This window comes from Diplotaxodon limnothrissa, linkage group LG14 (assembly GCF_057381915.1).
Source record: "Diplotaxodon limnothrissa isolate DT_005_m linkage group LG14, D_limnothrissa_male_GT1.1, whole genome shotgun sequence".
In the NCBI taxonomy this organism is placed as follows: Eukaryota; Metazoa; Chordata; class Actinopteri; order Cichliformes; family Cichlidae; genus Diplotaxodon; species Diplotaxodon limnothrissa.
Genome location: NC_140609.1, coordinates 8,465,830 through 9,042,545, shown reverse-complemented (window position 1 = coordinate 9,042,545; position 576,716 = coordinate 8,465,830). Strand labels below are relative to the sequence as shown.

The 576,716-nt window shown below is 41.2% G+C and overlaps 5 protein-coding genes, 1 non-coding gene and 1 pseudogene across 9 annotated transcripts; 4 read left to right on the top strand and 3 right to left on the bottom strand.

Annotated features, from left to right (window-relative positions):
• Nucleotides 1-109,776: 109,776 nt before the first annotated feature.
• LOC146618336 (calsyntenin-2-like) lies at nt 109,777-355,591 on the top strand. The gene is made up of 17 exons (XM_085371494.1): nt 109,777-109,828; nt 109,946-110,107; nt 176,580-176,775; nt 200,331-200,539; nt 224,869-225,018; nt 264,305-264,490; nt 266,240-266,497; nt 267,186-267,307; nt 305,900-306,062; nt 321,509-321,675; nt 324,661-324,809; nt 338,820-339,031; nt 344,002-344,172; nt 344,266-344,411; nt 346,682-346,805; nt 354,869-355,053; nt 355,379-355,591. Exons 1-17 carry the CDS (start codon nt 109,777-109,779, stop codon nt 355,589-355,591), a joined length of 2,865 nt encoding a protein of 954 aa, XP_085227620.1.
• LOC146618338 (zinc finger BED domain-containing protein 4-like) lies at nt 129,404-130,171 on the top strand (annotated as a pseudogene).
• LOC146618337 (E3 SUMO-protein ligase ZBED1-like) lies at nt 276,240-278,682 on the top strand. Its single transcript, XM_085370571.1, has 3 exons — nt 276,240-277,579; nt 277,756-278,008; nt 278,168-278,682. Exons 1-3 carry the CDS (start codon nt 276,462-276,464, stop codon nt 278,582-278,584), a joined length of 1,788 nt encoding a protein of 595 aa, XP_085226697.1. The 5' UTR covers nt 276,240-276,461; the 3' UTR covers nt 278,585-278,682.
• A 21,855-nt stretch (nt 355,592-377,446) lies between the features above and the next one.
• Nucleotides 377,447-438,837, bottom strand: LOC146618335 (SPRY domain-containing SOCS box protein 4-like). 3 transcript variants are annotated; one of them, XM_085370420.1, is made up of 4 exons: nt 438,518-438,837; nt 407,783-407,896; nt 394,768-395,636; nt 377,447-378,888 (listed from the first exon to the last, which is right to left on the bottom strand). In XM_085370420.1, exons 3-4 carry the CDS (start codon nt 395,474-395,476, stop codon nt 378,761-378,763), a joined length of 837 nt encoding a protein of 278 aa, XP_085226546.1. In that variant the 5' UTR covers nt 395,477-395,636; nt 407,783-407,896; nt 438,518-438,837; the 3' UTR covers nt 377,447-378,760. The 3 variants fall into 3 exon arrangements, with proteins under 3 accessions (XP_085226546.1, XP_085226548.1, XP_085226547.1); XM_085370422.1 differs by lacking the exon at nt 407,783-407,896; XM_085370421.1 differs by lacking the exons at nt 407,783-407,896; nt 438,518-438,837 and adding an exon at nt 403,727-404,439.
• An 11,085-nt stretch (nt 438,838-449,922) lies between these two features.
• On the bottom strand, nt 449,923-462,224 carry LOC146618334 (solute carrier family 25 member 36-A-like). 2 transcript variants are annotated; one of them, XM_085370445.1, is made up of 7 exons: nt 461,799-462,224; nt 459,137-459,301; nt 457,672-457,749; nt 455,180-455,280; nt 451,732-451,798; nt 450,214-450,503; nt 449,923-450,121 (listed from the first exon to the last, which is right to left on the bottom strand). In XM_085370445.1, exons 1-7 carry the CDS (start codon nt 461,837-461,839, stop codon nt 449,928-449,930), a joined length of 936 nt encoding a protein of 311 aa, XP_085226571.1. In that variant the 5' UTR covers nt 461,840-462,224; the 3' UTR covers nt 449,923-449,927. The 2 variants fall into 2 exon arrangements, with proteins under 2 accessions (XP_085226571.1, XP_085226570.1); XM_085370444.1 differs by lacking the exon at nt 461,799-462,224 and having other exon boundaries at nt 459,137-460,028.
• A 403-nt stretch (nt 462,225-462,627) lies between these two features.
• trnak-uuu (transfer RNA lysine (anticodon UUU)) lies at nt 462,628-462,700 on the bottom strand. The gene has a single exon. It is a non-coding gene; the product is annotated as a tRNA-Lys (tRNA).
• A 15,288-nt stretch (nt 462,701-477,988) lies between these two features.
• Nucleotides 477,989-505,713, top strand: pxylp1 (2-phosphoxylose phosphatase 1). The gene is made up of 6 exons (XM_085371114.1): nt 477,989-478,053; nt 482,537-482,695; nt 495,508-495,696; nt 497,112-497,238; nt 504,209-504,348; nt 504,459-505,713. The coding sequence occupies exons 2-6, from the start codon at nt 482,614-482,616 to the stop codon at nt 505,484-505,486; spliced, it is 1,566 nt and encodes a 521-aa protein (XP_085227240.1). The 5' UTR covers nt 477,989-478,053; nt 482,537-482,613; the 3' UTR covers nt 505,487-505,713.
• Nucleotides 505,714-576,716: the final 71,003 nt, after the last annotated feature.

Here is a 576,716-nt window from a genome sequence, read left to right as displayed (position 1 = left end):
CAGGGCCAGTATACAAACTTGTTTCCCAGATAACTTTGAAGCGCCGCCGCTCCTGTCATTTTGTGTTTAGCCACCGTTTCATTCCAGGAAGGCGACTTCCTTTAAGCACCGTCACCCTCGAGTCATCCAGTCAGACTCGGCATGCAAGCGTGTGTTTCTTACTTAGTTGTCAATAATCAGAGCTTGAAGTGTTAACACCCCCTTTGCATATGTGTGTGTGCATGCAATCTGAGCGAGAGTGATGGATTGAAGCCAACATGTTGACAGCTGCCAAGTATGCAAAAATAGGCAAGGAGGTGATGTCGTTTACAAAGGAATTATTGCGTTCGCTAGATACACGCTGCGGCTCAATCGATTTCCCCAGGACCGACCGTGTCCCAGCTCAACAGGGAGAATCTCCTGGCAGCGAGGCAGAAAGAGCTATACAGTTTTTTGCCAGGGCTGCCCGGAGCCTTGCTTTTGTGTAATTCCAAGTAATATGAACTCTGAATTTAGATAGCTCATTACCAGCACACTGTATTTTAATTCAGCTGCCCACTGTGTGACTCATTGTTGGGGGAACCTTTTTGCTGCTTTGTTATATCCAGATAAACACACTGTAGGTCCCCCCCCCCACCCCACCCCCCATCAGTGAGCGTGTAAGCAGCTAAGAGTGTAATATTCAGCCAGTGAAAGAGGCTCCGTGCTAACCAGCTGGCTGCTCGGACATCTGCTAGAGAAGTTGCAGGATTAATCAATGCAGGTATTATAATTTATGCCATTCCTTATAGAGCTTCTGCATGCGCAACTGTGTGTGTGTGAGCTAGTGCTTTTATGTGTGTGTGTGTGTGTAGAGGGGATAAAGACAAGCCAAGAGGATAGGCATTTGAGGATCCCATTAGCAAATAAAAAAGGGGGGTGTCAAAAAAATAGAGGCAGATTTATGTTCACTCCAGTGGAGGAGAGGAAGTGCATTATAGGGAGCACTCTATAAATCCTCCAACGAGGCTGTGACACAGTGTGCGGCACAAATCCTGTCCAGTTTGCCACGGCCACGGGGAGGCAAGCCTCAGTGACACGGGGGAACTTCACAGATTTCTTTTTTTTCTCTTTTCCACAAACACTTTCTTTCTTTTCCTATTTTTTTTTTCTTTTCTCAGAGCTCTATGCCATTTGTGAAGTAGGAGAGCTTAAGCGGCTGCAGTGATGGAAGAATGCCAGGCCGCTGATCCCGGCACAGTTCCACAAGCATTAGAGACAAAAGACAGAGTCGGAGTGGATAAGTTTAAGGAGAAGGTCGAGAGGCTTTCTGTGATCCCATGAGTGCCGCGGCTAGATTCGCAGGGAGTCTTGTGACTACGGAATAACACAGTTCCTTACAGCATATTGAACTTTGCTCATTAGCGAACAGATGCTGTTTTTATTGCTAATGAGAAATCAAGCCTTTGTTCTCTGCCTCAGTGCTAAGGATGGCATGAATATGGGGTAGTGTCGATTGGCTATTTGTTGCTTCCTTTCAAACTTTCATATAAAGCCACAAATGGGAACTTGGTGTCTGTTATCAGATCTTAGTGTATGCTGCTTGTCCGGGGTATTCCACAGTGGCCTTTACACTTATATTCGCCTACATCTTCACGCTATATACAGAATCTTTTTGTTCAGCCTCTTCTGCTTTTGCTCCATTGTTTTTTGAGACGTGGAACGGAAGGTGGGAGGGGCTTTTTGGGAGTCATGGTCTATGTGAGTATGTAGTTCAGTGGCTGACTGAACTGGGTAAAACATACAGTGAGTAGGTGTCTCATCTCTCTCTCTCTTCTTTCCTTACTTCTTTCCTTTTGGTTGTTTTGAGTGGTCACAGCTGACCATACTTGGCAGCAAATAGGCAGCCAGGGCCTATTGATTTGCCCTACAGACAGACAGAGAGTGAGACACACACACACACACACACACACACACACACACACACACACACACACACACACACACACACACACACACACACACACACACACACACACACAGAGGAAGGCACACAGAGAGGAGACGAGGCCAGAGTAGATTTTGCAGAATTAAGTTAGATGCTGCAGTGTCTTTTTTGAGATGCATTTGGAAGGAGCAAAGAAATCAGCTTGAAAGGGAAAGAAAAAAAAGGATGGATGGATTCAAGAAGCAGAAAGAGGAATGCAGAAATGAATTATTACCGTATTTAGATTTTTTTTCCTATGGACCTTCACGAAAGTTGTGCAAACACTTCTTTGAAGCTTTTCACCATTTCATGTGATCTTCAATCTGCAGATGGCCTGTTATGATGCATTACACACTACTTGGAATGCATTGGTTTACCTTTTCTCTTAGAAGATAAAGTAATCTGTTCCAGTACTCATTACCAAGTGAAAATATAAGAAAAAAATAAAAGAAATTTAACTACAAAGTGACATATTCCACTATATTCTTGTCCTTTCATCCAAAGATCTGCATATATCTACTCTTTAAAAGCTCCACCCCAATGCCTTTTCACCCTGTCTTCTTCATGACCTCAACTCAGGCTAGTGTTGCTCACAAGTGCATGAAGAAGACAAGTAGAAACATTTCCCCCATCTTCCACTTTAATAAACCGTTGATGTGTTTGCTGCATTTAGTCACAATGATGTGTTGCATTACTTTGCTTTACTTTGTTAAACAAAAATTAAAGGTAATTCTTTTTTTTTCTTTGTCAACACTAATTTTGGAATGGTAGAGTGATGGTGTGCTGATTAGCATTTTTGCCTCAGAGCAAGAGGTTTCTAGGTTTGACTCCACCTGCTGGCCGTAGCCTTTGTAGGTGGCACTTGCATGTTCTCTGCATGCTTATGTGGGTTTAATCTGGGTACTGTGGATTCCTCCCACAGTCCAAAGACATGCATTAGTTAGATTAACTGACAATTCTAAATTGTCTGTAGCTATAAGTGAGCTTGCCCTGTGATAGGCTGGTGACCTGTCCTGGGTGCTCCCCACCTTTCACCCTGTGACTCCTGCATGTGCCCTGCTAGGCACTTAAGGGACTTTTTATGTCTGTTAACATAGGGACCATTTAAAGGAACATTTAAGCAACTCTACCTTTGCTGAACAATGGTGACTGTGGTCATATGGGGACAAAATTGAATCTTCTTGCTTCTAAATGGGCTTTCATATTGTCTTTCTAGACACTGGCTAGAAAGCTGATGTTATCTTTAGGCATTGGCTGTCTTAGCTTTCAACGAATTATGTCATTTATTTAAAAAAAAAACAACTAATACTGGAAAACACTGTTGTAGTCCAACACACCTACATTACAGGTCTAACCTTTGGTATAAAAGTGCCAATTAATTACCATTAATATACATTATGGACATTCTCTATTACACCGTTATCACTTAGCTGCTACTACTTTGAAAAAGAAAAATCCACTTGAGACACAACAAATGCTTTTAATGAATCCCAGGCACTGGTTTGTAAATGCTTGATTTAAATACATAATATTTCCATAACAGTACAACTCCTACAACTGTCAGTCACTGTAAAGCAGGACCCGTGTTCTCATAAAATAGAAGGAAAAGGAATGAAGAAAACACATTGCATTAAGAAAACTTGTAACTTAAAAAAAATTAACAGTTTAATAACACTTGCAAGTGAAGTACCGCTGTTCAGTTGTGTTTCGCTATGATGGCTTTTTTTGTCACCTGGAAGAGTAAAAAACAGTGGAGTCACATGAAGAGGTCGAACATTTTGATATGATCCTGTTCTCACTTCAAGCGCCTTTAAAGCTATAGAGCTTAAGTGCAATTCTGGAGCCTTGCTCTCTCCATTGCTGTTAATTTAACAATGTCAATTATCAGTGAGTTTTAAATGTGTGAGCTTTGTTTTCAACAATAACAGAAACTGCATCAGGCTGCCGTCTTTTAACTGATTTATTAGTAGATTTTGTGTGTCTTGATGTCTACCAGATGGTGACTTTCAACTCACATTGACTTTAAAGTACTTATGACACACAGCTGCATGTCTGAATGTGTGCGTGTATGTCTCTCCTTACTGCTACACTTAATCCCCACTTCTTTTGGATTATGAAGTTTAAGTTATTCTAAGTGTCTAGCCAGACCCTCACCAAACTCTCCTGTTGTTTTTGCTCTCATGGACTACAGTGCATACAATAGTCACTTAAGCCTGTTCAGCTATCTTAATGAGGACCTTCACTGACGTAATGGTTTCCCTAGCCCCTTACCCTAACCCTAACCATCAAAAATGAATGCCTAACCCTAACCCTTACCCTAACCATAACCTAATTGTAACCCTAACACTAAAACCACATTTTGAGCCTCAAAAAGGCCTTCACACTTGTGAGCACCGGTGTGTGTGTCCTCACAAGTGACTGTTGGTTCTCACAAGTATAGTAGAATGCAGATTTCGGTCCTCACAAAGATAGCTAGACAGGAACACACACACACACTTACGCTCAAGAGCTCTACAATATATTCAAGGAGGTCCTTCTGCCACCTTCAGTCCTCCTTTCATCTATTTGGTCCTGTTTTCCAATCACTTACCTCTAGCCCAATCTCGCCAGTGGACTCTCTTCTATTTTTCAGAGAGGAATGATGACACATCCTGAGACACACACACAGAGACACATGCACGCACTGATGAGTAGCAAAGGGTTACACAGACAGATAGTGCCCGACCTGTCCCTCTCCACCAGCTGGGTCTGGCTGACCTCGGAGGAAATGATCAGAGGGAGAAGGCAGAGAGAATTATAGGATGAGTGAGAGGAAAGGGTCAGAGAAAGTTGCAGATCTTTGTCTTTGTGACTCATAAATCTTCACACTTGACAAGTGGAGCACTCTGAGTGGAGAGCGGACTTCAAGAAACGATGCGGAAAAATAGCAAGAGCCTCTGAGGAGCTTAGAGATAAGTCTCTACACTTATTTTTGACTTTTACTCTGTGATACACATCACCTATCTTAAATATATATCCAAAACATTAATTTCCTATTTGTATTTGCATAGTGCTGTAGGCTACCTTGAGGTGATGTATGTAAATTTTCCAACCAGCCACCATCAGTCCAACAGATGGTGACATGCTCATTTTTCTTTTAACTCTTTTCCCCATAAAGACGACATTTGACGACCTCGCCTGTGTCCTTAATGATGAGTTCTGACACCTCAGTATACGCCATTAATGATGCTGTTTGACAACCATTAGAATAGTTGCTGGGTTTTTCCAAGGACAGCTGCATAGGCAGAAATCACCCTCACTAACACTGATGCAAGCCCAGTCATTTTGTTCTATAAGCAGGCCTGGAATGTGACAGAAACCAATGACAAAAACAGCTTCAGGTGATCAAAATATTGTGACTAATGCTGGTATTAATAGACAGAAACATTTACATTCCCGGTTTACCCTTAAATAAACGGCCTTTGTAGGTTAAAAGTAACAGTTTCAGAATTGGTGTTGGTATACAACAGTGGCCCTGAATTTGCTTGGTAGCAGCTTGATAGCTTCAAGGGTTACTTTATGAGCGACAAAATGACAGTAAAGAAGATTCTAAATGAAGCTGAATGAATGGAAGTCCTCTAAAAGAACAAACCGGTGGGGATAATGCATGCTTTTCAATGATCAGTGTGCGTACCATGTAAAAATTGCTGGTCAAAAGCTAAGCAAAGTGGCTAGGTCACCTGGTAAACTTCTTGGACATGCAAATGGAGACTGCCACACTGTTGCTTTGCTGCATATTATTATACATTGACCGTACATACTAGTTTTCCATGACTATATGTTGCACAGGATTGTACAGTTGCATATGACTCACCACTTTTAAGCTTAGTATATCTTCATACAGAGACAAGTTAATTACTTAACCCACTGAAGTCTTAAGAATGCAGACAAATACAATAACAGAAAAGCCGCAGTACATACTGGTCAAGAGGAAGGAAAGTATGTATTGTTCATGCTCAGAGTGCTGTTAGAACATTTTGTCCTGCTCTATTAAATGTAAAGTTAGGCTAAATATTTAATATTTTGAGAACTACTGGGAAAATTTTTTTGGCCTTGATCAGTTAGTTACCAGAGACTCTAAGATCTTATTGATTCTCCCCAAACAGAAGCTCTAATAAATCAAACATTTTTTACTGTCTTTTGTTTTGAAGAAAAATTATATAACACGATCACTATAAACGCTTTGAGTGAAGCAGAGTTCCCAAATTTGGAACTTTTACTTTAAGAATGAAGGGCTCCTTTATTAAACTGTTAAATAAGACAGAAAAAGGTCTGGTTGGTGCTGATCTGGTGCTTGCTTCAACACACAGATGTGTTGTAGGAGCGGGAGGAAGGTTGTTTGAGTTTCACTGCTAAGAGGGCTCCATATTCAGGTCAGCCCTGCATGAGTGTTAGCTGATTCTTTCAGCAGGGCAAGCAGCAACACATGCTCCTCATTGTCAGTCTACACAGACACGCACCACACACAATCCTCATTAGAAGCCATCAGTATTTGCTCTTGGTTTGCTGAGGTTGATGATCTTCCACTGGTATTGGGCTGGAGCTGCCGGTACACACATATTAATTAAGCAGTAATTGTTGTTTTCTCCGTTAGTCCACAATCCCTCAAAGCGCCCCGCACAAACACGAGCATGCAGCGCATAAGCGGGGTAGCGTGCAAGGAAGTCCCTGTGTGATTTTTCCTTGATGATTGCTTTAAGTGATCATCAGTTGCTGCCTGTTCTTCTATCTGTGCTCAATTTCAATTAATCTGTCCATTTCCCCCATGAAGGCAACAGTTGTCATCCAATATGCTAGCCACTTACAGGCCTGAGCAGACGCTGGCCGGGTTTATACGTATACAACCCAAAAATTCATGTACACACACACACACACACACACACACACACACACACACACACACACACACACACACACGCAAACACATAGGCCCTCACAACTGCTTTCCTGCGGCAGTGCATAAATAAAACAGCTTTTCTTTGTCTTTATACTTGTGGATGCGTGGACTCCTGAGGCTCGGGGCCTTTTTGGCAGTTAAACCTTACATCTGCAGGGGGTCTACAGATATGCCTGCCCTGATAAAACACATGTTATTTAGTGCTGCTTCTTATAAGTTAAAGTGCCAGTGCCCCTGGTGTTAATCCAGTCTGCCAGCAGATGCTCCAGAGTCTGTCACCCTTCTGCAGCGGTTATGATTGGTAGTGACTGGATATGAGGTCTGCCTAGCCTAAACCTGTTTCCCTACATTACCCCTGTTCTGGCATTATCAAAGCGTTGTCACCTTTTTTTTATTATTATTTGCTGAAATAGGAGTCATCATGAATTTCTAACACACAGAGAGATGGATGCCAAACATCTAGTCTTGCTATTATCAAGCCTATGTATATTTAATACGGGCTGATGCATCACAGATCAGTATAAACGCTTCGAGAGCAGCCTCGGTGCTGTTGTTTGGATGGGAGAAAGTGTTGTTTTCATTTTCCTTTTAGAAATATCCCACCCTCCCAGAGAACTGCACGACAGCACACGAGTTATAAACAAGCAGATGTGGAGCGAGTGCTGGCGCTGTCCTTGGTGCTGAAATGAGCCAATGACACTCAGAGAGAAACTGCATTAACGGAGCCATCCATTGTGCTGAAAGCAGACTTGCCGGAAGATTTTTTTGTGTGTGTGCGTATCTCCATTAGCTCATTTGCATACACCGGCATGCAGAAAGATTGGAGGGATAGAGGAATGTGAGAACACACCGGGGACCTGACAGTCTGTCACAGTGAGGATAAGGCTGAGCGGTGATTGATGAGTGACAGATGGACGGGTGAAAATGGCCAGGAAATGTGCAGCATCTAAATGTTAATGCTAAGCAGTGCTCTTTGTTTTTTTAACACGTAGCCGTTACATAGGGAGCTGCGGCATGACGATGATGCGTGTCTAGGCGATGAGTTATTATTCGCGAGGGTCCGCAACTTTCTCCAGTATCGGGGACCACAGAGCCAAGAACCATAAAGCATCTAAAAATAGAGTTCCAACAGTCTGAAGTGCACTGATTTGTTGCCAGTGATTCTCACACACAGTCTGCTTGACATATTTTCAACCTGCTATAGAAATCTAGGCACAATGATCCATGAAATCCCACATCCTTGTGATGAGTTTGTGGGGAGGTGTGTGTATCTGCGCGTGTTAAAAAATATGAAAGGCCTCGCCTCGAAACTTCAAAGTTGTCCATGCACGCTAAAATCCCTCTTTCCAAGAAATCTGTAACAACTGTGTTTACTCACATGATTGCATAGGAACACACACGCGCACACACAACTTGCACAGGTGGAGCGTTTGAACAGGTGGGGCAAGAATTATGTAGAAGGGCTGTCACGGATGCAGCGATTTTATCCCTCTGCTGTAACTGGGCCACTGATGCACACGTCCATGCACACATATACAGACACACACTTTGAGCGCCTTCTCTTCCCTCTGTTGAGTTGCGTTCCCTCTGGCTGTTGCACAACCTCAGTAATTGCATGGTCAAATGTGTGTATATGTGTGTGTGTGTTTACCTGCGTCTAGATCAAATCCTGAGGGACGTGAACTCTGTTGGGTTGTTTCATTTTTTAACGGGACACTCGGGGCCTCATCACCAAGGTGCTCCTGTCTCACTCCCTGGGAAAAAAAAAGAAAATAGGAGGAAAAGGGGAGAGCGAGCACAGCACTGAGGGTACCTGTCAGCTCTTATAGGAGCTCAACACGCACCAAAAAAATCACACAATTTGAAGCTCCACATCCTCACATGTTTATTGTGATTTAGACCAGCTGTCAGGCCGTGGCGGCTGTTTTGGCTCATATCTGTGTCCTGTATCTCTTCATCCTGTGCTCCAGCCCCCACTTGCAGACAGCAGCCAGGCTGTAGCAGCTCCCCTCCTGGTTACCAGGAGGAGGATCTGGGTCAATGTGTACCACCTCCTCCCATCGCTTTGCTTTCTCTCACTCCGCCTTGTTCCTCTTCTGTTCTATCTGCCTCCATCTTACCCTCACGTGTGCCTCTTCCTTGTCTGTCTTTGTCTGATCTCTGAGTCACTAATATCAGACATTCGACATCTCCTCTTTTTGTTTTATGTCTTTCTTTCTTTCTTTTTTGTTTTTTAATCTATAGTCTTCATCAGTTTCCATGCTCCCGCTGGGTTTTTTCCTGGTGTAGCATTAGCGTGGTGGTAATTACCGGCGGCGAGGCTTAGCCAGGTCTTATCACACTGTTCTCTCCTTCCCTCAGGATTCGTCTATCCCCTCTCTCTTTCACATTCAGTTCCTGCCTCGTTTACCGAGGACCCCACTGAGATCCCACTTTTGGAAGGGCGTTGGGTTAAGGACAGTTAGAAGCTCAAATTTTAATCCGACTTTTGTTCTAGTTTTTGTTGACTTGATTAGACTGTGCTTTATCAAGGCTAAACATACCCAGGGGAGACTGAGAAAAAGAAGCAAAGCAATAATATTAGAGCCCCACTGATAAAGTGGTATATTTCAGCTGTGACGGTATTGGCGTTTTTTGGCATACTCGTAGTACAATATAAAAAACAAAATTATGCAGAAAAAACACATGCTTGGGGCCATTGAGATATAAAGTCATCACAAAAAAGAAAAGAAAAAAGGAATAATTTTGCAATCACGGCACATTTGCCAATTTTCTGACAAATTAAAGGAAAAAAAGAAGTAAGTGTCAGAGTAAATTCTAAATTGGCCATAGGAGTGAATGTGAGCATTAATTGTTTTTTGCATCTGTTAGCATTGTGATAGACTGGCAACCCCTCCCGGGCATATCCCGCATCTTCTTGGTGGCACCTATTTAAGTCCCACCTGAATTGCATAAGATAAAGACCAAACAGTTGATCAAAATGATTAATGTAGACAATGCAGTTCTGGAAGAGACTGTTTTTAAGGTTTTCCCTTAAATTCTTATCTAAAAAAACGAATCCTCCCCATAAAACAGTATTCATTAACCTATAATTCAAACATTCGTGTCCTGGGTTTGAACTCTTGAGGATTTGCATGTTCTCACTCTGCCTGTGCTTGTTAGATTAACTGGAGATTCCAAATTGGCTGTAGGTGTGGATGTGAGTGTGACTGGTTATCTGTTACTCTGAGTTAACTAGAAAACTGTCCAGGATGTATCAAGCTGCTTGCAGGACTGGCTGCAACCTGGAATGAATTTTAAATATGTTTTTTTTTTTTTTTAACACACAGGAACATGGCAGCATTCACAAACATGCATGCAGTATGTTGAATTCAGATCTTCAGATCTTATTTTCATACCCATTTAAAACCATGAGTGGACTCCTTTTCCCCCTTTGTCATACATAATAAAGAAGGTGCTACATTCGTTCATGGGGCACTCAAAAATGCTTCACAGGACACACACACACACTCTTTTCCAAGCCCTTGTTCCCCCCCCCCCCCCCCCCCCCCCCCCCAACTCTCCTTCGCTCTCACTGCCCTCTATTTGAATATCTTGTCACTTGGATACACTGCGTGTTAACATGGATGCCTGCATGTGTGCGAAGGTCACTTATTTTTCTAGCCAGCACAACATTATTAAATCATGAGTCCACCCACCGCTCTTGCTTGTTTACTGTTTAGCTCTCAGGTTTTGTTGGCTGTGTGTGTGTATGTGTGTGTATGTGTGTTTTGGTGTGCGTTACTGATGTGTGCTGGAAAGACAGGTGTTTTTTGGTGTGGTCATGCATGTGCATAAGTGTGTGTGTGTGTGGGACCGGACCCCCTTGAGTTCTCATTATGGTGAGAGTGGATGGCCGAACCCAGGCTTAACATCTGTCTCTGAGAGTGGAGGGGCCCCACATCGAGCCAGCGAACGCCCTGAGAGAAGAGGCTGCTTTTACCTGAATACCAAAGCCACAGCGCCGCACCTCGCTCTGCTGTTAGCTACTGATCTTTAATTCAACTGTTAAATGCCGGTCTCCATTACTGATAGCACATCACGCTGCAGAGAGCATTTTCCCTATCTAATATTGTTACTCAGTTTATATTTTCCATCAGGTGACAGGTTGCTAGGACACTGTCATTAATATTAAAACAACCCTGCGATGGGAAACAAATGTAGCGCTGAGCTGTATGAATGTTTAAACAATCGTTTATATCACATTTATAATACATTGGTAAGCAGATGTTGTTAATGTCAACAGCTGGTCTTCTACTCTGTCACATAAGTAGAAAAAAGAATAGCAAAGCACAGGTCTGACTGTAAGTTGATAAATGCTGTGCATTTATAGGCAAAGTAAAAATTATATCATACTGTACTCATACATTTTTTATATCTAATCTTTGTATACTGCTTGTTTTATAAACAGATTTTATTTTATGTAAAACTGGTCTGTTCCACATTAGGCTTCTTTAATCTGTAACTTAACAGAAACGCTGGGTTGGATCTAAATGTCGGAAGTGATTAAACCCAATAACATGAAGGTGTTTAACAACCTGTCGTCATGTTTGTCCTCCTGAGTAAAGACAAAGAGAAAGTAAACACAGTGACACCTGCCAGAGGATAGGGATACATTTCAACATTGTAAGTTAAACAAGGACTACAAGCTGGTAAAACTTGTGGTCTTAACACTGGAGGAACACAAATTACTTCTCACGGAAGCGTTAATATTTCAATCAACCACATTAAAACAATATGACAATGCTGAGCTGGAAAATGTCTTATTTTGAAAATTAAACTAGATTTCCCTTTTTATTCTTTTGTACATAAAGTAAAATAAGATCCCAGTGTTTTCTTCTTCTTTTATTTATCAACAGAGCGAAAATCTATTATTTATTCAGCTCGCTTATTATACATTATTGGTAGCTGGGAAGGGGAGCAGAATATAATATTTTTTGCTCTGTTGTTCCTAACGATTAATAATTACTTATGAAGGTGGTGAAGCTGACATTCCAAGTTATGATATGAAATAATAAACTTATTATTAAAATGCATCCCAAGCTGCACTTAGGTGGAAACCTAGATATTACATCTATACGTGACTGTTCAACATCTAATGGTTGAAGGTGGTTGGAACGAGCTAAACTCCTGAGTTTGTTTTTTTAGGTTAATTCTCAAAACTACAATATTAAATCAACATGGCAAAACAAGCAAGTGAATAGTCAGTCCATAATTATTGATTCAAATTTGAATGTTTGATTTCAACATGATGCGTTAGAAATGCACCCTTGTCTTTCTGATCCGTGGTGCTCCTTGCTGGACTTTGTAAACAAGGATTCCCTTTGATAAATAAAAAAGATAATGATGAAACAAGCCCAGGCAATGAATAATAAAAGAGATTTTGGATTCAATCCAATTCAATTTTATTTATATAGCAACAACAGTTGCTTCAAAGCACTTTATATTGTAAGGTAAAGACTCTACAATAATAGAGTAAATCCCCCAAGTATTTCGGGGTCTTGTTCATGAGTGATGGGAGAAGGGAACAAGAGATCGACAGATGGATTGGTGCTGTACTGGTCCGTCGTGGTGAAGGGAGAGCTGAGTGTAAGCTGCAGAGTTTAAGCCAACCAGTAAACTGAGAGCCGAAGTTTTCAGTTTAGTGAGAGCCGAAGCCAGCCACCCTTCCCCCGAAGGATGGCTGGCCTCTCCCTTAGAGATAGGGTGAGGAGTTTTGCTCCCATCCAGGAGGGGCTCAGGAAAGAGCCGCTGCTTCTCCACGTTGAAAGGAGCCATTTGAGGTGGTTCGGGCATCTGAAAGCATTCCTCCTGGGCGCCTCCTGGGTACCTGTTCCAGGCATGTCCCACATGGAGGATGCCCCGGAGCAGACCCAGGACATGCTGGAGGGATTATATCTCTCAGGTGCCATGGGAATGCCTTGATGTTCCCCCGGATAGTCTAGAGGAGGTGGGCGGGGAGAGGGAGGTCTTAGCTTCTCTACTTAGGCTGCTGGCCCCACACGTAGAAGATGGATGGATGGATGGATGGATGATATGCAAAGCAGCGCATAAACACATTGTGACTGAAATGGGTGAGTAAGAAACCCTCAGTGCATCATGGGAATCACCCAGCAGCCTAGGCCTATTGCAGGGTCACCTGATGCAGCACTATATGCCTTATCAAAATGGAATCTTTAAGCCTAATCTTAAAAGTAAAGAGATCGTCTGTCTCCTGAATCCAATCTGGGAGTTGGTTCCACAGAAGAAGGTTCTGCCTCCCATTCTACTTTTAAAGATCCTAGGAACCATAAGTAAGCCAGCAGTCTGAGGGGGAAGTGTTTGATTGGGGTGATACGGTGCTATGAGGTCTTTAAGAATAGATAGGGCCTGATTATTCAATACCTTGTATGTAAGAAGAAGGATTTTAAATTAAATTCTGGATTTAACGGGAAATGAAGAGAAGTCACTATGGGAGAAATGTACTTTCTGTTTCAAGTCCCTGTCACTAATACTGCTGCAGCATTTTGTATGAACTGAAGGCTTTTCAGGGAGCTTTTAGGACAGCCTGATAATAATGAATTGCAGTTCTGCAGTCTAGAAGTAATAAATGCATGAACTAGTTTTTTAGCATCACTCAGAGACAGGATGTTTGCAAGATGCAAGAATGTGAGAAAGCAGTCCTACATATTTGTTTAATATACCTGCTGAAAGACCCTGGTTTAACATAGGAGATGAAAAAAAGCTGCATCCTTAGTGTCTCCCTGTTCCTTAGTGGAAAGCAACCCACTAAGGGACAGGGAGAATATGCAAAAAAGTCCCAGTTGACCTGGAGATTTAACCCTACAACAGCTTGACTGTGAGGCAACAGTGTCTGGCCTTCCCGGATTCCAATCCAATTAACTTGCCAGAGACTGATCCACGGAGTGGGACGCCACAACACTGCTTGAATTGAACCCGCAACAGGTGCCCTTGTGCCTACATGCCTTTCTTTACTGGGCCTCATGGGTTCCATGTCCATAGCGCAGTGGTGCAGAGCTGTTTTAGTAGAACGTAACCATATAATGCAACCAACTTGCATTATATGCTCTATGCTGTCGGTAGATCATAACCTCTTAACAAAGGATTGTAATTCTAGCCATTAGGTGGGATTTTTTAAAACAAGTTACAGCCATTTTCCATATCAAACTTAGGATCCATTATCATTTAAAAACTGGCGGCTCTTGCAATTATCCCGTTACCTTGTGAATCAGTAACAAGATCTAATTACTGATATGAATGCATTAGTTCTGTCATCTACTTTGCAGGCGTTTAGACACCAGCTGGTGTTTACTGCATTTCCTGAAGAATATCAAACGCACCTGGTGGATATGTTCCCTAGGGCGATCGTGGCTCAAGAGTTGGGAGTTCGCCTTGTAATCGGAAGGTTGCCGGTTCGAGCCCCGGCTCGGACAGTCTCGGTCGTTGTGTCCTTGGGCAAGACACTTCACCCGTTGCCTACTGGTGGTGGTCAGAGGGCCCGGTGGCGCCAGTGTCCGGCAGCCTCGCCTCTGTCAGTGCGCCCCAGGGCGGCTGTGGCTACAATGTAGCTTGCCATCACCTGTGTGTGAATGGGTGGATGACTGGATATGTAAAGCGCTTTGGGGTCCTTAGGGACTAGTAAAGCGCTATATAAATACAGGCCATTTACCATTTACATTCGACATGTGTAACAGTCAGAAAAATAAGCTGAAAAACAATGTTAATAATCGCCCTGAAATTTGCTCTTGAAAGCAGAAAATGATCTACCCGAGCCATCACCACATCAGATTCTCCTGAGTCATAGAATACATTCTGGAGATATGAAACAATCCATCTCTGCCTCATAACGGTGAAGAAATGTCAACTAATCTAATCTCCCTCCACATCTAAAAACAACAACAACAACAAAATAATCACACTTTTATGTTCATGGAATACAGTGTGAGTGAGTCTTTTTCTCACTCACACACATACTGATGCACACATACACTTAAATATCAGTGACTCCTCTCCTTTTAAGCTTTGCTGTGGGTCCAGAAACAAATAGATTATATCTAGCTGTGTGGCATTTCCCAGGTGGTATTTTCAAGAACTCGAGTGTTGGCCACCTGATGCTCGAGAACATATGAAATGGCTTTTTGTGTATGTGTGTGTGAGAGAGTGAGAGAGAGACATGCGGTGCTGTTATTCCGTGCCCTTTCTGAGCGGTGTCGAGTCTCTTTCCATCTGTTTGAATAGTGACAGTTCTCCCCCACTGCCCACACCCAAGAGAGCCGAACACCTGTAGAGAGGCACGCGCACACACGTTTGCATATAGACACATCTTAGCTGTTGACTCTCTCCTCCACCTCTGAGATGGCCCCTTCTTCTTTTTTTTCCCCACTTCTTTTTATTTACCCAACTCCAGTTTGTACCCTTCACTTTGCATGTGTATATGCTGATGTTTGTTGTGGTGCTCCACTGTGTAGCAAATGACTTGTCCCCGGCTGGGTGGGTAATTTTCCAGTGGCATTGGTGCTTTCATCCATGCAGTCTCTCGGTGTGCTGTGTTTATGAATTGACATCGTAATCACTCCTTTGCCACTTTCTCTCCATTTCCCGCACCTCGGGAGGGGAGGCAGGAGGGTCTCAGGTTTATATGCAGATGCTGAAAAAAAGAAAAGGAAAAAAGAAGATGGAAATCTGTGACAGAGTGTTTCAGAGGCCGGTAACAGCGTGGAATAGGTGAGCGACTGACTGACAGGATGAAATTGAAATAGGAAGAAAGTCCAGGAGAAAGAGACGGGGGGGGGGGAAAGCATGACTCGCAATGAAGTTGAGAAAATTGGATGGAGATTTTTGTCAAATCACATTTGACGATTCTATCTGTTGAATTTTTATATAGATAAATGTCTGCATTTTAATGTCTAGAATGAAAGGAAGAACCAGTTTCCTCTGTTGACATTTACCATCTGTAGCTGTCGGTGCTTGACAGCACAATGGCTGATTTGCGGGAAAACACTGAGGACCTTTTTAATCAAAGCGTGAGCTGAACAAGTTTTGAATATGTGTGTCAGAACTGCCACGATGAACAAGAAAGTTAGTATTTGGTACTCACCTTTATGCAGTCAGCGATCATAAATAACGCTTGTTCTACATCCATCTGCTTGTGCAAGTACAGGCTGATTTAAATACAGGAGCAGTTGCACTGTGCTGTACATGGTTAGTCACTTTGAAGGTAACTTTTTCCTAGATGAATGCAGCAGCCGGAGTAGATTAAAAGGAAAAATCATGACAGACAACAGTATCAAGCAACTTTGATGCTGTGTTTCGAGTTATTATTAATCTCTGGCTCTCTTCCACAGTCTTTTTTTGGTCCCATCTTTAGGACAGACAGGCCTCCCCGAGCTTGGCCCTGTGCAGGTTTCTTCCTGTTAAAGAGAGGAAAAGATGGTATTTGGCAAGCAATTATAAGAATCAGCAAAAATTCGCCCTACTGGCGTTTTTCCTAGGCCTGTAACACACTTGATACATTTACAGTTAAAGAAAACATATTTAACCTCCTAGGACCTGGTGTCTACATTTGTAGACAACACATTTTGGGTAGACCAAAATACTAAATTTTGCTCTACAAGGGCCTGATATCCACTTACGAGGACATTATGCTGCCACTGTTCTAGTGAAATTTAAAACGAATGTCCTCTTATGTGGATCTCATTTTTATCAGAAAAAAAAAAGTCAGGTAATTTTTTGCTTTTACATTCATCAGGTCCCAATCAGCCCCAGTAGCAAAGAGAAATTGAAAATGCATGCCATAAAAGAGAATACGAGTCTTGGGAGGTTAATAACTAACAATTTGAGCCATTAGAAATGCAAAAGGAGGGCGTAACTAATAAGAAAAAACAAAATACCTCATCCTGTATGTGTTTGTGTGTGTCGGTATATCATTGTTAGCTATTTACACTGATTGTCAAGCATACCTTTTTTGTTATTTTCGAATGCTGATCTATCTATAAATAATAATCCTAAATAGCTTAATTACTACTAAATAGGATTTTGAGCAGCATTTAAAACTATGACTTTCAGTACTTTGCTACAAGTCAGACACTTTAACTCTCACATTAATATCAATAATAGTTTTTTTAGTTGTACACACAGAAATGAGGATAGAAATGACTGAAAAGGTGATATTTGCAGACTTTTATGTCCATCATGGTTCTTTGGATGAAGCCTGCAAATGTCCCAAAAAATGTATGTTTACCATATTTTAAAAGGCACGCCAGCTAGGAAATAAAAATGATCTCATGCAAATAGGCTACAATCATTATAGTATGATAATAATGTGGTCTCAGTATTAAAATGAGGCTGCAAGCTCAAACTTTATAAGGAACCAAACAATTCAGACACTTTGGACGATACGAGACACATACGAAGATTTAGCGTCTGTGTCTTCATTAGGATTAACGAATTAAGTTCATTCAGTGCAGACCGACAGCATCTGAGTGTTGAATAAGGATGCATTCATCCTCCTCCAGCTGAAAGACTTGCACAGCATCAGTCATATTGGGGTTTGTTTGTCTCATTCACATTTCTACCTGTACATAACGCCCTCTATAAAACACAGCTTATTTGTTCCCGCGGTCGCGTTGCATCTGCACACACTGTCAAACAAAATCTGAGATATTCTATTGAAATAAGCACTTTGAATCAGAGTGGGTAAATCTGTATGAGCTTATGCTGAAGGTGAAGAAGCAACACAAAAAATTAAGAATGTCTTGTTTTCTTAAAACCTTGATAGAATGTGAAGTAGGGGATGGTTGTTTTCCTCTGATCGCCACTACTTTGAAAGCATGCTTTCCATCCCCTGTGGGAAGGCAGCTGGATTACCTTTGTTTTCAAGTGCTCCGTGCCACTCCTAGCTGCTGCAACTGAGCCTTCAGTAACAACCCCGGCTGGCTTTGTTGGGTCTTCTTACATTCAAACTCCTTTTTTTTGGTCTGTCCTGTATTCTCTCAAGTCTCTGAAGCTGCATGATGAAATATAGAGGTACAGTTAGCAGCGTCAAGACACTGAGGCAATAGGAAAGGGATTAAAACCTTCACCCTGTGACACTGTTGAGAGCAGATGCCTTTTGATGTGAAAGCAATTGGCTCATCCAGTGCCATGTAGCAGAAAGGAATAAAAACCTAATCATACTTATAATGTCTGACAGCCAGATATGCAAACACACACAGTTTAACATGTGTGCATGGGAAAATTTCAGTTTCTCTCCTCTGATCTTTCTAACACTCTCTTTACGTCTGTCTCTCCGACTCAGCTGCCTTTTTTTCTGACTTGCTTCTTATAGGCACAGTGCTTCATTGTTTACAGCAGAATAGATCTCTTTATTTGAGGGATTAAAGCGATTACGATCCCCATTTTTTTACAGGCACGGATCGTGATTGAGTCTTTTTTTTAACCTTTCCCCACTTTTGTCCCAATGTCACGGGCAAAGCGGCAGAGAATTCAAGGTCTTATTGAACAAATTCAGTTAATAAAATACCAACCAGGAGGAGAAAGATGGTAGTTAATAGCAGAGGGGATTTGAGCTGGTAGCAAGAGATTAGGGTGCAGTGTTTTACTGGGCCAATTCTCTTGGAGTCATTCGCTGTCCCCTCCGTTCCCATCTCCTGGGTTTATGGACAGGAAGGTGTTCATAAAGTTACATGGGTGAATGGATGCAGGATGGAAGGAGTGTCATCCTCATATGTGTGTACTTAGATGCTGGTTTTCCAGCATCTACTGAGCCTGGCTTGATATTTCCATTCTCTGTATGTATATATATGCCTGTATGAAGCTCCCCAGATTTGTACTCCTATTTTTTAACAAAACTGATTTGAAAAAAATGGTTGCTTATTGCACATTTGGCATTTATGGTGACTTGATGAAGGTAAATTCAATACTCTACCACCTCCTTGGGGAAATATCAGCCGCTGTGTTCACAAGCTGCTCACTATCTCTGTTCTTTTGTGGTGAGCAGGTGGTGGGCAGTTAATTGAGCTTTTGTGCTGGAAATTACTTACTGCTACTGAAAGCACCAAAGCAAAGTAAAACAAGCCAAACAAGCTGAAACCTTCCATAATGCATTGTAAACATGATGGGAGCTACAGGTTCAAGTTTGTCTGTCACTGAAGGTGAACTATTTCGTGATGTTGCACCACTTTAAAATAGCCATTAGGGTCGATAATTAGTCAAAAAGCATGGCTGTGCCCGCTTAGAGTTTCAGCAGACTTGGAGACACTGGCTATTTGGAGACATGGAACCGTTTAACGAGATTAATAAAGATTCCAGAAAGTTGATTCTGTACATGTGGATGTAGCGTTTTCAGTGGAAGAGCTCTACGGTGAAGAGAGTCAACAGTTAGCTGGATGACTGAACATTCAACAACTGAGCATACAGATAGTGAAGGGAAATCTCTACTCTGTTTTATCCATTCGCAAGAAGCACAGTTGCACGAGCTTAAAATTTGCTTTAGCCTTCTTTGCATTAAAGTTGAACGTTATATTGATAAATGAATACGTGTCTTAGCTGTGTTTGCTGTCATTCTTTGATGTTGGTCTTAGAGTTGCATGCTATAATTTTTTTTTCTTTGCAGCAAGACTTTGCAAAATTCAGCTCAACTCCGTGCATGGTTTATCGCTCCTTTTGAGCCAGTGCACCACCATTACCAGCACTGGCTGCCAGGGGCAACGGGCCGGCTCGGCGGGATTGGAATACAGCCGTGTATTTGTGTGTGTGCTTGTGTGTATGTGTGTGTGTGGGTGGATGGCAGGCAATCTGTCGCTTGTTTACACTTTATATATCACTCTCTGGGTGCTGTAAATCTCTATCGGGCTCTGTCCATGACCATCTCCCTCCTGGTTGGATTACATCTGCTTTTCTCTGTCTTTCTCTCCCCTTGTCTCGCCGAGTGTGCATCAAACTATAAATCACCGCGTGACGCACTGTAGTGTCTCGAGGTGATGCGGTTCTGCGAGCAGGCCCTGAATCACCTTCTCGCCCTGCAAATTTTGAGGTCCGCAAGGGTGAATATTGATCCTCCTAATGGAAGGCGTGATGCTCCTATCAGTGTTGTGATGTCACAGGGTCGGACAAAGAATTGCACAATCGTTCCCTCCCCGGCTGCCTGGAGACATCACCTATATTATTGATTTATCACTCAGGTGTCACTTCTGCCACCGTAAATCTGTCTGCTGACCGGAAAAAAAAAATGAAATTAAGGCAGAGAGAGTGGAAGACTTTTGAGCCAGGTTCTAAATATCCCGTGCCTTCTTAACAAGCACACTTCACAGGTCACTGAGAGGCCAGGGCTCTTATCATGAAAAGCCTGCTTCGCTTACGGATCACCATCTTGCCAAATGACAGTGATGGCTCCAACAGGAAAATCAATGCCTTTCCACCCCCGTCATATGTGAGTCCTCTAAAAGCATTTTTTATCCTGCTTTTCAGCTGCATTTAATGATCTTTCAACCACTGACTCCTGTCACCCTCTCCATCTTAACATGTGGGATGAGGCCTGAGTGGTTACATGTTCCCCTCGTCCCCCCTTGCCAGCAAAAATGACCCGCTCGCTGGAACCTGATCTTTGGCCCTTCATGGGCAGACAATTGGAATTTATTTTCATGGTGATGGATAAAATAGATTGTTTGATAATTGATTCACATTTTTATACTTTAAGGTGTTGCTGTAATGCCATGAAAATATTAAAGACTAATGAATATTTAGCCCCCTCCAACCTGTTTGACAAACTATTGATTGAGGCACTTGGATAGGTCTTGAAAATATTATGCTCAATTTGTCAAGACTTTCCAGTTGTGAAAGAAGGCAGGGGAAGTTTAAGAGTGTCTGGCGGTAGGCCCAGGCAACTGGCTATGGGCTGTTTGTCAGAGTTGTCTGATTCAGCTGTTGATGGGGGTATTATTTGCAGTTGGAGTAAGGATGAGTTGCAGCAGATTGTGTGGAATATGAGGGATTTTCTCAGCTCCTGGATCACGGGTTGGGCTAAGAGATAAAATAATCCCTTGACAAGTGCAATATGAACGAAATCCTCGATGGAGAAAATCCCATGTTTACTTGGACATGCAGTTACACCATCTCCATTTCTGCTAAGGGTATGTTTTTTCATGGACTGGACGTGGTGTCTTTTTTTAATACTTCTCCAGTCACTCAATTTGCAGGTTTGAATATAAAAAGTCACACGCAAAGACAAATACTGTACACATGCACTTGTATTGCTGTCCTTTTAAAGATTGTAATATTCATTCCTCTATTCTGAATATGATTTCTTAGCACAAGGTTGGCATCTAACTAAATGTTTGAAATAACAACGTAGAAATAGCAATAAAAGTATTTTGGGAGAAAGCAGAACTACATTGTGCTTATATAAAAAGTAGTAGTAGCAGTAGGAAAGCTCAGTTGGAGATTAAAGCAACATTTCTTTGCTGCCATACAACAATAATGTCACTCTTCTCGAACAAAATGCACCTGTTCTCTGAAGATCGGTGGGTGATTTTACTTAACCTGTTATTCAACTGTGTCCATTGATGTTCAGTTGAATAAAGACCGGGGCTCAAAGCGGGCCATTTTAGTATTGTGCACTGTTTTCTTCTCATTAGACTAAAGGTTTACTTTGACAGCTGAATAAAAGTGGCTGTTTCTCAAAAGGTTGTTTCAGCTTATTTGGAAATTAAGGCCAGTTAATGTGGCTTTATAGGTTCAGTTGCTATAGCAGCCTCTCCCGTTATAGCAGCTGAGTAAATGTGTAGACATGTTTAGTGAAATCATAAGCTGTTTGTTGACCAGATGTTAACTGTGGGATCAATTTGTCTAGTCTGTGATCTGCTACCTTTCCACAGCTGTAATTTCTAACTATTGTAAAAGAAGACCTTTAGTTGCAGTATACATGCCTTTACTGTATGTAGGCGTTAACTAGCCTTTACTGTGCAAACAAACTGTGCGCTTATGAGGAGATGGAGTTGTAAACTTGCAGTCTTTATTTCCTTTTCTGGGGCAGTGAACACGGTACACAAGATTTGCACAGCTGTTACACTGAAACTTGGGCCTATTTACAGAATTTATGGCTGATTATAGTAACTTAATCACCCTGCCAGCATGCATTTCACAGTGGCTTGGGGTACTTGCTGGCAGCGTTACTTCTCACAGAGTCAGAGCAGAGACAGACAAAGTTATTCATTTTCCAGAACAAAGGCCACCTTTCTACAGGGAGGGTTCCTGTGGGTACCCGACCCAGTGCCTGATTCTGCCATAGTGCCACTGTGTTCATTCACAGATACTGTCAGTCAGTGTTCCTCAAAAATGTTCATAATGTGGCACTAAAAATGCTAGAAGCTTGTTTTAAAGTTGCTTACTTTCTCAACTGTGCACATCTTGCTTGGAAAGGGGTCAACACCTGACAGGAACTTTTGCTAGAACATGCTGAACCGCTCTGAATAAATTCCACCAGTTTGCAACCACAGCTCCAGTACAAGAAACAGGCCAAAACTGTATGAATGTTCTCACAAACATTTTCCATCCGAACTAAAGTTCAACATCAAACTTCTGTTTTGTTTTATTTTTTGTTTTGTTGTTATTTTTATCTTTAGCAGGAATATGTATGATGCCGCTACAGCCACTTTGGAGTCATTTTATTCATTAAAAGTTGTGAGTAAATCTAGCAGTTCCTTATTCTTTGTAACTAGGGTTGTAAAAACACTTTAGGGTGAATTTCAGAGGTCAATAAAGCTCCTGTTTCAACAGCCTGGCAGTATTAAACAGTCAGCACACATGTTAATGTTAGCTGTTTAACTTTTAGCAGTTATCCACTAGCCACATTAGCCTCTTGTTATCATTAACATAGTGGCTAGCGGACATTAGCTTAGGTAAAAGATGAATAATTTTTGTATTATGGCTAAACGTCTGAATAAATTATGAAGATTTACTTTTCTGCTTTTACAATAATTTATTAAAATGTGTTTCTTATTTTGTCGGCTGTGAGGGCACCTTTAAAATGCTTTGATCGGTTTAGTCTTTCACAATGAGCACTTTTTTTACTGTCTTTGTTATAATGAAATGAAATTCTCTAAGTAATTTATATAATGAATGCCTTATTTTCAAATGTATATTTTTTAAAATTGAACTTAAAATTGGGAAAATTAGTTGAACATTAACAAGTTAACTTTAGTTCTGTTGTTGCTAAATGTTCGGCATGGTCAAGTTTAAAATTCCAGTATTGTGACAACCCTGTTTGTAACATTGTATCTATCTGCAACTAGCTCCTCTCGTCTTTTTTTTTTTAAATTTCTGTATTTCCATTGAAAATAATAAAAACTTAGCTTGTCATTTACCAACTCTCCCAAACAGCAGGTCCTGCGAGGTCACTGCTGTGTTGTTTATATGACTGCAGCTCCTGTGACCGTGGCAGCAGTGACGTGATGAGGATTGTGAGGGCATCTGGGGAATGGCAGCCGTGCGCTCTGTTTAAATGCTGCAGTGCCCCGGGGATGGACGCTCACGCTCAAAGTGTCCATGTCTGGCAGGACTAGCTGTGTTGTTATTTGATGACTAAAAATAAAAAAAAATCCTCTGACCTTGGTTGGTCGCTGATGATGGAGTGAAGACAAGAGATGATGAGAAACATAGTGAATGTGTGTGTGTGTTTGACAGCAGAGAGTTACAGGAACTGAGGGAGGATGAGAGAAGTTTGTAGGAGTATTCAAAGTAGCAAGACGAAAACAGATGGAGAGGTCATTCAAGGGAAGTAGGGTAGAAATATGATAAGGGTATAGCAATATTGTACATCACAGATTTTGACGACCTCTTCAATTTGCAGCTCAAACTTATTTAGATAATTTGAAAATACATACTTTGATCTCTAAAAGAAAAGAGAGAGATGAATTTTAAACTGGATATGTCATATCTCACGCAGGGGGAAAGAAAGTCTGTAATGTGACTGTGCACGGTTTAAAAATGGGGTGCAAAAGATTACATTTCTCTTTCTCTTTCTCTTTGATCCTTAATTATAAGCTTAACAGGAAATCACACATTTTGTCATCATCATTACAGTAAATATAACAGCATGTGAAAGTGTTTTTCTGCACCTAGCAACTTCTATAAGCTCACTGTCTTTTTCTAAGAAAAAGATAAATTTAATGTGGTGAAAACAAATGAGAAACCTGTCTAGTTCATCAAGCCCTGCAAGTAAAATCTATTAACATCTTGGTTTACACTGCAGCCTTTATGACCTTCAAATGATTATGTATAAAATAAAATCATATAAAAATATAATACAGCAAATGCTGATTAATGTAATTTTTTACATTGAAACACAGCTCGAGAGATTACAGGGAGTAGTAAATAACAGTGTCTCGGTTTAGCCTTGCTCTTTCAGTTTACATACATGGTGATTGTGGGATTTTTGAATTTTTTTAAACGCAACAATACCACACACAGAAAATACAACACTATCAACAGAATGAATTTTGAATTTCCATGGATCGACTATTTTCAGTGCAAAAATGTGTTTGACATGAGTTTAGCTAACAGTGTAGGGTAAGGATTACAGGTGCAAATACCATAACCCTACATAAATGCCACAGCAAAGGGAAAACTCACAAAAACTGCAGTTAAATTTTATTGAACCTTACAGTTTGCATTATTAGGAGTGGGACTGCTTTGACGACAGACTCAGGTTACTATAGCTAGCACCTGTCTATAGCTACTATATAATTAGTCAGTATTAAACTTGGATGTACCCCTGGGTTACCAAAATTAAGCCAATGTAAAAAAGTGTTAAACTCACATTCTACCTGAAGGTCACCAGGTTGCAAAGCAGTAGTTGCAAAAAGTCGTAGAGAGGCCTATGATTAGATGTCTTTCTGACTTGACCTCTGTAAATGCTTTCCTGGTTTGACTGTCAGGTCTGCTTCTTCTTGTGACCTGTTTTGAAACCAAGACTGTGATGAGAAAACATAAAAAACTAACAGATGACACTACAGTATGTTTCTTCTTTTTGGAGCATTTTAATGTCATTAAAAGAGACATGGTTTACTGCGGGATTAACCTTTATGGTAAATGGACTGATTCTTATATAGCGCTTTTCTACTCTCCCAGATTACTCAAAGCACTGTATACAACATGCCTCATTCACACAAGCACTTCTAAACACAAGTGCAACTAATCTACATTCACACTCCGATGAACACATCGGAGGGCAACTTGGGGTTAGCCGAAGGATATTTGACATGCAGACTGGGGAAGCCAGGGATCGAACCACCAACCTTCCAATCAGTAGCTGATCTGCTCTACCACCTGAGCCATAGCCACCCCTATCCAAGAACTCAGTTTTATTTATATGCTACAGAGCACTAATTAGTTAGTGTCTGTATCTCTATGATGAACCTATAGAGTGTATAGATGCACCTCTCTGACTAGGTTGGCTAACAATAACTGCTAACATAGCACTCCACTCTCTTATCCATATATGGCTGGTTCTCACTAATAAACAAAAACAAAAACCTGTAGGCACCTATAGTGACTATGATGTCTTTTATATACAGTGGACGGAGACAGCACTTCTTATAATGACACTCTTAGTTGTCATTAAATATAAATAGCATAACTGTAATTGTCCAGCATGAACTTAATTGTGAGATGAAGTAATGAAATTTATCACTAATGCATTTTAACCTACTGTACATTTAGCTGCTAGCTACTTGTCCTGCCATGTAGAGATGAAAGAGATGCTCATTCAGGGAGCTGCAGAACTGTTGATATCTTATTCACATACACATTCAAATGCTGATACTTCTGCTCTACAATTGCACGGTGGGGTTGTACGGCCTGTACTTGTCTTCCCAGAAAGGACAGGAAGCATAGATGGAAGGGTACAAACGCTGTTTAAAGGCTGACTGACAGCACTGTAGGAAATACACAAAAGACAGCAAGAGAATCTAAGTAAAATATGGAGCATTGGGAGCCAACTCTATGGCAGAAAGGGGATAGTGGTGAAATCTGTACAATACAAGGACGAACAGATCAGCATTGAATGTGCTCTTTTCAACTTCTTTCATGCTAGAAACTGCAGACTATTACATATAGCAGCCCTTTCTTGGCTCTCTCGCCTATTTGTGGTTAATACAGCCCTCAAAGTCAAATGGAACTGGGTTACTGTGAGTTGGAGAGACTGTAATGATGTCATCTGTCTCCTGTCATCAGTGACAGGAAAAAATATTTGCCGTGGTGCTGTTTACGAAGGCTGTACAGATGTTGGTTAAAGTTTTATGGCTCTTGATTAACATCAGAAAGATTCATTGGAGCCACTGCATCCTTTTCCTCTAGTGGTGTTTGTGGGTTTGCGTGCAGACTCAGCGCTGATAGATGCCTGATCGTGTTTGTGAAAGGCTCAACAATGATATGTCGTAGATTGAACCAACAAGGCTCATGTCATTTTTAATAATGTACACCAGACACCTCATGGGAACAATGCAGCAGTACATGTTTGGGTTTTGGCGACACTTTAGCTGCCGTCCTGCCTGTCCCTCTCCACGCTCAGCCAATCATTTCCCCTCCAGGAGCACATTATTACAACATGTCAGCTGCGTGCTATTATTATTATTTTTTTTGCCTCATTTTGACATCTTTGCAATGTGAAAAACAATCTTTCTTTAAAGATGAAACAACTGTCAGAGCAGGGAAACATCTACACTGAGCTGAGTCAAAGGGGGGATTTTACACTCCAAAGTAAGAACATTTAAAATGATTGGAGGCTAAATGGAGAATTTCTGTCTCTGGGCAGTCTTTTTATGTGATGAGCCTAATGCGGTATTAAAAGTTCAGGAAGCAGTTTAGAAGGAAATGACAGTTTCTCTGATGACGTTCCTACAAAACATGAAAGCAGACCATTATCCTGTTTATTACCTCTGTGAATAAACGCAGTCTGAAAAATGCTAAACTGCATTATTGTCCTTGAACTGAGGCAGATTTCTCTGCTAATGGAGTGGACTCATCAAATACTTTTAAACAAGGGTCCTGTCCTTGCCCTTACTCATCTCTTGGGAGGGACATACCAGCAGATATGCGCTGAAGCTAATGGGCTAGCCTCCACTGCGCTAACGACCGCTAGGCTAATTGGCTGGCTGCAAGTGTTAATGTGAGACAATGCAATTCTCCTCCTTTTCCCTCAATTGAACCGGCAAAGACAGCCGCCGCCCTTTTGTAATGGAATTAATGGGGGAAAAATAGAAAACGGCCTGGTTTGAGAATTAAGGAAATGTGATATGTGGTCTAGAGTAATTAGGGCCTACAGAGTGAAGAGTGTGAGCACTTAGCACTTAACTATTCCCATGTCGAGCAGCCGTAATTACGATGGGATTTCTGCCTCTTTTTCCTCCCTGTGATGAAAAGGTTTTATTGTTCCGCTTCTTTATAAAAAAAAAGATGGGAAAGGAGGGATCAGCATCGGTTGATGAAAGGAATCTCTCTGAAATGTGCTGCCACCGCAAAAACAAAAAAAAAAAAAAAGGAAAAGAAGAGCTTCATCTCATCTCAGTGCAGCACCATCACTCTCCCACTTTTTATTTTTGCCTTTCTTCCTCTCTTCTGCTGCCTTTAACTTCCGGAGATATTACAGTAGAGCTGCATGAGCCGTAGAGTAAATTCACAGGAAGCTTTATAAAGATTTTTTTTCCTTTTTTGTCAGTGCAATGTGATCTCCTGGGATGCTCTCCACAATGGGTGTCAGCGCTGCCTTAGAATGAGGCAGCTGCACGTCGCTGTGTTGTTTTGCTGAGCTTTTAAGAAATGTTTGTGTGAGTCTAAAGCTGCTCTGCATTTATGTGCACTGCTTTTGGCTGACAGCCTGTATGGGATGTGGCATTTCACACTGCGGTCCCTGTTCCAGAAGGAACATCGTCATCTGGGCCTATTCTCCATAGGCAGGAAGTCAGGAAGAACTTTGCAGAAGCTTGGTAATGCAGTCTAGATTAGAGGCGGGCCGATCGAGTCAAATATCGACAGTATCGACATAGAAGCTGGCATCGGTATCAGAATCAATACTTTGTTTCGCTCCTCTAAATTTAGTGCATTTCTCCCAATTATCAGAAAGTAGACATATCTGTGCAAACACCGCTCCTCTCATGTAGGCATACTGTGCTCCTCCACTCTATGCTGTGTTGATATCATTGATTAATTGACGATTGATCATGTTTTTTTAAAACTTATAATTCATGACTACATTCTACGTAAGCTGCCTTTGTAACCTGAAAGTATCTGTAATATTAGCCCTGTATTTATTTACTTGGTATCAGATCAATACCAAAAATTGCAGTATCACACACAAACTAATCCACACTACGAGCTAGACCAAAGCTCCGGTGATTGATGGAGTACAAAAACCCTTCATGAGTGCAGGGGGAAAAAAGACAGCAGCAGTCAGCCAGGTGGTACCAGCAGGCTACTCGGCAGCTGGACCAGAGCAGTGTTTATAGAGTATATTATAGGGGCAAGCATCATTACACAGAATCCATAATGGAGTCCATCACCTGAAATGACAACTCTTTAATATGGAACTATTACAGCTACTGGCTTCACTGACTTGCAGCATCCTTTCGTCCGTGCATGCATTTTACATGTGTGCTGAATCATATTTTCGCCGGGCCCGCAGCAGCCGAACGCATTGCGTCATCGACCCAGCGCATCCGCACACGCAAAGTTATCAGAGTTAGGCGCCACTGCTACAAAGCGCTAATGAAAGGCACAGGGCACAAGTCCCTGTGAACCTGCACAGTTGAAAAGGATCTTTAGCATTTCAAACAAAGAATGGAAGAAGGCTAGGGAGTTAGTTTGTGCCTTTGTGTGTGTGTGTGTGTGTGTGTGTGTGTGTGTGTGTGTGTGTGTGTGTGTGTGTGTGTGTGTGTGTGTGTGTGTGTGTGTGTGTGAGACCAAGACAGAGGCTTTTTGTTATGGAAAATAGGGTATAAATAATCCAAATATGATGAGGAAGATGATTAACACAACAAAACTTAAAGGGTTCATGGGTCCATTTGTTCAGCGTAGATGGTTAATGAGAGGAGACCTAATCTCTGCTGAAGAATTGCAGAATAAGATGGATACATACATGTGTGCATATTTTTTTTTATCATATGTGAGCCAATAAAGTCTCATTTAATAACGTGTCTGTATTTTGACCTAAAGCTTTGAAAACAGCTTTGTCTGCTTGCATCCCCTAATGAAGCACAATGCTGCATTGCAGCAAATCTTAGGTGAACACGAGGAAACGATGCTAATGTTGTTTTCACCCTCTTCAACATCAAATTCCCGAATTATTTCCTGTGCAGTCATACAGTTTTTACACCCCTTTTTGTTTTTTCTGGTGACAAAGTTAGTTTTACTTGCAAAAATAAGGCCGCCTTTCAGTGAATGTGTGTGTGTGTTTGATGGTGGCCTTGTATTCCCGTGATTCACATTCTGCTTGTACAATTTTGCTCAATTATCAACATTTCACCTTTCTAAAAGCCTTATTGGTGTGAACCATGAATAATTATAACCCTTCCATATATAGAGTTATTTGCATCGTCACCCTCTGGTTTTTTGAAAGAAAAAAAATGCTAAACAGCTGAGTGTTGATGACTTTGGTGGTTCTGGAATTAGAATTAATGGCTTTTTTAGTTAAGTGACTTGTGCTCCACTTTGCGATTAGTTTTCCCCTTTCAGGTTTGTGTGGTTTTATTAAAGCTGCAGGCTGTGGTTGTTCTTTATTGAAATGGTCCGTGATATAATGTGACAATTTAAATTGGACATTTAAATCTGTGCTTGGAGTGACATCCATCTCCACTCAGTCAGAACAAAGACACAGTACGCTACCCCCATGGAACAAGTTGTAAGACGCCTTATCTGTACTAATTAAGCACTTTAAAATTATACTTCTGAAACGCTCTGTGAAGCTGAGCCGGCGCCACCGGGAGCAGTCACAGCGCTCCTCTATAGTTGCTTAACTTCTCTTTACCATCCACCAGCCATTACCTGTGGCTGCAGGAGATCAATCTTAAGTGATCTGAGCCCTGACTGCCACGATAAAACCTTTCTTGGTATAAGAGATATGACTTTGACCCTCCATTTATAGCGGATGTCTGTTCTATTCAACACTCTGTCTTACTTCTCATCTTTTCATCGCGACTGAAAAGAGAGGAGGACGGGGCTGTATTTATCTCCCCTGGGGACAGATGAGGGCTTTTGTGCCTGGGTTGGAGAAACCCAGTGGAACTGAGGGATACGCCTCCCCAGTGGTTTATCAGATCACATACGTCCTCTGCATTACGTACTGTTCTGGAAGCAACCAGCAGCCCGTTTTAATTCTCCCCTGCCTGACCGGTAATTGTTTGATTAGTAATGGCTGGGGGGAAGCAGGAAAAGATGGATGGGGCTGTTAAGCTGGAGAAGTGGAGAAATGTGTCCTATGGGCCTTTAATGTAGGTGTTTCTGCCGTACAAAAAAATCATTGAAGGGTGTTTTTAATGTGAGTCAATTTGATGTAATTCTGGAAAAGCACTTCAAAAGACAGCATTGGCTTTATTGGAAAAGAAACCTTGTTTTTTTAGTTCATGGCCCTTTTTTCTTACTTTGTTTAATACTCAACAAGGAGCCACAGACAGGGAGTGACATGGGCTCTAACTTAAATCACTTGAACACTGAGCCATTTGATACATATTGCTCCCAGAGGAGCAACTGTGCTGCACCACAGAGGTAAACATATCTGTTTTTAAGGATGCACATACTGCATAGCCCACATGTCAGCACCATCAGGTTTACTAGCTGCTTAACCCTTTCCAGCTCTTTGTGGAAAGACTGGACAATTTGACAGCATGGTAAAAATCGTGGTTTTATTTCTATTCAAAATATCAGTTATCAGTAATCACTCATTCAGTAAATCTGTACATCCTGTTCTTATGTTGGGCTCCAAAGTGACTTTACAGTTAAAAAAAGGTTACTAATTAAAATAAAAGATTTGTGATGTATAAAAGCATGTAATGTCAAACTGACAAATTTATAATGTAAATATAACTTATTAACATTTACATTAAAAAACAGCATCTTCAGAATAAAATGTTCAAACCCATACATCATCAACACTATATCAATCTGGGAGCCAACTAACTAGTATTGTCTTGCCTTTAGGGAGCAGAGGCCAATTTTTCCAGAGCTTTAGGTAAAAAGAAATGCAGATAATTTACTGAGAAGTAGTTGCTACACACCTCCCTTTTCCCGACATCAGAGAGTAAACCTTTTCTTATTTTCTTTCTTCCTAATCATTTTCCTTATATCTGCTTTGAGGCTGCTGGATTGTGGCTGGCTCTGAGCTCTGGATAGCTTTAGCTTTAGCCACTTATCCTTTGTTAGTTTCTTTCAAAAATCCATTTGAAGCTGGATGACGATGATTAAGGTGCCTGTTTAGGTTTGTTGTCACAAAAGTCTCCCTGGTTGTTCCCCCGTGTTTTGTTTTGGTGAACTTTGTGTTTTCAGCCACGGTGAAGAGCTTCCATGCTAACACCATATTAGCATATGTATGTAAGTGTGTGTCCACAACTATTTGCCTGCATCACTATTTGTGTATTTTGCATGCGTGAAATGGAATATATGGGAAGCTGACCAGATGGTCTCTGGTGAGGCTGAGAATGCTGGAGATCAGCCGTTTCTGGTCCCTGGGCAGTCAATCGATGCATTTCTAATCGCGACTGAAGGGAACGGATCCCATTACTTAGTTTTTATGCCAAATTCCCAAACTCAGTGTTTCCCACTCAATCAGAGGCACTTTAGATTAACAGCTGCACAAGTTTTGGTATCTGCCAGTATAAAATAATGATCAGGGATAATTAAACAGGCTGTAACTTTGCTCATCACTTCAATACAGCTCATCAAAACAACATGTGTTTGTTATGTGGCCATCCTCTGCTGCTCACCTGCTGACTAGTTTATCCGAACTCTGTAGCATATTTTTCAGTCAAGTTTCACCTGGGTGGCTGCCGATGCACTGCTACTGCAACAGTGCTCCTCTCAGGTCCATTACACGCACTGAACTGTGGACACGCGTTCAAAAGCACACACCTCAGCACACACGCACGACGTTGAGATGCTTTAAAAGTCTCCCGAGAATTGGCTGTGATTATTGTGGTTACTGTGATTGCTGTCATTGTCTCCCATCACGGCCATTATCAGCGGAGCATTTCCCCGTGTGCTCCTTTCAGCTCAGCACTCTGTTTACCCTAATGTGAGCTGGGGGAAAATAGCAGAGTGGCGTCTTCCATAAACACCTTGTTATCTCTCAGTCCTTCTCTAATTTTCTCCCCATTCTATCACTCCCGCTCATTTTCCCCCCGTCTTTCGATGGGCTGTGTGGGGCCGTGGCTCTCCGGCTTGAAATGGAAGAAAACGGCGGTGTTGTGTAATGCGTGTTTGTTTTCAGGGCTCATTGCTGTTTGTTAGTCAGCATCCAGGGTTGTGCTAATGTTTGCTTTTGCTCGAGTTGTGCAGTTGTTCTGTGTGTGTGTTTTTTTCTCCCACCACCACCTCGTTAATAAAAAATGGCTGCAACCTATTTACACTTAAAGAGGTGCCAAAAAAACCGAGAGTGGGATGTAAAGAATTTCTGCCCACACATTTCTGCCCTTTGGGTCTGATTTCCTTTTATTATCCATCTTCTTTTGCTCTCCCTCTCATCTGTGTGAGGCAGCCTTAGTCAAAGCACTCAGTCAATTCTGCACAAATGGGATTCTTACAATCCAAATAGAGAAGATTGAAATCTGGCAGCATGTATTTGAAGGGTTTTAAACGTGTCACCCAGTTAATGCTTCCTCAAACAGGAAAAAAAACCCCAGAGGGATTCCAAGTCATATTAAAACTTGATTTCCTGGAGTACAGTCTCTGGCTGCTCTCTCAGGTATAGGCGATTACCTCCACTACTCTGGTTAAATGCATGCAACTGTGACCTGGATCAAAAAGTTTTTATGAGCACTAAAGCCTGGGTGACTCCTGAGTGATGCTTACTGATGGATCAGAGAAAGAACCAATCACAGGTGCCTTTTTTGTGCGAGCCTGAATCCAATCTTTGCATACAACGGAAGATGTACTAACCCTGCTGCAAGCTACGTGAGTGGGTGGACTTGTTTCACATGGTCAAGGTGTGTGTGTGTGTGTATTTGACTCAGTGACATTTCATCAGCCAGTCACGTTATCCCCCTGTCAGTCCTCGAGACACGAGCATCAGAAAGAGCTGGAGAATGTGTGAATGTTTCTTTGCGCGAGGTGTGAATGTGAGGTGCCACTTGTAATGCCCGGCTTCTTTGTCTTGTCGTGTCGTCTCTTTGTGTTTGTCTGCTGCTGTTCACCCGTGTGCACGTTCAAACACGCACAGACACACACGCAAACTTCACTTCTCTCCAACCTTTCTTGCCCAGGGCTTTTATCAGCAATTCATTTCCCAGTATCTCAACCATCAATCATTCCAGCTTGTCCACAAATGCAGCCATCACTCCTAAAGACGATGAGAGGGAACGATGTATACAGAAGTAGACGCCGGCTCCGACAGGCAAAAAGAGAGCGGGGCGGGGGTGGCTTTTTAATTAAGATTGCAATCGACTGGGACTCTTAAGAGATGAAAATTTGCCTCATTTTTGGGTGTGTTTGATCCTGAGCTGACGGTACTTTGGCAGGCCCCGGGTCCCCGTTTGTCCTTTAAATTCAGCGTGACTTACAGCGAGGGCCTTTATTTCGAAGGTTCACACTAAAGGCTAATCCATCCTCTTTTTACTGACTCCTGCTCAGGCTTCGTTCTGCGTTCACTCATGGTGTCCATCGCTGCACGTGTTAACTGCCCACTTCTGCTTCTTCTCTTCCCAACAAATCAAAAAAAGTAAAGAGCTTCCTACAGTATCACACAGTTTCAATGAGTGACCCAGCAGTTTTTCTGACAGGGCAGGTGAACCTCAAATGAAAAAAAGCTGCAGCAGTTTGTTTTTTTCCTGAAGTTTAGTCAGCAATGTCCACTGAAAACAGGGTCACAGAGCACACACACTGTGCGTCTAATTTGAGTATAAACTGCATTCTGGGAGCCTAGAGCACACTCTGGCCCTGAACTGCATTTCTTGTGTGCTGCTCAGAGCACCACCCTTGCAGAGCATTGAGAGTGCTCCTTTGACACGGATGAAGGAGGAGGAGGAGAAGCAGCAATCCGGTGTTTAAAGTGAATAGGTTCCAGCTACCCTGGTGAGCTGCTTTTAAGCCAGTTGCTGAGAGCAAAAAGTAGTCTTTCTTTGAGATGTAACTCAAAACGCATATTGTTTGTCCATGGTGTATGTTTAGCTGTTGCGGTGAGGGGGGATGGAAGTGTGTGTGTCTTAATCTTCAGATTTCTTCCCAGACAAGCGAGCCTCCACCATCCTCTGTTTAAAAGGGGTCACGGGCACAGATGAGAGGCCAGCCAGCTGACAGTATGTGAAATGAATGTCATCAGTTTGTTCTTTTTCATCACAAACACAGATCTGAAACAGATGGTCTCCTGCGTTGGGTTACAAAGGTTGGAAATCCCTGAGAGAATGAAGTTTGATTTAATGCGCTGCTTGCACTTTATGGATTATCTTTATCTTACACATTTTGGTTTGGAAACAATTGCCGTGCTGTCGTTGCTTTATATTGCACAATAATGAGAGCCACCATTATAGCTCACAGAGGTCATAGTGTGAACAGCACATTAACAGAGTATAGTGGGATGTAGTATAAGTAAAATATGAGTCAGAACTAAAGGCCGGTCCATGTAAATATTGTCGGGCAAAAAAGGTCGGGGACCGCTGCTCTAAAGTATACTGTTTTGCCCAATGTATTCAGTCGCACATCCAAATCAGTGAATTCAGGTTTTTCAATCACTTTCATGGCCACAGGTGAATATAATCAAGCACATAGGCATGCAGACTGCTTCTACAAACATTTGTGAAATGGATCGCTCTCAGGATAGTCCAGTGGTGAATTTTCTTTACTACTAAATATTCCACAGTCAGCTGTAAGTGGTATTATAACAAAGTGGAAGCGATTGGGAACGACAGTAATACAGCTACTAAGATGCAGGCTATGTAAACAGTGAATTACTAATGCAGTTACACGCTGGTTAAAAAGCTCAAACCAAGTCAACAACATCCCAGGTGAAAAATGTTTTTCAGTTTTATTATGTGTCAACATTGTGCAGCTCCTGAAGACTAACAAGTTACTTTAATGTAAGTTTTTAAGCCACTTTTCATACTTAAAATTTCCACTGGAAATACTTATGCTGTGTCACTACTGTTGCACAATAATGCTGGCACCGTGTTTCCATCGATTCAGACTTCAACTTAGAAAGTCTACCATTAGTGACAGGGCCTCATTGGAAAAGAAGGATGGAAACTGCCCTTCATTTACTTACACTTAGGAATGCTGCTACAGCACCTGCAAGCTGCAAACAACAATAAAATGTTGTTCAGTCTTTTTTTGTATATTGTCAGAAATTTCAGCAAATTGTCTTGAAATATTGTGATGTAATTGATATCACCTACCCCTGCTGAGAACGTGTCTGAAGCAGACCACCTCCTGCTGTGTGCTTGTGTTAGAATGGACAGCTGTGGAAAAATGAACTTCTGCACTGAAAGCAAAGTCAACACATTGTAACAAGCCACAATGTCACATACCAGGGTTTCCACCAGTGTAATACACACATGACGGCATCCCAGATCTACTGTAACCTGAGTCCCTGGTGGGATTAAATCACTAGGAAGATCTGAAAGTTGTAGTCTGCAGATAACACATAATCAAGAATGATTACGTTAGCTAATGTATCTTATGAGCTAACTATTCCCAGTAGCTATTATAAACATTATACAGCAGTTCAAATGCAGTTTAAAGATGTAAAAATGAAACAGAGAAAATGTTATGACTTCATAAAATTTAATTATTCTGAAAGCTGACAACTTAATAGCACCACCTTACAATAAACCACAGCCTTTATGGTGGTTTTAGACTTCAATCATTTCGTCAAACTTGAATTAAGTCACAAAGAAGAATCGTTCTCTTGTCCTACCTGGCTCGATTTGGCTAATTTGCTATGACAGCTTTAAATGACATTATTGTCGTCTGCCTCACATTTTCCAATTGTTTCAAAGAGTTTTTTCATCTCCTTTTTTTCCCATCCACACATGGTTTGACAATGCTTTGACAGCTTTGGAACCCAGTGTGTTTGTGCATCGTTATCAGTTTTATCCCAGTAGGTGTTAAGACAGAGAGAGGTGGTCCACTGAAGTAAGATTACATTGCAAGCATAAATCGCCTGCTGGCTGCATGATGAGGTCACATTTCAAAGGAAGCCAGGACATTTGAATACACCTTTGTGCGAGTGCTGTCCTTCAGCTGGCGTTGGTGTCAGCCCGCGTAATGACAAAGGGAGGCTCACTTTCATCTGGCTCCATTTGTTCCTGCTCCCTCATTCTTTGCATTATTACCGCAACGGCCTGTTGTTCCCCTTCATCTCCCTCTATGCTTGATTTGTTTGGTCTTGGAGATCTGTGGATTTCATGTCTTTGTTCCCACTGTTGGGAGACATTACGTTTTGATGAGAGTAGATGCTGCATCTCTGTGAATGTACTCTGCAAAACAAATAATGTTCATTGGGAATTTCTCCTGGAGTTTAAGTTAAAAATGGAACACAACTTCAAACTTGAGCAACAAGGTCTACTTTTGCAGTAGTTAGAGCCAAACTTCTCTGCCCGTCTTTGGTGCATCACTCTTGCTATTTATACACTTTCCAGAGATCACCTGTTGATTCATCTAGGCATCCTGTGATAGTGTGTTAAATGGTAAATGGCCTGTATTTGTATAGCGCTTTACTAGTCCCTAAGGACCCCAAAGTGCTTTACACATCCAGTCATCCACCCATTCACACACTGGTGATGGCAAGGTACATCGTAGCCACAGCCACCCTGGGGCGCACTGACAGAGGCGAGGCTGCCGGACACTGGCGCCACCGGGCCCTCTGACCACCACCAGTAGGCAACGGGTAAGTGTCTTGCCCAAGGACACAACAACCGAGACTGTCCAAGCCGGGGCTCGAACCGGCAACCTTCCGATTACAAGGCAAACTCTTGAGCCACGATCGCTCCATAAACTTGTACAGTGAACAGTAAAAGGCTGATGGAGTATTGTTCAAGTTCATACATTCCCAGTGCGTGCACCAAGCCTGGATCAGTGGGAGGGTTACGTCAGGAGGGGTTTATGGATCCATTTGCTTTGGGAAGCCCTTCAGAAATAAGGGAGCAGCTGAAAATTTTTTTCATTTTCTATTAATTTAAAACTTGCACTGTCTCATTTGAGGTCAAGTCTTACAGTTGTAGTGATAATTTGTTAGTCTTGTCAAACTCCAGGGAGTTCATCTTCAATTAAAACCTAACACATCATAAATCAGTATCAGTGTTAAGTTCAAATGTCACATCTTTTCACATTACAATCAAAATAAAAGAAAATACTTTTTTAAAAACATAATTTATTACTTCCAGACAGTGTGGAGAGAGCTTGGGGAAAACCCCATGTTAGCTCACAGTGACAGCACTTATGTAGCTCAAGTGAAAATAAACTCAATTTCACACTTTCCAAGACTATAAACAAATAAGAGGTACTGTTATCAAAAATTTGTTACCCTCACACAGGCCTGTGGGTTTGCAGCCAGAATTTTTAGATTCATGACTAATTTAAATCCTGGCTCACAGAAGCGTTCAGTGATATGTTAAAAACATTTTTGTCTAGTCATCGTCAGACCAACAACCAGCGTTTGCCGCAAACGTTTCTGGTTTGTGGTGCCGTGCTCTCTATTTTAAGCTGAACATAAAAGGGTTTCAAGGTCTCTGGGTAAATTCCCAGATGACTAAACATGCAACTATTTTGCTAGTAATACCTAAAATGAATAAAGAAAATCAACAGCCTTTTTATGCAAGATTTATGCAAGGTTATATTGGTTGGGTCTGATTATTTGGGGGGGGGGGGGATTACGCCCCTGTCCACTACACAAGACGTGTGTTAGACACACTAATAACAAATCAGCAGCAGTGTCTCTGTACAACTTGTAGGTCACATAAGATTATAAAAATAAAATGTCAAAAAGACACAGAAGGAGGATTTTGGTGTCATTCTATTACTGTATCTAAATCGCTACAAACTAGATTCTGATATGCCAGCAAAACTCTTTGGTAAGATAGTTTAGCTGTGTGGTGGTTAATGCAAGCACGGTTTAAAAGCATGCTAGCAAGGTCAAAGCATAAAGGTGGACCTTTTTTCTCATGAATTTGAAAAAATGAGGCATGAACTGAACCGTAAATGTAAAAGATTCTTACACGCCAACCAAAAATGTGCACACGTCAACATGAATTACTCTTAATCACTGATGGCACAGTCTGTCATCTGTTATTTTCACACATCTTTTTATTTTTTTGTTTTCAACTTAAACTCTACAGCTACTGTGGCTCAGTCTCCCTGCAGGGATCATTCACATTCAATTTAATTACTGAGTGTAGTTGCACATCTTGCTTGTAAACAGCTACAGAATTATTTTTTTTGCACACATGTAATTTTCCATCTTATTTCACTTCTTGTTAGGGTGTTATGACCCGTTGTCCAACATATCATTTAAAGTCTAACAAAAACACTACCCTCAATTCCACCCACCGCCTTGCACCCGAGCAGTATCAATAAAGCATAACGCAACTGCTTTATTCAATCAAGGGTCGAGCCAATCAAAAACATTGCAAACAGCACCAGTAAACCTCTTTATTACCTACTCCAGGTTTTTCGGCTACATCAAAGAAACCTCCCCAGATATGTGCTCTGGTTTTTTTTTCCTTTTTTTTTTCTGGAATCAATCTTGTGAGGGGCAGATAATTATGATAGTAGGCACAGGAGCCAACGCTTTTCCACCATGGCAATTAACAAGGCTTGTTAACATCAAAGGCAGAAAAAGACCAGAGGCTGACTTTCAAACAGAAAGTGTACTGAACTCACAGGAGGATCAGCTTTATGCTCCGAATGTGTGTATTTAAATGCATTTCATCTGAGCTCAGAAAATAGAGAGATTTTTTGGGGAGCATTTATGAGGAATGATTGGAGACTGAAAAATGAGATGTAAATCTGTCAACATTACAGATGTGCTCGCTTTAAAAAATATATAAATTTTCTGTGCAGTAATTGGTTTAATGTCTCTCCATACAGTTATTTAACAGAAAATAATAGCCCGCCTGTCAGTTTATACCTAATCAGTTTTTCAGTAATTATTCTGTCCATGCTGTGGTTAAATCTGCACATCACTTCATTAATATTGCACCAAACAAGCTTTATTTCTGAAACCCAGATCAATGAATTCAAAGAGAACAGAGCGAGAACAACTAAAATTACATCTCTGAGCTTTCTCGGATCATATTTGTTATCAAGCTCTGGTTGTTTTCATATTCCCCATGAGCAAATCTGCCTCCTCTCCAAGTAAATTTGACACAGGGACACAGAAAAGCCTCTTTTCCTGGAACCTCAATCACTCATGGATTCGTCAAAAAGTTTGCGCTCCCAGACACATTTTCATCTGGCTTCAACTTTCTCAGACGGAGGAAATGGGTAAATGTAATCCCTTTTCTGATGGGCGAACAAGCTAATCTGCTTACTTCCTCCATTGTGGATTGACTCTGTGATGGCAGAGAGGCAGGTGATAAAAGAAAAGTACAGAAAGAGAGGTTTATTTGACTTTCTCCACTTCACTCTTCCCCGCGATCCTTCTCCTGGGAGACTGACTGTAGTGGCTGGATTATCCTCATGTCTCCTATTCACCATCTCTCCCCATGCAGTATCTCTATCCCCCCATCTTTGTCTCCTTTTGCCACAGAGGGCACTGATCCCCTGTTTCTGGAAGTTTCTACGTTTGTTTCAATGTAGCTGCTTTTGTTTTGATGCCTTATCTTTCACAAGAGTGCAGCGAAGGGGAACACGACCTTGCCAATGGTTTTCTAGCCTGCCAGGCTGTGGGTGGGAGATAGAGATGTTGTGTACACAATCATCAAGTCTGAGTCTGAAATATGAAGTAGTGACTGTACAGAGAACTTTTAATATAAAATTTAAATATTAGAAAAAGATAACCTGGGTAAATACAAACTGTGTTTTTTAAATTACTTCATTTATTTCATTTAAGGGAAACCTGGCCCTGTATGAGAAAGTAATTCCCCCCTAAACAATAACTGGTTGTGCAACCCTTGACAGCAAGAACAGAAATGTATGCGATTAAAGACAACGACTCTTTCACATCGTTGTCTTTTTCTCATCTTTGTGAAATTGTTGCAATTTAGCCATGAACAGCCTGATTAAGGTCAACAGGAAAGTCCAGACTTTGACTTGTTCAGTCTAAAACCTTCTTCTTCTTTTTTTGATATATTCAGAGGTGAACTTGCTGATTAGGTGTTTCAGATCATTGTCCTGGATTGTCTTCACCGAAGTGCTCTCGAGCTTCAGAGCACAAAGCCACGGGAGAGAGCAGAGGACCCAGGCCATCACACTACCACCACCATGATTGTTGCTATAATTTTGTATGAAATGCTGTTAGTTTTTGTCAGATATAACGGGACTGAAACTTTCTAAAAAAGTTCCCCTTTTGTCTCGTTCACAGAATATTTTCCCAAAAGTCTTGAGGATCATCAAGATTTTTGTTGTAATGTGAGACAAGCATTCGTGTTCTTTTTGGCCAGAAAGTCATAAAAAACATAATAATATATAGCTTTTTAAAACTCACTCTGTATTTCAGTTTGAGACCAACAATAGAAAAGACATTTTGGCCAACAACATTCATGACTAGAAAGACTTCTATTCTTCCACTTCAGAGTTTGAAAACAGTTCAGAAATTTTCTAACTACATGAGGCTGGCTCCAAAGACAAGTCAGTCTCCATAGACTCATATGTTTAAACGTCCAACGTTATAACATTAAAAACAAAATACTTACAGCCAGGCCTTTGTAGATAGCTTCCCCCACCATAACAACTCTGAGTGTGATGAAGATTTTGTAACTCATGCTGTAGTTGGGGACATGGCCACACCGATCAGCATTTGCTGAGCCTCACCTCAATGACTCTGAATCATTACACTGGAGCTCTCCATCACGTGTGTGCTGTTGGTACCTTTTGGAGTATTTTAATGAAGCATCTGACTAATGCTATAATGTGCTGAGTGGTATAGAAGATAGCAGTGCTTAAGCTTTTGTGAGTAAAATTCTAGTGTTTTAATAATGTGTTATTTAGCACGCATTAGCCATTACAAGTTATGGAGGGAGCATGCTAACTAAACTTTCCAGAGCACTTTAGCTTATCATTCCACATTTCAATAACTTGTGGCTCCACAAAAACAACACTGTATTGGGAAAAAGGGCCGGTGATGAAACTTCAGAGTACAGTGTTCACAACTAATGGTGATGTCATCTACTGCCTATTGTTTGCATAGGTCAACATGTTGCATTGGTCAATCCCTAAAGTTAGGTCACATGAGCATATGTCCTTCATAAGTTCTCTTTTAAATCCATGATGCATTTAATAATTGTTAGCCCCTCCCCCACCCCTGGGACCCTGAAATGGTAAGCGGAAGAAAAGCGGAAAGAGAATGGATGGATGTAGTCATTTTAGGTAATTATGATCTCAGTATTGTCTGAAATAACAGTTATTAATATGTGGCTGTTAGTGATAGTGTCATTGCCATCTAACGTGCCAGTGCAGCTTGTGCAAAGAAAAGATTACCAGTTTATGACTTTTTACTTTTCAAGGTTAGGGGAAACAAATTGTTTGTTGCATATTTATATATTGATCAGATATGGAGCAACATTAGCATTCATTTGGAGTCATGTTTCTAACCACCTGATGAATGAAAGTCCAATATTCGCTCGCCTTTTATCTCTGTTTTTCATCTCCACGGCTCCTTAGAGAAATATCGGTCTCATTAACTGATAAGTGATCCACTTTGTTCACATGCTATTTTATAACTTTGTCTGTTTACTGCTAGGCAGGTAGTGAGCAATAAGGTTGGGAGTTGTTTTTTTAATTTTTTTTTAAGACAGGAAAAAATGCAGCTAAAGACACTCTGAGTGATGACAACTTTAAGTGGAGACCAAATATCAAATTAGCGAGCCACAAAACTATAACAAAGAGCAGAAAGATGCAATAAAGCTTTAAAGAGCCACAGGAAAGCGCACATGTGGGAGATAATTTTTTAATTTGTCTTTTTAATTTGAAGTTATTTAGTGACTCTAGTTTAAAAAAAAAAGATTGTCACTTGTCACACGTTAAGAGTTTCAATATTTCACTTGATATGATGACAGAACTTTTAACAGATATTTTTAATTGCTGCTTGCTAAGCAAAGCGTGTCATTTAATACAATAATAAGGCATTAAAACTGTAGTTTCAGAGTCAGTAGCAGTAGACATGGCCGTGATAAGACCCACACCACAGCCATTTACAATGTCTATAATTTCCCTCTGCACTGCACAAGCTCTCATTTATTCAGAAGCCCATTCAGCAGTATCAGGTTTGAAGATGGAGTGAAGCTCAATAAACTGCATATAATTTCATTCCTGCCTCAAGGACACGAAACATGAGGTCAGAGAGAGACGGGGAGGAGGGGGGAGGCCTCGTCCAGCGCAGCAGACGGATGAACTGCGAAAAACATAATAACAATATGTGGAAAGATAAAGGCAAAAGTCCGACTTAAGGGTCTGTGACACTTTATTGTGCGAATCTTTCATATTCTTTTTCAGTTTTCATAAAAATCTAATGAAAGCAGGGCTGTAATTTTGAGGAATGGTGAGGACCATGACAGTCAAGATAAATGAGCTGTGGTCTAGCTTATCAGATTGAACAAACCATCAATCTAATGCAGGGTTTAAAATGATAACACTGGACTATTTTTGGATGTGTTTTATGAAGGCTGAACGTCAGATGACTGCAGTTCTGTGCGCCCGTGTGTGTAGATCTGTTTAGAGGAAAGCGCTGCCATTTGTGAAAGAGTACATTTCAAATATCGGAGCCTATCCGCCTGTTGCAGGTTTCAGCCCACAATTATCCCGTTGAGGACATGCTTCAAACAATCCATAACATTTCCCATTATGTTGCTTGCACTTATGAATACGTAATGCTGGTACAGGTGATTGTAAAGTGCCCCAGCCCTGCTTTAGTAAACACCATTCCCTGCAGCACAAATGAGAGGCAATGTCACCTGCCTCCGGGAAAGTGAAATAGACTCTACTTCAGCTAATGATAAAACCAGCATTACTCTATGGGTGGCTTATTTATAATTTCTATTACGTAGTATTATGAGGCAGTACACTGAGTATTTCTCATATGAAAGCTAATCACAGCGCCATCACATCGTTTGCTGTGAACTTGTCATTTAGATACAAAGGCTGATGGAGAGAAAATGAGATGAAAAAGTAAGGAAACAGATTAACAAGATTAAAGGAGGATGCCAATTATGGCTGTGTGTAAAAAAGTGGATGTCTTTGCTGGGGACAGACGAGCTGAAATTTGCCTTCACTAAAGGAGTTTTTCTAAAAAGGATACCAGACGTATGCAGAGGCAAACAACAAGAAGAGGCTTGGGAACATAAAGGAGTAGAAACTACGTGACAAACACTGAGGGAATAGACACGGTTTAAAAAACGTGTCCACATCCTGTAGTGTAATCAGCATTTAGGAAATGATACTGGTATATGGGGAATCTAAATTACAGTTTGTATTCTAAAATCATGTCACATTTGACCTGTGACCTCTGTTTTAATATCTGCCTTTCTTTCAAGTTGATACCTAAATGTGTTATATCTTTAAAGAAAGTATTGTTAGAGAAAGAGAATGAGCTGCCTAGGTAGTGAGAAATACAGTGTCATACCACACACTCTGATAAAAGCTGAGTTGTCAGCGACAGATCCCCCTTACTAATCTCATTACCTGGTGCCCAGGGGACACCTGGCAAGGCTCACATCAATGAGCCCTGCTAGTACCTTTGACAAACCAGCGCTAAGTGATGCCCAGAGCGATGAAAACGGACTGCGCTACACTCTACGGAGAGGAGGGTAGTAACAAACAGGTGATTCACTCAAGGGTGGGGAAGAGAACGAAGGAGGGAAGCAGAAATATCGGACGCCCCATGAGGAACAAAACTTCAAAATAAAACAAAGACAAAGGGAACGCAGGAGGCACAGAATAAAAAAATAACACAAAGCGAGAAGAAGAAGTAAGGATTTATAACCGAAATCACAGATCATTACAGACACCACGACAAAGGGATCGCTGTTTCTGGCAGTGTAGAAAGAGTGAAATGTTTTGGTAGGAGGCCACAGCGACACGTGAGAAGATTGCTTCAAAAGAAATTCCACTAAAGCTAAAGCTATTTCCACTTGTTTTGCTATCAATAATAACATAACAGTAGAAAAAATGTGTAATAAAAACACACACAAACACACTAATGAATCTTACATTAAGCCCCCCCCCCCAAAAAAAAAACAAAACAAAATGAAAACAAAACAAAAAGAACCCTTAATAAATCAAATGTTACAGACTTGACAAAGATGATATCAAACCATCAACCAAAAATTAATAACATATATTGAAAAACAAACAAAAGGTGTTTATTTCAGCTTTTTAGAGGATGCAGATGTAATGGATTGTCAGTCAAACTAGCTGCTTGTTGTGAGTTTCCTCTGCTTGGCCTGTTTTCTGGAGGAGAGTTGGTTTTGATTTGTTTTCAGCAGATTTATATTGTGTTTGTGTTTGTGGGTGTATATATGTGTGTGTTACCAGCAGTCCAGGATGGTAGAGATGGAGTCTGTCCAAAAGGCTGAATGAAAAGTGAACTTTCAAAATAAAAGCAAGGATAATGTCCACTGGTTAAATAATGGTGGATGATGTCATTCTCTCACATTTATTTATAATTTTTAAATTAAACAAAAATATATATTAAAATGTGTCACTGATGTAGGCAAAGACTGTTATATTACTATTTGATTATCATATACGTATATAAAGAGGAGTGTAGTAAAGTTAGTAGTACAGTTTGGAATTTGTAAATATCGATTTTGTCATATTTTGTGACTTTTTTGTTTTTTTACTGGTGAAAATTACACTGAGATGGTTGCAGTAAGGCACCGCAGATAGCCCTCCCTGAGCCTGACTCTGCAGGAGGTTTCTTCCTGTTAAAAGGAAGTTTTTCCTTCCCACTTTCGCCAACTGCTTGTTCATATGGGGCCATCTGATTGTTTGGGTTTTCTCTGTATTATTGTAGGCTTTTCACCTTACAATATAAAGCAGCTTTAGGTGACTGGTTGTAAGTTAGCGCTATGTAAATAAAATCAAATTAAATTGAACTGAAAAAATGGAATTGCAGTAAAAGCTTTTTTACACATCTTTTTTCTGCTACTTTTACTCTGTGCTGAGACTCAAAGGAACAGCCCAACAGTACATGAGTCATGTTGAAGCAAAAAAGCTGTGTAGGATTCCCAGGCAGCAGTGGCATTAGTCACAATAAAATATTACAATCATCCAATTTAGTGTTGTTTATTTTATTTGTTTTAGTGACACACGATTTAATTTAGTGATTCAGCTATTCAGTCTGATGTGCATCAGCAGTTGCTGAACACTGATGATGTATGATGGTTTTGAAAAGCTGGAGCTGCTGGCTCTAACACGGACTTTGTATTCAGCAGCCAACTTACCCTTTGGCTACACCGACTGTGGACTGTTCACGAAATAGAGGCTGCAGCATCACACTTTCACTAAAATTAGTGAAAATAGCTACACAGGGTTTGAGAACAGTGGATTAGTAATGCAAAGGTGCTGTGGACATCTGCAAATATGCACAAAGTTTTTTCAATGCACGATGTAGGTCTGTACACACGACCTAGATAAGCTAATACTGGTAGTTTAAATATACTACCAGTATATATGAAAAATAAACTTTGCACAGTGCACTGCAGTCTGTAGATGTTTACACACAAGTCTTACACACACTTTTTTCACCATGCTGTGCTTTGTCCAAAAGCTGACATTCCCAAAATGAAAGCACAGATTACTTGTTTCCCCTGTGATTTACGCAGCCCTACACAGAATGCACATTGCAGGTAACCTCTGAAAACTTGCATTGTGCTGCACATTGGTTCTGAGATCGTGCCACGGGCTTCAACAGGTAACTTTAAGACTTGAGTTCAAGCTTAAACTAGCGATATAAATGAAAGCACCTTCCTTATAAAGTAAAAAAGAGGCAATCAAAAAGGTGATTTTGATGATAGGCCAGATTCTTTTCGTGCGAGGGGGTGCTCATGAACCCAGAGTTTGTCACCCTTGCTTATAGCCATGAGGATAACAAAAAAGCCTTTCCATCATTCAATAAGTGTCAGGATGAGCAGTGACAAAGTGACAGGTGAAGGTGCATTTGCTTCTGGTTGAATATCAGTCTAAATATGGAGTGACTCAGGGTGAGACTGCACCTAGAACGCTGTAAACAAGTGAGCCAAAAATACCAGCAGCCTTAAACGACCATGAGGGAAGGAAAGCGAGAGGAAAGGACATGGGCTTTTTTAACACTGCTCTCTGTCATATTTTCTCTTCATCTCCAAACATTATGCAGTTGTCTGGTGCTCTGCCAGCTCAAACAGATATTCACTTCAAAATATGAGAATGTCTTTTGGGACGCCGGTGCAGCAGCCAAAGCGTGTGAATGGATCCAGAGCTGTAAGCTGATTTTTTTGGTTTGTTTTTTTTCTCTGCGTGTGTGTGAGCACATGTGCTTATGAAGGAATATATGAATAAAATCCACATGGGAAGGGTGTCTGGATTCACTTACTGTGTAGGTCCTCAAGGTCAGACAGACACACACGCACACACACACAGATATGTGGAGATAAATAGGGAAATGGCTTCTGGGACACATTTGCGTCTCCCGTCTCATAATAAACACCCTGAAAACTTTAAGGGCCTTTCTTGTTAATGCTGCCCATTACTTTCCCTCCGCTGGCGTGAATGGGATTTCTGTCAGCATCGCACTTTGCCGTGCGGAGCATTTTGGGCTAAGTAGTCCAAATAACATGGCTCTAAAAGCCTTGACAACGGCTTTTACAGCTTGCCTTTTACCTTTAGAAGCCTCTCCTTTCCGGCCCACTTTAGTCTCTATTTCCTCCCCACTTTCTGCCTTTTAACCGTGTTAGAGGGTCTGTCTCCCATCGGGCTTTGCGGCGTTATCAAAGTCGACCACCTGCAGTTCGTTAATCATGCCGGTGTAGGTGTGAAATGGAGTGTTCACACTCGGCTATGTGGCTCACTCTCTGCTGAAGTCTTTTTTTTAAAAATTTGGTCACGGTCAGCCATTTTGGAAAGTCCAGTTGATGTTTACTCATCTCAGAAGAACTCATAAACTTATCTAGTCCAATCCAATCTAGTCCTTATCGATTAGGATGGCAATCACTTCCAGTTTGTGTGTTGGATGACAAACTTTTCTACAGATTCAATTGAAGCAGTTACCAGAACAACAGGTTAGCATGCAAAAGCCTTAATTTAGCTATAGTCAGTGAGCAGTGGTGCCTCTAGCTATTTAAAAGCAAACAAGGGAGAGATAAATCCAATTCTAGCTGAAGAAAAAAAAAAAGCACTGTTATTTCGGTGTTGCAGTTATTTTAAAGTACTCTTGCTGTATTGTCACTCCTGAGCCCTGTTTTCTGTGCTTTTATTTCAAACATGTAATCACAAATCTAAGCCTCGGCTCCAAAAGTTGTGCCTGCGGTGATTGGAATGAGAGGGTAAACACGCTGTCAATAGGACTAATTTAACACACGCCAAGACGACTGGCCTCAGAAAGCACTGCCAATTGTGCCCAGTTAGGAAAATAACAAGTTCAATTTGTTTTTAACCCCCAGCTGGCACCACTGTTTATGGCTAAGAGGCCAACACCAAGCTTCAGCTTATTATTTAGTCAGGTCATCAGTCTAAACGCTAATTAGAATTGTCTCCCTGCCGGCTTTTTTTTTAGCATGTGCCCATAAGTGTGTTTGTGCTCCATCTCCTTGAATGTCAGAAACTTAATTGTACATATTTGGACATGAGCATAAATCGCCCTCTTTTTTAGATAAGAATAAAGCAAGTGCAGCTGGCCAGGAGAGATAAAACTTAATTTACCACAAGGGAGGCAACTCATGCCTCCGTACAAACCTTCTTCTTCTTTTTTTATAGTGGATTAAATTACAAACCTATTAAGATCTTAGTTAGCATTCTGTGTGTGTGTGTGTGTGTGTGTGTGTGTGTGTGTGTGTGTGTGTGTCAGACTGATGTAAAAACATACAAAGCGCTTCTCAGTATGTAATTATATAGAGTACAATATGCTGTCTTTCTAAATAACTTCACTGTAGGTTCTAATGACCATTAATAAGCATATCATATTATCAACTATTTAAGGTTACCGGTCCCTTTGCCCTTAGTTGTGTGGTTCTGGCGAACTGCCATCATGGGTGGTATGTGCAGGGCTACAGGGATCAGAGGTAAATGCAACTCACATGGTAACTGTGAGATTCCAGACTGCTATAAGCCGAAGCGTGTAGTCAAATGTTTATAGTTATATATTTATTTGCATTATTGTCATACTGTTTATTAACTGTACTGTAGAAAGTGAAAAATGTTGCAGCGTATGATTAATGCCATTTTTTTTTTATAAATGAAAACAAGTTGCAAAGCTATCTCAAAGAAAAGATATTCAAACCCATCATGCAGATGTATGTTCCTACTTTGAGTCTTTGAGTTTGGTGAGTTAGTTCACTTGTGTACTCATGTATTCATTCTAATGCCTTATGTCTCCTTGTTTCACCCGTTTCCTGATTTACTTTGCTAATTAGTTGGGGTTTTTTTTAGTTTTGCTTTGGGTTTTACATCTGCTCGGGGTTGCCATGATTCCTGCCAGCTATGCATTGTTTCCCTCCTATTTGCATTTTCTTAATCAGCCTCCTGTGCACAAACAGTCCTGTCTACCCTGTTTTATTTGTTTGATTGTCTGCTGTTTCACCTTTCCTCTGTTGTCTCATCTCTCGTTTCCCTCATGTTTTGGTCATCCTAATTCTGATCTTATTAATTTTTTATTTTTTATTTTGCTTGTTTGTTTTGAATTAAACTCCTGTATTTTTGGATAAGTTGTCTTTTCACATTGCAATTTTGTATTAGCTCTTAATAAAGGCGGCTTTTCATTTTACTCTTTGTCTGCATTTGGGTCTGGCTTTAAACGAAATCACATCACAACCCTACATATCTGAAAAAAAGGAAAACCAATAAGTGCACTTACTGTCATGAATTGTTCATTCTCTCTTCTGCTCTCTCCGTTACCGTGTATCAGTGAATGTATATATGTAGCAGAAGTTGGGGGGCTGAATAAGGTGAAGATAATCTCAGTCGGCAACAAGTCCTGACATTATTAACATTTGAAATTCTGGTAAAACCACAGCCAGCCTAAATCCTTTTAGACAGCTGGAAAAATAGTCCCGACAAGAGAAGTAGTACTGATAACGTTAATGGCTACACTCACTAAACAAGCACAGGGGGAAAGAGGTTTGACCTATCTTGCCTTTTAGTGAGAAAATATCTCTCCTGGCTCTCTATTCATATTGATAAGGAGATCCTGGATATGCTTAATTAACTCCATACAATCTTTTATTTTGACAACAATCAAATACAAAGCATGGGAAAACATTGTATTCACTGGATGTCTTTGTGCTTGGATGCTTGTGTCTGTTCATTGCTCTGTGCGCGTGTTCATCTGTGCACGTGTAGGCTCGGATCACGTTTTGCATCTTGCAGTCTCGCAGTATACCTTTTTTTGTAGTTATAGGGAGTCGACATGGCTTGCGGCAGTAAGCTGTGTGTTGATATTGGCTGTGATTGGGATTTCTCAGCACGGCCACGAGAGTGTCAACACATTGGCATGCTGCACTCTATCAAGGCTCGGCGAGGTTAAGAGTGCAGCAGACGAGTTGAGAATCACTTCAGATGAGGAAAACAAGCTTGCACACAAGGTTTCTCAAAAGTGTGCATAAAGCTGTATCTCAGAGTTAGCTGATTATAGCTCACAATAACAATTAAAATGTGTACACACACACCCATATGGTTCTGCTGTAATTAGAAGCACATTTCTTCTGTTTTAATCAGTTTCCTATCAGATGTTCTGTGCTATATGAGTATAAAAGATCCTCTTGACACGTAGATAGGCAGATTTAAATGTTTGCATTTTAACACATATTACAGATTTAATAAAAATGCATACTGCTTGTTCGCAACTATCTTAAAAGAGGCCTACATTTTTCTTATTTGTGTACAAGACTAACAGATGGGCTTTTATAGTCTTGGCTCTGTAAATGACAACTCTACGAACACAGAAGCCCCACCCTGCTATTCAACCTTTTGTTTGCATGGGCAGCTAATCAGAAGAAAGCTGATTTAAAGGTAGCTAAAACAGCTTGTTTCAGACTGCAAAAGCCAGTCAAGGACTTCGAACTATGAGTGATGCAAAGTTACTCTAGTGAATCTAGAGCTAACTCATTGGGCTAGCGAAGATCACTTTAGTTTTAGAAACACTGGGAACAGGTGTCCAGGTGAAGAATGTCACAGGAAAGAACATCATCAGATATGAAATCATCAGCGGTGACAAAATACAGCCATTTCTAAAGCAGAAGTACAGATACTTGTGCTAATAAATACTCTGAGTAATTTTAGAGCCTGTGTTTTTTTCTCTTTTACTCAAGAAAACAATTTGAATCAGTGTTTTAACTTTTACCAAAGTAAGAAAGTAAAAAGTAGGTCTTTGAAAGGAAATTTCTACCAGCTATGTTTATACTGCAGTTAAAAAAACACAAACTGTATATGGGAATACAAACTTTCCTAAACAGAAAAATGAGTCCAGTCATGGGTTAAAGTGGGATTCTGCAGGTGAGAGAAACCTAAGTTCTGTTGTAGTGGCTCAGTGTGGGGAAAACCCACAATAATTTGTATTGAGAGCTTCAGCTCTCTCCTTCCTCTCATGTCCTATCGTCCTTCTTTCTCCATCTCTGAATGTAGATATACCTTTCATTCTTTTCTCTGTCTGTGAAGTACAGCAGCTCGACCTTTATGCAAAAGAAACTGTTTGAGTGATTGCTAATGTTTGTTTAGCTGACACAAATGTTGCATTTGAAATTACAAAAAAAGAAAACAACCAAAAACCATTGATCCCTGTATGCTCACCCTTTTCTGTATTGACAGCTGAATTCAGCAGCACTGTGACAATAACTTAAAATAGGTCGTTCCGGACTATTTTATCTGCTGATTGTGGTGCTATAAATGATGCACAAATTGGGTTTTTTTACTCTTTTTGCTCTTTGTAAGCCCCGATGACGGACACACCAATGTAACTGTCTTTTATTTGTTTTTTTGTCTTCCATTAAGGATCAAATTTGTTTGATGGTGGTACAACGGTGTTGTACAGCTACATTTATAACTCAAAGCTAGAGCGCTCACTCTCTACAACCCATCCTGCTGTGTATAAGAGAAAATCACTCTTTCCCAAGTCTGAAGATATGGCTCGATGCCATAGATGCTAATAAAGTTACAATGTAAGTAAAGGTCAAACTGTTGATCTCATTACCCTTCATAAGGAAAATGACAGTGATGGCTGGCCTCAGTGGCCTGGTGAGAATCAAAGCAGCGAGGTAACACTGTGAACCGCAGCGGCTTCGCCTGTTAATAGGACCTTAAATCACTTTATGATCTACATTATTTAACAACATTCATCTTTTGATGCAGTCATCCATAAGCTGATAATAATTTGCATCGCGCCCTTCATGTTTCATGTCCTTGACGCTGAACGGTAAAGACTAGTCTGTTACTGACTGTAGGGTCTCAAGTCTAACTGACATTCTCCTCAGCTCATAGGACAGTCAGTCAATATTATCATCATTTCACTGTTGTAGCTGTGAATTTTATCAGCAGCTCATCTAGGTGAATATAAATGTCACCCCTTTTGCTATGCCTTCTTAGCAGTGCACTCTTAAGAACAGTTATCTTGGTTCATCCTCCCACTGGGAACTGTAATTCCTTCTGCAAACATTTATAATTATCACCTCAGCTTTCCCATCAAGTCTAGAAAACATACACGCGTGCACGGGTGGATCACAACACTCCTGGTGCACCCATTTATCTAGCATCTCATTGCTAAGCTGCAATATTGCTCTGACATGAAGTCCACGATTGCCTGAGCGTGAAGGGGAGGGGTGGGAGAAAGCGTGAGGGGAACGAGGGGAAAACAGCAGCTCTAATACGGCAACTGATAAGAAGAGTAAGCGAATGCAACCTAGGTGAAACCCTTAACCTGGATCTCCCTATCTTCATTTCCTTTTTTTCGTTCTCATTTCCCTCTACTTATACATCTCCGTCTGGAATTGCAAATCAGCCCATACAGTATGTTTTTTTACAGGTGAGGTGGGAGATAAGGAGTGTTGGGCATATCAGCAATCTGAGCATGTTGTTCATTTCAATTTATTTAATTCATTCTTGGCATTTATTTATCTCCCTGTCACTGCTGGAATGTGTGTTTTCTTGTTAATGTACATGTGAATGTGAGAGGTTTTTTCTTGTAAAAATGATAAAGACGGATGGCTTGTTTTTTTTTTTTTGTTTTTTTTTTTTAAATGACATCAGAAACAGCAGTATGCGACATTACGTGATGGCAGAGCTTCAGTTCATCCTTTGTCATTTTTTTTTTTTTTTTTTTTTTTTTTTTTTTTTAATAAATAGGACAGGGGGAATGAATGAGAGAAAGAGGGGGAGAGAAAGAAAGAAAACCAAAGGGGAGAAGAGACGGTGAGAAGGGGGGGGGGGGAAGAGAGAGAAAAAAAAAAAAAAAAGAACTCCTGGGTCACCTGTAAAGACGGATGGCTTGTTTTTGTTGTGTGATCTGGCTCAGATTGCGCTGAATTCAAGTGTGCAGCCAAGGGACAGGTGGACACAGAAAATTCAGTTTGCTTCCACAAACACTTGTGTGTTTCTTAGAGGTTCTCCGTGAGGTGTGCTGCTGCGTGACTGTGAATTAAAGATAGGGAGCATTGAGACGACACGAGAAACCTGCTGTTTGGCTTGTGTCAGTAGGCATTGATAGATGAGCCCGGAGTTGCTGCCTGGAAGATGGACTCTAGAAGATCACAGAGCCATTCACCCTAAGGAGATAGACATGGAGACAAGTCTTGCTCACTGAGCACAGAGATCGTGGTGAAAACAAGATAAGACATGAAAGAACACACTTAAGAGGGCACAAAGGATGTCAGTCAGTATAGGTGGAACTTAGTTTCATTAGTGGACACTGTAAGAAAAAAGAAACCTTGGAAAAGTGCCTTTTAGTAAAATGTGTTAAATAGGACTTTATTTCATTTGGTACACTGTAGAAAGTCATGTGCAAAAGTCCTGAGCTACCTCTCTTTTCTTTAGAATTTTGCTAGGAAAATGGTAAATGGATGCTGCAATTTATTGAAACGTGCAAACATACATGGAAAAAACAGTATATGAGGTAAAAACAGAGTTTGTACAAGTCAAATGAGTTTGAAAGTCACTATTTGGTTTGACCAGCTTTATTCTGCAACACAACCTGAACTCTCTTAGGCAGCTTTCTTGTAAGTAGTCTTCAGGAAGAGTTTTCAATGCTTTCTGAAGGACATTCAAAGCTCTGCTCTTTGTTTTGTTTTCTGCTTCAGTAATGTTGAGGAGTGGCAAATCCCTCACTGATGGTGTTCCACTGTATGTTTTTCTATCCAGGTATGCTTTTACTGCATTGGCAGTGTTTTTTGGAGCACGGTCATGCTACCAGTCAATTGCTTTCCAGATGTTATTGCACGGTTATTCCAAATTCAACTGTACTTTTCTGTGTTCATAATTCCATCAATTTTGACAAATTCCCCAAACCATGACAGAGCCTCCACTTTGTTTTACAGTTGGTTGTAGACCTTCAGTGTTGTACCTGTCTCCTGATCTCCTCCTTATATATATTGACAAAGATTTGAACTAAAAACTTCACATTTGGATTTATCACACCACAAGATCTGTTGCCACTGATTTCTAGTCCAGTTTTATGTAATTTGTTATACATATAATGGAAGCTCAAGCTTCAGACAGGTTTATATTGCCTAGTTTCAGACAGCTTTTTCTAGTCTTGGGCTTTTTATGACGTCAGTGTGATTCTGGAGCCAACCCAGCACACGCTTATATTCACAGCATTAGTTGCCTATGGACAATTTTGGATCACTATTAAGGGTAACATCTCTTTAAACTGAGGGTTGAAGCCAGTTTGCATTTGTATATGCAAACTGCAAACTCCATGTCGTTGCCTCAGCCGGCTGACAGGTTTTAAAAGGTGCAGTCCTGCTGTGAGGTGAGAGTAAGTAATATTTTAACTGCCAGTAACACAAAGCTTCTGTATTAAAGTCCAAGAATAAGAAATGAAATAATAAATAATCATCACAGTTTTCCTTTAAAATATTATTTAGGTTGTTTCAGCCAGACAAAGTAACTAGTATTAGATGTCAGATTGTGCTGGTAGTATGTGAAATTAATGTTTTAGGTGACACAATATTTGGAAAAATAGAACCCAATACTGTAACAACAAGCACTCAGTGGTCTGCAAAGTCAAGTTCATTTATTGCACATAGGAATAAGCAAGGCTTTTTTGATCTTCTCTGGGTGCCCAAGCTGCAAGTGTTCTCTGTTTCCAAGCTTTAAACACACACACGCAGCTTAAGCCTCTTTGGCAGCACCCAGCATGCTACGTCCACTCAATGCCGGCTCTGACACAAGGCTGAGCAGTGCCAAGCCACTTGGCCCTCAACAGGTGGTGTAAATCTGGGCATCCGTAGATAGCTGCGACCTCCACATTATCACCAACGGTAACTGCCAAATGACACCACCCTTCCCCCAATCGTGTCCTGACTCACACCAATAGTGAAAGGTCATGTATCATTGTCCTTGTTATGTCAGTAACACTTAAAACCTGCAGGAAACCAAACTGGCACACAGGTTTTCACACTTGATCCCGCCTCACATCTGGTGCTAACACAACTTTATAAACTGATACCTACATACTTTCCTTTCTTAATTTGCATTTAACATGCACTGGAACACACGGTGACATCAGAAAGAGAGAGACTTGGCCTCTACAGAGATAAATGATGGGTGTAATCAGTGGCTATTGTTAGCAGAATTATGTTGTCTAAGGAGATAGTTCTCTTGACAATAAGTATAATCTGAATCCGCAGTTTCAGCCCATCAGTGTAATAAGGTGCTTGCAAACGGATCCCTTTGGCAATAACCTCACATCCACCCACGGACAAAAGCACATGCTATACAGGGAGTGCAGAATTATTAGGCAAGTTGTATTTTTGAGGAATAATTTTATTATTGAACAACAACCATGTTCTCAATGAACCCAAAAAACTCATTAATATCAAAGCTGAATGTTTTTGGAAGTAGTTTTTAGTTTGTTTTTAGTTTTAGCTATTTTAGGGGGATATCTGTGTGTGCAGGTGACTATTACTGTGCATAATTATTAGGCAATTTCAATTATTTATTTTTACCAGTGACACCAATATAACATCTCCACATTCACAAATATACATTTCTGACATTCAAAAACAAAACAAAAACAAATCAGCGACCAATATAGCCACCTTTCTTTGCAAGGACACTCAAAAGCCTGCCATCCATGGATTCTGTCAGTGTTTTGATCTGTTCACCATCAACATTGCGTGCAGCAGCAACCACAGCCTCCCAGACACTGTTCAGAGAGGTGTACTGTTTTCCCTCCTTGTAAATCTCACATTTGATGATGGACCACAGGTTCTCAATGGGGTTCAGATCAGGTGAACAAGGAGGCCATGTCATTAGTTTTTCTTCTTTTATACCCTTTCTTGCCAGCCACGCTGTGGAGTACTTGGACGCGTGTGATGGAGCATTGTCCTGCATGAAAATCATGTTTTTCTTGAAGGATGCAGACTTCTTCCTGTACCACTGCTTGAAGAAGGTGTCTTCCAGAAACTGGTGTCTTCCAGAAACTGGCAGTAGGACTGGGAGTTGAGCTTGACTCCATCCTCAACTCGAAAAGGCCCCACAAGCTCATCTTTGATGATACCAGCCCAAACCAGTACTCCACCTCCACCTTGCTGGCGTCTGAGTCGGACTGGAGCTCTCTGCCCTTTACCAATCCAGCCACGGGCCCATCCATCTGGCCCATCAAGACTCACTCTCATTTCATCAGTCCATAAAACCTTAGAAAAATCAGTCTTGAGATATTTCTTGGCCCAGTCTTGACGTTTCAGCTTGTGTGTCTTGTTCAGTGGTGGTCGTCTTTCAGCCTTTCTTACCTTGGCCATGTCTCTGAGTATTGCACACCTTGTGCTTTTGGGCGCTCCAGTGATGTTGCAGCTCTGAAATATGGCCAAACTGGTGGCAAGTGGCATCTTGGCAGCTGCACGCTTGACTTTTCTCAGTTCATGGGCAGTTATTTTGCGCCTTGGTTTTTCCACACGCTTCTTGTGACCCTGTTGATTATTTTGAATGAAACGCTTGATTGTTCGATGATCACGCTTCAGAAGCTTTGCAATTTTGAGACCGCTGCATCCCTCTGCAAGATATCTCTTTTTTTTTTTTTTTTTTTTTTTTTTTTTAAATGACATCAGAAACAGCAGTATGCGACATTACGTGATGGCAGAGCTTCAGTTCATCCTTTGTCATTTTTTTTTTTTTTTTTTTTTTTTTAATAAATAGGACAGGGGGAATGAATGAGAGAAAGAGGGGGAGAGAAAGAAAGAAAACCAAAGGGGAGAAGAGATGGTGAGAAGGGGGGGGGAAGAGAGAGAAAAAAAAAAAAAAAAAAGAACTCCTGGGTCACCTGTATGGAGAAAAAAAAAAAAAAACAAACAAAAAAAACAAACAGAGGAGACAGCAAACAACAAAGAGCAACATAATAATAGAGAAAACAAAGCACCATCACAATAAACTAGCTAGCCATAGATATCAATATTTACTAAATAATAAACGATATTGTGCAGCACGCAAGATAGACAGCGCACAGTGTGCTTTGAGGTAGCAGCCAAGAAAGCTTTAGTCCGCGTCTGTGAATACCCATGTGTGCATACCTGTGTGGATCAGCATGCTTGCATTCCAAAGGTTTCTCCATGTAATGATCTGCTAGGGAGTGTGGGGGGGCCACAGCCCCGTCCTCCAGGGTGTGAAGCGGGTATGGAGGAGATCAAAACTCCAGATATCCAGAGGCCCCCAGAACACAAGAGACCATGGAAGACCAACAGAGGGGCAGCCGCGCCACTGTTCCAGTAAGAGCTGAGGAGAGTCCCAGATGAGGGCTCGCCCAGCAGCCGCGGAGCAGAAGTCAGGGGGAGTTGCAGTGACGCGCCTGTGAGCTCCGCCGGCCCCCAGCTGCGCCTGAGTGACCGAGCCCCAGGCCGAGAGGCCGGGGGCACCCCACCTCCAAAGGGGGCCCGAGCGAGCCCCAGGCCCCAGGCCCCGACAAGCGGCCGCCAAGGAGTGAGCCGGTGTGTACCCTCTGCAAGATATCTCACTATTTTTGACTTTTCTGAGCCTGTCAAGTCCTTCTTTTGACCCATTTTGCCAAAGGAAAGGACGTTGCCTAATAATTACGCACACCTGATATAGGGTGTTGATGTCATTAGACCACACCCCTTCTCATTACAGAGATGCACATGCTGTTGCATGCTGGGGGAGCAGGCTGAGGGTCGCAGATGCCAACAGACTTAATAAACTGATCCGTAAGGCCAGCAATGTTGTGGGGATGGAGCTGGACTCCCTCAAGGTGGTGTCGGAGAGGCGGATGCTGTCCAAGATAAAGACAATGTTGGATAACACCTCCCACCCACTCCATGAGATGTTGGTCAGTCACAGGAGCTCGTTCAGTGAGAGACTGAGATTACCGAAAAGCACCACTGAACGACACAGGAAATCATTCCTGCCTGTGGCCATCTCCCTGTACAACGCATCCACTTAACACACTGTTTGCTGCTACAACTACACATGTTTCTTTTCCAAATATTTATTTATAAGTGACTTATGTATGTATGTATGTATATATATGTATATATTGTACTATTCTTAGTTAGCGTATTGTCTGTCTTGTCTTAATGTTGGTTTAAAATGGAGCACTGTAACAAAAAATAATTTCCCCCAGGGATCAATAAAGTATTCTGATTCTGATTCTGATTCTGATCACCTAATATGCTTAATTGGTAGTAGGCTTTCGAGCCTATACAGCTTGGAGTAAGACAACATGCATGAAGAGGATGATGTGGACAAAATACTCACTTGCCTAATAATTCTGCACTCCCTGCAGATGGTGAGAAACTCAGAGTTTTTTAACTCAGTGTCTACGTTGTTGTCTTTGTTTTTCTGTCTCAATGTTTTCCTCAAATCAGATTTGTCTCATTTAATGTAGCGAGCATTAATCACACAGACAGATGATTGTATATTTGTTTTTTAATCTAGAATTAGTGAACATACAATTAGCTCCAGAAAAATTTAGACAGAAATAACTTTTTTCAAATTTTGGTTCAGTACATTACCGATTTCAAGCCCTTCATTTCAATCATTTCAATCAGTGAAATTTATGCTTAATTGGGTTGTAATCAGGTGAATGACTTGGACATTTATAAATACATTCTTTACATACTTTTCTTAGCTTTAATAAACTCCTGGGTTGCTTTGGCTGCATGTTTTTGGTCATTGTCCATCTGTATAGTGAAACGCCGCCCAATCAATTTGACTGCATTTAGCTGGATTTGAGCAGACAGTATGTCTCTGAAAACCTCAGACTTTATTCAGCTCCTTCTGTCCTGTGTCACATCAGTAAACACTAGTGTCCAAGCCATCACACTGCCTCTGCCATCATTCTGGTAGATGTAGATCTTGGTTTCATCTGTCCAAAGAATGTTTTTTCAGGCTTTTTTTAAACATATTTTTTAGTCCAATCTAGCCTTTTTGTTCTTGAGGCTTATGAGTGTCTTGCACCTTGCAGTGAACCCTCTGTATTTCCTTTAATGCTCTTTATGGTAGACTTGGTTATCAATATGCCTACCTCCTGGAGAGTGTTGTTCACTTGGTTGGCTGCTGTGAAGGGGTTTCTCATCACCATGGAAATGATTCTGTGATCATCTACCACGTTGTCTTCCGTGGACATCTAGGTCTGCCTTCACCACTACTTTCTTTCTTTCTCAGGATGTACCAAAGTGTCGATTTTGCCACTTCTAATATTGTAGCTGTAATTCCAATCAAAGTTCTTGGAAAGTGTGCACCATTCAGCAGGCTGTATTATTTGTCAGATAATTCCATTAAATGTCTCTAAGGTTACACACATGGTTGAGAGATTCAACTCAAGAGTTCAAGTCATCAGAAGTAAGGTGAAACAGACACCTACTGCCTACAGCTGCTTCTACTGGTACGTCTGTCAGCCCCATACCAGATTTTTAGCCTGCTAGGTCAGAGGTGGCATTTATAAAGTGCCATGTGAGCACAGTGTCACCAGAGTGTAGCAGCAGCTGGAGCTGTCTGACTGAAGTGGCTCGCAGCTCTGCTTTTAGGCATCCATCTCTAGCCCTCTCAGTTTTCCTCTTTCTCTCCACACTACTTGACAATTCCCCCGCCCACCCCCAAATCAATTCTAAATCCAATTAGTCATTGCATTAGACTGTGAGGAAAAGCACCACTGCGCACTGTAGCCTGACAAGTGTTTGGCTTCAGCTGCTGTTTGTTTTCCATGTGAGAGCTATTGATCAGAGGGTATGAGGGCACTGGGCGAGTGGTTTGGGTGGAAGGTGGAGAACCTGGTAGAGATAAGTGTTATTGTAAAGGAAAATGTGAAACACTTGTCTGTTTCTGAATTGGAAAGGGAGGACATAAAAGGTGTGGTGTGCAGGGGAAAAGTTCTGCTGGTGTGGGAGGGGGAAGATCAGATGAAAGTGTGACTGAGGCCAACATCTGGCAACAGCTGGGGGCGGGGGTGAGAGCGGGAGATAAAGAGCGAGGGGTGGCATGAAGGACGGATTTTTGCAGGGTTGAAAACAGAGACAGATTAAGGGAAGGAGAGTGGCACAGGGTGAGCGTTATTGCCTGAGGTTGAACGCGTCAAAACAAAAATGATGATGCTGGGCAAGGCCGGCAGGCTACCTGGGTATCTGGCAGCTTCCTCAGCCAGGGGCTCCCACTCTGAGGTGCCAACATGAAAAGGAGAGAAGGGGATGGATAGAGAGTGGATGGCGAGAGGCAGGCAGGGAGAGGGAAGGCTGATTTTAAAGGAGGATAAACAAAGAGGACAGATCAAAGGGCCGAGCAGACTCACAGTTTCACCCAAATCGTCGTGAAATCCCTCATGATGCTTTGGAGGCTCTCAGAGCCGAGCAAAGCCGAAACAGGAGTTTTGAGCATTACACCACAAAACACTTACAGCATGCTGCTCTGGGCAACAGCCCAGAAGGGATAATAATACAATGACACAATATGATGGTATTTAATACTCCAAGGGAAATTAAATTCAAGCCACACAACACGGGGGTGCACATCCATAAACGACTGCAGTGGAGGATATAGTGACCAATTAACATCCACAATTAAATGAGCAGAGCATATCACATCTATTGTTATCTGCGGAGAGTTTATCCATACATGCATATACTTATTTTGAACTGGGTCTCCAAAGAGAGATGGCATGTTTGCATATCAGATATCCAAAGGAATCCTTACACAAGAAATGCAGTGAGCAAAAACAATAAGCTGCTGCTTTATTTTATTACTCTTTTTTTGAGGTGAAGATATGAGATTTGAGAGTCTAGATATTGTCAAAAGTAACCTCTTCTATTTTTTTCCCCATATTGTCTCAGCCCACCCTTCATGTTTGTGCCGTGATTTCACTTGCAATTCCAATATTTCATCTAATATTTCCAAGGCAGAGAGCAGTGTTGCTGAATTATTTAGGGGTACTTGAAATCTGGAAAGGTTTCACACACACACATACAGTACTAGCAACTTCCAAAATATAGACTATGCTGTCGATTTATGGCTCTGGGTGTTGATTTCTTGCTATTGAGGAGTTCAAGAATGGCCATTCTTGAACTCTGACCTAGGATGGAGAGAGGATGGAGAGAGGTAGATCAATCAGGAGAACTGACCCCCACACAGGCGCAAGTTCACAGTTACCTATAAATCAGGTCGACACAGACGGTGCTGTTGGTCAGTTACTAGGGTGAGCATTGTCATGGATATGTGACATTTCTATAATGCGTCCTGTGGGGATTTAATTTGTAGCTCCTCAGTGCGCTGTCAGCAGCTTGTGCGTGCATTGTTGGATGTGCTCACAGGCAGCTGGAGCTTTTGTACGCTGGCCTTTATGCACCATTTGTGTGAATCAGCTCTCCCCACATATGTTTCCATCATCTCAATTCTGAGCCCATTCTGCTCCGCCCTGACTGGACCAATATCCATTCTTCTATGAGTCATCACCATCAGAGGTGTAGGTGGTATTGGGACCACTGTATTTTTAAAAAGTGAGGACTGATGGAAAGATACGAGCAAGAAAAGAAGACCAGGAATTGTGAAAAGAAAGAAAGAGCAGTACTACAGCGCCAATCTGCGGCTTTAATCAAATGTTAACATAACAAATGTTCTTCCTAATAAAGAATTAAGCGTTTGTACATTATGCACTCTGTATATGCATTAGCAATGCGGACAGGCAGACAAAGAGTTCAATCAACATGCGTTGGCCTGATTACTTCCCTTCAATCAAATAGTATTCACTGAGATCACCAAGCACTGCCATGATGGAGGTCACGTGGAAAGGAAATTGAGACTGCACACCAAGGAGGATTAGGACAAGAAAAGATCTCCACAGGTGTGAAAGTAGTAGGCCTACACTTAGCTGCTCATGGCTGTGTGAACTGAAATAACTGGAAAAGTTTGGACTTTAAATTTCTGTTATTATTCATATTTTCTATTTGACTTTTAGTTTGTACTTTTAGCAGGTATTTCCTGGTTTGTTTCCTTATGTTTCTCGGTTTTTGTTATCTAGTTTCTGTTGATGGCTAAAGTTTGTTTGTATTCGCTTGCTTGTTTCAGTTATACTGCCTTTCCCGTGTCCCATCGTCTTACCGTCAAGTCTCAGTTTTTGTGCTAGGTGTCCCCATCTTTTGTTGCTTCCTGTTTTGTTTTGGCAGCTTCATTCTCTTGTGTGTTTTTTCTAGTTTGTTTTCCAGTTGTGTTTTTACCCTGGTGTTTCCCATATCAGTGATTACCTCCTGTGTCTGTTTAAAGCCTGAGTTTACTTTCTTTTTCACATCATACTGTTGTCTGCCTATGCATTGCCCTTTATCTTGGCTTGATTTTTTTATCTTCTCTGGATTTCTTCAACCTCAATAAAGTCTCGCTTTTCGTTTAACTTAAGCCTTGGCAGAAGAGCAGTGGAAGCTACAAGCTAAGAGTAAATGGCTAATAGCATGGCTGTAGTTTTGGAGGCAGAGCGGGTCTCCAGTCTGCATGCCAAGTATCATTCGCTAAGATATTCACCACAATGCATCCATCCATCCACACAAGTTGCATAAAAAGCACTTTGAGTGATCAGTTAGAGTAGAAAAGCACTTTATAAGAACCAATCTATTTACCAAACATAAATCTACATCATGAATAGGGATGGGTATCGTTTAGGTTTTATCCGATACCGGTGCCAAATCGGTACTTTTGAAACGGTGCCGGTGCTCAAACGGTGCTCAAACCGGTGCTTAAAGAATGGAGAACACAAAATTGGTGCAAAAACCTCTCATGCTCAGCTGTTTTTTGTAAAAAGATAACAATGTTAGCCTTTTCTGCAGCTGTGGGGCATATATGGTATCACTCTTGGCTGGAAGCAGTGCTTAAACAATGGAAAAAACACAAACTTTGTCCAAAAACCTCTCATGTTTAACTGTTTCCCACTTTTTCTTTGGTCATTTTAGCCTTTTTGGCCAGGGTGAAGGGAGTATCTGCCGCATGTAGCTATGATGATGTTTGCTAGTTCACCTTACGTGCATTAATGTAATAACGTGGTTAGCCTACTCAACGTAAATTACACACGAACAACATTAAGCTACTCACGCAGAGAAGAACGGCTGCTGCTGCTGCATCATCATCCTCATCATTTCTGCTACACTGGCAGGGCTAGGGGCCAGGACTCTCCTCTTCGTGTTTTTGGGGGATGTTGCATAACAGGCAACCCACCCGCAGTAGATGCGCTCGGTGTGAGGTCTCGCAGCAAGCTATCAAATACGGCACATTTCTGGGCTTTAAAAAAAAAGGCTATGCGTCGCCAGGTGTTTCATCGGATTTGAGGTGTTACCTCCTTTGACAGTATCACAGTATCAGCTTAAAGCACTTGTTGCAGGCTGCTGAGTTTGCATATTTTGCTGTGAAGTACAGCCAGACTTTTGACCGCTTCGCCTTGTGCATTTTTAATCTGTAGCTCTGCTCTAAAAGAACGTATGTACCTGGACCCGCCTACTATCCTCGGAAACGTAAAATGATTGGCTAGAAGTGTATCACAGCTCAGGAAAAAAAAGCACTGAAATAAAGCACCGAAATGTGCGCTGCTTTTCGGTCTGGTTACTACCGTTTATGTCAGAACCGGTACATCATGGCACCGGACACCGGTATCAATCCCTAATCATGAATCATGTGATAAAATTGTCCACATATTTTAAGCATGTTTTGGTTTCTGTCACTTGCACAGCTGTTTTGTCATGTTATTGTCTTTAAAAAAAAAAAACACCTTCACGTGTTTTTTGGTCTCTATGTTTCATTCAGCTTCCATTGTGTTTTGTGCACTCTTGCTACATTTTTCTATTTGCTCGTGTTTTCTTAGATTGGAGTGCATTAGACCTCTCAGGGCCACCATATAATAGAAGCGTAATAGATATAACAGAGCAGCACTCACCTTTTAGCAAAGTAAGAGAGCAGCACATTTCAAAATCTGGTGTCTATTTTCAGAAATCAAGACCTAGTTACTCCAAAAAAGAATCTACAGACCTTATTTTGAGCAGTTTGATCAGGCAACTATTTTCTTTTGACCAAAATCCCAACAGCTAGCTAACATTACGGATATGCTAAGGGTAATAGCATCAATGTTACTATCCTGTCACAGCTACCAACCTCTTGTAGATTTTTGTTTGTTTGTACTCTTCTCACTGGGCTGTACTTGGCACATGTTGTCTTTAGGATTTGTGATGTTTCGATGATCTTTTGTGAGGCTTCAGTTCAGCAGCACCCAAATGAAAATATGTTGACAGGTCTTCGCTTGTCTGCAATCTTCATTCAACGGTGATCAAATAGTCTGATGAATCAGATTAACAGGTATTTCAGGGTATTAGAAACTTAATAAATTATAAGCAAGTATCATTTTCCTCAGCTGTGTCATTAATTATTGAACATGAATTCTTTTGTTATCGCAAGTGGGCTCAAGTTGCAGACATTTCTAATCATGAGGTTTGGAGAAAGGCTCAACGGTGCACAGTCTAAAATCTTAGCAGGCAGTAGAAACTATATATAAAATGCATCTACTGATTTCTGTCTAGTTCTCATTTTGAGTCATCTTTAAAAAAAAAAAAAAAAAAGGAAAGGAAAGGAAAGAAACATCCTAACTCTGTGGGTAAAAAAAAAAGGCTCTCCCAATCTGGATCTACAGTACGACCACACTGCATTAGCACTCTGGCTGATACCTTACTATTGACTCACACCAGTGCGGTGTGTGTGTGTGCGCGCGCATGCTAAGCCTCTTTCAAGGCATCTGATCAGCTCTCCAGAGCTGAGCTGATGCCTACCTCGATCAATACCTGGCCTCCAATACCATCCTTCATATATTCAGCAATGTCTGAGGCATGGCCCTTTCTTTCTCTTTGTACTTTCACCCTTTATCCTCCATCCTGTAAAACAGCTTAATTTCATAAAAGGAGCCGAGCATCATGATAACCTGTATTATCAGCCGACTCACCAGGTATTCATTGGGAGGCTCTCACTTTGCTTTTATTTCTTTTATTTTTCTCACTCTTCTGTCTCCCTATGTATTATTTTACTTCTGTCTCCCTCGCCTCTTCCATTCTCTCCCGCTTCGTCTCTGTACCTACCTATTACTGATGAGTCGATTTCACGAGTCATTGATGCGGAGAGGGTACAGTAGAATATGGTGCGAGTGTGAATAACAATAGCTGTCTATGCCCCATAAGAGAAACAATAATTACATGGACTGGCACGGGGATCGCATGCCTCATAAGAGCACAAATGGTCATTTCAGCTGAAAAGTGTCCCTGTTGTTAGGGGAGATTTTAGCTAATTATGTTAGGAAATGGGCATAGACGTGTTTTATTAGCATTTTTGTAGTGCAATCAATGATTTGTCTGAATACTTCTATCTCAAGTTGTGGTGTTTTCTCCCCCTTTTTCCAGTTTCTGTGCGTAGCTACAGAAATGAGTGAAACCCTCAGATAGTCATAACAAAAAAGAGCACATTCACATTAATTATATTCTTGATTCTCCAGCAAAATCAAATCAGAGCATCTTTATAATACCCCACTGGCTTCGTTTCCCTCATTTGTGCTGCATAAATCAATATTTGGGTCTGTAATTGAAGTGGGAGAAATGTAAGTACATGTGGCAGGAAGAGAAGCACTTTAACAGTGTATGTGGCAGAACACATCTCTGCTCCGTTCAAGGCTTACTGGTGAATTGAAATGAGCATTGGGATCAGTTTGGCTACTGTCTGTTGCTATAGAAATGTAAATCAATTAATCTTGCGGCACAACAACATAAATCATCTGCACAGTATAAGAAGAAATTGCTAACAAACTTATGGTTTGTCTTAAGACAACAGTAAAGATTTACCTAGAATTCCATTTCGGTGTTCCAGATTATGCTCTGAAAGGAATCTGTGCAGCAGATTAATTCAACAGGCAAAAATTCAAAAACAGCATTCAAAGCATTTTTTAGCAGGTATCAGAGATACAATTAGGCTACTGGCTCATTGTGGAATTGCACTTTAAAAGGTTTTCCAGTTCCGACGAAGGCCTTTGTGACAGTGTGTACACACTGTCCGCTTTTTGTTTGTCTGCTTTAGCTATTTGGGCTGCAAAGTGGGGCTATTACACATCCATTGTCCAGGTAGAAAGGCTGTCAAAAAGGATGCTTGTAGAACCCTTTCCCTGTCCTTTTTCTTATTTCCCCCCCCCCCCAAATGTTTTCTCTCTCGTCCACGGCTCGATGGCGCAGCACCGAGAGGAAGGTCGGAGATGTTGCGGGACTGATGGCTCCCGTCCTTTGTGTTCAGCAAATAATCTTAATTTTGGTTTCTTTTTTCCAGCAGCTTCAAATATCCAAATAGCAGTGAAAGCAACAGATGCATTCTTGCCTGCTGGCGCTCATGTAAACATTTGTTCACATGATGCTGAGGGTGAATGGAGATTGAGTGCGGTGCCTTTTCACCGGGGACTCACTCTGCCAGTCTCTGTTTTTATCTCAAAGCTCCACTCTCCTCATCCCTGCTGTGCTACTTGAAGCCTGTGTACAATCTGCTTCTCTTTTGTTTCCTTTCCAACATTTTCCATCTGTCCCTCAGGTTAGTTATTCTTTTGTGTGTGTGTGTGTGTGTGTGTGGGGGGGGGGGGGGGGGGGGGGGGGGCATTTGAATTTGCCTCAATTTTCTTCTTTAAATATTTGACATTTTTTGGCACACTTTGGACCTCCTGTTGCAACTCATCATCACCTCACCTTTGTCCATATGATCCCCTGTTAGTGTGTGTGTGCTTTGGATCTGGGGCGGAAGCGTGTCACAGGAAATTTTTCTGGTGACATTTAAAGAGGCTTGTGTGTTATTACTGGCTGATTGTCATGCATTTCTATCCACGGCCCGGGAGCACACATTCAACACACATAGAGCTAAAATTTTTGCAGATATGCATGCTAAATCCCTGAGGAATCTGCATTGTTCTTTTTCTTTTATCTCATTATTTGCCCAACGAGATATCAGAAGCTTGAAATATATTGATTTTGCTGCCTTCTTTCTTACTTTCTCACTTACACACGCACCACTTTGCCACGAGCTGAGTAGTCTATACTTAAGTCAACATATAGAGTGAAGTTTAACCAAGCACGACTCCCCTAGGCCTCCGCCCGTGCGCATTGAATTAACAGCAAGCTCGAGAGACCTGGGAAAACACAGCGCACATACAGAACAAGGGGCAGAAGAGAGGGACACGGAACTGCTCATTTTATTCCTCATCTATAAATCCACCGCCGCAGACTCATGTGAACACTGAACTTTCCGTGAATCATCCAATTCTCATTCATTAAGAGACTCAAGATTGCCAAAGACTGTAACTATCCTCTGCTGAAAGACCACAAAGATGGAATGACGCTCTCCCGTCGCTGTTATTTCCCCCCCACGCTAACTGTAATCTTCGCTGCAAGCTGATTTTTAATAGGCTGATGGCAGACAAATAATTGTTTTGAGGGGAGCTGAGCTCAGACCTAATTCAATCTTCTCGCCACCCAAATCCCCACCCAAACACGCTAATGCACATTAATGAGATTTCATAGCTCTTAATGGGAGACAATGTGTCTGTGCAGGTTTTATCCTGTGTGCGTTAGCCTATGTTTTTGACGAATGTGAGCGTATGTGTTGTCTGTTTGGTCTAAATCTGTTTTCATTAGCTGTTGCATGAGCTCAAGTATGCTTATCCATCTGCTGCAGGGGATACATATGCAGCAAACAGCATGCATGCATAGAGTACACACCCTATGGGTGTTATTTAGCAAACTAGGCAAACATTAGAATGCCTTAAGGACCAATATTTTTTGTTTTAACTTCAGCTCATCTCAGCCCATGGAAATATCTGTCGTATATGTTCTTTTCTATTGAATTGTATTTTGTCCTTTTAGGAAAAGGTCCAAAATACGTTAAAGGACTAAAAACATGAATAAGGGTGTATTTGCAGAAAACGCTCAACACAGGATTTTGTGTCAGCCCCTTAATTTAATGGAGACATTACTATGGAATTGCTCATTGTATACAGATTTTGTCAAACTGTAGCATCCACTAACAGGACCAGTATTTTTTTCACAACTATAAATTCGCCACGGTGCTCTGTAGTGTGAGCATGACTTCTTGGGTTTGTTATTCGCAATATGCTGAACTGGTTCTTATGTAGCACTTTTCTACTCTATCGAGCAATCAAAGTGCTTCACACAACATGTCTCATTCACACAAGCACTGTTCTCTACATCTAAGTGCTTTCCTATGATGATGCATCAAGAGCAACTCAGGGTTCAGTGTCTTACCCAAGGATACTTTGGCATGAAGACTGGAACGGCTAGCGATTAAACCACCAGCCTTCTAATTAGGAGCTCAGTGGTGGTTAAGACTGTTGCCCTATATCGTGACCTTATATCGTCAAACCCTAAACAGGGTTAAACAGAAGATAAGGGATGGAAAATCTGCGATGTAGTTGTACCTAGCTACAAGCTAAATGCTAACTGTATAACATAGTATATAATATGCAAATAGTATAGTAACTTATCTGTAGTAACTTATCAGATGTAATGAAACCACAAAACCACACAGAGTTTGTTTTGATGTCTTTTTCAAAATCTCAGGTTGTTATTTGGTATGTGCTTAACACTATTTTTTTATGCCTATTTATAAATCATTCAGTACAAAAAGACTTGCAGTTGAAGAGCACTCCACACACTGTGGCAAATTTAGCTAATCTAGAGATAATTTGGATACTATGCATTACAAGCTAGTGACAATCTCCAAGCTTCACAGTCTTTACAAAGACTGTTTATGAAACAATAACCTGTCATGATATATAGTGGAAATAAATGTAAACTTTAACTTAAAGACAGGTTTAGGTCTGTTATTGCTTACGTCCACAGCTGCTGTTTCTTTTTCCTCTTTATTTTTGTGTTGAAGAGTTACCATCTGGCTACTCATCTCTTGATGTAGGCACCTCAGGTTTTATTTCATGGATAAAAAGGGCAGTTGGCACAGTTCCCAAACTGTTACATGGCCCTCAACACATCAAACAGTTCACCCTTCCCCGGCTGTCTCAGCATGCTGCTACGTTGTATCTCCATGGTTCTTCCACAATAAATTAATCGGACACCCTGACCGCAATGTGTGATGTCACTGTAATATCCACCAAACCAAATTAAAAAATGAATATAATAATAATTCAACACTATCCAAGCAGTGATCTAGGTTACTTTATATCATGTTCACAGGAATTGCTATTATTGTATACTAGTCATCATTAGGTATTGGGTAAATGGACTGATGGACTACTTATATAGCGCTTTTCTACTCCCCCAGAGAACTCAAAGCGCTGTATAACATGCCACGTTTTCAGTGCTTCCTAGCTAACATTCACACACATAACACATCCATCATACTTAAATGGATGCATCAGAGAGGAACTTGGGTTTCCCATGAATACTGGAGAACCAGGGAACGAACCACTAACCTTCCCATCACTAGATGACCTTCTCTGCCTCCTGTGCTACAGCCACCTTATCAGGTAGATGTAAATATCCAATAAATGTTTTTGTAACTTTTGTTGTGTGGCCCATGTCATTGTTCATGTTTAGATTAGTTTCATGATCAATAGGTTGCAGCTTTTTTTTGTAATTAATGTGGCCGTAAAAATAAAAGTAGTTTTTGTTCAGCAGGAATCTGAAACTCGAATGATAAATCCAACTAAAATGGCGTTATTTTCCTTTGGCCAGTTCTGTTCACTGTTCATTGTTACAGTTTTACTCATTCTGGGCACCGATGAAAGGATGTGGCCTTGGGTGCGTTTACTGACAGCTGAGGGAGAATTCTCCGAGAATGTCTGAATTCTCTCACATCAACCATCGTATTAAGCAAAAGAGAAAGAAGCATATACCACACACACACACACAACGTCCCATGTTCTGATGTTCGGTCTCCTTTTGGTCTATGTCCAAATTCGTCTGTGCATCAAACCTTACCTTACCCGCCTCTCTGATGGTCTACCTTAGTGCGGCTGCAGCCTTGTTTTTTCAAGATTAAGCCCAGATCTAACCCATAACAGTGGCACTGATGCTTAGCCAGCTAGCGCTTGTTGCCCATTGCTACAGGGCTAATCTCACATATGCTACACAGGACACGGACACGAATTACACACCATACCAAATCACTGTTGGTCTAACTGAGCCATTAAGATAAGATAAGATAAGATAAGATAGAACTTTATTAATCCCTCGGGTGGGTTCCTCTGGGAAATTCGATTTCCAAAAAAGCACAGCACCGACAGAAGTTACAGAGTTATACACACACATATATATATAAATACAGAGACAATATAAATAAAATATACGAAGGGGATAAATAGAATAAATAGGAATAAAAATAAAAATACAAGTGAATTGCACATTTCAAGTATTGAGTCTATTGCACTGTTGACTATTTACAAAAGTATTGCACAAAAGGTATTGCACAGTGAGGTGAAGAGGCACTACAGCTTAGTTGTTCCCTCCTTTGTCCTCCTGTTTCCCCTCCCTCTCCCCTCCAGAGAGGAGTTAAACAGTTTGATGGCATGTGGGACAAAGGAGTTTTTAAGTCTGTTAGTTATTGTCTTTGGGAGAAGCAACCTGTCACTGAACAGACTCTTCTGGTTGTTAATGGCCGTGTGCAGAGGATGCCTGGCATTGTCCATAATGTCCATCAGTTTCTTTAATGTCCTTTTCTCTGCCACTGTCACCAGAGTGTCCAGCTTCATGCCGACCACAGAGCTAGCCCTCCTGATCAGTTTCTCCAGCCTGGATGAGTCCTTCTTTGCTGTGCTGCTCCCCCAGCACACCACAGCATAGAAAAGTACTCCAGCAACCACCGACTGGTAAAACATTAGGCTGTGCTGATAGCGAAAGCATAAACCAGACTCACCTCAGAACCATTAAACGGGGTGCACGTGTGTGTGTGTGTGTGTGTGTATCTGGAACATAGGTAATGCTCTTCTGACTCCTTTGCTGAGTCCATAGCTTCATCATCATTAGGCTGCTGCAGTGATAAGACAAAGTGATAGAAGGAAGAAGGCACAAAGACAGACAGAGAAAGAGGCAGAGAAAAGGGTTTTGCAGTAGAGGTATCGGGGGATTACTTTCACAACTGCCAGCTACCTATTAGAATTTCTTACCAGGTCTAAACACACACACACACACACACACACACACACACACACACACACACACACACACACTCCTTTTTAAAATAACACTTTATCAAAAGCCATGTTAATGGTTATTCTCCAAAAAATGGATTTTTTTTTGTTATATACTCAAATATTGTTTGATTTGTTATCATCATCATCAAAGGGGGAAAAAACAACTCATTTTCGGGCTTAGAGATGGCAAATAAGACTCAAAACCCAAAGATGCTTTTTTTCCATTCTTTATGCTGTTCCAAAGGTTTCTCCTTTAATGCTCCTTTTTTTAATCTTCTTGCATTGCCCTTATCTGATCCGCCTTCATTAACAGCGGAGCATCGTTAGGGTTCCTCGAAACGTTAATCTCGTTAAGAACAATCAAAGAAGCCTGAATCTGAGGCAGCCTCCACGCAACGAACAGAGAACAATGGTGCAGTTGTCTCTCTTTGAACTCTTTTCATCTCTTTTTGTAAGTTTCATTTCTTTTCATTTGCTTTATATTTTACATTTCAGACATTTAGCTAATGGTTTTCTTCAGAGCATCACACTGGATGAGCCAGAAAGCTGGGGATCAGTGTCCTGCTAATCTTGTCCTGCTCTAATCTTTAACTCTGTTGCTGGTACCGTAAATGCTGAAACATTTGGGTGCATGACATCTTGGAAGCTAAGAGGGGAAAAAAGGTGTGTTGTGAAAGATTTTCTGTACCTTTATTAGCAATTCATCATGGTTACTTTTAGGCTTGATTCTGACCTCCACACTGCTTACATTCTAATAGTCCTCGTGTGTGATCTTTTACCCCTTCTCTTCTGCCCTTCTTCTTTTATCTTTGCAGAAACAGGCACTGACATCATGCTGATGTTTAGACATTCCATCATAAGCTGATTGGTTATGGCGCTTGACAGTGATTGGATTTTAATTGATTAGTTACAACCTAATTGACTGATTGGCGCCAGTTTAATGAAAATCAGAACAGTTGAAGTCAACTTCGACTCAGCCTTCATGTGTACCACTAGAAGAGACATCCCCATGGCAGCAAGTTGAATAAGATGCCTGTTACTCTAACAAGCAACATCTTTGAGCCCCTTTCTCAAGGATGCTTGAATTAGATGAGGTGTGTTTGATCTAGGTTTCCCCTAAAAGTTTCCTACCACTTGGACAAGCTTGGACACTCTTGGAAACCTCCAGACGTAAAGATATAGATTCCAACCAGAAGATGTTTTACAGAAACTTGTCATAGGTTTTAAGGTGAAATGTTTAATGCAATTTCTATGATTTTTACCTGATTTAGCATTAAAAAGAGCAAATCCTATATTACTCCAGGAGTGCTCTCTTACCTTTTCAGTTCAACATTACTTATCAACTTTCATATCTACCTCCCAGTAATTAATGCTACTTTTCTAATACTGAACAAATTTTTTTACCCATTACTTTTTCTCATTGAGATATCTGTGATAGAAAGCTCAGTGAGTTCTTCTCCTTCTGGGACGTATATATAACAAGTAGCTAAACTGCTAATTGCTGTTGCAACCGTGGTTAAATTGTGTGCTATAGCAGCCTGAGATGAATTTCCTGTGTTGAGCATGTCTTGTCAAAACGAAAGTTCATGTGCCAGTCACACCACAAATGCAAGAGTCCCATGTCACAGGGCCAGTCTCCGCAAAGCAGGCTTTATTACTGGGTAACTGCAGGATCATGACTTAGGGTAACATGCATCTGCTAATGAGGGGTTTTCCATTAAATTGTAACACATCACTAGGGCCTGCCATAAGCATCTCAGTGAGTTCTAGCTTCTGCCATTTCATTGGTTGTGTCAAAACAAAAAAAGCCCCCGTGTGATCTAAACAACTTAGTGAAAAAGTGAAAATTCCCTTCAGTCAGAACAGGAACACTGGCTTCACTAAGGAGGAAAATAATTTAGGCTGCTGTGGTTTAGTGAATAACAAAACATCATTACCAAAATGGGTGAAGGTTCATCACAACCTTCAACTCCCTCTGCATAGAGGTCCTATATAAAACCTGCATCAGTGTGATCCACTTGTCAGTTTACCCTGCATTTTACCCTCACTTGATAGAGCCATGGGCTCAGACCCAATTCTGCCTTAGTGCAGAAGGTAATTGTCTACTGAAACCAACAAGGTCACATCATCTGCAAAAAGTACAAACTTAAACCAGAGCTCGGAAATTAAAATTTTCGATTACTTCTAGCCAAGGATACAGAAACAGCTCTCACTCTGGTAATATAGGGACCGGTCTGTCAAAGGCTTAGGAGACATTGGCACCAAAAACTGTTTCCTCATTTATCATCTATGGGTTTCAAAGGTGTATTCATGCATCATACATCATGACTGTGACAGAAGGGTTGTACAGGAATGTATGTATACGTGTGTAACCTGCTCCTGGAGTTGGACATGTAGAAAGAGTGGGCCATATTTTTCTTAGTTTAAAGCCTAATCAATCAGTTTGTTCCCTTTTCTTCCTGTGGTCTCCATGGTGATCAGAATGGGCCTTATGCATCGTCCTCCATGTGAGGTTTCCATAACGATAACATGGAAGCACTTGCTACATTGCTGACAGCAGTGTGACTGGTCTGTAATTAATTTTCACTTTTACCCTTTTTTTCACACAAAGAATCATGGCAAAATGACTTAGACACACAATAACAGTGTGTCTGTAATGAAGGACTGTTTGTCTGGAGCATTGCCAAAGCTGAACATGAAAAATGATTTGGACTTTCCCTCTTTCACCCCTTTATTTTTGTGTTCTTCTGATGAATTGGGCTTTGGTTCTGTGCATCAGTGGGAAAGCGCTGGATGTTTAGCCTGGAAAATAAATGGTTTTTTTGTGTCTGGGTGAACAACAGGAAAGTTATTAGAGCAGCATAGAAATCATCACTGCCGTTTTGTGTTGCATGCATTTTGGTTGTATTCTCATCAGGTTCACATTCGTGAGAGATCAAAGTTTCCAAATTACTGAAATCTGTCGCTGCGGGTTGAGGATTTGGTCCTTAAACCCTCAGTGCTGTGTATTCTACAGTCTGTCTGATAAATAAAGATCTGATCTCTTGGCAGTCATTAAAGTGATCACTATGTGTGAGCGCTGGGGATGTGGGGAGGGAAAGAGCATTGGTCTCTGTGTAGCACAGCAGGAAACCTTCAGCAAAGGGCACAGGCTGCTCACAGCATGCACACTGGTCTGCTTCAGTGTGTGTGTCTGTGAGTCTATGATCTTTGCTCAACAGAGGTTGTGTACAGATCTCACAGTAAACCCCGTGTTGGCAAGAAACACTGAGGAGGCAAACTCAGGGTTGCAGTTCAAACAGAAAGCTTAATCTTTTTCAAGATGTCGACCATGTTCACAATGATGCTGATATATATTTTTTTCTTCACTTTCACCCTGCATCCACACTAAGCTATAGTATTTTAGACTCTGAGAAACAGAGCTTTAAGACAATGTTTCCTGACAGAATTTATCCTCTAAAATGAATCCATTTCAAAATGCTCAAAATCTAGCCTAAAGTGTTATGAAGGGGAAAAATGGTGGGAGACTTCCAATCTTTTACATACAAATCCAACATACTGCCAAAGCATTAAGAAATAACATTGCAACTTATCAGACTTCTGGAAGTTTGGTTTTTAAGCTTAAACATCCTGGCCTGAGTGAAAATGACATTTTTAAGCATATCTGCAAAAGAACATTATTATGTGAATAGCTGATCAGAATTTTACTGTACCTATATTGTGGCCCTGATTGCAATTGCCTGTCCTACGGTCCTTTGAAGCCAGTAGGATGCTTAAAATCAGGCTAAGATTTTTTTTTTCTGTGGAGGAAACACTATACTTGTCTGTAGTAGAGGTGCTAATTTCAGACATGTTATGAACAGGATGCCAAATAGGTGAAAGACAGAAAAAATGCACATTTGCAGGAAGGAGGAAATTAGTTGTTTTTATTGTTTCCTGTATGAAAGATTTCTGTAGAAGTGAGTCAGTAACACATCATTGTAGCTTCCTGAGCAATGCTCAAGTATACGTTTCATAGATCAAACAGCAGTGTCTGTTTACTAAAAACGGTATATTAGTGTATTACATTTTGTTTGACTCAGAAAAGTTCAAGACACTGGAATTAGTTAAATTGCAGCAGTAAAGCAAGCAATCACAACGTGAGTCAGAGTTGGAGGCAGCAGAATGGAGCCAAAATCATTACTCAGACGCTGTTCTTAATTCATTGTAGTAATAACGAAACTGTTTATTGTTTACTGACTGTAAGTATACCTAATTGTTCTTTGGAAATGTGTTGTTATTAGATGACTATTGATTTTCATGACAGGAAATGCAGCGTATCAAACATTCATTCAGTTGAATTGCTCCCATACTATCCAATAGTTTTGTTGCCTAAAGGTCCACTCACACATGCCTAGAGACCAGCTGCTGACCGCCTGGCAACCACCATTTTTCCAGTAGGGAAAGATAATATTTCCTGACCGGTTGTGAATGGTTGCTGGAGGTTGCAGGCAGATGCTGTTAAGCTGATTGATAAAGCTCCAACCACACTGGCCTAGAACCCCGGTAACCACCCATCACTACAGATAAAAGTAAATTTTGGTTCAATTCACTTTTATTTATACAGCGCCAAATCACAACAACAGTCGCCTCAAGGCGCTTTATATTGTAAGGTAGACCCCACAATAATACATACAGAGGAAAATCCAACATTCATATGACCCCCTATGAGCAAGCACTTTGGAAACAGTGGGAAGGAAAAACTCCCTTTTAACAGGAGGAAACCTCCGGCAGATCCAGGCTCAGGGAGGGGCGGCCATCTGGGGTGGGAGGGGGAAGACAGGACAAAAGACATGCTGTGGAATTTCTTGACTGGTTGGTGATTGGGTTGCTGGATTGGTGTTGCTAGGTGAAACTGGTTGCAAGAGGTATATGGTCCTGCACCGAAAACCTGCTGGTGATTGCTTTGTTGCTGAAGACACCAGCTTGACAGCAAACACTCACCAACTGCTCACTAAGCTTGATTGCAATACAAACTAGAAATGGAGAGCGTTCACCTTAAAAGTCAAAGTTGAGCCTTTTGAAACACGTTGGCGGTAAGGTGCAACTTTTACTTTGAAGGTGAGTGGTTGTTTTCAGTTTGCATCACTTGTTCAAGTTTCACTGCAGCTCAGTGATGAGTTACTGAGTATTTGCAGACAAACAGGCGTCTTTGGTGACCGCAGCATCTACTAACAACCAAAGCAATCTCAAGGTTTTAGGTGCAGCAGCCTCTTTATGACCGAGTTCACCGTTTGACAGACCTCTACCGAAAAGGAAACACACATATTTGGCTGTGTGGTTGAGTGGTGTGATTGTGGTGTAAGCTTAAAGGACGTGATCGAATTCTCATTTCATTCCAACACCTAATCTGGTGCGGCACCTCTCCGTGCAGTTAAATACAGTTACACTATGTTCATCTACCTCGAATTTTTCCTGGCTAGCTCCTTTTCTTTCCCCCAAGAGAAGATTTGTGTCTCCTCTATGAGGTACAACTTGACCTTAACCTTCCCTCATTCTTTCCCACACTGCCTCCACCATTTTCCATTTGATGTAAATGCAAATGATTCATCATCCTCCACTGATACAGTATCAGCAGTCCATGACGGGTGGGAAAAAAGTGATTTTATGGAGTAGTTCTCCTTTCCAACAAGTCTAGTACCTCACAGGGACTCTTTTACATAGAACTAGAGTATAATGTAGTGTACCTATGGAGTCCCGAAATGTGTCATTGTCTTGCTAGTTAAGGCTCAAAACGAAAATCCATGTGGATTTTTCAAATACCGAAATAGCAATTGTCATTCCTATCATTTCTCAGTTTTTCCATCTCGTCCCTCTGTTCTCGCTCCCTTCTCCTCTCGTCTTCCAATGTGGGCAGCAGGCATTCAGCCTCTTATCAGTAGAATCAGCCAAGCACAGCCACTTTGGAGCCACAGATAGGCAGGAATTGGCTGACAGTGTGGAACTGCTTCTGAAAAAGAGAGAGAGATATTAAAGATGAGGAGGGGCAAGAAAGGGTGGGGGGTGTTGGGGTGTTGGGGGTAAGGAAAAATGACTAATCATAAGGAAAAGAAAACAATCTGAGGTGTTGATTTTCTTCATAGAAAAATTCCTGGAGATAAGGACTTTTTCTTCCAATCACAACATCCAGTGCAGTCTCTTTTGCACAGCATACACTATCTCCCATGCCATCTTCAAAAACTGGCAAGCTTGCGTTTATGTTTGACTTTCGGAAATCCTTGCAGCTCCAGAACTCAGCAACTTTTTTCCTTCACAGTTTAATTCAAATACTACACATTCTGTCAAGTCCCCCTACATATAAAATATGTGTTAGCCCATTTGAAAGTGAGATCAGACTGCAGCTAATCGGCCTGGAAGCTGATCGTCTCCACCTGTCATGCCTCATCTCCTCTAAGGTAAACACAGTGATGTTTGAAAAGGCGGCTTGCTAGGTGTGAGCAACTAAAATTGTAATTACAGCGAGACAGGTGTCAACAAAATAGAACAGGCTATGCAGACAAAGAGAAGCTTCCTGTCATGTGACGCCACTGAAACTGCTTTTTTTGTTTGAGTATCATGAGGGATTAAAATCATAGGTTTGATTAAAGCATGAAACCTTCAAGGATGGTACAGCCCAGGCAGCCAAGAAGGGTCCAGTTGCACCAAAGAGTGATTGCTCTGATTTTACAAAAACATCACTCCCAAAGGCTAAAACTGATAAATAAATAATACAAATTGATGTGAGAAAAAGAAAACTTTGTACAGTTATGTGTTGTTCTTTGTGAATATGGTTGAATCCTATAAATGTTGGTGCCTTTGAGGGAAATAAATATTAACAGCAAACTGTTGTACACTTTTACAGTGTTTATAGATCTATATGGTTTTTCTTTATTCAAGACAAAACTCAGAAAACTATAAAGGGTTAAGATAAAATTATGAATTTGGAGTATTTTGTGTTTAGACTCTGAAAATTGTGGCTGTATACACAGTATAAAGAATGAGAAACCTGAAGGCTAGGCTGTCCCATGTTACAGCCTCGCACTTCCGGCCTTCTCTGTCTTCGAAGGACCCGGCCCATGTAAACCTCCGAAGGAGGACCGGGACTATGTCCCTATGAATTGGGACATAGCTACAGAATGAAGGTGAGTTGACAGGGAGACACAAATATCTAACACAGGAAGCTAGACACTAGAGGATGGAGAACACAGAGGGAAGATAAGACACATTAGACACGAAAGGAACCTAAATCAACCTAAACAAGGAACAGAGAACTAAGAAAACTCAGAAACGTATGGAAATCATACTCAGGAACTAGCACATTATCTTAAACCTCACTCCAGAAATACCTACCAATTCAAGGCAAGCACAAACTGCTGGTCACTACCTCGGGATCATCGCCTGAATAACATGAACGAAGGTTACACTACTTAAACGTAAAACCACAAATTGTACCTCTATCTAGGCTCCACACAAACTGTTTCCTTTAACCAGTGATTAACTGTTATTCTGGCCACATGGGGAAATGCTTGGAGTGCAGTGTGGATATTGCTGGGGGCGATGCCTGCGGAATATAAAGCGGAGGACAATATGGACACTCTGTCTGTAACAGGCAGTGAGTGAACGCCATGTGATGCTTTAAAAAGCTGGGGGAGAAATTTAGGAGGGGGGGAGTGGTGATAGTGGTGGAGTAATCTGTCCATTTTAATGCATCTCATTATTAGGGAAAAAGAGGCCCTGTGACATAGAGAGGGGTAGAAGAGGAATAAAAGGAGAAGGGGAGGAGATGAGGGGAAGATGTTGGAGTGTAATCAGACTATAATTAAGCTAGTCTTTCATCCACTTTTAGGGGTCTGCATATGCACACAGAGCAACTTACATGGTCGTGTATGGGCTCACGGTATCAGATGCATTAGGCATACTTCTCTGTTTGTCTTTCGTTCTTCTGGGTTGCAGTTTCATGGCTGCAGATCTATAGCATGCTGGCATTTAGGTGACCTTGAAACTCACCTGGCTGTTCATTTGGCATTTATGTGTGTTGCCCACCTGCTTCGCCACAAGCTGCAAGAGATGACACAATAAAATGTTTCATGTATTTAAATAAGGCAGTGATGGTTGTTGTTCTTTTTTGATATTCATTTAGGTTTTTTTTTAATTTAACATTTTTTCTCTGTAATGTGAAGCAGTTGCTGTAACTGGTCACACTGAGAATCCACAGTGCAAACGCTACAAGTCTACACTGCAGACTGTAATTGGCCAGACTGCATGGTTTTGTCCCAAGGGCTAAAATGCAGAAATGCTAAATAATACATTTGCAGAAGTAAATTTCTTGATATTATTCCAAAAGTTGGAGGAGGCCTGAAAAACTAGTGAAAAACAGCAAATAGAGAATGAGGACACTTTCTGTTTCGCCTCTAGCTTTACATTATTTAACACCTGTCCATAAATTTCCAGCAGCACCTTGTGTCTGTGATAATCCATAGTTAGAAGCGCTGCAACCACTGCGCGTCTTTTGTCAAACACACCTCATTTGTGTTGTACCCTAAAGTATTTCACTAGTAGTATACAGTAAAAGACTGCCATGCTAGCATACCAGCACACAGACTTAGAAGTAACAAATAGTCAGTACTTTCTATTATACTAGCTACACGACACTTAATCAGAAATCATAAATGCGAACATAGGATATAATTTGGATGTGTCACACAGTTAAAGTTTTTATTTACCACTTAAATCTATCTAATCAAATTTTAGCAGTCAAAACAAAGGGGTGGGTCATTACCGCCAAAGGTACTGAGGTGTGAATCTTAAAGGTGGGCAGATCAACTCAAATAAAGTATTGATACCAGTGCTTGTATTGGTATTGGATGGATACTAGCATGACTGGACTTGTACTTTTATTCTACCCTCTAAAGTTCAGGATGTAGCCCACTGAATTGTGGTAAATAAATGATCTTTATGGAAATTGGAAACACTCAAATGTGTTCAGAATTTTGCAATATGCTGATGATTCATCTCATAAGTCATGACACACTGCTCTCCCCTACAGCTGGCTTTATAGGTTAAAAGTATCCATATCGGTATCAGCAATACTGGTCCTGTATTTCCTTAGTATCTATTTGATACCAAAATTTACAGTGTTGCACAGCACTAGTGAATCATTTACGAGATATCACATGAGCTTTTGAAATCAGATTACCTTCTGTTCCTATTCCTTATTTGTTTTTCTAACAGTTACATAGTTGTACAGCTCTGGTGTTATACTACCTTGGTAAGTTAAGCCAAATCTTTTACTAGGTAGTAATTATGACAGTCTAGTTCTAACGAATTAGACATCGCAAAGAATACTTTTGATCAATTTTGATCATCAGTTCTTCAGAAATTGATTTTCTGAGAATTTATCTAATAGTTGGAAAGTTTATCTCATTCTAGCAAACCAGAGCTCGTGGAGCAAACTTCCACAGAGTCATTCAGGTAGAATATGTGAGGTCTGTTGGTGTAATGGGTGAGAATTTTTCACCACCTCAATCTGCATATGTTCCGTCAAATACTACATATTCTGCACCACATGCCTAACGATGCTAATCACAGAGTCAACACAAAACATTGTCATTGTTTTTAACACTTGGAGTTTGCATTGTGCATGCACACTCACACACAACATGCACGCGCACGGCATTGAAAAACAGGTCTTACTCACTTTTCTTATTGCAAGGGCTCAAATGCTGCATTAGCATAATTTAACACGGGAAATGTGTGAGTCATGGGGAGGGAAGAGCTTATCATCTAAAAGGTTATCTGCATGTTCACACACACAGGCTCACATGCACGCAGACCATCAGGAAGAGGGCAAGATATTGTGAATGATAAATCAAAGAAAGAGTTGAATGACTAATGATGGAATTTTTTTATCAGATTGTATCAATTTGCAGGTCCTGTGGCTTCCACTGCAATCAGATTATACTTTAAACAATGCAAGCAGTAATAAGGACTCGATTAGATTTTTATTAGTTGCATTTTTCACTTTCAGAGATCTATAGCTGAAGACTTACTTAGTGTCAGCATGACCTCCAAAACCTGCCCTTAGGCCGGTTGTTGGGGCATGGATGACACCGCGCACTCAGGGAACTGACAAATGCATATGTGAAATGCATATATATATTATGTAGTGCATGCTCTTGGCGCCGGATCGACTAAGTGACCAAGCTTCTTTTTTGAGATTGCTCTGCAGAATTACAAGTAGTCAAAAACAGAGGTCTGAATTCAGCAGACATTTGATTTGATCAATTTACAGCAGGCAGAACCTTGAAGAAGAAGCAGCGGCAGGCATCAGATGAAAAAAAGTCTTCCGTCTGGCCTTCCCAGTGAAGTTTAGTAAACATGTGAGAGCACCAGAAAGAAGAGAAGATTAGCTTGTATCAAAATCCTCCCTCCTTCTCTCCAGTTCGCCTCTCTGTCTCTCTCTCTGTCTCTCTCTCTCTGGTCCAGCAGGTTCAGCTGCAGCGAGTGGCCATGAAAAATGGATGAGTGTGTTTCTCTCTCACTCACTCACTCACTCACTCACACACACACACACACACACACACGTATACACTCACACTTCTTTCTTTCCCCTTCACTCATCCCGTCTTTCTCCCTCACTGCAGTCTGATCATGCATGGCTGTAATATATTTATTTTGCCAATAACCCGAATGAAGACCATTTCTTTTCCTTTTTCCTTTTTTGTAATCTTGTTGCAGAGAATAGCAGAAGAGAACGAGCAGAAACAAAGGAAGAAAATAAAATAATAAAAGAATAAGATGGGGCATTACTGCTGCCCAAAAACGTGTGAGCAGGTAAGGCAAAGTAGAGTCGTTGAAGCGCAAAGTCTGCATCTGTTCCATGCCCGAAACCCCCTCCCCGAACACACACACACACACACACACACACACACACACACACACACACACACACACACACACACACACAAACACACACACACACACATACACTTCTAGGAAACGTCACATGTTAGTCAGTGCATCTGCCACCAGTGCCACCTCATGTTTTCCTGCACCTTCTGATTATAGCACTTTGAATTTGGGTTTGTGGGTAGATTTATTCATCTCTAATCTCTCCACATCCTGTGTGTGTCTGTTTGTGTAGGGGTGTGTGAGAGAAAGAGAGAGAGGTGCCTTATACGTTGCCTGAATGTGGTAGCAAAAGCAACAGAGGAAACAGACAAAAAGATTGACCTTTCTCTAATCAACTCTGGTTGTGTGCATATATATGTGTGTGTGTGTGTATATATTTGATATGAGCGTTCAGAAAATCACCGCCACGTTTCTACTCTGCTAGCGTCAAACCAGGAGCACATTGACTGATATTTATCCAGTTTTAAAGATGAGGAGTGCTGAGCTGAAATCGTCAGCTCGCCGCCTTTGATCATTGTATTCACATTAACCTGAACAACCTGAACTGACTGCACATCAGTGCACTAGCTCAGAGATGATTGATTAATGGCAACCAGCGAGTGCAGGCTCAGAAATGGCCGGCCAGAGTTATGGTAAATAATTTGGCAGCGTTCTCTTGCATTCTACTGTGTTGTTTACGCCTGCAAGAAAAACACATACAGGAAAAACACTATTATCATTTCCATTTGATTTTTATGGCCTATTACTAATCTTAGATGGGCTTTCGCCCCGGTACTTCTTTGGCAACCTGCCGTTGTACCCTCTCATATCCCAATTGTCTCCACCTCAAATTGCTTAAGCCCTGTAGTCCTTTAGATGCTAAGAGGCCTTTGAACTGGAGCCAGCATCTTTACACTTCACTCAGTGGCGAGTCTTCAAGCAACTCAAATATTCATAGGGGCCACGTCTCACCTGGCATACTGATGGACACTGCACCCTGTGGATGGGAACAGATGTGTCAAGCGTGGTCCAAGACACGGGCCACAGGTACAGTATATGAACTGTGTTATGGCACTGGCTGTGAAAATGGTTAGAGAGTTGCCAGTAGAATGGGTTATGCCATTTTATTGCAACATGTGATGGATACTACAGCAAGGTGCAAGGACTTTCTTTTATTTCCATGAAGGTCCTCTGTGTGGGTTATACGGCTCTCGACCGATATAGAGGTGACTGTAAATGTTGTTATGGGGGTTGTTCAGAGGTTTGTATGAAAGTTCACGGTTAGGTCACAGCGGGATAATAAGACTGCTGCAGTGATGTAAGTTCTCCTTGTGCTGGTAAACAAAAGCATGCTGGCTAAGAAGAGTGTATTTTCAAAATATAGAATTTGATTATTTAAAATAGCTTAAAGGACAGATGCTCAACACTCAAAAAAATGAAACGTTGACTTTAATTAAAATTATTTTGTCAACAGGTTCCACGAAATTGAATTATGTTAGTTTAAAGCAAAAATCTTTAGTTCATCTAATTTAAAAAAACTACTTAAGATTAACAAGACATATTTAAGACTAACTAAATCAAGTTATGTTGTATGAACATAGATGATATATTTTCAGGTTAGATAGTTTAGTTACTTCAACACATTTCTTATTTGTGGCAGTAAAATGTTAAATTTAAGTTAGATTAATTCAAATATTATATTTTCAGCCACCTTGTGCTTTATTAATTAGTTTTACATAAATCTATTTTGTCAACAGGTTCCACACAAATGAATTAAGTACATCCAACTTATTTTTTAAAATTTATTTTATTGCCAACACATTCAGTGAGCATTTGTGTAAACCCAGTCCAAAATAAAACACAACAGCTCATTAGGGTTAGTAATTAACAGTATGTAGACAGATGCAACATCAAGACTTTAAATTAAATGTCTGTATCTACCAGAAATAGAAGAGAAAAAAAACGCATTGAAGATCACATAACACATTGATAAGATGACACTTGAGTTATGCACATGTGATGCTAGTAAGGTCTGTGAGTGTTTTTTTCTTTTAGTGTCTAAAATGGATAGCAAAGTTGCTATTTGCAATGATTGCTTAGGGTCAGTCCAGTAACACAATGCCAATGAAGTGCTTTCCTTTAACAATGCAAAGTGAAGTGTCCACCTCAACAGCCACAATTTAAAAAAAAAAAAAAATGTAACAACAACAACAACAACAACAATAATAATAATAATAATAATAATAAATAGTCCACTGATATTAGCAATCAAAGAAAATTACATCACCATCCCAAATAAAACTTTAACAAAACATGCCAACATTATGGTCTAACAATAAAACAGCTTGTCAGCGTTCAGTTTTTTTGCAACAGCACAGCAGTAACCATTTAACACTCGCCACTGTCAACATTTATTTTACCAGTGTTTGGGCAAAAAACTTCAGATGGAAACATTTTAACATGGAAACAATTGTTCGTCTTTAAAAGTCCACAAAATATACATTCATCCTGCATTCCCAACTTGGATGATCTGATATCCTCGTGTTGGTGTTGTTCCCAGACCATCATGAAAATGTTGTTCCAGGTTCAACATTGCAAGTGACCAATCACATTGTTGTGACGTTATTCTATTCCAAGCCATTCGTGCATTTATGAAATTCCAATGTTGCAAGGACAATATCCATTCTGCTTACTGTTTATTAAAGGGTTACGGTTAGGGTTAGGGTCAGTTGATCGGCGGACAGAGGCGGTTTCACGCAGCTTAAGTACAGTTTTTTGTTTTACGCCGGTTTTTCCCGAAGTCGCAAAAGTATGACGTCACAACATTCTGATTGGTCACTTGCAATGTTGATCCTGGAACAACATTTTCATGATGATCTGGGAACAACACCAACACGAGGATATCAGATCAACCTCCTAACTTACCCTTATTTTTAGTATGTATTGCAATTACCTTTACAATGCACACAATGTAACACAAACTGAATATGAATATATTTCCACCTCATAACAATATGCCTTGAACGCTAATATACACACCACCCTTCAACATTTCTGGTGCAGTATCATCTCTCAATTAAATCCTTTAAATCTCAATGCTTTTGATTGTCTCTTAGCTTTCAGTCTTGAGGTTAACTGAGATTCAGTGCATATATCCCACCCATTAAGAGTGCACATGCAGAGGCCAGGTCTTCCAGGTCATGCAGGACACACTAGATGGTTATACCCACATCGGCTGGAGGAGTGCTGGCATCAGCTCTTTCGATGGTAAAGATAGCAAGGGTAATTTGTTCCAGCTCCCTCTGAACAGCTGTAGCTTAGACACAAAAACATAGAAAAATGGCATCCAGCTTTAAAAAAAGAAAGAAAGAGGGCCAAAGCTACCCTTTAATGACGTAAACACAATATTAGGAACATGCACCCCAGTGCGCCACTATTTTAGACTACAGATTCAACGATAAATATAAATAGTTTGGGTATACAAGAAGATTTCCCAAAACATTTAAACAGGTTCCATGCAAATTACAACAACAACAACAACATTACAACATGCAACAACATTAGTTATTCAAAATTTGGTTTAATACAGATAAAAAACTAAACTAAAATTACCAACCAATTATTCTTTGAAGAGGATGCTTGGGTCTTCATTCAGGTAAAAAGGTAGTGCCCTGAGGACACACTCCCTCCCCTTTTCAATGGTTTCCTTCTGTAGAGAGTGGCAGAGATACAGGAAGAGAAAACAGATATACTTTAGGATGACAGAAACTCACATTATACGCAAAATGAATGACATATCCACTGCACAGATAGACATGTACACAAGACCAACTAATCATCACATGGACATGAATAGTTAACCTGTTGGGCAGGGTTTCCACCACATTATATATGTCCATAATGGAGGTAAAGACAAACTAATACATCATCTTTTTTGCATTCAAAACACAACATAAAAACATTCACTTCTGGTTTAACCTAAATCAAGGGATCAGATTTTACATATGTTTAGGTAATTTAAATTTTCCAACGTTTTGAGTACCAAACTTTGTCTTGCTTAATATAAATGTAAGTGCACTGTGCAGCTACCATACACTAGCTGTTTAAATTTGAAAATGATCTTATTAGCCATAATATTTTGCTACCAACAGAATAACGCACCTGTGTGGCTGGGGCCAAAGTTTGTCTAATTTTCTTCCCTGCAACGCCTCCTTTTTTTCTTGAAGACTTTTATGAGCTGGTCAGTGTATTGGTCAAGTTGTGTAAAAAGCCTTGGAACATGTGCAGCAGTAGTAATCCTCACATATTCTGCTTCCACCTGAAAATATGTCAACAAACACAACATACTGTACTGTAAATATACATACTATATGTACACATATACAAACTAAAACTAATGTAGTAAGACCTCATTAAAGCTATAATTTTAACACAAACATTTACACAAAATGCTAATGGAGCCATTACAGCTTTTATTGTTATTTATCAAGTTCCAAAAAATATTGATCACAGCTGATCTGAAAAGAATTTCATGCCTCAGGCCCTTGAACTGCAACCATGGTTCAGATGTGGAGAAGAAATAACAGGGGCATGGGATGGGTCACAAAAGAAAACTTAACTTATAAAACAGTTTTGTTTTTAAAAGTATAACAGTTCACATACCACATACAAGCTCAGCAATACCACATACACCACATCAGTATAGGAGGGAGCAGGTAAAGGCAGGATCTGAGATTTATAAAGAAAAAAAAATTAATTCCTTAATTTCAAGAAGCAAATTATTGTTTGAATTACAACTAAATAAAATACTACTCAGAAGAAAAGCAAGAGATTGACACTGCCATGTGCTAACTTTCTATAGAAGCAATTATCACCAGGTCTGTCGACCTCCATTGTCTGTCCACTCATATGTCTTGAATAATTTTATTAAAAAAAGTAAGTGTGTACTTTCACAAACTGTAATTTATAACTACATTGATATGTATAACTCCGCTAGGAAACATGCTGTATTTACAGACCATTTTTACATAATACAGATTACTGATAGAGCAGAACAATGGTGTCACAGTGGCTTTCGCCCTTGACTTTTTGGATTTTAAATGTCACTTTATGCTATCCTTGCTATCCTATTCGATATTTCCGACTCTCGGATTACAGAAAAGGAATCCCAAGAAAGCAAATGGAAAAATAACCCCTTGAAAGAATAACCCCATGAACCCCTGTAGCTAATCCCTTAATAAAACAAAAAACAATAAAAATGTTTCTTACACAGTCCACAAAATAAGCATGTCCAGGACCCAGTAAAACTAATGTAAAACAAGCACACGCAAACGATATAACATGTCTTGTAAGACAAACGCAAAATATAACCATGCTGGACATATAGATACTACACAACATAGTCAAAGAAAAAAGTGGTCTTACCTCTCAAAGAAACAGCAGCTTGGCGCCAAAACAGCCTTTTTCAGTTAAATTTGAAGTCTTGTGCATGAGCAGGCACAAGCCGTGAAACCTTCTTGTTCTGCGCGGTTTCATTACAACTGTTTTTGCATTACTGCCACCTTGTGGATATACAAGGTATATCGATCCTAATTGACTTAACTTAAATGTTATGCGATCAAGTAACACATTAGTATTATGTACGTTGAATAATAGACACAATTACGTAGACTTGATTAGAAAAACATATGTTAACTTAACAAAAACATATATTTTAAGTAAAATGAAAATAAATAATTAATATACACTGAACAATCCACCTCATTCATTTTTTTGAGTGAAGTACCCGCACTGTAACTTGAGAGGTCTGCTGTAATCATGCCGCTGCTTAGTGGTGATCAAAAGAATACTTCCTAAATCTCTTTTAGTGCTGCTGCCATCATCATCTGCAGTCTTAGTTTGTGCAATATTGTATTCAGAAGTTTGCTTTTCTCTTTAAATATGAGGCTGCAGCAGTGTGAGTTAAACTCATTCAATGTTTGTGTTTGCTTGGACAGACAAACATGGACTTTTTTCTTTTCTTATTAAGGGACTGAAACAATCTTTGGAAGGTACCGACTGGATTTGTTTGTCTCGGCCTGCTGGAAGTGTTTTTTAACTGAGTGAGGACTGCTGGATTCTGCCTGTTATCTCTTACAATAGAATTGCAATTTGGAAGTCACATTTAAAAAGCAAGTATGAAAAGAAAGCATGATCACAGCCATCTGTTAGGGTTGGCTGTCAGAAATGCCCGTAGATGTAGATGGTGGTCACCTTCTTCTGACAGTTTTTCCAGAAGAAATAAAAACACTCACAAAATCCTAAATATAGACGTATAAGAGAACCTAACAGGCAAAAAAAAAACCCAATCATGTTGTTTTACTGAGCCATGTACACAGCTGGGCTTCACAAAAGGTTTAAACTGTGTTTTGGCAGACATATACTCATTATTATCCCAGTTTACGGCTATTGTAGTAAAGATGAAGCTGTGTGTATTTATCTCTTTTTTCTTGGCTAAATGTATTCATAACATGATTGGCGATTAGGGTTAAACGCAAATTCATTTTTTAAGCCATTTTTAGCTCAGGGATTCTGATTTGTGTTAAAATAGACTCTTACAAAGCCAGATTTGCTGCTGTTAGTGTAATAGCTGGATGTCTCCAACATAATCTGGATAGCTCTCTGTTAGTCATTAAATACAGTACAACTAAATACAACTAACAAGTCGAGAACTATGAGAACCGCTGGCAAAACAATTGCTAATGACCATTCAAGTTGGTCGAATTGGGTATTCCAAGCAGAAATGCTTTCATTGCTCTCACGAACACATGAGAATTGTTTTTGAGACATTTTTAATTATTTCTGGAAAATATTCATCTTCCTCAGCAGCCCTGGTGTTTGCAAATGGCCAGTGTCAGGTGTTAGCCTCACCAAACCAAAGCCTCACGCTACGGATGGCTGTGCTCTATTATGCAGAGTCTGGATCTAGATTAAAGCAATTTTTCATAACCAAATATCATTTGGGCTGATTACAACACAACAGGTTCCTTTCCCCACATGGTGTTCAGTTCAATTCATCACACACTTCACAACAGAGGCATTCTACACTTGATTACCAGACAGGAGCTATCGTATGTAATACATATGTTCTCAGCGCTTAGTGAATGGAGTCTGGAAACGCTTCTTTGCCGTGCCAAGAGAAAGATGCATTCATGTTCATGTTTCCTTGTGCGGGTCAATGCATTTTAGTGTGTGTTCTTTTTAAGGAGTTCCTACCTAAAGTTATTTATGACTCGTCTTCTGTGCTTTGTCCCATGGAGTGCGGCTCTGAATGGTTTCAGGATTTCACTGGAAGCAAATGAATAGAGGTTGTCAAATTATAAAACATTTAAGCTGTTCAAACTGGCAGTAAAGAACATTCCAATAATCATAGCCATTTAAATTAAATTACTTCTTATTTCTGAGTTGAAAATGGCTCCCTCAAGCCATTGGGATGTAACTGCCTTTGTTGACCTGTCATCGGCTCAGGAAAATAATTGGTACCAGGTTGAGATGGGTGTAACCCAAAGAAAAGGCATTCAAATCAGTGCCATTTAGACTGGGAGCTCGGGGGGTTGCGGTGGGGTTGCGGGGCAGGCAGTTCTCTTTGTATAATCTGAGTGTTGTGAATGTAGCAGAATGAATTTAAATCAGACACAGATAAAATAAAGAAACAAAGAAAAGCAAAATTGGAGAAAATAGAAAGGAACAACATTGGGTGAATAGAATCAACTTTTTGTGATTTCCGTACCTGGATGATTGAGCATCAAGATCATCATTTCATTTCTGTGCCATTTAAAGTCATAATAATGAATTGTTAATTGAATTCTATCTAGAGGTTGTGGCTCCATCGTATAGTGGTTTACACATCGACCTAACAAGTGAAAGATCGCTGGTTTGATCTCAGCAGGAGAAGCAACTCCGCCTGGGGCATCCAATCGTAAAAAAAAACCAAACTCAAACATGTAGAGGCATCTGCTACGGTGAGCAGCTTTGGAAATGATGTTTGACGTTCAAGGAAATCCACAGTTAAAAGGAAATTCTTCAAGTTCAATATATTGTTTTCAAAGTCATTGAGTATCTGTGTTTCTCCTTCCCCATATTAACCATGCTTAATTATTTGGACGTAACACGCAACAATGGGTCATTTTAACAGCTTGCACAAATGACCTGTGGAGGTTGTTTTCTCGAGAAAGATGCTGTCAGAAGTATTCCAGACGAATCTGTTATAAAGTCGTTGAAAAATAAAGACAGAAGTGCAGTTCTGTATCTCCAACTGAGCACCTTAAGGTCAAACAAGAGCAGATTGTTCTTAAAAACCACATTGGGGGACACTAGTAAAGGATCCTGCCACGAGGCCTGGGGACATAAACCTTCATCTGTGCTGTAACAGAATGTGTTTACTTGACAAAGTAAAAAGCATATGTTGTTTTTGCACGAACCGCACTGATAGAATCTGCTGTCCAAAGGGTGACAGTCTCACACATTTCTGTTTCGGTCCATCGGTCTTCAATATCCACCAATTCGTCTGTAGCAGAGGGTCAGAAATGAGTTGTCTCTGTGCTAGCCAGCTGGTCATGTGACAGCTGCAAGCCATATGCAGGAGCACTATTCTGAGTATTGCTAGCTTAGCGTTCAAGCCCCTGTGCTTTCACTCAGTAAACCCTCCACATCCCCAGCACTGCTTCCCTCTGACTATCGTGACTGCCATCATTCTTACTACTAATAACTGTGAAGAAAGCAGTCGCACTGGAAAACAAAGCAGGGAAGTGCAAGTAATCAGACTATTATAGAAGTTTAAACAAGCTCATAGGGCAGACAGGCTGTCTGCTAAGTAGCACAGATCGAAAGCCACCTTCTTCATTCAGGTGTAATTGTTTAATGCATTCAAGGTACAGCTTTTTCTGTGCACTGAGAACTAAGCATTAATGTAGTTGGAGATCCACAAAGACACAGTGCAGCTCCTTTTGACCTTCTCCATACTTCTCCATAAACACTCAAAAATGGCATCTGCAGCACTCTTTTTTGGCTTGGAGCCATACTGCTGAACTGATCATCATCCTTCTCCTTAACTTAGCTTCAACAAATCTTTCTCATATCTTCATGGTATGGCTCATCAGTTTTATCCCTCTGTACCGACTACAGCTCTGCACATCACCTTTGTTTTTCAAAACTGGTACCTCTCTCACTCCCCAGGATTGTATTAAAGAGGCTGGTTAAAAAGTCCAGTCTGTCCCTGAAATCTCCACACCTCCACTAATATGCCATTAGGTCCAATGTGTTTCCACCCTTCATCTCCTTCATAGTTACCCTCCCTTCCTTTACTAAGAGTACCCCCACCCCCAATGGCTGTGTTATCCAGTACTACATTTTAATTAGAAAATTAAATATATTATGGAGAGCGAAAATAATCAGGCAAGCTTTGAAAAATCTTTAGATTAGTATTTTGAATGTTATTTTATATGAATAGTAAATGGCCTAAATGCTGTTAATATTTTCAGATATAATTTGAAAAGCCTGGGCAAGGTTGAGTGGAGGTGATCTGTTGATCTCTTTCAGAGAAACTCAATTAAAAATGCTTTATGCTCCTTTCATTGCTGATTTTAATACCGGTCTTGATTTGTTTACTCCCCCGCATTTCATGTGGTTTATGTTGTTCTTTTTCAATCACTTTTGTGTGCACTAGTATTTCATTAATGTACATTTGCCTGTGGCTTGTCCACCAAGTCCGCTAAGAGTTTCTTTGACTTACTAAAATGTGCCGTCCTCTATAGATTATAGAGCGTCTAAGTGGAAACAATCAATCCTTTCATGCATTGTGTTGTTTGCGTGTGCTTGTGCAATGGTCTTTTGCTTTGTGTGAATGGTTTTCTTTATATGTTTGTGTGTTTACACTATTTAAGTGCGGGTGTGTTCACAAGTCTGGCCTCACGGCTTCTGGAGCACTTCTGGGCATCGAACAGCCTGTGAATGTTTGGACCAAGGTTGTCTGCAGTGAACTGATGTGTTCCTCTTTTGAAACGACTGCTTCTTTTATTTAAAATAGAGTTAAACATAGTTGAAGGTGTATGTATATAAGATGTGTGCATTTTTTGCCTCAATGTGTTTGCATGCCCTCTGTAGAGATGCTTATTGCTCTGCTGGTTACTGATGAATCTCTGGTTCAATGGAAAGTGACTAACACAGTGCAAACCTACAACAGTGGCCCAAATCCATACCCTCATATTTGCTAACAGTCCCATTAGTCACATATTATTGTTGTTGCATTCTTGGCTACCTGTAACTCAGTGTAGTTTTTATACTCTCAGCACACATCAGAAGAGGCACTTAACGCCCATCTTTAATTTACGGTACATTCAAAGCACCTACAATACAATACACACCAAACAGACGTCATGCTTAATCAGTTGCACCCCCACACCCCCATGTTTTTCCACCTGAATTAATTTGCTGCACAAAAGTGCAATATAAATTTCAGGAAAATTACATGCAATATACAGCGTGCGTGTGTTCATGTGTGTGTGTGTGTCGTATTCTCTTCAGTATAATAAACTTAAAATATAAACACTTGATCTTTGGCTGAGTTAAAAAGAGGTTGAGAGGATGTTGTAATGCACAAACACTTTAACAAAGCAACAACAACAGAAAAAACTAAAACAAAACAATTGATTGCTTCAGTATTTAGCAGCATACATAGTGGGTGCTACCCAGGGTGCAGATGTGCATCATAAAATGAAGAGTGCCGGTCGGTGGGAGGAACAGCACAATAATTGGACATGAGTGAGCTTTGTGGTTCATAAGTGGAGACTGTGCGTGTGTGTGTTGAATACCTGCTATTGTGTTTCGGTTGGTCTTTTTGTTTTGTCTGAACTGCATTTAACTTTGTAAAACACTAAAGTGTTCCTGTGCCTTCCATAAGAGCTTCTTTAACACTGTCATTTTTCCTGTTTGCTGCTTCAAATAGCGCACTAGCAGCTTTAAGAGATCCTCTCGCATAAGTGTGGCTTTGCCAACGTATGCCTCCTTTACCAGTCTTCCAGGAGTTTCCTTTTGATAGGGAAGTAGTTTTGATTATGTCAGGTATGTCAGTAGCATACCCAGCAGTCAAGCCTGATTGGATACCGCTTCTGGGATTTTTATTTTGCTTATCGGTGTTTGTTCATTCTGTGCGTATCATCAGGTACATATTTTGGAGATTTGGTGAAGGTTAAAGTGCGCTCAAAGCAATTTTCTCCTTTGTGTACATCGCTGACTTGCAACCTCTTCTGTTCTCACGGTTCACACTCAGGGCTCCATGGTCATGCACTTGAGATCTCTAGGTTTAACCACAAAAAGCACACAGACACAGACACACACAAGAGAAACAAATACACAAGAAGTGTGTAAGGGAAACAATATCCTTTTTTCATCTCTGTGCCATTTGGGCTTGAGAATTCCAGCTTACCCCTGCAGTCCATAAAATGCCTGTCAGGTTAACTGCTGAGTCTACATTAACTGTAGGTGTGAATGTGTGTTTGAATGGTTGTCTGTCTTTCTCTGTTAGCCTTGCAATAGACTGGGCACCTGTCCAGGGTCTACCCTGCCTTTCACCCTATGACAGGTGACAGACTCCAGCCCAACTGTAACTCTGAATTGAATAAATTGAAGAAAATAAATGCATGGCTGAATGGATGATTAAAATACCATTAAAATTACAGGCTGCTGATTTCTTTGACAGTTAAAATTATGAATTCAGAAGAAGGGCAAATACTTATGTCATCAACTATATATATTTCTCTCTCCAGGTAATATTGTAACAAATAAATGTGGACTTGTGTGAAAGCTGATCCTTTAGGTCTGATGGCTAGATGATTAGGTCAGAGCATCTCCAAACCTGTAGCTCTTGTGAGGTGTTCCCGGTCTGCAATGATCAGTATCTGCGCAAGTTGGTCCAGGGAAGGAACAGTGATGAACCAGCAGCAGGGTCATGGGCGACCAAGGCTCACTGATTCAGGTGAGGACTAAAGACTGGCCTATGTAGTCCGATCGGAACAGATGAGCTACTGTTGCTCAAACTGCTGAAAAGGTTGATGCTGGTTCTGATAGAGAGGTGTCAGAATACTCAGTGTCACAGTTTGTTGCGTATGAATCTGGTCCTGGCACCAATATTGGGCACGTGAGCATCAGAACTGGATCACAGTGCACTGGAAGAAGGTGAGCTACTCTGATGAATCACATTTTCTCTTACATCATGTGGATGGCCAGGTGTGTGTGCTAAATATGGAGCACCTGCCACCAGGTTACACTATGGGAAGAAGATAAGCTGGCAGAGGCAAATGTGATACTTTGGGCACAAGTTTGAAGTATTGAGTTGGCCTCTAAATTCTCCAGATCTTAATCCAATCGAGCATCTGTGGGATGTGCTGAACAAACAAGTCCAATCCGCCTCAGAACTTACAGGACTTACAGGATCTGCTGCTAACACCTTGGTGCCAGATACCGCAGCACCCCTTCATGGGTCAAGTGGAGTCCATGCCTCGATGGGTTGTTTTGGCAGTGAAAGGGAGACTAACACATTGTTAGGGTGGTCATAATCATACACCTGATAGCCGCTATCAAGTAATAATAATAACAAAGTCATTTTAATGTGAAACCAGCAGGCTACAATGAGACAGACGCCATTGATTTCCAAATTATGTTGGAAATCATAATTTGGAGGCAGCAAGGTGCAGCAGGTGTTTCATTATCAATTAATAACGTTTCTGTGCAAAGGATGAAAACTTAACTTTAGCTCTAAATACACAGTGTAGAACTTTTATCATCACACTGCCAAAGAAGGGCATTATTGTCTCCTTCTACAGGAGCAAAAAGTAATGTTTCAGATATATCTGTTTTACATATTATGTGATAAGTTGTCCTTCACTCTATGCTGATTTAAACAAGTGTATTGGTGTTGTTTAAGGCAAAAGAGCATATATTGAATATATTTTAGACTTAATTGTCTTCAGAGACAAAAAAATAAAGCTTTTGTGTTTTGTTTACAGTGGAACTGTCTCACCAGACATTTTTTATATATTAGGATTGACAAATTTAGCTCTGCTTGAAGCTGTTCCCCAACAGTATGTCAGTGGGGCTAATGAGCCCTCTTTAATTCTTTTCTGTTTCTGCTCTCTTGAACTTTGTTTTTGGGGAGGAGGAGAAATGATGCATTTTAGCTCTCTTTTCCTGCCCTTAATCCCTCCAGGATCAGGTAAAATGAGCTAGATATCTGCGTGGATGAAGTTTGTGCATGTGTGGGTGCGCGTGTGTGTTTAGCAGAGGTCCAAAAAGAGTCCCAGCAGGGATACTCTTCCTCTCATCTCCTTGCTCAGTTGCCTTCGATTTTTAGAGCAATATGAGAAAGATAGAGAGAGGCAAAGTGGAATGGACTGCCAGGAAGAATCATGAACACGCTCTTAGGAGCACAAGGGACTAAGTGCTGTGGAGAGCTGAGTGTATGTGTATGTGCGGGGGGGGGAACACGTGTCCACGGTATGTAGGCGACTAAGATGAAACAGCCTGACCAGACTGCATGCATTTGAGTGAAGAGGCTGAAAGTAAAAACACAAAAAGAAATGAACAGAAAAAAGGGGAAAAAAACGAAGCCAACTAAATCTATTTGAGAACAGACACAAGAAGAAATTGTTTCCAAGGTCATGCCGCTGTAAGTGTAAATGTTTCCTTCACGCACACACACACGGGGCCACATACACACACGTCTTTAACCAGATTACTGTGCATAGTGCACTTCATGTTCCATAAGACGGTGGCCTTCGTTTCAAAAGCCCAGCCACTTTAAAAGGATTACACTGGGGATACTTTTATTGGCTCAATGTGTTTTCAACCCCCTGTTCACAGCTGGCCTGAGGTGCCATATTAACTGGGCAGAGGAAAAATTCTGCCTGCAACAAAACAGACCTGAGAACTCCCTGCGACTCCTTGTTCTCAGTTCATACATGAGGCCATCTGCAAATACGAGGACACTTACTGAGCTGTGAGAGAGAGTAGAAGTGGTCTGAGTCAGCCTAGGTGTTATATATTTGGTTTGCTTCCTACAGTGTATAGAGCAGTGGTTCTTAACCTTGTTGGAGGTACCGAACCCCACCAGCTTCATATGCGCATTCACTGAACCCCTCTTTAGTGAAAAATAAAATGTGATTTTTTTTACTGGTGCACAAAATGAGCCATGCATGTGTCACGGTGCGGCATGGCACACCATGGAAGGAGTGGGGAAGGAGGACCCAGGCGCGGTGCTCTATGTATAAACAGTGTGTTTATTTACAGAGTGGAACAAAAACAACAATAAATCCCCGTGTTCTCCCAGACTCCCGTGTCGTGTCTCTGCGTGAATAGTTCGTGTCTCTGTGCTCTCCGCTCCCGTGTCAGCACCCCCCGGTGCTCGCTGCTCTTCGTGCCTTCCACGCTCCTCCTGCGGGAAACAATAGACGCAGCCGTCAGGACACAAATAACCGCGGGCATACACTTACACACATTAACTCAATTCAATGGGACGACTAACGTGGAGTCTCAAGGAAATGATCCCGCGTCGGTGGGAGCTCCAACTCTCTCCTAAGTAGCTCCCCCGACGAGGCCTGATCAGCAGCAGGTGTGTGACTTCGGGTGTGGCCAGTCCTTCCGCAGGGCCACACCCCTCAGGCCTGCAGGTGGCTGAGCTCCATCCTCCAAGCATACCCGCAGACACACACACACACACACACTCACATCTACAAGCATGGAGAAGAGCAGCAGCAACACCAAAATACATATAATAATAATAATATAATTCATAACTGCTCAGGGATCCTGGGTTGCTCAGACCCAGGACCCTGACAGCATGTCATGGCGAAGGCTCTGCCGAACCCCTGAGACCGACTCACCGAACCCCTAGGGTTCGATCGAACCCAGGTTAAGAACCACTGGTATAGAGCTTACCACCCAACTTATCTAATGCACGGTTTCTAGAAGTCTAAAACAAAGCAGGCAGAAACGGAGGTTTTTTACACTTAACTGAGCAGAAAATGATCAGTATATTCATGCATTCCTGCTAGTCAATTACATTTTCCTGCCCCTCCCTGAAAAAGTCCACCAAATACTATAAAATAAAAACAGACTGAAAGGAATAAAAATAAAAGTAAGATAAAATAAAAGTATGGAGCTTTTACATGTACGTCTCTTGCAGTCAAGTAAATGTCAAGCTTCTATCTAAAATAATATTACAAATACACACACACACACACACACACACACACACACACACACACACACAGGAAGCGGGTGGATTTATTAGGTGCTGGAGTAAAAAAGAAAGGAAGAAAAGTCATTTCTGTTGGGTGGAGAGCAGCTAAAAAGGAGGACGCAGAGATCAGGGAAGCTGATAGGAAAATGTAATGTATTAAATAACAAAAACACAAAGAATAAACTAGCAGTCAACAGTATATAATCTCCACAGACACAGTAACCTTAAACCAGACGTTTGAGAAACCATTACTGGAATCAGTCGTTTGGGTCTCACTATACAGCAAGCTGCCTTTCACTGGGTCCACCTCATCTGACACCAGTTCCACAAATGCAGCTCCGTTGCTAGTCTCCAGTTTCCTTGACATCCCATGCAATGTGATTTTTAATGCTTCCTCTCCTTTCTTCGCTGTCCTTGACTAAATTGTCCTTCACTGTGCTGTCCTTCACTCTTTTACACCAGGTGACTGTGCAGATGTTGACCATTTCCTCAATTGGGAGATGTGCATATAAAATTTCCAAAAAAAAAAATGTGTAAATAAAATCCAACAAATCCAAAACAAAGTTTACTAATAGAAACCAAACAAGATAAAATATTAACATTTATTTAACCCCGTGACATCAACAATGTCTCTAATCCTTTCAACAGCTTTTTTTTTCCACATAAAGGGAGAGGTCTCACTGATCCCAAATTCAATCTGCAACATGAAAAGGACCACGGGCATACAGGCAGCATTATAAACAACTCTCATCATCTTCTAGTAGAAAAAAAAACAGAAGCGCTGGTCCTAACGTGGCATCTAGGACTACAGAAGCAACTGAGACACAGTAGTCATAGCAACATGTTGATTTCATTTTTTTGTCTTTTATCAACTCTGTCTTTCAAAGTCAATCAATAAAAGCTATTCAGACCATTATTTTTAAGCCTTCTCAATTTATGTGCCTAAATCAGCATTTCCTAACCAGAGACTTTGACCTTATCTCAAAACATATCCAGCTGCCTCTAATTGATTTGAATTGCCATGCTGTTTCCAGACCTGTGTATGGTCCATGGTTACACTTTATTATTTTCCATCAGGTTGGCTCTTTTTTTTTACCTGTTTTTGGTAGAAAGTTGGTCATGACTGAAGCAAACTGGCTCTGTCTTTGTTTATAAATTAGCACATTTTAGTAGATCAGCTGCAGAACCTTCTACTCCTATTGGTGCATTATTGGTAATGCAACCACACGCTAATTTGCCCCCTTAGTAAAGTTAGCCCATGCTCTTGAACTTATTTGAACTGGATAGGGTTCAGGGATTTTCTTCTAGCATGAACTAGACTGAAGCGTGTGATCCGCAGCTCTGAGTGTGCTGTAGTCAGCAGTAGATACCCAATAATGTATGTATTGTAGGTAACTTTAATATACTCTGCAGCAACCCTTTTTTTCATGTGCATTCATTACATTTTGGCAGGAAATTAGTGTACTATGTGTAGATCAGGAATTTACACATTATATATGATGTGTAAATTCCTGATGATTGCATCTGCAATAATCCCGCTGTGGTTAATTTTCCTATTTTTCAGTGACTTATCAAAACCTCTAGTGACAGTGGCAGCTAGTTTGTAATTAAAGTTCCAAACTTACTGCACTGGAGAAAAAGCTCCACTCAGGATAGTTAGCATCTACAAGTCCATGTTGTGATTTCTCCCTTAACCAAACAGAATGATCCCCTTTCTGTTTTCCTGCTTAGTTCTGTCCATTTGGACTGCTCATAGAGCTCTTGATCAGAGTCCTGAGTGAGGATGCCCATAGCATTTCAGAGCAGGGATACTGATCATTTTTCCATGATTTTCAATTTTATGTACTTGGTAATTTCTTTAATCATTCCACTTTGAATGGGTCGATAATAACTCACCTTTTCCTGTAGTGTTGGTAATAAACTTTGCTTTCAACGCTAACGGTCAGGGTAGCTTAGTTATAAAATGAATTTGCAATGGCGTGCACTAGTAGGTTCCATTTGGGTGGAGGTGTGAACCTCTACCTGAGAGTAATAAGCATTTGAACACCTAGCAAATGCTCATTGAGTCTGCCACTGATTTGTGCTGTCTGCAATGGTTCAGGTTGTTCTGCAGAGAAATCAGCAACGTGTTTGCATTAGCACTGTCATGTAACAACAGCTGTGGCAGTGAAATTATGCAATTATACAGCGGAAAGTATGTAATCACAACATGGATTTGAATTGGTTAATGTAACAGTTTCTTTTGATGGAAATCTGAAAGGCACATGTTCTGGAAAAATATAGCATAGTTACAACTTCTTTGTGCACGCAGTACAGACAAGTACAGCTGTGTCTGCTGCTGCTGTGGGTGGTGGGATTAAGACTGGGGATGTTATCTTCCTGAGACAGAATCCATTTCAAAGAAAATGTCAACTATTATATGAAACTGACATATGCAGGATGTTGTGAATTCCTCTACAAAAAACATCTCGACAAAGTTTGTCAAACGATATGACAAACTGAAACTGTTCCTAGCGACTGTTTTCAAAGTAATGTTGAATGTTTGAATATGCCCGTCAGTGTAACATTTTGTAATACGGGCATCTCATTCCTCTGTAATTAGATCACATTTAAATATAGGCCCACACCAAATTTTAAATGTGAAATTATGATATAATTCTGTTGTTTTTACCAACTAATACTTGGAAGTATATACACTAGAATAAGGAGGAAACAAGCCAGGTTTATACAGGGAACAATAATTATACTGCAAGTAAATTTAGACAATGCATGAGTTTTTTAAGTGCCTTCAGAAAACTAACTTCAGAAATTTGCCTAACTTCCAAGTATTTTACATGAAAGCTATGTTTGAGCAGTCGTTGTGAGAGAAAAGCTACGTTAGACTTGACTCATTATAAGGTCACATAGACCTGCAAAGTTTGAGGGGATTTACTTTTTCTTGTGAGTTGGTAAGGGAGAACAGTCCTTGCATTTATATTGGTAAAATAAAAGGACCACTGAATTAGAGAATATTATTCATGTTAAGATAATGAATATTAATTAAAAGTGTAAATAAATAAAGATTGGATTCATCTACTCCATAATCAGCCTACGCCTGAAAAGTACAGGGTATTTATGATGTGAGGTGGGGTAATAAAGTTTGTTTTTATGTAAATTTACCATCAAATTACACACTACCTGAAATTACTTAGGAGTTTGCTTCCTGTAAAAATTTGGCTTAAGAAATTATTGCATATTATATTAAGTAGTGTTTCACTACTACTTGTTCTCCATTAGTTTCTTTCATATCCTGTAAAAATGTCAAATTAAAAGTAGAGATTCTGATGTAAATGCACCATCATAGTCTTTACTGTTTAGTTTATTCTCAGTATGCATGTGATATGTGCACTCAGTACACATCATTTGTGATTCTTGTGACTCTTGCCCCGCAGCAATACTTTGCAGTGTAGGTGTATTTAATGGCATGTTCGGAGTGCATGTGAAATTTGAGAAAAGCAGGAAGCTGTAAATGCCATATCTCGAATTGCACATACAATAATGGAGCGGGGTAATGGCTCTCAAATGACGCACAGAGAGAACATTTGTGACTGTGAAGCCATTTGATAAAGAGGGGTCGTGATAGCTGGGGGTAATGGCACCAGAAGTGCGTATTCAGCTCCTGTGAATCTACCCTGGTCATTTGGATGGATGCTTTTAGTTTTTTTTCTTCCTCTGTGTACCTTAATGCATAACACTCCTTCATCTCTCTCTTTGTTTTTCTCACACTTCCTCAGGGGCAGTCACAGACGTGGGGGTGTTACACAGCAGCAGAGTAACTGTTCAGTGAGCCTTTTTTCTGCGGGTTAATAAGTCCCCACCTAAAAACAGAGCAGCGCACACGGTGATACGGGAGAACGGTGACTTACGACACAGAGACAAACTTCGACAATTTGTATTGTGCATTTCCGCCTCTCTCTTCTCCTCTCTGAGGCTCTTTTTTGGTCTTGCATTTAGACTCCAGAGGGGGATTTTGCACTTCAGCCAAGGTGGATGGAAAACAAGTTTATGATAAAAGCCTGACCTTTGTCTTGGCTCTATCATTTTGCTGCAGGGACAATGTTGAGGGAAGGATGGCAGACAAATGTCAAAAGAAAAATGCCATTGCTCACCGAGGTGGAAATAAAGGCGGACTTTGATATGTGTGGCAGCACTTACCTCCTCTGTGTTTTTTTTTTTTATCTTCTTGTGTAGTGCAGAACTATCAGCGCTCCTTTATGAGTTTTTCTTTTTGTATATGAACCTTTGAGCTTGATTGTTGTTATATTGTTTGTTGTTTTTTGCCTTCTTTTTTTTTTACCATGGTCAAAAGCCTGCTGGGTGTTTTCACACAGCGTTGTGTGAACTTGCTGCTTTGGATTTGTTAGGCTCAAAGGCTGTAGGTACCTGCTGCAATGCCACTGTGCTCTCCAGCATGCCACTGAACCTCCCCTACTGCCCTCCCAAGCAATAACCAACACACACACAGACACACACACATGCACACACTCACGTACCAGACACCAGGCGCTTGGATCATACCCAGAATGCACAACTTGCCAGGACCACAGAAGCAGCAGGCACACAAACATGCACAGGCCTATATACTGCTTTTTACACCTACACATGTACACACAAACACACCTAGGGGCAATGCAGAGCAGACTCTGAATGATTGGGTTATTCTACTCTCAACAAAACCAAAAAAAAAAAAAAAAGCACAGTGTGATCCCGCTTTATCTCACTCAGCCCAGGGCTGCAAACAGCTCATAATCTCAAGGAACTAAATCCAAACAGAACAGCCACAAAAGGCCAAAGAGGGGGCAACAGGTGAATTATTTTCTGGCCGTGTCATGATTTTCAATTACAACCCAAAGGACACACAAGGTCTATGTGTAAGGATTTTATTTTTCTATTGTATGAAACTGTGGAGTTTAGCTTCCATTGTGTCCTCCAGACACTGTTCTAAGATGAGAGGACAGCAGAAGGAGCTCTGTACCAGGTACAGCGCAGGTCAGGGTGTCACTGTCTGAAAGGGACTGCAGAGAGACAGCCTCAATGTGACCCAGGTGTTTTGGCAGGAACACATTTTCTTTTGCTGTATGCTCTGACTGACTAATGAACTTGGAACTTGCTTGCATTCTACTCAAGGAGAAAAAGCAAAACAATAAAAAAAAGCCTTTCTCCCCCATATGGAGAATAAACTGAATTTAAAAAATCCTAGTAATGCTTTTTAATACAGTCCATCCATCCATTTTCTTCCACCTATCCAATATATCCGATACAGGGACGCAGCCGCCATGGTGCAACATGCAGGTTACACCATAGACAGGTCTGCAGGTCTCTTACAGAGAGGCAGACAACTATTCACACACACATTCACATCTATGGTCAATTTAGAATCATCAAATACCCTAGGACTTTGAAATATTTTAAATAATTTGATTGTAAGTGAGTAGTGCTTGATGGTAATTTTGCAGAAAAAAAAGCAATATTTCCTGTCTTACATTGTAAGTACACGGTACTTTTGGGTACATGAATACAAATTTACTCACGCATTACTTAAAATTACTTGCGCACTCCTTAAATTTACTGACTATAATTATTTATTTATTTACCGTTAAACCTCAATTATTACCTCCTTATTCAACTGCCTACCTTTGAGTATTTATAGAAAAATATAATAACAATGTCATTTGAAATGAAATACATATCATTTAGGAGAATTATACCCGTAGTCATGGGTCATATCACATCCAAGTGTTTTTCCGAGTGTTACCCACTATACAAAAAAGGGCCACATTCATGAGTATATGAGACATATTGTGCCATATTTATTGTGCCATATAGAAAGTAAATGCTTACTTTGTACTTTCTTTTCAAGATCCTGTTTACAGATTACTGTCAAGTTTCTTAATCATTACACCATCCATTGATTCAAATTAAATAATCCAACAATGATATTCAATAGAAGCAGAAACCAATTCTTCATAAACTGGTATCTATGTTCCTTTTCCTTTGTTTTATTCAATAAAATACACTAAAGACTCGACCCAAAGCTCAACCCAACATTTTGAGAAAGGCAGTTGACAGTATTTTTTTCTTTCTCGAAAGACTAATCAGAGCCTTACAAATGCACATCAGGGTAGCCTCGCAAGTTACACCAAGACCTTTGCATTTCATTTCTACTAGGCAGTCTAATTGTGTTGAATGCTGGCATGAGGGAACTAAAAGGTTACATTAACTCCTCACGTATTTCAAGATCCTGCTTAGTGAAAGAAGAAGAATAGTGTACTATTTTAGCGGAACAAAAGACGATATCATAGTATATATTTTTTACAGTGTAGTCGCCATGTGAGTGTGACTTTGGATTTCTTGCAGACATCTGCATTACAACCTGTGGGTGTGAATTTACAAAGATGTGGGCATTTAGTAGGCAGGGAGGTACTAAAGGCAGGCTTTGATCCAAGGTGCAATACTAAAAAAACACTGCACCTCTAAAATACCCACAAAGTTTTTTTTAAATGAACTTACACTATATAATACACATTTTCTCAGCTCTCTACCTGTATTACCCGTATAGTCTAACTGATCTTAATTCAAAATCACAGAGCGAGTACTCAGAGCAATGTAATAAAGTCTTCCCCCCCTGCAGATCAGTCCTGTCATCTTGCTCTGTGAAGCACAAAGCCAGCACACTGAGTGCAAAGAAGATTAAAGTTTGCAAAGATCTCCAAGGTTCAAGGAAGCCATGGATCACTGCATTGAAGAAGTGGTAGTGGGTAAAGGGGGAAAAGTGCAATGAGAAACACCCCTTGACAATGGCAGAGCTGGGATGTTTCTTGATAATTTGCAGCAACCCGCTGATGGACATCTCTGAGCCTCTCCGAGCTGGCGTGAGCTCCCCGTTTGCAGTGTAGCTGTAATTGCCTGTTGGTCACAGTAATGGCTAACTGTCTGTGCTACGTTTGCTTTTCATTATGTTGATGTATTCATCATGGCCCCCTTTTGTTGACCTTATCAATCAGAGTTTAATTTCAAACAAATTTCTTTTTAATTACAACGGTTTCTCTTCCTCCCCTGTCCCCCCGAGAGGCTGTTCAGATTGCAGCACCCGCCTGTTAAGGGGTGGCACCTGCCAGCACAGTTACGGTGGCACACCGTTGCTTGGTCAGAGATTAATCAGCCATTATAGCGCCCCTGCCATGCCCAGAGCCTCAAGTCAAATCCACGACACTCAGCTTAATTGGCAGTGAAACGACAGAGGCAGATAGTCCCCCTGACCTGCAGCCAGCAGTAAAGGGCACATGAGCTCCAGCATTCACCTTTCAGCTGTCACACAACCTGATTATATTAGCCCGTACAACTTTGATAACTGGATTGCCTAAACCCTGAGATTAATTTGAAGTACAAAAATGATTCAGTGGCCTTTCACTTCACTCATTTGTGAAAAGACAATGAAAGACAATATTACAAGAAAGTGGTAATTATGGAAATGTTCGAGTAATACATTTGATTAATTTAGTGGCAACAAACCCAGTAAAAAGCAGAGAATATTGAAGAGCTGAAGGCAGTAATGGGTTTCATTAAAACAACTAAAAAAGAAAAATGGTTCCTGCTGCATTAGCTCCTGCTGACCACAAAGCCACAACCCCTGCATATTTTACTGCTCTCAGAGCAGGGCCACACCAGCTACCGCATTACACATGCAACTGGCAAATCTCAGTGCGTGTTTGGTATTTAAGCTGCTTTAGCATGGCAACTGTTGCCGTGCATTGGCAAGCCACTTTGCAACCCATCTCCCATTTCGCTTTATATACATATCACATCACCATATAAAGAAAATGCAGAAAAAATAACCCATCCGATATATTCATATTTTAAAAGAAAGATCAACTGTCCCCTGAGGTCACTGCTGTCTTTAGGTTTTGCATACTTAGTGACAGGAGAGCACATGGTACTACTGGCTGTCATTTCCAAATGTAAAAGTAAGAAGAAAAATAACATTTGGTATTGTGTATTTTGTAAATATTTAATTCAAATTATAAAATGAACATGAGCGGGCTAATGTACCTTGAGATTTTTTTCTCAAGTGTGCAAAAATGTGACAAGATCTCATTTCCACAGTCACTTCCATTGCTTTCTTTAATGTGCCAGAAAAGACATATTGGATGGATATGACAGTTGCCTTGTTAAAATGCTTTTCAATTGTCTTATCATATATTCACTTAAATGAATCCTTTTGGTTATAGTGGCTGATCTAGAGTTTTTTCTCCATTAACAGAATTCACCCACTTGCTTCGATGTGTGTCATGGTTGTGAAAGGTCATGATATTTGAATACCAGCTTAGGTCTGGTTGGGAAAACATGATAATCACACATGAGCAGTGTGCTCTGCTTGTTAACACATGAAACAGAAAATAATTTTGGCTCTGTCGTTAGGTGTAACACGTCTCTTGCATCTCAGTCAATTTCTTCAGCCAAACAGCCACCAGGTCTCACGAGATGCTGGCAAATTGACCTTCTTCCATTCACAAACACAGGTTATCACATGCCATTTACTGAGTGCTTTTAGTAGCCATTCAAGTTGTTTGCTTTTAAAAATTGGGGTCACTCAAAGTGCAGTTTTTTTCACGCGTGGGCATGTTTGTTTGGTCCTTTTTTAAGCACACATCTTATTATAGTCTGTTTGAAGCCTGAAGGCCTCACAGCACCACACAGTTCAATCAGATGTCGAAAAGACCAATCTCACTGGTGTGTCGTTAGTAGATAAAAGCTCAAAGCCTTTTAGCGAAGAGAACAACTGTTCTCTTTCTACCTGCAGAGGGGAAACTGCAGACAACTTTGGCTGAGATTCATGTTCATTTCAGATTGATTAGCAGATTAACCGTGTGTAGTTTTGATACAAGACCCCATTGATGAGTATGTGGCTAATCACTTGGTTTCAAGGCATTAGTGCTTGCAGCCGTGGGTTCGATTGTGTTAATCGGCTGCAATGTTTCCTCTGGGAATCTCTGGGACTGATCGTCCGGCTCATTCAATTCTCCCCCCACCTGCACGCCCTCCCTTCTACCTCTTCTCGACTTCTGATGTCCTGCATTATTTCTAAGGATAAAGAAACATATCATACATTTTGTTTCACTGACTCAGGGTCTTGTCTCAAGTTGTCAGTACATGAACCCCACTCTGCTAAAGTGGTGCCAGCATCATATTTCTTACCAATGAATACACGAGCTGTCATTGGGGGTTAACGCGTAGGTGGTACTCCCATTGAGATACTGTGGCGATTAGTGGAGGTGGAGTCTCTTTTAATGGTCTCATTACTTCTGCTGAAAAACGATTCCATCCCACACACTGAGAGCAGTGAGACTTTAAGATGGATTTAACCCTCAATGCCAATGCAGCTTGGGCACACCGACTGGAAAAACAGTCCACTTTGCACATGCTTGATATGACAAAGGTCACCAGCAGTGTGATATTAATAAACTAATTTGCAATGTTCACACCAATAATCACTGTGTACTGCAGTTTATGAACAGAAAAACTTATTGTTTTAAAGTTTTTGAAAAGGCATTTTCTTAATTCTAACAAGCTAAGACTTGGTTACAGTACACATTTAATGCACCTTTACTACAGTTGCTTGAAGGATGATGATGTACAAAAACTTACAGAAGCCTAGTTGGGAGCAAATGGATAAGCAGAAGAGGATGTACGTATGGATGGATGGATTGGAAGGCATGTGGATGGGCTATTGGTATGTCCAATTAAAACAACAGAGCTACGTGCATCAGTTTAGGAAAAAATGATGGTTGTGCTTAATCATGCTCATTTCTAGCATAGTGGTCACGACATCAGGTAGGGTGACACACGAAGGTCTGCACAGACTACCCAAGTCGAAAAATTATCACAAGCAACATTATGTGACGAGCTGGGAGTGAGCCCAGGTTGGAATGCTTTGTGCTTTCACAGGGGAAAATTTGGATAATGCTGAACAGAACCTTTGGGTCAGCGTGACACTGCTAAGTAGTCATGGTGAGTGGCAGAAACCGAGAATGAAGGATTAAAAGATCAATAGGTCATCTAAACTGTGAGAAGACTGAATTTGAAGCCGATGACAAGCCCCTTCTATTCTCTAGAACCCTCATTAGCTGTCATGCATTGTACTCAAACAGTATTATGCCCTGTATTACACATTTATTGGGGTTGCGCACTCGTACCAAGTTGGAGAATAATATTAGCTTTTTTCTTGTCATCTTTTACAGATTACTTATTTTTGGATTTGCCTGCATGGGATCCTGCTAAAGCAGTTGATTTTGTCTGGTTTATTTCTGCAACAGTGTGCTAATTGTTCTGTAACAGTCCAACAACAGATTGCTTTGGAAAAAAAAGCCTCTCAAGAGTGATATTTTTTTGTATGTCTTGGAGGCACCGTGATAACACATTCAAATAATGTTTCTACTTGATATTCCTGTGCATCATCAACAGCAAGATTTTCATTCCCAACATGACACAGTTTGACATTTAAAGATGAAATCCTGTGGAAAAAAAAAATGTTTTACCCCTAACTGTTGTCACAACCTCATGCATGTTTATCACACCCAAATACACTAACGTGTTCCCATCTCTGTCTCCCTGTAAATGAGACTGATTGTATCAGCGCTGTTAGCCATGCTTTGCGGGTTGACATTCATGAATATGCATCCCTGTGGTGCTAACATGCATTTCCCCAGTCTCATTACCTTTTTTTCTGCTACTCACATTAAGTGAAAATATAATTTCAATACTTGTGCCTAAATATCAAGTTAAGTACTGAAGTGATAGAAACTTGCTCTTTCAACACTTAATTTACATGGATTACATTTAGCTATTTCAGCTATTGCTTTTGGCAAGTTCCATTATGACACTATTATGTTTAGCTAGTAATTTGAACCATTTTTCATCAGTCTATTTTTCAGTTTTCATAATTTCCTTATTTTGGTTACTTTTAGCTAATTGAACCATTATTACATTTACAAAACTATTTCCCTTTTTCCTCTTACCTGTTCCCTTGACTGTTCAAACCATTTAAGCTAACAATTTTGACTTTTGTGGCAGTCACTTTTAGCTAATAGTTTCTAGCACTGTCATATCCACCTCTTGTATATAATTATACCAACCATCTATCATTATGATGATGATAATAATAATATTTAACTAACATTTTTGATGTTAACAAGCTAACTGATAATTGACTCCTGTTGGTTGAAGATCTGCTCCATCTGATAGCTTACAGATTAGCATGATTATAACTTCTGATCACCACTGTTTCAACTTTGATCCTATTTCGATGGTGATTTTTCACCGCGATACAAACACATCAAATTCACATTAGTTGAGTTTCATACAATCTTACCACAAGCACCCAGGCAGCTGTAGAAGTGTCCCCCGGGCTCCGAGTACTCCTGGTTGGGAATCACTGTTTTAGACCGTGTTAATTTGATTTTAAGTGCAGTGAAAGCAGATAATTAAATTGTGTGGAAATGATTAAATGAAAATGTAATTGAAGATGCATTTGTTTCATAACAACAACAAAGTGTTCTTTGTGTACTCACATTAAACGAGCATGATGTCTGGGTGCATTTACTTGTCTTGTTTGGAAACTCCACTTTTTAGCATTGTCAAGTGGCTTTTACTGGCATTCAGTGCATAACTGAAGTGCTCTATAACAATGATTGCTTGATTAGGATTTAGAAAGAGCATGCTTTCTTTGGTTTTCCTTTCACTGAATGAAAAGTAATTATTGTTTATGCACTTCATTCACCATTAAATAAAATATTCTGTTTTTTAAGCACCGCTTCTCAGGGGACCTCAAATTAAAGCTTTTCATCGTCAATTTCAATCCACATACAAAAACATGACATTTCGAAAGTAGACAAAGTGCTGTGTTTTTCGTTTGTTTGTTTTTATGGCCTGGCTAAAAGGCAGCAAAAATGGTTCATATGATCCGCTGTTTTCTTTTGGCTCTTTGTCTCCTTCTTCTTCTTCTTCTTTTGACTTTAGAATAGTAAGCAAATCGCAAGTGGATTGGCACAATGCTCCGCACAATCCAAAGGGCTTTTATTCAGTTATGACCATTAATAAGACCCTGTGTTTTGACTCAGACCACAGTTTTGTGTTGGCAGCACAGTGGTGGTCTTTGGTTGAGTTTTGTCACCATGCTTTGAAACCTGCGGGGAATGTTTGAAGGAAGAAAAGAACAAAAGAAAGAACAGAAGTAGCAGGGGAGATTAGCCAAAATGAAAAGGTCTTATAGAAAAGGAGGCTGCAGGAGCTTTGCCAGTAAAATTTGTACGGCTATTTGCAGCAGCATGTTAGGTGAACTTGTCTGTGGCCACGTTTTGTTTTGTTTTTAAAGGTGACATTAGTTGAAGATTTGCATTTTAGTATGTTAAGGCTGAAGCATAGACTTTTTAGTTTACATATGTTTTCTTTCTGTCTCCACAGTGAATAAACACAAGCCTTGGATTGAGACATCATACCATGGGGTGATCACTGAAAACACTGACATCGTTCTGCTGGATCCTCCCCTGGTGGCCCTGGATAAAGATGCCCCAGTTCCTTATGCAGGTATCATACATTTCAACCAGGTTGTCAACTTGACAAGGATCATAGCAACAGAGCAGACCAAATGGAGGCGGTCGCCAATGACTCAGGTGTTAATCCGCACAGTGAAGCATAGCCGCGGGATATACTTACACTAAGGGTATAAACATATAAAGCTGTCATGTGACATCAATGTGAAGGGGCTTAAATTGGCTTCACTATAACTGCTGCATCACAGCCTTTTTTTAAGAGTTATCCGAGCTCTTTGCTGCCTGCAACTATTAAATCCAATAATTCCCAGTGAACATACATCACATACTCATCTTTCATATTTATTTAGAGTGGAAAGTAGCCCAAATAAGCCCCATGGTGGCGGAGAAGAGTGGGGACGGGAGGGTAAGAAAAAAAGACGAGTCAAACCGGATTAGATTCTTCCCACTTTGTGGCCATTCCAGCTCATCCAAAGGGTGCCAGCTCTTGTGGGAGGACGTTAGCTGGAGGCTGTTGGCGAGCCCAAACAGTCAATCTCCTGCCAGGCTGCTAATGTGGCCAGGGCACTAGCATGGGGCTGTTGTGCGGGGCTGAAGCCCACTCACAGAGACCCTCAAGCTGAGCTGGACGAATGGTTGGACGGAGAGGGGGGCGCGTGTGATTTGTGTGCTTACCAACACATTTTTTTTCATTATTGGCTATTGTGAGTGTGTGCGTATGTGTGTGTGCATGTGCTGGAGCATGGCCTGAGGGGCTCACTGTAATGGCCACCCCACAGGGAAAAAGAGAGAAAATGATTAGACAGTGGGGAGGGTAGCTGGCTGACCAGCGTATGTCCTCTGGCTCTTGAAAGACTGATAGCCACACAAGCAGGAAGTGCACACAGAGAGCAGGCAGAGCACATGAGTATTCCAGGATTGCATAAGTGAGAGTAAAAGAGAGATCTTGCACTTCGATATTAAGAAACAAAAGCTGTAGCATTACCATGATGTTTTTTTGCAGTCCGCCCTCTCTTGTCCTGCTATCTCTGTCAGTTCTACATTGTCTATTGCATCTTATCACCACTTCCCACATTCATCTCCCTCCCTGTGCACTGTTGAGCAACCCCCAGCAAGCCCACAGTGCAGCAGACACTCTTACAGAAGTTTTATCCAAATGCACAGACAAGATTCAGGCCAGAGAGAGTTATCCAGTAATTAGCTGAAGTGAATCTTTCCTTCTTCCAGCAAATTGCCAGTGTGGAGTGGCAGGGCAGGTAGTGGTTAAGGCTCATTAATTAGGCCAGCCAGGTTTCAATTACCATAGATCTAAGACACGGACACGCCACGCCTGACTGACAACAGTCACCCAGATGAATCGACGATTGCAGGAGCAGTGATATATTGACGAGATTGTAAAATCAGCATCTGCTTGAGCACATTTCTACACTTTTGAAAGGTGTTAAAATGTCTCTCTCTCACTCACACACACACAAACACACACACACACACGTATACACACCACAAACATTTATGTGGAAATCGGGATACACACATTTTCTGGGAAGCCCCTCATGGTTGAGATTAATTCAGCAGCAAAATATGACTAAGCTGCCGTACACACCTGTCTTTAACATCACTCCAAACCTGACCAGTAATCCTCCCGGACTGCCGAGCAGGATGCAGCAGTCACCACAGTCACTGGTCTGGAACAACAGGAACTGTGGCAGCACTGTGTCTGTCTAAAAGCTGGCTGAGACTGACATCAGCCATCACTGTGGCGCTACAGCAGATCAGAAGCTTCAAAATCACAGAGACAGAATATCATGACAAGTGAAATGCGCCAGCATAGATACTCATTGCTTTATGCATGGCTGTGTGTGACAAAATGGAGCCGTTTTGCCCTAGGAAACAAGGAGAATAAAAAAGGCACCTGATTCAGACAGCTATATGCTCCAGACATCAAGGCAACACTTCAATATACATTCTCTGCTTTATAACTAAGTTGATTTTATATTCATGAAGTGAGTTAGAATGTGCAGGAAAGAAACCTTGTCTGTAGCATATGCTTCTGTCTACTCTGTCACAACACATAATTTTATTAGTTGACAAGTGCCTACACAAACTCAATCATCAACTTGGATTTTTCCGTTCCAGTGACAGCTCTGCATAGAGCGATGTTGAAACTGTGCTGGAAAAGTGACAAGTACCAAGAGAACATGTCAGCTTGGTAAAACTAGACCTTATTAGGTTACCAAGGAAATCAGAAAGACTGCATCAGGCTGTTATGCAAAACTACAGATTAGTTTTAAAGACTGAGCTCGAGATAAAGCTAGTTGTAGTTCTCTGTAAACTCTGGTGTTGGGTCAGCCTGTCCGGAAACACATCTTCCACATGCTTCAGGCTTAAGTTGTTAATCAGACATCACATCAATGCAACACCAGGTCTCACAAATAATACATAATTTAATCATTACAAAAGGTTTAGTATTCTCCGAACCTGAGGAAGGAAACTGCTCCAACATGTATAGAAGCCGTTACTTCCCTATTTCTGACAGCACAGGCTGTGGCTGCCCTTTAGTAACCCCACTGCTTTCACCAATGCTGGGTGCTGGTGATGTACGTGATAGTATTAGGTACAGTGGGTTCTGAGCTTTCTTTAGCAGGGTGCAATTGTGTGATGACTGTCACCATAACCATTCAGGGTCGCATGGGGACTGGAGTCTTTTAAAAGAAAGAATATTTTGAAAGAAAAATATTCATTTGCTCCATCTCAGCTCTGTGTCTGCGTCTCTCAAATAGGGCCTTAATTTTCCACAATCTCCATGTCTGAAAAGACAGTCATGGGTGTCTAGTTTGAACAGAAGGGAGCTGAGCACACAATCTTGGGTGGCTCTGATACTGAGCACTGGAGCAAAGTAGGTGTTACTGCCAGTCCGAATGGTTTGGCACTGAAACTTGTCAATTTAAATTCATCTTTTAATTTCCATCTGTATACTTAATATGATGTAATTTTGTGCTCCTTTGCCATAAATTAGGAGCTACTGACTGATCTGATTCAGATGCACTATAAAGGAATATTGGCCTGTGACATATATTATGCAACCTCATTTCCATAAAAGTTGGGATGCTGTGTAAAATGTAAATAAAAACAGAATTCAAAGATTAAAAAAATCGAATTAAACCATATTTTATTCACAGTAGAACACAGGGACATTTTGAACGGTTGAAAATTAGAAATTTGACTTTTTGGGGAAAAAATTGCTTATTATCAATTTGATGGCGGACAGGGCCATCTTTACTACTGTGTAGCTTCCCCTCTCCTTAGCAACAGTCTGTTAACATCTGGTAACTATGGAGACCAACTGCTGGACTTTTGGAAGAGAAACATTGCCTAGTTCTGGTCTCATATTTAATTCCAGCTGGTCAACAGTGCAGTCTTCTTTGTCATATTTTCTGTTCCATGATGTATCCAGTGTTTTCAATCATGGAAAAGTCTGGAATGCAGGGAGACCAGTTTAGCATCAGCTGTCTTTTATTATGAAGCAACGCTTCATATGACGCAAACCTGTATAGATCTTTCAGCATTGATGGTGCCTTTCCAGGTGTGCCAGTTTAATTACAGGCACCAATGCACCCCACACCACCAGAGATGCAGGTTTTTAAACCGAGTGCTTATAAAAAGCTGGATGGTCCATCTTTTCTCCCTTTTTGATTTTGATTTTTGCCCACAAAACATTTTTTCCACATTGCCTCGTTCCATTTTAAATGAGCTTGGCCAAGAGAAGACAGCAATTTTTCTGGATGATTCACAAATGGCTTCTTCTTTGCATGGTAGAGCTGTAACTTGAATATGTGGATGGCACGGTGAACTGTGTTCACAGATTTCTGGAAGTGTTCCTGAGCCCATACACAGATTCATGCCTTGGAGAAAGATTAGAACGATTTCTCCAAATTCTCTGAATCTTTATTGATATTGTTGATATTATGTGCTGTAGATGAGATATTCTTTGCAATTTCCATTGAGGAATATTTTGTTCTGAATAATTTTACACAATTTGTAGATGACTTTTTGTAGATGGGTGAACATCTGTCTATCTCTTCTTCAGAGAAACTCTGCTTCTCTAAGACGTTGTTTTTATACCTGACCATGTTACTGATCTGTTGCCAAATAACCTCCAGCTTTTTCTTTTTAGTACCACTCTCTTACTGCCATCAAATTCAAAATCAGCTAGTATTTTTCAGGAACTAGTGAAATGTCCCTTTATACATTTGATATGTCTTCCTAAACAAAATATGAATTTATGGGATTTATAAATCATTGCAGTCTGTTTTACACAGCGCTCCAATCTTTTCTGGGATTGTAATATGTCACTTAAGATAATCAAAGGGCCCTGGAGACTTTACAGATACCTTTCAGTTAGCTAAGACTGTCACATGACAAGTATTGCTCTGGATGCTGCAACCTAGCACTAAATGGCATCTCTGGAAAGTTCGGGACATTTCATATTGACAAGAAAGTATTAAAATAAGACAGTATTAAAACTATTCATCCTTAACTTAAGATGAGAGTCACAAATGAATGTTCTTAGGCAATAATTTCTACTGGACAAATTATTGCAGCAATCACATATACACAAACACATTCCCGTGAATATAACGCGACTGATTAAATTAACTTTGATACAAAATTTGTCTGTCTAGTAGGTATTATTTGTTTAAAATTTGCGATTCTGTTTACGAGGTGTAATCCCAACTAATCTTTCCAGAGAACACCCACTCAACAACCAATATTTTACTTAATTTACTATTTGAACACAATTATTAAGTGGGAGGGGCCACAGGTTTCAGAGTATTTTACCCACTTGGGATTTTACTTTTAACAACTATAATGTTAATGAGCACAGACTCACAGCAGTCTCCTGAATAAATACACACTACAGACATGCCTGTGAGTGCCAGTCTGCAGTTGTTCATTAATTAACGATAGCTTTCTAAGAAGGCATGTGGAGGAAGTTCTGTTTGCTAAAATTTTAATTGTGTGTGTGTGTGTGTGTGTGGGGGGGCAATTATGTTTATAGTTCAGATGCTGAGGCTCTGTTTTATGTAACTTTATGTTAGATTAGCAACGCTGACCCACAAGTGGGTTACGAGGTTGATGTCAATCCCTGAGTGACAAAATGTAGGTATAGTCAAACTGTTGGATGCTGGAATAGCCCTGCTAAGTATGCACGAACATGGTCCTGTTTGGCTTTATATGTTATTTCTAAAATTAATTCTTAATTACTTAATGGAAATCTGTAACTTAAAAAAACACAACAACGAACAAAACTGTTAAAGTAATAAATCACTCATTCAAAAAATAAATAGTGAAATACTGAAATTAGGGTTCACTAGAAAAACTACACAATTAAGCAGTTTATAAAATGAATAGGCAAAGATTCCTAGCAGTGTTAATGACAAAAACTAGCTTCGGTCAAGCAGGATTTAAATTTTTTTACAAGTACAGTGGGTGTTTCAAACTGTTCTGCTCTGCTAAAAGTAAAATTCTCTTGTTGATGTAAAAATGGACTGCATTCTGAAACATTCACTCTGTCAGTGGTAGAAAATATGTGAGAACAGTGCAATAGTCCATCAGGTTATTAAGATGAAGTGGCTGTTTTAGGTGACTTTTTGCAGGCCCAGTGTTCTGAGTAGGCTTCTAAAGTGCCAGGTTTTGCAAGGTTAATGGGCAAAAGCAGTGCTGAGCGCTGGTATTTGACACAGGTTAGCTGGTTGTCAGTCATTCCTCATTTTCTGCTGCCTGCACACACACAGACACCGGCACCCATGTATTTTCTTGAGGCCTAACTTACTATTCATGTGTCAATCCTTCACTTCCACTGGTCCCTGGAGCCTCGCGACTTTTATTTGGGCGGCAAGCAAATGTCTCACCAGTGACCCGCAAAGCGCATACGTGGCTCAATCAGGAGCGCTGGCAGTTGAGACAGGCTCAGAAAACCTTAAAACCTCCCCTCTACACATTCACTTACACATTCAGCTTTCATAAATATATCCCCCACTTTACATTGGCTCTAATGTGCCACACGACACGTGCCTTTTGTCAGACTCTAGAAGAGGTAGGCTTGCTACTTATTCCTGTTTGTGTTCTGCAATCATTCACAGCAAATAAGAAATCAGACTGACAGCAGGTATCAGCCCGATTCCCGCTGTCTCTTCTGATGTCTGCGCAAACAGTGTTTCTGAATTCAAATTTTTCCGCATTACGAAAATATACCTCTCAAGACATTAATAAAAAATAATTATCTCTGACCTTGGGAGAATCCAGCAGCTTCCCATTACTTAAAAAACGGCAGGTGATAGCACATCATCTCTCACCATAAAGCAAGGTAAATAGATTCACATAAACATACAGGGTGGCTAATGTGCTGTGATTAATTAGCCTCTCAGCGTCTGTCTGATTGAGAAACAGATCTCAAGCTAATTATCAAAAGTATCTTGTTAACATGGTAGTAGTAGAGCTCGGCGCAGTGTGTAGGTGGAGAATTAACACTGCTTTGCGTTTATTAACAAGAGAAGAATGAGAAGGGTTTGTTCTAAGGTTGATATATGTTGTGTGACTCAGATGGAAGAAATATGTTGAAGTGAGATAAATGGCTTAATGAACAGAGGATGTAAAGGTTAGGGTACAGTCACTGTTTCTCCTTGTAAAAGATAAGATAATGGCAAGCTAGAAAATGCTTTGAAGTCTCAAAATACGCATGTTGAGAGGTCTTAATATGAAAATACCACTTCTCTTAGCATGCATACTTGCAGCTACTTGACTCAGACAGCGCCTATGATCTGTCACCCAGCACACTGACAGCAGTGTTGTTTTTAATGGTTAATGTTTTAATGGTTAGTTTTGCAGTTTACAGGTTCACAACAACATCACAACAACAGTCGCCTCAAGGCGCTTTATATTGTAAGGTAGATCCTACAATAACACATACAGAGAAAAAACCCAACAATCATATGACTCCCTATGAACAAGCACTTGGGCGACAGTGGGGAGGAAAAACTCCCTTTTAACAGGAAGAAACCTCCGGCAGAGCCAGGCTCAGGGAGGGGCGGGGCCATCCGCTGCGACAGGTTGGGGTAATTGAGGTTCAGTTAGTTACTTTTTCACATTCAGTCGGCTACTATTAAAATAATTCCACATTTTCCTGATTGTTCTCTTGTTCATTTACTTTGTTGACTACAACGAAGCAGTGTTTCTGACTCTTTGGCGCACAGCTGCAACACAGTGATGTTTCCTACAGATGTGCCAGTGTGCATGTTATAGTCAGCTAGTGAAATTGTTATTATTACTATAAATTTTATTGTAATTATTTCAATGAAGAGAGATCATTAGAAGGAACTGAATATGATTTATTGAGGCAAAAAACTCTAGTCCCTTTAAACTCTGCCCATCACGGCAGTGACAGGAATTAAGGCAGGACCCCCTCCTTGTTGGTTTGAAGAAGGCGAGAGAAAGATGATTGGACTACAGCAATAATGTGGGCTTTGAGTGTGGGAAAGTGCAAGTGATGTAATGAACAGAAAAGCAGCTAAACACCTAGGACAGCAGGTAGAGGAGTAAATGCAGAGCTTGAACATTCACATAAGTTTCACTATTATTATTATTATTATTATTATTATCATGTACTTTGCATTTTAAAGACGCATTCTCAAGCTTAACACAAGCTTGAGAATGAAGAACGATGTTGATGCCACAACTCTGAAACTGCAACACAGTGGCTGAGACAACACCAAATGTGGTGTCACTTCTGGCACGTGGCGCCGTTCGCAAGGGTGAGAACACCGAGTATAATGGGCCCATTAGTTCTGCTCTGCAGAGTGAGGAGAGTCCTCTGAGGGAATCATGAGTGGGACTGTATTTTGCAAAAGACATTCAGCTGAGTACCATGACATCTAAATGCAGCGCTGCATCAGACACATTTTAAAGATGCTGAGGGAAATGGCAGAAAGTGCTTTCTTTAATGAGGGGAGATTCACAGGAAAAGGACGTCTCATTTCGCGGAAACTTTTCCTCTCTCGCTATTTCTTTTGCATCGCCTCCACCCGCCGTGTTTAAGCTGAGTTTATTACGTTTTATTGTATCGTTTGTCGGATTGAATAAATGGAAACTAGATGTCATTCTCATCTAAGACCATCACGACTGAGAAATATAGATGTGGAGTTAAAGAAGGAGCTGTCTTGTGATAGAGCCTTTATGCCTTTTAAATTTCATCTCGTGAGCTGAATGGAAATTTAGGGCCAGGGGGCTGCTTTTAATAAGGCAACTTTTTTCCCCCTTTTTTTTATTTTTCAACAGGTGCGGCTGTGTCAGTTCACTTAAAACACTCTACTTCAAAGCTGTGGCTTAAAACGATGATTAAAAGGTAACAGATTGAAATAATTTTGCAGAGCGATGGTCCAAAGACACACACGAAAAAAAGAAGAATCCTCCATCACAAGGCTGCCGGATGCCCTTAATCCATCTCTGCTTTCTGTTCAGGTTCTCCTCCTTCCATGGTTCAGCTCCTCCTTCCTTCTTATTTAGCATTTTTCTTCTCGTATTTCGACCTGAAACAAACACTCGCTTTCCTTTCTTCCTTCCCGTGCGCTCGCACAATTGTCTCATCTTTGCTCGGATGATTTCCACCTGTCAGATTTCATCCAACAACTGAGCTCCTGTGCACAGGATGTTGCATGATTTTCCCCACAGATGACTGCTCTTACATTTTGGACAAATAAAATCTAATTACTTCTATTTGATGTCATTTATGAAGGCTAACAGGAAACAGATGGACCTGACAAAGTGTGGAGTGCTAGTGCAACAAGCCTGTAAAACTTGAGCACAGTGTTATTGTGTGATACAGGTATCCTCGCAAACTTGCTTCGGCTGACTTTTGAGCTGAAGAGAACCGGCAGCATAATGACTATCTTGCTTCTAACATTCAGAGTGCCCTATAGTGTTCAGCTTGAAGACAATGGAACCATCACTCTGCCATTGTTCACATACTCATTTATTAATGAAGTACTGAAATGCAATCTGCTTCTTCACTGAACCACACAGATGAGGGAAATAGTCTTTGTAATGAGATTTTTTTCCGGGCTTTTAGCTTTTTTTTGTCTTTTGATGAGTTACAAAACTGGCAGAGGGGTGTCAGGCAGGTTAGAGTCACTCACTCTTTGTTCGTTCAAAAGGACTCTGGAGAAAAAACCAACCACATTTTAGATATCTTCAATTCCATTAAGCTGAATTTTCAATTGACTTCATCCTTACCTCGCTGTGCAGCTTAGTAACGTAGCCTCTTTCATAAAGACAAATTTGGTGGTATTTATTTAATCAATTTTTTTAGGTTGCTCAATTGAAAACGTCGATTATTACTGCAGTAAGTGTACAGCTGTGATGTATTCTTTAGATCAGTGGTGTCAAACATTTGGCCTGGGGGCCAGATTCATCCTGCCCAGGACTCCAATCCGGTCCACTGGGCCGCTTTTGGAATAAGTAAGGCATAGATTTGGGAGTTTTAACTGTATTTTCAGCTATTTACAGCTCTTCCTATTGATAAAAACCCCCTCCATAAAAAAAAAATTTAATTAACTAACAAAATTTTTTCTTTTTTTCACTATCTACAATAGAAATACATTTTTCTACGGTTTAAAAAAGATAATAGCTAAAACCTGTGTTTTTCTGTGTGATGTTACTATTTTTATTCCTTATCATTTAAGCCAACTAGAGCCTGGACTCCACCGACTGTCAGTTTAAAAGTGATGCACGACAAGCAAATCACTTCGTGTGGACCCATGAATAAGCTTTAACAAAAGCTAAATGCGTGTTATTTAAAAAAAAAAAATATATATATATATATTTTTTTTAAATCCACCCACAGTATTATCATTTGTACCAGGGTGTTAATGTGCTTTCCAAAGGTGTTGGTGGAATATAACGCTGTTTAGTTCGTCTGCGTCTTTGGAGATTGACTTGCTTTTGACCTCAAGTGGTCACTCCAGGAACTGCAGGGTTTGGCTTCATTTTCCAGCTCTGGATGTTTCTGTGCATATAAAGCACATGCATCTTGTGGTTGAAGGTGTGCAAAAAAAAAGAAACCATATTTAAATGTGTGTGCAAATAGCTGTTTGTAATGTACAGTTTCTCAATAACTGCAAGTGCCAATAACTCCAGTCTTTCATTTAACAAGATGTTTATAGATTTATTTAAAAGGTGTCACTGTTGCAGCTGCTGCTCTGAATAAAACACTTTGTATGTGCAGGATACACCTATACACAAATCTAATTTTCATGCAACTGGTACATTTAGCACTGTTATATAACCATATGTTTGCTGCTGGTGTATTTGTTCTCGATTACTAATCAAGCCTCGAGGCTTCCAATTAAAGTGTCAGCAAACTGTCATGAACGCTCCTCTCGGGAGACAAACACAAGGAAGAGAACCAAGAGTCAGCTTCGAGTCGTTGGAGTCTGATAGAAAGAAGGATGTTGTTTCAAAGACTTCTCGCTGAAGTTCAGCTATCGAAGCTGCACTCCATGAGAGTAATCCATGTTTTAGCAGTTTGTCAATATCACAGTCATCACTTGCCAGTACATTACAGCTTTCGCTTCAAAGAGTTTGACAACGCTTTTGATATACAGCTTAAATTTCAAAGTTCATCCTGTCTACCCGTGAATACTTGTTTTTCATTGCGCTCTCTCTGATGTGACTCCCAGTCCTATCTTCACACCATCCCATCACATTTTGAGTCCTCTCTCAGTCTGTTTTCTGAAGAAGACCTCCCCATTTCTTTTGGAAATTTGACATCTCCGCTTTACCGCCCTACTTCACTTGCGCACACACACAGACACCCAGCAGAGACCTTAGTCGCTGTGCGTGTGTCACACAGATTTTGAGGTCATAAAGATGCTCTTTCAGAAAAATAAAACTTCAGGAACAACTCAAGCTCACACTCGTGCATTTTTGAAGAAACTTGGAAAATTCAAGAATTCAACACTGCCACTCCTTGATTTACTTTGCTGCTAATATATTTATCCTTCACTCTTTCACTGCCTAGTTTCATTGAGTGAGTGCAATTTTCCCACAAGGGCAAGAAATTGTATGTCACACTGAATTTAAAAGCAGCGAACTGCTGTTATTAAACAGCACACAGGAGAACAGAGGGAAATGAACATGTGAATCAAATCAAAATCTCCTTTTGATAGAAACATAATAGATAGTCAGAGCTTTAGATTTAATCCTAATCCCCCACCCACATCCATGTAGTTAATTCCTGGATGGCCTTGTAGCTCCGCATTCAAGAGCACAGAGGCTGTTAGGGCATTGCTCCTCAAAATGTCTTGTAGCTTTAATCATCTGCAGGAATGATCACCTGAAAAGGCACCCACTCCTCTCTCCACTATTACTTCATATTGAATAGAAAGCACTTAAAAACATAAATGAGGACTTACACAATCTTAGCTATAAAGACTATGTCCAAATGCATTGGAGGGCAGAACAATTTACAGCTCACTCGTGACTTTGAAGGCACCTCCTTGTTAATTCATTCAGCTAGAAAAATAAACACGTGCACTTCCAAGCTTTACAAAATTTTTATACTGATGCATACAGATTAAATTTTTTCCAGAGCAGAGCCAATGTAAGAAAGATATTTCCATATACTGTTAGTATCAGTGGCAGACGTTTGCTGGAGGTCAGTCAGGACACGGACGCTATAGTCCTCAGAAAACAGGAACAAAGACAAGGTTTCATTATTTAGCATCAGTATCTGTATTTTTGAATAAAAAAATAGGTATATACATTTATATATGCAAGGAAGCTGATTTTGCCAGTGGAATACTAGCTTTCTGCTAACACATGCTGATAGGATGGGATAATACCATTTCTAAATGATAACTATGAAGTGGAGTTAAAGCATGAAAAAAAGTGTATAGTCGTGTATGTGACGTAGGTGGTCATGGTTATCAATGGTGACTGCTCATTTCCAGATGAATTTGAACAATAAAGTCAGTAAAACTCACATAATGTTGATTTACTACAATCAAACCCCATCAAACCAAAAATAAAAAATGGAACTCAAGTATTGTGCACATCTCAAGCCAACCCCCATTTCTTTCTATTTTGTCAGGAAAATGGGAAATGGGTGTAACGATTTATTAAAACATGTGCAATCATATATGGAAATATATGTTATAAGACAAAAAAGCATTTTGGAAAAATTCCCACAAGCTTGAAAGTCGATGTTTTGTTTCACCACCCACTAACGCAGCCTGTGTTTTTCTGGCCAAGTATGCTTTTACTGCATTGGCAGTGTGCTTGGGATCATTGTCACACTGAAAAATGAAGCTGTTGCCAATCAGATATTTCCCAGATGGTTTTGCATGATAGGTCAAAATGTGATGGTACTTCAAAGCATTCAGTTATGTTTCTGCATTCCCCAAAGCAATGGGCTGAAACAAAGCCCCAAACATGACAGAGCCTCCGTGTTTTACTTATGGCTGCATCCTCAGTTTTGAGTTTTTTAACAAGTTTATGTTTTCTTTTGGTTTTGAAAATTATTAATGGCTTGGTTTTTCCTTTGTGTGTTCATAATTTCTTTTGATGGTGTATGTTTGAACTTTGGTTGCTTGTTTGTTTTGTAAGTTATCTTTGGTTTTTGGTTTTGTATGTAGTTTGCTGTTAGTTAAGTTAAGTTCATACATGTATCTGTGTTCCCCATTTCAAAATGGAGAGACTATTTAGAAGAACTAAACATGATTTAATAGGATATAGGAATTAACTAATCTATTTGACCATTTGACATCGATCACCCATCATGTTAGAACGGAATCCCAGCAGCAATAGTCTAGAATGGTGGTGGGGAGGAGGTTGGTTGCACGAATGAGAGGCTGATAGAGAGAATGACAGAGTTCTGGGATTTGAAGCGAAGTCGAAGCTGATTGGTTCATCAAAGGCGAGCAAGAAGATGACTGGTCTAGACCAAGTTTGGCAGCGTGGGAAAGTAAAAGCCTTAATTTAAATGTTTTCTCTTCCTGTTTTATTTTGATAATCTTTTGTCTCCGGTGCTTTGTTTTTAATTTTACTTCCCCAAGTGTCCTTTGTTGTCTCCTCCATTTTGCTTTGGATTGCTTTGCTCTGCTTTCCCTGTTCTTCCAGAATTATTTTTGTGTTTTCCTGGATACTTGTTTTTCCTGGCATCAGTCCCTACTAATCCTTGGAGTATGGAACTTTTTTTTATTTTTGATTTACCAGCATTGAAAGCTCACTTTATGTTTGACTTCTGAGTCTTCCATTTGAGTCTGTAAAACAAAGACACACAGCGTTTCATGACAAACCATTCCTGATGGGACTTCGATGGATCAGCTGAGGGTCCAGATGTATCTTTCAGGTCCTCTGTCAGATCTTTACTGGAGTTTTTTCCTGGTTCTTAGGGAGATGACTTTCAGATAATGCTCATCTGCTGTTGATTGTTTTTTAGGCTTATTTTTCCCTCAACTTTCCCTCCAGTTTCATGACTGCAGATGCTGAGTTTTCAGCTAATAGCCCTTTAGAAATCACCTTGTTGGAACAAAAGTGCTATTTTATGCTTGTCAAACTATGTTATTCTTACCATTTTTTTTGTTTAGTTCACGAAATAGGAACAAAATATCTGTTTTTATGACAGTCTGCCAGTTACAAAGTGCCTAAAGATACAATTGGTTGTCTGTTATATGTAGACGCAATCCTTGTTCATCCCTTGAGCTAATTTTTCTGCTTGTTTATGGTTGAATGATTCATAGATTAGTCCTAAGTGGCTTAAAAAACAAATGAACAAAAACATTCCTCTGAAAACGATCAGGTGCAATGAGTGAAAAAGCAGACAATGACCAAAGAAAATCTTTGAAAGACCTTCAGAAAGCCTAGACAACTAAAAAAAACTTTTAAACTGTTTTTTTTTGTTGTTGTTTACCTGACTACATTTACATTTTTGAGCTACAGCTCTGTGGTGTTCCATTCATTCTAGACACAAGCACCCCCTGAGAAACCACAAATTCAGACAGTGGTAGTTATGTTAGTTCCTATTTAGACATTCATTGCTCAGAGCATATTATCTCTGTATATAGGAGCGACTCACAGTCGGAAGCCCACTTTAGCCTAATAACACTTTGCTTTTTATTTCTTATTAATTTATTTATTTAGATTTTTTTTTTATCTCTGCTCTGCTGTTTTATCTTCTTTTCGCTACATGTCGTCATGGCTAATATCATTTCCAAATGTTCCCTCGCATTTAAATCAAAGACTCAATTAACTGAGTGAAGGCTGGGTGGGTGGGTGGGTGGGAGGGTGGAGAGGCAAAATGACTGGCGGAGAAGGAAAACAGGAAAGGAATGATGATAAATCGTAAAACATCAAGCGGCATCAGTCGGGAGGACACATCACTTACTCAATGTGACTGGAATGGAAAAATAATTTTTTTTTTTTTGTTTTCATATAGAGGGGTGAAAGTAATGCAGGGAATGTAATTTCTGTTTAGGCATTATAATTAATACACAGACAGACGAACACGTAAGATAGTGTAGAACGTGCTGAAGGTCGTCTGGTAGACACAGAAAAGGAGATATTTTAAGTAAACAAAGATTATATGGAAACATGACAGGAAATCATCAGTGGTAATTAATAGGCTCTGCTGACTCGAGATTACAGACAATATCCAGGAAGCTGCACATCAAGGTTATTTACCTGAAAGGAAAATGCCTTAAATGCGTTAAGTTTATATTACGTGAACTGGTTTTATATATACAATCTCCATCTGCCGTGCACACACGCACGCACACACACACACACACACACACACACACTCACTCACTCGTTTTTATATCTTAGTGAGGACATCTAATTGGCATAATCCTTTTCTTAGCCGCTTACCCTAAGCGTAACACTTACCCTAAGCCTAACCATGACCTAACTTTAATCCTGTCACTAAAACCACATTTTGAGCATCAAAAATGCCTTCAAACTCATGGTGATGAGTGACTGTTGGTCCCCACAAGTATAGTAGCATGCCAATTTTCTGTCCTCACAAAGACGTCTAAACATGTACACATACACACACACTTGCAGAAATGACTGCTTCTGGTTGTACACCTGTATAGTTCAACAAGGGTAAATGGTAAATGGCCTGTATTTGTATAGCGTTTTACTAGTCCCTAAGGACCCCAAAGCGCTTTGCACATCCAGTCATGCACCCATTCACACACACATTCACACACTGGTGATGGCAAGCTACATTGTAGCCACAGCCACCCTGGGGCGCACTGACAGAGGCGAGGCTGCCGAACACTGGCGCCAGCGGGCCCTCTGACCACCACCATTTTCCCTCTGAGAAAACACTACCCTGTGACTATTCATAAAGAATATTCATGTGTTGTATTAACCCCGTATCACGATATGTTCATGCGGTGTCTGACTTTGGAAACTTTTATGCGCACACCGCTCCCAATACCTATAAACAAAATCACTGGATTTGTGCCAGGCAGAAAAAAAAAAAACTGTGTTCTTCTAAACAAGGCTGAGTTTTAGAGTTTGGAACAAAATACAGTTATCTGACAGAATGGGAACAAAAAGAGCCTCGGGGGGGAGGAACATTGCTGGCTCCAACCCCGTAATCATAGAGGGTTTTAAAAGGTACAAACAAGATGAGTCGAATTACTATTGAAGGGTCTGGTTGAGATGGGAGTAATTGGGTATGGAAAGAAAAGGAGAGCTCTAGATGAGGGAGGGAATGAAAATAACAAGACAGAGAGCCTAGTTTTTCTTCTCTCTCACTTTCTTTTTCTTTTCTTTTTTTTTTTTTTACCTCTTTTAGTTAGCATAGATATTCTTGTAAGTGGCATGTCGCAGGACCCTGCAGTGAAACGCTCGCAAAATTACTGAAAATTAAGTGTACAAGATTGGCCACCAAAATCCAATCTGCTCCCAGCCTCAGTCATTTTGTAAAGTTGACGATGCCTGGGAACTTGTGACAGTCCAATTAAGGACATTTGCATATCAGGGGGCTTAAATTATTGTCATCCGCTGGAGCATAAAATGGAGGTGCAACTCAGGAGGAGATAGTGGTGATCTGCACTCGTAGACCATGGAGGAGTAAGCGGAGGGGGGAGCTGCTTTCAGTTAGATACATGTGGTATTATTGTACATTCCCAATGCTTTTTTTAGTCTCATCCTATCATTCTCCTCTTATGCTTTCACCTCCTGCTTCTTTGTGGTCCCTCCTTTCTCTTTACAACCTTTCTGTCTCTCCTCCCTCCTCAATCCTCCCTTCTTTTGCTACCTTCTTCCACCAGTCCCTGTACTTATGCTTTCAGCTAATTGAATGAGTTTGCTGATTAGCAGATCTTAAAATTTTATCCTCTTGATAAATGGATAAACTATGTGAGTACAGGCTGTAGTTGTAAAATGCTCCATTACTAAGAATAAAAGTATCTCAAACAGTTTAAAAAAAACAACCTGAAGTTTTTTTCCCAACTCAGTCTTTCCCCATCTTTGCCTGGGGCATGTGTATCGTTATGGTCTTATGTCATGGAGGTACAGCCAACAGGAGATACAGCACAAGTAAAGGTAACTGTCAGGTACAAGACAAGAGAGGCAAGGCCTTACAAGGAATGACTGCAGGCTGTACGCACAGACCGCATAAGACAGTTTTGTTTATCTTTTCCTCTGTCTGTTTCTCTTTGTGTTCGCATCAGTCTGAGCACGTCTCTTTGCTTTTGTGTGTGTGCTTTTTTTCTATTTGTTTCACACGTGGATCAGAATCAAGGTGCAGAGTTTGAGTCACATTTCAATAACTCTACCTGCCTCGCACTTGACTGTGTTAGAGCTGTCATTGCCATTTTGGCGGAGTTATGATAATGTGCTATACATCACACGGATAAATTTAGAGAGGAAACGCTTCCATGAAATGCTTGAGACACCTTCGCTGCGCATGCAGGGGCAACCATAGTCGCCTCCACTCTATAAGTTATTTATATCCGCAATGACTCATGGGCTGCTAAAGTTTGCAGCGTCAAAGGTGAAGTAGAGTGCAAGGTGAAGGGACCACACAGCACTTCCCTTCAGGGTCGACTGATGCTAGCCATTTTCCACCTCATCAAATGCCCATAATGCTGTCAGCCATGTAAAAAAACCTGACCTTTTGTCCCCCCTGACATGTGCTTTTCCTATATTCCTGAGTGTTTTCACTCCATAAGCTTAAATCCATGCATTTCTTAGAGGTATCTCAAAAACAAAGCAAAAAGACAACTTAGCATGCTGCAGCACTGCAGTTTTATGCATTTATGGTAATAAATAGGTAAAATGTTTCAACATGAAACAAGCTACTTTTGGCTGCTTCTTTGTTTACAGGGGGAGGTGCTACAGTGGTTTGATTTGCATATATGCAGATTTTAACACTTGATGCCCTTCCTAACACAACTCCAAAGGGATTTCAGTTTATAGTGTGTTTTTTTAGTCAGAGTGATGAAGGTTCCAGAACCCTAAGAAAGTTGTATTTCTGCATCTACTCATGTATTTTGTGTATATATATGGTTTCATTTATATATTTTTTTGAATAGCTGCAGCCCATAATCCTCAGAAAATGTTGCTATCTTTATGCTATGCACCTCGCATTTTTTTCTCCAGTGGCAATGTTCAGCACCAGCAAGTATCCAAAAACAGCATTTGTTCAAGTGATGTAACAGGATGTGAAGGAGGGATAAAGAAGGATGTAAAGCATCCTTTACAAAGCAATAAAGTCTGTGTCAGGAGCAGGTTGGCAGGAATGGATTAATCAACAATAAAACAGTACTACATAAAAAACAAAAAAAACGCACACACACGCACTCTAATATCTAACCATATTTCACTGGTAAAATAATTAATAGTCGGGATGCAGCGATACCGATGCTGGTATCGGGTATCGGGGCCGATACCATAAAATGTGCGTGTACTCATACTCGCGAAAGTTTGACCGATACCATGAATCGATACCAACTTACTTCATGAATCAGAGGGTGGCCTGTACTTTCTGTTGTAATTTTTTAGATTGGCCGCTAGGGGGACATGTCACTAGGGTTAGGCGAGTGAGACTGGCAGCTCCTGTAACTACGCTAAACAAAATGTCAACAGTGTGGACTTACTTCAAAATTTGTGAAGATGACAGACGCAAGGCCGAGTGCAAACTGTGTACCAGTAAGGTGTCCAGGGGAGGGAAGGAGAGTACATCGTTCAATACAAGCAATTTAATAAAACACCTGAGGACACATCATGCTCTATACACCGAGTTTGCTAAGGCTAACGCAAGACCAGAACAGCCCACTTTAACTCAGGTTTTGGAAAAGTGACGAAAAATGTCAAGAGAAAATCCATGAGCAGTTAAAATAACAGAGGCTCTGACTCATTTTGAATGATCAGCCACTGTCGGTCGTGGAAAACGTAGGATTTTGCCGTCTTCTCAGCATACTCGAGCCACTATATGATGCTGCCAAATCTTTTTGAAGAGGTAAAAAGAGGTAAAAAAAAAACAAAACACGTGCATAACCTCTTGCAGGAGGTGTCAGCCTTAAGTTTCACTACCGACATTTGGACAAGCAGTGTGTCCCCGATGTCGCTCCTCAGTTTAACGGTGCAGTGGATTGATGAGAAGTTTGTTCGTCATCAAGTAACACTACATGCAAAGTCGTTCAGGGGCTCGCACACCAGCCAAACCATCGCAACTGCTTTCGATAGCATGCTTCAAACCTGGGATATACCAAAGATGTCCGTCCACGTAGTGCTCCGGGACAACGCAAGAAATATGATAAAGGCCATGAGTGATGCTGAGCTGCCCAGCCTGCCTTGTCCTGCCCACACTCTCCAGTTGGTTGCTCATGAGGGCCTTCTGTCACAGAAGAGTGTTGCTGATGCGGTGGCAGTTGGCTGCAAAAAAGTTGGACATTTTAAACATTCTGCTCTGGCTAGCTCCCGTCTGGAGGACATTCAATTACAGATCAACCAGCCCGCGAAGCGGCTCCAGCAAGACGTTCAGACCCGCTGGAACAGCACCTTTTATATGATACAGTCATTGATCGAGCAGAAACGGGCTCTGGGAATATTTGTGTCTGATTATGGACTCCCTGATACGCTCACGGCTCACCAGTGGACACTGCTGGAGAAGGTGATATCTGTTCTGGGTCCATTCGAGGAGTTAACTCGAAAAGTCAGCTTTTCAGATGCCACGGCTGCAGACGTCATTCCAGCCATCACTGTGCTCCACAGATTTCTAACAAGGGAGACTGACAAGGACCATGGGATCAAAGCAATGAAGGGAACCTTGGCTGCAGCTGTCAGGACGCGGTTCACTGACGTGGAGGAAAACCCACTCTATAGCATCGCCACGCTACTCGATCCCAGGTGAGTGTTGTGCCTGTGTGTGTGTAACTGTTTGACTGTATGTGAATGTGACTGTGTATGTAACTGTGTGTGTCTGTGACTGTATGTGTGAATATGACTGTGTATGTAACTGTGTTACTGCAAAAAAAATGGTAAGCAACACAATTGTCAGCTAACTTTTTTCTTTCTCCGTTTTAGATATAAAAATCGTTTTTTCTCCAGCACCACAACTGCTGCAAATGCCAAGGAGATGCTAAAACTTGAGCTGCTAAGGTTGGCTGGAGAGGAGAATCATGACCTGAATGAACCACCTTCAAGAAAAGCACGCAGTGACCACCCCACAGCTAGTCTGGACAGCATGTCTGAATAAATTGCAGATGAGCAGGCATCAGCATCGGTAGGCAGAGCTGTGGTAGGTTCTAGTGTAGAGTTAGAGACATATCTTGGAGAGGCTGCAATTTTACGAGAAGACAAACCTCTACAATACTGGATGGTTAATAACGTGCGGTTCCCAAACCTGGCTAGAGTGGCAGGCAGACACCTTTCAGCACCATGCACAAGTGTAGACAGTGAAAGGCTGTTCAGCTCAGTGTCACACATTGTGAATGAAAGCAGAAACAGGCTCACAGCTGATCATGCAGAGATGATTCGTTTCATCAAAAAGAACCTGCCTCTCACTTTCCCAAAAACAGTTTAGTTTGGAGGTCACACCATTGAAGTTTTTTTGTTTGATTAAAATGTGGACACTCTGCAATAGGTGGTTCATTAATGTTATGTGAATCTGAAAGCTGTAGACAGTGCCACATAGTTCACTATTATTTTGTTTGGATATAATATGGACATTGTGCAATAATTTAACAAAAGTGTTTATTTTATTCTGAACAGAAGTGTTTATTTTTCAATCTGAAAGCGGGAAAGAGACCGAAAGAGTTCAGTTATTTTATTTTATTTTTTATTACAATGTGTACTCTGCAATAGGTTCATTAATGTTATGTCTGACTCCAAAATACTTTAGTTATTTTGTTTGTTTGTTTACAGTGTGGACACTGCGATAATTTAATGTAGTATTTATTTTTCACTTGAAATTAAATTTTTTGTTGTCATTTTTATTAATATTTTTTATTGACAGAATGTGTGTGGTAGACGTATCGGTTTTTGTACTCGGTATCGGCAAGTACTCAGATCCAAGGATTGGTATCGTATCAGTTTGAAAAAATTGGTATCGTTGCATCCCTAATTAATAGCTATTTATTTTAATAAAGACATATCTTTGAAAGAATCCAACATAATTTACTGAAGCACAGAATTTGAGTAAACATAATTAAGTGATTAGATTTTTGTGAAACTCCCCAGCAGAGACTTTGAGAGTGCCAACAAGAACAGGAAGTACTATAGTATACACAGCGATCAGGCATAACAGTGACAGGTGAAGTGAACAGCACTGATTATCTGTCCATCATGGCACCTATTAGTGGGTGGGATATATTAGGAAGCTGAGAAATCTTGGGTCTTGCCATTCATGTTTATGTTACTTTGATTGTACCACCTACCTGAACACTGTCACAGGTCATGCACACCCTTACATGGAAACAATACATCCTGATGGCTGTGGCCTCTTTCAGCAAGGTAATGCACCATGCCACAAAGTAAGATGGTTCAAGAATAGTTTGAGGTTTGAGGTGTTGACCTGTCCTCCAAATTATCCAGATCTCAACTTAATCGAGCGTCTGCAACTTGTAGCCAAACTTTGCCTTAGCTTATACCGTCAGTATTGACACCACTGGTTGACAGTAGTAGGATCAATTTTGCTCTTATAATGATGCCATAGTTACTAATTTATGTAGCAAAGTGGCACTGAGCTATTTCTGGCACAGGTACAAATGAGACTTATTGAAGATGCTTCTGAAGTACCGGTAAGTATCAGGTGACAGTGTCAGTACCTCAAAATCAAAGAGCACAAGCTAATGCTATTATTTTCCTACTGTCAGCTGGGAGCCTGTGATGTGCAGAATATAAAATGCAATATTCTTATAGGTGTCTTGTTTGGGTTTGTTGTTTTTTTTGCTTTATATATATAACTATACTCTCATTAAGAAAAACAGATTAGTCTATTGTTTCTCTTCTGGTAAGCAACACATTGAAGTGGCATGCAGCCAACTGTGGGATCAGTGTAGGGACATAAAACATTATTAACCTCGTCATCACTCTTGACTGTCACTCTAAAACTACACCCTCCACTAATGTAATTACAGTCAGGTCAAGTCTTCGGATCACACAGTGGTATCCTAACAAGCTTCAGCTCAAAGGCTTCAACAGTGAGAATACTGACCTGACACTGGGATGATGTAGACCTTCTTTAGCTTTATTAAAAGCTGTCTCTGAATTGTTGCCAGAACAACGTGCATTAACATATGAAGAGAAGCACTCACTTAAAAAGATGGAGTAGAGTTGTGGGGGAAAGAAGCAGTTCAAGGAAGGCCAAATACCAGCTGTCTAAAGCCATGTCCCATTTACTGAGTGTAATCGATACATGTGTAGTAGGCATACTGGATGAGCAGCTGAGGAGACAGGTTAGTACATTGCAAGAGGCAGTAGTGCTCAGTTCGGAAACATGCTGACATTTCATCTATAGGTTACTGAATTATCATCAGTGACACTGAGGAAAGTCCTACACACATCAAGTATGTCTGAAATGGATGGGACTCTTTCAGGTAGGCTGTCCTCAACAAGAACTGTGAAGAGGGACTGCCAGCATGTGCATTCTGACAGTTTGCTTACTGTAAGCCCATTGGCATGCATCCTGTCTGTGTTTGGATTCCCATCTGTAGACTTGGGTAGACTTCAGAGAATGTGAAGGATCATCTTCCAACATTTGAGTGTGAAGGATTTCAGAGAAATAGCAAGCTTATTTGGATAAGGCGAGTATGGCTCAGCTCATAGTAGACTCTCTACAATTTAAAGGGTTCACACACACACATGCAGTCTAGCTTAACCCCCTCTGCCACATTTTATGACATTTGAACACAGGCGCAGACTAAATCCAACAATTTCTGTCACTTTCCAGAAGTGACTGTCCGACAAGCCCGTCCATCTCATTGCAGCAATTGACCAGTTGTACTTAAATGTGAAACTACCATGGCTTTCTGTGCCACTTTATTTATGTGGCACTAATTCACAACAACAGTTATCTCGGGGCGCTTTACATTACCGAGAGAAAGCCAGCGACTCCCAGAGCAGACATGTGGACACAATGGGACGTGAAAAAAGTCTTCCTTTTTAACAGAAGGAAACAGAAGCAGGCTTTGGAAGCAGGGCCATCTGCCTCGACTGGTTGGGGTGAGAGGAAAGTGAAGAGAGAAAAGAGGCTTACTAAAGCTTACTTCTTTTATTCTGTCTCTTTGACTTTTCATGTGTACACCAGAGTGTCACACCATGAATGGCTTTGGGGTGAGGAAGTCAGAAAGTACGCACCAGTATGCTCATTTGTACTATTCATTGCATCTCGTCTATGACGGCAGGCTTTTTGCACTTCACATGTGGCACTCTGGAACAGGTTTTAGCCTCTAAATGTGGTTGATGACACATTGTGGCACTTTCTTTCATTCTAAGCATAATGAACGCTTTAAATTGAGCAGAAACAGCAGAATGTCTAGACGAGCAATTAAAATCAAACCAAACCAAAAAAAAACAAACCCCTAAATAAATTAAAAAATAAAATCACTACAATAAATTGGCTGTGCGCCTTTTATATTGGACTGTGTTGCATCTCGTCTATGACGGCAAATGTCTTGCAGGAAGGTGTTGGCCACATCCTTCCTGCAAGACATTTTCCACTAACAAGACTCTACTAGACTCATACTGTGTCTCAAATCACAGACCTCTTTGCACTTACATTTACTCTTCTAGTTGTATAATTTTGACAGATGAACTGTTGAACAGTTGAGTGTTGCATGCTCTACACTTCTCACCCTTAGTGCTTACTGGCTATGTAGAGAACAGGGTGGAACCAACAACCAGTGCTCAGCCAGGAGTAGGAATATACATCGCCATTGCTGGTGACAGTGTGATGCTTAACAACAGAGATACATTTTAATCTAGTATTACATGTGTTGCTGCGGTGGCTGTTGTTTCGAGGGTTCTTGTGTTAATTCTTTTTCATTACTGTGCAAGGAATTAGTATTCAATGTGAGGTTTGAGGTTGAAAATGGTCACAAAAAGTAACAAGGCCTCACTTTGCCCTGAGAGAGAGTTCACTTTCAAACTTAAGCTAAGTGTACGGTAGTGTACAGCTACTGTCATAAGTTTATATATACTCACTGTGGACATGAATGTCATGGTAATTTGGGGATTTTAAGGATTTCCTTGAACCGTTTGTTTTCTAGAGTGGAGCACAGCATACATCTTTAATGACTTAAAAGAGGAGGAAGAAGAAGAATTTAGTGCAATAGTTTAAATTAATTTAGGTTTTTGTCTAATCCACACAGGCTCAAATATATACAAACCCTCATTTAAATCTTTGAAGTGGTGCTGAATGTTCTTTTCACTTGACAAGGTCAAGGCCCATGAACTTCTCATTAGTGATTTTGATTGTTGGGTAGTTTCTTCTTTGCAGCATCAAAAATTATATGTTTGATAGCACTTATTGGACTTACCAATACTCAGAACAAAGGAAAAGCCCAATGAACTGAATGAGGATCTAAGAAAGAGAATTTTTTATTTATTTGGGAAGGTCTAGTGGAGCCATTTATAAACAACTGCATATTACAAGATCAGTTAAAACAGTTATATGTACAAGTAATATGGATGTGCCACCACTGTGCTGAGGCCTGGAAGAAGATTCGAACACTCAATCTCTGACGAATTAAAGATGTTGAAGTACAAGCCTGGAATGGCCTTCCTTAAGGCGCTGAACTCAACTCAATTGATAATTTGTGGACTATGCTTAAAAGCTAGGTCTGTGGCACAAAACCAGCCAATTTAAATGAACTCTACCAATTGTGCCAAACAGAGCGGTCAAATACCAGCCACAAATGTCGAAGCTTGTTGATGACTACATGTACTAAAGGTGTCTTGCGGAAGTGCAATATTAGTGGGGGTGTATGTCTGCTTTTAGCCATGGGTGGATTTGAGAAAATCCCAAATAAATTCAAATTAAACCAATTTTTCAGTGAAACGATTTAAAGACCAAAATTACCATTACGTTCATGTCCATCATAAAAAGACTTGCTTGACTTAAGTGTGCTAAAAAGACTCCAGTAAAAGTTGAAGTATTGAAGTATTCAGCTTCTTCTCTTTTCATGAAACATTTGAATAACACAAATTTAGTATATTTTAGTTTGTTTTGCAGGTTGTCGATAATACATCAATTTTGAAAACACATTATATATACAAATCCAATATGTAATTAAAATTATGACATAAACTATAAAGTTTAAATCTGCAGAATATCAAGCGTCACTGAGCAGTCCCTACCTTGAAATCCGACCTTAATTCTTCCACTGGTCTTCTGTTTGTCTTCCTCCATCTCTGAGTGAAATGATCTCACACTCTTCTCTCCCTGTGAAATGCAGCAGCAACACACTGTTCAACAAACTACACATAAACAGTTTGTGATGTTTGTCCAATAGAAACATTGAATTTGAAATTACCCGCCGCTTAAATAAACGTCCTTCCCTTCATTCTTCCTCCTCTTCTGTAGAGCTGGAAACAATGGGAAGAGATACTTCAGCTAGATGCTGAAGTATCGCAAACACACCTGACGGTCACCTGCACTCCTTTATTTCCTACGGAGCCCCGCAAAGGACATGGGAGAAAAAAAAATTACGATGAACTTTTGCGAGATCTCGCAAAACTAACTCGGGATCTCGGAAAAGTTGAATTCCAACAATGGCGGCAGCTACTTAGTTGTAATATTACTCTTTCTGGGTCACAAAATAAACTTTTAACATATTTTGAGGCGTGAATGTAGTTGTGTAAACGTCAAATATGTACTCGGTTTACAAGACATCACATATTTGCAAAAGTGCTGCGACGTTTTCGGAGATCTGACACCCACCATGTCGAAGCTAACGGGAGGTCGAGACCTACTACAGCCGGGAGGCTGTGCTCTCCCGGCACATCATGCCTCGACTTCCCGGTCGGCTTTGAGCTGGCGGCCTCCGAAGAATGCAGCTAAAAGTTTTGCGAGCTCTCGCAAAAGTCCGTCTTAATTTTTTTTTCTCCCATGTCCCTTGCGGGGCTCCGTAATTTCCTAAGTATAAATGCTGTAGATAATAAATTTAAGCTAAAAGTAACGAACCTATTTTGAAAATGTAAGCAGTACAAAGTACAGATATTTGTTTAAAAATGTAAGGAGTAATAGTAAAAAGAAAAATGAGTACTCAAGTAAAGTACAGTAACAAAGTATTTATAGTTCATTACTTCCCACCTCTGATGACGAATGTATGCAAACTTCTGACCACATTTGTATACAGTTTATTGCATGCAAGTATAAAGGCTGAAGCTTTCAAATTTCTGCTTAAGTTACTTCTCCGTGTTACCGTGCGAATCCATGCTGCAGCCTTTAGCGGACTCATTTACAGGGGAGGCCACCTCTTGAAAAGTAATCATCAAGTGCCTGAGCATTTTATCTTGTGCATTTAATCACACACTTGGGCTTTACAGGTGCAATCCTCCTCTACCCCTCAGCTATCCCCAAATAAAAAAAAGAAAAAAAAGAAAAGCTCATTTTAAAGGAGCGTCTAGTGGCTCATCAGAGGTGATACCCTGTCTTCACTTCCCTCTAGGCCTGTAAACACATGAGTAATGAATCACTTCCCAGCCATACCCAAGTGGACAACAATTTGTGTCCATCTCTGTCTGGTAACTCCATCTCTTCCACTGCGTGAGACCTACAGGGATTACCGAAAAGAGAACGACTCAAAGTTTAAAAGCTGCTGTGTGCATTGCTGTCAGTGAGGATGAGAGCCATCTTAACACCACGTGTGTGTCAGCCTTGCAACATAACCCTGCCCATCAGCATTATTGTAGTCTATTAGGGTAGCTGCTTAGTTGACAGCTGAACGATTGTGCTTTACTTGTGCTGTTGCCCGGTCGTGTCGTTGTCATGCTCCGAGCTCTTCCCTGTCATTTTCCCCTTGTCTGATCCTTTTTGTGATACTGATGCTTACATACAGTGCGCGGAATATGGGAAAGACCTACTGTAGTACACACCTTCATTGGAGCTGTCAAACCTCATTGCAATGACAAGCCGGTGGGAAGCGTAAGAAGCTGCGCCAAAAAAAGAAAAAAATAATAATAAGGAGCTAAAATGTTGAAGTGAAATGAAAGGCTTGGGCGTTTATCATCATCCACTTGACACACAGGAAAGGCGACAAGCTGTAGGGATAAAAGAGACATGGAAAGTGATAAATGTGGCTGGAGTGTAAACTTTAATGGCCCAACCTTGGATGGGAACAATTTGCCAATATTTAATTAACTGTAATGTGATCAATCAGAGTGTTAAAAGATGAGGCTGTTCCGGTGGGGCACTCTGCCAGCTGCACTCATCCTAGAGCTCATTTAGTCTTGAGAAAGCTCCAGCAAAATGCAGCAATCAACAAAAGCCCCTCTGGATTCTGTCTGGAGGATCCTATTGTCACTGCACCGACAACAGCAGCATGTGTTCCCTGTAAATCAACAGAGAGGCTCTGCTATTCACTCCAGTTTGAGGTCTGCGGCGCTTGGGTTTCTTTTTTTTGCTTGGATTTCTGTATTTATGAGATTAATGTGACATGATATTGAGATTTTTTTTAACTTCTTTTTTTGCCTCTTGATTTTTCACAGATATATTATTAAAAAAAAAAAAACATCAAACAAAGATTTTCAGGATTGGTGCTCAGTTACACATTTGCACATGTGTACAGCCTCTCCCATTGCTGTGTCTTAACTGTGTCATGTCGTTTTGAGAGCAGATACTGCTGAGTCCAGTGTTGGCTGAGTCACTTGTTTTCTTTGTCTCCTTATGTGTTTCTCTCTGTTAGCAGAGAGGACTTAAAATACGAGAGGGTGCCCACCTTAGAAGTAATTAACTCATAAAGTCCATCCAGAAGTAGATCTGGAGCCAGAAATTCCTACATGTGATCTTTAACACTACAAAATATATATACTGCATTGCTTGGAGAGACTTGTGTGTGTGATGTCTCAGACTTCTCTTGTTGTCTTTGTGGTATTGCCGCACTCATATTCAACTTTTAAATGGTAAATGGCCTGTATTTGTATAACGCTTTACTAGTCCCTAAGGACCCCAAAGTGCTTTACACATTCAGTCATCTACCCATTCACACACTGGTGATGGCAAGGTGCATTGTAGCCACAGCCACCCTGGGGCACACTGACAGAGGCGAGGCTGCCGGACACTGGCGCCACCAGGCCCTCTGACCACCACCAGTAGGCAACGGGTGAAGTGTCTTGGCCAAGGACACAACGACCAAGACTGTCCAAGCCGGGGCTCGAACCAGCAACCTTTTGATTACAAGGCGAACTTCCAACTCTTGAGCCACGATCGCCCTTTTAAGCCAAAGGTTACTTGCGATAAAGTGTTCACTGATGATCATTGTTTTTCTGGGGGAACTTAGACTAGGCCACATGTTATACTCTGTTATAGAATTCGTTTCATTCATTTTCATTTGCTTTACTTCACTTGGTTTAAAGGTGTAGTTGATGTCTGGGCTCCTGTGTTTTCATTCCCCAGAAGATTACACCAAGCTTAGTGCAGCAGGGATTGGAGAGATACAATAATGAAATCTCCAGGGGAGCTGGTTCCCATAGGTGAACGCTGGGAGGGAGGAGGAAATGAAATGCTATAAGAACAGATATACGAACAGCAGATCAGCATGCTTGCCTAAATGCATTTATACTCTGAATGATCTGCTACATGAGCCAAATTCTGATTTATTTAGGTTTGAAAATGAAAGGTAGTTAGTCGCAAAGAAACATATTTCAGAGTCTTAGTGAAATCAAACTAGCACAAAAAGAGATCATAATTAAGAGACTCTTTATGCTCCATTAAACATAATACAGTGAAAAGTAAAGGTCATTCTATGATTACAACCAAACCAGACTTAAGATCTCATATCTGTAGTCTGCAATAGACCGTTTAACTAAACATTTCAAAGCTTTCTTCTTTCTTTTTTTCCAGATAATACCATCACCTGTGTTCTGATAAACATATTATTCATTCATGGTGTCAGGAGCTTTAATTTCTCTAATGTTCCAAGGTTGCCCCATGCTTGTGTGCTCATCTAATTTTAAGAGTTTCCTTATCACCTCCAGTTCCGCAATATTTATCAAATAAATAAGTGATTAAACAAATGAAAATCTGAAACCTGGCTAATATCGCTCTGGACCAGTGACAGCGATGCTCACTGTGCTGTCTGTCAGAGATATATTCCATCTATATAACGGCATCTAAAACTGTCAATGAAGATAGACAACAGCCAGGCTAAGTGAAAATGAAGTGCAAATTGATGGCATATATTATCCCTACCTCAATTTTCTACTCGACCTTTACAACTCACCACCAAAAAGGAAAAGGAAAAAAGAAGGTCTTTGTGCATTCTTACTGGTTGAGTCTCTAATCTCTTGCAGAAAACTAGGAAGATGGTGAGGGTAGGATGCTGTGACCGAAAATATATGAATTGGCTAATAAAAGTGTGGCCGATTAAATTAAGACAGTAACTGGATTCCTGCATGAGCACTAAAATAAAGCTGGGTAGAATGAAATAGTCTAGTCAAGATTTAGTTACATCGCTGCTCTTTCCCCCCCTCCTTTTAGAGCTGGAAGCTGGAGCGGGGTTACAGTGACAGGCAGAATTGGAAACTGGGAACACGGCAGTTGGAAAATGGATTGAGACACACGAATTTGTTCACCGCTGAGCAGCCAGGCAGCCAAATAGCATTTTGTTTAGGCTTCATCCTTCAAATCAAGTTCAGTGACTGAACGCAGCGAAGGCAGAACTTGCAAACAAAAGCCATATGGCCTCCATTATTCTCTCTTTAAAATTTCTCTCTTGTGCAATCGCAGCGAGAATCTTCTGTAATCGTTTTCTTGGATTGACAAATTTAAAACGCTATTAAGTCATTATTAGTTTGAGCCTAACCTTGTCTTTTCAAGATAACCTTTCTTTTTCTCTGTCATTAAAAATAAGTTAAATAAATGATTGTTCCCATATAGAAAGTGCTTTGTGCACTGTTCAACTGTCTCTCAGTTCTACAGGAAGTTTGATCTTCTTTTTAGTTTTACAGCTATAGTTGAATTCACACCGGATTCCTTCAGTAACTGTATTATTACCATGGCAGCACTTTATGCTGTGGACCAGGGCACTTTTACTTCAGCTCACGCAAAGGTCTGACTATCACTCATTCCACCTTAATGATCCATTAACTTGTAACACACACTGAGCACACACACACACGCGTTACACCAACACCACCACTATAAGCGATTCATCAGCGCTGATTTATTGAGAGTATGTGTTAATTACAGTGAGCTAATCGATACCTTTCACTAAGCGATGGCTCCAAAGCAGGTACCTTTGCATCTTCGTATGTGACCAAGTGCACATCTCGGTGTATGTGTGTGTGAAATCCCCTGAGGTATAAGTACTTTCCATGATGCACTTTTTTGCACTTTCGATGATGGATGGTTGAGTGTTTTAGCCATCAGCAGTGTTTTACTGGCTGTGAGCGCTCATTCTGCTGAGCTGACCCTATGACAGGCAGCCTGGAGCTGAGCCAGCATCTGGACAGCTGGACTGATGGTAGTTAGAGCAGTCGAGAAAGTGCCTTGAGTATGAAATTAGCTCTGCTAGCTAAAACAAACTATTTACTGTAGAATTAAAAGTATGGCCGCCTTTGTTAACTATGAATATATAAGACTTTGTGAATATACTCTCATACAATTTGAGAATGTAATCAAATTGTTTATCAGAGGGAAAGTGGGATTTTTAGGACAAACAAGCCTAACGTTAGCTGGCATCATGTTAGCTAATAGCTAATAACCAACAGCCATCTATAGACAGGAAGGTAACATGTCTAAACTGCTGAAGATTAGTAATTGTTTTAATATTTGGAATAAGAAGTATTTATATGCCTTTGTGTGCTAGAGCCCCGAGACAAAGTATGAATTAAAATTTGCCTCCACAGCACACCAGTGCCTGTGGTTGCTTTGGTGTACTATGTATGCACCTGGTTCGTAGCTGCATACATAATGCAACATTTGGCATCTATGTATATTTAATAGATTAATTCTAAAAATGATAAATTTGTTGAAAGACAAATATATTTGAGTACAGTATCCCTTTTTTCCTATCAAATAACCTCAAAAAACAGCTGATTGTACCTTTAAATCTTCTTTCCCAGTTCATATTGCAAATGGTTTCATATTCATATTGCTATAAAGTAAAGAATGTCACTGACATTTTGTTGTAGCTGTTGGACCCTTCCTGCTCAAAGTTCTGAAATCAAGCATCTGCTATTGTTGTAATCTGCTAGTGTTCAAAATTTCACTGAACCATTGTAGCAAGGAGGAGCATTGAGACAAACGATGGTCTGAGTCGATCACAGCTTCATTGCTAACACTTTTAACATTACAGACTAACAATGTCTAGGCACTCCATTACAGATATACACCTCGGGCTTTTATTGAAGGGCAGAAAGCAAAGAGGCAACTTAAAGACCTGGTAGTTTGACTTCTTCAAGTGATTGAGATAACATGGCTAAATTGTTTGCTTGTCAACAGTGCAGCTATGACCAACTCTGTTTGTTGCCACCCCAGGTTAATTTAGGTCTAACCGGGTACTTCAGTGAATTTAGTGTTCTCCACAAATAATGGCTGAAACTATAAAAACATGTATTTATCCAGGAATACATTGCTGAAATGAGTGCTCTTTACAGGAATAAGCACCACACAGTTAAAAGGATGAGCAGCTCCACCTTGAGTCATTTGCAAGTGGAAGGCCTTGTTCAACAGCAATAGTGAGTGCAATGAGGGAAAGGCAATCGCTGCTCTTGTCTTGGACAATATGTATAAAACCATGTCAAGCTGATGGTCTTGGGCCACAGAAATAAAAACACAGCAAGGAGAAACATTTGTATAGCATGGCACATGTGAAAAGAATCACAATTTTCAAGAACATTCGCGCCTGTCGTGTTGCAAATGAGTAATCAAAGCGCTGCTGGCTATCATGATGAGACAATAATTAGTCCAACCCTGATAAACCAAAACATTTTTTTTTTTAAAAACATACTTTCTACAACTGTGTTAAACTTTGTCAAGATTTCAATGACCAAAGTTTAAAAGACATCAAAATGTGCACCGCTAACTCAGTTTCCCCAAAATCGCATAATGGTGTTTGTCATCCTAGAGGAAACCCTTTTGTTGATCATTGCGCATTATGCCCTCTAAAATACAAAGGGTTTTTTTTTGTATGAGTTTATTCTTATTTGGGATGATTGAAATAGACATGCTTAAACGCTGTGGCTTTTACAAAGATTGGGAAACCACCAACTGTGCACCATAGCTGTCATGGATGGAGGAGCATGTGTATGCGCCGGGGAGAGGATAAAAACAATAAAGCAAAGAAGAATGGAGGGTCGCCTGGGGAGTTGTGCTAAAGCACTAATAACGCTGTTAGGAATTTTGGTAATTTTCTGGATGAAAAGCATCATTTAGCTGCAGACAAATTTGCGTAAGGCTCCATAGTAATTAGAATCTGGGGATATGATTATAGAAGGGCGTCAGCATGAGCAATGACAGGCTTTGAATCCAGCAAGTCTAGATGAAAGAAGGAAAAGAACCGCAATAATAACAACAACAAAAGGGAAATTAATGTAAACACATTAGCAGAGTATTATACTAAGAGTCCATGCTTATTGAGAATTTTTAATTATCATTCAAAGAGCTGGGACTGTTATTGCTAAATGCTGTTTCACTCGTCATTTTATTACGTGCCTATCTGTGATCAATCACGCCTCAAAGTCGAGAGCAGATTTGGAAGTCTGAAGTTAAAGTTTGATGTGAGAGGGGAAACATAAAGCTCTGTGACTTTCCAGTTAAAACAGTATCAAAAGAAAAAAATCAAGAATCAAAAGACATATTTCTTGACCATCCATGTGTTGAATTGTGCAATCACACTACAAATAAAACAACTTTTTTTTGTACTGGAGCCTAAACCATAGGAAGAGAAAAGAGTGCTGAGCAGGAACTCCAAATCAGGTTTTGAAGCAGTGAGATTGTCAGGTTTTTTCTTTGTTTTGTGTGTGTGTGTTGGGGAAATATTCACCTAAATGTGTATGTTTGTGCTGTATCAGTTTACAGAGATCTGTGTAAAAGTAAAGAGCTGTATGGTGAGATTATGGTGCCTGTCAAAACAGTCCGTTGGCAGTGGAATACAAATTTCTCCTCTCCGTAGTGGACTGCCAGTCACAAATCTTTCAAAGGCAGCATTTAGTGACGTATTTGTTATTCACTAAGCTTCATGTCTAAAGGTCGTCTAGCTCAGTGCTCCTTGCTGTAGAAATCAAATTCTAGCTTGATCTACAGCCTGCTGAATGCCCGCACAAAGGCTTTTATTTTCCTTCATTTTGTGCCTTTGACTAAGTCTCATAATATTTTGGGAATGATTGACAATGATAAGCAGATTAGACGTAGATGAAAGAGAAAACACTGTGCTTTCAGACAACAGAAGGATTATTGCGATTGTGTGAGATATGAAGATGAACCCTTGAACCCTTTCCATAAAGCCTCTTTAACTCTCCTTACCTCACTACACTTCAACTTTGCTCTCCACCTTCCCACCCCCACCTTGTTGCATTGAACCTGTCTTTATGGGGAATATGACATAACGGGCTGACGGGGCCTGTCCCGTTTCAAAGACTTCTGCAAATGCAGCAGCTGCTTTGGCAAAAAGGCTTCAAGGACACTTTCTTTAAAGGCAAAACATATCAAAAGAAAAAATAACGGCATATTTACTTGGTGTTTTTGTTCAGGCGTTAATCATCACCTGTAAACACAGAAGCCATGCTTCTGTGTTTACAGGGTCAAACTGCATTTAATCCTAAAGGGCAGCAACTGAATGCACTGAATTGGATGTAGTGTGCAAAACACGCATCTACTGTAACCTCTCAGTGCATGTGAATGCCACACTAAAAATGATATGGCCATCGTTACATAGCATCTATACTACATGTGTTGGAATCAGCTTACTTCTAGCCCATTTTAAGTCTACAGAAAATTGTTTCCATGCATTGAGAGATTGCGAAAGACTGTAGTTGCTAGTCAAGCATTTGGTGGTATGTTTGACACTTTATATAATATTATGCACACACACACCCAGTCAGTTAGTGTGAACACAGTGTCTACTTACTATTAAACAACTACTGCAAGAAGGTAGGAATAGTATAAGGCATAAGAGCTCGATTTTTAAAGTTGGGATGTTTGTTGCAAAGAATCAAATGAACCAAGTCTTTATCATCCAATAGATAAGATCAAGTAATTGCTTTTAAGTGTAGTATGGGTTGCACTCTGTTACGACACTGGTTGTTAATTGCTGGTTTAATGAGCAGTGCAACCATGTCTGACTGCGTGGTCAATGTTATGCTAATCTGTGTGTTTCTGTGCAAGTACTGTGGTTAGTGTAGTTCACATTCAAGTTGTGTCAGACGAGCTAAAAGCTGATTTTCACAGATATGGAGATGTTTGCTGTTGAATTTAAAAGAATGTGTCTCATTTGACATTCTCCTTCCATTAATTTAATTTTACTGATGAAATCCTCAACCGTTGTACGTGTGTTGTGTTGTGCGCAAACCGTGCAACAATCAAATATGAATTGTTTTTGCATGAGACGTCTGATAAGTGCAGGGGGTGGAGGGGTTGCTGGCAAATGGCAGTGATGATACGGGCTGTGAGGGATGAATTGGGATCTGTATTGTAGGCTGTCTGTGCAGCATGCATTCAAAATGCCACATGTACTGATGTCATTATAAACAATATAGACTAATTAACACATACTTCCCATGACTTGTGATAGATTAATCAAAATGGGAGCACTTAAAACATCGTTGCATCCATATGCTACTGTTGATTACAACCCTCATCACTTCATCACTATACATAGTACCAACATTGTAAAAATGAGTGCAGCCATTTCTCACTCATGTTACATATTTAACCATCTGCAGAATTCAGTACTTCATATTTTTATTTTTATTTTTTCCATTTTAAATATAGTGGGGCGCACAGTTGGGGGAAGGCATAGTAACTGTTGTTTCCATATAGAAGGTCTTGAATCATCAAGCACCATCTTATGTTAAAGACCTCATAGCGCCGTATCACCCCAATAATTCAATTTCAATTCAATTTGATTTCTATAGCGCCAAATTACAACAACAACAGTCGCCTCAGATTGGTTTACTTGTGGTCTCTCTCTGCTTTCTTCTCTTTCCTCTCACACCAAACCGGTCACAGCAGACAGCTGCCCTTCGCTAAGCCTGGTCCTGCCACAGGCTTCTTCCTGTTAAAAGGGAGTTTGTCCTTCCCACTGTCGCTAAAGTGCTTGCTCACAGGGGGTTGATTGTTAGGGTTAATTTCTAATATTTTAGCGTCTTATCTTACTTGAATCACTGGCTTCTTCTAGAACAGTCTTTTTAATAGTGACATAACTTCTGTACGATGTAAGACGGTAGCTCTGGCCTGTTTTCCATGAATTCATGAAGTTTCTTGAAGACGTTTCACCTCTCATCCATGAAGCTTCTTCAGTTCGCCGTATGCTTCTGCTGCAAGTTTTTGAAGAGTGGCATGTCAGGTTCACTGACCAGGCCAGCTACTTCGACTATGGTATTTGTTGTGCTTTATTTCTGTTGCATCAAACTTGTAGATTTGCATTCTGTAAATGTTTTGCGAGCGTCACAGACTCTGTGACACAGACTGTGTCATATTACTTATGCTCTTATTTACAATTTTGTTTAGAAATTTAGAAAAATAATGTAGGATTAAGATGCTGTTTTTTAACTAGAACCTCTAGAACTGAAGTTTCTGCTTTATTTTTTTTCTAAGTGATTATAATATTTGAATTTTTGTGGCCATTCAATGCATATATTTTCCCTGACTACAGACGTCACTGTAGCTTGCAGACTAAACACCAAAAGTAATTTATCATTATCAGTCCTGCTAATTTCCTAAACTTCATGAAAAACAGTCTATCTTTGTAGCCACTTGTGGTATTTTGTGCTTGCTCTGTGATTGTGATTGTTGTCAGCTCAGCCAAGAAATTCTTTTTTTCCCTCTTTTTCCCCCGGCCTTTCATTTACACTGACTGCATGAACAATAAAGCCCAAATGAAATGCCTCACCTGAGTAATGGCTTAAGGTTTTCACAAAAGCACAGCTCGATAAGTTTTAGCGCAAAGCTGAGTTATAGAAATACGTTGAGACTGTGATGTATAACAAGCATATTGTATGCGCGCTTTGTCTGTGAATGCAGTCATTTTGTTACCCATTCACTGCATTTGAATGCTTTTTTTGTTATATTTAGCTGGAATCACTCAGTGTCTCCAACCATAATGTCAGTAGATGCTTTAATTTTACTTCCTAAAGTTGGAATTCAGGATAGAAGTGGATTGTGGAATTCTCTGCTGTACACAATTACATTACATTAAACCCAGGTAGACAGAGAGCCGGAATTTCTCTGTTAAGACACGTGTTGTGTGTGTGTTCACAAATGTACAGTATGAATGAGAGTGTGTGAGACAGAGATAAATAGAGAAGAGCGGAGGTGTCAAAGATAGAGACGGGGATAGAGATAGCTGTGGAAATCCTGAAGCCCTCTCATCTTTCTTAATGATACATTTGTGATGAGACGTTTGCAATGATGACATCTCTCATTGTAATTTGAAGTGCCTGCGCCCGTATCAGAGTCGTACAAGACAGGATGTGAAATTGGGGTCTCAGAACGGGATATTTTATTAGCTGCTGGATATTTCCATTTACTCTGTTTGATTTGCGATAAGTGACTGTTCCTGGGGAAGAAATCGGTAGTAATTTCACAGTTTGTGCTCACTTTCTCTCTTTTTTCTCTTTGTGCCCCCCCCCCCCCCCCCCGCTCAACCCTCTCACCCTTATGGACTCCCCTCACACACCTCTCTGAGACTCCCACATGCAGCCTCAAGCCACGATGGTGATGAACAATGCAAATGAATTGATTCCAGTATAAATGAACTCATGATAGCAATCCCATGCTAAGTGGCTGCTGCTTAATTTCATATTGATAAATGAACTGCCACAGCCAGTGCTCAGAACAATGGTTTCTAATTAGAGCGACACTAATTGCAGACACATTGATTGGCTTATGAGGATCCAGTTGGATCAGTTAAAGAGCTGTTCCTGAAGAAAACACTTCAGAGTTTGTTGCTAGAGACTCTAAACCTCCAGGAGCACCATTTCAGAAAACTCCTTAAAAGCACATAAATTTATCTCTATTAGTCTGCAAAATATGTCACAGGAACAGCAAAAATGTGTTTTGAAGCAGCAGAAAAGGGACAAATACACTGTGTTACATAAATATAAAATAGTTTTACACAGCATACATGTTTAGTAGCTTTTACAACACAACTCTTTTAACCTTTAGGGACATGAAGGCATTTTGACAGCTTGGAAATAAGAAATAAAGTATACACTCGTACCTTAGCCCTTTCTGTGTGGTCTTTAAATCATAAAAATGTACAATAACAGCAATATACTGACAGCAGGCGTGCCAATATGTTACTGTTGTTTTACGGTCCTTTTTATTGGTGTACTTTTCTAGTAAGTGTTAGTGTTAGCATCAGTCTTATTACGTTGCCATAATGATACCAGTCTCTGAATTTCAGTGCATTGCTGTATTTCCTTAAACTATTTCCTCAACTGGCAGGCAGTTTGCTGCTAATTTTCCTACAGTTTGCTTGTTGTAAACTAAAGATTCATGTCAGTGTCATGTTGGCTAAATATTAACCTACAGAGGACACCTTTAGGTTGAGCAGACAGGAGACAAAGTTAAAGAGGAACGGTTGTGAAGGTTTGACATGTACAGAGGAGGCTCCAGTGGACAAAGGATGTTGAATATGGCCAAGTAAGAGGGAAGTAGGAAGATCCCAGAGAAGCTTTATAGTGAATTAGGAAGGGTAGGCCTTTGGGGTGACAGAAGAGGATCCTGGGAATAAGGTGAAATGGAGGCAGATTTTGTGGTAACCACTTAAGGGAGCAACCGAAAGACTATGTTAGAAACCTCTGATGTGGATCTAAAGTTCAGAGTTTATCTGGCCTCTAAGGCTCATCTTGGATTTAGTTCAGAGCAATGACTTTCCTGGTGCTACAACAAACACAAAGTTCCTGGACAAAAATAAATAAATAAATAAATCAGGGCTGTGTCTGAAGTCATTCGGTTAAACTCTAAACATATTGTTTACCTTCTGCTATCTTACTGAAGTGTCGGGAGTCTGAGTATGTACTGCTGTGTAGCATGTTAAACACTTCTTTTTGCCGAAATTCCCACAGCACAATCTAAAATTTAAAATGTGCAAATTGGAAATGCACATTAAAAGTACTAACATTTATGGATTTATCACTTATTTTTTTCATATGGGTATGAATTTATGAATATCTAGTTCCAGTTATGATTGAACTAGGAATGTTGCAGTGGGATCCATAATCTGTGCAATGAATATTTATACTGAATTACATAGTGCACCTGTTATACAGCAGGTATGAGCAGGCAGGAACCAACCAGTGAATGGCTTTTGATACTTCAGAAGACTTTTGTTTTATCATTGTTGCTTTTTTGATTAATTTGACAAGGACATGCATAAAGCAACTCACATCCAAGAAATGAATGAATACTGATTGCATCTCTAGCATTATGTGTAGCATTATATTGTCTCAAAAACCATTTATATAATGGGAAGAAAAACCAAAACAGAAAACTTAGTGGAGATCGAAGACACTACATTAATATTCCGGAGCGGGATTACTTTTGGAAATCTTTGTTCTAAAAAAAAAAATAATAACAAACCTGAAGTCCAAATATGTTATAGTAAGAGCTTGAATAATTTTATAAGAAACACTCAAATTGTTCTTTTTCTGTCCTTATATGTCCCATTTCCCAGTGATGTTACTGTAAATAACAAACATGGCTGACCTTTAGCTTGCACATGGACCTTTTCCTGTCATGTCTGAAGTGTAATCCCTGCTGAATGATGACAGTGTTGTAATGGTGGCTTCTACAGTAGAGTCTGTTGCCTCTAACAGGGCAGTGCAGCTGAGATCAAATCATTTGGTCTGATCCAGTAGAATGAAATGGAGTTAGAGAAGGTCAGCCTGTGGCGCCATGTTTCTCACTCTGCTCTAATGTAATAAGAGCACACTGTGAGAGACATGGATTAGACTGTAATCCACCTGCTTTTCTCTCTCCCTCTCTTTCTGATTTGTTTGCATTATGCATCCCCTTTTTATTCTTTCTTCTTCTCTTTCTCACACTCGTCTCCTGCACCATCTCTCTTCCAAAGCCAATTTATTTCAGCCTAACCTCACTGGGTTATTGGAATTCCTCTTCTCTCTCTGTCTTCTTCCTTCTCCCTTCTGCTCATCTGCCTACTAACGCTGTCAGTCAGTCTTTGGTTGTGAATATGTCAAGTGTTTGATCAGTTTCAATGTTTTCATCACTTTCAACCAAAGTTTTTATTAGAAATGGGACTAAATCAGTCAGTATAAGGATCCCAATAATGTTCAGCTTGTCTATGTTTTATTTTTTGGGGGAGACTGCCCTTGAATGCATTGTCTGAACTTTTCTATGTTATGTGACTTTTTTTAATGTAAATTTTTAAAAATAAAATACCACCTTTTTACATTATTGGACTCATGAACAATAACCATATGACTGTACCCGCCACTAACACATGACCCTACGCTGTGTCACTGCATCATTCTATGTTTGGCACTGATCACCACCTGCACTCATATATATATCTTTCAACGTAGCACTCTTAATTCTTATTCTCATGTATATATCTCATGTATATCTCATGCACATATCTTTCCACGTAGCACTTTTAATTCTTATCCCTACTTTTATTTTTTTCCATGTCTATTTAAGTGCTATTTATGACAGCATGTTTGCACTGAAGAACCGCAGCAATTTCCTAATGTTGTAAACCTGCTCAACATTTGGCAATAAACCCCATTCTGATTCTGATTCTGATTCTGATTATACATTTCTGTTCAGTTTTGTGAGACAGACTCTAAGAATTGCTGTTTTTTTTTTCTGTGTAAGATATACTGATTTGATCATTTATATATTTGATTGTAAAACTTTATATAAAGATGAGCAACATAAAGAGTCCAGGTGATTGCGTGTGGATATTATGCAATGAGAATAGGTTCATGAACAGACAATCATTATTTGATTCCAGTGTAACACATGACGAGTACTGACAATGGATAATTAATTATAACAGTACTGTTTAACACTTTGATATAAGCTGTAGGGCTGGTCATTAGCATGAGTGTTAAAGACCAAACGGGATGTTTAACTGTACATATTTATATATGTAGTTAAAGGCACATCTGCACTGAAAAATGCTGGAATATGGCATTATGGAAGCTCCATTTGTCCCAGCGTAAAGTAAAAATATTATACGAAAAGAAACCACATTTTGTTCCCTTTAGGATAATATAACATTGGAGATCTCTTAACTCTTGCACTGTGAGCTTTCATTTGTCCATCACTCTGGATTAATATTAAGTAATTACAGAACTAATGATGAGCCTCAGCTGTACCTTCAACACAGTAGTGTGGGAGTTAGCTCATTAGCTTGGTTAGCTAGTTTGCATCTTAATCGCAGTACAAAGGTCCACTCACTGGGTGATGCCTTTCTGTGTGGAATTTGCAGTGCAGTGACATTAGGTTAATCTGTGAATGTGGCTGAATGGCCTCTACACCATCTGTCTCATTTTAATGTCGATGACAAGCATGGTAAAATAAAATCTAGCTAAACATGCATGTTAGCATTGTCTGCTTAAAATGACTAACAACTGTAGTATCCTCCAAGGATCCTTCAGATTTAGTCAGTAAAAACCATAAAACCTACCTTCTGCTTCCAGCAGTTTTTGTCATTTTGCGCACAGCTTAAAGTGCTAAAGCAGATTATCCCAGCAATGTTAAAAAAAAAAAAAAACCACTATAAATGCTGTAATGTGAGAGAATGGTTATTTGACGAAGTGTCATGTTGTATTTGCTCAGTCCAAATGTGATTTCATTTTGTGATTTTTATCTCAAGACATCAAATCTATAATTTACCAAATATGTCACACAGCAGGCAGCCCCATATCCATCACATCACAGATCAACAACCCAAACTAGCAATAATCAGTAAAACCTGATTAATGATATGTAATATCAGTCTGATATACTGCCTTTAACAGAGATTAAAATGTACTTACTCTTCAGAGAAAACATAAAAACTCACTTTGCTTAGCTCAAATGATTCCTGTCCACACTTCATTTACTGCCCTTGGGAAAAGACTATGACAGCAACCCACCCCAAACTTCTAAATGCTCAACCCTACCTCTTTCTTAGTTAAGAGAAGCGTGTGTGTCTTTTGGGGGTGCGAAACAGTCCATTACTTGCTGCCCCCCATTCCTCCAACCTTCCTCGTACCGAGACAGAAAACTGTCATCATCATGTTCCGTCAGTTCGATCAAAGCTGAACACAGTCAGCGGAAAGCAGATTTCGTTGTTTAAACAGTCTTTGGGGAGAATTGGACAGGAATGTGATTGTGGTGACAGCAGGAAAACTGGTGGGAATAATGATGTGTGTGTGTGGGGAGTGTAGGGAGAGTGACGCAAACACGATGTGCATCACTGTGAGATGATATATCAGGAAATGTCTGAAAAATAATGATTGTTATAGTCAAACTTTTTTACTTTATTTTCATCTATCTTGGAGTGGGAGGCTCTAGTTGGCCTTTGTGTCAATATGTAAAGACATCATTCATCTACACTGAGTGCATTTACAATAACTTCTTAGTATGTACAGCATAGCTCACATTTTTATATTCATGTGTTGTATGTCCATTCTGCAGTGGTTGCTAGGTAGCATCATGACATCATAACATGTCACGTGTAGTTCAAGTTTTGGGAATATAAATGAGATGCTGTTTTTGTGAAATTGAAATGTTACAAAATTTTGCAAGGTGTTGTAGGTTGTTTTAACCCACTGGTAGATAGTTGCTAGGCAACATGATGATGTCTTAATATCTGATATCAATGAGAATTTGCACGGGTCTAGGATGAACCTGTGTGCCAAGTTTGATTGCTCAACTCCTGATCATGTAGGAGTTTGCAGGCAAACAGATGGATGGATTTTGTGTATTAGAGTAAGATCCGATATTTTAGAATTTAGTTTTTATGGTAGTGAGTTTGTTTCTGCTCTTTAGAGTGATAAAAAACAGATCTTCTTAATGGTGATCTTAATGGTGGATTTAAATGACAGAGAAAGATGCCACTCAAAATACTGAATATTTTCAATAGGTCCTGGCAGCTGCATTAACACAATCTAAAGAGTGAATTTCTCTGAATCTTGCAGCCTTCTCAGAAGGGAAATGGAAAGAAAGTGATTCCATTACTCCCATGGTCAGTGTTTTCGCAGTTTTTGAAGTAAAGTTTGTAGTCATCTGAGTCTTTTGTCCTTAGCAGAGATGGGCAGTAACGCGTTACTTTTTTCGAGTAACAGAGAAACTGCCGGATCCTTCCACTGACCTCTGCGGCACACCTGCACCAGGGCAAGCCTCCACCTGCCCCACTCCTGCTATACAGGTGAAAATAGAGCAACAGAACTGCTGAGTCTTTGATTTTATTTCTTTTCTGCTGTGTTTTACGTGTATCTATTTGAAAGAGTGAGTGTAAACACAAAAAACTATTTTATTTTACATGCTGGAATATGCAGAAAATAGGTTTAAATATTAAACATTTTTCTTCCAGTCAGAGACTGTTGCATATAATTTAATGATTGCTTGATGCATAAAGTTAAAAGATTAAAACTAATAAAACAAGTTTTAAAAAGAGACTTCTTCATTTGATTATTTTTTATATGATGGATTATGCAGAAAAAGTAGAATTGGGCTGAAAGATCTATCGCTTTATTACCTATTTAGGGGATAAATCATGTTTTAAAAAGTAACTAAGTAACTAATTACTTTTGAATATAAGTATTCAGTAAAGTAACGGGATTACTTTTTTGGGGAAGTAATCAGTAATTAGTTACTGATTACTTTTTTCAAGTAACTTGACCAACAATGGTCCTTAGTGTATTCCAGTAGTGTTTAGATAAAGGGTAGTCCTGGTATTAGGGTGTGGTATTAGCCCTGATTCATATCACTCACACTAAAATCACAGAGTTACACGTACAGCTGTCTGAAGCTGTATGGCCGTCTTTGGCATGTCACTCACACTGCCATAAGCCACACAAACTCTGAGTACCCGAAAGCAGACGCTGAATCTGAATACAAGTTTCAAAGGTTTATTCAACACCAGAACGCAGAGGCGGCTCTGGGTCCCTGACACATACTCCTTTGAGTTTGTTCACTCTCAGTCTCACCTTGTCACATATGAACCCTTGTAAAGGATATCTTGGCATCACATTTACGGTGTGTCATTTTTCAAGGTGCAAGGGCAATGCTATTTTACTCAAAGCACAATCTCTTTCTGGTCCTGTTTTCTTTTTTGCTTTGTTTTTTAAGCCTAATCAGCAAGTGCAAGTGAAAGTAAAAGGCAAGTGAAAGCAATCTGAATAAACCGAATCTCCTAAATGGTGCACAAACTTCAGCCTCCTGACAGTTTTTGACATGATAGGATGATAACATGTGGTTTCTCAAGGCATTTTCAGTATCTTCAAAGACTATTAAGTTAAAGATGCTTCAATTTCTACATACTACAATTTTGGTAGAATTTGTCTCAAAAAAATCAGAGTAAAACCGAGTAGTAGCAAAAGAAAAATGCAGTAAAATACTGAAGTCTGGAGGATGTAATAGTTCCTTTCAATGCAGAGGGAATACATCTATTCACCCATCTAAACAAGCAACTCTCAAACTCTAAGCACTTTGTATGTTTGTGTATGTGCTCAAGTTTAGTTCTTGTTTGTTTAAAGCTGCAAGGGCACATACCAATTCCCAGATTCCTTTCTAACAGTGGCAGGCACATCCTCCTGCGTATATATATGTGTGTGTGTGTGTGTGTGTGTGTGTGTGTGTGTGTGTGTGTGTGTGTGTGTGTGTGTGTGTGTGTGTGAGTGAGTGAAAGACAGAGCGATAGTTATGAAAACTTCTACAAGCAGACATACTCACATGGGTAACTACCTGAATATGCATGTCTGCTTCTCCTCTTTACGCACTTTCCTGCACGTACACACAATCAATAAAACTGAAACACAGCTCCCCTTGACAGGTACTGCTGTTGTTTCACTGGATTTGCATTGACACGCCACAGTTTATACATCTCCAGGTGGATACGTGCCTTCTGCTGTGTGATTTCCCATTCAGTTTGTGTGGAGGGATTATTCTTGCATGTATGAGTCTGGCCTTGTCATATGTGTGCTGGATCGAGGCAAATCCCACGTTTCCGAGCAGGGATAGTCAGTGTCAGTCCTCGCTGACATGCTGACATTTACCGCAACGCCGACGTCTTTGTGCTGCTCTCATCACCGTGACAGCGGGCTCACAGATCACCAAGAATCCCTGCGCAGTATCAATTTGCTCAGGCAGATCGCAGCAAATGCATGCAAGGTGTACACACAACCGCACACAGAGCTGTGGAGTAGAGGCACGACACACACACACTAGTGGGGTGGATACTGAAGGGCAAAAGGTCCAAACCCCATATTAGCTGTGGTGATAATAACCTCGAAGTAAAAGGATTGAAAATTACTGCAAGTGACAGACTGGCCTGTGATTTACATCTCTGTGGCTATTTTGGTGGAAAATAAAGGCTCAAGATTTAAATATGGCTGCCATGAAGCACATTGAGATGCATTAAGGGTTACTCATTATCCTTTTCAATATTGATCAGACATCAAAAGATCGTCCAACAAGCATGCAGCTAAGACTTCATCTACTGTCTATCATCTGCTGTAGGCAGGGAATAATACATTATTAATCCCCTCTTGGCACATGAGCTGTTGTTGTCATTAATAGTTTAGAAGGCCTCATGACTGACTCTAATGAATCAATGTTCAGACTTATTAATATTAATTAAGGGTAACATGTTCATATGAAATTATTCAGTGTTTCTCAGTGTAATATCACACATTTTAAAACTAAAGCATGTTTAAATGCCTTCAGTGTAATCCCCCTGTTCGGGAGAAGTACTATTTCAAAGATTAACCGTTACTGCATGATTGCATGCATATATTTGCATCAGATTGTGTGTGTTTTTTCTCTCATGCAGTTTTTGTATTTAAAGAGTTTATTTTTGCGTCAGCCACCTGCGATAGAAGCACAACTTTCACTGCATGACCTCTGCCTTCTTTATCTAAACTTACAGAGGTGAACGGAGTCAAGAACAAAAGATCTCCAGTCTCTGAAATCTGAGTCCATTATTGCCTGTTCTAGTAAAATGTGATCAATTTACCTTGGAATAATTTCACAGTCTCTTCTTCCTCTTTCCAGCTTACAGTTTAGGTTATTTGTGAAGTTTGGGGAAAAATTGAAGTATTATTTGCATTAGTCTTTCTTCAGTAACAGAAGTGCAGCATGTTTAGTTTTAAAAAGGGCATTTGCACAATTTTAGCTCTTTGACATTTACTGGCACTGTTTAAACAAGTTACCGATTTTGAACTTCTAATCACATAAATGCTTTAATCAAAGAGCAGCTTTTTAATAATGGATTGCATTTATATAGCGCTTTGAGGCCCCCTCAAAGCGCTGTACAATGCCACTATTCATTCACACACTGGTGGAGGCAAACTACAGTTGTAGCCACAGCTGCCCTGTGGCAGACTGACAGAAGCGAGGCTGCCATATCGCGCCATCGGCCCCTCTGGCTAACACCAGTAGGCGGTAGGTGAAGTGTCTTGCCCAAGGACACAACGACCGAGACTGTCCGAGGCGGGGCTCAAACCAGCAACCTTCCGGTTACAAGACGAACTGCCAACTCTTTGAGCCACGATCGCCCAGCTTAGACATGCCTCTTTTGTACATTCAAACCCCGACTCCAGCAGCTGTATGTATAATATAGCAGTTGTCAGTAGGTAAATGTCAGGTACCAAAACATAATTCAATCAGATAATATTTTTATTTGCTTTAGAGATCATTTATTTCCTTAGTTGTAAATACTGGCTTTTCCATGACAGATAACTTTAATTTTGTAGCTAATAGAGACGGACGGTGAATTTCGGTAAAAGCAGTCTTGGCCTCACTACCACCGTTTGCTTTGGAGAAGCTGTAGTCAGCAAGAAGGCTGAAAGGGCAGCTCATTAGGATCTTCATATGCAAAGGACGGGCTTATTTATGGAAGCTTTGTGGCTTCTATTTGCAATTGATTGCATGATTGTGTTCAGAGCTGAAATCTAATCTCAACACTACTGGCTGTGATCTCATTATGATTTAGCTTTTCATTTACATGTGTTTTTAACATATGTATTTAAACTTGAGTGGTGCATTGAACTGAAAGTCTTGGTCTGGGTTTAAGTTATATGTCGACTGCTATAGAAGCTCTCAAACATCGGTCATTCAGCAAAGTCATGCTAAGTTGTTAGGTGATGGCTGATGTTCACAAATTGGGATCAACTACTCCCCAGGACACAAGCGGCTTTATAAAACAGTAGGCTTATGATTTGATAAAGGCTCATCACTGATTAGTGCAATTGCCTTAATCCTCTAAACATTCTTCCATCAATAAGTGCCTTATTTTCAACAGATTTATGCCTGAAGTGGAGCTGCCGAGTAGCCTGTATTTAAAACATTTTCATTTTCAAGGATGAAGTGAGACAGAGAGGTCTGTGGAGGTGCTGTTCTGGGAGGGTTAATCTTTAATTTATTTGGTTCAGACTGTCCAGACCACAGCTAACAGTTCTTTTCCTCTTATCGAAGAATCCCAGATCAACTTGAAAGAACGCCGAGTTCACACTGTAAGGCTCTTCATCACCATGTGTCATAAAAATGAGAAGAAGACTATAAACTCCTAACAAATTGCCTAAGATTTATAAAGTTCATCTGAAGAAGCAAATAAAATCTGGGATCTTATGCTGTATGGACTATATACACCTTCAGATAAAAAGAGGAGGATTTTATTATGCAGTTGGTATGCATGGTATTAATAAAGCAAAGCATGCCCTTCCTTTTTTTTATATTTGCAGCACATAAAGAGGAAATGAGAAATATGCCAAAAAGTCTCGATATTCCCTGAGCAGGAAAAACATTTTTATAAAAAATGTGTGAGGGTAGCAAATGGTGTCCATTACGACCCAACCACCTCGGTTATTAGATGAAACATCAGGTTAAATTCTCTGCTACTTAAACACTGCAGTGAATTTAATTACTAAATTATCTCTGAGGAGAGGAACTGTTTTTTGCAACTAATAGCATGAAATTGGACTATGATCATTATATATTGTAAAAGAAGGGATTCTGCTTAGGGGAAATATTATCGTAATTTCCATGTATTTAGTTCCTGGACTCTAGAATATCTTTGTATGATGCACAGTTCAAAATGAAACTCATTTATCTCATACTGGGCCTCATTTTGTCCACTCTGAAACAAGCAGCTTTAGCTCCTCTCCCTTTAAGCCAGCTTTGTTCTGACTGGCTGCTTCTCACAAACAGCAGGTAGGTGGAGCTTCTGTGGTCTACGCCAAAGCGCCAAATTAAGAATAGCCGCTTTTATTGATCAGACAGGGCTATGAACTCACAAGGACTACTTGTACTTTTACACACAATGATCTTACCTTGAGCAGCCTGACAGTAGGCAGGTGGAGGTCTGCCATTGCAACACCTTGATTCTTTTAAGAACTGTCTTCCAATTCTTTTTCAGCCATCCTCTTGCTGCTGTGCTGTGATTATAGTCCTGTTGCATGGCCCAGTTTTGGCAAATTTCAGCTTTGCCAGTCTGACTCTAGAATACTGTTATACAGTGCCTGAGCCCTCTGCCTGCAAAACAAGCTTAAATCATTACCCCTCCACCACCATGCTTCATAGTTACTATGAGGTGATTGTGCTGATGTGCCAATTTTCACCGAACAGTATGCATAGAGTCTCGTGAAAGCTTTCTTTTTCACTTGACTGTACAGTGCTGGTGTAAAACTAATACAGCATATAGCAACAGTAAAATATAGTGGTGGTAATGTGATGGTCTGGGGCTGCTTTGCCACTTCAGGACGTGGGCGACTTGCTGTAGTTGATTGAATCATGGATTCTGCTGTCTACCAGAAAATCCTGAAGGAGAATGTCCAGCCATCAGTTCGTCCCCTAAAGCTTAACTGCACTTGTGTTATCCAGCAGGTCAGTGATCCAAAACATATCACCAAGTCCACCTCTGAATGGCTCAACAAAACATGAGCATAACATAAAGGTTTTTTAGTAGCATAGTCAGTCCAAATTTTAAATGAAATGCTTTGTCCAAGAAACCCCTCCAATGTGGCTGAATTTAAAGATTTCTGCAGAGGACTAATTATTAGGTTCAAGAGGCAGCTACTTTTTCATATAGGGCCAGGTAACTTTGGATAACCTGCTTTACGTAATAAGTGAAAATAGCATTTAAAAGCTTACTCTTTGTGTAATATTAAAATTTGCTTGATTATCTGAAGTAAGTGTGACAAACATGCAAAAACTAAGAAACTGGAAAAAGGGGCAAATTTCACAGCACTGTATATGCTGGGAAATAAGAAATAGCACAATCGCTTATATATTAGTATATGTAACACAACATGCTATGCTCATACTGTTAATTAAAGGTGTTATGTAGTGTTTTTATGCAGTGCACTCAACATGTGAGTGTTGGGATACAGTTAAATGTGCAAGAAGAATCAGCATATCATCACTAAAGGCAGGTAAGAGCTTTGCTACAATGTAAAACTTCAACTTAAATGTTTCATGAGGAAAGAAGTGCATTTAACACATAATGTGGAGGAGGTGAGAAATAGTGAATGTAAACAAGTTTGGTTTGGCAGAGAACTCCACAGGTTACCTTTAAATGATCTGTGACATGCACAACATAATTCATTACAATAGTTTCTGAATAAAGCGAACAATTATTATATATTATATGTTAGATATTGTAGTGATTAGGGCCTTAAGTGGCCAATTAGCACTTGAGTTTATCACGCTGAATGATGCTTTAGTTGACATTATCACCATCTGTAGTGGCTTGGGGCCTGTGGCTCAGCTTTAGCTATGGCTGTTTCCAGAACAGCTGACAGCATCTATTCTGTAGTTAATGTGGCATAGTGAGGAGCTGCAATAAAGATAATGTAAGGGTTGTAAAAGTGCTAAAGCTAATTACAGCTTCTGGTAGAAGCACGCCAGGTGAGTGGAGCTGGTCGAGATGAGGGACAGACAGGAAGAACGATGGAGTTGTTTTTTTTAAAGCAAGCTGTGGCCGGCATAAAAAGACTCTCAAGGTTAAAAGTGTCGTGTGCCAAGTATCACAGGAGTGAATTTGTGCATTTTCCTCACTAATATTGATTAGCCTCGGATATAGCATGACACTGTCAAGGAGAAAGATCAGGCCGGGCTGTGCTATTTTATTAGCATCCTTCTCATGCTCCATCACACCATGTAATACACTCCAGCACTCTGTTGGGACCTGCTTCACAATCCTGTTGCGGCAGGAATGATTATTTGAAATATATTTCTCAAAATATTCCCACGCACTCTCAATTAGACTTTGTCTTTGTAACTTTTATGTTTACGGATGGGTTTTTTTGTGTGTGTGTGTGTGTGTGTGTTTTAAACTGAAGCATTTATATTATCCTTTACCCCCTTACCAACTTCATCCTCTGTTAACCCTCAAATTTCTGTCAAACTTTAACTTTATAAGATTCTGGCTTTAAAAAAATAATTACAAGTAGGCCACGCCTTCATACCAGATGGATTTTAAAATAATAAAACTATAAGTCAAGCTTACAATTGCTATGACGGCTACGTCTGCAAAGAACATTTAGTAACATGGTTGCATGTGAGTCATTAGGCTTCTGAAAGAACAACAGGCTGGTACTCAAAACAGTGATTTTATATTTTATTCATTTATTGTCTTGTCTATTGTGCTGCTAAACATTTCATACTGGGCTCTGAGCACTTCCATAATGCGGGCGAGCCATGCCACCACTTCCTGTGTATACACGCAAACATCCACTAACAGACTCCAGAAGCTGTGGCTCAGACCTGGACAGTAACCCTGGGGAATTCCTCACAGAGTCACTTCAGAGTTTTAGGACAGCTGATGTAAATCGCTCTCTTGGTGTGATTCAGCAGCATCGTAAACAGAGACGATAACTGCCTGATGATTATTTTAAGGCTTTAACTGTTACTCTGGGCTTCATCTTGAACCTCAGTGAGAATTATGTGCTGTGCCTTTAAAGTTATCTTGGCTGAGTCGCCACAGTTTGTCAATACGATGAGCTGATCAATCTCTTTTAGAATACCTTACAAGTCTTATGCAAATCAGCAATTTTCTCTTTTTGATTGATTAGACTCCAGGTTTCTAACTCCTGGCTTCAATTGGCTTTTTTTCAGATGTCATTATCCAAGTGATTCACAGAGTTATTAATGATCAGTTCACTGTGGACAAAAACACCCGAAAAACTTGCTATGACTACGTTTTAATGTATTTGTATATGGAGGACAGTATAATGTTATTCATTAATGATAATATTTTTTTTATTTATTTATTTTTTACAATTAACATGCAGATCTTATCAACAAATTAAGAGTTAAAGTCTGTTTTACCAGCAGTTCTTGTATGTATAATTACATAAAAACTTAGACAAGGGTTTTGTTACAGACACCTCTTACACCTTAAACCTTATTACCTTAAATCAATGTTCTTGTCATAAGTTAAACGTCGACTTATTAACAGGTGACTAAGTGTTACAAGGCAGTTGTTGTCTTTATTAGATGTTGATGTTGAATATGGATATGGTGACTGAATGTGCCAGCACTCAGCCCTAAGCATCCCAAAATCAATTTCATCCTTGTTTGGACGTGATTGGTTGATTGATTTTTAACACTGTGCTCTATAATAGTCCAGATAAAGGCGCCCATTAAGCACTGTTATCTCTCAATAAGTATATTAATACATCTATTAAATTTAGCAAATCATTATTATTACTTAAGATCTGGTGCTTGCAGATAAGTCAGCTGTTAATAAGTCGATGTTTAACATCTAGTAAATGTATAATGAAGAATGTGTTGATGTTAAAGAATCCACACAAATCAGCAGAGGTTTATATGATAGGAGGTTAAACAGTTATTAACGCATAATATCAATGTCAATGAACATCATATAAGTATTTAAAGGAATCATATGACTGTGTGAGTTTACTCTTCACATCCATGACAGATAAATAAGGGAGCAATCTCATTCCCAACGCGTAACATAACCAACAATTTGTCACATCCCGAGGCGTCCCATGGGTACGGAAAAGGTAACCTTCCGCGTCCCTATGATACGCGCCCGATTGTGGATGTAATCCAATAGAATGACGCTCCAACTGGTAACACACGTTCCAGCCATGTATTTGAGCCCTAACCCTAATCCTAACCTTAACCACAACCTTAATGGTGTTAGATAGTGTTTTCGAAAGCGATTAAAATAAAATGAATATATATGTGCAGATTGAGTCCAAACGGTTCTCATGTTTCCACCTTTTTCTGAACACGTAACACAGGAACGTGTTGGGTGGCCGAAAGCGTAACATCCTGACGATTTGTCACATACCGTAATATGTTGGGAGTGAGAACATGTTGGCATCTTTCAGTGTGTGTCATTGATGGTGGTATCCTTTAATGCTGAATAATAATCAGTGGATATTTAAATGGAAGGAATGAGAGATGATGGATGAGACAGATTCATACACATCAACTAAATAAAAGGTGGCACTCTTATTTTTTTTAATGTTGTTTGAACATCATAAGTTAAAAGACAAAGAAAGAAAATTGCTCTTGAAGTTCAGTTTGCACTCAGCTTCCCACCCTTGGTTGGCCGGCAACAGCACACAGAAAGTATATCCACTGTATCTGGCCTTTTCCTGCTACCTTGATCTAAGGGTGGTTATTGAAATGTCATTACTGTAATTCTGCAATTTTAAAGGAACATTTATTAGGGTTTTATGATGGAAAGAACACATTGTTAAATTACCTCTTATTTGGACCATCAGTCCATTTCTCAGCCCAGACCTGTGTAATCTGTGTAATTTTGTGATATACTGAGCTGATTGGAGATAATGCCACACTATGGGAATAAAGATAGGTCAATGAGCCACCCTTAGCGTAAGGATTTAATGGCCCGCTAAGGGCTGAAAGCTGGAAAGCTGCCTCTTTAATGTGTGATCATTATGTGAAAGAACAGAATTACAGTACCAGCAGTAATAATATCATATTGTTCATGTCAAGTAACTGAAAACTCATATATATTACGGTCATACATTATTGCCATTATTCATAGACTGATTTGTCTTGAAGAAAAAACAGTGTCAAGATCCAAAGAAAAGCCTGTAACAACAGATTCTTCTCAAATATTTCAGCAAATATCTACAGATGTACTTTGAAGGCCAGTTAAGTACTTGTTTGGGCTTTTTTCCCCCTCATTCATCGTTACATTGGAAATTAACCTTCTTGTAAAGTGTATCAGCAGCATGAGAAGTGACACTGCGGGAAATGTGACCCGTCCTCATTTATCAGGAGAAAACATTTTAATCATAAAGCCGCTAAAAGCTGTAAGGAGATGTGTTGCCAGGTTTAATCACGTTTCACTCTCACTGGCTGTGCTTTGAAGAAGGAGTGCAGTTTGACTCGAGTGTCCCACGGGCCTTTCTTGAGTGATCCGCTGAGGTCCTCTTGCCAAGGATAGGAAGCTAGGAAGCAGACAGGAAAGAGAGTGATAGACATCTAATTTGGCAGTGAGGTGGAAATGACAACTAGCTTTGATGCCCATCAGCATGCAACAGGTATTTAAGTACAGCAGCATCTTTTTGTTGAAACCGTGGTACGTTAAGTACGCATCGAAACAGGGTTGGAATGTATCCGGTTTCCTTAAAACGATTAATCGGATAATTATTAAAAATGTTTACACAACCTATAATTTAGTGCTTTCTTTTTTAGTTAGTAAGCTAGACCACAGTTTTGTCAGGGCCTCTGTGTTTGGTTTTATTCATAATTAATTGAGAAGATACAACAGTTTGACGGTTGATCCAAAAAGATGGTTCCACTTACATAAGCAATGAACTCATTTAATGCTCCGGTCAAGCCACATCCAGTCAGGTGTCCTTTTTCTAACAAAGCTGTGTAAATAAAGGATAAGAACACAATATCAGAGCAGAATACACAAGCTTTAATTCTCCAGCAAGGTGAAGCAAGAGAAGGACAGAATGGCATGAAGGGCAAATGAGGGAATGGGGGAACGCAGCACCATGGACAAATGGCACAGATGACAGACATTTAATAAGAAGCTGAATTTGAGAAATGGCAGCAGGAATAAATGAGAGAGCGAATGAGAGAAATAAATGATAGGAGGGATAGAGGCCATGTTTGCCAGCCAATCACTGAGTGTTTTCACTCTGTGCAGGTTTTCAGGAGTGTGCAGAGACAGAAGCACACACTGGACAATAGAGATAGAGTGGGCATTCGCGTGCACACACATGCACAGACATCGACATTTTTAGTTAGAAAAAGAGACAGGTATAGGAACAGCAAGAGACCAGCCCCTCTCTCTCACACACACACATGCAGAGTTCTAGAAAAACAGGTGCAGACAGCAAGAAATCCCATCTATAGGGTATTTTTGTGGTGCGTATTGTTGCTCCCATAATCTCTTATCTTTCATGCTTACTTGCTCTAACACCTCTCTCTCACACACACAGACACACACACGCACACACACAGACACATATATATACAGTTTGTGGCAGGGACTACCCTGCTTTCACACTCCCAGGTTCCTAGGCCAATTTGAACTGTAGCAGTGAGCGATGGTGACCTTGGTGGAAAAAGTCATTTTTCACAGCTTGTGCAAATGCAAACTTCTCTCCAATGAGAGCTCAGGTAATATTTTGCCTCTTGGAACGATTACTTTGTGTTTAGGGAAAATAGAAATATATCATACTTTTACTAGAGTTTCTTTGAAAGGTTTAACTGCTGGAAATATTTAAACTGAAGCTTCTGAAAAGCTGAGCTAAGAGCTGAGTTTTAGAGTTTCCCAGTGGGTAACTTTTCAGGACGGAGGGAGGGAGCAACTATTCCCAAACTGCTCACTTTAACTAATTTAATTCCAGGTAAATTTTACATGTAATGTTGCTGCATATGAAAAATGTAAAACATTAAAATTAAATGGAATCAGGTCAAATGAAAGATACTTGTTTGGTATATATCCAGTTTATATTGGAGCATTTCATTTCATTTATTTATTTATTTCACACTTGGTACAACAATTCAAACAAACCAACCACACTTGCTATCAAAAAGCACTACAACCATGTGTGAAAAGGAGCAGGAAGAAGAAAATATTCTTATTTATTATTATCTTATCCCTGCCCCTGCATAATTTCCTCGTTTATCATATGAAAAAAATAAACCTTTGATTTGTATTTCAGTTTCATTTTACTCACTTATTGCTTCATGTTTCTAAGGACCAACATGTGCCATTTAAAAAAAAAAAATCTGTTAAATGCCACTGTGGTGACAGTTTTAACTGATTTAAAAACAGCAGCTTTGACGAATGCCGTGATGAAAATGTTTCATTTGTTTCACACTCTTTCCCCGAACCACGTGCTGATCACAGTAACTGTTCACACTGCGGAAGGCAAAGTGAAGACATTAAACCATAATACAACATTCAACTCACACAGCATTCATTCTAGCACAATAAGCCAAAATGTGTTTAAAAATATTCAGTTCAGTGCCACTTCATTTATATAGCACCAAACCACAAAAATATCAAGAACTCAAGGTTCTTTATAATGTAAGGTTAAGGCCCTACAATGAACAAGCACTTGGCAACAGTGGGAAGAAAAAACTCCCTTCCAACAGGAAGATACATCTAGCAGTACCAGGCTTTAGGGAGGTGCGGCTGTGGAAGAGAACTGGAGATTAACTACTACTTATTAACTGCAGAGTTGTGTATAAACACACAGTGAGTGAAAAACAAATGTTCAGTGCAACATGGGAAACCCCCCCCCCCCCCCCCAGCAGCCTACGCCGATTGCAGTGCAACTAAGGGAGGGTTCACCCGATCAAGCCCAAAATTAGTTGACATTATTGGCAGGCTAAAGTTATAAATTAGCCTATTTAGCTGTTTTGGCATTGATGCAAAGACTGCTTCCTTGTTAGCTTCTATAGCCACTATATAAGTATTAAAGAAGCATATAACAGCACATTAGAAGTGGAAAAGAGTAGTCTAAAGTCGGGACTGGTGTATAGAAAACTAATGAATCACAGTGAGGAGAGCTATAATTTCCATGTGTGAACACACTGTCTACAGTGATGAAATTTTTTATAGTTATAAACCATTTCTCAGATATTTAGTGCTTGGAGGGGGGCTGGAATGATTTCTGCCATTTTTCTGAGCTCTGTGTGTGTGGTTTAGAAAATCATGTGAAACATTTGCCAGGAAATCAGCGTCTAATGTAAGTTACTAAGTTGCATTATAGGAAACGTAGGTGTGTGTTTGGGTTGTTTTACTTGTTGTCTTTGTTGCCGTTTTGCATCTTTACACAACTTATCATGTACACAGTGGTATTTGAAATGGACTGTTAGCACAGGGGGAAGCGTAGCCACATCCATGTGTGGGAAGAGCCAATCTGGTCTCAAAAGCACAGTGCTTTAATGAAATGAAACAGAGGCTTTAAAGAGGGCATTCAAGTGTTGTGAACGCTGGAAAAGCAGAAATCATGTCTCTACTGTAGCTGTCAGAATAGCTCATCTGTCACATCTGTCTTGCTGTTTGATGTAAATGCCAAGATTGTGGTGCCTTTTGTAGATCTCCGAGGCACAAGTATAAAAATAATCTTCTAGGAGTTTTCTCCAGGGACGTCACACCAACACAGTAACAACATTTTCTCTGCAGCTGTTATCAGACACACTGTACACTTCCCCCCCAAAGGTAAACACTGCCAGCAGTGATGGTGGACGTGTCATGTGAGCCCGCTGCGTTTCATAGTCGTCAGCGTTCCACAGCAAGTCGTCCGTCCTGCACTCCATTCCCGCTCGCTAACACAGCCTAACACAGTCATTACCACAGAATGCACTAAAAGAAGATATGTTCCTGCCTCGTGGACCCTTTGGCTGCGGGAGCTTTTAAACAGGATGATGCAACTGATGGCAATTTACATATAAAATACACCAGAGATATGGGCAGCAGCATCAATATTTTCATCTGGTTTCCCTCTCAAATTCCCTAATAGAGCATAAACAAGATTAGAATACATTTTGTGTTTTGGTCAGTTGGGACACGATGCCTCTGCCATAAACGATATCGCAACTGATTTTCTGATAAACCAATTCTCTGTAGCATTTACAAACATCCAGACTTTTGGTTCCTGCCTCATTTCAGCCCCAAATGCGCCGGTCGAAGCCTTATGCCTTGTTGGCTTTGGTCCAGCTTTCGTTAAATCACGGGCAGAGTAAGGAAAGCTGAGTGGAGCCACATCCATTGTGTGGTTGGACCGGAGCCTATAACACTCAGTGGTGATGATGGTGAACAGCTGGGCCTGACTGCCGGAGCCGTCGGTACACGACGAGATGATCGATAGCTCGATGGCAGGATTTCAGCCTGTATTTGGGCAGAGTGGAGTGACATAATGGAGAGTCAGAGTAGTTATTTTTGGAACTGGGACTTTTTAATCTTCCTCTGGGCTCTGTGGAGGGCAGTGGGTGATGCCTTTTGGTAAGCTTAGAAATAATATTTGGAATGGCTTTAAAATGAACAGATGCATTAAAATGCCAGGTGATCCCTGCAGTGGTCATTCTCTGATTCGGGTTCATTTCAGCTTATTATTATGATATAAACATGAACTTCTGACACTATCAAATCTTTCATTCGAATATATAAAAAAGTTTAAATCCCTGTTTTTGTTGTAAAACAATGAAGCTGATGCCGACAGAAATAGATACATATAAATGGATTTTCCCAGTGGAAGTTTTTGTGTGACTTTGTATCTCAAGTTGTGTCTTTGAAAAGCCTTGTTTTCCTCATAACATACGATTACTTTACCCAGTTTAAAGTTTGCTATATAGAAAACCTTTTTAGCAGTAAAAATCAATAAAATGCATACCTCTTATTGCCATATATTTCTGTTAATCGAACACTATGTGGACGCTGCTGTGAGACAACATTTGCAGAGGTAAATTGTCAGGTTCTTATTTAATGCACGACTTAATCTACCTTACACAACATGTCTTTTTCACACACACACATTTACTTTTCTACATCTAAGTGCTTTCTATCTATTGATTCACACTCCGATAAACATCTGGGTTCAGTATCTTGCCCAAGGATACTTTGACTGGAGCATTCAGAGATGGAACCACCAACCTCTCAATTAGTTGACAGCCTGTTCTACCAAGTGAGCCACAGCCATCACATTAGATCACTACTAATGGGATGGGATGGCACAGATCCTCATCTGTGTGTTTGTGTGCGTGCGTTTCTGTTCTCGTGTTTCAAATTGCTGAGGGTCATCTGTTTTTGTTACTCACCGTTCTCTTGTACTCATGCAGACATGACTGGTATATAAAAATAAACGAGAAGGACTCATAAAAACCTTCTTTGTATCTTTGAACTGATTACATTTGTAAAGTTATTATTTTTTAATTATTGTTTTAATTAAGGTCAGTAACCCTCTGGTAGCAATCAGTTGTGGAATCAGGGAATAGTGACTGGAGGTTGCCAAGGGGTCACCAACTGTTCTTTATGCTTGTGTGAGTGAAGCCAGAATGTAATTAAATCCTTCTGTTTGCTGTGGGCATCCAATCAGAAGAAAGATAGCAAACAGAAATGTAAGCAGAGCCTTCCAGGCAACAGGACTGGCTAACTGTTCTCTTAGTTTAGTAAAATGAAAAGCTGAACAGTGCAAATGGCTTAGATGCATCAATAATCCAGTTAGTGCGAGAGTTAAACTGATATCTGAAACGAGCTTCTCATAATCCCTGCCTGAGCCTTAGTGGATCATTCTGACATTAATTTCGGGCCTATAAATCTCAATAAAGCACTGCATGCTACACTGGTGAAAAACAAATAAAACTGAAATACTGTAAACGTCGAAACAAAGCCAGGGTGTTGTTGCGTTGTATTAAAAAACACATGAAAAACGTTTGTGGGCTCGGTTGCATTTCTGCTGTGAAGAAAACTTGGCACGTAATCAGGTTTGCATGTACTCTAAATATTCTATTGTGTGGTTGTTCTTTGATTTTGTTTGGCTTTGCTGACCTTAGATCTAATAAACTCTATCCATGATCAAAGAGAGTGTCAGCGATGTGATGGTCTTTGCTTCATCATGTTGCTCGACTGTGGAGAGAACATCCTCTGAGGCATTAATGGGGGTCATAAACTCTGATACGGATATTTGAACACATTGAACTTTAACTGGCCTTGCTCAGACAAGGACACATGCTCTCCCTCGAGGGCATTTCCATGAACAGAATTGGAAAATAGAAACTATTGATTTCTCTTTGTGTTTAATGTGATTGCCTTGGCTTTGTTTTGTTAATGTTTAGCGGGTTTTTTCTCTTTGGTTGCTTTTGTGGTTTTTTACCTCCTCTCACCATTTTTGGAAGGCCAATCATATTTCAGTATTCAGCGTAGAGGAAAGAGTTGTGTCAAAGAACTTGCGTTTTACATGTAGAAAGGCCTTACAAAGTCATTCTATGACACAAAATACTGGAATTGATCTTAATTAAAGCCTTATATTGATTCATTTTATGGCATTATCTTTTTTTCCCCTCAATTAGCACTTGGTGGATACAGTTTCCAATGTGAGCCATGCCTTAAATCAGCAACAGGAAATAGAATAAAGTTGTTTTTTCAAAAAATTGCCCAATGTCAATTTTTAGATCACTGTCGGGAAATTTCACCTTTCCTGGCCGTCACTGACTGAAAGCAGTGAATATTCTGTGGGTGGATGTAAGCTGCCAGCTGATTAAAGTGAAGTGTTTGTGTTTACTGTAATGATTTAGCTGGTGCTGCATCGGATGCCAGTCTGTTATTGATGGTTTGACTCCTGCACGGCAGTGCTTTGGCCCTGCTCCAAGTTGAAGTAATTGACACGTTGCCCCCTGGGGTTTGTGATTAACTTTACTGACATATAAGGCGAGGTGGGTGTGTGTCATTGCACACACTTGGCAGCGCTAACAGACCTTTGAAGCTGCTATGACAAAGTAGCCTTGAGTTATTAAAATTTTTTTGGTGCTGTCCAATGAAATGCCTGGAGAGATGAAACCGAAAACCCCATGCTGATTCACCCAAAAATCTGACCTAACCGGACTCATACTGCGATACTTCTACAGCACTTTTAGATGCTTCTAGAGGGTTAGGGTTTTTACCCACTTCTAAACATCTAAATCTGTGCATTTATCATAGAAAGTTCTTCTCAGTGTTGGGGTAGTCCAAAAACTCTATAAAGTATTACACTGATGAAGTAACTAAGGTAATTTTGGCTTGTGTTTAAAGAGCACTACATTAAAAGCCAAAGCTTGTGTGACGAGCTCAGTTAATTTAATTCATATGTGCACTAGGCAGGGAGGGACTGTGAAGTATGCAGAGGAAACTCATAAACCATTAAACAGCGATTTTACTCTAACCATAACCTAAAGATAAAGTGATACCAATAAGTTCTTATCGCAGGGCATCAAATATTGCTGTTCTGTCAAAGATATGAGATATGACTAGATCCTTTGGCTTTGGTGGCTTGTTGTAGAGGAGAGGAAGCTGTTCTCTGTGAAAAAACTGAATTATAAAATTGGAGGAGTGGTGCAAGCTTGGGGAGAGTCACAAGTTTGTCAGTGAAGAAATTGTCATTTGTGTGTTTGTGATTTGTGTTTTACACTTCATTTACACTCACGGATTTGTGTCATTGTCACTTACTTTCTGAATTCACTCGCTTGTTGGGTTCAGGCACTTGAAACTACTTGGTTATATTTTTGAAACGCTCCGAGTTTGGGTTCGAACGCAGTCATATCTCTCCTGGTTGAGCAGGCAGCCTACATTGCTGGTGACTGCCCATTTGGAAAAGAAATAGAAAAAACTTGCATAAGATGTGGCCTACTTCATATAGTGAATCATAAGGCTTATATGATTTACTCATGAAAGTGGCCACTTTCTCATTACTTTCATATATTGTTTTAGTAAGTATCCAAAACATTTATATAATATAATTTCATTTATATAATTTTTCAAGGGATCTTATATCTGTTTTCACTCTTGTATGCTTTTCATACAAATTTCACACAAGACAGATACAAACTTTATAAGATTTATAAAGTTTGTATCTATTCCATATGGGTGGCGTCAGAGTCCGCCACAATATTAACTCTTCACATTGAATCTCGGTGCTTATTTAGTTTGTTTAAATGTGACATAAACTGGTGACAAGTCAGGAGTAAAACACACACGTCATAATTGCCATAATTGCATGCATCAATGTTCTGATATTTATACTATCCTTGGTCTCAGGCAAAGATTTGTTCACATGAGCCACAAATTCCATACGCATGGTGCATATATCTCATGCACAATGCATTTCATGTCACACCAAATCTGACTGTTGATTCTCCTGCTGGATCACAGCTTACTGGGGATTTATGCTTCAGCGGGAAATGTACGCCTTAACCACAAACCCCACTGAAAACTTAAACTGTAACCAATGCGAAACGTGATGTGCAGCTCCCTACATATGCAACTACATGTCAAGAATTTGAATTTATCACTGAGAGAATCATCATCATCTTAATATAAACAATAATAATCATAGCATCAATCACAAATGTCAGTAAATTCCTGGAGGGACAATGCAGAAGCTATCAGAACGGATGTGTTCGAATGTACAAAGAAGGACCAGAGGGACAAATGTGCTGAAAGAAAACTGACTACAACCAAGAGCAGGGGGCCAGGGTTGAGAAGCAACCACACGGTAATTAACACATACTGCACAAGCATGAGCATAAATGCTGACAGCGACTTCAGCCGTTTAGGTGGATAACATCGTAGGTTCTACAAAGGTTCAAGGCTTAGTGTTTTCCACATTCACTACTAAATCCAGTTTGCACTTTAATTTGACCTATTGTACTTAACCTAGATTTTCTTGGTGTAGGTTGTGCTGTTTTTTGAAATGTTGACCCAGTTCCTTAAAAAAAAAAAAAAACAACACTTTTTCATGTACAGTATTTCCTTTTTCTTCCTACCAAACTACACCCACCAATTGAATCACCGTGCAGAAAAGGAAATTCCCACGTACCTGTGATGAGAAACCTGGACCTGTGAGTGGATGTAAACTTTGATGAGTGAGCTGTAATCTTTGGAAGCTACATGCTTGCTTTGGTTGGCAGATTGCACTTACTGGAAAGGTCACGGGCAGCCCACCGTGCAGTTTTCTGTGTTCACTGTACTAATACAGAACGCTGTTCTGCACATCAGGAGCAGGGATAGTGCAGATACATACCGTCTACATGCTTATGAACAACAACAGCATGAGCTGATTTCAGGGGGGGCACCCATTGCTTCCTTGACATGAGTGTCTGAGTGTAGAAGGTTCAATCCTCCACTGTTCACTCTCTCACACATGCCTACACACACATTCACAGACACACACACACACACACGGTGGGTGTTCACTCTGATAGAAGACAGTGGGATGTCATTAACACTGTGTGAGGGGCCTTTAATGTAATTAACAGAGAGGAGAGGAGAGAAGGGAGGTGGCAGTGGGGGTGGCACCCACGAGGTCGAGCAAATCAACTCGCACCCCTTCTGCAACAGTCGAACACACGCAAGCCCACTTCCTCCCCGCTTTAAACCCCTGTTGAGAAAGCTGTAGTTTAATTAAAAATCCCCGTTCCGACAAACACTCAGAGGCGCTCACTGTACAGAAACACCACTTCAGTTTTCATGCACCGCAGTCAGAACATGTGGACTTGATTAGTATTAATTCTTATCTCAGAAATGGACAGCTTCTCAATTGTGTTTTTTTTCCTCTGCTAGCTAATTTCATGAAGAGCATAATTACAGCATTTTCAATTTCGTCCCTCAGCAGAGTTATGAGGCTCGTGCTCTATCTCTGCACTGCAGCTGAGAGGGGCCGGAGTGTGTGCTTGTGGGTGTGTTGATTGCATTTTTTTTTTAGGGTGGGGGCTGAAGTAAGCAGGAGAATTAGTAGGTTGCAGAGGTGACTAATACACCAGATAATTTGATCCCACGTCAGAATTGGAAAAGCAGCTGAAATCATGACAACTGTGTAAACCTCATAAAACACAGCAACTCTTCTGCAAACAGGGCCGGTTTACTAACAGCAACAAGGGGAAATATTAAGTGAACGCAAACATTTCAGTGCCAGCGAAATGATTCCTCTTCCAGAATGTGCTCGGTAGCAGTATGAGATCCAGAAATCTGATTTACTTGCTGTCTATCTGGTGTTTGTTCCAACAGTAGGAGGATGAAAGGCATGTCGGCTCTGATTAGAGCCGCCGAGCTGGCACTGTTTGAGTGAACGTGTGTGTACTCATGCCTGTGCTTTGGTCATTCTCCAGTAGGGAAATCGGAGCTGCCCTAAGGCAGCAGTGGCCATGTTCCCATCCTTCTCAGTTCCTCCTTTCATCTATCTCTATATCTTTCTCTTCCTCGTCTTCCTCTCAGCAGTGTGACTGCTTCCTCGCCTGATATCTCCACTTTTACTCCTCGCTCAAATGCTCGGTAAACAGCTGCCGCGCATATCTCTGCACTCGTGAGCGAAAGCACCTTTTCGGCTTGTGTATATATTAAGATACAGGCAGCTCATCAAGAATGCTTTGTCAGCTTTGATAATAACTTGGGGCCCCAAGGCGTCGAGGCCCCTGATATTTTGTCACACTCCTCCAGCTCTGCAAACACAAGCCAATATTGCCGGTAAAGCAGCTCTGCCTTCAGTGATAATGAGCTCTCCGTCCTCTAAGATAGTGCAGAGTGGACCGGTGCCAGATTCCCTTGAGGTGTTTGAGCACTGGACGACTTCTGACACCAACAGGACAGCAGCTTAGGTCCAGAGTGCACTTTCTACTAACTAATAGACAACCCTTAATTCAGAGTTGATTAAATGAAAATGTAATGATGTCCAAGGGGAAACGCAGTAATCACAGCAGCAGAGAATGAGGTAGCAAAGAAGAGGGGGGCAAATCAGGCATAGTCGAGTAAGTTAGTTTCAAAGTTTTACAGTGTGTAAAGCATAAAAGCATATAGTGATTAAAAATGCTGCAGGCCTACTATATGGAGTGCTGAAGATCATAAAAGCAATTTATTATGCTAAACAGTGGTGATTAGCCAGAAAATAAACTAATAAAGAAACAGCACTGCACTCACATTATCCATTAGTTTGCATCCATTAGTTTTAAATGTCCCCCACCTCACCCCCCTTCAAGAAGACAGAGTTCCTTCTGATCGTAAATCTACCTCTTAAAAGTCTAATGTGACACCGAGATGCATATTTAGCTAACAGTTTAGCGCAGTAATTAGCGTTTGGGAGCGCTATGCCTCTGCCAAGTTCCATCCGCCCAACATCTGTTCCTCACCTGCCTCCGGGGGCCAGTGCTCTTCCACCTCGTCCCCTCTCCCCCATCCCGCTCCACCGCCCATCTTTGCCTCGCTGTAGGTGGCAAAACACTTATCAGGTCTGGAGTGAAGTGATAGATAGAAAGGAAAAGAATGGCAAAAAAATGACAGGTCTGTTGGCAGCTGGAACCACTCACAGTGTTCTTTTGAGACTTAAGAGGGAGCCCCCCACCCCACTCCACCCGCCCCCACACACACACACCTCCTGCGGTCACCTTGACCCTTCTCCCTGCCTCTCCCCTTCAGCTACAATTAAATCACGATGGAGCACGTCAGGCCACCCAGCCTCGACGGTGGGCGTGCGCACCATCAGCATATCTTCAGCATATTCGCCCTGATGGGAAGCTTCTGCACTTGCCTGTGTATTGGATTTATTTCTCGCTCCAGCAGTGATGGATTTTCCATTTTCCTGTTTTGTGTGGTGGTGGCGCACTGTCGAGAGAAGCCTCACGTCAAGACTGTTGCATCTTCTGTCACTCGCCGTCTCACACCGTTTGCTCGGTGCCATTTTATGATTTTTCTCTTGCCGGCAAGCCGTGCTTCTCCATGACATGGGGGCCCATTTAAGTCTGATAAGTCATTGTTCAGACAATACAGAAAAGGGAAGGGGGGGGGGGGGGGTGTCCTTTACAGTAACCAAACAATGTTGACACCTCCCAACCCTTTCAATTCTCTTACTTTCTGCCCTTTTTTTTCCCCTCCGTCTGCTCTTTCTTCATCTTTCTTCGCCTATAGCTTGTCTGCAGGCAAATTGTCATCTCAGAGCCCCTGCCCCTAACTGGAAGGGAGGGGGCGGGAGAGTTGGGTGTGGGCGGGGTGAGGTGGCAGGGATTATGACAGAAGCAGGATGAAGGGGGGCAGAAAATAAAGTTGCTCTTATCAGAATTTGCCAGGAGCAATGTGCACACAAAGCTGCTTGGGAATCCAATTTAGTCCTCGCTGTTAGTTGTTAGTGATATCAGCGCAATTAGCCGTCACAGGTCAGAGTGTGAGACCAGCACGTTAAGTGATTTCCTGAAATCCCACCAGTGGAAGCACAAGAGGATGTCAGTTCTCGAAGTTAAGAAGAAAAAGAAAGCGTTCCGACCCCACAAATGGACCGCTTCTTTATACGCTCCTGCTAATAAATGTCAGCCTTCTCTCGCCTCTTTTGTTTTGCTCATGTCAGCTGCTCACTCTGGATTTAAATGGATTTTCTTGCTCTATATCTCGCTACAAGGGTGACTTTGAGCTGTTTTAGTTTTGCTTGAGCCTCTGTGTAACTCAATTGTGCTTAATGTTGCTTTTGGGTGCACTACTAAGAATGGCTCCATGTTGGGTGGAGAAACGGTGGGAATGTCCTTGGTGTTTCTCACAAGAGCAATTAGACACTAAGTACGAAGGGGCATTGGCGGGATTGCGAGTTTGATCTATTTATAAATGCTCCAGTGTGACTTTCTGATGCTTTTTGCTTTGCCTGTATGTTTCGTTGTGCACCTGTGAAGGAGCAATAGGAATAACCCAAGGTGACCAAGAAGTAAACGTTAGGGTTTGTTTTGTCCAGCTTTTATTCAGCCACAATACACTTTAGATCAAATAAAGTTTAAATTAAAGAATTTCTTTTAAGCGAGGTGTTAAACCTTACCATGGAATTAACTGTACTTCTTACACTTTAAATAACGTTCTCACATCATTTGAGCAACACTTACAATATTAAGAAAACGTAACAAAGCTACATCAGGAATATTGCTGTACAACACAAAGGAACCTGTAAAACGCAGTCGTAAAGCACTTTCTGTGTCTGTTTAAGGACAGGTATGTTACTTAACCCTCTGAGGTCTAAGTCATCTAGATACCACAAACTTCTTGTTGTTTCACAGCAAGTAGGTGAAACAGCAAGTAGGTTTGAATCTGCTATCTGACTGGAGCTTTTTTCTGTGGAGTGTATGTTCAGTGTCAGTTGTATGGTTCTTTTTGTTTAAGGGGGACAGCCAATCACAAGTAAGTTGGCTTAAAGAGAAAGAAGCCTAAGCTTGTTTCAGACTGTGACTGAATAGAGAGCGGAACAAGCAATATAAAATAAATCTGTATTTTTATTAACTATAAATCTGTATAAACTCTACTAGAGATCAAGAATCCAAATATAGAGTTGAAAATAACATAACGGCTTTAAACTTTGCTAAATTTCTAAATTAAGACAGTGAGGTTCTAATGTAGAGTCTTACAAATGAGCCTGTGATTGTTAGTGTAGAGCATTTTAACTTTATTCATGAACTTTCTCAGGCAGGAGTGGGCTAGACCTTTTTTTATATAATTCCCAAATAAAAATCATGAGGTTTTAGTAATCTACTTGCTTTACATTTTTATTATTCTTTCCAGTATGTCACCACGTATGTATTCTCTGCACTGGTATCTTTCTCAAGGATGATGCTGAGAGCATGTGTGAAACAGTTACAACTGTTATTTCTCCTCCACTGCAGATAGGGCAGCACAGAGCAGATATGAATATCGCAACAATATCTCTTACAGTGGCTGCTGGTGGAAATAAATAGCTCAGCAATATTCCCAGAAAGCATGTGTTTCTTCTGTGCAATACAATTAAGAGTTGGACCCACAGGAACATCCATAAATGTTAAATTAAGTCAGCATTTCTTTCCTACAATGTTAGCGTAATCTGATTGTGAAAATGAGTTAGTTGGCAGGTAGGTTGTTCCAAGCATCTTGGAGAACCTGCCACACACTGGCTTCATAATGTCAATATCAAGGCTCTGTGGGGGTCGGCCATCTGTAGCGGGGCTCCTTCTGAAGTTTAGGGTCATGTCACGCTGCAGACTGAATCTGGGACCAGTCAGGTGCTCTCTGGTGGGTTTGCATGATGGATAAGAACATTTCAGGCATCTAGTAAAGGCAAACTTTTTTCTTGAACTTCCTCTCCCCAAAAAAGCTTTTTGTTTGCTTAATTTACACACAGAATTCTGTCTAGCTGGTTTCTGTGTGACAGACACTGATTAAATCTGACCTCATCTTTCCTTTTCCTTCTCTCTTCTCTACCACCCTGCTCTCTAGGAGAGATCTGTGCATTCATCATACACGGGCTGGACGCACCGTTCGAGGCAGTGGTGCTGAACGGTACGTCCGGTGAGGGCCAGCTGAGGGCACGGGGCCTGGTGGACTGCGAGTTACAGAAGGAATACACCTTCATCATTCAAGCTCATGACTGCGGGTCGGGCCCTGGGGGCATCGAGGGCAAGAAGTCCCACAAGTGAGTAAAACAGACAATGGGGTTTGAATAAAGCAGGCTTTGCGAAGGTGGACAGAATGCACTGACACGAAAATACCACCAACTGCAAGGCCTAGACAATTAAATAAACAAAACCCGAGTTAATAATGCATGTCAAGTGCTTGGGCTACATTGTGTAAGGCTACAAAGTAGAAAAGAATGAATTATTCATGAAGACAATGTCTAAACTCACATTATCAGCTATCCTAGAGGACGGTGGAGCTTTGGAAAGACTAACGAAGACAACTAGTCGGCTTTATATAACTGTGAATATATATATACAGTGGAACCCTGGCTTACGAAGACCCCATTTAACGAAAAAGCTATTAAGGCACATAATATTTCTGCCCGTGGTACGGCAAAATGCCCGCAAAACAAAATAGATAAAATAGAAAAAAAAATTCAATTAAATTCCATAATGTTATATACATGTACACGTATGCTTTCTTCAACCTCCGCCACCTCCTCCTCCACCAAGAACTTAGTCTTCAGCCAGTATTGCCTCACTCAAAAAGCAATGGAAAAAGGGGCTTCGACTTACGAAAATTTTGACTTACGAAAGACCCTCTGGAACGAAATAATTCCATAAGTCGGGGTGCCACTGTATGTATGTATATATATATATATATATATATATAAAAAATATATATATATAAAAAAAAAAAAAAACACCCAGCACGCCCCTGCGGGCGGTTTATCCTTCAAGCTCGGGTCCTCTACCAGAGGCCTGGGAGCTTGAGGGTCCTGCGCAGTATCTTAGCTGTTCCCAGGACTGCGCTCTTCTGGACAGAGATCTCCGATGTTATTCCCGGGATCTGCTGGAGCCACTCGCCTAGCTTGGGAGTCACCGCACCTAGTGCTCCGATTACCACGGGGACCACCGTTACCTTCACCCTCCACATCCTCTCCAGCTCTTCTCTGAGCCCTTGGTATTTCTCCAGCTTCTCGTGTTCCTTCTTCCTGATATTGCTGTCATTCGGAACCGCTACATCGATCACTACGGCCGTCTTCTTCTGTTTGTCTACCACCACTATGTCCGGTTGGTTAGCCACCACCATTTTGTCCGTCTGTATCTGGAAGTCCCACAGGATCTTAGCTCGGTCATTCTCCACCACCCTTGGGGGCATCTCCCATTTTGACCTCGGGACTTCCAGGTTATACTCGGCACAGATGTTCCTGTACACTATGCCGGCCACTTGGTTATGGCGTTCCATGTATGCCTTGCCTGCTAGCATCTTGCACCCTGCTGTTATGTGCTGGATTGTCTCTGGGGCATCTTTACACAGCCTGCACCTGGGGTCTTGCCTGGTGTGATAGACCCCAGCCTCTATGGATCTTGTGCTCAGAGCTTGTTCTTGTGCTGCCATGATTAGTGCCTCTGTGCTGTCTTTCAGTCCAGCTTTGTCCAGCCACTGGTAGGATTTCTGGATATCAGCCACCTCCTCTATCTGCCGGTGGTACATACCGTGCAGGGGCCTGTCCTTCCATGATGGTTCCTCGTCTCCCTCCTCTTTCTTGGGTTTCTGCTGCCTGAGGTATTCACTGAGCACTCGGTCAGTTGGGGCCATCTTCCCAATGTATTCTTGGATGTTCCTTGTCTCATCCTGGACTGTGGTGCTGACACTCACCAGTCCCCGGCCCCCTTCCTTCCGCTTAGCGTACAGCCTCAGGGTGCTGGACTTGGGGTGAAACCCTCCATGCATGGTCAGGAGCTTTCTTGTCTTTATGTCAGTGGCTTCTATCTCCTCCTTTGGCCAGCCTATTACCCCAGCAGGGTACCTGATCACGGGCAGGGCGTATGTGTTGATGGCCCGGATCTTGTTCTTACCATTCAGCTGACTCCTCAGGACTTGCCTGACCCTCTGCAGGTACTTGGTGGTTGCAGCCTTTCTAGCGGCCTCTTCATGGTTCCCATTTGCCTGCGGGATCCCCAGGTACTTGTAACTGTCCTCTATGTCTGCAATGTTGCCTTCTGGTAGTTCAATCCCCTCAGTTCTGACTACCTTCCCTCTCTTTGTTACCATCCGACTACACTTCTCCAGTCCGAACGACATTCCAATGTCATTGCTGTATAGCCTGGTAGTGTGGATCAGTGAATCGATGTCTCGTTCACTCTTGGCATACAGCTTGATGTCATCCATGTACAGGAGGTGGCTGACAACTGCTCCGTTCCGTAGTCGGTATCCGTAGCCAGTCTTGTTAATGATCTCACTGAGGGGGTTCAGGCCTATGCAGAACAGCAGTGGGGACAGAGCATCTCCTTGGTAGATCCCGCACTTGATGGTAACTTGTGCTATGGGCTTGGAGTTGGCCTCTAGTGTTGTACGCCACATCCCCATTGAGTTCCTGATGAAGGCTCTTAGGGTCCCATTGATCTTGTACAATTCTAGGCATTCCAGTATCCAGCTGTGGGGCATTGAGTCATAGGCCTTCTTGTAATCAATCCAGGCAGTGCACAGGTTGGTCAGTCTGGTCTTGCAGTCTCGGCTGATTGTTCTGTCTACCAGTAGCTGGTGTTTTGCGCCTCTGGTATTCTTGCCAATTCCTTTCTGTGTCCCGCTCATGTATTGACCCATGTGCCTGTTCATCTTAGCCGATATGATGCCTGACAGGAGCTTCCATGTAGTACTGAGGCAGGTTATTGGTCGGTAGTTGGAGGGGACCGGTCCCTTCTTGGGGTCCTTGGGGATCAGGACCGTCCGGCCTTCAGTTAGCCATTCCGGGTGTCTCTCGTTAACTAGCAGCTGGTTCATTTGTGCTGCCAGACGCTCGTGGAGTGCAGTCAGCTTCTTCAGCCAGTAGGCGTGAACCATGTCGGGCCCTGGTGCTGTCCAACTCTTCATACTGGAGACCCTTTCTTGGATATCTGCCACTGTGATGGTTACTGGACCCTGTTCAGGGAGGTCGCTGTGGTCTGCCCTCAGATCCTCTAGCCACTGAGCATTGCCGTTATGGGTTGCATCCTTCTCCCATATGCTCTTCCAGTATTGCTCCGTCTCCAGCCTTGGTGGTGCTGTTCTCTTATTGTTCCCTTGCCACTGAGAGTACACCTTTGCTGGTTCTGTGGAGAACAGCTGGTTTATTCTCCTGCCTTCTATCTCTCTGGTGTACCTCCTCAAGCGGCTGGCCAAGGCTGTGAGTCTTTGCTTGGCAGTTTCCAAGGCCTCAGGTATGGACAGCTTGCTGTATTTCTTAGGCACCTTATTCGTCGCACCTTTCTGCAACTCCGTTAGTTGGCTAACCTCCCTCCGTGCTACTTTGATCTTGCCCTCTAGCCTCCTTCTCCATGGAGGGTACTGCCCCTTGTGGCTGTTCAACTTGTAGTCAAGCATCTCACTGATGCCGTATTGTAGATCAGCTTGTTAGTGTCGGTAATCGTGGTTGTAGGTATTGTCCGTAGTGCTGCATTAACATCATCTAGCAGACCTTCTGAGGGTACTTCACGTAATCTTGGTAACCGGCTACGGGGGATCCAGGTTTCAAGCTTGGCCATGATCCTATTTTTCAGGTCAGTTCCTCTCGCACTCAACGATCCTTCTCCTATCGCACTTGGGGCTATGTACCCAATCTCGGGTGGGGGTGATGATATCTCCCCCCTGACCTGGCGTCCTGACTCCTCCTTGCCGTAGCATTTGTGTTGTACCTCGTCAATCTCTAGCTGTGAGAGCAGTCCCTTCTTTCGAATGTTGGAACACTGAGCTACTAGTTGTTTCGCCGTCATTGTGGATGTTGGGTATCGAAGAATCCATAGGTCCCTCATCCTATTCATGTAGCCCCTTCCGCCGGGGTTACTTGCGTAGTAGCATTCCAACAACGCCCTGTTTTCGTCCCTTGCCCACCGATGCCTTCTTGTTCCAGTAGCCCACTTTTCGTCAGGGTGCCCTGGTTCCTCAACACCTGACGCGGACCTTGTTGATCCGGGCGACGTCCGAGCCGGCATGCCTTCATATTTATCTGTCTCGCTCATGTCTGCGGTAGGCTTGCTTAGCATAGGGGGTCTAGCCTTAGGACCCTTACTGGATACAGACGCCCCAGGCAGGAATCGAACTTGCGATCCTCTGTTCCAAAGGCGTGTAGTCTAACCACTACGCTATCCAGCTGCTATATATATATATATATATATATATATATATGTGTGTGTGTTTGTATGTGTGTCTGTGTGTGTGTGTGACAACCACAATGTGCGTCCACATGTTTTGGATGGTCCAAAAATGAGACTATCGGCAGTAAGTTCCTACTTTATTCTCAAAATGCTAAGGAGCACCTCTGCAGCTTATGTCAGTATCAGCTCTGCCCTTCAGCAAGATGGATACAGCTCTGTACCTTCATGTCTTGAGGCCCATATACACAGAAAGACAGTTATTTACATATGTTTGGTTCTATTTAATCAAGTATTCTAGAAAATTATTGCAGTTTAAGTTTATTTGAATGTGTATTTTGTAAATTTACCAGATGGTTTAGGGGCATCAGCTTAGTAAATATGTTCTATGACTTGTGTCTTTTATGCATCAGTAAAGCAGCCCGCCCCCCTTCTTCAGTGGGGTGTTATTATTCATTGTAATTAGTAATGAAAAAAAAGAGAGCATCACAGACTATGTAGAAGACATCGAGTCTTTCAGTGAAAAGGTGCTAATGTAAAAGCTGATATACGCTTTTTAAATTGCACTTTAGATTGTGACCCAAACTGTGACCGCCTAAGCCTAATCAAATAGCCCATTTTTGTTGCATAAAAAAAGCCAATTAGTGCATGAAAGTAAACAGCCACTAAAAGACCAATTAAAAAGCTCTTTGGAACAAAAATAAAATCTAAAATATGGGACTCAAACTTGTGTGATCATTGAAGTGAACAGCCCCAAAGCCTCGTTCTGTGAAGTTTTGTTTTGTTTTACCCACACTACAGCACCAGATTCAGACCTGAAAATGATTTTTTTTACAGAATGAGTCAAGTAAGCAAAATACTTCAATGATGCCAATGCAGCTATCATTACAAGAGCATTATGTAGTTATATTTATGAGGCCACTGTCATTGCTAATCATCAAAAGTCCATGGGTTGTATATCAGTTATAGAATTAAAGAAAAAGTACCTTGAGAAAATAAAATGATACTGTCAAGGGATTCATTATTTTAAAATGTATTGTGCTACATATTTTTTTTAGGGGTGATGTAGATGTCTCAAAAACTCAAGTTCATGAATGAGATTGATAGACTTGGTGTTAAGGGAATACATTTGATGTTAGATTCTGTCTCTCTGCTTCTTCATCATGTACTCAGCCTGATCATCCTCACCGTATGTTCCTTTTTAACACCAGTTTATGTGTGTGTGGTAAACAGTGCGTGGAGTTGTGTTTGTGTAGCTTGTTTAAACTATGAAAATATATATTTAAAAAAACAAAGCTGCACCAAATCTACAAAAGAACCTGCTTGTTTTTCTTGACTGTGACCTGATTCCTCATGATAGACGATTGTTTGCATCTTCACCACTGAGTGCATCCCTCTTTACACATCTGATTGATGCTCGGTGCTTGCGTCATTTTTAGGAGGCTATTAACTGCAAAGAAGGTGGCGTCGCCTGCAGTCTCCCTCTCAGACTGCCTACAGCGCCAACAACCTCCAGCTAGAAGTCAGGGCAAGACTGTATGCAGTCTGAGGCAAAGCACAGGGTGAAAAGTGCTCAAATAACATGCTTATTAAATTTGTTTTTCTGAGCACAAAATAGGCATCAAATATAACTTTTTAAATCAAATTTTCTTTTCAAGTGTCGTTCTACTTGGAACAAAATGACGTTTCCTGCCAGCACAACAGTGCAGGTTATAAGAGAAAAAAAATACAGTCAAAATTAAAGGGGATAAGTAAACCAAATTAGAGCAGACAAGGGAAAAAGCAAAGTGTGGAAATATATGGAGTTCAGAGACATTTGAAATGTCAAGAAAAATGGGGCAAAAATAAGAACTCAGAAAAATTAAATTAGGTAAAAAACTTACAAGTAGATATCTAGTCCACTTAAAACTAACTCCCTAGACATGGTGTTTATATTCATTACAGAAAATAAATAACCTTTATGTAGGACTCATTGATTATAATTCTGGCTTTAGACTGCTCTGCTAGAGATTTGTAACATAATATTAAGTGAAGCTGAAGGAAAAAAAAGCTTGATATCTGTTTTTTAAGTCTGTCTCACACCTTTGTGAGCATTTATACTCGTGCTCTGGTCTATTTGCCAGTATGTGGCAAGTAAATTGCCAGAACACGTGTTGGAATTGAATTTTACTTTAAACAACAGCAACTACACCCAGAGAGGAACAGATATGCAGAAAAATACATTGCAACTAAATGTATCTGGGATTGAGCTGGGAAGACTGCATGCACTGGCAGAAGTCTGGCTATTGTGTTTGCAATGTAGGCAAACCTGACATATTTTCAACCGACAACACATTTCACATTTTCACATTGTTTCAAGGTAGAATTCTTGCACAAAATAATATGTCATGGTATTTTTTACACCCTTTAATTACATATTAGTCCAATGGCACTCAACATATTTCTTTAGCTCTTCCTCCTCCAGCCTTCACTTGGTCTCAGCTTGATTCCAGAATGCTTTGAAAGCAACACCCACTTCATCTCTCCAAATACTGGTTGACTATACTTTAAAGAGTTGACCTGATAAAAACAATTTGTCACACTTGTTGGCTTTCCTGAAAGCAGCTTCTGCCTGAAATTGCTCTCAGTCCAGACACCTCCCTTTGTCCACTGTATAATGCACATCTCTCCTCACAGTCTCTCCACTCAGCTCCCACTCTCACCTCAGCCAACAACGCAGTCCAGCACAGAAATCTATCATTGTGTCGGTGCATTTACTGTTATTGTTGATCATTGTTATGAATAGCTCTAACATTCATTCAATGAAATTAATGAACAATGAATAAAAAAATTAAATGTTTTAATTTAAAATACCAGTATATGCCTCATATTTGTGACTCCCGTAGCCTACAGTCATGGACAGATTACGAGAGGATGAGGCACATCTACCCTTCTACACTAAAAACAACTACAAACAACACAATGTAATATGAACGTTACTGTAATTTTATTGCACAAAAAGACAAAAATGGATGATGGTGAGGTGCAAAACACAGGCTATAAGACAGTATTCTAAGTACTGAAGAACCAAAATGGATGTTAAAAGTGTACACCCACTCCAGAAAGGCATTCAAAGCCTGATTTTCAAACATCTCTTTGTCTTTGTTTTGGATCTTTGTCTGATAGTTTTGCATTTCTGGGTGATTGTTTTGTATGTCTGCAGTTGGTTTGAGTCTTGGTGTGGTTATTTTGCATCTTTGTGTGGTTATTTTGCATCTCTGCACAGTTGTTTCACATCTCTCTGTGTTTTTTTGTATCTTTGTGTGATTGTTTTGGATCTTCTCTCACCCCAACCAGTCGCAGCCAACCGGTCTCACCCCCAACCGGTCGCAGCAGATGGCTCCTCCCCTCCCTGAGCCTGGTTCTGCCGGAGGTTTCTTCCTGTTAAAAGGGAGTTTTTCCTCACCACTGTCGCCAAAGTGCTTGCTCATAGAGGGTCATATGATTGTTGGGTTTTTCTCTGTATCTATGAAGCGCCTTGAGGTGACTTTTGTTGTGATTTGGCGCTATATAAATAAAATTGAATTGAATTGAATCTTTGTGTGGTTGTTTTGCATCTCTGCAGTTGTTTTGCTTCTTTGTGTGGTTGTTTTGCATCTTTGTGTGGTTATTTTGCATCTCTCTGTAGTTGTTTTGTATCTCTTTGTGGTTGTTTTGCATCTTTGTGTGGTTATTTTGCATCTCTGCACAGTTGTTTCACATCTCTCTGTGTTTTTTTGTATCTTTGTGTGATTGTTTTGGATCTTCTCTCACCCCAACCAGTCGCAGCCAACCGGTCTCACCCCCAACCGGTCGCAGCAGATGGCTCCTCCCCTCCCTGAGCCTGGTTCTGCCGGAGGTTTCTTCCTGTTAAAAGGGAGTTTTTCCTCACCACTGTCGCCAAAGTGCTTGCTCATAGAGGGTCATATGATTGTTGGGTTTTTCTCTGTATCTATGAAGCGCCTTGAGGTGACTTTTGTTGTGATTTGGCGCTATATAAATAAAATTGAATTGAATTGAATCTTTGTGTGGTTGTTTTGCATCTCTGCAGTTGTTTTGCTTCTTTGTGTGGTTGTTTTGCATCTTTGTGTGGTTATTTTGCATCTCTCTGTAGTTGTTTTGTATCTCTTTGTGGTTGTTTTGCATCTTTGAATGGTTGCTTTGCATGCCTGTGCGGTGGCTGTGTAGCTGTGTGGTTGTTTTCATCTCTGTGTGCTTATTTTGCATTCCCGTCTCTGCCTTCACGCTGTTGATAATGTTTTACATCCCTCCTAAGCTCCCAGGCATTCTGTTATGTCACACTATTACTTTCTATCAACATAACTCACTGCCTGCTGTGACGTAGAAACAGTTTGGTTGGTACAGACAAGCTGATGCTGAAGGGGAAATGAATTTGGGAACACTTTAAATGGCCTGTCCTTTTGCTGGCAACTCTCAAAGGATGAGGCTGGCCTTTCACTGCACTGCTCACTTGCTTGCTCCGATTTACAAAGAAGCTAGCAGGGAAGAAGACGAATCTCTGCCTAAGGCTGTGCTTAAATTACACATGACACATCAACAGCACAGAGAGAAGGCAGTCAAGAAAATTAGCCGCTAAAGAGGACAGGGGAGGGGATCAGGAGTGACACAGGATGAGTTCAAACTCATCTTTCTACCCTCTATATATTCCTGCTCTGCTAACCACTGGCTGCTGCCCTACTTCTCCCTGTAGTATTTTTTCCCCTGGCTGGCTACAGCTCAGCCAGCGCTTGCTGTCAGACGCTGTCCTTCTTTCCGTCAGGCCTTCTCTCTTTGTTAAAGGCTGCCGTGTTTGAATATTTTGTTCCACTGCCTCTGCATTCACAAATGGATGCTCTCTCTGCTCTGGCTATACAAATCTGTCTCCCAGTGTGAGTTTTTTGCACACAAATGAGATGTTTCTTTCTTTTTCAAAATGCCATGTCAAACTTTGAATACATGTATCCTACAGAGCCAATAAAAATGCTACATTCCGACGCATTTGACGACTTTGTCAAAAACCACCGAAACAGACATTTTTATAAACAACGACATTAATGACTCAAGTCAAAGCACCATTTTAAAGGATTCCCCAGAATTACTCTTCTTGCCACTGCCCTCAGATATATTTTACTTGGCTACTGCATTAGTCACTTGTCAGCAAAGTGCAAAGCTTGAATGAATTCACCTTAAACTCCTTGAGGCAGTTTCTGCTCAGGTCAGCTTTAAATGAAACACAAATTACACTATAGGGCTGACCTCTGTCAAATCTGAGCTGTGAAGTGTTCTCAGCCTTTGTTGCAAGGTGCCATAAATGTAATAAATGTCCATTTTGTGTCAATTGATTTAACACAATAATGATTCAGCTCAGGTGTTCTGCCCTCGCACTTAACTAGGCAGACAGACAACCATCATCCCATGTAGAAAAACCACACCGTTGTTCCTTTCTGGTGGATTTATTTGATTGGATGCATAGCATGGCTTTGTCGAAATACATGAATGGACGAATGGTAAAACTGTAAACAAACACAAAATATCCCATGTGAGCTAATATAAGCAAACATTCTTACAATTAGAAGATGCTATGACCTGTTACTATGCAAAGCAAAGCAGAACGAAACAAGCTAACAAGCTAACGTTAGCGGTTAGCTAGCGCTAATTAGCGTTTAGGCTAATGACTAATAAAGCACATCATTGAGTCAATTTGCTTTCTCAAAATATCACAAACAACACACGGCAGTTAGTGCTAACATAAAACACAACAATACTGCCAACTTACAGACTGTGCTGGCTTAAGAGGTAGCATAGGCAGGCACAGGAGTAGCAAACTGTCCTTCTCCCGTTAGACAGGAAGTAATGAGAAGTAGCACTTCCGGTAGAATGTCAAAATAAAATGAACAGTGTGCCAGAAACGAATAAAGATTGCATGAACTTGTATAACACTACATAACATGAGTGGTGACTCTTAAGGAGCCAGAACATCAGGCATTAATGAAAAAGTCAAGCAGTGCTGATTTTTGAGAAAAAAAATGCATCTCATAAGCAGGAATGACTTAACCACACAGAAATGTCATTAACAAAGAAATCATTATGATGCATCTGCTGAGGCCACGTCGTAGCCGTAGGGCGGCTCATGTGGTAGAGCACGTTGTCAAGTAACTGCAGAGTTTGCAGTTTGATCTCCGGCACGTCCACATGGAAAAGTGTCCTTGGGCGAAACACGGGCGCCCAAGTTACACCTCCTATGACATGCCAGTTGTTTCATGGCAGTTTGGCTGTCATTTGTTGTGTGTGTGTGTGTGTGTGTGTGTGTGTGTGTGTGTGTGTGTGTGTGTGTGTGTGTGTGAATGAGAAACACATTAAAAAGCACTTTGTAGAACTGCTACACTAAAAGTGCAGCTGGTTACTTGACCAGCATGTAATGTAGGTGCTTTGGAGGCCGCAGGCTTTCAACTCTGACATAACATGCAGGAAAAAATCTCCAAACTTTATTCTGTATTACAGAACCAACATTTTGCAGACCAAGTTTTAGCAATTTGCTTTTTCAGACAGAAGTTTCCAAGGATAGAGTGCTTAGTGATCAAACTAGCAATTTTGGTAAGAAACTACAGTCATAAACTATAAAGGTGCAATGCACAGACACACATATATGCTAAATGGTGCCTAGTGATAGAATATGAGAACGTCACTCAACGTGATGTGTTGGCTGATGTGTTCCACGTAGCAAACCATATTTTTTAGACAACGCTGTTGAAAACACCAGGACCTCAAAGAATGTGAAAGTTGAAAAAGCAGAAACTATCCACAGAAACCAAAACATGTATGTAAACTTTATAAACGTAGTCGGGCATTTTAACAAAGGAGTTCATGGAGACTCCCTTTTGCTGTCAGACTCGTGGCCATTAGAGCAAATGCAAGAAGGAGTTAGATGCAATTTTCAACATCTGAGGTTGCAGCTTGACTGTGACCCAAATTTTCTTTCTCTCCTTTCTCTCCATACCCAATGTTTCTTGTATCATTGAAGGTTTTGTGTGGTTTTATGTTCTGACAAAAGAAATATGGTTATTATTCTAGATCTCTGCCGAGTAGAACTAAACAGCTGTAAAGTCAGCGTTTATTTAAACCCCCAGATTTATTGTTTTAGGGCTGATCGTTCCAACTTTTTAATCAGGAAGGGATCAAAAGTTACATCTGAGATCTACCCGTAAAATCACAGTATGAAAAACAATGTTACGTTTCTTTTCTGGTTATTGAATAGCTTTTTTGTGCCTCTAAAAATGATTGAAATTAAGCAGCCTATGTGGGGAACCTACTTTTCAGTTAAACCTCTGACAATTCCTGCTCAAGGGGCCATAACGTATACATTTTTTTCTATAATCGTTAAGGGTAACTCATTATATGATTTTTTCTTTTGCCGGTGCTCCTGTGAAACATTAAATAGAAAGCTCAGAAGTCACAGTTGTAGCTACAGATGTAAGCACTGAGCCTTTGGGATGGGCACACTTGAAATCCAACCAAGTTATAGCAATAATAAGCAACAGAAGACTAGAAGTTTGTCTATAAGGAGTATAGCTCGCCTTTTCCCGCTCCCCTCTCTTGACACAAAGTTGTGCCATTTCTACAGAGTAATTAGGCGTAGGGGATGTTTCACTGCCTTACAAAGCAAGTCATATTCATAATTCCTCCCAGGACTCACACCTAACCATGACACGTGTATTTAACACTGGCCCAGGGGTTAAGAGCCTGGAGGCTGTCAAGAAGGGTAATACATTCACAAGGTTAGGTGTTCCTGGACGTGTGTGTTCATTTGTGTATGTGTTCAAAAGAAACTCTAGACTCAATGTAGACACACATATGTTTTTTCGTGTCCCTAAATAGCCACACATTCGCACACTGTGCTCGGCAGTACGGTAGTTATTAAAGTCATCATTAGAAGCCTGCATGTTCTAACCTCGCCGCGTTTATGAAAAGCTAATTATCCAACTGAACAGCCAGCTGAAGGACAGCCACGCACGCCCACACACACAGACACACTCTCAAACCCCAAATGCTGAGACAAATTCACACTCATATACCTACATTTACATACAAATAAGGCAAACAGTGTAACTGGGGATAGATAGGCTGATTTTGCATCTCATAACCGACTCACAGATACTCTCCTAAAAGCACCTTTCAACATTAAAAAAAAAAGAAAAAAAGGGAAGAAAGTCACTTCCTCATGTGTGAAGAAGTGTGCCAAACGCTGTGCCTCGTTAGCATAAGCTGTCATGATAAATTTCTGCAGTGAGAAAACCAGGGGACTCCTCGCAGATACTGCCCTGTCAGTGCGTCGGCTCTTTATTCTACCAAGAATCTTAACTTCTCACTTGTCACACTTGATGCTAATATGAGTTAAACCTCATTCTGTCAAAACCTGTTAGTTGACGTGACTATTATTCCCAACAAGCCAAGAAAAAAAAAAGAAAGAAAGAGAATACACATCTCGTGTAGAAATATGTTGTTTATCCTCAGCTCACAGATTGTAATGGGGGAATATATGCTACACGTTTCAATTATGAATTTGCACCGGCAGGAAGTGCGCCATCTGTGTTTGCCTGCATCGCTTACCAGACAAAAGAAAGTGAAACCCGTTCCTATCCACGATGCAAGCCACAGTCAGGTGTTAATACACATCCACTGACACTGAGGTGCTCGTCAGCAGAGTTAAGCAACAGGACATTCAAATCAAATCAAATCAAATCACTTTTATTGTCACATCACATGTGCAGGTACATTGGTACAGCACATGTGAGTGAAATTCTTGTGTGCGAGCTTCACAAGCGTCAGAGTTGTGCAAAATACAATAATGTAAACAAGCAAAATACAAGAATGGCTACATCTGAAACTAATAAATATATGTACAATATATAATAGTATATGCATTTCTGGATGTGTATACTAAATATTTTTCTACGTGTGTGTGTGTGTGTGTACACATATTTTACAAATTAAATAGAGTAAACAATAAATAGAATATATAAAATAAATAAAATAAAATATACAGAGTGAGACATGTGCAAAACAGTGGCATTACTGTACAGTATGGAGTGCATAATGTTAAAGTTCCAGTAGTGAAGCTGAGGTGTCTATGACGTGTTCAGCAGTCTGATGGCCTGATGGAAGAAGCTGTCTCTCAGTCTGCTGGTACGGGACCGGATGCTGCAGAACCTCCTTCCTGATGAAAGTAGTCTGAACAGTTTATGGCTGGGGTGACTGGAGTCCTTGATGATCCTCCCCGCTTTCCTCAGGCAGCGCTTCCTGTAGATGTCTTGGAGGGAGGGAAGCTCACCTCCAATTATCCGTTCAGAGCACCGCACTACTCGCTGGAGAGCTTTGCAGTTGTAGGCGGTGCTGTTGCCATACCAGGTGGTGATGCATCCAGTGAGGATGCTCTCAATGGCACAGTGATAGAAGGTCCTGAGGATGCGGGGGCTCATGCCGAATCTTTTCAGTCTCCTGAGAAAGAAGAGGCGCTGCTGTGCCTTCTTCACTGTTTTGTTTGTGTGTACTGACCACGTAAGATCCTCAGCCAGATGTACACCAAGGAACCGGAAGCTGCTCACTCTCTCCACAGCAGCGCCGCTGATGGTGATGGGGGTGTGTACTTCTCTGCACCTCCGGAAGTCCACTATCAACTCCTTTGTCTTTGCGACGTTGAGGGTGAGATGGTTGTCTTGACACCAGTGGGTCAGGGCGCTGACCTCCTCCCTGTAAGCTGTCTCATCACTGTTGGTGATAAGACCCACCACTGTAGTGTCATCCGCAAACTTCACAATGATGTTGGAGTTGTTAGTGGCCGTGCAGTCGTAGGTGTAGAGTGAGTATAGGAGAGGGCTCAGTACACACCCCTGTGGAGCACCAGTGTTCAGTGTGACGGGGGATGAGGTGATGCTGCCCAGTCTGACCACTTGGCGTCTGTCAGACAGGAAGCTAAGGATCCAGCTGCAGAGGGAGCTGCTCAGTCCTAGATCCTGCAGTTTCCTGTCCAGCTTCGAGGGAACGATGGTATTGAATGCTGAGCTGTAATCTACAAACAGCATTCTCACATACGTGTCTCTCTTCTCCAGGTGTGACAGGGCAGTGTGTAGTGTCAGGGCTATGGCATCATCAGTGGACCTGTTGTGGTGGTATGCGAACTATAGAGGGTCCAGTGAGTCGGGTAGTGCAGAGCAGATGAAGTCCCTGACCAGCTTCTCAAAGCATTTGCTTACGATGGGGGTCAGGGCTACAGGTCGCCAGTCGTTCAATGAGGAGATGGTGGAGGATTTGGGTACAGCGACGGTGGCCATTTTGAAGCAGGCTGGGACTACAGACAGAGAGAGGGAAAGGTTGAAGATGTGCGTGAACACTCCAGCCAGCTGAGCCGCGCATGACTTGAGGACGCGGCCGGGAATCCCGTCTGGACCAGTAGCTTTGCGTGCGTTCACCTTCCTGAAGCACCTCCGCACATCCTCCTCAGACACAGTGTGCGCACTGACGTCATCCGCGGTGCGCACACTGTCCGGTCTCATGGTGTTCGCTGCGTCGAATCTAGCGTAGAATACGTTTAGATCCTCACACAGAGAGGCCGTGGTCTGCGGTGTGCTGGTTTTCCCTCTAAAGTCTGTGATCGTGTTTAGTCCCTGCCACATACTCCGAGGGTTGTCAAACTGTTGCTCCACCCTGTCCCTGTACTCACGTTTGGCTGCTTTGATCGTCTTCTGGAGTTGGTAATGTGCGTGTTTGTAGTCCGATGTGTTCGCGGAGGCAAAGGCGGTGCTCCGTGCCGCCATTCAGTCATAACTATTTTACTTTTTAATGTATTATATAGTTTTATTAAAATATGTTATTATTATATATTTGTAATGTAATATTTTTGCACTACTTTGAGATTTTGTGAGACCCAGATTTGGACCAAATGCTTAAAACATTGTTTTCAATTCATGGGCTTTAGATTAGTGAGAAAGAAGAGACGTGCATAATATGTAGTCTTCTATTTTAAATAGATTATTAACAGCTATAGTGGAAACTACTAAAAAAAAACCCACAATGTTATATAAATTCTATAAACTTTTATCAAGAAAAGAAGAAACATCAACAGGTATAATAAAGATGAAACAGAGAGAAGTGCTGGGAACACAACAAACAAAGAATGCAAACAGACGTTCTCTGAGATTCATTAAACTACCAGTTTTAGAAGACGTAACTTGGAAAACAAACCTGAGATACTTCTTGAGCACAGAAATGACGTTTAATTATAGCACAAGTTCATAATCTCATTGCTGGATACATTGGGAAAAAAACAATGCATATTACCTGTATGTTTTTTTTATATGAAGCTATTTTGTAATATGTGTGATAGATAGATAGATAGATAGATAGATAGATAGATAGATAGATAGATAGATAGATAGATAGATAGATAGATAGATAGATAGATAGATAGATAGATAGATAGATAGATAGATAGAAAATAGTAATGGCAGATATCTGGTGTATCTCAGTCTATCAGTCTACTTTTTTAATGTTGTGGCTTAGGTGTTTTTACATGTGGGACATAAAACTGTTTATGACTTTGGCTTAGGTTGTAGTTCCAGTGACGACTCTATAAAGATTCCAGCTCTCTGGTTGTCTCTTTAAGCCATCATAGCCATCAGTCACAGGTTGGATCAATAGTATCACATGTGAAGTCAGGAGGATTGGCTCACGAAGCTGAAAACGGAACTGGATTACCTTGCAGCGAAATCACCTCCTATTGAGATTACGCCGGCCTCCGTGGAGTCTCTTGTGGCTGCTTCCGAGGAGGATTCTTGTCGATATGGAAATGTGATTTCCTTGCATAGTGCTGAAGTTACTATCCTGTGTTGTGTTGTGCATTGATCCCACTGGCATAGTTGGGGTTGTTTATTCCCATTCCGGTCTTGCACGAGGAATCTGACGATTCAGCCTCTCGACTAATTCTTGTCAAAGATTAATTGAGTCCTTTCCCTTTGTGTTGGATGTTGACTTGTGTGTGTATTGGAAGCGTTCAATACTATCAGTCTGTTTGAGTGCCAGTGTTTATAAATAATGAGCGCAGATGAATATGTAATAAGCTTTGAACAATGCTAACCTGACATTAACATGCATCACCTGCCTTTAACATGCAGCTGGTATCTGATTGTGTCGGCGTATGGTTTAACTGGGTTGAAATCCCACCTGGCACTTAAATACATCTCAACTGCTTGGGATGCTTTTCATTTTCTGAGATACTTACATCATTGAAAAGAGACCGACTACTTCCTTTTATTAGATATACAGTGTTCTATGTAAATGAGACAGCATTCAGGCAACTGGGGTTATTAAGCAAAACAAAGTTACACAACTGTGTATTTTATGCATGCTGCGTTCAGTTCTAGAAGACTGATTAGATGCTGTTAGAAGCACTTTAAACTCTCTGGTCATTTACTACTTTTGATGTAGCTGTTTGAATGAAGAAAGTTAACAACAGGAGCATACTAATATTGTATTTTGATTAATTTTGAGGGAACATAGAGGAAGACTGATGCCCTCCGTCATGTTGCTATTCAGGAATACTATTTCAGTCAGCACCATTACTGAAAAAAAGACTGAGATTTCCATGTGCAGTAATTTATATTTGGCAGCTTGGCTTTGTTCTGAGACCTACCTACCTTCCATGCGTGTACGTGGAATGCATAAGGTGGGGAGTGCTCACCTCTCTGTCCTTGTATGTGCATACATGGAGAGCTGGAGGCAGAGAGAACAACACCAAGACCCCAGCACAGAACGGCGTAGGCATCAAAGACGACTGTTATATTTAAGTCAGATACAGATCGAAAGGAGGAGCTGTGGTGGGGGTGGGTTGCATAGCAGCTAGCAGGTGCAAATCAGCTGTGGGCAGGTGAAAGCAGCTTAAGTAGCATGAGCTACATGAAAGAGCCAGTTGTAGGAGCAGAAAGGGGATCAGCTGCTGTGAGCTGATATTTTTTGCAGATGTTCACAACATAACTAGTAACTCAAATATCAGAGATGGAATGAACTTTGTTGATTCAGTCTTTTCAGAAAATACCCCCAAAATATCATAAGTCTGTTCAAGTGTTAAATATATAACATCCATTATGAACATGTCTCAAAGGAGGAAAGTAAAGTAGAATCTTAGAGACTTCAGAGTGGGGAGGTCATGGTGCTGTGAGCCATCAACAAAATGTTGGCTTTGACAACAGGTCTATGCACAGATTGGTTTCTTTCAACAAGTTCTCATCCCTAGATGTCAAATACTGCCATTCTGTCAGATACCAGACATGTTTACCCTTAGCCTTGATCCACCAACCACAGCAAAATAAGAAGCGAAGAGATTATTTATTTATTTTTATAATAAAGAAGAAGGAAATACCCACTAGCACAGCAAAATAGGTGTATACTGAGTTAAACTACTTTCAACTTTGCAATGAAAACAGGCAAGCAGTGGAAACAGTGACTGGGCTGAAAATATACAAGAGGCTTACCTATGCAACCAGAGCCTTGAATATTTCCTATGAAGGCAAGGTGTCACCTACAAACCTACTAACAATCTTTGTTTGCTGATGGAGATTAAGGCCCAAGCTTCTCAGACATGAGATCATTTTCATGCAGTACTTAGTGCTTAGATGTTTTTCCATTTCTTATCCACTTGTTAAGTTTAGATAAAACCAAAACTACATAACCTATTTAGGCACCAAAAATATACTTGGTTAGGTTTAGGAAGAGACTGTTATTTAGTTGACATGATACTGGAAAAAAACTCTGATAGCTACCTATTGCAGTTAAAAGTGGCTTCAAGGCATATTCACAACTTCAATGAAATATACAGTACGCTAATCACTGTATATACTTCTGGGATCTCCCTTATTAACTAAGGGGTGGCAAAAGCAGGTCGATCTTAATTTGATTTAGCACAGTTTTTATGCCTGATGCAAGCATCCCATTTGTCTGGTGTTGGAAGCAGCACAAGTTCACTAACTTTTGCCCCTTTAAGGCTCTCTTTGTGTGTCCTACCATTCTCAACCCAGTGACCTTTCACATGCATGTCAGATGTGTTAACCAGACTGTTTACTTTTTCCCAATTGCAAAAACGTCATTAGGTTAAGTTCATTTTTATCTACATTGTACTAAATCACAGCAACAGTCACTTCAAAGCCTTTATATTGTAAGGTAAAGACCCTACAATAATACAAACCCCAAACAGTCAAGCACTTGGCGATAGTGGGAAGGTAAAACTCCCTTTTAACAGGAAGAAACCACCAGCAGAACCAGGCTCAGGGGGGGATGGTCATCTGTTGCGATTCCATGTGCTTTTCTGTTCTGTTGTACTTGTTATCTAAACAGTCAGATGACCTGTTGGAATGACAAACTGGGAAAGTGGAATTATTGCACTAGTGCTTTGTCAGCATTAAGGGAAACTGAAGGATGTCAAAATGCATTTTAGAGTAATAGGATTTACAAGTACAGTTGTTACTGTGTGTGTGTCCTTGTATAGCCGGCCACATCTAGCAGTGTAAATGTTTTACAAACAGTGTGATCAGGCACTGTGTATAAATGAGTTCCTCTGAGTTCCTCTTGTCACTTATAAATGCTCAGTGACAAGAGGAACTCAAATGTAGTTTCCCCACTCAGTGGGATTATATAGTTTGTTTAACCTGTGACTTTTCTTTTCAACTAACTATCCCCCATGGTGCAACTTTTTTAATCCTCTTTGTTTAAAGGTGGTGTGATCATTCACCCATAGGGGCATTTAACCCCCCACTGTCTTTCTGTGTCACTCTGACTCATTGTGGACCCCTCCTTGTGAGTTGGAGCCTGTCACAGGGAGGGATAGCAGCCTTGGGCTTTGCTTGGCAATCTTCCAGCACTATGACAACACACACACATACACGCACGCGTGCATAGAGACACACACAAGTAAGACTTGCCCCAGAGAGCCAGGCGTCTGTTTGAGACAGATGTGAAGCATCAGCAGAGATACACAGGCACCCAGACATTTTTGCAGTTATAGCAGTTAGTTATATATCATGCATTTGTGTGAACGAATTCATAATCACACACACATATGTACACACACACATACACACACAGATGAGTCTTTCTGTACAAACCCCAAAGGAGTAGAGCATATGTTTCCTCTTTCACCACTGGGGAGAGTGGCACAGTGAGGGGAGGGGGTGTTTATGAGCAAGTGTCATTAATATGACAAAACAAGGCTGGCAGAGGGATTTACGGCACATTCTGGTGCCACCATCATCTGTCAGTGCTTTTTCTACTGCTGTTAGCATCACTATTAACACTGGGCTAATCCCGCTTGGTCTGCAACATTGTTTAGGTGAGTGACACATGACAAAATCACATTTTAAATTAATGACAGGACGCTATGTTTCCCAGGAGACCACTGAAACATCTCATGAAGAATTAAACAAAAAAGTGCCCATAAATGTCTGTCAATCCAACGCTTTGCATTGTGCTTGGTGATGTAAGGCTTGGCAATAGAAGCTCATTCCATGAAGCTCTCTACACAGTGTTCTTGAGCTAATCTGCAGGCGACATGTAGGCTTGTTGCGCCTGACTTTGCAGAAAGTTGTTGACCTCTTGGCATTCTTTAAATTCCATTCTTTCACAAATGTTTGTAGAAGCATGGAAAGATACTTGATTTTATAAACCTTTGATTGGAGCTTCTAAATTCAATCATTTGGATGTGTGAGTGAAGACAATACAGTGTAAATAGATGCATATTGACACCAGTTACTCAAAACACGATTGGAGCAGAAACTAAAAGTTTAAAAAAAGAAATTCTCAAAATTAGTTTGTACTTCAGCGAACTTGCTTAAGTAAATGTACTTAACAGTAGTTACTGTCTCTGCCCTTTTGCCACGTCTTTTTTAATAGCTTTTCTTCATGAGTTGTTTAGGCCTTTCTGTGTTCTGTTAAATAATTCAAGCATGTGAATAGAAGCTCAAAAACAAATCATAGCCTGTGTTTGTGGACTTGTGACAGGGTGCGATAAGGCAGTATAAAAATCAATTCTGCCTGCGCTCTGCCTGCGCTCTCCCTCCCCGCTGGCTTTGTCTTTGTTGTCCAGTCTCTGTCTTCAACCAACCACCGTTGGAGAAATATCTACTGCTTCTTTGAATAGGATAATTTCACCGTCATTACATACCCAGCTCGAGTCCCATAAGCCACATCTCCACCCCTTTGTGGCTTAAAGCAAAGTATTACTTGGGCTTTGCTGTTCTGAAGCCATTCCAAAAGCAAATTATTGTAGCACATTGCCATCCATCATCAACTGTCAGTCAATGAACTGAAGGACTGATCATGCAATCTGTCGCTTTTCTGGAGAATATTGATGAAGACATTTTGAGGTGATGAATGGTGAGGAGTTTACATGATGTGTGACTATCCATGAATAACTGTTGATAAATCATTTATGGAATAATTAATTAGTGCAGTTTGATGCGCTTGATGGAGATTCTGCATAGCAAGCAAGAATCTGGCAGATGAAGTGATCTGGGGGTTCGCTTTATCTTATTTTGGCACCAAAACACAATCAAAACAGTGCTTTAGGTCAGACTACATTGTGTATTACACAAAGCACAATGCGACTAGTGGTTACTGAGCTAATCCATCACCTGCTGATGCGAACTCTGCCCTGAACTATCCAAATTTAGCAATTATCTAGGAAGCTGTAATTAGTCCTTTATGCATGGCTGTGGAAGACGTATTTAGCCTTGTAAGCCATTTCCCATTTTTGGGTGGACTGAGGCTGAAAACAATAAATACACACAGCCTCTCCCCATTCATAAAGTTCTTTTACTGTGTGTTCTTTCACGCTTCCTTTTATTTTCTTTTTGGGGATAAAAATGCCACATTGAAAATAAAGACAACAAACCTTAATTAAATGTTGTTATTCTGAAAGTTGCTATAAAAAAATTGGCTGCACGAGTTTTGATTGGGTTAATATTTCATGAACGTGAATATTTGAGTTCATTAATGTGCAGGTGATGATTCCTTGTTATCTACTATTTTGAAATGTCTTTAAAGGAGTGCTATGGTGATTTTTTTCCTTCATCTTTAATAGTTGAGGGAGTCATGAAGAGCATGAGATATCCTGCCTTCTCTACGATGCATCATGGGCAGGGGTGTCCAACTCCAGGCCTCAAGGGCCGGTGTCCTGCAAGTTTTTAACTGTACTAATTCTGTACAGTTCATATAAGTTTAAATCAAGCTTGGTAAAGCTTGAGCCTAACCAAACATGACACATGTTCTAAGAAAACAAGATGTGGAGTAGATATATTTATATACAATTAATTTACTTTCTCCTTCAGCCCTGTTTCCAAAATGGGGATGCTTTAAAGTAAATAAAAATAAGAATGCAGTTATGTGCAAACAAATAAACCGAATAACTCAATACAAATTTAGAAAGTACAGCATATTGTACTGCTGTATTGTTTAAATAAAGGATGCCAAAGACATTTTTAAAGAATGGTTTCAGGTTTCAGAATGAGCATGTTTACCACTGCATTGCATCACCTCGACTTTCAACACTGTAACCATTTGGGAACTGAGGAAAGCAGCTGCTGTAGTTTTAAAAGAAAAATGTTTTCCCATGCTTGCTTGATATCGAAGTTTAGATGCACAACAATTTGAGACTTCTTTGTTCTAATGTTATTTTGAAAATATGCCATTTTTTCAATGGGTCACAGCTCTGAACTGTTGGAGGCCATTTTAGCACTAGGAATGTTTATTCGTGCAGAATGTGATTAACTGTTATCTTGTTGAAATAACAAGTCCTGTGCAGTCCTGTGGAAAACTAAGCACACCCCTACTGCTTCCATAGGGATGTGGACAATAAACAGCCAGTTGCTGTATATCAAATGCACTTGATTAACTGATTATCAGCAATTGTAAGAACTGCTACAAAAGCAGGAGTTTGGACAGTTTGCTGGTCTGGAGCAGCATTCAGGTGTGTATTAACACAATGCCAAAATGTTTCAAGGAGTGGACATGCTGGTAAATTCACCCAAAGGACAGACCATGACCTAAGAGCAAGTGAACAAAACTCCAGAGCCTCTTGAGTCTGAGCTTCATGTCAGACACATTTAGCATGTTAAACGTTGATGTTCATGGCAGGACTATTTGAAAATAGTGATCAAGTACAGTTTGTTTGGAAGTGTTACAAGAAGAAAGCCAATTCTCTCTGAAAACAACATGGCAGCGTGGCTTATGTTGGGAAAGTTAGATTGGAACAAACTACAAGGCTTCTGGAATTATGTTCTTTGGACAGAGGAGACCAAAGTGGAGCTGTTTAGTCAAACTGCACAGCACCACATCCGGCAAACACAGATAACAGTTTAAAAACCTCATACCAACTGTGAAGCACTGTGATGCATGTTGGTGGAGGGGTGATGATTTGGTTTGTTCTGTTGCTAGACCACCTGGGCACCTCACAGTCATGGAGTTAGTCAAGAATTTCTCTGTGTACCAAGTATTCTAGGGTCAAATGTCAGGCCATCGGTCTGACAGCTAAAGCTTGAGGGAAATTTGATGAAACAGGACAATGAGGCCAAGCACACAACCAATAAAACATTTAAAAAAAAAAGAAAAGAACCAAGGGGTTGCAATGGCCAAATGTAAGTCCAGATCTCAACCTACTTACAATGTTGTTGTGGAACTTAGCAGAGCTCTGCGTGCTAACCCTCAATGAGCTAAAGTAATTTGTAAACAAGAGCGGACCAAAATTCATCCACAGCAATGTGAGAGACTGATAAATTCAGTCAAACAACAAATACATCACATTATTGCTCCTGAAAGGGGTTTTAAGCTACTGAGTACTGTACTTAGTGTTTCATAGGATTGCATGGAGTGGAAACTTTCATTTTCACTTGACTGTATATCCTTCAGTATTATTGTTACCCTGACAGATGTTTAAATTAGATATGTTCTTTAGTTTTAATATCGCCTCCAGAGAAAACCTCACAAGGCAGCATTTCTGTGTTTGGCTTTGCAGTTTTAACTTGCATTTTTAGATGCAGCACCAAACCAGTTTGTACACTGTGTCTGAACTTCAGAAGTGTTCCTGAGTCGGCACAGTAATTTCCAATACTTCTAGGATGCTTTCTTTATACCCAGTCAACATAATAATTAACCACAAGGAATGAGGTTAATTAACTCGGTTTAATTTAGTATGTGTTTTTCAAAGGAAACAATATCATTTCTCAGTTTCACTTTTGCCTTTATACTAAGGCGTTTAAATGTTTACAGATCTTTTACATCGTTGGTTTATTGAAAATCTGGCTTGTAATTAGAAAAATCATTTGTGTTCACTTCTTCACAGCGACTGACATGATTATCTACTGTTCTCCCCTGCTGTTTACAGGGCAGTGGTGCACATTCAGGTCAACGATGTCAATGAGTTTGCCCCAGTGTTTCGGGAGCCCCAGTATCAAGCAGCAGTGACAGAGGGCAAGATTTATGACAATATCCTGCAAGTGGAGGCTACTGATCAGGACTGCTCCCCACAATACAGCCAGATCTGCAACTACCAGATCACCACTACTAACACACCCTTCGCCATCGATCGTAACGGTGAGTAGAAGTTGGGGTGGAATATTAAACGCATTCGGGAGTTTTTGTAATAGTTGTCACAAAGAAGCTACGCTGTTACCGGTCATATTCAGTGCGCTGTAAGTTTTATTTTGAAACACTTTCCTTGAAACTTTTGTGTGCCCATTTTCTCTCAATGTTCTGCTTCACCTATTTCACTGATTTCCCACAAGTCCAAAAAGATCTTCCAAATCAAGTTTAAAGTTTGTTGCCTTCCCTTGGCTCTTCATCTGATATACAAAAGATGTAAAAACACATTTCTCACATAACGCCACAACACGCATGATCTGAAAATCCCATCCATCCGTACTCACTATAGAGCCATGGGAGAAGTGAACACACATACCTGCATACGCTCTAGTAGAAAAACTTAATACTCTGACAGATATCTCTCCCTGGGGGTAAAATGCACTCTTTAGTCTTTCCAAGGACAAAGTCAAGCTTTGCTCAGAGAGCCATCACTCTCCACAAATCAGATCACAGAAGTCTGTGCACACACAAACATTATATAGACAAACACACACACACGGAGACAAAGAAAAATCTAAGGACACGTTCACATACCCCCGCAAATTTACTTAACTTTGCTGAGTTGCTACTTGTACTTTGCTACATAGGTAGCTATTAATCATTATTTTCTAAACAAAAGTTAAATGTTATCATGAGCCACAAACTCAAATACGAAAATGCCCACAAAATCTATTGTGAAATGTGGTTCCACTGTTTTTGTGTGTACTGACCTTCTGTCTTATTACCATTACAATTGTTCAATTTTAAATTGTGAATGTAATAATAGAACTTCATACTTAGAATGCAACATATTACATGAGCATACACTTTAACACTGGACTTACTGTGTCATATACTTTTTAGACAGGCAACTCAAATACGGCTGCTGCATTAGTGCCACCGAGACGGTACATAAACTCTTTTGCCTAAAATACAGAGATGAAAGGCACATTACTGTTTCAATTTTTACTACTGCCAGCAGAGAGTTCCTGACTGTTGAGGTGCTGCAGTAAAAAGGCTGACTGAGTGAGGTGTGGGCCAAACTTCTCCGTGAATGATACAGGAGCGAGGCTGCAGCCTGTGCACGCTCTCTCCATTTCAAGGGGTCTTGCTTAGCTATTGACCGCTGAGGAAAAAGGCTTTGAGAGCTCTTGAACTCAAGAGTACCTGAGGGAGAGGAGAAGATGGTGGGAGAAAAGTGGAGGTTGCCTGTGAGAGAGAGAGTAAGTGGTGAGACTGGGTCGGGGACATAAGCACACTACAAAGTGTAGCAGGAAAAATCTAAACAAGCAAGGAAAAAACTAGTGATGTTGTAATTTTTAAATAGACCGAAAATCCCATAAAAACACGGGGTATTCATTTTCCTAAGCTTAAAACAACCTCTTCCTTTGTACTGTAGATGCTTAAAAAAGTAAAGTAATCACTAAACTTGCATTAAAGAAAGGGACTTGCTTGGTGGGGGTGCTTCGCCTCTGTTACCACTGAGACAATGAAATGCAATGCAGGCGGAACTAGAGAGATGACAAACTATAGGTTTTTGAAGCCACAAAACACTTCAGAGTGAACCTTTACCACTCTGCTGCTGCAACACTGATTTAGGGAAACAGTAAATACAGTATTCATGCTGTATTGCTGCACCAGGGGGGATATTGCACTACATTCCATGCTTGCTAACATGCTAATATTAGCAAGCAGGTTAATGGTATTTTGATAAGATCCCATTAAATATGGTTAAATATGGGAGGGTTAATTTAGTACAGTAACACTAATTACTTGCTTTTCAGTTATCCTCACCCCAGGTGGATTGAAAGAAAAAAAGATATGCTTTTTTTCCTGCACACTACAGTCAGATGATTTGTGTGCAGGAGAAGGAAAATGGTGGAGCAGAGACTTTTACTGCACTATTATTTTTTATTGCACAAAAGGACAAGAACTTGATGGCGAAGTGCAAACTCTGTCCAGGACAGAAACAACTGTGTTACAATGCCAACAAAGCCTCAGCTCTTTGCAGGCATCTCCACAAACAGCTTTAGCATAAGTCTGGGTTCTTGGGTAGCTTTTTGTTGGCATGCTGAGTGCTGTCCTTAGCGGGTAACAAAAACAGTGATGAGCAGTCAGCCCATGTTTCTACCTGTTCAATCACTTTCAATATTGCTTTTAAGTCTCTTAAGACAACTTGTGTTGTTGGCTTTGTTTTCACAGTAAACACTAAAACAATACATATGTGTGGCTTCATTATGATATATACGCATACATATATATATATATACGCATACATATATATATATATACACATATATATATATATACATACACATACATATATATATATATATACACATACATATATATATATATATATATATATACACATACATATATATATATATACACATACATATATATATATATATATACACATACATATATATATATATATATACATACATACATATATATATATATACACATACATACATATATATATATATATACATACATACACATATATATATATATACATACATATATATATATATATATATATATATATATATATATATACATATATATATATATATATATATATATATATATATATATATATATATATATATATATATATATATATATATATATATATATATATATATATATATATATATATATATATATATATATGTATATATATAAACCCAGCACGCCCCTGCGGGCAGTTTATCCTTCAAGCTCGGGTCCTCTACCAGAGGCCTGGGAGCTTGAGGGTCCTACGCAGTATCTTAGCTGTTCCCAGGACTGCGCTCTGCGGATCTGCTGGAGCCACTCGCCTAGCTTGGGAGTCACCGCACCTAGTGCTCCGATTACCACGGGGACCACCATTACCTTCACCCTCCAAATCCTCTCGAGCTCTTCTCTGAGCCCTTGGTATTTCTCCAGCTTCTCGTGTTCCTTCTTCCTGATGTTGCTGTCATTCGGAACCGCTACATCGATCACTACAGCCGTCTTCTTCTGTTTGTCTACCACCACTATGTCCGGTTGGTTAGCCACCACCATTTTGTCCGTCTGTATCTGGAAGTCCCACAGGATCTTAGCTCGGTCATTCTCCACCACCCTTGGGGGCATCTCCCAATTTTGACCTCGGGACTTCCAGGTTATACTCGGCACAGATGTTCCTGTACACCAGGGGTCACCAACACGGTGCCCGCGGGCACCAGGTCGCCCGCAAGGACCACATGAGTCGCCCGCGGGCCTGTTCTAAAAATAGCTCACCATAACAACTTACCAGTAAGCTGCATCTATTTTTATTTTTTCTTGCTATTTTTTTTAATCACAATTGCATTGGCGTTAATTTGTTAGAGATAATATATAAAAAAAAATGTTTATTATTAAATATTAGATCATGATCTAATATTTAGTGCTAGCTGGTCTCCACGGAAACAGTTGCCGTGAAGACCAGCAAAGGCAAAGGTGAGGAGATGAGGAAAACATGGCGGAAAAAAGGAAGAAAACATATAATTTTCACAGTGAATGGGAGGAAGAGTTCTTTTTTACCACTGTGAAAGATTCATGCGTGTGTCTCATTTGCGGGGCAACTGTGGCAACGGCAAAGCGGCACAACGTGGAGAGACATTTCCGAACGTGTCACACAAGCTACCATGCTAACTACCCAAAGGGCAGCACACTGCGAGCGGAAAAGGCCCGCGAATTAAAGGCAGGTTTGAGCAAACAGCAGTCTTTTTTCACGAGACCGGTGAAAAACTCTCAAAAAGCAACCGAAGCCTCATTTAGAGCTACACATTTCATGATTAAGAAAAAGAAGGCATTTTTAGACGGGGAGTATTTCAAAGAAGCAATGATGATAATTGCAAAAACTGTGCTTAAAGACGAGAAATATGGAAACGATGTAATCTCCACTCTCTCTGATGTCCAGCTGGGGGCAACTACAATTGTTAGAAGAGTGTCGGCTATGTCCGGGAACTTGGCCGATCAGTTGGATCAGGATCTGGCAAAGTGCAGTTGGTTTAGCATCCAGTGTGACGAGTCCGTCGACAGCAGCAGTACAGCACAGCTGATGGTCTTTATCCGGATGGTATTTGATGGTTTCTCCACAAAAGAAGAACTTCTGACACTACTGCCGCTAAAGACAACAACGAAGGGAGTTGACATCTATAACGCGGTGAAGGAGTTTTTCGCGAAGAAAAAGGTACCGTTGGAAAAGCTGGTATCAGTGACTACCGACGGGGCTCCTGCTATGATCGGCCGACATACGGGATTCATCGCTCACTGTAAAGGTGACACAGAGTTCCCAAACTTCATGCATTACCACTGCATCATTCACCAGCAGGCGTTATGCGCAAAGGTGATCGGCTTCGAGCACGTCATGACTCCCGTCGTGAAGATCATAAACAGCATCCGCTCCAGAGCTAAACAGCACAGAACATTCAAGGTGCTATTGGAGGAGCTGTCAGCTGAATATGGTGACCTGCTACTACATACGGAAATCCGATGGCTCAGCAGGGGACGGATTTTGCTTCGTTTTTTGTCACTTTTGGGTGAAATCAAGGAGTTCATGCAATCCAAAGGGGAAGACACATCTCTGCTGGAGGACACTGAGTAGACACTTGACCTTGCGTTTTTAACAGACATTACTGGGAAACTGAACCATTTGAACTGTGAGCTGCAAGGCAAAGGTAAGACTGTTGCTGACATGATTAGTGCTTTAAATGGATTTAAAGCCCAGATGAACATTTTCTCTGTGCATTTACAGAGAAAAAAGGTGCTGCACTTTCCCTCTGTGCAGATGGTGCTTAAAGACAATGCTTCTGCATCTGAGACTTTTGACAAAGTTGCAGAAAAGTACACTCAAGTCATAAACCGACTTGGTCAAGAGTTTGAGAACAGGTTTTGTGACCTTGATCAGCTTGAGCCATGTGTCTCATTTGTTTCCAATCCTTTCATGAATGTGGACACAACATGCATTGCTGAGCAACTAAGTTCAATGTTCAGCTTGGATGCTGGACAGGTGGAAATCGAAATTGTAACATTGCAAAATGACGTCCACCTCAAAGCCTATCTGGGTGCACCAAACTTTTGGTGCCTTGTTGACACAGAAAAGTACAGTGGTGTGTGCACAGCAGCTATGAAGGTTGCCAGCCTGTTTGGTTCAACCTATCTTTGTGAATCAGCGTTTTCTGACATGAACTTCATCAAGAACAAACACAGAACACGCCTCTCCGATGCACATCTGCAAGACTCACTCAGAGTTGCAGTGTCAAGTTATACCCCAGATTACAACACACTGGTGAACAGCATGCAATGCCAGGTTTCCCACTAACAGACAAAGAAAGCCATATTAGATGTTCTCAGTGGCAACATTACAGTGTCATGTCAAAGTTGAATTTAATTATTGAAAAACAAATGTGTTTGTTAAGTGTAACATGTGACAATTTGCTTTAAAATGCTGCCAATTTGGTGAAAAGTTCTGTAAAATTTGAAAGTTGATTTTTTGTATGTTACATACATACAAAAATAATGTATGTAACAGTGCATGATTTGTTAAAATTTGTTAGTGGTAAGTGAAAATGTTGTAGAAGTGATCACTTCAAAATGTAAATACTTGCAGAGATATATAGAAATAAAGCGTTGCATATTGATATTTATGTTTCCTACCTTGTTTCCTAATTGCATTCTTTATAATTATGGTGAAAAATAATTAACATAATTAGTGTCCGTACATAGATGAATATCATTAATTATTAATGATAACACATAATTAAGTTAAACTGAGGAAATTTGTTATTTGAGAAGTGTGTGTCAAACTGGTAGCCCTTCACATTAATCGGTACCCAAGAAGTAGCTCTCACTTTCAAAAAGGTTGGTGACCCCTGCTGTACACTATGCCGGCCACTTGGTTATGGCGTTCCATGTATGCCTTGCCTGCTAGCATCTTGCACCCTGCTGTTATGTGCTGGATTGTCTCTGGGGCATCTTTACACAGCCTGCACCTGGGGTCTTGCCTGGTGTGATAGACCCCATATTTATATATATATATATATATATATATGGGGTATATATATATATATATATATGGGGTATATATATATATATATATATATATATATATATATATATATATATATATAGAGAGAGAGAGAGAGAGAGAGAGAGAGAGAGACAATCCAGCACATAACAGCAGGGTGCAAGATGCTAGCAGGCAAGGCATACATGGAACGCCATAACCAAGTGGCCGGCATAGTGTACAGGAACATCTGTGCCGAGTATAACCTGGAAGTCCCGAGGTCAAAATGGGAGATGCCCCCAAGGGTGGTGGAGAATGACCGAGCTAAGATCCTGTGGGACTTCCAGATACAGACGGACAAAATGGTGGTGGCTAACCAACCGGACATAGTGGTGGTAGACAAACAGAAGAAGACGGCCGTAGTGATCGATGTAGCGGTTCCGAATGACAGCAATATCAGGAAGAAGGAACACGAGAAGCTGGAGAAATACCAAGGGCTCAGAGAAGAGCTCGAGAGGATGTGGAGGGTGAAGGTAACGGTGGTCCCCGTGGTAATCGGAGCACTAGGTGCGGTGACTCCCAAGATAGGCGAGTGGCTCCAGCAGATCCCGGGAACAACATCGGAGATCTCTGTCCAGAAGAGCGCAGTCCTGGGAACAGCTAAGATACTGCGCAGGACCCTCAAGCTCCCAGGCCTCTGGTAGAGGATCCGAGCTTGAAGGATAAACCGCCCGCAGGGGCGTGCTGGGTGTTTTATATATATATATATATATATATATATATATATATATATATATATATATATATATATATATGTGTTGGTGTGTTGAAAGTACACTATATTGAGGTATATATTCCTTACTGGTTATTATGAGACGATGCATTTCAGGTCATTTTACAGACTAATGAGAAAGTATTTAACAAGGGGTAATTTAACAACTACTGTAACAAATGACTTTTTTTTTATATCAAGTAATGTGTCATACGTTACTTTTTTGGAGTAATGAGACAACACTGATAGCTACTGTATAGCCCTATAATCGACATCATAAACTACACCATAGCCTGATCGCCACCTTTGAAGAAATGGAACTACATGGTGCAGTCATGTAGATTTCAGCAGACCTCTGATAGCTCTGTATAGTAATAATACGCTTTGTAAACAGTTTCGTCTGTCCTGTCTTGTTCCTGAAAAATTTGATTTCTTTGGCTTTGAGTCCAGCCTGAACACCTCCTTTCACTTGTGATGGCAGGGAAATGCAAATATTGTCCACTGTGTTAATGGGTCTGCACAAAATCATCGCAGTTTATTAGCTTGGTGACAAGTTTCATCTACAATCTGTAAACGTGCAACACCTGTTAATTATTCCAAAGTAACATACTAATAAAATACTAGAATTTCACACACTGAAAATAAAGGCCAGACTTTTTGCATGAGCTATATAATTATTGCATGCCAAATAATTTGTCACACCACATGCTGTCATGTTTCGGCTGTGTGGCAGGCAGGAGAGGACCCAAACGCAAACTCACGGGGACAGAACTTGAACTCAAAAGCACAGCTTTAATTGCTGGAAAAATAGAACACAGGTAATACAAAACTAAACTGGGAAAGCTAATCATAAAGTATACCAGGAGACACGGGGAGAATCACACACAGCATGAGGGAGACAAGGCCACAAAAACAAAATGTCCATCAAAAGCATAGGAGCACAGGGAACAGTTCACAACTCCTCAGGGGGCCGGCCCGGAGGCTGACGGCACAGGAGTTCATAGTCAAACAGTTCCGGGGGCCGTCCATGCGGACGGCAACGGCGGCGACATGGAAACGGTTCAGGGGCCGACCGTGCGGACGGCAACGGTGTAGAAACAGTTCAGGGGGCCGACCTCGACGGTGGTGACGTCCAGCTGGTGGCCCGGAAAGTGGCCGGCGATCCCGAGGTGCCGAGGCCGGACCAGGCGTGGCAGAAGCAGAGGCCGAGGCCGGACCAGACGAGGATGAAGACTCGGATGGAGTGGACCAGGCGACTGCGTGGGCGGAGACACGGAGGCCGCAGCTGGCGTGGATGAGGCTGCTGGTGGAGCAGCTGGTGGCTGAACGGGCACCTCGGACCCTCCAGCGGACGAGGAAGGTTGCTGGACGGGCCCCTCGGGCCCTCCAGCTGACGAGGCATGAGGCTGGACGGGCTCCTCGGGCCCTCCAGCTGACGAGGCATGAGGGGCTCCTCGGGCCCTCCAGCTGAAGCAGTGGCAGGACCAGTAGGTGCAGAGACTACTGGCTGAACGGAAGGCTGAGCGGGTGATGGAACAAATGACTGAGCTAAACACTGGGGAGCTGGCTGAGCTTCACAGTGGGCTAAGGGCTGAGCTAACGGAAACACAGGAAAATGAACTATGGACTGGGCTGCTAATAGAGCTAATGACTGAGCTATAGACTGAAAAGCATGCAGTAGTGATGGTGGTGATGGTTGTGGACTGTACTCTCCTGAGCCTCTGGAACACAGGGAGGACTGCTGGGCGGGGTTGACCGAGTCTTCAGCAGAAACAAGAACGGGTGCAGGCACCTGACGGACACTAGCCGCTCCCACCCGAGGAGTAGGTACGGGTGCAGAGACGGGCTGTATCCTGGCTGCCCTCACCCTGGGGACCGGCATGGGTGCAGAGGTGGACTGGTTCACAGCCCCCCTCACCCTGGAAGCCGGGACAGGCAACGGCTGGGCAACTGCCCTTCTCACCCGAGGAGCTGGTACGGGTGCAGAAACTGACAGAGCCTCAGCCAGCCTGGAAACCAGAGCAGGGACCAACTGGACCTCAGCCTCCCTCACCCGAGGAACTGGTACGGGTGCAGGGGTACGCTGGGCCCGAGCTGCCCCGGGAGCAGGAACACGAGCTGGCAAAGGAGCGGGCTCAGAAAAAACAGTCTTAGAATTGGCAGGCTTAGGGTTAATATGTACTGGGTCGACAAAAACAGACCTATCAAAAATGAACTTAGCATTTTTCCCCACCATGTTCTTCAGTCTTTGTTTTAGCAGGTTTTGACGTCCTTGGGTTAACGGTCTTAGAGTGAGCTGACTTGGGGATGACTGAACCAGACTTGACAAAACCTGAACTGACAGAACCTGAACTGAGTGTTTTAGACCTGGTGACATTGCTCACAGTTTTTCCTTTAAAAGCATTTACAGCCTTTGGCGAGTGATTATTGTCTTTGATTTCTTCTGTTCAGAGGGAGCTTTGGTGCAAGCGGGGCAACAGGCGGAGGCTTTTGGCAACTTCGGGGACCTCCAAAAGCCAGCCGAGTTCCGTGGAATATGTGCTCAAAATCCGGAGCGCGCCACGGCTTCCAGCGGAGCTCCTCCTCCAGCTGGGCGAGGGCTGCCTCCTGGCGCTCATACAGCTGAGAGCGGTTTGCTGGGTCCATGTAATGGTCGTAGTCTTCTGTCATGTTTCGGCTGTGTGGCAGGCAGGAGAGGACCCAAACGCAAACTCACGGGGACAGAACTTGAACTCAAAAGCACAGCTTTAATTGCTGGAAAAATAGAACACAGGTAATACAAAACTAAACTGGGAAAGCTAATCATAAAGTATACCAGGAGACACGGGGAGAATCACACACAGCATGGGGGAGACTACGACACTGACAAAGCGAAACACAGGGCTTAAATACACAGAGGGATAACGAGGGAATGAGACACAGAAGGAGACCACAGCTGGGAGTAATCAGGCTGGACGAGACAAGGGAAGCAAAACTAGAAACACTCACATGAGACATGGACCTTCAAAGTAAAACAGGAAACACACTGACTGAACTCTAAACATGCAAACTTAACAGCAACTGAGAAGACAGACTATAGGGACCAGAAACATGGTACATAGAGGTCACAGTAGACACAACATTGAACACAGGGAAGCCATATTACAAAGCCAAAGAACTAAACCTATGATAACCATAACTGAAATCTAGGGAAACAAGAAACAGTACAACAAAGGACTCAAAACATACTCCATAATATAAAAAACACGAGATTTCTTCAAAATAAAACAGGAAACATGAGAGGCAGACATGACAACATAAGACAACAGACATGAAACACATGAAGGGCAAGGGAGACTTCACAGGGGTTGAAAACACAAGGGGGAGCTAATAAGCAAATGAACATAGGAAACCTAATAAGCTTAAACATACACTATGAACATCAAAATGAACTAAAACTCAAAACACTGGGTCATAAGACCCAGGATCGTGACACATGTATGTTCAAGTGTTCCAGTCCAGTGACTCAAATTAGCTGAGGTGAAGCCCACCAGCAGCTGCCAACACCAGGTACTTGTGCAGTCATCCCCTTGTCAAAGCACCCTAAATCAGGGCTGCCCAATCCCAGTCCTCGAGAGCTACTATCCTGCAGCTTTTAGATGCATCCCTACTCCAACACAGCTGAATCAAATGGTTTGATTACCTCTTCAGCATGCCATCATGTTTGGCAAAGGCCTGATAACAAGCCATTCATTTGATTCGGGTGTGTGGGAACAAGGATGCATCTAAAAGCTGCAGGACGGTAGCTCTCGAGGACCGGGATTGGGCACCCCTGCCCTGAATTCTTCTTAGAATAAGTCGAATTTTGAATTTTAGCCCTCATCCTACATACATACACATCCTACATAATTTACATACAGGGACTACTGAGTTGCATCCCTGGGGACCCCAAAAATAATTTACAATGAGAAGCAATTATCATAGCAAATAATAATAGCAAAACTTATTATGTCTTAGAGCATTATCAGTTATGCAATGAACATTGCATATTTTCTAACATCAAAATCTTTGGGTCAGCTCTTGTTTCACCACAGCAGACTGATACAGTGTCCACATCACTGCATCTGTCAGGATCCGGATCATCACACCTGGATCATCACACCTGAATCAAATGATTAGTTCATTACCAGGGCTCTGGAGAACTTCAAAACATGTTGAGTAGGTAATGTAGCCATTTAAATCAGCTGTGTTGGATCAAAGACACATCTAAAACCTTCAGGACACTGGCTCTCGAGGCCTGGAGTTCCCTACCCCTGGTGTAGACTCTGTGATTAAAAATATCCAGCTTCATTTTGGGCATTTAATGTAATATTTAGTTAAAACTCCAACGTAAGAAAACTGGAAAGTCTTGAAATGCAAAAATGTTTTTATGTATTTTGTATTTTTATGTTATTTATCGAAGAAGAGAGGATTAATGTGAGTGGTGTCCTGTAAACAAAGACAAATGGGCCTTAGCAGTGTTAGATAAGAAAAGCTTGGTGGTAAAACTAGATGGTAATTACAAAAGGGGCGATGGCATGAATTCACAAAGACAGGTGCAGAGACGGTTTGCTTGTGTGCGTGTGTGTGTTTTTGTGGATTTGATAGAGAGGCAAATGGGGCAGGTGAGCTGGAGGGTAAAGCAGTCATTTACTAGCTGACCACCCTCACCAGCAGTCACAGCACGCACAGCCTGCTGACATGGATAAGTTGATGTTGTAATTGAAGGAGCAGGAATAACAACCTCTGTCGTGCAGAAAGGCGGGAGTGCATGCACACTATGTATGTGTGTTTGCGAAAAAAGAGAGAGCAGAGCACAACAGATGAGGCAGCAAACAGTGAAATGGGATGAGGCTGCAAAACAGTGAGACAATGATGTTCGCTAGGAGGGAATGGGAAGGTTGGGCAGGGCAGAGGGAGGAGGGAGGAGGGAAGGAATTCTAAACAAGCAGAAAGGAAGACAGAATGGGTGACGAGGAGGACGGGAAGGCGAACAATGCCCTCCTAATATGAATTACAGCTAATCCTCCTACTCACATACTTGTATTCAAATATACCACATTATCAACATTCAGCTCCTTCTGCACCTCTCTCCACACAATGGAAAAAGCTCAAGAAGCATCCAGGCTGTTATACAAGTAACTCATTCTAGCTCCATTTCAACTCACAGCCAATAAGAGCCAATTTCCATGCACTTTACACTCCGCAAGTGCTCTCCATCAGGGACCCCCTCCCTGTCCAGCTCTAGTGGGGTGTAGAGCATTGTCATCTGTCTTTAGTGGAAGACTCATCAAATATTAACAGGCACATTAGGACTACACAAGGTCCCTTCATCCCCTTTGCTCAGCATGAGAAAAGATGCCAGCTTGGAAAATGGGTTGTGGTTACCAACGAGTCAGGAGATTCTCAGTAACTGGTTGTGGTCTAGATGTTGAATGTCCAATGGAGGCAAGCCAATTATCTGTCCCTTCTAAGGTGTTGAGTGGAGCATTACAAAAAGCCTTGTTTTGTACATTAGCATATATAATATCAGTTTACAGAAATCCGACAGGCTGCAATGGCTTACAAAGCTGAATCGTGTGGGTTGGATTGATTGACTAACACAAAGAAGGTGCGAATTCTGCTCACGTCACTTGGACTTGTCATGATGGAGTTCAAACCAGACAAAAATCAAATAAGCTTTCAAATTTGACTTTGGCAGCAGTGATTTATCTCTTCCTCTTTGAAACAAACCTAGAAGTAGTCAAAGGAGCTTTCAAAGAAAAGCGTCTGGACTTCTTTAAGTTGCTTGAAGACGTTTCACCTCTCATCCGAGAAGCTTCTTCAGTTCTAAGGTCAAATGGTGGAGAGTCCCAGATATAAACCTAGTGGGAGTATCCCCCCACAGAGGGACAAAAGGACCCCCTGATGATCCTCTAATCGCCTGAGCCAACGTGTGAAACTGGGTGTGGGTCCCAATCAGCCAGAGTTTCGGGTGAGTTCATTGTGAAACCTGGCCCCACCTTATCATGCGAATTCCTGAGATCAGAAGAGCCACCTCCACAGCCACCTCCACAGGACAAGACTCAGCAGTCCATCTGCATCTTAAGGATAAAGGACACTCTTTCGAGGATGCCAATGTTCACATTTTGGACAGAGAAGACAGATGGTTTGAAAGAGGAGTGAAAGAAGCCATCTATGTCCACTGTGAGCGACCATCTTTGAACAGAGGCGGGGGTTTACGACACCAACTCTCTGCCATCTATAATCCAGTTTTGAGATCCCTTCCCAGACGCCTTAACGCCCACTCACATGTTTGTTGAGGATGGGGATATACCCGAATCACAGGGTAACTCTAGGCGTTGTTCAACAAAAGGGAAAGACAGAGATACAATATTGTGACACACAGTACCAAACTGATATTCATGGAAATATTTAGATTAATGATCCTCTCTGATTTCTCTCTGCAGAACCAGAGATATTGATCCTCATTCAGTATTATAAACCTACAAATGTTCTTACCTGTGCACAAAAAGAATCCACACAAACATTTTTCCTTGAATGTGCTGTAAAAGCAAAAAAAAAAAAACTCCAATGAGGAAATGAGACAACATGTTTCCTAGGAGGAAAAAAAACAGTACCTAAGGGAATCTTATGTCCCCTGAGACACAGGCTTTAATTCAGATTTTTAAAACATACAGTTGATGAGAAAAAAAATGAATAAGAGACTAGAAGAAAAGGGAAGAAGCAGGTGGAGGGTAAGGCACAGCTGATCCGATGGCAAAGATGAATTCAATGTGCTGTATTTACTGAAGAAGCTGAGTCTAAACATTCAAAAATAAAGTACAAACAATGTTCTCTATGAATGTCTCCTGTTTCATTTGGTCTTTATGTTGGTGAAGCCAGGTAGCGAAAGGATTACTTTTTAAAGCTGTAGCTGTAGCTCAGGTGGCAGAGCAGGTCAGCCACTAATCAGAAGGTCGGTGGTTCGATCCCAGGCTGCATCCTGGCTGCATGCCAAATATCCTTGGGCAAGATACTAACCCCGTGTTTGCCTACTGGTGGTGGTCAGAGGGCCCGGTGGCGCCTGTGTCCGGCAGCCTCGCCTCTGTCAGTGCGCCCCAGGGCAGCTGTGGCTACAATGTAGCTTGCTATCGCCTGTGTGTGAATGGGTGGATGACTGAATGTAGTGTAAAGCGCTTTGGGGTCCTATGGACTAGAAAAGCGCTATACAAATGCAGGCCATTTACCATTTAAAGGGGAGTGTGTTTCTCAAATTTATTACTTTACAGTTAAAACTTGGCATTCTTTACATGTGATTCTGTCGAAGCACCCATCGCGCATTTTGAGTGAACGATAGGCTAATTGCTAACTGCAACAGCAATACGTCGTTCAAGTGGAACAGCGAAGTGCAAGTACGAAAGGGATTGGGCATTGTAGGCATTCTGGGCTCTGCCAATCAGAGCCAGCAGATTTCGTTACGCGGGCATTTTGCTGTAACACGGGCAGAAATAATGCCGTTAAGTGCCTTCGTAACTTGAATTTTTCGTTAAATGGGGTATTCGTAAGTCGGGGTTCCACTGTACTTGATTTTATCTTTCTGGCTGAGGTTGTTTTGAAAAAACTGTAAATAATTACCTAAGTAAAATTCTCAAGGAAATATTGATGAATCTGAGTTTTGTGCATGCATACACAGCTGAAGCACTGATGTGATGTTTTTGTTGTGCTAGTTGTACTTTTGTGCCATATATTGATTTTCCTGGTCAAGAGATATTATAACTTGCCAACAAGGTTTGTGAGTCCTTTTAAATGACCATGATTTGTGTATAATTACTCATTACAATGTGCTTTGGCGATAAAAGTCTTATACGCTATTTGACTAAATTCAGAGCTGCACTTTTCATTAATAAACACATTAATAGTTGTGCAGACTGAAAAAAGTGTAATTTAAAGTAGTAACTTGTAGAATTTCCAGCTGCACCTTCAATCAGACATTCAGGCTTTAAACGAGTCTGCAGAACCTTTTTAGTACATTTCTTGTAATGCTTTGGGATTCCGCTGGGTTATGGTCAGGCCTCATGTACTCATTTCAACATATGAATTTTCTTATATAATACTTATTCAGTGATTTACGTGTGTGCTGTTGGTCGCTGTTCTGCTGCATTACCCAACCTCTCTTAAGCTGCGATAACGTTGCTCCTTAATCATGACGCTCCCTCCACCGTGCTTCACAGCTGTGGAGTTGGTCTCTTTCAAAAAGCACCTAAAAAATCCCCCTTTTTGTGCATTTGGTCAACTCTTGTTTTTATGTTTGGGCATGTGGTTGTGAAGAACTTTGTGATGTTTGTCTTGAAAGGTGGTATTGTCACGGTTCTGGGTCCGTTGGACTAAAACTCAAAACACTGGGTCATAAGACCCAGGATCGTGACACATGTATGTTCAAGTGTTCCAGTCCAGTGACTCAAATTGGCTGAGGTGAAGCCCACCAGCAGCTGCCAACACCAGGTACTTGTGCAGTCATCCCCTTGTCAAAGCACCCTAAATCAGGGCTGCCCAATCCCAGTTGCCGTCCGCACGGTCGGCCCCCAGAACTGCTTCCTCGCCGCCGTTGCCGTCCGCACGGTCGGCCTCCAGAACTGTTTGCCCGCCGTTGCCGTGTGCACGGTCGGCCTCCAGAACTGTTCGCACGTCGCCACCGTTGCCGTGTGCGCGGTCGGCCCCCTGGACTTTTTGTAGACTCTTGGTGAGCTCTGGTTTCGTTTTGTTTTTGATATGCTTTCCTGCGTTTTTTGGACTCTGGTGCTCCTTGTTTTTTTGTTTGGGCTCTGTCCCTCCATCCTGGACCCCCTCCGCCCGCCCTGGCCTGGTGCTTTGTTGTGCTTTTTTTTGTTTGGGGCTGTCGGGAGTCAGCCCTTAGAGGGGGGGTACTGTCACGGTTCTGGGTCCGTTGGACCCAGTATTTTGAGTTCATTATGTTTTGGTACTTTTGCATCATGGATTTTCCTTTGTTTCTCTGGTACTTGGTGTTTCAGTTATCTTGGTGTTTTTCTATATTATGATTTATGATCTGATACTGTTGTGATTGTGATTATCATTTAGTAGCCTTTGGTCAGTGTCAAGTCTGTCTCTGTCTAGTCTGTGTCTTAGTAAAGTGTGTTTTGTTTCCTGTTTTACTTTGAAGGTTCTTGTTCCTGTCTGATGTTAGTATGTGCAGCTTTGTTCCCCCTGTCTCGTTAGCCCTGATCTCTCCCAGCTGTGTCTCCCTCCTGTTGCCAATTCCCCCGTTACTACCCTGTGTATATAAGCCCTGTGTTTTCCCATGCTCAGTGTCGTGTCGTACCATCAGATTATGCCTGTGTGTTCTTGGTCTCAGTGTTCCGGCCTCACTTCATGTTTGTATTCCTGCCAGCAATAAAGCTGAGGTTTTTGGAGTTACATTCCATTTTCCGAGTCCTGCATTTGGATCCTCATCTCTGCCTGCCCGCACACAGAGCCCTGACAGAACGACACGACCAGTAATGGATCCAGCGGACTCACCGTGGAAGCGCAGCTCCCGTTTTGACGGGACCCGGCTAGCGCTTGGAGGGCCTCCGTGCTGCCGTTCCTCGCTGGCAGCCTACCCTTCGGCCCACTCGTCTGCTTCCTCCCCGCAGACGCCCAGGTCTCGCAGAAAACGCTCCAGCCGGTCCCGGGAGGATTACTACGAGCCTGCAAGCAATCAGCTCACGCCTGCACAAGCCTTTTACAAGATGTTAGGGATTATTATCGTGCCACCTGACTCACCCAGCATTTCCACATCACAGCAGGAGCAGCCACAGCAGAGTCCTCCCTCGTCACATTCCGCCAGCGCCGCTCCCTCTTCAACAGGGAGGCAGCGAACACGCAGCCAGCACTCACAGCTCCAGCAGGAGCCTGGGACTCAGCTCAAACAACCGCCTAGGGTGAGTGACAGAGTCTCCCTTCATTCGCCTTTTTTGTCAAGGGATAGACAGACTGTTTACCCCAAAGCTGCGAACGCCAGCTACATGAACACTACAGCTCGTGTTTCTCCGGTTCGGGAAAATAAAAGTTTTCGTTTTAAGAATGACTATTTTCCCATTGGTTCAGAAGACTGTGCGCCTGATGTTTTTTTCAGATCCAGGAGTTAAGACTGTTCCGTCTGGATCAGTTTATTCTGGAGCTATGTTTATTCAGTCAGCTGCCCGTCCGCTTTCAGCTCAGTCCCCTGCTCAGCAGCCGTCTGTAGCTCAGTCTCCAGTGTCCCCTGCTCAGCAGCCGTCTGTAGCTCAGTCTCCAGTGTCCCCTGCTCAGCAGCCGTCTGTAGCTCAGTCTCCAGTGTCCCCTGCTCAGCAGCCGTCTGTAGCTCAGTCTCCAGTGTCCCCTGCTCAGCAGCCACCTGTAGCTCAGTCTCCAGTGTCCCCTGCTCAGCAGCCACCTGTAGCTCAGTCTCCAGTGTCCCCTGCTCAGCAGCCACCTGTAGCTCAGTGTCCTGTGTTTCCTGCTCAGAAGCCGCCTGTAGCCCAGTCACCAACTCCACCACCACCACTTTCGCCTCAAGCTCAGTTAGCCGCCCGGCCTCAAGCTCAGTTAGCCACCCGGCCTCAAGCTCAGTTAGCCGCCCGGCCTCAAGCTCAGTTAGCCGCCCGGCCTCAAGCTCAGTTAGCCGCCCGGCCTCAAGCTCAGTTAGCCGCCCGGCCTCAAGCTCAGTTAGCCGCCCGGCCTCAAGCTCAGTCTCCAATTCCACCACCGTCGTCATCCCAACCATTGTTTCAGTCACCCTCAGTTCAGCCTCCTGTTCAGCAGCCACTAGCCCTGCACCCTGTGTCACTTGCTACCCCGGTACAACAAGCTCAGTCAAATCAATCTAAAAGGAACTGTGTTTCATCAGTTTGTTCTAAGCAGAGCAACAAACCTCATGATAATGTAATCATTCCTAAAAAGCTGGCCAGTTCAGAGACTGTGACGCGCTCCAGGGCCTCCCCAGAGGCTGAGTTTCAGCCCTCAGCCTACTCTGGACCCCTGGAGGCTAGGAACCCAGCTGAGGACTGCACCCGGCTGTCACTGCCTGAGCAGAGTCAATGCTCTGGGCGGCTGAAGTCTGCTATGTGTTTGCCAGAGGCCCGTGCGCCTGCTGGTTCTGTTCTGTCCCTGCCAGAGGCCCGTGCGCCTGCTGGTTCTGATCTGTCCCTGCCAAAGGCCCGTGCGCCTGCTGGTTCTGATCTGTCCCTGCCAGAGGCTCGTGGGCCTGCTGGTTCTGTTCTGTTCCTGCCAGAGGTCCTCGCACCTGCTGGTTTTGTCCTGCGTGTTCCAGGGGCCCCTGTGCCCACTGGTCCTGAGACTGTTCTCGCTGGAGGGCCCGAGGAGCCCGTCCAGCCTCCTTCCTCGTCAGCTGGGGGGCCCGAGGAGCCCGTCCAGCCACCAGCTGCTCCACCAGCAGCCTCATCCACGCTTGCAGCAGCAGTTTCATCCATGCCGCCGCCTGCTGCAGCGCCTCCGTCTCCAGCTTCCACGCCGCCGCTAGCTGCAGCCTCCGTGTCTTCATCCACGCCAGCTGCAGCCTCCGTGTCTTCATCCACGCCAGCTGCAGCCTCCGTGTCTTCATCTACGCCAGCTGCAGCCTCCGTGTCTTCATCCACGTCAGCTGCAGCCTCCGTATCTCCACCCATGCCGTCGCCTGGCTCGGCCTCTGCTGCATCCTCGCCGTCACCTGGCTTGGACTCTGCTGCATCCTCGCCGTCGCCTGGTCCGGCTTCAGCATCACCCACACCTGGTCCGGCTCCGGCTTCATCTTCGCCTGGTCCAGCTCCAGCTTCATCTTCGCCTGGTCCAGCTCCGGCTTCAGCTTCGCCTGGTCCAGCTCCGGCTTCAGCTTCGGCTTCAGCTTCGCCTTTTTCAGCTTCATTCGCTTCGCCGGGTCCAGCCTCCGCATCCGCTTCAGCGTCGTCTGGTCCAGCCTCCGCGTCCTCATCCTCGTCTGGTCCGGCCTCCGCGTCCTCATCCTCGTCTGGTCCGGCCTCCGCGTCCTCATCCTTGTCTGGTCCAGCTCCCGCATCACCAGCTTCGTTTGGCCCCGCCTCTGCATCAGCCTCACCTGGTTCAGCCTCCGCATTCGCTTCAGCGTCGCCTGGCCCAGCTTCGGCTTCAGCCTCTGCCTCATCTGATCCAACCTCCGCTTCGCCTGGGGCTGCAGGGGCCACGCAGCCTTCGGGTCCCCTCCTACCACCTCCACATTGTCGGTCATCTGCCAGGCCGCTTGTTGGGCATCATCACCACCGTGGCCGCCCTCCGGACTTCTGTTGCCGCCACTGCCTTCCGTGTGGCCGGCCTCCAGGCTTGCATTCCCGCCGCCGTTGCCGTCCGCACGGTCGGCCCCCAGAACTGCTTCCTCGCCGCCGTTGCCGTCCGCACGGTCGGCCTCCAGAACTGTTTGCCCGCCGTTGCCGTGTGCACGGTCGGCCTCCAGAACTGTTCGCACGTCGCCACCGTTGCCGTGTGCGCGGTCGGCCCCCTGGACTTCTTGTAGACTCTTGGTGAGCTCTGGTTTCGTTTTGTTTTTGATATGCTTTCCTGCGTTTTTTGGACTCTGGTGCTCCTTGTTTTTTTGTTTGGGCTCTGTCCCTCCATCCTGGACCCCCTCCGCCCGCCCTGGCCTGGTGCTTTGTTGTGCTTTTTTTTTGTTTGGGGCTGTCGGGAGTCAGCCCTTAGAGGGGGGGTACTGTCACGGTTCTGGGTCCGTTGGACCCAGTATTTTGAGTTCATTATGTTTTGGTACTTTTGCATCATGGATTTTCCTTTGTTTCTCTGGTACTTGGTGTTTCAGTTATCTTGGTGTTTTTCTATATTATGATTTATGATCTGATACTGTTGTGATTGTGATTATCATTTAGTAGCCTTTGGTCAGTGTCAAGTCTGTCTCTGTCTAGTCTGTGTCTTAGTAAAGTGTGTTTTGTTTCCTGTTTTACTTTGAAGGTTCTTGTTCCTGTCTGATGTTAGTATGTGCAGCTTTGTTCCCCCTGTCTCATTAGCCCTGATCTCTCCCAGCTGTGTCTCCCTCCTGTTGCCAATTCCCCCGTTACTACCCTGTGTATATAAGCCCTGTGTTTTCCCATGCTCAGTGTCGCGTCGTACCATCAGATTATGCCTGTGTGTTCTTGGTCTCAGTGTTCCGGCCTCACTTCATGTTTGTATTCCTGCCAGCAATAAAGCTGAGGTTTTTGGAGTTACATTCCATTTTCCGAGTCCTGCATTTGGATCCTCATCTCTGCCTGCCCGCACACAGAGCCCTGACAGGTATACAAATAAAATACAACATTTTTTACTTACAATGAGGTTTTAATGTCTATCTGGTGTATTTTATCCTGCTAACATTGTCCCAAAGCTTCTGTAGATACATCCAGGTGGTCTTTTCCGAACCAAATGCAATCTGCAGTGTTTCTTTCACAATAGAGTCCTTCATATCTTCCCATCTTATTCAGTGTTTTTCTTAAAATGACCATGACCAAAGATTTAAACAGGTGGCAAGTTTACATTTTTGCATGTGTTTTGCTGTTACTCTGTGAATTTTTGGCTCTTTAAGGATTGCCTGCTGTTTTCTTACTGTGATCTTTGCTGTGAACAGTCATGTTCCTACTGAATATGCTCCAGTTTCTCTTACTTTGCAGTGATGAAGATGTAGTACTTTAGAAATGTGTTTTTGCATCTGTATAACGCTTCTTCCCATATGGAAAAGAAATAGTAAAAACTTATATGATTTACTCATGAAAGCGGCCACTTTCTCATTACTTTCGTATGTTTTGGATACTTACTAAAACAATATATGAGTTTCATTATATATTTTTTCAAGGGATCTTGAAAAACTCTTGTATGTTTTTCATAGAAGTTTCATACAAGTAGACCTTATACACTTTCATTTATAGTAAGCAGCAGTAACTGCAACCCACTCTTCCCATCTCATCTGAGCTGGAGACATGTTTGTAAAATATTTTGGTCTATTATGTTAGTAGAGGCTAAATGTAGCCTAGAGGCATTAAACCTAAGCAAAGAAACACGGTACAGAGGTCTGCAAAGGTCATTTTTGTCCACACTCCAGATTTTTTTCTCTTTCATTTCAAACATGTGGTATTTAAATTCAGCTGAAAATACCTCAGAATCATTTCTCTTAAGGCAGTTTATTGCATCTTGTACTCTACTCCTACTTTTTTTTTTTTACATATTATCATAATATTGGGCTTCTCTTTAGTTACTTCCTGTTTTATTTTGAACTCACTAACTGGATTTTATTTTTTGTGTCTGTCTTCCTGCTCATTTTCCCATGAGGGAAACAGGTGTTCCTTCTAAGGTGTTGAGTATGCAATCATTATTCCCTTTGAATCCCTGCCAGACTGTGGCATATTCTTGTTTAATTAAGCTTTCCCAGCATTCCTAGCATTCACTTTTAACTGTATCATGTGTGACCTTTTGGGATTTGTTTAATGGTGAGTACATTTATAATAAAATGCAGGTGTACATAACATATTTGATCATTTCTAAATTTCATTCAACTTTCCTAGTTTTTGTGCGCACAAGCCCGGATAACCTTATGTAATCTAGTAAAGTGTGCACTTTTTAAGCCTAAAGTGACAAACCTTTGTGATAATTTCTATTTCTATTGATTGCCAGTAGGTATCCAGATCCACATTTCATTCTATTTGACAATACAAAAAAAATCTCTAAAACTGATAAGGGCTTTGATATGATTCATATCAGAAGTTGATTAACCAACAAGGATTTTTACAACAATAGTAATCTCATTGTTGAAGGATGATAATAACATGAAAGGACTAATTGTGGTAATGGCAAGACAGGGGCAACATTGTCTCTGAATCAGAAGGCAGCATGGATTTAATGAAAATGTGTTCTTAATTTTAAAAAAACATTAGCTCTAATCAAACACTTTGAGAGACGGAGGCTACCTGTCATCTCTGCCGTGATCTCATTTGTTACAGTGATTATATTAAGGCATCAAAGTTAATTTGACAATGACATATTGGGATGGTTTAAAATTAAATACTCATTGCTCCTTTAAGCAAACAAACTGCACAAGGGAAAAGAAGACAGCAACAGATACACGTTGTGTGTTATCTAAAAAGTCTAAAATGTCATTAAGATATACAGCGTCGTGCAGTAGACACCAATTCAAGTGGAACTGCTGCTTCTCATTTTCCACAAGGGAGAGCATAGGCAAGTATATATACTTAACTTACGATACTATGGTTTATGCTAAAATGTCAAAGTGGGTATTTTTCAAGGCACCAGACTAGAGAAGAGATCCATTCTAAATAAATGTAAAAGTCTAGTGATGAGTACAGAAACATAGCTATAACATATTTCTTATGACTGCAGTAAAATGAAACTCATTTAGCTGTAAAAGATCACATACCCATTTTATGACTCTATAAAATCTGACTTCCAGCCACTGATGATTTAGAAACTCCAGACTCAGATTTGTGTTTGTGGTATGTATTACATAAAATGGTTCACAAAAAATGTGCAGGCTGTTTTCTGTAATATGTAATAACTTCCCAAATGCTTCCACTGAGCATTTTATATTTACTTGGTGTCATGATCTGCGGGCTGCAGATCGTGTGGAGCTGAGTGTGGAACAAAATGCAGATGACGCAGAGAGACAGGAATGAGTTAATGTAAATCGAGCGTTGCTGGAACATGAGAGTACAAAAGAAATACCAAGACATAACAAATAACCTAAACTGGGAAAGGAAACTAAGGAAACATGGGACTAGTGGGACATGAAAACAAATGAGCAGAGACTCCGACGAGAGACAAGGGGAGACTGAGACAATATATACACAAGGGGAAGATTAGGGAGAGTGGAGACAGTTGGGAAACACAGCAAGAAGAAATTAGATGTAACAAGGTAAGGGAAGCAAACTGAACCTAATTCATAAGAGACAACAGACTACCAAAATAAAACAGGAAGCCCAAGGGACATAGAGAACTCAAAACAATGAATCATTTAGAAAAATCAACAGTTTAAAAACCAAAACACAGGCTCAAGACCTACATGACACTTGGATGTTTTGAACTTGCAGCCTTTTTCCAGGTTAAAGGTTTTAATTATTAGATCCCAGATCTAATAATTAAAATTGAGATGTTGATCGGTTTTTTTTTTATTTAAAACATATTATATATGTGTATATTTAAATATATTGTTTATTTTTCTTTTAGATGCATGAAACGTATTAAGATTTTCCTAATATTTGTTATGTGTAGTTCTGCTGGGATCAGCTAGTTATTGTTTTTAGCATTCCAACTGCTTTGGTCGACACGCTGTGCAACATTAACACACACTTATACTTATTTTCATTTATCAGCTGTTAAACGTGCCAGTAGCAGTAGATCTGCTAACAGTTAATAGTGGTTGGGTTGGATTAGCCCACATATATGACGATTTAAGGTGCTAAACAATTCAGATATTTATGTTAGTTTACTTCAATGTAAAAGACTAACCTTAAATATGTATGTAATAACACAGCAATTTCACTTGTATAAACATAAAATCAAATCAAGACATGTAGCATCAATGGCTGAAAAACAATGGTGCTTTTAGCTAGAGAGCCAGCTAGCACTAGCATCAGCATCAGTACTCATATTTAACTGTCTGGCAGTTTATTGTGATCCCTGGTCAAGTTTGTAGTAAAGCAGCCACTGTGGATGAAAACTGAGTTTTGCCATTAAGAGTAGTCAACTGTGTCTTTAACCTCATTTTTTTTATATTAACATACTTAAGTACTCAAGAGTCATGACTAATCCAGAGCATGCATGGAAAACAACCCTACTCGGCCCTGTGTGCATGTACCATTAAATATTTTCCTGCTGTGTTAGCATGCTTTTGATTTTTAATTATAGCTGTTCCTCAAACCAAAAATTCTGGATGTCTTCCATTTTTCTACCAACTCAGCCAATGGGAGCTATGTTTAGTCTCAAAATGTTTCTGGCCCATGAGAAGAGAAATGTGATTCAACCACAGTTAATTTCATTTACAGCTGCCTTTTTTGTCTAATGTGAAATTAGGATAAATGTGTGTTTATTGTCCAGGCCATAAACCATTTGATCCACCCAAATGGATCAAATCTACAGCTGCCTTATATTTTCCCTAATTGCCTAAATCAATTTCAGGTGTTTTGCTGGTTGGGAAGTGTAAATTAAATTGAACAATTTAACAGAGAATCTAACTGCACAGGATGAGTTCTTTTGTAGAAAATTGGACACAGCGATTGCAACTTTCTAACTTCATCACTGCCACACAAACCAGACAATAGTTTACTAACTGAATGATGGTTATTTTATTTTTTTTATTATTCTTAAAACATTTAATTTTGGCAAACCACTAAACACAAAATGTGTTCATTATGAGACACAATAGGGAAGCTGGATTTACTCAACAATACGCTATAATGAGTTGCTTTAAAAAGCTATTTTGGATTAATTTGACCTCGACCTTTTCTTCCCTACCAGGTAACATCCGGAACACGGAGAAACTGAGCTATGATCGCCAGCAGCAGTACGAGATCCAGGTGACAGCCTGGGACTGCGGCCAGAAGAGAGCCTTGCACAGCGTTCCTGTCCGCATTGACGTCAAGCCGGTCTGCAAACCTGGCTGGCAAGGTTGGTCCTTGTTATATCTGCCTGTCTGTGTTTGTGTGCACAGATTTCAGGCAGGTCTGACTGTGCGGTGTTTATACACCCAGAAACACAGATGCGGTTGTTTGTGTGTGATTATAGTCTGTGCAGTCTGTGTGTGGCTTCATTCTATTGATGTTCACAGATGTGCTTATTTGTAAGTGATTACTCATAGTGTGTGTTCCTACTTACCTCTAAATGCGTTGCTTAAGTCAGCATGCTTCATTTTTCTCCATTTGTGCTTATCATAATGTCTACATTTCTCATCTTTCTTTACCTACAGTATGTTTCTATATTCTTCTCTCTCACTTTCCTTTTCTAAGCCTCTTTCTGTCTCTCTTTCCCTCCCTGAGGAATTGGCCTGTCAAGCGTAGCTGGTGTGATCAACAACACTTTACTAAAAGCACTGTGACTCAACCTATACCGCCCCTAGCGCATCAGAAGATGGTCTTGGCAGCTTTAACAAGGCCCAGAGTAATGCAAAGGCAAGCGTCTGAGTGCTGCCACAACAACACAAACAGTGCTTAAGATAACTTTAGATGCAATTTACGCTTGTCAGAGAGGGCGGCAGCACGTGATGAAAGATGGCCACATGCTGTTTTCAGCTTCACATGTAACCATGCGCAATCTGTGTTGTTCTGTCATTAACAAGGTGATTCATGTGCTCTTTGGCATCCAGCCATTTATCCCACAGAACGCAAAGATAGCAGGCTGGTGATAAACAGCAGTAAATGAGGACCCTGGCAGCAGCTCAGTGGCAGCCACTGAACCCTGACGAAACTGCTAAGTTGCTTGGCTCATATTCAATCTTGTTTCAGTCCTCCAACTTGTATGTTTTTTTAAAGCTTCTGGACAAGTGTTTATGTTTCTGATGTGACTCAGGAATTTCACAGAAAAAAAGAATCTTATAATTCTGTTTCCAACAACACTAGGACACTGTTTGAAATATGAATATAAGAAACATCAATATTAAATGTTTAAGAGCAAAGAAGAGGAAGAGTTGAAAATTAAGATAACTTTTGTACAAGATCCAAAATCCATGCTGAAGAGATCATCTTCTGGTCTTCAGAGGCCACTGCAGTAATAATTGACATGATTCAGTTAAATTGTTTTTCTAACACAACAACATCTGCATCAAGGCACTTTGTATTGTGAGGTAAATACAGAAAATCCCAACAATCTAACAACCCCCTATGAGCAAGCACTTGGTGACAGTTAGAAGGGAAAACCCCTTTTTACAGGAAGAAACCTCCAAAAAACCAGGATCAGGGAGGCGCAGCCATCTGCCACAACTGTTTGAGGGAGAGGAGTTTAGATAAGCGTGATAAATCGAAATTTCAGCTGCTTTTTGGTGTTGTCTGAGGAAAAAGAAAACCATAGAGGAAATCACTGGCTTACCATCGGTGCACAGTTCAGAAGCTAGGATCCATGCATGCACAGCATTGCATTAGTACTCTTGGCATATATAACTTCATATCTGCATGACATATAAAGGTTTTGGACTATATTCTAACACCTAGACGGCAGCTTTTTCTGGTAAGCTCCTGCTTATTTCAATAAGACAACGCCAAACCAGCAGGTATTAAAACATCACTCTTACTCTAGTAAAAGAGACCAGGTAATAAACTGGCCTCCCTGCAGGCGCGAGCTATCACACACACATTTGGCAAAAAATAGACCCAGAAGGGTCGAACTGTTAAAACTCTGCAGTATATCGAGTAAGGATGGGGAAACATCTTGCTTTCAGAACTACAATTGTTCACCTCGGTTTCCAAACATTTATACAGTGGTGTTAAAAGAAGAGGTGATGCAACACAGTGGTAATAATGCCCCTCTCCAAGCCTTTTTGAAACATAGTCCTGGCGTGAAATTCAAGAGGAGCATTTATTTTTTCAAAAACACAAGGCAATTTCTCAGTTTCAACATTTGTCGTTGTACACTTTTAAATTAAATATAGAAAATAAAATATTCAACAGTCGTTTTTGTCTCCACAGTTTCCCAAGCAAGGTGGAAAAATTAAGATGGGAAAAGGGGGAAGCAATCAAATTTAACATTAGTACTATTTAGTATAAATAATTTCTTAACATGGATCAATTCAAACTCCACCAGAGTAGGAGGCTTAATTTTAAGATTCACGGGAATCAAAAACCAAAGAATGAGGGAAAGAAAAGTGTAAAAAATGTCACCCTTTATTTTACAATTCAAATTATTACATAAATATATTATATTAAAATGTATTTTAAAACAATTGCTCACTTTGTTGTGTTTTAATGGTAAAGGTTTAATTTAGAAGTAATCACGATGGCACTTTGAATATTTCGTATTTCACAATGTACAGTTGAACTATCAAGATGCCACAACACAATAGGTCACACATAAGAAAAAATTGGTCATTATGATATAAATACACATTCATAGACTCACATATTCACATATATACATAACTAATAACAAAATTAAAAGCCCAAGCTTAATGTTGTATACACCTCCTGCTGCCAGCACAGCTCTGAACCATCAGTGACAACATTTACAGTTGATCCTTTGGCTGCTGTCGGTACTGAAGTACTTAATTCTAGACGAGGCTTGCTTCATGCATTGGATGGATGGATGCTGATGAACTGAGACTGGGACAGTTTGAAGGCCAAATTATCATAGTGTGCTCTTTTATTGTAGTGCTCATGCTGTGCCTGTGTATTTTTTTTATTTTATTTTTTCCCTTCTGGGAGAGACCACTGCCATCAGGGAGGGCAGCTGCCATTGGGTAGATGTTTAGTTGAAACAAAGTAACCTACTGCTAAACCTTAGACTACCCCGGACAAAATCTAATCCAGCTGAAAATTACATATTAATAAAATGGTCTGTTTTTTATTCACTTTGCCAATCAGGAACTGATCGGTCTTTAGGTTTTGGTGGGTGTGTGCACAAGTTCAGTGCCTTTGCCTGGCACGCTTACAGTCACGCAGCCACACACAGAGCACTTTGAGCTGTTATGGACATACAAGGTAACCTTTACGTTCTCTGTGATAATGCTGTCTTTACACTCTGCTTTTGTGTGAGCATTTTTTCAAGTTAAGATTTGAACTCCGAAATTATGGTGAAAAGATCACACACACAAATCTACACAGAGACACTGTTCCTTCATGAAAGGGCACTTGTCGCTATGAGAGTTGTTTGTCAGCAGGGAAAAAAGCAAAGGATGGAGAGAAAAGTAAATGCCACGGCCATAGATCAGGGGATATTTAATAGGCCTAGTGGTTGTTGTATTAAACACAGGCTACTGCAGGAATGTCAAAGGTGCGCTTGTACACATACACACACAGACACACAGACACACACAAAATTTGCTTTCTTGCAGTTAAAAAACTGTAATCTGTCTGTTCAAGTTAGCCATGGTCTCTGGCTCTGGACAGCAGGGCTCAGTTGTGTGTCTCTACCAATCTCAGGTCTTCAGTTGTTCTTGGAAACTTCTTTACTGAAGGGTACTGCCTGTGTGCGCGCGCACACACACACACACACACACACACACACACACACACACACACAGACTCACATTTACAGAGGTGTGTGTAGTATTTTCAGCCACATCATACAGCTGTTTTCAGCTGTCCACCAATTAGTAGATCATAAGGTTTGTAATCAGCCAAAGGCAGGTCTAAAAGAGAGTGGTTATTTGGCTTTTGGCAATCCAGCAGACGAAAACATGTCTCCATATAAATCATTATATTAGTATGTAACAACAAAGATGTCCTAGAGATTTACCCATATCAACTTCAAATGAGACGCTTTGTCAAAACCTGTTTCTACGAACTCCTGCTGGCTGAAAAAGATCTAAATCATACCCCCCCCCCCCCCCCCCCCCCCCCCCCCCCCCCCAAAAAAAAAGACAAAAATCATGGAGGTAGTTGCGTCTGATGCTGATGGACCTTTTTATTGTTAAAGCTTCAGTGTTTTACCTACTTCAAATTTACCTTGCCTATGGGTATAAATAAAGTTACCTTGACCTACTGTCCTGTTTTTGTTTAATTAATTGGTTAATAACAAAGAGACATGCATATCTGACAGCCTAATAAGATACTAGAATTTCATGCATCAAAACTGAAGCAAAAACTTTTTCACGCAGCAGATCATATTATTTATTGAGAGTAATAATTATAGGTGAGATCTAGCGGACTTCTGAAACCTGTCAATTAAGCTAGCCAAGCACCTGACTATAGTAAAGTATGGATGAGTGTGCCAGGCGATGATTTTTAAGAATACTTTTTTGCACTTCAGGCTTAATTGTTTCAGCTCTGAAAGTTGCCACTTGGTTTAAATATGAAAAAACAGCAAGAGTCATCTGGTGTTTTACACATCAAACATCTGTGTCCAAAGTAACCTTTTCCAGATCTTAATGGATGAAGATACACAGGCAAATTAACTGGACATGAATCATGGTTCAGAGTGCCATCTAGTTCCCTCAGCATGTAAACCTGCAATCAGTGCTCTGATCAGAGCCCACGAATCTGTCCTGTACCTGCATCTCTTCCTGGTGAACATTATGTTTCATTTGTTGCAGGTTCTTGGAAGGATGCCGATGTCTGTCCCTCTCAATTCCAATATGCTCTGTAACTATCTCACCGGTGCATCACTTCTTCATCGTTTTTTTTAGCACACTGTTCTATAGCCGGAGACTACACCGCCTCTGCTTTTTTCCCTCCACCAGTGAAAAGCTATTTAAAACTTCTCAAAGTATAATAGTCCATCTCATATCTTGTCTATTAATCTCCCTTCTCCCTCTGCCCACATACAAAGACAAACATGTGAATACACACACACACACACAAAGACATACACGAAAAACTAATAATGGATGGAGCGGCTGTTGAGCCTCTTCTCTAAATTCGAAGGGTTGGCTATCAGCTTTATTTGGTGTGATACAGTTTGTCTCTAACACAATAACAGGCACATTGACAGAAAGCTTTATGTGGTCAGTCTTAAAGCCAGGAGGCCCCAGACTAGAGACCGAGCACTTTGAGTTTTTTTGTTTTCTGAGACTGTTTGTTTTCTCAGTGTTTGTGTCCTTGGATGGTGGTCAAACACAGAGACAGTCACCAACACAACTAAATTGACTTTACGGAGGTACACTCTTCAAAGTTTCACAAAGGATTCTTGAAGTTATTTGTAACTGTAGTGTATGACATCATTGCTTATTAATCTACAGTTTGGTGTTACAAAAGACACAGTATATATTGATCAGCACATTATGGATAAGCATGAAAAGGAAATTTGTACCATATAATGTGATTTAATTGAAAAATTTAAGCAAAATTTAAATGTGTGTGTTTTGCCTATTTTCCTCCTCCTTAGTTGTCTTACAGGCTCCTGGTAGGCAGTGCTACTGGGAAGACCTGGCAAGTCTCCCTGGAGCATTTAAAGAGCCGCCTGTCTCAGTGTTTGCAATCTTCCTCGCTTTACCCATGTCATTTATTTGTTTGGCCTCAGCCTGATTATTTTAGGTTCTACTACATCTCACCATATGCCTAACATGGAAACACTTATCTAACTGCTGACACACTGATAACACTGACTAACACTTATCCTAAAATTAATCATGCTTTTTTTGGTTTATAAATTCCTACGTCTGTCGTATTATTTGTCGTGGATCATGGAACTATGACAAAACTTGCAGCTCAATACTGATAAACTTGTAGGGCAGTGTACTTACAATGGCAACGCTAACATGGTGATGTTGAGAAAGTGTATGCACCTATTCATCATGTGTGAGAGTTAGCTTGAGTACTGACATTGACTAGAAAGAAAGACCTTATGTCTCCCGACTTGAATTTGAAAATCCTGCTCCTCACATACAAGCAGTAGCGGTTTTTGATACGGGCGACACGGGCGGTTGCCCGGGGTGCCATCCTGGTGGGGAGCGGCATCACAGGCATCGGCAAAAAAAAAAAATTGCTCGTACTCATGCTGCCCCGACATCAGCCAGCACATATTGGGAATGGCATAGGCACCGATCGGTTTTCTATCGCCCATTTACTGGGAGTAAGGGCGCCCTCCGTTTGCGAGGTGCGCCCGCTGCTTGCGGCACAGGGAGGAGAGGACGGGGCGGCGGGGGATTCTCTGGCTGGCTGGAGCAGCATCTAATAACCAACTCGCAAAATAAAACTAAATAAAAATAAACCAACAAACATGAAAACACCAGACATAATGATACAGACCGAATTTTTCGAAATTCTATATGCGAAAAGTGAGCGCGAGAGCCCTCGGTGCGCCTGCTCGGTGCTGAAGTCAAAGTAAACTTTATTGTCATCTCCGATACAGTCCGGTATATAGTGAGATGAGAGAACGAGGCTCCAGTTACAGCAGTGCAAGTAAACAAACAACATATATAAGAAGAGTAAGAAAATAAATATACACTTTAGGACTCGGGGTAAAGGGATCAATAACAATTTAAAATTTACAATTTACAGTTTGATGATTTAAAGTCTCACACACAACCTGTCGAAAGGGGAGGGGGGCCAGCTGCTTCCAAATAGAGCACATTTCAATCATAATGTTGTAAATCCAAGCCCATCATGTATTCATGTTTTGAATCCTGGGTTGTGTGAAATCCCAGAAATAAACCGTAGACAAAGTGAATCTGTGAACTAAGGTGCAGGTCTGTTAGGTTATGTTGTGGTGATCCTGATCCTCGAGTTGGGGGATTTGTGTTCATACTGGAGTGCAAAATTGAAACCAATGGAAGATGGACAAGAAAAGTTCAAAGCCAGGTGCTCAGTTTATAAAAATTAGAAAAGAAGAAGAGGAGAAACGAGAAAAAGATACAGGTAAGCAGATGTGTCATTGGATAATGGCAGGTCATGTATCCTGAAACAATCAGAATCAGAATACGTATGTTACTTATGGAAATTATGTGGTTACAGTTGCTCCAAGAAGAAATGGTAAAAATAGTAACAGTAACAGACTGAACTCCAAAGAATATATTATGTTACAGATTTTAATATTAATTAGTCGTTGTAAATTGATTTGTCCTGTTCTCATTGTATGACGAATTATGATGGCTGTTGGTAGCCGTTTGCATACTATGCATACTCTCTCTCTCTTCATATGTGTGTGTGTGTGTGTGTGTGTGTGTGTTTCTCTGGTGAATTTCAGTATGGTTCTGACAAGTTTTATGTTAATGTGCAATCCTTAATATGTTTTTTGTGTGTGGGGGGCAGAGGGAGTGTTCGCCGAGGGCGCCAAACAGGCTAGGACCGCCACTGCATACAAGGTCTTAAATTATGAGGCCCATCAAGCTTCATAGTACTGGATCACCCCAATAGAGCACTTTTGGGAGCTCTCAGACTGCTGGTTTACTTGTGGTTCCTAGAGTATTTAAAAGTAGAATGGGAGGCAGAGCCTTCAGCTTTCAGGCCCATTTTTTGTGGAACCAGCTCCCAGTTTGGAATCAGGAGACAGACACTATCTCTACTTTCAAGATACTTTCAAGTTTTCTTCCTGTTAAAAGGGAGTTTTTCCTTCCCACTGTCGGCAAGTACTTGCTCATAGGGGGTGTTCTGATTGTTGGAGTTTTCTCTTTATTGTTGTGAAGTCTTTACGTTACAATTTAAAGCACTTTGACACAACTATTGTTGTGATTTGGTGCTATGTAAATAAAATTGAGTTGTGCTATCATTTGTGAATAAATAAATAGTGTAGCTGAGGCTAAAGTGAATGTTAGCTTTGCAAGGAATGAAATGTGTGCTATCATCACTAACAACAGGAAAAACAGCTTCCAAAACCAATTCTGTCATCTATGCACTCCACAGCAGAGATTGTAGTCACAAGCACACAACTGCACAACCAGCAACAAGCACAGGCCTTGACTGGCAGATGTCGCACTGCTCAAAACAAAAATCTGCATATGCATGTCTTTCCGTTGTCTTTTGAGCTTTTTGAGCCTTAAATATTTGTGTGTCCATGTTTGTGAATGTGCAATATGCTCACTGCGCAGTTTCATTTTTTTCTTTTTGTCTTTCTTTCATAACCACCTACAGCCCCAAACTCCAACTAACCCCAGAGGCAATTAGTGTGTACTTGGACTCCATGTCTGCTTTCCACACTGGAATAATTAGAGCAATATAGCATAGATGTTTATGTTTTAAAAGTTTACATGTCGCAATCATTTTCTTCCTAATGAGAGTCATGGATGGCACCATTATGACATGAGCACACACTTATTTTGAAAGAGGTGGCATTTCTTATTCAACTTTGAATTGAACAGTAACCTTTTATCATATCACTCTAGTTTTTACACAAATTATTCAACTGTTTAACAAGCAGACAACATGCAGGTTTTACAGAAATATAGTTATGAATCTATGAACTAAAAATATCCCTTACTGAGATTGTTTGATGTCTCCATTTCAGCAGAAGATATAAGTGAAGAAAAAGTCATTGACATACAATGTACTGATGGTCCTGGCCATAAAACTGTAGCGTGAGGCGAGATAATTATGAATTTTATATCTTTTGAGCATGCAGTGTAAGAGATGTGACTAGTTATTAAAAATGCATGCACCATACGTCAATACTACTCAGTTTTAATGGTTTTTGTAATGAGGATTGGAGTAATGTTCGCAGTTTGTCTTCCTTAAAATGAATAGAATTGACCAATTCCATAAAAGGTGAGGTAGACCTGTTGGATAAAATGACATTTATCTAATGGAGAAAAAAAACAAAGATCTGATGATGATTATGATAAGAGGCTCTGGTTTGGCAGATTGTCTGTAAAAAAGGGTTGCATCGGAAAAAGATGAAAACTCGGTCTTAATAGATGCCTGTATGTAGCAGCTTTCAAGAGGATTAAGACGTCGAGACATTAAGTGTGCAGAGATTGATGTTGTGATTTTTTTCACACACATTAGGCAACAATTGTTCCTCATTTTTGTCAGAATATATAAATGTCACTGTGACATAAATACACATTTATTAATGAATGAAAAATGTTCAAATATGCACTTAATTTGCAGTCATGAAGTAGTTTGAATTGTGGTGTGTTATTGCTTAGTTTTCACGTGACTGTGTATCCACCATAATTCAGTAGCTTGTAGATCAGTCTTAGCAGTGATAACTTGAAGTAACTTTTTTCAATATGACTTTATCAGTGTCTCACTTGGTTGTGGAGGAATTCAGGCCCGCTCTCCTTCACAACATTGCTTCAGTTTGTTGAAGGCCTGGGAATTCATTTGTGCACAGCTCTCTTACGGGTGCTCGAAAGTAGTCGGGTTTAGGTCTAGACTTTTAGTGGGCTATTACAACACCTTGATTCTTTCCTTTTTCAGTTGTAGATTTGGGATCATTGTCTTGTTTTATCACTATGTTTCAGTAACGCTTTACCTATTAGACATTTGACGCTGGAATACTTTGATACACAGAAGAATTTATGGTGGACTCTATGGAGGTTGTTGCCCTGATGTGCTTTGTTTTTGCCAAATCCGGTGCTGTGCAGTCCAGCCAAACATCTCCACTTTGGTCTCATCTGTCCAAGGGGACATTGTTCAGGAAGTCCATGCTGCCATGTTCTTTCGGGAAAGAGGAGATTTTATTCTGGCAGCTCTTACAAACTAAAATGTACTCTCATGAAATTTAACATATAACGTGCTAACTGAGACCTGTAGAGTCTGATATGTAGCTCTTGGGTTTTTTGCAATTTCCATGATTATTGGACAGTCTTACTATGGGGTAAATTTGGCTGGGATGTCTACTCGTTGGAAGACTTTGGATATGTATTGACAAACACCTGAATGCTCCAGATCAGCAAACTGGACATGATTAACGTTATGAAATAACCAAAACTATAAACTCTTCCTATCCTTTGTTAAATAGTTTTATTTACTCTAAAACTGGTAAAAAATAAATAAATAAATAGTTGCAGTTGCAAGGGTCCTCCTGGTAAAGGTTACTGTAAATGTGGTGGTAACTGTCTACTGAACCTGCTAACTCATGGCAGAGGGTTTTCTGAGAGCAACAGAGGCTTTCAGGCAAATTCTCTCTTTGAGGAAAGAAGCTGAATTTTCTGGCTAACTCTTCAGTGTGTGTGTGTGCGTGTGTGTGTGCGTGCGTGTGTGCGTGCGTGTGTGCGTGCGTGTGTGTGTGCGTGTGTGTGTGCGCGTGTGTGTGTGTGTGTGTGTGTGTGTCTTGGGAGCCAACAGTACTGATCTGTGATAAAAGAAGGAAGAGGATGAATTAAAGAGAGGAAAAAGAAAAAGAAATTACTCTGCATTTCCTTTTCCCATTTCCTTTACCACCTCCTCTCTTGCTTCCTCTCTAATCTCACACTGAGGCTGTGTGACTGCTGCTGTAGCACTTTTCATCCCCTCACTTGTATTAGCTAGTTTCCCCATATTAAATTCATTGTTTCCTCGTTTCTCCCTGTCCTTAATGTCTGTGTCTCATACTTTTTTCTTTTGTGGGTTTTGATGCTTTTCCCCTTTCCCCTGCTCCCATGAGGTTCAACCCTCATGTTCATGTTTCTTTCATTATTGCTCCCTTTCTTCTCTGATCCCCTGCTAGTCATAGCAGTTCGTGCACATCACTGTTTTCAGGCTGTTGTCTTTTGCCACTTTTCATTTTTATTGCATCACATCATAACAAATTTGTGCGCATTGTCGCAGGGATCATCTCACCCAAAGTCTTTTCATTCTTCTGTCTGGCTTTAGTTAGAAACGATGAATGAATAATGGTACGGGTAAAATCCATAGCTTTGCTTTTTTTGTATCTTAAGAGACGCCGGTGGTAGGATGAAAATAATGTTATGAATGCAGCTTTTTTTAAAAACTACTGATGTGAGTACTGCCATTGTTGAAGTTGTAAAAAAAACAACCAAAAACTATAAATTTATACTAAAAAGTCACATCTTGTTCTAAAAAGAAAAAATATACTTTCATATACAAAAGTAGCCTAATTTTCCTGTTACTGGTAACATCTGTTGCACATATAAAAACATGCAACAGTCGGGAGAATATGTAGGGTCACATTGTTAGTTGAAGCGTCCTCGATTCAGTTTCATGAGCAAACAAGTATCTTGACCTTTACCTGTTGCAAGTCTTAAAAACAATACTATCCACGTGTGCTTTTTACTTTAGGGAAGTCTAACAAATGTAGGTAAAAAAGACTATTCCTAAACAGAGTCAGATGGAACTCCAGTATATGTGACAATATGACAATATATAAATTGCTGGAAACCATTCTGAAGCCTGAGTTTTTACTCTGCAGTGATCACTTGATATGATTAGTTTTGACTTGATCTACATTATAACAGTATACCAAAAGGGAAATGAAAATTTAAAATATTGACTGCCATGAATTAAACTGTGTTTGGTTGCAACTGCAATACATGATAATCTTTATGTTCCTTTAATCATAAATTATTTAGTTGGACAAAGTCTTGACATAAATACATATCAGTGTTTTTATTTCCTCAGTCCCAGTCTCTCTGCCAGCAGAGACCGGAGCTTCCTTTATAGAAAGAAAGTGTACTTTATTGGTCCCCGTGGGGAAAATCCCTCTCTGCATTTAACCCATTCACTCAGTGAAGCAGTGGGCAGCCACTGGGCGCCCGGGGAGCAGTGTGTAGGGACGGTACTTTGCTCAAGGGTACCTCAGGGTAGTTGTTCAGGGGAATCGAACCCCCGACCTTCCGATCATGGGGCCACCACTCTACCTACTGAGCTATCCCTGCCACCTTACTGTCAAGATGACAAAGCTGGAAAAGGGGAGAGAAAGGGGATAAAACAAAATGGAGTGACTGGATGTCTGAGGGAGAAAAACAGAAGAAGAGTTCAGGGGAAGGATAAGGGAGACATGTCTCTGTGTCTAAGGAAAAGGTTTGGAACATTAAGTCCTTGGGTCTTGTCTAGCGGGGGCTCCAGTTATGTAGATGTATTTTGCTACACACTACAGCCATGTTGCATTCTCACCCTCTCCCGCACCTACAAGCTTTAGATGTGACTAAAGAGCAATACAATGGGAAAATCTCACTGTAGGGAGAAATGACCCTGGGGCAGACATGCTGCAGGGATTACAGTGTATGCCAGGTTTGGATTCCTTTGGGGTCCCCCATGAGGGTTAGAGGACATGGGATGCCTTGAGTAATCTGTTCAGTCTTCTGATATGATGAGCAGGACAAAAACAAAGATGGTATAAAGAGAACAATTTGTAGAGTCCAAAAAGGAACTTTTGGATGATTTTTACTGAATAGTTTTAGTGTCTTCACTTTAAACACACAGGATTAAATTGTCATTTTCACTCAATCCTCAGAGGGGGCAAAAGAATTAGTTACTCTAGACATGAAATTGGAGTCTTTTAGGAGGCTTTCCCACAGAATTCTGCAGAATGAGAACTGGTGTAATTTCATTAAATTCCATTAAAAGCTTTATAAGATTATTATAATAGAAATATGTTTCTTACAGTGCAGACCTTTAATTTCACACTCATATCTGCAGCACCAGACACTTAGTAATGACAAATTTAGCAGATTAATCATGTTCAAAAACAACAGATGACAGATGATAACTGGTGCCAGAGCAGTGAAAGCATACAGTGGGGCAAAAAAGTATTTAGTCAGCCACCGATTGTGCAAGTTCCCCCACTTAAAATGATGACAGAGGTCAGTAATTTGCACCAGAGGTACACTTCAACTGTGAGAGACAGAATGTGAAAAAAAAATCCATGAATTCACATGGTAGGATTTGTAAAGAATTTATTCGTAAATAAGGGTGGAAAATAAGTATTTGGTCACCTCAAACAAGGAAAATCTCTGGCTCTCACAGACCTGTAACGTCTTCTGTAAGAAGCTTTTCTGTCCCCCACTCGTTACCTGTATGAATGGCACCTGTTTGAACTCATCATCTGTATAAAAGACACCTGTCCACAGCCTCAAACAGTCAGACTCCAAACTCCGCCATGGCCAAGACCAAAGAGCTTTCGAAGGACACCAGGAAAAGTATTGTAGACCTGCACCAGACTGGGAAGAGTGAATCTACAATAGGCAAGCAGCTTGGTGTGAAAAAATCAACTGTGGGAGCAATCATCAGAAAATGGAAGACATACAAGACCACTGATAATCTCCCTCGATCTGGGGCTCCACGCAAGATCTCATCCCGTGGGGTCAAAATGATCATGAGAACGGTGAGCAAAGATCCCAGAACCACACGGGGGGACCTGGTGAATGACCTGCAGAGAGCTGGGACCAAAGTAACAAAGGTCACCATCAGTAACACACTACAACGGCAGGGAATCAAATCCCGCAGTGCCAGACGTGTTCCGCTGCTGAAGCCAGTGCATGTCCAGGCCCGTCTGAAGTTTGCCAGAGAGCACATGGATGATACAGCAGAGGATTGGGAGAATGTCATGTGGTCAGATGAAACCAAAGTAGAACTTTTTGGTATAAACTCAACTCGTCGTGTTTGGAGGAAGAAGAATACTGAGTTGCATCCCAAGAACACCATACCTACTGTGAAGCATGGGGGTGGAAACATCATGCTATGGGGCTGTTTTTCTGCCAAGGGGACAGGACGACTGATCCGTGTTAAGGACAGAATGAATGGGGCCATGTATCGTGAGATTTTGAGCCAAAACCTCCTTCCATCAGTGAGAACTTTGACGATGAAACGAGGCTGGGTCTTCCAACATGACAATGATCCAAAACACACCGCCCGGGCAACAAAGGAGTGGCTCCGTAAGAAGCATTTGAAAGTCCTGGAGTGGCCTAGCCAGTCTCCAGACCTCAACCCCATAGAAAATCTGTGGCGGGAATTGAAAGTCCGTGTTGCTCGGCGACAGCCCCAAAACATCACTGCTCTCGAGAAGATCTGCATGGAGGAATGGGCCAAAATACCAGCTACTGTGTGTGCAAACCTGGTAAAGACCTATAGTAAACGTTTGACCTCTGTTATTGCCAACAAAGGTTATGTTACAAAGTATTGAGTTGTATTTTTGTTATTGACCAAATACTTATTTTCCACCCTAATTTACGAATAAATTCTTTACAAATCCTACCATGTGGATTCATGGATTTTTTTTTCACATTCTGTCTCTCACAGTTGAAGTGTACCTCTGGTACAAATTACTGACCTCTGTCATCATTTTAGGTGGGTATTTAGTCAGTTAGGTGGCTGACTAAATACTTTTTTGCCCCACTGTATCTAGCATGCCAGTCTCCCATCAGTCTTCCCTGAAGACCAGAGGTTCATCCATAATGGGCATGCACAAAGAACCAGAAGAACCTGCTGGATTCAGAGCTGGCACAACTCCAGCAATCTGTACACTATGCAGATACTTGGTTATGGCGTTCCATGTATGCCTTGCCTGCTACCATCTTGCACCCTGCTGTTATGTGCTGGATTGTCTCTGGGGCATCTTTACACAGCCTGCACCTGGGGTCTTGCCTGGTGTGGTAGACCCCAGCCTCTATGGATCTTGTGCTCAGAGCTTGTTCCTGTGCTGCCGTGATTAGTGCCTCTGTGCTGTCTTTCACTCCAACTTTGTCCAAGCATTGGTAGGATTTCTGGATGTCAGCCACTGTGGGTCATCGAGCTAATAAACTTGTGTATAACAGAAAGTTTTATGTTGAATCCTTTTTTATTCCCAGCTACATCACATTGGCAAGTTGATTATTACAGCTGCAAAACAAATCACACAAACAAGGCTTCTGCTGCCACAGCCTAATTAGATTTATATGTTGGAATCACAGATTTCATTTGCACATTTTAACAGTAATTTTTCAGTTTGAATTTGTTGTGTGATGCAAGCGTCATGCCACTCAGTGACTGTGTCAGGTTTTGCTGCATTCCCATTGGTTGGTTAGTAAGTAAGTAATTATAATTTTCTTTCTTGACATTAGCTTTGCGTTGCAGCACCCTGGTAATGATAAACCTGTCTTTCAGTGCAACCATCATTTTGAAGACATGACTAGGGATGTGTATCGAAAACCGGTTCTTGTTGAGAACCGGTTCCCACTGTTTCAATTCCTTGGAATTGTTTGCCATTTTTCCAAACAATTCCCTTATCGATTCCAGTCGCCCCGAATGACGTCACCACGTTGTGGAGCTTTATTTACCCGCCAGGAAACACGGCGCCTAAGCGGCTCAAATGCTCAAAAGTTTGGTCATACTTTACGAGAACGGATGACAACAGGGCAACTTGCAATACTTGCAAAGTAGATATTTCATTTAAGGGAGGAAACACTACGAATATGCAAAAGCATTTGCTCACAAAACACACGATGACCTTAAATGAATGTCGTGTTTTTAATTCCGCTCCGGACTCGTGAATCTCAACCCAGCAGCAGCGGTAACGTTTGCACGTCCTCTCCCGTTAATATGGCAGGTAAATAATCAACTAACAGTGCATATTATGTTAGCGCGATCTGCCTTATTACAAAACCTGCCATTACTGTGCATTTAGGTGACCGTGATGAGAGAGACAGAGTCTGGCTGGCTCAGATGCTGGCAGTTCTCACTGCAGTCTACCGGTAGCGTCTCCTTTCAGGCCAGGATAGACGAATGTCACCGAGCAGTGACTGAGTTTGTGGTCAAAGGCTTGCACCCATTTGCCACAGCAGATGCCCCCGATTTCACTTTGGTAAGTGAATGTGTTTAATTGTAGGCAAGGACATTACTGGATATTCTTGTGTAATTGCTACAGAATAATTTATGTTACACTTTGTTATTGCTACAGGAGAATATTTATTTTATTATTTTACATTTACATTTTTTTTCCTGGGGACCCTGTGACACCCCATTGAAGAGCCATAGGCTGTGGATCTCTTAAGATCTCACTGTTGGGTTTGTAAGGCCATGTTACTCCTAAATTTCTATCTTGTTCAAAGAGAAGATATAAAACAAAGTTCTAAGCTAATCGAACTTAGTGTTCTCTTTTTTTAAAAATAAGAATCGATAAGAGAATCGATAAGGAATCGAATCGTTAAACAGAATCGAAAATGGAATCGGAATCGTTAAAATCTTATCAATACCCATCCCTAGACATGACCAAACAAAGCATCAAAAACAATTTTCATAGATCATTTTGTTTTCTTCTGGTACACTCCAAAATAATATATCTGGCTTTACACTGATAATGTGAGGCAATGAATGAACTTCCTATCATGGAACACTGAGAAAGGAAAAATCATTCCAGTCACTGGTGTGTTTTTTGCATTTTGACCTTGTTTTTCTACTTTTTTCTTAGCCTCCAACATTTTGTGAGCTGCACATTTTTCAACTGCAAGTCTTGCACTCTGGTGAAACAAGTAAGAGCTCTCTATGCACTTGAGAACAAAAAGTATCTTGTATGGCACACAAAGAGCATGCATGAAAGCATTAAAATGAATCCTTTGGGGGAAAGAGAGAGACCTAACGACAGCGAGGAAACAAGAGAAATCAGAAAGATGAAGTGGAGAGAGATGGAGGAGGACTGAGGTGGAGAGGAAAAGGAAAGGGAAGAAAAGGGAGGAAAAGAGGAGCAGAGTGCTCTTTTATATGTAAATTGGCTCTCTCACTGATGGCTGGGACGAGTAATGATGACCTCTTCCAATACTTGAACATGGAGTCAGCATTTTTACATGTGCGCACGAACACACACACACACACACACACACACACACACACAGTATTCACATAACCATTCGCCTACACATCTGCACATCTCCATACACATTTAAAAGCATGCAAGTTACTCACAACACGCATACACACATGCACAGGAAAACTCACTCTTCCACACCCTCAAGAGACAGGGAACAGTGTGAAAGTGTGATGATGCATCATTTTCTTTAGCACCTCTATCCATCTTTCCTTCCCCACCGTGTCTTTTTCCCTGCTTTTCACACCCTTTATTTCAGGCAGGATGATGTGTATTTGTGTGTGTACAGCAATTTCAGTGCCTGAATATTCATATGTGGTTCTACTATGAGAGATTATCTATCAATATTATATCCATATCTGCTGACAAATCTCTTAATATTCAAGTGGGAAGACAAGGAATAAGACAATGAAAATAGTCTGCGGTTACACGTGTGTTTGTAAGAATTCAGCCTTAACAGCAGCTCACTGTACTGTTAATTCTGGGCAGTGTTTACTTTTAAGAGAATTGTGTAGTATTTTGTATGTATTCAACTTGTTTTCTTTGTTGTTTTAAAACATACATACAAGTTTGTAGTGCAGTAAAAATCAGATAAGAGTAGTTTGACAGACTTTGATAGGCAATGATTTGTAAATAAATGGACATGAATAACTTTAATAAATAATATTATACTGCAGTATAGTTATCACTAAATGGGCAGCTTATTGTCTTTCTCTTGTCAATTCTTTCTTTAAAGATATAACACAGCTTGGGATCAACTTGGAAAAAAGGTCAATGTGACATGTAAAAGTGAGGTCAGAGGTCAAATGTGACATGATATTTGGATGCAAACTATAATGGCAGACAGACCTACCCCATACCTGCCACTCGGAAAGAGTGACCACACATCCAAACACTGCGAAAAACTTGATCTTCTTGGTGAAGGTGACAATGACTGGTTCTTCTGATGTTGGCTTTCTTTCAGCTCAAATCTATCTGGGTATTCTCCTCTGACCTTTAGCTTCAACAAGACATTTTTGCCCAGAAAACTCCTGCTCATCTTTTTCAGATCATTCCTATAAACTCTAGAGAAGGTTGTGGTGGTGCACGTTGTGGTGTGACCAGACATGTCGCCATCTTTCATATTTTCAGTGTGCCTTATAATCCGGTGCGCCTTATCTACTGTATTTTCCGCACTATAAGGTGCACTTAAAATCTTTTAATTTTCTCAAAAATTGACAGTGCGCCTTATAATTTGGTGTCCTTATGTATGAATTCTGGTTGTGCTTACTGACCTCTAACTGATTTTATGTTGTACACGACGCTCAAAAATCTGTCAAAAAATGTTTTAGTACGACTTTGGTAAGCTACGAAGCCGCACCGCTTGATGGATCGTTGGAGCATTAAGTCTACCGTAGTCAGGAGCCTCGCGGACTCGTAGTAATCTGGGTCCAAAACTCCGTCCACTTCAGGTCCCAAAGTCAAACGAACACTGCACCATCACTGAGAGTTAAAAATTGTCTAAATTCTTTCATCTTTAATAAAATGTTCAGTGTTGCTGCTTTACCAGGTGTAACAATTAAGTTTGACATCCAGGTATCCATGAAAACAGAATTTATTAAATTTAACGGCGTTAGAACTTAGCAGGAAGTTAGCTCGCTAGTTTCCACCTAAACATGATATAGCACGTTCTGACTGAGAGATTTCTGAAAAAATTAAAACATGCAGCTCTGCTATCACTTCCAACATAAATGAAGACAGAAAACTAAACAGCTGTGATGTTTGAAGGGTTACTGGAGTTGGGCTAACTGGTATATAATGATGCATGATCGCTAGCAACACAGCTGTGTTAGCATAAACACAGGGAAGCTGGAGGATGAATGCTAACTTTTTTCCACTCGATAAAAGTTAACATGAGGGTTTTTCATGATGGTTAGGGACAAATGCAATCGCATGGCAGGATGCTGTAAACCGACCAAACTTCAGTCAGGAGAATAATCCATCCACAATACAAGGTTAGTCATTTATATACTGCAACAACATGGGAATAGTACAGCTGCGACAGAATTACGGAGCGGTACGGAAGTAGAGGAAGCAAGAAGAATGAGTTGAGTAAAGTTTGACTTATCTGACTTTCTTGTTTTGGTTAATGCGTCTTATAATCTGGTGTCTATGAAAACAGACCCATTCATCGACAGTGCGCCTTATGGTACGAAAAATACAAAACTTAACAAATTTGCTCAGCATGATTAGCAGCCTAACCTTGCACATTTGCTTCATAAACGTAACAACAGTAGACTGTGCGCCACTCCTCAGTGACAGCAACACTACTTTTACGATTTGATGCCAGTAAATATTTAGATCGTGATCATACAGAAACATATCCCTTGTTTCACACGCAAGATGCAAAAACAAGATTGTTGACTTGAGCGCACACACACACAAAAAGCTCCTTTTTCATGATCCAAACCTCAGCGAGTTTGTACTTTAGCACTGATGAACCAGCTTCACATGGTTGTTTTCATGTCTTCCCCGCTTCCTCTGCCTCTCGTCTTCCTTTCACATTCACAAAGAGAGGAACTCTTGGGCCCTCTGTGTGAGTTCTGCTCAGCGCACTGCAGGCGAGCGCACAACTCAATAGAGACCAGATAGCTTCCTATTAAACCCGCTCTGCTTTTAAGACAGCTGAGCATTAGTGCAGAGCTGTGTGTTATTGTGCCTGTGCATGCACGTCACATTGCGCGAGAGCTTTTCGTGTGATTCTTTAGATGTATGTCTTTGCACGATGTGCGCTCCTGCTCTTTGGTTTATTTATTTATTTATTTATTTATGGGTTTTTTTTTGTTTGTTTTATTTGTTTTTTTTAGCTCCTACTGCACCTGTCAGTGGTAGCAGCAGTAATCTCATACAGATACGGCTAAAATAGTTTAGTTTTAGTTTGCGTCTGTGAAATTAAAAATACATTAAAAATGTCTTTTTCTCCCCTTGGCTTTTAAATCTTTACACACGAAATATCCTCGTGACTCTGCTCTGCAGTAATAAAACAAGTTGACTCAGTAAATCCAGTTGTGAGATCCCACCTCTGGCAATTTGTTCAAACCCTTTCTGACTTTCCTCTTCACCTAGCTTTATTGCATCTGTTTTCCCCAACGCAGAGCTGCAAACCATTGAGAAGCTGGATTCACCAGGGGAATATTTAGATGCTACCTACTCAAATCCTGCAGTTTCCTATAGCAACTGAAAAAAATAACATATCAGTATTGAAGACTGACAGCACTTCATAATGTCCGTGGAATAAGCAGAATAATACTTTGTCACAGCTACACTCAAAAAAATAACTCTTTAAATGAACATAAAAAAATCATGGAAAGAATTTCCACGTGATTAAATTGCTTTATTTTAGCATTATGCAATTCTGTTACTCCAACTTAATGCACTCAAGTTGGACCAACTTAATTAAAGATTGATGAATCAACGTATTTACTGCATTTTGATCCAATATATTTTAATAGTGTTGATCCAACTTAAAGAGTTTTGTTCTTTAAGTTGGATCAATTCAACTCAATTGAATTGATCCAACTTAAACCTACTCAATTCAGTAGGTTTTCTCCAACTAATTTACTAAATTTGGTCCCAGCTTAAGTTAATTGAGTTGAACCAACTCATACAAATTAAGTTATTCCAACACAAGTCTTTAATGCTAATAGAAAGCAATTTAATCACGTGGAAATTCTTTCCATGATTATTTTAAGTTAATTTAAAGAGTAATTTTTTGGAGCATTTAACAAAGTCTAGAGCCTGGTTAACATACATTTCACTATTACATCTAAAAGGTAAATAAAAAATTTGTCATACACATCTTTTTGTTTTCTCCAATTTATTGAATTTATAGCAAATTTCACATAATGTATAAAGAATACATGAAATGCAAGTACAAGTTACATAACAGAAAAAAAAGTAGTGGACAAAGTGGAAAGTTAACCTGTTAAAACAATTTTTTAACAACAATGAATGGCTGAATCAGGTGATTTTCCGATGACCAATACAACTACTTTGAAGGTCAACAGATGCACTTTCAAAAAAGAAAATATCTGCAATTATTTTAGGTTCATGGTCCAGATACATGGTGTAGCTGTTGTAATGGAAACATTTCTCAACGAGAAAATAGTCTTTTGAGAACCTGTACTTTGTGTGCTGTTGGATAGTTTGTGTGCATCTAATTCCATAAGAATCTTCTGCAGGACCTCAAAGGTGTACCTGAGTTCCAGAGGGTAGCTCAGGTTCAGTGAATAGACCAGACCAAGCAACATTGTCACTGCAAAAACTACACTGCCCAACTCACCCATCACTTCCACCCCCTCTAGAACAATCACAACATCCTGAGGGTCATCGCCAGGCTCCGCACCCTCTGACCGAATGACACAGATTCCAAAGACTGTCTCTGCTATGGCAGTGGCGATGCTTTTTATCAACTTCCTGTGACAATAAAACAAACAAAAAAAAGATAATGATTTCTCACTAATGTCCATTGCAAACAGTTTTAAAAGTAAATATCTGTTTTACATTAATGTAAAATACCTAAAAGCTTTACTCATTCAAGCCTTATAATAATGTAAATGTAATCAAAAATGACTGCCCGATATTTTTCCTGACTCAAGAGAAGTTCATTCAATACCTCAACAATGTCCTGTCTTTCAAAATCTTGAGTTGTGATAGGGGTGACTGTGGCACAGGAGGTAGAGCAAGTTGTCTACTGGTTTAATCCCTGGCTTCTCTAATCTGATACTAAAACTATCAATGGGTAACATACTGAACCCCAAGTTGCTCCTGATACATCCATTGAAGTGTAAATGTTACATAAAAATCTTGTATGAATGTGTGTATGAATGAGGTTATTATAATGATATTATAATAATGATAGTATAAAACACTCAAGAATGGTGTGTGTAGTATCCAGTGAGAAACTTAAAGCTCTTACTTTTCCTATTTTAAAAGGTATTTTTTACAGCCACCGGTAATTTATAGGAAAACCCCATCCCCTGAAACTTTTTGTATGTAGTTCAAGCTTATCTTTGATCATCTCCTTAGTTAAGGATACAGGCAAGTTAACATACCAGGTAATCCTTCACCAGCTTCTCAGGATCTTCATTCAGGTACATGCAAAGACCTTTGGCGATGTATTCTCTTCTGATTTCAACAGCATCAGTCTTTATACACAGAGGGGGGGAAACAAATATATAGGGAAATCCATCTCAACGACCTAGCAGTGGGATTAAAGAACTATTAGTTGAATTACCAGGAATTTGTGAGAAATACAGAGGCTATTGTTTTACAGTCTTAATCTTTTCAAATAGTATTTATGCATTTTAGACAAGTCTGTCATTTTAATATTGTTTTGTAAATTGTGTATTAATTTAATCATGCCATACCCCCAATTCAAGAAAGTTTAGATGATGTGTACATAAAATCAGAATGCAATGTTTTCTTGGTCTCAAAACTATATGTCACTTACAAATGAATATATTACATTTTTAACATGGGAATGTGATAATTTTTAAGAAAAATATTAGCTCACTATGAATTTGATGAACTGGCCTGCCAGCTCTCCAGACCTTTCACCACCTGATAAGATTAAACATTTATTATCTTTACAGGAGGGAACTGCAAGTCTCCAAGTTTATTAAGTAGAAAAATATTTAATTTCAAAAAAATTAAAAAACAGGAAAACATATCTGTTCATGTTTTGTCTTTCCTCCTCAGTGTACTAAAAACACATAAATTGTTAAATAAACCACTGTCCATCAGTTGCAACTTACAAACTTACAAATTTCAACAACCCACATGTAAAATGTAAATTTATCACAACAGTCTCTGTGGTAGAGCCAAACTAGCTTATGTGCAGAGGTTAAGTTATAAACAATATCTATATTTGGAGTAGCTAAGTCTTTCATATTAGGCTATCATGCTAGCATGACATTGTGCTATATTCTTGCACTAACGTGTTAGCTACGTAGCTAGAATGGCATAAACAAACAGATATTTTAATAAAAAAACAAAAAAAAAAGTGAATAAATAGAACTGAAAAGAATCGACAAACTAATGATACCTTTGTGCAAAAAGTATTTTCATCAAGATGGATGAAGATAGATTCACTCTTACCTTTCCAAGATGACCGCGAAGCAAACCATGTGCTTTCCTGCCTCTTGTTGTTTAGAATCTCACGTGATCTTGTGATATCGCGAGTCTTTAAGGCAGCTAACCACTCTTGTTAGATTTTATCATGTCATATCAACAAGAATAAATTTAAGAGGCGCTAAGTTGGTAAATTTCATGTAGATCTTATATGATTTTATTACGTTCACCTTAGAAACATAAATTCATTGTGTTCAAATTACATGTTAGAGTCTTGTAAATGCAATAACCACCAAATTTCACTTTTTTGAGTGTATTCTGTTGGAACCTCCTGTATTTCATTGTACAGAGATATAACCAGTGTTGGGTAAGTTACTTTAAATTAGTAACTTAGTTACATTACTAGTTACTTCTATCAAAAGTAACTCAGTTACTTCAAGTTACTCATTACTTTCAGAGTAACTAGTTACTAGGGAAAGTAACTTTGGTTTTACTCCGAATTCTCTTGTTAATGTGTTGCTTCCGTAACTGGATACCCAGCAAGATTGCCAGTCTTCTAGCTTGCTTACTTGCCACAAGTGCACTGTGCCACCTACCAATAGAAAGGAAAAAATAATGTGCACATTTCCACGAGAGAAATCCCACACCTGATTCTATCCTAGCCTGCTTTTTACATCCAACACAAAAACTGCAGTCGTGGTGCTTTCGATTGTACTCAGAACTCGGAAATTCTGCCTTCTGAATAGGAAGATGTAGGTAACACCAGACTGCAGATGAGCTGCATACAGGGCTGGACTGGGACAAGAAAATCGTCCCGGGCATTTTGACTAGAGACCGGCCCACCATTATAGGAAAAATCATAAAGCCTTTGAATGAAAATAAACACTGTTGTGACAGTGATGTACACTGTTTTGATGGTATACATGCATCAATCTATCAATCGTTTGTTGTAAGATTCAGATAATTGTTTTTTAAAAGTGAGACATTTTAAATGAGAATAAGAAAGTATTTCCTTGTGCCCCCCTTTCCCTTTTAATGCCCTACATGGACCCCTGGCAACACTTTGCTAGAGCCGCCCCTGCACAGTTACCAGCTGTCAGCTACTTAGAAAAGAATCCTGGTGTTATTTGTCTCTCAGAAACAGTTCATAACTTCCCTTCAAATCATTCATGTCACCTAAAAGGTAAACCTGTTTCTCCATCACCTGTTCAGCTCTGATGATTCAGTAAGGACATCTCCTGGTTTCATCTTCATGTTTCCCTCTCACCACATAACCAAACCGACATCATGACCAGCAGGTTTACAGCTGTGGCTCCAGCAAACATCAGCTGATACTAGAAAGTAATATTAATTAAATTCTAACAACAGCTGATCAAGCTTAAAAGTGCTGCTGTTGTTTACCGCGACATCCGCTGGTTTCCTCTTTTTGGCACAAAGTGGGCGATAAATAAACAAGAGAGAAAAGCCGATCAGCTGATCATTGATCAGTTTCATGATTGAAGTAGAAACGGGAGAGGGAGAGGATGAAAGAAGAAGAGGCAGCTGTGCAGCAAAGACACAGAATAACTCCAGCTTTGTGTCTTTTTCATTGTAGCTGAATTACGGGACAAACTGTTCCTTTTCACCTCAATAAGAAACGCGTAATATTTTCTCTGAATACGAGATGATTCCGTTTTTTACTGGACGGTTGGCAACTCTAATAATTAACCTTATGAACAAAATAAAGTTCAACATCAGTAACATCACAGCACCCACCCAGCTGTATAGAAACTCCATCATGCTAGCTAGCACGCACTACGAAAAAGTCAGCATAACGAAAATAAACTCCACCTAAACTTGGTTCATATCTGACCCAGATGGACTGCAGGTTTTAACTTCTTACCTGAAGTTTAGTTCACCTGACACTCTCGGACCAGCGGCCACTTCGGGTCTCTCCTCTTGCCTCCCTTTTCCTTCATCCACCTGCTGGCTTCCACCACTTGCTAATGTTATTGAATCTGTGGAAGCTATCTAAATCCCAGTAACGAGTAACGCGTTCCCGGTTTTGGCATAATAACTAGTTACCGTGCTCGTTACCACAATAATAACGTAGTTACTGTAACGCGTTACTTAATAACGCGTTAGTCCCAACACTGGATATAACACTGGCAGATGTTTCTCTGATTAATAGTTGTGCAACCAGTCAGACTTCCAAATAAACTCTTAAATAACATCCAGCTGTTAGTCTACAGCAGCGATTCTCAGAGTGTGGTGCTCAGTCCCCTGATGGGCTGTAAGGACACCTTAGATGGGCCATGAAGTCATTTACAAAAAGCAAATATGTTTATTTTGTTTTGTAGGGTTTAAAATAAAGCACTGATACTTACCTGGTTCAGGGTCATTGTGGCTGGAGCCTATCACAGCTGTCATAGGGAGAGAGGCAGGGTACACCCTGAATAGGTTGCTAGTCTATCACAGAGACAGATAACCATTCATGCTTACACCTACCTGTACAGCCAATTTAAATCACCAATTAATAACCTGACACATGCGTGTAACTGTGGGAGGAAGCCGGAGTACCTGGAGAGAACTTTAGAAGGCATAGGGGTAAAATGTCCACACAGAAAGACACCAGTCGCTGTGAGGTGATGGAGCTAACCACTGCACCACCGTGCAATGTATTATTATTAAGCCTGAAAACTTTCTTATATCACTTGTCAATAGTAGGAAAGAGCTGAAACTGAGCTGGTGCCAGATGTAATGATGTTCAGGAGAATCAACCTCAACAACAGTCATGAGATGAAAATGTTTCAGTGAAAACATAAAGAAGCAACTACTTCATCTTCTGCTCGTCTGATAAACAGAGTTTTGATCAAAGGTTTGGGCGCACCGCAGAAGACTTTCTGATTTCCTAATTGGCCACAGCAGTCTTAGGTTTAGGAATGTCAGGGCAACAGTATGTGATCGCTCAGCTGCATGACGGTCATTAAAAAAAGGCTGCTTTAAGATCATCAGTAGTTCATTAGTCAGTTTTTCTCTCCCCCACATTATGATTCAGCTTTCACTTAAATATTCTATACATTACATCTACAGTTCAAGTTATTGAAAGCAACTTTATTAAACATTTTATTAAAGTTACTTTTAATATTTCCATTTTTTAAAATGTAGTTTTAGTCTAAGTTGGTTTGTGAATCAAAGTTTGTCAAACGAGTGTGAGTGTACTCATGCCTGCCATTCTGTCCAAGCTGCTGACACGTCAACAACATGAAGAAACTGGTCAGGTTATGGCAGTGGTGAAAATGAGCCTGTCATTCTACATCTCCTCGTTCTCATGTTATTGCTCTCACAAGATTTTTAGAAAACTTGACCTGTGACCTCGACCTTGAGGTTGAGGTCACTGAGATTCGAACAGTTTTTTAGTAGTATCAGTGGAATCAATTTGAAACATACTCTCAGAATCTTGAGAGTCCACACCACCCTCTCACCTGCAGGGCAGAGTGACAACAATACCCCATCAGCCTTTTGCACTAAGGTGTAAAAATTAAAATTAAAATGCACTAAAGAACAAAACACAAAGATCCAAAGCGTATGTGAACCACAGTCTTTTGGCTCTTACCGTGGCAGATGCACAAAGGACTGCTGCCAAAGTACAGCTTTTGTGTAACATAGACAGCATCTGACAAATTAGCATTACATGACACCCGAGGATGTGCTTTGCAGCAGCACATTCAGTGGCAACAATAGAATCAAAATATACACATTCTCAAGATCATTGCAGTCAAAGGAGTACTCAGCTGTTAGTATTCAGATGCTGAGGACAAATTAAAGTCCTTCAAACTATTACTTGTAATAATCTCTAGAACTTTTCAATATGCTTCAAGTATAAATATATCATTTCAACTCATGCAGCAGAAGTGCCCCTTTTATTATTACCGAGTAAGTAATAATACTACATCATACACTGAACAAAAATATAAACGCAACACTTTTGTTTTTGCTCCCATTCCCCATGGGATGGACGTAGAGACCTAAAATTCATTCCAGATACACAATATAACCATCCCTCCCAAACAGTGGTCACAAATCAGTCCAAATGTGTGGTAGTGGGCACATCTGCTATATTGAGATAATCCATCCCACCTCACAGGTGTGCCACATCAGGATGCTGATCTGACATCATGAGTAGTGCACAGGTGTACCTCAGACTGCCCACAACAAAAGGCCACCCTGGAATGTGCAGTTTTGACTCACAGCAAAATTCCACAGATGCCACAAGCAATGAGGGAGCGTGCAATTGGCATGCTGACAGCAGGAATGTCAACCAGATCTGTCGCCCGTGCATTGAATGTTCATTTCTCAACCATAAGCCGTCTCCACAGGCGTTTCAGAGAACATGGCAGCACATCCAACCGGCCTCACAACCGCAGACCTCGTGTAACCACACCAGCCCAGGACCTCCACATCCAGCAGGTTCACCTCCAAGATCGTCTGAGACCAGCCACCCAGACAGCTGCTGGAACAATTGGTTTGCACAACCAAACAATTTCTGCACAGACTGTCAGAAACCGTCTCAGGGACGCTCAACTGCATGCCCGTCGTCCTCATCGGGGTCTTGACCTGACTCCAGCTCGTCGCCGTAACAGACTTGTGTGGGCAAATGCTCACATTCGATGGCGTCTGGCACGTTGGAGAGGTGTGCGCTTCACGGATGAATCATGGTTCACATTGTTCAGGGCAGATGGCAGCTGAGAATGTCCCAGTTCTTGCATGGCCAGCATACTCACCGGACATGTCACCCATTGAGCATGTTCGGGATGTGCTTGACCGGCGTATACGACAGCGTGTACCAGTTCCCACGAATATCCAACAACCTCGCACAGCCATTGAAGTGGAGTGGACCAACATTCCACAGGCCACAATTGACAATCTGATAGACTCCATGCAACGATGTGTTGCACTGCATGAGGCAAATGGTGGTCACACCAGATACTGACCGGTTCTGGGTCCCCAGACCCCCAATAGTGCAAAAAACTGCACATTCCAGGGTGGCCTTTTGTTGTGGGCAGTCTGAGGTACACCTGTGCACTACTCATGATGTCAGATCAGCATCCTGATGTGGCACACCTGTGAGGTGGGATGGATTATCTCAATATAGCAGATGTGCCCACTACCACACATTTGGACTGATTTGTGACCACTGTTTGGGAGGGATGGTTATATTGTGTATCTGGAATGAATTTTAGGTCTCTACGTCCATCCCATGGGGAATGGGAGCAAAAACAAAAGTGTTGCGTTTATATTTTTGTTCAGTGTATATTTAAGTCTCTGGGGACATAGCATGAAACATGCCTCACAGATCCAGAGATGTAAAACATGGTGGTCAATATATTTCCTCTGCGATGTGCATAAAGTAGCATCTAGCTGTTCAGTTTCAAGTAGCTAAAAATTCAGCCTAAGTAAATGGACTTGTGCTCATGTCCCTGCTGCAAGAAATGGCCTTTTACAGCTTTGGTTGGTAAGGCTTTTAGTAGAAACGGATTGAATAAAATAGCCCATAGGGTTTGAAAGCAACATAAATTCTGTGCTTTTATGACATGAACTGGAGGAAAAGGCTATACCAGAGCACTTTGGTTTACATCACTATCTTAAAAATAGTGTTTTAGTGACAAAACAAACACATCACAGGTCTAGCACTGTAATTTAGTTCTATTGCAGAGCTAGAAATAACATAAGGCTTCTGCAAGCGTGCTTCGAGTTATTTATTAGAAATTTTAAAATGAGCACATCAGTGCTTAGAATATATGACAGGGATGAGGTTGGTGATAAATGTTCTGTACTCTTCGATATATATATGCATTTATCTTTCAGAAATCAGAAATGTCATGGTCCTGGGCCGTGTTGGCCCAGTATTCTTAGTTCTCTTGTATTTTTGTATTCAGTTCCCTGTTTAGGTTCTGTTTCCTGAGTTGCCCTGTTATGTGGTTCCCTGTGTGCTTTCCCTTTGTGACTCTCACCCCCTGTGTGCCCCTCTATGTATTCATGAGCCCTTGTCCCCTTTCGTGTTTTATTCCATGTTTTCCCCAGCCTGTTATGTCTGTGTTCTCCCCGTGCTCTCTCCTCCTGTCTGAACCTCTGTACTTCCTGTTTTACTTTGACAGTCTCTCGTCAGTATGCGTCATGTTGTGTTCACTCCTGCCCTGTCTCGTTATGATTATCTGTGTCAGCTGTGTTCCCCGTGTGCTCCCACTTCCCTCGTTAACCCTCTGTGTATTTATGTCTGCGTCTCCCTCAGTTCTGTGTCGTAGTCTCCCTCATGCTGCGTGGATTTCCCTGTGTCTCTCTCCAAGTATTAGTTTCTTGTGCCCAGTTTAAGTTTTGTATTTTCCTGTCATCTTGTCAGCAATAAAGCTGCCTTTTGAGTTCATCCCTTGAGTCCGTGAGTTTTGCGATTGGGTCCTCATCCTGCCTGCCACACAGCCGACCTTGACAGAAGACTACGACCAGTAATGGACCCAGCAAACTCCGTTCGGAACCGGCAGCGTGCAAACTCCGCCTTCCCTAACGAGAGGAGAAGGCAGGAGGCTCGGCACGCCCGGGAGCACGAGTCTGCCTTTCATGGGACTCTATGGGCGCTAGGTGGGCCGCGCAGCGTCCAAATGGCAAAGGCTGCTGCTTTTTCCCCACACCGCCCCACGGTAAGAAGAGTTGGAGGAGTCAGCCTATCGCCTGCCACAACTCCTCCGGCATTTTCGACTTCTGGTTCGCCTCTCCGGTCGCCGCCCACGTCCCGCGCAAAGAAGAGGGTTACTCGGCGGTCGGGGAGTGGTTTCGAGCCGACGACAAACGGCCTTACCCCGCTGCAGGCTTTTGCGCTCTACCTGGGACTTCCGCGCTCAGAGCTGCACAAGTTCCCTGTCTCTCCGGCGCAGCCTGGTTCGTCATCGGCTCAGCCAGCCGACATCACCGAAGTGCCTGCGCCCACTGCCTCGGGAACTCACGGCACAGTTCCCGGGAAAACACGACGCTCACGCCGTCGCCACGCTAAAGCTACTGAGCAAGCTCCGGTGGTGAGTGAATCTGACTGCTTTTTCCATGCGAGTTCCAAGCCCGACCGTCTCGGACAGTATTCGTTTTCTGAGTCCGCTGTTTTTCACGTCCGTAACTCACCAGAGAAGAACAAAAAGGTTGAATATGACTGTTTCTAGGCCTCATACTGTTTCTACGTTCGCCTCCGCTTCTATTACGCACGAGACTGACTTCATCACCACTCTAGAGACTGCTGTTCATGCTAAATTAAAGAATCCTGGCACTATAAGCCCCGTGCGCGTCATCCCTGAGGCCATTAACTCTGGGTCTGTTAATTCTGGTCCTGCAGTGCCTACCCTCACGCCGGTGTTTGAGAGCGACTATGTTTCCTGTGCTCCTCCCAGGTCAGCAGCAATTAACTCACAGACAGATTATTTCACCGTAGAGAAGCAAAAGACCGTTTTTGAGCCGCATACTTGTGAACAGCACTGTGAAGTTAACAGTTCTGCGGTCTCTGTACCTGCTGAGTGTGAGACTGTGAGTGGTGTGTCTCCACTCCTGGACTATGCTGCTCCCCAACCTGTATATTTAGAAACGGTCTGTGTGAATGCTCCTGTGTCCATAACGGATCCCTTTGTGCCCGGTATTACAGACTCTGACTCTGCTAAACCTGGATCTTCCTGTGCAATGACTGTTTTAGAGACTGCTACTCCTAAGATGGACAGCTTAAGGCCTACAGAGTCGCTAGGAGTGGCCCGCCATGAATCTCTGTTCGCTAACACTGTTTCTAGCTCCACTAACTCTGTTTTCCCTGTGTCTGTTTCTGCTCCTGAGCTCAGCTCTCCCGCTTCAGTTTCTGTAACCAAGGCAGCGTGGGCCCAGCCTTCCCTAGCTCCCGTATCAGTTCTTCAGGAGAGGGTAGCTGAGGTCCAGCTGGTCCCTGCTTCTGTTCCCAGACTGGCAGAGGCTCCTATCATCCCGGCACCCGTACCTGCTCCTCGGGTGGGGTTGATGGACACCCAGACTTTGCCTGCTCCTGTTCCGGTTCCCCGGGTGAGGTCAGCCGTGACCCTGCCGACTCCTGCACCCGTCTCAGTTCCTCGGGTGGGAGCGACAGAGGTCCAGCTAGCTCCTGCACCTACACCAGCCCCCAGGGTAAAGGCAGCCAGAGCCCAGCTCGTCCCTGCACCCGTATCTGTTCCTCGGGTGGGGATGGCTGGTGTTCGGCCAGGCCCAGCACCCATTCCTGTTCCCCGGAGGAGAGCAGCCCAGAGCCAGACACCTAATCTACCACAAGCGCAACTCCCACTACAACTGGCATTGCTGTCCATAACTCAGTCAGTGGCTCAGTTATTAGCACAGTTTCCTGTTTTGTCACCAGTTCAGTCTTTAGCACAGTTAACGGCTCCATTACCCACTCAGTCATCCGCTCTGTTACCACCTCAGTGTCTTACTCCATTGCCTGTTCAGTTAACGGCTCAGTCATTATTAGCTCTGTCATTACCTCTGTCACCAGCTCAGTTCATAGCACAGCAACCCGCTCAGACACTGCCAACCTCAGCTGGAAGCCTTTGAGCTTTCTCCGCCAGCTGAGGACTGCGTGGTGCTGACAAACTTTGGACAGACTGTTTGCCCTGCACAGCCCCAGCCGTTGCATCCTAAGCAGACTGCGTGCCCTGTGCAGCTACAGTTAGCGTCCGTTCAGCCACCTGTCTCCGCTGGAGGGTCCGAGGGGCCTGTCCAGCCTCACGCCTTGTCAGCTGGAGGGTCCGAGGGGCCCGTTCAGCCTCCTGTCTCCGCTGGAGGGTCCGAGGGGCCCGTTCAGCCTCCTGTCTCCGCTGGAGGGCCCGAGGAGCCTGTCCAGCCGCCACCTGCGACCGCCTCGTCGTCGCCTGGTCCGGCTGCATCTGCCTGTGCTTCTGCTACGCCTGGGCCAGCCTCTGCCTGTGCTTCTGCTACGCCTGGGCCAGCCTCTGCCTGTGCTTCTGCTACGCCTGGGCCAGCCTCTGCCTGTGCTTCTGCTACGCCTGGGCCAGCCTCTGCCTGTGCTTCTGCTACGCCTGGGCCAGCCTCTGCCTCTGCTTCAGCGTCGTCTGGTCCTGCCTCTGCCTCTGCTTCAGCGTCGTCTGGTCCTGCCTCGTCTGGTCCTGCCTCGTCTGGTCCTGCCTCGTCTGGTCCTGCCTCGTCTGGTCCTGTGCCCACCAGGCCATGGCCAGCATGCCTAACACTGGAGAGCCGCCGCTGCATTCCATGCAGCCGGCCCCCTGAACGGCTCCGTCTCCTTCGCCGCCGCCGCTGCCTTCCGCGCGGCCGGCCTCCTGAACTGCTCCGTCTCCTTCGCCGCCGCCGCTGCCTTCCGCGCGGCCGGCCTCCTGAACTGCTCCGTCGTCTCCTTCGCCGCCGCCGTTGCCTTCCGCGCGGCCGGCCCCCTGAACTGTTTCCACGTCTCCACCGTTCCCGTCCGCATGGTCGGCCCCCTGAACTGCACTGTGTTTTGGGTTGTTTTTCTTGGGCTCCGGTGTTTGCTGTGCTCCTTTGTTTTCTGTTCCGTGCCCTCCGTCCTGGGCCCCCGCCGCCCGCCCTGGGTCGTTTTCTGTTTGGTTTTTTGTTTTCCTGTGTTTGGGCTGTCTGGAGCCAGCCCTTAAGGGGGGGGTGATGTCATGGTCCTGGGCCGTGTTGGCCCAGTATTCTTAGTTCTCTTGTATTTTTGTATTCAGTTCCCTGTTTAGGTTCTGTTTCCTGAGTTGCCCTGTTATGTGGTTCCCTGTGTGCTTTCCCTTTGTGACTCTCACCCCCTGTGTGCCCCTCTATGTATTCATGAGCCCTTGTCCCCTTTCGTGTTTTATTCCATGTTTTCCCCAGCCTGTTATGTCTGTGTTCTCCCCGTGCTCTCTCCTCCTGTCTGAACCTCTGTACTTCCTGTTTTACTTTGACAGTCTCTCGTCAGTATGCGTCATGTTGTGTTCACTCCTGCCCTGTCTCGTTATGATTATCTGTGTCAGCTGTGTTCCCCGTGTGCTCCCACTTCCCTCGTTAACCCTCTGTGTATTTATGTCTGCGTCTCCCTCAGTTCTGTGTCGTAGTCTCCCTCATGCTGCGTGGATTTCCCTGTGTCTCCAAGTATTAGTTTCTTGTGCCCAGTTTAAGTTTTGTATTTTCCTGTCATCTTGTCAGCAATAAAGCTGCCTTTTGAGTTCATCCCTTGAGTCCGTGAGTTTTGCGATTGGGTCCTCATCCTGCCTGCCACACAGCCGACCTTGACAAGAAACTTCATTGAGGACAGGTGCCACTGTGAACTATTTCAGAAGGAAGATATTCAAGACACTGATGTATTTCTTTGTTTTGTTCCTGTAAATACATTTCAGTACAGCCCACTGGGTTTTTGGCAAAGGACATTTTCCATTTCATCGCTGCAATGTTTCCTGTTATTAAAGATAAATGCCACTGCCAAATATTTATCAGCGATATGAGATTGTTTGTTTGGGTCTTATCTAAGCCTAAGAAATAAAAAGGAAACTGTTTTTCTTTTGTGTTGAGAGTATATGGCTTTTCATTTTCTTTGCTTTTCTCTTAACAGTTCATATTTCAACTTCACTGCTTCCACACAGTTTCAACACTTTCTGCCTCATGTGTAACCACAGAGGCAGGAGGTGTCTCAGAAGGAAATGTGTCTTTTGGTGTGAAAGAACATCTGCTACTGTACTCGGCACTGTGATTGGTTTCCGTGACACGCTACTCCCACGCTTGCTGTAACTCATTTCATTCCTACCAGTGAGCCACTTCCTCACTATAACTGAGGGCAGTGCACTTTTCAACAGTTGGTCAAACAGTATTATAAATACCATAGTTTATCACCAGGACTAAAGTGTATAAATAGACCTTGCCTTCTTAGTAATCTGACTCGCTGTCATTATTTCAGTTTTTATTCATCTTCTTTTGATTAGAGTTTTGTATGAATAACTTAACTCGGAAAACGCTCCAGTAATTCCAAACTGGGTTTTCTTTTTCACTTTTTGAGCAAATCACTACACTAAAGCAATAGTGGTGGAGCAATAGTGGTCAACAAGAGCTTTACAAGAACCAATAAAAATATTATGAATCGATAGTGAAGATTGTGTGGTTGTCCTGAGCTCAGAAACTGTTTTCCATGATCATTTTTTAGAATATATGCTTCCAGTTATATGAAATATTGTGAGGTAATGACATATCATCATAAAACTAAGAAAAGAATCAGCTGGTTGGTTAAAAAAAAATGGTGTCAATCTTCAGTATGATGAACCTGCTGGCGACATCATAAAAAGCTCACCAGCTCACTTATACAGGAATAGTTGTACAGACTTACCATGAAGTTTATCAGGTTTAGTGAATGCATTCTGGTCACTGCAACCTCCAGACAACTAGACTGCAGGTGGTGAGATTTAACTAAGGACTGAGGAGACTGAAACCACTTTAATCTTTCCTGAGTCTGCACCTTTTTTTAAGTCCTCATGTTTGTCTAGTGCTCTCTAACCCATAACCGTTAATCACCTACTTCCAATCTGAACCAGGTCCTTCCCATATATGCTAACTGTGTCCTCAACCCATTACTCCTCACTGAAAAAAAGGGATTGCCCATCTCTTGGATTTATGTAAGCATCTTGCGTGTATTTAACACAATCGCCTGGTGCTTTAAAGTTAAGTGTAACTATATAGTGTAGAAACTACATGATATGGAGAGAAGGTATATTAAATTGTTCATATCAAGTTCAAGTGAAGTAAGTCAATAATACAGCAATGTTAAATCTTGCATGGGATTTTGGCTTGCGCACTGTGGATCGTGGTTTGAGGAAGGCCTCTACTTTTTTTCGGGATACCGAAAAAAAGGAAAATGGGTGGTTGTTACATTTACAAAAGTCTAACTTGTAATTTGAACAAAATAGTTTCATGTTTCTATGGTGAAAATAATCAAATCATTTAGGATCTGTTTGAAATTCAACCACTTAATTTGATCTCGTTGCGATGACATGATACAGTCTAGTAAGAGCGGTTAGTTGCTGGACTTATGAAATTCACAAGATCACACGAGATTACAAACTGCAGGGAAATCACAGGAGGTATAAGAGGCAAAACACTACATACATATACATACGTATATGGTATTGGTATTTATTGTGGTTTAACCTGTCAAGGACAAAATTGTACTGAAAATTCTGCATCAAACCTTGATAAGCTTTGTTAATCCTGGCTTGGTAGCGTGGTCGTTAGTGCTGTTGCCCCACAGCAAGAAGGTCCTGGGTTCAAATCCACAAGCTGGTTAGTTTGCACTGTGTTATCTCTGGTTTCCTCCCACAGTTAAAAGCCATGCAGTTATTAGAGTTAGGTTAATTGGTGAATGTAAGTGGAAATGGTTGTTTATCTCTATGTGATAGACTGGTGAGCTGTCCAGGGTGTACCCTGCCTCTTAACCTTTCACAGGGTTATGCCCCAGCTCCCCTGCAACCAGGAGAAAGGAAGTTGTTGTAAATCCATTAAATGTTTATGTTAACCAGACTCTAGACTTTGTTGAACAATGTTAATATGAAGACAACATGTAGTATTTAAGTAACCAAGTAGTACTGGGGTAAAAGTTATTGAATAGTGTTGGAATAAAGTGACAAAATTGTGAAGGATTAAAATATTCCAAGAGCTCAACTTACTTCATCCAAACATGTTTCAATCGTGTTTTATCAACACAAAATGCACAGGTTTATTGAATATGAATAGGTTGTGTTGATTTTTAAACCTCAGTTGTTTAAGTTTCTGCCAAATCAAAACATCTGTGTGCAACCAATGTCCACTATTGAATTAAGTAAATCTAACATGCTCTTTTTTCAGTGCTCATTTATCCCTTCCCTCACACGTTTCCATGCATTCTTAACCAAGCTCTGCTCTATTATCCCTGCTCTTGCTCAAATTGTAGAGCTAGGCAAAGGTAAAGCCCCGTTATCACCTTTCATTTGTTCATGGAGTCTGTTTTTACTGAACAGCCTTTTACACCTTCTCACAAACTTAAATCTTAGGTCTACATTCTTAGTCATCCAGGTCATGGTGGTCTCAAACGTTTGAAATAAAGACAACTCTACTTCTTTTTGACTCATGAAGATTTTTCACCTCCCATCCAAGATGTTTCAGATGATGGAGTCCCAGGCATTTAACCCCTTGAAAGGGGTCCTAAGAGCCACTGACCCATCCTGTAATCAAGTCATTAAGAATCACCCAAACTAGGGAGTGATTCAGGGCCATCAAAGGGGCCAAGGAGATGTTGCTCAACCTGCCATCATGTGAGTTATTAAGGTCACATGGGTCAAGGTGTGAGTGGGGGGTTGAAATACCTGAGAAGGGATCTCAAGACTGTGTTATATGTGACTGATAGCTGGTATCATAGGCCTCTGTTCAGTGATGGTTATCTATGTCCACTGTAAACCGTCATTAATGACCCATGCTGCGATTCACACCTTGGCTCATGTGACCCTTAACGACTCACATGACTAGGGTGGGTCTACAGCTGTGAGGAGACAAGGAGGTTAAATACCTGGGACTCTTCATTAGTTTTTAGAACTGAGCCTAGCCTAGTTCAGTTGCGTTCATTGCAAATGCTCAAGAACATCCTAAACTACTGCAGTTATAGTCAGCCAAAGTAAATCTTCAACTAGTAGTTGTAAAAGTAAGTAAAAAAAAAACAAACTTAAGGTTCTTTCAGAAGAAATAATTCCGATTCTGACCAAATCTGACCATCTTACACCTCCATCCATAGTCATGTTTTCTAAAAGTGGAATTATATTAGTCTGTGATCCCAGCACACAAACTAGTGACGAAATACGCTAAAGCTCATGTGCTGAGCTAAGCTCCACAGGTCTAATTATGATATCGCTTTAATGTTTTGATTAGTGAGAAAGCTTCACATTCAACTTGGTCACTGTTCATACAAGTATGTGTGGAAGCTGCCACTGGATGCACCTGCTATTATACAACCACTATATATAAATATATTGAAATGTGCCAACGCTGGTATGTTCACACGCAAACCTTTAAGTATAAAACACAGACATGTACACATTCTGAACAGAACATACAAATCTAGCCTACTGTTTTTAGATAAAGTTCATTAGTTGTTGAGCTGCATGGCAAAGTCACTTGACTGTTTGGCCATTTGTTTTAATAAAATGACCACAGTGTGGTTTTTTTTTTACCAAGAGTAAAAGTTATACAATGGCTACCAAACACTGGAAGACTTTAAACTTTTAAAGACTGGGACCCTCACACATCTAAAAGTTGTCTTAAGGCTTTTAGTTTGAGACTATATACTATAAGATTGTCCAAAGACCGGGGATCTTGAAGGGTTGCAGTTCAGAAAATCAACTTTGAGACTATTTCCCATCATCCCACTGGTGGAAATTTATAAAAAAGGAAACATGAAAAATTAGAACAGAATTAGGGCCACTGTGCTGGTACTAAGATTTAAAACACAGACACAACACAACGTATGCTAATCTAAGTTTACTGTATCACTAGCTGATGTTCCCATCTCACTGTTGGCAAACGTGCAGTTTTTTTGTTTAAATATTAGAAAACGGAAAGATGTTTTTCAGACAAAATAGAGCTTTATTAGTGGACGTCCTTGCTAAAGGTTGATAGTAAAAAAGTGAGAAAAGCAAAAGAAGAATAACAGACAAAGCTCTGCTGACTCTATCTGCTCACACAAAAATAAAGAACTATTTTTCTTCTATTGTTGTTGTGAAGATTGAATGTCTGTCGGCAGTTGTTGCTGCTACCTCTGAAAAAAGAGTGGCATATCAGCAGCTAACCCATCAGATGGTTCAAATCAATAGCTGACTAGCTTTAAAAGCATCAACCCCAAAGTGGACCACAGAAGTAGCAACTCCATACAGGGGTAATCAACAAGTAGGATTAGACAGGCATGTATGCAGTTACTGTGTGCACAATGAAATGTGTGTGTGTGTGTGTGTGTGTGTGTGTTTAAGATAAGATAACCTTTATTAGTCCCACACGTGGGAAATTTGTTTTGTCACAGCAGGAAGTGGACAGTGCAAAAGTTATGAGGCAAAAATTAGAATACAATAAGAATAAATACAGTACACAACTGTACAGAATAGAATAAAATAAAATACTATATACAGTAGAATAAAATAAAATAAATATACAATAAGATAAAAATAGAATACAAATACAAATACTATATACAACTGAGTAAAAATACAACGATGACAGAAAGGATTATTGCACTTAGTATTATTGCATATGTATGGATGTGTGTGCTTGATCAGTTAAAGTCTTTATTATGGAGTCTGACAGCAGTGGGGAGAGAGTAAGAGAAAGAAGGAAAAAAAGGCTAAATTAGCCAAGTCTTTTGTGCTTGTGGCCTTTTCTTAAAATGCTCCTGCATGTGCTTTTGTTCTTGTTTAGCGTGCACTGTTGTTGGTACCTATTTTCATTTCTGCTACAGCCAATCCCATAGAAACAGTGGTGCTGTAGCCCAGAGCAATTGCAGTCTAGAGGAAGTAAATCAACTGCAAAACAGATGCAGCATGTGTATGTGTTTCAGCATGAGCTGGTGAGTGTGAGAGGAAGTGAACATGGCAGATTTAACAGGCTTGTGAGCAACAAAAAGATGCTCCCTTCTTCTTCGGTCAGCTTGGCTTCATGCTTATGCCTCCAGCTCCTGGCTAGTAATCGTGGACAGAGGAGTAGATAGACAGTGGATGGATTCGAGCTCATGTATGCTTGTGAAAAAAGCATGGACTGGGCAGGATGGTTTAGAGCTGGTATCAATAATTCTGAGGTCACATAATTTGTTTTTAAAGTGCCAGTTTCATGAGCGATGATGCGGTGATGCTGGCGTATGACAGAGGAAGCAAAGTAAAAGAAGTAACAGGGATGAGGAAATGTTGGAAATATGTGCTGACAGCATTTATAGATATGCCAAATGCTCTGTTTGAAAGTGAGATAATGAGTGAGAACGGCTCACTGTAAACACAACATTAAACGGGTTACAGAATTCCACAATTCATTCTGTTGTTAAATAGAAGAGACACTGCAGATGAACACAACATCACACCGCAAAGCCTGGAAAAAGAAATTGATTGAAAAAGGGAAAAAAATTTACTGCCACACAAAATAATAGCCTTCCCAGATAGAAAAACACAATTCACAGCTGACATGGCAGACAGTGACAGCATAATGACTATTGCCGCTAATGCAGGTACTGCACTGCACTCCAACAACAATGCAGCAATTTCATTAGTAGGGTACATTCTGCCAGAAGGATATTGAGTTGTGATGCCAGAAATACCAGTGACAGAGAAAAATTGGAATTGGTGTTGTTTTGATGGCAGTCTAACTGGACAAAATGAGGCGCAAAACGTGCAATAACAAAAGCAACGACAGGCTTGTGAAAATCTGATATTATTACAGATAATAATCTGCATCCGCTCACAGGATGAACTCTACAATATAATATATCCTCTCTAAGACTGTCACTCCATCTCTTCTTTTCACCCAGGCTGGAATAAGCGAGTGGACTATGAGCCAGGAACAGGCAGTAAGCAGCTGTTTCCCAGGATGCACCTCGAGACCTGTGGCGGACCTCTGTCCTCGGTGAGGACCACGGTGGAGCTGCAGACCAGCCACATTGGAAAGGGCTGCGACCGGGAGACCTACTCTGAGAAATCTCTACAAAAACTCTGTGGTGGGTTATTTGGGGTTACTGTGTTTTCATAATCACTAGCTATTCTTGTGTGGTCGAAATGAGCAATAATTAAGATAAAAACTTGTGACTATTAAATCGATGGTTGATATGCAGATTTACACAGTATATGGCTCATCAAAGACTGCTGTCTGAGGCAACTAAAAGTTGGGGCAGTAAATTAGAAGTTAGATCCTGCTAAAAGCATTAATGGAGTCCATGCGTTGAGCACCAGGGTCAGACGGCGCCCGAGGTGTGTTTCTGTGCCCTTTTTAAATCAACATCTGAAAGCTCCCAGTCCGTGTTGCTTTCTTATCTCCACTTATGTCCCCGGTAAACCCCTGTGCTAAATGAAGGCACCAGAATGGCAAGTTAAGGCTGTGTCACTAATGATGTGACAGAGCGAGGGCATTAGCCGCCCTAGATGCAGCCGCGCTTTCTCCTCAGTGACTGATGAGCAGTCGAGCCGCCGTGTCAGTGCCCAGAGCGCCAGCAGAGTAGTCGAGCCTATACCCCCACCCACACCGCACTGCCAGCAGGAGGGCTGGAGTCATCATCTTTGACTAACGGCCTTCACAAGCCACATTCCACCTAATCTGAATGCATAACATCCACTCCCTGCCTCCCCTGGCTCCCAGTCCACGCATGGTTTACCACTAAAGAGGCCTTTTCAGGCACCTCATAATCGTTATCTGATAGCAAATAGAATAAATTGTAATAGCTTTTTTAAAGCACAATCAATTTGAGATAATGTACAAAGACATCGGGCAAAGGAAAGGCTGCAGCTGGGTGCTGGAGGAGTCGATGGGTATTTATTTACTGAGGGAATCTAATTACTGGAATCAGAACGTCGACGGCGCCACGAGCACGCAGTGGAGAAAAACAGGGTTTTACAAACGAGTGAAAAACATCAATTAACGTGCTAATGTGTTATTAGCGGAAATGAACAGATGCATGTTCGAGTTTCTTTGCCAGGACAAGGGACACAGTGAGTTGTGACACTTCCTGTTTTGTTTTGTTTTTTTTGGTTGGTTGGTTTTTCTCCTATAACATCATAGCTCCCAGGTCGCTTTGATCCATTTCCGTCAGTAAGCCATTAGAAATGATTCATAAATGTATTTTAAAGGGATGAAATAAATGTTTTACTGTCACACAGGAAAAGCAGAAGATAGATGGGTGAGGGCATGTCGTATGCATGGAGGAGCGAGGTGAGCATGTGTCAGGGGCTGCGTTTGTCAAGGTGACGGCTCGAAAACAAAGACTGGACGGGGCTCAACATATTAGGGTTATTGTGTCAAAGGAATGATGGAGCTGCTTTGAAAGGGAGGAAGAGAAACCAAATGAGCCAGCTCAGTGCAGGACGGTAACGACAGGTCTGTTTTGTCAGAATGTGTAGGGATCGTGTCAGCTGTAAGCCATCTGTGCGACTGGCTGATTCTTACCAAGCCTTTGCTATGTCTTTTTCTCTTTGTGTTACCATAGTGCTTGGTTAGTATTTCCTCTCTGTTTCCATAGAGGTGCATTATAGCAGTGAGCTATGTTCTGAATTTATGAATAGTGGCTCACATTTCTTTTGAAAGTTACATTCCGTAGCTATCTCAGCCCATTGATTCCTTATTAAACCCTGCCAGCTGCATTACTCTTAAGTAATCATAGCCAAGAATAAGGCAATGCACACTGCGTATCTGCCATTATTGTTGTTGACAGATCTACTGTCTCACCTCTTGTTTGTTCCCACGGCAATAACCCCAGGCGCCTCGTCGGGTAGCACTGACCTCCTCCCTGCTCCCGGCACGGCCACCAATTGGACAGCGTCCCTAGTGTCTGACAGCGGGAGGGACAGCGACTTGATCTTCAGGTTTGACGGTCGTCAGGCAGCCAAAATCCCAGACTGGGTGGTACCACAGAATTTGACAGACCAGTTTACCATTGCAACATGGATGAAGCATGGGCCTAGTCCAGGGCTCAGAGCTGAAAAGGAGACCCTACTTTGTAACTCTGACAAGACTGGTGAGTCATTTGTTAACACATTTCATGGAAAAAATATATTTTTTTGACATTTCATTAGGTTATAAGAGATGTCTGGGTAAGCTGTAGTAAGGGGGGATTAGCAGAAATCGTAAATCAGAATTTAATTCAAACACCACAAATGAAGTGCACCTTGATTCTTTGGTGGATCATGTGTTGTGTGGTCAGTTGACAGGAGAATTGTGGTCTGTGAGCAAAGGTATAAGACACTGACTGCAATACCCCAAGTGACAGTGTGCAATAAAGACTCAGAGTCTGATAATATCTGCTTTTGTTCGATGTAAAACCATAAATCACCGCTTAAATCATCCTAATATCACTCCTCTATACAATAGAGCTACACATGTATAGAATATATCTATAGCTCCTCCACAGATCTAAACAGCAACTGTTTGTGAAATACTTATTTCAATGTGATACTGTTTAATAGTGGCACATTGAACAAAATTTGCAGCTCGGTGGACAGCATGCCCTCCCTGCAGGGATTATTTTTGTTGTTGTTTTTTTAAATTCCAGTGAAAGACTATCTGCCTGCAAACTCACCTCCTTTAGAAAAGTGCTGCTGTCCCAGATTTGTGAGAGCCACCTGTCAGGCTTGCTTTACCTGTCAGCTGTGAGTAGGTGGAGTGATTTGGTCCCTGGTGTCTACTCCTCTTTTTACCTCCCACAGAGATGAACCGTCATCACTACTCGCTGTATGTCCATAATTGCCGCCTGGTGTTTCTGCTGAGGAGAGACTTCACCCAGGTAGACACCTTCCGGCCGGCCGAGTTCCACTGGAAACTAGAGCAGGTGAGGCGCTAACGTTGGAATACGTGTGATAGACCAGGAAACTTGTACTCTGAGCTTATCCTCAGCTCACCTTTTTGATGAGGTATGGACCTCTCGCATAGAGAGTTATGAAGCCTCTAGCCTGGATTATACCTCTATTAATCATCCACTGGGATATTTTTTTCTTAGTTTAATCCATGGTGGTCTGTGTCTTGCGTTAAAAATAGAAGGCTCCTGGTAAGACATTGGGATTCACTGGCAGCAGCAAAAAGGTTTAAAAGGGAGTAGGAGCTGTTGGTGATTTACTAACACACATCATATTCACCCAGTGATTTGCAAACAACCATGGTTTTGTGGGTGTAAACTGTAACCAATTAGTGCTTGGCTATACTAGAAATCCCTCTATAAAAAAACAAACAAAAAAAACCACCTAACCTTTAAGTGACCCCATTTAATATAGAGAATCCACATACTAGTTAATATCCATGTAATATCTTAATGAATTTAGGGACTGAATAAATGTTTGGCATCTGCCCTTTCATATGATTCCTTCGAGGAATGGAACATTTCCACACATGAAAATTCCACAATTAGTTAATAATAAAAACAATAGATATGATGGCTAGAGAAATATGAGCTTCCTCCAGGGTTGTGCATGTGTGCATGTGTCTCTGTGTATGTGTGTGCGTTGCGTGAAGACAGAGGCAGCTGTCTGTTGATCGTGGATGCTGTCTCGGAGTCAGACAGGTCATCTCGACTCACAAAACCCCCACGCTCACCCAGTGAGGACATTTGATTCAGGAGGCACACAGCTGAGGCTGGACATCCAGATGCAGCTCCCTGGGCTAATTTAATCAGACAGATCACTGGTCCTTGATTGGAGAGATAGCATGAAACGGGTCATCCATCAGTCTCCTGACAGAGCATGGTGTGCATGAGGCCCCATCTGGAGGAATTTAGACAGAGTCTCTATTGAGTATCTGTCATGGCTATTGGTCTGTTTTTCTCACTCTACATTTTCTCCTTTTGTTTTTAATTTGTTCTGTTCTTTTTTTTCTTTTTTTTTAAAGACATCTGACCAATCTGGATATTTCACAGACCTCACTGCAACAGTAGTATGGCTTCTGCTAATGACATTAACAGTGATGTTCACTGTACTTTCTCAGGCGCTGTTCAGATCAGCAAAGGTTACAGTGGCTACGAGAAAAACTAAGCATGGCTGGAATTCTTTGCCCTCATTCCCTCTTTCTTTTCAACCAATCAAGCAATTATAGTGTATGTAGAGTATTTGTTTATATGTTAAATCAAATAGTTTGAGAGTATCAAAAGTGTTATACTACTGTGATGTCACTAATTATATTTCTGAGCAGTACCTGAAAATTACTGGGAATATTGTTGCATCACCTTTGAGTATGTTAATGTTGTTAACATGGCCAACATTATAAACATTGGTATGTTAGTACTGCCAGTTTGATAGAGGTCGTGTTAGGATTGACATTGAGCTTTAAGGAACACTATTAATCAGCATAACTTCATTATACGTAAAAGTAATTTGTAGCCACTGTAACGTCAACCTTTGGTTTGTGGACTAACATTTCGAAGACTTTAGATTTGATTTGGATGTCAACGTCTTTCAGAGACAGAAACAATGTTGCAAGAGCTAATCTCTCTGAAACCTCCAGGACGCTCTATTCATATGTACTTGTCTATCCCAAGGAAACAACCCCCAAAACATGCAGTTATTTATCATTTATTTTGTTCTCAATTTGATAGTAATTGATAAAATGAATGTGATTCTCTATTAAAGGAGACTTGAAACTAGCAATCAAGACCAGAAAGTTTTTATAAAAGTATCAATCTAGTGAGCAGTAGGACCTTTTTCTCACAGACCTCAGTACAATGGGACTTCGTTTGGAGCTGGCAGAGCTGACTTAGTGGCCTCCTCTTCCTCCTCCTCCTTCTTCAGGTTTTGTACATTTCCATTCTGGCTTCACTTTCCAGTCCTAGAGGCCAGTGTTGTGTAAGTTAACACATAACAAGAGCTTATTCACAGTTCACAAAGAATTAAATGAAGCAGATAATATTCATAGTTCACAATTTAATTAAGGTTAAGCAAGCCTTATGACCGCTGGAATATGTTCCAGGCCCCGGGCAGCCCTGAACTGGATAAGCAGAAAAGGATGGATGGTTTATATGGATCTCTAAACTATTCTATTTTCTTTATAATTACTTCCTATCAACAAATCCATCTTCACATCATTGCATAATGTTACTTCTTGCTACCTCCTAAAATAAAAATATTATTTTTGCTTTTCTATATTTCTTTTAAAAGTACAAGACAAAGCAATGTGAATACATGTTTTAACACCAAATTGGTTGTTCATGTGGCTGATGTTGTTACTTTTTTTTCTTTCTTTTTTTTAGATAAATATAAAAATATTCAAACTAAGAAAAATGAGCTCAGATAGGTACAGTGGTCACAAACTTGACAGAATTGACGTGTTCATCTCCGTATTTGTTTAAAAATTGTGCTCTACAAATGACCAAAATTCAAAGTAAGAACAAAATGTAAATATTAGATGCTAGTGTCACGTCAGTGGTATCTGTCTATTTAGACATAGATTTCATTTCAACTGTCTGACTCTGATATTAAGTGACAATGGAGGTAAATAAAATTTAGTTGCTTACTTGAATGTTGTAAACTCACTTTTACAAAATTCAAGTGCAACTTCTCTTCCATTAACAGTGTCTTGCTGCTTTGGGCAATCTACACTGACACAGTTCACATTTTCATTCTAGCTACTTAGTGTTCAACAGTCTGCCATATGGTCAGTGAGCTTCAGCCTGGCAAAGTCCCTCTTCACAAATCCCAATTGTATTCATTATATAGTATGTATCATACATAATAGCAGTATTGCTTTGAGCTAAGCCACTAAGGTTTAGGCTGTTTATTGTTTACCAAGAAAACAGTCCTAGTTCAGCATACTGTCATTTGCTAAATGGCACTAGTCAGAGTATAGCTGAGGCTAATGTAATAGAAAAATAGCCTCACAGAGCCATTAAGGTAACGCAACCTGCATGCAGAGCGTATCCAGTTTAGAGGCCAGGAAAGAGGCAATTTTCCCTTTGATGTTCTTGCTTGTTTGTGATAATTCTAATTCATAACATGACTCGTTATAAAATATATCATATCACACCTTTCCCCCATAGTTGTTTTAACCATATGCCACAGTTAATGAAATCCCACATGAAGGAAGTTAGTAAATTAGAAGGGAGTTTGACAGTTTTTGGTTGTTTTTGCTGTGGCTTAAAAAGGGTTGAGACAGGTAGTTCTATAGCAGGTCTGAAATGATCTTGATTTATTTCATTAGCACGTCTCACGATAAAAGTTTCCACGGTCTACTCTGGCACCACATAGGCACACAATAGCTGTTAAACTTTCTCGAGCACATTTAGAGTTCTCACTCTTTCGCGCGTCCTCCCGCTCATCCTCCTCCCTCTTGTTAATAGTTGTCTCTGTGAATCCTGGGGGCATGAAAGGAAACTTTCATTAAGTCGCTATCTCCCCTCGCCTTGTCGCTATTTCCTCCTCATCTGCTAATGTCTTTAAAACAAAATGAACTTCTGAATACCTCCAACTTAGAGAACCCTCGAACAGAAGAATTCTCCTCTCCCTGCACTGGTTTATCAAAGAAGAAGTCCAATTAATTTCTCATACAATCCAATCACGCACTGCGAGCTGCTTCATAATAACCGCACCGGGGTGGTGGGGGGAGATGGTTGCAGATATTAGTTTTACCTGCTGAAAAAAATAAAGAGTGTACTATCTGTTAATAACAGGCAGCATGGTTTTATGCACATTGGCCTATTCTGTTCAGTACGCTTAAACTTTGCTCTCTGTGCTGTATGCATTGTTGGGAGATGAAGCCTGAGGTTTTCATTGAAACTTCACTGAAAGGTTTTGCAATGAACGTGTACCAAATGTGTCTTTTGTGCACACTTTCATATTCTTTAAATGCAGATCCGAATAAGAGTGTCTCAAAGAAGGAGGCTGTCAATCTTGAAGATGTTTTCTGCATGAGCCAGTACTGAATGAACCCCTGCAGGTGTTATAACTATGTACAAAATTGGATCGGGTGCGCACGGTCTAAAAAATAGCCTTTGGCGCTCGCAGGTGTCCGGGAAATTCACTGTATAAAAGAGTGCCTCACAGACCCAGACTCCCACTTTAGTTCTTTCACAGTGTATTAACAGCTTGTGAGGTTTTATTGTTCAATTCACCATATTCACCCGGCGCCTACTTTCCTCCTGACATCGGATGCTTTTATAATACTGCACACTGCTGCGTTGTAGTTTCAAGTCTAAACAGAGGGAATTTGACAGGGGATTTGACTGTTATCGTGTTACTGGTTTCTGATTGATCAGCATCTGAAAACACATGAGTAAAGACAAAAATGTTCAGGACACACACACTGTGTCATCTTTAATGATTAAAAAAAAATATATATATATATATATACACAACGACCCGTTACCTGCCATTAAATCATAACAGAAATTGCAGATTACAAGGGTATTTCCAGTCCCTCCGCTTCCTGTTTCAAAGACAGAATTTGTGAGATATGTAAGAATGAATATGACCATATGAAGCCCAAAATGTAACGTTTTAAAGAAGCAGTCAAAGAACAAAAGCCTTCTAATTACCTCTGCCAAGGAAACTGTTGCATGCTTATGTGTGATTTTTTTTCTGTCTGTAAACATGATAGATCTAAAAATTCTGGATGAACCTCTGTAGGGGTGTGCAGTGGGGTCATGTTATCAATCCATTAAACTTTGACTTACATCCACCGGTGTCTTCAGGCTCAACATAATGATTTATTGGTCAAAAATGGACAAAACACTTTAAAACTTACAAACTATGATTTTTGCAAGTGTGGTGTGTATTGTGAACGTACAGAAAGTACTGTATTTAAAACTTTGCTGCCATTTTTTGTCTTTACAACATATAAGAAATGATTTGCGGGGATTCTAAATACTTTGGCCCTTTGACAACATTTGACCTTAAAGGAGAGGTCAAACCTTTATAAAATGTCCATCCATCCATCTATCGTCATCCGCTTTGTCCGGGGTCGGGTCGCGGGGGCAGCAGCCTAAGCAAAGAGGCCCAGACCTCCCTCTCCCCAGCCACCTCCTCCAGCTTGTCCGGGGGAATACCAAGGCGTTCCCAGGCCAGCCGAGGGATATAATCTCTCCAGCGTGTCCTGGGTCTGCCCCGGGGCCTCCTCCCGGTGGGACATGCCTGGAACACCTCACCCAGGAGGCGCCCAGGGGGCATCCTTGTCAGATGCCCGAACCACCTCAGCTGGCTCCTTTCGATGTGGAGCAGCAGCTGCTCTACTCTGAGCCCCTCCCGGATGGCCGAACTTCTCACCCTATCTCTAAGGGAGAGGCCAGCCACCCTTCGGAGGAAGCTCATTTCTGCCGCTTGTATCCGCGATCTCGTTCTTTCGGTCACTACCCACAGCTCGTGGCCATAGGTGAGGGTAGGGACGTAGATCGACCGGTAAATTGAGAGCTTCGCTTTTACACTCAGCTCCCTCTTCACCACGACGGACCGGTGCAACGTCCGCATTACTGCAGCTGCAGCCCCAATCCGTCTGTCGATCTCCGGCTCCCTTCTCCCATCACTCGCGAACAAGACCCCGAGATACTTGAACTCCTCCACTTGGGGCAGGAACTCATCCCCGACCCGGAGTGGGCACTCCACCCTTTTCCGGCTGAGAACCATGGCCTCAGATTTGGAGGTGCTGATCCTCATTCCCGCTGCTTCACACTCGGCTGCGAACCGTTCCAGTGCGAGCTGGAGGCCTTCACCCGATGAAGCCAACAGAACCACATCATCTGCAAAAATCAGAGATGAGATTCTGAGGCCACCAAAGCGAAAGCCCTCCGCCACTTGGCTGCGCCTAGAAATCCTGCCCATAAAAATTATGAACAGAACCGGAGACAAAGGGCAGCCCTGGCGAAGCCCATCACCCACCGGGAACGAGTCCGACTTATTGCCGGCAATGCGAACCAAGCTCTTGCAACGGTTGTAGAGGGATCGAATGGCCCGTAGCAATGGGCCAGACACCCCATATTCCCGCAACACCTCCCACAGGACACCCCGAGGGACATGGTCGAATGCCTTCTCCAAGTCCACAAAACACATGTAGACTGGTTGGGCAAACTCCCATGCACCCTCAAGTATCCTGGAGAGGATAAAGAGCTGGTCCAGTGTTCCGCGACCAGGACGAAAACCGCATTGTTCCTCCTGTATCCGAGGCTCGACTAACAGACGAACTCTCCTTTCCAGAACCCTGGCATAGACTTTCCCAGGGAGGCTGAGGAGTGTGATCCCCCTGTAGTTGGAACACACCCTCCGGTCCCCTTTCTTAAAGATGGGGACCACCACCCCGGTCTGCCAGTCCACAGGTACTGCCCCTGATCTCCACGCAACATTGCAGAGGCGTGTCAACCAGGACAGCCCTACAACGTCCAGAGCCTTCAGGAACTCGGGGCGGACCTCATCAACACCAGGGGCTCTGCCACCAAGGAGTTGTTTAACTGCCTCAGTGACCTCGCCCCCGGAAATTGGCGGGTCATTCCCCTCATCCCCAGACTCTGCTTCCTCCTCGGAAGACGTGTCAGTGGGATTAAGGAGGTCCTTGAAGTATTCCTTCCACCGCCTGACAATTTTCTCAGTCGACGTCAGCAGCGCTCCGCCAGCACTATACACAGTGCAGGTAGAGCACCGCTTTCCCCTCCTGAGACGTCTGACGGTTTGCCAGAATCTCTTCGAGGCAGTCCGAAAGTCTTTTTCCATGGCCTCTCCGAACTCCTCCCACACCCGAGTTTTTGCTTCAGCCACTGCCCGAGCCGCATTCTGCTTGGCCTGTCGATACCTGTCGGCTGCCTCCGGAGTCCCACAGGCTAACCAAGCCCGATAGGACTCCTTCTTCAGCCTGGTGGCTCCCTTCACCTCTGGTGTCCACCATTTGGTTTGGGGATTACCACCACGGCAGGCACCCACCACCTTGCGGCCGCAGCTCAATGCAGCAGCTTCGGCAATGGAGACGCTGAACATGGTCCATTCGGACTCAATGTCCCCAGTCTCCCTCGGAATGCTGTTGAAGCTCTGCCGGAGGTGTGCGTTGAAGATCTCGCGGACTGGGGCCTCTGCTAGACGTTCCCAGCACACCCTCACTACGCGTTTAGGTGCACCAGGTCTGTCCAGCGTCCTCCCCCGCCACCTGATCCAACTCACCACCAGGTGGTGATCAGTTGACAGCTCAGCCCCTCTCTTTACCCGAGTGTCCAGAACATATGGTCGCAGGTCTGCTGATACGATTACAAAATCGATCATCGACCTACGGCCTAGAGCGTCCTGGTGCCACGTGCACTTATGGACACTCTTATGTTCGAACAGGGTGTTCGTTATGGCCAAACTGTGGTTAGCACAGAAGTCCAATAACAGAGCACTGCTCGGGTTCGGGCCCCATGGACTAAGGCCCGGCCACCAGACGCTCGCCCTCGGGCACCCTCCCCGGGCCTGGCTCCAGGGCGGGGCCCCGGTGACCCTATCCCGGGCAGGGTAAGCTGTTCCCTCGGTGTCCTTTTCATAAGGGTCTTATGAATCGCTCTTTGTCTGGTCCCTCACCCAGGGCCAATTTGCCATGGGAGACCCTACCAGGGGGCAAAAGCCCCCAGACAACATAGCCCCTGGGATCCCTGGGACACACAAACCCCTCCACCACGATAAGGTAGCGATTCAAGGAGGGGTTATAAAATGTCCTTTATCTTAAAAATGATGCTTCAGATTTTTTGTTTGTATTGGCAACATGTATGAAGTGAACTAGTATATGGGGATTTTAAATATCACATTATAGTTTCCCCTAAATATCACGTCACATTTGACCTCTGACCTCACTCTTACATTTTACATCTTTCTTTCTTTCAAGTAGACCCCAACATGTGTTATATCTTTAAAGAAAACTATTACCCGTTACCTAATCCTGCATGTCATAAATGGTAATGCATGCACTTTGCACTACAAACTGTATGCAAAGTATGTTTAAAAAGAGCAAAGAAAAAAAAACATGCATAATGGGGCGATCGTGGCTCAAAGAGTTGGCAGTTTGTCTTGTAACCGGAAGGTTGCCGGTTCGAGCCCCAGCTCGGACAGTCTCGGTCGTTGTGTCCTTGGGCAAGACACTTCACCTGCCACCTGCTGGTGATGGGGCCAATGGCGCGATATGGCAGCCTCGCTTCTGTCAGTCTGCCCCAGGGCAGCTGTGGCTACAACTGTAGCTTGCCTCCATCAGAGTGAATGAATAGTGGAATTGTAAAGTGCTTTGAGGGCCCCGAAAAGCACTATATAAATGCAATCCATTATAATGCATATATACCATATGCAAAATAAAATACTATTCCCTTAAAAATAAATACAGAGAGCAAGCTGTTTTGGCAGAGGTTTGCGCTCTTGGAGGGCTTCTTGTAATTTGAATGTTTTCAATGAGAGCAACAGATGTACAGTAGTTCTGTTTTTAGCTCTTATGGATTAATAAAATTGCATTTCTGTAAACACCGCACAGTATTCGCCGTTTTGAATTCACACATCAAATGAGCAGCAGCAGGTAATTTCCACCAGCAGCTGCCAAATAAGCACTGACTGAGTTTCATGTTTAGTGTTGACACAACTGTCTAAATTTCTGTTTTTACCATCAGTGGAGGAAGTCCTGTTGCAAATAGTCATAAAACATTAACTAACATTAACATTAACAACAGCAAAAAAAAGTACTCTGAGCACACAGCTTTTTTCCCTTCTGTTCTCACAACATTCTCAGCTGACATCAACTATGTCAACACTGACATTTACTTACAATCTAATATTAAAAGTAGGGGTGTCAAATTATCGCGTTAATTGCGATTAATTAATTACAATGCTATTTAGCGCGTTATGTTTTTTAATCTCGTTAATCTAATTTTTAATCTCTTGACGTCATTGATTTTGTATGAGAGTTGCTATGTTATAAAATCCGTTTTTATGTGCTGGGCTCCTTGTGCTTGACTTGTTGGGGGTGGAGTCACGTCGTGAGGTCAAGGTGAGAAGTGGTGATTAGCTTACAGTGTGGATATGGAGGCGCATCTGAGAGTTGTTGGCCCAATGAACGGGAAATTTGTATTTCATAAACGCCCCGACGGCACCATTGACAAAGGTAAAGTGGTCTGCCTAGAGTGTAAGAAGGAGTTTGCTTACCACCGAAGCAGCTCAAGTTTGGCCTATCACCTCAACGCAAAGCACCCAGCCGCGAGTGCAGCAACAGCTAGCAGTGAAGACGTTAGCAATATAGCAAGCCAGAGCAAAGCTTTTCGCCAAACAAAACTAGAGAATACCCCTCGTATGAGCAAGTCTGCGACCGACAGGCTGACTAATGTTATTGCCAAGTGGATAGCGATGAACTGTAGGCCGATAAATATAGTAGAGGACGAAGGATTGACAGAGGTGTTGCAAATTGCGTCCAATGACCCGTCATACAAGCCGCCGTGCAGGACTACAGTAACGACCAAAATCAGCAAAATGTACGACGGCGAAAAGAAAAACAAACTTGAGATTTTGGCGGAGGATTCTCCCAACTGTGTTGCTATAACCGGAGATCACTGGACCTCAGCTGGCAACCACAGCTATTTTGGGGTGACTGGACACTTTATTGATAGTGAGTGGAACCTCAACTCATTTGCACTGACCGTCATGAGAACAGAAACCAGGCACTTTGCTGATAAATGCGCCGAACAGTTCCTCAAGGTAGCAAATGACTGGGGTATTGAAAACAAGATATCCACCATTGGCACAGACAGCGCAGCAAACATGCTGGCTGCTATGAGAGCACTTCCATATGAGCACATCGCCTGCAATGCTCACATTCTCCAGAGGACCATCACGGTATGTCTCGATAGCAGTGGTTTTGTCGGTGTACTGGCAAAGTGCCGCAAGATTGTTGGTCATTTTAAACAAAGCCCTGCGAGTACCACAGAACTTAACCAACAACAAGTAGCACTCGGAAAGAAGAGCGATCAACTTATACAGGATGTACCCACCAGGTGGAACTCGACTCTCGCAATGGTCTCACGCCTCCTATGTAACCGAGAGGCTGTCCAGGCTACGTTGGACCAACAGAACCACAGGTTGGTCTTGCCAACCGAAGCTGAGTGGGCGAAACTGCAGAGGCTGGAGCTCCTGCTTGAACCATGCAAGTAAGTTCAAATAAACACCTTCCCATTTTAATTATATAAACTACTGTTACATGTGTAAAATCAAAATTAATGAACATAACAAGGAACTTTTAAGGACAATTAAATTGGAAATCAGTTACACTTTGATTTAAATGAATCCAGCTAGGTTTATTTAGCAAACCTCTCCACCTCTGCAGGTATGTGACAGAGCTGCTGGGTGGTGAGGCCTACGTCTCTTGCTCTGTAGTGCTGCCTGCTTTTCGCCATCTGTACCGTGTCATGGACATTACTGATGATGATCCTGCCTACGTGGTGAAGTTCAAGAATGCCTTCCAGAAGGATCTGGCAGCACGACGAGCTAATGGCAACGAGATATGGTTCGAGGTGGCCACAGCATTGGATCCACGGTTTAAGGATTTGAAATGTCTTCCAAGAGAAAAGAGGGAACAGGTAGGACAATAAGGTTAAGCTGGACTAATGAGTCCAATTCATTATCAAATCAAACTTTTATTTATTATATGGAACACAAAGTTCTTTACAAGATTAAATAAAAAAAAAAAAGCACTTAGTTTTAATCACAATCATTCATTCATTCATTCATTCATTCAGGTGTGGACCATTCTGGAGAATATGCTCCAGGCAGCAGAGCCCAGAAGAGCAGATAGTCTCCAGCCCTCCACAGAGGATGATGGACCAGCTCAGAAGAAGAGGAGGAGCGAACTCCTTCTGGGGTCTGACTCTGACTCAGAAGATGGAATTGAGTCTGGAGAGCTGCAGCGCTACAGAGCAGAACCCAGCATCAGTATTGATGACTGTCCCCTGCAGTGGTGGTATGCTCACTCAGGAGTCTATGAAAAGCTGTCAGTCCTAGCACAAAAGTACCTGGCCTCCCCAGCTACCTCTGTACCCTGTGAGAGACTCTTTAGCCTTGCAGGCCACATAGTGCAAAAGAAAAGGGCAGCCTTGCTTCCAGAAAATGTTACCAGGCTGGTGTGTCTTAGCGACTGGCTGAGGAAGAAGAAATGAGACACATGTGGTCAGCATAGCTGCTGTGTCATTTGTAGCCTACTAGAATAGATTGCTTGATGTTCAGCACTTTTTTTTGTGATGGAAGAATACTTTGATGTGCTAACTTGCAGCACTGCAATGTCAGTTTTATTTTTCATTATCTGAAGCAGAGGAATTTCAGTGCTGTATTGCTCAGAAAAGAGCAACTCTGATGTGCTAACTTGCAGCACTTAATTTATTTGATTTTATTTGTATTTATTTTTCCACTTATTTTACAAAAGAATACAACAGTATGTAAATGGTTGCATCTGTTTAACGTTTGTTAAACAATAAATGACTTTATAAAGTCACTTTCTTTGTTATATCAGTCTTTTGGTCTGCCACAATAAGTTGAGGGCTTTCCTCAGCTATTTTTAGGTGAGATTAAAAAAGAGATTAATTAGATCAATTAATTAAAAATCATAATTAATTAATCTCTATTTTTTTTTAATCTCTTGACAGCACTAATTAAAAGCAGTATTTCAACACTACAATAAACACTTAGGTTTGTGCTCTGAAAGCAGGCTCATGAGCACTTCCAATGCTAAAAACACTAACAAATAAACACACATCTGATGCATACATCAGTGAAAAAGTGTTTCATGGGCAAAAATCACCAAGAAAATAGTAAAAAATTAGTAGCTTTACGTTTTGCTTTTGATACAGTTGCAAAAACCAAAGTAAAAAGCTGGGATTTTTTGATCAAGAAGAAGGTTTGAAGTGTTAGTTGACATTTTTCCGTCTTGCCGCCCTCTACATGAATTGCAGACTATCTCAATGCAAACTGAATTACAATAGAGTTAACATGCTCTCTGTAGATGTGTTTTTGCCTGCAGCTAACATTAGCATTCAACCATATCATAGCCAAGATTACGGTTACAGTGTAAGTGACACAGCGAGGAGCAAAAACACATTTATTTAAATGTGGAAATAAAACACACAGGATGCAGTCAAGCTTACAGTGGAACATTACTTTCTTGCACCTTTTCATGCAGCCTCAGAAATGTTTTGTTTAAGTCAGTGATGTTCTGTAACATTAATGTTAATAAAACTTTAAATACCAGATTTTCACCTGCTCTGCTTTCAGCTGTCAATCAAAGAGTATTAAATTTAGCTGTCGGCGAATGTTTGTCTGTTTCTCTGTGTTGGCCCTGCAACAGACTGGTGACCTGTCCGGGGTCCTATAGTAGCTGGGATAGACTCCAGCCCCTGTGCTACCCTAATAACTATAGGTGGAATCATCTTTATGTTATTTAAAGTATATATGTCATTTGTAAATTTTTTCTCTAAAACCATCCATTTGATATAAGATTTATCAGTGTTACTTTAAAGGACAATAGCCTACTCCCTTAATACCTCAAAAACATTTTAAGCACTAATAGTTTAAAAACTTGCTTCTAATCAGTCCTCTACAGTTAAGAGACTGATTTTAAAATACATTAAGTCTTCCTACAGCAAAAAATAAATAAAGCAAACTGTAAATTAGAGGGTAAGTAACAACCTCATAATAACCTCATAGTATATAATGGGTCAGTACACACTGGTGCTGATGAACTTGTTCAAAATGCCGAACTGCAACCAGTTTGATAAAAAGGAAGGAAAACTGTGCTATTTACATTTTAGTAATATGTAAGTTGCACTAAAGTAACATATCAATGGGCTCCAAAATAGACAGCTCCAAGACATAGACAGCTCACACTTATTTAGCCTTATTCCTTAAGGAAATTTCCTCTATGTTTCAACTCTGGAGGTTTTTTGTTTTTGTTTACAGCTCTTGGTAAAGGAGGTGTGTTTGGCATGACCACATAAAGGTTGAGACAATCCCAGCAAAGTATTGTAATGTATATTGTAACACACAGCACAAACCTCCTAATGATTTAAAGTAAACGGTAAATGGTAAATGGCCTGCATTTCTATAGCGCTTTCTAGTCCCTAAGGACCCCAAAGCGCTTCACACTACATTCAGTCATTCACCCATTCACACACACATTCAAACACAAAGTAAACGATAGCTTTGTGTGTATTATTTCAAACATCTGACTAGTCTGTCCTAAACTAAATGCAACAATTGCTTGTTTATGAATCTCTAGATACCTCGTTGACCAGCTCAAAACGTCCTTGTTTAGGCAAATGTGTGCCTCACAGATCCCATATAACTTGAATAAATGCATTATGCACTCTCATATTTTTGCTAATTCTCAGTCAGAAGATAGCACCACCCGAAGGCATACTCTACTCTATCGTCATTTTACCACTGAATGGTAATAGTAAGAAGACGACAAGATAAAATGAATATCATGCAGAAACAAGTGAGGAGAATTAACTAGCTCACAAGTGAGGGGAGAGCGGGTGAGTGGAGCGGGACTGTCTGTGGTGCTGTGTCTGCTGTACTGGTCTGTTCTGGTGGAGCTGGATCTGGGCTTGACACCGAAGCTGTTGATTTACGGGTCAGTCCACTTTACCAACCTCAGCTATGTTAGCAAGCTCTGCGTAGTCACCGAAAAGACCACATGATGGAAACAAGTCATAAAAATTTGTTTTTTTTAAAGGGTGGCTAGGCTCTCTTAGTGTAGAGCATGTACAGTTTGGCCATTTGGGTACAAGTCAGAGTAGAGTCAGTGCTTCTCCGAAATGAAAGGAGGAAGTTGAGGTCGTTCAGCAATCAGACAAGGATGCCTTCTGGGCACCTCTTTGGTGAAGTGCTCTCAGCATGTCCTACGGGTAGGAGGCCCTGCAGCAGAACCAGGACATGCTGATTACATCTTTCGGCTAGCTTGGGAAAGCTTTGGTGTTCCCCAAGATCAGCTCGTGGAGGTGGCCATGGAGAGGGAGATCTGTGCTCTGCTTAGACAATTTATTAAAAGCAAACAAGTTAACCTTTACACATGTCATTGTTTCATGTTGTGACCCAAAGACACCATCCTGAACAACCACTGATAAATGGGTTCAGTTTCCACATTTGGAGACACTCTGCAGAGTGTGTGAATTTCCCGTGGCTGTGTTTTTAGCCCATTAGGATTTATAAAAGGTAGAATTTTTTTAAGTTGAATATTAACTAGGACCACACCAGTGGTGTCTCATTACTTTCATGCTTCTGTAGAGTTTGATAATACGAACCCACATAGAGAGGTAAATGGAGGCTCTCATTTTTCAGTTAGAATAAAGAGAGCATTGTGTCCTCATTTGACAGGCTGGAGGGATTTTGGCAAGAGGAGAAAATCAATGAGAAGTCACCTCGAGCCTTTCAGCTGGCAAAAAAGAACAAGAAAAACCAACAGGGATAATTGAGATCTAAATGATGTTTCTACCAGGAGTCTAAATTGAATGTGGAAAGGACATCATTACATTCAGCTACCCAATGGAAAACACTTATTTTTTTCAGAAAGCAATCAAGCAAACACTCAGGGGGGACTTTCTCTGATTTCGCAAGTGGACAGTAATGGAAATATAAAATCAGTGACCATTCTTGTTGTGTGGTACATATGTCATGGAGGCTAAGCCAGGGACAGAGCTACAGCAGAAGGAATATTTACACAGAATGGTGTGTTATTTTACACATATAGCGACTGTTTATCAGTGCATGTGTAAAATCAATGGAAGTCTTTTCTGTCCGTCAGTCTTGCCTAACACTTGAAAAAATCTAGCACAGACATCAGACATTGTTAGACTATATTTTACAGCAGCTTCATCAGGTGCACATTCAGTCATATTTTAATTCCTCCTCATCATTTAAATAGTGTAAATAAGCCACTGTTGAAAGGCTTTACTAAAATGTTTTCTGCAGCAGATGTTATCCTCATTAGTTTTGCTTCTTTCACAAAAAAAAAGTTAAAATTTAAAGCTACAAATGCTGTGTTTTAGTCTTCAGCTGAGCATAACAACAAATTTAAAAATTGAATGATCCGAGCCTTAAGGCAACAGTTGCATCACTGCCAGATCATGAAAGTCCATCTTAAGGGTCCTAACCTCAAATGCAGTTTAAGCATTTGTTGTTTTTAGTTTTGCATTGTGCATTTTGGTAAATGATTGTGTGTTCAGTGCATATAAAGTACGTAGAGAAAAAAGGACGAATAGGTCATTTTGTGCGCTGGACCGCGTTTTTTGCCAGGGGCCTATCTCATGACTTAATTTCATCCAGAAAATGATTGCAATTCTGCATTTCCTGTTGCTGTGTACACGTAGTAGAAACAGAAACATAACTTATTAAAGTTTTTTTCCATATATTAAAATTTCAGTACATGTATTCAAATTCAGAATGCACTGATAGAATTCAGCGTGTCTCTCTAACAAATGTATTGTTTTTTCAACATAACTGTGACCAATTCAAAACATATTCTGATCATAATTACTCATAAGAACTCAAAATAATGAAAAGAGGACCCTTAAGATAATGTGCTGTAGCTGCTTCACTGTTTGATTGTTAATAAAAACCTTTCTGGTTCGTTCAGTGCTATTTTGAAAAACCCATGCAATTCAGAAGGCTACTCTTTTTAACACAAGAATAGAATTATGTATCACGGATTTCCAAGGTTTTAAAATGAAATGAGATAAGATAGCCTGTATTGTTGCCACGGTTGGGAAATTCATGTTGTTACAGGAGCAGATTGGACAGAGCAGAAACGAATAATAGCCAGACTTTTGTGTAATTTCTCTAAGTGGTCTGCAAAGTTATTCTTTCTCAACCATTTTTAGAGGATTTTAGTTTTTTTGTTAAGCCACCTAACAGTGACCTGCGGATCATTATAGCTCAACAGATGATCCAGTGTTGCATCTACATATAAAAGAAAACTTGGCTAAGAATCCATTTTAGATTGTATCAGACTGTCGTAAAAACACACAGTTTGTTCCAATTTCTTTAGTTGAATCTTTGAAGAATGCTAAAGATAACACAGTTTGACTGGCATAAAGTAATAGTTTTGAAGCAGCAGGGGTGATTCCCAAAGAGCTGTTGAGCAAAAACTTGGCAAATCTCATCATAGCGTTGAGTGTGTTCTTCAAAAATTTGAGAAAAATGGACAAAAAAAATGGAAGACAAAAGATAAAACAAATTCACAAGATCACATTAGATGTCAAACTGCAGGAAAATTGCTGGAGTTTTAAGAGGCAGACAACTACACCCACACCACATTTATGCTATCACTATTTATTGTGGTTTAACCTGTCAAGGACATAAACGCACAGAATAGTCTGCATCAAGCCTTGTAATCATAGCTTTCCCAGTTTTGTTAAGCCTGGATTGACAACTTGGTGGCGTGATGGTTCGTGCTGTTGCCTCACAGCAAGAAGAGCCTGGGTTCAAATCCACAATCTGGCTTGTTTGCAGTGTGTAATTAGAGTTAGGTTAATTAGTGATTCTAAATTACCCATAAATGTAAATGGTTGTTTGTCTCTATGAAATCATCAACCCCCATGTTGGTTCGTTAAGCAAGACTAACAGTAATTGCCTTGACTAAAAAATAGTTGTTCAAACAACAAGATTTCATTGTGTTTTCCCAAAGTTTTTAACTTGTGTAGAATGAATTAAAACAATTTTCACTCTACATACTTAAATAAATCACTTCAAGTCAATGTAAGTATACTTCGTTGATCCAACGTCATCTGATTACATTAAACCACCAAATGCCAAATGTGTTGGTTTGACATGGTTAAAAATGGTTTGTTGTACTTGGTTAAATCACGTGGAAATATCATATCATTTTTGAGTGTGCTTTCTCTTTTTAGTCTCTGTCCGTACTCCCACTGCAGGCTTTTCAAGGAGTTTTAAAGACAGCCTGATATTAATGAATTGCAATCATCGAGCCTAAAGTAGAAAATTCAGTTTTTTAGCATCACTATGAGACAGGATGGTTCTAATTTCAGAGATATTGAACAAATGGAAGAACATATTTGTATATGTAACATATATTACATATTTGTGTAATATGAGCACTGACAACATATTCCTGAAGACTACTTGAAGAAATTAAGAGAGAGTTTTCCTAAGAGTTGTAGTAACACCAAATATTGACTTTCAAGCTTGTTAGAATTGTACAAACAGTTAAATGCTGTATATGCTGTATTTTCATGTATGTTTTTATAATTTTTTAATATAATATTTAGAAAATCATATCAGGCAGTTGCTATTTTTTACGACTATAAACAAACATTGATATTTGCGCTAGCTGCACCTAAAACAAGAAAGATGAGTAATTGAAACACTGAAAATAAATCAAAGCAGATAATGAGAACATTTAATAGTATAGCATGAGTTTATATCAACAGCTAGTAAACAGTGAGTGCAGATGTGCACTGATTTAACCAGGGCTTAACTGCTGTGCAAAGAGTTTTAAAAGCCTAAATCTTCTTTTATCACAACAGTTTAATATTGCATCAAAAAGGAGGCTGGCCAGTTCACCGATCCACTCTGACTCATTTCCTGTGGACCAGGTGTTCATTATTATTTATTGACCGATATGCTCTTTCCCCCCGTCTTCACAGGGAAAGTATAACTAGCTAAAGCTAACAGGCCACTGTCAGCGTGTGCACTCACATCCATGTGGCACATCAACAATTTCTGAATTTATGCTCAGTCATGGCATTAAAAAGATGCTCACCACTTGGCATGATCATCCCCCACAGTTGCCTCCTAACCGGTCCAGGCTCATTGTCAAAACAAGCCTCTCCTGAGCACAATTTGAATACCGAGCATCTGGCAATTTCAAATTGCTGATGTGCTGCCGTTGACTGCTGTCATCAGAAGCTCCTTGTTAGTAAACTGCAGGCTGTTTTGGGACCACCATACCTGATGAGTTTATGAAATTATGTTGTTTTTTTATTCTTACATCAGGAGGGGAAAAATGTTCTTGCTTGTAAGAAAAGGGTGAACACCTGTCTCACTCAGAAAGGAGATTCTGAGCGAGACACGCATCAGTCATACATGCTGCTGTCCTCACAGGAGTAGACCTGCCATGAGGCGCATAAACCACTTACTACAGGCTCAAAGTGCAGTGCGTGCAGCTGCCTCTTATTCTGCACCAAATTAATGTGCAAATGAGGGTGGTGCAATTTTGTTCCACGAGCTGAGATCTAACAGATGAGTGAAATAAGAGGCATGGTGCATTTTTTAAAATTTTAGCCATTAAGCTGAATAATTTACAGTAACACTAGATTTTAAACTTTTAAAACAAATTACATTAGCCAAAAATCTTTACTCGTCTATTATAGTTTTTTTGTTTTTTTTTTAAATCCTTAAACATCAAGCTCTCGGAGTGTCCCACTTAATAAAGAACAAAGATTTTTTTCTTTTTGCTATTGTTAAATTTTCTGCCTTTATTTTATTTATGAGCTGACATACGTCAGTAATAATCAAAAGGAGGTCAGGGAAAAAAAACATTTAACAACTGTTTGTCTTTTACCTTGGCTGTGCTGCTATTTTACCTTCTTTCTGGGAGACATACATACACTCACAACCAGCCAGCATCTCTCTCCTCATGGGAGGGGTCATGTTGAATGATAGATGACTCCTACTAAAGAGCCCGCTAAATTTAGAGCTCTGCTGCTCCAGTGGGCTCCGAAGAGCTTGATGGGCACACACACACACACACACACACACACACACACACACACACATTCCTGCTATCTCAAACCCATACAGACTTTTGCCTCGTACACTTTCAAACCTGATTCTTGTTTTGCCTGTTCACCTGAGACTACCTGCAGTAGCCCACACACACACCCTCTCCACTCCGAACACATGTTTTTATGTGTGTTTGTTGCGTCATCGTGCTCTGGGGTCAGGACTAAAATCTCACTGTTTACCAAGCTCAGGGCTAAGATCTCACAGCTTTACTCACAAATACTGTGACCGATGTCTGGCTACACCTGGAGAGGTAAGACGGGGGCGGCCGTTACACGCGATGTGCTATGCCACTTCACCTGTAAAAATGCATCAATTGAAGCGTGCAATTCTTCTGTATAAAAAAAAAAATCCTCTGAAATACAGTTGTCACTGCAGTCTCCATTGTTTGCTCCTCACACAGCACACACTCACATTAAAGCAATGGATTTACTTGCAAACAGCAGAAAAGCTGCTCCTGGATTTGTGATATTGATTGGCAGTCATGCAGATGGACTTGTTTGTATTCAGGTGGAGGGTTTTATTGACAGGATGAATCAATAGCAGCGCAAAGATGAAGGGGCAGAGACAGAGGACAGGGAAAGAATAAGGAACGATAAAATGGATAGAAAAGGTAGCACGGCTTGAGAAACACCTCGGGGGACAAAGATCGAAAGAGAAAAACAGGTTAAGAAAAGATAGGAGGAGATAGAGGCAGCCAAGGAAGAAATGTCAGAATTTACCTCCCACTGCGACAGACATGCAAATATTTAGAACACGCTGAAGGGAGAAGCTGGAAGAAATGGACATTAAACAACAGGTATTACTCTGATACCTCACGCACACATGCGCACACACAACATGACGGACAGACGTGAGATCGATGCAGCGGCACAGAGTGCGAGGAGACAAAATATTCAAACTAATAACTTAATAAGTGAAATTGGAGCAGGCAGGTTTTGCCGTTGCAGTCCTCTCAGTGTGATATCACTCATTCATCACCGACGACATTATCACATTCCGCCGAGGCGTCTCTCAACCTGCACTACCACGGTCTGCTTCACAAATGAAATCAGCCTTTATTACAAATGCACTTTTCAAAAACCAGATCCATGTACTTTTCCATCATTTTTATTTCTTTCCCAACCCAGCATCCTTCGGTAATATCGCCTCGCCTTTATGAGAGGGGTAAGTGTTGTAGGTATTAGATAGGTTGAAATGGTGCTGGAGAGGCCACTAAATGACAGAATGGAGTACCAATGGCTTTTCTTACCTCCTTTACACACACACACTAACTCTGTGTACATATGCAAGGTGATACTGCTAGAGATTTCCTATCTGTGGTTTCATTAGAGACAAGTTAATGTCAGCTCCCCCGGAGTCACTGGCATCAAGTGTCAAATTCTTTACAAGAAAATTTATTCTTTTTAAGTCCTTTAACCTCCTAGGACCTGGTGTCCACATATGTGGACATCACATTTTGGGTTATTTAGACCAAAATACTAAATTTTGCTCAACAAGGGCCTGATATCCACTTACGAGGACATTATATTGCCACTGATCTATCGAAATTTTAAACAAATATCCACACATGTGGCTCTCATTTTTCTTAAAAATAAAAATCAGGTAAAAAAAACAAACAAAATCTGGTAATTCTTTGTTTTCACATTCATCAGGTCCCAATCAGCCCAAATATCAAAGAGAAATTAAAAATGCATGCCGTGGGAGAGTTCGGTCTTAGGAGGTTAAGACTTCACATTGAGAAAAAGCCTTAAATCTTCTCTTAAACCAGATCTCAAGTCCTTTTTCATGAATCCGGGACATGTTTCAGTTCAACTGAGATAAATCAATTATGAAATTATTTGCCAAAAGTTCAAGTCATTTAACCAATCCAAGCTGGAAAGCTGAAACTTTACTTAAATTTATTCTGTTCAAGTAAAATCAGACATCATTAAAGAGAGGTTTATTCTTATTTGAACATTTGAATGTTAGCTGTGGGTCATCTGTAGGGTCCTCGCCTAATACTACCAGTAGGGACACTTACACTAGCCAAATGTGGAACTAGTGAAAGAAAGGAGGAGAAAGAAGGAAGGAAAATGTCCTCCACCTGTAAAATCATTCGTGTTCTGGGGTCGGTTTCACTCTTGCCCCTCTAGTGCACCTGTTGTTACTTTTATTAACATCAAAACAGCTGAAACTGATCAAAAAACCCCTCTGCTATTTAACAGACACTTAACTGACTCAATGCTATACTCTACATACTGTGCTGTGCTTTTTTGAGCCATATACAGTGCTACGAGTCTAACAATCCTCGCTTTCTTGCCCATTTAAAATCCAGTTTGGCTAAAGCTTGTGGCTGATCACAAGGATAAAAACAAAACACACTTGGGGAATAGTTTTGTTGTCGTGATAAAAAAAAGGAGGAATTTGGCCAAAATTATCAAAAGAGAACTGTGACAGCAGACACAAGGTCGGCCAAAGATGCAGACCAAGACTTGTAGCTGTGCACAAAAACAACCAAGCAATGATGCAATCAAGAATAATATCTCCACTGGTAGTTCTGATAATTTCACTGCCTGTCATATCTCTGAAAACTGTGCCAGAATAATGTTTCTGGTGCATGACGTGCAAATAAAAATCAAAGTATTTTCCATATGTACGTTTATATTTAACCAAGAAAACAAAAGTCACACGTTTGTCACTATAATGTCGTCACTGTATTTAGAGTGTCAGCTACACACTAGTGAAATTAAGTTGATGTGTTGCTGTAATTTATATCACATTAATTACTACACCCAAAGGTAGTAAGAAGGTAAGATAGATGTGCAAATCATAAAATCGTATGTGTCCTTGCATAAGAAGCAAGTCTGTAGGCCTTTGTATACTTTATGTGACACTTTTATGTCCTCGCTTTGTGAATAGGTGTTTGAGTGTCAGAGAAACTGGAGACCTTTGATGTCATTTTGAGGTAAAAGGGAGCAGAAAGGCCAAATAAAAGAAAATAATAGCACAGTAAAAGCGGTTGGTCTGTGCCATTCATCATATTAATCTGCAAAACACGGGTTCCCTGTATCCACGTCTACTGCAGCAAATCTCTCCCTTTACCCTTCGGACTTTCCTCCCTCTTACTTTCTTTGTTTTTTTCCCACCAATTTGTCTTACTTTCTTGCCAAATGACTCTCAGTAAACTCTCCACCCAGACTTTCTGCCTACCCAAATAGTTTTTAAGAGGGAAAGTTTATGTGCGCTGCGTCCCTTGCCTCCGACTGGCTAAAGCACTTCCTGGATTGAGGGTGGCTGTCAGAACCTGCAGTGAAGATTTATTGTGCACATCCCACCCTGACCTTAAGTGTGGTAGGAGAAAGGGATGTGAAAAAGAGATGAATTGAAGAAGCGATAAGGACAGAGGCAGAGGAGTAAGTGAGCCTGGTAGAAAGCTTGTAAATTTAGCGTAGGAGTATCTGCCGTGTAGGTGTTATCAGTGTTTAGATAATCAAGAGGAGGCGTGTGATGGATGTAGTGTGCCCCCTCCCCTTGAGAGTGTCTCCTTCCACAACTCTGAGAAAGGTCTGTGGCACTGCTGCCTGGTTTGTACTGACAGTTTAAGCCTGTGGGAATATGTTTTCCTTTTTATTTTTTTTCTCTCCTCTTGCTGAAGCTGCTGTTGCTTCAGAGTCTCCTCTCTTTCGCGCCGTGTTACCCAGTTCTTTTCCCTCACCTAGACGTCCACATTTCACTCACACTGTGTTCTCCTCTGTGGCAGTATCCACTAATTGAGCATAGCATTACACCGGGCTCTGCAGATACCCTTGTACACAGTCCACTGGCTATCTCCTATAGGGAACACCTTTTTAAGCTGCTTTAGCTTCCCCGGATTTGCTGTTTATCTGCAAGCTGCTTAACATCCCACCTACACTGCAGCTCCTCCTTTCACGCCTTTCATTGACTTGATCAGTGTCATTGACGACCGCTCGTTTTCAACTATATTCACTGCAACATATGTACATGTGCAGTAGTCATCAAGCGACTCCAGGAAATGGTGACTCACTATGTTCACCAAACAACAAATATGGCGTAATGCATGCATTGATCCTGATTTAGACCTTACAGGAAACAGCTGTGCATGTGCTTGCACGCATCGCTGTTTTACCATCAAAATTAGAAACCAGCAGGGAAAATGTAGAACAACCTAACTCTGTTAAAGATCACTCTGTCTGATAAGTTAGGAGGATGAATATGGATTTATACAAGATGCCCCTCCCTGAGCCTGCCATTGTCAGAGGTCTCTTCCTGTTAGAAAGGTAGAAAGGGTTTAATCATAGTGGACTGTGATTTAGGGATTTGACTGTGATACCATATTACCTTAAGATATTCAGAGATGGCTTTTGTTGTGAACTGCTATCATAAAAATAGATTGTATAGAATATATGGACTTTATATTACTGAACATCTGATGCAGTCTGCCCTGGATCCAAACATACCCGTGACTGCAAATTGTTTTGCTCTAAATGTAGCCTAAAGGAGTGATTAATATGAATGGCTCTCAACCCACAGGGGGGTCCCCAGCTTTCCTCCTTAACAAATCCCATTTAAATCTTAGCACATATTGTACACGAGTCCCTGCTGACAATTTTAGACTTTCCTGCGTTTCTATCTGGTCCGGTTCCAAACTTAAATCAGAGACTTTCCGTCTGATTTCAAATCGAAGTACTGTAGCAACACGCTTAACTGTCGCTGTGTGTTTGCATATCACACAGACTAAAGAATAAAAGTAGGAGATGATAAAACAGAGGGGGGGGGGGGTACCGTAAGGGTAGACACTCGCTAGACTTCATATCATGTCAAATCAAATCAAATCAAATCACTTTTATTGTCACATCACATGTGCAGGCACACTGGCACAGCACATGCGAGTGAAATTCTTGTGTGCGAGCCCCACAAGCAACAGAGATGTGCAAACACAACACAAACGAGCAAAATACAAGAATGGCCAACCTGAAACTAATAAATATATGTACAATATATAATAGTGTATGCATTTCTGGATGTGTATACTAAATATTTTCCTACGTGTGTGTGTGTGTGTGGTGTGTGTGTGTATGCACATTTTTACAAATTAAATAGTTAAAAAAAAAATTTAAAAAAAAATTTAATAATAATAATAATAATAATAATAATAATAATAAAATATATAAAATATACAGAGTTGAATATGTGCAAAACAAGTGGCATTTATATACAGTGTGGCGTGCATAATGTTGAAGTTCCAGTAGTGAAGCTGAGGTGTCTATGACGTGTTCAGCAGTCTGATGGCCTGATGGAAAAAGCTGTCTCTCAGTCTGCTGGTACGGGACCGGATGCTGCAGAACCTCCTTCCTGATGGAAGCAGTCTGAACAGTTTATGGCTGGGGTGACTGGAGTCCTTGATGATCCTCCCCGCTTTCCTCAGGCACCGCTTCCTGTAGATGTCTTGGAGGGAGGGAAGCTCACCTTCAATTATCCGTTCAGAGCACCGCACTACTCGCTGGAGAGCTTTGCGGTTGTAGGCGGTGCTGTTGCCATACCAGGTGGTGATGCATCCAGTGAGGATGCTCTCAATGGCACAGTGATAGAAGGTCCTGAGGATGCGGGGGCTCATGCCGAATCTTTTCAGTCTCCTGAGAAAGAAGAGGCGCTGCTGCGCCTTCTTCACTGTTTTGTTTGTGTGTACTGACCACGTAAGATCCTCAGCCAGATGTACTCCAAGGAACCGGAAGCTGCTCACTCTCTCCACAGCAGCGATGTATAACAGTGATATGAGAATACAATCCATCTCCATCAGTGCTAATACTAAATATAGTCTGTTTGCATCCTGTCAATATCACTTCTCTAATTCTGGATACCAGTACAGATAGTGGTGATTCACAGCTGATGCTGCAGCACAGCTAAGATTTTGGCGTTCATCTGCAGAGATGCCCAAGTATCCTACCGGGGATCCACTGGGGTGAAATGAGGTAAAACCCGCTTTCTGCAACTGAGTATTCTCTGTTTGCTAAGAGACCAAAGCAAAGTGCTCCTGGGACTCTGAGAACCAGAAAATTGTATGTGGGCCAAAGTGTTTCTAAAACTAGCACTAAGAAATGATGTTTTTGTGCAATGTGTTTTTAGACAGCTAGAAAGTCAAAAGAAAAGGACCGTGTGCATGCTGACTGACTCACGTTGTGGGGTTTAGACTGTCGGCTTTGATAGGAGTGTCCTCCCTTAATTCATCTGTCTCACACACATCTATTTTAAGTGATTCTTAATCTTCTCACAGGCACATTCAAATGGGCAGTGTATAAGTGGAGAGTAGCTGTGCACAGCGGTGGGGAAGAACTAAAATGCTCTCGTTTGATGCAGGTATTAAAGCACTCTGCAGTGATTCACTCCTTTTGTTTTCCTTTCGATTATACGACAGGCTGAAATGTCCTCCCACTGGAAACATTCTCTGCTTACGCTGTTTTTTCCATTGTTATTATTCCCATCTGATTAGCTCAGTACTTCGTTCCTCATTTCCCCTGTCTTGTTTCCTGCTTTGAAATAGACTTGTTTTATTCATAAAGAATTATTAAGGAAACATGTGAGCTAATAAGGAGCACCTCTGATAGATAATTAACAGCCATCCCACAAATTAACAGCACCCCTGAGCCACTGACAATCATATTGAGTCATTTGGGGAATTGGGAACCCTCTCGATCTGTGTTTGTCTGTTCACAATTGCCACAAGCATCTAAGCATCTAAATACCTAACGTTCTCAGAGTGGCTTAACCCTTGAGGGCTTTCATGTATTTACAGTGATGCCCTTAAAAGTACATGGATCACTTCTAAACCCTTATCAAGCATGAAATATTGTCCCACACGCTAATATTTCTTCTCCTGCATTTAGAATTAGATTTAGATTTAAATTTGCTCACCCTACCTGAAGGTCTAAAATAAAAAGAGCATGTACAACTCAGTGCAGTCATGTTGCAGGCTATACAGATAACCACTGACAACTTATTTCCAGTATCACCCTGTGCCTAATTTCTCTCCCTCTATCTTTAAATGAACAACTTAAAATCACAGATCTGTTAGGAGAGTGGTGCAGAAAATTATTCTCATGACTCACGGCAAAATGAGCTGCACTGGAGGGGCTAAAGTAATCATAATTAGTGGCCACAAAAAGCTCCTGAAGTACAAAAATGTAATTAGAATGCAGGCACGAAGTAGAGCATCTGTACCTAACGTTACCTCATATTTTTAAACTTTCAGCAAAGGCAGTGTATAAAATCCAAACAGATAAAGCCCAGCATTTGCCTCCTAAGCCATTTAAATGTCAGAAACACTTGTCTTTGAGGGGAACCACCACTGTGAAAATCGTGTTCTGTCAGGCGTGCCTTGTATTGAGAGAACAGACGTGGCTGGTGCAATGTTAATTAAATCTGGAGATATGGCAAAAAGCAGGCAAATTGAGTATTTAATGTTAAATTTAGGCTGATAAAACAAGTTGATGGCTTGATGGCTTGATTATGACAATGTACCAAAGTGTTTTGATTTTCCATGGTACCTCAGTTTTTTTTCTCCATTATTCTAAAAGCTTTTTTCTTTAATGGAAAAAAACACTCAAACTGGCATTTCCAGTAACCTTTCCAAAAGTGTGCGGTAGTTAAAATAATCTTGCTGAAAAAGAAAGAACATCAGACTTCATCAGACACACTATTAAAGGCAGCGCTGGTGCAGCGCTAGGTTGCAAAGTGGCTTGCAACCGTGGCCAGATTAAAGCAGATTAAAAGTCTATATGGGATGGCCCTTTGGATGTGCACGCAGCAGCCGATCCATCAGCTGATCCATCAGCTGATGCATGCTGGGACTGAGATCACCTGATTTGCCGGTATTGTGGGTGAGCTTGACTTCATGGCCCGCAGAACTGAAAAAAAGAGGAAATTTGTTTCGTCTTTGTCCAACCAGCTGACCATACTGCATACTGTATGCATTATATTACGACCTGTAAACCACTTAAGTACAAAGAAGTCCCCGTGTTTTAACCATTTTGCATCTCTGCATGTAGAAATCCAGCACGACATTGACACGATCAGCGTGATCAGTCTTACTGAAATGGCCACGTAGCCTAACAACCTGGTGGTTATTATTGTGCTTTTGTGTGCACATGTGTATGTGTGCCTATTTATGTGGGCAACCCATTATGAGCTCTTGGAGAGGTCATTTGGCTGTTGACTCCCAGTCTCTGCCGGGAGCGGCTGTATAATTGCTACTCTAATTAGTCACTTTTGCCAGCCGGTAATTCATAGTCACCTTCAAGTGCTTCTCCCATATACACAAACACACACACACGCATATACATACACACAATTTGGGGGATGCATACAGTAACATCCTGTGTACACCAAAGAGTTCCATCGCTATCGGTCTCTTTTAATTGTTTCTTCTATTTTTGTAATTATGGGCTCTCAGACACCCGGTTTTGGACGCTTACAACAATTGACATGATAATGTTTTCCATCTTGACACGGAGCTGACGATGATTTATAGCAATTATGTGTTAGCAAACGGCACTTTGCTAATGAATCTGAAGGGTAGGGGTATTTCTGAAGCGTGACAGCTTGGCCTGCACAAGAGCCTTTGCTTTAATGGAGTTGGCATTGACTGAGGTGTGCAGGTTTCTGTGGTATGTAGAAATTTTCTGTACAAAAAAAGAAAATTGTTTGGAGGAGATTCTTTTTCGGTTTTACTGTTTTTTTGTTGTGAGAGAGACAAAATACCAAATTCAACCTCAGATGTCTGTGAGTAGGCTCCTACTTTAATGTTGCCTGATTGTTCTCTAAATATCAGATGCCTCAGGTTCTTGTCACTGCCCTTGTAGATATGAAACCATCATACTTCTGCATAACAGTCTGAATTTGTTTGTCTCTTTGACCCCTATGCTCTTTTTAGATCTACTCCCTTTATTAACAAAGATAAATTCAATATTCTCTTTACTTCTGCTGCTAAATTTTTGCATTTGCACTGCCCATATGTGGATTTTTTACCCTGTCATTGATCCTCCTGTTAAACACAAGGCTACATTATGCTGATGACCTTCTTTCTCTGTCATAATGGGATCATTTCCAGATTTGTTTGGTGCTTCAACATCCAATCCCCCAGCCAGTCAGATCCCTTTATTTTACACCTCTGTTTCCACTTCGCCTGCACTATAGCGTTCTTATTCCTTCCCTGGTCTCCCCTCCCCCCGCACAGCCGTCTGTAAAGTCACCTTCTTTCCAGTGCTCATCAATCTCTGTTGTGCATCTTTCCTCCAGCATGCCTTAAAGGCCCCCCTCCATTGCTCCATTCTTCCACCTATTTTACTTCCTCTTTAAACCGTCTTTCAATATGTGTCCTCAGTCACGTCGCATTAAGTGCTGAAAATAACGTCATGATTAGATTGCATTAAATTTGTTTTTTACCAGAGTTGCCAATTAAATAATCATGTAAAGATAAATGCAAGGAACTTCAGCTTAAACATAATTATTTAAGACAACTAACAGTGAGCTGAGCAGAAATGTCAATTTTGCTTTGGTCATCAACCAAAGCACTGGACAAATGGCCAACAGCTACAGTTGTTTGAGGCAGTTTATCCTGGACTGTTGGAGCAGCGATCAGATGGACTGACAGACATCCCTGCAAGCATGGCAAAGAATGGCTCCCATCAATGGTGGTCTATTTAAAATGGGTAAAACTCGCAAATCCTGCCATCACACAGTTAGCATGACACAGTTGTGCTAATATTGCTAACGTCACTAATTTATCAGTGTTGTAGAGAGTTGCACTTCCAAGTTAAAAAACTGGTTGAGGCATGCTAAGGCTATAGAGGCTGGGCAGCAGAAACAGAGCAGTGGGTATTGGTTCCAGCTCTTCCACTGACCAGTTTTACATTTTCTTCCCATGTGACCTCATGTGGTAGCGAAAGCGATGACATTCTCAAAAGTAAAAGTGGCTCTTCACAGAGTAGTTCAAAGGTCATGATGTATTCTGTTAACAAAGAGTCTGAGATTGGCACTGGTAACATGGTTTGCATTCCCTCTTCTGCCAACAGTCTTCTTTTTTACTTCATGGTGCTAAAATAAGGCTCGAAATATAATGATGTGAAAATAAAACGGTCAGTGTGGGAATTAAGATTCTTTGTTTGTTTTTTAATAAAAGGGGGAAGCTACAACTATTACTTCGCATCGAGAGGTAGCTGAGATTAGCATAAAGGTTGGAGGCATCTTGAGAGAGTACCCCTAAGGCTGTAATTAACAAATAAGCATAAGGATATCCTTATCCATCTTAAGTGTAATGAATGAGTTTCCTTAAGTATTGAGCCTTATTCTTTCTCCATCTAAACATCTGCCAGGATCCACTTGGGTCAAAGTGACTGAAATTTCATCATCAGACAGTGAGTGTGAGGGCCTGTACAGGGATCTGTGTCTCTGGCTGGTTTTTGTACTGACTATGAGTGCACCCCAGACAGAGGACTACAAAGAAGTATCACAGGAATGACTGCTCGCCCATCGTGTCTCCAGCTGTCCATATACACAATAAATAATAAAGCCCCCTTTAAACCCAGAGCCTGTCTGCTCTGAGAAAACAGCAGACCATTTTCTGGGCAGTTTTTGGATGGTTCCAAAAGGTCTGCTGATTAGAGCTGATTGGATTTTTTGAAAACAATAGGTACTCTGGAGTAGGTGCTCCTGAACAACAGCCCGGAAAAAATCTATGCTGATTGGTCTAACACAGAAAGGACAACCACAAGAAAAACAAAAGCAGTAAACTTGCAGAAGCCAAAGAAACAACAGAACAAATGAAAAAGATAACAAATAGAATTCCGAAGTGGATCGATTGGGCAGCGTAGGCTTTGGTTGCGTTTTGCATGGGAGCAAGAGAGACAGACAAATGAGTGGTGGTGGTCAAGTGAGCCAGAAAATAAATGAAGAGATCTAGCAGTTTTGAGCAACAGAAATATAATATCACACTCCTATTTTTTACAGCAGTTGAAATGCAAACATATATCTGCCCACACCTCTTTACATTCCCCATTGCCCCTTCATCCTCTCCACTGCACCTGCCATGTGTGTGCACCACCTGTCACACAGACATAGACTGTGTGACATCGCATAACTGTGATGGAGACGGAGACGTAATCTGGTTGTTGCATTTTTATAAAGTCCTGTAAGTACAAAGCTGTCTGTACATCAGGGGACTACTTTGCCTAATGGTCACAGGTCTTTGGGAAAGATACACAATGGTCTAATAGAAGCTTTTAGCTCCATGAAGAAAAGTTACTCAGAAAGAAAGTTCTGGATACTTCGGATGGAGGAAAAAAAACTGCTGGGTATGAGCTTCAGAAGTGTGAGCAAACTAGCTGTTTCCCCTTTAGCGCACAGACATGAGAGTATAGGACATTTTTGAACTGCTCTTCTGTTATTTGCTGGGTGCCTCGATAATTGTTTCTAAGGTTTTCCTTGTTGCAGCTCTGAGTCACTTTTCCTCCCAAGTTCTCCTCATCTCTCCGTACTTCCCTCCTAAAGTCTTTTCTCATATAGTTTTCATTTCCTCCGCCGTCTCTTCGTCCCGTTCTTTCTTTCATCTGCAGCCTCCCTCCTTCCCGTGCTGTCATCTCTCTGCCCTGCCACCTTCCAATCCTAGATCACCTCATCTCTCTTCATTCTCGACCTTTTTCTATCTCGTTTCTCCATCTCTTGTTTGAAGTTAAAAGGTTGGGTTGGATGACAGATCTCTTTAAGACTTTCAACTCCAAAGGACTTGAGGCAACAACTGCTCAGTCAAGTTCTAATGGAGACATTGGAGAAGAAGAAAAGGAGACAGAGTAAACTGCAGAGAGAAAAAGGAGAGTGAGACGGGGTAGGGGGTGGGGGTGGGGGGCAGATAGCAATTTTGTTTTCTTCTCAAGTGCCCCAAGAGACGGTGAGGGGTCTTTGATGTGTTATGTTTCCGGCCTATACATCACTCTCACTCTCTTTCACGTTCCTTTCTTTGTCCTCTGGTTATTTCACATCTTCTGTCTCCTTTGTTTGTGTGTGTGGTTATTTCATTCATTCATTCCTTCCGTCTGTCAATTTGCATGAGGCAGAGAAACGGGAACGTGGAGGGATTAGGGAATACTCAACTTTTTGCTTTGCTACAAGCTAGGCGAGTCAGGAGTGCTCTCATCAAGTTTAATTTCTGCTTTGAAGTTTTTGGAGTTTGACACGTAACGATGCTGGATTTGTTGGGTGTTGTTACGCGTCATTGCAGACTCTATGGCTCTTTCTCCCTCTGTTCGCACACACAGCAAATGCACACAGAACAATGCTTTTTTGTCCGAGTCCAGCTGGCATCTTCTCATTATTAGCAGTCTACTTTCTCCTGCAAACTCGAATTATTTATTTCTTTGGGAAGATGCCAGGCGCTTGTGCCACCTCCACCAGTTGGATTTCATCATCATCCTGTCTAAATGCAGTTCGTCATACTCCTTGGGTCTTGGTTCAGCACTTAACTGGTAGAGAACAGCTGCTTGTTGAAGCAGACCCAGGTCTTGTCAGTCCTATAAATACAGCTTGTGTATTTTTACGCACCGTTGTTTTAGCTTTATTTAAACCAAGAATGGAAAAACACAGCAAAATCTATAATGAGCGTGACTCAGACACTCACACAAACAAAGCATTAATTCACCGGATGTTTCGGCAGGATGCACCGAGCTTTTTATTGCTTCTTGCAATGAAATTACGTGCTGCAGCTCTCGGACTACACACAGTGGTATCAGATTTCCAATAATGTAAAGTTATGTTGATTTTTTTATTGAGCAAGTTGGAAAAATTGGCGAACAACGATATAAATTGCATTCAGAGCAGCAACACTGTTGTCAGACAGTGAAACAGAAAACCACACTGCACTGGAGTGAAAAAACTAAAATAAAATATAAAAAAAAAAGCAAGGCTGTGTTAACGTGGGCATGTTTTTCATTCTAGTGAGACACTGAGGAGAGATTTTCATAGCATGCTGAAAGATTTCACTTGTTTACTTGCACACATTCCTACCATCCACTGTGGTGATTATGGTATATTAAAATTACCCCAACGTTTTCAGCGGAAGGTAATTCATCAGAAATTCGCCAGCGGAGCACTTTGACAAATGATGATTCTTTGCATTGAAATAAAAACTGAGCCTAATTGATTTGTATTGTCTGCATTCCCATTCGTGGTGTGTTGGTGCACTGATGTTACTGAAATAAGTCCACTGCTGGCTATGCATTTGGTAATTCTATTCATAAGGTAACTAAAAGATATTTTAATAATCTTCCTGCCAAACAAACCTTCTCTATGGGCTGATTCAATATTGTAGGCAGAAACCTTACCCCTACAATAAAATGTGATACACTCAATTAGCCCCCTCCAAAGTCACAAAATTCTTCCTGTAAAGCAAAACCCTTACCTCGTTTAGTTTTTGGCGACGTCACCTTTAAGCTTGTCTCTTTGCACACCTTTGGACCAATTCCGGCACTGACAGGTCACATCAGAAGTGATCCTTGGCATTAACATGGTGCACATTCTGTACATTCATGCAGATCTGCCATTCTGCCACATCCCAAAGACGTTTGCTGGACACAGTTCTGTCTCCCACGAGGGTCCATGAATTCCACTAACGTCACTTTTATGTTCATGAAAGCAGAGATGACTTTGTCTTTGTGACAAAGCATTGTCATGCTGCACGTACCTTTGGGAAGATGTTAGGTTATGACCATTTAGAGATGCACATAATCAGCAGCAGTACTCAGATAAACTGAGGCATTCAATCAACATTTGTCTGGTATTAGCAATGGCAGTGTGTGCCAAGGAAGCATTCCACACTCCATTACACCAGCAGCAGCCTGCAAGTAAAGCAAGAAAGGTCAGAGCCATGAAGCCATGCATTCTGAGCCTATTCTGAGTCTACCATGGGCAGCTTCAGCAGAAATCAGTTTGTCATTTAATTAGTTGTTTTGCAAAGAGTCCTTTTTAGGACCTTGTGCCCACTGTAGCTGTTGTTTTTGGCTAACAGGAGTCAGGTATTATAGCTCATCTGCCAGCATTAACAACCATATCATGGTGAAAGTTACATATTCATCCCCACTCTGCTGTTTGATGTGAACATTAGTTGAAGCTCCTGGCCTGCATCTATATAACTGTATGTAGGACACCTGTGCCGCCCAGCTGGTTGAATTTAAATTGTCTAAGCAGGTGTGCAGGGATTGATAATAAATAGGGATGGGTATCGTTTAGGTTTTATCCGATACCAGTACCAAACCGGTACTTTTGAAACGGTGCCGGTGCTTAAACGGTGCTCAAACCGGTGCTTAAAGAATGGAGAACACAAAATTGGTCCAAAAACCTCTCATGTTCAGCTTTTTTTTTGTAAAGAGATAACAATGTTAGCCTTTTCTGCAGCTATAGGGCATATATGGTATCACTCTTGGCTGGAAGCAGTGCTTAAACAATGGAAAAAACACAAACTTTGTCCAAATACCTCTCATGTTTAGCTGTTTTCCACTTTTTCTTTGGTCATTTTAGCGCTTTTGGCCAGGATGAAGAGAGTATCTGCCATCAAACAAGAAGACAGCCACATGTAACTACGACGGTGTTTGCTAGTTCACCTTACATGCATTAATTTAATAACGTGGTTAGCCTACTCAATGTAAATTACACACGAACAACATTAAGCTACTCACGCAGAGAAGAACGGCTGCTGCTGCCATCATCATCCTCATCATTTCTGCTACACTGGCAGGGCTAGGGGCCAGGACTCTCCTCTTCGGGTTCTTGGGGGATGTTGCTAACTCCGGGTCCGATAACAGGCAACCCACCCGCAGTAGATGTGCCCGGTGTGAGGTCTCGCAGCAAGCTATCAAATACAGCGCATTTCTCGGCTTTTAACAAAATGCTATACGTCGCCAGGTGTTTCATCAGATTCGAGGTGTTACCTCCTTTGCACAGTATCACCTTAAAGCACTTGTTGCAGGCTGCTGAGTTTGCATCTTTTGCTGTGAAGTACAGACAGACTTTGACCGCTTCGCCTTGGGCATTTTTAATCTGTAGCTCTGCTCTAAAAGAACGTACGTATCTGGGCCCGCCTACTACGCTTGCAAAGGTAAAATGATTGGCTAGAATCCAAAGTGTGTGACATTTCAGGAAAAAAAAGCACCGAAATGTTATTGCCATAATGGCACCGGATACCGGTACCCATCCCTAATAATAAAGTGTATATTGGAGGTATTGGAAGCTTTTAACATCCACCAAACCAGGGTTAGGATCAGGTCCACATCTATACCATTATATAGATTTTTTTTATTTTTTTTTACCTGGCCAGATGGAAATCTCACAGAACTGTGAAACTCATAACCTTGTCTTCTTTGCATATCAACCCTAGATTTCCTGAATCCTTTTCCCTTTCACACTGCTTAATCTGATGGGGTCTGATATTTAAGATTAATAAAATGGAAGGTTGCTGTTGATGTTTTAGTCTTGTTTACAGAGGTGTTCTTACATCTAAATTACATCCATACATGATTTATTGAATTCACAGAACCTCTGCCTGCAGTTGTCCAGTTGAATTTTCTTTCTGGTATCTTCTAAAACCTTTTAATTTGGGAAAATACAAATATTTAGTGACTTTGAATGTTTAGAAAGAATCTAAACCATCAGCAGCTACTAAAATATTTTATCAAAATAGTTTTTTGCTTTGTTTTTCTCTGCTTGCCTAATGTCGTCACTTTGTTCACTCCTCCTTTATACCCTTAAGAGGGCTCTCCACCTGACATCACAAGCCGACTCAGTCAGCGTCCTCTTGGGCAAAAAACACCGCGCCATTTTCCCTTTTGAAGGCTGTAAGAGTAAATCACCCACTAGGTGCTCAGAGCTGTCTTTGAAATACTCCACAGCAAAAAGTGAAACGAAGCAGTAGTGTGCATGTGTATATGTCAGAGGGATTAGAGCATGTGTGTGGCAGTGTACATAAGCGACTTTACATCTGGTAGTTGAGATTTAACCAGATTGGAAAAAAAAAACACTTTAAATTCCAACTGATGATGTACAAACCTCCGGGGGATGAATTCAGTATGAGTCTTGCAAACATATGAAATCGAGAAAACCCCACGATGCACAGTGGACCGCTGACATTAGAGCCACAGGGTGTTTGCACACGCTTCTTTATGTCCTCAAATCCTAACTAGCTAATCAACGTCGATGCAGTTAGTTTCAATCGTATATGCAGCACCATCAAAACCACAAACACATTATCCCCCTGCAATTCTGAGCACCGACTCAGCAGATCGACGTGCCGCATATGTGTTAAGCAGCTGTGCAGGATGATCACTGGTCGGCCAGATGTTGCATCTCGCACCTAAATAACAGGGAAAATGGAATGGATTGATTAGAACTCCCATCTGCTGCGCTGGGATGGTGCTAATAAGCAGGCTGCAGAGTGCTCTTTCCTAGAGAGGGAGGTTACCGCCGGCAGAGTGTTCAAAGGCTGTCGCAGGTTGTATCAGAGGGGCCAAGAGAGGAAGAGGTGAAGCACGGCCCGGTGAGTTTTGAGAGGCAAAGCCTAAAGCCGACAAAAGGGGAACGACAGAGAGACAGATAGGCGGGAGAGGGCCGGTGCACTCAATTAAATTGCACAGCAGGACGGGGTAAATGGTCAAACATGCCGAAGAGTGCTGCAGTCAAGCATTTTTCAGAAGAGGTTAAACAGGTGATGTACTAATGCATTTCAGTCAGCGTTTAGTGGAGAGGAAAGCATTTAGTTTTCACTTCCCAAGCCAAGAATTAATGTACAAAGGGCTGTTTTTTTCCCACACTAAATCACAAAGTGGAGGCAAGCTCTAATAGAAAACAAACATCCCTCTTAAATAAGACACTGTACTGCAATATTAATTTATTCGCCCACACAATGTGGTCTCGGGAGGTGAGGGAGGGTTTTGAGTTTACTAATTCTTACTGTAGTTAACGTCTGGTGAAAAATGAAAACCAAACAAAACACACCATAAACATCACCTCTGTCATTTAAAATCCCACGTATCCAACATCAAGTCAGTTATTTCACCATTACTTGATTTACAAGTGTCAGTCAATCTGCTGTGTGCAACATATTTCACGCATTTCCTGTGATGAGAAGCAACTGGCAGCAGAATGAGATCAAAGGATGTTTTTTTCCTTGGTGAACAGGGAGCTTTGTATTCCCTGACAAAGAACAAAGTTAAAATGGTTTTCAGTATTGTGAGTCTATTTTTTGTGCAAGTCGATGACATAAAGGCTGTTCTTTTTTTTTTCTTTGGTTGTCTCCTGTTGACACTAACGCACATCATCAGATGCTGTAACCATCTCTAGCCTGTTGTTCTTGTTTTGAACTGATGTTTTCTGAGTCAGGTCATTAAAAAAATATGCACAATACACAGCAAATGCACAAAGCATAAATATTGTGTCTTAAAATGTTTTCTCATCATAGTAAAAAGAAAGTACACCCTGTTTATATTCTGAGGTTGAAAATGGTAAATATAAGTGCAGACTCTTACTGCTTCCATTCAGAGCGTAAGTAGCAGCCAGGTCCTGTTAATCAAATGTACTTGATTAAGTGCTCATGAGCAAGTGTGAGCACCTCTATAAAAGCGGTTTTGGCAGTTTGTTGGTCTGCAGCATTCAGGTGTGTGTTAACACAAGGACACAAGACATCAGCAATGATCTTAGAGGCACAGTTGTTGCTGCTCATCAACACAGATGATGTCAAACTCAACCAATCCAAGGTCAGACTGTGAATAATATTTAAATTCTAAATAAATAATGATGGCATATAATGTCTTGTGTTGTTAAAAGCATCTAATTTGAGAACCAGCAAAGACTAAATTAATTTTTTATTATGTCCTGATATGTAAAACCTTAGTTGTGACTGAGAGCGTATTTTCTTTTTACCATGACTGCATACAGGGTACAACAACCTGAGCATGCACTGGGCAAATATCAGAAATGATGAAATAAAAGCAGTCCCTGTTTTCATGTTTAATGAAGAAAAGCTTGTTTTGAATAACAGAATGTTTGATGAAGAAAAGTGTGCGTTTGAAGCTTCTTCCGATTTACTTTTATCATTTGGAGATACAAACCTGCATTCATTTATAAATCTACCCTAAACTTGCTGCACTCCTGTAGCCTCACAGCAGCATTCCCACTTCTCTCTTCATGGTTTAAGGTCAGAACTATTTTGTTTCATCTAAACAAAGTCTGTGCTGCCAATATTCATCAAGCTTTTTCTAGCTCTGTGATGAATGATTTCACTCTTGGAAAAAATCCATAGACGCTTTCTTCGTGCAGTATCCTTCACACTGTCACTGTCACTCGTGTCAACAAATAATCCACGTGTCAGCTCCCATGCGCTACCGTGACTATTTTTCAATTCAAAGTTGCATGGGGGGCTAATTGTACATGAAATGATTTTCCCCAAAGGCCACCTTATCCGTTCCTCCTAACAGCTGCTGCTGCTTGTGTTTCTTTTACGTTCAGTAGCCTGCTCATGCTCCTCTACTTGTACTGAGTTTCATGAACGTTCACCTCTCTTCTTGGAGGAGCTTCTTTTTCACGTGGTGCCATATTCTATTAAAAACACCCAAGGCAGAAACCTGAGCAAACAGTAATTGAAACTAGCTCTCATCATGCTGATGGTTTTGCTGATACCTTTACACTTTGTACATCTTAGATGGTGCACTGTTTAAGCTGCTTTACAGATACTGAATACATGCAAGCTGCTTTGGAACCCACTTTCAATCTAGCTCAGGGATGTCAAACTCATTTTTTATTATCATGGGCCACATAAAACCCACTTTGATGTTAAGTGGGCGGGACCAAAGAAACTCACCTTTCTGTCAGTCTAAGTAGGTTTAAGTACACATTAACTAACCATTGTAGAAAACCAAATTCCCTATTATTGTAGAACCTTTCTGTCCTGTAATAGTTCATTTATTTCTTCATTACTTTGGTGTAGTGTAACCAGCCAAGGGTCCAGTGCAAAGTTTATACACTCCTTCACATTTTCCTGTGCCATCCATAGGGCCAGATTGGAGTCTGTGCTGGACCGATTCTTGTCCCCCAGCCTTGTGTTTGGGACTTCTCATCAAGATCCTTTTTTTATGCTGTCTCTGACTGTCATATCTCTTGTCATGCCTGATCTGTTCTATATGTGTGAGTCTTATTGGCAAATATAAATTAGTGCAGAAGGAAAGTCTTTCGGCTGTAGGGGTCCAAAGCCATGATTTTATAAACCTGCTTGTGCAATTAGCCTTAAATAGAAATTACATTTTGTAACAACTTGCTGCAGGTGGACTCCTAGATTCTACTTTGAGATATGTATTTTTAATTGCTGTTTTTTAATAATACATAGGATCAAATGCACTTTTAAATTAATGATTACCATTCCTGTAAAATGCTAGTTATCAAAATGTCTACAAATAAAAAGATATTAAAAAACTCCATTTTAATTTCAGACGGTGTCCTGAAACAGTGGTAATAAGTTCATATTTAATGTAATCACAGCAAGGCAGCAGTGAAGTGTTACTTAAAACAGAAAAATGATTCAGGATACTCGTGACTTTCCTGAATAACCTTTTAATCCAAGCTCCATTTATCTCTCTGGGTTTTCCTCTCAGATATGCGATAAGGAGTGGCATTACTATGTCATCAATGTGGAGTTCCCAGTGGTGACGCTCTATGTGGACGGAGTGACCTATGACCCCTACCTGGTGACGGACGACTGGCTCATCCACCCCTCACAGATTGATGTTCAGCTCACAGTGGGTGCCTGCTGGCAAGGTGAGCAGCCAAAGCTGATGATGATACCAGAGAGCGGTGCAGGTATTCAGTTAATGTTCTTCAACAGAATTCATTCATCTTGAGGGCAATTTTAAAAAAGTGCAACTGAAACGAAAGTTTTAATATGAAGGTCACTGTAATTTGAAGTATTTTGAGAATCCTCCTGCTGCTTCTATACGTGAGAAGGTTCAGGGATAACACTGCTGAAGTATTTGCACTGAGGGAGTCACCGAGTGTGGAACGTGTTCTTTGGCCTTGAATGAACAATGTAATTAAGAAGAGCACTTAGTCTGCCTCTGACAAATGACTGAACGAGTGTGAATGAAGGCGTACAATTAAACTGTCCTCTAAACTGATAGCTGCCACTAATTGCATAAGGGTAGAAGAAAGAGGATTTTTTTTGCATGCTGCTGATTTGATAGCCCAAATGAGAATGCTCAGTGATGCTTAGCCTTACATAAAGATGGCTCTCAATGTGGGGAGCAGCAGCAGGTCATCATGTGTGGCTTTCATTTGCATTCATCCTCCTTTACTCCACCTCCCTCTCCCATTTTTTTTCATTGAACACTGTAGGCCTTCAGGAAGATTAAAGGGGCCTTGAATAGTAGAGGGAGTTCAGAGACTATTTGTGCTTTCCTTGTTGGGGCCAAAGTCTCAGTCGTGTATTGTAAAGGCAGTACTAAAATCTGAACATAAGCCATTAGCGACATAAATAGCCTTTTCAAAGCACAGAGTTAAGTATCCAGTATGTTGATTGCAAACATGCTTGCAAAGTTGCGCTCGTCTGTTGTCTAACTCGCCCGGTTTGGGCTGTAAATGTGTTTTCAGAGCAAAAGAAAAAGAAGGAACGTGAACACTTACTGATGTGCAGTAGCATGTCTTTGCTTATTATAGCTGCTAACTGATGGGCTTTACAGAAACAGTCGGATGCTGATAGAGAGTTCAGGCAGGATATAATATGATGGAGTGTGGTGGCACAATAAATAAAAACAAATTTGTCAGCTCTAAGTGCTCCACTGATATTCTGGAGTATTTAATTCAATGTAATGATTTAATTTCATGGTTCATAAGTCTTAACTGGTCGGTCAGCTGTAGTCAGGATTCTGTCCTGACTACAGCAAATTGATTTAATCTAGAATTATTGTGTTACATACAGTCACCCAAATAAGCCATTCTGGTTGTTGTAACAAGCAGTGGCGTGTCTAGAAAATTTTTGTTGGGGGGGCCAGGTAGGGGCACAGATTTGGAGAAGGGTGGCAGATGTAATTGGCAGATAATGTTTAAAAAAAAATTCTACCAACCATTAACCATAATTCAATAAGCCTATAAACCTAATAACTGAATGCGCTTTTAACTCTTATTAGAATGAGATTTTAACCACTACGGTGCAAAGTTTTTAGATACTGCGTTGATAAAGTACAAGAGATACAATCAGTGCTTTGTCAGTCTTTACTCAGCATTCAAGGACAGCAATATTTGCATAGTATTTTTACTGACATATAGTGCACATATGTTTTGGGCAAAAACATTTTTTAATATTAAAATATGAACATTTGTAACAAACAATTGGCAAATTAGCCAATGCCAATGCAAAACTTTATCTGCCTGTTAAAAAAAGATAATCTTCTCACAAACTGGTGTTTGATTTTGAAACAGGAAAAAAGTGGAGAAACAACTGAAAAGATTAACATTTGAATAAAACCTGAAAGCAAGTAAATACTTTCTATGCTGCCTTATGGTAAACTTTGGTAATATTGATAAAGAACAACACTGGCTGATGATGAAATACAGTCAGCTGGCATGGTGACACTGCCAGTATTAACCTGCAGGGCTGGACTGGGACAGAAAATCGGGCATTTTGACTACACAGCAAATTCAAAAGTGTTAAATGTTTTGGTGTTAATGGTCTTCTTGCAAAAGTAGAGTTAATTTTACTCTAAGCAGAGTCACATTCTTTTAATGTAACTCTGAGGTGTAAAATGATAGTAGTTAAAATCGAGTGTTAAAAATGAGTGTTTCTCTGTCAAATCTGGAGGTGTTAAAATGGAAACATTAACTCTTGACCTCTTAACTCTGAACTCCTACAGGGGCTATGACACCAACAGAGTAAATTCACAGACTCCGCCCCCAGCACGGCTCCAATCGAAGCTGAAGTGAAGCCGTTTCAGAACATTTTGCTCTACATATTTGAGTTGTTTGCCATCCTTGGTAAGTCATTCTTTCAAAGATTGTTTCAATTATTATTATGAGCTTTTACTTCTGTGGCTCTTTGGAGTTGAGACAAAGCTGTGTGAAAGGCATTAGCCATGTTGCTCGCTGATAGCATAATATTCTGTTTTAGCTAGCTGAAAGGTATTGTTTGCCGGCAAATACTACAGCCTTGAAAAACAGCTTGCATGTGAATTTTCAGTCAAACTTTTGGTCAAATACACCTAAAACAATGTGTAGAATGTAAAATGTTGGTATAATGGTGCTACTTGAAGCCTGAAAACGATCGCCCATAAAAAAAATTTTAAAAAAAGCGAGCAAACAGCAGTAGCAGACGTCCTGACTGGATTCTACGTTAGCATAGATCCCTCCAGAGTTTTGTGCACACGGTTTAGGTAAAAATGAAAAAGGTTGAGGTTTTACATTTAGTTCAGTATTACCTGTTGCCTGTGTCTTTGTCTTTTGGGAAAATACTTTACACAAGTAATGGCTCAAAGAGGATTCCTTTTTTTTTTTTTTACTGTGCTGCAATTGTTTACTGGATTATTTGTGCCATTAATTAGTGTCAACTAATTTTTATTCGATCTCCACACAGGATATGCTTGTGAAGATGGAATATGGGGGAGAGCAGAAGTGCGTTGCAGTTCCACAAAGTGATGAATGAAGGACATGCATATTGTATTGAAGAAATAAGTGATGAGAATGCTGTTATTTGCATTTGCCATGTCAGACCTTTTGATAAACACAATTCTAATGAAAGTGAGAACATGTACACTGTTACATCTTTCAGAAAATGTTTTGAAATCTTGGTGCACAGTTCAGAATAAATGTTTTTCAAAAACCATTGCATCTTTTTAGTAAATGTTTATTTCCAAAAGAAATTTCTAGAAGTTCAGAACAGTAAAATTCCCGCTTTTTAGAATGAATTAGAAGATAACTCTTATGTAGTTAAACTAAAATACTCTTTGAGAGTTAATATATAAACTCTTAACACCAAGTGTTAAATTATCAACTCTAGACAGATTTGGTGTTTAGCACTAAATGAGAGTTAACGTACCAACTCTCCAAAAAGAGTTAAATTAACACTCTCTGGTGTGGACCCATATAGACACTTTAATAGTGTTGAAATCAAATCCGACAGTGTTAATTTGGACATGCTGGATTTGCTGTGTACAGACCGGCCCACCAGGTATTAAAGCCATAAAGACTTTGAATGAAAACAAATGCTGTTGTGACAGTGATGTACACTGTCTTGTTGATATATGTATGATTTCTATACATTTTACGTCAGATAAAAACTTTGGTTGTAAAATTTAGATAATTATTTAATAAAAGCTAGATATTTTAAATGAGAATAAGAAAGAAAAGTATTTCTTTGTGCCCACCTTTCCCTGTTAATGCCCTACCTGGCCCCCTGGCAAAAATTTCCTAGATCCACCCCTGCACAGTTACCAGCTGTCAGCTACATAAAAAAGGATCCTGGTGTTATTTGTCTCTCAGAAACAGTTGATAACTTCAACTCATTCATGTCACCTAAAAGTTAAACCTGTTTCTCCATCACCTGTTCAGCTCTGATGATTCAGTAAGGACATCTCCTGGTTTCATCTTCATGTTTCCCTCTCACCACATATCCAAACCGACATCATGACCAGCAGCTTTACAGCTGTGGCTCCAGCAAACATCAGCTGATACTAGAAAGTAATATTAAATAAATTCTAACAACAGCTGATCAAGCTTAAACGTGCTGCTGTTGTTTAGCGCGACATCTGCTGGTTTCCTCTTTCTGGCGCAAAGTGGGCGATAAATAAATGAGAGAGAAAAGCCGATCAGCTGATCATTGATCAGTTTCATGATTGAAGTAGCAACAGGAGAGGCAGGGGGAGAGAATGAGAGAAGAAGAGGCAGCTGTGCAGCGTAACGACAGAATAAATCCAGCTTTGTGTCTTTTTCCATTATAGCTAAAGTTCGGGACAAACTGCATCTCTTCTCAGCTCAATACGAAACACGTAATATTTTCTCTGAATGAGGGACCATTCCATATTTTTAAGGAGCCGTTGGCAACTCTACTAACCTTATGAATAAAATAAAGTTCACTATCAGTAACATCATAGCACCCACCCACCTAAAAACTCCATCAAGCTGGCTAGAACGCAGTACGAGTTATTGCAACTGACGGTAAAAAGTCAGCACAACGAAAATAAACTGCACCTAAACTTGGTTTATATCTGACCCAGATAGACTGCAGGTCATAACTTCTTACCTGAAGTTCAGTTCACCTGACACTCGGACTGGCGGCTGCCTCGGGTCTCTCCTCCTGCCTCACCTTCCCTCATCCACCTGCTGGCCTCTGTGGAAGCCCCGCCATAGCCACCACCAAACAACTGAGTTATTTTTACACATCGACCTGCATCTGGCAAATCCACCACCTCTCATTGTTCATGCCATTACAAAAAAAATAAAAAATAAGTCACCGGGCATATCCCGGTATGCCCGATGGCCAGTCCAGCTATGTTAACCTGCAACCAAATCTGCAGCTCCATACAGCAATGTTACGACTTAGATTATATCTTATAACTCATAACTCTTATGTTAGCTGCCCTCAGCAGCATACTGTCTGAAATATTCCACGGCTGCAATAATTCTTTAAGTGTTATTTTTTCTTTGGTATTCTAATTTCACCGAAGTTTACTAAACTCAACAAACTTAATATTACTTACCGGGACATTTATTCTGTCCTCATTTTCTTTCACCGAAAAATTGTTTCCTGCAGTGCCATCTTTCGTGCTTGGCTCTCCTACCTTTGCTAACGTGATGCGCATAGCGCAGAAGCCGATGGTGCATTCACTTACACTCGGATATCTGAGCTTCACCGTGAAAACATAATCGTACATTTGATATTTGATTGAATTTTGTTTTACCTTTGGGGTGGCACCTGGGGTGGCCAGTCTGGTTGGGGGGGTGGCCAGTCTGGTTGGGGGGGTGGCCTGTGCCCCCCCAGGCCACCCCGCTGGACACGCCATTGGTAACAAGGTCTGTAGTGTTGCTACATGTGCTTCAGACTGATTAAACTCATTAACAGGTGATCATGGTCTGCTTTAAGAGAGCCTGGTAAAACACCAACGTGAAAAATAGTTACTGTGTGTACACACAGTGTGCGTTAACACTCATTCTTTTTGCAAATCAGTTGCAGAATTAACCAAACAACCAGCCTAAGAACAAAAATCAGGCTTCTTAGTTTGTTATTACTTGTTGTTTAGTGTAAATTGCCCAACATTAGTTCGAGATCACCGTGAAGTTAAGATCAGCTGCATTGCTGCCAGTTTACCTGATCTTAGCACCATCTTAGCATTCTGCATGGCTCAGTTGTGACCATTCGGCACATCCATTTGGCAAATGTAATGTAGCTCTCTATTTTAGTTGCTTTAGCCTGCATTGAGCTGCTATGCATCTGCAAGCCACCCCATCCCAGCCCAGCTCTTCCCTTTTATCCCATATCTGAATGAATCAGTGTTATGTTGTCTTGATGCCTGCTCTATTCTGTGTTTGGATCTTGCTGTTGGGGTTCCTCCCTGCAAAAACCGACTCCCGCACATGGAGATACCAATACAAATCCAAACAGCCTGGACTATTATATGCTGGGATGATTGTATTGTATTGTATTGTATTGTATCTTTATTTGTTTCAGACATATAAAACAAAAAACAATATATACACACTACATATATTTTCATTTACAGATACGAATATATATGTAGATATACACACACACACGTATGTGTTCAGATAAACAAAAAATATTCATCCTCATTCTGAGATTTCGGATCTTTCTCTATGAAGACGTTATGTCTGGGTGAGCACTAAGCAGCATCCGCCCCTTCTGCACATGCACACACAAAGGTGTGTGATGGTTGCTGCTGGATGAATGCACGGTTAAACTAGCTTCAACTTCAGTAGAAAAAATAGTTCCTGTTCTGTTGTGGTCTGAAATACTTATACACTTCAGTTGGACAATTTACATAAACTATAATACTTTTGGCTTTCCACTCCTCAACAGTTAATGCATGCTGAACTTTAATCCCTCATCCTTACTGTGAGTGAAAAAGAAAACAAAACTATATGTTAACCATCTTAAAATCAGACTTATTGAAACTACAGACAGCACTGTATTAATGGAGGTATGATTCTTTGTGAGTGGTGGGAGGTTAGTTCTAGTAACAGATTCGTGAATTTCTATGTGCAAAAATACTGCGCAGGTGTTTATAAGGCTATGTTTACAGTTCTGGACTGTCTGATATGATGACAGGATCTTTCCAGGTGGATTTGCATTCACTGAAATGAGTGAGAGGCCTGTGCTGTGAATGAACAGCTAACGTCTAAGTGCAAAACCTTTAATATGCAAAGACAGATATAGATGGTATTAGTCTCATGGTTAAAATCAGTCTTAAACCTAGAATCCATTGGCCATTACTGTGCATAAGACAAAATCTTTCCTGCTAACCTGCTAGTGAAACAACAAAGCTTATTTGGCTGCACATCTGCCTGCCTTTTTTCCACACTCTCCTATTTTCTAATAAAAATGTTTCCCCCCCATCAAACCCTTTGCTTCCACCTTGGAGAGTAAGTGCTGGCTGTGTACTCCTCACACAGTCAATCTATATTTACCCTCTGACCTGACGGAGGGTGTTCATGTTCGGAAGTATGTAACAGCCAGATAGCAAAGAGCAACACGCTCATCCTGCCTCGTTCTCTTCGTTCTTCAAGTGTGTAATCACACACTGTTGGTCTGCCTCTGGAGCTCCCCTCCTCACAGCGGTAAACATGCAGGAAGTAATTTTGATGATTTGCACTGCTGAGCCATAAATATATCTGTATGTAGAGTGTATTGAATAAATACAGGCTCACAGGTGTTGATACTCATACATTATAAGTGTAGAGCTAAACGAGGGAGCCACATCTTTCATATTTACACTTAAGTAATGATCCTGTTTCCAGCTCACCCATGCCTCTCCACCTCATCTGTTGTTTTCGAAACGACGCAAATAAAAAAGAGTGAAGATCTATACGGCTGCACATATCGGGCAAAGAGAGCTGACGCCACATAAAGACCAGTCTCTGTAAAGTGGAATGATCAGTTATTTTATCACTCGTGTCATTCCTGCTCTGAAGCATCTCAGTAATCCCCTCTCCTCTGCTTTTCCGTTTTTATCCTCTGTCTGGGATCCTTTGTCAAGGCTCTGTGTGCTGGCAGGCGGAGAGGAGGATCCAAACGCAGGACTCGAACATAGATTTGAGAATCAAAACCACAGCTTTATTGCTGGCCAGAAAACAAAACATAAACCAAACATGAAAACACAAGCTGGGACACACAGGCACGGTCTGAGGGTGAACAGACGTTAACGACGCGACACTGACATAAAGACACACTGGGTTTAAATACACTGAGGGAGTCATCAAGGAATTAGAGACAGAAGGGGGACACAGCTGGGAGAAATAAGACCTAACGAGACAGGGAGAGCGAAGCCGGAATACTGACATCAGACAGGAACAAGAACCTTCAAAGTAAAACAGGAAACAAAACACACTTTACTAAGACACAGACTAGACAGACTAGACGCTGACCAAAGTCTACTAAATAATAATCATAATCACAACAGTATCAGATCATAATATTAAAAAAAAACACCAAGATAACAGAAACACCAAGTACCAGAGAAACATAAAGGAAAATCCATGATGCAAAAGTACCAAAACATAATGAACTCAAAATACTGGGTCCAACGGACCCAGAACCGTGACAGTACCCCCCCTCTAAGGGCTGGCTCCCGACAGCCCAAAACGAAAAAGCACAGAGCACCAGGCCAGGGCGGGCGGAGGGGGCCCAGGACGGAGGGTTCGAAACAAAAAGGAGCACAAGAGTCCAAACACACAAGAAAGCACATCAAAAACAAAATGAAACAAAAGCTCAAGAGTCCATGAAGAGGTCAGGAGACCGACCGTGCACACGGCAACGGCGGCGACAGGCAAAACAGTTCTGGAGGCCGACCGTGCACACAGCAACGGCGGCAACGGGCAAACAGTTCCGGAGGCCGACCACTTGGAAGGCAGTGGCAGCCACTGAGCAGGTCCGGAGGGCGGCCGCGATGCCAGCGGCGGCGACAAACCTTTTCCGGAGGCCGTCCCCGAAGGCCATGACGCCACCTTAGAGGCCTGGAAAACGGCCGGCAGAGGCGAGGCGGAACGGATCGAGCTGGCTCCGACGGCGGCGTGGCAACCGCAGGACCAGACCAAGGCGAAGGCGGAGCAGAGGCCGGACCAGACGAAGGCGAAGGCGGAGCAGAGGCCGGACCAGACGAAGGCGAAGGCGGAGCAGAGGCCGGACCAGACGAAGGCGGAGCAGAGGCCGGACCAGGCGAAGGCGGAGCAGAGGCCGGACCAGGCGAAGGCGGAGCAGAGGCCGGACCAGGCGAAGGCGGAGCAGAGGCCGGACCAGACGAAGGCGAAGGCGGAGCAGAGGCCGGACCAGGCGAAGACGAAGCTAAAGGCGGAGCAGAGGCCGGACCAGGCGAGGCTGAAGCGGAGGCCGGACCAAGCGTGGATGAAGAAGCGGAGGCCGGACCAGGCGAGGCTGAAGCGGAGGCCGGACCAGGCGAGGCTGAAGCGGAGGCCGGACCAGGCGAGGCTGAAGCGGAGGCCGGACCAAGCGTGGATGAAGAAGCGGAGGCTGGACCAGGCGACGGCGTGGGCGGAGCTGAAGCCGGACCAGGCGTGGATGACGGCAGCGGGACGGCTGCGGAACCTGACGGCAGCGGGACGGCTGCGGAACCTGACGGCAGCGGGACGGCTGCGGAACCTGACGGCAGCGGGACGGCTGCGGAACCTGACGGCAGCGGGACGGCTGCGGAACCTGACGGCAGCGGGACGGCTGCAGGCGGTGATGCAAATGGTGATGATGTGAATGCCGTAGGCGGTGGCGTGAATGCTGCAGGCGGTGATGTAGGAGTCACAGGGGATGTTTCAGCAGATGGTAGCTGAACAAACTTCCCCGGACCGCCAGCAGATGTGAGGATGTGCTGGCTGGGTCCTCCAGGACCCTCAGCTAATGAGGCGTGGTGCTGGGCGGGCTCCTCGGACCCTCCAGCAGACGTGGCTTGAGGCTGGACGGGCTCCTCGGGCCCTCCAGCAGACGTGGCTTGAGGCTGGACGGGCTCCTCGGGCCCTCCAGCAGACGTGGCTTGAGGCTGGCTGGGTTCTCCCGAACCCCCAGCAGACGAGACATGAGGCTGGCTGGGTTCCCCCGAACCCCCAGCAGACGAGACATGAGGCTGGCTGGGTTCCCCCGAACCCCCAGCAGACGAGACATGAGGCTGGCTGGGTTCACCCGAACCCCCAGCAGACGAGACATGAGGCTGGCTGGGTTCCCCCGAACCCCCAGCAGACGAGACATGAGGCTGGCTGGGTTCACCCGAACCCCCAGCAGACGAGACATGAGGCTGGCTGGGTTCACCCGAACCCCCAGCAGACGACACTTGAGGCTGGACGGGCTCCTCAGGCCCTCCAGCAGACGACACTTGAGGCTGGACGGGCTCCTCAGGCCCTCCAGCTGACGACACTTGAGGCTGGACGGGCTCCTCAGGCCCTCCAGCTGGAGCAGATGCAGGGCCAGAGGCAATAGGGACCCCTGACTGAGGGTGGAGATGAGAGGCTGATTTAGCAGAAGACAAAGCTAACGATTCCTGCACTAGCTGCGCTACTGACTGGGCCATGGACCGTAATAAAGTCTGCAAAAAGTCTGATTGAGGTAGCGACTGAGCCATGGATAACTGAACTTGAGGTGATAGTGGTGGTGGTGGAGTTGGTGACTGGGCTACAGGTGGCTGCTGAGCAGGTGACACTGGAAACCGCGCGACAGACGGCTGCGGACCAGGTGACACTGGAAACCGCGCGACAGACGGCTGCGGACCAGGTGACACTGGAAACCGAGCTGCTGATCAGCTAACTGATCAGCTAACTGAGCTGCTGGTGGCTGCTGATCAGCTAACTGAGCTGCTGGTGGCTGCTGATCAGCTAACTGAGCTGCTGGTGGCTGCTGATCAGCTAACTGAGCTGCTGGTGGCTGCTGATCAGCTAACTGAGCTGCTGGTGGCTGCTGATCAGCTAACTGAGCTGCTGGTGGCTGCTGATCAGCTAACTGAGCTGCTGGTGGCTGCTGATCAGCTAACTGAGCTGCTGGTGGCTGCTGATCAGCTAACTGAGCTGCTGGTGGCTGCTGATCAGCTAACTGAGCTGAAGGTGTGGAAATGAAAACTGCACCAGTCCGTACTACAGGAGAGAATAGAAGTGTGGTTGGATGATGATGATGATGGTGAGGGTTGCATTTCTTCTTTAAAGGTGGATCGAACGACTTGGCAATGAACCTTGGTAAAACATACTGCTGACATCAAGAGCACCAAGTGGCAAGGGCCTCCAGGAGAGCAGCAGAATCCTCCTTCCCTGGGCCGCCCATGCCAAACAGTTTAAAACAAAAACTGGCCCTCAGAGCTGTTACTATTGTTTTTAATCCGTTAATGTCCAGAAAGGTTATGGTGAAGGTAGGGGATGACAAGAAGTTGTCTAGAAACACTACCTCTGGAAGCCTCCTGTAGTCATCCACAGCGTGAATTATGCGCCAGCAATAATCCCACAGCTGTGCGAGGTACTTTCCCTCTGAGGCAAAAGGTGAGTCCGCTGGATCCATCTTGTGGTCGCGTCGTTCTGTCAAGGCTCTGTGTGCTGGCAGGCGGAGAGGAGGATCCAAACGCAGGACTCGAACATAGATTTGAGAATCAAAACCACAGCTTTATTGCTGGCCAGAAAACAAAACATAAACCAAACATGAAAACACAAGCTGGAACACACAGGCACGGTCTGAGGGTGAACAGACGTTAACGACGCGACACTGACATAAAGACACACTGGGTTTAAATACACTGAGGGAGTCATCAAGGAATTAGAGACAGAAGGGGGACACAGCTGGGAGAAATAAGACCTAACGAGACAGGGAGAGCGAAGCCGGAATACTGACATCAGACAGGAACAAGAACCTTCAAAGTAAAACAGGAAACAAAACACACTTTACTAAGACACAGACTAGACAGACTAGACGCTGACCAAAGTCTACTAAATAATAATCATAATCACAACAGTATCAGATCATAATATAAAAAAAACACCAAGATAACAGAAACACCAAGTACCAGAGAAACATAAAGGAAAATCCATGATGCAAAAGTACCAAAACATAATGAACTCAAAATACTGGGTCCAACGGACCCAGAACCGTGACATCCTTAATGGTTTCTCTGGCCGCGGCCTAAATTGATAACATCTGTCAGCGTGGGACTAAGTGGAAAGGTGGACATCCTAAGAGAAGGCAGGGGAAGAAAAACGTAACTGAGCATGGGAGTGAGAATAAGGGAAGCGTGAAGTAAAAGGAAACTATGGCTTTGGCATAATTTGGTGTCTGTTAATCCAAATGTGACTTTGTGGTTTTATGAGATAGACTGAAGTCGCCTGACAGCCTGGCACTTGGCAGGGCATCAGCCAGCACGTATAAAGACATGGCTGTGGTTGTGGTAATTTAACTGAACTGGAGTGGAGTAACATGGAGTGACTTGATGTCAGTGTGGCCCTGTCGCTCCACACAGTAAAATGTGAATACACTTACAGGTGATTGGTGTCAGGAATACTAATAATAATAGACTGTATACAGTGATCCAGTAACAACCACTACTTTCCTGTCAAGCTTGTAGTTCTGTACAACACATAACACAGTTTAAAGTGACACGCTTGACACATTTACCTCTTAATGGCCCCGGTGGTTAATTTATGTCAGTTTACAACAGCTGCTGAACATTTTCATCAGCTTGCTTAAGGACAATCATCATAAAAAGATGAGTTGGGGTTAGTATCTTGCCCAAGGATACTTGACATGCAGACTGGAGGAGCCAGGGATTGAACCACCAACCTTCCGATCAGTAGGTGACCAGCTCTACCTCCTGAGCTATAGCCACTCCTAGTGTACACTTGGTAATTACTTGAGGCTAAAAGTATAGAAGCACCTGTCTCAATGAATGAGGCATTAAGGTAAAAAGACAATTTGCTTGATTATTGTCACTTAACATGTTATACTTAGAGGCTTCTAGGAAGTCAAATGTCATACAGACACCATCTTCATTGCCACAGACACCATATATTTCGATTCAGGCTTCAGAACAGCCAGCAGATTTGCTCTTCAAATAAATATGCTACACTATATAAGCTTATATTCTGCTCGTGTGTAGCTGGTTTGACAAGCCTAAGCAATTACAAAAAGGTATATGTCTAAAGCTTGACAAGACAATTGCAGTTCTTTGAGTAGAAAATAGTTTGAAAAGAACATTTTCAAAAGTCTGTTTCCTGCTTGCTTTTTCCAAACTCTTCCATTAACTTTCGAGTAGGTGTATGGGAGCATTTGTCATACAAGCATGACTGGGGACTTGCACCTAAATTCATGAACTGGACAGTAAGCTGAAGAGTTAGGGGGTAAGAATTTTTATATCTACCCCTCTATTTCCCACTTCCTAGTCAAGAAAAAGGCTTCATCTGTTTCTCATCTAAGAAGGCAGGCGAGCAGATGACAAGCAGCTGGGTTGATAAGATCCCCCGGGTAGATCACATCAACTCGTAGGACTCTGTTGTCTGCCCCGTGGGTGATAAGGGAGCTCTGTCTGAGTAGTCACTGTGCACAATGTAGCTGCAGGTCAGCAATCATAGCCTCCCTGACTTGAAGGGCTGGATTCACTGCTCCCCATTTCTGTCATGTTTTCTCACCAGGAGAGCGAGGCATGATAAAGTGTTTCCAGTAGTGGTCAGTTGTGTCTCCATCTGTGCTGACTGAGCCATTCAAGAGCTAAATGCATCACTTAAGACAGTAATAAATGTGCCGTTACAATTAGAAGGTACTGGGCGACCCCCAAAGGAAAGTTTATCATCATAAAAGTATAAAGAGTTTTCAAGAGTGTGGAGGTCTATTGTATTGAAATTGAAATGGAAATAGACATACTCTCCTGCTTCTGGTTTTTCCTCTCTGGCCTATGATGACTTAATAAGAACAAAAAAATTACTTGTAGTTATTAAGACAAAGAAGAAGCGCTAAATGAGCACGAGTCTCCACCAAGGCAGCTCATTCCCTTTCTTTAAAGCTGTAACTCATTTTGGGATCAACTTGAGAGAAAGGCAGATGTGAAATGTAAAAGTGAGGTCAGAGGTCAAATGTGAAACGATATTTGAATGCAAACTATAATGTGATATTTAGAATCCACTACTACCAATACAAACAAAGGCAGTAAAATTTTAATTATAGTTTAAAGATAAAAGCCATTTTATGAAAGCTTGATCCTATTTGACATTGAAGAAGAGGTCCGAGGTCCATCATAGTGATGTGATACAAACAATGGCAGTAAGAAACATAGTTTTAAACAGCTCTGGATATCATTATTATCACTTTGACCTTCAGATCAATGCTTTGACCTTAAAGGAGAGGTCAGAGGTCAAATGTAACATGACCTTTGAAATCTTTAAACATTAGCTACTACATCCTGAAAACACACACCACATAGTTTCTAATTTATGAGGCTTTTTTTTTTTAGCAATAAATCAGTGAGTTGACCTTAAAGACTTTGGTGGATGTCAGCCAAAATGTAACAGATTTAACACCCCCACTAAATTGATCAGAATTCATTCAATCAATTACATAAACGCTGCCAAAAACATAACCTCCTTGGCAGAGGTAAGTATGGCTGGCGTAAGGACAGTATATCCAGGGGGATATGCGACCATCGCAGACAAATGTTATTGTCAGTACTTTGGCCTTTAACATCTATAGCCCAAAGGGCTGCCAATTCCTTCATATTACCCTGCAGATTGTGCCACTGACACCTACCTGCAGCAGTTTCACAGCAGGGATCCGTAGTACTCAACTGCTGCAGTATACCTGCTTTAAAAATTTCAGAGCTAGTTCAGTCATTAGGAAGGAATTGTCAGAAGTGCAGCACCACATATAATGTGTGTAAGGATCCTCCAGAGGTAAAGATTGTTACAACCTATTTACCATCTGTATGAGCTGAGATACTCAAAGATGCCTGGCAGTAAAGTAAAGGCAGTAAAAATAATGTGTTACATCTGGAATCCTACCCAGAGCCCACTGTCTACAGCTGCAGGATTAAGTGTCTACTGGACACAGAGGCTGAGGTTCACAGGTCAGAGCAAAACGAGATCAACTTATAAAGAATCTACTTACAATGCAAAAGTGGAAGAAAGACACTGGCATCCAAGTGACGGGTTAACAGATTAGCTCGAGGCTATTAGATAACTGGACCCAGTCCCTCACTTGCTGTATCTACTGAGTAATTAGATGCAAAGCAAGCGGCAATCATGGAAGAATCTGTGGACATGCCTGATTTTGGCCAAAGCTGTACATATTTTCCCAACATTAAGAAGCAGGTGTGAAAAACATCCTGGATTTGCCAGCAGCAGTCTCTTGAGAGCAGGTGGATCAGGGCACAGAGTCTCTCAGAAGTATGTTGAGAGGCAAGACAGATCAATTAATCACGAGTGGAAGACTTTCTCTTGGTATGCACCCTTCCCATCGGTCACTGCTTCACTTCATCCTCCAAATGTGTTTGATCAATGAGCCAGTTTGGATTTTGTTGTCATATGAGCGGAATGTTCAATACTTTTAGTGCTTCGGTGGATTACCGCCAGAATTAGAGACCAAAAGAGGGAAAAGGAAGAGAGAAATGAAAGGAAGGACAGGAATCCAAAGGTGACGTTTTGATACCCAGAGCTGGTAACCTTTCAGCTAATGAGTGGTTTGGAGACTCATATCGCTGGTATTGGCCTTTATGGAGTTCAGAGGACAGCCTTTAAATGTGTTGACTTTTTCCTTACCTTTATTTAGCCTGGATGGGCTGGCTGAGGAGCACTTGCACTTATACAGCAGTACCCTTCCACTTAATCATAGGTTGGGAGACACAAAACATGATTCTTTGGGCCATTTATAACCATTATTTGACCTAAAGGATCATAAACCAGTGGTTTACTGTAACTAAATGTTTACATGACCTTCTGTAATGATTCCATAAAAAGTGGAAAAATGATTTTCATTTATCTGAACTGTAGTAGTACGCACTGTTTTATCTGTTTGTTGTTGTTTTCTGCAGGTGGGGAGGTGACCAAGCCGCGGTTCACTCAATATTTCCGGGGAAGCCTCTCTGGATTGACCATCCGACCGGGAAAGATTGAGAGTCAGAAAGTCATATCCTGTCTGCAGGCCTGCAAAGAGGGACTGGACATAAACTCCCTCGAGAGTCTGGATAAGAGTATAAAGGTACACGTACACAGAGATAAAGGAGGTGTTTCAAAAAGAGGGACTGCAGTAAAACCTCTCATCTTGGTTTAAAGCGTCGGATAATAGTGCAGATCACATCAGTTCAGTGAAGAGAATGGATATTAAAAGAAACAGAGGATGGGCTTTTTTCAGTGTTTTAGATACCAAAAGCCAAACAATTACTGAATGACTCGCTGAATTCAAGTGTGGTACTGTAACAGGATCCCAGTGTTGCCATAAGTCAGTTCATGGAATCTCCTAGATATTCCTCAGTCAGGAAGTAAAGTGTTTAAGAAATAAACCAACTCAGTCATGAAGTTGCAGACCACATAATGTTACGGGGTTAACACTCCGTAGGTGTTATGTGTATGTGACCCAGTACGTTGGTCAGTATAGCGTAATGTCACAAGGAAAGTGTTGCGTATATACATGTAAGTGGTTCAGCTGTTATCCAGACTAACAGAGGCTACGGTCATCTGTGCGTTCCTGAAGCACACCAGTCAGCTTGTACCGTATTACCTGTGTCTACCCAAACAGTGTCGCCACCTGATTAAGCAACTAATGAAGCAGTGGAGCACAGGGGAAGAGACGAGTCGGGTTCTTGCCTTCCCGGCCCTCAATAAAATCTGCCGCCAGAAGCAGGAAACGTACCTCAACCCCTATTCTTAAGCAAGTGTACATTTCTTATGTACAAAACTGCAAGTTCACGTCTCCCAACGTGCTGCCCATGATCAACTTCATGCAGAGAACTCTAACAGAGATGTACACCCTGGACACAGAGGTCACTTACCAGCACTTCATCTATACCCGACAGCTGGGCAGTTACCTTAGAAACGCCATGACCATGAAGAAGAAAGAAACGTATCAGTAAATGTAATGGCAACCAAACCTGGCTTTCCTGAAAATCTTCAACTACCTTCTTCTTCCCCTTTTTCACTGGCGTAGCTAATTGATCTCACTGTGCTGTGCAAGATAGAGGGCATACAAGATAGATGGGGCTTTGTGTGGACTCAAAGCCATCGCCTGTAAGCACCCTACCACTCTCAGCTCCTTTATTCTTTCTCCCTCTTCAGCTTTTCCCTCTCCAGCAAACTCCAGATCCTTCTATAGAGAACCTTGTGCTGTGGCGCAGCAAAGAGATGCATGCCAGCCTTTTGAAAAGGCATGCTGGGATGAGGTGGAGGATATGAGAGAGAAGAGGAGAGCCTCTCTAGGGCCAATGCAGTTTATCTTTTGAGAGCCATTTAATTTTCTTCTTAGCCACACACTCATCTGGCCCCTGGAAGTCCACGGGAAGCTTAGCCAGGCAGGTGGACAGCTGGCACTGCACAATCAGAGGAGAATAACAGGCAGAGAGGCAGGTAGACACAAAGTATAGACAGAGAACAGAAGATGAGAGGAGACAGAAAGAAGTGTGAATGGGGAAAATGACAGGGCGTGGGGACTGTATAGAGCACCACAGAGAGGAGGAGTAACTTCACCCTGGTGCTGATACCCAGTTTTAGAAAATGGGAACTACTCATTGCAGTTCTGGCAGGAGAACACTGAATCCTTTTTGAAGTAAGAAGGCTTCAAATCGCTACCATCAAACTCTGCAGGAGAGCACACTGCTCTGTAAAACCAGCTCTACTGTGTGTCTCTATGTTTACGATATTTACTAGTTCATGCATATTCCCATTATTATCATACTGCCATGTTTAGTTATGCCAGGTTTTCATTTATTTCAGTACAGTATGGAAGCAGAAGCCTGAAACTACCTTGAAACAGGTGATCCATCACAGTGAACATTGGATGTGTTTGTTTTATGCCGTTGCATGGTAAAGCAGCGCAGCCGTGATGTTCACTTTGATGGATTGCCTGATTCAAACAAGTTGCGAGTCTCTGCAAACTAATGTGTGCACCACTGTACAGTGAAACCTGTAGAACACAGGGACTGCCTGGAAACAAGCAGAAAGGTAGTGACCTTTTATCATTTGCAGAAACGCTGCTGAAATTATTCAGTTTTTACCCCTCAGGCTGATGGAGTATTGCTGTCAACCCGCCGGGCAGGCGCGCAGCGTGGACCCCCAAGTTTGTGAATATGATAACTCATCTCAGATGAGTTCGAATCTCAGTGATGCTGACCTCAAGGATTTTCAAATTTATACCATAGGTGCATCTGCCTGAGGGCTGGGCATGATAGTGCTACCATGAGATTATAAGCACCCTTGCCTCTTGTTGCATCACAAATATCAAACACTATACACTAAAGGTTCAGCAACAAAAAGTTGGTTTTCTGGGTTTCAGCCACAGGAGCCTAAGCAGAGAAATCCAGAGCTCCCTCTCCTCACGCAACCTCCTCCAGTTTACCCAGGAACGCTTATTCATTTGAATCGTGACCCTGAATGGGATAAGTGAAAGAAATACATTTGAAAATGTTGTTTTTTCTAGTCTTTTCTACTCTCAGTATAAGCCACATTCACTTGGTCAAACCCACAAACACATACAATAAACAGAGATGACACACGGCGGCATGTTTATAGGTCGTATCTTGGGCAAACATGCAGACTTGAGGATCTGGATTTTGAATAAAGCATCTCAGATTATTGGATAAGCTGTTCTTCCTTCGAAGCTGCGGCCACCCCTGAAACATCCATATAGTACCGATTCCATTTAATTATTTGATCTTAAGGCCACGACTTGAAATCGTTGGAGTTTAATCACATTACCACACAGCAAAGCGTGAGCCGCGCGGTATGTAAACGGTAAGTTTTGCACAGAGAGTGGAATCTGTACCCCTGCCCCCCCTTCTCCTGCAGCAGGTTAATCTGCCCATGCCCTGCACGCTTTCACTCTGTCAGCTTTCGTATGCACAGGCTAATCTACAGCATCTCAATTAGAGCTGACTGATTTCAGTTTTAAATGGCTCTGTTCCCACGGACATTTTATCATCTGCTGTGTCAGTTCTCGCTCTCCGTCTAACATCTGTGTTTTCTCTCTCCCTAGTTTCACTTTAACCCAGCTCAATCCATCCTGGTAATGGAGGGCGAGGACTTGGAGAACATGAACGCTGCTGTGAGGAAAGTTTCCTACATAAACTCCCGTCAGTTTCCCACACCAGGCATCCGACACCTGCACATCTCCACTACCGTCCAGTGAGTGCACTGCCGCGTTCGTCTTGTTCTTCGCCTTGTTTTTTCTCCTTTATCTTTACTGAAATCTGCTTCGTGTGTGTGTCTCTCTGTCGTTTTTTTCTTCCTACACGACGATCTTTGTTTCCTTTAGTGTTCACACGCTTTCTCTGTTTCTGGGTACCTTTTCTTTAAGATGTTCGCCCACCTCGACACTTCTGTTAAAACAACACGGCAGACATCACACCGCGACTGATATATGATTCCCTTTCCGCGCATTGATCCCCACCCCGCCCTCTGTTTCTCGTTTTCCTCTGCTGTCGCTTCCCCTTTCCTTTAATACACCATTTTCGGTTCACTGTCGCCACCGGGGGCTGATTTTTACATTTTCATGTCATGTATTAATAATTCTTCCTGGATTTTGCCAGAGGAACGAGGGGAAGAGAGATGCAAAAGGAGAGGGTGTGTGTGTGTGCGCGCGTGTGTGTATGTGTGTGCGCGTGTGCGTGTGTGTATGTGTGCGTGCTTGTAGACGCAAGGCACAGAGAAGAGAGGCTGGCTGGTAAAACAGCCTCCCTTGGCGGGTTACCATTAAAATTCATGATTGTTTTAAATATATGTAGACCCCTGCAGCACAGCCCTGGGGTTTCACTCTCCGCCCTCCCGATGGGTTCGATGCACAGCGGCAGGCCCGAGAACTTCAACTAACACAGCAGAAGAGTGTGTGAGTGTGTGGTGATGAAGCAGAGTCGTAGCTGGAGGCGCACCGATTATCAAGGAATACATTATGCTAATAAGGGCTAAGCTTGCATCATTGCTAAATGTTGTTTAAATGAAGTTTTTCCACAGACTGCTGACTAGTCTGCGAGTTGCCGCAGCTGTGTGTGTGTGTGTGTGTGTGTGTGTGTGTGTGTGTGCGTGTGTGTGTGTGTGTGTAAAATAAGGAATAAAACACTACTTGAGGACATGTGTGGCTAATGTTTAAAAATGGGGTCCACTCAAAAGCATGTTTAGGGGATGAGTTTTATTTAAACATCCAGTTTGACGCCAGAAAAAAAAAAAGACCGTAAATCTTGCCTTTCAGCTCTGTTAGTTACACTGAGAGTCTGGAAATTGGCCTCCTGCAAGAAGGCATCAGCGGGTGAACAAACTCCCTTCACTGCTACAGACAGCATGGCTTTACACAAATAAACAGAGATGCTAAATATTTCCTGGCGATGCAATTAAACGTCTTTCTTGCTGACGCCTAATAAGCCAAATTACTGCAGGCACTGAGAATATAATTAGACGAACCACGTTAATCTTGGGTTCCCCTCGTCCTCGGTCTTGTTTTTTGTCACAGAGAGCGGTTCAGACACGGAATCTGTACTAGAACGCGGAATTTTATTGATTCTGCGTTCTAGATGCTGTGGAATCAATAAAAGTGTAAACGTGGCGTCGACGGTGCATTATTCTCGTACCACAAAAACACGAAAATGGAGACGGACGCTTCCCGGACAGGTGCTTTCAGCTGGCTCTGGGGCTCAGATGTGATTGGAGAAGTGCTGCAGATAACAGATTTAATCAGCCAGAGAGAAAACACCTGTGTGTGTGATCGAAGTCCAGGTGTGACTAATGACATTAACACTGGCTGTGAGTCATTAAGGTATCCCACAAGCCTTTGCCAGTGAGACACAACGCACAGCACTGGGACCCCCTTGACACGCACCTGTGCTTTTTCCTGCTAAAACTGGTGAAAATACCGGTCTGGAAAAACATTACTGCACATGCCCACTTGAGATTGGCCGTGGAATGTTCAACGCGAGGGTGAACAATCACGACTCGATACGACATGGCTTGTGTCGTAGCCAGTGTTGGGTAAGTTACTTTAAATTAGTAACTTAGTTACATTACTAGTTACTTCTATCAAAAGTAACTCAGTTACTTCAAGTTACTCATTACTTTCAGAGTAACTAGTTACTAGGGAAAGTAACTTTGGTTTTACTCAGAATTCTCTTGTTAATGTGTTGCTTCCGTAACTGGATACCCAGCAAGATTGCCAGTCTTCTAGCTTGCTTACTTGCCACAAGTGCACTGTGCCACCTACCAATAGAAAGGAAAAAATAATGTGCACATTTCCACGAGAGAAATCCCACACCTGATTCAATCCTAGCCTGCTTTTTACATCCAACACGAAAACTGCAGTCGTGGTGCTTTCGATTGTACTCAGAACTCGGAAATTCTGCCTTCTGAATAGGAAGATGTAGGTAACACCAGACTGCAGATGAGCTGCATACAGGGCTGGACTGGGACAAAAAAATCGTCCCGGGCATTTTGACTAGAGACCGGCCCACCATTATAGGAAAAATCATAAAGCCTTTGAATGAAAATAAACACTGTTGTGACAGTGATGTACACTGTTCTGATGGTATACATGCATCAATCTATCAATCGTTTGTTGTAAGACTCAGATAATTATTTTTTTAAAAGTGAGACATTTTAAATGAGAATAAGAAAGTATTTCCTTGTGCCCCCCTCTCCCTTTTAATGCCCTACATGGACCCCTGGCAACACTTTGCTAGAGCCGCCCCTGCACAGTTACCAGCTGTCAGCTACTTAGAAAAGGATCCTGGTGTTATTTGTCTCTCAGAAACAGTTCATAACTTCCCTTCAACTCATTCATGTCACCTAAAAGTTAAACCTGTTTCTCCATCACCTGTTCAGCTCTGATGATTCAGTAAGGACATCTCCTGGTTTCATCTTCATGTTTCCCTCTCACCAGATAACCAAACCGACATCATGACCAGCAGCTTTACAGCTGTGGCTCCAGCAAACATCAGCTGATACTAGAAATTAATATTAAATAAATTCTAACAACAGCTGATCAAGCTTAAAAGTGCTGCTGTTGTTTACCGCGACATCCGCTGGTTTCCTCTTTCTGGCGCAAAGTGGGCGATAAATAAACAAGAGAGAAAAGCCGATCAGCTGATCATTGATCAGTTTCATGATTGAAGTAGAAACAGGAGAGGCAGGGTGAGAGGATGAGAGAAGAAGAGGCAGCTGTGCAGCGTAACGACAGAATAACTCCAGCTTTGTGTCTTTTTCATTGTAGCTGAAGTTCGGGACAAACTGTTCCTTTTCACCTCAATACGAAACGCGTAATATTTTCTCTGAATACGAGACGATTCCTGAAGTTCAGTTCACTTCGGGTCTCTGCTCCTCTTGCCTCCCTTTTCCTTCATCCACCTGCTGGCTTCCACCACTTGCTAATGTTATTGAATCTGTGGAAGCTCCGCGATAGCCACCACACGAAGTAACGAATAACGAGCCTATTTAAATCCCAGTAACGAGTAACGCGTTCCCGGTTTTGGCATAATAACTAGTTACCGTGCTCGCTACCACAATAATAACGTAGTTACTGTAACGCGTTACTTAATAACGTGTTAGTCCCAACACTGGTCGTAGCCAGTCGTGGTCTGGGATGCAAATGTCCAAAACTTTCGAAATGGAAAAATATATGCAATACGTCCCAGAAAATGAGTTTTAAGAATCATTTTAAGAATTCATACGTAATTTTGTGTTATATATGATATTATAAAAAGTTTGTATAGCCATAATAGCACCCGCGTTTTGTATAAAAAGACATACTACCAGTAATGAAAAGCATTCCCCTATGAAAGATTTAAAAAACACAAAGTTCAAACTATAAAAATTGGTTTAGCAGTATAACACAGAGACAAGTAAGAGACAAGTAAAGACTGAAACAGTGTACCTCAGTGGTTAAGAATAAAGTAAAGAACACCAAAGTGCTCACATGGTGGAGAGGTGGATAGCACCGTTGCCTCACAGCAACACGGTCTTGAGTTTGAACCCACCTTCAGTCTGGCCTTTTTGTGTGGAACTTGCATGTTCTCATTGTGTCAGCGTGGATTCTCTTTGATTTCCTCTCATAGTCCAAAGACATGCAGTTAGTGGGGTTAGTGTGAACGCGAGTATAAATGCTTGTCTATCTCAGCTGGGATGGGCTCCGTGACCCTGAATTGGATAAGTGGACGAAAATGGAAGGGCTATATTAAAGTATTATAAAAAACTCTACATAATGTTTCTTTATAGCTGATTTAAAAGAAGGCAAAGGTCTGCAGGCAGGGCGTTTTACAACAAGTCTCCCAAACAGCAAACACTCTGTGTGTGAACAGTCAGATTTCTCCTGCAGAATCTCAGGCTGCTCACTGAGACAAGAGTTCCAATATGTTTCCTTGAGCCATGAGGGGCTTTAAATGTGAGACATAAAATTTTAAAATGCATTCTAAAACAAATGAGCAGCAAATGTAGAGCCGTTAAACGAGTGTAATACGTACACTTGTCTTAGTTCTTACAAGAAGTCTTGCTGCTGCATTTTGAAACATTTGAAATCTATTAATTGATTCTTGATTTACACCAGTTACAAGACCACTGCAGCATGAATGATCATTTCAGTATTGCTGAAACTCAGTGCTGATCAAACGGTAGTAGCAGGACTGAGAAACCTGCTTTGTATAGTTCTCAAAAGTGAGGCTGAATATCACATAGCACACCCAGATTACAGACGATTAATTTAGCATTAACTATCAAAAGACCAAAGAAAGACTGAAGGATAGGATACAGTTTATCAGAACCAGTGATAACAATGACGGTTTTGACCATTTTGCAATATTAGTTCAACATTTTGTAAGAATATAGTAGTTTGTGGTGTCTGTGGACAATAAAATTGGAAAATGTAAAAGCTGGCAGAGCTGTTGTACATGTACATGTATTTACATAGGGGAATAAAAATGACTGAATCTGTGGGTCAGGTATTGAGTTTTATGATGTGACGTCATGAGCAGAAAGTTGTCCGTTATATTGGATGTGATACAATTGAAAAATGGGACGTAAAAATGTTTTCTCCCGCCTGGCTTGCAGTGTTGCCAACTCTAGCTGTGTGAAATCAAATTCGAAGAAGGTGCTGTTAGATTTGTATTGTTGATTGTCATTTATGCTTAGAAATATTTACTTATATATGCTTAGAGTTTTGTAATTAGTTGTAGATTGGTAGAGGTTTTGATCCTTGATAGTCTGCAAACTTTGTGTGTATTAGACAGCACTTTGGGAGCATGAGAGGTCATACCGTGTCTTATTGTTTTATGGTAGGATTAACGTAGTTGCGTCTGTTCTAGTCTAAGTGCTCTTTGTTTAGATGAACTGCAGGACTTCCTCACCGTGTTATCTAGGATGAACCATCTAGGGTGAGGGGGAGGCTACCCTATTGTCTTCAACGTTCCAGCGGATGGGTTCAAGCTACAAACCTATCAGGTGCTACGCCAAAAACCTCTTCGTCATTGCTGTGGTTGCTACCAAATTGTTACAGTTGGCTGCAGTTTCTTACGTTTGTCTGCAAACACTTGCTAACTACTAGCCATAAGGTGCAACTTTTATTCTGATGGTCAGACCGTCTCCATTTCTGGTCTGTGTTGCACTTCCCACAGTGTCAGCACAGCTTGGACAACTCACTTTCATTTAAAGTACAACCGCAGCAAAATGCTAAAAGCCAAAGCAATCCCAGTGAGGATTTTTCCAAACGATTAGAGAATACATGTTTTTCCTTAGTGATAGGTGGTTGCCATGGTGGTCACTTACTGGTCCGTAGGCTTGTGTGCCTGGGGATTTAGCAATCATTTTCCCAGCGACTGCCATCAACCTCCAGCGACCGGTAATGAAATATACATTTTTCCCTCACAACCACTGGTTAACAAATGGTCATGGACCAGTCTCTAGGCATGTGTGACTGGGCTCTTACACTGTCACTATGAATCTCAGGCATCCAGAATGGTGGTCACATGCCTGCAAAACCTCAAAAAGGAATGCTTATCAGGTTGTTAGTCTTATACTAATCACTGTAGCTATATCTGTGTGGGAGTCATCTTGACTTCTGATGTTTTTAAATGTCAGTAATTACTAGTAGTTATTATAGCATCATTCCAACTATATGAGCTAGTTCTAGAGCTCTGCTACCCTGACTTTAATCTTTATGCTTCTCCGTAACAGCAGGAGCACTCTGAGTGATAGCGATGTGTATATGTTTATATACGAGCAGTCTGATAATAAAACACACACTATAAAGGTTTTCTTCTAGAAGACTCTGACTAACATAACAGGGCTAATAAGCTGCTTTACCACACAAAGCTATAATCAGATCATAAAGTTTAACAGCTATTACGTAGTAGGATGAAAATGGCATGTCATGTTTATATGAGGACTAAATGAGTGGTGTAGTAATCACTGCAAAATGCAAGCTGTAAACTGAAAGTCTGGTTGTTTGCCATGTGACCTCACCTTACCAATAATTTCAGTGTAGGAGCGCATGACATTTTTTACCCGTCAAAACAATCTTGCAAAGAAAGTATCATGAAGCCAGCTGTAAGCTAGTTGTAGCTTTGCTGTGTCGAGTGTCTTTTAAATCAGACAAGTGTCTCCAAGAGATTCCTGTTAGGTTTGAAGTTTGTGGGCTGACACGTTCATAACAAAGCCTACAATTTTTGCTTGGTACCTAGAGGAGTTTAAAAAACAAGGACATGGAACAGACAAAACAGCTGAGCTGTAGTTCAGAAGGTAGAGTAGGTCATCTACTCATTGGATGGCTGGTGTTTCGATCCCTGGCTGCTCCAGTCTGGATGCCTAATATCCTTGGGCAAGATACGCACCCCAAGTTGCTCTCGGGTACATCCATCGGAGTATGAATGTGTGTAAATGTTAGATAGAAAGCACATATTTATAGAAAAAAGTGAATGGGTGAATGAGTCATGTTGTAGGCATGTGTTTAATGTGTAATCTGTGGTCTTTCAGGTTTCCTCCAGCAACAGACACACTGGGCGCTGGTCTCTTTGTTAGGTCTTCAACTGCTCATTTAGAGAAATATCTAATCAGCATATCACACGGCAGCAACTACATGTAGACATGGTCAAGGACACCCTAGGTGACACTCCTTTTCTGCTAAAACAGGAACCAAAGACTACAGTTCACACGGACCAGAACTGGACAATAGAAGATTGGAAAAACGTTGCCTGGTCTGATGAGTCTCAATTTCTGCTGCAACATGAAGACAGTCTTCTTGCTGTGAGGCAACATGGTCAGAATTTGGTATAAACAATATGAAAGCTTGGAGCCATCCTGACTTGTATCAGCGGTTTAGGCTGGTGTGGGGGATATTCATACATTTTGAAGGGCGTTTAAATATCACAGCCTACCTGAATATTGCTGCTGACCACTTGGTCTGTGGTCACAGTGTAACTGTCTACTGATGGCTACTCCCTGCATGGTAATGTGCCATAAATAGACAATCCAGTCCATTCATGGTCAGGTTAAGATTTAATTCAATACTCTATATGGTCTTTTCTGCATTATATTTATGATTTGTTAATTTAAACATGTTTGTTTAAAGTTGACTCTTCTTACAGAAGAACACCTCTATTGACAAAATAAGAAATGTAAGGGGGCTTTGCTCATAACCTTTAGTTCCTGACTGATATTGACTGACCTCAGTTTTTCTCCTAGACTGCTTAATGGTCAGCCTGTGGCTATAAGTCTCTTTGTGAGCCATTGTGAGTTTCCAGCAGTAAATCCTTGTGTACAGTCTAGTTGATAACACGGGCGATTTCACAGACTCGGTTACACTGGGAGGCTGAAACATGGCCAGCTGCCACGACGTGTCCGCGAGTGCTGGAACAAACTCCCGTTTTGACTGATGCGGAAAGTATCGCTCTTCACATAATAAACAGAGATGATAATTGATTCCTCCAAATGCATTTAAATTTGTTTTGTGCTGACACCTAATAACTGCAATTACTCCAAGCATCTTGCAAATAAAAGTATCCAGTGCTAATCTTTGCAACAGCCCTTTTAAGCTCCCTTGTCATATTTCTTTATAATTAAGTTGGCGTGGCTCCAGTTGCTGTTTGCATGTGTGTGTGTGTTTTGCAGGCCCACGCGGCAGCCGACTTCCCGCATCACTGAGTTTGTATCTCCCACTGCTCACAACAATGGCTTGGTGCCCAAGCTGCAAGCAGGCATGCAGACACATAACACCAGCCATAACCGTAGGAAAGAAAGGGAAAGATTACACAATGCCCCGAAACCTGTGTTTGTCCCAAACTGTGGCCTCATGCCCCTGACTACAGAGGATTAGAGACTGCAGTCAGGTTTTTCTCTGCTGTTAGGCTAAGTTTAAGAGGGTTTTTTTCTCTTTTGTTTCAGTCTTTTGTGTCAAGAAAGTGAAAATGAATTTGCTCCATTTTTTAAATGATAGCGCTACATTCAAGACTTTTGAAAATGTATCCGTGTGATTTTGACAATTCAGCTAATATATCAGCTAATAGGTGTGTTACATGTTATATTTGTCATAAATTAAAGAAAAACTCACATATGAGTTTAATTTAGTTCATTTCTGGTTTCTTCTACGTCAACATCCACACACACACTGTTAATTAGCAGGATGTTTTCTTATTCTTATTCAGAATATGGCATAAAACATGTGTGATTGCTCATAATTGATTTCAATTTTGAGCCAATTCACAACAACAATCACCAGTATGAGCTTTATACAGGTCTTTGAAAGGTGAAGACCTTGCAACGTTAGAGAAAGCCAACACATTTTTGTGGCACAACTTCACCTACTTCCAAGGTGCATGGAGAAGACAAAGATCTGATGATGTGAAGATTACTGCAACAGTTAAAGTATTAGGGAACAACTTTAGTGGGCGACCATATCCGTTAATGCCAGAATCTCAGGTTAAACCTCACAAAATTTCAAGAACCACCAAACAGCTAAAACAGTAAATGAGAGGAGGTACACGGATTCTGCACAGACATAAAAACAAAGCACCCGCCGACGGATCAGAATCAGTGAGATGTCGCCTTTCTCACCGACGGCACGGACACGGTCGGGGCTGAAAGCCGACAGCTCGCTGATTCTGATGTTTTGGCGGGTCCACGCTTTGTGTTTACGTCTTTTTTGCGCTGATTCTAAAGCTGTTCGTTTTATCTCTCTCCAAACATTATTGACCGAACCAGCAGCAAAAGAAGATCCAAACTACGCTTCACAAAAACATCGTCATGAATTCCCTCTGACTTTTGCTGTTTTGCTTCCACCACACTTCATGCACTGCTCTCTCTCTCTTCAACAACAGTTTCCCGTCTAAAAATCTGTTTTCTGCATTATTCGCTTGCTTGTTACGCACAAGTCTACCGTTGTTTACAGCGCTGTCGGCCGCTGTTTTTTTCCCTTTTACTTACTTCCGAAAAGAAAGCCTCATTTCTGCCATTCAATAGGCTTCTGAACAAATGTAAACTTTTTAAAATTATGCAAAACGCTTAGCTGTGTCTGTAATAAAACCGCTGTAACTTCAGAGGTAATGTTCATATGTTGATTAATGGTTTTCTTTCGTTTTTGATGTACTGCAGAATATTTTTCTAAAATCCCAGGCCAGGAAAATCACCTTCATGTTTTACTGTGTTTTATCTTCAGCTACTTTGACACAAAGGCCTCTGCTGTGATGCTCACACCTTTGATAAAGTCTTGCGAGTGTCAGCTTTCTTTTTATAGATACAAAAATATGTAAATGTACTGATCTGAATTATAATATTTCTGACTGTCTGAGGCAAAATATATGTATGTATATATATTAGGGGTGCAACGATACACAAAATTCACTGTTCGGTTCGATACTTTGGTGTCACGGTTCGATATTTTTTTGATACAAAAAATGTTCATGCCTTTTTAATTTGTCATTTATTAAAATTATAAATATATATTTTAACTCAAAGGTACAGTTTTTAAATTAAATGTTGCTGAAACAACAAAATAATTAAAAAATAAAATAAATCTATCTGATCGATAAATCACTCATCTTTGGAAAAGAGAGTTTATTACAGAGAAATGTCTCTTTCCAAAATAAAAGCTATACTATACGCTTCTTCTGGGCTATATTCTCAGCAGCATATTAAACATATCAGGTCCCCATGAGGAGAATCATGTGCTAACGGCTGTCTAAATGACTCGGGTAAAGTTTGCAGCATGCGTGCTTGTTGTTTTTGTCTGCTTCCACTTGTCTTTGCACTAGGATGATGTCGGCGTAAATGTGCAGTCATATTCATTTTGTTCCCACTAGTGCTGTCAGCGTTAATCTCGTTGAAATGACGTTAACGCCATAACGCAGCAAATGTAATTGAGCATTGCGTGGAACATCCAACATACTGTTTTACTTTAGTCCATGACGCGCTTACCTTCAGGGTCATACTTCACATGAAAACCAAAATAGTTCCAAAGGCCAGATCTGAATGAGGGTGGGGGAGGTTCAATTTCGGGTAGGGTTGAGGCAGTTGCCATGTTGCAACGAGCTTGGCTTCTGTCTCGCTAGCTTGCCCCCCCCCCCCCCCCACACACACACAAGAGCACACTGCGCTCAGTGGATCTGCACTCGACAGTGCAGCCTAGGCGGAGTAGTCGAACGCAGATCCACTGAGCGCTCAACACAGACAGCATCGTCAGAAGAAAAGTTGATCAAATAAATTAAAAAAATTTGTATTGTTCGATACATATGCGTACCGAACCGAAAGCACTGTATCGAACGGTTCAATATCGATACATGTATTGTTGCACTCCTAATATATATATATATATATATATACATATATGTGTGTGTGTGTGTGTGTGTGTGTGTGTGTAAAATGTGGCTCTTCATGAAATAAGTTAAAGATATAATTTAATTAGCAGTTCTGAAAAGTCATAAAATAGAATTGCTCGGCTTAATAAGCAACTTAAAGGAGTGTGTTAAACAAGAGTACGATGGTTACACAACTACCATACTCATACCTACTACATTTTTCTTAAGAATGACAACTTTACATTTATGTATCTTCATCTCAGAGTGTAAATAATTATTTATTTTGATACATTTGTTTAACCAGTTGGTCCTGATATGATGTTTACAACAGCATGTAAGTGCGGTATTTAATTAGCCATTTCGTGTTCATTAAAAGCTACTTGTAAAGCCAGGCTGATTAATCAAGTTGACATGACAGGCCTATCGTGCACACAGTAAAACCCCTTAAAGGGCATTTTCTGCATCAACATCAACAACATCACTAATACCTGACTTGTGTTATTGTTCTAGCAAATACTTTAAAGAAAACTTTTCACTTTTCTTTGGCAAATCTACCGTCTCCTTTCAGCTTTTCTAATGCTAATCACAAACAATTCTAACCTAGCTGTAGGTGACCCAACATATACAGATTCATCAAGTACATTCAAGCATTGCAGAATCATTTACATGAGAATGTAGCTGAGAAAATAGAGGCTGCATAACAGCTGAAACCGTATAGCCCAGACTTCCAATCTAGGAAAAAAAAAAGTTATGAATTCTCATAGCCCGTTACAGAGCCGCAGCAGGGAGACAAGGCAATGATGTCCCTCCCACTGACAGATGTGTGTGTGCTTGAAAGGCCTTCGGTGAAATGTAAAAACAAAAATCTGGCTTGTTTGCTTGGCTTTCAGTGCTTCTACTACCTCTCCTTCCCCCACAATGCTCAGTCCTCCGCCTCGACACAGCCTCAGCCCGTCCTAGCCTTTTCTCAGTTTAATAACTCATGCGTTCCGTGTGATCTGCAAACTGCGCTGTGTTTATCAAATAATGCAATAGAAGGGCTGCACGTCAGATGCCTGCCCTCATTTGTGTGAACATGTGTGGGTGAATATGGCAGATCTGTGTGTGTGCTGGGTTATTCTCTCTCTCTCTCTCTCTCTGCATGACTGTATTGTGAGCTCTCAGCTATCGAGCTCGAATCCAAGCCTGTGCATTGAATGTTGCCAGTGGACGCTGGGCATTTAAAGGCATGCTATCACACGCAGACAGGCAGCCATGCACGAGTGAAAACGCAGCAGGTCTGTGTCTGCTGCCTAAGCACTGACAGGATGGAGCGGTTTGCCTCTTTAATAACTGCACGCACTGTGGTCTGGGTTTGAACCACACAGCTGTGGTTTGAGCACAGCTGAGAGGGCTTGATGCCATCGACAAGCTTTATTAGTTGCTATAAAGTTCCACAGTTTTACATTGTGATGCTGCATAGGTGTATGTCAGTTTGTCTGAGGGCCAAAATGTTTATAAAATAAGTTTTAAGCACTTTCCTGTCACACTTTGGTGCTGTGTATCAGCTAGATAGTCCTTATAGAGCAGAGGACCTCAACCCGCAGGCCACGGACCTATACCGGTCCGTGAGTCGTTTGGTACCGGGCCACAAGAGTTGAGGTTCGGGTGTGAAATTGATGGTTCTCAGGGTTTTTTTTATCAGTTTTCAACGTTATTTTTTATCGTTTTTATCGTTAGCTCGGTTCCCCTGGGTCTTTTCCCGTGTTTTATGAATAAATATTCTTTTTTTTGGTATAGGTACTGGTTTTATTTTATTGTATTTATCTGCGACACCTTAAAGGCCAGTCCATGAAAATACTGTCGGACATCAACCGGTCCTTGGTGCAAAAAAGGTTGGGGACCGCTGTTATAGAGTATGTGGCTTACTCTCAGTGACCTACTCCTTAGGATTTAAACATCTTGACTGAAATAAGGACAAGTGTCAACATTTAAAAAGGGCAAACTACTGTCACACGCTGCTGATAGGTAACTTTAACATCTACAGAAGACTGTGGTCAGTGGTTCCTATGCAGCACTTTTCTGCTCTGCTACTTTAAAGCACGAATAATTCCCACACATTCATATAAGCACATCTTTCTGTTTAACACTCACAATCATTCACACTCTGATGAACACATCAGGAGCAACTCCAGGTTCAGTATCTTGCTCAAAGTCTCTCTGGCATGTAGACTGGAGCAGCCAGGGATCGAACCACCAACTTTCTAATTAGTAGATGACCTGCGCTACCCCCAGAAAAATTACCCCCCAGTGTCACAGTAGCATTATTATCATGGTATGTGTCCACACGATCTGTCATTTCTACATTTCCATGGACCGTTTGTCAAATCAGCCATTCGTTGGATTCTGGTATAGTTGTACTACCTGCTCCTCATTAGCATAACGATGATGTCTAGGTTACTTTGTGCAAATCGGGGCATCTGGCGTGATGTATGACGCTCTGGAAACTTCTGAAAATCGATTAAAATGATCTGCGTTTAGCTCAAATGAGAGAAGATTGAGCAAATGCTTCAAAAATACATGTCACTGGACTATCTTTGATCCCAAAGAAAGCTTGTGTTTGAGCCCTCAGTGTACAGTGCACACTTGTGTGAGGCTGGAGGAGTGGGACAGCACCCATTAGTCATCATCACCGTCATCATCATCACTGTCCGGTGTCTCATCCGGCCAGCATCAAGTTTGTATTTACAGGAAAATACGGATAATTTTGTTTGAACGTTTGACATGTTTTTTTGTTTTCTTAACCAGAACGTCTCGTCGTTGTGGAGGAATTACATTAAATGACATTAAATTGCGTGGATGGATTGATTGGATTGAAGATAATTGCTCCTTTTAAATAGCAAATTTTAGTCACAGTTGTTAAATATTCAGAAGTGTGATCAAAGGTTTGTGTGGGCTGCAGAACACACATTTACATTTATTATAGCACGAGTATAGCTCCGTATTTCCTGTATTATTTGTGTATTTTTGTACTATTTTCTTATGTTCCAATAAATGCTTATGTACTCTGCCATCAGAGGCCTCAAGATACTTTCCCATAAATTACATGAAACAGAAATTAAAACAGAGCTTTAAAAAGTTCACCAGCAGTTATCCCATACCTGCAAATCTCTGTAACCATGCTCACCACATGGAGTCTTCACTCTGACTTCATCAGCTGTGTGGAGTGTCCAAAACTTTCAAAATCTGATCTGTATCATATAGCGGTCTCTCCACAAAATCTGCTTAACCAAACAGCATCTTCACACTACAGCTAAACGGAGCAATGCAGTAAAACACCACACTAATTCCAGCTTGGGTTCGCACAGTCTCTCTCACTCTTCTGCCTCTCTGCGTCCAGGTGTTTTGGTGAGGACACGTGTATTACCATCCCAGATATTGATGCAGTGGTGATGGTGCTTCAGCCCAGTGAACCCAGGATCACAATCAGCGGAGTGGAGAGACTGAGCCATCCAGCCTCCGACTTCAGAGCATCAGGAGGGATTGTTCTGTTCCAGGACCTCCACATCATCAGCACAGTCACCAGGGCAGACACCGCTGCACATCACACAGGTAAGACACTTATGCCAGTATGGCAAGTGTGGAAAACAATTGACCACGGGCAGCAGCGGGTGGAGAGCCAGTGAGGGGTTACCCGTAAGGCTGAAATCAGGAGGTGGAGGTGGACTAGATCATTTCACACTCGGGGAAGAGGAAAGGAAAACTCTAATCTAGTATCCTGATTGTTTTCTTGCATGTGTGGGCTCATATTAGCATTTTTTAAAGCTACATGTCACTTTCTGATCATTTTAAATAATGCTCTCAACAATAAGTTTACACACCAGAAAGTGCAACTTTGCGTACACTTCACAAAGTGGGATATGCACTCCTTCCCACAGGTAGAAATCTGTCTCAGCTAAATATTTTAGCTTTTTTTTCATATTCATAATATGTTCACTCATTCATGAAGTTCCATAGCCTATTCAGCGCCAACTGTCTTGCAAAACAAACCTTCAGAGAAAGCTGAAACATTTCACGATGCCTCGTGAGATTTTGAACAAGCAGCAACGAGTTCTTCTTTCATCTAGTACATCTGTGCACAATACAAACTCGAGGAAACTAAAGATGGGCTTTTGCTCCCACACTGACAAGTTCTCTAACGTGTACAGGATGCAATAAAACTTCAATAAAACTGCTGCTTTAACTCCATACTACTGACAACATCGCCAAAAAATGTGAATAAAGGTTTATATAAACCTACACATGCATTATGTGACTGTAGCAGAGGTTGAAGTAGTATTCCCGCTGTCTATTCGCAAACTGTTAACTCTTTTGGAAGTCCTACAAATAAATATAAACATCTGAAAGCCACTTAGCAACCCATCTCCAATTTTCATGGAGTCATACCTGTTGTCAACTGCACCTGGTATGTTCTGTGCTGGGGTTTGCTACTACTCCAATTTTTCATGTATGCACACTGGAAGGTGTGAAGGTCCCAAAACAAAGTCAGAAATGGATCAATCAAAACTGGGCACTGGTGTGCAGATCCCTGATCTACAATGAAAGACCTTCAACAACACCTCCCTCACCTAAGCTTGCAGTTTAGAACTGGTACCAAATTGACCAATCCACTGCAGTAGCAATGAATGATTCTTTGCTGGTTTGTTCCTTTGTAACATGATGACGTCAAGCTTGTGGCAGTGTAGCTCTGAGTCACTTACAAGCCCTTTACTTGTCTGTTTCTACGCTGACTCAGAGATAATAAAACATAGTAAAATAGTAGAATTGTAAATCAATTTAAAAAACTGATTTTTTAAGTAGACCACGGCCTTCGTGGTGTATGTCCTTTGAATGTCTCGGTCCTTTGAAAACCGAGAAGGCCGGAAGTGCGAGGCTGTTTAATGCGACGGTCTAGCCTTCAGATTTGCATCACCAGCTATCTCGGTGGACTTTAATAAACTCAGCCGTCTGCTCCTTGCTCCCTAAACTATAACAGCACACTGAAGTAAATTCTCTACCATCTCACACTTCTGTTTAATCAGTTTTCTCCTTGATGTTCATTCAGCTGTGTGAAAACTATAACTTTAATCTCAGCAAAACCGATTTATTAAGGAACAAATAAAACACTGAAAAAAGCCAAACAATAACATTTTTAAGTTATCCAGGTGACTTATATATCATGTTTAACCAGAGTAGCAAAAGACCACAGGGAGTTTGAAAACGATGTGCCGGGAGTTCGCTGTTCTCACCGGCTCTAGTGAGCCTTGAAACCCCGGCTAGCTATCGAGCTGCTGGGTAACAGACGTCTCCAAAAACGTCGGAGCACTTTCGCAAATATGTGATGTCTTGATAAATCAAGCAGATATTTGAAGTTTACACAGCTGCATTCTCGCCTGAAAATATCTTAAAAGTTTATTTTGTGACCCAGAAAGAGTAATATGGTTAAGATCAAAACTAAGTAACTGCCGCCATTGTTGGGAACTGGAATTGGCTGGGCCACGCTATGAATTCTGGGATAGGTTGGGCCACGAAGGATAAATCCGACATGTCCTTCAAATTCAGGAAAATGAGGGACACATTTGTCGGAGAAGCCTTTGAATTGGGGCAGCCTTCATTGCCTGGCTGTGACATAATCAGCCTTCAAATGCGGCCTCCAAAGGATGCGGCCTAGGAATTGGGACACAGCTTATATATCTACATGTACCCTGCCTCCTACTTAACAGGTGGGCCAGCTTTAATGAATCTTAGTGACTAATAACATCTATTTCTTTTTTTAAAGGATTTATTATAAATCCCAGTTCTTTTGATTTTTGTATATATCTTGTTTCATTTCATCATCCTTCTGTGAATGCGATGTTACGTTCTCCGTTTGTGTTTCACGCGTCACGTTCATCGTACATCACTCATACGTAACTTCATGATCACCAGCATCCCAGACTGAATTTTGTTTGACTCACCGCTAAATACGAAATGAAGTTAAAAATGGTCCTTAAATTCCTTAAATTTTTACAGATTCCTAGCAGACAGCAGTTTGGTTTGGTAAAGCTGAAGACGTTTTTGACGACCATTAGGACTGCATGGATCTTCCAACAAACACTGCTAAACTGCATCTAAAAATTCATTTTTCATGTTTTGCAGTAGATTATGATTAGAAATACTTTTTAGACTTTTTAGAAACAAACGAGAGAAAAAAGAAAAAGTACCGTACCAAAAACAAATCAAATTTAACATTGTAAAACTTCTTGCTAGGCCGTAACACTCCCTCAAAGGCTTTTCCAACTAAGGGTCTAAGTGACAGCCTTTTCAAATCACCTTGCCAATATGTTGAGTCAAATGCCCGCACAGTCCTTCCCTGTGCACACAGGTTTGTAGGTATACCCTTTACTATCTTAGCCTATGCAAACGCCCTCCTGCTGAGTAAGCCCTATACCTACCAGAGGACTGATTCGCTAGGTTACGCTGCCTTGCCCGACCGCAAATGAGTATGACATTTAAATCCCGAAGGCTTTGGTCTCATCCACCGAGGCAGGAACCGTCTGGCTCGGCCCCAGGCCCTGCCGTTGGCAGCCAATTAGGAGCAGATAAGCAGAGCGAGAGGAAGGTTTTAGCCCACCATTGTGCGTAATTCGGCACAGGAAGACGAGTAGAAAGCGGTGTCCCTTTCAGGAGTTTTTGGAGTTCTTTCTGCTGGTGAAGGAGATATTCTGGCTGGGGGCGAAGAGATTAGCTGGAAGCCACAGAAAGACATGGAAGAGGGAAAAAAGGAGGATAGATGGGAAGATGTGAGGGAGAGGGCGTCACGATGAAGTTCTATAATGAGCAGATTTTGTATTCTCTCAAGGCTTAAAGGATTCAAGATAAATCACATATTTCTTTTTCGGGGCATGCAATAGGTTTCTTTTGGACCCTGCTAATCACCCCCTCGCCCTCTTCCTTGCTTTGTCTTTCTGTCATTCATTTGTCTTTTTATTAAGCCTGCTCAGCACTGCCTCGTTTCTCTCTCTCATATTTCCGTATCTTTTCCAGGCTTATTCTGATTCTTTTATTCAAAGGCAAGGTCATCACTTCTTTCTTTAACTTGTTTTTGACCCATTTGCTTTAACGGTCATCGTTTTTTCTCTTCTTTTCTGCTTCGATCCAGAGTTTTCTTTAGTTTTAATTTCTTTACTCATTCAGCACTCTTTATCTTCTTTCTATTTTTTGCATTCTCTCTACCTTCTGCTCTTGTTTTTCATCTCAGCCCAGACTAGCTCTAAGGTCAGAATTGACTGCATCACCACACTGTTCAAAATGAGTGTGTGTACTCATATATTACTCTCTAATTTCCAGTCAATTCAGTAACCACAGACTGCATATAAAAGCCAGACATATCCACCTTGACATGATGGCTTTGTTTGGGAAGTCATTCTTAATAATTTTCAGTTTGGCATTATCACTTAGTTTTTAGTGAAACCTGGTGCCAGCCTGTTAACTCAGTTAGTAAACTGCATCAATAATTCATTGGGATTTAAAATAAGATGCAACAAAAGGTAATCAGCATTTTATTTCAGGGGCAGGGTCTTGGATGGACCCACCTTTGGATTCAGCTGCAGATTCCCATAAAAGGAGATCTCAACCTGAAACAATAGGCTAAAATATGGTTAAATAGTTCTATCGTGAACTACAGAGCACTTTGAGGGAAAGAAAATGTAATTCATTCACAAAAAGCATACATACCTTTACTTCTAGGACCCAAATTTTTTTCCCCGTTTTGCTCACTTTCCTACCTTTTCTCGGCTGCATCAGTCTCCCCACAAACACAGACACACAACATACAGTGTCTGTCCTTCTCAACTGGGGAGCTGATAAAAGGGGCATAGCTGGTTTCCTCCCTTGGGAATCTACAGCGAGGGAGAAAGCTGGGTAGCAGCTGAGAGGTGGAGGCTAGTGCTTAGCAGACTGTCAAAGAGCCCCAGCAGCCACCCAGAAATGCTGTGATGGGAGCTGTCTGCAGGAACACGGTACCACAGCAGCTCACAGCGCTGACTGTGTTCAGAGAGTTCATGGGTAATTGGAGCCTGGGAGTGGGAGTAGGAGTAGGTGTTGTGTCCTGTGCTGTTCGAATTATGGTTCTTCAAAGCGTGCACCGTTTTCTTCCACACACATTTTTTGGCATGGCAGCAGCAATTAGACTGCTGAAATGTGACAATTAACGGTACATTCATTCACGCTGGCCGTGTTTGGCACCGCGTATTTGATTATTAGTTTGGATCATTCTGTGAGATTAGAACAAAGGAAGCTGAGCTAAAATAACCACCTGAGAAGCAGGAATGGAAACGAGCTGCAGTGGAGCTCATTAGCAGTAACAGCATATTCGGAACTAAAAATAGAAATTGACCTCAAACACTAAGTTATAATACCAACGCTATCTTCGGCTGGTAAAACACAGGATGGAGTGAGCTGAAAGCAAACTGATGCTGATCTTCTTTAGTTGCCCTCTGGGATGAGCATCAGAGGGGGCAAATTATAGCAAATTGCATGTGTGTGTGTGTCTATGTGTGTAGCACATCGACCTGGAGTGATGGAGGAGATCATTCATAACTTAGACTACTGTGATGTCCTGGTGCTGGGGGAGGAGCTGAGCCCAGAGCACGAATCTCTCCAACTGCAACGAAGCGCTCTGCTTGGAAAACACCTTGATGCAACCAACTCCACCTCTGGCATGTCCATATACGGTAGGTTACTGATGCCTTTTTAGCTGGCTCCTATCTACCACTACTACATATACTAGCTGGACAAACCTGTGCTGTCTCTCTCTCCTTCCACAGGCGTGGACTCCATGTCCAACTATGAGCAGGTGATCCGAGAGGTGCGCTACTACAACTGGCGTCCCGGGCAGCTAACAGAGAGGCGTTTTCGCCTCACCTGTTCAGAGCTCAACGGACGCTACACCAGCAATGAGTTCAGCCTTGAGGTCAGTGTGAATCACAGATAGGATCCTCTTCATACTTATTTTTGGCATCTGTCAAAGTAATCCATATTTAATAAAGAAAAGATTTTAATAAGATGTATTTATATCATATTTGTCCTTTCAGTTCATCCTCTGTCTGATTCAAGCAGTTCTTCTTCTCTCCCTTTAAGATACTGTAGCTTTCTCCTGATTGGCTGCCACTTGCAAACAGAAGGTTTAGAACAGCAGGAGTTGGGTGCCTGAGATAGCCATGTTAATTGTATCCATTACATGGTTTAGATGCCAGGTCTCTCTTGGAAATGAGATTTTTAATCTCAATTAGATTTTTGCCTGGATAAATAAAGGCCTAATTAAAAAAATAAATCCCCACTTTTGTCACTTCACAGATCTGAGAGTTGAAAGGTACTCTTCAAAAGCGAGGACTAAAGGATTACTTGTATACATTACATTCACGTCATTATGTGGAAGTATGAACGTCTAACGAGAGCAGCCATCATTAAAAGTATACATAGAAAATAAGGAAAACCATAATGGATTATTTTAAAATTTGTGTAGTGAATTCACCTGTTGACCATTCTAGAAAAAAACCTTACGGGAGCATTGTTACTGTCCACTAATGTAGAGATTCCCAAAATATGGACCAGGGAATCTCTGCTTTAGTGAAGGTACTGCAGGTGGGTCACAGCGATGACATAAATTCAGTTTGAAATTACGAGTATGTAGAATTACATATTTATATAAAAAGTTAAAACTAGAGTTCATTAATAGGAGGTGGTTAGTTTGTGAATTTACTGCTCTTGTACTGAAGTTTGTGTCCCATCAGCCTTGTATGTGACTGGAAAGCATTAGCAGCTTATAGCCAACAGCCTGTGCTGTTTATGTATTTTGAATAAAATGGAAATGCATCGCTTTCTTGTGTATTTTAATTAGAATGAGAACGGGTAGGCCCCATGAGATTTTCAGGTTTTTAAGTGTGTCGTGGCTCTCTGGGACTTTGGGAATGTGTTGAGTATAGCTGAAACTATCTGTTTAGACGGAAATTGAATCTCCAGTTAGTTTGATAATCACCTGAGAATTTTGTTATACATTATAATCCCTTTTCATATAAACCCTCCATGTTTCCTATCCATGTGGTGGTCAAGGCTCTATTGATCATGGTAGCTGCATCAACATACTATTTTCTGCCACACATTTACGCCTACAATGAAGGGAGAACCTATAAAGTTTGGGTGACCAGTGTAGCCACGTTTGCCATTTTTTAATCGGAATATTAAAGGTTGAAATAAACTAGAATTATCTTTTAAAGCAATATGCCAAACATTAACAAGTTCTTGCAGTCCAGATGTAAGGACTTTCTTCTGTTCTTCATCAAATGACAGTTTAATTTGTTTTTACACAACTGTGTGAAAATTTGCATTCAGTTTTTATGATGTAAAGACAATGACTTGTTCATTAATCAAAAGCAAACTGTATGATTGTTAAAATTAATATTTTAAGTGTATGAAAATTTGTTTTTAATGGGCTGGACTATAATTATTCAGGTTAATGCATTTATACCCAGTGCTTTTAATTTTACTCAGCCCGCCCACTCCCAGACAAGCTTCAAGTATTTCTAAAAGGCAATGTAAGAAGATGTAACTGACAAGCAGCTTGAATAAAACAGATGTACATTATGCTCAAAAATCATTAATATCACTAAGTGCCACTAGAGATCGTGTTGCTTTTTACTACCAAGTGAAGCAAAGTGCTTGAACTGGCAAAGTGACTGAGCTGACTCAGCTGAGGTCTCCACTTTAACTTTCAGGGCGAATTTAAAAAAGAACCTCAACAAGCCTTCCAGCTGTGCCACTTCAGCCTCTTAGTAGCAAAATACCGTCTAAAATACCCAGGCTGTAAAAGACTTAAACATGTCTAAAGAGGCCTCAGTGCAACTTTGAACACCAAAGTCAGAGTAGGCCTCACATTAACACACACACACACACACACCTGTTCTTTGTGCATCTGTCCCTACTCTGAGAAAGGTTTGACTTATTGATCCATCCCTGGTGTTCACACTCAAGTATTGATTTGGTTCTGTCTCCTAAAATATCCAAGCATAAATTTGCTTCCACATTTATTCCATTTTCATTTTCATTTGTCACTGATTATAATATCAGTCGTTAGAGTTGAGGCTTTTTTGGTTGTGCAGGTAAACATTGAATGTTGTAAAATGTTTATTTTGATGGGCATACTTTCTAAAATCCTCACTCCTGCTTCATGTGTCCCCAACCTAGGTGAGCATCCTGCACAGTGGAGAAGCACGGGAACACGTCAATCACGTGGTAGCTCCACCTCCGTACGTGCAGGTGGTCCACCATCCGTCCATGATCCAGGATCTGTACCCCATCCACAGCTCGGGTAAGAAAAAAGCAACTGGGGTGGATTGTTTACAATTTTTTAATGTCACCTTCAGCCAGGATAGATTATGATTATTAATACATTATTGTTGCGATAGACAGGAAGACAGGTTTTATTTTTAATATAAACCAGAGTTATGGTGTCATTAGCATCAGAAACAACCTGTTAAAGCAATTCTAGGCCAGTGAAAAACCTGAAATGGATTAAGGTAAAAAGCAAAAGGTCCAAAGTGAAAGAAACATTTTAGGTCACCAAAAACTGAAACATCTTATTTTATTACATGAAATCTCTGCCTGCCCATGAACTCCTCCTAGATCATCAGGAGTTGAGCAACCATACTTGGCACCTGTTGGGTTTTAACTATGTCAGATGTTAGAAAAACATCAGGTTGCCTAGCAACCACCTACCATTTATGTACCTATAACAACTTATAAAACCACCATTTTGATTTCATAACAGTAACATCTAATTTGTATATAACACATCTGAATTATGCATGTTATATATTAATCCTATCATGTTGCTGGGCAACCACCATCCAAATGACCTGTTTTTACCTTTTATACACCTGTAAGGCCTCATGAAAGCATCCTGTCATTTCGATTTCATGACAGTACCATCTCATTTATATCCACAAAAGCTGCCACCAACTAGCACCAGGCTAACATGACCCATATAAACATCTCCAACCCATATTCTGCTTTTCTTAATGTGATCAAGTATATTGATAAGTATATGTCTGTGAAGGTTCTCAGTCATCCAGGTCATCGTAGTCAAAGGATCTTGCAAAGAAAAGCGTCTGGACTTCTTTAAGTTACTTGAAGACGTTTCACCTCTCATCCGAGAAGCTTCTTCAGTTTTAAGGTCAAATGGTGGGGAGTCCCAGATTTAAACCTGGGACCACTCACATCCTGGGCCATCTGACCTCAGGAATTCGCATGATAAGGTGGGGCCAGGTTTCACAATGAACTCACCCGAAACTCTGGCTGATTGGGACCCACACCCAGTTTCACACCTTGGCTCAGGCGATTAGAGGATCATCAGGGGGTCCTTTTGTCCCTCTGTGGGGGGATACTCCCACTAGGTTTAAATCTGGGACTCCCCACCATTTGACCTTAGAACTGAAGAAGCTTCTCGGATGAGAGGTGAAACGTCTTCAAGTAACTTAAAGAAGTCCAGACGCTTTTCTATTGATAAGTATAAGTTTGCCAACAGCACAGACAGAACAAACAGTACTGTAGTATGGGCATGTACCAGTAAACTAAATTCCATACCGAACAGGACTTGAAAGTAGCTGTAGAAGTAAATGAATCCCTGAAGATTATTGTAGCCAGCTGCTAGTGATGGGTCGTTCGCGAACGAAATGGCTCTTAGAGCCGACTCTTTGACGTGAACGACGCGAGCCGGCTCCTTATCGCGAGCCGTCACGTGGTTTGTTTGTTTTTTTCTTTCTCTCAGCCTCTCTCTCGCACTTTTTTTCCGCTTCACTCTGCACGCGAGCCTTGTGCTTTACGCTGGGCAGAGGGGGGAGGGGCGGTAGTTACACTCAGTAGCACAGGAACAGAGCCAGAGAGAGAGAAAGAGAGGCAGGGACAACAACATTAGAAAGGTATAGTAATCATCCACAACTATTTTCGGTTGCAGATGATAAAGGATTGAGAAAGTTTATTCATGCAGGTCCATATGACAGAGAATATGCATGTTCTTTTAGTTTTCATATTATAATTTATATTTAATTGTGTTGTGGTTTGCAGTGTTTTGTGTTCTTTTCACTTTAAATTTGTGAAAGGAAAAAGCTGAAAATGTAAATAGTTAAAACTTGAAATGTGAATAGTTGATTTTTGTATTAGATGATTTATTTATTACATTTTATGTGGAGTGAATAAATAAAAGTATATTTACGGTGGCCCCTAGAGACAAAGCACATACAAACTTCAAATCACGTACGAACTCTGAAGCATGTACAAACTCCAAAACACGTACAAACTCCAAAACACGTAAAAACTCCAAAACACGTAAAAACACGTACAAACTCCGAAGCATGTAAAAACTCAGAAGCATATAAAAACTCAGAAGCACATAAAAACTCAAAACACGTACAAAAGAACAACAGAAGTGCTCCAGGATGCTGGGCGCAGTGTTGAGCCTTTGTTATCTTGTGGCTACACAAGCCAGCAAGTACCAATGACCGGATTTGGTGTGTGGTAATAACAGGTAAATGAACTTTTTTTTAAATTATTTGAATATATATATGAGTGCCTGTGTATAAATACACAAACAATACACACATGCTTTCAATTGTGTAATTTAAGTGATCTAGTAGCTCTGCTTTGGAAGTTCAGTTCATGCTAGAAATGTGTTTTGGAGTTTGTACGTGTTTTGTCTCTAGGGGCCACCGCATATATTTATATATAAACATATATAAATAAAACCACTTGTTTTTACGTTAGTAATTCCTTTTGTGCATAATTTTATATTATTGTTAATAATAAATTAATTAAAGCAACAAAACAACCTGAAGAGCCGGTTCGGAGCCGAAAGAGCCGGCTCTTTTTAGTGAGCCGAACCGAAAGAGCCGGTTCTCTAAAAAGAGCCGGAAATCCCATCACTACCAGCTGCTATAGGTTAAGCTGTTAGTTACAAAGCCCTCTGCATGCACAAATGCAATGTTTGAACAGACTGTCTTACTACACATTCTGAGTTATCACTCTATTGCAGGTATTAGTACTCTATAGTGAATAGAGGACAGTTGAAGAAAGATTGTGGTTGTTAGGGGTTCATTCTGAAGCTACATAGAGTCTGCTTCAGTAATATTGAGGTTTAACACTCCTGGAACAAAAACTCAAAAGAAATGTGGAGTGGCTAAATGGGTCATGTGGTGAGTACCTGTGAATGCAGGTATGTGGTGGAGATGTTTAAAAGAAAGAAAACCAAACAAAACCAAACAAATCAGCCCGTTTTAACAATGTCTGTCTGTCTTCTACACAAAACGAGAAAAAGGAAGAGCAGACCAGGCAAAGTGGGCGGGGTCATCACAGCACAGTATTTCACCGTAACCATGCAACAAATAGCAGGAAAAGAGAGAAACTCCTCAAACTCCAAATAAATTCAGGGACTCAAACTCAGTCTTTCTATGACAAAGACGAGCATTATCAGCCACTGTAGCTGGCACATGTGGCAGCGCAGGAACTTCAAATAGAGCTCCACACATTGATAGGGAAATTAGTCACTAAGAGACATTTTTAATTAAACTACCCTGCAGAAATAGTTTGGCATTAGTTACCCTGACTCCTGCCCTCATATTGCAGTGTTAATGACTGAAGTATAGCACAGATCCTGGAGGGGGGCACAGAGCGCTGCTTAAATGATCTTACGCACAAAGCGTTCATCGTGTGGGGTTTGCAGTGATAGAAATTAGTATTTCCACAAATCGGGTAATGCAGTGAGTTTTAATCGGAAAAAACGAACATACGAGTGGTGAAAGAAGTCAAAGAAGCAAGAAGGTTCTGAGTAAAGTTCATGAAATATTGTTTGACTGACAGTTGAGAGCAAAAACTTGCATTTTTGACAGTTGTCAAGTCATTTTGAGACATGAAAAAAAAGGAAATCAATAAAGGTAAAGCATTATAAACAAGGCACAGCTACAAAGCTTATGTCACGGTATGGCACACCGTGGAAGGAGTGGGGAAGGAGGACCCAGGCGCGGTGCTCTACGTATAGACAGTGTGTTTATTTACAGAAGGTGATATCAAACAACAATAAATCCCCGTGTTTTTCCCCAGACTCCCGTGTCGTGTCCTCCAAGTGCTCTCTGCTCCCGTGTCTGCACTCCCGGTGCTCGCTGCTCCTTAAGCCTTCCACGCTCCTCCTGCGGGAAACAATAGCGGCAGTAGTCAGGACACTGAACAATGGCAGGCATACACTACACGACCAAAACCTAAACTGGGTAACTAACGTGGAGTCCCAAGCAATGATCCCGCGTCGGTGGGAGCTCCAAGACTCTCTTAAGTAGCTCCCCCGACGAGGCCTGATCAGCAGCAGGTGTGTGGCTTCGGGTGTGGCCAGTCCCCTTGCAGGGCCACACCCTCCAGGCCTGACGCCGCCTATAAACAAGTGCTCAGCCACCCACACACACATATACACAAGCACAGGGAAGGGGGAGCAACACCAAAATACACAACAATAATAATAATAATAATATAATACATGACTGCTCAGGGATCCTGGGTCGCCCAGTCCCAGGACCCTGACAGCTTAAAGTTATAATACAGAAGTAAAAAGTATTAGGAGTCTTGGATTAGTTGCATACATGACTGCTCAGCTTAGAAAATGGGAAAATTCAAATGTGGAAAAAGTGTCGACGTAAACTTGACAAAACACTGCCTCTCAAAGGAAACCATGAGAGACAGAGGGTGAAATGCTGAGACTCAGACTCAGGAGCCTCTGCTGTGCCTGTGAAGAGTTTTTCTGTCAGCCATCCATCCCAGGGTAAACATAGCGAGATCCAAGGGAACGCTCCGTTCCGCTTTCTAGTTTGTTTATCGCAGCGCTCATCAGACTGCTGCTTTCCTACTCTGCGCCTCTCCGTGATTGAGGCCCTCCCAAATGATGCAGCAGGCTTCTTACCCTCCTCCTGAGCACATGAGTGATCTGAAGTTAAAAAAAAAACATGGAGAGGAGGAGAGACATTGGTCTTAATCTAACACATGAGATTTAATTATTCATCACACTCTAATGGATTCTACTTAGAGTCCTGGAGAGTTCAGTGGCCGATGCTGTTAACGGCTCAGAGAGTTGGAGGGTGTGTGTGAAAAGGAGGTCAGGGGAGCGCAGAGGGAGGTGGATGGTGGGCAATCGCCGAGCCATACGTGACAAATAAAATGTTTCAATACATTTTTACACCTGTGACGCGATTTTGTCTAATGTTTCAGACGGCCTGACGTATGTAGAGTATTAGCAAACGGCAAGATGTGTGTCACATGGTGTGCGTACAGACACACAAGTTACATGAAGGTTCAAGAAGATGTGAAGATCAAAGCCCGTGGATTTAATGTGAAAATCTAGGAGCTAGAGCGAATCAAATGATCAATTGAAGAGTCCTCTGTGAGCCTCAACCTCGTTAAGCAAGCGAGCACGCACACACACACATACACACACACACAGGAGGGACTCGTGGGGAGAGGGCAGGCGCAGAGATGTCGTGTTAGTTCAGTAGGCTCGAGATCAGAGTGGATGAAATAAACATTTTAGTTCAAGAGAAATCCCTCAGTCTGTGTTGTGGGTATGGTACTAAAAGGGTCTATGATATATCTTTGCAGTCATGTGCTGCATACAGGCCAGATCTAAATGTGTTTAAAGCTGGTGGGGGGGCAGAGCCACTAAACACATGAGGAGTAGGGGGAGCTGCAGGATGACAACTGAGTTTTTAAATTTGGTCTTTTTGAAGTTTGTTTTCATGTTCTAACAATTCCCTTATAAACACAAAAACCACAATTTTAAACCATATTTAAACAGCAAGCAACTAGCAATGCTTTCTTATGTTTAGTGGCAGCAAAGAGAAACGTTTCATGTGTTGATCATATAGAGGAAAAATTGAATTAAAATTTTAATATTTCATCCACTTTTTCACCCAGTAAGTGACCATATTTAGGCTACAAGGTGTAGCACCAGCTGGTACCCCCACAAACTATTTGGGTGCAGCACAGAGACCTGCTAATTAGTTTGAACAGACTATCAAAATGTTTGCCGAATTTCATGCACCAAAACTGGAGCACAAACTTCTTGCATGGTCTGTAGCGCACAGAAAGTGCACTTATGTCCCATATTATTGAAGTGAAGAGGCATCAGCAGCGCAAACCCAGTTCCGTGACTTGAACTAGCAGGGCTGGCAGAAAGCTGTCCAAACCTGTCAATCGATTGACTTTTTAAGGCTTTTTAAGACTTTTTAAGGCTTAACTACGGAGCCCCGCAGGGGACATGGGAGACATGCGAGATCTCGCAAAACTAACTCGGGATCTCGCAAAACTTTTGCGAGATCTCGCAAAAGTTGAACTCCAACAATGGCGGCAGCTACTTAGTTGTAATATTACTCTTTCTGGGTCACAAAATACACTTTTAAGATATTTTGAGGCGTGAATGTAGTTGTGTAAACGTCAGATATCTGCTCGGTTTACAAGACATCACATATTTGCAAAAGTGCTCCGACGTTTTCGGAGATCTGACACCCACCATCTCGAAGCTAATGGGAGGTCAAGACCTACTACAGCCGGGAGGAACACCGCTTTCCCGGCACATCGTGCCTCGACCTCCCGGTCGGCTTCGAGCTGGCGGCTAAAACTTTTGCGAGATCTCGCAAAACTTTTGCGAGATCCCGAGTTTGTTTTGCGAGATCTCGCAAAACTTTTGCGAGATCTCGCAAAAATCCGTCTTAATTTTTTTTTCTCCCATGTCCCCTGCGGGGCTCCGTACTTAACAAAATCCAAACAGGTTAGTTATAAAAAATGTAACCTGCCATAAAGTTTTCCCTCAGCCTGAACAGTCTTGCTAAAGTCAACAAGACAGTTCAGCCTGTAGACATGATAACTTTATACACAGTTAAAATGGGAGTCTGCTCATATTTGGAGCCTGCCTCTAGTGACCATTTAAAGCACTACAGTTTTTTGTCTCTTACCATTTCTGCTTTCTATCTTTTAGCCCTAGATGTTGCAGTCTGTTTTCACTATGCACTGCTGTACAAAATCTTTGTATTTTGCTAGGAAAATATCGTTTGTTCTGTTCTGATGATCCCACACTGCTTAAATAATGTTAAGGTCCGGGCTCTGGGGAGGCCAGTCCATGACTGATAGTGTCACATTGTGTTTTTTCTAAACAGATGTGCTTTTAGTGCATTGGACATTTGACTTCCTGCTCCAAACAATGGCAGAACCTTCACCATCTTTTTCAGATGGCTGTAGACAGTCAATGTTGGATCGTCCTAATTTGTACATATTGACAGCATTTTGAACCAGAATTTTCAAAGTTGGACTCATCAGACGTGCTGCTACTGATTTTCAGTCCAGTTCTTGTGTAATCTGGCGTATCTCAGCCTTTTCCCTTCCTTAAGAATGGCTTCTTGACAGTCATCCTTCCACTGGGACCATTTCTCACGAGCCTTCAGTGAACAGTAGTTGAATCAGCTGAAAGTCCAGATACATCTCTCAGGTCCTGTGTCAGGTCTTTGTTGGATTTCTTCCTTTTCCATAAGGATATGACTTTCAGATACTGATCATCTGCTGCTGTAGTTTTTAAAGCCTGCCACTTCTTTTGTCCTCTGCTTATCCAGTTTCCTCAAAATTTTTAAAGGACACACTGCACACCATGCCGAGATATGCCACGTTTCCAGCTAATAGCTCTTTGGGAATCACACTGTGAAAACTGTGTTATCTTTGTCAGTTTTCATAGATTCAGCTAAAGAAAAGTGACAAAATGATGTCTTTTTGTAACAAGCTGCTAGTTACGAAGTGTCTAAAGATACGGTTTAGAATGAATGCTTTGCTAAGACGCTCTGGTAGGTGTAGACACAACATTGGTTTATTTATCCTTTGAGTCTGGTGCCTTTTTATGCTTGAATGATTCATATGTCAGTGTTAAGTGGCTTAAAAAAACAAGCCAATATTTCTCTGAAAATGATCAGATGCAAGGACTGAAAAGGCCAACATCCAGAGAAAAACTTTAAAAGACCTACAGAGATCCTGGATAGCTGTTGCCTAAGACCACTAAAAAAATTACAATAACATTTGGCTCCTTTGGGTGGGATGTTGGGTTGCGTACTGATGCAGGCACAGATTAGTAATATGGTGAGATGCTTCTTAAGTGCATTATAAGATGTCTGGAGCTTTCTCATCAAGGACTAGAGTACAGTACCTCTCAAGGTCTGCAGCATTCAGCTGGCTGTTCTGGGTATTTTGTGCCCGTGAAAGTGAAAGAATAAACCGATTCAGTACATGCTGAAGATTTTCTGACCAAACAGAATTATTCTGATTTCAAGTCATTAAATCCCTGATCTCCTTTCATTTGGTTCTCAGGTGTACCGAGTGCTGCCACCGTGGTAATAGTAATGTGTATCGCTGCCCTGGTGGTGGTTGTAGTGTTGGGCATTTACCGCATCCACCTGACCCACCAGCAGGAGGTGAAGTTGGCAGATGCGGCTAAAGAGGCAGACGTGACCTGGGACGAGTCTGCTCTGACGATCACAGTGAACCCAATGGAGGTAGGAGGGAGGGAACTTCAGGAATTAAAAGGATGCTGTCAGGGAGGGAGCATAGGAGCTACCCACAGTGGACCGTGTGTAGTGGGATACTATCCCATTTCTATTTAAGGATAGAAACAAAGGATTAATCCTGTTGTGCCACTATTGATCCAAATACCAATACCAGCAATTGGTATCAATGTTGTCAATATTTGGATCAATCCGCCCATCTCTAATGTCTCCTTTGTATTAAACCAGTCAAAGGAAGAATTACTGACATTTCTTGTTTCTTGCTTACTGTCTGATGATTAAGTTTGTGAAACTTTGCAAATATTTTTTACCACAGAACTTGGAGGGGCCTCAGGCTGCAGAGGAGGAAGCCAGCGAGGAGGAGGAGGAAGACGAAGAGGAGGAGGGGGAGGAGGAAGACGACGACGAGGACGACATCACCAGCGCTGAGTCAGATGACAGCGAGGAGGAAATAGACGTCCAGCTACCCAGGATGCAACGCTCAACCAAGAAAGGCCAAAATTGGGACAAAACAACAATATCCTATTGAAACATACACACGTACATACACCCTCACACACACACACACACACACACTACAACACATCTATACTCAAATCACATGGCTGAAACAAAAAGACTATGATGTTGATGCTCTAAAAATAAGGTAATATCTCCCCCTACTGGAAGACAACATTTAACCACACACAGACGCACACAGTTACACACACACTCACACACACAGTGCAGTGATTTAACCTTAGCCTTGTCACAGAACCTCCTGTTTTATACAGCTGATAAGAGATAATATGACTCTAAAAGTGCTCCTCAATCACATGACTTTCGTTGTTCTTAGACGAAGAGATCACCAAATTTAGTTCATTCCCAGAGAGATGTCCCATGAATTATCTCTCTCCCATTCCAATGCAATCTTTAGTGAACTCGAGCTGTAGGAGAAGCCTTTTGTCAGTGAAACCCTGCATCATGCATTCAGTTTGATGTGTCAAATTCCACAGTAAGATTTCTGATGTCCCATATAAGAATCAAAATGCAAAACATCCTTTATTTAGGAAAAGTCAATTGCAAAAGTAAAGAAACTGACTATTTTTTGGTTTGTATACTTCATGTTATTTATCAGTCTTTATTCTGGCCTATGTGGCAAAGCCAGGTAATTTTACAGAAATAGCATATTTTAAATGGTACTCAAAAACAAATAGAACAAAAAAAAGGGGAAAAAAAGATGATCAATGTGCTGTCACAGACGTCATGTTGAACTAGCCGACAGGGCCTGTGTTCTGGGTTTTTGGGAAAGACAGAGGAGTCTCCTTGTACATTTTTATACGCTCCTTTCTTGTAAATATTGAGTATAGTAGGTGACCCCGACCCACTGAGTCAGCCCCACATTGTCTAACCAGAGACCTTCCTCTCCACCTGTACACAACACACCTCTTCATATGTATGTACACGCCCTGATCCCTTAGCCTGCAGGAGTCTTTCCAGAGCAGAGCCCCAGATCCTCCCTGCGTGTTTTTAGCTCAGTGTTCAGATCATTCTGGCTAATGGCAAACTTGGGTTTGCTCTCACGGATGTGCTACTGCCTTTGAAATAGGTGGGTTATTAAAAGCTGGACTAGGTGAGATTTTTGTATTTAAAAAGAGAGAACAACCTCTCATTAAACAACAGCAGAAACTCAGTGATAGAGTTTTGATTTAAAGTCAAAAATTCCAGCTGTAAAACACACGATCCTTGGTGTGGAAGCTAGCTTAATGGAATGAAATGTTAGCCGCTAGCTAGTGATTTCAAAAAGGGGAAACCTAAGCTAAAAGAATAACAATAGTGTACTTGGACTTATGAGGTGAATATAATACAAATCTAAATAAATTAAACAGTTGTTTCATGTCTGCTGGGTGTGTAGATAGTCAGCAGTTAGCCAACACATTAGCCATATCAATTGTGAATTTCACATCTTGCAGAACTTATCTTGGTACAGCTTTTACTTTGTTACCCATCAAACTACTTTGTAGCTCTAAGGTATTGATCATATTTGGCAGAAATTTCAAACCTTCAGAAGCCTTCAACGGTGACCAGGCCAATAAATAGTCAAGCTCTCACATTATGCATTTAAAGACACTTTATTGTGGCCTAATGGCCTAAACTATAAAACACAGCCTTCCTAACTGGATTGCTAGTGTCTACAGAGACATCAGATACACACTGCAAAAAAATAAATAACAAATTTAAAATAGAAGAGGAACTTCTCCAAACTTCTAACTTTGAAAAAAAAAACCGCAGCATTAATGGAAGAAATTTAGGTCTAGAGACTGATGTCACATTACATAAATCCCACCTCATTAGCCTCGTGCAATGAGGCTCGTGCAACTTTTAAGAGGACAGAGAGTGGAATGCATTTGGCAGTGTCACGTTTGACGCGATCAGAAAACCCAGTCGTGGTTTTTTTTTCCCACTTTGAAATGAAGGGGCATTAATCACTGTAGCCATCCTCAATTTAGCTTGTCTGTAGTGTTTGGCAGCAAGAATCCACAAATGACCAATGAAATGATGTTTGTGTCACAGGAAAGCTTGTGCGCTATATGCCAGAAATCGATAAAGGGTTCGGTTAAAGTCATAAACACTGGAAAATGTCCTCCTCTAACCTAGTGAGCCTTTGCCAGCTGTCCTGTGGGTATAACTGGGAGAACCTGTTGTATGTGTATACTGTAGCTCTACTGTATGTTCATCTAAAGATCTCATATGTTGTTTAAGAGTTTTCCTCATCTACTGTGACACCTGGTCTTGTGACGCCACTTCCCTTCCTGCACACACCCCTCCTCCTCCCCCCTTGACATCTTTGGTGGATTTTGCATCAGCCCTAATGTTGTCCTGACATTTGTTTTAGAAGAGGACGGTGAAATTAACATCGAAACCTTGTATAATGTGTAAAAGTTTCTTTCTTTTTTTTAGTTTTTTTTTTCTCTGGACTCTTTGGTCTGTTTTCCTTTGGAATGGTCACTACAGCACTTTCTGTAAATTGGCCAATAAAAACTTGTTTTGGAATCTAGCTGTGGGGGTCTGTATTTGTGTGACAGTGTGAGTGTTTCTGTGTAGCCAGTAATACATTTTGTGGAACTGCATCCTCTTTGGAGCTCATAATCCTCTTGTGGAAACTGTATGTGAGCAATATCAATTGAATTATGCAAAAAGAACAGTTGTGCACTGTACTAAAAATTAAGTTAAAAACTATTTAAAGGGACTTTTTGTAATCAACTTCTGCACAGTTCAAAAGCTTCATCACCAGGTGGCACGTATGTATGCTGCTGCATTTAAAAATTGTAATCTCTCTTTTTAGCTAGCCCTATTTCCTCTAGATGCTCTGCCTTTTTGCCTAGCCATTAGAAATTACATTGTGTGCTTAATGACTCTTCTGTGAAGGCTTTCCACAAGTTTTAGAGGTGTGTTTATGGGAATTTTCAACCGTTCTTCCAGGAATGCATTTGTGAGGAGTGCAAGAAGGCCTGGCTCGCAGTCTAATTGATCCCAAAGGTGTTCTATCAGGGTTGAGGTCAGGTCTCTGTGCAGGCCAGTCAGGTTCTTCCACAGCAACTCAGCCATCCATCTCTTTATGGACTTTGCTTTGTGCACTGGTGTGCAGCCATATTGGAACAGAAAGGGACCATCCCCAAACTGTTCCCATGAAGTTGGGAGCATAAAATTGTCCAAAATGTCTTGGTATGCTGAAGCATTAAGAATTCCTTTCACTGGAAGTAAAGGGCCGAGCCCAGACCATAATATGTCCTATACCAAACAGTGCAGTCGGACATTTACTGGTCTCGTGGAAACCACCAAACCCAGAATCATTCATCGGATTGCCAGATGGAGAAGCGTGATTCATTATTCCAGAGAACACGTCTCCAGTGCTCTAGATTCCAGTGGTGCCATGTTTCACACCCCTGCAGCCCACGCTTTACATTGTAGTTGGGGATGTAAGGGTTGGCTGCAGCTGCTCAGCAAATGAAACCCATTCCATTAAGCTCTCTGTGCACCATTCTTGAGCTCATCTGAAGGCCACATGAAGTTTGGAGGTTTGTAGCGACTGACTCTGTAGAAAGTTGGCGACCTCTGCCCACTCTGCACCTCAGCATCTGCTGACTCGTGGCCACCAATTCATGGCTGAGTCGCTGTTGTTCCCAATTGCTTCTACTTTGTTATAATACCACTAACAGCTGACTGTGGAATATTTAGTAGTGAGGAAATTTCACAGCTGGACACGGTACCACGCTGGAATTCACTGAGCTCCTGAGAGCGAGCTGCTCTTTCACACATGTTTGTAGAAGCAGTCTGCATGCCTGTGTGCTTGATTTTATACACCTGTGATTGGAACATCTGAATTCAATGATTTTGGATGTGTGAGTGAAGACTTTTGTCCTCAGCACAGCACACAGACATTTTGGACAGTGGGTGTTTCTTTGCATCCTGCTGACAGCTCTAGTTAATTTAGGAAGTTTTCAAGTATAAGAATTTACAATAATTACCTTAAAGCATAAAGCACTCCAGATTAAAAAAAAAATTATTCCAGTTAAATTCACAACAGACCCACAACATCTGAGGAGCAAATGTCTCTAAAGGCATCAGTTTAATTGAACGCAATCAGCCATTTTCTAAACTACTTATCCTCTCCAGGCGGAGCTGCGGCGCTGATCCCTACTGGATTACTTTTTTGTTCTTCAACAAAAGACTCAGGGCTGTGTCAAATTAGAAGTGTGGAAAAGCCAGGAAACATAAGTCGGGCTGTACAAAATGCCACTGACAAGGTCTTTGAGTCATTTTTGCCTCTATGAACACTAATTCTACTCATAGTGCCAGGGGCTGGTTAGAGTAAGCATTACCAAAGCCTGTTATTGGACATGTTTTTGTGTGAGAAATTGGAGTTCAATGACTGAACCACCCAACTGTGCGCTCTATCTAATCTTCACCTAAAGAACAAGCCAGCACTGTTGTCGATGTAACTGTTCAATAAGCAGTTTGTAAACGCAGAGCAAGCTGCAGGGTTGGGTGTTCTCCATGCTGCTGAAATGCTGCCCGGCAAAGACAGTCCATCTGGTCAGACTTCTCTCAATACATTAAAAGTCCTCTGTGGCTATTTGGGTTGTGCTTTTCCTAATTTTGAGATGGCGACATCAAACGTATCCTAGATTAAAAGCATCTTTTCAAGAAGAAGAAGAAGATGAAAATCAGCAGCTAGTGCCACAAAGCAGCTTCTCTTTGTATGACTTGCCACAGCAATTATGAAGGAGGATGTAAGTTAGTAAGGAGTACATCTATGTGTATTACCTCTTTTTCCTGTTCAGCTTAGAGAACTTGCTAAATGTACATATATATTTGCATAAACCAAAACTTGTTTTACTTATTTTCCTCATGGATAGGGTTACTCTGTGTGGTATAAGCATACCCAAGGATAGACAGGCCTTCTGAAGATACACTAAGCGTCCCAAAAACATTGGTGTGTTCCTGAAATAAACTAGATTTCTCTAGAATAGAACTAAAAATATCCGAAATGAGATTCAGACAAGACATTAAATGACCACAAAAAATGTGAAATGGCTCTAAAGAGACACACTGGCTCTAAAGCGATTTAAAAAATGATCTAAATTGAATCCAAACAACCTATAAAGATGCAAAAATAGCCCCCTAACCCTAACCCAGAAAACAATCATTAATTTATGCAAAACAATCAAGATTTCACATAAAAATCATTACAGAGCAACAAGCTGGCCAAATTAAGACAGAAAAAGATACAAAATTACTTCAGAAAGGCATAGAATAGCTCAAATAGATGCCAAATAACCATAATGATACACAATATGACCCTAAACAAACCCAAAATGAGAAAAAAACAGTGTAAGATGCGCATCCCAAAATCACATCTATGAACAATGCAGGAGGACCATGTGCAAGTCCATGCCTAATGATGCATGAGTGCACTGTTAGTACTGTTACAGCTAATGTACATGTACATATTACTGAGATCCAATGCAGTGCAAGAAAGTGAAGAACATAGCTGCTAAGCCCAACCCAGAGACAGCTTGTTCAGCGATTTCATTCACAGTGACTTGTAGCTCTGAGCGGCTTGTTGAATGGTAGTCGAGTATACTTTACTTTGTCACTCTTCCCATGTGAACAGTCTCAAAATCTGCATTTAACATTTACTATGGAACTGGGACACCACTAAGCAAGAGGGAAGATAGCTTCAGGCTGGCTATATTTGCCTCCAAGCATTGATCACTGGTTTTTAAATATTAAGTTTGCTGATTTTTGGCTCGGGTTATTATTTCTGTGGTTTCTTTATGGCATCTTTTATTTGAAAAACAGCATCTGTGCAGTGAGATTATCACTAGAAAGATCAAAATGATCTAATATGTTTGTATATCATAGACCAGTAATGGGCATATCTAGAAGAGGGGCATGGGATTGCACCAACCCAGCCCATTTATGTACACTGAGTATGTCATTGATGTTTGTGATGGGGATATGTGCTAAGCGCTGGAGAGATTGTATATCCAGTTGAATGTCTCCCTCTAGTGGATAAAAACTATATTGCATGACCTTAGCAATTGCAAATGTTCTCCAGTCAAATCAAATCAAATCAAATCAAATCACTTTTTATTGTCACATCACATGTGCAGGCACACTGGCACAGCACATGCGAGTGAAATTCTTGTGTGCGAGCCCCACAAGCAACAGAGATGTGCAAACACAACAACACAAACGAGCAAAATACAAGAATGGCCAACCTGAAACTAATAAATATATGTACAATATATAATAGTGTATGCATTTCTGGATGTGTATACTAAATATTTTCCTACGTGTGTGTGTGTGTGTGTGTGTGTGTGTGTGTGTGTGTGTGTGTGTGTGTGTGTGTATACACATTTTTACAAATTAAATAGTAAAAAAATAAAATAAAATAATAATAATAATAATAATAAAATATATAAAATATACAGAGTTGAATATGTGCAAAACAAGTGGCATTTATATACAGTGTGGAGTGCATAATGTTGAAGTTCCAGTAGTGAAGCTGAGGTGTCTATGACGTGTTCAGCAGTCTGATGGCCTGATGGAAAAAGCTGTCTCTCAGTCTGCTGGTACGGGACCGGATGCTGCAGAACCTCCTTCCTGATGGAAGCAGTCTGAACAGTTTATGGCTGGGGTGACTGGAGTCCTTGATGATCCTCCCCGCTTTCCTCAGGCACCGCTTCCTGTAGATGTCTTGGAGGGAGGGAAGCTCACCTCCAATTATCCGTTCAGAGCACCGCACTACTCGCTGGAGAGCTTTGCAGTTGTAGGCGGTGCTGTTGCCATACCAGGTGGTGATGCATCCAGTGAGGATGCTCTCAATGGCACAGTGATAGAAGGTCCTGAGGATGCGGGGGCTCATGCCGAATCTTTTCAGTCTCCTGAGAAAGAAGAGGCGCTGCTGAGCCTTCTTCACTGTTTTGTTTGTGTGTACTGACCACGTAAGATCCTCAGCCAGATGTACTCCAAGGAACCGGAAGCTGCTCACTCTCTCCACAGCAGCGCCGCTGATGGTGATGGGGGTGTGTACTTCTCTGCACCTCCGGAAGTCCACTATCAACTCCTTTGTCTTTGCGACGTTGAGGGTGAGATGGTTCACACCTGAGCTCACGCAGTCCTGCCACGCTGCTCACACATGTCTTTGTCATGATCATTATCTGTTTTCATATCAGCCTTGAGCCAGTTTGAGATTACCATGGTCTCAGAATACCCAGTGTTACTCAAACTGTACTTTGCACAGCCAAAAATTGGGTTAAATGAAGACCCAAGAGGCCTTCTGCTTGCATAAACTAGCGAGAACTCAGCAGCTCAGTAGGAAAGAATTAAAGTATTTGCAAAACTTATCTTCGAGCACAGCAGAGGGGGAGCCCCAGGCGCTGTCACCTTCACTCCTGACTCACAAAGAGATGTTGCAAAAACTAAACTCTGTCAAGCTGCTTTAATGCACATCTATAATTACTGTCTCTCTAACAGAAACTCTTTTGACCTGACTTCTCAGGACAGCCAGTGGGGAGAGATTTGGACAGATGTTGCCTTTTGCTTGTCATTGCTAGATGGCGGCAGTCGGTGTCAAGGCTGCAAAGTCACGGCTTCCTGTCACTCACTGGAACATCGAGTACGGAGAGGTTGAGGCAGCAGTATATAAATAATGAAGTTCACGATGCCCCAGAAGAAAACAGACTACCTTTATCCCATCATGCATTATTCATTACATTTCTTCCCACTCCAAGGCAGCGAGAATGCATTAATGTTAAGGCTGTAATTGTAACCTCGAAAAACTCCCAAAAAAAAACACCAAAAGAAAATTACAACAGGACTAAGGCTTCTAGAGGAACCAGAGAAACTATGATTTTACACACAGAGTCAAATTTCACAATAATTCTTTTATTAAAAAAAAATTTTCATTTATGTTTTTTAAAAGTGAGCATAAGGTGGATGTGACAACAAAAGGCAGAAAAATGTAAGCCTATAATAAAACACTGTGCTGTGTGATACTTGGAGGTAATAGTAGATGGTGATGAAGCATGCATGGTAACAGCTCGATGCTAGCCCAACAGATACTTTGTGTCCCTCCTCTACGTTCAGTAACTCAAACATATGCTAGAAAAAATCTCTGAACCTTTTATGTTGACCATCATGTCACATTTAAACGATCGAAGCTGACCCAAGTAAGGGCTTTAGAGACAGACACATCCAAAAAACAACAACAACAACAAACAGTTTCATCAAAATACATAAAAAGCTGTTTTGCTGTGTTAACTAATTACTGTGAAAAGTACAAATCCTGTAAACTAGAAGCAATTAAAATAAAAAATAAAGCATTTGCAGTCCTACAAAAAGCAAAATAGTTTTGTCCAAAACTCACAAAGTGATTGGATGAGATTCACCTTCAGGCTGCTGACAAACTGCAAACCAGCAACAGGATGAATGAAACAAAGCTGAAAAGGCTTCAGGCTTCCCTGCACATGTGTGGCAGCAGATTTGTGGCATAATAAGGAAAATGTTGTGGAGAAACTACTGTAATGCAAAGACTAATTTCACCTTTCATTTATTAGAAAAATAAATGACTCCTCCCTCTAGTTTTTACCTACATGTCAAGCTGACAGTTTATGTCAAAATTATCACGGAAGCAGTGAAGCAATGGGAGAATGGTAATAGTAAGAGTTACAACAAAAACATGTGTGTTCTTTAAGGATGATGTTATGGTTAGATCAGCTGAAACTGGCTGGCAGTGAGTCACTTGCAGGCTTACTGTAATTCATGGACTGAATATAAAAAAAATGCAGCTTAAGGCTCTGACAAAGCTCAATGGCCTTAAATCTGCATAGCTTTCTAGTCGCGCATATGTGGCAACTCAGCTAAATTCAAGCTGAGTTCCAAGTCTTAATGAGTACAACACGATATTCATTTTGTAGATGAAGGGTTAGTAACTGTGCAAAAGTCTTAAGCTACTACTCATTTCTGTATATTTTGCTTCCAAGGAGCCATTTTCAGAGGAATCTTTTCTTTTTTTTATTTGTGAAGCTACTTATCATTCAAGCATATTTTTTAAAAAAAGGCCGTAACTGGATGAGCAAGTGTTGTGTCTACACATAACAGAACCCATTTTAAATTGTATCTTTTATCATTATTTGTTCCCTCTTAATAAAATCATAAAAGTAGTATTGTCAGTAACAGTAAATTTTTCACAAGTCTCTACCCTATTGTATTTTTAAAGAAAACCTAAATGGTAACTATGCCCACCTTTAATATACCGACAAACCTCCATCCTGTAAATCCATCCAAGCCGGTGGTGTCTATATCCAGCATGACAGAGCCAGTAGAGCGGTAGTTAAATGACACTGAGGACTGTGATGAGATGTCACTACTTATTTGGAAAATTCAGTTGCTTCTAAGATGTTCGCATATGGCACCTTTAAGGGAAATGTCAACTTGGGCGAACATCGTCTTGTTTTTTGAGTGTGTGTGTGTGTGTGTGTGTGTGTGTGTGTGTGTGTGTGTGTGTGTGTGTGTGTGTGTGTGTGTGTGTGTGTGTGTGTGTACTTGTTTAAATGTCTTTGTGAGGACCAAAAATTGACATGCCACTATATTTGTGGGGACCAACAGTTACTTGTGGGGTTCAAATGTTGGCCCTCACAAATTTGAAGGTATTTTTGAGGCTGAAAATGTGGCTTTAAGAGTTAGGGTTAGGTTATGTTTATGTTTAGGGCAAGGGGTAGGATTAGGCATGTATTTCTAATGGTTAGGGTTAGGCTAACGGGCTAGGGAAATCACTATGTCAATTATTTGATGCCATCACTAAGATGTAAAAACAAGTGAGAGTGTGTGTTTGTACCAAAATCAACAATATCTGCATGTAATCACATTATGGCACAAATGTAACTCCATAAGTTTTTATGTCTTCTTTTAAAAGAGCAACTGGCAAACATGGACCTGAAAAACAGACAAACTTCATCAGCAGAAATCCTTTGCAAGCTGTGTGGGACAGTAAACAGTCAACAAGTGGTTAAACTCAATAATCAGATATGCTTCCTCGGGACATGAGTCTTGTAAGCTCTCCAAAAAAACAGGAGGAAAAGGAAAACCATGTTGGAAAAACAACATCAGCTTTGGCAGAACACAAACCAGCCCACAGCTGGGAACAGAAACTACTTTTCCATGTAAATATCCAACAGCTTAGTACGATCCTCCAAAATATCACCATTCCCTGCCAAAACCTCTTCAACTTACTCCTAGAACACTTTAAAAAAGAACAACTACCGCTCCTATGTTTCAGTTTGAACAATTAACATATACATACACATACATACATTCAAACTGACAAAGCTGCACACCAATGAAGTATGTATACAGTGCACCAATAAGTGTGGTTTAGGTGCCTGAGGCAGGGTCAGCATTCACTGAAACTAGGTTTGTGCTCCAGAGGAAGTTAACTGTGGTGAACTTCTGGCAACAGCTTTCAGAACTGACAGACCGAGTAGCATTTATTTGGATTGCAAAACACTGTGCATTACGTGCAGAGTAGCATTCAACCCCTTGATCTCCACTGCCGCGGGCTTCTGAACTCACTGTGGTGTAAACAGGGTACTTTTTTTTAATAGAACAAGCTGTGGCAGGTTACACAGATGACATATTAGATCACTAACTTGGCAGATAGAGAGAACATGACTGAAGTCATTTCAAATCAGCTTCACATTCCTCGGTTGTCCTCAAAAACAGCAGCAAACAAAAAAGTTCTGTTTTTAGTTATTTCCTGTTTTTGGTTTCCCACCAACTACTGACAGTCTTCAGTAGTACGATCTCTTCTGTGCTCGGCAGCTTGGCATACTACGAAAGAGTGAACTAAAAAGCACCTTTCAAAACACTCAAGGTCACCAAAACAGCTGAGTTCAAAAATACCCATCAAGTCAAAACCATATTTACAATATTTAAAAATCACTAAGAACAGCTGATTGAACAGGTGAGTGTGAGAGACAGACAGAGGCAATTAATGTTGCAAAGACAGAAGGATCAGGACCTTGTAGTTTTACTGATGTGCACGGTGTTATTTTCGATGTGCGAAATGAAAGCATACTATCCAAGGATGACACCCAGACTCTATATCTGAAAGAGAGGAAGAAACTAAGGAGTTGTCAACAGAAAATGAAAAACTATTACATTTAGATAAAGTGAATTTGGTGCCAATGAGGAAAATCTCACTTTTATTGATGTTTTATTAGAGAAGATTGCAATAAAACAAAGATTTGATTTCCTGGAGGTAAACACTGAGGGCAGTGGGTGGGATAGTGGTAGTAGAGTTAGTAGATAGGTAGAGCTGGGTGTCATCAGCATAACCATGGATGTCAGATGTCTATTCATATTAATGTACAGAATTCACCTGCTTGCTGCTACTACTGCACATTCACCCAGTGTATATACTATATGTATGTATGTATATATATATATATATATATAATGTTCTTCCTCTACACCCCCCCCCCCAATTTTTGCACATGTCGAGGAGCGTGTCAGGCTACATTTCACTGTATGTTATACTTGTATAACTATGCATGTGACAAATAAAGAACCTTGAACCTTGAACCTTGAAACTGATATGACCAAGAGGAAGTAGATAGTAGATAGATTACAAATAAAAGAGGGCCCAGGAGAGATCCCTGGGGGACTACAGTATAACTGGAAATTAATTTAGCAATTCTGAGTTGAATGAACTGAGTGTGGCCAGAGAAATGAAATCTGTGGGCCACAAAACAAAAACAAAAAAACCAAAGAAAATAAACAAACATAAACTGAGCTGAAAGAGCTTAAATGCTCTGTTGAGCTGAGTGTGTTATCAATTACAGCAGCTCAAAAGAAGACTAGAAATTACATGTATTTTCCATTGCTGACGAGGACACTGTCTTCTCTCTGTTTCCTCCTGCAAATCAGAAGCTGGTGTATATTCACAGTTTACAAGCACAGAAGCACAATAACTTTCTTCCATAATCATCTTTTAAAAACCTCCACCTTCTTACACTGGATTAGTCATTTGACAAACAATTACAGTCGTTCACACTCCAGCGGCCAGCAGCACCACACCATTTCACAGTCAAGCACGCTCTAATCCACTTTGCTCTAATTACGAGGCCACCATCAGAGAGGTGCCTGGAAAATGAGTTATGCCTCTCATAAATACAGCTAATCAACATATAAAGTAACTTTGTGCTCACCAGGTTAGCTCATAGGTTGAAAGGACGATCTACTTCCTTTTTATTAGTTTACTCTAAATAAGGTCCACAGACATAATCAAAAGAAAGCTCTGAAATTCAAGTTACTATATACGTCATTTCCAACTAGTGCAGAACACAAAATAAGCTTATGGAAGAGGACATTGCATCACCCCCAACCCACCCCCTCTTATTTGGCTTTCCATACATCTGATAAAATCAAGACTTAAATATAAAGTGTGTAGATTACAGTAGATTGGAGATTTCAGTCAAATAAGTTCTGTTTTCTTACCCTTCGCAATTCAAGTGTATAATCCCAGCTACAGCGGCCGCTGTAGGACAAACAACTCTGGTCCCCGGTTCATCTTTAGTGAACGTAGGCTATCAGTCCGATGTTTACCTCAGCTGTCAATGTGCGTTCACATATTTACTCCGGAAGAGGCTGTAAAACTTTGTGAAAGGAGCCGATATGAGCTGAGGAGTCAATGAAACTCACTCATGTCTGATGGCAGTGATACTGAGGTGACTTGCTGAGACTATCCTGAACCTTTCCATCGGTAAGCACTGCTATTTTTGCTGCTGTTAGTCTCTAATGCTGTTAGCATTACTGAAACTCTCATTGAAATGGGTCTAACGTTGTTGGACTTAATGAATAAACTCTGATAACATGTCAGATTGCAATCAAACTCTTTATCAGAGGGAAAAGATGGTTTTTAGGACCTTCAAGCCTAACATTAGCTGGTATAATGTCAGCTCACAACCACCTGTTTTTATCGCATAAAGTAATTGCGACAATGAAACTGTTTTGTGTGTTAGAGGCCTGACTTGATGCTTGAGATGAAGAGGAAGAGGATGAGGTGGAAATGAGGGAGGAGAGAGCAGTTGAGGAGAAGAAAGACATAATGAGAAAGAGATTTTTTTTATTATTTACTTGTGTATGTTTAGGCAATTTTGGGTCATATTTTCATCCTTTTTGATCTAATTAATTACATCTTTGTGTTTGAACATATATTCTGCTTGCAATGGTCTTTTAAGACTGTTGTCCTGGAAATCTAACCTCTGTTGCTCTAGAGGAGCTTGGTCATAAAAGTCTGACAATGTAATGCTGATGTCATCATGGCCGGGCTACATTTATTTAACACAAACCAAGAGCAGTTTGAAAGATGTGGCTATGGTCTAACGATGAGATGTGTTCGTTTGCATCATGGGTCGTTTTAAAGTCGAAACGTACCACAGAAATATTGATCTACAAAAATCTGATAATTTATTATTTAATTTAATGTATATCTGCAGATTCTGTTTGACAGAAGTCACTCAAGGAGCATGAAGTTAGTGAATAAGCGCTTGAACTTTAATCAAAGCCAGAAGTGTTGCAGTGATGGCAAACAACCAAATGGTGGCAGCAGAAATGTAGAAAATACTACATCTCACGGTTTCTCATTAGAGAGAAAAGAGCAGGCCTCTGATTCATGATGCATTTTACGAGTTTTTAATGACTTAACAAGTTAACTAGATTCAAAAGCAACACAACTTAAATTAACAGGACCTTTGCAGCCGCTACGTGTTCAGAATGTGACAGTTGCAACAATCCAGCGTGAAAGGAGCCGTTCTGTTAACAAAAGAAGAAAATAAGGAAAAAAAAGCAGACATCTGGGAGTGTTTACTTTGAAAAAACAAAAATAATAAATGAAGAGAGAGAGGCTTTGTTCCTTTTACTGAAATCAAGCCACAAAGCAAAACCGTATAAGAGCATTAGCGGTCATGATCCTAAATCCCCCGGCTGTTATTGGCTGGGTGCTTATTTACATAAGGTGTAGCGGGCACAGCACTGGAGAAACAGGACAGGCCAGTGGGCACAGATGACACAGTGCAGTGACGTCACAGCGAGTGTGTGTAGAGTTGTGGAGGATTTTTTTTTTTTTTTACTTTTGGCACAGAGTCAGTCACCAAAGAGGCCGCCGCCGTCCTGCTGTGTGCTCCAATCAGATTATGAGGTCCAGTGTTCTGATAAAGGTGCCAATTCACACACGCACAAAATTTAAATACACATATCTGAGCGTCACATCGCCTCTAGGCTGTGGCCACTAATCAAACAGGTGTGTGTACTATACGTGTGCGCCCACGGATCTGTTCTCACTATTTTTAGAAGCACCTCTCGCAGCAAAGGTAGTTTGTTTTTACCTAACAAGCAGCAGGTGACATTTGAAAAGGTTGCGATAGCAGGCAGGAGGCCCGACTGGAACCCTTTGGAAAATATTAGCAACCACACACCAACTTCACACCACCTCCTTTTACACTTTAAGACACTTTTTTTTTTTAAACATTGTTGACTCCTCGACTTCCTCTTGTTCAACCGAAGAAATGCACCGAAGCTGAAAAGAATGGAGGGTGATGCTGATGGCTCACAGGCCACAGACAGAAAAAAAGATGGAGGAGAGATAAGAAGCACCACACTGTTATTATTGGGCCTCACACTGAGTTCTCCTGCTGAGAGTGTGCGCGGCACTCAGATAAGAGTATGACTCATGCATACCTTCACATAAGTACAGACTCCAGAACTTGTGCTACTCAAATTAGAATTCCACGTTCTGTCCGTTTCCTGTGCTTGTTAAGCTGCTGTTTACAAAGTGGAGGCTTTTTTTTTCGCCTTAGAGCGTTTTATTTTTGTACTTCTGCAGCTTTCCTCCATATATACAAGCAAAGGCGGTGGCATTGCCACCATGATCGCTCCACAAATGCTAGGGAGGGGTGCTATCCTGGGTAGCACAGCTTAAAATATGGCCTTTCCTACATTTTTCTCCCCTCATTCTCACTCTCTGCCAACCCTACTGTTACCCATCGTCCTTCAGTCCGACTCGCTCCGCTTCTCATTCACTAATCCTCTCCCTCCTTCCTTCATTTTCTCTTCACTTTCTTCTGGTTATCAGCCCTGTGTTCCAGCTGAAGGAACAGACTGTTCAGGTAGCATTTGAAGAGCATTTTGAGCTCCGGTCTGATAGAAAGACTTAAGAGAGCATCGTCACTGAGGCTGAGCTGAAGCTGCTGCCGCACATGCTGAAGCAGTCACTGAGGTAGCACGAATCCAGCAGAAGAAAATGATCACACATATTCTGGATCATCATGCTGCCATTCCAGTGTGGTCTCAAGCAAAAACTGGTCACCTCGGCCTCCAAGAAAATGTGACAAGTCTTTCAAGAGTTAAAGTAGTCCTGTGTGAATCACAAATTTCGTGCAACCCTAGATCATGCTCACAAATAAAATGGATTTTCCTCAATTAGGAAGTTTGAACATTTCAGATATTCACAGTTTGATTCCAGCTGGGAACCAAAATGCTTAAAATGCAGTCTCACCAGATGGTGGACAATCTTAGTGTTATAAAATCATGTCGGGAAGGTGTAAATTGGTAAAAGATGCACATTATCCTGACCAGGAAAGGTCAGCTCTATTAAAGGCAACAGTGGGGGGTTGTCGGTGGATTGTCTGAGGACAACAGCAGGAATGCCTTTGAGGAAAAGTATGCATTGTTGTAGCACAGAGTTGAACAAAACAACAGAAGCATACCTTTTGTGTTTTAGGTTTTATATAACTGTGCTAGTGACTGTTTGATCAAGGATATTTCCAGCATTGTAAAAGCATTGAGATAAGGATTCGTGAAGCAAAACCAAACCAAGAAAAGATGGATACTAAATAAAATAAACAAAATATAATTTTAAAAAAGTAAAAAGGCAACGATAATCCACTCTATAATACAGCCTACGACCCAAAACATACAGCATAAATTTAACACACTGAAACCAAAATAAATAAAAAAGAAAGGTTGATTTATTTAAAAAAAATAATCACTATGTAAAATATGCTTGATATAAACTCACTCACACAATAAACTTCATTTGACCAGATTCCATTAAAATGTAACATTTTACATTGTACTTATGTAACAGAATTACATGGAAGATTGAAATGTAATCATATTACTTAGAATCAGCTTTTTGGGATTAAACTTTTTTTCCCCCAAAAGTACAAAGCTGCAAAGTAGAACAAGGACCGTCATCCTCAGCTACCAAGTTTGAGTCGGTACACAGAGACTGGACAGGAGAAGCAGCTGAAGACCGTCAAGACAACAACGGGATGCAGTAGGTTTCACAGCAACTAAAGTTTTAAAGTAAAATGCTTACGTATAGCACCTTTGAAGTCAAAAAATATACTACTACTAAACATATAAAAGAATTTTAAAAACATAAAATGTGTCATCAAAAATATCTTTGCAAATATGATTACCTAAACATTCATCTGCAAGAGCCTAGACGCACGGGATTTTTCCTTTATGTGACACATGTGATTTCTGAGCAGGCAGACTTGGATTTGCTAGTGAAAATACGAGTGGACTCATGCAAACATAATTTTGTTCTTCAGAATTTTCAGAGCTACTGGAGCTGAAAGCAGTCAATTGATCTGTCGACAAAGGCAGAGCATAGCAGAAATGTCAGTGATCCACTGGCTGCTGCTTCTTTCAAAACGTCTTCTGGAACAGTAAGGAAACTCTTTTTGTCAATACAAAAAACCTACACCACACGTGTATATACATTCTTGTGCGTGTATATACATACAAATATATACACACACGCATGTACACTACCAGTCAAAAGTTTGGACACACCTTCTCATTTAATGATTTTTCTTTATTTTTACAACTATTTACATTGTAGATTCTCACTGAAGGCATCAAAACTATGAATGAACACATATGGAATTATGTAGTCAACAAAAAAAGCGTGAAATAACTCAAAATATGTTTAATATTTTAGATTCGCCCTTTGCTTTAATTACTGCTTTGCACACTCCTGGCATTCTCCCGATAAGCTTCATAAGGTGGTTACCTGAAATGGTTTTCCAACAGTCTTGAAGGAGTTCTCAGTGATGCTGACCAATTGTTGGCCCTTTTCCCTTCACTCTGTAGTCCATCTCATCCCAAACCATCTCAGTTGGGTTTAGATTAGGTGTGTGTGGGGTCCAGGCCATCTGGTGGAGCTCTCTATCACTCACCTTCTTGGTCAAATAATCCTGGAGGTGTGTTTGGTGTCCAACTAATCGCAAACCCAATGGGATGGCATGTCGCTGCGGGAGGCTTGATGGCTTTTACGACTGCACTTGGGGACACATTCAAAGTTTTAGCAATTTTCCAGACTGACTGACCTTCAGTTATAAAAGTAATGATGGACTGTTGTTTATCTTTACTTAGCTGATTGGTTCTTGCCACAATATGAATTCTAACAGTTGTCAAACAGGGCTGTCAGCTGTGTACCAGCCTGGCTGCTGCACAACACAAAGGCAAGAAATTCCACAAATGAAAGCTGTGAAGTGAAAGCCATTTCATGTGACTACATCATGAAGTTCACTGACAGAAGGCCAAAGGTTTGCAGCACTGTCAACAAAGCAAAGGATGGCTACTTTGAGGAATCTAAAATATGAGACATATTTAGAGTTATTTATCCATTTTTTCTTTGTTACATTATTCCATATATCTTGCTTCATATAGTTAATATTTTCAGTATGTATCTACAATGTAGAAAGTAGTAAAAATAAAGAAAAAAAAAACATTAAATGAGAAGGTATGTCCAAACTGGTAGTGTGTATATTATATATTTATGTCATGATGCATACTCAACCAGGTAAGTAAATCCCAAAATGCTGATTCTGTTCATCTGGACGTGGCGTTTTCAGTGGGAGAAATGTTTCGTCACTCATCCTGACTTCGTCGGTCTCAACTGACTGCAGGTTTCCCCAACCTTCTAAACAGTACATGTGCACAATAACTGAAACCTTCCCTCTGAATGAACAATGGGCTGTGAGGTCAGTTCCTTGATCATTATTATGCAAACTGGCATGACCGTTGATCAACAACCACTGATCAATGCCCATGAGTACCATTCACAGAGAGTTGTAAAATGGCGACAGATGTACCCTTAGGCCCCCTCCTTGATTCAGAGATAGTCTTTCCCTTTTCACATAAATGGCCTCCTTGACTCCGCGCTCAAACCAGTGTTCCTCCCTGTCCAGGATGTGTACATCCTCATCATTGAAAGAGTGTCCTCAGGCCTCTAGGTGTAAACAGACTGCAGAGTCCTGGCTCTTCTGTGTTGTGCCATCCACTTTGCCAAAGGTTGTTTGGTTTCTTTGAGGTGGACCAATTTTTGGCACAACATGTATAGATATAATCTCTCTATATAGATATCTCTATATCTATATCTGGATATATACTGTGACTTTTCATGTGATTAAAGCATCTCGGCCTGCTGTGTTCTTGCTCTTTTAAAGAATCACAGTAAAAACTACTGCAGCCCACGAGTTGCTTTTACTTTATTAATTCTGTGTCCTGTGGACAGGTTTGTGGGGGTGGGGAGCTTGGATAGCGGTCCATCTTTTTGATAACAGACACTTTAAAAATAAAAAAAAAAAAAAACCTCTGAAGCTTAAATTACCAGCAAAATGCTTAGTGTTTGCAGGGTAGTTTAAAGATATGAAACATGCTGAAAAGAATCTTTAACATTCAATCCTAAAACTACACAAAAAAAAAAAAAAAAAAAAGTGATAAAAAGCAGGACGGATAACGCATCTTTCATGTCGGCACTGAACATATACTGGACATAAATGTAGCAGCAGTCCAATTCTTATCATCTGCGGCCATGCAAATCCTCAAGTAGGTCAAAGAAACATCCTTTGCTTTGAGGAATTTAGGCGTGTGAAGATCTCTGTGTGTGATCTAGAGGAGTGAAATAAATGTTAGCTTTTACATAACTTACCAAGCAAAGCAGACAGGATTTTTTTCCCCCTCCATAAATTATGGATCTCTGCCTGTCTCTGTATCAGAGACATCCGACCTCCAACCAACCATCTCCTCAGCTGCTCTCCATACATGCATATGTATAACACAAGCACAGAAAAGGGAGGCAGCAGGGCTTGCGGTTTCAGCGAAGGGAAAAGGATGCTCGGCACTTCCTTTGTCAGAAATGCTTCTCTTGGCCTGAAAGTCATTTTCCCTTCCAGATAAAAGCTCGGGGATGGAAGGTGTGCTTCTGAGCAAAGCAAACGGTGATGTGAGGATTTTTTAAAAAGAACGAAAGAAAAAAAAAAGTATATCGCCTGAGCAGAGCGGTCGGAAAAGAAGATAGGAGGAAAAGGCAGGATGTGATGGTGGAAGCAGAGGCAGAGGCGGCGAGATGAAGAGATGATGAGATGAAGTAAAGCCTCGCTGTCAGGCAGCAGCTGAATATGGATCTGGACGAGAAGAGTCACTCCCAACCTGATCAAACAAGTCATCAGCTTTAACTTTCAGCCTGTTCCAATAATGCTTTAAATGCTTGGCTCCTGCATTATTGAACAGCACTATATGCTACAGCAGGAGAATCGATTGCAGGCAGAAGCTCACGGCTGATCTCGTCTCTGCAGTGACTCACGTTTCATTGCTCACCCTTGTGTTGGCAGAGAGCTTAATGAGCACATTCTTGATAGCCAGGTATTATTAAAGGCTAACTCGACACATTCGTGTCATTACTAAAGCTTTAAATGTTCTCATCCAACAGCTGTCTCGCTGGACATTTCCCTCTCACTGAGGTAGAGATGCCTCTTGTTGCGATTATGATATTATCAACACAGGCTGCTTTCTGCTGCACAACATTAATGGATTTTCTGTTGGCAGTGCCAGGAAAAGAAGCACAGAGCTGAACTTTGATCACACGAGCAGCTTTGTTCTGGTGTTCAAAGGCTGTCCCGGCACGGGGAAATCCAGTTCATAGATGCACCTCATCTCGACTCGACACCAAAACCAGCATCAGGGGGGCTTTGACAGCAGCAAAGGACTTTGTATCACTGCAGACCTTTGGAGTAACTACACTGATTTCAATGCTGTGTGATGTCACTGGTTTTATTGCCAATACACACTTTTAAATGACCAGAATTCACAGCTGCTTGTATATGACTTCACAAAGAGCCAATTAAAGCAGACTTGTCATTTAATGCCACACCAATGACGGTGACCGATGAAAGGAAACTAGGCTACATGCATAAAATCTATGGGGGTAGATGTGGTTAGCAACATACTATACAAATATTATACAGTAAATATGCGTTCAATGTCAGCCTGTGAATTTACAATTATGGATCTCTGAGAATGAGAAAAGAACACTATATTGTGTCCTAACACAAGTTCGGCTGGAGCCAGGTGTTGAAGGTCAAAGTTTACTGGTAACGACTGAACCATATACTGTTGGAAAGAGCAGATGCTCGAGTTTCACGTATTTGCTGATAGGTATAACAACAAGGCATAACAATAGCAGTGGCTGCTGTGATTTAAGACATGCTCGGGATGTATGGGACGAGTTTGGCCATCATATGGACATATGCTGAGCACTTGTGAACATTGTAAGCTTTTCATGTAAAAATTCTTTATTCATTTTACGCACTCTATTAAGTTAGAGTGCGTAAAATCAATGTTTTGTATAAGGTAATTGAAGCGGATGACGGATGTAATAACATAAGTTATCGCTTGCATCATTTTTGTAATATATCAGAAAATCCATCCATGCATCATCTTCTGCTTGTTCAGTTCTTGGACAATCAGACCTATTTATACAGCTGTGTTGAGTACATAAACAGTGGAAGAAATAACACTGATCCATACAGATTTGAGAAAACTTCAAAGAAATATGAAATGGTTAAAATCAGTATTACAAATTGCTAATACAAATTTCAAAGATCTTTCTTGAAGGATGACAAAAGAAGCCGTTTTTAGCAGCCGTCTGCTTTGATTGGCGATCTAACCATACAGCATGTAACAGCTGACGGATGTTTATCAGGATGGATAAGTGAAGTCTCTCACGTCGAGCCCTTCAGCTCCTCCACCCTAAAAATCTCTCTTTGACACCGTCACCAACAGGAGCTAAAAAGCAAAGATGCATGTAAAGGAAGCAAAGAGCCATATTGGTATGAGTAACACCCACAGACAGCTTTCACACGTCCACATCCCAGGAAATAAATAAATAATTGAAGGAATCATTCAGGGATCAGGGATTTTTTGTGTGTGTGGTTTAAAGCGGGTACTAATACATCCAGAAATAACTTCCTACTGTAGGTATTATGTTGATTACATGTGCTCACTAAAGTGCACAGCTTAGGTGTATAATGTTTTTAATCCATTCCCTCCAGTTGGTTTCAGCTTCTGGTTCAACTTTAAATTTAAAACAATCTGGGAGAGAAAAAACAAAAAGCCCACTTCGGTTAGCAAATGTAACGTGACAAAGCAGACCACGGTGACCAAACAGCTGCTCAGTGTTGCAGTTTAGCACATCAGTGTTCTAAGCACTGGTTTAGCTCACTGGATCAAGTGGGTGAAGCATGTGCTACAGCAGGAGCCTGGGTTTAATTTTGCCCCAAACTTGTTTCCTCAACGTGTCACCCCCTCACCCTGTATGTCCCTTCTTTCTCATAAAAATAAAAAATACTGGCAGCCATTAGTGCTACCCCTCAGACACACATGGTTTCAATTTCAAAATCTTATGTGGTCTGGCGCTTAACTTATCGCATTTGCAAGTTTTTCAGAAAACTTACTGACCTTGAGGTCAAGATCAGTCGTATTCAAACTCATCCAAGATTTTTAGCAAATGCTCCTATTGTCACCTCGTTCTCAAGTTAAAGCATTCACAAACCTGGGTCCATCACGCCTACCCACCGGGGTGACCACAATCCCCCATCAGGCTTTTACAGCTGAGGGGGAAAAAGGCCAAAAATAAATCTTTAATGTCAGAGAACAGAGCCAGGCAGTGTCAATTCATCTCAGTTTATTCTTATTCACATTTAAAACATTTTCATGGCAGCACATTCTTCCAACCATACAGGCGAGACATCCTGTCCTGCAGAAAAACAAAATCCCATAAAATTCTTTTTTTTAAAAAGAAAAAAAAGTCTAAGGGTACGTCAGTGATTAAAAACAAAACAAAAAACATCATAAGTCATATGGAGGATAAGCAGCATTTAAAATTTTGGGGGGGAAAAAGCGTTTCCTGATAAATGTGTGTTTGTGTGTTGTAGCAGAGCGGGCCCCTGCTTCACCTTTGGATCAATCCCTATCAGTGTTAGAGGAGCTAGAGAGCCGACCAACGGCGTGTCTGCGGTCCTTTCAGTTCACTAAGCCTGACGGGGGCTTAAAAATCACATTGGAGCGAGGGGTGGAGAGATACTGAACGAAAGAGAGAGAGTACAGCTGGCAGCAGAGAGAAGGACGATTTAAAAATCTGAAACCAGAGCGGGGTTGTTTTCTAGCCTGCGTGTATTACTGCCTGCTTGTCAGAGAGTCGTCTTCTTGCTACAGACCGGGCTCACATTGTTTCTATACACAGGCTGCCTATACGTGATCCATGTGTGCCGTGTACACAGCAGCAGAAATAGAACTGCGTGTGGCTTTGCAGGGATTGTCGAGTCTCCACAGAGCCTGCTGTGTTGTTGGGAATATAAATATCAATATGTTCCCGAGGAAGCCTCCACAGAGTCTGTGCACAGCAGATGTCTGGGTAAACTGTTACCCGAAAACCACAGCATTTCTATCTGAGGACATGTGGTTAGACTCGACATAGGAAAATGGATTGACACGTTCTCTTTTAATCTCTCGCTCCCTTCATTTCATTCATCAGCTCCTATAGTCATCTGTCAGAAGATGGAAACAAGTCAAAAAAAATAAAAAATAAGAGCATAAAACCAGAAGATAAAAACACCCAAAATGGAAAACCCCCAAACTTGTGTAAACAAAACCCTTTGCGGTGGCATCTTAACCACCTGTTCAATGTCATCGCCTGCATCCTCAGCAGATGTCTGATGTTCAGTCCAGAGGCTGGTTACCATAAGAACAAATGGGCCTCAGTTTCTTGCTGTGTGCGTTTAATATGTATGTGCCGTCACTGGTACTGGAGGTAGTTCTTTAGTGTCTGCGGCAAGGGGAGTGTGTCAATGTGATGGATGCGCTCTCTACCCAGAGCCAGTCGAGCTACTCGTCTGCACAGGTCCATGAGGGGGAGGGGCTCCGCTGTTAGAGATAGAAGAGAGCACAGACACGGGTTAGAGTCCAAACGGGCCAAGGAACAACTTCAAAATGCTCCAGGTATAGATGACAAATCATGTCCAGAGTCATTTTAGTCACAGTTTACATTAATTTTTAAGTTTGGGCAATATTTCCTGTGAGGCAGGAAAGCATAAAGAAGCATAAACATGTAGACACATTTCATATCAAGGACAGTAAGACACTTTGCAAAACAAAACCGTAGGTCATGGTAGTAATAAACTACAAACTTTTACACCAACTAGATTTAGGACACTTAATTGACAAAAACTGAAATAGTTGGATGCTTTCAAAGTGACTAAATGACCTTTCAGTCAGAACTAAAACACTGCTGTCAAAATTAACAGCGCCTGCAATAAGAGAAAGAAAAGCCCAGCAATCAGACGACCCAACAAGCAAGCAATTTGGAACAGCGGGAAGGAAGAACCAGGCGCAGGGAGGAGCATTTGCCACTAATGGCTGAACTTTTTTGCATTTTGAACCATGCAAAACTACTCTGGTCGAACCCAAGAACAACAAGCAGGGAGCTAGGAGTGAGCATAGGTCGTCCCTTTCAAGCCTCATTAACCATTGTAAACCAGAGGGAGCAAACCCAGTGATACATGTTAACATTTGTTTCATCGTTTTGTGTCATTATAGAGCAACTGCTGCTGCAGTTAACAGACACTCAGTGACGGGTTGTCAAGTAAACACCAGGAGCTGACATTCTGTGCAGAGTGTAAAATGCTTTGTTTGATTAGGACTTTGTTAAATTATTACTGCAAAACACAAGAACACGAGGAATTTCTTTCTTCTTTTTAATGGACTGATTGCACAAAGATAATACTTAAGGAAAAAGGTTTATGAGTGTGATCATAAGGCAGATGCGACCTTGTGACCTTGCATAAATGCAACTCTGTTGTTCTGAAGTGTAAAACATCAGTCAAACTAATGTTACAGCACTCAAAGTGTAGCAGCCTTTTTTGGGTGGGGGCAATCTCACGACTACTTTAATTACGTTGCATCTTCATACATGCGAATGGAAAGAGAAGCAGCTGTTAACAACATTTAAATATATACACTTGTCATCACTTCCAACAGAGTGTGCCCAGCAGAGCACGCCAACTTCCCTCCCACCAGTTTTAGAGGCAACTGATGTCTGTGCATGTCACACAGACAAGCCTCTTAAACTGCTACCCCTGTACGGATGTCAAGCTGCTCCACCTGGAAGCACCATCTGGTGAAGCAGAATTCCTGCTGCTTGGAGTCCACTTAAACACTGTGTGAAGGACATGAGGAGAGACGTTTACACCTGCATAAAAACCCAGTTACACACACACACACACACACACACACACACCCTCTAGTTGACGGGGGTAAATATTGAAGAAAGACACTTCCGTGAGCCAACCTGACCTGCAGGATCCACTTCAGTTACACACAATCACAACACAACAATTACTCACACACAAACACAGTTGATACTAGATTTTCTTCCCAAAGTAGATGTTTTCAGTAACCACATCCATCAGCACGAATGCTATTTCCATCTGTTCAGTCAGCTAGCTGAAACAATCTAAGGAGGGCCACAGCACACACTTACAGTCTCCATCATCTGCCATAACATTACATGGCCCATATGATCATATACAGCAGCGGTCCCCAACCCCCGGGCCTCGGACCGGTACGTGAGTCGTTTGGTAAAGGGCCGGGAGAGTTGAGGCTCAGGTGTGAAATGTACAGTTTTAAGGGTTTTTATCGGTTTTCAGCGTTTTGTTATCATTTACTCGGTTTTCCTTGGTCTTTTCACGTGTGTTATGAATAAAAAAAAAATTTCGGTACCGGTACTAGTTTTATTTTGTTGTATTTATCCGCGACACCTTAAAGGCCGGTCTATGAAAATATTGTCGGGCATAAACCGGTCCGTGGCGCAAAAAAGGTTGGGGATCGCTGATATACAGTATGATGTGTGAAAACGTGCCAATGATGGGATGCAGTTCTCTTTTATGTAACAAAGTTTTGGCTTTTCCTCGTGTTTCCAACCGTGACAGCATGATCACAGCTGTCAAATATTAAGCTTGTTTATTAAAAAAAAAACAAAAAAAAAAAAAGATAACATTGAGAACATCTGCCAGTGACAGGTTCTTAAGAATTAAGATGGGAATCTACACGAAACACTAAAAACACAGACTGGATCAACCCAGCCGTTGATTCAGCAAACACAGTAAAGTGGTGCAGTTTTATGTCTATGAAACTATGATCAATCCCAAATGTGCAAAGCTGACTGATTATGACACTTAGGGTGGGTGTAATATAATGGGGCCAGTTCCCGTACTTATGAAGTCATAATTTTTTTCAAGCCTTTTTGAGCCCTAAACTAAAAATCAAAATTTCAAACCACTCATATGTACTTCACGGTCCTGTTACTCAAAATATCCACAGTATGAAAATGAAATAAATTCTGAGAGTTGGAACTTGTTCCAGATTTGACTGCTTTTAGATGGAACAACGTCAGATTGACTGTTTCCAGAACCTGCTTACAGTCTGAAGCAATGAAAATACATTTTAAACATCCACAGAAAAGCAACAAGGGCTATGACTGACCGAGCCCTTACTCTCTACAGTTAACAGTATGCAGTATTACCACAAACCGAAACCCTCTGCCAAACTCCTATGATGTGCATACATGAGGACTATTCTGACAAGTGTTCATGGAAATCAAGCACATGGAGCTCATCAAGAGACCTCGGGCATTCCTCTGGGCATGAACTGCTGCCACTGTGGCTTCATGACCGCTGAATGGCAATCACAGCTGAAAGGCAGCAGGAGCTGGTGAGGCTGGACAAGCACACATCAATACTAATTAAAAACCGCCTTCATCATTTTACGTCTTTGTTACAATCAAAGCTGATGGGCTTTCCGTCCTCATGCTTGTCATGTTATTTGTAAATCATGGCGAACATCCCACCAAATCTCTCTGCTGTGGTTTTGCTAAGTGACGTTTTGAAAGCACAGTGAGGGGAAGTGATGAAATCCAGCAGCTGAACAGGCATAAGGAAATCGAGTAGAGCTGTCTGGATTTATGTGAGTGTCGCATGCTTAATGAGAAGTCTTTGTTAAGGGTTCTTTGTGGACATGTGGCAGTGTGGATTTATTTGTAGCCACATCAACAAGCCCATATCACAAAGACGAGTTGAATGAACTCCGACTTAATATAGACAATGTGCAGCGATGTGTGCAATGAGACTGTACAGCCGATAATCCTTCACAGCAGCAAGTGAAATACTTGGCAGGCCAATTGCATCCCTCCAACATCTTATTAGCCTCTCTCTGCAAAGGCAAGTTCATTCTTTAGCGCAGCAGCTTAGCAGATTAGAACTTAAGTCTTTGCAATATAAACCGATGATACAACATCATCTCCATTCAGCCTGCAGCTTGTGACGGGCTGAACTTTGCTCTCGAGAACAAGGAACGCGCTCTTGGTGCACGTGGAGCCTGTGCATATGCATGTTCCCTTGACAGCAATCAATCAGCCTACTAGCAGTAGCCTTAGCATATGGATAGTTTCCATAGTAACCAGCTCCTTGCACCCCCACTATGTGATGTCACTGTACCGGTAAAGACTCAGATGCAAATGTGCTCTGTGCAGTCCACTGTCTGCATCTGACTGTAGCCTGTTAAAATTGAGCCAAATTCAGTTGTTTCAGCTCAGATGGAAATGACTGTATTAAAAAGTAGCTTAATAGCAGCAGATCCCCCAATAAAGACACAGCTGCACACCCCAATTTACAGCTACAATACCACTGCTCTAATTGGACTTCTAGGTTATAGAAGTAGGTTCTATAAAGGGTTGTTCACATTTTCACAAGTGTACTTACACTTAGTTTTAAGCTGATTTTTTTTTATTTTTTAAACAAATGGAAAATTCTGAAGGACGTCTGTCATACTGACATAATATTGGCAATGGATCTACTGCCGCATTGAATAATTCACATTACAGTACAATTAGAACATTCTCCTTGGGACTTGGGGGGAATAAAGAAACCGGTGGTTCCTCCAGTGCTTTGTGGAATTTTCTCACATTACTCCCTAGTGCAGTGGTTAACGCAATCACTTGGGAAGTGAAAGGTCACTGGTTTCAAAGGTCACAGTCCAGAAGGGCATCTGGCCAATTCTGAACATTGGCTGTGGAAAAAACTGGATTTTGACTGCATGTGGTTGCAGACCTGGTCCTGACATTGCTTTGCATTCACTGGAAAAAGCCTCAATAATATTGATCATGTTCCTGCAGCATTAATATAAAAAGGATGAATAAGGATAGGATCGTTAAATGAGGTGAAAAATGTCAGTGACTATAAGATGTCATACAGTGTCCATGTACATGAGTCTATGGTGTTCCCAAGTACACGATGTGTAAACCAGCAGCTTGGTGTTAATGACAGATTTTTTTGCATGTTACTCAAATCAACAGATGTCATGAATCACTGTGCAGCAACAGCTTCAACCATGCATTTTGTATTTGTGGGTTCTCTTACATGCACACACTCTGATACAGTGCAATTACAATTAATGTGAGTATTTGATTATTTGGATAAACTAGTGGAGCATTGTTCTAATGGAGTTTTTTCACCTGTATTGTTAAGGTGCTGGAATATCTATGACCCCTGCAGAGCGCTTCTTCCACACTGCGCTGCAGAAGTAGTGCACAGTGCAAGGGGGAGCGAGTGCTTGGAGACCTTCGTTCAGAGAACCTTTGATGACTTCTGATCACTTGTGTTTAAAAAAAATAAATATAAAAAATACACATACAACATTACACAACACATTTATGTCTCCCCCTGTTACACAGATGAGATCACTATGGCTGAAATAACCAGACAGGTGTCTGTAACAGGGGAATGCATATAAAAAAAATTAAAATATTCCTTTGCAACAACATTTCTTGATGTATTTGATTACACTCAAGCAACCACCCAGCTGCAGTCCAATTAGTTCATATTTTTCTGCTCTGTAGCCACACTGACTACAGTTTTTGCGTGCCTCAGCTGTAATTGCAGCAAGAAGAGTCCATCTTCTTCTTGCACATTTGAAATAGGTTTAAAATTTATTTTTAATGACTTATAATTACATTAAGAATTTCTTTATGAGCCTGTCAGTCAAATGACAGAAAGTCTAAAATCTGCTAAGATTGGGCCTCTGTGTGGGTGCGTGTGTGCATGTCCATGTACATTTGTCATAAATGAGTGTGCATCATGTCAGCATTAGGTTTATATGCTTATGAATATTGATGTGAATTATGAATGCTATAAGTGGTTCCTTAATGTCTTTTTGTACTCCTATAGAGGTCAGCATGTTTAATGTACATTTATCTCAGCCCACACCTACAACAGTTGTTTTCAGAGGTACTACATGTGCATGCATCAGCAAGGAGAGCTGAGCAAAAAGAGAAGAAGAAAAAAAACTTCATTATTTAGAGTGCAATGATGTCATTACATGTGAAAAACCATTATTTGCAGTATTTCACTCATTACTCTCTGACAGTGCTCTCCTGAGGGATGTGGGGTTTCTACAAACTTGCTGGAAGCCAGTCACTGCCGGCACAAGCTGGTCTCCATGGTAAGGGTTGCCTGGGGTGACAAGTGGTCCTGTCAGACACTGATGATGAGCACTAACAGAAGGTAGGCACTGTCCATCAGCTGATAGACTCGACTAACACTGACAAGTGATCCGAGTTTGGATTACAAAACTGCTTCTGTTCAAATCTGCATATGTTCAGTCTCAGTCGAATCAGTCTCAGATTCGACTTCACACCACATCCAGCTGTGACTATGTTCAGACTGTTGGGATATTGGAGCTCATTTTAGAATATCACTGATGAGCAACAATACAATTTAACACAATTACATTTTTTCTTTTTTCTTTCTTTTTTTTTTTTTTAAATTCTCGAGTGCTACTGTACACGTTTTAAAACTTGTGTACCCATTTCCATTTCATCAGTGTACATAGTGATGTTAAAAATATAGTGACATATTTGGACAATATTGCTTATATACAGTCTTACGCTGTGTTACATAAACCATCTGTTCAGGTTGTGCTTCTGTTAAGTATAGGTAGAGCTGGGCGATAGAACGATAACGATATGTATCGCGATATAACTTTTACTCGATAGAGAAATTAAGCTATCGTGATAGACTTCGCCGCTCTTGTCCTCTTAAAAAAAAAAAAAAAAAAAAAGATCAGCCAATCCAAATTAAGTAGCGCAGAGCCGAACCAATCACAGCCGCAGCGTCACGTCGCGTGACTTGTAACGTACAGCACAAGTGCCAAGCCGCACGTGTGTTTGTTTGGGAAGCAGCCAGCGCATAATGGAGGAAATGAGTGTGCCGACTAGAAAAATCAACCGAGCGTGACCGAAGAGAAAACAGATGATGGTTACAACGCCGGAGAGATTGTCGAACGGAAGAGCCATAGAAGCTCCGTAGTTTGAAGGTATTTCGGCTATTTCAAGTCTGACAAAAAACAGAGTAGCGTGCACTGTAAATTGTGCCGAAAGCAAGTCTGGAAATACAATGAACTGGTGCATGCGTCACACTGTGCGCCACGTTATTGTTTCGGTGAAATGAATTTCTACAATACTGTTAATTCTACTCTCTGCAGTGTTTAAATGCTTACATATACACACAGTTACTGTCCGTCCACACATACGACTCGGTTCTGCTTCTATGCCCCAGCTTTGTTTACTTTTTCCCACCGAGGCTTCTAGACTTCTGATTGGCCAATATTTCTGCACGGTTAGGAATCTAGCGCCACCTGCTGCTTTGGCATGTTCATAGCAGCGTTTTCCTTCATTTCTGCCTTTATGTGTGGACGGGATTATTTTTTTAAAACGAAAACGGAAAATCTCCGTTTTCAAAAATACCCGTGTACGTGTGGACGTAGCCTCAGTCTCTGACTGGAAGCGCTAATTCGTCATTCGGCTTTTGTCAGACTAAAGTAACTGTTAAAACTGTTTGAAAAGCTCAGCTATACAACAAGGAGAGTGAGAATTTCCTTTTAGTTCTCAGTTTATTTGATATTGACAAAAGTTAGTCAGTTTTGTCTGTTCTTCTGTAAAACAAACTAAGATTTATTTTTAGAATTAATATTTTGTTTCTAAGTGGAATTGACAATTTAGTAGTCTGTTTCGTTTGTTCTATTTTGAAACTTAAACACTTTAGCGGCTGCCTTTTGTGTAGTTTGCAATATTTGCCTTTATCTGAAAAAGTCTCATGTTCCTTAAGTACATCTACCCTGTTGAACTTATTATGGGAAATAAATATTTAAATAAAAACAAGCTGCTGATTATTTCACATTTTACTTGTGAAATTTAAATCTTACAAATATAGTTATTTGGCTTATATCGTGATAGATATCGTTATCGCCTGAAATGAAAAAAACATATCGTGATGTGAATAAATCTCATATCGCCCAGCTCTAAGTATAGGTAACAGTTTTTATAAGGGATTTTTGGTTTCCATAGCACAATAACTAATTAAAGCTTCACCAAACAAATAACAACTAAAGAATCAATAAAGAGGTGAACTAAAGTGTGAGAATCTCATAACCTCACTTTCCAGAGAATGAACCACTGGACATGCCCACTGTCTTCATGCAGTTGATGAAATCATTATTCCTTACAGCAGAAATAATCAGAATCTGCTGCAGTTTTCAGTAAAGTTTAACTGTTTCGAAATATTATCCAAGACACTGATTTGCATTTTATTTCAATCTATTCTAATAAAATGTGCTTCGGGCACTTCATATATTGTTTCCAAAGAAAACACTGACGCACCGCATTATTGCCATTCAACCCAAAACTGGTTCAGCACCATGCATGTCATCTGACATGCAAACTGACTGTTAGAGTAGGTTTAGCAAAGAATCTTTATCATCCTTTGGAGGCATTTAAGTCAGCTTAAAAGTGGAGCTCTTTGCCAATTCTTTATCTTTCCTCCTGCTTCCAGTCTGCCGTGTGAGTGTCCAAGTGTGCGCTCTCCCTTTCACCTACCGCACTCATGACTTATTTGGAATAGCCAGAGACTCAACTGACAGATTTACGGCACACTAAAGGGGAGATGGAGTATGAAAACATGTGGATAAGGACGACTGAGCACCTGATGCACTAGGTGGACAGAAGAGGCCCGCAGGCTGGCAGGCACCCACACCCACCTAACACTTAAACAAGAACAAAGCGTAGGAAGGGGAGGTGAGCTCAGAGTTGGCAGCACGTCAGTTTGTCTGGCCTCACTCAGGTGTGACGGCTTGTGGGTAACTGTTGATGGTTCCCTTTACTTTCACATGTGCAGCCCACTAATTTTAAGTGCATAGACATCAGCTCACCATAATAGACGACCTAGTTATGTTTTACTTAGAAATTGGGGCTTAGGTAGGTCCATCTTTCTGGCACGTGTTCCAATTTAGTGATCCTTGAATTCCACCCACTTTTCCCTGCCTTCCTTCAATATGACAAATGTACTGAGGTAACAGGCTCCTAGCCATGCTTATCCAATACATTAGCATAAAACTGGTGCGGTTGTCAGACCTACTTTTAAAATGATGGGTGCATGTGTCTATATAAATAGCCCTTAAGGTGCTTAAGCAGCTCTGTTCCCAAAATGAGGGGAAAAGGGAGCCAGAGAGATGTCTTGGAATGGACAGAACAAGATGACCTGTGTGGGCGATGAAGGAAACTGTGGTTTTTAAAAAAACCCCAAAGGGATTTCTCTCTATACGCAATTGGCAATGCAGCTATCTAAATTGAATGGTCCACTCAGAATGCTAAATGAATCAGATATCATTAGTGGAAGAATTTTGTATTGGCTTCTCGCTTCCTTTTACATTGCATCGGCAAACAAACGAGTTCCACGCAATCAACTGCCATGAATTTAGTCTCTGCTCAAGAAATGGAGGCTAACAACAGAATTACTACACAGACCACTAAAATAAGTGATAGCTAAAAGCACATGCAACATTATAGGCAAACAAACAACCAATCTTAAATGGGCTTAGTATAAATGTGTTTAGCTCCAGTGGTCATTCCATACCAGTTCTGCCTGGGAAGCTTTCTAATACGTCTTAGGAAGGCCCTTAGTGTGACAGCTCCTTAGTAGTGAAGCTAAATATTACCAAGATGGGATCTGCCATGTTAATATTATGACATCTCTGGTGTACGGTGAAAGGCAGCTATAATGCGTCATCCATCTTTACATGCAGTCTTGCAAGAGAGACCCAACTGTTTACCCACTACCTCAGTCAAATCTCTAATTGCTGTCAATCATAACCAAATGCATGTAGCAGCAGTTTGAAAGCTCTGTGGTACATAATATAGGATAGAACACCAGTTGAAAAAGGGTGTCATTGAGACCACTGTTTCATTGTTCTACTCAAAGTGCACCCACAAGAGCAGCACTCAGCCAGTCATCAGTGCTGATCACAAGTCCTAAACTGATGTCCTCTTTACTTCAAAGGGTACTTCATTTAAATGCTTAATTTACACCAAAATGGGCAGATAGAATTACCAGGATCACTTTAGCCAGAAAACATGTCTGACTGTTACATCTATTCGATACTAGAAGTGGGACATTTTGATCAACAACACCACATTCTGACTTAATAGCAAGCATAACACTTTGGATTTAAAAAAAAAAAAGACAAAAAAAAAAAAGCAACAACCCACACTTGGTAAGTGCTTGCAAGTCAGTGAATGAGCTCAACCTTAATCTTAGACCTTGCATAAATTAAGTTACAGCTTGCATCTGTGCTGTGAACACTGCTAACAGTGCTGAACGCCAGACAGCAAGGAAGAAGAAACTATGGCTTTTACATGGGGCAATCCTTGACCAACAAACTAGTGAGCAAAGTGACTGATCAACAATTAACCACCCACCTTTGCACACAAAAGAAAAAGTCAGCTAACCCGTTTCCACAGCAACCGACCACTAGAGCAGGGCGATAGGACCAAAAATATTTATCACGATATACATTTGAAAATTTGCGATAACGATATAACTGACGATATAATTGACACTAGACAAAATACTTTACAACTCCACAACTTTATTCGTGAACAAAAAAAAAACAAAAAAACAAAAAAAACAAAAAAACATCAATGTACTTTCACTTAAACAAGCAGCTTTTTTTTATGTGCATTAAAGTTATATAAAAATTTAACAGTGCAAATGCAAATTCCTTGCTGATAGTTTAACCAAAAGGCAGTTGGAAATTGGCCGACATATCCTCAGCATAACCATGTATAATATCTACAAAACGTAAGAGGTTACACACACACACACACACACACACACACTACGGTAATATTATGTTGAAGCACAGTACGTATCACTCCGCGAGGCTCCTGCCTACGTTAGCCTAATGCTCCTCAAGCGGTGCGGCTACGTAGCTTAGCAAAGTCGTACTAAAACATTTGACCGATGTTCGAGCGCCGTGTACCACATAAAATCGTTTCGAGGTCAGTAAACACAACCAGAATTCATACATAAGGCACACGGGATTATAAGGGGCACTGCCGACTTTCAGAAAAATCAAAGGATTGATTTTAAGTGTTCCGTATTTTGCAAAAAACATGGTAATAACGACGGCCCGCTAGCATGCTCTACCAAAAATAGTGCTTTGTTGTGTATCTGACAGACGAAAGCTAAACCAGTTCCACACCACTGAAGTTGCAGCATTTTTACAAACCAATTCTGGTTCATCTGTTTCATTCACCGATCTGCTTTCACCCTTGCCATTCTCTGTCGCCGCCATGCTTTTTCCCGCCATGTGCGTATGAAAACAAAGGCACTGCGCATGCGCGTTTTACCCATATTCTATCGCAATATTTCATTTTCTTATCGTTGCCCAACATTATACTGGTATTACCGTGAATGGTACGATATGGCCCAGCCCTACCTACCACCACAACAAATGGGTGTGTAAATACTGGAATTAAAAGGGGGGGGGGGTATCAGTGTTGAAAGGAAGGGGGAGAAAGACGATGAAACAGGAGGGAGGTAATGAAACACAATGAGAATTGGAGGCAAACACAGTTGATTTACAACCAGGGGTGGACATGCATGTCAGCAGGATGTCTGAACCCCTTCTTATGTGGTGTAAATTGCTGCCATTACACCGACTGTGGTATCATGAGGCCTGGTGTGGTTGATAGAAAGATCAGGCCAAAATCCAGTGACACCATGATAGCCAGTTACAGGTATAAAAGTGATTTAAAAAAGTAAAAATAATAAATAATCAAAATAATAATAATAATAAATAAACAAATAAATCCCGTCTCAGTAGGTGTGGCTTTCAACTGTATCTGGGACTCAAGACCAAAGTTTGGCGTTGAGTCTGTGAGGATGAGAAAACTGCTTTAATGTGGGGTATTAAGGGACAATACAGACAGGAGAAGGGTAAAAGGATACTCATCTCTTTTCGCTTCCTGGGGAGTGGGATGAAGAACAAAGGAGTCCAAGTGGGGGTAGAACGAGGGGAAGAAAGGAATGAAAGAACTACATGACACATGAAAAACCAAGAAAGCGAACAATCAGTGAATCCTCTGTGAGACCCAGGAATAAGGGAGCACTGACATCTCCGAGCATACATATTGACGCTTCTATTCTTCTCTACATCAGAGAGATGTGCTTTGTGTCTAATATCATACACTGATCTCCCATGTGCAATCTGCCACAACACAGGCTCGTCTGAACATTTGAGACTTCCAAACTCAACAGACAAAAACACGATATACCAGGCAGACAAATGGGAGTACGATTGTGTCGATTCATGGATCATTAATCTATAATTTAAAATGTTAAGCAAAATGAAAATGAAAACAAACGGTTTATTTTTGCAAAGACTAATGAAGCTCGTCAATAGAAAACAAACTATAAATGTTCTGAGAGTTAAACTAATGAGAATCACTAACAATTTACTTGCTAAAAGCACATCCATTCCTGACAGACCAGTGCAGACTGCTGTATAGTCACTTCCATGCTATACTGGCACACCTTTTAGCTACATCTTATATGCGATTAGGTCTATGTTGCCGCAAAGAATTTACCCGAGTAGGTATTTTTGGAAACTCATCTTAGCATTTCATGTTTTTAACTTTTACATCCATCGCAAAGATCACCATCATCACTGCTGAATGAGGAGTACCACCTGCAGGACGGCAGCTCCTGATACCAGTCCTTTATCTTTTCTAGTCACAAACGATGCTGTCATGATGCCAGAACTTCAAATAGTATCACGCACAAAAATAGGCAACAATCATGAAAGACAGCAATGAATGAATATCTAATCCCACAGTAATTTTTACTGTTGATTAGAATAGTTTGTTTTTTTGGACAGCCCTAGTCACAGAGTACCCGACAATCAAACGACCTCCAAAAGGCCTGAGCCTTGTGGTGTGGCTTTCACACTTTTCACCCCCCCCCCCCACCCACCCAAAAAAAATAAAAATAAAAGACAAAACAAAACACATTGAGCTCTTATATGTGGGAAACTGTACACCATACAACCACATACCCACATCCTCTTATTAGACCTAACTGAGGGGCCAAGTGGACAGCCGAGCTTATATCCTCAGGACATTCCACTGATCATCGCTGTGACCGAACTCTGAAATCACATTACATTAAAAGAATGATACCACTGGCTGACAGTCGGCTGCTTAAATGTGTCGCCATATATTGACAATAAAAACAATTGACCAAATGTTCTGTAGGACAGAGAGAAGAAATACCTCGACCTTCTAAAGTTCGGGGCTGTGTTGTACTCACTTTTTGAAAACAGCAGTAAATGTTAACACTTCAAAGCAAGATTTCCTTTGGTCTGGGCCGGACATTACAGCAGCTTCACGTTCAGCCGTGGATCCATACATTCAGAACACTCAATGAAATCCCTCTTTTTGATAGCATACAACTTTAAAGTGGATTCTCCGTTTCAACCATGTTACTAGCTGTCCAAGGGCTTATCACTGATATAAAAAGGACTAGCATACAGTGATTTGTGAACTGAAACTAGTCAAAGAAAAGTGCCATGCCTAATCCTTACACAGACCACATTAGTATTTTAACATATTTTTCACACTAGCCAAATCCCACCTTCACACGAAGATGGGAAAATGTTATCATATATACGCAACAAGTGTGATCGTCATGATGTAACGACAGATGTACGGTGGCATGTTTTGTTCACAGAGCCAACTTTAACCTTAAGTTTCTCACCATTCAAGGCTAGACGCTTAACTCAGAAGCACACTGGGAAATCCTCCAGAACTCCCCCTCAACTGTCTGCTGTCCACACATGGCTCACAGCCATGGACACGGCGTCCGTGCCACACTGTTGGCAACGCCCCCAGCCTGTTTTGGGCCTGCGCGCAACATGCAGGCAAGAGCTGGAGGGTTGACTGAGGGCAGGGCTGTTACGCAATCTGAGCCGACTCCAGTCTCTGGGTTAGGGAATGATGACATTTAACAGAAAACACACAAAGCCAGCGCACGCACGCACGCACATTCATTATGTTTAAGTTTGGGACAGCAGTGAAATGGACAGAGCTGGATGTTTGCCTTCTGCGTGTCTGAAAGTTGAAGTCTGTATGAAAGTGCCACAAATGAAGTATGAATAGCACGCTTTAGTACAGAGACATCTTTCAGCTGCTTCCTAGTGGTTAACAAAGCAGCAGTCCCTCCTATTGTGGGCTTTTTGTAGATGGAAATTCATTGAGCATTTCTAACTGCCTCAAACCATATATCCTGAGAGCCAACACATGTTATAAGCACTTGGAAATCATCCACACTATTACCAATGGGTAATCCTCCACATCACTCGTGTATTAAATATTAGATAAACATGCCTTTGCTAGAATTGCTCCCTCCTCTCCCAGTTTCGCTGGACTCCAAGATGCTACAGCACAAATCACACCCTGGGTCACTGAAGCCCTAATGAGCTGCTCTAAATAGAAGTCTTTCCTGATTTGCAGCCATAAACATTACATATCCACAGTGTGGAAAATTTGCCCAACACATCCAACTCTCCGCATTTCTGCAGCGATGCAAATGCAATCAGCAAAACTGGCTCTAGTCGACTCGGTAGAGAGCTACGAGTTATGTGCTTTTCACACCGTGAAAGTTATTACACTTCTATATATCTCTCTCTCTCTAGATCTCTCTCTCTCTCTATATATATATATGAAACTCAAATCTGTGTGTGCATGCTGACTACAAATTAAGTTCAAGTAGGTATCAACACAGCAGTCCACAGACAACCTAAAAAGCTGCATGAGCTCTAGTAAGAGAAGCCCATGCAAAACTTAAACAAGAATTAAGCAGAAAAGTCAAGACATTCAATTTGTGCCAGTCTCACTTTGGAAAGTGCTCCCCTAAATGCATGCTATGTAACATGTTTTGATAAATTATACAGTATTAAAGCTCAACACTGTCAGAAAACAAACAGCAGAAGGTAAAAGCAGATGCTGGAGATTACTGAAGACCGTAAAGGGAATGGAAAGAAATTATATCTTCCCTTCCTATGTCATTTCTGTTGCAACACTTTCTTCATCTCTCCATGTGTTCCCCTCACCCACCAATCAGTCACAGCAAGCAGTTGCTCCTCCCTAAGCCTAGTTCTGCTAGAGCTGTCTTACTTTTAAAAGGGAGTTTTTTCTTCCCAGTCACTTAGTGCTTGCTCTGAGGGAATTTGCATTTAGACGACTCATTGTGAACTTGTTCTACATCCCAAACAAAAAACAAACAAAAAAAACAAAACAAAAAAACAAAACAAAACTGATCTGAACAGTAGAGCATGTGACCAAAAATATTTATCACGATATACATTCGAAAATTTGTGATAACGCTATAACTGACGATATAATTGACACTAGACAAAATACTTTACAACTCCACAACTTTATTAGTGCAAAAAAAAAAAAAACATCAATGTATTTTCACTTAAACAAGCAGCTGTTTTTTTATGTGCATTAAAGTTATATAAAAATTTAACAGTGCAAATGCAAATTCCTTGCTGACAGTTTAACCAAAAAGCATTTCCAGTGGAAATTGGCCGACATATCCTCAGCATAACCATGTATAATATCCACAAAACTTAAGAGGTTATATACACACACACACACACACACACACACACAATACGATAATATTATGTTGAAGCACAGTATGTATCACTCCGTGAGGCTCCTGACTACGGTAGCCGTAATGCTCCAACAATCCATCAAGCGGTGCGGCTTCGTAGCTTAGCAAAGTCGTACTAAAACATTTGACAGATTTTCCAGCGCCGTGTACCACATAAAATCGTTTTGAGGTCAGTAAACACAACCAGAATTCATACATAAGGCACACGGGATTATAAGGGGCACTGTCGACTTTCAGAAAAATCAAAGGATTGATTTTAAGTGTTCCGCATTTTCCAAAAAACAAGGTAATAACGACGGCCCGCTAGCATGCTCTACCAAAAATAGTGCTTTGTTGTGTATCTGACGGACGAAAGCTAAACCAGTTCCACATCACTGAAGTTGCAGCATTTTTACAAACCAATTCTGGTTCATCGGTTTCATTCAACGATCCGCTTTCGCCTTTTTCATTCTCTGTCGCTGCCATGTTTTTTCCGCCATGTGCATATGAAAACAAAGGCACTGTGCATGTGCGTTTTACCCATATTCTATGGCATTTTCTTATCGTTGCCCAACATTATACCGGTATTACCGTGAACGGTATGATATGGCCCAGCCCTACTGAACAGAACCTTTTGTGCCAGCTTGTCAGAAAAATAATTTCAAAGATTAAAGTGCAGAAAACACAGTGTTGTACTTACGATCTAGTCCGTTAACGTAACGAATCGACACTTCACAGTGCCCCCACACAGCGCTGACGATAGGATAGAGTCTCTTGCCCTTCAGCCCCCTGAAAGCCACTCCTAAGTACTGTCCATCTACCATGAAGCTCAGCGTGCCTTCATCCATGTCTAGTATCACTGTCAGACAGTCCGGAAGCACAAACGATTCATCTGGCTCCAGGAAAGAGGGATATGTGGGTGCTGATGTGGAAACAGGCCGGTTCTTCCCATCATGGTAGAGTCTGTTCCGACCCAAGTCCCAGCCCCAGGACTCCGAGTCTGAGCCCACCAAGGCTGTGTAGCCCACCGAGTGTAGAGGCGCTTCAGCAGAGGCCACTCCCACAACAGCGTGGGTGCCTCTCTGTCTGGCTGGCCAGTGAATCCTCCATACATGGAGGCCCCTTGTATATCCCACCTTACCTCGGATACAGTCTGTGCTTTGTGCTACAGGGTGTCTGTGGAACGTCAGCTTGTCATCCTCCTTAACAAAGACATTGAGTGATCGGTCGTCAGGGTTCCAGGCGTGCTGAAGCTGAGTCTCTGGGCTTGCAGGGGGCATGTCCAGCAGCAAGTCCAGCCTAGGTGGCCGACAGAAATCTGGGCCCCGCAGTTCACGTCGAACAGGCCTGTATGATGGCTCTCCACGTACGTCGACTGACTTAATGGTTCCAGAGATCTTTTGGCCCATGGTTGGGAAGGTGCAAGGAAGGAAGGGTAAGAGGGGAGGGAAATGGATGGACCAAGGGTGATAATAAGGGGCCGGTAAGTCCTGACGTTACCTCATGGGCGCAATGGTAATGCAGAGTCTGGTTGGAAAGTACCGTCTTCAACCAGGGGAAACAACACTCCTGAAATGTAAGAAAACACAAAATTAATTTAAAAGAGTTACCCATGACACATTCATTTTCAGCTCCTTATTTTTATTCTTGGACTATTTTGTATAAAGCTACTTTAACAGTGTACATCTGATTGGTGCAGCCAGTTAGTTCATCCACTGTCAGGTACTTCATTCAGCTGCCTTTAAAGAGAGTTCCTCATCCCAGTCAGAAACCAGCTGCACTGCTATGGACTGTAGCTGCCAGTGCTTGTTCTCTTATGCAGATTCTGTGCATGTACGCGAGCCAAACCAGAACTTCAACCATGTATAAAAAAATTAATTAAAAAAAAAAAAAAAAAAAAAAAAAAGGTCATGTGCTGGTCATCAAGGCTGCAAGGCAAAGTGCTGCTGACATTACTGGCAAAGTGCTGCACCGAAAACATCCTAGTGATTGCTTTGTTTGCTAGCAGACTGCCAGGGTTGGCTATAGTATATTATGTTGACCTGCAAACAGTCACTGTCTATAGTATATTATGTTGACCTGCAAACAGTCACTGTCTATTAGTTGGGCAGAGGTAAAACATTAAAAAGTGCAAACAGTAAAATTGGGAAGGTTCACCCTAAAGGTAAGCTGCAGCTCTGATACACAGCTTTTACTTTGACGGTTGCATCTATTTCCAATTTTTGTCACTTCAGTTTCACTACAACTCAACAGTGCTAGTAGACTGTTAGTAGTCAGTCACTTACATTTAAACTACAACCACAATACACTGGCAACCAAAGCATACATGCACAAGGAGGCTGCTGGAGGTATACACATTTTTCCCCAAGTGACAGGTGGTTAACCAGGGGTCACTGAGTGGTGTCTTGGCCTGCATGACCGAGGCCTTATTTTCTGCCATCACCCTTCTGCCACACACAACTGATTTTTTTCCCCCCCTCATGACTAGTGGTTGGCAGATGGCCACCATCCTCTCTGTAAACCTGGGGCCTTATTCTCTGGATCTTAAGTTGTCACACATCCATAGTGGGATACAAGTTAGCGTCATAGCGGCCCATGTCTGCAAAACCTCAATATCAAAAGTTACTTTGGTAATGAAAGTGATTTGACATTTGAGTGACATTTAAGTTACACCATGTGGAACTGTTTATTTGCCACTTGATGCCTTGGCAGTCATTTGTACACCATGTACCGAGTTTGCAGCAGTCTAAACATGTGACTTGTCTGCCTTTACACTATTATCCAAAAAGCTGAGAAGACGACATCTGGTTCATGGACTGACCCATCTACTACATATTTGGGGAGGGAAAAAAATAACTTTAGAAAGTAAAACACATGACACACTCAAAAGCACCTACAACATTTTTGATCAAACAATCTGTGAAGAATCATTTAAGAACTCAGCTTTAACAGAGAAGGAGAGCCGAATTGCTTAAATTTGCTGCTGACTTCCTGTGAAATCACGCAGGATGCATTTGCTTTTAGCCAATTCCTCCTTCACAAAGCACACAATTGTGACGCAATTCATATTTTATAAGCCTGTAAGAGAACGTAGCATGCTGAGCTTTCCCAGCAAGCAAACTGAAAGCCTGAAGCTACTTCTAAACACAGGTGCAGAGTTTCCCTCGAATGACTTAGCTGTTCTAAATATTTTGCACTGGCATTACTCCGTGCGCAATCCCTCCACAGTGTTTTTCACACTCCCCTAGAGTTTCTGAGGAAACAACTCTGCAGGGTTCTTCCAGGGAAAGTACAGAATAATAACTAGTAGTGACCCACCAAGGGAGACAGTCATAGATGTGAGTAAAACAGATGAAGAGATCATGAAACTTTTAACACAGTTAAATGCAGCTTAAATCCATCCATCCATCCATTCATTCATTCGCGTCCACTTATCCTGTTCAGGGTCGCGGGGGGCGCTGGAGCCTATCCCAGCTGTCATAGGGCGAGAGGCGGGGTACACCCTGGACAGGTCGCCAGTCTGTCGCAGATGCCAACACACAGAGACAGACAACCATTCGCACTCACATTCACTCACACATTCACACCTATGGGCAATTTGGATTAACCAATTAACCTATCCCCACTAAGTGCATGTCTTTGGACAGTGGGAGGAAGCCGGAGTACCCGGAGAGAACCCACGCAAACAGCTTAAATCCTTTCAAAGTAATAGTCAACAAATGAAACTAATTTGCTAATCTTTTGATTTTGAACAACTCAGTCTCATTTTTTCCCTATTCTCAGTTTTAAGCCTGATCTTAAAAGTAGAGTATGTCTGTCTCCTGAATCCAAACTGGGAGCTGGTTCCACAGAAAGCTTTCAGAAGCCTGAAAACTGAAGGCTCTGCCTCCCACTCGACTTTTAAATACACCAGGAAGTACTTTGTTAGGATAAGGAAAAGTAAAGTCTTTACAATATGATGGGGCCTCATTATTTAAAATATTGCATGTCACGAGAGGAATTATGAATTTAACAGGGAGCCACTGAAGTAGTAAATGGCCTGTATTTGTATAGCGCTTTACTTAGTCCCCAAGGACCCCAAAAGCGCTTTACACTACATTCAGAGACACACACACACACACACACACACACACACACACACGATGGCAAGCTACATTGTAGCCACAGATGCCCTGGGGAGCACTGACAGAGGCGAGGCTGCCAAACACTGGCACCACCGGGTCCTCTGACCACCACCAGTAGGCAACTGGTGAAGTGTCTTGCCCAAGGACACAACGACTGAGACTGTCCAAGCCGGGGCTCGAACCTGAAAGACATATCCTGGTCAACAATGACTTAAAGATTCCTCACAGCATCACTGGAGACCAGAGTAATGCCATCTCAAGTAAATATCTGGTTTAAAAAACAAAACAAAAACAGCCGAGTACAAAAACCTCAGCTTAGAAGCAGGAAATCGGAGGTCATCCATGCCTGTAGTTTGACTAGTTGATTTGTATCATCTGGATTTGTGGATAGCAATGAAAGCGTATGCAGTGTTTTCTAAGACCACCGATTAAGGAAAGGACTTACACTATAAAAGGCATTTGTCCTAACACTAAACCCTGTGGAACTCCAAAATTAACTTGTGTGTTAGGAATACTCTTCATTTACATTTGGTATTTAGATTCCAATTTGTCAATGTGTGTTCTAATCTCTGTAGTAAAACAGAAGAATGTTATCTGTTGAAATTGAGTGAAACAGTAGTACTGATAAATTAAAACCTTTCATTTTGAGATCCAAACAATGAAAATGCTTACTTTTATGTATTGGTAGGAGGTTGGGGTTGTTTAGTGTCCCTTTCAGGAAGAGATTAATTGTGAGCTGATTTGGACCATATTCATTTAAAAATATATATCTTGCAGCTATTTTTTTTTTTAAAATGCAGCAAAGGCGTTTTTTAAATAAACATTTCAAACTATTTACAGAACAATCAGCTGTTCTGCATCAAATTTGATGCCACACAAATTATTTGTGCCACTCCAAAAAATAATCTGTCCACTATGAGATAAAGGAGAACAACAGCCTGATACCTGCAGGCCTGACAACAGGAGATGTATCACTCCTGTAATATTCAGCAGTCGCCTCATTGTTCTGACACACACACACACACACACAACAAATCTATTGACTACACTACACACCAACTACATAAGATTTGCGCTAAACGTCTCAAATCTCTCACATCTCAAAACACCGCCGTCACTCCTAAAACTTCCCCCCGTTTCTAAACAACTAAATGCCACGTTGCCATGTCATTTTTTGATTGGTCGACATGGTACTTTTTTCGACCAATAGGAAAGGGTGGGGGTGTTTTTGGTTTTGTTCTTGCTCCCAGGCGGAGAGTGCTTTCGAGCCTTTTTTCTTATAAAACGCCGTTTTTACCGTTTCTTCCCGCAGTAAATATAAACAACGATGGTGTTCAGGAAGGAAACCAAACATTGCATATTGTTTTAATGACAACTCTGGTTTTACGTGGCCTATCAACGCAATTTAAAAACTGGTATAAAGTCCACACTTTTTCCGTCAATTGTTCCGTCTGTCCTGTTCATATCTCCAATGGTTGTACATGTTATCATTATCGTGGTTTCACTCCACATCAGCCGCTTTGCTAGCTAAAACACCGGTGTCGGCACATAAGGACGCTGTCATAGCCTGTCAACGACGTTGATTGGCTGCGTATACGAATGTGAATTGCATTATTGGCTGGACTATGGGATAAGGTGGGATCGTTCTAATCCCATACGGGAGCAGCCAGTCACTGACTAACACTGCAAAACAGAATTGTTAAAGTATTAATTTTAATTTCAATTCAGGTTAGATTTTTTTTTTTGTGCGCAATGCAGATTTTCTGTGCGCAGAGACTGTGCCAGCAGTGCACAATTGCACACGTGCGCAGCTTAGAGGGAACATTGCTTGCAACTACCAAATATGCCACATGGAACCAGTTCCAGACAAATGAGGAGTCTATTTAATACGGGGCTGCAACGATTCATCAAGTAACTCAACTACTTTAAAAAAAAAAACCAAAAAAAAAAAAAAAACACCATCCTCAATTCAAATGTTTTGCTTTGATCCTTCATATTATCCACAACTCTGTCACACTCTTTGTAAGTTCAAGCATTTCACCCACAGTACTGAGACCGTGAGCTCAACTGTAGTGAAAGAAAGTTTTTCCAGTGTCCAAAAAAAGCAGCTTTTGTTACTGTAACATAAAACCAACGTACCAACCAACATATATATTTAAAAAACAAACAAAAAAAACAACAACAACATGGTGGCAGAAATGACCAACGAATGCAAACATGAATACTTTGTTTTACACAATGAGAAATCTGCAGTAAAAGTATGAGCAGTTTTAAAAAGACCTGAGTACAAGTAAATACTCGTGCTGTCAGCCCCACACACGGGCAATCCACATTGACTAACACCAATATAGTGCAATCGAGCACACTGAATGAAAGAAGAAAAATTCTGATGGAGAAGCAAAAATAAGACTATGTCTAATGCCGTGATAATTTTGAGAACTATGTCAAATATAATTTTGTTTAAAAGTGTTTCAGCTCTTGATCCAGGAAAAAATAATAAATAAATAAAATGGGTACGGCTCAAACAAACCTAAAAAACAGCCTGTGCCTTTCACTGTACATCAAAGACGAAGAGGACAAGGCAGAAGCAAACTATCAAAAAAGTTAAAGGGTGAGGAAAAAGCTGGATGTGAAGAGGGTTAGTGAAGAGCACCGCGGTGGGAAAAAGAGTTGGAACGTGATGGAAAGAAGAGACAAGAGAACTGATGAGAAGCACCAATGGAGCAGGTGAGTAATGTGAGAGGCCCGATAAGAGAAAGTGTGAGTATGAAGGAAGGAGATGTAGTGTCCTTTCCTGAACTTCTTCAGATTAAGAGTGTTTAGTTTAGTGGAATCATTCTTCAGCAGCAAAAAACAACCCTCAACACCACCTCAGTGATTTTCATCAGCTCTGAGCACACAGAAGACTGGATGTGAGAAGGAGCTGGAATTACTTAAAGTGTAGCTGGACTGTAAACCATGGCACAAACTTCTTATCTCACGCAAGCGAGGCAGTGGCATGGAGAAGGGCGCTGATAGCGTGACAACCACTGTTAGCATATCAAAGATACACAAGCTAGTATTAACGCAAGCAACCCCCACCCAATGCACAGACACAGACTCATGCATATGCGCTTAAGGGCACATTAATGCACTGTAGTATTGCAGGGACTTTGAAGTTGAAAAACGCAAATCCACCAACGCAGTTATCTGCACACTGGCTTTAGAACATGAACTGTGGGCAATCATGACAAGGGTCTAAACACACATGAACAGTCTCCCTCTCACTTGGACAATGATTTGTGTCTGTCATCACAGTATCTGTCATATGGATGAACACATAAGGAAAAGGACAGTTTGCTGATGCTAACTCTTACTGAAAAGCTTGACTTGGAAAATGTTTCTGGAACTCGAAACGCCTCGAATTTTAGAATTTAGAACCATTCTGAAAGAATCACTGATATCTATAACTTTAAAACCGATGTTATATTTCAAATTAACAACTAGAAATCACAGGCAGAAGTTCATGAGACGAGTTAACTGCTTCTCCCACTGAAAACGCTATGTCCAGATGAACACAATCAAATTTGGGGGGTTTAAACTGCTGTGTTTATAGTATAGTATAACCCATCGAAAGACCTGACACAAGAACTGAGAGATACATGTTATTCAGTTGATCTGTTTACTGTTCACTGAAGCCTCATCAAAAACGGCCTCAGTGGAAGAGTGGCTGTTCAGATTTTCCTTTCCTTAAGGACGGAAAACAGGGAGAAAAGGTTGAGGTAGCAACAGTTCCAATGGAGTGATTAATCAAATTTGAAATTTGTGGTTCAAATCATCAACAGCATGTAGAGAGGTGGTCAGGAGAGCGGTACGAGCCATCTGTAAAACACAGTTTAGTCTCCATCAAGGCTTGAGACTGCATTTTAGCCACTGGTGTTGGGGTCGAGTCAAAATTGATGGAATTATGAACACAGACAAGTATCGTCAGATTCTCATCCACTGTGCAACACTGTCTGGAAAGTATTTGATTGATATGGCTTTATTTTTCACCATGACAATCATCCCAAACACATTCCCAATGCAGTGATAGGGAAAGGACACAGTGGAACACCATCAGTCATGGATTGGCCTCCTCAGAGCCCAGACTGCAGCATAAATAGAGCAGTGTGGCATCAGTGAGATAAAACGGAACAAAAAGCAGCCAACATCCAAAGAAGAGCTTTGAATGTCCTTTTAAGACTATTGCTGAAGACTAAATAAGCCACCCACACATAACCACACCTACCCCCCCTTACCCACATGGCCTCAACATGAAACATTCTTTACAATCGCCTCCTCTCGAGGATTTTTGGACCATGAAATGCTGGTGCTCGTTTGTTGCTGTGATACAGGTAGATGACGCAAGACGGCATGTCGGGGGCTAGACAAAAAAAATAAAAAAATAAAAATAAAAATAAAAAAATGGCACACAGTCTGAGAGTTTCTTCTAATGTTTGAAATGAATTCAAACAATGTGTTTGGTTACAATAGGACATGACAGATGACATGGCAAGAGCATCAGACAGTGCCCTGTATTTAAATATTTTCAATATTTGGTTCACTGGTACTCGACAAGTATTGCTACTGTTGTACAAATAACATTTGGATAAAAGTGTAACTAACAGAGTTAAGCACAGCCACCCAGTCCTTATGAGAATGATTAATCTAAGCATGGGACAGCTTAAATATTTTACATTTTCTTTTAAAACTTACATTCTTAACAAACCTCAGTCCTGTTGTTACAAATGTATTCAGTTATTATCTTGGTTTAACATTCCTTTACTCAATCCTCTGCCAAAGTGTTAGTGGCAAATTACCACCTGCTAGATCCCACTTAACAGACGATCTTGGCTTGCTGTGATGTAAGGATCATTCAAACAGTTCTGGGCAGCCTCTCATCCAAAACAGTTCCTTGTGGCTTCAAATACCAATATAGAACCAGTCATAGCATCAGCACTGAGGCTTCACAATACAGGGGGTATTTTCAGGTGAAGTCATTCATGAACACACAAAGATAAATGCTAATTTGTGCCAAATAACACTCTCGGAAACTAAAACTGAAGCACCAACTCCATGGAGGCTTAAAAAATGCTCCAATAGAAAACAATAACACAATATTATAACAATAGGTTATAATATTGTTTAGTATAACAGTCGCAGTGTCCACTTTAGTGACTTGAATTATCAGCGATGAGGCCTAGCTACACCTCCTTGTGTCAGTCAATGAAAAAAAGGGAATATGACCGCTTTATTTTTATACGGACAAACCAAAAAAAAGTGAGTTTAAGTCATGCGAGAACTTCACCGTTTTATTTCATTGACTGAAACTTTTGCAAAATGCTGACAGCCTGAAATCAATGCAGCACAGTCAAGAAGACTTTTAGAAACTGAGTACTGGATGAGCCACACAGCAGCCTTACCAACAGAGAGTCACTTGAGTCAGAGACTGAAGGAGGCACAAATAAGAGGTCAAAAGACAGAAGTAGCCTGTGATTACAGGAAGAGACGTCTTACCATGAAAGCATTTCTACCAACAGTCAGGCGGCTCTCACACTGCAATGTGAACACGCAATCACAGCAGCCAAGCAGAAGAGTGGGAATAGCTGCTCCTCAGTCTCTAGTCCAAAATGAGGTCAGCACACAGTCAACAGCCAGACGAGTGTGGGACAGGGCAGAGACGGACAAGAAGAGTATGTGTGTGTATTTCGGTAAGTCTGCGAGTTCCTGCTTGTGAGGCAAGGATAGGGAAAAAACAGCTTGGCTCCAGTTCCCAGGCCAAGACAGGAAAACAGCTGCTTGAGGGAGGAGGGAAGACAGAGAGAGGGAGGGGGAAGTGTGGGGCTTAGTGTGGAGCACGCTCAACGTCTTTCCTGAGCAGTTTGAAAGAACCCCCCCCCCCAAGTAGAAGAAAGGATGGCGGAAAGAAATGTGGGCGTGCACATACACACCGTGATCCTGCATTTGCTGATTACCAGTTCATTTCCACTGAATTCAGCTTTGCTGCCCAGCTTTTGTTTAGACATTTTATTGAAATATTGCACTCGTGTCTAGACAATAAAGTTGTGAATGTTAGACTATAAAAACTTGTACACACTAGATAACATTTCGAGACATAACATACACACTGCAGCGTCTACTAGATCAAGTGCCAAGGAGTGACTTCCAGGAATCCAGCAGTGAGTTCGATTCAACTGACAACAACAACAGCAACTACTAACATCAAGCAGACTGTGTGAAAGCTCAGAGAAAGTGATTGCTGAAATCTCAACAAACTCACATTTCAACGATTGTCGTCTCCATGTGGAGTCTTTTTTAAATTTTTTATTTTTAAAATTCGCTATATTTTACAACGTAACCATGTATTGTCACTTGGTCCAAGCTGAAAGTAAACAAACCTTGCCTCAGTTAGATTCATAGTACATTCACACTTGTATGTACAGTCTTTATACATCCCACTAACACTATTGCACAATACCGAATGCCAATACTAGCATTTACTTTAGAACCTGGGGCTTACGCATCTCTGACATTTGCTATTCATCATGATGAGAACAGTCAGTCGTCCCGTCACTACATAAAAATACAGATTTCAGGGTCATGTTGCGACAAGTACTGAAGAAATCATCAAATAGAAACTACTGGAGGCATGTGCTGACTGTCAGGTGAGGTTGAAAGTGTTCTAAATGTTTTTACCAAACTTCTTTGTATCTATGAGAGCAGATACCTGTAACCGAGTGCAGAAGCGCCACCCACCTGCTATTCAAACCTTCTGTTTTTTGAGCTGAAGCCAATCAGAAGAAAGTTGGCTTAAAGGTAGCAGAAACAATTCAGACCGTAGATGAAGCGACGGTTCCCAGTAGATAAATAATGACCATTCACTTGCAGAGTTCAAAAATTTAAATATGCGACTGGAAATCAGTATAACACCTGCCCTTAAAGTCAGCACAAACAGTTTTTCCCAGCCTTTTATGATGTGGTTTTATAAGAGCTCAAGCCTATAAGTCAAACCTACACTTCAATGCGGTGTTTAGATATTTACCATGTCTATTTACATTAAGCTAGCTCTTTCCTCATCTTCTCTCGTCTGCTAGGTTCTGACACCATCCCCCGCTCTCTTCCTCTCATCTTTCTCCCCTGAGAGACAAGAAAGCCCTCCTCTCACTTATCCCCCCCCTTCCAAACAGGCATTCCTCACTGCCTGCTTTTAGTCTTCTGCTGAATTCTGCATACATTAACACAATACCACAAGGAAAAAAAAAAAAAAAAAAAAAAAAAAAAAAAAAAAATATTGCACACTCACCACATTCATAACATATTCAACAACATCCACACTTAAGGCTGCCAGTGCTTGCCGTGGAACTACCTTGTTATAGCACGTCCTTTTATATGCATAAGAGTGCAGCAAGAGGTTGATGGTTCATGTAGACACCATGAGGGTGGGCCACAACTCTGTCAACATCCCATTTTGATTTAAGGGTGCAAATTATTATGGAAGGAGTGAACACATCAATCAATTACAAACATAATGAACTGACAGGGGCGCAGACACAGATTGGGGGAAACTGCAGTGAAACTGAAATAAGACAAGTGAGGTTAATGAATAAGTGGAAATAAATGAGCAAGGGTGAAGTGGGTAAGCAAAACAAAAGAACACTGGTGTTTACGGATCCAAAATCAGCATTACAAATTTTCCCCAAATCTATTGCCTTTCTTCCTCAAAGGAAGAGATGGAGGACTTTATAAGATACAGATCAAAGCTTCCTGTTGGCCAAGATAGTGGAGTGGTCAATAATAGGCCCATTTGTCCAAATGTTTTCCTGCCCATCACACAGAGGTGCAGCCACCAGCCGAAGACAACTATCAGTTTGCTGTCTCCCGGTGTCTGTTTACTCAGGAAAAGAATCTGATGGCAACCACGTGTTGGAAGCAGGAGCCAAAGCAAACCCTCTTTGAGAAACTAGGTCTTTGTTTGTGTACACACACACACACACGGTCATCTTGATGTTTTAAGTTCAGATCTCATTGGATACTGACTATTTAACACTTTAATAAGCAAAACACAGAACTGCACATATCTGTGGAATCAGACTGGAAATCTGGCAGCATCACTCTCATGCTTTCATACATGCGTAAACCCTGCTCATGCAGACTGCCCTTTTAACACGGCTCGGAAATAGGTTGTGCACACATTACAAGTTGCGCAAAATAAAGCCAGAGAAATTACTGGCTATTATTTAACACTCGACATCAACTACACCAAACAAGGTCTGGGACTATTCTGGCTGGCTTGATAAAGGGATCTACTGTAAGTACCCCAGTCAATTAATGTATAAAAGAGGGAGAATGACAGGGTAGTTCAAGTCACCAAGTTCACTTTAAAATACTGTGTCCTGATGAGGAAATTGCAGTTGTAGTGGAGAGTCATTCAGGAGCTGAATAGCAACACAGACAGTAGTTTCTGAAATAAACCTAAAATATATATTTGATGAATAATACAAAAACTAAAGGATGATAAAAGTAATTTTACATCTGTTTTTCCCAAGGAGCCATCTAAACGGTCATGATTAAAACCACACCAAAAAAAAAAAAAAAAAAAAAACACACAACAACAGGGGTTTCTTCTTCTTTTAAAGTGGATCACCTCATTCCACAAGTGGTGCCAACTCCCAGTAAAAAGTAACTAAGCTTTGGCTTGAATGTGCTTTTAGAATAGTCACGTTGTTACCACATCTTTATTTCAGTTTTGCCCAATCTCAACCAGTATCAGCACTTTAGATGTGCCCGTTTCCATCATCTCTGCATAAATGTTTTATATACACAGTATTTCAATACTGCTACAATCTACAATCTGAATTTTGATTCTGTAAATCGGCCAATGGAATCTGCAATATATGTTAACGCAAACCTTTGGTTTCAGTGTCATGACCAAGTCTAAATCTCCCAACCACCTTAACTATTCCTTGATCTAGACAGTAACTTCCTTGCAAGTGTGATGTACTTCAGAGAATTAATATAAATATTGTAAAGACAGGCCAGATCTGTGATACACCTTTCAAGTAATCTAATCCTCTGTAACTTCATACGGTGCGCCTCCATCACACTCAAGTGTGCTCAACAATTGAGCCGGTGACGTAGCCTTCCACAGAATGTAACCCTAACCAAAATTCTGAGACGGTAGTGCATATCAGCTGCTTTTGGGTTAGGAGCTGTTGAAAAATTTATCAGCAGCCACCGCAGCTCAGTTTTCCAGTTCCTACAGGTAAGTCCAAACCAGGCTGATTAGGTTTCCACCGCTGGGCTCTGGTTTGGGACGAAGATCACTGAAATATGTCTGTCTTCACGTCAGCAACAATCAGCCGCTTTCTAGCAAGTGATATGCCTTTGTTTGATAATGACAAAGGCTCCCTGTGCCGATGGAGTCACCGTGTATTCAGTCTTTGCTGACAGGAAAGACTTTTTCCCCTAGCTGCCAATAATAAACACAATGCACGGCTTTGACTTGCTTTGAATAGACAAAACGCAGCCTTTAATGAAGGAAGATTAGGGTTGAATGTGAGATTGGAAACTAACCTCTTAATCCATCTGAGTGCAAACTCCTTGACAAAAATGCATCTCTGCCAGGTCAAAAGGGAACAGTGTGGGGTGGTGGGAGTGAGGGTCACACAATGAAGTCTTTGTTATTTCCTGTTGAGATAAAACAGGTTGGATTAGTGTGATGTACAGAACTAAATGTTGTCTTTGTGGTCACTAATTAACAGTCCCTTTACTGTAGCCGAGGAAATGGTGCTATTAATATGATAAACAATAGATGGCAGATCATGTTAATGAGCTCAAACATTAAACACTCAAAAGGACAATTAGAGGCAACAGGCAGGCAGCGTTTTGCATTATACATTCAAGGATCACTAAAGTGCTGCTGGATGATCTCATGAGAAAGGCCGTTTGTTTGGGTCCAGCTCAAATTCAGGCCAACATGAAGGGATCAGAAATAAGAGGACGGTGACAAAGAGATAAGAAAGGAAGAGGAAAGGGGTTCTGGTCTGATGAATATTTATGAGCCGGTGCAATCTTAATGTTCATCAAATTTTAAGTCTGTGCATCTTCAAACATAAAAAAAAAAAAAAAAAAAAAAAAAAAAGGGGATGGTGTTTTAAAAGTATCCTGTGGATACACCAGTTCTCTGGCAGTGCAATGGAGCCATTTCTTTATGAGTGGGTCTCTGGCGTTTTGCATGCCATGTGCGGGCCTGTGTACACGGGTGACGTAATATGCATTCTTGCCAATGGTTTCACACTATTTGAGTGATCAACAGGGGCCAGAATGTGCCAAGAGACGCAGCAATGCGCCAGCAAAGACATTGAAGAGGAGGACTGCAAGCTAGACGCTGATGTAAACAAAGCAGAATCTGAGATGTTCGAAATGGCAAATGTTTAATGAGGAAGAAAATAGAACCCGTGCCTTTGTTAGGCACCGGGAAGAAACGGCAACAGTGACAGGGAAGGTACACAACTTCAGTTTTATTAATCAGTGTATAAAATGGCTTATGGTTTGTCCACAAAAAGGCACAAAAATATTTTGTTCATGACATTCGACAAAAGAAAAGTGGGATGACTTCTCATTCTACAGACTGAAATCAGACTATTTTCAGTCTTACACATTAGATCTTGGTAGTGGGGACAAAAGTTGTAAATTCCCCAGCACGTCCTGCACGTGCCTCATTGCTCAAAACATCTTCGACGCATCCTACTCAGAAAATCCTTTTATATACAGAGGAGCAGCAGCTCTACAATGTTGACATCCTCACCCCATCGTCAAGGGTGAGCCGAGACAACCTTTGGAAGAAGCTCATTTCTGCTTGTATCCTTGATCTTTTTCCAGTCACTACTCACACCTCGTTGCCATGGGTGAATGGAGGAACTTACACACTCGGCTCCCTCTTCGCCTCAATAGACCAGTACACATCCACTGTGCTCTGCTGATCCATCTACTCTCCACCACTCATAAACAAGACCCAGAGGTGCTTGAACTCCTTCACTCGAGGCAGATCAGAGCAGTCAGTGCACCATTTTCCTGCTGACAACGATGTTTCTGTGGTACCAATTCTCATCCCAGTCACATCACACTCTCCTGCCAATCACCCCATTTAATGCTTGAGGTCAACTAAGCCAGCAGAAACCTGACACTCTCTGCCCAGTAAAAATGTATCGACAAAAAACTGCGACAAAGCACAACCTTGGCCATGTCCAATGAAAACTTCCTAAATATTTCTTCAAGGCAAGGCAAGTTTATTTGTATAGCACAATTCAACAACAAGGTGATTCAAAGTGCTTTACAGAGACATTAGAAACAAGAACAAATAAAAAGCATGATTTAAAATTGATTAAAACAAGCAAATAAACTAACTAACTAATTAACAAACAAACAAACAAACAAACAACAGTATATAAAATCAAAACAGATAAAATCAGAACAGTAGATAAAATCAGTAGTTAAATGTAAGTTTTGAAATTTAAGCTTAAAGTGTGGATTTGGTGCTTTATTCAAATGCAGCTGAGAACAGGTGAGTCTTCAACCTGGATTTAAATAAACTGAGTGTTTCAGCTGATCTGAGGCTTTCTGGGAGTTTGTTCCAGATATAAGGAGCATAAAAGCTGAATGCAGCTTCTCCGTGTCTGGTTCTGACTCTGGGAACTGATAAAAGACCGGATCCAGATGACCTGAGGGATCTGGATGGTTCATACTGGGTCAGGAGGTCATTGATGTATTTTGGTCCTAAACCATTCAGAGCTTTATAGGCCAGCATCAGAACTTTAAAGTCTATCCTCTGACGGACAGGCAGCCAGTGTAAGGACCTCAGAGCTGGACTGATGTGGTCCACTTTTTTGGTCTTAGTGAGGACTCGAGCAGCAGAGTTCTGAATGAGCTGTAGTTGTCTGACTGATTTTTTAGGTAGACCTGTAAAGATGCTGTTACAGTAATCAAGCCTACTAAAGATGAATGCATGGACTAGTTTTTCCAGGTCCTGTTGAGACATCAGATCTTTTATCCTTGATATATTCTTGAGGTGATAGTAAGCTGACTTTGTTATTGTCTTAATGTGTTTTTCTAAGTTTAGGTCTGCATCCATCACTACACCCAAATTTCTCGCCTGGTTTGTGGTTTTTAGATGTATAGATTGAAGTTCTCTGGTGACCTGTAATCGTTTTTCTTTGGCGCCAAAGACTATTACCTCAGTTTTGTTTTTGTTTAGCTGGAGAAAATTGTGGCACAACCAGTCATTGATTTCCTCAATGCATTTACCAAGAGCCTGTACAGGGCCTCGGTCTCCTGGTGACATTGTGATATATATTTGTGTGTCATCTGCATAGCTGTGATAGTTTATTTTGTTGTTGTTTATAATCTGTGCCAGTGGGAGCATGTAGATGTTAAACAGAAGGGGTCCCAAGATGGAACCTTGGGGAACTCCACATGTGATACTTGTCTGCTCAGATGTGAAGTTACCTATTGATACAAAGTATTTCCTGTTTTCTACGTATGTTTTGAACCAGTTTAGTACAGTTCCTGAAAGACCTGTCCAGTTCTCCAGTCGTTTGAGTAATATGTTGTGGTCAACTGTATCAAATGCTGCACTGAGATCCAGTAAAACTAGGACTGACATTTTTCCACTGTCTGTATTCAGACATGTCATTAAACACTTTGGTCAGAGCGGTTTCAGTGCTGTGGTTCTGTCTAAAACCTGACTGGAAGGCATCGTAGCAATTATTCTGTTTTAAGAAGTAACTGAGCTGTTGAGAAACTGCTTTTTCAATGATCTTACTTAAAAACGGGAGATTTGAGATCGGCCTGTAGTTGTTCATTTGTGTCTTGTCAAGATTGTCCTTTTTCAGTATAGGTTTGATTACAGCAGTTTTTAGTGATTCTGGAAACACACCTGATAATAAAGAAAAGTTGACGATCTGCAACAGGTCTGACTCTAAAGTCTTTGAGACCTTTTTGAAAAAACTTGTTGGCAGGACATCTAAACAGCAGGAGGAGGAGTTCAGTTGACCTAAGATGTCCTCCTGGGGCCCGTTCTTCGTACGTCGCTCACTACATCCAAGATCAAATGACACATCCAAGACCAAACCATCGCGCTAACCGTGAGCTCGCTAATCCGGTTCCCCGAACACACCTGTTGTTGACGATTAGTACAGCTGGACGCAGTAATGTGACATCACTGAGTGTCGTAAAAGGGGCTACGCATCGATAGTAGAAACATTGATCGGCAACCCTTTGATTGGTCGGCGAAAATGTCGAAGGGGCGCGCTCGGTATTTTCCGGCAGCAGAGCAAGAACTCTTGATTGAGGGATTTCAGGAGTTTCAGAGTTTAATTAAAACGCAAGGGAACACTGCAAAGGCTGCAAAAGCAAGGAGAGAGGGCTGGCAGAAAGTTGCTGACAAATTAAACTCGTAAGTAATTTAATAATAGAAATAATAATGGAGTGGGTTTATATAGCGCTTTTCAAGGCACCCAAAGCGCTTTACAATACCACTATTCAGTCACTTTATTATTTATTTATAGATTTATTATATTACACTATATTATCCAATATTATATTACATTATATTATATTGTTATATTATATCCCCTTTCACATTAGAGCCACAACAGGACCCACTAGAACATGGGAACAGGTAAAAGTGAAACATAAGAATATTCTACAGAATGGTAATATTTATCACTTATATTGCTTTTCGTCTCTTGGAAAGAGACCCTGTAATAGTCTGTTAGTTTGTTTATAACAGCAACCAAGAAAAGGGCAGAGCAAAAAAAGACAGGTGGTGGTCCTGCACCCCCTCGTCAACAAGTTGGTTAAGTGAATAATACCCTCACGGGGATATCGATATCTCTCAATGAGCACACTGTCGCGCTGAGCTAAAGGATCCTGTCTGTCCCGCAATATACGCTGAATTCTGAGAACTCTCCTTATCAATCTTGCACCTTCCGCAATGGGTGGCTCGCGTAAACGGACAGGACATGGCTGCGACAGACTTCCCAAATCCACCTTCGCTTTTATAGCCGTGGTCTCCCATCTTGATTACACGGAGTGATTTACAATTACTACTCTGAAATATGAATTACATCTGTAATAATCACATACATGTAATAGAATGATTAATAGTACATTTCCCTTTTTTAGGAAATGACCTGTATGTATCTGTGTGACATCAATACAAGGATCAAGTACTGCATTATCTTTAGTTACATTGATGTTATTTATTTATGGTGAAACAGTGGTGGAATATCGCTGTTGCTTTCGTATAAATGAAGCGGACATACCTGCGTGGCCGCGATCTAATCCTGTTACATAAAGTAAACCTGCTCCCGAGCAGGTTTACGCTTACGGCTCTGTTGCTATGACAGCAAGTCCCGGATGAGCTTCGGGGAACCGAACGATCCAAGATCACGCGAAATCGTCAACAATCTAATCCAGCTAACCTACTTAGCGAGGTACGAAGAACAGGCCCCTGGTCTTTGCTGTTAATAGGTTGAAACTGTTTCATGGTGTTTAAACAGTTTTTTGGTGGACACAGTACATATCCTGGATCTGCTGTTGATGTACCAATTGCTTGTCTAATTTTTTGGATTTTTTCAGTGAAGAATTTGGCAAAGTCATTGCAGGCCATGGTCGAATGAAGTTCAGCTGCCACTGACACAGGGGGGTTTGTTAGCCTGTCAACTGTAGAAAATAAGACCCGAGCATTATGGCTGTTTTTAGTGATGATGTCAGAGAAGTAGGACCTCCTTGCATTCCTCAGTTGTAAATTATAATTGTGAAGTTTCTCTTTATAAATGTCATAATGAACCTGGAGGTTTGTTTTTCTCCATCTGCGCTCAGCTTTCCTACACTCTCTTTTTTCATTTTTCACCAGTGTGGAGTTTCTCCATGGAGACTTTTTCCTTCCAGAGATAACCTTCACCTTAATGGGAGCAATAGTGTCCATTACATTTAACATGTTAGCATTGAAGCTATTGACGAGCTCATTGACTGACCCTCTGGACAGGTCAGGTGTTAATGGGAAGACCTGGTTAAAAATTGCACTACTGTGTTCAGTTATACACAGTTTTGTGATCACTGTTGTTGATATATTTGTGTGGGCTGAGATTTTACTTTCAAAGAAAACACAGTAATGATCAGACAGGCCCACATCAGACACAGTAACCTTTGAAATGCTCAGGCCTTTGAAGATCAGTAGGTCAAGAGTGTGTCCTCTATTATGTGTGGCCTCTGTTACATGCTGAGTCAGCCCAAAGTTGCCCAGAGTGTTACTCAGGTCTTTAGTCCCTTTGTCCTGAGGGTTGTCCACATGAATGTTAAAATCCCCAGCAATAATTACACAGTCAAAATCAACACAGATCACAGACAGCAGTTCACTGAGGTCATTAAAAAAGTCTGTGCAGTATTTGGGAGGCCTGTAAACATTAAGAAACACAACTTTGGATGGGGCCTTCAGCTGTAAAGCCACATATTCAAAAGACTGAAAACTTCCAGGAGATAGCTGCTTACATTGAAATGATTCATTAAATAAGACAGCAACCCCTCCTCCTCTCCTGCTCGCCCTGACCTCACTGATAAAACTGTAGTTAGGAGGGGTCATCTCGATGAGAACAGCTCCACTGTTACTTTGGTCCAACCAAGTTTCAGTTAAAAACATAAAATCAAGGCTGTGCTCAGTGATTAAATCATTAATTAAAAATGTTTTCCCAGCTAGAGATCTAGTGTTTAATAAAGCCAACTTAAGTGTTTTAGAGGTATTACTTGTCCCCTCGTGTTTGGGAGCAGTCTGTGGCACACAAGGTATGTTTACTATGTTTAAAGATCTTTTAGAGTGCAGCTCTCTGTGTTTTGACCAGGCCACATGTCTCCTGTCACCTAAAAGTACAGAAATTTTAAAACCTTCTAGTAAACAGGGTCCCAGCTTCTCCTGGGAAAAGTCATCACTGCCATAATCCTCACAGCCCGGACCCTTCACACATCACGCATCAGACTGCGGAGACAGGGCATGAAGAGGAACTAAGGGGGGCGAGGCTGGGCAATGTGACTTCGATTGCTCTGTTGAGGGTGGGGCTCGATGGCGAACCTTTGGCCGCTCTGGTGGGGGGTTTATGGGGGACAAAAAGGGATTGGGACGGGGGGTAGATCTGAGCCCAGCATTGACCCGCTCCATCATCTCCTCAGTGAATTTCAGGTGTGGGGAGGAGGGAGAAAGGGAGGGGGAGGAGGGTGATGGCCTGTCAGGGGTTTGGGGGACTGGGGAAGGTCGTGGTCCCTTGTCCTGGTCGTTGGTGTTGTTGAGAGAGTTGGAGGCAAATAGGGACCCCTCTTCTTGCCTTAGATGTCTCTCCTTTCTGAGGCTCTTCCTCAGATGCCATGGATGTCTCTCCTTTCTGAGGCTCTTCCCGGGTGGGGGCAAATGGAGCTCCTCCTCAAGGTTTCTGCTGGGCTTTGTCTGTTCTTGGAGTACTGTTTGTTCCTCTTTATGAGATAACTCCTCGTTTATCTCAGCCTTGGCACCAAGCACAGATGGATGACGTATGGAATAAAACAAGTTGGAGGTGAACAGTTTCACCCCTGACTTGTTAAAATTAAATCCATTTGCTTTGAACAGATGGCTGCGTTCCCAAAAAATATTAAAGTTGTCGATAAAATGCACTGAGTGGTCAGCACATGCTGATATAAGCCATTTATTCAGTGTAAACAACCTGCTGAATCTCTCGTCTCCTCCTCTGACCGGCGGTACAGGTCCACTGATGAATACAGCTGCATTCAGAGAGTTTACAGTATTTAATAATCCAGTAAAGTCCCGTTTCAGAACCTCCGACTGTTGTTTGGACACATCGTTTGACCCTGTATGCAGAACAATGTTTGTCACAGTTGGATATTCATCTGCAATTTGAAGAATTCTCTCCTTCAGGTTGTTGACCATATCGTTAGGAAAGCAGAGGACTTTAGTGTTCTTACCGCACATCCTTTGTACATCCTTTACGGCAGAGTCACCCACAATCAGAGTTTCAGGCCTAGCCTTTAGCTTTCCCTGTGGCCTTTCACTTTTCAACAGATTTTCAGACCTTATTTCGCTGCTTTTAGATGGATGGTTGTCCGATATAGATCCAGGGTGCTTTGATAGTGGAGCAAATCTGTTCTGCAGTTTCACATTCAGTTGTTTTGGAGGTTTGTTGTTAACCTTCCTATTCACGGTTGCCCAGTCCTGTTTCCTCCTGTATACAGGGGTAGAAGAGCTTCTCTGTCTCGTAGGAAGTGAAGGCCAGTCGGTTTCAGAGATTTCAGCTCGCTGTGCCCTGCCTGTGATACGTCCTCCCCCTTCCAGGAGACATGATTTATGTCTTGGTTTTGCACCAAGACAGTCTAAGGGGGGATTATCACTTGAGGATTTATAATAATGCACAGAGTCTACTTTCTTGGTCATGTTATCTGTGCTCCTTAGCTGTGTACTAGCTTGCTCATCGCCATTGTTTTGAATCAAAGGCAAGGTTGTTTCATTTCCACACAGTCCATTTACCTCCACGTTTACTTCTAAGCGATGAATTTTTGTCTCCAGTACTGCAATCTTCTGCAGGAGGCTGTGGTAGTCATCTGTGGAGAGGGAAGGCATCTTGTTGCTAGTTAGCCTAGCGGTTAGCACCTTTCCAGGCTATTGAGGCTGCTCGGTGCCCAGACGCTGTAATCAGGCTTCAGCTGTGTCTAGGCCACAGACACACGGAGCGCTGAGGACAAGGTAACCATAAAATGTTGCTGTTTCTGTTAAGAACACTAGTCCTAATGATCTACAAGTGTCCAGAAGTTATCGCAGGTAAGCTCACACGGAAAAAAGGGAAAAAAAAAATCAGCATAAAAATCAATATAAGAAGCAAAGCATTCAAGAGCAAAGAGATGAAGCGTCCACACTCAAAGGGGAGGAGCCAAAAAATTCAAGATAAATTTTAACTTTTACAGACTCCTAAATGTCATGAATGTGAGCTGTATTACTGAATCAGTGCAGCTCAGAGGATGTCTGACTGGCAGGGAGGTGCACTGCTGTGGCTTTAGCACAACATTCCTCCCCATGGTCATGCACACTGCAGCTTTGCACTGTTCACTTTCTACTGTGACACAAACAAACTTCCCACATGTGGGACTAACAAATGGTTTCTCTCATCTTATCCCACTTGTCAAGTCCTCAATATGCTGGCTCCTCAACCCTTATGAGCACAGCTAGAACAGAGCAGTAATTCTTTCCAATAAGTATTTGAGGGCTTTTATTCATTTAAGAAAAAACTGTCTGAGAAATGTGCAGTTCCTTATAGAGGCCTTAGCTTGTGCATGTAAATGTTGTCACTTACGGTCATCTGAGTCCAGATTCAAGCCTTTCACCAATTATACACGTGCATGAATTACAGATGCCCTCTTAAGCATTACATGTGAAAAAGAGCGATACCCCCTCCTATGAAGTCTAAGCTACTGTGCTCATTAGAAAACCTGCCCAAGTACACATCTTACTTTGTATGTATTCTTTGTGACTGCTTAACTGTAGACGAATTGATGCAAACACTTAAGATCATTTCTCAGACATTTACCTAAAATACTGTCAGCACTGAGGATGATATTACCATGGCAACTCTAGCGTTGTGTCTTTTTCAGCTAAACTGCACTTATAGGAGAGGGGAAAAAAATGATGGATTTAGCACGGTGGCAACAGAGTGCCCCTCTTCTAAACTGTCAGCCCTCAAGAAAAGCAAGCACATCTAACTGATCCGGGCCCCGACAGTGTGTAGTCTGACCAAACAGCAGGACGGCTCACAGAGCTTACACGGTAGCCGCTTTCCAATGCCCCTCACTCGTCGCCACCTGTTTCCTCCCACTCTGCCTCCACACAGCTCCAGTGACAGGCAGCGAGCTGGTGTGGAAACTCAAGTCAAGGTGATATCAGTAACACACAAGCATTCATTGCCATAGCATAACCAGTGAAGGAGCAGCCCGCCCTATCTGAAGGTTTAAGATGATGCACATTTATATTTTCAAATCTGTGTTACTGGAAATTAGGCACAAAAGACTTTTCTTGAAAACGCCATCAAAACCACTTTTCAATCTGGAGTCAAGGTGCCAATATGCTCCGTGACAGACAGACAGACAGACAGGCAGGCAGGCAGGCAGGCACACACACACACACGATGGGAGAGCTACATAGAGGTCAGAAGGGACCACGGCTTCAACATCCTGTCCAATGTTCGGTGATGGCATATGGACTCTTGGATATTGTTCTTTCCAGGTCTCAGGGTTTTGGATGCCTCACAGAAGATGAATCATTCTGTGGTCAATAATGGTTTCAGATTGGAGGTCAAGTTAAGGATTAGAAGTGTTTAGCAGCAAAATAATTTGAACCACGCTGCAACATATTAAATAGCACTTGGAAAAAAAAAAAAAAAAAAAAAAAAAAGTTAGTGGGCATGGACACTGTGGCTGGCTTAAAATATGCTGGCTGATACAGGCTTGGGTCTAGACCTATTACCATTCTTACATTTGTGCTTACATTCGTGCTTGTAATTGCCTACATTTAAGTGCCAACTTCTTGTCATGGACTGACCCAGAAACTGCACCCATTAACCTGAAAACTGCATTAAGTGTTTTTGTTTGTTTTACATTGTTTAATACACCTACAGTTAGCCACAGAGTATGATAACCACTGGCTTTAAGTTTTCTCATCTTCATTCAAAACCATTATTACGGAACTGCTTTTACATGTATTTGTATATTTTTTTCTCTATTAGATCATGGGCATGCAATTATTAGCTGTCAACTAGCCAGGTAACTTACAGCTAATGTGTCCTTACTGTCTAATAACTCCTGCGAGAACCTCTATACCTACGATTTTATTTAAATAACTCAACAGATTTGGACCACCTTGGCCTAAACTGTAGCCATTTTTAAATGGGTGTAACCACTTTTGTGTTCTACTTCTGTTCTTTTAAATGTTCACTTCCTAAAGAACACACTGCCCTCGTACAAGACCCTTAACCACTGACTACACTGGCATCTTTAACTAGGTGCATGAGTGTTGAGCACCTGTCGCCTTGCCAGTGCAACTCTGCTTCAGTCTTTTATCATCTACTAATAATTAACAGGACAATCGGTTTGAGGCAACTGAGGAACAATTCAAATGTAGTTTACAAACACTAGGGAAAGCAATTAAGCATTCTCCAAAACAGGAAAGATGAGGCCAGGAGACATCGCCCATCAGCGAGGAGAGTGGTGATTATGAAGAAGTGCAGCTTTTAACGATTTGACATTTTTAATGATGGTTAGAGGGAAGAGGCAGTGAACCATTTATCAGTAGAAGGCCCTTGGGACACTACAGCCCACGATAGTTTCCAGCTCTGTGTTTCAATTCAAAAACACTTTCATAACCAATCACTTCTACTGTCTGAGCAGCTCATGGGCCAAGACCAAAATAGTGGCCAGTAAAGATAAGCTTTATCTTTATTGTACAAGTTAATGTCTGGTATGAGGATGAACAACCCTGTTAGCTGCTTTGAGGTGCTGAACCACCACCTCCTCGTATGTACCAGACAGATGAGAAACAAATAAACCCAGTGATAAAGCAAGAACATTTGAATATAAAAATTACAACCAACATGACTGGCACCACGAGTTCCTTTCTACAACTGACCTGATTGCAGTTCCAGGGATATTTTTTTTTTTTTTTTTTTTTTTTTTTTTTTTTTTTTTTTTAACTACCACGTTGTAACCAATAAATATGAGAAACTTCATAAAGGTTGTGACATCCGTCTATAAATTTACTGAACTGGAACCAACTACAGTGGGGCAAAAAAGTATTTAGTCAGCCACCGATTGTGCAAGTTCCCCCACTTAAAATGATGACAGAGGTCAGTAATTTGCACCAGAGGTACACTTCAACTGTGAGAGACAGAATGTGAAAAAAAAAAAAATCCATGAATCCACATGGTAGGATTTGTAAAGAATTTATTCGTAAATCAGGGTGGAAAATAAGTATTTGGTCACCTCAAACAAGGAAAATCTCTGGCTCTCACAGACCTGTAACGTCCTCTGTAAGAAGCTTTTCTGTCCCCCACTCGTTACCTGTATGAATGGCACCTGTTTGAACTCATCATCTGTATAAAAGACACCTGTCCACAGCCTCAAACAGTCAGACTCCAAACTCCGCCATGGCCAAGACCAAAGAGCTTTCGAAGGACACCAGGAAAAGTATTGTAGACCTGCACCAGACTGGGAAGAGTGAATCTACAATAGGCAAGCAGCTTGGTGTGAAAAAAATCAACTGTGGGAGCAATCATCAGAAAATGGAAGACATACAAGACCACTGATAATCTCCCTCGATCTGGGGCTCCACGCAAGATCTCATCCCGTGGGGTCAAAATGATCATGAGAACGGTGAGCAAAGATCCCAGAACCACACGGGGGGACCTGGTGAATGACCTGCAGAGAGCTGGGACCAAAGTAACAAAGGTCACCATCAGTAACACACTACAACGGCAGGGAATCACATCCCGCAGTGCCAGACGTGTTCCGCTGCTGAAGCCAGTGCATGTCCAGGCCTGTCTGAAGTTTGCCAGAGAGCACATGGATGATACAGCAGAGGATTGGGAGAATGGTTTCATCTGACCACATGACAAAGTAGAACTTTTTGGTATAAACTCAACTCGTCGTGTTTGGAGGAAGAAGAATACTGAGTTGCATCCCAAGAACACCATACCTACTGTGAAGCATGGGGGTGGAAACATCATGCTATGGGGCTGTTTTTCTGCCAAGGGGACAGGACGACTGATCCGTGTTAAGGACAGAATGAATGGGGCCATGTATCGTGAGATTTTGAGCCAAAACCTCCTTCCATCAGTGAGAACTTTGAAGATGAAACGAGGCTGGGTCTTCCAACATGACAATGATCCCAAACACACCGCCCGGGCAACAAAGGAGTGGCTCCGTAAGAAGCATTTGAAAGTCCTGGAGTGGCCTAGCCAGTCTCCAGACCTCAACCCCATAGAAAATCTGTGGCGGGAGTTGAAAGTCCGTGTTGCTCGGCGACAGCCCCAAAACATCACTGCTCTCGAGAAGATCTGCATGGAGGAATGGGCCAAAATACCAGCTACTGTGTGTGCAAACCTGGTAAAGACCTATAGTAAACGTTTGACCTCTGTTATTGCCAACAAAGGTTATGTTACAAAGTATTGAGTTGTATTTTTGTTATTGACCAAATACTTATTTTCCACCCTGATTTACGAATAAATTCTTTACAAATCCTACCATGTGGATTCATGGATTTTTTTTTTTTTCCACATTCTGTCTCTCACAGTTGAAGTGTACCTCTGGTGCAAATTACTGACCTCTGTTTTAGGTGGGGGAACTTGCACAATCGGTGGCTGACTAAATACTTTATTGCCCCACTGTATATTTAAAAAGGTCATGCGTCTGTTTAATCACACTTAAATTCAATTCTAAATTTCCTGCAGGTTTTGTTCATTTGATAAACCAACATGACTTGAGCTGAGTAAATTAAACGCCACTTTAAATAAAAAAAAAAAAAAAAAAAAAAGGAGCAATGTCATTATAAATGTTTAACCCCAGTGCAAATGATTATCTTTTGGCCAGAGGCTGACTCCTTTGTCACAATTCTCATCTTCTTAGGTGTGCTATAGTATGGCTGGGCAACAAACATACCAGCTCTATGACACATCCATCGCCAGTGCTTTTATTAGGAAGGTTTTTTTTTTTCTTCCTGAGTGATTGAGTTTGATAATTTAGTGGCGAGTCTCCTCACGGTAAATAATTTACTTGTACATAGTACCACGCAGGGGTGCATTATATCTTTCTGTAGCATTCAACTAGAACTGCTCTGGGGATGTTTCCCCATCATGTACAGCGTTGGGCAAACGTCAAGACTCACTCTTCAGTTCTTTATAATTTACTAGGAAATTGGGAAATACGTGAGGCAATTTCTTGAAACTAGAAATTCAAACTGAAAACTGATATCCAGAACACTGGACACACTTTTTTTTTTACAATAAAAAATAAAAAAAAAAATTAGAACAATGCTGGTTCATGCAACTGTATTCAGCTACCACCCGCGTTTATTTCCTGTGCATCTGGTAATTTGGCACAAAACTTTTTATTTTTTATTTTTTTTAATTGCTGATCAAACAGAGTGGGTAAGTTCAGCTGCCACAGTTTCTAATTGCTGGTAAAGTTTCAAAACATCAATCTAAGAATTTATGACAGACATAGAAAGTTTTACTTACAATCGGGCAGGCTGGATAACACCTCCTGCCTTGCTCTCACACTAACATTATTCTTTTATTATTATTATTAGACACAGTCATAGCTCCACTACTTTGGTCCCCCACTTGTCCAGTCTCCTCAAACTTTTTTAAGAAACCACTGCACACCATGCTGAGATATGTTAAGGTTTTGGCCAATAAATCTTTCAGAATCACCTTGTTGATTCAAATCAACAAGGTTTACTGCTCGATTCATAGATTTGGTGGGTAGCTTACCAAACAAAAGAAACATCTGAAAATGATCAGATACATTGACTGGGCTGAAAGTGAGCGAAAAAGCAGCCAATATCCCAAAAAAAAACTCAGACTTCTTCAGAAAGCTTGGCGAACGATTGCTCAAGACCACTTTTATTCATTCATTTTAGAATTTAAAGATAAGTCATCTTGTGAGTCATGTTCAGATTCCTCCTGCTACAAGAGGGAAAAAAACAACGACATTTTAATAGCATAATGAGCTGTGCTCAAAAATGACTTGACAAGCTCTGCATGTAGGCCATGGGATGGTCGTGACGACATTGAGCTTAACTGGAAGGCATGTTAGCAGATCAAAAGTGCCATGTCACTTTGAGCAGTTAAATAAGCTCAATCTTCTATAGTTGAGAGCTTGTGGCCTCATCTACCCTGAAGTCACACATAAGTCATTAGCTACAGTCAAACACGGACTGAATTTACTTGGATAATTAATGGGTTTTTTGCTCAAGGACTTGACTGACGTCCAATTAAAAATGCAAAACAATATTTGGAAGAAAGGGGAAGAAGGAAAAAAAAAAAAAGACACGGGTGTGAAAACTGTCTTCTCCTGTTTGTGTCACTTTCATCTAAGCAATTTCCTCCCCCAGTGTCCCAGAAACACTCAGCCTCAAAGACATTCGTCTGTCCCAAACTCAAGAGAACTCACTACAAAACAAAGCTTTACAATTACCTTCTCTGAACATGTAGATAAACAATAGTGCAATAAATCTACAGGCTAAATTTTCAAACAAAGATTGGCATTTGCCACCATTAAAATATATTCCTCTCTTCATTTAAACCGGACACCTGACCTACTAAACTGTAAACTACTCAAGAAAAAAAAAAAATGTAGAGAAAGTGGAAAGATTAATAGGGTTCTTTAGATGGACCAACTGCTGTGAACAAAGGATGCTGACATCTTGCAGAACAATACAGCAGGCAACAAAGACGTTGAACATCAGTAGAACAACAGGATCCCTAGGGCATAGATGTAGGAGCACAGCTCAATTATTCATGTCAGTGAACTACAGCTAAACAATGGTTAGGCTCTCGGGACGGTTGCAAATACAGGTGGAGGCATGTGTATGTGCAAGACCCATCAACAAAAATAAGATGAGAAACCACCTTTTGGTGTGAGAGTTAAAATTCCTGGATAAAAATAGACCTTTGGGCGCTCAAACTCTGTAAGCACTGCTGATGGCATATCTTTGACGCAATAAGTCCATGTTGCCTTCTTACGACAGATGTATACACTTATTACCCTGTTTTGTTTTGGGGTTTTTTAAAGACATTTGATTAACAAAAGTGCATTTTAAGCTTAAATAAATTAAAAGTGATTTTCCCTTTCACATGTAGGAAAACTCCTAGTAAACCATGTTTAACACAAAAAAACAAAAAAAACAAAAAAACAAACACAACGACAAAAAACAAACCACTCACTTCTGACTCCAAATTTCCGAAACAGAGACCGTCAAAAAGCTAAAGCTGAATTCTCCAAAGAGGACTTCAAACTAAATGGTGATGTCACTTTGTGAACATCCCAAAACATGTGGTTAGAGAAGGTTTTACCTTTGTATGCCAGCAGTGGATTTTAAATGCAGGCTTTCAGACTTGGTTAAACCGCTTGAATTAAAACTAGGCATTGCAGCACCCATTTAAATACATAGTGCCCCATTTTCAGAGGCTCAAAACTAATGCAACAACTGAAAGACAGGCAGTTTCATGGCTCGTTCTCTCATTATTCCATAACAAAAAGCTTCAACGAGAAAAGTTTTTCACTAAAAGTCTTTAATGATGTCCAAAGCTTCTTGGATGCAAGTTAATGAGTCCATTATTAGAATGAAAAACTAAAATAAACCTATCAGAGAAATGTAGCAAAAACTTAAGGAGTAGCCAAATCAGCAATGTGGTACATTCTTAAGAATGAATGCTTTGACCAACACAGCCACTACCATTACAAATTTTAAAGCCGTAAGTATCATCTTGCTATCCGGTCTGAGTGATGACGTGGTGAATCCTGCTTCCGGGTCCAAACTACTCTGCGTTTAATAAGACTTGTGTTTTTTTACATGTTTTAATGCTTTGTATGTTGTTTAATCTCAACAAGCCCCTGAAAACATTCAGTGATCACTGTCGGCCTCTCGGTTTTTATTACCGCTAATCATTTTGAAGCTCGGCTTTTAAAACCTTACGATGTAACTACAGCTCAGCCCATGCAGCAGTATACTGATAACTAACCTCGTATTGTGGATGGATTATCTCAGTTGTTCTCCCGACTGAAGTTCAGTCTGTTTACAGCATCCTGCCATGCGATTGCATTTGTCCCGAACCTTCGGGAACCCTCATGTTAACTTTAATTGAGTGGGGGGGGAGTTAGTGTTTATCCTCCACCTTCACCGTTTATATTATACTACCATAGCTGTGTCGCTAGTGTTACACCCCGGCCTAGGCAACCGGCGTGCAACACAGGAAAAATAAAAATAAAGGAAAAAAAATGCCCCTACGCTCACTGCTCTTAAGGAGGGCGAACCAACAAAAAAAAAGACTAATACGGGCCTCCACAAAAATCCCAAAACGAAAGTATCGACAACTATTTACATCAAAGCAAAATAAGACATTTATTTACATCAAAGCACCAAACTATTTACAACCGGGGGGAAAGATCGCCAACCTGACAAACTGAAACACAGGGCTTAAATACATAGAGGGAGCAATCAGGGAATGGACAACAGGAGGGAAACACAGCTGGGGCAAATCAGAACTGACGAGACAAGGAAGCGTAAACTGAACACACTGAGATAAGACAGACTTTCAAAGTAAAGCAGGAAACACATAACAGTTACGCCTAAAACAAAACACTGACAACACCGAATCGTAACACTAGCGATCATGTAGCACATCATTATATACCAGCTAGCCAAATTTCAGTAAACCTACAAATGTCCCTGCTGTTTACTTTCCTGTCTTCATTTATGTCGGAAGTGATAGCAGAGCTGTACGTCTTAATTTGTTTTATAAATCCCTCAATCACAACATGGTATATTGTATTTAGATGCAAACTAACTTCCTGCTAGGGCTGGGCGATATGAGTTTTTACATATCACGATATGTTTTTTTCATTTCAGGCGATAACGATATCTATCACGATATAAGCCAAATAACTATATTTGTAAGATTTAAATGTGCCGTTGCTCACAAGTAAAATGTGAAATAATCAGCAGCTTGTTTTTATTTAAATATTTATTTCCCATAATAAGTTCAACAGGGTAGATGTACTTAAGGAACATGAGACTTTTTCAGATAAATAAAGGCAAATATTGCAAACTACACAAAAGGCAGCCGCTAAAGCGTTTAAGTTTCAAAATAGAACAAACGAAACAGACTACTAAATTGTCAATTCCACTTAGAAACAAAGTATTAATTCTAAAAATAAATCTTAGTTTGTTTTACAGAAGAACAGACAAAACTGACTAACTTTTGTCAATATCAAATAAACTGAGAACTAAAAGGAAATTCTCAATCTCTCCTTGTTGTATAGCTTAGCTTTTCAAACAGTTTTAACAGTTACTTTAGTCTGACAAAAGCCGAATGACGAATTAGCGCTTCCAGTCAGAGACTGAGGCTACATCCACACGTACACGGGTATTTTTGAAAACAGAGATTTTCCGTTTTCGTTTTAAAAAATAATCCCGTCCACACGTAAAGGCAGAAATGAAGGAAAACGCTGCTATGAACATGCCAAAGCAGCAGGTGGCGCTAGATTCCTAACCGTGCAGAAATGTTGGCCAATCAGAAGTCTAGAAGCCTCGGTGGGAAAAAGTAAACAAAGCTGGGGCATAGAAGCAGAACCGAGTCGTATGTGTGGAGGGACAGTAACTGTGTGTATATGTAAGCATTTAAACACTGCAGAGAGTAGAATTAACAGTAACAGTATTGTAGAAATTCATTTCACCGAAACAATAACGTGGCGCACAGTGTGACGCATGCACCAGTTCATTGTATTTCCAGACTTGCTTTCGGCACAATTTACAGTGCACGCTACTCTGTTTTTTGTCAGACTTGAAATAGCCGAAATACCTTCACCCTACGGAACTTCTATGGCTCTTCCGTTCGACAATCTCTCCGGCATTGGAACCATCATCTGTTTTCTCTTCGGTCACGCTCGGTTGATTTTTTCTAGTCGGTACACTCATTTCCTCCATTACCCGCTGGCTGCTTCCCAAACAAACACACGTGCGGCTTGGCACTTGTGCTGTACGTAACAAGTCACGCGACGTGACGCTGCGGCTGTGATTGGTTCGGCTCTGCACTACTTAATTTGGATTGGCTGTTTTTTTTTTTTTTTAAGAGGACAAGAGCGGCGAGGTCTATCGCGATAGCTTAATTTCTCTATCGAGTAAAAGTTATATCGCGATACATATCGTTATCGTTCTATCGCCCAGCTCTACTTCCTGCCAACTTCTAACTCCGTTAAATTTCATCAAATCGGTTTTCGTGGATGCCTAGATGTTAAACTTAATTGTTACACCTGGTAGAGCAACAACACTGATCATTTTATTACAGACGAAAGGATTTAGACAGTTTTTAACTCTCAGCGATGGCGCAGTGATCGTTGGACTTAGGGACCTGCAGCAGAGTTTGGGCCCAGGCACGGCTAATGACATCAGACTTAAAGACTGGATATCAATGCTAAAGCGACATCAGTTGTTTACATTCTCTAGCAGCCCAAACATGTCTGAGAGCGAGAGCTGCCTATCACTCAATGACTATAAAGAGAGCTAAATTCAGTATTATGAAAGTGGACTGGTTACAAGTGATTGGATGTCTTTCAAAGTACAACCCTTTGCAAAACAGGTAAGAAAATTATTCCCCGTAAAAAATAGAAACACACTAATGAAAACCAAGCTATGAAGCCAAGCAAAGATGATATACTAGCAACCTGAGACCAAAAAGTAAGCAAATGAATCAACCAAGCATTGCCGGAAGACTGGGTATCTCCACCTTATATGACAGGACAAGCATGTGGTGGATGTAATAATAATAATGGATTGGATTTATATAGCGCTTTTCAAGGCACCCAAAGCACTTTACAATGCCACTATTCATTCACTCTCACATTCACACACACTGCTGTAGCCACAGCTGCCCTGGGGCAGACTGACAGAAGCGAGGCTGCCATATTGTGCCATCTGCCCCTCTAGCCAACACCAGTAGGCGGGAGGGTAAAGTGTCTTGCCCAAGGACACAACGACCAGGACAGAGAGCCCGGGGACCTTCCCTTTTGTTTTATCAGTTTTTATATCCAAAAATATAATATAACATAATATATTCAAATAATATATGACAGCTGGGATAAGCTCCAGCGTCCCCTGCGACCCTGAAAAGGATAAGCAGAAGCGAATGGATGGATATATTCAAATGGCTTTTTAACAGAAATAGCAAGGGTGTAACTGCAGGTTTCTCTCAAGAACAATACTGCCAGATTAGACTTTGGACAAATGATAGTCAAAATAAAAATCGTGCCTGAATGATAGGAAGAGAAAAGTATGGAGAAGGGGAGAAACAGCTATTGATCTGAAGCACACCACATCATCTGTCAGACAGGGTGGAGACATTTTACGGCATGGACACGTATGGCTGCCAGTGAAACTGGGCCACTAGTGTTTTTGATGACGTGACAACTGATAGAAGCAGCAGAATCAATTCTGAAGTGTACAAGACTATATTCTCTGCTCAGACTTAGACAGATGCTGCAAAATTGATTGGACAGTGCTTCACATTTCAGGTGGATAATGAGCCAAAAACATACTGCAAAAGCAACCCAAGAGTTTCTCAAGGCAAAGAACTGAAATATTCTTCAATGCCCAAGTTAGCCCCTTGATCTCAACCCAATAGTGCATGCTCTTCAGTTACTGAAAATTAGGGCTGCTTGATTATGGCAAAAATGATAATCACGATTATTTTCACTGAAATTGAGATCACGATTATTTGACGATATTTATTTAACCCTTTAAGATAGAGCTGGGCGATAGAACGATAACGATATCTATCGCGATATAACTTTTACTCGATAGAGAAATTAAGCTATCGCGATAGACCTCGCCGCTCTTGTCCTCTTAAAAAAAAAAAAAAAGAAAAGAAAAAAAAAAAAAAAAAAAAGGTCGGCCGATCCAAATTAAGTAGCGCAGAGCCGAACCAATCACAGCCGCAGCTTCACGTCGCGTGACTTGTTACGTACAGCACAAGTGCCAAGCCGCACGTGTGTTTGTTTGGGAAGCAGCCAGCGGGTAATGGAGGAAATGAGTGTACCGACTAGAAAAATCAACCGAGCGTGACCGAAGAGAAAACAGATGATGGTTCCAATGCCGGAGAGATTGTCGAACGGAAGAGCCATAGAAGTTCCATAGTTTGAAGGTATTTCGGCTATTTCAAGTCTGACAAAAAACAGAGTAGCGTGCACTGTAAATTGTGCCGAAAGCAAGTCTGGAAATACAATAAACTGGTGCATGCGTCACACTGTGCGCCACGTTATTGTTTCGGTGAAATGAATTTCTACAATACTGTTACTGTTAATTCTACTCTCTGCAGTGTTTAAATGCTTACATATACACACAGTTACTGTCCCTCCACACATACGACTCGGTTCTGCTTCTATGCCCCAGCTTTGTTTACTTTTTCCCACCGAGGCTTCTAGACTTCTGATTGGCCAACATTTCTGCACGGTTAGGAATCTAGCGCCGCCTGCTGCTTTGGCATGTTCATAGCAGCGTTTTCCTTCATTTCTGCCTTTACGTGTGAACGGGATTATTTTTTAAAACGAAAACGGAAAATCTCCGTTTTCAAAAATACCCGTGTACGTGTGGACGTAGCCTCAGTCTCTGACTGGAAGCGCTAATTCGTCATTCGGCTTTTGTCAGACTAAAGTAACTGTTAAAACTGTTTGAAAAGCTAAGCTATACAACAAGGAGAGATTGAGAATTTCCTTTTAGTTCTCAGTTTATTTGATATTGACAAAAGTTAGTCAGTTTTGTCTGTTCTTCTGTAAAACAAACTAAGATTTATTTTTAGAATTAATACTTTGTTTCTAAGTGGAATTGACAATTTAGTAGTCTGTTTCGTTTGTTCTATTTTGAAACTTAAACGCTTTAGCGGCTGTCTTTTGTGTAGTTTGCAATATTTGCCTTTATTTATCTGAAAAAGTCTCATGTTCCTTAAGTACATCTACCCTGTTGAACTTATTATGGGAAATAAATATTTAAAAACAAGCTGCTGATTATTTCACATTTTACTTGTGAGCAACGGCACATTTAAATCTTACAAATATAGTTATTTGGCTTATATCGTGATAGATATCGTTATCGCCTGAAATGAAAAAACATATCGTGATATGAAAAAATCTCATATCGCCCAGCTCTACTTTAAGACCTACCATAGAACCAAGTCCACCAGAGCTTATATTATTTTTTTACATGCTGTAGTGCCATTTGTGGGAGCATTTCAAGTTGCTATACATCAATACAACTGTTATAGCCCATATTTTAATAATATGTATGCATTAAGTCCATAGTAATTACATAAATTGCAAAAAAGTGCAATAAACTACAAAAAAAATTGAAAATCGTTTTTGTTTTGTTTACATATATTTCTACTTGGAGAAGTTTAAGAGGTTTATCCCTCAAAACTTTAAATACAATAAAGTTGCAAAAAAATAGTTTCCCACCACAGGAAATTTATTTTGAGTGTCTTCATAGTTTTATTTTGGAGATACAGCAATTTTTATATATTGCAGGAAAAACAAAAAACAATCCTATGATGCAAATTTGCAAAGAAAACAGCATGTGCATCATTTTACTGTGGGAAGTGTTACGAACAGCTGATAGGAACGGCAAAGCGTGTTTCTGGAATATTATGTTTTTGTTCCTGCAAGCGCTTTTTATGCAATTTTTGCAAAGCTATATGTGGAACGAAACCGTGACCGAGGACAAGCTGATGGCATCAGATGTAAGTACAACTCCTCCGGTTTCATATGCAAAACAAATTATTGCGCTAGCTTACACGGTTCAGATTCTACAGGGATTTAAAAATAGTTACGCAAAACGGAGCGTGCTGCTCTGACCGGCTTTAAAGGGTTAACAATAACTTTAAAAAAATAATATAAAATAGTGTGCAACACCACTGAAGTTTTTTTTTTTTTTTTTTTTTAAACTCTCTTTTCAACCAACAGCAGTCACTCTCCTCTCCAAATAACTTCTGCTTAGCTTTCCGAGCTTCCCTCGGGTCCTCTTAATCAGCGGTCTCCACCCTTTTTTGCGCCACGGACTGGTTTATGCCCGACAATATTTTCACAGACGGCCTTTAAGGTGTCGCGGATAAATGAGGGAGGGGCTAATAATCGGCTCAGTCATTTTTAATGATCGTTGAAAGCCCAGATCGTAATCGTGATTAAAATTCGATTAATTGAGCAGCCCTACTGAAAATACATACAGGAGGCAGGGACGCACAAACAACAACTGCAGGTGGCAAAAGAATAAATAAATAACATTGTCCAAATCACTGACTAGGCACCACTAAAGCAGTAAACAAGGTTAGAAACCATGAGGATTAAAAAGACTTACTTTATTGAGAGGGAAAGTCTGAACCACGTTCATCTGAACTCAGTGGCATGTAGAATGTTTTCCTGTCAGAAACTGACTGTTAACACAATAAGTATTTACATGGATAGTTGGACATAAAGGCCACTATCATGAAAGGAGCACAACTGGTGACCGCTCCACAACAATTTATACAGGTTTTGCTACACACTTATCCCATTGCCACAAGATTTACCATAGTCAGTGCACAGCTCCAAATGAAAAAGCCACAAGACTATCGACAAAGTTAAACATTGCATCTGGAGTTGGTTTACTCACACTCTGATAATCATATGCCTATGCTTCAGCATATTGACAAAATGCATCCACCACCCTCCTGTTATCCCTTCAATTCTGTCTCAGTAAGCTGACAGCAGGCTGCTGTAGGGCTGCTCAATTAATCGAATTTTAATCACGATTACGATCTGGGCTTTCAACGATCATTAAAAATGACTGAGCCGATTATTAGCCCCTCCCTCATTTATCCGCGACACCTTAAAGGCCGGTCCGTGAAAATATTGTCGGGCATAAACCAGTCCGTGGCGCAAAAAAGGTTGGAGACCGCTGATTAAGAGGACCCGAGGGAAGCTCGGAAAGCTAAGCAGAAGTTATTTGGAGAGGAGAGTGACTGCCGTTGGTTGAAAAGAGAGTTTAAAAAAAAAAAAAAAAAAAAAAAAACTTCAGTGGTGTTGCACACTATTTTATATTATTTTTAAAAGTCATTGTTAACCCTTTAAAGCCGGTCAGAGCAGCACGCTCCGTTTTGCGTAACTATTTTTAAATCCCTGTAGAACCTGAACCGTGTAAGCTAGCGCAATAATTTGTTTTGCATATGAAACCGGAGGAGTTGTACTTACATCTGATGCCATCAGCTTGTCCTCGGTCACGGTTTCGTTCCACATATAGCTTTGCAAAAATTGCATAAAAAGCGCTTGCAGGAACAAAAACATAATATTCCAGAAACACGCTTTGCCGTTCCTATCAGCTGTTTGTAACACTTCCCACAGTGAAATGATGCACATGCTGTTTTCTTTGCAAATTTGCATCATAGGATTGTTTTTTGTTTTTCCTGCAATATATGAAAATTGCTGTATCTCCAAAATAAAACTATGAAGACACTCAAAATAAATTTCCTGTGGTGGGAAACTATTTTTTTGCAACTTTATTGTATTTAAAGTTTTGAGGGATAAGCCTCTTAAACTTCTCCAAGTAGAAATATATGTAAACAAAACAAAAGCGATTTAATTTTTTTTTGTAGTTTATTGCACTTTTTTGCAATTTATGTAATTACTATGGACTTAATGCATACATATTATTAAAATATGGGCTATAACAGTTGTATTGATGTATAGCAACTTGAAATGCTCCCACAAATGGCACTACAGCATGTAAAAAAAATAATATAAGCTCTGGCGGACTTGGTTCTATAGTAGGTCTTAAAGGGTTAAATAAATATCGTCAAATAATCGTGATCTCAATTTCAGTGAAAATAATCGTGATTATCATTTTTGCCATAATCGAGCAGCCCTAGGCTGCTGTGTACGTCTGCACTTCTTGTACCAACATACACAAACACACCATTGCATAATACGTTATCCGAGGTGAGATGATTCACTGAGGCTGTGTATGTGGACTGTGGCCTTGTGCTGACCCAGCGGTTTGGGTACACTGTTTTGCATGCAGCAGTTAAAGAGAGACAGCACAGACCGCATATACTGCTACAGACAGGTAAGTGGGGTCAATCAGATAAATCTGGTAGTTTTGCATCTCTATATCAATAATGGAATCTTGATTATTTGGAAATCATGCACATATGAAAAGAGATCACAGACAGGAGCACTTTAAATGCAATTCAAATTAACTCATTCACTGCCAGCCATTGGCAGTGAATGAGTTAAACCCATTGACTCATTCACTGCCATTGACGGCTATAGACGTCAATGGCAGTGAATGAGTTAAAAACAGGAGGGATGGAATGAGTTGCCAAGTTTGGGGGCGTTCCTGACCCTAAAGCCCATCTCACAGGGCATTTTACAGCCTTCCTACACCACAGTTGGTTTCCCTTTGCCTGCAAAGGCAAAGAGAGCCAAATGGGGCTTGAATGCCTCAGGAGACTGTAGTCGCAGTGTTAGCAACAAAAGAGCTGCAGTCAACTATTGAAAGTGATCCACAGATCAAGACACATGCAGGCAAACTTAAGATCTTACTGCTTAATAGCAAAATAAATACTTTTTTTGGAAGTAATCAGTTGCAACTAGTGTTACACTGTTGGAAATAGTTTTTTTTTGATGCACATGCCGTTTCTTTGCAGCAAGTTGGGAAAAGAAAAACTATAGCCAGCCGAAGATACAGTCTTTCACACAAGGCCCTTGTGAGAAAACGTCCCAGCGCCATAAACAAACCACAGGAGCCATCTCGCGTTACATTTGTAAAGGCATGATCCCCGTTTATGTAGTTGAGAAGGACAGCTTTCGTGACCTCGTCAAAGTCCATGATCCGAGGTACGTAAGCACTTCAGTAAAGTTGCCTCGCTTGTATGACGCATGCCGGGCCAAAGTAGAGAAGGATGTTTGCAGTGTCGTGCATTATGCCTTGACGACTGACCTATGGATGAGCAGAGATACGCAGCCCTACATGAGCGTAACCATCCATTTCATTAACAAAGACTGCACCCTCTGCGCTCGCTGTTTACAGACTGCGTACTTTCCCGATGACCACAGGTCAGGTGGTATATCGTGATATAAAATAATTCATATCGTGATAAATATGTTTTCCATATCGCCCAGCACTAGCTGAAACTAATGAAAGCTTGGCTCATAGACCGTTTCAAGACAGGAAAATAGAGACTACAGGATGATCATGACATCTCCAAAATAAAACCAGTAAACAAATATCCTAAGTAGCTGAACATTTGGGTGCAGCTCTACAAGAGTAATTTTCATTCATAGGAGTTTGTACTTCTATACACACACTGTGCCCAGCTTCTGTGAAAAGTACAGAAGCGTAGGTGGAAACTTTCTCCAAGAGGAGCTCTTTACACCACATCCTTCTTAGATGCGAAAGATAAACAGCCCTGGTATTTTGTCGCTCCCTCTACACACTCTGCTGAGAAAATCCTTGGTGTGCCTGGAGGGCTGGGTAAAAAAAAAAAAAAAAAAAAAAAACCCTAAATAGCACCAGGTACCACCAGGTGGCACGCAGTATTCTGATGTTCTAGTCATACATTCAGTGCCTGAAGTAAGAATGCAATGAGCAGGGTTTTCTCAATTGTTTTGCATATTAAAGGAAACCTTTTGCTTAAAAGACGAAGAGGCTTTGCATCAATACAGTCTATTATCAGTGTCATGATAGAGACTGGGTGGACACTATTATTCAATAGCAGACAAAGGCCACAAACGACCCATCTGAAAGCCAGTGGTAGTCACAGCTGAACCTGGTGGGAAATGTTGCTGCTTTGCATACAGTCCCTGCTGTTCAATCACCCTTATCAGGACAGGGCAACAAAAGCAATAGGTGGATTTGTTTCTCCACCCCCAACCCCAGCCAACAAGAGTGGCTAAAGCCTTAGGGCAAATCCATCCAGCATTTGCCCTTTGGACTAAAGCCTCTCTGAAAACTGTTATCCTCCATCAGTAACACTTGTTAAGAAAGAAAAAAAAAAAACTCATCTAAACTGCCTTGAAGAGCAACTAAACATGAGTGGGAGCAATTTAAAAGAGCCGTTCAATTTACTGTGAGCCACTCAAGTAAATGGTAAATGGCCTGTATTTTATATAGCGCTTTACTAGTCCCTAAGGACCCCAAAGCGCTTTACATATCCAGTCATCCACCCATTCACACACACATATTCACACACTGGTGATGGCAAGCTACATTGTAACCACAGCCACCCTGGGGCGCACTGACAGAGGCGAGGCTGCCGGACACTGGCGCCACCGGGCCCTCTGACCACCACCAGTAGGCAACGGGTGAAGTGTCTTGCCCAAGGACACAACGACGAGACTGTCCAAGCCGGGGCTCGAACCGGCAACCTTCCGATTACAAGGCGAACTCCCAACTCTTGAGCCACGATCGCCCCAGTAAGTAATTAGATCCTATTACAAGAGTGCAAACACAGGGACACTGCCGGCCTTTTAAAATGACCTGCTGTCCCGTAAAGCCCAGGCTGGGCCCTGCTCAGCACTGGCTTGCTCTTAATGGGATTTCACAACATTAACATTCTACTGAGTCAGCATCAGACACACTGACTACAGCCTTGCTCTGCTGAAACAGCCTGGGCTCTGAGTGTACATCTTTACTACCGAGTGCAAGTCTCTGTTAAAGTGAGCGTGGGATGGAGGGATTAACCGGACAGATAAAAGTGGAATTCTAGAGACAGTATTCAATTTTTGTCTATGGAGGGAAAGTGTCTCCTAACAGTTTCAATCCATTTTTTTCACTTATTAAAAAATTATGAGCATTGCAAGTGCTGCTTGAAAATTGGGTTACACACCCTTCTGTTGCGTTTTTATTTCAGCACAGTGCTCTTTCCTGACAATGTTTGAATTGGAAAGTATCCACATCGGTCATCCCAGGCTCTGTCACGTGTCCCACATTTATATTTTACTTGGGACATCCATACAGATATTCTAACCACCATCAAAGCACATTTTAGCATTCTGTATAAGCTTGTGATAATGACGCCATCTATGATTGCCTGACTAGCACAACTGCTCCCTTACGGCAGAAATTGCGATTACTTTCTTGAATATTGTAATTATTTAAAACAAACGTTCTAATACTATATGAACATTATATAAAAGAAAATTTAAAAAAGAAAATAAACACAAAGACAAAAAAATTAAAAAAATTAAAAAAAGCCCGAGCCTGTGTCCTTGATGGTGATCGAGGACACAGGGTCTTTTAACATTAGACATGAGTTGGACACCAACCATAGAGTCCATCTCACAAAGACAACCACCAGTCTCTGCAAGCCTGCCATCACCACAGGATGTTTACACAAAGGGACTGACTGCCTCAGGGAGACCAGAAAGCTGACGGCTATCCTGTGTATAAGTGGATCATGAGACACTGAGCGATCTGGAGACAAATGCTGGAGTGGGAGACCGATAATCCCTCCACAGCACACTCTCACCTATGGAAACCCTGAGTTAACCAGAAATATACTGGTTAAACTCAAGGTTAACCAGTATATTTCTGGCAACCAACCGAGTCAAGTCCCTTTTGGCAAAGAGTCACATCACAGAAGATTTCCACTTGTTGGTGCAGACTGACTCAAGTGGATTTAAAGCCCCTTTTCCATTAGTACCTACTCAGATAGACTCACCTTGGATCGCCACAACTCTACTCCGATTGCAACGCGTCTGAGAGTCCCGCAACACTACAACAAAGGTGGACGTCTAGGCAAGAATATACCTGCTGCTCGGTGTATGAGCTTTTTATCAGACTCAGTGACCACAGCATTGTTTTTTTGTTGCATTTTCCCTTGTTGCCAGGTTTTTAAAAAAAAAAAGAAAAAAAAAAGTGGTTTTTATGAATAAGTCACTCTCATAATTCATCAAGTGACACCACAGGCATGCAGTCTTAAGACATCACATTTTAGTACCTACTCGGAGCGCTTGGAAGCCCGGGCAAGCAGGTACTAACAAAAGAACCAGGTACTGTGACCTAATGGAAAAACCTGAAAACCATAGCGAACCATGCCGAGTTGATCCAAGTAGGTCCAATAGAAAAGGGGATTTATTCTTGCCACATCCGCGAGTCCACTAGGGTACACTTTGATCCCTGTGAAGTAAACGAGTATCCGTAAGCACAAGGGTTTGTCCAAACCACATTTTATGTTAAAAACTTTAAAATAACAGGGAGAGCTAATCATGGTGTCTCAATGGTAACATCCTAGCAGCAAAGCGAGTTTGTTTAAAAAAAAAAAAAAAAAAAAATTAAAAAAAAAACCCACAACAAATATTAAGAATAGATTTCCTGTCCACATCCTGAACAAAAAAGCAGATAGTCTCATTTTTAGAGACATTGGCAGGACAGGGTTTGTAACAGCCGGAGGAGACAGTAAAGCAAAATTTATGCTCTGTTCAAACTGTATATCAGATAACTGGAGACTCCAACTGCTGCACCAAATGACCTTGCCATTTTTAGGGCTCAGTCTTTCAATGTTTGGATCCAGACAAACCTTAGAAAGTTGTCCAAGTGTAACTCGTGGTTCAGACTGTAGAAATATCAGAAATGCTATGCCGAAGAATTTATGGTCTTTATGTTATATGCAGATTATTGATGGAAAGCAGTAAATAAGAGCCAGAAAGGGTCTACTGCACCACTTCTGCATACGTCACAACGATCTATGGCTTGCATTAGATGTGGATAAATAAATGGCGGTAGTTGGTACCTTGGTGAACAAAAGACACATTCAGTATAGTCTGAAGGTGGAAAATTCATTTATCTATCACAATCTAAGTGGCATAACCTTATGATCAGTTTATCATAAAGATTTTACAAAACTAGTATGTGATGAGCAATTACGTTGCATTCGTGAACCTCATAGCACCAATTGGTGAGATTCCTATATGGGGGAAATGCACATCCAAAGACCCCACTCACTAAAAATCAATCCAGATCACTGATCATTAAGTAAGGTCTACTTGAGCAGGTTAAACTATGTCACAGAGGCGGTTTGTTATCACACACATACCCCACAGTCAGTGGGCTCTAATCAGCCATAAAAATCCAGAAGCTGAAGAAATACCAATTCCCTGCTTTTTAAATGCACGAAGTGGCTACTATCTTTTATATGACTGAAGATGACCCATAATATAAACTAAACATAAATCAGAACTCAACTGCTGACTTCTAACGCCATGTTTACATTTATGCATGGTCAAAGTGAGGTGAGCTGACGTCATGATAGCCACAGGGTCGAAATCCAGATGGCTGGAAGTGGAGTGCAGGGGTCATTAGCCCGTTGTACTGTATGGGAAGCTAGTTAACATTCACACCATGTTCAGTGCCGCCTCTGATGGAGCTGTGGAAAGTGCTTGCCTGTTGAAAGATTCTGGCTTTTGTTTATTACACTGTTGACAACTAAAAACACGATCCAACCAACCACCACAATGGTTTGCCTAGCTGCCACATCAGCCAGCTATGCTCTCCATCTTACCATCTGCTGTGGTCCACCCACACAAATCTCCCATAACACTTGATCTGGACAGTAGCCTGACAATACCCTGGAGGGCAAAGCAGATGGTGTGGTTACAGGCTAGGCGTTTAGCCTTGAATAGCAGGCAGGCTTAAGATTAAATGGCCACTGAATGGAGTCAAACAGCCTAGCTGCTATTGGTTGAAACACACTCTGCTACCTACCTTGTTTGCTCACATGGAAAACAGCCCGTTTCAGGAAAAAGAAGTTCACCAACTAGCGAAATTAAACCAATCAGGCAGCACACATGTGAAAACATCTCAAGACCTCAGGCATTCAGGTGGTGAAAACTGTGCTTAAAAAGTGCCTTTAAGCAGCTTATAAACACAAGGAAAACTAGTTTCATGCATGATCCTTTAAAACGGCAAAGAAATAAATTTAAAAAAATAGTTTGGTGTTGACACATTTTAGTCAACTACAATACAGGTCGATTGACTTAATGCTGCAGCAATGTCATCTTAATGCATTCGGGCACGACTGACTCCCTACGAAGCCATTTAGATAAGTATACCAAGCCTATATACGCCAGCTGAAGCGCCAGTCCTAGCTGCTCAACAAGTTAGCCTTAAACATAACAATGACCGACCTGCTCTCAAAAAGCTTATGCCGAAATACTCAGAAAACACCTTTAAGTTTAGTTATTCTTTGTGTCGTCTGTCATCAAGGAGGGGAGCACGAAAACAAGACCCGAACATTTAGTGAGTTCGGGAGAACGCTCCCGTCTCCGGGCTGTTCGTGAGAAGAAGGTAACGTCGCTTTCTCGAGCCTCAGAAATCAAACAGGCAAAGTTTGAGTTCGAGGAGTTTTCTGCTTCCCGCAATGCAAAGCGACGAGCGTCCTTTACAGACTCTGTAGTTTCTGACTGATAGAAAAAGAAAAACTAACTTACCACACACAGACCTCCGGCAAGCGCATCCAAAGCTGGAGGGTTTCGAGAAAGCCGACCCGACGAAAGAAAAAACTAAACCACCTCTCACGACGCCAAGTTTCCTCTCTCCTCAGTGAAAACGACTGCTCGGAATTAATACGTAGAATAACATGTAATAGTTACGGTAATGACTTTACGCTAAAGACAAACAAAAACCCACACAGACCTAATCCAACACGGTATACGTCCGTGTTGACGAAGTGAAAGGACGCCTTACGAACAGCGAGCGGCTTTCTTTGTTCCTCCTGCCTGCAGCGGCTGTTCCGCGGATATTATCGCCGTTCATGTGTCCCTGACAGCAGCTGATTGGCTGGAGGGTCGGGATCAAGAAAAGGTGACTAGCGTTAAGCTAGCAGCCCAGCAAAGCGTTTCCGGTCACGACGCCCGAAGAGAAACGCTTCACTTAAAAACGGCATTTTTTAAAGCGAATTTGTGTCCAGTCTACAAGCATGGCGTTATAAGAACACGCACCGAACGACGTCGTGGAGTGTTTTTGTGAGCTTTTGTTGCCAAATGCTATTTTTTCCCTGAAGGTGTCTACATGTGTGCTTTTATTTTGTGTGTCGGCTTCTCCGCACTTCCTGTTACACTCTCGCTTTTAGAGCTGAGGCAGGGTGGAGACCACTTCATGCCTTACATAGTTTTACGCTGAGCTTAATCACAACGGCTCAGTGCCTTTGCAGTGTATTAACGTGAACTTGGAGCACTGGTTCTACTTTTTGTTATGAAAAAGTATATAAGAAAATATTTCTATAATTGAGACTATGTCTTGGTGACACACACAATATGTAATCCAACCATTCCATAGAACATTTGCTGATCTTTTTTGTCTTTGATTAATGTTGCATACTTAAATAAATAACTTAAAGCTGACATTGTTTATGGATTTATCTAAAACTGTTGATTTATCCAAAACTAATGGCTCAGCAAGCTTATTTCTCACTTCTAATGCACCTTGCCACAAAAGCCAAACCAGTTCAGGTAATGACGATCACACTGGTTTGTTTGGATTTAGGTGTGGTGTGTGCTCACAGTAACCACTGTGACTCCACCTAATGTCAGTTCATATCAATATTAACTCCCTCTCCATCATCCCAGTCCAATTCCAGCTGTGCTCATCTCACCTGCAACGGTATTAAAAGCGTACGGAAACACGGGCAAGTAAGCCTCTGTGAGTAATAAAGGTTTGGATGAAATGAGGCTCACTGTAGAAAGTAGACCACTGGCTCCCTAAGCAGCTGGCCTCAAATCAATTCCGAAGAGGACCAGAGAATTGAAGCTGATGGGTTTAACACAGCCCAGATCACTCGCCTGTCAGTCAATAAAAATCAGCTGATTTTTTCCCCCCTTGCTCCTCTGCAGTGAGTCATTAAGGGAATAATTCAACATTGTCTGGTAAGCACGCTTCATTTTCTTTCTAGAAAAGTTAGTTGATGGGATCAATAACACCCCTCGTGTCTGTCTATTACATATGAAGCTGGAGTCAGGAGATGGTGTGCTTAACTTAGCCTGAAAGAAGCATGAAAATATCTACCTATCAATCTTCAAGCTGTCACCTTAGACAGTAAAACGCCTGTTACTCATAAAGTCAGAAAGTTGATGTACTTGAGGCAGAAGCAACTTCAACCGAACATGACTCATGCTGCATGCTGTGTGAGTGTGCAAGCAGTGAATTTCTACTCTTGTGTAAGAGCGTATCTATTGTCTATGAAAGAGGCTGTGAGAGTTGTGAAAGTTAGTGTGTGTGTGTGTGTGTGTGTGTGTGTGTGTGTGTGTGTGTGTGTGTGTGTGTGTGTGTGTGTGTGTGTGTGTGTGTGTGTCTCCCTGCTCTTCAGTGCTGACTTCAGAAGAAGCTGCCATGGCTCTTCTCACCAAGCACACACCGAATCCTCTGCGAGTCCTTTGACAGACACTTTACATGGGATGTTTTCATTCACTGCCTTTCATTATGTTGTCTCTGTCTCTCTACCTCCCAACATCTACACCCATCCTAATCTTTTTTGCCTACCATTCCCACTGGTTATCTGTCTCTATCCAGTCCTCATGTGTCACACCTTCATTGTGTCTGAGTTTTTTTAATCCCTCTGTGGACCAGGTTGTGTGGCCGACCGTAATTGGACAGTGTCCCTACAGCCGAAGTGGTGTCACAGAATCATCATGAGGATAGCTGCTTGTGAGAAAATAAATGGAAGTACTTTGCTCTGGTTTGGCTGTATTTCCCTTCACTTTACATTCACATATACAGTGATGTAAGTGTTTGTGTGTTTCAGACAGAAAGAAATGTCTCTAAATTTAACCTTGCCAGTCTGACTTTTAAGTCCACAGTCAACAGGCTGTGGCTGAATTACTGTCTCTGTAATTGTGTAATTGTCTGGGTCTTGCTGCCCACAGGATGAATCTGTACTGTCTATGGTGCTCCAGACACCAAATAAGTAGTTCTTCCTGAAAAATCTAAACAGATAACAACAGGTGTGTGTGTGTGTGTGTGTGTGTGTGTGTGTGTGTGTGTGTGTGTGTATGTGCATGTAAACATTACATTACAGTATTATCATTAAAAAAAACATTTAAAAATACAGGTGGTCTAAGCACTGTATGTACACCTGTATGATATGATACGCTGGCTAGGGCAAACCAAACTCTTGATTTATTAACACTCAAAACTGGTGAATAAGATCATAAAACCATTAGTAAAATATTTATTGAGTTAATCAATCAGTAGTAAACCAAGAATTCAAATACTTTAGTAATCTCAATTGCTTGAAAACTAGAGACCTCTCCCTCTGCTGGCCGTTAAAACACAATACAGGTTTAAAAATGTGTTTCATAGACAGACATATACAGATAGTATAAATATTGGTTAATTCTGAAATGCGAGCACTGGTATCTGTGCAGACACGTTGTCAGCAATCCTCTGCTGTTGACATTGCAGTTAGCTAACTGGAAATGCTTCTGTGCCCCTTATTTTTCCAACTTGGGATTGCAACTCGGAAGTTGATATCAATGGTTATCCCCCTAAAACTCATAATTATGGCCTGAAGTACATGACCAGAATGCAGCCTAAGAACAACCTTACAGCACAGACCCACAAGCATGGCTGGAGATTCTCAGGCCACAGACAGTCGCGCCTAAGATGCAAAAAGCTACACTTAGTGTTAGTTTTGGGTGGCTTTTAAGATCCAGGAACAATATAAGATTTAAGTGCTCGGGGAAGAATAAGAGCTAGAGACAGAGAGCAAATGCATTTCCTTTTTAATCCATGCACGCAATGTGGTGTGCATAATGCCTTGTGCATGTCAGCCATATGCCGGAGTTGTGGTTTTTTTCACTGACAGTATGAGCCGTGGAAGACATCTAAAGCAAGATGAGAGGGGATTGCTTGTCTGAATCTGGAGCCTAGTGCTTCACCCTCATATAAACCTGCAACAGGCAGACAGCTTCCAATTACCAGATTGTAGCATTTCAGGGTTAGAATGAAACAATTAACCAAACTTGCTACTGCTAGCTGCTAACCAAGTTTGCTAGTATTAGCTGCTAACCAAGCTTGCTAGTGTTAGCACAAATCCTTCTTGTCCAAACATGCCCACTTTTACCTTCAAAAAAGAAAAGAAAGAAAAGAAAAAACAGAGACCAAAGCACCTTTGTTGAGGTTGTGGAGTCTAAAACCAGTAGGTAATATCGCAGTGCTTATATCTATGTTTAATGTACAGTCTAAGCTTTGGAAACTCAGTTCTTTAATGATCTGATCGGGTGAGTACAAAAAGTTAAAAAGGTCCTTGTGAGAAGTAAAAATTGGTGAGCAGAGAACTTGGATCTGGCTGAGCTAGCTGCCAGTTCTATATGAAATACGTGCATAAGCTGGTGATAGTGGGGTAAGGGGAGAGCTGCAAAAGGAGGTGTGTTTGGTATTTACAAGTTCTCTTCTTGAATATCGCTTGACAAGTCAAATTTATAACAAGAAGCCTGTTTCAGGACAACTTTGTCAATTATTAGCATTTATTTTACTGGAGACACAGGTTCTAAGTTGCTCCTAGAATACACTATGGGAATGTGTTTTTGTAACTTGACCCACACGAAGGGTCAGCAGTCTAGATATCTTATCCTCTGCTCCATCCATTGTGTAATCTGCCCGAAGCTCCCATCACAGCATCTTTCTGCCTCTTTCTAATCTCCTTTCCTTTCCACTCTAGAGGTAAACAAGGTACCAGTTATAACGCCCTACTGGCTCCATCACTTTCTGTCGTAGCTGTTGCTTTTCAGTGTGTCCCCAGTGCTCAATTTACAAGTGAGCCACAACCAACACCCTGAAGCCCTTTGTACTATTCCAAGAACACTGGCAGATTGTGGAACGTGTTTTAGGAACACACTCGTCCCTTTCAGTCTGACACTAACTAAATACATGTGGTGTGTGAGTCAGGCTGGTCCTGCTAGAGCTAATATGATGATGCGATGCCCGTTGTTTAGCAAAGGGAATTAACTGTGAATTAGGGAAGAATGTTTGTCAGCTGAAAGCTACACCATTGTTCATCCGTTGTTGTGTCTTTTACAGTTCATTTATATTCTGATTTAGTTGGCAAAAAAGTCAATGCAAATTTCACGTGTCAATTAGAATTAAAATTTGGGGTTTTCTTCCCCAGTCTCCAAGCATTTGGACTGAGCAATGGGATGGAAGCAGGCTGTCATCTGCTCCACTGGCTTGACTTTGAGAGTCTTTGAGTGAGAGTTAAATGGGGCAGAGAAGCAGGCGACACTGCCACCTGCTGGAAGGTAATGTGCTTTCAACAATCTGTTGAGACCAAATAAAATGAAATTCAATTAAATTTGACTGATATCAAACAAACAGAACAGAACATGCAGTAAAAGCAAATCAACCACTCACTAAATCACAGATAACAGACCACTGAAACACAGAAATGGCATAAATCTTTCTAGTAGAACATTTTTGCAGGGCCTTTTCTCCCCAGCCATAGTTTCCATATGGACACATTTTAACAGCACAAATACCCATTTTAGTTGTAATCACCTTTTTAGCTTTAACAACACATAAAGAAGATCGCTGTCTTGATTCATGCTCAAAAGGAAATCTCAAAAAGTTGATTCTGCTCATCTGGATGTAGTGTTTTTAGTGGGAAAAATGTTCCGTCACAAATCCAGGTGACTTCTTCTCAGCTGACTGCAGGTGTTCCCAAACAGTACATCTGCATAATGACTGAAACTACCATCACTGACAAACAATGGGCTGTGAGGTCAGTTTCTTGATCATTAATCAGCATGGAGGAGAGGAAGGCGCTCATATCGCTAATGACACAACATTATCATCCTTCCAGCAGAAAAGGTTAGGTGCATGGTTTTGCTAAGTTTTGTCACTGCTCAGTGACAAAAATACTTATGAGCCCCTGAAATGAGACTCACTGTGTATGGTTTACCAAAGATACACAAACAGGGTGTACCTCTAACACCAATTGTCTGTATGATCAGCTTGGTCACCTATAACATCTCAAATTTTCTGGCTTTGACCCTCAACTTGTTGGTAGGCAGCTCTAAACACCACATCAAGAACAGCTTGGATTTTGTTGAGAAGGTGAGAGATGGCATTATGGAGGGAGATGAAACAATGATCTCGTACTATGTTACACCCCAACCTCAGCAACAGGACCACTCTCAGCTCCGACCAAGTGTGTTGGCTCTTGGAACTGTGTCAGAAACGTGGGTGTGCCATGGGTTCCCCAGTTTCACCCATGGTGGCCAACTTGAACAAGGAAGAAGTGGAAAAGAAGGCTCTGTTAAGTCGTTGGTTCAGGTATGACACCTCGGTGAAAATCAAATCTCAGAACTGCTACTACTACAATTCACTGATCACATTAACTCGGTGGACCAACACAAGTTCAGCAGGGAGGATATAAAAAGTGACAGATTAGCCTTCTTAGACTGTGAGATTTCCATCAGTAATGGGTGACATTTAAATGTTGATGTGTACCATAAACCAACGTATACAGATCAGTATGTAAGGTTTGACTCTCATCATCCACTGGAGCATAAACTCGGTGTCATCAGGACGCTACAACACAGACTGAACACCAGTATGGCTCTCTGTGTATGGTTCTTCCACATGATACTGAAGCCCTTGTTTGTTAAATGGATAAATGATTAAATTCCTAATGTCTTGTTTCATCAAACTCCAATCATCCAATCCAATAACTGACACCAAATAAGGGCCAATAGCAGAATAAGCTGTTTGGTATTGGCAGAGGAGATCCGGCAAGTTTTTCATGTGTAAACTCAACTCTACTGAGTTTGTGTCTTTAGCCTGTTTTCCTTCTCTCACCCCAACCTGTCGCAGCGGATGGCCCCGCCCCTCCCTGAGCCTGGTTCTGCCGGAGGTTTCTTCCTGTTAAAAGGGAGTTTTTCTTCCCACTGTCGCCAAAGTGCTTGATCATAGGGGGTCATGGGATTGTTGGGTTTTTCTCTGTATCTATTATTGTAGGATCTACTGTACAATATAAAGCGCCTTGAGGCAACTGTTGTTGTGATTTGGCGCTATATAAATAAAATTGAATTGAATTGAATTGAATTACTACTGCTCAACCCACAAATGCATTTTCCTTACAAAGCATCAAGCATCATTTAATCTGCCTTTTCCTCGTTCTCCCATCACGCCCAGGGACCACCTTCATTTTCCTTGCTCTCTTCACTTCTTTCTTCCTCGGTCATGTCTTCATGTCTTCAAACAGCGACATGCTGTTTTCAGCCTGTTTGGTGCCAAATCACATAAGAGGTCAAACAGATCATCAGGCTACACCAATAATTGTAACAGAATAAAAGTCATTATTTTGATAATTGTGTCCAAACTTATGTTTATGAAAAAAGAAAACAGTATAATATCAGTACACTGGTGCTGTGAGTCTAATAGCAGTATGTTAAATTAGATTTATATGTTATGTAATGACTTGACATTTTGCCCTGCTATTTAATCAGCACAAACTCATTTCTTTCTCTCTCTCTCTCTCTCTCTCTCTCACTCACTCACTCACTCACTCACTCACTCACACACACACACACACACACACACACACAGGAGCTCAGAGCGGGCCTGGAAGTATGCTGGCTTGTGGTGTGAGAATCATCATTTCATACCTCTTAGCCTTAATTGCAGAATGAAATCGTGCAGCCTTTTGAAGCATGCAAGTTACAGTCAGCGTTTTTCTGAGTCTGGTTGGCTACAGAAACATCCACTCAGGACGTGTTTTGCCTGTAATGACATTAACAAGGAGGCAGGCTAAGGTTAGTGAGCTAGCTGTAACTTACCACATTCAGGGGTTTGAATGAATTAACGAACCTTATTACATTTTCTCACAATAATATCATTGAATTTAACAAAAGTCCTTTGCAAAAATAATGATAACACACATTGAAAAAACACAAGTACAAATACAAGTTTCACAATAATGAAAACCACAGTTTATAAACACAGTGGACATATTTGTTTAAAATCAGGGATGTCAAACTCATTTTACACCGTGGGCCACTTTAACCTTAATTCTGGTTGTGCAGGAAGCAGCACAGCGGGCTGGACAGGAGACTTTGGCAAGCTGATTCTGGCCCCTGGGCCATTCATTTTTTAACCTTAAATGCTCTTCTGTGCAGTGTTAGGTCTCTTTCTGCCTTATTCTGTTTATGCTCACGAGCCACATTGTTAGGCCTGTTTAGTTGCTTGTTAATGCAAATATTAAATTAGCCAATCACATGGCAGCAAGTCAATATATTTAGGCATGTAGACAAAGTTGAGATACCCTGCTTAAGTTCAAACTAAGCACTAGAATGGGAAAGAAGACAAATTATTTGTCTTCTTAGTAACCATGGTACTTAGCACCATGGCTGCTGGTGCCAAACAAGATGGTCTGAGTGGCTCAGAAACCACTAATTCTAGGGTTTACAAAGAATGGAAAAAGAGAAAATATCCAGCAAGTGGCAGTTCTCTGGGTGATTACAGAGGTCAAAGGTGAATGACCAGACTGGTTAAAGCTGATAGGAAGGAAACAGCAACTCAAAGAAGCACTTGTTACAACTAAAGTCATCAATAGGAAACTGAGGCTACAAATCACATAGAGCCTGGTGTGATGAGTCTTGATTTTTGTTGCAGCACTTGGTTGTAGGGTCAGAGTTTGCCTCCCTTGTGTCAGTGATTCAGGCTGCTGGTGGATAGTTTCTTGCTGACCATGTCACCCTATTATTACCACAGTGTACACATCTTCTGACGACTGCTTCCAGCCCTGTGATCCACCGTCCACCACAAGTCCAGATCATCTCAAACTGGTTTCTTGACAGTTTCCTTACAGTCACCACATCTCAAACCCAAAAAGCACCTTTGGGCCAATCAACATTGACTGTGTGACGTTGTTTCATTACCTCAATACAAACCAACATCTCTGAGGAATGTTTCCAGCACCTTATTTCATCTCTGCCAAGAATTCGTACACTTCTGAAGGCAATAGGGAGGCCAACCCAACAGTAATATGGTGTACCTAATAAAGTGACCAGTGACTGTACATAATTTTATCTAACCCTGTTGTTGACAGTGTTGTTTACCCGTTAAGTTTTAGGTATTCACTCATCTTTCCATTTATATACATTTTGCAGTATAATATCTTATGTAGCCACCTACAGAAGATAGTGCCTCTTTATTACACCTAAATATTGCCAATATAGTTTCATGTTTTTGCTAATCCTAGGAAGAATACTAATTTGACAGATCCTGACAACACACTATGTTATTGTGATGCATTTTAGAGGCGTGAGCAGGCGAAAGATTTCAATATTTGCTTTAAGGGGAGGAAATAAGATTTTTTAACAAAAATTGTATTTCAGAGTAGTTAAGAAAGATGCTCTGACAGCAGAATACATTTGCACTCCTTCCGGTTTATTGACACTTTGTTTTACAAAAACAGTTATGAGAGAATGCATAGTGAGTCGCACTCACAGCCGACTCATCAAGGACAACATGGAGCAACACAACAAAGAGCGTCAGGAAAAGGCAAAAAATTTCAAGTGATTAACTTAAAAAACAAACAAAAAAAACCAAAACTCAACAACAACACTGTTTGCAGGTCTCCCGCCCACACAATACAACTGAATGACACACATGGGAGTCTGATCTGGGCAAGCGCACGCAAAAGAAACAAAACAAAAACAAAAACCCACACACACACACTCACTGGTACATAATGCAAATGTGTGGGGGTTGAGGAATAACAAGGGAAGATTGGTTCATCTGACAAATAACATGAAGAGATGCTTAGAAATGCACATGTACAGGGTCACATCACCCAAAGTTTAAAAAATAAAATAAAATGTACTCATTGTTAGCACTTTTACGCTCCAGATTTTTAGGAGTCAGGGGGAAAGATGAGGAAAGATTTTCTCTTATTTGAGTGAAATGACCCTTTAATCGGGTTAGGTACAATCAGCTCACACTATCTGTCCAGCCTTCAAAATCCACGTGAGTGAAGCCAGCACCATGATACGCAACTGTCCGATCGCTACTAGCAGCAACAGATCACTCGTGGATTTGCACGACATCAAGAGTGTGTGCTGATGGTACTGTATGCCACACGCACGCACACACTCTGCACTTTAACACAGAGAGTCTAAAGAAGAGTCTAGAGCATCCTTTGTGCGTGCTGTAAAACCAAGAGCTGAGCGGTGAAGTGTTTGGATAAAGACATCTGAAGGGCGAGCCCGTGGTCATAAAGCGAGATGTGCGTTGTTAGCGTAATGGGCTGAATCACCGTTTAACATACCCACTCTACAATGGGAGGATCACAACAGGAGGAAAGTTAACGGGATAAATACAATCACAGCAAAAACAACAAACAAAAACAAAAAAACACTGTATTGTTTGTAATGTTTAAACAAAGATGCCACAAAAAAAAAAAAACCCTCAAAGGTTTCCAAAGAAGACATAAAACACACTGACCCTCTGGTCACACTCACCCAAAAAAAGATTTTTCTAACTGGTTGAAAACGACTGAAAAAAAAACAAAACAACAACAACATTATAGGGAATCAAGAAAAACAAACTTCTTTTTTGTTTTTAAACTGCAGTTAATTAATGTGTGTTTTATGACACAGAATATTCCTGGCCAACCTCCTCCACGTGCTGGCTAAGCTGTACAACAAGTGTTCCAGTGTAAACTCAAGAGGATTGTCCTCGCCTGGAAAACTAGCCTGGATTTTCCAGCTAAGGGAATAAAAATTAGAGTACAATGAGATGAGCACTATGGAGAAAGAAAAGCCGCTATAAACAATAACGTTTTCTGAGAGAAAGGTAACAACTACCAAGTGCTCCAGTAAAGAAAACACACTACACGTCTGCATCTCGACTAAATTGGCCCGACAAATACAATCACGTTAGGTAGTTATTTCATATATTTATCTGCATCTATGCCACAGTCTGTTAAGCTTAGTTACCTCTACTGTTTTTTACTTCACACCATGAACCACAGCAGCATTTAGAGCGGTGGATTATACTGTTGTTTAGTTTGGTGAGATTACAGAATTGAATCATTTGGATGATAACAGAGTCAGTGTGAGGGAAACCAGCAGGTGACTGCATTTACCTTCATGATATGTAAAAACGGTGACTGAGGGCACCTGAAATCAAACAACACCAGTGTATGACTTGACGTTTTGTTGTTCTAGATCAGCCAGAGATGCATCTCCAGCTGCTCAACGGTCTTCACACAAGGCACGTCTTCTTCCATCCACCTCCCTCCACCCCTCTGTGAGCCACAAACCCCCGATTCGTCCTCGCTCTCAGGACCTCTGTGATGCACATCGAGATGAGCTATCGACTTCGGGGCCTTTGTATTCTGGATTTCTGCTGGTTCTCTGAGGGATATGTGGAGGACTATGCACTAGAGCTAAACTGTTTTTAAAAGAAAGTGATCATGAGGATTGGATCTAAGCTTTTTACTTAAGATGGTTCTATGCTCACTTGGTATTACGGAGCTTCATTATTAGTACGGTAATGTTAAGAGATAGAATATACTGGAAGTTAGCTTCTTTCTTCATAAGGAAGAAAGTTTACGTCAGAATGGAGAAAAGGATGGAATAAAAGTGAAAATAGGGGATCTACTTCTTTGCCACTGCTAAACCTCGATGCCCAAACCAACGCAAAGATCTTTCTCACACTCCTTCTTCGTCTATACAACAAAACTCCAGACTTTTTTATGAACGACCGCTCGTGTTGTCTTGTGTCACCAAGACAGCAGTTGAGGTGCTGTCTCTGGAAGCAGGCTGTTAGCTGTGCTAGCTGGTGTGCAGGTGCTCTGGGTCTCCTTTCTCCAAATAGAGGAGGGAGGGGGGTGGGGAGGCTTTAACCGTTCAGGAGGTAGACTACCAGCTCGTAGGTGCACATCATGATGCCCGTGTTGGGTATCTGGCGTACCAGGTGGGTGGTGAGACCGCGGTACAGGGCGCGGAAGCCCTCCTCTTTGGGCACTGTCGTTAGCGTCTGGAAGAAAGAGCGGTACTTGTTGCCTTCTTCGCGTAGTCGCGTGCGAATCACTTCTGCAAATTTGAACAAGAGAGAGGGTGGGTAAGAGAACATAATGGGGGGTGATCAGACATCCAGATGAGAACAGCTAGTAACAGCCTCTCACCATGAGGGTAAGCAATAGATGTGGCACAAGTCTTGGAGGTGGCAGCAGCAAGCATCATCCCCACAAAGTCTGAAGCATCTTTTGTCAAATCCTCCTCCTCGTCCATATTCTGTGGTGCCTTGGCCTCCAGGAGGCGCCGTTTAATGTTTTCATAGATCACAAAGTGGATCACAGTCTCTGAGATGCCGGCGTAGGATGCCGACATCCCTCTGTAGAAGCCCCGAAAGCCGTCTGTCTGATACACCTGACGCACGCACTCGAAAGCGCTCATCCTTCGCTCGCCTCGATTCCTGAAAACACAAGAAAAATGGAGGGATTACAAGCTGTGTAGCATACTGCTTCCTCTCACTGTGGATTTGGAGAAAAAACTGCTCTTCTTCAGAGACTTTAAGGAGGGATGAAGAGATATTGTACAGAAGTTGCATTTACAGAGCACAGTATGTAAAATAATTAACAATTCCAGCAGCCACTCAGCCTCTTATTAGTTACACCTATGATATCAAGCTCAGAATCCTGGATGACTTTCAGAAAACCTGACCTCTGACCTTGATATTGAGGTCGAGATCACTGAGATTCAACCTCAGAGATCCTCAGTAGACACACCTGTGGTATCAATTTGAAAATGCTAGAGTGACTCGTTCTCAAGTCACAAACTTGGGTGTTCACGCCGCCCAGCCATCTGTCCAGCGAGGTGATGACAATGCCACATCAGCTTTTCATGGCTCAGGGGTAACCCCCCCCCCCCCCCCCCAAAAAAAATACAAACAGAACCCCCCCCAAACCCCTAAACGAAAGAAAACTGCACACAGTTACTAAGAATATAAAACATAAAACAGGGAGCTGAGCCACCTGACTTCCACACAAATGAAATTTAACCTTTGTCCGGGTAACATTACTCAACAAAACAAACAAAGCCACCCGTTTACAGAACAAAGCAAGGCTCCTGCAAAGATGGACTCCTCGATCACACTGCAGAAAATACAAAAGCACAGGATTTGTCTCCAGTTCACTGTTTAAATTTACACTGAAAACACATTCGAGTGTGTAAAGTGAAAACTGTTCTATGATCACCGAAGCGCATGCCAATTAACCTTTAGTCAGTTTGGCAACGTTTTGCATAGCAAGCCTCGTGGGAAGGGCACGAAAACACTTAAAGCTAAATGCAGAGCATTGAGTGTGATCTCTTTAAATTCAACCAATATCTAAACAGACAGCTCCTTGTTCTTAGTGTTTCAGAGTCAGATTTACAAGTACTTCTGAAACCTACTGTACATGTAAAATAAAGGAAAGTCAAAGCCTGAAGCTTTATGGTTATGAATGACAGACCACACCCAGCCAGGCGAGCTGCACAAGGTCCAAACAAAAGCAGCGCTCGTTCAGTAGAACTGGTTTAAACTATGAAGGAGGATTCAGAAATAAAGATAGCAACATGTTCTTCAATGACAGCGAATATCTGTGTGGTGACGCATATCAGAGCAACAGACAAAAAAGAAAAAGAAAGCTACATGAACTGTTCACCTTGCATCCAGCTGTAGACGCGTCTTTATGAGCCATACTGGATTGGTTGCGGTGATGGCTGTAAAACCTAAAGAGGGTAAAAAAAACACAACAAGGTTACTCTTCTACAAAATTAAGAAATATGATAAGCTAATTCTCAAGATGCTAACAGTAAAGTAAGAATAAACAGGTTCTTTTAGTAAAAAAAAATAAATTAAATTAAATTAAAAAAATATCAAAGCCACAAAAGCAGGTAGCCCCAAGTAGAGGGGAAACTGCATGTTATAAGATTTGTATGTCATGCTAACAGCTGTAAGAAAGAGAGAAAAACTCCATCTTATCCAATGAGCTAGGTGAGAGTTAGAGAAAGAAGAACCAGACATAAGAAGAAGCACAGATCTGTGGCGAGTACTCACGCAGACCCAAGTAACTCCTCACAGATGCAGCTAGAGACCCCTGGTGGTGCGGGGGTCTCATGCCCTTGCGAGAGGAGAGCTACGGTAGAGTAAAAGCCTAAAACAGACACAGGGCTTGTGTGTTTGCGAAAAGACCCGGCATGCAACCATTCAAGATCCCATTCCCACCATCACCCCGCAGGATTTAACATAATGCACAACGTCATGTGAAATCTCACTCACTCACACACACACACACAAAGACAGCAGAATGGATATGACGGGAGAGAACAGCTGTTCATTGATTGAAATAAACTTACATAAAAATAACAGTTTAATGCAAGAGTACTGCAAAACTACAATGCTGCATGGATACCTGCAGTTCTGAGGGATTAAGGGATAATAGGGACAGTTATGCTCATTTTCAGCTCTACTAGAAAAGCTCTGCATTATCTTTTTATTTTTACTGAGCCTTTCTGCAGCTCCTCAACCATCATATCCAAGTGTGTCAAGCAGAGAATCATCTGCTAACAATTTATTTCAAACCCTAAAACTGAAAACACTCTGCACTGTCTATTATACTTTACGCTCCTATATAGAGCCTCTTAATGTCATCTTTCACCTGCGATTCGGATTTTTACTAGGTTATGCAATCTATATTCCATACATCTTAATATTACTTAATATTTGTATTTAAATGTTAGTGGTAGGGAAGGGAAAAAAAGAATACAGCATAGTATCGCAATCTTTTGCATGGTGATATTATATCGATACATGGAGACCAGATATTGATATTTTATTAAATAAATTAAAATACTGTGGGAATAGTATAAACGAGGAATCATCGAATGCACAACCATCCTGAGGCTGAAAGACTAGCATCTACGCTTACTCTTCCTGCTATCAACAGCAGAAAACTGCTCTAGCCTCTGCTATGTGTGTCACGTAAAGATGAGATGACTGTTAACACCTCGTCACCTGTCACTTCAGCTCAGGCAGCTCTGTTGGTTGCTGCTGGAGGGAAATGTAGTGACGCTGACCTTGACTGGTTTGCTGAAAGGTCTAAGTCATGGTGTGCTACAAGTGGTGTTACTGTGAACTTTGGATTCACCCAGAAACTCAGTGAAGCAGTCTGACTGACCCATATCATACAGGTTTATTATTCCCAAAACAATCAGCCACTTGAGAGCAGATAACCCACCCCTGACATGCAAGGCATCAGAGAATTGTGGAGTGGTATTTAAATCTGACCTCATAACACATTTATTTTAATCAGCATTGCAAAGGGAGCCATACACACACACAGCAACTAGTAAAGAAACACAAGTGATGCCTGTAGGATTTTCCTACAACCCCTATTCCATAGAAGTTGGGACGCAGTAAAATCGAAATAAAACTGAATGCAATGCATTTGAAAATCTCAGAAATATGCACTGATTTCCATGACAGAATCATTCCTGTTTTTACTGAAGTTCTGTCTGTACATCCAGAATGTGCACAGGGATTTCTTTTAGAGCTCTTTTAGTGATTTTATATACTGTAGATGATGAGATATTTAATGTCTGATTAACAGTATGATGAAATTTATAGACACCGTTTCCTGGAAACTGGTGAAAGGCTGTCCCTCTAAAATGCTCTTCATCATCATGCTCCAATCATGTTACTGACCTGTTGCCAGGTAACCTATTTAGTTGCAAAATGTTCCTCCAAATGTTTCTTTTTAGTCCAATTGACTTTTATAGCCTTCTGCTGTCTTCACCCAACTTTCTGGGGCATGTTGCTGCCATCAAATTCAACATGAGCTAATATGTTTGATAAAAAGTAAAATGTCTAGATTTGAACATTTCATGACTTTTTTTTATGTTTTACTGGGAACAGTATTTGGGTTGATGAGATTTACAACTCATTGTATTCTGTTGTCATTTACATTGTACACACGTCACAACTTGTATGGAACTGGATTTTAATCAAATTTGATACAATATTAGTTTTACCACTTTAACTTTCATGTAACATGACTATTTGTGGAAGCTCACCAACACTGAAGAGTCAAGATCAATATGCTCACAACATTAGAAACAACTGCTATTTTAGTTTCTAAAAAGCAGGACACGATGATGCATGTCTGTCTGATGCCTTGGGGACTAGTTGCATAAAACACCTCTAGTTTTCTCCTTCTTCTTCTTTTGACATAGCCATTTACTGCAATGAAAAAGACTTTATAGATTTAAAACTCTATAGTTTTTAAGGAAACGATATGGATGTGCATTTCATATTTGCAGTCTGACCTTTATTGCACCACCAAATTAGTTTAAGAATGAAGAGATTATATTTGTGCTGGATAAAGAAAAAAAAAAAGCACAAAAAACAAAAGCTAATTTAAAAACAAAACAAAAAACAAACAAAAAACACACGTGCCAAAACCTGCAGTTCCCACATTGGCCACTTGAGGCTGGTTCCAAAAGTGAGTCATTCTTCACAGACTCCAGTGTTCAAATGTACAAATAAACTGACTTATGGTTCTGGAAATGTGACATCAACATGTGCAACATGTGCAACATGTGCCAATCAGTGCATGACACTGATTGGCCAGTCAATGGCGTAACTCGATGACTCATGAGAGCCACTCTCTTACAAAAATCAGAAACGCCATTTTTGAAATCCAGCAACGAGGGAAATGGCTACACAAAAACAACACGGTGGTCCCGGAGTCTGAAAAAGCCATACACTGAGCAGCAGGTATTGCATCACTATCCCCTGCTGTCATGTTGTTTGTTGGATAGAAATGACGCCGTGGACTTTCGGGCGCGTTGCTATAACGACCCTATGCATATTAAGTGGTACTCAATTATCATGAAAAAAATGACTGAAACCGAGTACAGTAAAGTTGAGTTGAGTAGAGTAGGTACTAGTAGTCTTTTGTACCACCACTGTGGGGATTCTTTAAGTTTAAGGCAAGGAAGTTAAAATCTTAAATCCATAGAAGAAGACTGTAAGAAAAAGACTTGAGAGTGTTTTATGCAACTAATTTAACTTTGACTTTAAAAAAGACTTTTTTGCAGACATGTAGTTACCTGCTATTCCAGCCGACACCATGTGCACCTGTGTGGAGTCAGGTTCCAACACGCCGTTCAGTTTCTCTTTGGCAGTGGAGTAAGCACCAAAATAGATTGCTCTATTAGTAGAAAAGGAGGACAAAAAAAGGGGGTCAGCATGTGTTAAACTGGAATGAGGCAAAACAAGTTATATATGCCATGTTTTTGTATTTCAGTGCACAACTAATTAGTCTGAGCCACTGCCTCCAGTAGCAATACAGCTCATCAATTACACTGCATTAACAAGTGTACAACTGCCCTCGTGTCTGGTTCAGTTTAATGGGGTTTAAAAATTCATTAGGTGTAAAGCCAAGAGCAGAACTAATATTCTCAGCAAATCAGCCTAGTTGGACAAATAAGGCTTTCAGCAAAAAAAGCATGCCTTCATTTATTTGCAGTAATTATCTTTAGTTGTTTTCACTAATTAAAATGGTCATAATGATCATGTTCACACTTGTGTCTAAATAGGAGCGCTGCTTTTGCTTTTATTCCAGTAATGGCACTACGCTGTGCGCCATCTGGTTCATTTGTACACCGGTTTGTCAAATGTGCTTAGTCAGACTTTTAATGATGTTTGGAGTTCATCCGTCACATTGTAGTGCGAATCTTTGCTTGCTTTTCATTAAATCTCCATCTGTACTCAGGAGTCCTCTTTTCCTTCCTTTCCTCTACCTAACCATTTGTTCATATAACACTAACAAAACACTTAGTGTATGCTTAGCACTGGCACCTGCTTCCGCAGCACTAGCTGCTGCCCACTGCCATTAGTCACCACTTTGCTTCTCTCATTACCAGTCAGAGCGGTTAATGAAATGAAACTATTATGGCAGTTGGTTAGAAGTTTTCCCCAGGCTTAGACTATGTGAACACGTCGCCATGAAGTCAGTGGTGCACAAACTGCTGAGAATGCCATGACAATGAATGGCTCCTTAATGAGTGTGGATCCCTGATTCTTCTTCGTCACCAAGTAACCTCAGCAAACGTTGTAGTAGTTACAGAGCACAACTGTTTTTCACAGGCTATGGAGCTGTAGACTTTTTACCAGATACTTAAATCAACATTTCTTTAAAGCACACAGTATTTTTAGTGCTCTTGATTCTTCAAGGTTGTCAAAAACTATATGAGCTTATGATATCAAACTATGTAACAATATAGACAAAAATATCTACAACAGCAGCAAGGAGTGCAGAAGATGATTAAATACGCCTGCACTCCTGTAGCTTACTGTGTGCACATGGATCAATCTACAATCAGAACATGGCTGTACAAATTTGACCTGCATAGAAATGATGCCAAGAAAGGCCTTTGGTGTCAAAAAGGAACAGAGGCCAATTACTTGGCCACAGTAACAATAAATTTTTTTGGAGTAGATCAATGACACCTGTTCAAAAGAATTACCTCACACCAACTAAAACAAGGTGGTGGAAATTTTCTTGTCTAACAGTCATTAATTCACCCACGAATACGGAATCTTAATAACCAGTAAACATTTGGACACATGTTCCAAAATTGGAAGCTGAACATAGCGGGATAATCATCATCTAGGAATGACTCAGAAAGATGAAATGGAGGATTATGGATGGTCAAAATAATAATGCAGGAAGACAGTGAGAAAAAAGATAAGAATAAAACCATCAGAGCAAACCATTTTATCTGTTCAGCTTGACTCCACAATGTTTTGAAACTGATAACAAATAATGATGATAGAATTAACTATAACTATTAAACTAGTACTTGACTAACAGTCTCTTTCTGCCCCTCATTTGCCGGCTGTGGTTCAGGTGGTAGAACTGGTCGTCTACCATCCCGAGTTGACCCAACTGCATCAGAGTGTGAGTGTTTGTGATGTTAGCTAAAAGTGCTTGGATATAGATAAAAGCACGGTTTGATGTTCCAGGATCAATATGGCAACTGACCAGTCATACTGTTGGGATGTCATAGCTTTGCAATGAACAAGAAATGGCTCTATAATATAATAAATATATTATATGCCAATATATAACCATATTATATAAATATATGCCAATATAATAAATTATATTATCAAGTTAAGTTTGCTGTTAGCTAACTTCTAATGCAAACTGAATGCTCAGACAACGTGATTTAGTTGTAATACTGATCCTGGTCCTATGTTAGGGGCAGGGATAGCTCAGTAGGTAAAGTGGTCGCCCCATGATCGGAAGGTCGGCGGTTCGAATCCACTTAACGGCTACCCTGAGGTACCCCTGAGCAAGGTACCGTCCCTACACACTGCTCCCCGGGCGCCTGCTTAGTGGGCTGCCCACTGCTTCACTGAGTGAATGGGTCAAATGCAGAGAAAAACAAGTAATTTCCCCATGGGGATCAATAAAGTATCCATTATTATTATTATGTTATGATGACGCATTAACAAAACCAACACGGGTATATCAGGTCGTGCTTTTGTACGTAATGCTAACAGTAAGAAAAACACAACGTATCACATAACTTACCTGGAAGGTGCCACACCCACCAAATTTGGCCCCAAGCCTCTGAAGAGAGATCGAGGTCCCTCTTTCTGCAATATCAATCTGAACACACACACACACACACACACACACAGAAATATGTGGATTAGAAGCAACGTATTGCACAAAACTCCAAGGTTATCTGACAGAAAGTCTTTTCCTAAAGATGATGCCAGTCAGACAATCCCAGAGTGCCAGCCCTATTTATAGTCATTACAGTTTTGTTATGCCCCCCTCACCACATCACCAACCCAGACCCTCTGTGTGGAACCTTAACCTAGTTTCAAAGCCCTAAAACAAGCAGGCAATCTAAGAATAGCAAAAACTGTCACTCCAACACTTGGATTGTCGTGTGTAATGAACACCGCAAGGTCTAGGGGGACACACAATAAAACACAATGTCTCAGTTTGTTCCCAAGGATTAGGAGCACTCCACCACTTTAAAGAGTGGCAGCACCCAATGTGCTATGCTGCAGGTTGTTTTCACCCAAATCAACATGAGATTTACAAGTAGTAATAATTAAACTAGAGCCAGAAATTGTGATATGATTTTGCTCATTTCTCAGTCTTTGGCAACAGCTTCCAAAAGCTGAAGAGTTTCAGTCTCCAGTCATGAATCAGGTCTAAATACTGGTGTGCAGTTTCAGCTTTAGTTAGCAGGGGTAGCCAGGTGTTTTCACACAGGCCTGCTGACTGCACCCCTTCATCTACAGCCTGCAACATGTCAACAATGTCTGTACTCAGCGGCAGCTGGAGAACATATAAAACATGAATAAGTTAGGAATACACTACATCCTGCAGAGCAAAGCTGCAGCTGGCAACTCCCATATGACTAAACTGGAAAGGTGGCACTCTGCCATCGAACACACTTTTTTCAGAGTAGCATTCGCTCCTCTTCTAAAGTTGCCATGCTGCTTTTGGGTTGCCACAATGGGTTTGGTTTTTACATCGGATGCTAATGAAACCCTACATTTGGGATTTGTGTCTCATTCTGGGACTGAACCAGGGATCATTAACGTGTTAGTCCAATGTGTAAACCACTACACCCTCTGCCTAAATCTGTATGGTATTGCTGTGACTGTCATAACAGATACTGTGACTGATGATTAGTTTCACAAATAAAATCACAGATAAATAAATGGTAACAGTTGGATTTGCTGTGAAATGTCCTCTTTGACTAAAGCAACTAGTGTGTTCTCCTGTGTGTGCCTCTCCCAAAGGCTGCTATTGAGGAGTTGTATTTCAGGGAGAGAGTGGTTTTGCCAGGGGGGCACTGGCCAGATTAAACCACCTCTCGGGGAGAGTACAGACAACTGAATACACATGTGAACAGCTCCACTCATTTTAGCTCAAATAACTGTAAGCTGCTAATTCAAAGCAATGCTAACATTATGTACAATGTCAAAATATGCTCTGTGTGTATGTGTGTGACATGTTAAAAGATACCCACTTGAGACAGTGCAGGGGGCCTGGTGGAGACACACGGGCCACACTGGCCCCATTGACAGTGCTGAGCTGAACCTCAGACACATAGAGGGTGATGGAGGATGACTGGAGACGGGTCTTCACTACTTCCAGTGGACAAGTCAATATGGCTCCTACGGTGCCCCCACATCTGGTGCAAAAACAGAGAAGGCTGATGTGAGCCAGCAAAGCACAACAGATAAAATCGTCACAAACAGTTCCTGTATTCTTTACCAAAAGATCCGCAAAGCGTTGCCTAAACGAATCACCCGGTGTGGTGAGTGGAATTCTAAAGATCCCAGGCATGTAGACAAGAAAAAGCACAGTGTTGGGATAGAAAGCCAGCCAGGAATGCTTTGTGTTTCTTGGGAAGTAACAGCATGCTCCCATTTAGCACCACACCATATTAAAATTCCTAGATATGTGGATTTTAATAAACTAGGAAACAAATAAAAATACTTCTGTTTTTAGCAGGCTTCAAAGTCAGGTGCAGCCAGCCCCACTTTGTATTCATCATGTCATACATCAGGACAAAGATGTATCATTAGTTTCTCTGAAGCATAAGTAATCGTATATGTTTGGAATACTATAAATTCTTCCTAATCAGCTGCCTCTCCAGCGAGCTTTTCAGTTATACCCCTTGTTCTCCTCTGCAGAATCAATTACATTGCTGTAGTGCCATGTGAACCAGTTCTCCCCTAGCTGCCAGTTCTGATTGGAATGACTCGCAAGCTTATTGGATCTCAAGATCACAGTAGGATCAGCACTGAAGACTGACCTGGTTAGCCTGCCAGAAAGGAAGCTGAGAAGGGAAACTGCCAAGAGTAGCCAGTTTGCAGCAACTAAACATTTAGAATTACAACAAGGGGATTTTGTCAGGCAGATTCAAATATAAAAATAAATCTCTATACTTTCTGATATTAATGGCCACTTGAGTGGCCATTAATATCAGAAAGCTAAGTGCAGAAAACATTGGAACCTTGGTTTAGCTCATCATGGTTAGAAGAGGATTCTTAGAACAGTGTAAATGTAGTAATAAAGCTTGGTTATTTCAACCAATGGCAGCTAATTATGTTTCACAGAAACTAAAGGCTACCTCATTTTATGTGTACAAAGCTAACGCTGCAGTCTTAGATCATGGGGATGTACAAGTTAAATGTATCACTTTTAGTATAATTGTAATGAAACTGAATGTGAAAAGAAAACTAATATATCATTGATGCTCTAAATGATCTTAATGCCTACACCATGTTCATTGCAATATTCGGGGCTCCCATGCATTGCTAATTTTGAATTTTTAAGACAGACTTTTTTTAAGCATGAGGTACAATAGATATGGTGGCTAACATATCTTGTAAACATACTGTTATTATTTATTTTTTTACAGTTTTTACAAATATTCAAACAGCAGGTACAACGTACAGTCAGGTACGAAAAGTAAAACAAACTGCATCGACAAAGCACAAGAATATTATCTACATGAACTCGATAAATAAACCGAGCCTAACAGGACTGTATTGGTCAGGTCCTGTTAGGTTTAGTTTAGGCTAGGCAATAGCAAAAGAATTGTAAACAGCAGTTATCTACACTTAAAGTTAATTTTCAACTGATACCAAAACAGAGAGTGTGTGTGTCTGTGTGTTAGAGAGAGAGAGACACACACACACAGATAAACAGGGAAAGCAAGTCCCCAAAACACAGTTTTTAGCAGAGGTGAAGTAATCAAGAGTCAGATAATTACTGTATATAAAGGGAAAGCAGGACATCAGAGACATCATACGACTACAGCTTAATATGCAAAAACTGACTCCTTTAACAAGATAACACCCACTCAACATGTTCAGGCCTACAAAAGCAGAACTCTTATCAGTGCTTTTCTTAAATATGGTTTAGTATGCCAGTGTAATAAACTGCTGCATGTTGTTAAAGAGAAGCAAAGAGCTCATTTAAGCTGATAAATGATCCCTTTGCCCATTTCTAGTGCTGAAACACTAGTATTGTGTTTCACTGTGTACCAGGTCAGTCAGACGGAAGATGAACGTTTCTGCAAAATTCACGGATCTGCAAAAATACAGGATTGCTGATTCACACCCTTTCGTAACAGTCCCAGGCTGTGATTCAATCATAGTTGAACGTGCTATATACCGAATATGCTTTGGAAAACGAGTTTGATACAAGCCTATAGTTAAGATACGCTGACATAGTTGAGATGTCACTATTTCGAGTGACCTTTACTGGGAGTCTGCCCACATTTGTTTTGCTGCACACAAGGCGCACAGACGTTTAAAGACGCCGGCTTTCTAAAGCCAAAATTTTCCTGGTCGTAGCTATAAATAATATATGATAATACACAACTCTGACGAAGACTTCCGAGTGTTCGTAAAAAGCCATTTCATTCATACATTGAAATGTCATTGAGAAAACTGCGAGTGCGCATACGTGAGGACAAGATTAGCTGACATCTGACAGTGATGCAAAAAGTTATCTCTGGGTTACCTTTACGCAACTACCCAAAGCCAAAATACACAAAACATCAATACGGATATCGCATAATGGACAGCTACAGCGTCTATAGCGATTGCAATTAACTTACAGTGTGTGGCTAGCTAGCCCCGCTCTGACGACAGGAAGACGAGGAATATACTCACCCTCCAGCAAACAGATGAACTAAGGTATCTCTTTGACTCATTGTGGATCATATTCGGGAAGCGTCCACGGGGCACCACACAGGGGGCAACGGGAACGTAAGTGAAGAGACGGGGGAATGTCGACCCCGTCGTAGCAAGCAAATGTTACTCAGCAGGTCTGTGTTGTGGTGGAGGTCAGCTGCGTGCTAAAAGCGAGGGTATGTAACAGCTAACTTAGCTAGCTCGCGCTAGCTGCCACGGCTAGCGGGAGTGCGTTGGTAATGGCAGACGTCAGAGCGACAGGACAGCGTCTTCTCCTTTCTGAACTGCTTCACCGTAAAAGTGTGCGTGTCTTTAATGTTGTCGGGTAATTCCAGTCTTGTGGTAATAAGATCAACTATGGACTACACTCGACCTCCCTCCCGCTGACGTGCTATTGCCTCACTGAGGAGCTCTGCGGGTCACGTCGCAATGTTTATCGTCGAATGGGAAGCCGCAAAACAGAGGAGCCGATTGGCTGAGGGATCCCGCGAGCCCGCCCTGTCACTATTCTTTCACGTGATGTCGTTTGAGGGCAGAGATCGTCACTGGACTCAGAGAAACGAGCTGGGCTGATGTAACGTAGAAGAGACACGAAACGAGGCTGATCTAAAGCTTTTATTTGTATTCGTTCAGGTTACAGTAGGACACCAGGATATAGCACTCATATAAACGAATACAATGGCTGAATACAAGCCACAGCATTTAGTTGGAGAACTACATAATCACGACTCCTAAAATTTATATCATGTAGTTCCAGTTTGGGTTTTGTTTATGCTCAGTGTTTAGTCTCGATATTTAAAACTTCCGCCGCCCGAACAGGGACTTGAACCCTGGACCCTCAGATTAAAAGTCTGATGCTCTACCGACTGAGCTATCCGGGCTCTGGTCATGGTGGCTTCAACGTATTTAATTCTCCATCAAATCTGTAGTTCAACTTCTAAAAGCGAAGCTCCCTAAAAATGCAATAACACCTAGAGTAGTTTTGTAGTTACAAGGATTTATTATTTTCCTGCCTCCCATTTTTTTAACGCAACCATCTATGCAGTCATTTTGTTAGTGTTGTGATCACAGACTGTATATAAAATATGTTAAGTAACCACAATAACCTCAGCAATTGCTTTTTAATGCTGTGTTCCAGATACCTCAGAAGCAGTGTTGGGTGTAACGCGTTACTAAGTAACGCATTACTGTAATTAAATTACTTTTCCACTGAAAAAGTAGAGTAACTGATTACTGTTCATTTTTAGGTATTTTAATTACAGTTACTTACAATGTACTTGTGTTACATTTTAAAATAATTAAACTCACTGAATATCATTATTTAATTTCAATAATTTATCCTCTAAAGGTCAGTTGTCATGACTGAGGACACAACATGTTGATAATTTAGTGGCTTGTCAAATAAAAGGTAGCCATGATCCAAACCTTTTTGGATAAGTGAAATCACGTCACAATGACCTGTTTTGACACTTACTATGCCTATCAAGCATTTACTGCTGGGAAGCAGCTGTTACGTGACACTTCATTGTATCGAACAAGCAAAGAATTCTGAAAAATATAACTTGTCAAGCCGCATTCCAGTAATCATGTTTTTGGTTTAATCATTATGCTTGTAGCAGAGTGCCAGTATGTCATGTGTGTTACATGACAGGTTATTATTTTCACATACACAGATGCTCAGTGCTGCTACCAGTGGTGATTAAATTTAAAAAAACAAACAAACAAACAAAAAACAACAACAACAACAAAACCTACAGTATATCACTATATATATGTGTATATATATATGTGTATATATATATATATATACATGTTTGTTTAAGTTTAGAAACTGTTTCTTTAACATATATTCCTTATGTGACCCCTTAAAGTTAATGTAAGATGCCCCCAAACCCACAAGATAGGCCCCTTCTAGGTGTAGGTAGTTAGACAGGTTCCCATTCAGGAGGGTTTAGAGGCTGCTAAAGGTGGTTTGCGTCTTGCGGCTGTAATGCAGTGGCTATGTAATGCAACTACTAGACTGGATCCTGCAGTCTTTAAAAGAAAGGGCCTTCTGTTGCCACTGATGTATGACATGTTTGATATGATGAATGCAGACGCGGGGAAAATGTTGCTCCACTATGGGCTCATTGGATCTCAATCCAGTTTGGATCCATGTGCAACCCAAATATTTCATACAGAGTTTCTTTGTGCATTTACTATGGGCAACTGTGTGTGTGAGTGTAGGGGGGAAAGAAATAGATAAACTCTCGCCAGAGACTAAAATGAGGTTTTCCAATTTGGGCAGCAGAATAAAATCCATACGCCACTTAATTTCATAATTAGAGTTGAAGCTGAACTTAAGGTCAGATCATGTGCCCAAGTTTCTCGTGTAATCATGTTACTGTCTGACTGTTAAAAGGGAGGGAGGGTGGGAACAAAAGCAGTTAGTTTTCTTACATCTTCTGGACACAGAGGAGCCCTCTATCAGAACTGCACTACTCATATAGCATTTTTGTCATAACTCAGTTGTCATGTACATGACAATATATGACGTAAAACCACAGAAACCTTTGTAGGGCAATTTGCCCTGGCAGCCTTTATGAGATTTTTATTAGTATAAAATCTAAAACCAAATCTTATATGTTGTTAAAAGGGAAAAAACTAAAAAACTATGTGTAGAGCTGATGTTCACTGAGTATTAGCTGAAAAAAAGATTACATTCACTTCTTTTAATCTTATTATTTATCTGCTCTTTAATTTGCAGTTTACGGTACGATCTGATAAGTCAGTATAGCTACAGCCACACTAATGGTTTTGTGAGGCTGCGTCTTATGTCAACTCTCAAAATATATCAAATCAAATCAAATCAAATCACTTTTATTGTCACATCACATGTGCAGGCACACTGGCACAGCACATGCGAGTGAAATTCTTGTGTGCGAGCCCCACAAGCAACAGAGATGTGCAAACACAACAACACAAACGAGCAAAATACAAGAATGGCCAACCTGAAACTAATAAATATATGTACAATATATAATAGTGTATGCATTTCTGGATGTGTATACTAAATATTTTCCTACGTGTGTGTGTGTGTGTGTGTGTGTGTGTGTGTGTGTGTGTGTATACACATTTTTACAAATTAAATAGTAAAAAAAATAAATAAATAAAATAAATAAATAAATAAATAAAATATATAAAATATACAGAGTTGAATATGTGCAAAACAAGTGGCATTTATATACAGTGTGGAGTGCATAATGTTGAAGTTCCAGTAGTGAAGCTGAGGTGTCTATGACGTGTTCAGCAGTCTGATGGCCTGATGGAAAAAGCTGTCTCTCAGTCTGCTGGTACGGGACCGGATGCTGCAGAACCTATATATATAATCAGAGGTGTGGACTCGAGTCACATGACTTGGACTCGAGTCAGACTCGAGTCATTAATTTTATGACTTTAGACTTGACTTGAAAAAATGTTCTAAGACTTGTGACTTGACTTGGACTTTTACACCAATGACCTGGGACTTGAATTGGACTTGAACCGGTTTACTTGAAAAGACTTGATATTTCACCCCAAATATAAAACTTAACATGCATATTATATAAAGATTGAAAATGTGATGTCATTCAGGGGTAAAACCGCAAAGGATTCTGGGAACTCGTGGCAAGAGGTACTAGCGCACGCAGGCTTTCAATTGAAATCAGTCACACAGCGATAAAAAGAAACACAAAAATGTCAAGAAGCTGTTGTATTATTAACTGCAATAGCCGGTCGCATGACAGCCACGGGAAGTCGTCGGGTAAAGAGATCGGTTGTTATCGGATTACGACGTTGAAGAGAAATTGTTCGAGCCATGTTTCCGAAGTAACAAAGACGCGACGGATGGCCTGGATTGCAGCCATTCAAAGATCAAATATAACGTCCCAGAACACTCCAGCTCACAGGTTAGTCTGCTCCAAGCATTTACACGAAGGTCAGTGTTTTTTAGTAGTTAATACGTCATTTTCATAACATAATTAGTGATATAGGTTACAAGCAAGTCTGGCGCTGAACAGAAATTGTCGCGCTATGCTCCTTTATTTATTGTGCATAAATAGTGAATTGTCCTGACACAATATTGCGTTTCGCCTCTGTTATTATGGTACATTGACAAAAACATATACTTTTATTCACAGGATAAAACAGGTTTTTGTATCACTAATTGCCCAGTACGATTACAGCATACAGTATTATTGTCACTGCTACATTTCTGTGATGGGTACCAGAAATTATTTCCACTACTGACTAATTACCGTTGAGCTCAAAGGTCCTATTAATAAACGGTTAACGAATGTGTATTTATGACGACGATTTGTGAGACTGGTAAACTTATGATACGTACGATGGTCTTTCGTTCTACACGGTGCGTTTCAAGGTCCTGTACCCATCCGTCGGTAAACTGTACCTGGGCTTGTTGCAGTGACCTGAAGTTACTAAACTTCATGAGTGTGTGCACTCACTCCAAGAACCGTATAATTATAAATATGCATATAAATATGCTACGATGAGATAGCTGACTTCATCTAACTAGCAAATGTTGTCCAGGCTACGTTGGTGATACAGTTTTTTTTAATATGTATGATATTTTTGTCATGCGATTTTAAAACTGGTCCTACAACCGCATCCAAGAATAACATGCAGCTTATCTCAGAACTGTCGGTGAAAATTATTCTTGGAGCTAGGTTTAATTGAGCTGCATTTTATAGAGGTGCAATTTCACAATTTGTGTATATTTTCTAAGTTCACTATTTTGTCATGTGTTGAGAAAAACACAGATTTTAAAATTACATGGTCTAATATTTACATTTAGCATATAACTGCAACATGCTTTTTTTCGGGGGTTTTTAAAGACTCGAAAGGACTTGAAATTCAAAGTTTAAGACTTGTGACTTGACTCGGACTTTTACACCAGTGACTTGAGACTCGACTCGGACTTGCCTGACATTACTTGAGACTTCACTTGAGACTTGAGGATAAAGACTTGAGACTTACTTGAGACTTGCAAAACAATGACTTGGTCCCACCTCTGTATATAATATATATATATAACACAGGAAGTGACAAGTGACTTATCGAAAGTTGAAGAACTCACAGTCTTAAGTGTGGAATGCTTTACACCTTCATTCACAGTGGTCACACTCGTGGCTATGTAACAGCTATGTTAGAGGAGGATACTTTGTCAGTAGAGACAGCGAGCTTAGTGCTAACTAGCGTGCTAACAGTGGCAAGTTTTTACAGTTGCTGGTGTTACATGTGTTGGAATATAATTATGGTCTTTACTCAAGAAGAACTTAATGTTATGTAAATATATCATTTTCCTGATGTTCTCAAAGTGCGGCAGCTACCATGAATTTGTGATCGGACAAACATTTGTCATTTTATGCAATTTAGAAAAGGGATTTTTATTGTGACATGCATCAGGCAAACTTGCACGTGGTGATCAGCCATGCAAACCCATGCAATGAAGCTCCCAGTGCATAGCTTTTGTGCCGATATTAATGCCAGAGGTGCCTCAGCACTTCACTCTGTAACTTTATGTGGTCTGAAGCTTTGTGGCTGAGTTGCTGTGATTCCCAAACACTTCCATTCTGTAATGAATACCACTTAAAGCTGATCATGGAATATCTAGGAGAGAAGAAATTTCACAAACTGACTTGTCGCAATGCTAGCTTAAATCCAGTGAGCCCTTTACAATGACTCTTTCTTTAACAAAAAATTACAAACTCCATGAGCAAGTGTTTGATTTTGTGACACTGAAAACACTTGAATTCAACGATTATGCAGTGGGGTCCAATTTTTCTTCTCCATATTGTGTATTTTAGTTTTGGTGAAACTAGTGTTGATCTAACCTATGTTGATCTCCCTGAAGCCATCCGGCTATAGTAAGTTGCCCTGCCTCCAGCTCCCTCAATTTCATGATAACTCAGTCTAACCAATACTGTCTGCAACCTATTTAACTATCTACTGTACTGCTCTAATGATACACAGTAAGGTAATTAAACCATGATTCACTCCGCGTGGGTCCTTATTACTACCTTTATGTGATCTGTCCTGCTCCCACAGACTGCTTCTTTATTGGGACATCTTTGCAAGGTTGTGCATTTACTATGTCCATTACTATTTACAAAAGTAAATGCGATTTGCCTCTTAACACGATCTTTTGCATAGTAGGAAGACCTGTCTCCCAAAAGTCTGTCTCTACAGCAGTAAGTTTTGACTCTGCACAAACTCTTCAAACTAGACAGGCCAACCCTTCGCACAAGCCGAGTATAGATTTTTTTCTTTGCTGTCTGTTTGTGAGGAAATGTATTTTCGGTGTGTTTGTGTTGGCTGTCAGTGCAGAGGCAAACAGCGTTCGGTGGGTGTCTTCCTGCTGGTTTGTCTGGAAATAGTCAAATACAAAGTTAGTCTGACCTTTGAGAGCAAACTTTTTTTGTGCCTCTTGGTTAACCTCTGAGCACAAACACGATAACAAGAACAACAAAAACGTCTTGAAAAAAATGACAAATCGCGTGCAAAGCAATCCTGTGGCCAGTCGGTTATTTTATATGCAGACTGGGGATTAAACCTACTGCAATTATCAGGATTTACTCGGTTTCTTAATATTGCTCTTGTGTGTCCCCTTTTGTGATGGTAGCTGATTTTAGCCAACTTAAGCTAACTATTTCGATACATTGAATAATACTTTTCCTGTCCAATCACTATATGACGTTATTTAACTATATGGCATGTTGGCACATGATTGCTTTGGTTCAGCAAAAGTGTTGTTGTCTTTGTTTAAACAACCAGGGGCTCACTTTTAGGGTATATAGGATATCTTTAGCTCTTATATCTATCCAACTGCAGTAATTTAAAGGAAGAGAAAAGGTCACTGCCCCCCTGAGTTGACGCCAGAGGTTCCTGCACCCACTGTATTAGGGAGACAGTGACTGTGTAGCTTGGCGGAGGCCATATTAGGGTGCTCCCTTATAAAGAAAATTGATTTGGGGAAACCCTCTCTGAAGTAATCCCTGGCAAGGTCTGTGCACCATATAAGGAGACTAGTTTATATGCTGTATATAGGAAATACAGGTATTTGTGTATGACTGTGCAGTAATGTGCAGTTCTTTGGCCACCACAAGAGCAATAAATGATGTGTTTACCAGAGGTGGGACCAAGTCATTGTTTTGCAAGTCTCAAGTAAGTCTCAAGTCTTTATCCTCAAGTCTCAAGTGAAGTCTCAAGTAATGTCAGGCAAGTCCGAGTCGAGTCTCAAGTCACTGGTGTAAAAGTCCGAGTCAAGTCACAAGTCTTAAACTTTGAATTTCAAGTCCTTTCGAGTCTTTAAAACCCCCCGAAAAAAAGCATGTTGCAGTTATATGCTAAATGTAAATATTAGACCATGTAATTTTAAAATCTGTGTTTTTCTCAACACATGACAAAATAGTGAACTTAGAAAATATACACAAATTGTGAAATTGCACCTCTATAAAATGCAGCTCAATTAAACCTAGCTCCAAGAATAATTTTCACCGACAGTTCTGAGATAAGCTGCATGTTATTCTTGGATGCGGTTGTAGGACCAGCTTTAAAATCGCATGACAAAAATATCATACATATTAAAAAAAACTGTATCACCAACGTAGCCTGGACAACATTTGCTAGTTAGATGAAGTCAGCTATCTCATCGTAGCATATTTATATGCATATTTATAATTATACGGTTCTTGGAGTGAGTGCATACACTCATGAAGTTTAGTAACTTCAGGTCACTGCAACAAGCCCAGGTACAGTTTACCGACGGATGGGTACAGGACCTTGAAATGCACCGTGTAGAACGAAAGACCATCGTACATATCATAAGTTTACCAGTCTCACAAATCGTCGTCATAAATACACATTCGTTAACCGTTTATTAATAGGACCTTTGAGCTCAACGGTAATTAGTCAGTAGTGGAAATAATTTCTGGTACCCATCACAGAAATGTAGCAGTGACAATAATACTGTATGCTGTAATCGCACTGGGCAATTAGTGATACAAAAACCTGTTTTATCCTGTGAATAAAAGTATATGTTTTTGTCAATGTACCATAATAACAGAGGCGAAACGCAATATTGTGTCAGGACAATTCACTATTTATGCACAATAAATAAAGGAGCATAGCGCGACAATTTCTGTTCAGCGCCAGACTTGCTTGTAACCTATATCACCAATTATGTTATGAAAATGACGTATTAACTACTAAAAAACACTGACCTTCGTGTAAATGCTTGGAGCAGACTAACCTGTGAGCTGGAGTGTTCTGGGACGTTATATTTGATCTTTGAATGGCTGAAATCCAGGCCATCCGTCGCGTCTTTGTTACTTCGGAAACATGGCTCGAACAATTTCTCTTCAACGTCGTAATCCGATAACAACCGATCTCTTTACCTGTCGGCTTCCCGTGGCTGTCATGCGACCGGCTATTGCAGTTAATAATACAACAGCTTCTTGACATTTTTGTGTTTCTTTTTATCGCTGTGTGACTGATTTCAATTGAAAGCCTGCGTGCGCTAGTACCTCTTGCCACGAGTTCCCAGAATCCTTTGCGGTTTTACCCCTGAATGACATCACATTTTCAATCTCTATATAATATGCATGTTAAGTTTTATATTTGGGGTGAAATATCAAGTCTTTTCAAGTAAACCGGTTCAAGTCCAATTCAAGTCCCAGGTCATTGGTGTAAAAGTCCAAGTCAAGTCACAAGTCTTAGAACATTTTTTCAAGTCAAGTCTAAAGTCATAAAATTAATGACTCGAGTCTGACTCGAGTCCAAGTCATGTGACTCGAGTCCACACCTCTGGTGTTTACTACAGAAAATATGTGTATTTTACTCTGAATACTGACTCTTTTTTTGCAGAAGAAGAAGAAAAGCAGACCTTTCACACCACTGCTGTGCTTAAAACACATCGGGAACGCACATGCTCAGTAAACACATGAATGATCAAACAACTGTTTGATCACCTGGGCAGCTCAACTTCTATAATTAAGACAAATGACATACGGACAGACATGCCTTTACCACTTATACAGTTTACCTGCAGTATTTCCAAGAACACAGTTCACAGGGATTATACGGCCTGAAATCGTGTGTTTTGTTTTGTGGAGATAAGATAGATGTTTTCTTTTGTACACGAGTGAAATTTATTAGGGTAATGCCAGTTAAAGTTTAACCATTTCCAGGGCACTGGGTTTATGTGTGGAGCACATGTGACACTCGCATAGTCACTCATTACAGAGATAACCACGCTGTACTCACGTGCTGCCTGGCATCTTTAAGCCCTGATTAAACTCCAGGATGGCTGGCATCTTTTTTTGTTGTTGTTGCTAATTTTATTGTTCCGATTATATCGATTGTAGGAATTCAACCTAGGAAGAGGCTACAATGGAGAAGCCATCCAAATACCCAAACTCCACTTAGCTCACTGCTGATTTATGGGTAGGTAGGTATGTGGTTGAAAAGTTGGCTTGAACAGGAAAGGAAGAAACCGAAACGGTGACTAACATGACAAAGTAGTCTGAAAGCAAAATGCAATCGAAAAAGCAGAAGAAAACCAACAGTTTTCATTGTTTTTAACAATGGGATCCTCTCTGCTACAAAGAAGTGTAGGGATCATGGTTTTCATAGGTCGGCCTCAAAGTTAGCATTGTCCTGGTTTGTTTGACAAAGGGCTAATTGGTTATTCTCTTATGCTTTAAGAAATAAAAAGTTACGACACATACATGCTTTATTCAACAAGATATTTTCCACAAACTTACTCCAAGTTTATGATTTCTGGAGAGTGAATACAGTCAAAGGAGATAAAACACTGAGTATAGTACAGTTATATAACATCAACACCACTAATTCCCTGAATTCAACATCATGACTTTGAATATCCCACGCAATTTCAAGTTTGATTTAAATGGTAAATGGCCTGTATTTGTATAGCGCTTTACTAGTCCCTATGGACTTTGCACTACATTCAGTCATCCACCCATTCACACACACATTCACACACTGGTGGTGGCCAGCTACATTGTAGCCACAGCTGCCCTGGAGCGCACTGACAGAGGCGAGGCTGCTGGACACTGGCGCCACCGGGCCCTCTGACCACCACCAGTAGGCAACGGGTGTCTTGCCCAAGGACACAATGACCAAGACGCATGTTACAAGTTATATACACAAGTTACAAGTTATAACACATTATACAAGTTTCATTGTATAACTGGGATATTTACTTGTGTGTTTTATGTGGTAAAACAAGATGTGAAAATGTCATTCATGTACCTGAAATCACATTCAAAACAACGAATGAGTTTGAGAAAAGGGTACAGGAAGTGCAAAATACTAACTTATTTGTCATGGTCCTGGGTTGTGTCACCCAGTGTTTTGAGTTTCATTGTATTTGGTTTTTCATTGTTTATGTTTTGGTCCATTTAATCATCGTTAGCTCCTAGATCCTCAGTTATAGTTCCTCCTTATTAGATCCTTTTGTGTCTTCACCCCCGGTGCTTTAGTCTCCTTTGTTGGTTCGTGTGTCTAACCTGTCCTGTTTCATGTCTGTGTGGTTCACGTTACCCAGTTCGTGTCATGTCTGCATCTTGTCATGTTCATATGTTAAGTTCTTGTGTTGGCATTACTAGTTAGGATTCAGTTGAGTTTTATTCTAGTTTCGTTTCCTATAACTTCTAATTTATAAGTCTCTCTTTGTGCTCAATGTTTCATCTCCACTTCCCTTTTCCCTCTGGTTGTTCTACAGTGTTCGCTCTCTTCGTCAGTCCACCATGTTAGTCTTAGTCTGTCATGTGTTTCATGTTGTCACGCTCGTGTCATGTCAGCATCTCGTTATGTTTCCTGTTTTATTTTGAAAGTCTTGTTTCTATGTTCATTGTGCTTAGTGTTATTTTTCCCTGTGCTGTCATGATATTCATTTGTGTTAGCTGTTTTCCCATGTGTTTCCACTTCTCCTGATCACCTCCTGTGTGTATTTAGTCTGTGTGTTTTCATTCTGTCTTTGTCGGGTCATCTGTGTTACCTTCCTCCATGTCTTGTCATAGTTGTCATAGTTGATTCATAGTTACCACAGTCCTCATAGTTTTCCCAGTTTAGGTTCTAGTTTAGTTTTCGCCACTGTCCTTGGTGCTTTGTTTTCGGTTTCTTGTAATTTTCCATAATAAAGGCTTGTTTTCCATTTGAAACTCAAGTCAAGCTCCACCTCCCTTTGTGTGACATTTTTTTGATACATGCTCAATCATCCAGGTAAGGAAATCCCAGAAATTCGGTTCAGTTGTCTGGGGCGATTTCAACATCAAATTACTGATAATATATTAATATTGTACTGTTTTTTTTTTAATTGACAGCCATGACAAATGATGTAGTCATATTTAAGTTAAACATATTTAACTTTACTACTGAACATAAATTTATTATGTAAATTTAAAGTAACTATATGTTCAAGGCTTTAGCTAAGCATTAGCTAAAACATTAGCATTAGCATTCATGCTAATGCTGCCCAAATCAGCCGTTCAATTATCATAAAAGTATTCCAGGTGCAATTATGCTCGGCACTCTAACATCAATATGTTAACAAGTAAATAATTTTCAATGCTAACACATAGTTTCAGTGTTTATCGTGTTCACAGTCTTAAGTGTGTGTTTTAACCTGCTAACCTTTTCAAATTTGGTTCTACTAGTGGGACTAGATAAAAGTCCTACTTTTATCTAGTTTAATTGGGGGAAAAAGAAAACAAGAGAGACAGTGTTATATAATCTCCTCCATTCACATAGCAAGGAATGAAACCCGTGATTCACTGAAAATCAATCTGGGATGTCAGGAATTCACACACACTGCAGTCTCTCAGACTCAGTGTGTCTCTTGCCAACCCATATCTCATGATGTTCACACACACACACACACACACACACACACACACACACACACACACACACACACACACACACACACACACACACACACACACATCTGATCCCCAAGCCTGATTTGAATTCTTATAAAATCATATTAGCACAGCCTTAGCATTACTGTAAAAAAAAGACACACTCAAACATAGTACACATTTGCTCAGTTAACTTCTTAAAGGTTTTCACGTGGCAACACAAATGCGCACACATGAGCACAGACATGATATTCTCAATCACCCGCATAATCCCTGTCATCCCCATCCCATGACTTCCATTGGTGCAGAGTAGAGTGGGAAGGAAACTGTTCAAGTTAAGTGGTTGCACGTTCAACAGCTCTGCTCATATGACTGCCGTACCTTCAGATATTACTGCAGAAGAAGCAGGAGGAAGTTACAGACAATGAGCCACTGAGGGCCTGAGAGCTTCCTCCAAGAATGCTGATCCAGTGGCTAACAGTCGTTTCAGCTTGTTCCATGAAAACGTTTTCAAAGGAAAGGGTTATTGAACAATGGTGTAACCGAATTTGGGGTTACTCATCTGTTGTATTAACAAACACACTGAAGTGAGGTCAAGGAAGTGCCTTCTTACATCTACATATTAGCTGTGCAAGGGTCACCTCAGTTTTTTCTCTCCTTGCAATTTTTTTGGTTGCTAGGAGGTTGCTCTGGCAGTTTCTATTTGACTTGTATACAAACTAAGAAGACTGTGAAACATGCAACACAAATTGGAAAAGAAGATGGTTCTGCCTGGTGAATATTCGCCTCTTATGGTTTGTGTTTCTTCAAGTTTTATTACGACTCAGCTACTAGTTAGTGAGTGAGTGCTTGCATATAATTTGGCATCTTCCATGCAAACTATTGGCGATCAGGGTATCCAAAGCAATCACAAGGTGGTTTTTAGCGTGGCAACTCCTTTGTGACTGATTTCGCCTAGCAACTGTGAGCCCCTTGCCGGAACCAGAATAGCAGAATTTTAAATTGTGGTTTGGCTCTAGTTACAAGAAATCCTCATTGAATAGGAGTGAATGGAGCTAAAAACCTGCTTCCAGACAAAAAACAATGCCACTGTATTTTAGTTTCAGAAAGATCAAGAAAGATATTGATTGCAAAATTGGCATTTTGGCTAACTTATGCTAATTGGTTGATTAAGGATTTATGACAAGACATGTCCCTTGATCAGTAAAAAATGACAACTACACTAAACATTAAGAGCAGAAGATTAAAACAATAACAGATCTGTAAGAAACATTGACCACAAGTGAATGCCATAAAGGGGATGTTGACACTGGAATGTCCCTAAAACTTCCACAAAGGTATTTTCCGGCAGCCAAACCACTGCAGATGATCTAAAAATAAAACTTTTGATGAAAAAACTTTTGAATGAAACTTATTGTTCTCTCAACCACGAGATAAAAGTGTGATTATTTTTGACTTTTAATTTAACTTAACTTTATTTAAAGATCTCTAGGATCCCTTTCATTCTTGACTATCTCATGATCACCGCCTAGTAAGACCAAGAGTGGGAGTTCTCCCTTGTCGAGAATGTATTTTTTTATACTCATTTTCTTATATTCTTTATCTTCTGTACAGATATTTGATGAATATAAATTCGATTGCGGCAAAATGTAACTTTTCACTCTTAAAACATATCGATGTATCCACTAAATCCACATCACATTCAGTGATGAACTGACTAGTGTGTTTGTCTTGGTAGACAAAGGCTGAAAACACTGAAATAAACAATGGAGCTGTGAGTTAAGCAGGTAAGCAGACTGAAAATGCGTCCTGAAATAAGATGTTGTTATCAGCAAAAGTCTCAGCGTCTTGCCTCGGCCGAGGCTGAATGCGAGTTAAGTCATTGCAGAATTCGTTAACCACATGAGCAGACAGTGGTGTGCTGCAGGCAGGATGACACTGATTAGTGGCAGCCAGACGGCAGCGCTGCAGGACACTGGCAGCAGTAGTCTAGAAAGAAACGGACCATTAACTTTGAACCAATCGTGTCATTTTTCAAAACTTTTCAGTGGTGACATTTTCATTTAAATCATAAAGGAAGTGTTATGGCACTTTTAGAACGGCATCAAATATGTCTGACTTTGGCAAAATAAAACCAAAACAAAAGAAAACACACAATAAAAATAATGTTTAAATTTTGATATTTCTCAATAGAAGTCTGAAAATAACGCATAACAGTGGAATCTTTGTGCTTTCATTTAGTTTAAACTGTGGCTGCTGTTGTTTCCTACATAAGAAGAATTTAAAGTTTGAGTTAATGTCATTGGTGCTGGTGATTTTATAACGGCTGAAGTAACTTAAATTAATTTCTGAATGTCATTAACTATCTCTGCATGTTGACTTTTGGACCATTCATGCTTATTCTTAGCATGCTTCAGGCTTACCTTTACAAAGTAACCCCTCATATTATAGCCTATGATTAAGGCTGTAATTCCCCTGTAATTAAAAGGAATTTCAATGACCTCAAAGCACATTGTGTGCTGTCAGTCTTGTGTGCTGAACAATAACATTCAACATTTAGTTAAATTATTTATGTTATTTACACTTAATCAGATTATTGTGAGTGTCTTATGTATTATGTTGCTCTCTTTTATTTGATATTACATATTAATTATATTTAACTACAGATACTTAATTGTATGCAAGCTAGAGTAAGGGGGTAACAAATCTGGTTTCTACAGGAAACAAATAAATATGCTGTTAGTAAATTAAGTACTCCATAAGTAATTTTAAGTACTGCATAATTTCTAGGTAATTTTGCACAAAACAAACAATATTTCTCCATTTTACATTATAAGTACACTGTACTTTTCAGCGTGGAGGCTGTATTATGAAGCTTAATTTTGCCTAACTTGCAAGTATGTTTAAGGAAAGGAGTGTCTCTTTTCCTGTGAAATACTTAAAACTACTTTTGAAAGTTACATTTGAACAGTGATTGTGAAAGACAAAGAAATTAAGTTGGACTTGTCTCTATCATTAGAAGGTCACACAGGACTGCAAATTTTAATGATATTTATTTTTTCTTGTGAGCTGTGGGAGGAAACTAGAGTAAACAGAAAGAACCCACGCAGACACAGTGGGAACTATTGATATTCTAGGGCAGGGCTGTCAAACTCATTTAAATACCGGACCACATACATCCCACTTTGATCTTAAAGGACCAGTGAAGCGCTCCCTTCTGTCATTGTAAAGAAGATGAACTGTGCATTTAATGCCAGAGATATCTTTATATTAGAAAGGAAAGAGCAATTTCAACAGCATGTCTGGATTTCCATGTGATAAAGAAATAGTGCTCTAAGCATGACTTTTTGGCCTTAAATTGTAAAAAAAAAAAAAAAGTTCCTCTCTGTGAAAAAACATTTCTATAAATAATTTCTGTAAAATTACAGAAAGATTTTATAGGAGTTCTTCTATAAATCTTTCTGTAATTTTAAATAACTTGAACATTATTGTGATTTATCTACTACTTAATTACTTTGGTGAAGTATATTTACGATAGAGGTCTTTATCTGTTGGGAAACCTGTAAAACCTATTAATATACATGTATATTAATAGGTTTTACATTTAACTGCAGTTAAATGTAAAAACTATTAATATACATGTATTTTTTTTTTCTTTTTTCTTTTTTTGTGTCCCGTTTGGATCTTTAGCCATCAGAATTGTTGTCTTAAGGCCAAGAAAGATGCCAAGCGGATTTATTTTACCAAGTGGATCATCATGGCCTTGCCATATTGGTCCATTTGATTGACCTTTATTATAATTATGAATTTATTTTATTTTCAGTTCCTACAAACGGGACAGACATGACTGGGGGATAGGACAGGGAGAAAGAATGAAAGAAAGAGTCCAGTAGATGGAGCCGTCGCGCTACGCTTTTGACTGACTTTACACATTTGTTAAGTTAGAGAAAGAGTGCTAAATTAAAGCCGGAAACCCAAAAGAGAACTATTTTTGTTTTGTCGTACTTCACTCTTTCATAATTTATATTCACGGTAGTTATTATCCTGCTTAAATTCGCGAATTAGAAAAAAACTGCATATCTAAAAATAAGGCACACAATTGATGCCCTCGTTCATGTGCGAAATGTGGCAGGATATTTGCCATGGTCATTTTTATTTTGAAAATTGCGACAGGAAGTCGTGCTGTACATCATCTCTGACTCGACGCCGGTCTCTTCACACTGTCCACAGTCAGTCGTATCGCGGACACAGAAGCGCTGGATTCAAGTGCTTGACCCTGTTGTCCGTGGCTCTGACAGCGTCAGTTCTTCCAGGTAAGGAAAACAAAAAATAAAATATTCATTTGCTGATGATTGTAGCTGTTCGAAAGTGTGCAACTAGTGTTTCCTTGTTCGTCTTTTTTTGGAGCGAGTCGGATTGTTGATGTGGCAACTTAATGTATTCATGCTTGGTAACACAAAGCTACGCTTTAACATAATAACTTGCCCTTTTTCCAGCGCTTTGAAGCAACAGGTATAGACGAATAAAGTGAAAGGAAGTCGAGTCACAGTAACCCTGATAACACTGGCAACAGTACTGTATTGTCCATAAAGCTGTCAGTCAGCGGGACTGCTGAGGCAACATGAAAGATTAATGAACGCCAGCTAGCTAAATGTTAGCTAACTAGTTAACTAACGCTAACAGACCCTTCTGTCCCGCATCTCTCAAGTACTTCCGTTTTTTTCTGTTAGTTAAAGCGTGACTCTAGATAACTCAATGTTATTTGACTCCTTTATTTTGGATTCTTTGAGTTCCACGTGAAAGCATTGTGCAAAGTAGCACCCCGTTAACTTAAAATAGGCCTCCCTTGTTCATTAAAAAAAAAAAAAAAGATAACAAGCATATGGATTAAATCAGAGGCGGAGGCAGGCATTTGATACACCCGGGGTTTAGCCCTAAAGGGTAGTATGCATGTGGGATGGGGGGGGGGGGGGGGGGGGGTTAGAAATGGCTGAAAGATTTTTTTGAGTTTTGTTAAAAAAAGAATGACTTCATATAGCGAAAAATATATATCACATATGCAGGACACCTTAAACTAGGTTTTTAACTAGGCAGCAAGGCAGAACAGAATCAGGGCTGTATCAAGACACGTGGACTAAACCCCAATTCAACCAGACCCAGAACTGATCCGGAATTAAAGCAGGACTACAACAGTTCAAAATCAGGACTACTTAGGACTTAATCAAGACAGAACCAGAATCAGAACTAGATGATAGTAGCACTAAAAATCATCATAGAGCTGCACTACACTTATTTTTTAATTGTACCAAAGTCCACTATTTAGAAAAGTTTATATAATTATTTAGCCTTGTTGTGCAAACAAGTCTGCATAACTTAATAAATACAGAATTTGAAAAAATAACAAACCTAAAAAGAAACACTAGGTATGAGATACACGAGTACCTATGATACGGTGATACTTTTGGTAAACAACCATTTGACTAACATGTGTTTCTCACCTGCTCTTGTTCCATCTGCTCTGTCCTCATTCTCTCTCCCTTTCCCTCTCTGTTCCTCTCTCTCCCTCTTTGTGCTGACAATCAAGCCAAACACCAACATAATCAAATATACAGTTGAAACCAGATATTTACATACTCTTCAGATAAAATCACAAACACTTTTTTAACTGTAACATCAAATCAGACTAAATGTTTATTTTTTTTAGATTGATAAATATAAAAAACATATTTGTTAACTTTCTATCTGTATTTCTTAATTATAAATGGCACCAAATTGTATTCAAAATTGAGCCACACTTATGGAGCTCCACAATTCTTTTCCTGGTGTTTTGGTTTCCCATTTTAAAGAAACGGGCTCTGTGTTTTGCCTTATATGCATCCACAGCTGTGCCACCAATTTACTCACATGGACTCTACTAACCTATCAGAAGCTTCTTCAGCTCAGAACAGAATCGTCTGGAGTTTTCTTATTAATTAACAATAAACTTAGTGTATATGTACTCCTAAATTTGATGAAAGTGATAAAAATAGACAGCTCGGTCTCTTTATTCTGACATTTAAGTAATTCAAAAGATATTTCAATATTTAGGGGGGCAGCACGGTGGTTAGCACTGTTGCCGCACAGCAAGAAGGTCCTGAGTTCAATTCCAACATCAGGCCGGGGTCTTTCTGTGTGGAGTTTGCATGTTCTCCCCGTGTTTGCGTGGGTTCCCTCCGGGTACTCCGGCTTCCTCCCACCGTCCAAAGACATGCAGCTTGAGGGGATAGGTTAATTGGAAAATCCAAATTGCCATTGTGTGAATGTGCGAGTGAATGTGAGTGCGAATGGTTGTCTGTCCCTGTGTGTTGGCCCTGCGACAGACTGGCGACCTGTCCAGGGTGTACCCCGCCTCTCGCCCTATGACAGCTGGGATAGGCTCCAGCGCCCCCCGCGACCCTGAAAAGGATAAGCGGAAGCGAATGGATGGATGGATGGATGGATTTCAATATTTATTTACATAAAACAAAACAAGTTTACTCTAAATTAATGTTGTACAGTGAAAAAATGTTTTTGTGTTTTCCATAAAGTGTATGTAAATATCTGGTTTCAACTGTGAATATACTGCTGTGTATTGAAATTCCTCTTGTTTTGCATAGAAATATACTGAACAACATACAAAGCATAATATATAAAATAACATCTACCTGAGTTTTTTCTTTGAAAGAAGCCCCTTATGCCCATTCTTGTATATCAGTGCATTACTGAAACAGATTTATTTAGCCATGGAGGGAAACAACTGAAACTATGAAATAAACACATGTAAGCTAAGACTCTCTAAAGAAACAGCATTGTTGTTGTTCGGCTTTTCATTTCGCCATTTGTTGATTCACTTGAAGAGCAAGAAACGTAATATGGGTTAAGTGATCCATTTCTTTTGTGATACACTGTCATATTGACATTATTTGTACAGTATGAATGATTTGCTTTGGTATCTTCAGTTCTCCTCTGTTTGCCTGGCTGCGCTTCTCCAACAGCACACTCGCAGGCAGCAGCTCCCCCCGCCCCCTCGCTCAGTGTCTGAGCTCGGATCATACCAATATTAGGGGGGATTTACGCACAGTCGTAAATTCCCACAGTGTGCACTATGTGCTTCGAATATTGTGTGTAGTTTTTGTTTTATACAGTTATCAGCCAGGCATCTAACTATGAAAAAATCACACCCCAAAAGACCCCGGGCTTCTGAAAAAACAACCCGGGCTTAACATAAGTGTATGTATGCCGAAACATCCGGTACCCCCCCCCCCCCCCCCCCCAACCCTAAAATGCAGTCATACTTCTGTTTTTAAGACCACCTAAAAAAGGGTCGATTCCAGGAAACCTTTAGGTGGGCTCAGCCTCTGATCATAATGCCCATGCGTAAAAGTGCCTTGCAGTAATATTAATTGAATATCCTGTTTGCAAAGGTAGTCGACCATTTTTAAATTTGCAAACCGTAATTTAGGTGGTTACACATTACAGTCTTGCCTTAAAACAGTCTCATTAGTTGAATGACCTGTTGCAGTTTTTAAGTATAATTCAGAATGAATAATCACAGATTTCAGTATAATACATTGGCTTTATGGTGGACTCTTTAGTTATTGAACCCAGGGCAAAGGATCAGCTATGTTTACCAGACACCGTTTCAGTCTCCTAACCACATGCAGTAGAGGTAGTCCACCAAATCGTCAAGCATTTAAAGCAGCATTACTCCATACTGACTGATCCATATTCATTTACAGCAAAATTCAAACTGAATAACGGCTGCTGCTGGCCAGTGACATGTAACATCCATTTGACTTGAAGTCACCTGGAACTGTAGCTGTGCTGTAAACAAATAATGAAGCCAAGTGTGACCAGAATAAGAACAGCAATCTTCAATATGCTGAAATAATAAAGTACACAAGCTCGCTGGCTGGTAACTAGCAATAAGCCAGAGGACTGATGGCTTGGGAGGCTCATTAATATAACTCATCACTAGCTTAATATTCATTAAGCAATTTAGAGAGCAAATATGCATAAGCATATTTCCTTCGGGATTAATAAAGTATTCTGATTCTGATTCATACACTTTCTAAGTGACAATGATGCCCTGCATTTGCAAACCAATTTGCACTTTTGCTCTGTTTCAGGCAAAGTGTAAATCTGCACCACTGATTTGTGCGACGAAATTTTGTCTTTTTTTTCTGCTGCAGCAACCAAAGTCTGATTTATTAATGACAAACCAGCACTAGATGCATCATGACATCAAGAACGCTGGACAGTTAAATGTGTTTTCATTCTGTCACATCTCCAGTCGATGAGTTGAAAAATGATCACATTAGATGACGATTTCAGAAAAGTGTCTTAGTACTACATCTATGTGACAGACAAATGTGGTTGTCTGGTGTAAATTCACATCAAGCGAGTGGACGTGGTGTTTTCAGCGCCTGCACACGCTGTCCAGTTAGCCCGAACCGCTTGGAGTATTTCCAGCAGAGACAACACATCTGATGCACGCTCAAATTGATTCTCCTGAAACAGTCCGGAGCTTGTGCCAGAATGGCTCAGCTGTGCTTTCGTGAGGTGTCCATTCATCAGCATTTGTTTCATATGGGCAAATGTATTATATCAGTGAACTTCATGACATAAAGGGTTGAAAACCTTTATCTGCTGATATGTTTGAAATATTTGAAATGTTGTGAAGCACAAGGAGAAACAAGTTTATTGCATGAAACTTTCAGGGGTGTCAGGCAAAGGTAAAGATACTGTTTGACATGGATTCCCTGGCTCTGTGTCCAGACTGCAGGGTATTGGACTTGGTCTGGATGGCTGATGGACAGGGGCGCAGCAGACCAATCACATGATCAAATGACAAGATGCTGGCTCGTAACCGCTTCCTCCTCCTGGTGGTGGTAGGTGGAGCAGCGCTGGCCATCCTCAGCCTGAGCCTCCAGTTCTGTAAGTACGGTGTGTTTGAAGTGTGATGTCCGATTTTTAAAGATCATTCATGTAATGAGTGAAGTGAGTGATTTGTTTTTTTTGGAGGGGTCGGGATCATGGACCATTTATTTTATTTTTTATTTTGAACTCTTGTTGCTATTAAAGAAACACTGAGGTATAAACTAGTGTGTTTTTTCTGCTATTTCCTCTTAAGTTGCTTCTGTTATTTTTTTCTTCTGCTTGTGGTTTTGTCTTCACACATGCATATCCTGTCATTGCTGTCCCATTCAGGAGACCCCATTTGTATCTAAACAAAGCAGAATCCCCCATTGACTGTCTATTAATAACCAGCAGCACCAGTGGCCCTCTGTCGATACTCTGTCGCCCTCACATCTGCTGTGGAATGTCTAGGTGAACTCAATTGTGTCTTTTCTCAATCAAGTCATTGTCCAGCATCCCCTTCAGGTATTGTCTAGATAGCATATCCCGGCCGGCCGCAGTGAATGCAAGGAAACCACCGCTCTGTAAAAGGAGACAAGCTTGCCCCGCTCTGGATGTGATTTGCAAGTCGTGCTGGTGAGAAAGGGAATATTGCTGCTTGATGAAGCAGATGGGGTGTGGTGAACAAATTGCAAAGCTGTTTTGCGCTGGCTTCATGAATACCCCCGAAGCAGCACAAGTGTTAATAGCGACCGCAAGCTTGTGTCTGGACGAGCGTATAGGATTAGACTGCCATAAATCACACTCACAGGATTATGCTGGTATTTTGGACTTTAAAATCTCCTGAGCTGTCCTTCATCAGCTGTTTTAACATTTTGTCCTCGTATAAAAAAAAAAAAGTCAAGTGTAAGATCGGGTGCTGAAATGACTGCATTTACTGCTCCTTTATTATTCCTCATATTTTGCCTTGAATGACACAAATTTGGAGTTTAATCTTTTGGAAAATAATGCAAGAGCAAGCTGGCTGTGACTCTTGCTCATCTAGTTATTGCACTTTGGGACCTTAAATCCAGACTGTTTTTCTCTGGCTCTCTCCCCTTCTCGCACATAATAAGAAGTGGTTGAGCATGTTGGAGGAAGCTGCTGTGTAAGTTAATATTAGTGCCATGCTATCAGTCTCATGCTTGTCTCCTAGACTGCAATTTTCTTGTTTGTAAAAGTGCCAGATACCCCTCTATAACTCAGTGTATTTAAAAATGTTATAAAGTGGAGATGGACTAATATATCAGCCAATATCAGCTTTGTTGACTGTGTGTTAGCAAATGATATGACATTTAGTGTTTAGCTGAATATTTTTATAATAAGATAAGATAAGACTTTATTGATCCCACAACGGGGAAATTTTTGCATCACCCCAGCTCAGGTACAGATATATGAAGGAAATACAAAAATACAATTAAGTACAATCAATGAAAAAAAGTAAGATAATACACTATATACAATGGTAGCATACACAGTATGTGATTATGGATATAGTTGGAAATATGGAAGACATAAACTATATAGCTTGGAAGGTCATGGAAGGTCCATTATGCATGAAGTGGTGACCGTGGATGTTCACAGTGTCCAGTGCCTTATGACATCGTGATTGAGGAGTTATAGAGTCTAACTGCTGTTGGGATGAATGATCTGTGAAAGCGCTCCTTCCTGCAGCGAGGGTGTTTCAGTCTCTGACTAAAGGAGCTGCTCAGCCCACTCACATACTCATGCAGTGGGTGATGTGGGTTGTTCATGATGGATGTCAGCTTTACTAACATCCTCCCCTCACCAACCACCTCCACAGACTCCAGGGGACATCCCAGCACAGAGCTAGACCTCCGCACCAGTTTGTCAATCCTGCTCCTGTCCCTGTCCGTGCATCCACTCCCCCAGCAGGCCACTGCATAGAAAAGGGCAGATGCTACCACAGTGTCATAGAATGTCCTTAACAGAGTCCTGCAGACTCCGAAGGACCTCAGTCTCCTCAGCAGGTGGAGTCGACTCTGGCCCTTCTTATACAGGACGTCTGTATTTGTAGTCCAGTCCAGTTTATTGTTGAGGTGAACACCCAGGTGCTTATAAGAGTCCACTATCTCAATGTCTTTCCCTTGGATGTTCACCGGTGTTGTAGGGGGTGACTTCCTCCTGAAGTCTATGATCCTTTGTCTTGCCGGTGTTGATTTGGGTCATTTCATTTTGGTCATAATGGTCATTTCATTTTGTTTTCCCACAAAAAACAGTAGAAAACAAAAATAAACAAGCAAAAAGACACTTTTTTTTTCTTTTTAAAGGTACAGTGAATAATTTGCTGAGGTTCTTTGATAGACAAAAAGAATGTTGTAAGTATAAATATACATTGATTAATGTGTCTTCCAACAAACTGATGCATTCTTATTAACTTAGAATTATTCTATTGAAAATATATAGGAGCGGTCACCAGTTTGTGGAAACCACCATGTTGCTCGACCATCTGGAATACAGTAACTCAGTTGGATATCAAAGTTCCCCCTAATCTGGTTTTATTTATGTAGTTAGAGACCGGGCACATGCATAATACGCCTTTTAATTAATTCAAAGGTTTAATATTTGTACATGTATAATTTTCTCATCATGTCTTTCTCCATGTCCTCATCATCTGCTGCCTCCACTGCTTTCTCTCCTTCCTCATGTCCAATTCATCCTCTCCACCTCAAGCTTCATCTCTTGAACTGAACTCAGAACTCTTAACACATGAAAACATGCATCAACATGCTTGCTTATTTTGTCATAATTACATACGGTTAGCAGATTAGACATGTGGCCCTCCTGTCTCTGGACGCCTGACAACAAGCCAGCTAAACAACAATAACAACTGCTTATAGGCTAACATGACGCCAGCTAATATTAGGCTTAAGTGTCCTAAAATCACACGTATCTTCTGATAAACAGTTTGACCACATTCTCACATTGTATGATACTTTATGCACCAAGTGTAACTAAGATTTTAAGATAAGATAAGATAGAACTTTATTAATCCCTCGGGTGGGTTCCTCTGGGAAATTCGATTTCCAAAAAAGCACAGCACCGACAGAAGTTAGTTACAGAATGTTATATATATATATATATATATATATATATATATATATATATATATATACACACACACACACACACACACACACACATACAGACACATATATAAATACAGAGACAAATATAAATAAAATATACAAAGGGGATAAATAGAATAAATAGGAATAAAAAATAAAAATACAAGTGAATTGCACATTTCAAGTATTGAGTCTATTGCACTGTTGACTATTTACAAAAAGTATTGCACAAGGTATTGTACAGTGAGGTGAAGAGGCACTACAGCTTAGTTGTTCCCCCCTCCTTTGTCCTCCTGTTTCCCCTCCCTCTCCCCTCCAGAGAGGAGTTAAACAGTTTGATGGCGTGTGGGACAAAGGAGTTTTTAAGTCTGTTAGTTCTTGTCTTGGGGAGAAGCAACCTGTCACTGAACAGACTCTTCTGGTTGTTTATGGCCGTGTGCAGAGGATGCCCAGCATTGTTCATAATGTCCAGCAGTTTCTTTAATGTCCTTTTCTCTGCCACTGTCACCAGAGTGTCCAGCTTCATGCCGACCACAGAGCTAGCCTTCCTGATCAGTTTCTCCAGCCTGGATGAGTCCTTCTTTGCTGTGCTGCTCCCCCAGCACACCACAGCATAGAAAAGTACTCCAGCAACCACCGACTGGTAAAACATCCTCAGGAGCTTCCTGCAGATGTTAAAAGACCTCAGCCTCCTGAGGAAGTACAGTCGGCTTTGGGCTTTTTTATACAGGTGCTCTGTGTTGCATGACCAGTCCAGTTTATTGTCCACCCACAGCCCAAGGTACTTGTACTTGTTGACTTTACAGTGTACATTTAATATTGGGATCAGCCCAGAATTTCACATTCATGGCATCCTCATTACTTGATATCGTCCTTTTCATTAACAGTATTAAATTCTCTGGTTTCTTAGCTAAGAGAGAGTTCTTGTGGCTTATCAGGACTTGTATTTCAGTGTGGGATTGGAGATGTGACCCACAATTCAGTCAGTCAATGCAGGCAATTCCTACACCCAGCTACATTGATCTAATAATGTTCAGCCCAACGTTTATACTGGTGCAGAACAGCTGGCCAGAAGCAGTGCAGAGGTAAATCGACATTCGTCCTGGACAACACTTGGCACACATGAGTATCAGGTCTCTGCTTTTTGATACATTCTTGCTACCTTCAAAGATCTGAACATGAAGGAATACAAACATGGACTCACTGGAGGAGTCTCACTGAAGGTCAAGTCAGCAACTTAAATCCACAAGCTCCTCAGATAGCTAACTAGAACTATTAAGATCAATCAATAGTCTAAAGCAGGGCTGCCCAATCCCAGTCCTCAAGAGCTACTATCCTGCAGCTTTTAGATGCATCCCTACTCCAACACAGCTGAATCAAATGGTTTGATTACCTCTTCAGCATGCCATCATGTTTGGCAAAGGCCTGATAACAAGCCATTCATTTGATTTGGGTGTGTGGGAACAAGGATGCATCTAAAAGCTGCAGGACGGTAGCTCTCGAGGACCGGGATTGGGCACCCCTGGTCTAAAGTATGTCAGGCTAACTGGTTTACCAGCATATCCATGGCTTAGTCTTATAGCAGTCAAATGAATGGTTGAATTTGTAAACTATACAGTGCTATGGTGCTTGTGCAGATGTGCCAGATTACCGGGAAAGAACAAAGCATGCCATGGAGACCAGAGGAAAGACAACCACCAAGACAAAGATAGACAAAGCACAAATTACAGCAGCGTTGTAGTTGGGAGGAGTGCAGCAAAACACAGTCTGGAAAAAAAGACCTGTAGTTAAGCTCACAAGTAGCAATCCTCCCAAGACAACTGTTTATGTTTAAAACTGCCCTCACAAACCTTTTTTTGATCAGTAATACTGCTGAAGAAAAGCTGCTGTCATCATTTATTCATCACAAATAGAAAAAGAATTGAGCCATTATCCAGAAAAAGCATGGTACGAAAGCATGAGGGATTTTCTCCTCATGTTTAATAGATGGTCAGCTTCTGTTTTTGTTCCACTTTTCTGCTATTGCTCGGTTCATCTGCTCCAGTGCTGCTCTTCCTTCTTACCCCCAGCCTGCTTTTAAGAAAAAGCCCATCCTTATTTTTATTGTTGTTTGTTGATCATTACGGTGAGAGACAGAGTGACTGAGGATTATTGAGGGCGGAGTAAATGAGCCTGTCTGGCTCCAGACTACCTCAAATTAAAAAAACCAATACATGCTTTAGAGCACGGCAGGCAAAGGTAGGGGAAGGGACTGACAGGGAACTCCCAGAGGACGGTGATGACAGTGTTCTGGGGCACTCCAGAGAACTCAGAGTAATCTATTTTGAGATGTAAGCAGCAAAAGTAAAGGTGATGCAGAACTTTGTGAGAGTCAAGCACTTCTAGAGTGTCAGATTCTGTGAGAGAGGACTGCCATGGGAGGATATAAAAGAAGAAGAAAGGCAGGTTGTCTGTGAGGTTTACACAACGATAAAAGAAAGTCCCATAAGTATACCCTTCAAACAAAGTGCTGTTTGGACGGATCAAAAAAGACTGAAAGCTTCTTTTCAGTGTTTTAACAGGCATGGGCATCACTTGACTTTTTTTTTTTTTTACTTTGGAAATGATAATCTACCAATGAGTGTCCTTAAGTGTTTAATAGGCATACCTCCAAGCACATGTCAAATTCCTCTCTCCACATTTCTCACATTCCTTCCCTTGCAGTCACTACCAGCGACAGTGATGGTGTCTGAGCAAAATCTGGATATGCTTTTGAGCTACCAGTACATGCAGTGAAAATGCTATGGAAAAAAAAATCTTGTGGAAGGGATTGTACTCAACGGCCCACTTGTCTTTCTGAACATTTCTGAACAGCTGATTCTACTCTATAATTTCTGTGGCCATTGAAGTTCCACTTAAGAAACCACGCCTTCATCCAGCGTCTATAATTAAAGCATTGTCTATCTTTTTGTTCTTTTTATATTTATTCTCCAAATAATTATTTTCCAGCCATTATTAGCCCAAATGTGCAACAAGAATCGTGTCATTTCAGTCCATTTCCAGAGTTGCTGGAGCAGAGCTCACCAAAGCGGAAAACCGTGAACTATGACTCCATCGTTCATGAGTCTTAGTGTGGTTTTCAACACCATCAATCTTGGTATCCTCTTAGCTGGAAACCATCTGGAACGTATGTGGTCTGGCTCTCGTTTAGAAATGTTAGAACTGCTAGTCTACATCTTTATTATTTAAGGTTAAATATGGTGAGGCTCAAGGCTCTGTTCGTGGTCTTCTGTTTTTCTTGCACTATATAAAAGCGTTGCCCTTTTGCTATGGTAACCTGCTGATCATCATTCCCTTCACTGAAAAGGAAAACAGAACAAATAGAGTGGAAGTCATGGCTGTATGAATACAGTTGCATTACTTTTGTGGTGTAAGAAAAGCTGTGCAAACAAGTAAAAGTCTTTCTTCTGCTGGAAATCATAATTGAAATGCAACCCCCCCCCCCCCCCCCCCCCCAAAAAAAAAAACAACAACAACAAAAACAAAAACAAAAAGACAAAACAAACATCAGTAATGGAGTCAGTAATTGTACATTACTAACAGCAGCATCTGTAAAGCTGGCACTTTTATTAGTAGACCAAAGACAGCTGTTAGCAACATTGTCATTTTTATTATCATGTAAAGAAGCTGCCCATAGTTTCTCTTCACCTGCTATTTTTGCACACATTTTATGAATGAAGCCTGTATAGCGATACCATCTCTGTGATATCACATTCACGTTACACTATGACTGAACACAATGCAGCTAAAGTCTCGGACCATATCATTTGCATCCACATGATGATATCTTACAGTACGGGCATCTCTGAAGACACACATTCCACACTTTTCTTCTACTTATTCTAGACACAGTTCTGTTATTGGTTTACAATAAGTGACGCCCTACAGAGCTGAAAAATGAAGCTAACGCAGAAGAAAAAATAAAAGCAAGTTAACAGACTGGTATATGAAACATTTTAGCCTCTTTGAATAGTTTTCCCTTTTATAACAGCTTGTTCACCTGCCCTTTATATTCATTATTGTCAATTGGTTATAGGCTTTCAACATGTATTCTAAAGAAGTCATCGGACATGACCACAAGGTGCGTAACTGAACGTATCTATAGACGTCTGGGGGCATATAGACGCTGACTTTTTATGCCAAAGTACAAAAATTGTTACAGCAAAAGTCACTCTATCTTAGAGTGTATCCTACCCGAGTGTCCAAAACTCCCAGCATTGGTAGACCGTGGACAGAGTAGGCATCATCCCTCTGTAGCAGGAATGTCAAACTGCTTTTACGTTACCCACTTTAATCTTAAGTGGGTCAGCCCAGTGAAACTTCCCTTTCTGTCATTCTACAGAGGTTTCTCTGCAATTTAATCCTAGTGATGTGTTAATATAACATAGTAGTATATACGTGTTATAAAATATAGACTGAAAAAACAGGAACTTTTATGTCATTTAATTGTTTATTAATTACTTTGGTGTAGTATGGTCATCTGAGCCTCCTTCACATTTTTCAAAGCAGTCCAGTCTTGTCAGGCCAATTCTGGCCCCCAGGCCTTACGTTTGACTCCCCTCTTCTATAGGCTGTTAAATACCCCAATTCTTTCATCTTTGGGCTGAAGGAAGAACAACACTCGGTGTCTAAATACTCAATCAACAATCTCTTTATTCCATACAACACTTTGAGCATAAAGCGTCCGAACAGGAGGGTCCACCAGATCTTGAAATGTCTGACAGTTTCTCACATTCTTATAGCTTCAGCCTCCCTCCAAAGTCATAAAACCTAAACATCCACATTCTTTCTCTCTCAGTGAGCCTAAGTTATGACCATGGCTTCCTGTGTAGTATGTTCTGTTCTTTTCTAATCAGACAAATAAGGCCATTATTCTCTGAAAACAGTATTTCTTATAAATCAGCAGTGTAATGCATCATAAAACAATGCAATTCATTCACAATAAATCAGCAGTCTAACGTAATACAAATCGGTCTAATAAATCTAATAGTTGTCACCTTCTTCTAAGTCAAGAGTTAAATGCAACGTAAAACTACATAACGATTTCACAATCTTTAATTAGGGGTATAATGTGGCATAAGATAATATAATAATCTCACAAGGCTCAACTGAGACTAGCCTTTACTGATAGTAAGAGCCCATCAAATACAGGTGTTGCTCTTAAAAAACATTCATTACATTGGGTGGATAGAAAATACGGAACATACGGATGTGGTGTTTGTGAGTGTTTGCTGTGGGGCTGTTTAGTCGCTTGAAGTAAAACAGGCTGATGTATTTTGATGAGATTGGATTTCAGAGTAAGAGTCAGCTTGCTGCAAATGCATGACAAACAACATTTAGACGGGTATTGAAAATATGACTTTAGAGAAGATGTTCAGCCTTTCCTGCCAACATTTCGATGCTATTACTCATCCTCAACAAAACAGCTCAAAATACTGCAGAGCATGATACGAATAGACCTAGTGTAGTATAGATATGCATTAAAGACAAATTGTGGTGCGGCCTACATTTTTAATGCAAAGCTATTCAACTGTCAAGCATACTAAATTAAATGGCTTCACTAATTATTAAAGTGGCCTGTTGTAGACTAACTGTCTGCACTGTTCAGACATATTAGCTGGAATATAGATTGAGAATATTCCCTCACTCTATCCATCAGCTTTCTCTAGTGCTTACTTTATGCCAGGATGTATGAGCTGAAATGCATCCCAGCATGCATTTTGCCAAATGCAGGCTTCTGGAACGGTGCCAGTCTGTCATAGGCGTAACACACTGACAGACTACCACGCTTTACATTACCTGTGTGTTTCATATGGTTTATGACCTGTGGGGCTTTTTGCCCATGTGGTGTTGTTTGTTTGGCCCAGCGTTAACACACTTAGTCAAGCAAGGAAGAGTAAAAATTGCCACAGGTGCTGCAGTTATTGTCCTGTGAAGTCAAAGTAGTCCAATCTCAGTGAGTAGTATAGATTACATGTGAGTTTTATCATAAATTGTAAATACAGAAAAATCAGAGTCTTGTGCATGCATAGCCTAATTTTTTTTCTGGTAAATCTTTTAACCATACAGATTCATTTAGAGCTTTTGAACTGTGACGGTCATGCAAATCATCAGTGTGGTTCAGTTGCTAGGACATGGCAGCTGTGCATGGCATGATAATGGCATAACCTAAGTACAAAACTAAGCTGATTAGGTTGTTGGTATTGATGTTTAATATAGATGCTGTAGACATGGACATGCATTTTGTCCTGCAGCCCTGAACTCTTTCTAGGACTTAGATGACAGAGCTGGATGTAAGAGATCAAATGAGGTATCCTGATGATTTTGATAATTGGCCTTGGGGTCTTGCATCCCCAAGGCCAGCTAAACCAGACCGTAGGTGGAGTAGAAACCCAACACTCATATTTGCATTTAACGATGATTTAGCATTTCCATGTTTTCTGTTTGTTTTCTCCAGATGGTTCAGTTTCCACTAACATTTATATAATAATTCTAACCAAAGAGCTGCTTTGCCACCCTAATGACAAAATAAATCCGACCAGATACCGGGTATTAAAAGACTCAGATCTATATCGGGGGCAATCAGGAGCTTATGGGTGCTTTTGCTGTAACACTGACCATTAGTGATTAATGAAATGCGAACCACGAGGATGTTAATCTGTTTCGTCCCTGTGGATTGTTTGTAAAGCCCCATAGCGCTGCCTCCTCCAGCTGTGAATGATTTCATTCTTGATGAGCTTTTCTGTCACGAGTTGTTCCATTCACGTTCACTAGACATAAGGTGAGGATGCAACAAGTCCTGGCTGCCTCCAGCTGCTCATTATGTCTGTACTATGAGTCAATATTTGCTCCATCTTTTCCACTGGGCTTTGGTTACAGCAGTGCTGACAGTACAGTGTGCTCTCAAATTGGGTACTATAAGTGGGCACCCACCTTCTTGATTTGAGGCCAAGCCACATTCTCTGAGTATCTTTATACTTCCATAATCACAGCGGTGCTCTACTTGACACAGATGTGTTTGTGTGCGTTTCTGAGGCAGAGCCGCCTGTTTGCCTTGAGGTAAAAATCAGGCTGCGTGTTTATAATGATGGCCTCACACATACTCAGAGGTGGGAGAATTAACAGGGCAGACTGTTTAGCTTTGAGTTTGTGAGTCAGGATGCGTGTATGTTTGCATGCTGTCACCTTTGCTGAAAACACTCAGGTAGCCCTCTTCTCAGGTCTGACGGAGGTGGAAGGATACTTGGAAGGCATGTTAATCGAGCCACATTTAGCATGTCTGCATGAATTTGTTGTGTCCCGTGTGCGTAATGCTCTGTTTGCCGTTTCTGTGTATGCACGTGACAGTGTCGGGCAGGGAGTAACAAAAGCCCCATTGTGGAGGCAACTGTGACTGAACTGGCCTCCAAACGTTTGGTTTTTCCAGGCAGACTGTGTGTGTGTGTGTGTGTGTGTGTGTGTGTGTGTGTGTGTTGCTGGGAGGTGGTGGTGGTGGTGGTGGGGGGTAGCAGTGTATGGGGGCACAGTGAGTGGAGGAGGACAAGTTATGGTAATGAATGAGCTCCAGTGTGTGCAGTCAGACCTCGAGCTACTGAACGGTCGTCAAAATGCTCTCCACTCGTGTCGCTGAGCTTGTCGTTTTTCTCATTTGTGGTGAGTTTATGTCCAAATTCAAAACTTTTCATGAAGACTTTCATTTTTTATTTACCAAGACAAAGACATCAGGCTTTGTCTTGGTAAATAACTGTTCTTAGATGTTCTTGCTTGTTCTATGTTCTAAAAGTCTACCAGCTTTTCTAGTATTTGTGTACTACAATTCTTAGACGAGGATTATCATGACAAACCTGTTAAGAAGCATTGACAAACACCTGTGACAGGTTGTGCTTTACGTACATCAGCTGCACAGATTGTGTGTGATAATATTGTTGTGCTGCTGAGGGAGATGTGAGATATGGCTCCATTCAGCTACTTTTACTAAAAGCAGAGCTGTTTGTCTCACTTTTTAAATATTTATTGAGTGAACTATTGTGTTTTCCTTTTGATAATATTTACTTCTAAACCTAACTGAGTGGAAAACTCATAATGCACATGCACCAAAGTAAAACAGAAAAAAAGGGATTTAAAAGATACTGATGTTGCGAGTCAGTTTGTTCTAAAACCAAGGATCCTAAAAGCAAAAGCTCAGGCGCTTTAAAAACAGCAGCCAAAGCTCACATTTGAATAGCTGGAAGCAGCAACAGTCTGGGTTTTCCAATTGATAAATGCCTTTAAAGGATTATTTAAATCGGGTTAAGGTAATAGGCAAGATTTAATTTTGCACATATGCACAATGGTTACATTGATGGGCCATGAGGATATTTAATGTCCTTTCAGAGCGGGACATTAGAAAGTATGGAGTCTTTCACAGACAGCTCACAATGCATGTGGCAGTTAAACAAATGGAAAACACGATCCTTGGAGCAAAACTGCAAGGCAGTTCATTTGTGTAGTACATTTCAATAAAGTGGAAATTCAGAGGGCTTTCTCAGGGTTTAAAGGCATTATGGTAAAATATAAAGCAGGCATAAGGCAATCTGAAGTTACTGTATAAAAAAGGTGTAAATACTAGTGTGAAGTACAAACAGAAGTAAATATTTGAGCAAACTGTACGGTCTTGATGAGCCCCGCTGGAGACACGGCGCTGTGTAACATTATTTACACTCTGTTGTTGTTTTCAGTCATTTCACTCTGAGAAATGAAAACTCATTAGGTCTTTTATGATGAGGCAGACAGTGGGCCTCTCTTTTTCTTCTCTGCAGCAGGATGTAATGTTTACACAGTTGACTTGCCAGCCTGGAGAGAGTGTGTGTGTGTGTGTGTGTGTGTGTGTGTGTGTGTGTGTGTGTGTGTGTGTGTGTGTGTGTGAGGGTGGGGGTGGGGGTGGGTGGGTGGGGGGGTGTGTGTGTGTGTGTGTGTGTGTGGGTTCAGCCTCTTTTTCTTCAGGGTTGGATCCATTTAAATGATCCTTCCAGTTCCCACTGCCGCTCCACTCTCTTTGGACCATTTCTCCTCGGGTTCACAGGTCAGCCAGTGCCTAGGCAACACTGTGGTGGCAGTGAGGGGGTTTTAGGATACAGAGCTGTTGACATGGAGATGAACTGAGATGGAAATGGTTTTCTCAGATGTCTGTGTCTTGCTACTCCATTATTTTGTGGTTTTACTTTTCTCCTCTATTTACCATTAGATGAAAACCTTTTGAAACTCGTGCTGCCAGGTTTTAGACTCCATCTTATTATTATTACTATTATAAGAAGGTACCATGATGGCACCATGTTCAGCACTATATATTTCCCTGTCAGCTGGCAGGACCAGGTTACTGTTGTGAGCATAATTGATATCATAAAGTTGGCTTTACAACATCCTGCAGGGACCCACGTAAGCATGTCCACCCCAGCTACTGCCAAAAATAGAATCCAGTTTTATGGAAAACACTTTAAATGTTGTACACAGATTAATGAAATAGTAAAGTCCCATGTTGATCCCTGGGCAGAAGACAAAACAGTACTATTTAGAGTTCTAAGCCAGTGAAGCTGCTCACTATGATGCTTTAGATTGATGTTTTTCAGTTTTCCTAATTCTTTCATTTCTCTTTCTACCTTTACTTTTAACTTCATATATATATACATAAAAAACATATATATACTGTATTTCTACCTGTTCTCATGCCACTTTGTTTCTCCACAGTGAACCTGATCCCCACCACACCGATAGTGGAGGAGCGCCCTTTCCATGCTGCGGATGGAGGTATCGGGGTGGCTGTGGGGAAGAGCAGAAAGCGAGTGTTCCCACAGCCTCACACCCAGGAGCCCAACCCCATATTTGAGGCTTATGGGTACTGCAACATTCCCAACCGCACTGAACAGGCCTGGGAGGGTGAGACCTGCACAGTGACACAAAATCAGATTTAAGCAAAATCTGAAAAAAAACTTAATGCTGTGTGTGATTGTGAGTTTGGTTATGTGAGAGACATATTGTTGAGGCCGGCTCTCTCTTTGCACGAGTCAGAAGCAGATTTGATGGACAGCACAAAAAATGCTTAATTTAGTAATAATGTCAGCTTTAGTGTGTCAGGGCACGAGGGATGTGTTAATTTTGGAGACGTCACTTCTCCTGGACTGCATCATCTGTAATGCTGCAGCTCCATCTCACTACAGCACAGCTCTGTTTCTAGCCTGAGGCAACCATACAAATATCCTGCACTGTTTGAGATGAGTTACACAAGCAACCGCTAATTCACTGCGTGGTAGTTTCTCTCACCGGAGGAAAATAAATCACGTTCATCATTTAGATTTATTAGACCACCTGTCATAAGAACAAGAAATAATAAATAATCATATATTTTTTTAGACAGTTTCAGACACTGGACAATAAATCACTAAATACTGATTTTCCTGTTTGGCTATGCAAGTAAATAAGTGTCATTTTGCATCTTAATCAAAAATTAATGTTCTTTTTTATATTTTTCTTTTTTCCACACATACTTGTGGATCAACCATTACGGAAACATAAAAAGTATTTTTGCTACTTATACTTGTGTTGATTTATAGCATCTGTGGCATAAAGCTAGATTTGACAGACACTGTGCATCCAAAGTTATTAACATGCGCAGTGGTGTTTTTTTTGTTTTAAGGTGGTGAAATGTTCCCAAGGACACACACTCATTTCCCTGCATCTCCTATCTTCTGATTTGACTTTTAAATAACTCACTTACACTCACAGTCATACACTCACAGACAGTGCTCCAATTTCTTTGATGTGTCTCATGTTGCTGCCAACTCCAGCCTTAGTTGATGCCCCGAGCAGAGCACTTTTGCTTCAAATTGTCTCAAATCTTGTGATATTTTTTGTATAGTGCACTATATGCTAACTATCTCTGCCTTCCATTTGGTACTAGGTTAAAACAGTGAATTTATGAGAACTTTAAAACTGAAAATATTTCTCCCTTGTGTGTCAGAATGAGTACATGTTGGACTATGTAACAAAAACAACAGTGATAGTTGGGGAAACAGCTCTGTGGAGATTGCCAGAAACTCTACGGGAGATAATTCGATGTACTTGTCGCTAAGAGTCACACTTTGTAAAGTGATTGAATTGTTGATAGAAAGAAATGAACATACCTGCTCTAATTTCTTATCATCATATTCCTGCTACATCCTAATCTAACCACAGTCTTGATGCTTGGATAAGTAATCTGATATCTGCTAACAAAAGGGAGAATAATGGCGAATAATGGTGCCTTTTTCCACCGCATGCATTGGAAAATTGCTGAAGATGGTCTCCTCTGACAGGTCACAGTCCTGCTGACTACAAGCTGCTGTCTGTCCATGTGATGATTCGCCATGGTGATCGCTATCCGCTTTATTCCATTCCCAGGACCAAGCGACCCGCCATTGACTGCACCCTGTCCACTAGCAGGTACACTCACGTTTCCCATTAGATGAACAAATACAACCTGCAGCATTTTTTATTAATCACATTCTTATTCTAACATGATGCTACAATAAACCTCAAGAAATGTTTTCTGGACTGATCTAAAAGTGTAGCGGAAGCTGATTAGTGTGGTGTTTTACTCTTTTAACAGAAGGGCAAGAGCATGAGTGGCATAACTAAAGTGTTACAGTGGTTTCTACAGTGTGAAAATGAAGGCTTTGTGCCCACTGTTTTAATTAAACCAGATTGGAGAATAGTGCTTCCTTAGCAGTAATCTCCCAGCTATGAACTCTGGCCCCCTTTGTCTAATGGTTGGCAGGAAGACCTGATGGGAAGTGGGTGAGAGTGAGACACCAATTACTGAACCAGGCTTTGATATCCTCCTACAAAAACTGCTGGCTAGATAACAGCTGTCAGAAAATGAGCTCAATGAGAAAGCAGCTTTAGATTTTTTTTTTGTGTGATGTTCAAGAGCCTCACAGCAATTAATTTGCATCACAGTTGGTAAATCAGGACCTGTATAAGCATTAAACATATGAATACCCCAGACAGTCGCTTGGTTTTCCAGCGATTGCAGGCGGCAGGACAGAAACTCCCTATAGAAATGCGTGGAAGCACACACACACACACACACGCAGAAATTAATATTGTTATCTTCCTTTATTCATTATGCTCCATTCTCCAGACTTTACAGTGCGTCTGCTCTTCCCGGCTCTGCAGCTCAGTCAAGAGGGGGCTAGACAAGGCTTCCTGATAGGAAGTTATTAAAAGCCAGCTTGCCCCTGTGCTTGAGCTTCAGAAGAGGTCTGCTTCTGTGTGGTTGTGTTCACTTCAGTTATTGCAAATGCACGTTGCTATGGCAGTTTTTCTTGTTATTCGGTCAGATGGGTTTTGTGCACTCACACTCTGTGGGATTTTGGACCATATGGTCAATAAATTCTCTGTGACCGGTCGTGTGTTTGGGCTGTGTACCTGGCTTCAGATTCAGTCACTTCTTAACTTAATTCTGCACCAAGCTTTAAAGCAGCAACATCAGCTCTGCACATCTGGACAGTGCAGGCCACATGCCAATCTCTCAGGCTGAAACAAAGGGTTGCATTTCAGATTAGTTAGTTGCAGCTGATATGCAATGAACATTTGATTATTAAATATAAAGCGTCGCTCTGGTTTAGGCGGTTTATGATCAAGTACCTGCAGGAATAGAATAGAATAGAATAGAATAGAATAGAATGCCTTTATTGTGACTATACGGTTGTACAATGAGATACAGAATAACAGCGTTCCCATCAGGCGGAGTGGCAATTTGTTTTTAGTGCTTATTACTGAATATTGACTTTCAAAGATTTTTGTTTTGTCTTTAATAAAGTAGTTCTCTACTTGGATTGTATTTTTACCACATAAATTCATTCACAAAGATATGTAGATCCACATATATGAGCCAATGTTTGTTATTTGATTATATATTTGTGTCTAAAGTGAAATTTAAAATGAGTAAAGAAGAGATGGAGGAAACACCTTCCACCAGGTTATTGGAGTTTGTTCTTCAGAGGCAGGACTTCCCTGTTGGCAACTCTACAAAATCAACAACCAGCTGATCTAAGCAGAGTCGGGCAGAGCATAAACAGTAATCCATGACTAGTTGTGACAGAAAAGTAAAAATATATTTAAAAAGCACTGTCACATCATCTTAGTAATATGGCCATGCCCATAGCAAAGCTAGCATATAGCAGCAGATTTTGGATTTGATGCGTTGTCTTGTTGTTTGGTGTTGAACTGCCTTCACTGTGGAAGAATTTAGTGTTATTTGTATTCAAGACTCAACTTGCTAAATATCTCAAGTTGCACCACTACCCTAACTTCCGTTCATTGTTAGTCCAACCGTCTGCAGTGGTACAGTACACAGTGACCATGGTGCTACACATGACATATAACAGACAGTCAACACAGGACTACATAAAGTGCAATGTTCAAAAATTGCAAAAAAACCCCCAAAGATGGTGCAACACCAGACAGAACAGAGCGATACAGACACAAGACAGTGCAGTCACAACAGTGTAATTAGAAATGTGCAAAAGACTGCGTATTGTGTAAAAAGTCTCAATACTCAGTCTTGTACTATAATACTACTACCAACACAGAAGTGTCCCATTATCTTCGTGTTTATCGGTCTGAGAGCATCCCCACTCTTCTTGTTTTGCTGCTGACCAACTGGTCCTGACTAATCCTGACTCTTCCCGTCTCATTACATCACGTCACATTCTCCCTGCTGGCTGCAGTGCTGTGCGTTTTGCTGTTTTGAGGCCCTCTGTATCATTCAGATACACCCCTCTGAGTGGATCTCTCTTGATTTTTCTCCACCTCCACCGTCTTGGATTGCAGATGGTTAGTCCTTCTGATCTTGTGAGCTGCTGTGAGCTGCACGACCACTCTAAGCAGGAGGACGACTGGTTCTTTGCTACGGAATCATCAAAGCTACTTTGCAAATACATATTCACAGAGGAGCAACTAAAAAGCAGAAAAAGCTTCATGCACACATGTATACATACCAGCAGACTGAGATAGAAGCTCTTTAAATGTAAAGTTATGTACAGAGAAGCCTGCACAAAACTGCCTGGTTCTTATCTTCGCCCAGTGTGATATAGCAGCCAGTGACAACACTTTACAGGCCCAGGAACAACTTCTTATGGATGCAGTGCTTCTCTCTTATGACCATAATTCCACGGTGCCGCTCAGGCTGCCCAGGAACACCACAGAATATGATAAAGTCCAGCATGTGAAACCTGATAAGCTGAGAATGGACAGGTTTCCTAACCATGCTGAGTTTGCTGATAACAACCCTTTGATTGAGAGTGGGCATTATTTAAAAGGTCTAGACACTAAAATGCTACAATAATATGAGTTTCCTCAGTTTTATTTATGCAGGATTAGTTTGTGGGGAAATAGCTAGTTCTGTGCAAAGTTCAGCATTATAAGGGGCATTTTAATGCTTGTATATATTTAGCTGAACCATCAACTTGCTCTTCTGTCGCCACACATTTTGCATCTCCCCGTTAATATTCTGTGTAAACACTCACCTCTTTTCATTTTTGGCTGTAACTAAATGACCATCATGACAGTGTGTTTCATTTTTGATGGCCATGTTTTCAGTGTCAGTCCTCAGTCTATTTAGTCCCAACTGAAATATCTCATCTGTTAAAGATTTATGAATAAATACTCCATCCATCCATTTGCTTATCCTTTTCAGGGTCGCGGGGTGCGCTGGAGCCTATCCCAGCTGTCTTAGGGCCAGAGGCGGGGTACAGGTCGCCAGTCTGTCGCAGGGCTAATACGTAGACACAGAAAACCATTCGCACTCATAGTCACGCTAACATTTTCTCACGTTTACAACGTGGTTTAAATTAAAACCACGTTGTAAACATGACATTTTTATGGCTGAATTTTGGCATTTTTAACCTAAGAGGTCATGGGGATGATCCACTTGTGAACTGTGAAGCAAACTTCAGCTTTGTTTCAAGGGGGGTTGGACACTTCCTTGTTGGCTTCGGTCCCAAACATTGCTGCTTGCTTGGTCACCACTTCAAAATTCTTTTCAGGTGTAGATCTCAGAAAGCTTCATAACCTAGCTGAAATGCATTTGTCTTGCTTTGGTGAGTCTGTTGTATGTCTTGGTTTATTCTGGTAATAACATAGGTAGTTCTGTTTTTATTTAGACCAGCATGTAATTACAGGGATCTCAACTAGCATATGCCCTGGGCAGGATCCTTACAGAGAGCTCAGCAGTGTGTGTCCTTGTGTGTGTGCGCCTCTGTGTGTGTACCCTGGCACCAGCTTGTCGACCCACTGTCTCCATCTGTGGTTAACTGAGCTCTTTCATCGGGGAACATCTCTTCTCTTCTTCTTCTGCTTTTTCTTCTTCTACCAATGCAGTCTTTGTCCAGGTTTTTGTCTCCCTGAACCAGTCATCCGATTTGCTTTCATCCCAGCTTTGACCACACCATCTCATTCCCTTTTTTATTTACCCCACCCCCTCCACTCATGCTACCTCTTCTTTCCTCATCTCTCCATCCCTTCCTCCCGCCACACTAATCTTTCCCCCCATCCCATTCAGTGATAATAATCCCTGCTTAATGTAATTGGGCTGTGTAATCTTTGGTTAGCAACAATCAGCCTAATAGACAGCCTGGCTGGCTCTTTGTCTGCACTAGTGTCCCCATCCGCTGACATCCAGTCTCCCAGTGTAGCCAATTAAAATGTGAATTGTCTCAAACTCCCTAAAGCAAAGTCATCAGTTGATGGCACCGAACTGGAGCACTTGTGGGCACTGAATAGCACATATTCAGTGTCGTTTAAGGGAGTATTAACTTGTGATAATGCAGAGAAAGGTTTGGTTAAATGGTGACAACAGCTGCTGATGCAGCATGATAGGAAAAGGCAATAATGATTAAAAAACTAAGAGTTTAGTGCTGTGAAGCCTTTGTTTTGGCATAAAAAGCACAAACTACCCATTGTCATCATGCAATTGTCCTTTGTAATGTAGCTGCTAGCTGTAGAGCTGCGTCACAACAATCACAGGCATGATTTAAGGGTAATGACGGCTCTGTGTGCGTGTTGTTTTTTTTGTTTTTTTCTAAAACGGCTCATTCCCGAACCAGTATGTAATCACTATGGAAACTGTGTATGTGCGCATGACCCGTTTTAATCTGAGTGAGCTGAACTGCAGCTCCCTCAGATTTGTTATATTGAACTGTAATCTTCAATCATCTCTAATCTACTACAACTTGGATTGCTCCTCTCGCTGCCCTCATCCCTACGTGTTTGTGCGTGCTTGTATGCGTGCTCGAGTGGGTGTTAGGCTTTGTGCGTGTGTACATGTGTGCATTTCTCCCAAGGCAACAAATTCTTTCATCTTTTTATATCTCCATTTCCCGTATTGCCTCCCACACATATTGAACAGTGCTGCTGCTGCAGAGCAGTGTTGTGCTGGAGAGACACCTGGTGGTGAATGTGGGGAGTGGCACCACATGCTGCGACTGATGATTATTTTCGTTACAGGTTATCTTATCAGCTTTGTTAAGATTTCTAAGATGGCAAATGACAATTTCATAATTTTTTCATACCCCAGTGTGATGTTATAAGATTATGTAAATTGTATAATACAAAAACATCCTCACATTTTGGAAGCGCGCTGTACATTTTATTTATTTATTTATTTTTTAAATATAATGCAAACATAATACTGGCAAGGCAGTGAGAAGGGCCTGGTTTGAATCCACCATCCTTTCTGTGTGGAGTTTGCATTTGTTCCCCGTTTCTGAGTGGGCTCTCTCCGGGTACTCTAGGTTCCTAACATGCAGTTAGTGGGGTTAGGTGTGAATGTGAGTGTGAATGGTTGTCTGTCTCTCTGTTGGCCCTGTGTGGGAGTCTGTCCATGGTGTGGATCTGACTTGAATAAGTGTAAGAGGATGGATAATACTAGCAGGCTTCATAAAAATTACTGCAAAGCCTCAATACATAGACTTAAGTGATGCATTGGCTTGCTGTTTTAGCTTTACTGCACACCAAGAAGGTCCATGGTCTGAATTCACTGGCCCTCTGGGACCATCTGTGTGGAGTCTGCATGTTCTCCTTATGGCAGCTTTGGTTCTCTCCGGTCCACAGGGAGACTCCCACAGTCCAAAGACGCGTTAGGTTAACTGGTGATTCTAAATTAGCCGTAGATGTGTGTTGGTCCTGTGGTAGACTGGCAACCTGTCCAGAGTGTACTTAACTTTTTGTCCCATGACACCTGAGGGAGACCCTGTGACTGTGAATTTGATAAGGAGAACAATGATGGATGTTTCAGCTTTACGAGTGTTTCATGTTTTGAGGGGGAAAAAGCATTATTATATTAATACCTTTCTTTAGTTATTGTATTATTCCTACTAATTTATTAACCTTGAGGATTTTATAAACAATTCATTATGTAAGTCAGATTTTCCATTAAGATTTAAAAGGGAGTATTTGTATTAGTTTTTATGCATTTAAAATCTTTTTGAGTGGACAACAAACATAAGCAGGATTAAAATGAGCAAGCATCATGTTAGCAAAAAGGTTAGACACTCAGGGGTCACACAGCTGCCTGTCAATGGTTAAAGCTGAAATATGAACAGGAAGTTCTGTTGAAAGGTTAGAAGCAGTTTAGAGAGTTAATGTTTGCCTTTGCAATGCTGCGTTATATGGTGTAATGACATGAGCTAAAGGTTATTCCATGTGTGGATCTACTGGATGACTTTTTTTTTTTTAAAGCAGCTTTAGTAAGAAAACGCTGAGTAAATGTTTAAGATTGAGCACAGTTTAATTAATCTGTCCTCACAAATATTGCTGTACACATTTGCTTGGTAAGTGGAAGGTTGTTGGTTCAGTTCCAGCTGGAGACACAAATCCCCTGTGGGGCTGTGTCAGGAAGGGCATCCAAACATGCAGCACTGCCCACTGTGGCGACCCCTTGTGGCAGCAGCCGAAAGTACCTATAAACAGAACTATTTGAAACAATTAATCGCATTCAAATACTCTGTTTGTCACCCTTTACTGAACTTGATTCGGGTATTGTGTAGAGTTGCTGAGAATGAAGCTCTGCTTGGTTATTTAGATGTTACATTGAAGTCACTTATGATTGAAAATATTATGATTAGTTTGAAATATTGTAATTGGACTTTTTAAGTCATTTTAAATGATTTAAACTCATTTATCATCATTTGTCAACTGTGACACTTCTGATCAATTTAACGATGTCTTTAAGATCAAAAAGCTGATCTCCGTTCAGAAACAAAGAGCAGCTTTTAAACTGTCACGTATTTCAGCTGTGTGGGGAAACCACATCCACCTGAGCAGCAACGGAGGCTTAAGTCTGTGTTATGTGAACATGAGACCATGGATTACATCTTTAACTCCTCTTGTCTTTTCTACTAACCCTCAGGAAACCCTCCCACCCCCTGCTGGACCCCTTCATCCATCACATGGGCCTGGGGGGTCGCGGCCACTGGGAGTCACCTCTGGGCTCGGTTCCTCGTCTGCCCAGCCACAGTGCCTGTGAGATGGGAGAACTCACGCAGACAGGTGACAAGAGCAGTTGAACCGAACTCTTACAGACATTGTTATGTGTTGAGTACTCACTTAATTTATTCTACATCATTCATGCCACGTTTCATTTTCCCATCGTTGTCCAGGTGTGGTGCAGCACCTTCGCAATGGGCAGCTCCTCCACCACGCCTACAAACAACACAGTCTCTTCCCTTCTGATTGGGCGCCCCGTCAGATCTGGGTGGAGACCACAGGGAAGAGTCGCACTCTTCAGAGCGGGCTGGCCTTCCTCTACGGTTTCCTTCCGGACTTTGATTGGACGAAGCTGACCGTGCGTCACCAGTGGAGCACGCTGTTCTGCAGCTCGGCCTGCGACTGCCCTGCCAGGAACAGGTACCTGGAGGAGGAGCAGAGGAGGCAGTATCAGCTCAGAGCGGCCGATACTGAACTGGAGAGAACTTACATGGATATGGCACGAACTTTGGGTCTTCCCACTCGGCAGCTCCGAGCTGCAAACCCCATAGACTCCCTGCTGTGCCACCTGTGCCATGGCCTTTCGTTCCCATGTGTTCCCATAGGGGATAGTGGCGCCGGCGGATGCCTGACTATGGAACAGTTTGCCGTGATCCGACGGCAGCAGCTGGACGATGAGGTGGACCGGAGGAGAGCGGGGCTGTACCACAAATACGCCATCCTGGCGATGTATCCCTACCTCAACCGAACCGCCGCCAAGATGGAGCGGATCGCTAAGAGCATCGAGGCTGGTCGTGAGCCTCGTTCCGGGGGCGAGGAGGTCTTCACTCTCTCTTCAGCCCATGATGTCACAGTGGCTCCATTGCTAAGTGCCCTGGGTCTCGAAGAAGCCCGGTTCCCAAGGTTTGCAGCAAGAATTGTCTTTGAACTGTGGAAAAGTCCCTCGATGATACAAGGCCAAGTAAAAAAGAGAGGTGGAAAAGGTGAGAAGTCAAAGGCCAAATACGGCGAAGCATTCATCCGGGTGCTGTACAACGGCGAGGACGTGACATTTCACACCTCCTTCTGTCGCCCACACGACCGCCACGTCAGCCAGCCTCTCTGCCCTCTGAAAAATTTCCTGTCTTTTGTTAGGAGAGACATGTTCAGCGTTGTCAATGCCACCTCCTACAAGGAGGCCTGCTACAGGCGCCCTGGTTGACAGACTGAGAGGAGGGCGACTGAGTAAAGCTTGATGGCAGATGGTTGTACTTTCATTTAGAATGTTTTTGAAGACGGTGTACTCTTACTCTGCTCGTAGTGTCTCCACATTTTATAACATAGTCCTTTTACATTTCTGAGCATGAAGTGTGACACAATCACACACAACATGACCTTCACTTTATAACCTTTCTACAAGCGTACGATCATTTTATAAAGATCTGTTCTCGACTCTATCTGTACAACACAAACAATTCAAGGGAAGTTGAACAGCACTCAGCCACTTTATTCCAACATTCCATGACAACTTGAAACTGCAACATTTCATTATTTCCAAATGCCTGTAAGAAAGAGGAATATTGAAGCTGGAAATACTATGATGGGAATATTTTGTGTATAATAATGTATTTCAGTCAAAACTTTGGGCCAGTTTGAGCTGTAGAACTCAAGATGACCAAGTTTTGTTTTAACATTTAATCTTTGCAGCAGGCTTTGTTTTTAGCAGTAACATTCTCACACGTTGCCGTGTGTCTTTTTATTCTTGGCTTCATTCAAATTGTTTGCGATACTCTAATAGTGACAGTTTGGTGCTATTAGTAATCACGCCCCTCTTCTCATTTTGGTCTTTCTACTGAGTCTAATAAACGTTTTTCCGAACAGACGTACGTTACTGTAAAACAGTAAAATAAATGCCGTCATGTTTTAATGCTCTGTTCTTAGTGTTTTTGTTTTTTTTTCAGCTATGACCCATTTGGTTTGGATTTTAAATACTGAATAAACAAATAAAAGCTGTTTCTAATCTTACTTTGTCTTACTGGTGATTTTTTGTAAAGCGATGATATAAAATCATTGCATCTAAAATGTACCCAGTTATATTAAAAGTCGTTAAAAACATTTCTGCAAGAATATCAACAGATGTCGTTTCATACACCTGTTTTGTCACCCTTGTAAAAATGTCTTGCTTTAGGTGTTAGCTGATCCTTCTACCACCATCTTCCATTTCAACTCACTCTTTTTAAAAAAAAAAAAATACTGTCTCTGATTTTGACTAAGCCATTTCAACACCCTGGATTTCCACTTCTCGGCCCATTACTTGGTGGATTTTCTGTTGTTTAGGATCATTATTCTGTTGAAATGGCTCCCTCAGGTCCAACTTTCTGACTGATAACTTGAATTATCTTCAAGCATATGCTTCAAGCTGCCAAATGTGTCCTGTGTTAATGAAGCCAAACGGCTCTTTGTTTCATCTGTGAGAGTAGATCCTCCCAAAAGGCAAATTGTTGCTTTAAAGTCTTTATGGAGCATGAATGTGTGTGGATGGCACACAGTTCACAAAGCTCAAACCTCTTTCTTTCTACACGTTTAGATAAAGACAGTTCCAGGAGTTTCCCTTTGATTCTGGGATGGACAGTCTGTATTAGATCTTCTAAAATTGCTTGTCAGACATGAGCATCTACAAACATTAGATAATGCTTTGGATCTTGGCACGATTATGCCCCACACTGACAGTGAAGAGACAATAGTCGCTATATTTGACATTCACCAGGTCACAAGTTGCCCATCTAGGGTTGGGATTGGGTTTTATTTTGGCTTAATCTTCAACCACTTACAGAGTTTCCTATTTGTAACTCCCACATGAAAAGGCTTTTGACAAAATAAACTAACAATAAAGGCAAAATAAATGTATGAATGTATTGAAATGTAAAGTGTGAAGAGAGATTCTATTTCTCGGCTGTCCTGGGAACGCCTTGTTGTTCCCCCGGACAAGCTGGAGGAGGTAGCTGGGGAGAGGGAGGTCTGGGCTTCTCTGCTTGGGCTGCGCCTGCGACCCGGCCTCGGATAAGCAGAAGAAGATGGATGGATGGAGTGAAGGTGTGCCTCTACAACATGAAGCTAAAATAAAACCCAGTTCCATCCCTACATGGGTGACGACCTCATGGATATCAAAAGAGAAATAAGGAAGTTTTCTATCATTCACGCCTAACCTATAAAACCTGATTATTATTGTTTTGAACCTAAAGTCGTGTAAAAAGTGTGTCTTGACTGATCTGCTGTCTTGTTTAAATTCTTCTTATCTCCCTCTATGTGTGGCTCTGTTGGTTTCCTACATATCTGTACTTAATTACAAGTGCTAATTATAGCTATTTTAGATACTTTTGGGTGGCTTTAGTTTGAAAATATCTGCCCTGTAACCTTGTTGCTTTATAAAGTTGAAATTACTACCGTCAGAGAAATCTGGAGTAAACACTTTCACATGTAGGAAAAGTAACTGAACTGAAGGTGCTTTCCTTCACTCTGTGCCTAATTTGCTCAGTACTGAAGTGATAAGAGCGGGTTGTACTGCATAGACAGTAAAATTACACCACTAGGTGGCGTATTAGCTCCACAGACCATGCATACCTATGCAGTCTGACCCATCTGCTGCTATCAGTTATCCACTTTGTCAGCAGAGCTGCAGGGCCACACCACAGAGGCAATCCATTTATATAAATGTGTGCCTATTCCTCACCACCGGACGAGTCATGTGTCATCATCATTAGGAGCATAATACATTGATGACAAGGTATCTATTGTACAGCTCATTTTCAAAAGTGCCTCAGCTTGTTCGCTGTGTTTTTTTTAGTCTTTTCCGAATCCTCTGAATCAGGAGAGTATTGACTGGAAAAATGCAATAACATGAATGAGTCGGTAAATTACATTTGCAGTATATGGATGTGATATTTGTCCTGGCGGTAGAGGGCTATTTGGTAGTGAATAAAAGCGTGCACAATTGATGCTGAGGACAGATTACAAATGTCATGTGCTCTAGCAGGAGTTTTTTATTTAGCCACGCTGCAGTCTGAGGGGAGGAGGGCTTGCTGTCGTTTTCAGGAGCCGTGCGAGTTTGTGCTGAGTTTCTCAAAGCGTATTGAACAGTTTCATTGAGTCGCTGAATCTTATTGTCAGACAGGAGTCACTCCGGCATTTGAACAGCAACGCCGGATTAAAAATCACTCGAGTTGCATCCTGGCACTTCGTGTCTCAATCCCAAAGTTCAGGCAAACTGCAAAAGTCTATGCAAATTTATTCCCAAACTTTTCCCCAAGCCTCCGAGGCCATTTCCCATTTTATACCATGACGTCAGGGCTGTTAATGATAGGAGCTAACCTCCTCTGGACGGCTTGATTCCTCCCTCTTTTGTCCTGCCCTCTCTCACCGACGCCTTTCCCTCCAGGCCCTGACACCCCTCTGCCACCCACGCCACTGATGTCATCCTGCCACAGCGAGGTGGAGCAGCAATTTCCTCCTGCCACAACTTGCTTAATCTTTGATGTTGCTACGCCGCCTCCGGCTTTGGGTTATACACCGGTGTCTATCACCCTTCTGTGTGTGTGTGTGTGTGTGTGTGTGTGTGTGTGCGCGCACGCATAGGAGGGTAAAGACAGATCACGGTGAATGTATCTCAGTTCCAACCTTGTGTGTGTGTGTGTTGACCTACCAACAATGTCCACTTGACACAAAAGCTGCTGTATAGATTTCCAAACAGACCCAGAACAGTAACAGAGGCTGCTGAAAACTGGGATGTGTGTGTGTTGTTTTGGATAGATGAGGGCAAAGCAGCTGACTGACAGCTCAGACAGTAGGAGAGGAGCATTGCGGTCAACGCCAAGGAGAAGGGAAGATGGAAGAGAGGGAGAGGCTGTGGTCATGGTTAGATATTAACCTCATGGAATTATCCCCGGACTCTGCTCGCTCCCAAAACCACAGTTTACCAGCCACTGGTTGGAGGAATTAAAGAGAGATATTAAATTTCATGTTGTGAAGAGGTTTCAGAGCGGGAACAACAGCTACCAGGCTCAGGGCTGAAGGAGGCCTAGTGCAGACCGAAGGGAGCAACTTCCTCTGTCTTCCCACGGTTTCATTCACTGTAACTCATAAGAAATGAGCCACTAAGAATACATAAGAGAAATAAATGTCCCATGCTCTCAAGGATATTATCTTTACATGTTTCATTGTGGACAGTTTAACAATTTACTGTAAATCGGGGGGAGATTGTGATTTGGGAAGCTGTGATGCTATACTGTCCTGATGCTGAGATAAAGACTTTTCAAAAGAAAAGTCTGACATTTTACAAAGTGCTCCGTTACTGTAAACCCCCCTCACCCAAACCCAGGCTACATTTTTGGAGTCGCTGGTATGTGTTATAAAAGTAGAGTGCCTTAAATGTGCATTTTTTTAAATGGGGTAACTTTTCAGTTTCTCTGTGATGTTGGTGGACATTTAACTGATGAGTTTATGGATAAGGCCATACTGATGAAAACATAATTTTTTTCAGTGATGGTCCTTATTAGCGTCAGAAAGGAATTGGGTAAACAAATGAGTGTGCAGCGTCTTTAGGTTAATATCTGGTTTCAAAACACGAATATAGCAATGGCAAAAATGCTCATATCAAAGGTTTACAACAGGACTTCACTTATTAGTGGATGATACCATGCTGGCTACATCTATGCTTTATAATATATGGCCAGAGCCAGCTTGCTGTTTGCCTGTGTGCTATGCTAAGCAAGCTATGTCCTACAGTGGGGCAAAAAAGTATTTAGTCAGCCACCGATTGTGCAAGTTCCCCCACTTAAAATGATGACAGAGGTCAGTAATTTGCACCAGAGGTACACTTCAACTGTGAGAGGCAGAATGTGAAAAAAAAATCCATGAATTCACATGGTAGGATTTGTAAAGAATTTATTCGTAAATCAGGGTGGAAAATAAGTATTTGGTCACCTCAAACAAGGAAAATCTCTGGCTCTCACAGACCTGTAACGTCTTCTGTAAGAAGCTTTTCTGTCCCCCACTCGTTACCTGTATGAATGGCACCTGTTTGAACTCATCATCTGTATAAAAGACACCTGTCCACAGCCTCAAACAGTCAGACTCCAAACTCCGCCATGGCCAAGACCAAAGAGCTTTCGAAGGACGCCAGGAAAAGTATTGTAGACCTGCACCAGACTGGGAAGAGTGAATCTACAATAGGCAAGCAGCTTGGTGTGAAAAAAATCAACTGTGGGAGCAATCATCAGAAAATGGAAGACATACAAGACCACTGATAATCTCCCTCGATCTGGGGCTCCACGCAAGATCTCATCCCGTGGGGTCAAAATGATCATGAGAACGGTGAGCAAAGATCCCAGAACCACACGGGGGGACCTGGTGAATGACCTGCAGAGAGCTGGGACCAAAGTAAGAAAGGTCACCATCATCAGTAACACACTACAACGGCAGGGAATCAAATCCCGCAGTGCCAGACGTGTTCCGCTGCTGAAGCCAGTGCATGTCCAGGCCCGTCTGAAGTTTGCCAGAGAGCACATGGATGATACAGCAGAGGATTGGGAGAATGTCATGTGGTCAGATGAAACCAAAGTAGAACTTTTTGGTATAAACTCAACTCGTCGTGTTTGGAGGAAGAAGAATACTGAGTTGCATCCCAAGAACACCATACCTACTGTGAAGCATGGGGGTGGAAACATCATGCTATGGGGCTGTTTTTCTGCCAAGGGGACAGGACGACTGATCCGTGTTAAGGACAGAATGAATGGGGCCATGTATCGTGAGATTTTGACCCAAAACCTCCTTCCATCAGTGAGAACTTTGAAGATGAAACGAGGCTGGGTCTTCCAACATGACAATGATCCAAAACACACCGCCCGGGCAACAAAGGAGTGGCTCCGTAAGAAGCATTTGAAAGTCCTGGAGTGGCCTAGCCAGTCTCCAGACCTCAACCCAATAGAAAATCTGTGGCGGGAGTTGAAAGTCCGTGTTGCTCGGCGACAGCCCCAAAACATCACTGCTCTCGAGAAGATCTGCATGGAGGAATGGGCCAAAATACCAGCTACTGTGTGTGCAAACCTGGTAAAGACCTATAGTAAACGTTTGACCTCTGTTATTGCCAACAAAGGTTATGTTACAAAGTATTGAGTTGTATTTTTGTTATTGACCAAATACTTATTTTCCACCCTGATTTACGAATAAATTCTTTACAAATCCTACCATGTGGATTCATGGATTTTTTTTTTTTTTTTTTTTTTTTCACATTCTGTCTCTCACAGTTGAAGTGTACCTCTGGTGCAAATTACTGACCTCTGTCATCATTTTAGGTGGGGGAACTTGCACAATCGGTGGCTGACTAAATACTTTTTTGCCCCACTGTAGTTGTAGCTTTTTCTGTAAAGAAATGACTAAGAGCAGTATTGAGCTTTTTACTCTAACAGTTTGTTCAGAACAACCAGAAAGTGGAGTTTTATGTGGCAAGGTTACTTAGAAAGTCTAACAGGGGGAGATTCTTTCATAAACGGTTGATTTTTCTAACAACACTAGCAATCAGAAATTCAACTCAGTTCAGCTGATTTAAATTTATATAGCACAAGACAACAACAACAACCTCAAGCCACTATATATATAGCGAAAACCCCAATAATCTAATGACCGCCTGTGACCAAGCACTTGGCAACAGTAGGAAGAAGAAACTGCATTTTAACAGGAAGAAACCCTGCAGCAGAACCAGGCTCGGGGAGGGACTGCCATCTGCTGCAACTGGCTGGGGGCTGAATCAAGGAAGACAGGAAAAAAGACACACTGGGAAATTGGCTGCTAGCTTTCTCTCTATAGGCAGCTGGAGGAAAAAAAGAAACTATAGGATGTCCTAAGTTGTGCTAACGTGTTGGGGTGGCTGTAGCTCAGGAGATAGAGCAGTGAGCTACTGATGCAGGGGTGGGCAATTCCAGGCCCCGAGGGCCGGTGTCCTGCAGGTTTTAGATCTCACCTTGGGTCAACATATCTGAATCACATGATTAGTTCTTTACCAGGCCTCTGGAGAACTTCAGGACATGTTGAGGAGCTAATTTAGCCATTTAAATCAGCTGTGGTGGTTCAAGGACACATCTAAAACCTGCAGGGACACCGGCCCTCGAGGCCTGGAGTTGCCCACCCCTGCTGATGGAAGGTTAGTGGTTCGATCCCTGGCTCCTCCAGTCTGCAAGTATCCTTGGGCAGGATCCTAACTCCAAATTGCTCTCTGATGCGTCCATTGGAGTATGAATGGTAGTTAGGAAGCACTACGAAACATAGAACACAGTGATTGGGTGACTATGTCATGTTGTATAGAGTGCTTCGAGTACTCTGAGAGAGTAGAAAAGTGCTATATACAAATTAGTCAATTTACCATGTTGCTGTTACTTCAGGTTGAGGTTATACTCCGCTTTCTCTTGGGGGTTAGGGTCCAAAAACTCTAGCACGATTTGGTTTGAAAACAATATAACTCTTTTAAAGGAAGTGAATAGATTTCCCCAAACATCTAAATAATCTCTTAATGGTTATTATGAGGTACGCTACATAAGGTGGTAGTTTTATAACGTAGTGTAGTGTGCTAATGTACAAGCTAGTCAAACTCCACACTATCAGCATGTTAAAGCCACTGAGAAAAGAGAATATTAAAGGGTTTTCTAAAAAAAAAGGGTTTTGCAGTCAAGCAGCAACCTTTCTTGTAAAAAAAAAATAGATCTTGGAATTGAAGGATTTCTTGTGGAAATCCTCACCCCCTTTTAAGTTATATTGATGCTATGCATACCCACTAAGCTAGCAAAAGTTGCACAGTAAACACACAGGATTTATAGTCTTTGTGCTAATCTAAGATAAGTGTTAGGGAGCTATATCTCCTGGCGAAGAGAAATTATATAGTGTGTGAGTGTGTGAATGTGTGTGTGAATGGGTGGATGACAGGTTGTGTAAAGCGCTTTGGGGTCCTTAGGGACTAGAAAAGCGCTATACAAATACAGGCCATTTACCATTTATTTACCATTTTAAATTCTTCATAAAATACACACAAAGAAAATTACAGCATTGTGCAGAGTATAAAAGGTATTATTGGTGGGGGGGGGGGTAAGGTGAAAAGAGTTTGTGTGTTGGGCTAAAAGTTAGCTAATTTGCAGTCTGTGTGGTTTGTCTGTCACTGTCTAGACTGTGCCACCTCCATGTTTTCTCAGATGGGAGGCTGTGTTACGCCCTTTAGATATGCAAACAACACAGCAACCAAGTATTTGTCCATGGGAGGGGAGTGTGTGTAGTCTTTGTACAGTTTAAATGCACGTTGTATTTTATGCTCCTTGTGTGTGCACTTTACCTGTTTGTGATTTATTGAGATGGGAGTGAGTTCTCATTAGCTAAAATAATCAGGATTTATGAGTCTCTCTGCGCTGTAAGCGACAGGCCGGAGGCTGCTCCCCACACTGGCGCACACAGCCCGGCTAACCGAGTTTGCTCATCACTGTCTCGCTCCTCCATCGAGGCTCATTCAGTCAATCATTCATCAGTTACGCACACTTTAGAGTAATTTGTGCTTTTTTACTTTTTCTCTCTCTACACACATTCTTTGAGCATGTCTAAAGTGTTCCCGGCTTCCGCATGAGCAGTTTGTCTTCGCGCTAGTCTTCCCCTGATGTCCATGCTGACATCATTTGCCCGTCTGTGATGTTTGCAACTTTATTATCTTCTCCTGTATTTGTCTGTATCGTCTTCCACTGTTAGCTGTTACTCAAACCAGGTCATTGTGTGTGTGTTTGTGTGTGGAGGGTAGGTGTAGTATTTCTTTTTCTATAACGACCAATTTGAGATTTAGTCCAGGCACAACCAGTAGGCCAAAACGTGATTTCTCTCATCAGTTGGTGAGTGGTTGCTGGAGGCAGCTGTCACTCCTGTCGCTGACTATGAAACCTTCATTTACTCAGGCCTAAAGACATGTCATAGACACTGGGAACTGCAGGTTGCTGGAGAAAAGTGTATTCCACAACTGGTTGGCAAGTGGTTGATACCGTGCTCTACCAAAAACCTCCTTGCGATTGCATTGTTCGCTAGCAGGTTGCTGCGGTAGTTTACATGGCACATGCTGATTTGTCTGCAAAGATTTGCAAACTGCTCACCAAATGGTAGTGAAACTGAAAAATGTGACACAATTTTTAAAAACGAGCAGTAAGGCACAGCTTTCAATTTGAAGACAGGTGTTTGCAGACAAAGCAGCATCTTTCATGCAGACTATAGGTGACTGGGTTAATCTGCTAGCAACCAAAGCTTTTACAAGGAGATTTTTGGGTTGGCACACTTTATGTGTACAATTTCACCAGGTGATAGGCAGCAATCTCCAGCCAAGGTGAACGTGGAAGTTTGCCTAACCAAGTTTGCTAGCATTAGCTGCTAACTAAACACTCCCCCTTCTTTTCCAGTTATAGTGCTAAAAAAAAACCTACCACAGCAGCGACTAAAACTCTTAGTTCCAACTTCAGTATTCTTCAGACTTTCAGAAACCAATGTGATGTCACAGTAACAACTTCCATCTTTTATATACAGTCTATTGGTACAGCTCTCGTATGATGGGACTTTTTGGAAAGTACTCTGTGTTTTAGTGCTTTTAGAGACAAAAAATTTCAAGGTCATGCTCGCATTTTACAGTTCAGGTTAAAGTCAGGTGTAGGTTAGGTGTGGGGTTAGACTTTTAGTTATGAAGCAATGCATTATGTTACCATGAGGCCAAAAAAATCGTGAACTACATGTGTGTGTCTAAGATCCCTGGAAACACCCTCTCGAATGTAAATGGCTAACAACCCCCCTCTGCATCTTTCAAGAAGGAAAAGCAGGAAGAGAAGGGAAATGAGACAGGCAGACGAATGACCACCAAACACAGTCGAGTGATAGACACGCATACAAATATACAGCAAGTCAACGGCGAGGGACTCAGAGACAGAGTGAAGGAGGAGGAGGGGATGGGATGGTGGGGATAAAAGCGTTCAGTAAAATGGGTCAGGCCTGTCTGCCATACCAGGCACATACACACAGTGTGCAACCCCGAGAGAGAGACCCAGACTGTACAACATGCTGCCGAGAGGAGAGACGGCAGGAGGGGAGGGAGAAGTAGAAGGATCACAGAAAAACAGACATGGAAACAGAGATGAGCTCAGATATGAAAGTTGCAGTTCACTCAAATCACACAAAAATATGTTCTTACGTGCCTTCCTATAGCGCTATAGGCTAAAGTGATTCTGTTTATCTGTTGTGCACGTTGAGATCTCTGAGATTTCCGTTTACACCAAGAACAACGTCTTCCCAGGAAAACAAAGTACTTCAATTCAGAAGTGGCACCCTCGCAGGACTCAGGTTAAGGACGTTAACACAGGAAAGCACTCAGTCATTTTGATGAGGCGAAGCAGGAGGTTTCAAATGACTGAAAGCTGATGAACTGCAGCTTTGCTGTATTCACTGTGCACTGGCTGTGTGATTTTTCAGCAAACTCTCAGTTTTCACCTTTTTGGCAGTTGTATAGTCGTGGGAAGCGGGGATGGTGGAGATGTCAGGTGACTGTGTGATACTGTACATCTGGGTATCAATCCAATACCAAGGGCAGGGCATTATTGCCGATACTAATATTGATATCAATACTTTTAACATATAAAGGCAGCTTATATAATGAGTTATAAGGTTAATTATTATCAGTTTGCAAATTCTGAACACATTTTAATGACCACTGTGATTTTTACTTTCTTGCAGATTTAAATTAGTTGGATTAATTTTGATGACAGGTATTCTTTCATGGGCAAAGGTACAAGAAGATGAAATCTGTTCTTACTAAAGCAGTGTACCTGCTTCTTTATCTGCTGGACAGTATTTTTAAAAAAGACAACCTTAGCTTTTAGCTTCAAGATCACACCACAGTTCTTTTTCATTCATGTGTTGTCATTAAATTTCCGAATGACGGGTCTGACGGGACGAGGAGGAAGTTGGTTTTGACCTGTGACTAAAAGAGCCTCGCGTTAGACTCTGACCCGCGATGCTGAATGCGGTTCTGCCGGCTGCTGTTCAGGCCGCGCCAGTCATTTTTTATGGTACGCTGCTCGCCTGATGAAAGGACGCGGGCGAGTTTGTTTGGTGGACTGGAACTGCATCAAAGAAAAGAGAGAGAAGAAAGGAAAACGAGCCAGGCTGTCACTGAAGTGAGAACTGCTCCGCGGCTGCTTGGCTTGAACAGATGAAAGGGTTAATATCATTTGACAACACTCAACAATGAGTAATGACTCCAAAGCCTCCCACTCCCCTCCATACCTTCACGCTGTTTCACTTTTTTTCTTTTTTCCTGATGCGTGGCTTTATTTGCCGTACTGCTTCTGCTACACTCTGCCTTGTTTGTCTCCATTGTATGCACAGCAGCGTGCTGCTTACCGTCTGTATGTGCCTAGGTAAACACGTTTTGTGAATATCAGTTAATCCATCACGGCCGTCACGCTGAAAAGTTTCTCCCCCGCAGGGCCCTGCGGTGCTGCGGTATCAGGTGGAAGAGTTCCACTTCCTGTCTTTGTGGGCAGGTTCCTGGCCGAGAGGGACAATCTCCCCACTGGCCCCTGGCGAATTGAGCATGCAGCCCTTGGGTGACACTACCTGTTCTGCCACGGCCCTGGATGGCGCCACTGTGGGGCTGGTGGAAGGGTGTGTGTGTGTGTGTGTTTGTTAAAATGGTGCAAAAAGGAAGTTGCAGTTTGTTTTCTGTGGCCTGAAATAGAACTCTGGCTAACATTATTTGCACTCCTGCTGGTGTAATAGCAGAAATTCAACAGTGGTGTTATATTTTGGTGTGAGGTGGCAATCACTTTGTCGTGGGGAAGGATTCATGTCAGTATCTCCCCCTCTCACACACACACACATTTGCACAGGCGAGCTGCACAGATTTTAAATTGAATCTCTCTTGTCCGCGCTGTGGGTGACCTTCCCATTCAGAGCTGAGGAATGTTCCAGAAAGCCAATACAGCCACCGTGATTTCATTCTCATGCAGCCAGCCGGTGACAAGCAGGGAGAGAGATCCAAGAGACAGGGGGGAGCAAGGAGCCTCATACTTTCTGACCTTGTATATGATTATAGAAGGTGGCCCAGAGGAGCTGGTCAATTCTGAACGGACTCTCGTGGGTTATTAGATATTATCCACGTGTTACATGGAAATTAATTAATTTATATTTAATCTGGGAAAAGAATACAACATCTTCTCTTTGTGTGTGGGTAAAAGTCTCTAAGAGCTTCCAAAGTAATGCGCTATTTTCACTTATGTGAACATGTTACTGTAATAATTTCATTTCGTGTGTGCGAGGAGATAAATGGTGGAGCATCCTACAGCTGGATGTTGCTGGTGTAATGCAAACCGCAGGTAGGACAGAAACAACAACATGCTAACACAAAGCTAGCCAAGAACCCGGAGTCATGTTAAAGCTGAGTGAATGGCGACCCCAGCTCAGCAGCCAGAGCCTGGATTTCAACAGGTACCCAAAAAAGGCAGTGATTAATTATTTATTTCATTGTATGTTTCATTGTATCAACAACTGTGAAAGTGTAACAGTGCATAACTGTGGATACAGCTTTCTAACTAAGTCAGCTCACACTAGCTGATAGCTGGACACTCAAAAATCTTTTATATACAGTTTATGTTTTTAAAATTAATGTCCATCTTTATCCAACTTCTACAAATATAACAGACAACAGACTTTCCACGCCTAACAGCAGAAGACATGTTTGCTTTCAGATGTGATTTAATAACACTTTGTTTCAATCACAGTATGCCTTTTAAGCATTCAAAATACAAAGAACAGAGACTGTGACACATGAGGCTACTGTGGTATTTTCACACCGACGTGGCCTTACAAAAACACATCAGAAGAACTCCCACCCTGGTGAGGAACAGCCTCCCCGCAGATGGCTTTCTCACCAGCAGCGCACTGAAACAAAAGTTCACTTCTACCACTGTGGGTGGAGTGAGGAGGATGAATGCATCAGCAGTGTAACAAAGCCTCAGAAGACCAAGATTACTGCATTGGAACAAGAAAGGGAGGTGGTAGTGAAGACGAACTGTTAGACTTTGATATCTGCATTTTTATCCAACGTCTGTAATCTTGTTTAGCTTTTTGCATCAAATTGCTAAATAGTGTAACGCTTAAATAGAAAGGCGCAAATGAAAAAGGAGAATTAGGTAAGTAAAAATCAATTCAAGGTCAAATAAAAGAGAGAACAAAGTGAAAACTCCAAAGCAATAATCTCCCGTCAAACCAGCAGGCTAATGGGGCCAAAACTATTTCAGTCTTGACTAAACAAAAGAGAGACAGCGCTTTAATGAGTCTGCCACTCACCAAGAGACAACAGCCCCTTCACTCTGAAATCATTTCCGAGCTACATGCTTGATAGTTCAGCTGTGTGAGACTCACCTTGAACTCAGGCGATGTAATCACTGTTTATTGTCTCTGTCTCAATTCCTCAATTTATTCTGTTTCTGTGCTTTATGAAGCTTGAGTAACAATCATTGCTTCCGTCATATGACAACAAGGGAAGATGAATCATATTGGTGAAGAGACAAAAAAAAGAAAAAACTCTGCAGGTCATCATGAAATGTATGTTTCTCAAAGTTTTGTGATATCGTGACTTCGGGGCTGGTTTGTGAACTGCTTGGTGAGCTAATGGCTAATGTGTTAGCAAGTCAGGGTGTGTACAACATTGTATTGTTTTGTTCCATCAGGTTTTTGATCTATGATGTGTGTTTATAAGGCTAGGATTAAGCCCTTTACTATTACCTACGATTTAGACTTCTAGGGCCATTACACATTGACACAAAATTGTGATTTTTTTCAGATGCAGACTTGTCATGTAACGTATAGAAATACCAAAAATGTTGCCTTTTTGGTTCATTTTCGTCCTCAAAAAATGTGCTTCATTAATAGGTGAGTTCATAAAATATTTTTAATGCATGAAATATTCTCGCAGATTTTATGTGTTTGGCGTGCATGTCTTGTTAGGTATGCTAGCATCAAAGGGGCACATGGGTTTTAGCTTCTTTTGTCACGAAGTGCTACAGATTGGTAGATAATGAGGATTTTAGATCGTTCTTATCAAGCTGATGTAGCCTACATAGTGCAATGCAACCTATGTCAGTGCCACACTTTCAAAAGACTAAGATGATGATGGCAAAAATGCTTACTCTCTATGTGGTTATACACCACTTTGCATTTAATGATTAAACTCTGGCTTGCACGGTGTTTCTTATCTTATCTTATGCAGTCTTCCTCTCCATAGTCTAAACTGGTTGCGGCAGATGGCTGCCCCTCCCTGAGCTTGGTTCCACCGGCTGTTTCTTCCGGTTAAAAGGGAGTTTTTTCTTCCAACTGTTGCCAACAAGTGCTTGCTCATTCTTGAGGTTTTCTCTGTAATATAGTAGGAAAAAACCCTAAAGCCCTCCACAACATAACAGGCCTCGAGTCAGCTGTTTTTGGGATTTGGCTCTATCTTAATAAAATTACATTGAATTGAACTGAATGTAGAATATACCCGTGTTTTCCATGGAAAGTGCTATTAATTTAATAGAATTACAATCAGTAATATTTCTCTGTTAGGAATAAGGAAAAAAAGCATTACACCAGTTTTAATTTGTCCAGATAGAAATGTCAGGGTAATTTATGCGTAGAGAAGCAAATGTCAAAAAGAAAAGGAGGCACATGGAAAGAAAGGAAAAATGAGAATTAAAAATATGAAATAATGGCACTGCTCTGCATGGCTTGCCCCCCCCCTCCCGCTACCAAATAAATTCTGATGCTCTTTTCTGCCGATAAGAAGCGCCATGGGTGTAAGATCATTAAGTCTCAATTCTGCTAGTGAGCATGGCTTTACAGCATAAATCTATAGCACTGTTTTGAACTATTATTACAAATCCATTGCTCTTGTTTTTCCCTTTCCCTGCTAAAAGGGGTGGGAGTTTGTTGAAACAATGAGAGTAGATCAATGGCTATTGCAAACAAAGCACATCCCGTGGAGCCCCCAGCATAGGTCAAGCCCCAAAAAAACCAAAAAGAACTGCTGTATTATGATTAGTATGATTCAATAGTTCTTCCTCCGTTGGCTCCTCTGAGTAGTTTACACTCCGAGTGGCTTGAGGGGAAATGGAGGGATGTTTCTATTGTGTTTCTATTGTTTCCGTTGTGTCCTGATGGTGAGTCATCCGCCTGTCACTCTGGTCACAGACTGCACACACATAGGCAGATTTTTCTCAGCACATGCTCAAAGCCTCTCTCAACACCCTGCTTCCACTTCCCTCCTCCCGTTCTGTCCTCGTCTGGTTTACAGCCCCATCATAACAAATCACCGATATTCGACATAACACCATTAACACAGATATACACACATCAGTAACATTAGGGGTGAATTAAGCGTATAGGAAGGTGATGTTGAACGTAAACGTCCAAACACAGAGGAGTTAATACTGCGCACATGTTGCCCTGACAATGGAAACATGACATGATTTGATCTCTGTGTAAACTTAGCTGACTTGAAGGAATTATGGTCATTTAGATGGCCACCCTAGATTAACACTGTACATGTGCACACTATCAGCATGCTGTACATGTAGATATGTGGTGTTGCACATTTTTGACACTAACATGGGGAATATGAACCAGAACCATGTTTCCTGGAGAAATCTTTATTTACTTAATGCCTGTTTCTCTGTGGAATGGGAAATGTATTACTCATGATAAAGCTTCATGATTTAAATCTCTTATATTAACTCATACATTTCTGTGCAAAAGTCTCGAGCCACCCCTCATTTGGGAAAGAGTTGCAGTGACTTGAAACGTGGACAAGCATCCTTGGAAATACTGGGGATACCAATACATGAATGATAGGGTTTCACTCTATTTTTCTATCCCAGTATGATTTTGCTGCATTGGGAGTATGCTTGGATCTCCAAACCCTGTAAGAGCATGTGTCATGTTTTACATACAAGTGTAGATACTCATTATTCTATATATCTTGTGACCTCCTGCTTACATACTGATAATGTTTTAAACCACATTTTTCACATTTCGATTCATTGCTCTAATAGATTTGTTACCATTAATTTTAAGGCTAGTTTTTGTGTAATTTGATACACCTCACCCCTTTCTTAAGAACAGCTTCTTGACAGCAACCCTTCAACTGAGCCCATTTCTGATGGTTTGGGGAACAGTGGATGGATCATCATAAGGACCTGATATGTTTCTCAGCTCCTGTGTCAGGTGTTTGCTGAATGTTTTTCCCATCACTTTTCAGGAAGTAACTTTCAAATCATGTTCATCTACTACAGATGCCAAGATATATATATATATATATATATATATATATATATATATATATATATATATATATATATATATATATATATATATATATATATATATATATATATAAAAAACACCCAGCACGCCCCTGCTGGTGGTTTATACTTCAAGCTTGGGTCCTCTACCAGAGGCCTGGGAGCTTGAGGGTCCTGCGCAGTATCTTAGCTGTTCCCAGGACTGCGCTCTTCTGGACAGAGATGTTTGTCTGTTTAAGCTTACGTTGGCTTTGGCAAATTCATTCGTGATTCTCTGGCAGACGTTTTGCCCAGTTCTTCTCTGCCAAGAAGCAAAAAGAATGAGTTAAACTTAATTGGAGTTAACCAATGATATTTTTTTTAACATTACATTAATTATGACGTCTTAGTTGTAAATGAACATCTTTTAAAGGGAAATAGCAACTTAGACCATCATGGCCTCGAACAACACAAGATGGTCACAAGAGGAGGCATTTGGGACGGGGTAAGGTTGGTTTATGGCAGGGGTGTCCAACTCCAGGACTCAAGGGCCAGTGTCCTGCAGATTTTAGATATCATCCAGGGTCAACAAACCTGAATGACATGATTACTTCATCACCAGGCCCCTGGATAACTTCAAGACAAGTTGATTTAGCCATTTAAATCAGCCGTGTTGGATCAAGGACACATCTAAATCCTGCAGGACACCAGCCCTTGAGGCCTGGAGTTGGACACCCCTGGTTTAAGGGAAGCAGTATCAACACTAATACCCCTTTCCTGGTCTAAAACCATGAACATGTAAAAGAAAGGCAATACCAAGGTTTGTAAGTGCAGTTAATGACTTTCAAATACTTAATTAATCAAAAAAATGTGTTACTGAGTAAGGGGATACTGCCTAACTGCAGCTCTGACAGCATACAGAGAGCCACAGATGGGGACTCTGGGAGAGCCTGAGAAGCAGAGGACAGCTGAAGTCTCTGTTTGACAGCTGCCGCAGCTCTCAAATGCGCGGAATTAAATAGTTGACATGGTTTTGATGGAGCACTTTCACGCCCCTCCCATTCGCTCTCTTTCACAGAGCAAGCTGGCCGACAGAATATAAACACGTATTAGTCGTATGATCTCTCATCGACACTTAATGCCACAGCGCCGGGTGTTAACCCACCACAAGCCGTGCTAATGCACTGTGGTGAACGCAGTTTTAAGTGACGACGTTTAATGGTTACAGTCACTGAGACATGTCCGCATGAGTTACAGGATGTACAAAAACTACCAAAGAGTGCCGTGGTATCAGTTTAACTGCGTAGTCATGGAGACCGGAAGGAAGGGCTTCAAATGTTTTGTCCGCATATTTTCCACAGACCTGTGAGGCTTGATTTAGTCATGGCTCAGGAGGTTAAGTTCCTCTGTAATCACATGACACAGTATGATGGGTTTATGAACACGTATCTATTCAGCTGGGATCAACAGGTTTATTAGTGTGACGGGGCAGAGGGCGGCAGCGGTAAGGTGTCAAGCTCATCCAGCCAGCGTACAGTGTGAGTGTGTGTTAGTATGTTGAAGCGCCTGGGGTGCCTCAACCTTGTCAAGTCATGATGGAATCTGTAATTGATAGACCCCAATAGTTGCCGCTTCAATTTTCTTTTGCAGTAAAAACCAATAGTGAATTTCTTTTTTTTTCTGTCCTCATATCTGAAAGTACAGATTTCGTTTTTTGGCTGATACTCTTTGCTCGCCCACCCTCTTTCTATTTCTCTCTCAGTCTGTAGCTCACTCTCTCTCCCTCGTCTTCGTTGACCTTGCTGAATTCCCTCCTCCCCTGATTCCGTCTCTTCCCTAATCTGGCAGCTTCTCTCTCTATTGATCGTCTCTCTCATTCGATTTCTTTCTCCCATTGTGCCACATCTGATCTAACTTCATCTGCTGACAGGTTTCCATTGCTGTATTTACACAGTTAACAATTCTTGTCTTTTCTCATTACACAGCTTTATTTCCATTGTTCCAGCCCCCATCCCCAACATGTATATTCCTCCTGTTGTCATGATCACCAAGTCTTTGGTGCTAATTGGATGATTTCGTGATGAGAAATAGCCAACCATGCTGCTTTGATCCCAATTTGTTTTTATGAACTTTTGCTGAACGGTAGGAGGAAAACACTGATTATGTTCCCTCCAGGGTCCGTAGATGTTTTGAAATGTTCTCTGCTTCATAATTGATTTCCTTTCTTTGTCCTACTTTGTGTGTGCTCATGCTTGCGCTGCAGAAACGTCCATCTTAGGACGTCTGGTGGTGAGCCAAACACTTGGGTCCCATAAAAAGTTTCACCAATGCTTGGATATCATTCATGTAGTTTCAGTGGCAGCTTTGTGAACAAAAGATAAGCATTAGAAATCTTTAATAAACCACTGCTCTCCGTCCCTCCTGATCTTTAGCTATTTGTAGCATCTCGCTCAGCTAGAGTACGATCCATTCAGAGATATTATCTACCCACTTCTTCTGTCTCAAATTACATTGTTTTGCAGGAAAATCTTGGCAAGACCAGATGAGCAGGTGATGTTGTGATGGTGCGAAACCATAGGGATGTGCGACATCATACCATACCACGTTCCTCACCAGGTCCAACAGTGACATAAGCCCAAACATGTCCAAGAGCTCGAGCCTTGTCAGCCTCCAACAAGAAGCTCGGATCATCTTCAAAGCACAATACTTTGTAAAATATATAGGAAAACTGTTCCCACTACAGGTAGAAACAACAAACTTGAGGCCAGGCTACGAAGCCATGCAAAAGGAGTACGGCGCTAGCAGCTGATGACCTGTAAGCTAAAAGTAAACAAATGAGCCGACTGAGCATTGCTGGAAAACTTGCTGATACAGTTACATGGCAGTAAAGCAGCTCATTAGAAAAACTCCACCAAAGATAGAACATTCCAGGTAGAAAATGTCATTTTCAGCTTTATTGTGTGCCTCCTGATGAACTACAAGGTTAAGTGACTCATGTTATTGTTAATCTAAAGTTTTAAGCAGTTATAGTATACCTTAACTTAAAATGTCCAGGAAAACACTACCTAGGCCACTTCTGTGCTTACATTTCTTTGTAATGCTATGTCGTTAGACTGCTGCTGCTAGCTTCTCGTGGTAGTAGAGTCATAAAAAATGTCTTTCACTATCAGTGAAGATATCGTTAGATTTGACATTTTTATGGTGAGCTTTTGATCTGCAGCAGCTGCTTTCAGTCCCAAATTCTCTTCTTCTCTGCCATCTTTAGCTTTGGGTTGGCTACATAATGAAACAATATCTGTTAGCATTATCTGTTTAGCTAACCAACTAGCAGGTGCAATCCTTTAACCTGCGTACATTACATTACTGCTTACATCATTACTTTTGAGCAATATCAAACAAATGCTACCTGGTTTCATTATTGCAACATAACCACAGCAGACCCGATGCGGTTTTTATGCTTTTCAGTATCTTTATTAACACTCCGGTTGCTGCTACAAACGCACGGCTGCAGCTTTCCAGCTCGCAACTGAACATACACACAAACAGCAACAATAACCCAGGAGTTAGCCCACACTTTAAGCTGGCGAGGTGTGATTCCGGATGCCGCCCGGGTGCGTTCACCTCCCCTGGAGCGGCACCACAGACCACGCCCTGCCACAATTATCTTTAAGAACTGGCAGACATTTCTCATGCTTCCAAACTGGGAAACCCATACTAGAATATTCATAGCCCATTTTATTGATGGCTATGAATAAGTAAATGATAACACTCATAGATAGTTTTCAAATCTAATGTGCTGATTTTATTGTTTTAAATGTAATTCACATCATCATTTTTTAATACTATTTTATTATTGTTTTTGCTATTTGTGCTAATTTTATTATTTTAAATGTCATTTTAATAACCATTTTTATATATATATTTTACTTATCTTATATTATTATTATTATTTTATTATTATATTATTTTCTTATTTTTTAACATGTTCAATGTATCATTTTTGGCATGTCAAGTGTACAGCACTTTGTGTTCAGCTGGTGGCTGATCTGAAAGTGCTATATAAATAAATTGCTTGCTTTCTTGCTCAAATGTTTCCATGTTTGGCAGTTTTATTCAGCGTTTTAATACAGTCCATGTGTTAAAAACAAATGTTAAAAAGAGTAGCTAAGCAGTCAGTGGATTGCACAGTACACACACATGGGAAACATACTGCTCCTGATGTCCTAAAAGAAAAAAACCAAAAATCAATAAAAGCTTCAGCAGGTTAAATGTGTGAGCGAAAGGAGGTATCTACATGTACCTGGGTGCTGAGCTCTAAAGACATGGATTGTTGAATTCCTCACACCAGTGTTGGTGAATAGTCGTGCCTGTGAAATCTAATTATCTGTGCTTGGGTACGTTTTTATCTCACAGACCACTTTTGACACAAATATAATTCCAGAATTATCCACTTTTGCCCAGCTGACTGCTCATGTAGTCGTGGGTAAAACTGTTACATGTGGTTAACCTGGCTGACTTTTTTTTACTTGTCTTCCAGGTGGAAATAATTCAGTTTAACTGAAAAGTATTTATATATTAATTAGCTGGTTAATACAGGGTAAATATGTAGTAATATGGCAATAGTAATCCTGCAGTACTACAATAGCCCCACATTCAGCTACTAGTTACATGGGTCGAGTCTAGATGGGTAAATAGTACTAATGAAAAAAAATTCCTGATTTTTGTTTTGGGTTGAACTCCCCCTTTAACAGCTGACTACATTTGTGTCAGAACGGCTGATATTCCATCAAACGGCACGTCTCTTCGAGTTCGTGAGTGTGCTTGTTCGACAGCTATAATGTTGACTAAGTTGTTCACTTTGATGCACCCGTGCTGATCTCGGGAGAAATGCTTACAGAAAGTTGGAGGGAGTAATTATAAGTTTGCCCTCCTCTCCATAAGAAAGTTGCAGGTCTAGTTGGTCCAGTCATCTCTGATGGAGAGATAAAAGAGGAGGAGGAGAAGGAGGAGGGCTTGATCTCAGCATACATGAGAAATAGATGACTAACCAAATAGGAGGGCCCAGCCAGCCATGACCACAATCAATGAGCTTTTTCTAAGTGTCTTCGATTTAGACTCACACTCCTCTCTCCAAGGCAATCTCATTCTCCATCTTTCTTTCTATCTCTCTCTTTAAATATATCTATATATCTATATATATATATGGCCATATACTTCACTCATTTTCACCAACTTTTCCATTCTGTATCCTTACCTTCTTCCCTTTTCCTCCCCTACATGATATGACTTTATTTCAGTCCCTTTGTCTCTCTTCTTATCTTTTTTCTTTCTTTCCATTTCCCTTTATCATCTTTTTTCTCTTTATTTCCCCCTCTTCATGTCGTGATCTTCCCCTCCTCTCAACTCTCCTCTTCTGCCTTCATTCATCCATCTTCTCCTTCTTTGTACTTCACTTTTCCTGTGTTGTGCTCTGCAAATGCCCCCCTCCCCCCGTACCGAGTTGGTATTGATTGAGCCTTCACAGCTTCATTAGGATTCTCCCATTCACCTTGTTGGATGCAGCCCTGGGGCAGTGATCCAGCAGGGCTCTTGAGAGCGAGGCGCGCTCAGGTTACATGTCAGCTCTTCCCGTATTTCACTTTTAGCCGACTTACTTTGCCTTATCTGCTCATTCCAGGCTGCTGGAAGTGTGCTTCAAGGGTGTTCCCGCCTCACACCTCTGACTCGCCCCATCCTGGGGTTTACTGTCATGAAGATGTGTCACAGGTAAAATGGACGTGAAGACTCAATTAAGGAGTGTGTGTCGGGGGGATAATTTGCATTCATCAGAGCTCAACTTCGGAGCCTTTTTTTTAGCACTTGTCTGTTCTTCTTCAGAACTTCATGTGTTCACAGCGTTCTTTGATGTCAACAATATTTTTTGTGATAAAAGGTGGATAAAATGATGACATGAGGTTATTGAGAGCAGCATTTAAGGACTGTTCACCTTTTGTAACTGCGCAATTCAGGCTCATGAGCCCACCTGAAATCACATGACTAAAATTTCAGACACAAAATGATGTCTAAACCACGATAATGAAGGCGGAAAGCCACAACATGCTATTACATTTTTCTTATCACACCATCCCATTAATTTCATTTATAATTAATGAAAGAACAGACCTGAGCAAAGTTTCCCAAAAGCAAGCTTAAAAAGAGAAGTTCTGTTTAAAGACCACAGAGTCCATAGAGCCAGCAGGTCCTGGTCACATGACCTTAGGATCCTGCTGGAGATGTATGGATGTAAAAGTTCACAGATGTACATGCAGGGCTCTAAAAGTCAGAATCAGAATGCTAAAATGCACCATAAAAAACATCAGCGTGACATGTGAAAGAGAGTGTTAGGGGTCATGTGGCAGCGCTCTGAGGCTCCAAGTGAACACCAATAATCTGAATGCCATGGAAGCTGCTAAGTTGTGCACCAGATACACTTGCTGACACACTTGCAAAAGGAACTTGAAGGGGACTGAGCCATCAACCTTTTGCTTGCAAAGCAAATATGTTTGCCATTACACTATTGGAGGAGCTCTAGTGAAATAAAAGCATGGATAGAAATCTTCAATTAATAAACATAAACATGAACTGTATTCCCTGATGGAACATTAATTGTTTTTTTTATGTATTTCAAAGCGGAGTCTAATGATCTTTCTACATCAGTCAATGTTATTCTGTAATGTCTACTTAAGGAAATCCTACCTATTACACCCTGCCATGACACCAGTTAGTCAGAAGTGCCAGCTTGATGCCCGATCTGGGCCAGACCTGTTTTCTATGGGCCTGGGCCACATAAACCAAACCACAATCGGACCAGATGTGGCATGCCATCACATAAACAGTGTCACCATTGCCAGACCTGACCCATATCTGGATGACATACCACTTAGTATGCCAGAAGTCCGGCGTCGACCTGTCTGCTATGTGGGTACACGTTGAACCATCCTTGGGCAAATTACTGAACTCCTGATGCACTCCTATGTGAATGTGTGTGACAGTTACAAAGAGCTTAAAGGCATACGATAAAAAGCCACTGCATGAATGCGCGTGTGAAAGGGTGAATAAGGCTTTCAGTAAAAAAAAAGTTTGAAGTGCTTACAAAAGCACAATAGACCTACGATTCCTGTCCATTTACCACTCGCGATGTGCAATTTTATCAAAGATCTGACACGTTTGCTGTAATCAACTTCACTTTGCTTTTTTGGAAGCATCATGACTGATGGTGAGAGCTGAGTAGGTACAATCAAGCAGTCCACAGTTTCCCAAGGAGTAGTTTAAGCAATATTGACAGGGTTAGACTTTGTTTAATGCTTTGTGAAAACAACTTACAGCATCACCATTTTGACACACTGGATGAGATCCCATCACAGAGGCACAAATAAAAGACGATGTAACTGGACTTTAAATAGCAGATGTTCTAAAAATGATCCACAAGTGCATGTGGAGGTCACTCTTAGTGAAAAATAATAATAACAGATTGCATTTATAAAGCACTGTTTGAGACTTTACAATTCCACTATTCATTTACTCTCACACACTGGTGGAGGCAAGCCACAGCTGCCCTGGGGCAGACTGACAGAAGCGAGGCTGCCATATCACACCATCAGCCCCTCACCAGTAGGTGAAGAGTCTTGCCCAAGGACACAACAACCAAGACAGGCAGAGGTGGGGATCAAACCGGCAACCTTCCTGTTACAAGATGAGCTTCCCAACCACCTCAACCACGGTCACCCCAATCAGCTGAATCTGAGGTTAAGGGATTTCATCTTTTGAGCTCCCAAAACTTGTGCCCAAAAGCTACAAACCAAACCATGAGCCAAAACGTTATCCGCTAACCGAGAAGGTAAATAAAATTGATGGGATGTATCATTTGGTATGTCAGGATTCAGGCAAACCTGAGAATGGTGGCAAACACTGAGTGCTGTTCTTATTCAGAGTATATCTGACAGGGCTTGTGGGCACTCTTGTCAGCAAAGGTGAGCATTTACTCTGTTGCTCAAGGAGCTACGCCTCATGAATCAGAGTGGTTCGAGTGCTGGTGTAGAATAGGGCAGAACACGTCAGATCTCTGGTGTCTCAAACTCTTAACACACACAGCTTAATAAGAGCCACTGCTAAGATCTGCTTATTATTGCTTTTAAATGAATGAGTGCTCTGAATAAAAAAGAGGAAAAAATGTGAGTACATTTTAAAGGTCCATTTAACACAATTTAATAAAAAGTCAAGAGAGAGCCAAGAAAAAGACCCCTTTTGCCCAATATAGAAGCAGATTATCTGTCTTTACAGGAACTTTCTCTGCTAAAGCTCACGTCTTATAAATGGAAACAATTTCCAATATGACATCTACATACTTATGGAGCACTTACAGCAGGGAGGGTAAGAACACTCAGCCTGTCTTAACACTAAATCCAAATATAACTCTGTTGCTGCTGTTTTGGTGGGTCGTCCCCCCACCACCCACCCCGCCTCTTTGTTTTTCGATATTGAGCTTTTACACCCTTTCAGCTGATGTCTCAAGCAGACGATTCGTCACGCCTTTGCCTAAATATGTCAGAGTGTGGCGGAGAGACAAAAAGCAGAAGCAGGAGATGGAAAGTCTGTCATGTGGGAGTCAAACTGGGAGAAAACGGGGACACCCCTCCCTCCCTGCAAGACACATGCCGATAACCCATGCATGCACGCCTCCCGTCCTATCAGATGTGTGTAAACACAACCGCATTAGGACATTCATTCACAGACAGTGGCCTTGGTAATGTGATAATGACATGGCATTTTCCCACAAAAGAAACATCACCGCTCTGCTTTGCACTTACTTTTCCCAACATTGCTTCATTTAAGCGGCTGGGCTGTGATGTTATGCAGACCCTGTATTTGAGATGTGTGTTTGATATGTGCAACTGTATGTTTTCACTGGGCAGCTGCCGTCTGCCTTCATGCGCAGAGTAGACTGCTGGATGATATATTGTGGCGCTGTTAATGTAGAAATCGTTTTTTTGGGCTCTGGTTTGAACCCATATACACCGCCGAGTAAGGAGAGAGAATAGTGCGGTTTGTTAACACTGTACACAAGGCGCGTGGTATTTCAGATGAATTGATTTCACTGTTCATATTTCATTAATTCATTAAAAAATGTAACTATCAGGTTAAGAGTCCAGTTGGTGGACTCTTAATGTGCTGACATAATCATTTTTATAGGATTCAAATGTGATTAAAGTGAAACAGGGCTCCTCTAACTCTCTTACAGGAAATATTCCCACATGTCTGCAGGAGGCCAGGCCTAACTGAGACAGCGATTAGCCAGGAGAGGGGCAAATGAATTCAAAAACCCTTTGACTCCAGTCAAGTCATAAAACGTTTACAATGTCATTAAAGGTCGAGTATGTCAAATCCCACCACTAGATGTCAGTAGATTGCAGTCAACTGAGTTCTGTTTTCTTACACTTCCCAATTCAAGTGCATAAGCCTAGCTACATGGATGCTATAGGAGAAAAAACTCTAGTTGCTGTTATGCTGTAGTGAGAGTAGGCTGTCAGTCCATCGTTTACCCCAGCTGTCAGTATGTGTCCACATCTATTTACTCTGGAGGACAGTGTAAAACTGTGAATGGAGTCTGATATGAGTCGATTAGTCAGCGAAGCTCACTTCTGTCTGATGACAGTGATGCTGAGGTGAGTTGTTGAGGACATCCTGAACTTTTCTGTCAGTACGAGCAGCTGTTTTTGGCGCTGTTAGCCAGCATTAGTGAAACTTACTCTGAAGTACATCTAACATTGTTGGATGTACTTCAGTACATGTACATCTGTCTAATCTGCTGTAACTGTGAAAGTATTGGGACTAAATACAGATGTTTATGCACGTTTTCATGTGTTAGAGCACTGACTTTAGTTCAGCAGATGAGGTTGGCAGTGAGGAGAATGCCTAAGAGTTATTTTCCGCCTTTTGCGTACCAAGTGTTACAGTCGATAGTCTCTCTCTTGCCAATAAAATAAAACACAATTAGGAAAGATGGCCATGTCCATGGCAGTCACTGTATTCAAGATGATGAGGCAATGGCAACATGGTGATTTCCACAAAGCGGCACCTGCTCCTGTGTATATTTAATGGATAAATTCTAAGTTTGAGGGAAGGCAGCAAGTGCAAAAAGTTAAAAAACAAAACAAAAAACAAACTGATTGTTCCTTTAAGTAAACATTAGCTATTTTATTAACCAACAATAGCAATTCCTGCAAGAATAGTGGAGATCTGAAGTTCTGATGTGGAGTAAGGATTTTACTAAACTGAAACTATGGCAGCAACTTTAAATTAAATCCAGTGAAAGCTTTATACAAAGAGGAATTCAGACTCTGAACATGCAGGAGCACAATGGTTAGCTAGTAGACAAAATCTCTTTTTCTCAGAGATTCAATGAGCCATCGAGCATTTATCAACTTAAAAACTTCATGTCAGAAAGACTCGGAGAGACTTAGCAGCTTAAACATCCACAGACTGTTATTTTAGAAGACTTAACAACATTCTTCTAACAAGAACTTTCCTCTTCAAGTAGAGTGAGTGAAATGTGCACATCTCCTTCTCTGTGTGTTGTTTTAATATTGACAGAACTGTTCATATGCCTGTGTGCATTTCTATAGGTTAAATTCTACATTGAGTCTTGCTTGGCTGTGTTTAGCTGCTTGAGCACCAGGGGCAGACCCAGATAGGCCAGAAAGGCAAGAAATAGACAGTTTTAAATAACAAAAAAATGTTGGACACTATTTTTATATTTTCAGAAGCCAAGTAGTCATAGATAAATTTGTCGATTACTGCTGCTTTGTCCTGATTTTGTTGTAAAATATATACTTCTCTTTTAATTTTGATGATAACACGGCATGTGCAAGTCTTGCATGTGCATGACACAGTTATGTGTAAAATTATATCACTGACCTCAGCAGCGTTATTGTCTTACTTGACCTGTTTGGTTGTGTTTTTAAAAGAAAAATTCAGCTCACTTGCTACCTGTCGCCTCCAAAAAACAAACAATGCAACTTAGAGAGGATCAGATCAGAAAAAAAGCCTATGGTTTTCTTTTAGGGCTTAGGTTTTCTCATGTAGTTTCTACTCTTGGTCATATAGGAATTGGAGTTCAATTTATTGTAATTATATAGACATATAAGGCTCAAGGCACCTTATATTATAAGGTAGAAGGTAAAGACCTTACAATAATACAGAGAAAACTCCAACAATTAGATGAGCAAGTGCTTGGCGACAGTGGGAATTAAAAACTTCCCTTAACAGGAAGAAACCTCCAGTAGGACCAGACAGCCATCTGCTGTGACCGGTTTCAGATGAGCAACAGTCCAGGAATGACTCATCTATATATTCTCTTTTTCTGGTTTACATTTTCTTTTCTTTTAATGTTTTGTTTTTTAAAAAAATATTTTTCTCCCTGCAAAGATCCTTGTTAGTAGAATAGATGTGCAACAACAGTAAAACACAATGCCCATGCTAATGAAGACAACATGTAAACGTTGTGCAACAATTTTGGGAAAAAAATAAAAGTATAGAATGCATCAAATAAATGGTTGAAGCATCTAAAATGAAAACAAAAAACAGGTCACTTGGTCACAGTTCAGCTCAGGTGCATACAGATAGACGTGTGTACTTTAGTAACAGACACATTATAACTCACACACCCTGGTTATATATATGGTTATGTTAGTGTAAGTATCCATGAAACATTTCACAACAATTTAAAAACACAGTTATTCTCCCAAAAGTAGAATGAAAAAAAGTGATTTGTTCATTTTTAAGAATACAGCATTTATCACCTTTTCAGTCTGCATACACAGCTACCTGCCCTCGAGCCTATATCACTCAACCCCCTTGTGTGTCTACGTGTTCCCTGACATATATGCGCTCTTGTGAAGTGCTGTTTAGTGTTAAGTACCTTTCTGTGCCGCCCTCCGCCCTTCCCTTCTCCATCGCCGTGGGGAATGATGTAGGGGAGTTCGGGAGGGCTGCCGCAGTTCTCCCGCAGACACTGTGTTTATTTAGCCTGACATTCCTCCACTGCTCTCTGAACGGGAGAGCCGGCTACTCTGCCTAGTCTCATCCTAACTCACGTCCACCCCGTCAGAACCAATGACTTTTGAAGTGAGTGTGTATGTGTGTGAGCAGATGGCAGAACATAGACAATATTCCAGCACATATGACTATCTCCTCTAAGTGTCATGGTTACCAGATCTTGAGCGTACATTATGGTCTTTATGCTGCTGTGTGATGAGCAGGAAGCCATTACGCTTGACGACGGATGGTTTATATGTCGGGCTCCTCGCCTCACAATGAGCTTCACGCTAAAAGAAGAACCAAAGCAGCGGTCAGGCTGGTCTGTCCTGTGTCACCGCAGTGGGAGTTTATTTATCCTTCAAGTCTCATTAAGCCACTGACTTTGCCCTGTGCGCATTTTGGATCATCGAGTAGCCACAGTCCACGGGGGCCTCTAATGAGTCAGTGGAGTTTTCTGTCGATGCCTTTCACGTGGACGTCTTTATTTGCCCCTGTTCAGGGTTTCTTCTAATTGATATTGAGTGCCGACTCACAGTTCAGTTAGCGTGTGTTGAACTGCTTGTCGCTCAAAATTAGCAGATTTTTACAAGGCAGCCCGGGCGCCGATGTGTGCGCCCAAACCCGTCCTTATTATGCGGTCAGCGACACAATTTACAATTCACTTTCTTCACTTCGACTTTTGGCTGCACGGGTGCATTTCTTCTGTACCCTTTTTGGGTGAACTTTCTGTGTTTTATTCCTTCTGGAAAGCTCAGTAACATATTTCACTCCGAGTTTGGGTTCAGAGTCAGAGTATTGGCTTGCTCATTAGAAAAACTCACCCACTCTGTGTTCGTGTTTCTTTATTGCTGTTACTATGTGTGAAAATGTGATTCAAATCTGTCATGCGCCATAGGTTTGTGTCATTGCCGCGGCGTGCGTGTGTTTCGTTTTTCTCCACGACCAGTTGCTTCTGGCCTGTCTCACTCGTTACCCTGTCATAACAAGCACTTTGCCGCCGTATTTCACCTTACATGCATACAGCCAACACACACACTTACACACATTCTGACTTTTCCTCACCTCATTAAGCTGCAGAAGAGAAGAGGCAGAAATAAGGGAGCAAGAGGGCCGTAGAAATGGACAAGAACGAGAAAGCGCGAGGCCTTGAAAGCCCGTGTTTTATGTTTAATGCTTTTTTAGGTCATCCTCTAGTGCCGCAACCTGTTAAGTCATCCTCTGTTTTGAAGAACTCTTAAATCCAAAGTGCCAGGTCGGATCTGTCAGGAGGGGCCCGGGCATGAGAGATAGTGGATGTAGGTGTGTGTACGTCAGACAAAGTTTGTGTGTTCACTAAAAACTCCCACTCTGCCTTTCACATATACAGGCACGCATGGATGAATGCACAAGACACACATATACTATATCATCCCTTCCACCTCTGAACCTCCAGAGACACACACAGACACACACACACACACTACTTCTCTGAAAAAGCCAAAGGCCCGCTGTGATTTTACAGGGAATGCCTTTCAGCCTGGTAACTCAGTCTGACTCAGACTCTTTACAACAACCGTGCAATTCCGTCATGCGTGGCCCGGGACACACGAGCAGCCGCTGGATGAGAAGCTTTGGCAGCTGTCCTCCCCTAGCCCTGGACGCTCACAGTGGGACTTGACTGCGGGGAATGTGATAGCAACCTTGTCTTAGCGCACTAATGCAGCCTCCGCAAACACAGGATGGATAGCCTGTCCGCAATGGCTGCCGTTCAGACTGGAGAGCGCTGCTAAACGCATATCCTGCAAGGCTTCTTATGTGTTGCACCGTTCCTGTTGCTAAGTTATGGTGTGGTTGTTGAGCATGGTCCCCAGACATGGAGACGAATAGATTTCACTTGTTTTTTAAGGATATGCAATACAGTCTGGCCTCAAGGTCGGCCACATGGCTTTTTCCCTTTGGGTCTGTTTTACTGATTGGGGGAAAGTTAAATACTACCAAGTATTCCCCAGGTTAGGTTAGATGTACACATTTTAAAGGTTAAGTTCCTTTTGAGGCTGGGCTTTGCTATGAAAGCTAGCCAGGAGTCTCCTGCGGCTAAAAAAACAATCAATGAAATAAGTCATAACCACTCATGACAATTATCGAGACCTGCAAGAAATACAATATTCTTCTAGATTTTGTGGATTTAATGGACATGTAGTGTTTTTTAAATCAGTAATTCAGGTCTTTTAGATATATGGAGACAGCATTTCTTGTAGCTTGTGAGGCTGCTGACATTTGCTAATTGGTCCTAAAGGTACATTTGAGGGTAACAGAGATGTCATTAGTCATTAATAGGGAGGTTTTGGAGTCATTTTTCATAATACAAGTACTGGACAGTTGACCTGATGATAGTAAAACATTAAAAGTTCATTACAGTACATTCATACACAAGTTCACCAGTGATATTTATTGGATCCCAGTCTGATAATGGGCCAATTATGAAATTCTGTGATGTTGTATGTTTAGTATGTCACGCTGCAGCAGTGTGTTGGCAGAACCATACATTCTGATAGAAGGAGAGCTAACAGCTCATCAGGCTAACATCAGTTAAATGCAGTTTATAAGCAAACAGAGGTCAAGGAAGCTGATAATACCTGAAAACCCAATAATGGCATTTTTTTCTGTCTCACCTTGTGGTGCTCCTGTCTTGTTCTCCTTATATATATTCTGTGGCTTTTATGGTGAAACAGAAATAACTTTATAAACAGTCCTTAAAAAAACAAGTAGACCTTCTCCCATGAAATCAAATTTTCTGTTTAGGAATGTAAAATAAATAAATAAAATTATATGCTGTAATCATAAAGGCCATAAAGGGATGGACATAGTCTGCAACAAGGCTGTGGTAGACTATGACCCAAATGCAAAGCAGGCTGGATCCATGCTTTCATGCTTTCTTTGCCAAATTCTGACTCTTCCATCTGAATGTTGCAGCAGAAATTGAGACTTATCAGAAACTGACCCTCATCAGCAGGGATGGGAGCTTCTGTTCTCCCGTTTTGGTAAGCCTGTGTGAATTATAGCCTCTGTATGACAGAAGTAAGACCTGGTGTAGACTTTAGCTGTTGTTGTCCATTAATCTGACGTTTCAATATGTTGTACATTCAGAGATGCTCTTCTGGATACATTGATATTCAGAAGAGGTACCCTAAAGAGTTCTAGTTTCTTTTGCCTTTCATTTAGCTTAATGCAGGTACTTACTATTTTTTCAACCATTCTCTATAAATCAAGGGGATGGCAGTGTGGGAAAATCCAGGTAGATCAGCAGTTTCAGACTCAGCAGGTGTCAGGCATTACTCAGACCTGGCAACAATAACCATGCCAATTCAGCAGGTTGCCTTGATCATGCCTAAATCCACTAAATTGCTGCTATCTGATTGGCTAATTAGATATTTGCATTAATGAACATTTGGACAGGTGTGCCAATGAAGTTATGTGTAAATAATGTGTCTTATTTTTATAGTATTTTAATCAGGATCAAACTGAGAAACATGTCTGCAGAGCTATGCTAACAGCATAGAGAACTGAGACTATTTTACTACACAGTGAAACATACATACTTCATTTGTACTACTAAATAGAATAGACTGAGTTTAAATAGACTGAATTCAAAGCTCATTAAATAAAAACCGGCACTATGGCAGCTTTCCTCTTGTCAGGCATCTGGTTGTGCCATTGTCACTGGCTGTCAGGGGGCTGGGGTCGCCGTAGCCCTGGGGCTCGGATGCCAGTTCGAATGTGTTACCTGTTTTGCCCCTGGGTTGCTCTGGTTTGACAGGTTCCTGTGTGCAAACTACATATTTTCCCTATCCTGCCCACAGCGAGATAGATCAATCAAGCTCAACCAGAGTTTGGTCTTGGCAGCCACAGTGACAGACATCTCATCCTTTATCACTGTCGGAGTACCTGTGATGGATGAAGAGCTAAATTGCTGCTATTGGATGAACTGTTGAATCATTAGGAGTGCATTCATAAGATTCAGTGGTGCATGAAGAAAAAAACCTAGAAACAATTCTAGAAATATGACAGAAACAGATGATAAAAAAGAGAACAGGTCAAATAAGAACTGAAAGACGGCACAGAAACACTTCGACCACCTCTATTGCTCAACAAAAATTCCACCTTCATGCTATCCTTGACCCCCCCCCATTTCAAATTAAACTCTACATTCTCCTGTCTTGCTGTTCCCTCCTCAGGAATTCTCCGCTTCATTCCAATCATAACTACAGGAAAGAGAGTTTTGACATTTGGGGGGGGGGGGGGGTTGGCGGCAGGAGGTGATGGATGGCTTTTCAGCGCCATGTTTGCACAGTGCATAGCTGTAGCTGCTGACGGGAGGGGAGGGGACCGTCCACCACAGATGAAAAGGGATACCCGCTGATTGCACAAATATCGCTGTTTATGTGTTAAACCAGTATACGAGCTATATTGTGTGGACAACAGTCTTTGGTAAAAAAGAAATAAAATGAGTGTTGTGTGTTTTGTGTTTGACGTAGAGTTATTTGTCTCTTGGCTTTGGCCAAGTGATGGGTCTGCAGGGGTCTAATGTTTCTGCCAGATGTTTCTCCCTCTGTCCTCATAGATCTTTCTTTCTTTCTTTCTTTCTTTCTTTCTTTCTTTCTTTCTTTCTTTGTCAGTTCAGTTGAATTCAGTGGCATTTTATTAGCTTACTGTAACTCTGCAGTCTCATCTGAACAAACTCAACACAAAGCCTGCAGGATGAAATATATCCATGGATCATATTAGTGTCAATCTGATACATTTTCATATCCATAAACAGTTTGTTCTCAAGCGATGGATGCAGTACTCCCCATCTCTATATGAACAATAGCAGTGTCATAAAATAATGCAACACCAGATATGGATTATATTCATGTAGTAATGGATTTAAAAGTATGAGCTGTTAAACCTGAAGTCCAAATGCACTTTCCTAAAATGTCACTCAGAAAAACACATCACTTTGACCTCTTTCAGGGCTGCAACTAACAATTTACATTGACTTATTGATAAACAATGTAAGCTTCAGTCTCAGTTTTGTAATTTGTGGCCGCTCATCTTCAAGCAACAGAAGGAGTATTTGCCAGGTGCTGTGTTTTACTCCATACAAAAAGATAAATACTGCATGTTGACACAGCTACAGAAAATCTTGATTTTCCATGTTTCTCTTGAGAGAAGCATCAGCTTTGGTTTTGACAATCAGAGGGAGTAAAACTGGCTGCACTGCTTTTCGCAGTAACCGCGTATCTGCCGTAGCTCTGAAACAGAAATAAACTCTAAACGTCTAAAACAAGCTATGTAAATATCGGTTTAATCTTTCCTTTACATTTGTTGGCTACAGACTGGATTAATACATGGACCATACATCAAATGGATGGCTGTTGTTGTGAACGTGTTTGTATTATGAGATGTTGAATTACGTCTCTATAAACCCAGTTTGATGCTTATGTTTGATTTTATATTTATCCTTTGTTTTAATACCAGTTTAAAGTGTCACTCCATATCTTCTTATATATACAGTGCATACGTGTTTTAGTTTAAAAAAAGCAATGCTTTTTATTAAAGTATTTCAATGATTTGAAATAAAATATATAAAGTTTTAGAGAAAACTCCAGTTGAAAAAAAAAGATTGACTTCTGGTTAAGTATCAAAAAAAGATAAGTTATGACATAGTGCTGGGTTACATCTACAGCTAAGTTTCTACTAAATTTTCTATATTTTACTAAGTTAACAAGATAACCACAAATCCTTAAAAAGTTTCATAAGCACTGAAGTAATTAATTTAAAAGTATGGCCTTAATTGATGAGGAATTGATGTCTTTACTTAACAGAACATCTTACTATTCGTCACTGATTGAAGAAAATAAGAACAACCCCAGGTTTCTCTTCAGCCAGGCTGACAAAAAGTCAGAGCTCTTTTGAGCCAACCATCCCTTTAACGCTAACTATTAATGACTTCATGAACTTCTTCACCTATAAAATTCTTATCATTCGAGAAAAAATTACCAATAATCGTCCCACAGATGTAATATTATCTACAGCTACTTTTAGTACCATTGATGTTAAGTTAGACTCTTTTTCTCCAATTGATCTTTCTGAGTTAACTTCAATAATTACTTCCTCCAAACCATCAACGTGTCTTTTAGACCCCATTCCTACAAAACTGCTCAAAGAAGTCCTGCCATTAATTAATTCTTCGATCTTAAATATGATCAACCTATCTCTAATGATCGGCTATGTACCACAGGCCTTCAAGCTAGCTGTAGTTAAACCTTTACTCAAAAAGCCATCTCTAGACCCAGCAGTCTTAGCTAATTATAGGCCAATCTCCAACCTTCCTTTCATATCAAAAATCCTTGAAAGAGTAGTTGTCAAACAGCTAACAGATCATCTGCAGAGGAATGGTTTATTTGAAGAGTTTCAGTCAGGTTTCAGAGCTCATCACAGCACAGAAACAGCTTTAGTGAAGGTTACAAATGATCTTCTTATGGCCTCTGACAGTGGACTCATCTCTGTGCTTGTCCTGCTAGACCTCAGTGCAGCGTTCGATACTGTCGACCATAATATCCTATTAGAGCGATTAGACCATGCTGTAGGTATTACAGGTACCGCACTGCAGTGGTTTGTATCATATCTATCTAATAGACTCCAATTTGTGCATGTAAATGGAGAGTCCTCTTCCACACTGAGGTTAATTATGGAGTTCCACAGGGTTCAGTGCTAGGACCAATTCTGTTTACATTATACATGCTTCCCTTAGGCAGCATCATTAGAAGACATAGCATACATTTTCACTGCTATGCCGATGACACCCAGCTCTATCTGTCCTTGAAGCCAGATAACACACACCAATTAGTTAAACTGCAGGAATGTCTTAAAGACATAAAGACCTGGATGGCCGCTAACTTTCTGCTTCTTAATTCAGATAAAACTGAGGTTATTGTACTCGGCCCTGAAAATCTTAGAAATATGGTATCTAACCAGATTCTTACCCTGGATGGCATTACCTTGGCCTCCAGTAACGCTGTGAGGAACCTTGGAGTCATTTTTGACCAGGATATGTCCTTCAACGCACATATTAAACAAATATGTAAGACTGCTTTCTTTCATTTGCGCAATATCTCTAAAATTAGAAATATCCTGTCTCAGAGTGACGCTGAAAAACTAGTTCATGCTTTTATTACTTCCAGGCTGGACTACTGTAATTCATTATTATCAGGATGTCCTAAAAACTCACTGAAAAGCCTTCAGTTAATCCAAAATGCTGCAGCAAGAGTCCTGACAGGGACTAGAAAGAGAGAGCATATTTCTCCTGTTTTGGCTTCCCTTCCTTGGCTTCCTGTTAAATCCAGAATTGAATTCAAAATCCTGCTCCTCACATACATGGTCTTAAATAATCAGGCCCCATCTTATCTTAATTACCTTGTAGTACCATATCACCCTATTAGAGCGCTTCGCTCTCGCTCTGCAGGCCTACTTGTTGTTCCTAGAGTATTTAAAAGTAGAATGGGAGGGAGAGCCTTCAGTTTTCAGGCCCCTCTTCTGTGGAACCAGCTTCCAGTTTGGATTCGGGAGACAGACACTATCTCTACTTTTAAGATTAGGCTTAAAACTTTCCTTTTTGCTAAAGCATTTAGTTAGGGCTGGACCAGGTGACCCTGAATCCTCCCTTAGCTACGCTGCAATAGACGTAGGCTGCCGGGGAGTTTTTCCTTTCTCACTCACTATGTATTAATAGACCTCTCTGCATCGAATCATATCTGTTATTAACCTCTGTCTCTCTTCCACAGCATGTCTTTTATCCTGTCTTCCTTCTCTCACCCCAACCGGTCGCAGCAGATGGCCCTGCCCCTCTCTGAGCCTGGTTCTGTCGGAGGTTTCTTCCTGTTAAAAGGGAGTTTTTCCTTCCCACTGTCGCCAAAGTGCTTGCTCATAGGGGGTCATATGATTGTTGGGTTTTTCTCTGTACCGATGAAGCGCCTTGAGGTGACTTTTGTTGTGATTGGGCGCTATATAAATAAAATTGAATTGAATTGAATTGAACTTAACCTTTCAAAAGTCAAAAAATTCTAAGCTGTATTAGATGGGATTTTATTTAAAAAAAAATTCTGGTATTTCTTTATTCAATATGGTAGATAGCGTTTCAAACTTGGTATGATGGGAGGGAGTGGGAAAAAGGCAGGAGCAGGGTATAAAAAAACTAAGCATACAATGACAGCTTACATTAGATGGTAAGTAGCAGCCAGGTGCTGCTAATCAAATGCATTTAATTAGTTGATCATCAGCAAGTGTGATCACCTCTATAAAATCAGAGGTTTTGGCAGTTTGCTGGTCTGGAGCATTCAGGTGTGTGTTAATACAATTTCATGGAAGAAATACATCATCGATGATCTTATTGAAGCAAATGTTTTTTCCCATCAATGCAGGAAGGGTTTTAAGACCTTTCTAAGACCAGAAACTTTATCGTTCATCAAAAGTTTATCGTTCGTGAAAAACATTTAGCTGCCAATCTTCCATGGAATGATGTCTGAGCAAATTCAACCCAAGGTCAGACTGCGCAATCCTCAGAGAAACTGCAAAAAACCCAAGAGCTCCATCTCTGACTCTACAGTCCTCAGTCAGCATGTTAAATTGTATACTTCATGACAATACAAATAAAAAATGGATGAACAAGTATGGCTTGTTTGGAAAGGTTGCAGGAAAAAGCCTTTTCTCTCTATAAAGAACATAGCAGAAGAGCTTAGGTTTATAAAGTTGCATCTGAACAAACTGCAAGACTCGTGGAACAATGTCCTTTGGAGAGATCAGACCAGGCAACGAGGTTTGGCTATAATGCACAAACACCTCCTACCAACTGTCAAGCACGGTGGTGGCAGGGTGATCATTTGGGCTTGCTTTGCAGAAAAAGGGCTTGGGCACCATGCAGCCATTGAGTTAATCATGAACTCCACTGTACAGGACTCATAGGCCACCTCTCAAAAGCTAAAGCTTGACCAAAAATGGGGTCATCTAACAGGACTATCACATCCAGTCCAGAGGGTGTATTTTCTTTTTCACATGACAATAAGTCACTCTTAGACACTGAGTCTAGCTTCCTATTGGTCTGCTACATAATTGGTTTATATGCTGCCTTATGAGTAGGGATAAAGTTTGGTATAGTACTACTAATTTAGAACATTGTGACACTTACATTATTTAAAATAAATAACAATAAACAAAATCACTGGAGAGAACTAAATATGTGCATATTATATGTAAACTTATTAAAACTATTCCAATTGAAACAGGCTCGGCAGAGGCAAAAACGGAATATCTATAATCGCACGACACGTTCAAATACTAGTAACAGCTTCTCTCTCCCTCTTTCTCTTTTCCTATTAATTCCTCTCTCTGTCGTTCTCTTCCCTTTCCTCTCCACAGCTGAAAGCGAGGTGATTAGAAGTGACTGCATGGGGTAAGAGAGGTTTCCGCTGACACGGGACAAGGAGAGGTCTGTGTGCGTTCACATGTGTGATTCAGGTGACTGGACTGAATGTGGCTTTCAGAGTGTCAAAGTGCAAGGAGCCCCCACCGGCTACTTACTAACCAGGGAGCAGAGGCGGATGACAGAAAGCAAAGCAGGGAAGGAGTTGACAGTCCGTTCTTTATACAATCAGGAATGAATGAGTGATCGGGGGGTCAAGAGGTCAGAGCTCAAGAGAGGACTGCGGGGCTTATACGCACATTTGAACTTGTTCAACGCGGGGCCATATAAGTCCTGCATGAATCACATGTCTAAAAGAATGGCGTTATAATGGAAAGCATGCTTTGTGGTGTTTTGAGGGGCCAGTTTAGGAACACACCGAGGTCTTTAATTGCCCTTCAAGAAGAAATGCCATGCTTTTATAAGCGCTGGCTGCTTTGTCTCTGTGTGTGACGACTGTATAGGGTGTGTGGTTGGGTTTCATATAGCACATGCGGTCAAAACAACTTTATGAAGAGAAACAGCTATTGATTTGAGCCGCAGGCAGCCATATGATATCAATAATGGCTCTATCACACACACAAACACACACACCCCATTCAACATGGAGTCCATCAATTCTCTGCTGTGAACCGCCAATTGATCACACTGTGGGGACTGATACATCCTTCCCACTGTGCATATTTGTGTGTGTGTGTATGAGTGAAACACATGCTGCCATAACTCCATTGTGTTGTGAACCACATGTAGCCTGTCAATAATTCACAGTAATTCCACAGTTGAATCTTATGGTGTGGAATTTTTTTGATAACACTTACATAATAACTTAATTTAGTGGCCGGCGAGAAATGTCGGATTTGTTTTTCATTAAGTAATAAAGTAAGTTCCTCGCTTGGTGTAATTATCTTTATTTAAACAGCACAAGAGAAAAAGTAATAATCCATTTCACACTGCAGGAAGAAATGCTGATCTTTGGGGCAATGATATTTGGGCTTTGGCCGCAAATGATCTGATGGTGTTGGACTCATCTTCAGGATATTTTGTGAATCTGTGAAATACAACCCAGCTGCTTCCTCCCTAGAAAGGCATTCAAGTTTTGCTGCATACAGTCACGATGATGTGCAATAGGACTTTTTTAGCCTTTGTTTGACACAACAGTACAGATGATGAGCAGGGATGACATACAGGAAATGGTCTGCAGCAGACTTGAACACAACAACTTCTAGTAGCCTTTAGCATATGAGTTGGCTGCTCAACCAGGTGAGCTATAGCAGTGCCACCCGGCATGCTCACTAATGACTAATGAAGTTATGACTTAATAAAGCGCGCACAGCCTTGCTTTCAGCTTGGAGGCAGTACAAACCCAGCCAAAAGTAAGGATTATTTTGCACTGAGAGTCCGAGATAAAAATATGGAAATGAGTAGAACGGGTAAAACAGCAGGTAAATATTACTTGACACTCACACCTTAGCAGACTTTGCTGCTTCCAAGAGTCTTACAGTTCTAATTCTTTAGAGGCATTTTATTTCATCTACATAGGATAATGTAGATCACAACCCTTCCGTCAGTGGGTGGTGCTTTAACTATGCCTTAAAACTGGCATGTAAATCACAAACAAAAAATAATATGAAGATTCAAGTTCAGACACTCAAAATAGCAATTTAAAAGTAATAAAGGCTTTTTATTTTACTGGGCTAAATGTATTAAAAATTAACCGCTGCGTATCATCTTGCACTTTCTTCAGTGTGTGTTGTATGTACACTGCTCAAAAAGATTAAAGGAACACTTTGAAAACACATCACACCTCAAGAAGGAAAGAAATCATGTCGATATCTGTACAGATATGGGTTGTGTAATCTGTTAGGAATGAAAGGATGCAACATTGTTTGATGGAAATATAAATGATGGACCTGCAGAGGACTGGACCTGCTCCCAGATCTGAACTCAACGAGCTTCTGGACTGTGTGAGGTGCAACCTGCCTGCTTCCCAGATGTCCCAGAGGTGTTCTTTTGGATTGAGATTAGGCATGCATGAAGGCCAGTCAGTGGTATCAGTTCTTTTCCAGGAAATGCCTGCATACTCTCTCCATATGGGGCAGAAATAACCCAGGAGCCACTGCACCAGTGTAGGGTGTGACAGTAGCTCCGAAGATTTAATGCCAATACCTAGTGGCAGTCAAGGTGCTGTTGCCTGGCCTGCAGAGGTCTGTGTGTCCCTCTATGGATATGCCTCTCTAAACTACCGCCACAAAACACTGAACGATGTTTCAGGCAGCACAACATTCTCCATGGCTTCTCCAGATTTGCTTTCATCTATGAAAAGAACAGGGTGCCAGAGGTAGACCTGCCAATTCTGGTGTTCTATGGCAATTCCAACTGGGCTCCACGGTGCCGGGCACTGAGCACCGGACTTGACAATGTCGGGCCCTTAGGCCACCCTGATAAAGTGTGTTTCTGATTGTTTGGTCAGCGACATTCATACCAGTTACCTGCTGGAGGTCACTTTGGAGGATCATCCTGATCCTACCTCCATTAAGGAGCAGATACTGGTCCTGCTGATAGATTAAGGACATCTCTGCCCTGTCCAGCTCTGCTCAGATAACTTCCTGTCTACTGGAATCTCTTCCATGCACTTGAGATTGTCCTGGAAGACAGCAAACCTTATTTGCTGTTCTTGAGATAAGATTCATCAAAGAGGATGCAAGTGTTGTTACTGCACTAGAAACTGTAAAAGTAAATGACATACATTCTGTTTGCTTTGGAAAATGGTGCCAAGATCCTTCTGTACATCTTGGAATGTCATGTATGTCCCAAATTTCATGTGTGTACATGTAATAGATAAAAGTAGCATCAGCATTACTTACCAGAAATTTTGTAGGGGCACATGAAACTATTTTCCTCACCTGGGAATTTCACCCTTGCACAAGTCCCAATAAAGATGTCCATTTTCAGCACGTGCAATTTAGAAAATATATTTCAGCATGTCTTTCCAGAGACTTAGCAGCTGTTACACGTAAGAATCCATAGAGCTCAACAATATTTACAGCTCCCCGAAACCACTCTGTCCTGAAGACAGACAGAGTCCCCATTTTGCCTACAGTGTGTTCTCTTTGCTGCAGCATCATTGCACAAGACTTCCTCCACCACACAAATCTCAACTTGGGCTAACCTAAGGGCAGTCTGACCACTGCCTTTGAGTGTTACTTGTATCTGGTTGTGAATGGGATCCTCGGGGACGCGGTAAACTTGAAACTGTGCTTCCAATCACTCCAGAAAGTCAGACACCCTGCCTCTGAGAATAGAGGTGTGAGGGGCTTTCATAACATTCTTAGCAGAAAACAGTTGTCAACAATTGACCAAGTGGGAAGATTAAAATATTTCCTTCCAGGATTTCATTAGAAATATGGTAACAAAAACGACTTGGCTAGGGTGGGACTACAACAATAGCGCTGTTAAGATTACTAAACCTTTATCAGTAGATAAAGTATTTACTTTATCTACTGATAAACTTAAGTAAAAATGATAGTTACAAGTATCCTATAATACAGTAAATACAAGTATTTACTGTAAATTCCTAAGTTAATTTGTAAATTTTGTAGTAAACTGTAAATTGTAAATATTGAAAAACTTTTCTTCTGCCATTTAATGGTCGGGCATTGTACAGCTACAAGCATTTCACCCCCATTTCATACTGTGTATGGTTGTGTGTGTGTGACAAATAAAATTTGAATTTGAATTTGAATATCCAACAGTCATTATTTGTAGTAAAGAAAACAAACTAGTGTTGTCTCTTTGATGAATTCCCATGTTTCGCTGACTTATCCCACCTCCTATTGAACTTCATGGATCCGTAACAGGGACACTCCTCTTCGACTCCCGGTGGAAAAACAGTCATAACTACAGCTGCTAGAGGTCTTTGCAACTTAAACATAAACACATGTCATTATTGGACACTTGCTGAAATAACTAATACAGCCGAGAGGACATTCTCTGTATGAGCTAGTTCCCCATGAAATATGACTTGATGGCCTCTGTTTGGGTTGGAGATAGAGAAGCCAAATGTTTTTGAAATGATCCAAAACAGAACAGAATGCACTGACTGATGACCAAGAAGAGTCCCTTAATGGTAAAGTTACTTCCCTCTGGTTGTTCCTCTCTTTTTGTCATTTCCATGCATGTATGTGTGGCCATAACATTCCCAAGAGGCACTAGGAATGGATGATACAACCTCCAAATCATATCATGATATTTCAAAATCAGCTATAATTATATTTCTAACGATATAGAAAAAATACTGAACATTGTTGTATTGATGCTTGCAAACTGCAGGTAGCAGCATTTGTAAGTATAAGCAAATGAAGGCAAGTTTTCATCCTTTTCCAATGAGTCTCTGTCAATGATGTCACACTTCCTAATAGTCCGAATCTGCTGAAACGCGGTGCAAGCAGTAGCATTATAGTGCAATAGTTGCGACACAGAGGTAAAACGCAGGCACAAAACCAGCCAAGGTTTTGTTTTCCATGACAATTTTAAGTAAAACTCTAAAATGACTATTCAACACTTACTAAACAACAACTAAAGTAACTTAAGCTGCAAAATGTCCCCACATAACAAAACCAAAACTATATTCTACCTGGGATGTTGTGACTTTGTTCAAACTTTTTAACCAGCTGCAACCATATCAGTAAATTCTTCCTGAGGATCCACAGAAATTTGAGACCATGCTGGGCCTTCCTGACGACCTCTGATGTATTGGAGTTCCGTTGGAAATGTCGTCTGTGTGCAAACCCAGGAATCTGAAGCTGGACACCCTCTCCACGCACTCCCCATTTATGCAGTTGGGCTGCAGGTTGGACTTCCCGAAGTCAACATTCAGTTCTTTGGTCTTAGAAGTGTTGTAGACCAAGTTGTTGTCCGTACTCTGGACCTCATCCCTGTATGCTGTCTCATCACCGCCACAGCTGAGGTGTTAGAGTTGGTCTCAGGTAAGAGCGTTTAAACTCTTACTCCTATCCCTTTTAGATTAAGCAGTTCTTTCTCCTTGTTTCTAAAGTTCACATCAGAGGTGACATAGGGCAAAATTTTAGTGCATCACAGTTCATGACCACACCTACAAACTGAATACACTTATGGGCCGCAGGCACAGATACAGTAGAATATCCAAACTCTTCACAGAAGGGCCGACGAAGAGGTTTAAAACAGCCTTTTAGCTGTAGGCCATTGGTAATTACTAAACAGCATCCTTGGTTTATCTACCCACTTAATGTCTGAATAAAGACAGCTAACTAATGCTAACAGCATTCAGTTTCCAGTCGGGCTTTTATTTTATTGTTGAGCAAATCACTGGAGATGGGCAAACTGTTGAGGACTTAATTCTTCATTGAAATTTACTGATTCGTTTTTCACTTTTCCTTTTGCTTCTCTGCTTTTTGTTGCTCTCCGAGCATTTGCGCTAACCAGTGATGGGAATAACAGCGTTGCAAGTAACGGCGTTACTTTTTTCAGTAACGAGTAATCTAACTAATTACTATTCCTATCGTTACAACGCTGTTACCGTTACTAACAAGAAAATGCGGTGCGGTTGCGTTACTATTTTTCAACAAACAGACCAACCGTCGCTTATATCAGTTGCACAGAAGTAGCTGTAAGTAATCCGGGCGCTACAGCTTTAAGCAGCTGCGCGCGCTCCCGCGGGCGGCAATTACTTTCTGGCAGACGATCACTTTTTGGCACAACACCCTTGAACTAGGGGGAAAACAATCGCATGAGTGCTGCTGTTTGACTGAGGAAGAATATAGTAGTCGTGGTAAGCCAATCACATGACCACTTCAAGATCACAAAGCAACAAGGTGATATATATCAGTTTTTAAATTGTGTTGATGGGCCACGTAAAACCAGAGTCATGATAAACAATATATACGCTGTGTTTTTTCCTCAGTATTTTATTCACGTTTGCTAAGGACAGCGCAAGCAAGCACTCTCTGCTTATGAGCAAATAATAAAAAACAAAAACAAAAAAACGTCCGTTCGTGTTGGTGGAAAAATGCACCATGTCAACCAATCAAAAAATAATAGACATGACATTGGTTGCAAATAACTTGTTCCTTGCAAAACTTGTGCATATGATTTTAAAATTCACAATTTATATTTGCATTTAAGGTTATGAAATATGATTCAATGAACATGTTTGTGGTTGTTACAGTGAAAATATCCCTTTTTCTACTCGAATTTGATGTTTTTTGTCTGATTTTAGATCAATTGTGTTAATACAGTATGTCAAAATGAAAACATAACTGTAAATTCAGACGCGTGAGGTTTTGCTGAAAAGAATACCAAGATACCAAGCAAGGCAAAGTAAATAGTTTTTAAAGGTGAAATGTTGAGGGAAAAATCAAAAGTGGTTAAAATGGCCAATTATACCCTGGACCCCAGAGGCTTGTTTTTTTTTTTTTTTTTTTTTAAGTAATGCAATAGTTACTTTTCAAGTAATTAATTACTTTTAGAATCTTGTAACTCAGTTACTAACTCTATTACTTTTTTGAGGAAGTAACTAGTAACTATAATTAATTACTTTTTCAAAGTAACTTGCCCAACACTGGCACTAACGCTACCTGCTCCGCTAAACTTTACAACTTTGCTCTATGTCTGGACTGACAGGCTCGTCTATGGGTTAAGGTTGGCACGATTGACTCACTGGAGCATTAATTTAGCCTCATGTTATTTGATATGCATGCTTTTTTGTTAATAGCACTTACAGTACAGAAAACAAAAATGAACAGCTGTTATTTTTCAGATAAATGAAGATAAAAAGAAACAACCTAGTTTTGTAGGGCCTGTAGACTAACAGGGTGTGTCACTGAGAGCATTTTCATTGCTCTGTGTGCTAAGGGCCTCTGGCCTGCATGTTTTGGCTTTGATAACATTGGTTTGAGTTTCTTGCAGTGTGGATGCACACTTAACCCAACAACACACTTTGGCTTTATAAAAACAGCTCAGAACAATATCCGGAGGACATCAAATATCACCGAGTTGTGTTTTTTTTCCACCTCCCTCCACGCGTCTTGTTTTGCAGTTACGTATCACCCTGTGCGTTGCACTTCCTCTGCTCTTCGAATGAGATTCTCGAGGTCTTGATTTGATCTCCAGGCCTTCATTTCTCTCCCCGCCGTCTCCCTCAGGTGCATTGTCTCCCATCTGCTAACTCAGCTGTTTAAGTTGCAGCGCAGCCTCCTGTACTCCTCATAATTCACAAAGTTCGCTTTGAACCACCCCACCCCACACACACACACACATGCACACACTTATTGCTTCCGTGTTCAACCTTGGGAATAGACTTAGGGAAACAGTGAAGTAAAGACAGAGGAGGGATGGGAGGAGGGGGAGGAAAGGATGACTGTTCTGCTCTGTCCCTCGATTCATAATTACCTGGTGAGCAAAATATGTACGTTTGTGTGTGTGTGCTTCTGCGGTGTGACCCATTGGGGTGGTCTTGTAGCCTTTGTGCAGATTAAATGCTGATGCAGAGTGGAGACAGCTGGGCAAAGTGAAACTCAGGTCATTAAGGTTCTACTAGCAAGAGCAAAAACGACTACCAACACACATACTCACATTTACCGCACAACTCAATGAGCCTTTTATTTTGGAAAACAAACAGAGTAGTCTTAAGAAAAAAGAATAAAAACAGTGCCGGTGACAGGCCCTCTATGGGGTCTGAGGATAGAGGGATGAGGGAGGAAGGGGGAAGGTGTCTTAAATAAGCTAGTGGGTTGGAGAAGTGTGTATTTGTTCAAGCAAGCGCTTTCGAGTGGTTCCAAAACAAAGTAGGGGATCAGAAGAGACCACTCTGCCCCCAACACCCGCTGTCCTGCTCTGCTCCTCCCGCCTCCTCCATCTCTCCCCTGTCAGCATGCATGTCCAGTTAGAACCCGGGGGTCCTGTAGGAACTGTGGGCCTTTGTGCTGCGAGGATACACTTAAGAAACCGCATGCAAGCACACCCCGGTGTATCATTCCTGAAAGGACATTTTCACAATCTGTTTAAAAGTATGTCTGCTGGAGATTCACTGCAGTGGTTCCCACACTTTTCCCTATCAGGGCCTGCTGCACCACAGATTACCATTTAGCTAAATGCGTCCCACCCAGCAGATATGCGCTGCTACTCAATATGATATAGTGATGAATCTGTGGCAAATCTTCAAGGCAGGAGCACATATTACTTCTGTGCTTTGCTTCAATAACAGATTGGATGTTGGACTGAGTATGTTCCAGTCAAGGACAGCTGGTGCTGACAGTGGGGAGAGGAAATATCATTATCCATACGCAACATAGAATTCAATGACGCTGCCTGCTTTATAACTTATCCAGCCGCTATTTGTGCTCAACTTTTGTAGCATTATTTTATTCATTTACTCTATATACTAGTTGTTCCTATGCCTTTCTGATAAGCTAATGTAAGGCTGTTGAGATTTTGCATCAGGAATCACCCACTTCATGTCATAAAGTATTTCCCAGTTGGTTTGGTGTCTGTTTTTCTTTAATAAGCATCGCATTTCCTTGGTTTTAGTTAGGCCAAGAACCACAACAGCCTGGTTGCCCTTAAAGAAAGGTCTGATGCAACGTACAAGGTGCAAACCTTTCATACAAAAAGTGCTAGGCTTCATCCACTACTTTGATCATTAGACTTCTTCACTGTTTATCTGTTCCTGATGTCTCTTGGAGCATTTTTAATCTTAAATCTGTAAACCTGAATTCAAATTCAGGTTTGCTTTTATCCAAATTTAAGTTCTTCGTGTTGGTTTGCAAGGGATAGCTTTTAATGACATTAGCTAACTTCTTGGCTAATGTTAATCGAATCCTCAGACAATGACACTGGTCAGTTGCAACGTTGATCGTGGATATAGGAAGAACATTATAAAGGATACCAGATTGTGCTTCTGACTGTGATCCAGTAAAACAGAAAAAGAGTATTCAGAGTAAGAGCTGCACTGTCTAAGCCTGAGGAGAAAGCATCAGGTGGGGAGGGTGACCTTCATGGAGGTGTGTAACATGGTTTTGACTCTATTATAACTTCCGGAGAAATCTAAGAGAAAAGACTGGCTCATTTTCCAAAATTGACATTTAAGTTGATGTGTCACTGCTTTAATAACTCTGAGTGGGCATGCTGAAAATAGCAGGAGTGCTGGGAACAGTGGACAACTGCACAAAGGGGATAGTGACTACATTTAAATTAGGTATGCAAATTTTGATATTAAACAGATTGATTTTTTTGCCCATGTTCAAAAGGTATATGAAAAAAAAGATGTTTAATAAAAAGGAAAGTCACTTGCTAGGACTCAGTTTCCTTTACATGTCTGTCAAATTCCAGAATATTCACAGTGAAGGTTGTAGATCCCCTCTCAAGGACCTCTTCTGGTCCCAGGCCTCCATTTTGGAAACCACCGCCTTAATGATTTATCCTCCCCAAAGGGCAATTTCTGCAAGCTACGTGCCTGGATGCAGTTTTCCGTGTGCGAACAGACGAGTGGGTCTGAAACTTTCTTTTGGAGGAGTCATCTGGGGCCATAGATTCAGTCAGGTGGCTGAGGTGCGCCACTGCGGCAGCTGTCAGGAGATGTGAAACGAACGCCCCCTCCGGCGGGCCTCCCTCCTAACTTAATTTCATTAAATCTGTGATTTGTTTCTGTTTGTGTGCCGCAGTGTTGGGAGAGCTGGGGGAGAGAGTGAGGGGACTGAGACCGAGGGAGGAAAAAAAAGGAGAGAGATAAATGAATGAGTGAGAGTGAAGCAAAGTATGTGTGAGAGAAACAGAAGGCATCGGAGGAGCGATTAGTGCGGTGGTATCCATCATTGGAGCTGCGCTGCTCTGGTCGATTGCCACGGACACTGAGGAATACTTCATCTGGTCCCACTGAGCGAAACACACACACGCGCGCGCACGCACATATATCCATTTATTATTCTGTAGTGCAAAACACCAGCCACTTCTTTTTGACCATAACACTTTTTTTTTGCAGTTTTCCTGCACTCTTCCACCCTCTGACCTTCTTTCAAGTCTGTCCTGATATCGCTCCCTCTCTCTCTGAGAGCCTGTCTGCAGCAGCACCACTTCCCATCTCTATTTATTATGCCAGCATGCATATTGCATCGGCTGGTGTGTGTGTGTGTGTGTTTGTCGGTGCTTAGGTCTGTGTGGGAGTGTGTCTGTGCGTGCGCATTTGTATGTCACTGTGTAGCAAGCTTGCATGTCTTCACAGACGCATGTGACAGCTGGAGACAGATGTGTGAGTGTGAGGTCATAAATATCATTAAACTTACAGCGCAGCACTTTGCACAGTTCACTCAGGCTATGAAAACAAAGGCAAAACAGATTCAACCCCTGATCTTTATTTCATGAGCGTGAGCGTATTAGTAGTTGATCATTTTGGGGTTTTTTTCTTCTTCTTCTTTACAGGTTACAAAAAAACCCTAAAATAGCACATCAACATCTGTGGCAGTCATAGAATGGACAAAGTGAGTGTGGCTGACCCTTTGGGTAAAAATCAGACAACCTTGAAACAATTAGCCTTGCTTTTTACTTCTTCTCATGCCAACACCTTTTGTCAGATTTGTTCTGGAAAAGCACTGAAAGGAGAATAATAGACACTTAATTTCATTTAATTTGCTATTCTCAGTTCTGCAGTATGTCATCATATGAATCAGATGATCGAGCTACGTATAATCATTTCAGTATGATTTGCAACCACAACAAACTTGATTATTCATAGTTTTCTTGTGAAAGCATGTTAACACCCACCTGTGGGACAAAAACAAGGCTGGTGAAATGGATCCACCAACAAGCCACTTAGTTTGTTAACAACTGCCAGCCAAGGGTTGGTATAGCCTTGTTACTCAACCACAGCAGCCACATCACACCAAGCCATAATTTTAAATTTGTTGTGGTCACTGGGACATACAAACGTGCAAGTACAAAGTGGATTTTGATTAAAAACGAAATGTAAAATTTTGTGAATTTGCCCCCAAATATGGTTTTAAAATTCTTTCCTGCAATTTGTCCTTTTACTGTACATAAAAAAGGTTACAGAGCTGATAAGGTGTGATAGCTGTCACCTTTGGTATTCTATAAATTTCTATTCAAGTCTCCAAAAGTTGATTCTGTTCATCTGGATGCGTTTTCAGTGGGACAAAACGCTACGTCCAGGTGAACAGAATCAACTTTTGGAGATTTACTTACCTGGATGATTGAGAATACAAGACATTTGCAATACATTTCTAGTCAAGGTTTATCTGTTATTTTGCCGCTTTCTCACTACTGCTTCAGAAAGCTCACTAAAACATCTATGAAACTAATGATTAGTATTATTTAGCTAGCTAACTTTAGCTAATTAGCACTAAACATTGCCTTGTCTTTCACATTGCAAAAACCGTCACCATTAACCCATACAAGTAGAAAGTACCTAGATCTGCCTGCACATTTGTCCTGGTGTGAGGATGGGGGGAGCAATCCTCCAGAAGATATATTGCTGAAGAGGTGCTCGGGAGTGACTGTTTTCAGTGATTTAAACACAGTGTTTGGGGCAGCTATCCAAAACACTGATGTTCATCATTTTGGAGAATGATTTAAGCACAGGCAAGTTTAGACCCGTTTTATAATCATTATAAGATTATATATTTTTTCGTTTTCTAGTTGAGTGAGGAAGATGGAAAGCGAGAGAGAGGGGACAGAGAGGTTGTACAAGAACAGGAAGAACGAGGGAGCAAATGGTGAAGTTAGCTGGAAAAACAAGTTATTTTCAAGGAGGCTTTGCGTGCTTTCCAGTAGCAAAAAATGTCAGTGCGCATTCTAAGGATATTGATATGAATGGCATGTGAAGGACTACAAACTTGCAAAATTGGGGTACATGATGCTCTGTGCATAAGAAAGGAGGGTTTTTACTCTATAAGTTTAATATGAAACAACTCTGATAACAGGTCTATGGAGTGGCAGTGTGATTTTTCCAGTAATGTTACTTTAAATGCTTGATGATTTGGTAGATGGCCTCTATGTGATTAAGAGACTGAAATAAAGTTGTGCGTGTTTCTCATTTTATCTGCTTTGCCACAAATAGTTCTTTAACTTATTTAATGACTGAGCCTTTTCCTCAGGTTTGAAACTAAACACTCCACCTTAAAACGAGTGAAATCTCTGATTACTCCCTCTGAATTATTCTTCAAAACTACAAAAGGTCGTCCAACTAATTAGGCTGCTTTTGGAGGTAACATTGTAATGTTTATCCAACTGAAGTGAGGTTTGCAAATGTAAAAAGTGCTGATTATATTTGCAAATGGCATATTCCATTAATATTAATTGTTTCGAATGCGTTTCTGTATCGACAAGTATAAAATGCTGGTGGAAAATCAGATTTTCAGAGTTTATATTCCATGGTCAAATCTAAATGATAAGAATACAGCATCAGCTAGCAGCACTTTCAGTCCTGAAATATGTTTTGGATTAACACTGAAAAATCAATCAAAGTAGCTTCTGTTTTTCTTCTTCTAATTAAATTTTCTGTCCTGGTATGCGAGAAGTCCCTGCTTAATATTCGTGCCAAAAGGAATTGATGAATCAAAAAAAGGAAAGATGGGCATAAACTGGAAGATAAAATCAATTCATTGCTCGAGTTAAAGAAAACACAGAGGGTGTATTTCCAAGAAAAGAAAACAAGAGGGGAGAAAAAAGTTTGTTTGCTCGCTGGCGTTGGCCATGGCGTCTGAGAAGGATTTATATCCCAGCAGGGGCCAAGCCTGGCAGAAGGGAGGCGACAGAGGCTCGGTGGCGCATTGGGGGCTCAGCGCCACGCATAAATCACCCACCTGGAAGAGCTACAAAGACTGGCATTGGCTGTGGCACCACGCCATCGACCGTTTGTGTGGAAATGAGGGGAAAACAGCCGCTCTCCTAATGGCATGAAAATAACTTCTTTTTTTTCTCTTAGAGCTTGCCACATTAAAAGGCGATGCTTTGCATTGGGGTTCCGACAGGGAGGAAGTGAAGGAAAGACGGAATGAGAGGAGCTAAGGGGGACACAAAGGAAAAAGAAAAGAGAGGATTGTAAATGCAATGGCACCGGCTACACTGTGGACAAATCACCGATGGATGTCAAGCAAGACAAATGTGCTATGATCTCACATCCACGTCCAAGTGTGCTTTCTGTTCGATGTGTCGGACACAGAGTAAACTTCTGCTCCGGTCTCTTGAGTGGAGACCTGGGGAGGGAAAGTTGGACGCGGCTATGACCCACAGTGTGTTCCAGAGTTTTCCACCTTCCAAAGACCTGGGAACTGGACTGAGCACAGACACATGTGGAAGATGTCAAATCCAACAGCACGGCTCCATCAAAAAATAAACACTTGGACGAATATTACGGTGCTTACGTAATTGTCAAGGGTCAGGTGTTTACTTATTTTAGAGCTTAAACATATTAAACACAATGATCCCCATGCAGAAATTAAAGCATTACTAAGACTTATCCACAGTGTAGGAGCATAAATAGAGAAAGTGGTGAGAGAACACATGCAGGCAATGTGGATTTTGTTAAGTTTTCAAAGTATTGGGACAGAATCTTTCTGTTTTTTTGACAGAACGTCCCGGGTTTGTTCACAAATAACCATGTTTCAGAACTGTGTTGCGTAAATTCTTTGTTTCTAAAAAAAACATCCTACAAGTATCTGCGAACTGAAGAGATTACTCGTCTTGTTTTCCCATCGTTGCTTGATATAGAATTTCAGCTCATAAACAGTTCGGGGCCTCCTGTGTCGTATTTTTTGGTTCACCACGATCCAAATGTTTTCAGTGGGTGACAGGTCTGGACAGCAGTTTACCACCTGGACTCTCTGACTACAGAGTCATGCTGTTGGAATACATGCACAGTGTGTGGTTTGGACAGCGTCTTGCTGAAATAATGAAGGTTTTCCTTGGAAAAAACAGAAGTTATCTGGATGACAGCATTATGTTAGTGTTGTTTCCAAAGCCTGTAAATATTGTTCGGCATAACTAGGGCCCTTTACAGATTTACAGGTTACCCATTCCTTGCGCACAACCGTCAAGGATGCTGGCTACAGACTGGAGATAAATAATGGGAAAAACCAACATTTCATGCCTGTTTTCCACTATTACCTATTTGGCTCGACTCAACTCAGCTCTACTGGTCTACTTGGTCATTTTCCATTACAACTGAGTATCACCCACTGTGGGTGGGGCCATTATAGTAAGGCAGCCGCAAAGTGCCATGATGCCATTTGTATATATGGCACAAATAAATGGTGCTTGGAGACTTTGTGGTACAGTTTCACATTTTGGATCACTCCATCTAGCTCCCTCTGGATTCTGTTGTCAACCACCAAGCACAAAAACATCTGCACTTTGTCGTTCGACGTTGGTTTGTGTGTGGCCATTTCGCTTGTTGCCAGGTTTAAAAAATGGTGGGTTTGATTCTTGTAAAGGACCCCATCCAGTGATGTCACTCACAGGGCAATCCGATGCGTGCAGTCTATTGATGTCACATTTTTAAGTTAAACTTAGATACTAAAAATACCTTGACCTCACAGGGATTCAAACTAGCTCTAGGATGAATTTGAAAACCCTACACAGCCTCATTTTTGAGTTATCCCATTCAAAAAAACTTGACTTATGACTTTTACTTTGAGGCCGAAGTCAAAATTTGTTGCTGATCTGGCTAGGTGGCAACATTGTCCCATCTCCCTTTTACAGCTCAGGGGTAAAAAGTACTACGTCCAAATGGTAGGCCCTAAAAAACCCTAAAAAGTTGAGTCTAGCAAAGTAGGTGCTAGTTGAAGAGAGGCATTAGTTAGCGGTTGGGATACCAAGTGCTGCCAGAAATGCTCCTTGGCATTGATTCTCATAGTTTCTGAAACTCTGCTGGAGAGATAAAACACCATTTGAAATGATATTCCTTAATTTGATGTCGGTCAGGAGTGCTGTCAAACAGGTCAGTCAGAAATCTTGCACAGATATTCAGCTGTACTGTGGCTGTCTCTAAGAACTTTGTATTGATTTATAGTGACCTTTCTCTCTAAAGGGTTTTGCATCCATGCCACGCCAGAAAAAAATTTACTCAACAACATAGGAATAGCACTACAGCCCCCTCAGTTTTAGGGTTTTTCCATTGTTTGCTTAGTCTGCTTCTTTGAATGTTCAGTGTAAATCCACTAATCCTCTGGGCTTTGAACATCACCTTTTACAGCAGACTTAATGAACTCCTGTATTAGAGTAGCTGAAGATGCTATATCACATACAGCTTGTCAATAGATGTGTGTTGGGTAAAATACAAATGAAGACATGAACATTTTCTTTTGTTTTTTAAAGAAGACACCAGGAATATTCCTCGACACGAGGAGCAGAACACGAATACATGGATGACCCATGACTCTGTTCGCTGACATAAATATGTAGCATTTGCAAAATCAAGCGCACGCACGCAAAATGCTAAAATGCCATTAACATTCAAGCGGTGCTGAGTCCAGAGTGGGTCTGTGTCAGTGGTCCACTAACATCAAAGACACAGAGAGAGTCAGGAAACAGCAACAGAGAGGGAAGGGAGAAAATAATGAGAAGGAAAAAGACTGAAGAAAAGAAACTGAACCTTTGTGAGACAAGTGAAAGACGTCTATATGTAGAGCGGTGGGGACAGATGGGGAAGAGCAGGGGAAATGACATAAAGGTATTTCACAGAACTGAAGCCCAGCGCACAGCCGTGACAAGCTCAGAGCGCCTGTCGTTACCGCTGTCGGACAAAAACAGATGCAGCTCGTTCCAGTTTTCAGAATTAAATCAAAAACGGCAAACCACGGAGCCTTGTGGATCAGAACCACTGTAGAGTCACAACACGGGGTCTGAACAGCTGCAATTACTTTTGTCTTGCCAGACATCAAAGTCAGCAATCACAGTAGCTGTCGCTCCGGTTAGCTAAGTGAGAAGAGTCGCAGGTTTTCAGGCTGCACTGCAGTTACATAACAGGTCTATATGTGTGTGTTCTAGATGTGACAGCAGATTACCCCCCCCCCCCAACCATCATTCCTAGGAGCCAGACTCCCTGTCTCGCTGTCATCTCGTCATCCAGATGACGCCACCTGTCTGTTTGTTTGTACAGGTGATATCTGTGAATCTAACAGAACATTTCCCCAGGTTGATGAGAAAGAATCAATTAGCAACGCGAAGACAGAAGCGCTTTAGGCAAAATTGCACCAGAGTGTTTTTGGGAAACTGCAGTTTCTAAGATGCTCTTCACCTCACCAGAAGTCTGATTGTGTAGATGTCTTTAAAAAAATAAAAAAACAACTCTGACATCAATAAATATTTTACTCACTAGCTTTGAAGTGCTAGTTTCATATCATATTAAATGCAAACGAGATGTTCATTTTGTAAGTTATGACCAAACATACAACCAAAAAAGGACACTAAAGTTGCCATTTTCCCTGTCAGGGTTGCAGAGGCACCAATACAAGCAGAGCTGCACAGATATCCCTCTCACCAGCTTCCATCTTCTGTTAGTGGGTCGATGAGGTGTTCCCAACCAGGCCGTGTGCTATTTGCAGCCCAGGTTATCCTCTCAGTTGGACTGCCTCTCAAATAAGGGAGCTTCTCAACCTTCTCAAGTCATTTCTGCTGCACATCCTCACGATTGAGGATTCCAAAGACTCTTAGCCTGGAGTCGGGCCTCAGACTCATCGGGGCTCACTTGATGTTTGGGCTCACAGCTGTAGAGCTCTGACAGAGCAACCCATCACCTTATGGAAGAGCACTGTAGATCAGGCAGTTTTCAGAGATTTGGTTCTAGATTATTGGCTTCTTCTTCTTTCTTTTGTGTTTCTTGTTTATATTATTCATTTATTTTTATGTACAAGCCACAAGTTGTTCAAAACATATTTTAAATGATAAAACTATTATTATTGATGTCTGTTTTTAAGTGAAGCAAACTCAAACGCTAACCCCAGAGCTGCTTTGTGCTTCCCCAGTGACTCGTACTACCTGCCATAGCAGTGTACAGGAGTTTGGTCTTTTTGTCCATCTCTAATCACTTCACGTGCATAAGTACGGCTTGAGGGGATTTTTTTTCCTCCATTTTTTTTCTTTTACACATGTACCTACAGTAACTTTATACTAGGATCTGAGTTCTTGTCGACATGGGTGACCGCACTTCAGTTTGGTGGTGCTGCTGCTGACATGCTGCTTTTGCCGCACATGTACAAACACGGTGGTATCAGAGAGGCCTTGTCGACAGTTTCCTCAAACGACAGAAAAGTATTGAACTTGAAACTCTTGAGAAAAAAGCACACCACAAATTTGAAAGATTTAAAGGGCTGTGTGGAGAGTTTCCAGAATCACATGGCACATGGCAAAGATGTGTGGATCGCTGTAAGTGTTGGCACAGGGTCATTATTTAGCAAAAAAGGCTGTCGACTGAATGCATTAGTAGAGGTGGGCAGCTTGATCCATATATCGACAGTATAGATACCAGTGCTGCCCCTCCCTGAGGCTCGTTCTGTTGGAGGTTTCTTCCTGTTAAAAGAGAGTTTTTCCTTCCCACTTTCGCCAGACTGCTTACTTATAAGGGGTCATATGATTGTTTGGTTTTCTCTGTATCTATTATTGTAGGGTCTACCTTACAATAAAAAGTGCCTTGAGGCAACTGTTGTTGTGATTTGGCCTTGTATAAATAAAGTTGAATCTCTTAAATCACGTTGCTCCCTGTACATAAGCTCTCTTTATAGGATACCCGATATTTACTTGGTATCGGATCAATAGCAAAGTCTTGCACAACATTATTGACTAGTTAGTATTAGGCTTTTATTGATTGCGTTAGTGACTTAGATCAGAGCACATCATCTGTGCTGAGGAGTCCCCATGTGGCAACTCTGCAAAGACACAATGAGGTGTTTGTGGGTCATTTAAAAAAAAGTGATAAGGGATTTAAGGCGCTACGTTGCTGCCTCAAAGCTAGTCTGAGGCAATTTTCAGTTAAGTGACAAGACTTAAAAATCACAAGCCATGACAGCTGGGGTTGAAAATCAGATGTCGGTGGAGCAGGGCAAGCCACGGCGATCGATGCTTAAGAAACACAACAACAAAACAAGAAGTGAGTCCTTGGCAGCTGACGTCATCCATCACACCGTCCGACACTCCTCTGAGCCGAAAGGGAAACTGCTGGATGCAGCATCAACATACAACGGATTTGATGTCAAAACAGTTGCAGATGGACATCGTATATATTTGTGTGTGTGTGTGTGTGTGTGTGTCTGTGGTTGGGTGGGTGAGGATAACTGATTTTAGTTGAAAAGGCTTTGCAGCTCAACCAGCACATGTCACTCAGGCAGCTGCAGCTCAGCAGGGGACCCAGAGATCTGCAGAACGGCTGACGGTCCGAATAACATGCAAGAGTGCACACACACGCGCACACACACACACACACACACAATCCTCCTTGTATCATAGTCTTAATGCTCCAGTCTTGTTGTATGTGTTTAATCGAGGTTGCTGTTCTGTGCGTGTGCACGTGTGTGTGTGTGTGTGTGTGCGTGTGTGTGTGCATGCATGCAGACTAAGCAGTAACTTAACACTCTGCTCTCTCTCGTGTGTGTGTGTGTGTGTGTGTGTGTGTGTCTGTGTGTGTGTGTGTGTGTGTGTGCGTGTAAGAGAGAGATAGTAGGCTGTTACAACCTAGTTCAGTCAATAGAGGGCACTCTAACACCTCTCTCTGTATCCACTTTGTCCTTCCTCACGCACACACACGCACACACACACACACACACACACACACACACACACACACACACACACACACACACACTGATTCCCTTTCCTCCCTTTCCTTCTCAAGCTTCACTTCTCCATTCTCTCCAGTTGCATTGTTTACTGAGGCACTGATTATATTTTTAGGTTCTAGCAGGCAGAACCTGAATATAGGAGTTATTTCAAATAAGAAAAGGAGAAAAGCACAGAGCTTAACTTTTGTTCTTGCAGTCTGGCTCTGTTTGTACTGGTAGCGATGCAGGTCAATCTCAACATGTTTAATGTTGTTTACGAGCTATAAATAGCAGTGCATTAGCTGGTGGCGAGGGCTCTTGTGATGGCCCGGTGGACTGGTGGCTCGGCCGGGAAAAAAAACACACACTGCTGCCATTAGGAGCACTTTGCGTGAGTGTAGTAGTGAGAGAGAGAGAAATGTCTGCTTTTGGTCTACAACACTGTTTGTCTGTCTCCTCTTGATTGCATGACTTGTGTCAGCATATCCGGCGTCGTGTTTACAACTGGGACTCAATTCCACAGCCAAAATTTCCTGCCTCGTGGCGCGCTATCACTCCGTCGATCTGTATACACGCGCATATTTATATATGTGCGCGCTCAAGTGTTATCACCAAGCGCTGCTAGTCCACACTGTGGTCTCTCTCCAAACCGTGTCTCCTTCCTATTCATCCATTGTGGCTGAGAGGATCCCCCCCAACCACCACCACCACCTCCACCTTTTCACTCATCTTCTCCCTTTCTCTTTTTTCTCTTGCTTCCACAGCCCTAATTACCCACACTCCTCAAAGTGGCCCCTCCTTCGGAGCCTTTGAAGTTATTTTAGCGCAAATTCTACTTAGCTACACTGCAGACAAAACATGGAAAGGGCTTTGTTTGAGGGCCTCTGGAAGTGTGCAAATGTGTGTATGTGTGTTTCTTTTTGTCGATTGAATCAGCAGTGTCTCCTGTTTCGTGTGTTTATATCTAAGTGAATGTGTATAGAGAAACCTGCAAGGCCGAGTTTGAGTGTTTGCATACGCTGGTGAAATTAAGTCCATACATACCACATTTTTGAGATTGTATCTGTATATACTGTGTATGTATGTATGAGAGTCTATGCATGCAACTTTAAGGGCCATGCATGAATGCAGGCTTTCTGAATGGTCCGACTGCCTGCCACGGTTGGGTCGGATTGAATGCAGAGCCATCTTCTTTGTAACTAATAAAGACATACATTGTATTAGACATGAACTGAAATGATGTACTTGTGAACACTAGTCTGTTTTTATATGAGGAACTAAACCATTTTGCGGAAGCAGGTTTGTGAAAGTAGCATTTTCAGATTTAAGCCTGAAGGCCTTCACACGCTGCTGCGAAACAATCTGTTCACAACACGTGTTGTGAAAATAACACAAAATTCGGAATGTTTGGATACAAACTTTTTGTGTGACGTATATATACACACAGAAAGTTTCGTGATTTCATAAAGAAAAAATGTGTTCTTGAAAAATAAAGTTGTGCACAGTCCGCACAACAAAAACAAGAAATAGGTTCGAGGTTGATTCAATTGACATAAGAAGGCAGGGGCAGGGAGAATTTCATGGTTTGATCCAGGAGTTGACTGCTTTTGTACATATTTCAGGATGTCAGTGGGACTGTTTGAGCTCTTGTTGGCAGAGCTGGGACCACATCTGAAGAGTCAGAGGAATCATTACAGAGAGCCGACTAACCCGGAGCAACTTCTAGCTGTAAGTGTGAGCTAAAATAGTATAACTTTATCATTTCCATATCACTGTGTATTCAGTAACTGTGCATATCTTGAGCTACGAGTGCACCTGTTGTCTGATTGGCCAGATCTGTTTATCCAGATCTGAAAAATCTGAAAAACTGAGCTTGGTTTGAAAAAGTAAATGCCACAAGTTTTTGTGAACAGCTGCAGTAACAATAGGTGAGTCTGAAAATTATTTTGAATGCATGAGATATTCACATGGACTTTACGCCTCTGGCGTGTATAAGCCTCAAGGGCGAGGGTTTTAATTGACTGCACTTAATTGATCTGATCCCTTATCTTTGCAGCTTACTGAACAGCTTTCTCACTCATGAACCCCATTTATATGTGTGTTTATGTAGTGACAAATGTAGTGACCTTTTGGGCATCTTTAGCCAGACAGAAGCACAAATCATGAATAATTTGCTGGAGTGGGGAACATCACCTTTCCCCTCTTGTTTCTATTATTTATTAATATTACAATTTGCTAACATTGTGGTAATCCACGGTACCCACTGAGGCCCCTGGGGAGAGTCCTGCAGTACTTGTGGTTGTGCGAATTTGTTGCAGCATATTCTGCAGGAGTTTGGAGGCTGAGCAATCCTGGGCTCTTTGTTGTGTCTCTTGAGTGTTCAGTGGGGTGCATTATTCTCCTGGGAAAGACCAACAGCATCACTGAGTGGCACAACAGATCAAGCTCAACATTAGAACCACTTGCCTAATATTGTGTAGGCTGTGTTCTCATCTGAGGACACGTTCTTGTTGTGTTCCTTGTCCTCGGGGTGGCTGCAGCTTAGGCGGTAGAGCAGGTCAGCTACCAACCAGAAGGTTGGTGGTTCGATCCCAGGCTCCTCCAGTCTGCATGCCAAATATCCCAGGATACTAACACCATGTTGCTCTTCGATGCATCCATAGGAGTGTGAATGTGTATGAATGTTAGATACTGAGCACTTAACAACCTAGAAAACATGATTGGGTGAATAAATTAGTTGTATAAAGTGCTCAGAGTAGAAAAACGCTATTTAAGAACCAGTCTGTTTACTTGTTAAAGGTTTTTCTGCAATATGGCAGGAGGCACTATTTTCCTGTGAGAGACCAATGCTGTCAGAGTGTGCTTGGTCTGCGACAATGTTAAAGTGTGTGTGAAGCTGAAATCATCATCAACTGTAGAAGAGAGAAACAAGCTTTATTGGTCACATACACAATCATACAGAGTACAACACGCAGTGAATTGTGTCATGTGGGAGCTGCGGAAAAGCTGCAGACGTAGCCGCACCATTCCAGGGCTTGGTGTTTGGCATGGGGAGCCTACCCAGGACCCTTACTGGATACTGGGAGGGAATTGACTTCCGCTCCAAAGTTGTGTGGTCTCACCACTACACTATCCAGCTACACTACTTAGCAACAAAGTGTCATTCACTTATGAGTGCTTTTAATGTTGTGGCTGATCAGTGTATTTCACTAGAGTTTTGCCAAAGAGTTTAAAATGTGTTTTCTGACATTTCGGCATTAAAATGAACGGGCACAATCAAAATGTAGAGAAATCTTACAGTTTGATTGGATGAAACTAACACTGCTGCATATGTATATTAATAGAGGGATGTCTACAAGACTCTGTGTTGACTCTGCGTTATATTATAATTTCTATTACATGTTTGCCCTTAACAAGAAGGAATAATAATAATAATAATAATAATAATAAAATTATTAGCAGAAAACCTGCTAAAGTTAAAATAAAAAGTAAATAATAAAGTGTTACGTATCTGCCTCCTAGCAGATACACCTCTGATATAAATGGGCGATCGTGGCTCAAAGAGTTGGCAGTTCGTCTTGTAACCGGAAGGTTGCCGGTTCGAGCCCCGGCTCGGACATTCTCGGTCGTTGTGTCCTTGGGCAAGACTCTTCACCTACCACTCTGGTGATGGCCAGAGGGGCCGATGGCGCGATATGGCAGCCTCGCTTCTGTCAGTCTGCCCCAGGGCAGCTGTGGCTACAACTGTAGCTGCCTCCACCAGTGTGTGAATGAATAAATAGTGGAATTGTACAATATAAGGGCAATCCATTATTATTATTAAATATGAAAATAAGTGATTTTAAGAACAGTTGACCTTTGACCTTGAGCTCAATATCACTAAGATTCAACAGCATCCGAGATTTTAGTAGCTGCACCTACAGTAATTTGAAAGTCCTAGGTGAATTCCTTCTTCATTTATTCCATTCACACAATTTCCAGGAAAGCTGACCTTGAGGTTGAGGTCAGTGAAATTCGAAATTCCCTGAGATTGTTAGTAGATGCACCTATGGTATCAATTTCAAAATCCAATGTCACTTCATTCTCAAATTATCGTATGCACAAACTTGGGTGTCCACATCGCCTGAAGGCAATTTACTTCCATATTCCTGAGAAAATAGCTGCTTGAAAAATAGCTAATTCTGAAGTAAATAAGCTTCAGCTACACGATAAAAAAAATACTTGTTTCAGTTATCTGAGTAGTCACATCTATGTCACATATATCCATGATGAATTACATTGTGTTGCAACGCAATTCATTTAAAATTTCTATAGGTGAGTCTGTAGAGTGTATTAAGTGTATTTTTTTTCTCAGAAAACTTAATTGAATAAATTTGACTGAATAAATGTAAAACTGTTCTTCAGTTTTTTACTTGATGAGCTTAAAACTTGTAGTACAAAAGTTGTGTTCAAAGTCTTCTTGGGTGCCAGTTCACACTCCATTAGATTCATTTACCGGCACTGGCAGTGCCAGTCGTTACCTGAAATTAGGTGAAAATTGGAAAAGACTAACTCCAGAGGGAGTATCCTCAGACCAAATGACATTTGCTTAATGACAGTCAGCAAAAGAATACACTCTAATGTCTTAGCAGTCACGCTTTTTCACTTCTGTTCAGCTTTAAACACACTTTCAAGTTGGCAAGTGAGAGACGCGGCGCCTGCTGCCGTGCTGCTGACAACGCAGACATGATTCCACTAGTCTACTTTCTGAAACGGCAAAAGCACTTTTAAATTTGTTTCTCTTCCCACAAACACATCTCAAGCAGCTCGTAGCTGTTTTTTTTAGAGTTTCACTGGGTGCTAATTATTTCCTAAAGCATTGTATGTGTTTTGTCTGCAGACAGCCTGGCGGAGGGAAACTCCAGGGAAGCGGGAGAGTTGACGAGTCTTCTGTGTTGATGAGAGAGACGGCTGAGGATGAGGGTGACACTGAGATTGGTGGATAACTTGTGAAATGAAGACAAACGAAAAAGCAAAGAAGGGGGGGAAAGGAGATAAAATCACACAAATGAGAGTGCTAAAGGGGAAAGAGAAGACTGGGTGGGTGAGGGGGGTGGCGGGCTGGATTTGCGAGACAAGTGCCGAGGCGTGAAGGGGGGCGTCCAGCATTTCCCATCTGACTCAGCCCTCCGCCGAAAAACCAAATTCAAATGAAAAACACAAACATTTGCAATGCAGCATTTTTCCAGGCATGTTGTTACCTGGTGTGGCCTCTGCGGCCTGCACTTACAGTAAGTCCACACACAGTGTCCTCTGAAAGAATGTCTGTGGTCGGGACTGATTGACGAGGACGTTCACCACAGTGGAGAATTACACAGGGGATCAATCCAGTTGTGTGTTGGGCTGCGTGCTGATGACGGTCTGCCACCCACTCCTGGGCGGGCTGCGCAGTTGGTCTCTCAGCTGCCGGTGCAAAGTGTCCTGACAAGCCTCCCCGCTGCGTGTAGCAACATATGGAAGCTCACATGTACATCTATGCAGACACACATACACCCTACTCCACCCTGCAAAGCAGACAAAAGCATTTGACTGATTAAAATTCTCTTTCACACCCACTTAAGCCCATATGTAACTCACATTTCTGCGTAAAGGACACATGCTGGCTCTATAATGCATCACAAACTTATAGGCTGCCTGTAATAAGACACAGGCCTGCATAGGAAGAGTTCTGCTTCAAGTGCCAGAAAAGGTGCAACACATGGGAGGAGCTGCCTGCGCGAGACACATCATTGACTTATTATTTGGTTATTTCTGATCATTCTTTCCCCAGACTGTCAGATCCAGTTTTCAACGCCACAGCCAAAAAAAAAAGAAAAAAGAATGGAGCCAGGTTATGTGACTCATGGAAAATTGTACTGGATTTAAAATAACTAAAGTAAATACTCAGTGTGCTTTTAAATGACTCTGTAAGAGGGTTTGATAAATCACATCAATAAATCAGAAGAAAATTGGTCTTTCATTTGAAAAACAAAAATCCAGTAAGTACCAGTCAGTTTAAAGTAATGAATGTTCGTTTCATTTGTGTATTAAACTCTGACCAATTTAAATATGGTCTCAAATCATAATCCAATTTAAAAGCGTTTCACAATCCTTAAATGAATACTTATATGTAATGTAATGCTTATATGAAGCTGTCATTTTTAAAAGAGACTGTGATCTAACTTTAGCCTCAGCTCAGTTATTCATCTGACATGAATGTGAATGGGCAGCATGATGATAGTTAGCACTAGCACTGTTGCTTCACAGCAAGAAGGTCCTGGGTTTGAGTCCACCATCTGGGGTTAGGTTAATTCACTCACAATGAGTGCGTTGCTTTGCGACAGACTGGCGACCTCTCCAGGGTGTAGTGTAACCCCCCTCTCACCCTATGGCAGCTTGGATAGGCTCCAGCTAACCTGCAACCCTGAATTGGATAATCAGAAAAAAATGGATGGATGAGAAAAGATGCCTTGACCGCTGACAGTTCTGACTGTCTCCCAGTCCATTCAGCTGTCAGCAGTATTGGTCTTGTGTCCACTGGAAGCTGTGAAGTCCCTGGGCAGGTCAAATAACAAATAGAAATACATAAAAACACATCCACAGAAAGCAAATTATACAAATTCAAATGTAGTATTTATTTATTTGTGTTTATTCATTATGTTGTTGAGATTTAAGAACTAACACTCGATTCTTTAAAGTAAATTTAGTGTTGCTGGCAGCAGCGAATTAGCTTACTGTATGATGGGTTAGCTAGCCCAACTCTTTCCAAAGCAAACAGAATCAGTCTACGAGCACCTGTAAAAGAGTAACTGACATGTTGTATCAGTATATTTTTAATCCACCTACAAACTGTGTACTGCTCCCCAGAAAAACCACAACATTTCCTTTTTATTGTTTTCATTTTTGTAAGAAATAAAAACAAACTATAATGTTTCCTGTTAACCAAGCTCGGCAGGTTTCTGTTTAATATTTGAGGCATCACAGCGCCATCATAGTGCTAAATATTATTTATACTGGTTATAATGATACTAAAAATATACCACTCAAGCAGTGTGATGAGGGTGAAAGCTCAAACACAGGAATGTTTCCAGCTGAAGAATGACTTTAAGGCAAAATGCCTTTATGACAGACATATATTTTTGCCTAAAATTCATCCAATAAAACACTCACTTTATTGCGTAGCAAAGCCAAGAATGGGCTTCTCGAGGTTTCCTATGTTGGGTTTACAGTCCTGATAGCATCTTTGACTGCAACATTTCATCTTTAGCGATGTTTAATTTGCTCGGTATGTCTGTGAGCCCGATGTTGTGTACCTCCCAGGCTCGGTGTATGGTGTGTGTCAAGATGAAAGTGATAGAGAGGGATAGAAATGCTTAGCGATAACCCAGAATATATGATGTGGTAAAGGAACATTTACGCTCTACTTATCTTTCCTCTCTGTCCATTATTCTGACTGCTACTCTCAAACAGACAGCTGAGGATGAGACTGGATTTGAGCACGTCAAACAGAATCGCATTCTTTCTCCTACTCTCCCGGTTGCTGTCACTTGGTTGTTTTCTCAAACAGAAAACCCTCAAACTCACACAAACGCACCAATGAACATTTGCACAAAGCCTGACTTTCTTCAAAATCAAAATGCATGTAGCTGTTGTACCAACAGAACTTTTGCACGCATGTGGGTAAACTCCAAGTGTCGCTGAGCAATGAAACACTGCTTTAACTGCACAGGAACACACACAGTCTTGTCTCCTGACTGTACGATTATGCCAACAGCTTCCCTTAAATTTGTCTGCGGATCTTTGGTTGTGTGATGGGTGAACAGCTTCCCCTGACAGCATCGTCTTCCTCCCATTGTGACTGCACACATGGGGTTAGTCACACTAAGAGAAAGAGGGGGAGCGCCCACTTTGTGGCTCATCTCCTGCCCTAATTTACGGCAGTAGAAAATTCATAGTCATATTTTAGTAAATTTAAGCCTTGAGAAAGGGCATCGAGTTTCTTTCGCCCCCCCATTTTCCCGTCCCCTCCTTCCTGCTCTCTCCTGTTAAATATGCAGATACAGCAGCACGAGGCTCCTCGCAGGTTCGTTGCAAGAATTGGGTCAGCGACGACGTCATAGCATTTTAAAGCGAAGCAGAGTTTCTTTACAGATTCCCAGAGAAGGTCTGGCGCTTAGAGGAAAGGGAGGAAAACTGTCTGTAGCTGAACTGTGATCTTCATTCATGAGAGGTTGATGTGATTTGGAAAGCACTGCTCAATAAAACCCTCAGTAATATCAAAGCTATACTGATGTTCTGTATAAGGAAAATAAACACTGATATTTTAACATTCTCCTTTCCCTTACCCATATTTGTGAAACAATGATCAGTTATTTGAATATGAACTTCAACCTGCAAGTTACAGCAATAAAAATAAGACAGATTAGATTAGATATCAAGATTAGATAACATCCAGTCTGTTATTTGATAGATTTGCAAGACTCCTAAAGCTAAAAGCTTGAATTGTTACCAGTGACCTAAAGGCTCTGACTAATGTTACTCTCATTGTTCTGTATCGATTGCTCTCTCTGTGATTAACATTGATCACCTTGTTAACACATGTGACTCCAAGCATTGACCTTCCCCTGTGAGTACAAGAGAGAACATATTGGTGAGGCAGCTGTATGATGTTCTTCCTCATCTTTGACCCATTCTCTTTTGGGAGAACCTGTCATTGAAATTCTGTGTTTGACACATAACTCTGCTATTTTGGAATAGCTGAACTACAAGATCGTGGATAACAGTATCTATAGTGTGTTCATGTGATATGATCAAAGCTGAAATAAATGGAGGGTCATCTGTTAAAGGGACAGTCAGTAATTTTCATTCTTAATTCATTAAAGATGCATAGGCTGCCATGTTCCCCAAATATTTGAACACAGTGGCCGAGAAGAACATCTCGCTTCCGACTGATGGTGGTTTATGTATGTGGTTTACATATTTAGTACACCAAAGGCGTTGAAGTTGTAGTCGTTACTGTGCTGTGCTGGGACATCTTGATCACACATTGTGGGGCGCCTGTAGCTCAGGAGGTAGAGCAGGTCACCTACTGATCGGAAGGTTGGTGGTTCAATTCCAGGCTCCTCCAGTCTCCATGTCAAGTATCCTTAGGCAAGATACTAACCCCGTTGCTTTCCGATGCATCCATTGGAGTGTGAATGTAGCCAGTCAGTTTAAAGTAAGTGCTTGTGAGAATAGGTGTGACTGTGGCATGTTGTATAGAGTACTCTGGTACAGTAGAAAAGTGTTGTATAAGAATCTTACCGTTTAACATTAGGCTCTTCTTCCTTGATCCACTTCAAACCTGTACTGTGCAGTTCTTTGAGTTCTTTAAACCCAGAACATGCTTTTGTCTCACTTAAAATACCTGCTTAAAGAATCTGGAATCGACTGTCCCTGCCAAGCTCAGACAAAGCAAACTGGACTTAGAGGTGATGTTGGTGTAGAAGTTAGACTGGCTTCCTTTATCTTCCATGTCCATCACATTCACTGGCAAATTTTGGACTCTGGACTTGAGCACCAGACTCTGCAATTAGATATTGGACTTTGGACAAATAGACTCCAGACAGTTAGCAGTGAAACCTCCTCAACTGTGGTGCTCAACACCAAAGCCCAGAGGATACTCCTGGACAATACCCACCCCAGTCACAGCCTGTTCACCCTTCTGCTGTCTGGCAAGTGATACCGAAGTATCCACCAGATTTCAGCAGTTTTTTCCCTTCAGGCTGTGAGATTACCAAACTCATCCTCCGTACTCCACCGCACAGTTTTTATTACTTGATTATCCATTTGTTTATTTCTAACTTTTTCTCTTACTAACATTTTCTCTTAGTAGCTTAAAACATCCATAATAATATTAAACAAACTTGTATTGCAGAAAGAAAATCTGACTCTTGTTGAGATTAAGATGGCTCCCACTGGTGTAATGTTTGTTTTTTCATTCACAATCACTGGAAATGGAGCTGCTGCAAAACAGTGAATATCTTTTCCCCACATTTTCATTTTCAGAATTTAATCTGTGCCCTCCAGGAATTTTATGAAAATAGTCGGCATTTGTTTCGAAAGCATGAGTGAGCGGGGTTGCCATTCAAATGAAAATGTGGCTTTGGTTAGTCAGGAAGCAATGGCAGGAGAGCGTAGTTTTATAGTGTGAGCAATATGTACTTGAACCTTTTAACCTTGTCATTTCTTCCTCTTGTCTTTTGTGAAACTGGGTTCATTCAGCACAGCTCATCTTAGGTCTTCTCATTCCCGTGAAAACAGTCTGCTGACTGCCAATTTAACTTTATTAGTTGTCTAACAAACTTCACCAAGGTGAAGTGCCGATCATTTGTTGATGATGTTTTCTAGTAAACGAAAAAAAACAAACAAGAAAAAAAACCCAGATTGTTTGTTGGTGGAAAGCAAGCAGGAGTCTTTATCCTTTTTTTGCTGCAACACTGAGTCATACTGACTAGCAGGGCACAGTGTGGGATAGGACTGGCTGGAATGCTGTCAACCTGATATATAGGTTACTGTTGCTTCTACAATAACTGGCAAGCATAAAGAAGCCATTTTTTATGGATACTCTGATTCTCTTCTTCAGCAACACAATCAATGTCAATTCATAATTTCTAACCTCCTTAAATCTATCCAATAAGTTTCCATATAACCAGGAGTGCACATTAGTGGTCCGCAGGTGCGCATTCGCTGTCAAAATAAAAGACGCGACGCAAAGAAGTTACAACGTGCGTTTGCGTACATAAGATTTTCTGGAGGAGGACAGACATTCGTTTAGAACTCTTAAAGATGTCGAAGAAGCAAGCTCCTTTAAGCAATTACTGTGGTGTTCCTCCACCTCCACATAAATGTCAGAAGGAGTCCGAACCGCAAAAGAAGCGCGTATTCTCGGAAAAGTAGTTGCAGGAGGTGAGCTGGCTTCAAATAAATGATGAATGCACAGAGATGTGGTGCAGAATATGCTGTGAAAATCCCACTCTAGCGGACAAAAACAGTGCCTTTAATATGTACGCAAACGCGCGTTGCAACTTCTTATCTGGTGCGCGTCTTTTATTTTGACAGCGAACGCGCACCTGCGGACCACTTATGTGCACCCCTGTGTATAACTAACTGCTTAGTCTTGACAAGTCTTGACATTTGTAATAAAGTCTGTGTAATACCTATAATGACCGTACAGCTGACATCATTTCACACTGAAAGACACATTTGGTTTCCTGATGGTGGAATAGATTCTGTACATAAAGACGTTAGCTATAAGCTAACATTAGTCTTGCTAATTTTAGCCTCAAGCGTCCTAAAAATCAAACTTTTTCCCTCTAAAAACAGTTTGACTACATTCTCATGTCGTAGAAGAGTTTACTCAATAAAACTCAGAGTACAGTTTCACTATCACAGTCACAGTTAACAGCAGCTAACAGTGGCTAAATAGCAGCAAAAACATCAGCACTTACCAAGAAAAAACTACAGCAAATCCTCTTCAACTCACCTCAGTATCACTGTCATCTTTCAGTCATGAGCTTTACTGTGCAATGGTGGAAGGGACTGTGCTGGAGTTAACTCTTGTACTGGTGAGGTGTAACTCTTGTGGGGAGGCACAGACAAGACTAATCCTGAAAGTACAACAATAGGTCTTCTCTTTGTTGCTGTTTGCTTTGGCTCCATGCAGGGCCTCGAGCACAGCTTAGCTCATGGTTGATGTCCAAGATATCTTGGTCCACGCTGTATTTAAACTGCTAAACTCAGTTGCTCTTCACAGATGATGAATTTTAACTTTAACAAATGCAGTTTCACACATCATTGACTTACAAGACCATGAGTGAAAATCCTAAATGTGCCATATGTAATGTGCTTAAACAGAATCCCTCTGCAGCAGAGGTGCAGTGCGGTGCAGTGCTTGCGCTGCACTGCACATGACACAGCTATAACTGAGCAGATGATCATTTGTCTCTCCAGCCCCTTCATTGTCTGACCATCTTCATCAGCCTCTACATCTTCCACACACTTTATTGTTCTATCTGGATGCACCATCTTTCTCTGTTTTATCTCCTGTTGGTTTTTGTCTCTCCCCTGCTGTTAACACTTTAACAATCTGTTGTCAGAGGGTAATGCCCTATTCACAGAATTTCAACAACAGGTTCCTCCAGCTGTTTCTCAACTCTCATTTTTGTCTTCACTAGTCGATTTAAAGATAAGAGAAATAGCACTGAATCCACTGCAGAGCACCACACCTGTGCAAGTTAAGAGAAGTGTTGTGAAATGTATACATTAATGGAAAATGGCACATGATCCATAGCTGCAAATGCTTTAGGCTACTGCAACCGTTTTTCTTAGAAACAGTAAAATATCGGCTTGCTGCATCTTATTGCCTCGCAGTGTGAAGACAAGCAAGATGTTGAAATGAATCATTTGACTTTCCTTGTAGTTTTCTTGAGTCGCTAAAAGCAATAGAGCCATGCAGCTTGCGAGGGTCAGCTTAAATAAACAGTCTATCCTGGAGTCCTGGCAAGAGCTCAGTGAGTCACCGACATAATGCAGCGAAAGGTGAAAGCCCGCTATTCTGCCATTTCGGGGGAAACGTTTCCAAGAGCAAAAGTCTTGCCGTGTTTAGTCATCACCTGCCTTCAGCCCTTTAGGTAAACCCAGCGCAGCTTTACAGCTCACTCCCCTGCCTCGTCTGCGAGCTCAGCCCTCGTCACATGAATTATGGATCAGAGAAATATCCTAGGACTCTGTTGTGAGACTGAGCTGTGGTCCTGGACTTTGTCCGGGTCCTTCAGAACTGACCTGAGGACAACCAGATGGTCAGGTTGGAGCTGGGCCAACCCAAACACCCTTGTAAGAGGAACAAATATGTATATATATATATATATATATATATATATATATATATTAATCAACATGATAATGTGTAGGGGCATTTGCCTGTGTAAATAAAGAGCTCAGGTCCCTAGAACCCCCTCCACCCCCAGGTCTCCTCCGGAGGACATTTTTCAAACCTGTCATTCATTTTCTCGTCTTTTGTACGATATTCTGCTAATCTTTCCTGTCCAGCCCTAATTGCCTTGCACTTTCCTGTCCTTTTCTTTGTCCATCCGTCCCCCTCACCTCCTCCTCTATCTATCTTTTTGCTTCCCAGATGTGTTGTCTTCCTTTTCTTTTCCAGGTCTGGCTTCCAGGCTTCTGGCTGACATTTCACACTGCTCACCCCCACCTTGTGCGGTATTTTCTGAAATTTTAGAGCAGTAGCAAACAAACCTGGTGTCCAAAGGTGAAGTGACTGACACGTTTCAAGCTGTATTCTTCCTGGCCAGGTGGTGCCGGATAGGGGAGGGAAAGCAGGGTGGGGAGCAGGGTGGTTGGATTTGCTTGGCTTCTCTGTGTTTATTTGATATCTGGGCTGAATGCACTGCCAGCATGAAAGAGAAAAAAAACATTATAGAAAGAGAGTGAAAGGTGAGATGGGTGTGTTTATCTCATGTTTGGCTGAATATACAACACATATTTGAAAAAGGACAGAAGAAGACACAATGGATGTAAGAAAGTCGAAGAGGGGAAAATGAAAGACACATGCGCAGCGAATCTGCTCTGGATGTCAGCACACGTGTGCACGAGTGATTTGCTGGGTGAAATGGAACGCAGGATATAGGTCTCTCCAACGATCTAAACATAATGACTTAATATTTCTCCCTCTCCAAGCCCTCCCATAAACAAGCTGGGGATAAAGCAAACATGTTAAACCGACTCCTAAATGACGAGGGCCTCTTGTCCTCCCTCTTTGAAATCCACTCTGCCCGGGAATAATTAAGGCGGCTTTATGGCCGAGTACAAAGACAGAATATTGTTAAGTTTTATTGTGCTGCTGTGTATGCATGAGAAAGAGAAAGAGGCCATGACACCTGCATGATATTCCAAAAAAACACAGGAGCTCTTAGCATGTGAATGAAGTGTAGGTGCTCGTGTGTGTTTCCTGCCAATTGTGTGTGTGTGCATGATTATTGTCTGTGTGTGAGAGAGAGAGGCAGAGAGAGAAAGAGCGCATCTCAGTCTGAGAGCATTAGCAGTGAGCCTGTTCTCTGTATCTCAATGAGGGGATTAGAGGACTATTCATTAGGCAGGCTTTGATAGGTGACTAGCCGAGTCCATCCACTGTTGCCGCTCATGTACTGCCAGACAGAGAAGGCCAGAGGGTAATGGAGGGAGCCCAGTCTCTAGTCTTTCACTGTCTTCATCCTTTTTTGTCTATTTTTTTTTCTTCCTGTTGGCATCTCTGTCCGGTCCCTTTCAACATCACTGGAGGGAGAGTTATTTCTTTCCAAAATGATGTAGTCAGACTCTACAGCCTGAAATCTGTGGGTTGATACAAACGGGGGAGTAAGGAAACATATTTAAACACTTTACTGTTACTGTAAGGCTTTCAGGACATGTTATTGCAACTCTATATGACACCATGGTGCCATTTTATGGGACAATGGAAAATAAGACACTTGAAGACCTGGTAGCTATGGTACACGAGTGCCTGTTAGTAATTATTAATGCCTCAGTTTAAGCTTAAATAACCAAAAGTGATATGCAATATCCATCCGTTCATCCGTCCATTTTTGAATGCTTATCCAGGTTTGGGATGCAGAGTCAGCAGTCTAAGCAGAGAAGCAAAGACTTATCTCGCTATCTTCCAGATCA

Coding starts and splice junctions, on each gene's coding strand:
- LOC146618336 (XM_085371494.1), top strand. CDS start 109,777: ATGAAAAGGTCTTATAGAAAAGGAGGCTGCAGGAGCTTTGCCAGTAAA. Junction 109,829..109,945: donor GAGCTTTGCCAGTAAAATTT/GTACGGCTATTT, acceptor GCTGAAGCATAG/ACTTTTTAGTTTACATATGT. Junction 266,498..267,185: donor TTGTAACTCTGACAAGACTG/GTGAGTCATTTG, acceptor TACCTCCCACAG/AGATGAACCGTCATCACTAC.
- LOC146618337 (XM_085370571.1), top strand. CDS start 276,462: ATGGAGGCGCATCTGAGAGTTGTTGGCCCAATGAACGGGAAATTTGTA. Junction 277,580..277,755: donor CTCCTGCTTGAACCATGCAA/GTAAGTTCAAAT, acceptor CCACCTCTGCAG/GTATGTGACAGAGCTGCTGG. Junction 278,009..278,167: donor CAAGAGAAAAGAGGGAACAG/GTAGGACAATAA, acceptor TCATTCATTCAG/GTGTGGACCATTCTGGAGAA.
- LOC146618335 (XM_085370420.1), bottom strand. CDS start 395,476: ATGGGCCAAAAGATCTCTGGAACCATTAAGTCAGTCGACGTACGTGGA. Junction 378,889..394,767: donor TTACGTTAACGGACTAGATC/GTAAGTACAACA, acceptor TATCTCTAACAG/CGGAGCCCCTCCCCCTCATG.
- LOC146618334 (XM_085370444.1), bottom strand. CDS start 459,540: ATGGGAGCATGCTGTTACTTCCCAAGAAACACAAAGCATTCCTGGCTG. Junction 455,281..457,671: donor GTGGGTGTGGCACCTTCCAG/GTAAGTTATGTG, acceptor TTCTACTAATAG/AGCAATCTATTTTGGTGCTT. Junction 450,504..451,731: donor CGTCTACAGCTGGATGCAAG/GTGAACAGTTCA, acceptor TTGTGTTTTCAG/GAATCGAGGCGAGCGAAGGA.
- pxylp1 (XM_085371114.1), top strand. CDS start 482,614: ATGCTGGCTCGTAACCGCTTCCTCCTCCTGGTGGTGGTAGGTGGAGCA. Junction 482,696..495,507: donor CAGCCTGAGCCTCCAGTTCT/GTAAGTACGGTG, acceptor GTTTCTCCACAG/TGAACCTGATCCCCACCACA. Junction 497,239..504,208: donor TGCACCCTGTCCACTAGCAG/GTACACTCACGT, acceptor ACTAACCCTCAG/GAAACCCTCCCACCCCCTGC.